Source organism: Heterodontus francisci, chromosome 4, assembly GCF_036365525.1.
Source record: "Heterodontus francisci isolate sHetFra1 chromosome 4, sHetFra1.hap1, whole genome shotgun sequence".
Lineage (NCBI taxonomy): Eukaryota > Metazoa > Chordata > Chondrichthyes > Heterodontiformes > Heterodontidae > Heterodontus > Heterodontus francisci.
This window is the reverse complement of record NC_090374.1, coordinates 47,447,031-48,023,746: the sequence shown is the minus strand read 5'-3', so window position 1 is coordinate 48,023,746 and position 576,716 is coordinate 47,447,031. Positions and strand designations below refer to the sequence as shown.

Below are 576,716 nucleotides of genomic sequence, written 5' to 3'. Positions count from 1 at the left end.
AGGAGCTGAGTGGCCCTGGCGGAACCCAAACTGAGTGGCACTGAGCAGGTTATTGCTAAGCAAGTGCCGCTTGATGGCACTGTTGATGACACCTTCCATCACTTTACTGATGATTGAGAGTAGGCTGATGGGGCGGTAATTGGTCGGGTTAGACTTGTCCTGCTTTTTGTGTACAGGACATACCTGGGCAATTTTCCACATTGCAGGGTAGATGCCAGTGTTGTAGCTGTACTGGAACAGCTTGGCTAGGGGCGCGGCAAGTTCTGGAGCACAGGTCTTCAGTACTATTGCCGGAATATTGTCAGGGCCCATAGCTTTTGCAGTATCCAGTGCCTTCAGTCATTTCTTGATATCACGTGGAGTGAATCGAATTGACTGAAGTCTGGCATCTGTGATGCTGGGGACTTCAGGAGGAGGCCGAGATAGATCCTCAACTCGGCACTTCTGGCTGAAGATTGTTGCAAATGCCTCAGCCTTATCTTTTGCACTGATGTGCTGGGCTCCCCCATCATTGAGGATGGGGATATTTGTGGAGCCACCTCCTCCAGTTCGTTGTTTAATTGTCCACCACCATTCACGGCTGGATGTGGCAGGACTGCAGAGCTTAGATCTGATCCGTTGGCAAGTAGTCCTGGGTTGTAGCTTCACCAGATTGACACATCATTTTAAGGTATGCCTGGTGCTGCTCCTGGCATGCTCTCCTGCATGATATGAACAGGACAGCTTCGGTGTTATGACCAGGGTGAAAAGATTTGAGTAGGAAAGTGTGGGATACATAAGCACATTGCTGAGAGACAATGAGGTATTCAAGGACCTTAGCAAGGAAAGGGTAGTTAGATCTGGGTGGTGGCTGAAGAAGCCAGATGGATCAAGGATGGGTTTTTTGAGCAAAGTGTTTTGAAAGGGAGGGTAGTAATGCCTGAGCATAGGAGCCAGGAAAGATAGTTGCGTGACCAGGAATAAGGTGTGGAGCGGATCAGGGAAACAGTTTTGATGAAAGGTCACAGACCTGAAACGTTAATTCTGCTTCTCTCTCCACAGATGCTGCCTGACCTGCTGAGTATTCCCAGCCCAGCACTTTGTTTTTATTTCAGGGAAACAGCTGTTGGGTTTCACAGGACTGATCAGCTTGGGGAAAGGGGAGAAATATTAACGAGTATAGCAAAGTAACTATTGTTAGATGACTGAGGGAATTGTGGGCGGTGAGATGCCAGTGATTAGCCGATAGAGAAGTGGCAGCTAAGATATGTACCCATGCCGGAATTAACTTTAGACTGAGAAACACATGCAATCCTCCCACTTGGTGTTAGAAGTGATGGAGGAGGGGCCGGGCAAGAGGTTTGAGGCATACAAACAGAAAATGCTGGAAATACTCAGCAGGCCAGGCAGCATCTATGAAGAGAGGAACATAGCTGAATTTTCCTGGCCCTGTGCTGGCGGGAGTGGAGGCAAGAGGCTGGGAAAATAGAGGGAGCTGCATTGGAAATGGTGGCAGAGAGCAAATACCCTTTGCTCTATACTTAGAAATAGAGCTCTTTAGTTGCACTGACGCTATATCATTGGTCATAGATAAGTTCAATCCTAACTACCGGAAGGAAGTCATCATATCTAGATACCAGTTTATAAAGATATTCTCAGGTAGTCATATACAACAGAAGAGGACTTTGATACGCATATTAACTGCTGACCCATCTTCAAATCGTCATGGCATATGGCTGGAAATCTTCAGCTGTGATCTAGAATACTAGATATTAATTTCTAGCTCATGCCACTGGATATTATAATGAAGAACATAGATTTTGTGATCAGGTTACAGGGGATAGCTTGAGACTTCAAGATGTGGTCACCAGCATTGGAATATCTTAAAAAGGGATTATATACACAAATATTGCCATCTACCTTCATATTGTTATAAAAGGTACACCTACTGGGGAAACCCAATTATTCTTTATTCAAATGCCTTCTCAGAGGCATCCTGGAAGCATATATTTTGCATAGTATTTCCTCTGCAGTGTCAAGGCTTGGCTTCGATGATATGATGCATGGCTATAGTCACCGTCTCTTGAGTAAATTCTATTGCCCTTTCATGTCATTGGTGGAGCACTTCATGCAGGAAGAATCCTATGTGAAACATCTGTTGCCAGACTATCGTTGGTCAGCAGTTTTAAAGCATGAAACACAAATAGACTGAGAGATACCATGTCGGTTTATAACATTTAGGATTCTGTGGCAATTCAAATGAACACAACATTATGCATTCATTCTAGAGAGAGAACTGATTTTCTGTTGGAAATAGTGGACGCAAGCTACAAAAACTAAAAGTAGACTGATAATCGAAGCATGATCATAAGGATATAAGCAGCAAATTTAGGATTGCACATCTTTACAAATGCTGTACCCCCCACCCCCGCTCCCAGCATACATTTCTAGGAATATCTGGAGTATTTGCCCCATAAAGTTTTGAACTATTACATCTAAAATGGTATTAGTTAATTTTAAACACATTTTTATTTCACAATTATAAAGGGGTTCATCCATATTCAAGATAGCATCATTTCCAGAAACATTACCTAGACAGTGACTCTCCTTGTTCACAAAGATGCTCTATGGTGTCCTTCTCATGGTCATTCTTCCTTTATTTTCCCTTCCCTGCCACATTCACAGAGCTATTTTCTTTTATTAGTTACCCTGGCAGTTCGCAGAAGCATTGTCCTCCTCCAATTGTCACTCTCCTGTTCATAGAGGACACCATCCTTCCCTGGTTCTGGCTCTAGATGCTGCTACATTTCAACAGCATGTGGGCAGGAATTCCAGATTGATCACATAACTCGGAATTTAACTTGTAGCCTGCACCACTGAGTCCACTCTTGCGTGAAGCAGTGGTTTCAGTGCAAGCTGTATCTAGCATTAGAAGTGCACACTGGATCAATCTCCTGACCAAACCCTACTACTTTACTAAAAACAGTGATCACTAACCAAATTTGCTTCGAATAAATACCACTCTTTAGTTTCAGTTCTATTTACTGAAAACCTAGCAGAATTCACAACTCAACACCATCCATAACAAAGCAGCCCACTTGATTGGCACCACATCCATCACCTTCAACATTCACTCCCTCCACCACCGATGCACAGTGGCAGTAGGGTGTACTATCCACAAGATGCGCAGCAGCAACTCACCAAGGCTCCTTCGACAGCACCTTCCAAACCTGCGACCTTTACCACCTAGAAGGACAAGTGCAGCAGATGCATAGGGACACCACCCCCTGCAAGTTCCCCTCCAAGCCACACACCAACCTGACTTGAGACTATTATTGCCGTTTCTTCAATGTGGCTGGGTCAAAATCCTGGAACTCCCTTCCTAACAGCACTGTTGGTGTACCTACACCCCCAGGGCTGCAGCGGTTCAAGAAATCAGCTCACCACCACCTTCTCAAGGGCAATTAGGGATGGGCAATAAATGCTGGCACAGCCAGCAATGCCCATATCCCCCAAATGAATTTAAAAAATCTTTACTTAAAATTACTAAAAAATGATAATAGTATAGTACTGAGCCACATAGCTGCTTTAGAGGCCCATGGTGACCTAGTACTGGAGAACATTTATGATATTAAATTATCACGTAAACAGCCCTTACACTTGCATTTATTTGCTGGAATACCTTTCTTAAGAAAAAGTGTGTGTGTGAATTCAGTTCTTTATTTTACAAAATACCACAAAGTAACAGTCTCCAAAAATCACAATATGTTTCCATATCCATTCTGTAAATTATTATATAATAATATTTTGCTGATGTTTTAAATTGAGCAATGAAGTTAACGTGCTCAGAACTATATTGAAAGATAACAGTTTTGAAAAAGAGTGAATAAAAAGACAAAGTAAATTTAAAATGCACTATTTTTCTACAAAATTATAGTATAAATAAGGGCAATGTTATATTATGTTGCAGATAAGTACCATAAAGTAACAACCCACTCCCCCAAAAAGAAAGGACTTTGACATATAGTGCCTTTCACAACTTTTGGGAGCTTCACAGAAATTGAATTACTTTTTGAAGTGCAGGCACTGTTGTAATGTAGGGGAACACAGAAGCCAATCTGCACACAAGATCCCACAAACAGCAATGAGATATTCTGTCTTAATGTTGTTTATTGAGGGATAACTTTTGGACAAGAAACAAGGGGAACTCACCTGATCTTCTTTAAATCATGCCATGTGATTCTTTCCATCCATCTGAGAGGGCAGATGGGACTTTGGTTTAATGTTTCGTCTGAAATACGGCACCTCCAACAGCTGACTAACAGCTTAGGTTATGTGTTTAAATCTCTGGAGTTATGTCTGAAGTCATGATCTTCCAGCTCAGACAAGATTTCTGTCATGATGCTAACTAAGCACGACAACTAAATCAATTTATTTTAAAAATCTCAGCTTTAGGTGAAAATATACATCCTTTGTATATGGAGCTATTCTCCGAAACACAGCAAGAACACAACACTTCTCTGTCTCCATCTCTGGGGACAGGTTGTCTACTAATATCCATTATAAGCCCACCGACTCCCACAGCTACCTCGACTACACTTCTTCACACCCTACTTCCTGTAAGGACTCCATTCCATTCTCCCAGTTTCTCCGTCTTCGACGCATCTGCTCTGATGATGCTACCTTCCATGACGGTGCTTCTGGTATGACCTCCTTTTTCCTCAACCGAGGATTCCCCCCCACTGTTGTTGACACGGCCCTCAACCGTGTCCAGCCCATTTCCCGTACCTCTGCCCTCAACCCTTCCCCTCCCTCCCAGAACCATGACAGGGTTCCCCTTGTCCTCATTTTCCACCCATCAGCTTCCATAACCAAAGGATCATCCTCCGCCATTTCCGCCACCTCCAGCGTGATGCCACTACCAAAGGCATCTTCCCCTCCCTTCCCCTGTCAGCATTCCGAAGGGATCGTTCCCTCCGCGACACCCTGGTCCACTCCTCCATTACCCCCACCACCTCGTCCCCATCCCATGGCACCTTCCCCTGCAATCGCAGGAGGTGTAATACCTGCCCATTTACCTCCTCTCTCCTCACTATCCCAGGCCCCAAACACTCCTTTCAGGTGAAGCAGCGATTTACTTGTACTTCTGTCAATGTAGTATACTGTATTCGCTGCTCACAATGTGGCCTCCTCTACATTGGGGAGACCAAGCGCAAACTGGGTGACCGCTTTGCGGAACACCTCTGCTCGGTCCGCAAGCAGGACCCTGAGCTTCCGGTTGCTTGCCATTTCAACACTCACCCCTGCTCTCATGCTCACATCTCTGTCATGGGATTGCTGCAGTGTTCCAGTGAACATCAACACAAGCTCGAGGAACAGCATCTCATCTACCGATTAGGCACACTACAGCCTGCCGGACTGAACATTGAGTTCAATAATTTCAGAGCGTGACAGCCCCCCATTTTACTTTCATTTTTAGTTGTTTTTTCTTTTTTCTTCTTTTTTACATTATCTAGAACCTTTTTTTTTGCATTTATTTCATTTCATCTTAATTTGTTCAGTTTGCTTACCCACTGTCTTTTTTCAGGTTTGCACTTGCTGCTGTTCAATATTCAGTCCGTTAACACCTATTCTGTACTAATGCTTTGTCTTTCAACACACCATTAACATATTGTTTGCCTTTGCTCCATGACCTTTTGGTCAACTATGTGGCCTTGTCCAATCTGCACCTTCTCCTTTGTTATCTCTTGCCCCACCCCCACCTCACTTGCTTATAACCTGTGACATTTTTAATATTTGTCAGTTCCGAAGAAGGGTCACTGACCCGAAACGTTAACTCTGCTTCTCTTTCCACAGATGCTGCCAGACCTGCTGAGTGGTTCCAGCATTTCTTGTTTTTATTTCAGATTTCCAGCATCCGCAGTATTTTGATTTTATTTTAAGAAAACCATAGTGTCAGCCTGGGCTCAGTTAGCAGCACTCTCACCTCTGAGTCAGAAGGTTGTGGATTCAGGCCCCACTCCAAAGACTTAAACACAAAAATCTAGGCTGACACTCCAGTGTAGTACTGAGGGAGTGCTGCACTGTCAGAGATGCCAAATTTTGGATGAGATGTTAAATTGAGGCCCCATCTGCCCTTTCAGGTGAATGTAAAAGATCACATGGCACTATGTTGAAGAAGAGCAGGAACTTTATCCTTGGTGTCCTGGCCAATATTTATCCCACAATCAACATCACAGAAACAGATTTTTTGGTTATCAGATTGCTGTTTGTGGAAGCTTGCTGTGTGCAAATTGGTAGCAGTGTTTCCTACATTACAACAGTGACTACATCTCAGAAATACTTAATTGGCTGTAAAGCACTTTGGGATGTACTATGGTTGAGAAAGGTGCCATATAAATGCAAATCTTTCCAATTTTTCTCATGATCTTGTTCACAGTTAGTTGGATGAAATGGTGCCCCTTTTAGTTGTAAGATTCATCACCAGCTTCTTAAGGGTGACTTGGAATGGACAATGAATTGCCTGGTCCGCAATGCCCACATCCCAAGACTGAATTTTAAAAATAGACTGAGAGAGGCTACAGCACCACCTCTAGGGGAAGCAAGAATAACAGCTGTTCTTACAATTTAGAAAAAGAGGTCATTGTTCTACCGCTGTAAGAGGTACGAAGTCAGGTATTACTGTTACTGTTAAGGCATTATTCAATGATTTCAATAACTGGGGGCATTACAGTGTTACTCATTGATTTCAATGTACAAAGTGTCACAATCACGAGGGAATAAACCTTAAACATGATATAATATATCAATGTTTAATAATACACGATGCCGTGAATCATATGGAAGCATTTAGGTATATTTTTTCCCAGCCAGAGATAGTGTCTATGTGTGTGGAAGGGGTGGGAGGTTAGTTGTGAATACAAAGTAGGAAAAATTCTTTTTGATTTGAAGAGGACAAACAATGAGGGCAGCTTTTGCTATGCTGCCTGGTATAATTGAAAAATGCCTTGAATTGCATGAAATGGAAGGCCATATTACAAACAGGCATTTGGAGAAAGAGCTACAGAATTGTGATGTAAAGGATGAAAAGCATCAGATGCTGACCATTGGCTGGTGTGCTGTGTTTAGACTATTTTCAAGTGAGTGATGGAACTGGCTGTAATCGCACCTGCAGTTTGTCCTCTGAGATGATGTCCCAGTGCTAGAGTTCCATTTGGTTGTGCACTGTCTGACTGTTTATTGCACTGCTATGACCTACAGCTAGGCAAAAGACAGGCAACACAATGGAGCTAGTATGATGCAGTCCATCCTTCAGTCAGCGAGTCATGCATGCATGAGGTACAGTAGGATTTAGAGGTGCTGCAAGGTTGTTAAGAGGCAGTCAGATAGCATATGAACAAATGCTCAAAATAACTAGTGAGGCAAAGTGTTTTTAACAATTGGCAGATAGGAGAGATGATTTTATTTTCAAGTTTAATGGTTGGCTTTCAGAACTGTTGATTTTTTTGTTACAACTTTTAATTGCATGTGCATGGTGAGATGAATGAGGGATCAACATGGTTGCTGAAAGAACTCAGGCAGTGGGGTGGGAAATATGCTTAAAGACAGTGAAACAAGAGTTTCAGGATGTGTCTTACCATAACTTAAGTGTTATTGTGAAGTAGGTTCAGCTTCACAGCAGCTGTAAAGTGCAAGTCCAACGTTGGAGCCCAACAAATGAGAAATCATCCCAACCTCGAGTGAACATAACTCAAATGCGATATCAAATCCGATTTAAAAAAAATTCAAGGGATTCCTTGAACTTCCTGGGCACTTTTTAAACTTATGTATGGTAGATTTAAAAAGTTAGAGCATGCAGCCACTTCTCTGTATGTTCTTTAAATATTTAAATTTTAACCATTGAGCAAAGAGCTTTCTGTATGCATTAAGCACATTGCCTTTTGGGCAGTCAAACTGCAGTTGGAGACTGGCAGTATAAATTAGGTTTTGTCTGCAGTTCCTGGCCTCAGACTGGTAGCTGCAGGATACTTGCATCATAAGTTTTTTTGTATATGTGCTGAGAATTTTCCACAAAGATGCTTTCTATCTATGGAGACATCAGAAATTTCCCTTTTGTCTCTAGACTCTGTCTCTTTCTCTCTCTCATAAAAACCATAATGTTTGAATACACTTCCTGTCAACTTTTTCCATTTTACATTCTTCTGTTCACATCTACAATGGAAATAATTAATGTAAACTTCTCATGCAGCAATTACATCATCTCACTAGTGGTAGCACTGTCTTACCTCAGTTTTGCATCTTACAGCTTCTCAGCCAGTATTGCAGAGCAGAAAACTCTTATAGTACAACCAACTTTACTGGTCTACTTTCCCCATTGCTATACGTTTAGAAGAAATAAAGAATAGCATCTTTCACATCCTCAGGATGTCCCAAAGTATTCCAGAGCCATGAAATAGTTTTGAAATGTAGTCCCTGTTGCAATATACAGAAATATGGCATAGCTAGATCCCAAATTTAATGGCCACCTGAGACAGCAAATGGAGCCTTAGCTTGACATCTCATCTGAAAGGCACCTCCAATAATACAGCATTCTGCCAGTACTGTCCTGAAGTGTGAGCCTAGATTATGTGCTTAAGTCTCAAGAATGGGGCTTGAGCCCACAATCTTCTGACTCAGAAATGAGAGCACTAACCCTGAGCTAAGACTGATAACTTTTTCTACTTAACTATTAAATAATATAAATTCAAAATATTATTGAGAAACACAGAATGCATTGACTTTAGAAAAGTAACTGAATTATTTCTGCACGCATTAGTCCAATTATTCCTACCCTCTAATCCAATTTCACCCGAACATCACCTAGTCTTGACATTGTACGTGGATGTCATAGTTGATTGATATATAGATATTACACATGTATACAAACACTTTTTAGTGCATTTACTTTGTGCATAGCAAACTAACAATAAAGCAGGCGCAAGCAATCTTTCTGCAAATTAAGCAATGGTAACAGTGTGTATTGTTTTATTTTTAGGGAATGCCTCCATCCTTATTTTTAATTTATTTGTTTGTCCTCTTCCTCTCTTTAGGTCCCTTCCCTCTATGCCATACCTCAGCCTAGAGGATGGAAGGTGACATTTTTTGAGGCTGTCTTAATACCACTGATTTAAAAAAAATGATAATCCAAGTAGTTGTGAGAGGTGGTAAAAATAATCTTAAACACAATTCCCATTTTCTTTCTGACAGTGGGTGCTGGTAACCTAGGATGGATGTATCAGCACTGGAAGCAATGGGAGGGGGAATGGGTACGGGGGATGGCAATCACCCGTCAGTACAATATCATCAGGGGTAGCCTGCACCCCTATTGTTGACCTGGACTTTCTGGACTCCTGGGCCATTGGAGCCTCTTTAATTTCTCCTTTTTAACTTATGCTTCTTTAATTTATTTCATTTAACCATCTTCTCTTTGCCACCTGATACTTTTACAGCTGATTTTTTTTCATTTCTTCAGTAATTAGTCATATTTCCCCTTTCTGCTCTTCCCTGGCTCTGTTCCTTCTTACAAGATGTTCATCTGTAAAACCTTCCAATTCCGATGAAGGGTTACACCGGAAAAGTTAACCTTTTACCTTTCCCCGCAGACATTGCCTGACCTGCTGAGCATTTCTAGCATTTTCTGTTTTGTTAGCACAGCAGCCTCACAGCTCCAGCGACCCGGGTTCAATTCTGGGTACTGCCTGTGTGGAGTTTGCAAGTTCTCCCTGTGTCTGCGTGGGTTTCCTCCGGGTGCTCCGGTTTCCTCCCACAGCCAAAAGACTTGCAGGTTGATAGGTAAATTGGCCATTATAAATTGCCCCTAGTATAGGTAGGTGGTAGGGGAATTGAGGGACAGGTGGAGATGTGGTAGGAATATGGAATTAGTGTAGGATTAGTATAAATGGGTGGTTGATGGTCAGCACAGACTCGGTGGGCCGAAGGGCCTGTTTCAGTGCTGTATCTCTAAATAAAAAATAAATATAATCCACAGTTTTGTTCCTCCTGCTCCGTGATGGGCCCTAGGAGCTGCGGAAGAGTAGCCGGGATGCCTTGTCCTCCAAATGTCCCTTTCTCCTAGTGGGGAAAGCAACTGAAAACTCTCCTGAGCTCTCCCGCAGTCGCAGAGCGGAGATTGAAAACTCAGCATGCGAGAAATCACAGGCACAAACCTTTCATCCTAACATAAAGTGAGACGATTTATTGGAGCTCTGATGATCAGCTTTCCAATGGTCTGGTCAATGTTGACTCAAAAATCATTGCATTGAAATTGGTTTTGGAAATTCAAAAAGTACAGCTTCTGAAAAAATGAAGTCAACAAAGCATCCCACAACTGCCTTTTTGAACACATAGGGTTGTGAGGCTGTGGAATGTGCTACCAGGATTAGTGATTGGAGAAGAGACCATATCAATGCTTAAGAAAAGGCTATATAGGTAGTTAAAGGAAAGGTAAATAAATGGATGTGAAGACTGTCTCAGAATAAGAGGTGAGCCATTTGGGACTCGGATGAGGAGGAATTTCTTCACTCAAAAGGGTGGTAAATCTGTGGAATTATCTACCCCAGAGGGCTGTAGAGGCTCAGTCATTGTGTATATTCAAGACATTAAAGACATTAAGATATTAAAGAAATCAAGGGATATGGGGATACTTTGGGGAAATGGCGTTGAGGTAGATGATCAGCCATGATCTAGTTGAATAGCGGAGCAGGTTCAATGGGCCAAATGGCCTACTCCTACTTCCTATGACCATGGGATTACGATTACAGCTCATTTGGAAAAAAAACACCAGCAGAGACTGGTTGGGCCGAAAGGCCTGTTTCTATGTTGGAATTTCTCTGGAATTCCATGAATGATTTTGTGAATCTAGAAACATTTTGACAATCGAACCCCTGGTCTTTGCCCATGTACCAAAGCAACATTCCAGGGTTTTGCCAATGTTTAAAGTGCTGAAGAGCTATAAAATGTTCCTTTATTCATTAGGGAAGCCCTGTGTTCCAACTTTTAAATTTACCATGACTGTATTCTAGGTGCTTAGAGATAAACTTAACCTTTGACTGGGCCAGGGCTCAGCTCGACCTTGAACAAGCCTAGTTCGTTTGCTCCTCTGGTCACTGCAAAATGGACAGCGGCCACCAGCTGCTCTGACACTATGTTATTTGCTGCTGTCGTTGCCAGCTCTGTTTGCACATTAACCCAGTGACAATTAGGTGCCAGCAAGCGATGGAGTTTGCTTGATGATAGCCTTGGGCTGTGCGCTTGAAGCCCTAATCAGGAGTGTAAACTCTGCTATATTTCAATTTGGAGAAGCGCTCTTCCGCTTAGAGGCCCGCGGCACTGCGATAAATAAAACGCCTATTTACTTCATCGCCACACTTAGACATCTAACGCACTTACCAACATCCCCCTAATCATAGCAACATTTAAACCCGGGCATAAATCAGCCCTTTCTGTCTAATGATAAGTGAAACCATTTCCCAACACCTGACAAAAAATATTTTGTTAACCCAAATTTAGACGACTACGTTTTATTTGTCTATATGAACACACACAGTTGCCAATCATATAAAGAGAAATGAGGTGTACAGGAAAACATAATATACATTTAATCAGCGATTAGGTCAAGTAGTTAGAAACACATACATGAAAACATTTTTTTGCTGGAAACGCACATGCAATAAGGCAAAATGAAAAGGTAACATTGGAGTTGCAGCCAACATCTATAAAGAAAATGGGAGGGCTGGAAAATAGACTGGAAGAGAATGATAGGGCGAAACAAAAGGTGGGGCATACAGAGCAAGGTGGAAAATAACAAAAAAAATCCCGCGTCGCATTTTTATTGGAACATTTTGGAATTAAATAATTCATGCAAAATGCACTGGTACTTTCCAAACCTCGCTGAAGCAAGAAAAGTCAACTTGTGGTCGACAAGTCGTTTATAATCTGTGAATCAATAGAAAACCCCACGGATGATAACAATGTGTGTAAATGACTCCATAAACATCCATTAACCAGCCCAGTGACAAACAGGCAGAAGTACTGTAAAGTACACTTAGCTGGAGGCGGGTGATATAAAACTGCTCAGGGTGGTCTATGGTGAACATAAATTGCACAGCCAAGAGTGTTAGAAATATCGGGGTTATGTATTGAAAATGTTGTGTATTTGAATGTATGTTGAAATCTGGGTGCCAATCTCATCAGTACCAATCTGAAAATGCATATATTGTCTTTTAGAATAAAAACAGAATTGCAGTAGGATTATACCCCCTGCATGGAGCAGAGCCCTGGCAGACTGAGAGTGAGGTGAAGGGTTGGGTTGGGGAGACTGTGTATATTCGGTGCAATAAAGCCATCACTAAAGCACAGTAAGTACCTCAATAATCAAGAGACTGAAATGCGATTTTATTGCCTCAATTTACGGTCATCATAATCTGTAATGCAAGTGCTTCACAAGAGGCTGTGGCTCATTAATGTGAAAGTCTGTATTTTGAAAATTTACAACTCGAGAAAAATAAATACATGTAGCAATGTTAAAACATCCACGCCCCGTGATATTAAAATAAACAACAATCTCGAAAACAGCATTGTGATTTGAATCCGGGGATTAGTACAAGTTAATTTTTAATATGTTAATCGTCATGTTTATTTCCTCTCCTGACTGCGAACATTGCTTTGGGAGAAACCTGGTTACTAAACACTCCAATGATGTACGACATCATTTATTGAAACACAAAATGTGTCCTCATGTTACAAACAGCAGTAAAATCTACACCCATCTATTTTGTCTGAAAGGCGCATTTTAATGACTTACTTCCAACGCATCAATAAATTACAATTGGCAGTATCACTCGAGTCTAATTTACACGTTATATAATGAATAAAATAGTCAAAGTGGCACGTGGAAGTATAAAGAGAAACACTGTTTTACCATTCCCCCTTCTTATTTATTCTTTTAGATCGTGCAGACAAGTCAATCATCCAACCCTTGGGTTTCTTGACCTGTCTTCAGTAGTTCTAATCTAAAACGGGGTGGATTTAAGTGAAGTACTGCACATAATCTCTATTGAAACATTTCCTTATGACAACTGCTTACAGACCCTACCAATTAAAGGCGAGTCGGTTTCCATTCCCTGTGTACAATCAGAACTCACTAGGGAGAGCGTGTAAACAAAGAAATGGTTTAACGCGTTTCATTTTCAATAGTGCCAATCGGCCACGATTTCCTTTTAATTCTTAGGCAGATCTCAGGTGGAATTACACGGATTAAAGGAGGGAGCAAATGAAGCGAGTGTATAAAATGACTGAGAGGGAGAGAGAGAGAAAAAAAACCCTGCATGTTCCGTGCTCTGGAAATGAGATGCACATTTAAATCTCATCCATCCACCGCCTGTGGCCACAACCATGTACCTGCCTGCTTAGCCCAAGGGTTAATTAATTGAGGCTTCAGAGGACTATTGGAAGAGCATTATTGCATTTGATACTCTACATCTGTGATTTAAAGCTCTTTCAGCCCCTGTCCACAAGGGAGGATTCTTAACAAGGAAATTAGCATTCAGCTTAGAGTATGGCACTGAAGCAGTGAAAGGATGGAAATATTAATGATGCTAGTGTACCAGCCAGCTCCATAAATCCTGACCCCTTCTCAGCACAGCTACACTAACCAGATAACCCTGGGGAGATGTACACATGGGGCACATCTTAATAAATATTCTGATTTTAAAAAGAAACTAAACTAGTAGCTATATATATATATATATATATATTTATATTTATCTATGTTATATACTAGATATAAGAAACACACCCAGTATAATTTTATCCGAGAGAAGCGAAAGGGAACCCTTGGGGACAGATCCCAATATTTGCACTACATGAGGAGCTGATCCAATGAGGCTGCCCAATGTCTCCCAATGAGCTCCCAACTGGAACATTTTTCACAAACCAAAAGTTTCCAGACAAGGAAGTATATGTTTCAATCTTCCTAAAATGTTAGATAGACTTCTTTTATTCTAATGGGTGCCCCTTACATTGCCGGATGGCTAGTGGCTAGTGAAGTGTATAATTACATGAGCACAACATGTAATAGGATGGGAGTCAGCCTTGGAATTTTTACATTTCATATGTTCTTATAATAATACAAGTTTTTCTTTAGTAGAAGGCGGCCTTCAGGCAAAACTCACCTCAACCCCCCAGCTTCTCACCACATTTCAAATCCTCCTCTCCACTCCAGCCACACAGATAGTTACCACCCGAACGCATTTATATTTGTTTCTTTGACCATCCCCAAGAACTTATTACACAAGTTTATTGTTGTTTGAATATATAAAAGGAGTTACACCTGACTTTCCGTCATTCTCCTAACCTACACATTTTAAAATTATGCCCTTAGTAATTCAACTCGTTGACATCATGCACAATTTGCCCAGATTAGCCTCGTTAATCCTGTACAATTTTGAATTGAAAGGAAGTCACTTTGGTACCTTTCATTTTCCATGGAGAACAGACCCAACTTCCTTAATGGGTTATTGTTAATGATGATATTATCAGCAATATTGTGGTAAGTGTTTCTGTTAGTTTTTCTTTTTTTTTTTTAAATCAGTTTGATTTGTACTATAATTTGTCAAATTCTCTTACCTACCAAATTCATTTCATATTTAGAAGTTTCCTGATTATTCCTGGTACTTTTTACATTCATACTTAACCACATTGTCCTTTGCTAACCGTTGGTCTGCTTTGACTCTATGCTGTTTCTTCAGTTTTCATCTGCACAAATTCATTTGAAGATCCAGAAAACCAAAATTAGCTAAAGTAGTAGAAACAAAACAGGGGCATTAGGCAGGATTAAAGTGAATCTTGCTTTCAGATCACTGAATTTTCTAAGATTGCAAAAATCCATCGGTACCCATCTAATGATTAACATTTTGAAGGACATAAACTTCTTTACTACAGATATAAAAATTGTAAGATGTATCTCTGTATAATTATACACATCAAAAAAATTCTGATTATTCTTGTCCACAAAGCTACATGGAAATATTTTAACTCACTGCTTCAAGTGTTTCTGCGCTTCTGACTCCACTTCATTGAGGATTAAAGTTGAACAAGTTGAGAAGAGATCCTGGAATAACACAGGACTGAAATCAGGATTAAGGCACAAACCCAATTAATAAGATGAAATTCTCAGTGCACTGAGGAAAAACTCTATGTCCACAAAGAAGCACGGAACAGAATTGTTTTGAATATAGGCCTAGAGGGAGTGGTGTCAACATTTGCAGATGATACCAATTAGGAGATTGAGTTAATTATTTCAAAGACCACAGGAAGCTGCAAAGGGTTATTGGTAAGGTGCAGGCATGGACTAAAATATGCTAGATAGAATTTAATGTCAGAAAGTATGAGGTGATGCTAAAAATATATTACACCAGTAAAATTATATACTGAATTGAAGTAGGCTTGGTGTTGTGGAAGAGCAGAGAGATTTATGGATCTAGGTTCACAGGACATGAAAGGCAGCACCTTAGGTTGATGAGGTTGTACAAAAAGGTAATGGAATTCTAGTGTTATCACAAGAGGTACAGAATATAAAAAAGAGGCAATGATCAATTTATATACAGTCTTAAGATGGTTAGAGTAGGGGGCATATTCAGAAAATTAGAGGCAGATCTTTCAGGAGTGAAATTAAGAGACACTTCTTCACGCAAAGAGTAATAAATGTTTGGAACTCTCTTCCACAAATGTCAATTCATGCTAGATCAATTGTTAATTTTACAACTGAGATTGATATAATTTTGTTAACCAAAGGTATTACCGGATATGGGGCAAAGGCAGGCATATGGAGTTAGGTCACAGATCGGGCATGATCTCATTGAATAACATAATTGGCTAAATGACCTACTCCTGTTCCTATGTGTACAGCGTTGGGTTCCATATTATAGGATGGATATTCAGACTTCAAAGAAGGTACATTGCAAATTTACCAAGTTGCTGCCTGGTTTGAAAATATACAAATGCAAGGAAAGAATTGAAGATTTGGATCTTTTTTATTAGAACAATGTAGGTTATAGGGCAATACAGATAGAAGCAGACTGTTTCCAGTAGTTGAGGGGTCAAGAACAAGAAATTATAGTTACAAGAGTAAATGTGAGTGATTTAGAACAGAGGAGAAACTTCTTTACATAGATTTGTGAGGCTGCGGAATTCACTTTCAAGATTAAGCTTTGAGGCAGAGACGATGAGCGAATGTGTAGTAACTTCTATATATTTCTATGTTATATTTCTATGTATTCAAAATCTGGCTGATAACATTAAACTTGCACAATTTTGACATTGTCTGTTCCTTTAAAGCATTTTCACAAATTTCCCACTAAAATAAAAGCAAAATACTGCAGATGCTGGAAATCTGAAATAAAAACAAGAAATGCTGGCAAGACTCAGCAGCTCTGGCAGCATCTGTGGAGTGAGAAGCAGAGTTAACGTTTCAGGTCAGTGACCCTTCTTGAGAACTGGCAAATATTAGAAATGTGAAAGGTTATAAGCAAGTAAAGCGGGGGTGGGGCAAGAGATAACAAAGGAGAAGGTGTAGATAGGACAAGGTCACAGAATAGCTGACCAAAAGGTCATGGAGCATGGGCAAACAATATGTTAATGGTGTGTTGAAAGACAAAGCATTAGTACAGATAGGGTGTTAACGGACTGAAAATTGAACAGTCGCAAGTACAAACATGAAAAAAAACAGTGGGTAAGCAAACTGAACAAACTAAGATGAAACGAAATAAAATAAACACAAAATAGAAAAAAAATAACTTAATGAGGTAAACGGGCAGTTATTGCACCACCTGCGATTGCAGGGGAAGGTGCCATGGGAAGGGGACGAGATGATGGGGGTAATGGAGGAGTGGACCAGGGTGTCACGGAGGCAATGATCCCTTTGGAATGCTGACAGGGGAAGGGAGGGGAAGATGCCTTTGGTAGTGGCATCACGCTGGAAGTGGCGGAAATGGCGGAGGATGATCCTTTGGATATGGAGGCTGGTGGGGTGGAAAGTGAGGACAAGGGGAACCCTGTCGCCACTCTGGGAGGGAGGGGAAGGGGTAAGGGTAGAGGTGCGGGAAATGGGCCGGTCACGGTTGAGGGCCCTGTCAACAACAGTGGGGGGGAATCCTCGGTTGAGGAAAAAGGAAGACATATCAGAAGCTCTGTCATGGAAGGTAGCATCATCAGAGCAGATGCGTTGGAGATGGAGAAACTGGGAGAATGGAATGGAGTCCTTACAGGAGGCAGGGTGTGAAGTCGAGGTAGCTGTGGGAATGGGTGGGCTTACAATGAATATTAGTAGACAGCCTATCCCCCGAGATGGAGATAGAGAAGTTGAGGAAGGGTAGGGAAGTATTGGAAATGGACCATGTAAAGGTGAGAGAAGGGTGGAAATTAGAATCAAAGTTGATAAAGTTTTCCAGTTCGGAGCAGGAGCAGGAAATGGCACCAATACAGTCATCAATGTACCGGAAAAAGAGTTGGGGGAGGGGGCCTGAGTAGGACTGGAACAAGGAATGTTCGATATATCCCACAAAAAGACAGGCATAACTAGGACCCATGTGGGTACCCATAGCAACATCTTTTACGTGAAGGAAATGAGTGGAGTTGAAGGAGAAGTTGTTCAATGTGAGAACAAGTTCAGCCAGGTCAGCTAATCGGTAACCTTGTTCTATCGACACCTTCTCCTTTGTTATCTCTTGCCCCACCCTCGCTTTACTTGCTTATAACCTTTCACATTTCTAATATTTGCCAGTTCTGAAGAAGGGTCACTGACCTGAAACGTTAACTCTGCTTCGGTCTCCACAGATGCTGCCAGACCTGCTGAGTATTTCCAGTATTTCTTGCTTTTATTTCACAAATTTCCCTCTGCATGACATTTTCAGTTGGTATATTTGGCTGGTATCCATAACTGGAGGCATTGCAGCAAATGAAGCTGCTTTAAAAATGTGAAATTTTTATGTTAGCAGTTTGATCCTTTCTACTGAATCCAGTCTGTGTAGGTAGATGCTAGTGTAGGGGAAAAAAAGTCTAAATGTGTAATTTCTGTTATTTTGGTAGTGAACATCTATCTGATTCCTGGTGGGTTTTCAATCAGTCTTTCATAGAGGTCTTGTGGAAAATGGTCCTCTGTATGTATGTTCAATCTATGGAGGTCTATGGTGGAAGTGATCTATGTTCCTCATTGTTACCTCTAGACGCAACTATTCTAATGCTCTCCTGGCCGGCCTCCCTCCTTGCACTCTCCATAAACTTGTGCTTCTCCAAAACTCTGCTACCCATATCATAAATTGTGCCAAGATACTTTCAGCCCTCAGTCCTATGCTTTCTGACCTACATTGGCTCTGGGCAAAGTCTCGATTTTAAAATTCACATCCTTGTTTTCAAATCCCTCCATGGCCTGAGCACTTCCCTATCTCTGTAACTTCCACCAGCCCCACAACCTCTGAGAACTCTGTATTCCTCCATTGCTGGTGTCTTGCATTTTCCTGATTTTCATCGCTCCACTATTGGAGACAATGCCTTTAGATACCTAACCCCTTAGATTTGCAATTTCCTCCCTAAACCTCTCCATCTCTCGAACCTTTCTTTTCCCTTTAAGCACTTCTTAAGAGATACCTCTTTGATGAAGAATTTCTCTTCAGATGATGAAGCAGTCCATGGCCACCTGCAGCAAGACCTGGTCAACATTAAGGCTTGGGCTGATAAGTGGCAAATAACATAAGTGCCACACAAGTGCCAGTCAATCCATTTCAAACAACAGACAATTTAACCATCTCCCCATGACATTCAATGACATTACCATCGCTGAATCCTACACCTGGGGGTTACCACTGACCAGAAACTGAACTGGACCAGTCACATAAATACTGTGGCTACAAGGGCAGGTCAGAGGCTGGGAGCTCTACAGCAAGTAACTCACCTCATGACTCCCCAATACATGTCCACCATCTACAAGGTACAAATCAGGAGTGTGATGGAATACTCCCCATTTACCTAGATGAGTGCAGCTCCAACAGTCAAGAAGCTCGACATCATCCAGGACAAAGCAGCCTGCTTGATTTGTACCCCATCCACAACCTTAAACATTCACTCTCTCCACCACCAGCACAGTGGCAACGTTGTGTAGCATCTACAAGATGCACTGTAGCAACTCGCAAGGCTCCTTGAACAGCACGTTACAAACCCATGACCTCTACCACTTAGAAGACCAAGGACAGTTGGCACATGAGAACACCACCATTTGCAAGTTCCCCTGCAAGCCACACACCATCTGACATGCAAATATATTGTCGTTTCTTCACTTGTTGCTGGGTCAGAATTGTTGAACTCCCTCCCTAACAGCACTGTGGGTGTACCTACACCACATGCACTGCAGCGGTTCAAGGAGGCAGCTCATCACCACCTTCTTAAGGGCAATTAGAGATGAGCAATAAATGCTTGCCCTGCCTGTGACATCTAATTCCATGAATGAATAAAATGAATTAAGAAAAGCTTTTGGTCACCTGTTCGAATAGCTCCAATGTGACTTGGTGTCAAATTTTGTTTGATAATGCTCCTGAAAAGTGCCTTGGAATGATTTACTATGTTAAAGACACTATATAAATGCAAGTTGTTGTTGTCATCTCAGAAAACAGTAATAACAGAAGATGATTCCAAAATTTTATTGGGTTTGAATATGTTACCCTATGTATTAATTGAAAATTATCTGATCAGATTGAAATTAACATATTCATTTTGCCTTTAAAACTGTCTTCTAATTTATTTCTCTCTTGATTCTGCTTCTTCGAGCTGCACAAAAACAGTCCAATGACAACTCTCCCTGATTATCACTCCTCTGTGAGGAAGTATCTGCCTCCGTGTGGTGCCTCTATATATCGATGGAGCTTTGATCTGCACATTAGCTGATGCCATAACACTGTATGTTAGAGCTCTAATGCTCTGTCATCAATTTCAAATATTCTGGAAAGGATTGGATTCATCCAGTGAGCAGAAAATTAAGAATACTTGATCAATTAATTGAGATATTTATATGGTTCTCCCTGCCTCCGTCAACACCCTGCTCCCCCGCTTTCAGAAGTGTCCAGACAACTGCAGAAACAAAACAGTAGCTGCACGGTTACATAGTGTTAGCTGCACAAAAGAACATAACTCTAGTCTTCTAAATGCTGATGAAGCATCTACCAGTTAAGAACCTGCTAAATACATTTCTTTGCTGAATGTAGATGGACATTATAAGGATAATCCAGATCACTCTGAACATAAGCATTATCGTTGAGCTCCCGTCATTCAATTCCCAGTACTCAGGTCAGACCATCATTGACAGCTGGGGTTCCATTCACCCTTTGGCCTGCAGTTGGTAAGTGGCCCAGGTAGATCAAAGTGGTTAAAAAGAATATATTGAAATAATAGTCACCAAAAAACCAGCTTGATATAAGTACCGATAACAACTTATATTGCTGTTCTAACATAGAAAAATGTCCATAAGTATTTCATGGTCACAAAATCATGCATAAATCAATGCTGAGCCAAAGGAGGAGATATTAGGATAGATAACCAAAAGCTTGGCCAAAGAGGCAGGTTTAATGGAGAGGAGAAAGATGGAGAGTTTAGGGAGGGCCTTGTCAGCTGAAGGCAAAGCTGTCAAAAGCAGGGCAAAGTAATTGGGGGATGCACAAAAGGCCAGAGTTGGAAGAATGCCAAGCTTTTGGATGGTTTCAGGGGTGCAGAAGAGCACATAGATAGAGCAAGGCCTTGAAGTGATTTAAACATATATGAGAATTTTAAATCTGAATTTTTCAGGGACCAGGAGCAAATGAAAGTCATCAAAGGAAGGAGTGAAGGGAGAATGGGATTTGGGAGAGGATAGGATATAGCCAGATTTCTTGATGAGGGTGGGAAGTCACTCAGGAGAGTATTATTTGTCAGTTCCGAAGAAGGGTCACTGACCCGAAACGTTAACTCTGCTTCTCTTTCTACAGATGCTGCCAGACCTGCTGAGTGAATCCAGCATTTCTTGTTTTTGTTTCAGATTTCCAGCATCCGCAGTATTTTGCTTTTATTTTAGTGTTTAATTCACTGCCACTTCTCTTCCAGGAATGCCTACCTTGAAGAAGTTCTGCTCTTCTCTCCGACGGGATTTTCGTTTGTCTCTTTTACCTTGTTCACCTTCATTGCTTTCTATTTCCCTCCTGGTGTTTGATAAGGTATCTACCAAAACTCGTTTTCACAGCCACATCTCCTTCCTCAGTGACTGTCTCCGGCTCCGACTGATTCCACGTGGATTCCAACTGCAGTTTCACCCATCATGCTTTGAAACCACCCAGGATCACAGGTATCTCCGAGAAATACAACGTTCCTCGGACTGCTACTCTCGCCGCATCCTGAGATCTACACTCAGTGCTATGCGCCGCCATATGCACACACTGGACCTCTCTCTCCAGCAGCACCGTCTCACCTTATCTCAAATCTGTTCTACTCCGCAGTTTCATCTCATCTTACGTCTCATCCGACGCATTAACAAAAAACTTTTTTTCTTCCTTTCAGGTGTTAAGGAACGCAAGCTCCAGCAGCTGATGGGGACTAATGCCCCTCCAGATCCTCCTTCCGCTTCACTTCCCTCTGACCCCACCCCTTCTGATCTGACCCCTTGCCGTGTATTCACTATACCCTCTGACCTCCCCCTCTCTGATGCTGAGCGTTCTGTACTCAGCAAAGGACTCAGTTTTATCCCCTTACGCCCCCACCTCAATGAATTTCGCGCTCGGCATGACGTTGAGCTCTTCTTCCGTCGCCTCCGCCTCCGGGCTCACTTCTTTGACCAGGAGTCCTCCCCCCGACCAGCAGACCCATTCACCCGCCTCCAGTATTCTCCCTCTACCTGGACCCCTCACCCTGGCCTCTTACCCGCTCTTGATCTCTTCATTGAAAACTGTCGGCGAGACATTGGTCGTCTCAATTTCTCTGCCCCCCTCACTCACTCTAACCTGTCCCCCTCTGAACTTGAGGCACTCCGTTCTCTCAGGTCTAACCCCGACATGGTCATCAAACCTGCAGACAAGGGTGGTGCTGTTGTTGTATGGCGTACCGACCTCTACCTTGCAGAAGCTCAACGCCAACTCACAGACACCTCTTCCTACCTCCCTCTGGACCATGACCCCACCACCGAACATCAAGCCACCGTCCAAAGGACTGTCACTGACCTCATCTCCTCTGGAGATCTTCCCTCTACAGCTTCCAACCTCATAGTCCCGCAACCCCGGACAGCCCGCTTCTATCTCCTTCCCAAAATCCACAAACGGACTGTCCCGGCAGACCCATTGTGTCAGCCTGCTCCTGCCCAACTGAACTTATTTCTTCCTATTTAGACTCTATCTTTTCTCCGCTGGTGCAGTCTCTTCCCACCTACATCCGTGACTCTTCTGACGCCCTACGTCATTTTGACAATTTCCAGTTTCCTGGTCCCAACCGCCTCCTCTTCACTATGGACGTCCAATCGCTCTACACCTCCATCCCCCACCAGGATGGTTTGAGGGCTCTCCGCTTCTTCCTGGAACAGAGGCCCAACCAGTCCCCATCCACCACCACCCTCCTCCGCCTGGCTGAACTTGTTCTCACATTGAACAACTTCTCCTTCAACTCCACGCACTTCCTTCAAGTAAAAGGTGTCGCTATGGGTACCCGCATGGGTCCTAGTTATGCCTGTCTTTTTGTGGGATATGTCGAGCATTCTTTGTTCCAGTCCTACTCAGGCCCCCTCCCCCAACTCTTTTTCCGGTACATTGATGACTGTATCGGTGCCGTTTCCTGCTCCCGCCCCGAACTCGAAAACTTTATCAACTTTGCTTCCAATTTCCACCCTTCTCTCACCTTTACATGGTCCATCTCTGACACTTCCCTTCCCTTCCTCGACTTCTCTGTCTCCATCTCTGGGGATAGGTTGTCTACCAATATCCATTATAAGCCCACTGACTCCCACAGCTACCTCGACTACACTTCTTCACACCCTACCTCCTGTAAGGACTCCATTCCATTCTCCCAGTTTCTCCGTCTCCGACGCATCTGCTCTGATGATGCTACCTTCCATGACGGTGCTTCTGATATGACCTCCTTTTTCCTCAACCGAGGATTTCCCCCCACTGTGGTTGACAGGGCCCTCAACCGTGTCCGACCCATTCCCCGCACCTCTACCCTCACCCCTTCCCCTCCCTCCCAGAACCGTGACAGGGTTCCCCTTGTCCTCACTTTTCATCCCACCAGCCTCCATATCCAAAGGATCATCCTCCGCCATTTTCGCCACCTCCAGCGTGATGCCACTACCAGTCGCATCTTCCCCTCCCTTCCCCTGTCAGCATTCCGAAGGGATCGTTCCCTCCGCGACACCCTGGTCCACTCCTCCATTACCCCCACCACCTCGTCCCCGTCCCAGGGCACCTTCCCTTGCAATCGCAGGAGGTGTAATACCTGCCCATTTACCTCCTCTCTCCTCACTATCCCAGGCCCCAAACACTCCTTTCAGGTGAAGCAGCGATTTACTTGTACTTCTTTCAATGTAGTATACTGTATTCGCTGCTCACAGTGTGGTCTCCTCTACATTGGGGAGACCAAGCGCAGACTGGGTGACCGCTTTGCGGAACATCTCCGCTCAGTCCGCAAGCAGGACCCTGAGCTTCCGGTTGCTTGCCATTTCAACACTCCCCCCTGCTCTCATGCTCACATCTCTGTCCTGGGATTGCTGCAGTGTTCCAGTGAACATCAACGCAAGCTCGAGGAACAGCATCTCATCTACCGATTAGGCACACTACAGCCTGCCGGACTGAACATTGAGTTCAATAATTTCAGAGCATGACAGCCCCCCACTTTACTTTCATTTTTAGTCATTTTTAGTTATTTTTTCTTCCTTTTTTTTGCATTCCTTTTTACATTTTTTGCATTTATTTCATTTCATCTTAGTTTGTTCAGTTTGCTTACCCACTGTTTTTTTCAGGTTGTTTTTCTTCAGGTTTGCACTTGCTGATGTTCTATATTCAGTATATTCACACCTAATCTGTACTAATGCTTTGTCTTTCAAAACACCATTAACATATTGTTTGCCTTTGCTCTGTGACCTTTTGGTCAGCTATGTGGCCTGGTCCAATCTGCACCTTCTCCTTTGTTATCTCTTGCCCAACCCCCACCTCACTTGTTTATAATCTGTGACTTTTCTAATATTTGTCAGTTCCGAAGAAGGGTCACTGACCCGAAACGTTAACTCTGCTTCTCTTTCTACAGATGCTGCCAGACCTGCTGAGTGAATCCAGCATTTCTTGTTTTTGTATTAGAATGGTCAGGTTTGGTGGTGACAAAGACATGGATGAGAGTTTCAGTAGCGGCTGAAGCAGGGACAGATGCAGACAATGTTATGGATGAGGATGTATGCAACCTTTGGGATGAAGAGGATATTGGTTTGGAAGCTCAGCTCTGGGTTAGACAGAATTCTTAGATTGTGAAGAATCAGGTTTACCATAAGACAGTGCCCAAAGGAGAAGATGGAGTTTGTGGCAAGGGCCCAAGATGATGTCTTCGGTATTCCCAATGTTAAGTTGGAGGAAATGGCAGCTTATTCAGGGCTGGATGTCAGACAAGCAGCATGACAACACAATGGCAGTGGAAGGATTGGGGAGGTGATGGAGAGGAAGATCTAGCTGTCATCAGTGTACATGTAAAAGCTGATGCCATGTCTTCAGATGATGCTGCTGAGGCCAGCATGTACGTAAGGAAGAGGAAGGAACCAAGAATAGATCCTTGTGGATAGGAACATAGGAAATAGGAGCAGGAGTAGGCCATCCGGCCCCATGAGCCTGCTCCGCCATTCAACTAGATCATGGCTGATCTTCAGCTTCAACATCATTTTCCGCACAATCCCCAGATCCCTTGATATCTTTAATATCTAGAAACCTATTGATCTCGGCTTGAACATACTCAACGACCGAGCCTCCACAGCCCTCTGGGGTAGAGAAGTCCAAAGATTTAGCACCCCTTGAGTGAAGAAATTCCTCCTCATCTCAGTCCGAAATGGCCGGCCCCTTATTCTGTGACTGTGTCCTCTAGTTGTAGACCACCCCCCTCCCACCCCCACCCCCCCCTACCCAGCCAGGGGAAACATCCTTCCTGCATCAACCTTGTCGAGCCCTGAAAGAATTTTGTACACTTCAATGATATCACCTCTCATTCTTCGAAACTCCAGAGAATATAGGCCCAGTCTCCTCAATCTCTCCTTATAGGACAATCCCATCATTCCAGGGATTTGTCTGGTGAAACTTCATTGCAATCCCTCTATGGCAAGTATATCCTTCCTTAGGTAAGGAGACCAAAACTGTACACAATACTCCAGGTGTGGTCTCACCAAGGCTCAATACAATTGCAGCAAGACTTCTTTACTCAAATCCTCTTGCAATAAAGACCAACATGCCATTTGCCTTCCCAATTGCTCCACCTGCATGCTAGCTTTCGATGATGCATGAACAAGGACACCCAGGTCCCTTTGGACATCAACACTTTCCAATCTCACACTGCATTTCTGTTTTTCCTACCAAAGTGGATAACTTCATACTTATTCACATTATATTCCATCTGCCATGTTCTTGCACACTACTTAGCCTGTCTCAATCCCCTTGAAGCCTTCGTGCAAGCTCCTCATAACTTACATTCCCAACTAGTTTTGTGACATCAGCAAATTTGGAAATATTACATTTTGTCCCCACATCCAAAACATTGATATAGATTGTGAATAGCTGGGGCCCAAGCACTGATCCTTGCAATACCCAACTACCTCTAGTCACAGCCTGCCAGCCTGAGAATGACCCATTTATTCCTACTCTCTGTTTTCTGTCCGTTAACCAATTCTCAATCCATGCCAGTATATTACCCCCATCTCCCCTTGATATTCAATGGCATTACCATGACTGTATCCCCCACGATCAACATCCTGGGGGGTCACTATTGACTAGAAACTAAACTGGACCAACCAATTAAATTCTGTGGCTGCGAGAGCAGGTCAGACACAGGGCAGTCCCGTGCAATAGACTTTTAAGTAGATTCATGGACTCCCAGGCCGCCTGTAATTTCTGCGGCCTGGACAAGTCCGTGTTTCACGTATATATGGAGTGTGCGAGGTTGCAGCCCCTCTGAGTATTTGAAGGGGCTGCTCCTCAAGTTTTGGCTGCACTTCAGCCCCACGCTCTTGATCTTTGGGCACCCGGTGCAGAGGGGCGTGGGTTGAGAGGAGGATCTCCTCATCGGTCTGCTCCTGGGCCTGGCCAAGGTAGCAATTCACAGGTCCAGACTGCGGGCCGTCGGGGCGTCCGTCCTCCCTGACGGCCTGCCCCTCTTCCGCAGTTATGTTCGTGGTCAGGTGTCCCTGAGGAAGGAACATGCAGTGTCCACCGGTATGTTTGAGGCCTTCCACGACCGGTGGGCATCGCAGGGATTGGAGTGCATTGTCGATGCCGAGAATAGCATTTTAATGTGAGTTTTTTGTTTATTTATTCGATTTTAATACAGCTATTTTAAAAATATGTATATAAAGGGGCCCTGAGGAATAAAGGCCCCCTTGACATAAAATATATAAAAGGGGCCTGGGGAATAAAGGCCACCTTGAAAAAAGAAAAAAAAGGAAAAAAAAAAAAAGAGCAGGTCAGAGGCTGGGAATTCTACAGTGAGTAACTCACCTTCTGACTCCCGAATGCCTGTCCACCATCTACAAGGCACAAGTCAGGAGTGTGATGGAATACTCTCCACTTGCTTGGTTGCGTGCAGCTCCAACAACACTCAAGAAGTTCGACACCATCCAGAACAAAGCAGCCCCCTTGATTGGCACCCCATCCACTACCTTCAACATTCACTCCCTTCACCAGTTGCAGCAGTGTGTACCATCTATGAGATGCACTGCAGCAACTCACCAAGGCTCCTTCAACAGTATCATCCAACCACGTGACCGCTACCAACTAGAAGGACAAGGTCAGCAGATGCATGGGAACACCACCATCTGCAAGTTCCCCTCCAAGCCACACATCATCCCTGACTTGGACCTATATTGCCGTTCCTTCACTGTCGCTGGGTCAAAATCCTGGAACTCCCTTTCTAACAGCACTCTTGGTGTACCAACACCCAAGGACTGCAGCAGTTCAAGAAGGCAGCTCACCACCACCTGCTCAAGGGCAATTAGGGATGGGCAATAAATGCTGGCCTGGCCAGCGACGCCCACAACCCCCAAACGAATAAATTTTTTAAAATGCCATGTGTTCTAATTTTGCTCACTAACCTGCTGTGTGGGACCTTATCGAAAGCCTTCTGAAAATCCAAATACACCACATCCACGGTTCCCCCTTATCTATTCTGCTAGTTACATCCTCAAAAAACTCTAACAGGGGGTTTGTCAAACATGATTTCCCTTTCATAAATCCATGTTGATTCTGCCCAATTCTACCATTATTTTCTAAGTATCCAGTTATAACATCCTTTGTAATAGATTCTAGCATTTTCCCTACTACTGATGTCAGGCTAAGAAGTCCCTCTCCCTCCTTTCTTAAATAAATAATGATTAATAAATAATGCCAGAGGTAATAATGCAGAGACAGGAAGAGAAGCCATTGCTGGAGATCCTCTGGCTTCAATTTGATAGGTAAGAGTGGAACCTAGTGAAGGCAGACCTATTCAGCTGGAAAATGGAGAAGAAGCATGCAGGCGAATGATATGGTCGACCAGGTTAAAGGTTGCACAGGGGTTGATAAGGATGAGGAAAGACTGCACATCACAGTCACAGAGAATGTCATTTATGATTTTGATTAGTGTTATTGCAGTGTTGGGGCAGAGGCGGAAACCTGATTGGAAAGATTCAGACATGGAGTCACAGGAAAGGTTTTGGGAGGGACATGTTCAAGAACTTAGGAGAGAAGATCGGAGATGCAGTGATAATTTCCAAGGACAGAAAGTTGAGGCTGTATTTTTTCAGCAGGGGAGTGATGATAGCATTTTGAAAGTATCAGAGAAAAAGGAGCCATTTACAAAGTCAGATTAATATTCCTTAATCAGTTGTACAGTAAATAACTTCATAGTGAAATCTGCTGGTACATAATACAGTGCAGTTATTTCACAGCTTGTATCAAAGTAGGCAAATACCAAAGGATATGGCCAGTGTACAAAATTCAAGGTCTTTGGTTAATTCTGCATAGATAAATGTCCTATAGTCAGTAGTTGCCCATGGCCAGTTTCAGATAGGAAAAGCTGTTTTGATGGGTGCCTATAACATTGTACAGGTATAAAGCCTGTTAAGAACAATTGAATGATTAATTTGATATCATCATTGTGTTGCTGATATATATTTTATTGATTGCATGACTTTTGTTTAAAAACTGCTTTAATGTTATGTAGTCATGTGTGTTTATTTCATGTAGCCATGCTGCTTGAATTGTTTGAGTTATGCCTGGGTTCCTCAGGATTTAATTTTTGCTCTAGCGTGAAGTTGCTTTGACTGTAAGAACAGCAAATGAATGTGGAGTCTTCAAAAAATTTTAACTATACCCTACAGCCTGCAATATATTAGAAGTTTGGGAGGGAATTTGGAATGTCCATTAGGATTGCAGCACAGTTTACTGCCAGTAGATCAGCTGATTTTGTCAGGTTGAGTTGTGCACGTCATCACTGCTTCTTTCAGTACCAGTGCTCAATCTTGGGATGGTTAACTCAAATAGGACAATGAGACAAATCATGCTGCTGTTCATGATAGGTCACTCCAGAATTCCATCAAAACTACTAGCTGAAGATGTATCCAGCAACAGACATCAACATTAACAATATAGTCTGCCACATCCTACCTCTTAAAGCGGTAGGCGGTGGTGTAGTGGTATTATCACTGGATTAGTAACCCAGAGACCCCGGGTATTTCCCTGGGGACATGGGTTCGAATCCCACCACAGCAGAATTTAATTAATAAATCTGGAATTAAAAGCTAGTCTAATGATGGCCATGAAACCATTGTCGATTGTTGTAAAAACCCATCTGGTTCACTAATGTCCTTCAGGGAAGGAAATCTGCTGTCCTTACCTGGTCTGGCCTACATGTGACTCCAGACTCACAGCAATGTGGTTAACTCTTACATGCCCTCTGAAATGGCCTAGCAAGCCACTCAGTTATACCTAACCACTATGAAGTTATTAAAAAGGAATGAAACCGGACGGACCACCCGGCATCGACCTAGGCACCGGAAACGACAACGGCAAACCCAACCCTGTCGACCCTGCAAAGTCCTCCTTACTAACATCTGGGGGCTTGTGCCAAAGTTGGGAGAGCTGTCCCACAGACTAGTCAAGCAACAGCCTGACATAGTCATACTCACAGAATCATACCTAACAGACAATGTCCCAGACACTGCAATCACTATCCCTAGGTATGTCCTGTCCCACCGGCAGGACAGACCCAGTAGAGGTGGCGGGACAGTGGTATACAGTAGGGAGGGAGTTGCCCTGGGAATCCTCAACATCGACTCCGGACCCCATGAAGTCTCATGGCATCAGGTCAAACATGGGCAAGGTAACCTCCTACTGATTACCACCTACCGCCCTCCCTCAGCTGATGACTCAGTACCCTACCATGTTGAACACCACTTGGAGGAAGCACTGAGAGTGGCAAGGGCACAAAATATACTCTGGGTGGGGGACTTCAATGACTATCACCAAGAGTGGCTCGGTAGCACCACTACTGACCGAGCTGGCCGAGTCCTAAAGGACATAGCTGCTAGACTGGGTCTGCGGCAGGTGGTGGGGGAACCAACAGGAGGGAAAAACATACTTGACCTCGTCCTCACCAATCTGCCTGCCGCAGATGCTTCTGTTCATGACTGTATTGGTAGGAGTGACCACCGCACAGTCCTTGGGGAGACGAAGTCCCACCTTCACATTGAGGATACCGTCCATCGTGTTCTGTGGCACTATCACCATGCTAAATGGGATAGGTTTCAACCAGATCTAGCAATGCAAAACTGGGCATCCATGAGGCGCTGTGGGCCATCAGCAGCAGCAGAATTGTACTCAACCACAATCTGTAACCTCATGGCCCGGCAGATCCCCCACTCTACCGTTACCATCAAGCCAGGAGACCAACCCTGGTTCAATGAAGAGTGCAGGAGGGCATGTCAGGAGCCGCACCAGGCATACCTCAAAATGAGGTGTCAATCTGGTGAAGCTACAACACAGGACTATCTGCGTGCCAAACTGCATAAGCAGCATGCGATAGACAGAGCTAAGCGATCCCATAACCAACGGATCAGATCTAAGCTCTGCAGTCCTGCCACATCCAGCCGTGAATGGTGGTGGACAATTAAACAACTAACTGGAGGAGGTGGCTCCACAAATATCCCCATCCTCAATGATGGGAGAGCCCAATACATCAGTGCAAAAGGTAAGGCTGAAGCATTTGCAACAATCTTCAGCCAGAAGTTGATGATCCATCTCAGCCTCCTCCTGAAGTCCCCAGCATCACAGATGCCAGACTTCAGCCAATTCGATTCACTCCACGTGATATCAAGAAACGACTGATGGCAATGGATACTGCAAAAGCTATGGGCCCTGATGATGTTCCAGCAATAGTACTGAAGACCTGTGCTCCAGAACGTGCCGCGCCCCTAGCCAAGCTGTTCCAGTACAGCTACAACACTGGCATCTATCCTGCAATGTGGAAAATTGCCCAGGTATGTCCTGTACACAAAAAGCAGGACAAATCCAACCCAGCCAATTACCGCCCCATCAGCCTACTCTCAATCATCAGTAAAGTGATGGAAGGTGTCATCAACAGTGCCATCAAGCAGCACTTGTTTAGCAATAACTGCTCAGTGATGCTCAGTTTGGGTTCCACCAGGGCCACTCAGCTCCTGACCTCATTACAGCCTTGGTCCAAACATGGATAAAAGGGCTGAACTCAAGAGGTGAGGTGAGAGTGAATGCCCTTGACATCAAGGCAGCATTTGACCGAGTATGGCATCAAGGAGCTCTAGCAAAAGTGAGGTCAATGGGAATCAGGGGGAAAACCCTCCGCTGGCTGGAGTCATACCTAGCACAAAGGAAGATGGTTGTGGTTGTTGGAGGTCAATCATCTGAGCTCCAGGACATCACTGCAGGAGTTCCTCAGGGTAGTGTCCTAGGCCCAACCATCTTCAGCTGCTTCATCAATGACCTTCCTTCAATCATAAGGTCAGAAGTGAGGATGTTCGCGGCTGATTGCACAATGTTCAGCACCATTCGTGACTCCTCAGATACTGAAGCAGTCCGTGTAGAAATTCAGCAAGACCTGGACAATATCCAGGCTTGGGCTGATAAGTGGCAACTGACATTCGCGCCACACAAGTGCCAGACAATGACCATCTCCAACAAAAGAGAATCTAACCATCTCCCCTTGACATTCAATGGCATTACCATTGCTGAATCCCCCACTATCAACATCCTAGGGGTTACCATTGACCAGAAACTGAACTGGAGTAGCCATATAAATACCGTGGCTACAAGAGCAGGTCAGAGGCTAGGAATCCTGAGGCGAGTAACTCACCTCCTGACTCCCCAAAGCCTGTCCACCATCTACAAGGCACAAGTCAGGAGTGCGATGGAATACTTTCCACTTGCCTGGATAGGTTCAGCTCCAACAACACTCAAGAAGCTCAACACCATCCAGGACAAAGCAGCCTGCTTGATTGGCACCCCATCACAAACATTCACTCCCTCCACCACCGACGCACAGTGTCAGCAGTGTGTACCATCTGCAAGATGCACTGCAGCAATGCACCAAGGCTCCTTAGACAGCACCTTCCAAACCTGCGACCTCGACCAACTAGAAGGCCAAGGGCAGCAAATACATTGGAACACCACCACCTGCAAGTTCCCCTCCAAGTCACACACCATCCTGACTTGGAACTATATCACCGTTCCTTCACTGTCGCTGGGTCAAAATCCTGGAACTCCCTTCCCAACAGCGCTGTGGGTATACCTACCCCAAATGGACTGCAGTGGTTCAAGAAGGCAGCTCACTACCACCTTCTCAAGGGCATTTAGGGATGGGCAATAAATGCTGGCCTGGCCAGCGAGGCCCACATCCCATGAATGTATTAAAAAAAAAACAACCATATACTTTAAGTTAGTTATTTGTTTGGTCCCCTCTTTTTCAGGGTAGTAACTACCAGTTAGATTTATTTAACAGAAATCACATACATGAACAATAGCAAGAACAAACAAGTATTTGGTCTCTTATTGTATATTGCTGTGTGATAACAAAGGTGCAGCATCATGTATTTTAATTGCAAACCACATTGCTCAGCCACCCTACATGCAACAATTTTCTTTGATACGCTAAGAATACAGAGGTACTTTCCCATTGCAGATTTCTTTATTTTAAGGGAGGAAAGCTGCTGAAAGTGATGAAATATGTTCAAAGAGAATGCACAGTGAGGTTTGAATAAAAATAGGAGGCATTTTCAGTTCTTCTAATCATCAAGTGTCATTAATTTTGCTGCTGGAAATAATTAATTGGGAATTTGAGACCAGACCAGCATGATAAAATGACTATAGAACGTTGGCACCATCACATTATCAACCACCTGTGTGCACTTACCTGCATGTGACATTAAAAAGATGTGTCACTATGGGCAACAGCCTGAGCTGTTCTAGGCTGTTCAAACAGTGACACAAATTTCCAAGATGGGTTGCAGAATGATAAAGTGCTTTTATTATACATTATAAATTATCATGAAGCAATTGTCCAATGAAATTGCTTCATTTACAGTTATGAAGCACCTTATAATTCTGCACACAGTAGCGTGACACAGACTGCTCTAATGTGGAATGCCATTTAGAGAGAAGCCAAGTACATAGAACATTCTTAATATCCTATTTAAAATAGGTTGGCTCTCATTTGCATTGGGGTGAGAATTGGTTATAGCAAATCTTAAACTGAAATAAAAATTACCAATTTAATTTATAAAGAACAATTAATTTAAATCTTGACAGTCAATCTTCGTATTTTGTCAGTAATTTGGAATACAGTACATTTATACAAAGTGTACCTACCAACCTCTCTGTACCCGCAAGATGGTGCTTAGAATGGCAGAGATATTTTCTTTCACAAATAAGGAGATAATGGGGTGCATCCTATCAAACCTATCATGGCAATGTTATGAATTAGCTTCTGGCTGAACTACAGTTTCTCTTTTTAAAGACAAGTAAGCCTTGTAGTTTTACACATATGAATATGCACCTTATCAGAATATAATAAAAATCTTAAATCAAGAAATAGAATGCAAGAATTAGGGTTCTTAAAATGACAGAGAAACATGAATATAATCCACATGTCTATTCAGTGAGTGAATTTGGAAGAGACAAAATCATGGGCCGGATCTTGCTGGAGCAGGGTGCAGTCCCAGCAGTGGCAACCAATCCTTCTGATTAGCCAGCACTTCTTGGGGCAGGATCTTGTCCCTTAAAGGGGATGGCAGCTCCAATGGTGGGCAGTTAATTGCCTGCCCACCATTGAATTCAGCCAGGCATCCAACAAGTGGCCAAGACGGGGTCACCCCTTCCCCCACCCCCATCCACTGCTTTCTGGCCCGTTGCCAGGAACCCTGCTGCCAAAATAAAATTCAGCCTTTTCTACAGCCATGACTATAAGTCCTAAATGCTCTCTGACCTTCCAGATGCCAGGGTAAGAGACATCATAAAGCAGCTGGAGAAGACTCTGGAAAGGGAATGTGAGCAATCTGAAGTTGTGGTTCAAATTGGAACAGATGACATTGGGAAGAGCAGGATGGAAGGAATTTTGAGCTGTTGACTGTTTGATTAAAAATCAGATCTCAAGGGCAATAATCTCAGAATACTTCAGGCGCCATACACTACAATTTAATGAGAAACAGATTACACAAATCAATGTAGAGGCTTGGCAGATGGTGTAAAATGGAAGCTTTCAGATCTTTAAGGCATTGGTGGTAAACAAAAAGGAGAAATATCACATAAGGAGCAGAAGGATTGTCAAAGAATGGATGGAACCACTTGAAGACTAAGAAGACCATCTTGTGGGCAGGGTGAAGATGTTTAATAAGTATTATGCATGTTTTAGAGTGAATTTGGAAGTTGAACCGTAGGAGGATGTGAAATAGTAGATTATAAATCACAATTTTCCAAAAATGAGCCAAAGGATTAGAAGTTAGTGAATGATACATCATTTTTTAAGAAAAGTGAAAGATAGTCTTTTGATAGTACAGAACTTGAGTATTGCTGAAAATAGAGACATGTTGTCGAAGCTTTTTGTCTTGAACTCATCAGGACAATCTGCAAGAATGCCAATGTAAGGGAAAACAACAACTTTATACTGTATGAGAAGAGAGTACTGATTGGTTGGCAAGTAAACTCTAATTGGTAGAGGCATTGCCATGGAGAATGCACCAGTTTACGATGACTGACAGTTAACTGCCAAGATTTGTTTGAAATTTAAACCAGGCATCTTGACTCTGATCAAGGCATTGCCCTGAGGAATGAACCAGCGAATGGCTGTCACTTAATTTGTTTAGTTGAAACAGGTGCAATGTTTGTACATTTCCTATCTAAAAGAGATTAGATAATAAACGATAGGACAATTAGTTTTACTTCTATTGTGGATAAATGTCTCAGCCTGGATTTTCCAATATTGATGTAGTTTATGCCAGAATAACTGTTGAGAAGTTTTAGACAGGTATCAATGGAAGTGTGCCGTTTGCACCCAACTTTCCAACTCTTGCTCTATAGTATTGTATCACATGCAGAGTCCATGATGGAGACAGAACATTTTATATGATTTTTATGCTCCGAGGTAAATGGGTACTGCGGGAAATTTCAACGTAAATTTCAGTCATCAGGATCAGTGTAGCATTACTTTTGGCGTAATTTCTGTGTAAGTGCAATCCAGAACATTTTGGGCCTACACTACTGTGCAGCAGCAGTCAACAAAGCCAATAGAATGCTGAACTACATCCTCACATTTAAAACAAATAACAAATTTATTTAGCATAATTAGTCTACTTACCTGAAATAATGTTTAAATTGTCGCAGTTTAGGTCAAACTGTATTCAGCTGAAGAAATGTAAGGGCAGTAAGGAATAATAAGGGCAGTAAGTATGTGCTGTAACTTTGAAAACTAAAATTTGATAATGAATTCTAGAATGTTGCAGCATAAAAACAGCTCATTCAGCCCATCATTCTGAGCCACCATTCTCCTGATTACTTCCCACATCCATTAATAGCCCTCTTTTTCATGAAACTAAATATATTTTAAAACGATTTATGGACTCTGCTACAACACTGGCTTATGGCAGAATATTACACATCCTGAGGATTCAATTAGAAAAGATCCATTTGTGAAGTTGTAGACACTAAAGCATTAGAGTAATAGCATCATTTTCCTGATTAGTTTGTTTTGTCTCTAGGATTTTATCAGCCACCACAACAGTGAGAATAAAGCCTTTTTGTTTGTCTTTCACTGATTTAGACAAATGCATGGGAATTTGTGCCGATTACATTAGCTTCTGTCCATATAAAACTTTAATGTTGATCGTCACAAAACAAAACAGAATAAATCCCTTGGATTTTCATTGAGCTAAACTTGCTCAAAGGCACAACTTACATAAGACCTTCTGACTAACAGTCAGGATTGGGAAGTCTTTCTACTTTGCAACCGTATAATGAGACCAGTTGTAGCACTCCAACTCCTAAACCCGAAAACTTCCTTGTCAGTGTCACACCATGTGGTGTATCTACCCACTGAGTTACTGGAAGAGCTCTGGGAATCTGCCATTAACATTCAGTTTACCTATCCTTGTTATAAAGCATTATGATATACTTTGTTGATTGCATTGTGACAACAGCAATGCAGATGACTGATATAGCAGTTAAAGTTTGTTCTGTATTTTATTTCTAGGGAGCTTCAGAGGTCTGCCAAGTTCAAGCAGTAAAATACTTGGTAATAAAGCATGAATGAGACAGAGAGGAAAAAGCTTTTAGATTGTATACTGAAATTCTCCTACTAGATTACTGCCAAGATTGATATTCCATTCATTCAATTTCATAATGCACTGTTTAGGAACAGGTAAACCTCATCAAAATATGGGCATCTGCTTTGCAGCTGAATCCCTTTTAAGCTTCACTTAAGAATGTGCTTAATTTCTTTTGAGTTATGCTTCTTTTCCTCGACAGGCAGTTTGCTGCCACATTCTCCAAACATTCCTCCATAACTGATGTCACTGCTTTTTTACGAGTTATAACTGATGAGCAGAATGTGAGATTCTTTTTTTTGGGTGGTTGGGATGGTGGGGCTTAATATCTGTTTATTGTTTTCCCAAAAACAGAAATCACAACATAATCACACATGAGGAAGGCCATCCAGCCGATCTTAATTAACACATCCAGAAAAATACTGCATTCTCCCCATTTCAGTATCCAATTCAGTATGCATTTTAAAAGATTCATAATTTTTGCCTCTTCTACTTTCCTGGATGTCATATGCTGATCACTTTGTGTGAAGGATTTCCTAACATCAATCCTAAATTTATCTTGTATTCATCGGAATATATGCCCCCCTGTCCTAATCGCACCATTTAACCTAAAATAATATTTCAGGTTTACAATTACCATTCCCTTAATTATATTGTCTACCTTGACTGGGTCACCTTTCAGACACATCCTCTGTAAACTGCAAAGCCCAAATTTTCCCCGCCTTTCCTCATAATTCAAGCCTTTAACATGAGATCAAAGTACTTCTAGACATGACCATTCCAATGCTTTCCTAGCCAGCCTCCCACCTTGCAAGCCATGTAAATTTGAGCTCATTCAAAACACTGCTGCCCGTATCCTAACTCTCACAAAGTTTACAAAAGAAGAGCTACAGTAAAGAAATAGGTTGCCTAGATGCTCCCTAGAAATGAAATACAGAACAAACTTTAACTACTATATCAGTCAGCTGCATTGCTGTTGTCACAATGCAATCAACAAAGTATATCATAATGCTTTATAACAAGGATAGGTAAACTGAATGTTAATGAGTAGTGTACCTGGATGAGATCAAAATAAAGAGGAGGTACTAGAAAGTGAATAAGTCACCTGGTCTGAATGAGATGCATTGCTGAGTTGATGGTTGCTGAGGGAAGTAAGGGTTGAAATTGCTGAGGTGCTGGCCCCAATCTTCTAATACTCATTAGATACAGGGGTCAGAGCAGAGGACTGGAAAATTGAAAATGTCACACCCTTGTTTGAAAAAGGGGAGAAGGATAAACCTGGTAATTACAGGCCAGTCAGTTTAACATTGGTGGTTGGGAAGCCTTTAGAAACAACAATCAGGAAAAAATTAACAGCCACTTGGACAATCATAGGCTAAAAAAGGAAAGGATTTATTAAGGTAAACCATGTTTAACTAACTTGATTGAGTTTTTTCATGAGGTAACAAAGATGGTGAATGAGAAAAGCACAGTTGGTTTGTGTCTATGAAATTTCAAAAGGATGTAGACAGACTGGCAGGATGGATGGAAACGTAGCAGAAGAAAGTTAATGAAGAAAAGTGTGAGATGATACATTTTATTAGGAAGAATGAGGAGACACAATACTAAATGGGACAATTTTAAATGGGATGCAAGAAGAGAGAGAACTATATAAAACACTAGTTTGGCCCCTGCTGGAGTATTGTGTCCAAGTCTGGGTATCACACTTTAGGAAGGACGTGAAAGCTTTGGAGAGAGTACAGAAGAGATTTACGAGAATGTTTTCCATGACTGAGAGTTTACAGTTATGTGGATAGACTGGAGTAGCTGGGATTATTCTCCTTAGATGCAGAGAAGGCTAAGAGGAGTTTTGATAGAGAATGTTTAAGACCAGGGAGAGTTTAGATAAACTAAATAAAGAGAAATTGTTGCCAATGGCTGAAGGGTTGATACCCCGAGGGCATAGCTTTGAGGTGACTGGCAAAAGAACCTGAGAAAAAGCTATTTTTACACATTGAGGGTTTAGGATTTGGAATGTGCTGCTTGATAGGGTGGTGGCTATAGATTCAATAGTAGTTTACAAAAGGGAATTGAACAAACAGTTGAAGGAGAAAACATTGCAAGAATCTGGGAAAAGAGTGGGAAAGTGGGATTAACTGGATTGCTGTTCGAAAGAGCAAGCCCAGAATCAGTGGGCCAAATGGCCTCCTGCTGTGCTATACTATTCTATGATTCTAAGTCCTGTTCGCCCATCATTCCTGTGCTTGTTGACTATATTGGCTCCCAGTCTGGTAATGCCTCGATTTAAAAAATCTCATTCTTGTTTACAAAACCCTCTGTGGCCTTGCACCTCCCTATCTCTGTAATCTCCAAGCCCCGCCAACCTCTGAAATCTCTGTGCTCTTCCAATTCTGGCCTCATGCGGCACCCCGATTTTAATCATTCCACTGTTAGCAGCCATGCCTTCAGCTGCCTAAGCATTAAGCTCTGGAATACTCTCACGAAACTTCGCCACCTCTCTTTCCTCCATTAAGATGCTGCTTAAAATCTACCTCTGTGATCACCTGTCTGAAAATCTCCTTATGTGCTTTAGTGTCAAATTTTGTTTGATAATGCTCCTGTGAACCACCACATTTTACTACATTAAAGGTGCTATATAAATAAAAATTATGATTGTTGCTGTTACGGCTTTTCTCTTACTGCCACCAGTGTTTGAATGCCTCTCTAATGCCTTGGAGACCTGAACTGGATGCAAGGTACAGTCTAACCAGAGCACCAGTGTTTTTTTAAAATTCATTCATGGGATGTGGGCGTCACTGGCTCTGCCAGCACTTATTGCCCATCCTTGATTGCCCTTGAGAAGATGGTGGTGAGCTGCCTTCTTGAACCGCTGCAGTCCATGTGGGGTAGGTATACCCACAGTGCTGTTAGGAAGGGAGTTCCAGGATTTTGACCCAGCGACAGTGAAGGAACGGCGATATAGTTCCAAGCCAGGATGGTGTGTAACTTGGAGGGGAACTTGCAGGCGGTGATTTTCCCATGCATCTGCTGCTCTTTTCCTTTGAGGTGGTAGAGGTCGCGGGTTCGGAAGGTGCTGTCTAAGGAGCCTTGGTGCGTTGCTGCAGTGCATCTTGCAGATGGTACACACTGCTGCCACTGCGCGCGGTGGTGGAGGGAGTGAATGTTTGCGATTGGGTTGCCAATCAAGCTGGCTGCTTTGTCCTGGATGGTGTCGAGCTTCTCGAGTGTTGTTGGAGTTGCACCCATCCAGGCAAGTGGAGAGTATTCCATCACACTCCTGACTTGTGCCTTGTAGATGGTGGACAGGCTTTGGGGAATCAGGAGGTGAGTTACTCGCCACAGGATTCCTAGCTTCCGACCTGCTCTTATAGCCATGGAATTTATATGACTACTCCAGTTCAGTTTCTGGTCAATGGTAGCCCCTAGGATGTTGATAGTTGGGGATTCAGCAATGGTAATGCCATTGAATGTCAAGGGGAGATGGTTAGATTCTCTCTTGGTGGAGATGGTCATTGCCTGGCACTTGTGTGGCGTAAATGTTACTTGCCACTTATCAGCCCAAGCCTGGATATTGTCCAGGTCTTGCTGCATTTCTACACGGACTGCTTCAGTACTGGAGGAGTTGCGAATGGTGCTGAACATTGTGCAATCATCAGTGAACATCACCACCTATGACCTTATGATTGAAGGAAGGTCATTGATGAAGCAGCTGAAGATGGTTGGGCCTGGGACAGTACCCTGAGGAACTCCTGCAGTGATGTCCTGGAGCTCAGATGATTGACCTCCAACAACCATAGCCATTTTCCTTTGCGTTAGGTATGACTCCAACCAGTGGAGAGTTTTCCCCCTGATTCCCATTGACCTCAGTTTTTCTAGGGCTCCTTGATGCCATACTCGGTCAAATGCTGCCTTGATGTCAAGGGCAGTCACTCTCACCTCCCCTCACCTCGAGTTCAGCTCTTTTGTCCATGTTTGAACCAAGGCTGTAATGAGGTCTGGAGCTGAGTGGCCCTGGCAGAACCCAAACTGAGCATCATTGAGCAGGTTATTACTAAACAAGTGCTGCTTGATGGCACTATTGATGACACCTTCCGTCACTTTACGGATGATTGAGAGTAGACCGATGGGGCGGTAATTGGCCGGGTTGGACTTGTCCTGCTTTTTGTGCACAGGACATACCTGGGCAATTTTCCACATTGCAGGGTAGATGCCAGTGTTGTAGCTGGACTGGAACAGCTTGGCTAGTGGTGCGGCAAGTTCCGGAGCACAGGTCTTCAGTACTATTGCTGGAATATTGTCAGGACCCATAGCCTTTGCAGTATCCAGTGCCTTTAGTCGTTTCTTGATATCACGCGGAGTGAATCGAATTGGCTGAAGTTTGGCATCTGTAATGCTGGGGACTTCAGGAGGAGGCCGAGATGGACCATCAACTCGGCACTTCTGGCTGAAGATTGTTGCAAATGCTTCAGCCTTATCTTTTGCACTGATGTGCTGGGCTCCCCAATCATTGAGGGTGGGGATATTTGTGGAACCACCTCCTGCAGTTAGTTGTTTAATTGTCCACCACCATTCACGACTGGATGTGACAGGACTGCAGAGCTCAGATCTGATCCGTTGATTATGGGATTGCTTAGCGCTGTCTATCACATGCTGCTTATGCTGTTTGGCATTGAAGTAGTCTTGGGTTGTAGCTTCACCAGGTTGACATCTCATTTTGAGTTATGCCTGGTGCTGCTCCTGGCATGCCCTCCTGCACGCTTCATTGAACCAGGGTTAGTCTCCTGGCTTGATGGTAATGGTAGAGTGGGGATATGCCGGGCCATGAGGTTACAGATTGTGGTTGAGTATAATTCTGCTGCTGCTGATGGCCCACAGCGCCTCATGGATGCGCAGTTTTGCATTTCTAGATCTGTTCAAAATCTATCCCATTTAGCCCGGTGATTGTGCCACACAACACGATGGACAGTATCCTCAATGTGAAGGCGGGACTTCGTCTCCACAAGCACTGTGCGGTGGTCACTCCTACCAATACAGTCATGGACAGAAGCATCTGCGGCAGGCAGATTGGTGAGGACAAGGTCAAGTATGTTTTTCCCTCGTGTTGGTTCCCCCACCACCTGCCGCAGACCCAGTCTGGCAGTTATGTTCTTTAGGACTCGGCCAGCTCGGTCATTGGTGCTGCTACCGAGCCACTCTTGGTGATGGACATTGAATTCCCCCACCCAGAGTACATTTTGTGCCCTTGCCACCCTCAGTGCTTCCTCCAAATGGTGTTCAACATGGAGGAGTACTGACTCATCAGCTGAGGGAGAGCGGTAGGTGGTAATCAGCAGGAGGTTACCTTGCCCATGTTTGACCTGATGCCATGAGACTTCATGGGGTCCGGAGTCGATGTTGAGGATTCCCAGGGCAACTCCCTCCCTACTGTATACCACTGTGCCACCACCTCTACTGGGTCTGTCCTGCCGGTGGGACAGGACATACCCAGGCATAGTGATTGTAGTGTCTGGGACATTGTCTGTAAGGTATGATTCTGTGAGTATGACTATGTCAGGCTGTTGCTTGACTAGTCTGTGGGACAGCTCTCCCAACTTTGGCACAAGCCCCCAGATGTTAGTAAGGAGGACTTTGCAGGGTCGACAGGGCTGGGTTTGCCGTTGTCGTTTCCGGTGCCTAAGTCGATGCTGGGTGGTCGATCCGGTTACAGCTTCAACGCCTCTGAAGTGCACCCATAGCTATTTCAACACTATTCTTGTAATACGTGCACTGTTTTTTTTTTCTCTCGAGTGCAATACATCACATTTTTCTAAAGTAAATTTAATCTGTAATTTCTCCGCCCTTTTATTTTTAGGAACGTAGGAACAGGACTCGGCCATTCTGTCCATCGAGCTTGCTCTGCCATTCAGTGCAATCGTGGCTGATCATCCACTTCAATGCCTTTTTCCTACACTATCCTCATATTCCCTTATGTCATTTGTATTTAGAAATCTGTCAATCTCTGCTTTAAACATACTCAATGACTGAGCTTCCACAGCCCTCTGGGGTAGAAAATTCCAAAGATTCATAACCCACTGAGTAAATAAATTTGTCCTCATCTCTGTCCTAAGTGGCTTCCCCTTATTTTGAAATTGTGTCTCCTGATTCTAGACTCCCAAAAAATAAACAACTTGTTTAACTCATTCTATAATTTCTGATCTACCTCCTCTATTTTGAGTACTCATCCTATTTTGGTATATCTGCAAATTTGACTACTTTGCATCAAGTTTCCAAATCCAGGTTATTTATGTAAATGAGAAACAATTGTAGTCACAATCCTAGCCATTTGCTTTTCAGCTAATTCCCTTTTAAGTCCACCCCACCCCACCCCCCACCATAAATGACACCTCTAATGCAGATTCATTTTGAACCCTTCCAATTTGTTATTCACTCCCAGGGTTTACTCTGAATCTGTACAGCTTTGAGTTTAACTAATATTCTTTTGGGTGGAACGAGAAAAAAAAAGTGAGAGTAATTTAAAACATCTTTATCGGAACATTTCTGCTTTACTAATTCAGGGAGATGATGGCATAATGGTAATGTCACTGGACTAGTAACTCAGAGGTCCAGGCTAATGCCCTGGGGACATGGCTTCAAATCCCAGCACAGTGGTGGTGGAATTTAAATTCAATTAATTAGAAAAAAAAAATGCAATTGAAAGCTAGTTTCAGTCATAGTGCCATGAAACTATCATCAATTGTCGTAAAAATGCATCTGGTTCACTAATGTCCTTTAGGTCTGGCCTACATGTGACCCACAGCAATGTGGTTGACTCTACACTGCCCTCTGAAATAGCCTAGCAAGCCATTCAGTTCAAGAGCAATTAGAGATGGGGCAATAAATGCTGGCCTTGCCAGTGACGTCCACATCCCATGAAAGAATTAAAAAATTGAGCCAGAGATGGGGAAAAGGGATCACTGCTTAGCCACTATGGCAAGAAAAGAAAGTAATCAGATGAAGAATCTACACCTGAAACATTCAACTTTTTTTTCCCAGATGCTAAAAGGAAAGAACATTTTACTGAATTGCACCATAACCCTAAATGTAATAAAACCTGTACATCCCAAACACCTAATCTATGCCTTAGAACTGCAGCTCAAAGTCAGACATCAGACAACAAACATTTTGTATGACTTCTCCTGTGACCAGGAAATGCTTCCTATTCTGTTCCTACCAACCATATCACAGCACCAGTCCATTAAAAGTGATCAGTAACCTGAATGGATATAGAGGACTGCATCAGGGAAAAAAAAGGAGGCTTATGGCAGATTCAGAGTGCTGTAAACCACTAGAGGAGTATAGAAGGTGTGGGGGGTGGGGGGGGGGGGTACTTAAAAAATTCGGAGCACCAGGTGGGGACATGAAAAAACACTGGCGGACAAATAAAGGAAAATCCTAAGGCATTCTATCAGTTTATGAAGGGCAAGATGATAAGCAGGGAAAGAATAGGGCCCATTAGGGACCAAAGTGGCAATCTGTGTGTGGAGATGGAGTATATAGGTGAGGTTTTAAATTATTACTTTTCATCTGTGTTCACTATGGAGAAGGACGATGTAGGTGTAGAGTTCAGGGAGGGGGATTGTGATATACTTAAACATATTAGTATTGAAAGGGAGGAAGTATGAGCTGCTTAAGTGGGCTTCAAAGTGGATAAATCCCCAGGCCCAGATGAGATGTATCCCAGGCTGTTATGTAAGGCAAGGAAGGAGATAGCAGGGGCTCTGACACAAATTTTCAAATCTTCTCTGGCCACAGGAGAGGTACCAGAGGACTGGAGGACGGCGAATGTGGTACCATTATTCAAGAAGGGTAGCAGGGATAAACCAGGTAATCGCAGGCCAGTGAGTCTAACATCAGTGGTTGGGAAACTATTGGAAAAAATACTGAGGGACAGGATTAATCTCCACTTGGATTAATCAGGGATAGTCAGCATGGCTTTGTCAGGCGGAGATCGTGTCTCACTAACTTGATTGAATTTTTTGAGGCAGTGACTAGATGTGTAGATGAGGGTAAAGCTGTTGATGTAGTCTACATGGACTTCAGTAAGGCTTTTGATAAGGTCCCGCATGGGAGATTGGTTAAGGTGGGAAGAGCCCATGGGATCCAGGGCAATTTGGCAAATTGGATCCAAAATTAGCTTAGTGGCAGGAGGCAGAGAGTGATGGTCAAGGGTTGTTTCTGCGAGTGGAAGCCTGTGACCTGTGGTGTACTGCAGGGATCGGTGCTGGGACCCTTGCTGTTTGTAGTGTACATTAATGATTTAGACGTGAATATAGGAGGTATGATCAGTAAGGTCGCAGATGACATGAAAATTGGTGTCGTAAATTGTGAGGAGGAAAGCCTTAGATTACAGGACGATATAGATGGGCAGAGCAGTGGCAAATGGAATTTAATCCTGAGAAGTGTGAGGTGATGCATTTTGGGAGGACGAACAAGGCAAGAGAATATACAATGGATGGTAGGATCCTAGGAAGTACAGAGGGTCAGAGGGACCTTGGTGTACTTGTCCATAGATCACTGAAGGCAGCAGCACAGGTAGATAAGGTGGTTAGGAAGGCATATGGGATACTTGCCTTTATTAGCTGAGGCATAGAATGTAAGAGCAGGGAGGTTATGATGGAGCTGTCTAAAACACTAGTTAGGCCACAGCTGGAGCACTGTGTACAGTTCTGGGCACCACACTATAGGAAGGATGTGATTGCACTGGAGAGGGTGCAGAGGAGATTCACCAGGATGTTGCCCGGGCTGGAGCATTTCAGCTATGAAGAGAGACTGAAAAGGCTAGGGTTGTTTTCCTTAGAGCAGAGAAGGCTGAGGGGGGACATGATTGAAGTATACAAAATTATACGAGGCATTGATAGGTTAGAAAGGAAGAAACTTTTTCCCTTCGCGGGGGCATAGATTTAAGGTAAGGGGCGAAGGTTTAGAGGGGATTTGAAGAAAAATTTTTTCACCCAGACGGTGGTTGGAATCTGGAACACATTGCCTGAAGGGGTGGTAGAGGCAGGAACTATCACAACATTTAAGAATTAGATGAGCGCTTAAAACGCCATAGCATACAAGGCTCCGGTCAAAGTGCTGGGAAATGGGATTAGAATAGGTAGGTGCTTGATGGCCGGCACAGACACGATGGGCTGAGCGGCCTGTTTCTGTGCTGTATAACTCTATGACTAACCTTGAAGTAGGTCATTAAAACTACTGTAGAACCTCGATTACTGTTCCTTGAAGGGACTGAAGTGCGTCTTTAGTATGAATTAGCCATAATTCTGAAGTAACAATATATACAACATAAATAATAAAAACAAATCTGTAAAACAACATGTTTTCACGTGCAAGAAATGCTGGAAATACTCAGCAGGTCTGGCAGCATCTGTGGCGAGAGAAGCAGAGTTAACGTTTCAGGTCAGTGACCCTTCATCAGTTCTGAAACGTTAACTCTGCTTCTCTCCCCACAGATGCTGCCAGACCTGCTGAGTATTTCCAGCATTTCTTGTTTGTTTTTCAGATTTCCAGCATCAGCAGTATTTTGCTTTTATTTTAAAGTTTTCATGTGCATTATGTCCACAAGCTTAAGAAAACAAAATGCATGATATTGTAGAGAGCACTAAAATAAAATACAGTGCTGTATAGAACAATATATCTTATGAGGCGTTGAAAAACATTGTTCCTGTGACACAAAATGTCTGATAAATTCTGAGGGTCTTGAACTCTAGGGTGTGTTGTATTAGAAGAGGTAAGAAGGTAACAAAAAGGCAGACTGTAGATAGCAGCAAGAGGCATCCAGCAATTTATGTTAGTAGCAGATAGCATGTTAAGTAATAGCCACATCCCGTAAGGGAGAAGTTGGGAAGAGATATAAACAGTCTGGAATTTAAAAATTGTTAATAGGTTCTTCATGTAAGTCTTTACAGATGAAGACCTTAGTCAACTCCAAATCCAGTCATCTTGACTCATGACTCCACAACACGAGTTAAGAAACAATTCAAGAAATTAATTATCCACGAGAGACCTGGTAGATACTGTAAAATCCTCAAGGGGATAAAGGTAGAAATAGGTGAGGTTGTGGTTAATAAATATAGAAGCTCCATAAATGCATGAGCTATATCTGAGCACTGATGGATTGGCAATATTATTTTGACATTCAAAAAGAGTAAGACTCGAAGCTAGCAATTACAGACCACAGTGAGCCGAAAATCTGTATCGGGGAAAATGCTTGAGAGCGTTATATGGGACCTTTCAATACTTAACCAAAGAGCATACAGACATAAGGAGAGGTCAGCATGGATTTATTACTTAAGCAACATGCCTAACTGATTTTCTAGAATTCTTTGAGGTAACTAAACCAATTAAATGAGGGGTACCCAGTTGGTTTAATGTACTTGCATTTTCAGAATGCACTGATAAAGTTCCACCTGTAAAAAAAGAAATTAATGGCTGATTAGCTGAATTAAAAAGTACCTCAGCAATGAAAAGCATAATAAGGTGATGGTAAGTGGAAGAACTTTGTCAGGAGGACAGTAGCTAATGAAGTTCTGCAAACACTCTGCTGGGTTCCCTGTTGTTCAAACTATTTATAAATGATTTGGAAGATTGCATTTCTTGTAATATATACAATTTGTTGATTATACCCCACTGTGTGACCAAGTGATACATTTAAGGGAAATAAACTACTGCACATTCAGAGAGATTCGAACAAATTAATCAGTGGGGCAAAGGAATAGCGGATAGATCTTAATGGTTGAAACAGCTAAGGATGAAGCCAAGAAAGATCTAGGAGTCTTAGTAGACTCAATGCTAAACCAATGCAGAGCAGCAATCAACAAAACCAAGAGGATGTTAAACTTGATCAAATATTGGAATATAGGTCAGAGCAGTAATGATCAAACTGTAGTATTTTTCTGCCACAGGAGGGGATATATGGAACAGATACGCAGCAAATATGATTAGGCATATCATAGGATGTGGGTGTCGCTGGCAAGGCCAGCATTTGTTGTCCATCCCTAACTGGTCTTGGCAACTGAGTGGCTTGTTAGGCCATTTCAGAGGGAAGTTAAGAGTCAACCATATTGCTGTGGCTCTGGAGTCACATGTTGGCCCAGACCAGGTAAGGTCAGCAGATTTTTTTTCCATCAAGGACATTAGTGAACCAGATGAGGTTTTACAACAATTGATAGTTTCATGACACCATTACTGACACTAGCTTTCAATTCCAGATTTTTAAAAAATTGATTAATTGAGTTTAAATTCCACCAGCTGCCATGGTGGGATTTGAACCCGTGTGTTCAGGGCATTAGTCTGGGCCTCTGGATTACCAGTTCAGTTATGTTAGCCTTTATTACAAAGGCGATTAGAGAACAAGAATGAAGAAGTCTTACTGAAATTGTACAGGGCTTTAATGAGACATAACCTGAAGTACTGTGTACAGTTTTGGTCTCCTTACATAAGGAAGGAGATATTGGCCTTGGAGGGAGTGCAACAAAGGTTCACGAGACTGATTCCTCAGATGAGGAGATTGTGCTTTGAGGAGATACTGAGTCAACAGTAACTATGTTCGCTGGAATGTAGAAGAATGAGAGGTCATCTCAATGAAAAGGCCTATAAAGTTGCCAGAAATAGTAGTAAGCCTGAGGAGTCATAGAGAGATACAGCACTGAAACAGGCCCTTCGGCCCACCGAATCTGTGCCGACCATCAACCATCCATTTTTACCAATCCTACATTAGTCCTATATTCCCTCCCACATCCCCACCATTCTCCTACCACCTACCAACCTACACTAGCGGCAATTTAAAATGGCCAATTTACCTATCAACTTGCAAGAGTGGCAGGATTTTAGAATATGGCAAAGGAGAACCAAGAAACTGATAAAGGGAGAATAGAATATGAAAATAAGCTAGCAAAAAATGTAAAAACAGACTGTAAAAGCTTCTATAGGTATGTAAAAAGGAAACGTTTGGCGAAGACAATTGTGGGTCCATTACAGGCAGTGTCAGGAGAATTTATAATGGGGAACAGAAAAATGGCAGAGAAGCTAAATGATTACTTTGTGTCTGTCTTCACTGAGGAAGATACAAGAAATCTCCCAGAATTAGAGATAAAAGGGATTAGGGGGAATGGGGAATTTAAGGAAATTATTATTGGTAAGAAGGTTGTATCGGAGATGTTAATGGGGCTGACGGTTTATAAGTCCCCGGGACCTGATATTCTAATCCCAGAGTACTGAAAGGGGATGTGAGGGGAGGTGAAGGGGGTGCAGGAGGTGGGGGGGGGGGAAAGGGGGAGGAGTGGGGGGAAAGGGGGTGAAAGGGAGGAGAGGGTGTGGGGCAGGGAGTGCAAGGGGAAGGGGGTGCAAGGGAGCATGGGGAGGGGGGAAGGGGGTGCAAGGGAGGGGAGAACGGGGTGCGAAGGTGGTGCGAGGGGGGAAGGTGGTGCGAAGGTGGTGCGAGGGGGAGGGGCATCCGGCGGGGGTCATGACTCTGGCGAGTGGGCCAGCCCACAGCCTGCACCATCTCCCCCCTCTCATACCCCTTTCTGCATCAAACCCCCCGCTCTCCCTTGCACCCACCCACTTCCCCCATCCCCCCTGGCAACCCCGCTCCCCCTCACACCCCCTCCCCACGAAAGCACACAGTTCACTTGTTAGGGCCTCTGCTCAGGGATAGGAGCTAACAACCCCACTGCCTAGTGGGCGTCTCGGGAGAGACCAAGGCTAAGGGAGTAAACCCTAACAGAAAATCCGGAGCGGATCCCCAAAGGCGTCATGTGTCATCTTTGGCATGTTTCCGGCAATTCCTGCAGCCATACTGGTGCCAAACGTCATGTTCGGCACTCCTTTGGACCCCACTAGGAAGGCTGAGCGGGGGTTTGACGTTTGGGCAACTCACAACTTCCATACATCCGCCCAGGCATGCGCCATGGAGAGGTCACTCCATTGTCGCCTCACAGCGACCAAAACAACACGGAAGGCAGCAGTTACGGGTTATAAGTCCAGCTCAATTGGCGTAGAGATTGGGCGCCACAGGTTGCCTTTGTCGGTGGGAGAGGTCATCGCATCTCACTGGACAGCTACCGCCCGACTCAAACCGGGCAGCCCCCGGTCAGTAAGGTTCTGTCCCGTCACAGTCCACCTGCTTCAATGGGTGCTTGGAGCTCAAGGTCATTGCCTGACAAGTGGACTGTAATACTGCACCAAACAGCATGACAAAAAAAGGAAAAAAAGTACGAGTCCTTCGTTTTGCAAGCTGGAACATCAGAACTATGTGTCCTGGCCTGTTGGAAGACCTTACACAAATCAACGACTCTCAGAAGACCGCCATCATTAACAACGAGCTCAGTACACTCAATGTGGACATTGCAGCACTTCAGGAGACATGCCTCCCTGCAAGCGGATCTCTAAGAGAGCAAGACTACACCTTCTTCTGGAAGGGTAGGGATCCTGAGGAACCAAGACAGCATGAAGTGGGCTTCGCCATCAGAAACTCTTTGCTCAACATGATAGAGCCACTTTCAAATGGCATACTGTCCATCCGACTGTTCACCGCCTCTGGTCTAGTACACCTACTCAGCATCTATGCTCCAACACTCTGCTTCCCACCTGAAGCTAAAGACCAGTTCTACAAGGAACTCCAAAATATCATTAGTAGCATTCCTAAGTGCCATCAATCGGCACTTGCTGAGCAATAACCTGTTCAGTGATGCTCAGTTTGGGTTCTGCCAGGGTCACTCAGCTCCTGGCCTCATTACAGCCTTGGTTCAAACATGGACAAAAGATCTGAACTCAAGAGGTGAGGTGAGAGTGACTGCCCTTGACATCAAGGCAGCATTTGACCGAGTATGGCATCAAGGAGCCCGAGCAAAACTGGAGTCAATGGGAATCAGGGGGAAAACTCTCTGCTGGTTGGAGTCATACCTAGCACAAAGGAAGATGGTTGTGGTTGTTGGAGGTCAATCATCTGAGCTCCAGGACATCACTGCAGGAGTTCCTCAGGGTAGTGTCCTAGGCCCAACCATCTTCAGCTGCTTCATCAATGACCTTCCTTCAATCATAAGGTCAGAAGTGGGGATGTTCACTGATGATTGCACAATGTTCAGCACAATTCGCAACTCCTCAAATACTGAAGTAGTCCGTGTAGAAATGCAGCAAGACCTGGACAATATCCAGGCTTGGGCTGATAAGTGGCAAGTAACATTTGCGCCACACAAGTGCCAGGCAATGACCATCTCCAACAAGATAGGGTCTAACATTCAATGGCATTAACATTGCTGAATCCCCAACTATCAACATCCTAGGGGCTACCATTGACCAGAAACTGAACTGGAGTAGTCATATAAATACCATGGCTACAAGAGCGGGTCAGAAGCTAGGAATCCTGCAGCGAGTCACTCACCTCCTGACTCCACCAAAGCCTGTCCACCATCTACAAGGCACAAGTCAGGAGTGCGATGGAATACTCTCCACTTGCCTGGGTGGGTGCAGCTCCAACAACACTCAAGAAGCTCAACACCATCCAGAAGAAAGCAGCCCGCTTGATTTGCACACTATCCACAAACATTCACTCCCTCCACCACCGACGCACAGTGGCAGCAGTGTGTACCATCTACAAGATGCACTGCAGCAACGCACCAAGGCTCCTTAGACAGCACCTTCCAAACTCGCAACCTCTACCACCTCAAAGGACAAGAGCAGCAGATGCATGGGAACATCACCACCCATCCAAGTCACACACCATCCTGAGTTGGAACTATATTGCTGTTCCTTCACTGTCACTGGGTCAAAATCCTGGAACTCCCTTCCTAACAGCACTGTGGGTGTACCTACCTCACATGGACTGCAGCGATTCAAGAAGGCAGCTCACCACCACCTTCTCAAGGGCAATTAGGGATGGGCAATAAATGTTGTCATAGCCAGTGACACCCACATCCCATGAATGAATTAAAAAAAAATACCGAACATTTGTTCCTGCTGGGGGACTTTAATGCCAGGGTTGACTCATGGCCCTCCTGCCTTGGGCGCTATGGCATTGGAAGGATGAATGAGAATGGACAGCGACTGCTGGAGTTGTGTACCTATCACAACCTCTGCATCATCAACTCGTTCTTTCATACTAAACCCTGTCACCAGGTTTCCTGGAGGCACCCAAGATCACGTCGTTGGCACCAGCTGGACTTCATTGTCACAAGGCGAGCCTCTATAAACAGTGTCCAAATCGCACGCAGCTTCCACAGTGTGGACATGCGACACCAACCAGTCCCTGATGTGCAGCAAAGTTAGACTCAAACCCAAGAAGCTACATCACTCGAAGCAGAAGGGCCGCCCGTGCATCAACACCAACAGAATTTCTTAGCCACAGCTGTTATGCAAGTTTCTAAATTCACTTGAAAAAGCCCTTCAAAACACTCCTACAGGGGATGCAGAGACCAAGTGGGCCCACATCAGAGATGCCATCTATGACTCAGCAATGACCATCTTTGGCAAACGTGAGAAGCAGAATGCAGACTGGTTTCAATCTCACTTTGAAGAGCTGGTACCTGTCATAGCCGCTAAGCGCATTGCACTGTTGAACGACAAGAAAGTCCCCAGCGAGTTAACATCTGTAGCACTTAAAGCAGCCAAAAGCATTGCACAAAGAACAGCCAGGCGCTGTGCAAATGACTACTGGAAACACCTATGCAGTCGTATTCAGCTGGCCTCCGACACCGGAAACATCAGAGGAATTTATGATGGCATTAAGAGAGCTTTTGGGCCAACCATCAAGAAGATCGCCCACCTCAAGTCGAAATCAGAGGACACAATCACTGACCAACGCAAGCAAATGGACCACTAGGTGGAGCACTACCTAGAACTGTACTGCAGGGAAAATGTTGTCACTGAGACCGCCCTCAATGCAGCCCAGTCTCTGCCAGTCATAGATGAGCTGGACGAACAGCCAACAAAATCAGAATTCAGTGATGCCATTGATTCTCTAGGCAGTGGGAAAGCCCCTGGGAAGGACGGCATTACCCCTGAAATAATCAAGAGTGCCAAGTCTGCTACATTCTCAGCACTCCATGAACTGCTTTGCCTGTGCTGGGATGAGAGAGCAATACTACAGGACTTGCACGATGCCAATATCATCACCCTCTATAAGAACAAGGGTGACCACAGTGACTGCAACAACTACTGTGGAATCTCCCTGCTCAGCATATTGGGTAAAGTCTTCACTCGAGTCATTTTAAACAGACTCCAGAAGCTGGCTGAGCGTGTCTACCCTGAGGCACAGTGCGGCTTTCGAGCAGAGAGATCCACTGTTGACATGGTACAGGAGAAATGCCACGAACAACAGATGCCCCTCTCCGTTGCTTTCATCGATCTCACCAAAGCCTTTGACCTCGTCAGCAAATGTGGTCTCTTCAGACTACTAGCAAAGATCGGATGCCCACCAAAGCTACTAAGTATCATCACCTCATTCCATGACAATATGAAAGGCACAATTCAGCATAGCGGTGCCTCATCAGACCCCTTTCCTATCCTGAGTGGCGTGAAACAGGCTGTGCTTTCGCACCTACACTGTGTGGGATCTTCTTCTCCCTGCTGCTCTCACATGTGTTCAAGTCTTCAGAAGAAGGAATTTTCCTCCACACAAGATCAGATGGCAGGTTGTTCAACCTTGCCCGTTTTAGAGCGAAGACCAAAGTACGGAAAGTCCTCATCAGGGAACTCCTCTTTGCTGACGATGCTGCATTAACATCTCACACTGAAGAGTGTCTGCAGAGACTCATCGACAGGTTTGCAGCTGCCTGCAACGAATTTGGCCCAACAATCAGCCTCAAGAAAATGAACATCATGGGACAGGACATCAGAAATGCTCCATCTATCAATATTGGCGACCAAGCTCTGGAAGTGGTTCAAGAGTTCACCAACCTAGGCTCAACTATCACCAGTAACCTGTCTTTCGATACAGAAATCAACAAGCGCATGGGAAAGGCGTCCACTGCTATGTCCAGACTGGCCAAGAGGGTGTGGGAAAATGGTGCAATGACACAGAACACAAAAGTCCGAGTGTATCAAGCCAGTGTCCTCAGTACCTTGCTCTATGGCAGCAAGGCCTGGACAATGTACATCAGCCAAGAGCGCTGTCTCAACTCATTCCATCTTTGATGCTGCCAGAGAATCCTTGGCATCAGGTGGCAGGACCGAATCTCCAACGCAGAAGTCCTCAAGGCGGCCTATATCCCCAGCATATACACCCTACTGATCCAGCGGCGCTTGAGATGGCTTGGCCATGTGAGCCGCACGGAAGATGGCAGGATCCCCAAGGACACATTGTACAGCGAGCTCGTCACTGGTATCAGACCCACCAGCCGTCCATGTCTCACTCTAACGACATCTGCAAACGCGACATGAAGTCCTGTGACATTGATCATAAGTTGTGGGAGTCAGTTGCCAGTGATCGCCAGAGCTGGGGGGCAGCCATAAAGGCAGGGCTAAAGTGTGGCGAGTCGAAGAGACTTAGCAGTAGGCAGGAAAAAAGACAGAAGTGCAAGGGGAGAGCCAACTGCGTAACAGCCCTGACAACCAATTTTATCTGCAGCGCCTGTGGAAGAGTCTGTCACTGTAAAATTGGCCTTTATAGTCACACAAGGCACTACTTCACAAACCACTGACCACCTCCAGGCGCTTACCCATTGTCTCTCGAGACAAGGAGGCCAAAGAAGAAGAAGAAGAGTGTTGAAAGAGGTAGCTATGGAGATAGTGGATATATTAGTGATCATCTTCCAAAATTCTATAGATTCTGGAACAGTTCCTGCAGATTGGAAGGTTGCAAATGTCACCCCACTAGTTAAAAAGGGAAGGAGAGAGAAAACAGGGAATTACAGACCTGTTAGCCTTACATCAGTCATTGGGAAAATGACAGAATCTGTTCTAAAGGATGTGATAAATGGGCACTTGGATAATAATGATCTGATTGGGCATAGTCAACATGGATTAATGAATGGGAAATCATGTTTGATGAACCTGTTGGAGTTCTGTTGAGGATGTTAGTAATAGCATTGGTAAAGGGGAGTCAGTGGATGTGGTATACTTGGATTATCAGAAGGCTTTTGATAAAGTCCCCCGCAGGAGGTTGGTTAGCAAAATTCAAGCACATGGGATAGGAGGTAATATACTGGCATGGATTAAGGATTGGTTAACAGGCAGAAAACAGAGAGTATGAATAAATGGGTCATTCTCGCATTGGCAGGCTGTGACTAGTGAGGTACTACAGGGATCATTGCTTGGGCCCCAGCAGGTCACAATATATATCAATGATTTGGATGTGGGGACCAAATGCAGTATTTCCAAGTTCGCGGATGACACAAAACTAGGTGGGAATGTATGTTGTGAGGAAGATACAAAGCGGCTTCAAGGGGATTTGGACAGACTTCGAGAGTGGGCAAGAACATGGCAGATGGAATATAATGTGGAAAAATGTGAGATTATCCACTTTGGTAGGAGGAATAGATGTGTTTCTTAAATGGTAAGAGATTATAAAGTGTAGAGTACAAAGGGACCTGGGTGTCCTTGTCAATAAGTCACTGAAAGCTAACATGCAGATGCGCAAGCAATTTGGAAGGCTAATGGTATGTTAGCCTTTATCGCAAGAGGATTTGAGTACTGGAGTAATGAAGTCTTGCTTCAATTGTATAGAACCTTGGTTAGACCGCACCTGGAGTACTGTGTGCAGTTTTGATCCCCTTACCTTAGGAAGGATATTAATGCCACAGAAGGAGTGCAACAAAGGTTCACCAGAAACAAAAACAAGAAATGCTGGAATCACTCAGCAGGTCTGGCAGCATCTGTGGTGCACCAGACTTGTTCCCGGGATGGCGAGACTACCCTATGAAGAGAGATTGGGGAAACTGAGCCTGTATCCTCTAGAGTTTTGAAGCAAGAGAGGTGATCTCATTGAAACCTACAAATTACTTAAAGGGATAGACAGGGTAGATGCAGTTCAGATGTTTCCCCTGGTTGGGGTGTCTAGAACCAGGGGACACAATTTCAAAATAAGGGGAAGCCATTTAGGACTGAGATGAGGAGAAACTTCTGTACTCAGAGGGTTGTGAATCTTTGGAATTCTCTACCCCAGAGGGCTGTGGAAGCTCAGTCATTGAGTATGTTTAAAGCAGAGATTGACAGATTTCTAAATACAAATGAAATAAAGGGACATGAGGATAGTGTGGGAAAAAGGCATTGAAGTGGATGATCAGCCATGATCGTATTGAATGACAGGCAGGCTCGATGGGCTGAATGGCCTACTCCTGCTCCTATATTCCTATGAAATATATAAAATTCTTAAAGGGCTGGATAGGGTAGATGCTGGAAAGATGTTTCCCCTGGCTGGGGAGTCTAGAACTAGAGGTGACTGTCTCGGAATAAGGGGTCAGCCATTTGGAACTGAGAATGAGGAGAAAATGTTTTACTGAAAAGATTGCGGATATTTGGAATTCAGTACCTCAGAGAGCTGTGGATGCACAGTCATTCAATATATTCAACATAGAGATCGATTATGTTAAAGACACTATGTAAATAGAAATTGGTGTTTTCGGTCCCCGCTCCATTCCCTAGCTACCGATTCCATCCCTCTCCTTGACAATCTAAGATTAAACCAGTCTGTTCACAACCTTGGTGTCACATTTGACCCCAAGCTGAGCTTCCAACCTCATATTCACGCCACCACTAAGACTGCTTCTTCCCACTTCTATAATATTGCCTGCCTTTGCCTGTCTTAGCTCATGTGCTGCTGAAACAACAATTTCTATTTAAATAGTGCCTTTAACATAACAAAACATCCCAAGCACTTCACAGGAGCATTATAAAACAAAATTTGACACTGAGACACGTAAGGAGGTATTAGGTCAGATGGCCAAAAGCTTGGTCAAAGAGTTGGGTTTTAAGGAGTGTTGTAAAGGAGAAAGCGAGGGGTGGAGGTGTAGGGAGGGTATTCCAGAGCTTAGGGCCTAGGCAACTGAAGGCGTGGCCACCAATTGTGGAGCAATTAAAATCAGGGATGCTCTAGAGACCAGAATTAGAGGAACGGAAATATTTTGGAGCTGGTGAGGATTAGAGATAGAGAGGGGTGGAGGCCATGCAGGGATTTGAAAACAAGGATGAGAATTTTCAGATCAAGATGTTGCTTGACTGGAAGCTAAGGTACATCAGCAAGCACAAAGGTGATAGGGGAACAGGACTTGGTGCGAGTTAAGACATGGACAGTTGAGTTTTGATGACAAAGTTTACGGAGGGTAGAATGTGGGAGACCAGCCAGGAATGCATTGGAATAGTCAAGGTAACGAAGGCACGATTGAGGGTTTCAGCAGCAGATGAGTTGAGACAGGGGCGAAGGCAGGCAATATTATAGAAGTGGAAATAAGCAGTCTTAGTGATGGTGTGAATATGAGGTTGGAAGCTCAGCTTGGGGTCAAATGTGACACCAAGGTTGTGAACAGATTGGTTTAATTTTAGATTGTCAGGGAGAGGGATGCAAGGGAATGGAGCGGGGACTGAAAACAATCGCTTCAGTCTGCCCAATATTTAATTGGAGGAATTTTCTGCTCATCCAGTACTGGATTTCAGATAGGCAGTCGGATAATTTAGCAACTGTGGAGGAATCGGGAGAGGTGGTGGTGAGGTAGAGCTGGGAGTCATCAGTGAACATGTGAAAACTAACGCTGTGCTTTCGGATGATGTTGCTAAGGGGGAGCATACAGATGAGAAATAGGAGAGGACCAAGTATAGATTCTCAGGGGACACCAGAGATAATGATATGGGAGTAGGAAGAGAAGCCATTGCAAGTGATACTCTGACTACGATTAGATAGATAAGGTGAGAGCAGTCCCACCCAGGTGGACGACAGCAGAGAGGTATTTTTTTATTTATTTAGAGATACAGCACTGAAACAGGCCCTTCGGCCCACCGAGTCTGTGCCGACCAACAACCACCCATTTATACTAACCCTACAGTAATCCCATATTCCCTACCACCTATCTACACTAGGGGAAATTTACAATGGCCAATTTACCTATCACCTGCACATCTTTGGCGGTGGGAGGAAACTGGAGCACCCAGCGAAAACCCACGTGGTCACAGGGAGAACTTGCAAACTCTGCACAGGCAGTACCCAGAATTGAACCCGGGTCCCTGGAGCTGTGAGGCTGCAGTGCTAACCACTGCGCCACTGTGCCGCTCCGTGTTGGAGGAGGATGGTGTGGTCAACTGTGTCACATGCTGCAGATGGGTCGAGAAGGACGAGGAGGGAAAGTTTACCTTTATCACAGACATAGGATGCAATTTGTGACTTTGATTAGAACTGTTTCAGTACTGTGGCAGGGTGGAAACCTGATTGAAGGATTCAAACATGGAATTTTGGGAAAGCTGGGAATGGATTTGGGAGGCAGCAACACGTTCAAGGACTTTGGAGAGGAAAGGGAGTTTGGAGATGGGATGGTAGTTTACAAGGACTGTACGGTCACAAGTTGGTTTTTTGAGGAGGGGGTGATGACAAAAGGAATTAAGGGATATAAGGATAGTGTAGTAAGGTGGAATTGAGGTAAAAGATCTGCCTACTCCTATCTCCTATGTTCTTACGTCTTAAATGCAGTCAGTGCTGTGTTGATCAACTCCTTAAAATGGACTAAATATTTTGCTGGCAATGATAATGGAGACCATAGGGATAGATGTTGGGGCTGGTAGAAGGAATTGTCTATGGAAGGTAGCAGCTCTTGACTGAGTGCTGGAGATGTCAGGATGCGTGAATATTATGGTGTTTTACTTGATATTCCTTGATTGCGCCAAAGGCTACTTACATAAAATTGAAATGAAACTGGTGGGGTAGAGCCCACAATACATGCATATGGTCAGAAAGGTGCAGTATGGCCATTTCTCATTCCATGCTTTAATCTTTGTTCTTATTTTATACTATGTTACCTTGATCATATTGAGCAATATAAAAATGTACATTAAACTGAATATTCGAAACAAACTGGAGAACACACAGCTAGCTGTTGGTTGAAGGCATTCATTCAAACTTAGGTCTACTTGATTGTACTTAACATATTGCAAGTCTCTGCGTATTTTTCTGTGCACAGTTGGAAACTTTACTGCTTTAGTGTCTGAAACTTGGGGGTGGTTAGAAGGTTGCCCTAGGTGACACAAAAGCACTTCAACTGAAGCACTTGACTTGTGGAGCAAAAGCCTGGCAAATTTCTTTCACCATCTCAGTGTAGGAATAAAACACAAATTATACTAAACCAGAATACCTCAACCTTTTACATCAACAATGCGGGGTTCAAAAAGATTGAATCTGAAGAAGAGAGCAATGCCTCACCTTACAGTTTATATTGTTCGTTTACATATAAAATGTAGGCCCTAATTAAGGCTTGTGCTTCAAATCATTGCTCCTTTTCTTCTCATGTACAATGCCTGGATTACCTTTAGTTTAAATTTTGTGCAATATATTGTTCAAGCATGTTGCTGCTTGAGCAAACTAAAACAACATATTTTGCTTTATTTTCCAATTGCCTTATTTGCAAAAGAAACAAATCAATTAGGCTGGCACAGTACTGAATAACTTTTGTAGCTCTTAAAGAATACCCTGAGAGGAAATCCTTTTCAGAGAACGATGAATTTATTGTGGTTGCTTTAAATAAACCAGAGAATAAGCTGGAGTACAAAAGGGATAAAAATGAAAAGATACTTTGTATTCAATTTTCTTTATATCGGTGGGGCATTCTGAATCCACTGTACAGAATTCAGCTCTCAATTTTGCTGCCTTTTTAAAAAAACCTACAGTTAATTAATGCAGCATAAGAGTTGGTTAGAAAAGCCAAGTAATGCAAGGCAGGTACTTGAGGGGCTGGCAGCAGCTGGTTGAATGCTCTTATTCATGTCTATCATGTGGTGCAAGCTTCAACAGTGCACGTGTGCTGCATAAAGCAGCTAGAGGAGTGCCTCAAAAGCATTTTTACTTCTACTATATGCACCCTTCTCTCTCCCAGTAGCACATCTTATAGGTTATAATATAGATCACCTCTGCCAGTTCCTCAGACAGTCTGCTGAGGAAAAATTACAAACTAAAATATTAACTAAGATACACAAAAATGTTATGCACTTTCAATTATTATTGCAGATGCATATGTATGCATTTTTGGTTCAAAATTTGTCAGCTATTTCCTCGAGCCTTTAAGCATAGGAATAATTAATGATCATTTCATTTTGATTATAGGATTAACACCAGTACCATTTTGCTATAGTTCTGGAAATTGCGCAATTCTGAATAATTGGAGCTGTTATGCATCAGCATTAGTGAAATCATTGAGTACCACAGAACAGTTTTATTTATGCCAAGGAGCATTGCTAAGAACAAATGCCATGAAAGGGTTTGAAAAAACAGAAATTAAAGGATGAAAGATAGTGAGTGAAGATGAGGGATAGAAAGAACACATAAAGAGGAAGAGTGAGAGAGGGGTGGATTTTCCTATGTACAAGTGACACACACACACCGGTTGCAAAAATAACCTTGTTTCTTTAGGGCAAGAAATGCCTTCACTTGTATCGCCAACTGAAGCTACAGGCACAGATTGAGAGAGGATAAAGTAGTTAACAAGTTGGATGGGAAGATGGGAGAATAAAAATGATGAGTTTTGTAGATAAATAATTTAATCTCTTCTGAGTAGGATGAGCTAATCTTTTGTGGTTATTAATCTATGTATGAATTCTATATAAATGTTGAAGTGTATTTCCCACTCTATTTCCCCATGTTTGCACAGTTCAATAGCAACATACATAGCAGATGCTGGAAATATGAAACAATTTTTTAATATGCTAGGGTTGGACCTGAGAGAACCGAGTGCAGCAAGTTCAGAGGGAGACAGGTTAGAGAGAGTGAGGGGAGCAGAGAAATTGAGACGGCCGATGTTCTGATGAAAAGTCACAGATCTGAAACGTTAACTCTGTTTTTCTCTCCACAGGTGCTGGCCGACCTGCTGAGGATTTCTAGTGTTTTTTGTTTTTGTTGCACAGTTCAATGTTTCTCAAGGCTTTGTTTCTTCACACATTCACCTATTACAGACATAATCTAGTCAACCCCTCTACAGAGAAGAGGATATTACCACCTTTTGTACAAATGGAGAAGAGTTCTTGGTTCATGGTACGCAAATGTTTCTGGCATGATCTTCCAGTGTGACCTCATTATAAACTGAAATGATCTGGTAGATATGTCAGCATGCCTCATATTCCTTCTTGGAACTTTTACAAAAACATTAATTCAAATTTTCTTGCACACCCCTTCACCATGCTCTCCCATTCAGATAGCATTCCATGGGCTGGATTTTACCAGCAGGATCATGTTCAGGTCCCAACCCCACTCAAGATCATTACGCAACGTCCATCAGCATTTTGCAGTAACAACCAATTAGTGGCTGGCTTGAGTGATCGTCGTCCAATTAGGGAAGGCGGGTGTGTTCAGGAGGTGGGAGTTAGATGTGGTGGGCCCCATTTGAAAGGTGTCATCAATGTGGCTGCAGGCAGACTATATCATTAGAGTGTGCAATAGTGGACAGCAGCAATGAAAAGGCAGTTGCATAAGGGCGGCACCACAATTCAACAGTTTCAGACTAAGTAGACGTAGCTGGAGGTTGCTCAGGAGGTTAGTAACTGCAATGTGGTGAGCATGACATGGGTCCAATGCAGGAAGCCCTTCAATAACCTTCTGAGGTCTGGTAAGTTGTGTAAGATGCAAAGCCCAGCTGGTAGACATGAAGTAAATACACGCTGAGCCCACCTCTGAGCAGAAGGGCCTCTAGGCAGGCATCGCCCGGGAACACTTAAGACATTTGTGCCCATGTTGACTCCTCACCCGAGGGAAGGGCTCACAGCTATGTAGCTTTTGGAGAATGTAGAGTTAAACCCATGGACAATAAATTGCCATGACCATTACATTACATTACATGCCTTGTGTTGTTGTAACGGGAAGAATCACAATCTTCACAATCTCTGTCTGCACATTGTAGGAAAAATAAGCTCGCAACGCCTGCAGGAGTTGTCGTACTGTGGTGGAGTGGCCCACCTGGCAGTTTTGACCCTGACGGAGGAGGAGGCCCTTGACATTGGCAGAGTGGCCACAGGACAGGCAGTCACTGAGGGTGAGATGGGTATCCGGCAGAGAGAGGGTAAAAGCTTCTTGTCCTGTCGGCCGTCCCGCTGCCATATTCCAGTCGGTTACCGGGACTCCCGCACCTTCAGATCGCTGTTCGAAGATCCAAAGCAGCACACTGGTTGGGAGGGGAGAGCAGGTAAGTTTTCAGCGTGGGGGTGGGGAAAACTATTGTGATTGGTGGAGGGTCGGTGGGAAGGGGTTGAAGGTGAAAGTAATAAACTTTGGCAGGGGGTGCGGGGGGAAGGTCAGGATCGCAAGGCAAGTTTTTTTTGTGGGGAGAGGGCAAATAAATTGTTTAATCATGGGGGAGGTGGGAGAGGGGCTTGAAACTTTCATTAACATTTTTACTTTAAATTTATAATGCTTCTCACTTTAAAAAAATCAAAATCAATGTAAGGGCTTGAAGCCCTTTAAAAATGGCACCAGCGCCTGTGCAGTGGCGTCAGACAGTGTTGCTGGGGATGGAGTGCCCACCCCCTCCCATGTCATCGGGCAGGGTGGGGTGGGTGGGGGTGAGGGGCGGTCCACCCCAGCCATGTAAATGAGCTGCCGCGCTGAATATCACAGTGACTCCGCAGAGCAATTCACACACGCACGCCCCACCATCTTTGAAGCTCACCGCCAGCGAAGAAAATTCAGCCCTATGACTCTGAAATGTACCACTGCACATTTATCGGTGTTGAACTTAATTTGCCAATTATTTGCCCATTCTGGAAGTTTATTAATGTCCTCCTTTAATTTTTGTGGTCCTCCTCAGTAATGACCATCATCCCCAAGTTGGTGTCATCCAAAATTTTAGAAATTGTTTTTTGATTCAAAAGTGCAATGCGATGCATGCATGAATGGGCAGTAGGTGTTCTCCTGCTGCTGGTTACTGCAGACATGCAAGTGGGCCATGAAAGGGCTGAAGGAGACAGAGATGAAGAAGATGGGGCCACTCCTGAAGGGGCCCCATCTTGTGATGCCATCCCCTATGCCCCTTTGACAGAGACATACGTGATGCCTCAACCCCCCATTACCAAGGCTGCCCCTTTACAGATGTAACTGGCGCAGCCTGTGGCAGTGACCTCATGGGCAACTCGAGCACAAGACAGGCATCAAAGGCATCTCATTTGCCAGGACGCACACTTGAGCCTCCACATCTGCTTCAGCCACAGGGGGAGAACCCCGTAGGAGCTCGAAGAGGGCAGTGTAAGAAATGCGGATTCTGTCATTAGCTGTGTATCTTACCGAAAAAAATGCTGCCTATACAGTTTGAGTCAGCCAGAATTACTTTGTGATGTACTAATAACAAGCAGATAAAGGGGAAAAAAGAACAGATATCTAAAACTATGTAACAAGTTGTGATCAAAATGTAACAGGGAAGCAGGATAGTCTTGCTGGGAATGTATGATCTAATGGACCTCAAGGTTATAATGGATTGTTTGTACACATTAATCATGATCACATACAAAACAATATACAAACTGAAGTGATGACAAATGAAGTGGCAGGACCAATTGAAACAGTGATATGTATGAACCTCCAGTGCACAGGAGGAACCACTGGCTACAAAGAATAAAAGAACAGACCTGGAAAGGTTTGGTGCACAGATTTGAAGATGACAAAGGGAGAGACAAGAGAAGAGGAGTCACAATCCGTCTCTGCCACTAGAGCCAGTGGAGAGTAAAGGCCACCTGGACTAGGATATCAACTGCCTTGGATTTGTTAACTATTGCTTTTAGCCTTAATGAATCATCCTAATATCACTACATTAGGTGTCTCCTTGTCTGGTCCAAGAACAAATTATAAGTAAGGTTCTAAATCTTACAGTAGGGAAGTAGTGTTAACATCACTTTGGGGTTCAGTAGGGTGAAAATTTTCACTTATGTCAAAAGCATGTATATTTGTGGAATGAAACAGGTAGTTTTTGGACCCTTACATGGGTCATTTCATTATTATTGAGACAAAGCAACAGCAGCCTGTATGAGTGGACGGGGCGACTGTATGGGATTGTAGAAGTACTGCTTGATGACTACTGGACACCAGGAGAAGGCTATGTGGCTTTGGAATATTAAAAGTGGACAAAAATTGAGACAAATGTCTGCATGGGAAGAGTCCAATCCTGGATCTGCCAGCCTCAGAAGAAGTGTCCCTGGATTTGGGGGTCACGAGCTTCCCTGTCAACCTGGTCAGTGGGTCTGAGGGAATCCCGCCATGGAGGCAAATCCTACAGCCCTCTGTGCCTGACTGGCCATGTCTGTGACAAACATAATGAAGTAGAGGGCATCTGTCCCGTGAGTTGTGATGCAGTGGATACCTGCGACATCTCACAGAGGTCCGCCGACAACCCCCGAAACCAGCCAAAAAAATTCAAGGCGACTGTCACCTTGAGAGCGACTGGCAGTGGATGTCCATCTGCTCCTTGTGGCATAAGGTCCTCTTCCAGCAGGTGCACAGATCAGCCACCACCTGCCTCGATAGGCACAGTCATCGATGGCACTGCTGCTCAGACATGTTAAGCCATCGGTACATCTGATGCTGTGGGCATTGCCTTCTTGCTTCTCCTGCCCCTCAACCAGCATTTCCTTTCTTGCTGGGGCCACTGCTTCTCCCCACTACTTTAGCCCACCTCTGAGTAAGTGCCCCCCCCCCGCCTTTCCACTCATGTACAGACACAGCCTCAATCACTAGGACCTCAGCTATTACAAGTTCCCTTGCACATTGAAATGACCCAGAATGAGCCCTGCTGCAGAACCCACCCTCTCATTCAGCACTCCCAATGCTAGAGCTCTTCTTACACCCATGGCATCAGTGGCTATGTTCCTGTTTTCTGATTCCCCCTTTTATACAGAGGATTTAATGTCTGTTTCTTTAGTCAAGGGCTTCCCACCATGCTGCTGCCTCATCACAGCATTAGGCCTGTGTGCCTCTGACAACATTGCAAAGCTGTGTCAAACGACCTTGCAAGAGCCTGCTTAATTGCCCTAATTGCCTGCCTACTGCTACCAGGCGGGTAGCCATCCTCCCCCAGAAGCAGCCCCCAAAAAAACACGCAGAGATGCCAAGAAACACTTAAGAAACTACTGGTACGACATCCTCCTGCATGAAATTGCCAGCACGGCCGCCTCCGAACCAGTGGAAAAATTCTGTCCTATGTATTTTTGACAAATGAGCTCAACATGCAGTCATTTGATTAACTACCATTTGGAAGTTGCTTACTGATCTCTGGTTATGGTTTCAGGAGACATGTCAGAGTCATTACAGTGCAGGAGGCTGCCATTTGGCTCAGAGTCCATGCTATCCCTCTGTAGAGCAATCCAGTCAGTCCCACTTCCCCGCTCTAGCATCGTAGCCCTACAAGTTTATTTCTCTCAAGTGTCCATCCAATTTCCTTTTGAAATCATTCATCATGTCTGCTTCTACCACTCTCATGGGCAGTGAGTTCCAGGTCAATCCCACCCGCTGTGTAAAAAAGTTCTTCCTCACATTCCCTCTTGCCCAAAACCTTAAATCTGTGTCCCCTAGTCCTTGTGCCATCAGCTAATGGGAACAGCTTTTCATTGTCTACCTTATCTAAACTCGTCATAATTTTGTATCAAATCTCCTTGGCTCCAAGGAGAACAACCCCAGCTTCTCCAACCTAAACTTGTAACTAAAATCCCTCATCCCTGAAACTATTCTGGTAAATCTCCTCTGCACCCTCTCAAGAACCCTCACATCCTTTCTAAAGTGTGGTGACCAGAACTGGATGCAATACTCTAGTTGTGGCCTAACCAGAGTTTTATAAAGGTTTAGCATAACTTCCTTGCTTTTGCATTCAATATCTCTATTTATGAAGCCCAAGATCCCATATGCTTTATTAACCTCTTTCTCAATCTGCCCTGCAACCTTCATTGATTTGTGCACATATACACCCAAGTCCCTCTACTCCCTCACCTCCTTTAGAATTGTACCCTTTAATTTAGATTGCCTCCCCTCTTTCTTCCTATCAAAATGAATCACTTCACACATTTCTGCATTAAATTTCATCTGCCACTTGTCTGTCCATTCCACCAGCCAGTCTTATCCTCTTGAAGTCTATCACTATCCTCCTTGTGGTTCACAATACTTCCAAGTTTTGTCATCAACAAATTTTGAAATTGTTCCCTGTACATCCAAGTCTAGGTCATTAATATCAAAAAATAATTATGGAAGTCCATGTGCACCACATCAATTGCATTACCCTCATCAAACCCCGCCTCCCCCCCGTTACCTCATCAAAAAACTCAAGCAAGTTAGTTAAACACAATTTGCCCTAAACAAATCTGTGCTGGCTTTCCTTATTTAATTAATCCATATTTGGCCAAGTGACTATTAATTTTGTCCTGAAGTATTGTTCCTAAAAGCTTTTCCACCTGTGGGACTCACACATGTGGATGCCGTCATCTTCCTACTGGTTCTGATCTTAACCCGTTCTTCCTTACAGAAGTGATGTTTCCTAATTAATTAATATTGCGGTGCCCCATACAACTTCTGTTCAGTAAGTGATTGGGGGCAGAGTTTACTCATTCACTGAGGGGAAAATATTGGCAGGTTATATTCGACAATCAACTCAGAGACAAAAGGTTCAGTGAATTATGTTAGCTGATTAACACTGCAGTTAAATTTTAATGGACCACCAAAGTGCATTGTGTATTCTGTTTATATAACATATGGTATTGTAGTCAGATTGTTAGATTAATGATTGTTTCAGCACTGTCACTAGAGGAAGCTAGGTCTCTTAAAATCTTGGGGAATTCTAAATGTAAGAGCAAGGGCAGAGGTGCGATCAAAAGCAGAGACACTGAACAAAGAATGAGAATAGATAGCAGTGAGAGTGGAGGATAAATGTATACAGGAGCAAAAGAAAAAGAAAGATGGGATTGATCAGTACAGAAACTGGAAAGAGTGAGAGGAAGAAAACAACAAGCAAGAATATTAAAGGCAGACAGTTGTGGAAAAAATTACAAGCCACTTGATTCAGTGTTTTGGCAGGTAGATGTTTAGACAATATAAAATACACTGTGTCTATTTTGTTTTATAATATAAGAACCACTAAAGAGCAGACAGAGAGTAAGGATCCAACAAGTTCATTCTTATTAATTGATCCTGACTCACTTTCTCATCAAATCCCGCAATTCTTTCTTTCTTCAGAAATATATCTAATTGCTTCCTGCAGCTAGTTATACTATTCAGTTCAATAGCCTCTCCTGGAAACTCATTTCACAAGTCCATTACCCTTACTCAAAAAAAAGTGCTCAACTTATTCCTAACGTTCCACTGTTTAAAACGTCTGTCCCACGGTATTTGAGCTCATCTCTATGGTGACAATTTTTCTGGATCAACTTTGTCAGTTCATTTCATAATCCTGAAAATTCCATTAGAAGTCTCTTTACTAAAGAGAACAGACCCAACTTTCTTAACCTTTCCTCCAAACTCAAATTCCTAAAAGCTAGAATAAATCTGGTTGTTCATTCCCTGCCCTTTTGAGGTGTTAATATTTATTTTTATTTACAGAAAAGCTGAGAAGAGTAAGGGATGAGATAAATCAGTCAATAATAATTAAGTGATGTCAAGCTTAGGTTTTAAAAGTATGTCCATTGTGGGATAATGGGAAGACAAAGCAACATAAGGAATTTCATAGTTTTCAGGTCCTGGAAAAAAACATGTTTGAGCAGAAGACAGCATTACAAAGTTTCATTTGAATCTAACAAGAATACAGGAATGGGAAAAAGAATGTAGAACGCCACTCTTATTTCTGAAGAAATAACCAGAACAAAATCCAACTGATTAGTATCTCACAAGGCAATAATACAATCACCAATTAAATTGAAGAGTCGCCATCAGAAATACTAACCTATTTTCTCCTTCCAATACTTATATAGTTGCTGTTCTGCTTTCATAACAATGCAACCTCTTTTTATTTGTACATATGCCACAAATACAACTCAGTACTGAATATCTTTTTGAAAAAAAGCACCCAAACACAGAACTGATGGCAGAATAGTGTTACGACCAGGTGAGAAAGGGCTCGAGGGTTCCCTTCCAGCCTTCACCTGGTCTTACCGTAACAGGGTTTAATTTTAAACACACCATGTTTTTAGCTCCCCCTTGGTGAATCTTTGTTCACCGCTTTCAAATTGTAAGGCAAAGAAACCAGCCCAAACAGGGTTTCTTAGGTTTAAAGAAGAAAAGTTGAACTTCATTAAACTTGAACTTTAATTCGTTTGATGCCTACAGATACACGACGCGCCCATGCTGGCATGCATACGTGATAACCACACATGCAGGTAGAGACAGAAAAGACAAAAAATAAAGTGGAAAAGTTTGAGGCAATATCTGAAGGTGGTTTTTGTTACTGTTCTTCGAGCTCACTGTAGAGTCCTTGATTGATGGTGGATCTTACTTTTCATTGGGGCCCAGTATTCTTCTTAAACCTTGTTCGCTGTAGAAAACTTTTCTCTCAAGGTTCATGTCTTCAGTGGATTTGGAGTTCCACGAGAAAGAGATGGGAGCAGACAGGAGAGGCTGTGGTGAGCCAGCCAGGAGAGGTCTTTACAGTCCAGGAGCAAGTAGTCTCTCTCTCTCTCTAACTCTGTACAATTCAAAAACACTTAGCTTGCTCAGCAAGTTAATCATGTGACTAGCTGGTTTGACGATGTCTCTTTGTGGATTCAGTCATCTTAGCTGTCATCCTGGAATATGAGCTTCCTCACATTCAATGTCTGGTGATCAAAGTCCATTGTAGGTCAAATGTGTCAGGGAATGGGGTCCTTTGTCTCCACAAGCACTGTCTGTTAGTATGTAAATTTTTTTCCAGCCACGGCTGATCTGTTTAACAAGTCATTTCCTCGCTCCAGCAACAGTTTAAAATCAATGTTCATATGACAAAATTAATATATGCCTCATTCTTGGCATATGGGCATCTGCATGACAACAGATTTATCCACATATCTTTCCTGAAATTCATACTCTAGGACTCCCCTATTTAAGATATATCCCCTTCCTTTTCTGATGCCTTGCTACCATAATAATTCATTTACACTTATCAACCTGGAAAGCTATTGCCACCCGTTGGCTCGAGCAACACGACCACCACCTTGTATTTATATAGCACCTTTAACGTAATAAGCTGACCCAAGGTGCTTCACAAAAGCATTATAAAGCAAAATTTGACACTGAACCATGCAAGGAGATATTCGGGCAGATGGCCAAAAGCTTGGTCTAAGAGGTAGGTTTTAAGGAGTGTCTTAAAGGAGGAAAAATATGTAGAGGCGCGGACAGGGGTTGGCAACGTGTCCATGGTAAAACATTTTCAGGTCCGTGGCTGGTAATTTCAGGGATAAGAAATTTCCCATTGATGTCTTCTTTCCAACTAAAAGGGCGTTAAAAAAAATAATCACACCTGTCAGTTGCACAACAGTTGCTGACAGCAGGAATGGGGCTTCCAAACTTTGGACAGCTTCGGAGTTTTCCCAGAGTTCTGATTATTTTTGCTAAAAGCCCGCTGGAAAGCCACGTTGCTCTCAGCAACGGTAAGAGAGAATGAGGGTGCAGGTCAGAGGAGGAGGGGGCAGGTCAGAGAGAGAGGGAGGGGGCGGGTCAGAGGGAGGGGGCGGGTCAGAAATGGGGGGCGGGTCAGAGGGGGGGGCGGGTCAAGTCAGGGGGGGGTGCGGATCAGAGGGGGGAGAGGGGGTGGCAGGGAGAGGGGGGGTGGGGGTCAGAGAGAGGGGGGTGACAGGGAGAGGGGAGTGACAGGGAGTGCGGGGGGGGGAGTCAGGGAGTGCGGCGGGGGGGGGTCCGGGAGTGCGGCGGGGGGGGGTCCGGGAGTGCGGCGGGGGGGGGTCCGGGAGTGCGGCGGGGGGGGGTCCGGGAGTGCGGCGGGGGGGGTCCGGGAGTGCGGCGGGGGGGGGTCCGGGAGTGCGGCGGGGGGGGGTCCGGGAGTGCGGCGGGGGGGGGGGGGGGTCCGGGAGTGCGGCGGGGGGGGGGGGGGTCCGGGAGTGCGGCGGGGGGGGGGGGGGTCCGGGAGAGCGGCAGGGGGGGGGGGTCCGGGAGAGCGGCAGGGGGGGGGGGTCCGGGAGAGCGGCGGGGGGGGGGTTCAGGGAGTGAGGGGGGGGATCAGGGAGAGGGGGGGGGTCAGAGAGAGAGGGTCAGAGAGAGAGAGAGAGAGAGAGAGAGGGGTGATCAGAGAGAGAGAGAGAGAGAGGGGGTTCAGAGAGAGAAAAAGAGGGGGTTCAGAGAGAGAAGGCGGGGTCGGAGAGAGAGGGATGGCCGGAGAGAGAGGGATGGCCGGAGAGAGAAGTGGGGGTCGGGGAGAGAGAAGTGGGGGTCGGAGAGAGAGAAGTGGGGGTCGGAGAGAGAGAAGTGGGGGTCGGAGAGAGAGAAGTGGGGGTCGGAGAGAGAAGTGGGGGTCGGAGAGAGAAGTGGGGGTCGGAGAGAGAAGTGGGGGTCGGAGAGAGAAGGGGGGGTCGGAGAGAGAAGGGGGGGGTCGGAGAGAGAGGGGGGGGTCGGAGAGAGAGGGGGGGGGTCGGAGAGAGAGGGGGGGGTCGGAGAGAGAGGGGGGGGTCGGAGAGAGAGGGGGGGGGTCGGAGAGAGAAGTGGGGGTCGGAGAGAGAAGTGGGGGTCGGAGAGAGAAGTGGGGGTCGGAGAGAGAGGGGGGGGTCGGAGAGAGAGGGGGGGGTCGGAGAGAGAGGGGGGGGTCGGAGAGAGAGGGGGGGGTCGGAGAGAGAGGGGGGGGTCGGAGAGAGAGGGGGGGGTCGGAGAGAGAGGGGGGGTCGGAGAGAGAGGGGGGGGGTCGGAGAGAGGGGGGGGGGGTCGGAGAGAGGGGGGGGGGGTCGGAGAGAGAGGGGGGGGGTCGGGAGTGCGGGGGGGGGTCAGGGAGTGCGGGGGGGGTCAGGGAGTGCGGGGGGGGTCAGGGAGTGCGGGGGGGGGTCAGGGAGTGCGGGGGGGGGTCAGGGAGTGCGGGGGGGGTCAGGGAGTGCGGGGGGGGTCAGGGAGTGCGGGGGGGGGTCAGGGAGTGCGGGGGGGGGGGTCAGGGAGTGCGGGGGGGGGGTCAGGGAGTGCGGGGGGGGGGTCAGGGAGTGCGGGGGGGGGTCAGGGAGTGCGGGGGGGGGGTCAGGGAGTGCGGGGGGGGGGGTCAGGGAGTGCGGGGGGGGGTCAGGGAGTGCGGGGGGGGGTCAGGGAGTGCGGGGGGGGGTCAGGGAGTGCGGGGGGGGTCAGGGAGTGCGGGGGGGGGTCAGGGAGTGCGGGGGGGGTCAGGGAGTGCGGGGGGGGGTCAGGGAGTGCGGGGGGGGGTCAGGGAGTGCGGGGGGGGGTCAGGGAGTGCGGGGGGGGGGTCAGGGAGTGCGGGGGGGGGTCAGGGAGTGCGGGGGGGGGTCAGGGAGTGCGGGGGGGGGTCAGGGAGAGCGGGGGGGGTCAGGGAGAGCGGGGGGGGGGGGTCAGGGAGAGCGGGGGGGGGTCAGGGAGAGCGGGGGGGGGTCAGGGAGTGCCGGGGGGGGGTGGTCAGGCAATGCGGGGGGGCGGGGGGGTTCAGGGAGTGCGGGGGGGGAAGTCAGAGAGAGGGGGAAGTCAGAGAGCGGGGGAAGTCAGAGAGAGGGGGAAGTCAGAGAGAGGGGGAAGTCAGAGAGAGGGGGAAGTCAGAGAGCGGGGGAAGTCAGAGAGCGGGGGAAGTCAGAGAGCGGGGGAAGTCAGAGAGCGGGGGAAGTCAGAGAGCGGGGGAAGTCAGAGAGCGGGGGAAGTCAGAGAGCGGGGGAAGTCAGAGAGCGGGGGAAGTCAGAGAGCGGGGGAAGTCAGAGAGCGGGGGAAGTCAGAGAGCGGGGGAAGTCAGAGAGCGGGGGAAGTCAGAGAGCGGGGGAAGTCAGAGAGCGGGGGAAGTCAGAGAGCGGGGGAAGTCAGAGAGCGGGGGAAGTCAGAGAGCGGGGGAAGTCAGAGAGCGGGGGAAGTCAGAGAGCGGGGGAAGTCAGAGAGCGGGGGAAGTCAGAGAGCGGGGGAAGTCAGAGAGCGGGGGAAGTCAGAGAGAGGGGGAAGTCAGAGAGAGGGGGAAGTCAGAGAGAGGGGGAAGTCAGAGAGAGGGGGAAGTCAGAGAGAGGGGGAAGTCAGAGAGAGGGGAAAGTCAGAGAGAGGGGGTCTGAGAGAGAGGGGGTCTGAGAGAGAGGGGGTCTGAGAGAGAGGGGGTCTGAGAGAGAGGGGGTCTGAGAGAGAGGGGGTCTGAGAGAGAGGGGGTCTGAGAGAGAGGGGGTCTGAGAAAGAGGGGGTCTGAGAGAGGGGGTCTGAGAGAGGGGGTCTGAGAGAGGGGGTCTGAGAGAGGGGGTCAGAGAGAGAGAGAGGGGATTCAGAGAGAGAGAGAGAGAGAGAGAGGGGGTTCAGAGAGAGAGGGGGTTCAGAGAGAGATATAGAGGGGGTTCAGAGAGAGAAAAAGAGGGGGTCCAGAGAGAGAAAAAGAGGGGGTCCAGAGAGAGAAAAAGAGGGGGTTCAGAGAGAGAAAAAGAGTGGGTCCAGAGAGAGAAGGGGGGGGGGGGTCGGAGAGAGAGGAGGGGGTCGGAGAGAGAGGAGGGGGTCGGAGAGAGAGGAGGGGGTCGGAGAGAGAGGAGGGGGTCGGAGAGAGAGGGATGGCCGGAGAGAGAGGGATGGCCGGAGAGAGAGGGATGGCCGGAGAGAGAGGGGGGGTCGGAGAGAGAAGTGGTCAGGGTGAGAAGGGGTCAGGGTGAGAAGGGGTCAGGGTGAGAAGGGGGGGTCGGGGAGAGAAGGGGGGTCGGGGAGAGAAGGGGGGTCGGGGAGAGAAGGGGGGTCGGGGAGAGAAAGGGGGTCGGAGAGAGAAAGGGGGTCGGGGAGAGAAAGGGGGTCGGGGAGAGAAAGGGGGTCGGGGAGAGAAAGGGGGTCGGGGAGAGAAAGGGGGTCGGGGAGAGAAGGGGGGTCGGGGAGAGAAGGGGGGTCAGGGAGAGAAGGGGGGTCAGGGAGAGAAGGGAGGGTCAAGAGAGAGGGGGAATCAGGGAGCTATCAGCGGGAGAGAGAGAGAGAGCGAGGGGTCAGAGAGAGAGGGGGGTCAGAGAGAGAGGGGGTCAGAGAGAGAGAGGGGGTCAGAGAGAGAGAGGGGGTCAGAGAGAGAGAGGGGGTCAGAGAGAGAGAGAGGTGTAGTGCAGTGGTGGGAGGGGTTTGGCGTAGAGAAAGGTGAAGGTGGGGCGGCGCAGGGGGGTGCATGCGCGGAGGGGCGGCCGGCGCAGAGAGGGGTTGGCCGGCGCAGAGGTGGGCCGGTCCAGCGCAGAGCGGGGGTGGTTTCCAGCACAGACAGGAGTAGGGCCGGCGCAGAGAGGAGGGGCCGGAATACGGAGGGGGTGGAATACGGAGAGGGTGGAATATGGAGAGGGGGGAGAGAGAGATAGGAGGGAGCGAGACCGATCAATATCACCCGACAGATGGACATCTCTGCAGAACACACCACATTGCTACAAGTATGCAGGCAGACATTGAATATGTGCAAGCGCAAAAAAAAAATGCCTATATCAGTGTCCAACATAGTGACGAGAAAGTAAGTCAATAAATTCGTCTTCCCATTTAAAGCTTCTTCACAAAAATGCACGTTTGTTGTTGTTTTGATTAATAGATACATTTTTAATGCCTGTATCTTTCTGAAATTGCCTCACTATCCCCCCTATGTAAGACAAAATTTGTAATGCAGCTCCCACGTGAAAAAGTTGGACATCCCTGCTCCAAGTCTTTAACTTTGTGTTTTAAAATAACCTAGCAGCTAGGTTCTTTTAAAACACAAGTTTAAAGGCATGTATTATGTAAACTAATGTTAAAATGGCAAAAGTCAATTCGGGAATGTCTTAATTTCTATGCTCTGCCACTCATTACTTTCACTTGGGACACAAATTCATTGACATGTTGAAAGTTGCTGGACTTCTACTTCTATATAAACATCACAATTCCTCTGCTATCCACTTGGAATCACATTGTTCCAGAACTTGTATCGTGGGGATAACAGGATAGAAAATCCAAGGAACCTCCAGAAGTCAGCACTGTCGATTCGTGAATAGAAAGGTATGATGTAATCAGGCTGAGTGATATTGACAACAACAGGATGCTGCTGACCTCTATGCAATAGTTAGTAAATACAATGTAACAGATAGCTGAAATAAACCTTAATCTATGATGAACTGTCTATGATTCCTTAACAAAATCTATGCTTCATTTGCACTTTTTAAAATTGTCAGGGAAGACATAATAAATATTTTATGTCTCAATGACCATGTCAGAAACAGTCATTAACTTATTTTCTTTTGCTAAAAATTGCATTAAAGGACAAGTTTTAAATGTATGTCAAAAATCAGTAACTGTAATAAGAACAAAGAACAGTACAGCACAGGAACAGGCCATTCGGCCCTCCAAACCTGCGCCGATCTTGATGCCTGCCTAAACTAACACCTTCTGCACTTCCGGGGTCCGTATCCCTCTATTCCCATCCTATTCATGTATTTGTCAAGGTGCCTCTTAAACGTCTCGATGGTACCTGCTTCCACCACCTCCCCCGGCAACAAGTTACAGGCACTCACCACCCTCTGTGTAAAGAACTTGCCTCGCACATCCCCTCTAAACTTTGCCCCTCTCACCTTAAACCTATGTCCCCTAGTAACTGACTGTTCCATCCTGGGAAAAAGCTTCTGACTATGCACTCTGTCCATGCTGCTTATAACTTTGTCTCTGTCCATGCTGCTTATAACTTTGTAAACCTCTATCATGTCGCCCCTCCACCTCCGTCATTCCAGTGAAAACAATCAGAGTTTATCCAACCTCTCCTCATAGCTAATGCCCTCCAGACCAGGCAACATCCTGGTAAACCTCTTCTGTGCCTCTCCAAAGCCTCCACGTCCTTCTGGTAGTGTGGCGACCAGAATTGCACGCAATATTCTAAGTGTGGCCTAACTAAAGTCCTGTACAGCTGCAGCATGACTTGCCTATTTTTATACTCTATGCCCCGACCGATGAAGACAAGCATGCCGTATGCCTTCTTGACTACCTTATCCACCTGCATTGCCACTTTCAGTGACCTGTGGACCTGTACGCCCAGATCTCTCTGCCTGTCAATACTCCTAAGAGTTCTGCCATTTACTGTATACTTCCCACCTGCATTAGACCTTCCAAAAATGCATTACCTCACATTTGTCCGGATTAAACGACATCTGCCATTTCTCCGCCCAAGTCTCCAATCGATCTATACCCTGCTGTATCCTCTGACAATCCTCATCACTGTCCGCAACTCCACCAACCTTTGTATCATCTGCAAACTTACTAATCAGACAAGCTACATTTTCCTCCAAATCATTTATATATACTACAAACAGCAAAGGTCCCAGCACTGATCCCTGCGGAACACCACTAGTCACAACCCTCCATTCAGAAAAGCACCCTTCCACTGCTACCCTCTGTCTTCTATGACCGAGCCAGTTCTGTATCCATCTTGCCAGCTCCCCTCTGATCCCATGTGACTTCATCTTTTGCATCAGTCTGCCATGAGGGACCTTGTCAAAGGCTTTACTGAAGTCCATATAGATAACATCAACTGTCCTTCCTTCATCAATCATCTTCGTCACTTCCTCAAAAAACTCAATCAAATTAGTGAAACACGACCTCCCCATACAAAACCATGCTGCCTCTCGCTAATAAGTCCATTTGTTTCCAAATGGGAGTAAATCCTGTCCCGAAGAATCCTCTCTAATAATTTCCCTGCCACTGATGTAAGACTCACCGGCCTATAATTTCCTGGATTATCCTTGCCACCTTTCTTAAACAAAGGAACTACATTGGCTATTCTCCAGTCCTCTGGGACCACAGCTGTAGCCAATGAGGATGCAAAGATTTCTGTCAAGGCCCCAGCAATTTCTTCCCTTGCCTCCCTCAGTATTCTGGGGTAGATCCCATCAGGCCCTGGGGGACTTATCTGCCTTAATGCTTTGCAAGACACCCAACACCTCCTCCTTTTTGATAATGAGATGACTGAGACTATCTACACTCCCTTCCCTCAGCTCATCATCCACCAAGTCCTTCTCCTTGGTGAAAACTGATGCAAAGTACTCATTTAGTACCTCGCCCATTTCCTCTGGCTCCATACATAGATTCCCTTCTCTGTCCTTGAGTGGGCCAACCCTTTCCCTGGTTAACCTCTTGCTCTTTATATACGTATAAAAAGCCTTGGGATTTTCCTTAATCCTGTTTTCCAATGACTTCTCATAACCCCTTTTAGCCCTCCTGACTCCTTGCTTAAGTTCCTTCCTACTGTCTTTATATTCCTCAAGGGATTCGTCTGTTCCTAGCCTTCCAGCCCTTACGAATGCTTCCTTTTTCTTTTTGACGAGGCTCACAATATCCCGTGTTATCCAAGCTTCCCGAAACTTGCCAAACTTATCCTTCTTCCTCACAGGAACATGCTGGTCCTGGATTCTAATCAACTGATGTTTGAAAGACTCCCACATGTCAGATGTTGATTTACCCTCAAACAGCTGCCCCCAATCTAAATTCTTCAGTTCCTGCCTAATATTGTTATAATTAGCCTTCCCCCAATTTAGCACCTTCACCCGAGGACTACTCTTATCCTTATCCACAAGCACCTTAAAACTTATGGAATTATGGTCACTGTTCCCGAAATGCTCCCCTACTGAAACTGCGACCACCTGGCCAGGCTCATTCCCCAAAACCAGGTCCAGTACGGCCCCATCCCTAGTTGGACTATCTACACATTGTTTCAAGAAGCCCTCCTGGATGCTCAATGTGGTCAATGTCACCTGAAAGTTGTCTGTATCATATCATTACATTACATTAAAAGTAAACCTTTACTAACAGGTAAGAGATTTGGCTTGGACATAAACTGGTTAGTCTGGAGTACAGTCTTACAGATAGTGACTGAACATTTTGTCACTGAATAATACATGCAGTTATAACTGCTCAACTTTCTGCAGAAAAGCCTTTTGTTAATAATTATCTTGTCAGAGCTGAATCGGAATCGACTGAGATAGAGCGAGATATAGACATAATTGAATTTAAGAGAATTTCTTTATTGGAGAAACCGAAGGGTGCTTTTTATTTATAATTATGTTTATCTAATTTTGTCACTAGCTTTGGTGAGCAAATGACATTTTTTCCATGAGAGATTCTGTTGTTTCTGTATTTTTCAATCCAGGACCTAGTTTAACAGCCTATCAAGTTGAATAAACACATCTTGGCGACCTACCCTTAACCTCTGTCCCACTCTACTTTTCTGTTTTACATGACTCTTCTGAAGTAATATCTGCTCCATCCTACAAAATTCTCCATATTTGGAGATGACTGTCCTTTTCTTGGCTGCCCTGTCTTCAGCCACATATTACAAGTAGAGAAGTTGCACAAACATTGACCATCATGGATTAAATTGTCATGTGACAATAGCAGTGTGAGAAATGGTCTGTCTTCCTATTGCTGATTTGTTTACTGCCTCAGCTCAATAACCACAATAACAATCCTCTGCTTGAGTTTCATGATTTATTGGATAGATTTGCACTCCTTACACAGTGTGAATCCAGAGACCATTGAATAAGGGCCATCTACCACCCCATGACATGTGTAGCTATCTCTGTGCTGTGAACAAAAGTAATTCGCATTGGCATGGCATACTATTTTGCTTGCTAGCTAGCTAATACGGTTGTGCTGCTTTCCATTGATGTGTGTCTGCTTAGCTACTTTAATTATAGGGAGAAATGTATTTTAAATTGGACCATGTTTTGATGGCATTAGATTAGCTGTACACTTTATATACAGATTAATTGCCCCCATAGCCATGTCTGAGTCAATAATTTTGTCAAATGTCTGTGGTGCAATATGTCAGTGCCTCTCCCTGGAGGCGGAGAGGTGTAGGGAAGAAATTTCAGAGAATAGGCAGCCAAAACCACAGCCACAAATAGTGAAGTGATTGAAATTGGAGATGCTCAATTGGCCAGAATTAGATGAATGCAGATATATGAGGATTGTGGGGCTGGAGGAGATTGCAGAGAGAGCTGGAGTGAGGGCATGGAGGAATTTGAAAACAAGGATGAGAATTTTTAAATCGAGGCATTGCTTGACCAGGAGCCAATGTAGGTCAGTGATGGTTACATGGGACTTGGTGCAAGAAAGAACATGGGCAGCAGAATTTTGGATGACCTCAAACCTCATGTTTATGGAGGGTAGTTAAGTGTCAAACATATTTTTGTGGGCCTGGAGTCACATATAGGCCAGACCAGGTAAGGACAGCAGATTTCCTTCCCTAAAGGACATTAGTGAATCAGCTGTTTTTTTACGAGAGTGCTTCATGGCACCATTACTGAGACGAGCTTTCAATTCCAGATTTTTATTAATTAATTGAAATTATTAATTGAATTTAAGTTCCACCAGCTGGATTTGAACCCATGTACCCAGAGTATTAGCCTGGGTCTCTGGAGTACTAGTCCACTGACATTACCATGACGTCACCGTCTCTTCAGATGTGTCCGTATGAAGAAAGACCTGAACAATATTCAGGCTTGGGCTGATAAGTGGCAAATAACATTTGCGCCACACAAGTGCCAGGCAATAACCATCTCCAATAAGAGAGAATCTAACCATCTCCTCTTGACATTCAACGACATCACCATTGCTGAATCCCCCACTATCAACATCCTGTGAGTTACCATTAACCAGAAACTGAACTGGAGCAGCCACATAAATACTATGGCTACAGGAGCAGGTCAAAAGCTGGGAATTCTGTGGGGAGTAACCTACTTCCTGACTCCCTAAAGCCTGTCCACCATCCACAAGGCACAAGTCAGGAGTGTGATGGAATACTCTCCACTTGCCTGGATGAGAGCAGCTCCAGGAAGCTCGATACTGTCCAGGACTGGGCAGCCCACCTGATCGGCACCCCCTCCACCACCGACACACATTGGCAGCAGTGTGTACCACATACAAGATGCACTGCAGCAACGCACCAAGGCTCCTTAGACAGCACCATCCAAACCTGCGACTTCTACTACCAAGAACAAAGACAGCAGATGCATTGGAACACTGCCACCTGCAAGTTCCCCTCCAAGTCACACACTATCCTGACTTAGAAATATATCACCATTCCTTCACTGTCACTGAGTCAAAATCCTGGAACTCCTTCCGTAACAGCACCGTGGGTGTACCCGCACCAGATGGACTGCAAAGGTTCAAGTAGGTAGTTCACCACCACCTTCTCAAGGGCAATTAGGGATGGGCAACAAATGCTGGTCTTGCCAGCGATGCCCACATCCCACGAAAGTATTAAAAAGGTTGGGTGATGTTATGGAGTTGGAAATCGGTAGTCTTAGTGATGACGCGGATGTGTGGTCGAAACACATCTCGGGGTCAAATATGACACCAAGGTTGTGAACAGTCTGTTTCAGCCTCAAATGGCTGCTAGGGAGAGGGATGGAGTTGGTAGTTAGGGAACAGAGATTGTGCAGGGATCGAAGACAATGGCTTCAGTCTTTCCAATATTTAATTGAAGGAAATTTCTGTTCATCCAGTACTGGATGTTAGATAAACAATCCGATAGTTTAGCAGCAGTGGGGGAAGTGAGAGAAATGGTGGTGACGTAGAGCTGGGTGTCATCAGCATACATATGAAAACTATCGCTGTGCTTTCAAATGATGTTGCCGAGTGGCACCATGTTGATGAGAAATAGGAGGGGGTCAAGGATAGATCCTTGGTGGTCATCAGAGATGGCAAGAACAGAAGCCATTGCCAGAGAAACTCTGGCTATGATTATAATAAAAGGAAAATACTGCAGATGCTGAAAATCTGAAATAAAAAAGTGAAATGCTGGAAATACTCAGCAGGTCTGGCTGCATCTGTGGAGAGAGAAGCAGAGTTAACGTTTCAGGTCAGTGACCCTTCTTCAGAACTGGCAAATATTAGAAATGTGAAAGGTTATAAGCAAGTAAAGCGGGTTGGGGCAAGAGATAACAAAGAAGGTGTAGATAGGACAAGGTCACAGAATAGCTGACCAGAAGGTCATGGAGCAAAGGCAAACAATATGTTAATGGTGTGTTGAAAGACAAAGCATTAGTACAGATAGGGTGTTAACGCACTGAAAATTGAACAGCCACAAGTACAAACATGAAATGAAACAATAGGTAAGCAAACTGAACAAACTAAGATGAAATAAAATAAAACAAACACAAAAAAAATCATGCTTTCGGACTGAGTGGAGGTGTTCTGCAAAGCGGTCATCCAGTCTGCGTTTGGTCTCCCCAATGTAGAGGAGACCACATTGTGAGCAGCGAATACAGTATACTACAATGAAAGAAGTACAAGTAAGTCGCTGCTTCACCTGAAAGGAGTGTTTGGGGCCTGGGATGGTGAGGAGAGAGGAGGTAAATGGGCAGGTATTATGCCTCCTGTAAGGACTCCATTCCATTCTCCTCACTATCCCAGGCTTCCGTTTGCTTGCCATTTCAACACTCCCCCCTGCTCTCATGCTCACATCTCTATCCTGGGATTGCTGCAGTGTTCCAGTGAACATCAACACAAGCTCGAGGAACAGCATCTCATTTACCGATTAGGCACACTACAGCCTACCGGACTGAACATTAAGTTCAATAATTTCAGAGCATGACGGGCCCCCCATTTTACTTTTATTTTTAGTTATTTTTAATTTTTTTAAAATTTTTTTTGTGTTTGTTTTATTTTATTTCATCTTAGTTTGTTCAGTTTGCTTACCCACGGTTTCATTTCATGTTTGTACTTGCGGCTGTGCATTTTCAGTCCATTAACACCCTATCTGTACTAATGCTTTGTCTTTCAACACACCACTAACATATTGTTTGCCTTTGCTCCATGACCTTCTGGTCAGCTATTCTGTGACCTTGTCCTATCTACACCTTTTCCTTTGTTATCTCTTGCCCCACCCCCGCTTTACTTGCTTATAACCTTTCACATTTCTAATATTTGCTAGTTCTGTAGAAGGGTCATTGACCTGAAACGTTAACTCTGCTTCTCTCTCCACAGATGCTGCCAGACCTGCTGAGTATTTCCAGCATTTTTTGTTTTTATTTCTGGCTATGATTAGATAGCTAAGAATGGAACCAGGTCAGAGCAGTCCCACCCAGCTGGACGGTGGCAGAGGCGCATTGGAGGAGGATGGTGTGGTCAACCGTGTCAGACTGCAGACAGGTGGAGAAGGACGAGGAGAGATAATTATCCTTTATCACAGTCACAGAGGATGTGATTGGAATATAATTCCATTCAATTTGAATCATCTGAAAGAAGCAATACTGTTTGAATCTAACTGCTTTGTTTCTCATTATTTGCCATTTCTCCAATTTTGGTGTTATCTGCAAACATTAAAATTTGCTTGAGCTATTGTCTTTTTTATTTTTCTCTCAGTTCATGGCTAATGTTGACAAGGCCTAACTAATTACCCATCCCTAGTTATTCTGAGGGTTGAGAGACTTTCTAGGACTACATTAGGAGGCATTAAATCTCTGCACATACTAAGAGACTAGAGTCCTATTTAGGCCAGACTTGGTAGGGGTGCTAGAGTCCTGTTTTTAAAGTGAACCAATAACCCTGCAGCTTATGGTGTAAACATATTTGGTACTCCTTCAAAGCAAATTCTAACCCCTGATACTAGTAAATTAGCATTCCATCTGTGTAGATGGGTATATGTTAGGAACAACATAGGACCAGGAGTCAGTCCATTCAGCCCTTTAACCCTGCTTTGCCATTCAATTGGATCATGACTGATATGTATCTTAACTCCAGCTACTCACTGTGGTTCACTATCCCTTAATGGCCTTGCCTAACAAAAATCTCAGTTTTGACATTCTCTTGACTTGGCCTCAACTGGTTGCTGGGGGAGAGTTTTCTAGATTTCCACCACTCTTTGTATGAAGAAGTGCTTCCTGACATCAGCCCCGCAGAATCTAGCTCTAATTTTAAGGTTACATCCGTTTGTTTTGGTCTCCATGTTAGGGAGGTTAATCACATTTCGTGTGTATTATTATGCATGTGGAAGACCATGATTCATTTTACTTTCTAATGAATTCCTGTACACCTCAGGCACACAGATAAAAAAAATTGGAAGGAACTGTGCTGCACTATTTCAGACATTCCATGTGACCATTCCTACTGAATACAGCTTAGAAAAAATTCTCAAAATGGAGATAATTCACAGCACCTTAATTCAACAGCAATTCTACCTCATAAAGAATTTTGTACATTGCAATCAACATATAAATCTTTTCCAAGTGTTCAGAATATATATGCTGCTATTTGTAGGATAATGTGTACTATAATAGGTAAATGGCTTGGTATAAATTAAAGAGTATCATGGACCTATATGGTTTATGGAGTGACAGTGAGAGGGGAGAGAGAGAGTGCAGCATATCATATATGCCAGTAGAGAGATGGAGGCCAAACATCAAGTCTGAGACATCCCTGTCCAAAATAGACAGCTTGAGCATGGATTAAGCTAACTGACGTACTAGCTAAAGCTTGTTATAGATAAGTTGCTTAACTTAGATGGATCGCTTAGATCCATCACTTTGAAATTTAAAGGATTAAGAGCGCTATCATGGACAGTTTGAGCCTCTTGGGAAGGTATTGGGAAAAGCTTGCATCACCACTTCTTCCCTCCTTTTCTCTATTGAATCATTCATTGTCTGCTATTCTCTTTTGCTCTGCTGTTGTCCCTCAACTTCCATCTCACCTCACATACCTCTACCCCACCTTCTCTGCACTAATACTTCACCCAGTCTCTTAGCCCTTCTCCTGTGGCTTCCATCAACTCACCATTTCTCTGCATTCTCTTAGCCTTTCTTCTTGTTCATCCGCTTTCCATTACCCTCAGTCCCTTTCTCTCCTCCTCAAGTCCTCTTCAAATCAAAAGCTGGTCTTGTAGCAGTAAGCTGGGAAACTGGTAATTGGTTATTGAAATACTAATAGTGTCATGAATGAAAATATGAAAATAGAACGGCAGTCAATTTAAAAGTGAACCCAAAGATCTTCTGCCGGCATGTAAATAGTAAGCGAGTAGTAAAGGAGGAGTGGGGGCTATTAGGGACAGAGAGGGCAATGTATGCTAAGAGGCACAGGGGAAGGCTAATATACTTAAAGAGTACTTTATCAGTGTTCACGAAGGAAATGGAGGATGACAAAATATCAGTAGAAGCAGAAAGAGTACAGGCAACGGATAGGATAAAAATTGAGAGGTGCGGAAGGTACTAAAAAGGCTGGCTATGCTTAGGGTAGATAAGTCACCTGGTCCCGATGGCTTGCATCACAGGTTGCTAGAGGAATTGGGGATGGAGATAGTGGAAGGGCTTGCCATGATCTTCCAATATTCCCTGTAAACAGGGAAGGTGTCAGAGGATTGGAGAGTGGCAAATATGACATTCTTATTCAAGAAAGGGTGTAAGGACAGTCCTTGCAACTACAGGCCAGTTAGTTTATCAGCGGTGAGTAAGGTTTTAGAAACTATAATCAGGGAAAACAACAACTGACACTTAGAGAGGTTTGAGTTAATTAAGGATAGTCAGCATGGATTTGTATAAGGCAGATCATGCTCGACTAATTTAACTGAACGTTTTGATGAAGTAACAGAGAAGGTTGATGAAGGGAATGCAGTGGATATTGTTTATATGGATTTTACAAAAGTATTTGATAAGGTACCGCATAAAAGGCTGGTTAAGAAAATTGAAGCTCACGGAATAGGAGGGTCAATGTCCAATTGGATAAAAAAAATTGGCTTATGGACAGAAAACAGTGAATCATGGTAAATGGTTGCTTTTCAGATTGGTGGATGATAGACAGTGGTGTTCCCCAAGGGTCAATGCTGGGACCACTGCTTTTTTGATATATATGAATGACTTGGATCTTGGAATACAGAGTAGAATCTCAAAATTTGCTGACAAAACCAAACTTGGAGGTGCGTCAAACAGTGAGGATGATATGAACCGCCTGTGACAGGACATTAATAGGCTAGCAGAATGGGCAGAGAGGTGGCATATAGAATTTGTGATAAGTGTGAGGTGATGCATTTTGGCAGAAGGAATAGGGAGAGCAATATATACTTAATGGCACAGTTTCAAAGAATTTACAAGAACAGAGGGACCTGGGGGTGCATGTGCATCGATCTTTGAAGGTAGCAGGACATATTGAGAGAGTGGTTCGTAAAGCATATGGGATCTGGGGCTTCATAAATGGACGCATTGAGTTCAAAAACAGAGAGGTTTTGCTGAACCTCTATTAAGCTCTGGTTAGTCCACAACTGGAGTATTGCATCCAGTTCTGGTCACCACACTCCAGGAAGGATGTCAGGGTCCTCGAGAGGATGCAGAGGAGATTTACCAGAATGGTTCCAGTGATGGAGAATTTTAGTTACAAGGTTACGTTGGAAAAGCTGGATTTGTTCCCCATGGAACAAAAGAAATTGAGGGGAGATTTTATAGAAGTGTACAAGATTATGACAGACTTAGATAAGTTAGACAAGCAAAAGCTGTTCCCAGTAACAAATGGTACAAGGACTAGGGGGCACAGATTTAAGGTTTTGGGCAAAAGATGCAGCTGGCACTAATGACCTGGAACTCTCTGCCCACAAGGGTGGTGGAAGCGGAGATGATCAACGACTTCAAGAGGAAGTTTGATGGCCACCTAAGAGAAATAGACTTGCAAGGCTATGAGGATTGAGCCAATGAATGGGACTGACAGCATAGCTCTGTGGAGAGCTGGCAAGGACTCGATGGGCCAAATGGCCTTCTCTGCTGCAAATGGCTCTAGGACTCTATGAATAGAATATAGCACTAGAAATGCTTTAAAAACAGGTTATGCAGAATGTGCAGCATAGAAACAGGCCATTCGGCCTAAATGGCCTACGCTGGTATTTATGCTCCATACAAACCTCCTCCCAGCCTGTTCATCTAACCTCATCATAAACTTTTATTTTTTCCTCCCTCATGTTTATTCTAACTTCCCCCTTAAATGTGTCTATGCTATTCACCTTAACTATTCCTTGTGGTGGTGAGTTCCACATTCCAACCACTTTTTTGGGTAAAGTTGTTTCTCCTGAATTCCCTATTGGATTTATTGGTGAATATCTTATATTTATAGCCCCTAGATTTGGTCTTTCCCACAAGTGGATACACCTTCTGCACGTCTACCCCATCAAACCCTTGCATAACATTAAAATATTGCTGTTAGGCCGCTCCTCAGCCTTGTCTTTTCTGCAGACTAATGACAATTCTTACCTTGACATTGATAAGTCAACTGAGAAATGATGCGACAGGGAACCTGAATTGGGAATGGGGGGAAATGAACAGAATAAGGGTGGGCATCCAAAAGTGGGGCTTTAATCTTAGGATGGGAACGTGAGGGAATAGGATAGGTGCCAGCCAGCCTAGGTAATAGACAGGTAGGCCAAACAGCTAAAGACGTGAGGATGGGCATGCTCTGGGGGAAAAGAGGAGTTACTTCAAACCAATGAAAGTGGTATCAGGACAAGGAATGTTAAAATTAAACTAAAATTAAATAAGGCTTAGGCAACAGAAGGAAATAAAAATAATATAGCTAAAACTTATCTGTAGGGAACATGGGCAGGAAATAAAAAATAAATTAACTATTTAGCACAAAATAACTGTAGAGCTACCTAGAGGAATAGATCTGCGAGATGGAGCTTGGAGGAGCAAGCATGACCCAGGTGAAATATTATAGTCTAGCTATTTAAATTAATACCCAACTGATACACCAAGGTGTGACAGTTATGTTGTAAACAAAAGTACGTGGTAAGTATATAAAGGTTTTCTCCTGACCCTATCATCTTTGATGTGCACTGCTGCTGGAGTGGGACTTGCATTCACTAAACATGCCCTTCACAATCTTGGCTGTATTCCTGACTGCAAGGTCATTTACAAATGGGAGGTGAGTTTCCAGGCCTCTGTGCGGCATCGTGCCAGAATGTGGGCCAAGGAGGAACAGGGTCTCAGAAGCTTGCCACAGCAGGTAAGAGGTAATCAGTAAGTTTGAATTTATTTTTATTTTAAAAATCTCATGAATTGAATGGGGACTGCACATTGCCATACTCAAGACTCTGCTGCCAATGTGTGCGCAGTAATTTGGCAGTTGGACAGAATAAAAAGATGAGCGATAGGGTAAACACTGAGATTGGTTGGCCCATCTCTGCGTTGTAATTCCCATGTATTTCTTACATCTCTTGTGCTTGATTATCACGTTCTTATTACATTCAGACAAGAGCTGGTTGGTGATGTGGCACAGTAAGGAAGTCACTGAGGATGAAGTCCTCACTGTTAAACTGTTCGGTGTTCAGTGGAGGAAATGTGGGCTGCTGTGTGGGATGGTTCGTTTCACATCGCCTGCTCCTCTCCCTGCAGTATGTTGTACCATCGCATCACATACCAATTCTTCTTTAGAGTACATGTCCCCACTACCCCACTCCTCACAAGCATCCTCTCAGTCACAATGTCTCCTGTACTGTTTGCAGTTTACAGCACCCATTCATTACCCACTGTTGCATTCTGTCTACCTGCCAAAATTACCCTATAAGTGTGTTCTGCTCTCATCTCCCAGATCGCTCTTCAATTTCTTGCCCTTGCCGATAGCATGCTTTGTGCATATATTTGTGTTGATTGCTTTCTCTCACCCCCTTCCATCTCACAAGGTGATAATCAGAGCTTTTCTGTTTCTTTCAAAATTCAACTGTTATTTGAAAACAAGCTCAAATTAGGATGAGAAAAGCTAATCTCCCCCTTTAAAACAAAACTCAATAAATTAGATATGAATTAAGCTTTGAAATTTCTCCTCCTAGAGTTTGCCAAGTAATTTGGAAAATCAATTAAACAAAAACAGCTAGAAACTAAATAAAAATATGCTACTCAATCTGAAAATTGTGCAGTCTAAACATATGTTGTATAATCAATCTCTCTCTGGATTACAGAATCACAGCCTTGGCAAGTGTATACAGTCAGCCTAAGCCTTGCCCTTTGGGAGAGGCTGAGCCTTTCAACTTAAAATCTTAATGGAGATATTAAAATCAGAAAGGTAAGTTGTTTGATAAATATTGTTAAAGGCCATTTTGAAATTGATAATTTGATTTGATTTAAAACCATATTTTGGACATTAGAAACTTCAGTCACTGAAAAAAAAATTGCAGGCAATTTTTTGACCAAAAAATATTTTGAGCGATATGAGGCAGCAAATAGATCGCCACCTATTGGTGGGAGCAGGTAATTGCAACAGGTCGAAAATTTAAAGAAAACAGAAAATGTTGGAAATATACAGGTCAGGTAGCATTTGTGGAGAGAGAAACAAAGTCAATGTTTCAACTTGATAAATTATCAGAATTAGAAAAGTCAAGAGATGTAACAGGTTTTAAGCAAGTAGAGGCAGGGAAAAGAACAAAAGGAAAGGTCTATGGCAGGGTGGAAGTCAGGGGAGAGTAAATCACAAAAGGGATAGTAATAGAAGAAGTAAAGAAACTAAAGATGGGTCTAGAGGAGGTGTAAATAGGAAAAGCAGAATCATTACCAACAGCTGCTGTCCAAAAAAAATGGAGGCAGACTCAATGTTGAGTCCAGTAGACTATAAAGTGCCCAAATTGGAAGATCAGGTGCAGTTCCTCGAGCTTACATTGAGTTTAATTAGAATGGTGTAGGAAGCCAAGGACAGAGAGGTCAGAGTGAGAGTGGGGCAGAGGATTAAAATGACAGGCAACCAGAAGCTCCGAGTCACATTTGCAGACAAATGGAGGTGTCCACAAAGTGGTCACCAAATCTGAATTTGGTCTCCCCAGTTTACATTGTGAGCAATGAATGCAGTATTGAAAGTACAATTACTTTTGTAACAGGCCAATGTTCTTAAATAAAATTCCAATTTGAGTACCACCTAGTGGCAGCATAGAGGATAATTATTGGCTTGACAGTGATTGTTGACATTTTAACATTGGACTTGCCATTAGAAATGTTCCCCTAACATTTTCAAAACAACTTATATTTATATAGTGCCTTTAACTTAATAAAACATTCCAAGGCGCTTCATAGGAGCATCATCATAGAATGGCTACAGCACAGGAGGCCGCCATCTGACCCATTGTGTCCACTGGCTCACTGCAATAGCGACTCACCTAGTCCCACTCCTCCACCTTTTCCCTGCAGCTCTGCAAATTTTTTCTCTATCTAATTATCCAATTCTCTTTTGAAGGCTTCTATTGAATATGCCTTCAACACACTCTCAGGCATTGCATTCCAGGTCCTAGCTATTAGCTATTTTAGCGGGCTTAAAAGTGGATAAATCCCCAGGCCCAGATGAGATGTATCCCAGACTGCTATGTGAGGCAAGGGAGGAGATAGCAGGGGCTCTGACACAAAGTTTCAAATCCTCTTTGGCCACAGGAGAGGTACCAGAGGACTGGAGGACAGCAAATATGGTACCATTATTCAAGAAGGGTAGCAGAGGTAAACCAGGTAATTATAGGCCAGTGAGTCTAACATCAGTGGTAGGGGAACTATTGGAGAAAATTCTGAGGGACAGGATTAATCTCCACTTGGAGAGGCAGGGATTAATCAGGGATAGTCAGCATGGCTTTGTCAGGGGGAGATCGTGTCTAACTAACTTGATAGAATTTTTCGAGGCAGTGACTAGATGTGTAGATGAGGGTAAAGCAGTTGATGTAGTCTACATGGACTTCAGTAAGGCTTTTGATAAGGTTCTGCATGGGAGATTGGTTAAGGTGGTAAGAGTCCATGGGATCCAGGGCAATTCGGCAAATTGGATCCAAAGTTAGCTTAGTGGCAGGAGGCAGAGGGTAATGGTCGAGGGTTGTTTTTGCGAGTGGAAGCCTGTGACCTGTGGTGTACCACAGGAATTGGTGCTGGGATTCTTGCTGTTTGTAGTGTACATTAATGATTTAAGATGTGAATATAGGAGGTATGATCAGTAAGTTTGCAGATGACATGAAAATTGGTGGTGTCATAAATAGTGAGGAGGAAAGCCTTAGATTACAGGACGATATTGATGGGCTGGTAAGATGGGCGGAACTGTGGCAAATGGAATTTAATCCTGAGAAGTGTGAGGTGATGCAGTTTGGGAGGACTAACCAGGTAAGGGAATAAACAATGGATAGTAGGACCCTAGGAAGTACAGAGGGTCAGAGGGACCTTGGCGTACTTGTCCATAGATCACTGAAGGCAGCAGCACAGGTAGATAAGGTGGTTAGGAAGGCATATGGGACACTTGCCTTTATTAGCCGAGGCATAGAATATAAGAGCAGGGAGGTTATGATAGAGCTGTATAAAATGCTAGTTAGGCCACATCTGGAGTACGGTGTTCAGTTCTGGGCACCACACTATAGGAAGGATGTGATTGCACTGGACAGGGTGCAGAGGAGATTCACCAGGATGTTGCCTGGGCTGGAGTATTTCAGCTATGAAGAGAGACTGAAAAGGCTAGGGTCATTTTCCTTAGAGCAGAGAAGGCTGAGGGGGGAACATGATTGAGATATACAAAATTATGTGGGGCATTGATAGATTAGATAGGAAGAAACTTTTTCCCTTAGTGGAGGAGTCAAAATAGATTTCAGATAAGGGGCAGGAGGTTTAGAGGGGATTTGAGGAAAATAAAATTCACTCAGAGGGTGGTTGGAATCTGGAACGCACTGCCTGAAGAGGTGGTGGAGGCAGGAACCCTCACAACATTTAAGTATTTAGATGAGCACTTGAAACATCATAGCATACAAGGCTTCAGGCCAAGTGCTGGAAAACGGGATTAGAATAGCTAGGTGCTTGATGGCCGGCACAGACACGATGAACCGAAGGGCCTGTTTCTGTGCTGTATAACTCTATAACTTTATGACTATGACTAAGCACCCAGTGCGTAATAAGGTTTTTCCTCATGTTGCCGTTGCGTCTTCTGCCAATCACTTTGAATCGGTGTCCTTCCGCCAACGGGAACAGTTTCTTCCTATCTACTCTGTCCAGACCCCTCATGTTTATACAACAAAATGGGACACCGAATCACATAAGGAGATAGTAGGTCAGATCACCAAAAGCTTGGTCAAAGAGGACCCCAACTCCTGCAGAAGCATTGTCTAAATATCTCACAGCACACTATATGGGGTGTGGTGGAGACCAGCTGCAGGCTTATTGTAGATGCACAGTATGATCTAAAGGTATATGTTTGAAAGAAAAGCATGATAAGCACTGTGCAAGGTTGCTGAAAAGGTTAACAGTATAATGCAGGTCTGTTTGAAAATCTGATCCAAAGGGTTTAACTGTCATGTTATATACGTTCTGCAGCCTTGACAAATGTCTTGCGCACATAAAAATATCAATCTGGATGATATTGGTTGAGTACAGCAGCCACGATACTGGGTGAGGGGTGGGGGGGGGAAGATATTGAAATGACCGAAGATAGCCACCAGAATAGAAGAAAAGAGGGAGGCTATTTGAATACTGATGTGTCCCACAACAACTTCCATTTCCATTAATGACATGCTCATCAAGGGCAAACAATGGGACCTGCTGCCGCTGATTTCCCTGTGCTTGTCAGTGTGTGTGCTGGTAACGCCATTCTGTCAGTCCCTGGCTGCAGTTAGAGACCTGCACACTAATGAGAAGTGCTCTCTGCCATCAGCGCAGACAGGTGCTTCCGTAGCTGGGACATGCTCCATTCCCTTTCCCTAAACCGCTCTTTCTCCTTCTGAACACCCTGACAGACACCATGAAATGCAGAAATTAACAGCCCCATCATGTTGTGGTGCTGCTCGCAGAGAAAGCAGAAAATCAAGTTGTCACACTGTGTGCGGTGATAAACCTACAGATCCATTCTCTATTGCTGCCCTATTATAGCAGGAGCCAGACAACTCGATGGATCATGGGCTCCAATATTAGCTTCAGCTGCACTTTACCATATCATTAACACCTAGTATTTTTCACAGCTTTCCTTCACTGCTGGAATCAGCACTAACTATGAGCTTCACGTAAACAAGACATATAATTAGTATCTCTCACAGTGAGCGATCTATAGATAAGGAATCTTTACAGCGTCAAATTAATTAAAGTACTGATTGCTCCAAACAACACAACAGCATTTATTCAAGACGTTGATAAATCCATGCGAATGCTCTGGATTTGTGTGACAATAGCCACTAGAAATGACAAATCCAGATACAGCACTGATAGAAGAACATGACAGCATTTATCTCAGGGTTATGAAAACCATAATTCACAAGCACAAATGAATCATTAAGGTATTGCTCACAAGTGAAATGAACCGTTAGTCATCACGAACGCTTCATTCCATTGTATTTACTGTTTAAAACATAAACTCCTTCCCCTACTTATGTAGGTTATTTTCTCAATCTTTATAAATCAATCCTCCCCCTTTCTTTGTACAAAGGAGAAAACTGCAATGGCCTGACTATTGCTTCATAACCAAGATTAGGAGAGGCATAAATGCAATCCAAGTTGAATTGCACATTAGATTTGCCATTGCAGCTGTAACAAACTATTCACCTCAGTTCAGTATCTTCCCCAATGACTGAGTTCAGATCTGGAAGGCTGCACATAGAGAAATATGGAGAGATGCATCAGTGCACGGTACCACTACAGAATATTTAACTTTTTGGAAGTTTCAGTATGAGCATCACTCAAGCCCTCAGGAGCTTATACTCTGCTTGCCTATTGTTAACTACATACAGCAGTAGGATAATAGCTTTGTATGTGTGACAGAGTTTTATTTTCATTGATATGGAGAATGTAGCATTAATGTCCATAAATTTATATTGTGAATCATGCAGAGTAAGATTCCATCACACAACATCAACACAAATGTGTACTTTGAAGCAGTTGTCACTGGATAAGCAAGAAGGTACTGATTTGTCCCTTTCCCAGCCAAAAAAACACAAACCAGTGTACCACCATGTTGGCTGATATCAGTGAACTCTGAAGATGAATGAAACCTGGGATCGTTTGGTTTGCATGGTTCAGGACCACACCAGGCAGTGTATTTACTTTGTAATGAGTTATGTGAGGCATGTGCTTAAAATTATAATTTAATATAAATCATTCATCTTTCAACTGATATGCAAAGCTAATTAAGTTGAACACTTATAATCTGATTGCAAAACCATATTTGTGGGTCATAAAATGCAGCCCTCATAATTGTACTTTAGATATTAGTATATTGACAATTTATACTAATGACTGCATAATCACCTTTTCCTTTAAGTAATGATCACAACCAGTTGTTCCAAGATGGAGACTGCATTCTTATTCAGTGCCAGACATTTTCAAAAAAATTCAGGAAGATGGCAGGAATACTTTTCATGGAGGTTCATTGGACAGTGTATGAATGAATGTTTAGAATAAGGGAAGCCCAAGATGGCTGCTGACAAATCAGTGCTGCTACCATAAGCCAGCTCAATGGATTCAAATACAGCCATGGAAAATGTTACCATGCCTCACAAGAATCAATTTTCAATCAGCTGGCAAAACCACCCACTGGCAAGATTAATGAGAATAGAAAAATTATTTTAATTGAAGATGCTCTTGACAGTTAGCATATTGATGCAGCATGAAATTGTGAACTGGTTTTAAATCTGAACAAACAGGACCAGTTAGAAATATCTCCTTCTGCCCAGCACCAAAAACCTAATTAAACAGTTAGGAATGATAATCTGTGAAAGGTGAGAAAAGGATTTTAATCCTTTCAAGGGAGTGTTAAAGGCCACAACCTTGTCAATTAGATTGTTTTAAAAGCTGTACATTGCCCTATTTGTGCCGTGTATATCAACTTCACACATTAAACAATTATCATAACCATGGGAGGCCAAAAGACTATGATTGCAGATAGTGGTGGAAATGGAAGTCAGCCACCAACATAACCAAGTTTTTGGGGAGGTTACAAAATGCAGTTTTCACAAAAATGAAAATCAGTCATCTGCACAAACAGAATGCTCAAAAAGACTTGCATCACAAATCAACCATTTGTTTACAAATGGTAGTGATTAGATTTTTACCTTTTTTTTGTAAATATACATTTGTAGTGCACGTGATCAATAGACTTGATAACTACCCCCATTGATTCAGCCAGGCAGTCATCGACAAGTGAAATGTAAACATTACATGTTTCACTCAATAATCCAGTGCTTGTAATATCTTATGCATTCCTAAAGTAAATATTCTACAGTTCACTGTCTATATAACTGATATATATATGCATCGCCTGTACCTACAGCAGTTATATAGACAGCTGTCTGCAGTGAAGTGGAGAATATGTTCTCTAGAAATGCATTATTACTACAATTGTGGAATTGCTAGATGAATCGTGTGTGCATCACCAGTGAAATATAGTACATTTACATTGCACCCAGTAAATTCTGCCAAGTCTGTTCCCATAAATGTTGCTGCCAAATTGGGTATGACAAAGCATTAAACAAATGAAGGGTAAAAAAGAACAAAGATGGAAAAGCTATTAAAAAATGAGAACATATAGAAAGATCACTTTAGAAATGTTAAAACAAGTGACAAGCAGTTAAGAATCATGGGGGTGGGAGGAGGGCGGTGAAGAAGGAAGTGGATGCATGAATGTTATTCAAGTATGTGTACATTAAGATGGACATTCAAAAAAATACACTATAAACAAAGGTATGTCATTGTTGAGTGAAGCAGACTTATCTTTTGGTTAAGTTAGCAGCCTGAATTCCTGTAGAAATAGTGTAGATCATAGAGGATAGAAGATAAAACAGGAAGCTGTGAAGTTTAGGTTTCTAAGATGAGCAGATCATAAAATAAAAAGTAAAACTGAACAGTCTTCACTGTTAAAAAGTTAAAAACACTCACGATATTTAGAACTGCAAATGATTTCTTTATTTTCTCATCAAATTTTTTTTTTTGTAAAGGCTTTTCAGCAGATCTAACCACTCTATTGAATACTGCAAAACAACCTTTGCCATTTCTGAATAAATTTGACTTGTTAATGCAGCAGGTTTTGTTTACCAAGCAAAATCTGCTAACAAAAAATATGGTTCAATTCTCATGTCAGAAATGTTCTCAGAGCTGGCTCTGTAGCTCACCAGCCTCAATAATTCTCCAGGTTTTTAAATCCAACAAAATCAAATGAGTGAGAAAAGCCATCAGTCCGTCGAAAGACATGCCATCTCATCTACAGAGAAACAGACCATTTCCATGTCTAGGCTGAAGAGCTGTCTGCACTGGGGATAGTTCTATTCTATTTGATTTATGGTATAATAGTGTGACAAATGATGACAAAAATAAACTTTTACTGCAGTGAACTGCTCCTTTATTTATGAAATTTTGCCAAGTACTGAAATCTTTTATCTGCAAGTTGTACACGGAGTGGAAACGAGTGATTATGGTGCAGTAATAGTAATACAGTGATGGAGGCAGAGTCCGCTGTAAATGGATTGAGGTAAAATAACTACCGCACCATGATAAATGTGAACAGCGCTTTGCTGACAGATGATCTAACAGGTGTTCATAACAACTATATAAGAGGATTTATTTATGACTGGTCACAGCCGCAGTACTGTAAATCAACTGAAGCAGCTGTACACCAGCAAACACAAGTCCCTGATGTAACAACTGTACAAGAACATGGGGAAAAAATACTGTTTGGAATCCTAATCATTAAATAATTATGCACAGATATATACCAAATCCAGTTGCAGCACTCAGTGCCCCAGAAATAAGTTCTAAGGTGGGAACCTGTTAACCCATTTGGAAATTTAATAAACTCACTTTTACATTTTACTTTCAAAACAAATGGAGAAGGAAGAAAATAAACAGCATTACAAGCATCTCCAAGTAGTGTTAGCAACTATTCTCTGTAGACGAACAATAGTTAATTTGAAAACTGGCACATAATCAAGATTAAGATGCAAGCAGGCTATTTCATACAGTCATTTCCCCCTTTTAATTTGAACTGAATAATGGGGCTCACAGCATTTATTACATTATTTCCCAAATTATAGTCAAAGAAAATTATAATTCGAGCACAAACTGGACTTTTCCCCCATATGATTAGGGAAACCTGCTTTAGTCTCCAAGAAATTACATTTTGCAACAGTCATCTAGAAAGATGTAAACAGTATATCTATTAAACTCTGAAGCTCTAATCATCAGGAATACGTCTTGTAAAAAGTCATTTATAAACACAGTGCTTTATAACCAGTTACCACATCGAAGCATGGATTCTGTTCTACTCAAAACGATCTCAATATTTTCCAGTCCTTAGTATGCCATGATTCAGAACCATAACAAAAGGGAGAGGAAAGGAGAGCAAGCCTATTTCTCCTCTTTTAACTCCGCACCACTGCAGAGTGGTGACTCCTTTCCAAGTTTCTACAATGTTGCTAACAAGCTAGCCACTAGGAGGTGTATTAGAACAATTCAAAGCAAGTCCCCTATTGAAGGAGATGGAAATCTGAGGGAAACTGCTCCCCTTCCAAATGCTGAAGTGAGGATGTGTGTACAGATCATAGGAATGACAGAATCCAGGAAATGCACAGACTTAGTTAATGTTTGGGTATGCCCATTTTTCAGAAGTTTTGCTTTACAGCCATACCTGAATGGGTTCTGATAATGAGCTACACCCAAATCAACAGTCTATATCACCTTTTCAATTACTGATCAACCTGCTCTATTTCTAGTGAGCACTGTTTTAATTTCCAATATCCAGTGTTCAGTTTTCTTTACAGCTATCCCAAAACTGAAAGCATCATATTTGTTCATGTCTATGTAAGCACAAAACAAAATACTGAGATCAGGGTTCTGTAACATGAATGGCTAAGAAGGTATCAATATAACAAGCAAGCAGTAATCAAACATATGATTTTTTTGGCAAAAGATATGCTTCTTTGGATGAATTTTACCCTTAACTTTGTACAAATACAAAACAGACTCCATTCGGAGGAGGAGGAGGTGGGCACAAGAAAATATTACGGCACTATCATCTTCATCCATTTAACAGATGCCCTTTCAAGAAGTCTACTCAAACAGTAAACTCATGAACAGACTATATGCCTGGACACTGATTCTTCTGCAACAATCCTCACTTTTCAAATTAATTTCTTGGAAACTACATGAAACACTGCAGTGGGTGAAAACGTTTTATAAGCAGTGGGTCTACATACCTCTGGAGAAAGCTGATGTAAGAACAAAAGGTTACGATGATATGTTTACATTCAATGTTTGCCCATTCAGAAAAAGATACCATTAACACCACATTGAAATAATACAATGCAAGATTTAGCCAACCATAAATCAAGCAGCTCAACATTTTGTTACTTGCTGCTTTAATGGCAAGCAAAAGAAAATGATTGTGCTAAAGTATATAATGGAGTTTCAAAGCAGATTTTTAACAAGATTGTAACTGTGTGGTTTACATTCTACTGCTAGATGGAGGGAAATCTATTATAAATGAAAGGGAGCAGCAGCGGCTGGCCAGCACACTGTTTGCTAGACACTTGCTTGCAGATATATCCTGGTCACTCTTGAGACAACACAGACTTCAGCTCCCGCAGCAGCACTGAACCAATCACAGACTTTTCCGTGTTTATGCTGAGCTGCATTGTTGAGCCTTCCTTCACTTCTATCATGATTAGTACCAAAGCTCCACTGTTCACAGTTTTAGCTGCAAACCTGAAAAATAAAATTCAGGATTTTTTCAATTAAAAAAAAACAAACATAAAAATATTTCCCCCCCCAACATACAATTAGAAGCACTTGTAGAACTTGCATATTACATTACATTATGCACATGGCACACAGAAACAACAATGGAATGTCTTCACTCGTGCATAGGCCAGGCAACTAAGATAAAATGTATCCTCCACATGATCCTAGGGTAAACTTTGCTTCAATTGTTTCTGGGGAAACCATGTGTTCAGCACATACATGAAAATGTCATCACGATGCTATAGATAGGTGGGGCCACACATCATCGTCTACTCTGGCATCCCATAATGTTCCAGAACCTGCACCATTGTACTAGCTATTGTGCAAATTGGCTGCTGTGTTTCCTACATTACAACAGTGACTACACTTCAAAAGTAACTCATTAGCTGTAAAGCGCTTTGGGACGTCTGTTTAAGGTGCTATATAAATGCAAGTCTTTCTTTTTAGTTTGCTTTGACCCAATGCTAAATTGCAACGAGCCGACCATCGACTCCAAAGTCCAGAAACCTATAGCAGGGCTTGAGATAGTTGGGTGGGATTAAGGTGGGCAATGCATTCATTTTTTTTTTTTTTATTTCCAAAATATACTTTATTCATAAAAATCTGTAAAAATTACATTGCCAAACAGTTTCCAAACAGCACCAAAAAATACAAACATTGCAAGGGAGATCAGTTTCCTTCAATACTGTCATGAGTTTCTTCCCAACCCTTCCGTTTCACAATTGTCATGTCAATTACAGTTTTACATTTACAGCAATTCAGAATATTAACGATACAGTTCGAGGGGTTTCCCATGGATCCAGCCCCTCAGTCCAGCTTGGTGGGGGAACCTTACACTGTGGTCTTTCCCCATTGAGCCTTTGCTGCGGCTGCCCCAAGCTTTAGTGCGTCCCTCAGCACGTAGTCCTGGACCTTGGAATGTGCCAGTCTGCAACATTCGGCGGTGGACAACTCTTTGCGCTGGAAGACCAGCAAGTTTCGGGCAATGCATTCATATCATTTGAATAGTGAAAGCCGTAGAATTAGGCAATCTTTTTCCTTTATTTAAGTACCCTCTAATACTGTAGGAGCGCACCTTATCGTCAAGTCAATTCAGGAAAGGGCGGTCCCTGCAAAGAAGCTACAGAAAATCAGCAGCCAGAGCCATTTACCAAAGTGTGTGCAGCAGTCAAACCTACACAATGATGCTCAGTAAATAGGTTTATTTCACGTAGAAATTTAACAAATAATATCAGAACCTGATTAAAAAATGACAAGGAAGTGGCTGTGCAACAATCTTCAATCTACCTCAGGCTTTTATCCTGTAAGATGGTAGCAAAGAACACATTGCCACATACACTTAGCGTTGAGAAATCAACTAAGACGACATTTGAAATTGCTGTGCAAGACAGACCAAAGCCTAAAATTATGTTTTAGTAGATGATTAATTAAAAGTTTGGTAAGGCATTCCTTTGTTATTTCATTAAATAATTCACTATAACTGAGTTAGTGTTTGCAGTACAATAACAGATTGAAGATAATCACATGAATACAAGTTCACTAATATGAATTACAGCAATATACATGTTCTAATAACTTGGGCTTGACGCAGATTCACACAGTGAAGGCATCTGTGGTGGTGAAATTATTTCTTCCCCAAGTGAAACTGGGAAATATCTTTTGGTTGAAATTTCAAGCAATTTCAAAGAACCATTCAGAAAAATGCCAAATCGAACACAGGTAAACTACAACAAAATCTTGTAGTTTACAAGTATGAGTCAAAGTAACCTCTGCAAAATTGCTATTTTCCATGCAAGAACCAAACTTAAGATCACATATTTTGAAGAGGCTTGAATGGGGGACAGATTAACTTGCAGAATACGAAATAAAAGACCCAACTGAGAAAACTGAAGGCCTAATTGAGTATAATTTCTAGCTTGCATACAACAGGACACCAGTGGGTGATTCCCCAAATAGTTAAGTCATGAAAGATGAAATAGCCAAAATAAGAACTTGAGTAGAATTGGAGTTTAAAGAGACTTTGGCTAAATATTGCAAGTATTCCAAAATGCAAGAGTACCGCATGAGCTAGAATCACAGAATGCATACAGCACAGAAGGAGGCCATTCAGCCAGTTGTGCCCATGCCAGCTCTCTGCAAGAGCACTCTGCCAGTCCCACTCCCCTGCCCTTTCCCCAAAGCCCTGCAATTTTTTTCTCTACAGATAATTATCCAATTCCCTTTTGAAAGCCACAATTGAATGTCTCCACCACACACTCAGGCAGTGCATTCTAGATCCTAACCACTTGCTGCATAAAAAAGTTTTTCCTCATGTCGCTGTTGCTTCTTTTGCCATACACATTAAATCAGTGGTCTCTGGTTCTTGACCCTTCTGCCATTTGGAAGTTTCTCTTTATCTACTCTGTCTAGACCCCTAATGATTTTGAACACCTCTATCACATCTCCTCTCAACTTTCACTTCTCTAAGGAGAACAACCCCAACTTCTCCAATCTATCCATGTAAGTGAAGTCCCTCATCCTTGGAACAATTCTTGTAAATCTTTTCTACACTTTCTCTAGTGCCTTCACATCCTTCCTGAACTGTGGTGCCCAGAATTGGACACAATACTCCAGTTAAGGCCGAACTAGTGTTTTACAAAATGTTACGACTAGGTGAGAAAGAGGTCTAGCGTTCCCTTTCAGCCTTCACCTGGTCTTACTGTAACAGGGTTTATTTTTTAATACACTGTTTTTAGCTCCCCCTTGGTGAATCATTGCTCATGCTTTCCAATTATAAAGCAAAGAAAACAGCAAAAACAGGTTTTCTTAGGTTTAAAGAAGAAAAGTTGAAATTTATTAAACTTGAATCTCTAATTCGGTTGACGCCTGTGGATACATGACGTGCCCACGCCAGCATGCATCAACGATACACATATGCAAAGAGAGAAAGAAAAGAGAAGAAAAAATGAAGTGGAAAATTGAGGCAATATCTGAAGAGTTGGTGTTACAGTTCTTCAAGCTCACTGTAAAGTTTCTGATTGTAGGTAGATCTTGCTTTTCGTTGGGGCCCAGTATTCTTCTTAAACATTATGAGACTTTTCTCTCTTGGGGTTCATGTGTCTTCAGTGGGTTTTGGAGTTCCCTGAGAAAGAGATGGGAGCAGACAGGCAGGAGAGGAGGTCTGCTTCAGTCCAGGAGCATTCTGCTTTCTGCAGGCTCAGTTCAAGCTGTACAATTCAGAAAAAACCACAGACTGCCAAGCAGGTTAGTCATGTGACTAACTGGTTCGACCACATCTGTTTGTGCATTGTATTGGAGCAGGGGATAGCTCATTTGTTTCCTAACACAGTCTGCTAATATGCAAAAAATGTCTTTCCGGCCAGGGGCCTGGCAGCCCCTTGTCACAGGCCTTCTCTTCTTAGCAACAAATTGAAATTTAATGACCATGTGGCGAAATTAATGTGCCTCATGCTTGGCAGGTGTTGGGGTTGGTGGGGGTGGGGGGGGGGGGTGGCTGCATGACAAAAGGTTCACCACAACTTCCTTGCTATGCCTCTATTTATAAAGTGCAGGATCCCAGATTCCATCTGCCATGTTAACTGCTTTTTCGACCTGCCCTGCTACCTTCAAAGATTTATGCACGTATACCCCCAGGTCCTTCGGTTCCTGCACCCACTTTAGAATTGCACTCTTATTTTATATTGCCTCTCCTCATTCTTCCTGCCAAAATGAATCACTTCAGGCGTGTCTGCATTAAATTTCATCTGCCACATGTCCATTCCATCAACCTATGTATGTCCACTTGAAGTTCATCATCACCATCCTCCTCACAGTTCATAATACTTCCAAGTTTTGTATCATCTGCAAATTTGAAAATTGTGCCCTGCCCATCCAAGGCTAGACCATTAATACAGATCGAAAAAAAACAATGGTCCCAATACCGGCCCTTCTCAAAACCCACTCTATACCTTCAAATCTGAAAAACAAAGGTTCACCATCACTCTGTTTCCTGTTACTCAGCCAACTTCGCATCCATGCTGCCACTGTCCCTTTTATCACATGGGCTTTAACTTTGCTGACAAAGTTGTTATGTGGCACTTCAAATGCCTTTTGGAAGTCCATGTACACATCAACCTTCTCCGTTACCTCATCAAAATCTCAATCAAGTTAATTAAACATGATTTTACCTTAACAAATCCATGCTGGCTTTCTTTAATCAAACCATATTTGTTCAAGTGACTTAATTTTGTCCTGGATTATCATTTCTAAAAGCTTTCCCACCACTGAAGTTAAACTGACTGGCTGGGCTTATGTTTACACCCTTTTTTGACAAATGTGCAACATTTGCAATTCTCCAGTCCTCTGGCACCACTCCTGCATCCAAGGAGGATTGGAAGATTATGGTCAGTGACTCTGCAATTTACACCCTTACTTCCCTCAGTCCCCTTGGATGCATCTGATCCTGTCCTGGTGACTTATCAATTTTTTGTATAGCCAGCCTTTCTCATTCCTCCTCCATCAAATTTTAGCCAATCCAGTGTCTCAACCAACTCCTCTTTCACTATGAATTTGGCAGCATCTTCTTACTTGGTAAAGACAGATGCAAAGTATCCATTCGGTACCTTAGCCATGGCCTCTGCCTCCTTATGTAATTCCTCTTTTTGGTCCCGAATTGGCCACACCCCTCCTTTTATCAGCCTTCTATTATTTATATGCCTAAAGATGACTTTTGGATTCCCTTTTGTTACCTGCCAGTCTTTTCTCATATTGTCTTTTTACTTCCCCTTTGTATTTTCTATATTCAGCCTGGTTCTCAGTTGTATCAACCTGACATCTATCATATGCACTCTTTTTCTGCTTCATCTTACTCTCCACCCCTTCAGTCATCCAGGGAGCTCTGGATTTGTTTGTTCTTGTGGGAATGTACCTCAACTTACCTGAACTAACTCCTCTTTGAAAGCAGCTCATTGTTCCATTACAGTTTAGTTTGCCAACCTTTGATCCAAACTTACCTGGGCCAGATCTGTTCTCACCGCACTGAAATTGGCCCTCCTCCAATTAACTATTTTTCCTTTGGATTGCTCTTTGTCCTTTTCCATAACTAACTGTCCCCTAAATGTTCCCCGACTGATACTTGATCCACCTCATTCATTGAATCAGATCCAGGAATATCTCCTTCCTCTGTGGTTAACAGGGCCCTCAACCATATCTGGCCCATTCCCCGCACCTCTACCCTCACCCCTTCCCCTCCCTCCCAGAACTGCGACAGGGTTTCCCTGAAATTATGATGCGATTAGGCAAGATTTAGGATGCGTAGGATGGGGAAGGAAACTGCAGGGGATGGGAACAATCGAAATGTGGAGCTTATTCAAGGAGCAGCTACTGCGTGTCCTTGATAAGTATGGACCTGTCAGGCAGGGAGGAAGTTGTCGAGCGAGCGAGCCATGATTTACTAAAGAAGTTGAAGTGCTTGTCAAGAGGAAGGCGGCGGCTTATGTTAGGATGAGACGTGAAGGCTCAGTTAGGGCGCTTGAGAGTTACAAGCTAGCCAGGAAGGATCTAAAGGGAGAGCTAAGAGCAAGGAGAGGACACGAGAAGTCATTGGCGGATAGGATCAGGGAAAACCCTAAGGCTTTCTATAGGTATATCAGGAATAAAAGAATGACTAGAGTTAGATTAGGGCCAATCAAGGATAGTTGTGGGAAGCTGTGTGTGGAATCAGAGGAGATAGGGGAAGCGTTAAATGAATATTTTGCGTCAGTATTTACAGTAGAGAAAGAAAATGTTGTCGAGGAGAATACTGAGATGCAGGCTACTAGGCTAGTTGGGATTGAGGTTCACAAGGAGGAGGTGTTATCAATTTTGGAAAGTGTGAAAATAGATAAGTCCCCTGGGCCAGATGGGATTTATCCTAGGATTCTCTGGGAAGCTAGGGAGGAGATTGAAGAGCCTTTGTCCTTGATTTTTATGTCGTCATTGTCGACAGGAATAGTGCCAGAAGACTGGAGGATAGCAAATGTTGTCCCCTTGTTCAAGAAGGGGAGTAGAGACAGCCCTGGTAATTATAGACCTGTGAGCCTTACTTCGGTTGTGGGTAAAATGTTGGAAAAGGTTATAAGAGACAGGATTTATAATCATCTTGAAAAGAATAAGTTCATTAGCGATAGTCAGCACGGTTTTGTGACGGATAGGTCGTGCCTCACAAACCTTATTGAGTTTTTCGAGAAGGTGACCAAACAGGAGGATGAGGGTAAAGCAGTGGATGTGGTGTACATGAATTTCAGTAAGGCGTTTGATAAGGTTCCCCACGGTAGGCTATTGCAGAAAATACGGAAGTATGGGGTTGAAGGTGATTTAGAGCTTTGGATCAGAAATTGGCTAGCTGAAAGAAGACAGAGGGTGGTGGTTGATGGCAAATGTTCATCCTGGAGTTTAGTTACTAGTGGTGTACCACAAGGATCTGTTTTGGGGCCACTGCTGTTTGTCATTTTTATAAATGACCTGGAAGAGGGTGTAGAAGGGTGGGTTAGTAAATTTGCGGATGACACGAAGGTTGGTGGAGTTGTGGATAGTGCCGAAGGATGTTGTAGGGTACAGAGGGACATAGATAGGCTGCAGAGCTGGGCTGAGAGATGGCAAATGGAGTTTAATGCGGAAAAGTGCAAGGTGATTCACTTTGGAAGGAATAACAGGAATGCAGAGTACTGGGCTAATGGGAAGATTCTTGGTGGTGGAGATGAGCAGAGAGATCTTGGTGTCCAGGGACATAAATCCCTGAAGGTTGCTACCCAGGTTAATGGGGCTGTTCAGAAGGCATATGGTGTGTTAGCTTTTATTAGTAGGGGGATCGAGTTTCGGAGCCACGAGGTCATGCTGCAGCTGTACAAAACTCTGGTGAGACCGCACCTGGAGTATTGCGTGCAGTTCTGGTCACCGCAATATAGGAAGGATGTGGAAGCTTTGGAAAGGGTGCAGAGGAGATTTACTAGGATGTTGCCTGGTATGGAGGGAAGGTCTTACGAGGAAAGGCTGAGGGACTTGAGGTTGTTTTCGTTAGAGAGAAGGAGGAGGAGAGGTGACTTAATAGAGACATATAAGATAATCAGAGGGTTAGATAGGGTGGATAGTGAGAGTCTTTTTCCTCGGATGGTGATGGCAAACACGAGGGCACATAGCTTTAAGTTGAGGGGTGATAGATATAGGACAGATGTCAGAGGTAGTTTCTTTACTCAGAGAGTAGTAGGGGCGTGGAACGCCCTGCCGGCAACAGTAGTAGACTCGCCAACTTTAAGGGCATTTGAGTGGTCATTGGATAGACATATGGATGAAAATGGAATAGTGTAGGTCAGATGGTTTCACAGGTCGGCGCAACATCGAGGGCCAAAGGGCCTGTACTGCGCTGTAATTTAGTATACTGTATTCGCTGCTCACAATGTGGTCCCCTCTATATTGGGGAGACCAAACACAGATTGGGTGACCGCTGTGCGGAACACCTCCGCTCAGTCCGAAAGCATGACCCTCAGCTTCGAGTTGCTTGCCATTTCAACACACCCCCCTGCTCTCATGCCCAAATATCTGTCCTGGGCTTGCTGCAGTGTTCCAATGAACATCAACGCAAGCTCGAGGAACAGCATCTCATTTACCGATTAGGTGCGCTACAGCCTGCCGGACTGAACACTGAGTTCAATAATTTCAGAGCATGGTGGGCCCCCTTTTTATTTTTAACTACTTTTTCTTTTTTATTTGTTTATTTTATTTCATTTTGCTTCATCATTCGTTTTTTTTTTACCATGTGCCTACCCACTGCTTTTTTTGTCATGTTTGTGCTTTGGGCCAGGCTGTTATATTTTTCTGTCAATTAACACCCTGTCTGCACTAACGTTTTGTCTTTCACCACACCATTAACATACCGTTTACCTTTGCTCCATGACCTTCTGGTCAATTATTCTCTGTGACCTTGTCCTATCAACACCTTTTCTTTGGTTATCTCGTGCCCCACCCCCAATTTATTTGCTTAAAACCTATTACATTTCTAGCCTCTGCCAGTTCTGATGAAGGGTCACTGACCTGAAACGTTAACTCTGCTTCTCTCTCAACAGATGCTGCCAGACCTGCTGAGTATTTTTCCAGTATTTCCTGTTTTAATGTCTCCTTCCTCATTGGATTGGAAACATACTTATCTAGAATGTTGTTCTAAACAAGCTTCACAAACTCTTCCCCTTCTCTGCCTTTTATATTACTATCCCAGTCTATATTAGGATAATTAAAGTCTATTATAACTATACTATAGTTTTTGTACCTCACTAATTTCCTTGCAAATTTGTTCCTCTATACCTTTCTTACTAGATGGTGGCCTATAGAATACACCCAGTAGTGCAATGGTACCTCTATTGTTTCTGAGCTCAAATCAAATAGATTCTGTCCTTGACCCCTCTAAGACATCCTCTCTCTCCAGCACTGCAATATTCTTCTTAATCAACACTGCCATCCTTCCTCCTTTCTTTCCTTCCCCATCTTTCTTTAACAGCTTATATCCAGGAAAATTTAGTATCCAGTCATGCTTTTTTGAGACAGCTCTCAGCTCTGGTCACATATATTCCTATGTGGCTATCTGTGCCTGCAGCTCACCAACCTTATTTAGCACACTCCGCACATTCACATACATGCATTGAAAACCTAATTTAGATCTTACTGCATTCCCTCTCACTCTGACCCCATCTAATACCTTATTATTTCTTACTCCAGTGCTATCTACCCGTTTCTCCCAATTCTTTGTGAACCTTGTTTCTCCTCTCAAATGTTACTTCCTGGTTCCCATCGCCCTGCCAAGTTAGTTTCAACCCTCCCCAATAGTACTAGCAAACTGCCTGCAGGGACACTGGGGCCAGCTCTGTTCAGGTGCAAACAGTCCAGCCTGTTCCATCTACCCCAGAACCAGTCCCAATGTTCCAGGAATCTAAACCCCTCCCTCCTGCACCATCTCTCTACTTATGCATTCATCTGCTCTATCATCCAATTTCTGTACTCACTAGCACATGGCACTGGGAGTAATCTGGAGATTACTATCTTTGAGGTCTAGCTTGCTAGTTTCTTTCCTAACTCTCTAAAATCTGCCTGCAGGACCTCATCCTTCTTTCTACCTATGCCGTTGGTACTGATATAGACCACGCCCACTCAGAATGCTGTTAAAGCTAACTGAATTTGTGCACACCCCATGCTTTTCCACTTATGTTATATATCCCATTAATGGCCATTATGCATGGATTTGGGTATCTAACGCCAAAGGAGGGAATTTTGCTTCAAAAGACATTGCTTTTCAATAGCGAACTCATCAACTGATGCATTTCCCAGTTCAATTATAATATTTGGTCCTCCAACTGGGAAAGAAGTACACTCTTGCCATACTGAAAGATATCATCTCTGATCACCTACTGACTGCCAAAGAACCAGCATTTTTGATGCCAGCAAGGGGTTATCAGGGTGACTAATTTTTCTTGCTTGTATCCAAAACTGGAATCCAGAAAATATAGAGCAGAAGCATAAAAATAGCAATGCTATGAAATGGTGTAAAGAAAGACTGGGAGGTAACAAAGGAACCAGTAAAGGATTTTCCAGACAAATTGATCCAAGTATTAAAAATAAAAATCCATATAGCTTCCTGGGTTTTATAAATAGGGGTGTGTGTATTTTGGTTGCAGCTTCACACCTGAGACTTCTACTCCCCCTCCTTTTTAACCATTTTTAGGCTTAGCTGTGCCTCTTTGCTCCTCATCTCACTCCTCTAATGTCCTTCCTATTATCTCCCTCCTTGACCCTGCTGGTGACTCAATCACCACTCCGTTCAAAAGTCCCCTAAAATGTTCCTCTCCTCATGAACAAAGCCCTCACTGTCCACATCATCACTAGATAAATCTAACAAAATTCTGATACAGACTGAAACCTCGCTTACATATAGTGATTCCCTCTCCCTCACCAAAACTTGCTGGCTGGCTACACAGTCCATTCCTTGCCCCTCCCAACCAACCACTCTGTGTGACCATATTTCTTATTGCCAAATTCAACCTTGGTCTCTCTCCCAACTTCCCTGACACTTCTTGGTGAATCTCACCCTCCACCTCTCTGAAAATCCTTTGTGCGTACTGCCTTCTCAAGCTCCATATCAAACTCCTCACTAAGATGTTCTCCCTGCATCTGCACTGAATGAATAATGCCTCATCCTTGGTAATTTCAACCTACACCTATCTTTGCCCTCTCTTCCCTGACTTCTTGGATCCCCGATTCTTACTCTATTTCATGCTTCACAAACTCAACCCTTCCATACCCATTGTTACTTCCTCAATCTTGCCATCCGTCTGGGTCTCTCCACTTCTGAGTTATCAATTGCTGACACGGCTATCTCCATTACCACCCAAAAGCCCCCAAACTTTTTATTTAAAAAATTCATTCACAGGATATTGGTGTCACTGACAAGGCCAGCAGTTATTGCCCACCTCTAATTGCCCTCGGGAAGGTGGTGGTGAGCCGAGCTGCCTTCATGAATCGTTGCAGTCTGTGCAGTGAATGTTCTCTACCACAGTTTTGTTCCAAAGGGAATTCCAGGACTTTGACCCAGTAATGATGAAGATACAGCGACATATTTCCAAGTCAGGATGATGAGAGACTTGGAGGGGAACTTGCAGGTGATGGTATTCCCATTGCTCCCCTTGTCCTTTTAGGCAGTAGAGATTGTGGGTTTGGGAGGTGCTATTGAAGGCATCATCCTCACGATCCACCTTGGGGAGAAAAAACTCTTCTCTTTCCACCTGTAATACACTCTCAAACACTCTCCGTTCTGGCCTCCATCCACCTTTGCCACAATTGATCTGCCCAATCATGCCTTCAGTCCACTAGTGACACCCTCATGCAATGCAAATTACAGTGTTACGAGTGTTTCCATTTTTCTGTTACATTTTTTTTTGAAGACTTGAGTTTTAAAACTGAAAAGGATTCCATAGATGCTGGAACTTAGTGTTTCTTTTAAAAAAAGAGGTCATCAAAAGGTCTTTTCGACTGAGCTTGTAAACAACAGTTACTGGAAGAATCAAGGAGTGCTACAAACAAGCCCTTACTGGAAGTCACCTGTCTTCAGATAATTATGCAGCAGGGTTTTTTTTTGACTTGGGGAAAGAGGTTTACAAAGGAGGTCAGGAGGCTTACTCCAGAAATATTTTTGGTTGCAGTTTGGACAGTGTTCTGAAAAGGAGCTAGAGAAAACTTGCCAAGGGAGCAAACTCCAACTCAGGCTGTTCCAGCTCTTCGAAAAGCCTGACAGTTTTCCATCTCTTTGAGAAGCTCTGAGAAGCAAGTGCAAGAAACAAACTGAAACTGTTGCTGCATTTTTCCTGGAAAGCCTGCCCAAACTGATCTTGGACATCGCCAGGCAAGAATTGTTCCAGGAAGATTCCAGTGACAGCCGTCTACGAGTACTTGGGACACCAAACCAAAACAAAGGGCATCTGACATCTTTCCACATCTCTTTTTTCTTCAAGAATTAGCAAATACTTGGCCAAAGCATTCTTTTTGTGTTTTTGTTTGTAATCGAGCTCTAAAGAGTAAATATCTTTTTTATCGGTTCATGGGTGTGTGTGTGTGTTTGTGTGTGTGTATGTGAGGGGCTAAGGTAAAAAGGGAACTTTTATATTTCAATCTGTATGTTTATGCTTAGCTTCGTTAATGGTTAAGACTTGTTTTATAATAAACTATATTTTTGTTGTTTATTAAAGAAATCTGGTTGGTGTTTTATTCTGGGATAAAAAGAGAGTCTGCGATTGACTATCGGTAACTGGGAAGAATGTGGAGAAGTGGAACTAGAAAAACAGTGTACTCCACCCGCCTTGTTCGTAACAATAGCGTCTTCTACCCTTGCCAATTCCCCTGGTACAGATACGATTTGCTCTCAAGTCCAAAGGTCGTGAAGGTAATATACTTGATATACCTCAAATCTGGCTTGGCCACTAAGAAATATACCATTGTCGCTCCTTCTGCTACTCCAGGATCATCCTGAGAACAAAGACAACTCAACATCCATGATGAATCGCCTCCTCATATTTTTTTCCTGGTCCCTCCAATACCAATTGAAAAAAAGTTCATAGATACATCTCTACAATGAATAGCATCTGAGCAGCTTCCTGTGCCACATCTTTAACCTCATCATATCCTTAGCCATGGCTTAGTGGGTAGCAACATCGCCTCTGAGCTGTAAGTTATGGGTTCAAGTCCCACTCCAACAACTTGAGCACAAAAATATTTAGACTGACACTCCACTGCAGTACTGAGGGACTGCTGCACTGCTGAAAAATGGAATGTTAAACTGACGTTCATAAAAGATCCCACGGCTCTATTTTGAAGAACAGTTCTCCCTGGTGTCCCAGGGATCCCTCAACATCAAAACATCTGGTTATCTTATTGCTGTTTGTGGAAACTTCCTGTGCCACATTTCCTACAACAGAGACTACACTTCAAAAGCACTTCATTGGCCGTAAAATGCTTTGGGATGTCAAGTCTTTTTCTCTTCTACTGCTCCCGACTCAGTCGCCCACCCACTCTAGCCCTCGACCCTTTGCAATTTCTCTTCCATTGTTCTTTCTGACTTCTTACAACTTATTTCTTCTCACACACCAACTACTTACTTTCTCGATGCCTTCTGACTCAACATCTGACCACAACCAACTCTCCTGTCTCCATTCCAATCTCATCCCACTGCTGCCAAAACCCTTCTCCATGCTGCTGTTGCATCTAAATTTTGTTTCTCTGATATCCCCCTTTCACCCTTCATAAACAGCAAACCTTAGTTGTCTGTATCTTATCTCACATCGAGATCCACTTGCCTATTTCTCCAGTCCTCGTTGACTTGCAATCCCAATTTCCCAAATTTGGAGATCAGAGTAGCTATTTTTCTATTGCCGCTTCTACTCCTCAGTTTTGCCCTGAATTATACAGGCCATGTTGTTTAGTTGCCTTTCCAATGGATTTTGAAATTCTATGGCAAATTTGGTATGCATCAATGCCATAGTTACTAAAATACATTTTGTGCCTTGGTAACATCAATGTACTATCGCACTTATGAAGATCATTTGTTTCGATGTAGGCAATATACTGCATTGGCATATACAACATGCAGCAAGTCATTTTGACTGCTGCAGACTGTGGGCGGGAATAATCCTGAGAAAAGAAATTCTCCCGACACTATGCAGTAATCGATATCACTTCCATTTGTAGCACGATTCAGGTGAGGGCGGGCGGAGGGGAAATAGATGACAATGAAGGAAAGAAGGGAGGAGGCAGAAGTTGGAAGCAATGCTTTGGTGGCAAGAATGTCTATGTGAAAAGAGTGGGAATTTGATCTACTGTGTACAGGGGTGCAAGGGCGCAGGGTGTGGGATGTGGGAAAGCAACTTGTCAACTTTTGCAGAAGTAGTGGTCTGGGTGATCTGTTGAAAATTCAGTTGTCTTCTTTTTGTTTAAAACACGGTAAGAAAATTAATTCGAAATGCATCATTTCTAATACAAGAACTCAAAGTTACACAAGGAAGCAGTCATGGGAAGAAATGTGTCAATTTTGTATGTTCAACTTTTGGATCTCCCCGTGCAGACTTCCATTTACTTATGTGTTTTCCCCTCCATATAAACATACAAAATAGGAATGGGTAGGCCATTCGGCCCCTTCGAGTCTGCTCTGCCATTTAATAAGATCATAACTGATCTGATTGTGGCCTCAACTCCACTTTCCCTTTGACTCCCTTGTTAGTTAATAATTTATCAACCTCTTCCTTAAAAATATTCAATGACCCTGCCTCTACCACTCTCTAGGGAAGACAGTTCCAAAGATTCACAACCCTCAGAGAAAAAATTTCTCATCGCCCTTTTAAATGGGTGACCCCTTATTTTTAAACTGTGTCCCCTAGTTCTAGTCTCTCCCACAAGGAGAAACATTCTTTCAGCATCCACCCTGTCAAGTCCCCTCAGAATCTTGTGTTTCCATAAGATCACCTCTCATTCTTCTAAACTCTAATGGATACAGACCCAACCTGTCCCACCTTTCTTCATAAGATAACCCCCCATCCCAGGTATCAGTCAAGTGAACCTTCTCTGAACTGCCTCTGACGCATTTATATCCTTTCTTAAATAAGGAGACCAAAACTGTTCACAGTACTTCAGATGTGGTCTCACCAATACCCTAAACAACTGTAGCTAAACATCCCTACTTTTATAAAAGCAAAATACTATCCCTACTTTTATACTCCATTCCCCTTGCAGTAAACAACACCATTCCATTTGCTTTCCTAATCACTTGCTGTATCTGCAGTCCAACCTTTTGTGATTTATGTACCAGGACACCCAGATCCCTCTGTAGCTCAGAGTTCTCCAATCTCTCTCCATTTAAATAATATGCTGCTTTACTATTCTTCCTGCCAAAGTGGAGAAGTTCACATTTTCCCACATTATACTCCATTTGCCAATTTTTTGCCCACTCACAAACTATCCAGATCCCTTTGCAGACTCTTTATGTCCTCTTCACAACTTACTTCCTCCCTATCTTTGTGTCATCAGAAAATTTAGCAACCATACACTTGGTCCCTTAATCCAAGTCATTGATATAAATTGTAAATAGTTGAGGTCCCAGCACTGATCCCTGTGGCACTCCTCTTTACAACCAACCTGAAAATGACCCATTTATGTCTACACTCTGTTTCCTGTTAGCTAACCAATCCTCTATCCATGCTAATACGTTACCCCCAATGCCATGAGCTCTTAATTTTGTTTAGTAACCTTTGATGTGGCACCTTGTCAAATGCCTTCTGGAAATATAGGTATAGCACATCCACAGGTTCCCCTTTATCCACATTGTTTGTTACTTCCTCAAAGAACTCCAATAAACTAGTCAAATATGATATCCCTTTCATAAAACATTTTGATTCTGCCTGATTACATTGAGATTTTCTAAGTGCCCCGCTATAACCTCCTTAATAATAGATTCCAGCAGTTTCCCAACGACGGATGTTAAGCTAACTGGCCTGTAGTTTCCTGCTTTCTGTCTCCCTCCTTTCTTGAATAAGTAACACAAATATAGGAATGTTGCGTATATCTGAAGCTTGTTTTGTATATCCAAAAATTATTTGCAAATGCCATAGGGCTTATAAACAAGATGGTAAATCTCCTCTGCATCCTCTCAAGGACCCTCACATCCTTGCTAAAGTGTGGTGACCCGACCTGGATGCAATACTCCAGTTGGAACCTAACCAGAGCTGTATAAAGGTTCAGCCTAACTTCTTGCTTGCTTACTCTATGCCTCTATTTATGAAGTCCAAGATCCCCCCATTTGCTTTGCTAACCACTCTCTCAATAGGTCCTGACACCTCCAAAGATCAATGCACATGCACCACAAAGTTCCACGAGTTGTGAAGAAGCTATGATGTCAGCTTTTTTGGGGCTGTGCCAGCTTTTTTGATGCGGTTGGATTTACATTTACCGGGTTCTTCTGTTGCCACATATGTACTTCGTGTAGGCATAGCAAATGACAACAGCCCAGCAAAACTGAGCATTAAATTCCAATTTGGTGCCTCTTCTCGTTTGTTTTGTGTGCTTGTTTGCTTCTCCTCTTCCTGACTGCTGAGGTAGAATCTGCCTGGTTGTGACTGTTGCCATATACCCTGGGAAGAACACCGCTTGTAGCTGTCCTTTAAATAAGTTAGCACTGCCAACTTAATTGAATTTTCTTAGCATTAGTGGCAAGGCCAGCACTGTTCCCTTTGATATTCGTTCTTGGATCTCTTGCCAATGCTGCAATTTCTGTGATTAAAGCTAAAATGGGGAAAAAAATGCAGACTGGTCTATTCACTTGCAAACACAAAAACGAGAGTGATGATTTAATCTGGCTACTGCTGAGACAAGACTGAAGGCTTTGTTTTAATTGCAACATCGAGAGATGCAATGTAATGAGTACAGAACACCTTTATAGCTTGAAAAAAAAACTGCCACAACAGCACAGGTCCTGGGGCTTGACAGGAGATGGAGTGTTGCATCTGCAATGTGATGAGATTTTCATGTGCATAGTAAGCACATGGTTTTCCTACAACCAATCACACTAGCTTTAAGCCCTTGGTATGTGGAAGATGCTTAAATGAAGAAATTAGGTTATGCCACAGCATCCCATTTTTCATTCAACCCATTCAACATAATGGAAAGATACATTTCATTCTACTCCACACACAATTTAGCGTGAAAGGCACTTTGATACTGCTTGTGATGTCACATGCAAGACCAAGACTGGGCCTTGCATCCAGCACAGGAATTTGGCTTAAGGATTCTTACAAAACCACTGGTTGAATTGCAATAAAACCCAACTATTAGAGGCACATCTGTTTGTGGTTAGGGGTGGGGAGGTGTCCACTCCCTCCCTCCTATCCACCTCTGTTGCTATTTCTCAAGCTATAGAAATATGATTAGAAGAGCCTTATTGTGAAAACAATTTAAGCCGCATCACTGTTACTGTAGTTCTCAAACAATTCACACAATGTTAACTAGCAGGTTTGGCAATAAATTTGAACAGAAAAGGTCAATACTTATAAAAATTGCTTTCGTCTCTGGTCTGTGCTGAATTAGCCATCTCACCTGCAATATTGGTGCAAGTGCAATGTGCCTTAGCGTTACCCCAGTGAGGGGAGGGGTGGGGAGGGGTGGGGGGGGGGGTGGGGGTTGGTGGAAAGGGCACTCAGCCAGGGCTGTGGAACCTGGCTGCTATCCTGTGATGCAGGAAATCACAGTGCATGCACATCAGGTGAGGTCAGGATCAGGATCTTGGCTGTGACTCATTATTCAGGCTCACACATGAAGAAAACCACCGAGGCAAAGTACTGGAGACTGGTACATTACCCTCGCACAAATCACAGGGTTGGAGGGAGGAGAAGAAAAGAAATTCAGGATTTAAAAAAAAACATACTTGGAAGAACAGTTAAAGCATATTCATTGCATGGCAGGAGAAATACTGGCATATGAACTTGCATGAACTCTATACAAAAGGCACAGCTGTGCCTAGGGAGTCTTCCAATCCTCATGCAAGACAGGGCAAAGAAAATTCCAAATATTTAACCACTATCAAATGTACTCTTTAACAATACATATTTAGTTTCTTTCACATAGAAGTACTTTCCTTGTCCAATGGTTAGACTTCTGCCTTGAAGCAGCTCTACCAAGTAATAATGCCAGGACAGCAGGTCTCCTCTTCTATTCCAACTTCACAACTAACAATGAACTTCTTCGTGAACAAAGAGTAGGGTGGCTACGGAAAATAATCCTTAAAAACCAATCAGAAAATACATCTTTCAAAATGAATGAGTCCTAGGGCTAATGCACGAGGGATATAGAAAGGCATGTTCACTGTTCCTATACCAACTGTTCAGCCACACCCTATGCAAGGGCAAAGTGAAACTGAATCCATAAATATTTCTGGACATATCAAATTGGAGAGTTTAAAAAAAAAAGGATGGTACAAACATGGCAAAACACGGCCGCACTGAAGTTGCTCCCTTGCAGAAACTCCCGAGGCACCCATTCTTTTTGTGTCACTGAGTGTTAGCTCACTATTCATCCATGCAGGCATTGCAACAGGAACCCAAGAGTGCCCTCATCTTACAGACACACAGACAGAGCCTTTTCCACATGCATTTTCTACCGGGATCACTGGATAGTGATCCATCTTTTGAACAGCTCATTCCTGCTGACCAAGAACTGGTCTTTACCTCTACAAATCTGCATCAATACAAATTATATTGTAATTTTACATTTATAATTAAATCATCCAAACATTGGCAAGACAATTTAAGATTGCAAGTCAACAGTTTGGAAAGTTAAAGGTTATTCTCTATAACTTTGATGTGTAATTTTCAATATGCAATTTATAACACACACTTTTTAAAAACTGATATAATGCCAAAAGGCCAGTGTACCACTTTTGCCTTTGAATCAGAAGCCCCTTTGTCAACTTGAGCAGAGTCTGGGCTGATACTTCACTTCAGTATTCAGGAAGTGCTGCATTGTCAGAGGTGTGTCTTTTGGATGAAACATTGGATGAAAGATCTCATTGCACTATTTGAAGAGTAAGGGAGGTCTTTGTGTCCAGACCAACATTCCTCCCTAAACCAGCACCATCAAAACCAGATTATTCAATCAATCATTCGCTCCTTGTGAGTCATTCTTGTGCCTAAATTGGCTGTTCTAATAAACTATGTAACAAAAGTGACTGCACTTCAAAAGTAATCTTTTGGTTAAAAAGCACTTTGAAATATGCTATATAAATGCAAGTTCTTTCTTTCAAAAGGAATTTTATTTGTATTGTAATACTGACAATCTACAAATGCTGTATTAAGCAGACGACACAAGGTTTGTTGTTTAAACCACCTGAAAAAATATCTAATTGTACCTATAAAAAAAAATCTGTGCTTTGATTTGACTTTATTCCTAAGCCAGAGGAGGAATAGATGGAGCTGTAGGTGCCATAACAATACAACAAACTTTATTTTGGGTCTAATCTTGCACAACTGAATTCCAAGACACTGGAAATCAACTAATTACATGGAATTAAAAGCCAAACTGTCCTCTTCAGAATTGAAATTGACTGAAAAGCCATTTTAGTCACAATAAACTTCTGTCAATCCTGCTAATTCTTTCTTAATGCAAAGCAAGTCACCAGGGAGACAACTGAAAGGACAGCACAGTGCCAATAGCCGCCTGTCCTCCACGTCCAGAGAATCTCCTTTTGTTGTTACTGCAAAACAAAAAGTTGTCGCACATGGGTCTTTTGAAAACACTAACAAATGCAGAGCAGTCCCTGACCTGCAGTGACCCCACTCTGCAGGCCGATCTCATTTTCCCCTTTCTGAATGACACGTGTCTGAATCAGAGCCATCTGCCTCAATTTGCACAACATCTTTAGCCACAATAGGTCCCAGTTAGCCCTGACAACAGCTCACAATACTCCAACATAAAACACCACTGGGCTGACAGCATGCCGTCGGCTATTCAACAGCAAACCAACTGGTCAGTGTCTCACATCTGACAATTAATGCAGGCCTTGCACAGTGCCTGTGGGAGTCCGCCGGGAGCTGCTTAATTATCATCACCACAAGAGAGGGAGTTTATCAGCAGATAATCAAAAACTTTCACTTCAGACATAATTAGAATATTAGCCACTTAAGCAGGAAACAGATTCTTTTTAAATGAGCTGCAATTTTCTTTAGGACATTCTACCGTAGCGACAGGATTTCCTATCAAACTGGGCACTTTTTAAAAAAAAACTAAAACCTAAAACTGAAAATGAAATTTGTACTTTTGTATAACACATTTTCCAAAATTATCAAATGAACTGAGGCTGTATTTACAACAGAATTTTACCTAAAAAGAGGAAATTTCTATAGTTAAGTAACTATTTGTTAGAGCCTATAATTTGATTTTAAAAGGTAGAGCTAAATAACAAGTTATAAACTACCTCAAACACCAACAAACCAGATCTGAATCCACTCAATATCCCATACAAGATCCCACTACCCTGGTTAACAGCCACTACAATTTTATTTTGTTTACTGAAGAAGCACCTAAAATCTTGCAAAGAAATCACTGCAATGATTTGGAAGATGGCTTTCAATAATGCTCATCTTTTTATTCAATTAATAAGTTATTCTCGATACAGCCTAAAGCCATATTTTCTCTCAAGAACAACACATCCACGAGGAATGAGAGATCAGCAGTTTAATGTTTTGTGTTTTATGACCTTGTTTAGTGCAGTCACGTAGTGTGGACATTTTAGAATTGTTCATATCTTACCAACTCGTTTCGTGCCCGCTCATTTTTTAGTCGTTTTCATTACAAACATAAGAAATAAGGTCATCAATATAAAATAGTCACTAAGAAATCCAATAGGGAATTCAGAAGAAACTTCTTTACCTAAAGAGTTGTGAGAATATGAAACTCACTGGTTGAAGCAAATAGTACATAGATGCATTTAAGGGGAGGCTAGACAAGCATAGAAGCGAGAAGGGAATAGAGGGTTCTAACAATAGATTTAGATGATGAAAGACGGGTGGAGGCTTGAGTGAATCATAAAAGCCGGCATGGACTAGTTGGGCCGAATGGCCTGCTTCTCTGCCTATGTAAATGAAGGGAATGATGATGATTCTAGATTCAAGCCTCTAATTTATACCAGACAATGCAATCATAGAATGTCATATGTATATATCCTGGACTAAACTATCCCTCAATTGTCTTTCCACTTATGCACTCCTGGTCTGCATACACCTTGTTTTTGTTACTTTACCCCAACACTCTTAGTGTAACTTGACCTCTCTACTTGCCCTCCACCTTAAGAGTTCTCCTTCACTGCTTCTCAGTGATAATCAACAGCTTTCCTGCCTGAAAACCAAATTGAAGTTGAATGCAACACCTTGATGGCTCAGACAAGCACCCCAAAACTTGAAAGTAGCATTCCCCACCATTTCCCACACCAATCTTTTGGCTGATTGCCAATTACTGCCAAATTAGGGGCAGCTCCGTACTGTAGGCCTGTGCCAACGAGGAACTGGATTGAGATTGAGTAAACCCATTTCACAGAGGATGCCTTACATCCAAGAGAATTTGATTCCATCAGTCTGTGTTTGATTTAAGCCCAGATCCCAGAAGGGAAAGGCCACCATCCAGTTCCTGGATTTAAAAAAAAATATAGTTAAAAATATAATTTGCAAGTTATTATGACATTCACCAGTCCATAATTTAGTAAAACTACAGCTTCAGTGCACTGTGTATACAATATCAAACCTCAGTAATGCCAGGTAAATGCTTATTGCCCTTTGTGTAAAATAGAACACTTTGCTATCAAACTTGAACAGGAGTAGGCCATTCAGGCCATCGAGCCTGCTCCGCAACTCAATTCGAACATGGCTGATCATCCACTTCAATGCCATTTTCCCACTGTATTCCAATATACCTTTATGTCATTTGTATTTAGAAATCTGTCAATCTCTACTTTAAACATACTCTATGACTGAACTTCCACACCCCTCTGGGGTAAAGAATTCCAAAGGTTCACAACCCTCTGAGTAAACAAATTTCTCCTCATCTCTGTCCTAAGTGGCTTCCCCCTTATTTTGAAATCGTGTTCCCTGGTGCTAGACTCCCCAATCAGGGGAAACATCTTACCTGCATCTACCCTACCTATCCCTTTAAGTATTTTGTAGGTTTCAATGAGATTACCTCTCATTTTTCGAAACTCCAGTGCATACAGGCCCAGTTTCCCCAACTCTCTTCATAGGACAGTCCCGCCATCCCGGGAACAAGTCTGATGAACCTTTGTTGCACTCCTTCTATGGCAATATTATCGTTCCGAAGGTAAGGGGATCAAAACTGCACACAGTAGTCCAGGTGCGGTCTAACCAAGGTTCTATACAATTGAAGCAAGACTTCACCACTCCTGTACTCAAATCCTCTTGTGATTAAAGGCTAACATACCATTAGCCTTCTTAATTGCTTGCTGCACCTGCATGTTAGCTTTCAGTGACTTATTGACAAGGACACTCAGGTCCCTTTGTAAATCTACACTTTCTAACCTCTTACCATTTAAGAGTATGCCACCATACCTAATGCATTTTTCCCTTAAACCTTGTGTCTTTGCGATGATGTGTTAATTTTATGATTTGGTTCAGTGTAGTTCTGTTCTCGAAGTGTATTTTGAACTCTTGAAATCACAATTCCAGCTTTAACCCCTACTTTTTTACTATTTGTACACTCCTAAATTAGCATAACGTCTCTATTATGATACAGTAGCTAGAACTACTTGGACACAGCTCAAGTGTATCAGCTCCAAATATCAAAGTACTTTTATGCAAAATACAATAACGTACAAAAAGTATGAGCTTAAACAAAAAACAAAAACATTTTCTGTTCAGCTATCACCTCCACTGCCCATCTAGCGCTCTCACTGTTGCCCTCAGATGCTTGAGTTTTTAAATCTGCCAATATGGTATAGTCTTGGCTGCAATTATGATCAGCTTTCAGGACACACTGTGCAGCATGCCATCTGGTAGACTAACAAGGAACTAAAAACACACTAGATAAAAGCAGACCTTCCAACTTGCAAGTCTAACCTTTTGCTACTTCCCTGTGTGGAAAAACAACTAAGAACCATTTAAATTGAAAGTTTTAAAGAAAGTTCTCCTTCTATACCTAGAAAAGTTAAAAGATGTCATTTACATTGGCCTGCTGCACAAGATATAAAGGATCCATCAACTGAGCCTGGCACAGTCACAAACAGCTTTTATAAAAACTGACAATACAATTCATCCCATCAAAAGGTGGACAGTTCACTCTGAAGCGCTTGATCTCACATTCAACCTTGGCAAATCTGCGCCTAGTGTTCAAAATGAAATAAGTATTCCCTCCTTATCTGGCTATAGTAATGTTCACTAATTTTATTGGCCTTTAAAATGGACTCATTTCTATTGAAACATTTAGAAACCAATCTTTTAATTTTAAAAAGTTATTAATTCACAAAACAGCTTTTTAGGAGTTAAACAGTGTCAAGAATTTTGCCCAGTCCTGCCGGTATGTTGCTTCTCTTCAGCTTCTCCTCTCTCCCAATCCATTCTTAGCTGAATATGCTCACTTTTATATTTGTTGGTTACCAGCAGCTGTGACAATGGCCCGCACAGGGTAACACTTTTTTTTGACATGAATCCTTCAATTACTGAAGCAGACACAATCCTATTAGCAAGAAAGACGATCGCAGGATGCAATGCCCTGCCCTCGTTGTAAAAAAATAATTAGCCCAAAGTTGACAAATGTTGAATGAAACCACACAAAGGGTACAGGCAAGGCAAGAACAGCTTTATGAAAAATGAGGGTGCCTGCAGAAATTGAGAACTATGCATTAATTAAAGCTGAAAGCAAACTTATACTGATTGCTGTGAAAAATTATTTAAAATAGCACAAATGTTAAATAAAAGGTTGTACAGAGAGATGTATGAGGTCCAAAACCTCTCACTTTACCAAATTAATGTTATTTAAACAAATTTATAAGTTTTGTAAATTGAATTGAATGAAACCAAAATTCCCAAAACTGCAACTTTTAAATGTGGAAGCTTAAGTTGGGGGAGGCTAGAATAGTTTTTATTCAAAGTAGTCCCCTGTTTTACAGCAGGAAATGTAGACTTATCGAAATGTGGTTTGATGATTTTAGCAAAATTGCAAAATGATGGCACGGCATCAAAATAACTGCTGAAAAAGTGTTTGCAGAATATTTGGAAACCTATATACTTCTGATTCCAAACATAATCAAATTCTGTAATGGATTCAAAAGCTTACTGATCCCTTCCAGAGACTTCAACACAAATAGAAGCAGTGTTGCCCCCTAATGGCTCAGATTTGAACATCACTCCCATGATTTAGTTATGTAATGGAATTTCTCTGTTGTTCAGAGTTCAAGACTAACACCTATTAGCAGGCAGTCAGTCATGGCATTATCAATCACAATTTTAAAAGTGCACAACATCACTACGCACTGGGCAATCAATCTAAGCTCACCCATAACTTTCAACCACTTTACCTTTTTATTACATTTCCACATTTTATATAGAAGCAATTACCCCAATTTCTCAATTAGAAGCTGCTCCTTTGAAGCTACTGAATAAAAAAGTCAGCCAACTAAACTATTAGTTTTTTAAAAGGTGGATTAGGTGAACAGTTTGCTGTCTGTATTGCTTTGTCATTGATAAGAAGTAAATTTGACAATCGTAGATTTGGATTATGTTTCTTTTATGAACAGTGGAAAAATAAAACTGCACCAGATTTGATTGGAAGACTTACAGGGCTGATGATGAAACCAAAGTTGAGATAGATTCTAGGCTAAAAGATCTTCTGAATAACCGACTTACATCAATTATATCTAATCCCCCCCCCCTGCCCTTTATATACAGATTCTACCTTTTAGGTGACAGCAAGTTGTTATAATATTAATACAACAGTTCAGACACAAGAAATCTAGCAGGGATTCTAAAACAAGCTCTCTCTGACTAGAATTCCTTAATTGTTGCAGTGTTGAACTCATTAGCCACGCTGCAATGGGCTTACACTTTATCAAGCCATAATAAAATTAGATGGGAGTTTAAGGAGAGGCACTCATCAAACTTAACCTGCACGATTTGTTTTGTCGTAGTTTAACCTTTCCATTCCTCAGATTTGCAGCAGTTTCCATGTGAACTGACAGGCAGGTTTTAGCTTTCCCAGATTCCGTCCTAACAGCTACTAGAGAATTGCACTCCACCCAGCAGCATTTTAATGAGGCTATGCAAGATCCTGAAGACAGCAATTTGGCAAATTTTAAGCAAATTACATTTATGACATTTTGGTATGAATTAAGAGATTTCATCAAATCCAAAAAATTCTCAATATGGGCCTGAATGCATATTTCTATTTTTTCACATATGTGCAAAAGGTCAGTTAGCAATAATCTTAATATTTTTAAGAGTTTACAATTTGGAGATTTTAGAACTACTTCAATGTCAATGGTGTGACATCTGCTGGGTGAAGCATTTCCCCAGATTGTTTAATCGCTTCTTCCTGGGTGCAACAAAATCAAATATATTACTTTTAAAAAGAAATAACAATGGCTTAACAGAGCATTCATTGTTTGAAAATGGTATCACTTCCAGAAACATTTCTAGCTTGCTGAAAATTAAACATACAATACCAGTAAATTAAGCACCCATCATTGATATAGGCAGAGAACACACACATATATGCATATATACATAAATAAATTATATATCAATATATTATATATCACACACACAAATTTTTAAAAAATGACAGTGATAATGGATATCCTGATACAATATTAATCTAAAGGGGTCTAGTTAATGCTACAAAGTGTAAAACTAAAGCCTAACTGATTTGTCGCTCTCCTCTGTATTTAAACTTATTGGGTTTTTTTAAAGCTTTTTTTGCAACAATGGTGGCAGACAATAACTTGCATTTATATAGCAGCTTTGAAATAACGGGTATCCCTTCACAGGGAGGCTTAAAGAAAACAAAATTAGAGTCACAAAAGGAGAGTCCGGAAAGGGTGATCAAAAGAATGGATTTTGAGCAGGGCTTTTAAAAGAGAGACAAGAGGTTTAGGGATAGAGAATTCCACAAAGCAGGATTCAGGCAGCTGAAGGCACTGCTACCACTGGTGGATGAGAAGGTTGTCCAGTTTATATACATCATATAGTTGGTGATACCTGCTGACAAAAATATTGCAACTTCATGAAGTAATGATTAACAACCAATAAATAAAGAAAATAAAAGTGGATAGGACATAGACAGGATTGTTTTACAAGACAGCAACACAAGTGTTCAGACGACAAATAACACCACAAAAGCAAAGCTACTTCATTGACGTTATCCACATATGTTCTAAGCCCTTGAAATCATGCTACCTTTATACAGCTGTAGAGCTCAGGGGAGATGATTTTCCCATCCTCTAACATTTCCCTTCCTCTCCAAATATGGTAACCCACATCATGATGCATTCCCTTCATCTCCAGTGTCATCAGGTATTTCACCAACCGGACATTCTTTATATGACAGACAGGACAACAAGTACTGACAGTTTTAGTTCCAGAATCCATAATTACATTTTACCTTGTCTTCGCCCAACACCCACACTTGCAGCAATGGTAACTAAATAGGATTCCTAACTTTGGCCAGTTCTACCTCTCTCCAGCCTATGTGTCCATGGTTAATTGTTGCATCCCAATGCCATTTAACACAAAATCAGAATACTGCGATACTGGAAAGCTGAAATAAAAACAGAAAATGCTGGAAATACTCAGCAATTCAGACAGTATCAGTGGACTTGAAATGTCAACACTCTTCTCTCTCCAAGGATGCTGCCTCACCTGCTGAGTATTTCCAGCATTTGTCATCCTGGTTGAGATTGGTGTCTGATTCGTATGGACTGCAGCAGTTCAGGGCAGCAGCTCACCACCACCTTCTCAAGGGCAATTAGGGATGGACGACAAATGCTGGCTTTGTCAGCTACGACCACATCACATAAAATGAATTTTAAAATTGATTAGCCCAATACTTACCGGGGGCTTTTCTCACCTGAATGGCTCAAAGCTGTATCATGTAGTGCATTAATATATTCATTCTTAAACATCTTAAATATCCACTACCGACACACTGTAATTACAGTGTATGCTACCTATAAGGTGCATTGAAGCACCTCACCAAGGCTTCTTCGACAGTAGCTCCCAAACCCATGATTTCCACAACCCAGAAGCACAAGAGCAGCAGGTGCATGGGAACATCAGCACCTCTAAGTCATACACCATCCTGACTTGGACATATAATTGCTGTTCCTTCATTGTTGCTGGGTCAAAATATTGGAACTTCCAGAGCATTATGGAAGAACCTTCACCACACAGACAGCAGCAGTTCAAGAAAATGGTCAACCATCACCTTCTCAAGGTCAACAAGAGATGGGCAATAAATACTGGACTCTCAAGCAGTGCCCATATCCCAGAAATGATTTGAAAAAAATCTAGTGTGCCATACCTGTGAAGGATTGTGGTTGCACTCTTATTGTACTTATGCTTTAAAAAAAAATCAGCAAGTGTCATTTAAGACATTTAACATGCTATTGTTTTATCTGATTTGGCACTGCAATACCTCAGTAACAAGGGATTAGTACCTGTATTGTGATCACCCATCTAAGCTACCTATGCTGTCAGATACCATTGGCAAGGAGCTGTTTAAGTGTTTAAAAAAAAAGCTCAAAGCAATTTAAACATAATTTAAACAAGTCAGGGAGTTCAAATGTCAAAAGTTGATAAAAATGCTTATGGTATACTGTCACAGCTAGCCTCATCTGAATCACTCAAAGAAGAGGAGCTTCCAAATCACTCTCTTTGTTTTCTCATATTATATAAAGTCTTTTCAAAGGCAAAATTACTCATTCCATGCATAGCTACGAACTCAGTTTTTTCAGAAACCATGTCAAGTAAGAACTCGGAGTTTGAATTACCTGTGTATATTATCTTGGCCAGACGGCACAACCCCAACATTAGCCATATTTACCACCTTATGCACAATCGCCTGGCAGGAGGAATTCTGTGGAGAACCTGTGATAGTTGTAGAATTTTCATTCATTCCTGTCAGTTTTCCTGCAAATGTACAATTTCTGTGGTTAGATAAACTGAGTTAAAACATTGCCAGCATGTTAACACTGCTAATATTACATAAAATATTTATTTCCCCACACAAATTTAGATATCACTAGATTAAAAATGCTGAATTTCTAGGTCCAATAAAAAATTAGGATTAAGAATTTTCCTTCAACTATTAATATGCAGCATGAGAAATGTATGAAAAATTATCCTGAGACTCAACAGAAAACATCTGCTAATTCCAAAAAGTTAATGCACATTATTTACAATCAAGCACAATCCTGTGCACAAAGGTATATTTTCTCATATACAATTTATTTTCACACAATATAGGTCACCAACATCAGAGAAACTGATCAGCCACTATACCAGGTACAAGCAGTAACTGCTACTTGGCTTGAATGATAGCAGTAACCAACAACGTACATTTGAACAGCTGAAGCTAAGTCATTCCCTTGCAAATGTGTTCTAATTTTACAGAGGAGATAAAATCTTATTTTCATCAGCCCCTCATCTTACATTTTTTTGGACCAATCATTTGTCTTACTTTATTCTAGATCCTGCTCCTGATCCTCTGGTTCAGAGGTTAAGAGGTCTGGACAGTAAATGAATTCAGAACTGCATTCTCCAACAGTATGCAAATAAGGAAGCAGAGAGGATGAGTAGAAAAGATGCTTAAAAAATTAAACTTGGAAAAAGGTTCACCTAACTGACGCATAAATTTTCATATGAAGTTTTCCATCAAAAGAAATTTAAAATTTCACATTTTATTTTCATATACACAGCCTTGTATAACAAAGAGGGAGTCTGATGCATGTGAACCAATCAGGCTCCATGGATCATAAATACAGAATACAGTACGTCGGGCAGTGAAATAGGATTTTTATTTCCATGTGAGAGTTATGGTGCATCTCATGAGTGGAAATAAAAATCCACATTTCATTGCTCTCCATATATTCCATTTTAAATACTTGTATGATCTTATAACAAATTTTAATATACATTAGGTTAGTTTTAATGAGGACTATTACAAGCATGGATGTAAGCTTCAATTTTTCCTATTAGGATCTGATGCGACCTCACACCTTGCGCCAGCTGCCATCTTGAAAAGCTCCCAACTGTGAATTCTGTACTAATTTTATTGTACTATCCTGGCCCAGATACTACACATTCCACCAATAAATTATGAAGCTGTAATAGATTATTTGAACTGAATCTAAAGCACAAAACTTAAAAATTTCTGGCCATAATTTCGACAATGTAAGGTAAGATCTGGTGCTCCATACAGATGTAATTATGTTCAAGGGGCTTTACAACTGAAAGGAAGTTGGATATACAAATGACAAAGCTGCATTAGGATTATTTCCACAGTTGCAAGATCATGAGTGGTATGAATCTACTGACATTACTTCGATAGAAAAGTATTCAGCACAACAACCACCTTTGAAATGCCATTGACTATTGCTGTATTGCACCAGTGCTTTAAAAAATAAAATGGAGGGCCTTGTGAACAACTAGATATAAAATTCCACTGTGCACAGTGAAGGCTATCTCTTGCATAAATAAATCTAGCAATTAGGTTCGAGCAAAATACTGTAATTGTGCCATTTGACAGAATAGGGATCCCAAAAGAAGTCAATGATGACATTTTTAGAAGATAAAATTTGAATTAACAGGTAGGAAACTTAATTTAAATGCAAGCCCGTGGCCAAATTATGTACATTTAATGAGCAGTTTAGAAGGAATTAGAATGCCCAGATACTGCAAACTGAAGTCAATGTAACCACTAAGTATTTTCAATTAAATGGAGCTCCAATTTGTTCTAGACTGCACACTGGGCCATGTTTCAAGTCTGCATTTAACAGATATAGTTGATGCTTAAGAATTTACACAATTGCATGGATCTAAAACTAAATATTGCATAGAAAAATCAACAAATTATAAATCTGTCCAGTGCAGTTAACAGTATTTTGTTTTGAATTGTTGAATAGATGCCATATTTACGTGGTATTTATGTGGTTTTGAAACAAGCACTCCATTTATCATAATTATAAAAGCTCAAAATCCTGCAATGATTCAGACTACAAACTTCAATATAACTGCTTTGAGATAAAGAGCATACCTCTATCTACCCCAAAAGTTAACAGTGGATAAGAGAAACAAAAACATATCTGCACATTTTCCTAACTGCAAAAAGCAATTTAAAACAAAGTTTAAAGACCAATTTACATTAGAATGAATGTTATGCAGTCATGTTTTTTAAATGAACATTGAAGGTAGGAAGGAAAATATTCATTTCAAAAAAAGTCTGAGTTTAAAAATTGTCACCTTAACAGACCATAAATGTTAATACTTCATATGCATCAGTAAAACAAACAAGGTTCATAAGCTGCTTTCAATCAAACAGATAAAGAAAAGTTCACTAGTTGCAGGCAAGCTAGGCATAAAGGTAGTTACAAAGCTCTGTACTCACTCATGATTTAAACCACCTCCATCAAGCTCTATTCAACAGCAAATGCTGAATAAATTAATGTAACCGTGTTTATTTTAAAAGCCTGCTCCCTCAGCATGTAATTAAAGGAAATGTTGCACAAAGCCTGTACTTTTGTCAACCTCCTGTAAATGGAAAGATGGATAGCACTCAGACAAGTGAATGCAATGCTTCATATTTAACCTTAACACTCTTGTCATTAATGGTTTGCCTAACTTGTTCTTTAAAAGACAAGGTACTGCTCCATTGAAGTAAAATTAAAAATCAACTATACCATGCTTTTCAGAACAGAAGATTCATTATCTTCAGCTAATGTATTGGCATAAAACACAGTAACATCCTATCAAGTGAGGCGCACATTCAATCTGCCTTTTACTCGTGCTGTTTTATTGTTATAGGCAATTTGTACCACTCAGCATGACAGTGTAAACTGAATCAAGATTAATTTACATGCAAAAGAACACTTAAGAGGAGCAGCATGGTAAGCAAATGTATTGTCTTGATTGCTGAGGTGGAAAAGAACCTGAAAAGAAAAAGTGCTCTATAATTAAGGAGCATCAAATGTGACTGCCTTAAAGTAGTTTGGTGCTGTAAAATGTAAGTGTATGTTACCTTATATAAGAAACAGGAACAGCAGTAGGCCATTCGGCCCTTTAAGCCTGCTCCACCATTCAATAAGATCATGGTTGATTTTCCACCTCAATTCCATTTTCCTGCAATATCTCCATATCCTTTGTTTCCCTTAGTATCTAAAAATCAATTGATCTCCGTCTTGAACATACTCAATGACTGAGCATCCATAGCCCTCTGGGGCAGAGAATTCCAAAGATGCACAGCCATTTGGAAAAAGAAATTTCTCATCATAGTCCTAAATTATTGACCCCTTATTCTGAGACTGTGACTCCTAGTTCGAGACTCCCCAGCCAGTGAAAACATCCTCACTGTCAAGTTCTTTAAGAATTTTAAATGCTACAATGTGATTCGTATTCTTCCAAACTCTAATGAATATAGGCGTAGTCTACTCAATCTCTCCCCATAGGACAATCTCCTCAGCCCAGGAATCAGTCAGGTGAACCTTCATTACACTCTCTCGAAGGCAGGTATAGTTTTCATTAAGTAAGGAGACCAACACTGTACAAAGTATTCCAGGCGTAGGCCGGAATTTTACCGCTCTTGGTGGCTGAGAGTCTGATGAGGCGGAAGTGGGTGAAGAACTTGGTCCCGTTTCATGCTTCGTTGCCACTGGCATCATGTGTGGGGCAGCCAATTAGTGGCCCCGTGGCGTATTTCTGAGTGAAAAGGGCAGGAGGCTGAGCGTCGGCGGGGCGAGAGCCGGAAGAGTTTGCTGAAAGCCATTTAAAAATGGCTTTCAGCAATCTGTGCCTCTGAGAGGCTTACCTGAAAAGCAAGGAGGACGTTGAGAGAAGACACTGCACATCTGCGAGGGAAAAACAAGGGACTGAAGGCGAAAGGACTGTAAGAAGACAAAGTGCCCACCAAGCCAACATTTTGGGAAAAAACAGAACCCCACCAGAACCTGCTTGCAGCAATGGAAGGGAGAAGTAGCCACATGGTTCCTGCTTCCTCCAAGCAGCTGAGGCAAGGTGGGAGGTCCTCTTCCCATCCGACAGAAGGCGGCGGCCTTCCCAAATCACAAAGGAGGCATGACTGGAGGTAGCGGAGGAGGACATGGCTCCAGCGCCGCACATTGTCATCTGGCCTCCTCCATTGACAGATTGGCGGCTGTAGTGAAGGGGCTGATCCCGAATGCAATGCAAAACCTCACCGAGAGAGTGGCCTCTATGGACCAGAGCATTAGAGATCTGATTCTGGAGATTTTGAGGCTGCTCATCCCTCTGAGGTTAGCACAGAGGACCAACTGAACCTCAGGAGGGCACAGGGGTAGCAGCCGATTGCACATGGGAGCTCTTCTCAGGGTGCTCCTGATGCATCCTGCAGCTCCTTGTTCCCTCTGCCAGTGACATCAGCACCGCATACTCCCAGGGTGCCAGAGGGTATTCCTGAGACTTCTCAGGGTCACCTTGAGATGCCGCAGCCTGCACAGCCTCAGCCAGGCAGAGGACATTCGCCAAAATCATCCAGAGCAACACGGCAGCCTGATCAGCCACCTGCCTCTGGTGTGGCTGGCGTTGAGGAATCGTCCACACGCGTGAGCACTAGCAAACGTTTCAAAAATTCACAATAACAATACTCCGGGTCACTGGTACAATTTGTAAATAATTATTTGCTGTATAAACGCACTAACAGTTATTAAATTTTTCACTTGGCATTTTTACATGTCACAGGTCATTGCTGATGTCGTAGATGAGCTGGTTGCTCTGCATGAGCAGGATTATTTGATAGGTGACACATTTGGGCTGGGTGGTGCTTGATGGAAAGGTGGCCTGGTTCAGATCAGAGTTCCCCCTGAAGATGAGTGCTTCTGCCCTTCCAGCTCCTGTTAATGCCTCATCTATGACCATCATGTCAGTTTATGGTTGATGAGATTCTGTTCAGGAGAAACGCCTGAGTATGAGAGCCTCCCAGGTCTCTCTTGCACTCAACTCCTCTTGCCCTTCAGCTCCCTCCCCCCCGCGGTTCAGGTGGTTGCAGCCCCTCTTCCTCATCCGTATCACCATCCTCATTTGAGGAAGCCTCGCGCTCACCTTAATCATCTTCCAGGGCCTCTCCCCTCTCCATCACCAGGTTACGTAAGGCACAGCAGGCAACAATAATTCTAGAGACCCTTGATGGCAAGTACTGCAGGGCTCCACCTGAGCAATCGAGACACCTAAATTTCATTTTGAGAGGACCTATAGTCTGTTCAATGGTCACTCTGGTGGCTGCATGGCTCTCATTCTAACGTTTCTCTACATCATTCCTTAGGTTCCTCACTGGTGTCATCAGCCATGTCTTCAACGGATAAACCGTCGCCAAGTATCCATCCTTGCAGGCGTGCAGGAGGGCTGAATAGTGCTGGCACCTGGGAGTTCCACAGAATGAAAGAATCTTGACTGTTCCCAGGGTAATGTGCACACACCTGCATGATTCCCTTACGATGGTCACATTCAGTGAGTGGAACCCCTTCTGATTAATGAAGGCTTTTGACTGACCTGCAGGTGCTCCAATGACCACATGAGTACAGTCTATAATGTCCTGGACCACTGGGAACCCAATAGTACTGAAGCCTCTGGCTCTCTTGGCCTGACTGGCGGTGTCCGTCTTGAAGTTGATGAAATGGTCGGCATGCCTGCAAATGGCATCAGTCACAACCTTTATGCAGTGATGTGCTGATGCTTGGGAGACCCCGCTCTTGTCTGCCGATAAAGCCTGGAACGAGCCTGATGCATAGAAGTTCAGCACTACTGTTACTTTCAGTACGACTGGCACTGGATGGCCACCCACGTAGTTTGAAGCAACCCCCGCTGCCAGCATCTCAGAGGTGTGACAGCCTCCCATGAAAGCCGCAGTCTTCATTGGCACTGGTGTTCTGACAGTTGCAGGAAGCTCAAACGCGGGCGGGAGACCCTACCTGATGGGTAAGCTCACCTCCTGACAGGTGGTTGCAGCCGGGCCACTCTGCCACCTACTCCCCCTCCCTCATTAAGAGGCTGCGCTGCGTGCTCCCCTGGCCAGTTGTCCTTCTGTTTCTCATTGGGGCACAGTCCTCCTCATTAGAGCCGCCTCAGAGTGCACAATTCCCACTGCTGCTGTGTCCCACAGATGCAATTACTTCAGGTATTACCAGCCTGCTGTAAGGAAAGGCACACACAACCCCCTCTTTTTCACCCAAGAAAGCAATACCACTGGGGCCCCAATCAGCAGTAACACTCAGATGAACCCTGTTGAACAAGCTGAAACTACCACGAACTGTAAAGTCACACAAATAAGTAATAACAAATACAAAACCAACAAAACAGTACCTCCAACTCCCTCACAGATACACTGCCTGCCACTCTTTTAAACCTGTCATGTTCCCAACACACCCCTCGACTCGTTTTACAGCTGTAAAATCTGCCAGCCAACGGAAAATTGCTGTCAATTGTGTTTTAATGAGCTAAATTACTCTTTAATTGATTGAAAGTGGACGGCGAGCGGCGCCTTGATCTCACCCGCCCTAAAATGGCATTTTGCGTAATGATGTCGGGGACCCGACCCGATGTCAGCGACCGCCATTTTACGTCTTGGACGCCTTGGTGCAGTCCCGTTCTTCACTGGTAAAATTCCAGCCATAGTAATTGCAGTAAGACCTTTTTACCCATATACTCCAATCGCTTTGTAATAAAGGCCAACATAGCATTTGCTTTCCTAATCTTGTGCTGAACCTACAGGTCAACTTTGTGATTCATGTACAAGGACATCCAGGTCCCCATGAATACCAAAATCTCCCCACTTACCTGCTAAAAAAAATTCTGCTTTTCTGTTTTCCTTGCCAATGTGGATAACTTCACATTTCTCCATGTTACATTCTATCTGCCACCTTCTTGCCCACTCACTTAACCTGTCCCTAACCCTTTGCAGCCTTCTTATAGCTTACTTTCTCACCTAGCTTTGTATTGTAAGCAACTTGAATACATTACATTACGGTCCTCATTGATACAGATTGTAAATAGCTGAGACCCAAGTATTGATCTTTGCTGTGCCCAATTAGTTACAATCTGCCAACCCAAAATGACCCATTTATTCTTACTCAGAGGATTGGTTAACTGACAGAAAACAATCCGTGCTGATATATTACCCCTAATCCCATGAGTCCTAATTTGTGCAATAACCTCCTGCGTGACATCTAATCACATTTTTTTTGAAAATCCAAATACACGACATTAACTGGTTCCCCCTTATCTACCTTGCTAGTTACATCCTCAAAAAACCAGATTTTTCAAACATGATATCCCTTTCATAAATCAGCATTGACTCTGCCCAATTTTCTAATTGTCTTGGTACTATGCCCGTAATAATAGATTTTAGCATTTTCCCTACTACTGATGTCAGGCTAATTGATCTATAGTGCCTTGTTTTCTCTTTCCCTTCTTTAACAGCAGTTATGTTTGCTACCTTCCCATCTGTGGCAGCCACCACTTCTAAAACCCTAGGAGGTAGGTCATCAGGTCCAGGGGATTTGTCAGTTTTCAGTCCTATTAGTTGCTATAGGACCATTTTTCACTACGTTCTTCATTTTCAAGGGAGTCAAGAGGTATGGGGAACAGGCAGGAAAATGAAGTTGAGGCCAAGATCACAACAGCCTTCATCTCAGTGAATGGCAAAGCAGGCTTGAGGGGTTGTCTGGCCTACTCCTGCTCCCATTTCTTATGCTCCCCCTAGGCCCTTTTGGCTCCCTATGATTTCTGGAATCCTTTCATGTCTTCTACCGTGTCTCTGCCATTTCCTTATTCCCCATTATAATTTGTCTTGTCCCTGCCTGTAAGGGATCCATGTTTACTTCTGCTAATCTCTTCCTTTTTACATAGCTACAGGAGCTTTTCCAATCTGTTTTTATGTCTCTTGCTAGCTTATACTCATATCCTATTTTCTATTTCTGCACCTTTGGCTGGACAAATGTCAGAATCAATGGTGGAGCTATCTATATAGATTAACATACAAGAATTTGAAAAATCTAATGGTAGAAAACTAAGTCTAGATCTTCACTTAGCCACCTAATGCATACAACAGAAGAGTCGGAGGAAAGCTTTAAATGATATGCTTTGGTGTGTAAAAAGACCATATTTGATTAAGTACAAAAAATGATGAATTCATGATACTCAAATACAAACTCCACACTTTTAATTATTATATACAAAAGGGGAACATAAATTTTAGGATCAGAAATGGTTGCTTGGCACACCAAGTACACCAAAACCAAGCACCTTTTACCCACCTAGTCACTAGAAATAAAAATGGTTTTAAAATGGAACCAATGCTTTATTCAGAACAAGTACTGAGAAGCTCAGAACAGCTAAATAATGAAGTAATCTACCTGTAAATATAACTACATGATTTACATATATTGTCAAAACAGTCAGGCTATACTGACTATGCCAAAAGGAAATTAACCTTACACCAATTAAAGTAGATACAAAAACGGTTTCTAGTAACTTGTTAAAATCAACACTGGCAATAAATTGAGTTTTACGTTTAAGCTGCTTTACAGGATAGTTGCAATTTTTAAATTTTAAATTTAGAAGCACCGCATCAATGCTTCTAAAATTGCTTCAGCCCACTAATATTGTACAAACTTGGGCAGATAGCTTAAAATTCTGTTTTGACAAAGGATGTCGGCAATTTATATTAAAAGCAGCCCGTTAAGTACAAATTGGAAGTAAAGAGAAAATACTGGAAACGCTTAGGCCAGGCTGCATCTGTGGAGAGGGGAATCACAGTTAATGGCCAGAATTTTATGTGGAGGCAGAGGACCCACCGTACTGGCTTAAAAGTCAGGGAGTGGGCCTGCCTCCATTGGGCCTGGAAGCCAGGGAGCAATTTTGCGTGGCTCAGGCCCTTAATTGGCCCCAGACAGTCCTGCCTCCAAGTACTGTCGGCCAATCAGCATGCCGGCAGATCTTCAGTCCCAGCAGTGCCACCAGGAGCAGTGTCCACTGCTGGGACTGCACCCAGCCAGAAGAGGACCATGGACGCTGGCCTCCATAAAAATGAGTGGGGTGTTGGGCCTCGCCGGGGACAATCGACTGGGACCTGGCGAGGGGGTGTGGGTTGTTCAGGAGGGCAGGGGCAGGCCTGTGTTGCTGTGGGGGCCCTCTGTGGGGCACAGGCCCCTCCCCCCAACCCACCCCTGCAAGGAGGCCGCCTCGTATTACTGGCCTCCTCAGGTGACGTTCCCGGCCCTTGCTGGTAAAATACCAGCGGTACCGGGAGGAGGCCCTTAAGTGGCAATTAATCAGCCACTTAGGGGTGGGTAGGGGAGAAAAACAACAAAAGGGAAGGTCTGTGATAGGTGGGGAAGGCAGGAGGTATTAAATGCAAAAAGATATGATGGCACAAGGCAAAAGGGATTTAAATGGAACAAGCAAACAGAAAATGGATCTAGAGGAGTCGTAAATGGCAACAGCAGCAAGTGTCCAAAAGAAAAGGAGCAATGGTTGTGATCTGAAATTGAACTCAATGCTGAGCCCAAAAGGCTGCAAATTGCCAAATCAAAATAAGATGGTGCTATTCCTTAAACTTCACTGGAACAATATAGGAGGGAGAAGTTAGAGTGGGAGTGGGATGGAGAATTAAAATGGCAAGTGACCAGATGCTCAGAGTCACGATTGTGGACTGAACGGAGGTGTTCAGCAAAGTGGTCATACAATCAGTATTTGATCTCCCCAGTGTAGAAGAGACCGTATTGTGAGCAGTGAATACAGTATACTAAATTGAAACAAGTACAAGTAAATCTCTTTTTCATCTGGAAGGAGTGTTCGGGGCTCTGGATGGTTGGAAGGGAGATGATAAAAGGGCAGGTGTTGCATTTCCTGCACTTGCATAGGGAAGGTGCCATGGAAAGAGAAGCAGGAAGAGTGGACCAGGGTGTTGTGGAGGGAACAGTCTCTTCGGAATGCTGAAAATGGAGGGAGATATTCACCAGCGGCAGCGGGTTGGTGGAAATGGCGGAGATTGTTCCATTGAACATTGAGGCTGGTGCTGTTGAAGGTGAAGACAAGGGGAACCCTGTTGTTCTTCTGAGAACGAGGGGAAGCAGTGAAGCCAGAAGGCTGGTAAATGGGATGGACATGGTAGAAGGTCCTGTCATCTATGACTGAGGAGAATCCTCGGTTGAGGAAAAAGGAAGACAAAATGGATGCCCACGTGTGGAGGGTGGTATCGTCAGAGCAGATGCAACAGAGATGAAGAAAATAGGAGAATGAAATACAGTCCTTAAAAAAAAAAGTGGGGTGGGAGGAAGTAGAAATTAGATTATTTTTTATTTTTATTTCGAGATACAGCAATGAAACAGGCCCTTCAGCCCACCAAGTCTGTGCCGACCATCAACCACCCATTTATACTAATCCTACATTAATCCCATATTCCTACCACATCCCCACCTTCCTTCAATTCCCCTACCACCTACCTATACTAGGGGCAATTTATAATGGCCAATTTACCTATCAACTTGCAAGTCTTTGGATGTGGGAGGAAACCGGAGCACCCGGCGAAAACCCACGCGGTCACAGGGAGAACTTGCAAACTCCGCACAGGCAGTACCCAGAATTGAACCCGGGTCGCTGGAGCTGTGAGGCTGTGGTGCTAACCACTGCGCCGCCCATTTAAATAAGGCTTTAAAGATAATATACAGCAAATCACTCTTTATGTTAGGACTTCAAGGTACTAATAAGCACATTACTTAGCTAAAGGAATGTGCATAAGTTACGAGTCACTGGATCGGAAGGTTTATTTGACAAATCTAAAGTTGCCCAGGCTGATAGCTAGCTGTTAACAAATGAAACATATGAATCCAAAGTTCATTCCCTGGCTCCGATCAAGGATAATCTTATTTCTGAATAGATTCCAAGGCATCATGTGATACTTGCTGAACTGCTGTAGAATCTCCATTCAGGTTGGCCAAATTTTTATCCTTGGTCTCTACAATGCTTCACTGAATTGATTATATTGCTTGTATCCATATTTCCATTTGAAGCAGGAATCTTCTAGCATTATAAAACTGGCAATCATTTTCAAGCTGCCCACTGCTTCTTCTAAATGAATGAAGCCTACATAGTACCTGTAAATGCCTACCACCAATAGCACCTGACAACACATTAACATTGTAATCTTATGCATTATTCACAACACCTAATATTTGCTAGTGTTTTACTTCGAAGGTCCAAATGTAACCCATACAACCCAAGCATTTCCACCTGTTAGCAATCACTGATCGCCTGTTACGGAGTCTAATGGAAAGACCAACTATGCTCAGTATTTCTAAGCCCCTGTCAAGGCAAACACTGGTCAACACAGCTACCAAGTAGGCTCCTTTGAATGCATCAAAGAAGTTATTCTGATCCTTGCAACAGAGGATCTATGTGGATCCTGCCAATTCCGATCATAGACATAGTAATCCAGAGTATTGCTCACCAGGCTCTCAGAATAATTTTCCCAATTATGTGTAATGAAAGAGAATAAGAATGGTAAATTGGAATATCCTGTTTCAACCAAGCATGTATGTATTCAGAGTACACAGTAACCCTTTAATCTGTGGCATTATTTTAGTACATTTCTTTTTCTATTGTGTGTTGCCAGTGTTCTATAATTAGACGGTACACAAATAGGATCAGGGCACAGAAGAGCTAATATAATGAGTGAAACAATTGCTTAAGATAACCCTCCAAAAGCAGGAAAAAAGATCAATTTATCAGCAGCGGGCTTTGATATCCGAAATCCCAATGTAGTGCTTTACAGAAAGATTGACTTCCACTCAGTGGAACTCACTGTTAGGAATATTGCATAAAAACATAACTTTTGAAAAAACCTTATTCAGAGTAACCTTTCTGGTCGATTAAACATAGCACATAGCTGCCACATTTAGTCTCAGAAAGAATCAACAACCATAGAAGGAAAATAGCGAAAGAAAAAGGAATTTTGGCAACAATTCCATTGAGGTTCACTCTAATTCCCAGTGAGTACTTCTTCTATGAACTGATGGTTCTGTTTGACTAATCAGGAAAGCGGCTCACTTACAACAAAAGCAAACAAAATGTAACCAAAACCTCACTGCACAGGAAAAGAATACAAACAGAAAAAGCAATCTTCAGCAGCAACATTTTCCTACATTTGTAAAGCAGTAAAAAAAGCAATAGATAGTGGTTGAGAGCAGACTCTGCAGCCAGGCGTGCACTCACCTGTCATTGCAGAAGTAGTGGAAAGCACAGAGACATGCTTTTGTCAGCAGAAGAACAGCAAAAAAGGTAATATTAGTAAGTCAGTCTGTTAGATATTGTATATCCTCTTCATAATAGGTGCCTGAATCTCATTTCTAGACCTCTGCATATCAACAACTTATTAATACTCTGAGAAGAAAATGGAGGTGAAAGCACAACCATCAGAATTTAATGTGAACAAATACTGTAAATGGTGGAAAATGTGCATCATCTGCAGTTTAACCAACATTCTCAGAAATAAAGCAAATTTTTGAACACTTATTTCTAAATGCAGCTCTCTCCTGGCATTTGCTTGAGGAAATGGACTATAGTTCCAAAATTTAGATACAATTTGTTTTAACTGTGTGAGAATCACAGTGGGATTTCCGCATGAAAATAAATCAAAGCAATGCACTTACAGATTTTCTGCACAACCTCTTTTAAAAGGTTGCAGAATGGCCTGAAAACTACATTGATTTGGTAACTGAATTCATCAAAGAAGCAAAATAAATCCAGTTTTCCTCTCCATTTCATCGTCCATTATCTATCTGCATTCACCCTATCTTACACTCAGGAGGGTCCAGCATGCAGACATCATTGTGAATGTGGCTAATATTGCTCCTTCACTGAAACTGGCCAACTAAACCCCTAGTGAAAACTTACAGAGCCTCGATGATCAGTTGGACGGATTGAATTTGTGTCTCTTAGGAAAAAGACCTTCTGGAAACTTAGCTGTCAGGCCAACTTACCCATGTGAACTTAAGCTAGTACAAATTGATATGCACCCTTCCTCTCACCCCCATCAACTAGATCACAATGAACTGGAACTTAAGCTCATCCAAAAAGATCATGAAAACTAATGGATGTATGAACCTTGATCCTCATTACATTAAACATATACCTGCATAATTGTAGCAAGTTACTGGTCCACAATGATTGAAGCATCAAATGATCCACCATGACAGGTGGGTAACAAATGCTAGCCTTGCCAGCGATGTCCACACACCCATGAAATAAATAAAACCAACAGAAAGTGCTGAGAACATTCTGCAAGTCAGACAACTGTAGAGAGCACAGGTCATTAAATCATAGAATGATGCAGCACAAAAGGAGGCCATTTGGCCCATTGTACCTCTGCCAGCTGTTTGATAGAACTATTGAATTAATCTCACTTCCCTGCTTGTTCCCCATAGTTCTAACTTTTTTTCTCTTCAAGGTCTTATCCAATTCTTTTTTGAATGTTACTATTGAATGTGTTTCCACCACCCTTTCAGTCAATGCATTCCAGACCTCAACAACTTACTGTGTAAAAAATTTTCATGTCTTCTCTGGTTCATTTGCCAATCACCTAAAATCTCCGACTTCTAGTTACCGACTCTTCTGCTACTGGAAATAGTTTCCCCTTATTTCCTCTCTTCATGAATTTGAGCAACTTTGTCAAATCACCTCTTAACCTTCCCTGCCTTCAGGAGAACAATCTCAGCTTCTCCACATAACTGAAGTCCTTCATAGCCTTCCAGTAAATCTCTTCTGCAAGGGAGACAAGGGAAGAAATTGCTGGGGCCTTGACAGAAATCTTTGTATCCTCGTTGGCTACAGGTGAGGTCCCAGAGGACTGGAGAATAGCCAATGTTGTTCCTTTGTTTAAGAAGGGTAGCAAGGATAAACCAGGAAATTATAGGCCGGTGAGCCTTACGTCAGTGGTAAGGAAATTATGAGAGAGGATTCTTTGGGACAGGATTTACTCCCATTTGGAAACAAACAAACTTATTAGTGAGAGGCAGCATGGTTTTGTGAAGGGGAGGTCGTCTCTCACTAATTTGATTGAGTTTTTTGAGGAAATGACAAAGATGATTGATGAAGGAAGGGCAGTGGATGTTATCTATATGGACTTCAGTAAAGCCTTTGACAAGGTCCCTCATGGCAGACTGGTACTGGGCGGCACAGTGGCGCAGTGGTTAGCACCGCAGCCTCACAGCTCCAGGGACCCGGGTTCAATTCTGGGTACTGCCTGTGCGGAGTTTGCAAGTTCTCCCTGTGACCGCGTGGGTTTTCGCCAGGTACTCCGGTTTCCTCCCACCGCCAAAGACTTGCAGGTGATAGGTAAATTGGCCATTGTAAATTGCCCCTAGTGTAGGTAGGTGGTAGGGAATATGGGATTACTGTAGGGTTAGTATAAATGGGTGGTTCTTGGTCGGAACAGACTCGGTGGGCCAAAGGGCCTGTTCCAGTGCTGTATCTCTAAATAAAAAAATAAATGAAGTCACACGGGATCAGAGGTGAGCTAGCAAGATGGATACAGAACTGGCTCGGTCATAGAAGACAGAGGGTAGCAGTGGAAGGGTGCTTTTCTGAAAGCAGGGATGTGACTAGTGGTGTTCCGCAGGGATCAGTGCTGGGACCTTTGCTGTTTGTAGTATATATAAATGATTTGGAGGTCTGATTAGTAAGTTTGCGGACGACACAAAGGTTGGTGGAATTGCGGATAGTGATGAGGATTGTCAGAGGATACAGCAGGATATAGATCGGTTGGAGACTTGGGCGGAGAAATGGCAGAAGGAGTTTAATCCGGACAAATGTGAGGTAATGCCTTTTGGAAGGTCTAATGCAGGTGGGAAGTATACAGTAAATGGCAGAACCCTTAGGAGTATTGACAGGCAGAGAGATCTGGGCGTACAGGTCCACAGGTCACTGAAAGTGGCAACGCAGGTGGATAAGGTAGTCAAGAAGGCATACGGCATGCTTGCCTTCATCGGTCGGGGCATAGAGTAAAAAAATTCAAGTCATGCTGCAGCTGTACAGAACTTTAGTTAGGCCACACTTAGAATATTGCGTGCAATTCTGGTCGCCACACTACCAGAAGGACGTGGAGGCTTTGGAGAGGGTACAGAAGAGGTTTACCAGGACGTTGCCTGGTCTGGAGGGCATTAGCTATGAGGAGAGGTTGGATAAACTCGGATTGTTTTCACTGAAACGATGGAGGTGGAGGGGCGACATGATAGAGGTTTACAAAGTTATGAGCAGCATGGACAAAGTGGATAGTCAGAAGCTTCTTCCCAGTATGGAAGAGTCAGTTACTAGGGGACATAGGTTTAAGGTGAGAGGGGGAAAGTTTAGAGGGGATGTGCGAGGCATGTTCTTTACACAGAGGGTGGTGAGTGCCTGGAACTTGCTGCCGGGCGAGGTGGTGGAAGCGGGTACGATAGCAACGTTTAAGAGGCATCTTGACAAATACATGAATAGGATGGGAATAGAGGGATACGGATCCCGGAAGTGCAGAAGGTTTTAGTTTAGGCAGGCATCAAGATCGGCGCAGGCTTGGAGGGCCGAATGGCCTGTTCCTGTGCTGTACTGTTCTTTGTTCTTTTCTTCCAAGGCCTCGACATCCGTCCTAAAGTATGGTGCCAGAATCGAATACAACATTCCAGCTGAGGCCTGACCAGTATTTTATAAAGGTTTAGTACAACTTCCTTGGTTTTGTACGCTACTCCCCTACTAATAAAGCTGAGGATCAATTATGTTTTGTTTTCAAAAACAGCTTTTTCAAAATGTCCTGCCGCCTTCAAAGATTTGTGTACATGCACACCCCCCAGTCTCTCTGTTCCTGCGCCACCTTTAAAATCATACCATTTAATTCATATTGCCATTCCTCATTTTTCCTACCAAAATGTACCATTTCACACTTTGCTGTGTTAGATTTCATCTGCCATATATTTGTCTATTCTACCAATCTGTCCATCTCTGCCTGAAGTCTGTTACTATCCTCATTGTTTACTATATTTGAGTTTTGTATCATTTACAAACTTTGAAATGATGCCCTTTGTACCCACAAGTCCAGATTAATATTTACCAAAAAGAGTAATGGTATTCATACCAATCCCTGATGTACACAGCTGTACACTTCCCTCCAGTCTGAAAAACAACCGTTCAGCACTACTCTCTGCTTTCTGTCCCTTAGCCAATTTTGCATCCATGCTGCCACTGCCCCTTTAATCCTGTGGAAGAAACTGGAGCAAAATAAATCAAACTTCCTCGGAAGAGTACTCGCAAACTACTTTATTAACTTGTGCACAAGGAGAACAAACACAGTAGAGCTCACATTGAGACTCAGTGCGATGTTCTAAACAAACAGTGGCAATTATACTATTCTGCAACCAATAATCTTACAACAATATTTCAATCCTTAATTTGCATTCTAAAGCACCAATATTACAATTTAATTTTTGCTCTAAACGAATAAAACACAGTAATTTTCAATCCTTCGTTTACATATCTATCTCACCATTGGCCTTGCAGCTGGTACAGCGCAACAACAGAAAGAGACATCAGGCTTCAACAACACTCTTATCTCATCAGCCAGACATGGCACATTCCTAAGGAACAGTTTGTGTGAGAAACATACTGACCAAGCAAACTCACACCCCTAGTCCAAGGATGGCTCACCTCAGGTTCCACAATCCCATGGCCTTTAATTCTGCTAACAAGTCTATTATATGGTACTTCGTCAAAAGCCTTTTGAAAGTCCACATAAACATCATCAACCACACGACCTTCATCAAACCTTTCCATTACTTCAAAGAACTCAATCAAGTTAATCAAACACAATTTGCCTTTAACAAATTTGCTGACTTTCATTTATCAGCCCACAAGTTTCCAAATGCCAATTTTATCCCTGATTAGCCCCGTCTCAAATGTTTCTCCACCAGTGCTGTTAGACTGATTGGCCTGCAGTTGCTGGGTTTGTCCTTCCAGCCATTTTTTTCCCCCCAAAATCAGGGATGCAACATTTGCAATCATCCAGTCCTCTGGCACCATCCCCATATCCAAGGAGGTTTGGAAGATTGCGGCCAGATGCAATTTCCACCCTTACTTCTCTCAGCAACCCAGGGTGCATCCCATCGGTCCAGATGACTTTTCTACTTCGAGGAATGCCAACTTAAGAGCATCCTCTTTATTTTTATCCTATCCAATATCACTACTGACCCCTCCTTTACTGCTATATTGGTAGCATCCTCTTCTCTCAGGAAGACAGTTGCAAGTACCTCAGACATGCCCTCCACCTCCACAAAATGATCTTTTTTGGTCCCAAGCGGTCCCACCATTGCTTCAACTACCCCTTTACTATTTATGTTTATGAAAGACTTTTGGATTCCTTTTTATGCTGGCAGTTTTTTCGCATACTCTTTTCTTTTCTCCTCTTGCTCCTTTTTACTTTTAAGAAGATCTCTGTACTTTCTACATTCAGCCTTGTTAATGTTTTAGGTGTGGATCCTTCTTTATCAGATTTCTCCAGGGATCTGCCTGACCTGCTCAGTATTTCCAGCATTTTTGGATTTTGTTTCAAATTGCAGCATCTGCACGTGCAAAATATTTTTTTCTTAAATTACATTCCCCCTCCTCCTACTGGAAATATGCAAGACTGACAAATGTGGGTTTCTTGCTTTCTCTCAGGACTGTGGAAGTGGCACTCTTCAGTTATTCCTGTCAAAATATTCTAGCAAAAGGACCATCTTTTGGTGGCACCTGAATTTACTGAGGAAGGATTTCAATGTCGGAAATATACGAGTTGAATTGGGGTAGCTTGACTTAGTACTTGGTTCTCTCACTGAACTACTCGGAGCAGAAGTGCATCAGCAAACATCTTTCCGTAAGAGAGGAGGATTTTTGAAAAAAAAAAAGACAAGCTGTTATGCTTATTGTAAGTTTAAAGACGTGGTGGAACCTAGCCTGAGTGCAGATCATACAATTAATCAGCTCACTCCTTACCTTGCTCTTTCTTGAAATCCTTTTCAGATGTGGTGACTGGCAGAAGCAACTCTCCCACTGGAGGTTGGACACTGACACTGAAATGATCATTGAATGTGCTGCAAAACAGTAAAAAATTGAAGGTTCATGAATCAAATTTAACATGTTCAGTATTTGCGAATATCATAAGTTGGGACTAATTTTTGTTTTAATTTGCATACTGACTGGAAAAACAGTTACGTTGAGATACATTATTTGTGGATTTTTTGCAGTTCATCTTGAAATACCTAAAATTATATTTTAATTTAATCAGATTTTCTATGGCATTTATTTCTGTCTTTATTGTCCTCTAGGCAATTTTAAGCTCTCGCATTGTGAAGACTAATATTGCTCATTTCTCATAGAAGTTAAAAAACAAAATGGGAGGCTCTTATAAACTGAAAAAGCGCAGGACTGAGATGAATGGAGAAATGAGCAGAGGATCTGCCTTTGGGCGGATCACCACTATTATTACATGTGAAGGCATAGGTTTATTGGTGAGGAACAGTAGCATGGCAATCCTTAAACACCTTGCCTAATCAGATGACTCGCAGCATACCAGGAATTGAAGCAGCCTTTATGGTTCAGTTACGCATTGGATAAACTCAGTGATCCATTGGTTAATCTTGTCAGTAATTTTACAACATTGAATATGGACAGCTACTGTGGACCAATGTATTATGTGCATCTCTAATTGTATCAAATGAAAAAGTTGCTTCAAGCTGGGTTAACATTTTTATACCAGTATTATACACTAAATGCACTATAATATGGTGACCTCCATTTTCTGGTATAGGCATAATTTCTTCCTGGCTCTCACCTGTGCCGTAGAAAGCTCAAGGGGGATCCACTCCAGTCAGGCAAAGTGTTTGTCATGCAAAGCCACACACAATGATTGACACCTCAGGCCAATTGATCTCACTATAACCTCCATCTCCCCTGCCCCTGCTAGTATTGCTCTAAAGCTATTGATCGGAACACGCAGCCGATCAGTTTCCATTTTCTGATTTCTGGCAGGCCAATTAAAGACGTGAGTAATTGTGATTACACTGCTAAAAGATCAATCGAATTTGCTGAAAGATTCAATACTTCTTCAGAGGGACCAGAAGGCAAACATGATGAGCAGCGGTATTCAGAGATGAGCAACTACTTCAAAATAAAATTAACTTTTATTTCAGCAGTCCTACCCATAGAAGTGCCCTCCAAGTTTTAAATCAATATAAAAACAAAAGTGCTGTCAAATAGCTCAGTTTTTCAATTAAAGGCTATTATGCTCTGTACATATTTATGTATAGAATAGCATTCAGCACAATATGTTATGACATTTATGTCAAAATGATCAAAAAACGCACATGTTGATACTTTTAACAACTTCGTTTTTTGAGATGGCAGTCTTTTCGCAATACAAACTGAACCACACTTGAGTCACAGTTCTGCTTGATCATTCAGCTCACACAGTTTAAACCATTATAATAAAGACCTCTTTTTGATGTCTGTGGCAAAGCCATTTATGAGCACCTTAATCATAGACCAGCATTCTATATCATTGATCTGGATTTTATCTTACAGAAAAGTAATAAACAATTACTAGGCAACACTTCAGAAACTCATAAATTTTTATTCATTCTGAATACCACAGACCATACTTGTCATAAAACTCACAGTAGGTGATGCCAGTTGACCATATCAAAGATGTAACAAGACTCAATACCCAATCCATACCCGCTACACAGAACAACAAAAATTGCGCTATAATATTCAGGGACACATTCGGTAATCCCATCCTAGATGCAGTTAGCGAAACAACTCCAGTACAAATCAGATGCAAATGAGTCAATGAAATCATTAAATTTAAAAATCTTTGTGCCATATTCATTTATACTGGAATAGAGAGATACCATTCTAAGAGGTTATTGATTGCAACTATTTCTTTCACATAATTAACTTTACAGGATCAAAATCTCAATGGCCGGAGTTGTACAACTGAAAAATTAATGCTCTCAATATGGAAGAATTGAAACAATGTTGCCTCACATTGTGTACATTCAAATTTTGGGAGTTTAGGCTGTTAACATAGATCAAAACAGGCTTGCTACTGTAGTTGAAAAATGTATGCATGCCTCATAATGCAGAGTAAATTTACCGCTTCACAGATTAGTATATATACTACAAAATATTTGTTCTAATTAATTCTCTGAAGCATGCAGCAATGTTATTGCACTCCCACTAAATGAGGAGATGAACACTTGATTTTATGTGATAGCCATAATTTTGAAAGAAGTGCAGTGCAATGATTTTTATTACTGCAGCAAAGGCACAATGTATTTCTTTCTTGCTCATATAAAATGCATTAACATCCCCAAAATAGTATACTTGCAAGGACAACTCCAATCTGAACGCTCACCGTGCACAACTATTTCATCAAACTCCAAATCTTTGGAGGCTTCAGTTTAGACAGTTTGGCGAAAATATGCATACTATTTTCATGTCATGCAACCGATGGATTGAAAACTTGCCCATAACATTGCAACTATCCTCCATCAGATGCACTGAGCGACAACAGCTCCCGTTAAATTGTAGAAAATATTGAAAATAATTTATATCTCCAAGTAATCTGCACTTCTATGAGAATTGTTTCCAAACAGCAGTTTGAATGAAAACAGTGCAGCATAACTTTGATGACACTTCACACACCCGCACCATCGTAATCAACTGTCAGAGGTCCCGTACCTCTAAGTCACCTCCTCAAGAGCCATGGGTCAGAAGGCTGTGAGAAATCAGAGTTGGAGAGTCCCTTTTACACAAGATTCCAATGAGCCAGCCAAAACTAAGAACCAGTGGCCTGAGAATTTGATCTTTCTTGGCTCCAAAGGATCACAAGAACTATTAGTCATAGAGTTATACAGCACAGAAACAGGCCCTTCGGCCCATCGTGTCTGTCCTGGCCATACATCACCCAACTATTCTAATCCCATATTCCTGTACTTGGCCCGTAGCCCTGTATGCTATGGCGTTTCAAGTGTTCATCTAAATACTTCTTAAATGTTGTGAGGGTTCCTGCCTCCACCACCCCTTCAGGCAGTGCGTTCCAGATTCCAACCACCCTCTGGGTGAAAAAATGTTGCCTCAAATCTCCCCTAAACCTCCTGCCCCTTAACTTAAATCTATGCCCCCTGGTTCTTGACCCCTCCGCTAAGGGAAAAAGTTTCCTCCTATCTAATCTAAATTCCTCCCTCAGCTTTCTCTGTTCCAAGGAAAACAACCCTAGCCTTTTCAGTCTCTCTTCAAAGCTGAAATGCTCCAGCCCAAGCAACATCCTAATGAATCTCCTCTGTACCCGCTCCAGTGCAACCACATCTTTCCTATAGTGTGGTGACCAGAACTGTACACAGTACTCCAGCTGTGGCCTAACTAGCGTTTTATACAGCTCCATCATAACCTCCCTGCTCTTATATTCTATGCCTCGGCTAATAAAGGCAAGTATCACATAGGCCTTTCTAACCACCTTATCTACCTGTGCTGCTGCCTTCAGTGATCTATGGACAAGTACACCAAGGTCCTTCTGACTTTCTGTACTTCCTAGGGTCCTACCATCCATTGTGTATTCCCTTGCCTTGTTAGTCCTCCCAAAATGCATTACCTCACTCTTTGGGATTTTCCTTTATCTTGCCCGCTAGTGTTTTTTCATACCTCCTCCTCGTTCTCCTAATAACTTTTTTTAAGTGCCACCCTACACTTTCTATACTCCTCTAGTGCCTCCGCTGTTTTCAGCGCTTGGGATCTGCCGTAAGCCTCCTTTTTTTTTCCTGATCCAATGCTCTATATCCCTTGACATCCAGGGTTCCCTGGGCCTGTTAGTCCTACCCTTCACCTTTATGGGTATACGTTGGCTCTGGACTCTCACTATTTCCTCTTTGAATGCCCCCCACTGATGTGATGCAGGCTTTCCTACAAGTAGCTGCTCCCAGTCCACTTTGGCCAGATCCTGTTTTATCAGATTGAAATTGGCCTTCCCCCAATTCAGTACCTTTATTTCTGGTCCATCTTTGTCCTTTTCCAGAACTACTTTAAATCTTAGAGAGTTCTGGTCACTATCCCTGAAATGCTCCCCACTGACACTTCTGCCACTTAACTGGCTTCATTCCCTAGGATTAGGTCCAGTACTGCCCCTTCCCTTGTAGGACTTTCTACAAACTGGCTCAAAAAGCTCTCCTGAATGCATCTGAAGAATTCCGCCACTTTTAAGCCTTTTGCACTAAGATTATCCCAGTTAATATTGGGGAAGTTGAAATCCCCTATTATGATCCTATTATTTTCACACCTCTGAGATTTGCCTACATATCTGCTCCTCTAACTCTTCCTGACTGTTTGGAGGCCTGTAGTAGACACCCAGCCAAGTGATTGCCCCCTTTTTGTTTTTAAGTTCTACCCAAATGGCCTCATTTGAGGAACCTTCTAAAATGTCATCCCTCCTTACTGCAGTAATTGACTCCTTGATCAACAGTGCAATGCCACCTCCTCTTTTATCCCCTCCCCTGTCGCGCCTGAAGATTCTATACCCTGGAATATTGAGCTGCCAGCCCTGTCCCTCCCTCAACCATGTCTCTGTGATAGCAATATCATAATCCCATGTGCTGATCAACGCCCTTACTAGTAAGACTCCTTGCATTGAAATAGATGCAATCCAACCTTGCATTTTTCCCTTGTGCCTTACCAGGTCTATATTTGCTCTGCCTTCCAGGCAGACCCACTTTCTGTTCTATATTACCCCCCACTGTACCTCTACTCTGTATCCCATCCCCCTGCCAAATTAGTTTAAACCACCCCCCAACAGAACTAGCAAATCTCCCAGCAAGGATGCTTGTCCCATTCCAGTTCAGGTGCAACCCGTCCAACTTGTACAGGTCCCACCTTTGCCAGAAACAGACCCAGTGATCCAAGAAACTAAAGCCCTCCCTCCTGCACCATCTCCTCAGCCACGCATTCATCTGCTCTATGCTCCTATTTCTAAACTCACTAGCACATGGCATCGGGAGTAATCCAGAGATTACAACCTTAGAGGTGCTATTTTTTAATCTGCTACCTAGCTCCCTAAATTCTTGTTGCAGGACCTCATCCCTTTTTCTACCTATGTCGTTGGTACCAATGTGTACCATGACCTCTGGCTGCTCACCCTCCCCCTTCAGAATGTCCTACAGCCGCTCAGTGACATCCTTGACCCTAGCACCAGGGAGGCAACATACCATCCTGGAGTCACGTTTGCGGCCACAGAAATGCCTATCTGTACCCCTTACGGTAGAATCCCTTATCACTATAGCTCTTCAACTCCTTTTTCCCCCCTGCTGTGCAGCAAAGCCATCCGTGGTGCCACGGACCTGGCTGTTGCTGCTTTCCCCTGGGAGGTCATCACTCCCAACAGTATCCAAAGCGGTATATCTGTATTGAAGGGGGATGGCCACAGGGGATTCCTGTTCTACCTGTCTGCACCTATTACTCCGCCTGGTGGTCACCCATCCCTTTTCTGCCTGTGCTGCCATTAACTGCGGTGTGACCACCTCTCTAAATGTGCTATCCACGACATCCTCAGCATCACGGACGCTCCACAGTGAATCCACCTGCAGCTCTAGCTCTGTAATGCAGGTAGTCAGTAGCTACAGATGGATACACTTCCTGCACACATGGTTGTCAGGGACCCTGGAAGCATCCATGATTTCCCACATAGTGCAGGAGGAGCATACCACAGGGCTGAGCTCTCCTGCCATGACTTACGTTTAAATTAATTGTAAGTGGAAGCATTAGTGGAGTACAGAAAGTGTAGGATGGAGCTTAAGAAAGCTATTAGGAGAGCAAAGAGGGGATATGAGAAAGCTCTGGCTGGTAAAAGTAGGAAAATCCCAAGATATTCTATAAGTATATCAATGGGAAGAGGATAACCAGGGAAAGAGTAGGACCCATTAGGGACCAAGGGGGAAATCTGTGGGTGGAGCCAGAGGACATTGGTAGGGTGTTGAATGAATACTTCACATCTGTCTTCACCCAAGAGAATGAGGATGTAAATATGGAACGCGGCAAGAGAGAGACTGTGAGGTTCGTGAGCAAATTGTCATAGGGAGTGACAAGGTATTGGAGGTTTTGGAAGGCTTAAAAGTGGACAAATCGCCAGGTCCGGATGATGTGTGTCCCAGGATGCTGTGGGAGGCAAGGGTGGAGATTGCAGGGGCTCTGACCCAAGTTTTTAATTCCTCTCTGGCCACCGGGGAGGTACCAGAGGACTGGAGAACAGCTAATGTGGTCCCACTATTTAAGAAAGGTTGTAGAGATAAGCCAGGGAACTACAGACCAGTGAGTCTCACGTCAGTGGCAGGGAAACTATTGGAGAAAATTCTGAAGGAGAGAATCTATCTCCACTTGGAGAGGCAAAATTTGATTAGGAATAGTCAGCATGGCTTTGTCAGAGGGAGGTTATGCCTAACAAATTTGATTGAATTTTTTGAGCATGTGACCAGCTGTGTAGATGAGGGTAGTGCAGTTGATGTAGTTTACATGGATTTCAGCAAAGCCTTTGACAAGATCCCACATGGGAGACTTATCAAGAAAGCAAATGCACATGGGATACAGGGTAACTCGATAAGGTGGATTCAAAATTGGCTTAGCTGTAGGAGTCAGAGAGTGATGACAGACGGCTGTTTTAGTGACTGGAAGTTAGTGTCCAGTGGCGTACCACAGGGATCTGTGCTGGGTCCCCTATTGTTTGTCATTTATATAAACGACATAGATGACTATGTGGGGTGGGGGGGGGGGGGGGGTAGGATCAGTAAGTTTGCGGATGACACAAAGATTGGCCGAGTGGCGAACAGTGAGGTTGAGTATCTTGGGTTACAGGAAGACATAGACGGGATGGTCAAATGGGCAGAAAAGTGGCAGATGGAATTTAACCATGAAAAGTGTGAGGTGATACACTTTGGAAGGAGTAATGTGACACAGAAGTATTCAATGAATGGCCTGACACTGGGAAGTTCCGAGGAACAAAGGGACCTTGGCATGTTTGTCCATAGATCTCTGAAGGCAGAAGGGCAGGTTAATAGGGTGGTGAAAAAAGCATATGGGACACTTGCCTTTATCAATTGAGGCATAGATTACAAAAGCAGGGAGGTCATGTTGGAATTGTATAGAACTTTGGTAAGGCCACAGCTGGAGTACTGTGTGCAATTCTGGTCGCCACACATTATAGGAAGGATGTGATTACACTGGAGGGGGTGCAGAGGCAATTCACCAGGATGGTGCCTCGGATGGAACATTTAAGCTATGAAGAGGGTTGGATAGGCTTGGGTTGTTTTCGCTGGAACAGAGAAGACTGAGGGGTGACCTGATTGAGGTGTACAAGATTGAGGGGCATGGACAGTGTGGATAGGGAGCAGCTGTTCCCCTTAGTTGAAGGGTCAGTTACGAGGGGACACAAGTTTAAGGTGAGGGGCAGGAGGTTTAAGGGGGATTTGAGGAAGAACTTTTTTACCCAGAGGGTGGTGACGGTCTGGAATGCACTGCCTGGGAGGGTGGTAGAGGCAGGTTGCCTCACATCCTTTAAAAAGTACCTGGATGAGCACTTGGCACGTCATAACATTCAAGGCTATGAGCCAAGTGCTGGCAAATGGGATTAGGTAGACAGGTCAGGTGTCTTTAATGCATCGGTGCAGACTTGTTGGGCCGAAGGGCCTCTTCTGCACTGTATTATTCTGTGATTGTTAATTTTTCTCTAAATATCTCAAGAATCAGTGTGGTTATGAGGAATCGGGGGACGAGACTGAAGCAGAATTCCAGAATCCTCTTTGAGCAGAAAATTTTAACTCTGGTTAAACCTGCTTGTTCAAAATGGAATTCACCAGCTGAGTGGACGATGTTATGAAAATGCTTTCATTTTTTGTTAAATATTTTTTGATGATTCATTTAAATTGTGGAAATGGATTCCTTTTGCAATGCTGAAGATTTCATAGATGCCGGACTTTGTTTTTTGTTGAAAGTTCACTGAAAGGACACTAGAGATGTGTTTGAAAACAACCTTTACTGGATATCACATGCCGTAAGATAAACAGAAACCTTGCTGACTTGGGGAAGATGTTCACAGAGAAGTCACGTCACTATTTACGATGGTCAGGAGTTGATTTGGCTTCTGACATGTTGTTTTGGTTCAGTTGGGACGTGGACTGTTTTGAGTTAGTTGGTGATCAACCTGCCAAGAGAGAAACACCCAGCTCATCTTTTTCCACCTGTCTCTGTGAAACGCTGCAAAGATCCAGTGTATGGGAGCTGAAACCCCTGTTGCTTTATTTCTCCCAAGAAGCTGGAAAATCCTGCCAGATTAATTCTTGACGCTGCCAGAAAAGAACTGCTCCAGAAAAGATCCCAGTGACCCGCTTACGTGTTCTCAGACAGCAGACTGTACGCCATTTTGGGACACAACCTATCTCATCTGTTTTCTTAAAGAATTAAGAAGTATTTGGCCAAAGTATTTATTCTCTTTTTGTCTGTTTTTTGTAAAAGAGCTTTGCAGAGAAAATTTCTTTTTTTTTCTCCAACGCGGGTGTGTGTGTATGCACGTGTTGTGGGGGGGGTGGTATTTAAAAAGGGAATTTTCATATTTCAATCTATGTGTTGATGCTGTGCTTCGTGACTGGATAAGTCTTGTTTTATAATAAACTGATAGTTTCGTTGTTTATTGAAGAAACCGGGTTGGTGCATTTTATTTGGGGATAAAGAGTAGAGTATATGATTGACCATATCGGTAACTGGGTAGTAGCACATGGTGAGCACCACGATCAGCTCCTCTCTGCAGCACCGCGGTCTCCAGGATAGCAGCGAAAACTCTCCCGCGTGCAGCGAGGGAAGGCAGGTTAAGCAGGTGTTGGTGAACGAGCCTCCACCGAGAAAGCTCACCGCGTCCTCAGAGAGGTGGGCGACAGCTTCGCGTGCCAGTACCAGCAGGAATTCGCCGACATTGCGCTGCAGATGCGCTTCGAGCCACATCAGAGTACCTGAACGAAGTCAGGTACAACAAAGGCAAGGTCTCCTTCCATGCTGAACACTGGGGGACGCTGATATCGAGGAGGCCGTGCAGGCTGTGGGCTGGCCTGCTCGCCAGGGTCACGATCCATTTGTTTGACGAAGACGATGCAGATGGAAGCGAACAGGTTCACCGAGAGCCCGATTTACCTCATCAGGTTCTTTCTTAAGTGCATTACTACGAACCAATTAATGAAGGTACCCCACCAGCATTCAGATCACTAGAGGACAATGGTGGGAGCTGATGAAATGTTTTATTACCTGCACCCCCTTCCCCTCCCCCGCTCCCCCCTCCCAGCTTACCCCCTCACACCCCCTCCCAGCTTACCCCCTTGCACCATCTTCCCCTACCCTACTGTAGCCCCCTGCCCAGCTCCCCCTCCCCCCCACCGGCATCCACCTATCCCTGAGTAGGGGCCCTAACAACCCCACTGCCTTGTGGGTGTCTCAGGAGAGACCAAGGCTAAGGGAGTAAACCCCAACAGAAAATCCGGAGCGGAATCCCAAAGGCGGTCATGTGTCACCTTTGACATGTTTCTGGCAGTTCCTGCAGCCATACCAGTGCCAAACGTCGTGCTCTGCACTCCTTTGGACCCCACTAGAAAGGCCGATAAGGGGGTTTTGACGCTTGGGCATCTCGCAACTTCCATGCATCCGCCCAGGCATGTGCCATGGAGAGGTCACACCATAGCTGCCTCACAGCGACCAAAACAACACAGAAGGCAGCAGTTACGGGTTATAAGTCCAGCTCAACTGGCGCAGAGATTGGGCGCCACGGGTTGCCTTTGTCAGTGGGAGAGGTCATCGCATCTCACTGGACAGCTACCGCCCGCCTCAAACTGGGCAGCCCCCGGTCAGTAACGTTCTGTCCTGCCACAGTCCACTTGCTTCAATGGGTGCTTGGAGCTCAGGGTCATTGCCCGAAAAGTTGACTGCAACACAGCACCAAACAGCACGACAAAAAAAAGGAAAGAAGGTACCAGCCCTTCATTTTGCAAGCTGGAACGTCAGAACTATGTGTCCTGGCCTGTCGGATGACCTTACACAAATGAACGATTCTCGGAAGACCACCATCATTAACAACGAGCTCAGTAGACTCAATGTGGACATTGCAGCACTTCAGGAGACTTGCCTCCCTGCGAGCGGATCTCTGAGAGAACAAGACGACACCTTCCTCTGGCAGGGTAGGGATCCTGAAGAACCAAGACAGCATGAAGTGGGCTTTGCCATCAGAAACTCTTCTCTCAGCATGATAAAGCCACCCTCAAATGGCTCGGAACGCATACTGTCCATCCGACTGCTCACCGCCTCTGGTCCAGTACACCTACTCAGCATCTACGCTCCAACACTCTGCTCCCCATCTGAAGCTAAAGACCAGTTCTAAGAGGAACTCCATAATATTAGTAGCATCCCCAATACTGAACATCTATTCCTGCTGGGGGACTTTAATGCCAGGGTTGGGGCTGACCATGACTCATGGCCCTCCTGCCTTGGGCGCTATGGCATTGGAATGATGAATGAGAATGGACAGAGACTGCTTGAGTTGTGTACCTATCATAACCACTGCATCACCAACTCATTCTTCCATACTAAACCCTGTCACCAGGTTTCTTGGAGGCACCCAAGATCACGTCGTTGGCACCAGCTGGACCTCATCGTCACAAGGTGAGCCTCAATGAACAGTGTTCAAATCACACGCACCTTCCACAGTGCGGACTGCAACACCGAACACTCCCTGGTGTGCAGCAAAGTTAGACTCAAACCCAAGAAGCTACATCACTCGAAGCAGAAGGGCCGCCCGCGCATCAACACTAGCAGAATTTCTTATCCACAGCTGTTACATAAGTTTCGAAATTCACTTGAAAAAGCCCTTCAAAACACTCCTACAGGGGATGCAGAGACCAAGTGGGCCCACATCAGAGACGCTATCTATGACTCAGCAATGACCACCTATGGCAAACGTGTGAAGCAGAATGCAGACTGGTTTCAATCTCACTTTGAAGAGCTGGAACCTGTCATAGCCGCTAAGCGCATTGCACTGCTGAACTACAAGAAAGCCCCCAGCGAGTTAACATCTGTAGCACTTAAAGCAGCCAGAAGCGCTGCACAAAGAACAGCCAGGCGCTGCGCAAATGACTACTGGCAACACCTATGCAGTCATATTCAGCTGGCCTGTGACACCAGAAACATCAGAGCAATGTATGATGGCATTGAGAGCTTTTGGGCCAACCATCAAGAAGATCGCCCCACTCAAATCTAAATCAGGGGACACAATCACTGACCAACGCAAGCAAATGGACCGCTGGGTGGAGCACTAACTAGAACTGTACTCCAGGGAAAATGTTGTCACTGAGACCGCCCTCAATGCAGCCCAGTCTCTGCCTGTCATGGATGAGCTGGACGTACAGCCAACAAAAGCGGAACTCAGTGATGCCATTGATTCTCTAGCCAGCGGAAAAGCCCCTGGGAAGGATGGCATTACCCCTGAAATCAAGAGCGTCAAGCCTGCTATACTTTCAGCACTCTACAAACTGCTTTGCCTGTGCTGGGACGAGGGAGCAGTACCACAGGACATGCGCGATGCCAATATCATCACCCTCTTTTAGAACAAGACTGACCGCGGTGACTGCAACAACTACCGTGGAATCTCACTGCTCAGCATAGTGGGAAAAGTCTTCGCTCAAGTCGCTTTAAACAGGCTCCAGAAGCTGGCTGAATGCGTCTACCCTGAAGCACAGTGTGGCTTTCGAGCAGAGAGATCCAACATTGATATGCTGTTCTCCCTTTGCCAGCTGCAGGAGAAATGCCGCGAACAACAGATGCCCCTCTACGTTGCTTTTATTGATCTCACCAAAGCCTTTGACCTCGTCAGCAGACGTGGTCTCTTCAGACTGCGAGAAAAGATCGGATGTCCACCAAAGCTACTAAGTATCATCACCTCATTCCATGACAATATGAAAGGCACAATTCAACATAGTGGAGCCTCATCAGACCCCTTTCCTATCCTGAGTGGCGTGAAACAGGGCTGTGTTCTCGCACCTACACTGTTTGGGATCTTCTTCTCACTGCTGCTCTCACATGCTTTCAAGTCTACAGAAGAAGGAATTTTCCTCCACACAAGATCAGGTGGCAGGTTGTTCAACCTTGCCCGTCTAAGAGCGAAGACCAAAGTACGGAAGGTCTTCATCAGGGAACTCCCCTTTGCTGACAATGCTGCATTAACACCCCACACAGAAAAGTGTCTGCAGAGACTCATCGACAGGATTGCGGCTGCCTGCAATGAATTTGGCCTATCCATCAGTCTCAAGAAAACGAACATCATGGGACAGGACGTCAGAAATGCTCCATCAATATCGGCGACCACGCTCTGGATGTGGTTCAAGAGTTCACCTACCTCGGCTCAACTATCACCAGTAACCTGTCTGTCGATGCAGAAATCAACAAGCGCATGGGAAAGGCTTCCACTGCTATGTCCAGACGAGCCAAGAGAGAGTGTGGGAAAATGGTGCAACGACACGGAACACAAAAGTCAGAGTGCATCAGGCCTGTGTCCTCAGTACCCTGCTCTATGGCAGCGAGGCCTGGACAACGTACGTCAGCCAAGAGCGATGTCTCAATTCATTCCATCTTCGCTGCCTCCGGAGAATCCTTGGCATCAGGTGGCTGGACGGTATCTCCAACACAGAAGTCCTCGAAGCAGCCAACATCCCCAGCATATACACCCTACTAAGCCAGCGGCGCTTGAGATGGCTTGGCCATGTGAGCCGCATGGAAGATGGCAGGATCCCCAAGGACACATTATACAGTGACCTCGTCACTGGTATCAGACCCACTGGCCGTCCATGTCTCCGCTTTAAAGATGTCTACAAACGCGTCATGAAGTCCTGTGACATTGATCACAAGTCGTGGGAGTCAGTTGCCAGCATTCGCCAGAGCTGGCGGACAGCCATAAAGGCGGGGCTAAAGTGTGGCGAGTCGAAGAGACTTAGCAGTTGGCAGGAAAAAAGACAGAAGCGCAAGGGGAGAACCAACAGTTTAACAGCCCCAACAACCAATTTTATCTGCCGCACCTGTGGAAGAGTCTGTCACTCTAGAATTGGCCTTTATAGCCACTCCAAGCGCTGCTTCACGAACCATTGATCACCACCAAGGGCTTACCCATTGTCTCTCGAGACAAGGAGGCCAAAGAAGATATCGGTAACTCGGTAAACATTTAAATATATGTTGTGACCTGTGGAGAAGTGGAACTAGAAAAGACAGTGCACTCCTCCCACCTCGGTTGTAACAATGGTCCATTTACATCACTAAACTCTGCTTCTGTTAATGTCACCTGCTACTGTATTCTGGACTGGCAGATCTATGGCCTTGCCAGCAGTAGATCTGCTCATCATTGAGACAAAGGGTTAGTGATTGCGCTCTCCCCATTGAGAGTGATGGTAGCTCACACTTCCATAAATCTGCTGCATACTCAGATAATGAGAACAGTTCCTAACCAATACCTTTCTATATATATCTCTCTCAGAATTTTTACATTACAGAAAGAGGCCATTCGGCTTATCGTGTCTGTACCAGCTCTCCAAATGAGCAATTCACCTCATACCACGCCCCTGCCTTCTCCTTGTAACACTGCATATTCTTCCTTTTCAGATAACTGTCTAATTCCCTTTTGAACGCTTCAATTGAACCTGCCTCCACCACACTGTCAGGCAGTGCATTCCAGACCATAACCACTTGCTGAGTGAAAAGTTTTTCTTCATGTCGCTTTTGCTTCTTTTAACAATTACTTTAAGTCTGTGTCCTCTCGTTCTCGATCCTTTCACCAGTGGGAACAGTTTCTCCCCATCTATTCTGTCCAGACCCTCATGATTTTGAATACCTCTACCAAACCTCCTCTTAGCCTTCTCTTCTCCAATCTATCTTCAGAACAGAGTTGCTTCATCCCTGGAATCATTCTCGTGAATCTTTTCTGCACCCTCTCTAATGCCTTCACATCCTCCCTAAAGTGCGGTGCCCAGAACTGGAGCAATAAAATCTAAGGCCGAACTAGTGTCAGATACAAGTTCAACATAACTTCCTTGCTCTTGTACTCTATGCCCCTATTAATAAAGCCCAGGATACTGTATGCTTTATTAATTGCTCTCTCAACCTGTCCTGTCACCAATGACTTCTGCACATATACACCGAGGTCCCTCTGCTCCTGCACCCCTTAGTTTATATTGCCTCTCCATGTTCTTCCTACCAAAATGCATCACTTCACATTTCTCCACATTGAACTTCATCTGCCACCTGTCTGCCCATTCCACCAACTTCACTGTGTCCTTTTGCAGTTCCACACCGTCTTCCTCACAGTTCACACTGCTTCCAAATTTCGTATTATCAACAAACTTTGAAATTGTGCCCTGTACACCAAGGTTTAGGTCATTAATATACATCAGGAAAAGCAAGACACTGACCCCTGGGGAACTCCACTACAAACCTTCCTCCAGCCCGAAAAACATCCATTAACCATTACTCTTTTTTTTCTGTCACTCAGCCAATTTCGTCTCCATGTTGCAACTGTCCCATTTATTCCATGAGCTATAACCTTGCTCATAAGTCTGTTGTAAAACACTGTACCAAAGGCCTTTTCAAAGTAGGTGTATATCACATCAACCCTCTCTGTTAGCTCTTCAAAAAAACTCCAGCAAGTTAGTTAAACATGATTTTCCCTTATGGAATCCATGCTGACTTTCTTTAATTAACCCACATTTGTCCACGCGACAATTAATTTTGTCCCAAACTAATCTTTCTACAAGTTTCCCCACCGCTGAAGTTAAACTCACTGGCCTGTTGTTGCTGGCCTGATCTTTCGACCCTTTTTTGAACAAGGGTGTAACATTTGCAATTTTCTCGTCCTCTGGTACCAACCACCACCCCCCCCCCCCCACCCCCTCCGAGTCTAAGGAAGACTGAAAAAATTATGGCTCGTGCCTCTGCAATTTCCACTGTCACTTCTCTCAGTATCCTTGGATGCACCTAATCTGGTCCTGGTGCATTATCCACTTTAAGTACAGACACCCTATCCAATATCTCCTCCTTATTAATTTTAAATATGTGAAGCTGGGGTTTATTATTTTACAAGTGTAATACAGGAGCTTCCATACATTTAGGGGGCATGTCCTTCCTAACTGGGCTTGTCAGAGGTACTGGCCACATATTCTAGACATGGTGGTTGGTGAAGAAGGGTCACTGACCTGAAACGTTAACTCTACTTCTCTCTCCACAGATGCTGCCAGACCTGCTGAGTATTGCCAGCATTTCTTGTTTTTATTATACAAAATAAGAACTCTGCAACCACTTCACCATTAAACACTCTCACTTGTAATGATTTTTTAGGATAGTGGAGAATAAGTAAGGAGTTTATTAATTGCTCTCTCAACCTGTCCTGTCCTGTACAGGGCACAATAAGGGGAGGGTGAACAGCCAGTTGTCGTTGTGCACATCGGCACCAATGATATAGGTAAAAAATGGGATGAGGTCCAACAATCAGAATTTAGGGAGTTAGGAGCCAAGTTAAAAAGTAGGACCGCAGAGGTAGTAATCTCCGGATTGCTACCAGTGCCACGTGATAGTCAGAGTAGAAATGAAAGAATAGTCAGGATGAATGCGTGGCTTGAGAGATGGTGCAGGAGGGAGGGGTTCAGATTTTTGGGACATTGGGACCGGTTCTGGGGGAGGTGGGACTATTACAAATTGGACGGTCTACACCTGGGCCGGACTGGAACCAATGTCCTTGGGGGTGCTTTTGCTAACGCTGTTGGGGAGGGTTTAAACTAATGTGGCAGGAGGATGGGAACCAAATGAGGTCAGTAGAGAGTAAGGATGTAGTAACTAAAGCCTGTAAGGAACTAGATAATGAAGTCAGCGTGACTAAGGGAAAGAGTAGGCAGGGAGCAGATGATGAAAGCAAAGGGACTGGTGGGTCTGAGGTGTATTTGTTTTAATGCAAGAAGTGAAATAGGTAAGGCAGATGAACTTAGGGCTTGGATTAGTACCTGGGAGTATGATGTTATTGCTATTACTGAGACTTGGTTAAGGGAAGGGCATGATTGGCAACTAAATATCCCAGGACACCGATGCTTCAGGCGGGATAGAGACGGAGGTAAAAGGGGTGGAGGAGTTGCATTACTGGTCAAAGAGGATATCACAGCTGTGCTGAAGGAAGGCACTATGGAGGACTCGAGCTGTGAGGCAATATGGGCAGAACTCAGAAATAGGAAGGGTGTGGTAACAATGTTGGGGCTGTACTACAGGCCTCCCAACAGCGAGCGTGAGATAGAGGTACAAATATGTAAACAGATTATGGAAAGCTGTAGGAGCAACAGGGTGGTGGTGATAGGAGATTTTAATTTTCCCAACATTAACTGGGATTCACTTAGTGTCAGAGGTCCAGATGGAGCAGAATTTGTAAGGAGCATCCAGGAGGATTTTCTAGAGCAGTATGTAAATAGTCCAACTCAGGAAGGGGCCATACTGGACCTGGTGTTGGGAAATGAGCCGGGCCAGGTGGTTGACGTTTCAGTAGGGGACTACTTTGGGAATAGTGATCACAATTTCGTAAGTTTTAGAATACTCATGGACAAAGACGAGAGTGGTCCTAAAGGAAGAGTGCTAAATTGGGGGAAGGCCAACTATACCAAAATTCGGCAGGAGCTGGGAAATGTAGATTGGGAGCAGCTGTTTGAAGGTAAATCCACATTTGATATGTGGGAGGCTTTTAAAGAGAGTTTGATTAGCGTGCAGGAGAGACATGTTCCTGTGAAAATGAGGGGTAGAAATGGCAAGATTAGGGAACCATGGATGACAGGTGAAATTGTGAGACTAGCTAAGAGGAAAAAGGAAGCATACATAAGGTCTAGGCGGCTGAAGAAAGACGAAGCTTTGAAAGAATATGGGGATTGTAGGCACAATCTGAAACAAGGAATTAAGAGGGCTAAAAGGGGTCATGAAGTATCTTTAGCAAACAGGGTTAAGGAAAATCCCAAAGCCTTTTATTCATATATAAGGAGCAAGAGGGTAACTAGAGAAAGGATTGGCCCACTCAAGGACAAAGGAGGAAAGTTATGCGTGGAGTCAGAGAAAATAGGTGAGATTCTAAATGAGTACTTTGCATCGGTATTCACCGAGGAGAGGGACATGACGGATGTTGAGGTTAGGGACAGATGTTTGATTACTCGAGGTCAAGTCGGCATAAGGAGGGAGGAAGTGTTGGGTATTCTAAAAGGCATTAAGGTGGACAAGTCCCCAGGTCCGGATGGAATCTATCCCAGGTTACTGTGGGAAGCGAGAGAGGAATTAGTTGGGGCCTTAACAGATATCTTTGCAACATCCTTAAACACGGGTGAGGTCCCGGAGGACTGGAGAATTGCTAATGTTGTCCCCTTGTTTAAGAAGGGTAGCAGGGATAATCCAGGTAATTATAGACCGGTGAGCCTGACGTCAGTGGTAGGGAAGCTGCTGGAGAAGATACTGAGGGATAGGATCTATTCCCATCTGGAAGAAAATGGGCTTATCAGTGATAGGCAACATGGTTTTGTGCAGGGAAGGTCATGTCTTACCAACTTAATAGAATTCTTTGAGGAAGTGACAAAGTTGATTGATGAGGGAAGGGCTGTAGATGTCATATACATGGACTTCAGTAAGGCGTTTGATAAGGTTCCCCATGGTAGGCTGATGGAGAAAGTGAAGGCGCATGGGGTCCAAGGTGTACTAGCTAGATGGATAAAGAACTGGCTGGGCAACAGGAGACAGAGAGTAGCAGTGGAAGGGAGTTTCTCAAAATGGAGACGTGTGACCAGTGGTGTTCCACAGGGATCCGTGCTGGGACCACTGTTGTTTGTGATATACATAAATGATTTGGAGGAAAGTATAGGTGGTCTGATTAGCAAGTTTGCAGACGACACTAAGATTGGTGGAGTAGCAGATACTGAAGGGGACTGTCAGAGAATACAGCAGAATATAGATAGACTAGAGAGTTGGGCAGAGAAATGGTAGATGGAGTTCAATCAGGGCAAATGCGAGGTGATGCATTTTGGAAGATCCAATTCAAGAGTGAACTATACAGTAAATGGAAAAGTCCTGGGGAAAATTGATGTACAGAGAGACTTGGGTGTTCAGGTCCATTGTTCCCTGAAGGTGGCAACGCAGGTCAATAGAGTGGTCAAGAAGGCATACGGCATGCTTTCCTTCATCGGACGGGGTATTGAGTACAAGAGTTGGCAGGTCATGTTACAGTTGTATAGGACTTTGGTTCGGCCACATTTGGAATACTGCGTGCAGTTCTGGTCGCCACATTACCAAAAGGATGTGGATGCTTTGGAGAGGGTGCAGAGGAGATTCACCAGGATGTTGCCTGGTATGGAGGGCGCTAGCTATGAAGAGAGGTTGAGTAGATTAGGATTATTTTCATTAGAAAGACAGAGGTTGAGGGGGACCTGATTGAGGTGTACAAAATCATGAGAGGTATAGACAGGGTGGATGGCAAGAAGCTTTTTCCCCCCAGAGTGGGGGATTCAATTACAAGGGGACACGAGTTCAAAGTGAAAGGGGAAAAGTTTAGGGGGGATATGCGTGGAAAGTTCTTTACGCAGAGCGTGGTGGATGCCTGGAACGCATTGCCAGCGGAGGTGGTAGACGCGGGCATGATAGCGTCTTTTAAGATGTTTCTAGACAGATACATGAATGGGCAGGAAGTAAAGAGATACAGACCCTTAGAAAATAGGCGACAGGTTTAGATAGAGGATTTGGATCGGCGTAGGCTTGGAGGGCCGAAGGGCCTGCTCCTGTGCTGTAATTTTCTTTGTTCTTCTTTGTTCTTTGTTGAGTCAATATGCAATGAGGTTTACTTTTTTTTTTAAATGTACAAAAGCAAAATACTGCAGATGCTGGAAATCAAATAAAAACAGAAAATGCTGGAAATACATTGGTCAGGCAGGAAAGAGAAACAAAGTTAATGTTTATGCTCGATGACCTGACAGCAACCACCATGTTTAGTAGAAGTCAGACATCATCCTCCTGGAGAGTTCCTGTGAATGGAGGTGTTGTGTAGAAAGGCCATGGACGTTAAATGTTAACTATTTTCTCTCTCCTGCCTGACCTGCTGATTATTTCCAGCATTTTCTGTTTTAGTCATTTTTATATCTAATATGAAATATCATTTAAGAAGTTCAATGCCATACAACCTGGAATATATAAATAGTCTTGTGCTTATACCTAGATCATTCTCAAACTTATTTAGTAATTTATTCCCAAATCTGTGCTAGCTTTCCTCCCATTGAATTTCTCCATTTAGGTTCCTGGTCCGGCCACACTACTGAAACAGCCCTTGTTGAAGTCACAAATGACATCTTTGTGACTGTGACCGTGATAAACTATCCCTTCTCGACCTGTATGCAGCTTTCAAGAAGGTTGACCAAACCATCTTCCCCTGCATCATCCAGGTAGATGGAACTGCCCATGCTTGGTTCCATTCTTATCTATTTAATCATAGCCAGAGAGAATCACCTGTAATGGCTTCTCTTGCCACTCTCGCTCTGTTATGTCTGGAGTTCCCCAAGGATCTGTTCTTAGCCCAGTCCTGTTTCCAAACACATGTTACCCTTTGGGATATCAACCAAAAACACAATCAGGTTCCACATGTTTGCCGATGGCACTCAGCTCTATCTCACCACCTTAGACCCCTCAACTGTCTGATTTGTCACACTGGTCGTTCACCCAATATTGGATGAGCAGAAATTTCCTCCAACTAAATATTGTGAAGACTGAAGACATTGTCTTTTGCTCTCCACCACAAACTCTATTCCCCGTCCACTGTTTCTAACCCTGGTAACTGTCTTAAGCTGAACATGACCGTTTATAGCCTTGTTGACCCAGAGTTCAGTTTCTGATCACACATCTGCACCATCACCAATTCTGCCTACTTCCACTTCCGTCATGTTGCATAACTCTGACCTTCCCTCAGCTCATCTGCTGCTGAAACCTTCACCCATGCCTTGGTTACCTCTAGACTTGACTGTCCAGACTGGCCTCTCAACTTCCACCTTACATAAACATGTGCTCTTCCAAAACTCTGCTGCCCATATCTTAACTCACTAAATTTTTTTTAATTTGTTCATGGGATATGAGCGTCGCTGGCTAGGGCAGCATTTACAGCCCATCCCTAATTGCCCTCGAGAAGGTGGTGTTGAGCCACCTTATTGAACCACTGCAGCCCATCTAGTGTAGGTACACCCAGAATGCTGTTAGGGAGTGAGTTCCAGAATTTTGACTCAACAACAGTGAAGGAATGGTGATATAATTCCAAGTCAGGATACTGTGCGGCTTGGCGGGGAACTTGCCGATGGTAGTCCCATGTGATTGGTGCCCTTGTCCTTCTAGGTGAAGAGAGGTCATGGGTTTGGAAGGTACTGTCAAAAGAACCTTGGTGAGTTGCTGTAGTGCATCTTATAGATGGTACACACTGCTGCCACTGTGTGCCGGTAGTGGAGGGAGTGACTGTTTAAGGTGGTGGATGAGGTGCCAATCAAGCAGGCTCCTTTGTCCTGGATGGTGTCGAGCTGCACTTATCCAGGCAAGTGGAGAGCATTCCATCACACGCCTGACTTGTGCCTTGTAGATGGCAGACAAGCTTTGGGGAGTCAGGATGCGAGTTACTCGCCACAGAATTCCCAGCCTCTTCTGAGCTGGTCTTGCAGCCACAGTATTTAATTGGCTGGTCTAGTTAAGTTAAGGTTAATGGTAACCCCCAGGATGTTGATGGTGGGGGATTTGCCAATGGTAATGCTATTGAATTTCACGAGGAGATGGTTAGACTTTCTCTTGTTGGAGATATTTATTGCCCGGCACTTGTGTGGTGCGAATGTTACTTGCCACTTAGCAGCCCAAGCTTGAATGTTGTCTGGGTTTTGCTGCATGCGGGAATGAACTGCTTCGGTATCTGAGGATTTGCGAATGGTTCTGAACACTGTGCAATGGAGGGAAGGTCATCAAAGCAGTTGAAGATGGTTGGGCATAGAACACTATCCTGAGGAACCCCTGCAGCGATATCCCGGAGCCATGATGATTGACCTTCGACAACCACAACCATCTTTCTTTATGCTAGGTATGACTCCAACCAGTGGAGAGTTTCTCCCGATTCATATTGACTTCAATTTTTAATACTTAAGCATACACTTAAAATCCAATGCTTACAACCATAGCTGATAGTTGGCGACTCAACTACATTATGGTTCAGAGCTTTGTATTCAGTTAATCAAACCCTTCGGTTCCCAAATTCTTATAAATTGCCACTCTTTTTTAATGTCTTTCTCTTATCTCTAAGCGATGCTCAACATCTCTTCATGTTATATACTCGGCAGCATAGGAAGTTTTCAGTGAAGATGCTCCAGGCATTGAGTGTGTGGGCAGGTTTGATGGTCTTTGCCTGCTAATCCTTACTCTATGGTAACATGGTCCCATACTCAGGCTGCCTTGACCGGTTTAAAATCACACTTTATATATCGTTAAACATTTGACATGAGTTCTATTTGCCAAACAAGCTGAGTGGAAATGGATCATCTGACTATCGCCCAGTTATCTCGACAGTTTCATTGCTTTTTGCAACTTGTTTTGTTTTGGAAGAGAAAACCCCTTTTAAACAACTGCTCACAAAAAGACATGGGGACCTATATTTAATGTAGGTTATATCTTGAAATCCAAAAAAGCTAATGATAGAGCTGTCAGATAGTTTGATGAGAAATCATTTTAATGTTGCTTTCAATTGACTTGACTGTTCAGATACAAATCATAAGAACTATTAATATATTTTACACGCTACTTCGAAATGTTCTAGTTGAGAGTTCCTTTGCAGCGAGGGATAGGAGTGAAGTTCCAAAATTAACCTTGTAGATTTAAAAGGGGATATTTTAATTGGTCAGAGTCGGAGAGGGATGGGCTGTATGGGGTGGGGTGGGAGGCACAGTGGAGCTTGAGTAACCTGTTGCGCAAGACCCTAAGAGTTTTTAGTGCGGCATGGCCAGAAACTGAATATTGAATGGCTAACAGTGGACAGGGATTTCTGACAAGCAGCTTGGGAATATGCCAAATACAACAAAATGCAGCAACAATAATTTGCATTTATATAGCGCTTTATATACCATTTATATACCATCTGATTTTCTGACAGCAAAACTGAATGATACAAACCAAAAACCAGGGTTTGTGAATTCAATAGAACAGTTTTGAAATCACAGGAAAATCTGAAACTGTTTACAAAGATGGGTGGATCTCTCAAGTTGAGCCAGAGGACGTATTGGTCTGTAAGAGTAAGATCCCTGGCTGGTCAGTACTAGAATGATTAAGGTTACAAAAAATACCAATTCCTGAAAGGGGCTATAGTTTGAGGGTCAACGTCTGCTTTCTTGATTGTTGTGCAATTGATTTAAATGCTTTACTGAGTCAACAAATTTTTTTTTTTGCAATGAAGCTTAAAATATGCTTCAACCGAGAAAAACATGTCTTAAGTGGGTTTCATTGAAGCCAGCAAAACCATACAAATTATAGTGGAATTTATGGAGACTGTAATACTACTTGAGAACTTGCACTAGAATTTTCATGAAATAAAAACAAGAAATGCTGGAAATACTCAGCAGGTCTGGCAGCATCTGTGGAGAGAGAAGCAGAGTTAACGTTTTGGGTCAGTGACCCTTCTTCGGAACTGAATTTTCATGCTGTATTTGGGTAATCTGATTCTGCTGCATCATCTCTACCAGTGCAGTCAGATTGCAAATAAGCATTGTCCAGCACGAGCAAGTGAAAACCACGAGGCAGACTGACTTGTCCTTGTGCTTTTCATAGCAAGTTTTAATGCATCTAATGTTGTACGACTTGTCCACAGTCGAGAGATAGCCCAACTCCCCATACTTTTTAGCTCATTGGATATATGACAGGATTCCAGATTTGGATTTTTCTGACAACGAATTCTTAGGAAGCCATTGCCTTTCTTTACTGAAGGTATAGGAACCTTTGTGTGCAAAGGCGAATGAGAAGAGAATTTACCAGCATCCTACAGGAGAAATCTATTTTTAAGACCAGTGTCTTTTAAAAAAAAAAAATTGTCCTGTACATTGATGACTAACTCCACTATTTATAAGGTGTTGCTCTGGATCATTCCCTTCGTTCTTTTACTCCCACCAGCAATCAATCTTTCACGCAGAATAAAAATGCACAGTGCCAATTTATTGCACCCTTGTGTTAAAGTCAGTCCCTATCTTCAGTGTGTTTGGAAGGTTTTCTTCATTTCATTTTAAATGTCTTGAGTTTCTCTTTATTCCTTTTTTTTGACATTGACAAAGCTTCTCATTTGAGATCATTTGGCTCTCTGGTTAGTTTGTCTTTAATTGATCCTCCCTTGGCTGCCAGCCAGTGCCAGGTCACAATTTTTAAACCACCTTCAAGTGTTAGTGGCTGACCTATTTATGTTGTCTTGCATTGTTGCATAACTTTGAAGCACGAAGCCTTCCACTTTACATCGTCCTCTGAGATATGGGAAAGCAAATTCGTCAGGGCACTTTCAAGAATGAGATAATAGAGAGATCCTTCAACCAGCAAGTTACAAAGTTCCGAAGAAGGGTCGCTGACCCGAAACGTTAACTCTGCTTCTCTTTCCACAGATGCTGCCAGACCTGCTGAGTGATTCCAGCATTTCTTGTTTTTGTTTCAGATTTCCAGCATCCGCAGTATTTTGCTTTTATTACAAAGTTATTCTGTTGGGCCTTGGAAGAAGTTTTGCCAGACTGGAAGCACTTTGCGATATACTCCTTTTACTTTGGACCATCTAAAACTATAGGAGTCCTTGATTACTTTTTTATGGTTTGTGTCAGCCGTGGCATATTTTAAGCTTCATTGCAAAAAAAAAAAAATGGTTGACTTAGTAAAACATTTAAAATCCACTCCAGGACATAAGCATGAAATTAAGGCTGACACTCCAGTGCAATACTGAGGATGTGCTGCACTGACAAAGGTGCCATCTTTCATGGGAGATGTTAAACTAAGGCCCCTTCTGCCCTCTTAAGTGGGTGCAAAAGATCCCATGGCACTATTTTGAAGAACAGGGGACTTATCCCCAGTATGCTGGATGATATATATCCCTCAATTCACATCACAAAAACAAATTAGTTATCATCACATTGCTGTTTGTGGGAGCTTGCTGTGCATAAATTGGCTGCTGTGTTTCCTACATTACAACAGTAATTACATTTCAAAAGTACTTTCTTGGCTATAAGCGCTTTGAGATGTCCAGTATGCTATATAAATGCAGGTTGCACTCTTTTCTGAATTCCTACATCTTGAAGTTCAATTTGGTCACTTCTACAGATAATTGTGATAGTTGGGAATTTGACTTGCTTTCTTCAGTTTGACTTCCATCCTTGAACAGGGAAACCCACTAATAGAATCTGAAGGTCACCATTGGCAAGTGCACCAGCAATGCAAGGTGCTTCCCTTCAGTATTAGTGTTTATCTAGTTGGTGATTGCCTTGTTGAGCCATTAGGGAAAACATATCAGTCCAATTCTGGACAACTGGATAGGTTCAGGAGTCCAATAGCTCTGTAGCACAACTGCCACAGCTTCAACTGATTCTCTATTTGGAGAAGTCCAATTTGGTTCAACACAACACCTGCCATTCACAGGAACTCATCCAAGAGCATATTGTCAGACTTATTCTAAACAGGTTTGTTGCTATCCAAGTAGATTACAGGAATTGGGCCATAATCACAGGTATAACAACTTGTATTTACATAGCACAATAACATCGTAGAAAATGTACCCAGGTGTTTAACAAGATCAATATCAATAAAAAGCATTTTTGACTTTTTGGCACCGAACCATAGAAGGAGAAATCAGGAAACATGAACAAAAGCTTCATCATAAGTAGGTTCTTAAGAACATCTTAAAAGAGGAGAGAGAGGGGTTTATGGAGGGAATTCCAGAGTTTAACACCAAGACAGCTGAAAACACAGCCGCGATGGTGGAGTGATTTAAAATTGCATGCGTAGAAGTCCAGAATTGGAAAAGTGCAGAGATCTCAAAAGGCTTGTTGGGCTGGAGGTGGTTGCAAAAAGAGGGAGGGGCATGGTCATGGAGGGATTTGAAAACGAGGATAAGGATTTTAAAGATGAGGTGCTGTCAGACGGGGAGCCAGTCAAGATGAGCAAGCACAGGGATGATCAGTGAATGAGCCTACTCTTGATCATCAGAAAGTGATGGAAGGGGTTGTCGACAGTACTATCAAGCGGCACTTGCTCAGCAATAACCTGCTCACTGACGCTCAGTTTGGGTTCCGCCAGGGCCACTCAGCTCCTGAACTCATTACAGCCTTGGTCCAAACATGGACAAACGAGCTGAACTCCAGAGGTAAGGTGAGAGTGACTGCCCTTGACATCAAGGCAGCATTTGAACAAGTATGACATCAAGGAGCCCGAGCAAAACTGGAGTCAATGAGAATTAGGGGCAAAACGCTCCACTGGTTGGAGTCCTATCTAGCATAAAGAAAGATGGTTTTGGTTGTCGGAAGTCAATCATCTCAGTCCCAGGCCATCACTGCAGGAGTTCCTCAGGGCCCAACCATCTTCCGCTGCTTCATCAATGGCCTTCCCTCCATCATAAGGTCAGAAGTGGGGATGTTCACTGATGATTGCACAATGTTCAGCACCATTCACGACTACTGAAGCAGCCCATATCCGGATGCAGCAAGACCTGGACAACACCCAGGCCCTGGGCGGATAAGTGGCAAGTAACATTCGTGCCATACAAGTGCCAGGCAATGACCATCTCAAACAAGAGAGAATCTAAGCATCTCCCCTTGATGTTCAATGGCATTATGATCGCTAAATCTCCTATCATCAACATCTTGGGGTTGCCATTGACCACAAACTGAACTGGACCAGCCACATAAATACTGTGGCTACTACAGCAGATCAGAGGCTGGGAATTCCTGTCTCCTCAATGCCTGTCCACCATCTACAAGGTGGAAGTCTGGAGTGTGATAGAATACTCTCCACTTGCCTGGATGGGTGCAGCTCCAACAACATTCAAGAAGCTCGATACCATCCAGGAAAAGCAGCCCGCTTGATTGGCATCCCATCCACCACCTTCGACATTCACTCTCTTCACCACCGACACACAGTGGCACAACAGTGCATATTATCTATACAAGATGCACTGCAGCAACTCACGAAGACTCCTTTGAAAGCACCTTCCAAACCCACGACCTCTACCACATAAAAGGGCAGCAGATGCATGGGAACACCACCACCTGCAAGTTCCCCTCCAAGCCACAGACTAAGACAACAGCTGGCCTTGCCAGCAATGCTCACATCCCATGAACAAATAAAAAAAATGCATTGCACATTTAACAAATGATGAATTCTTGACCTCAGCAATTCAAGGACCTCACTAATTTCAAGGAATAGATAGAATATCTAAATCAAATAAAACCATCCTCTAACCAGGTCGGGGTTGGGGGTGTGTGGGGAAACAAATGCAAAAGGGAACTGAAATAAACCAGACAGCATATGTGGAGGGAGAAACAGCATTAATGTTTCAGGACGATGACCTTTCACTGGAACTGGGAAAAGTTAGAAATGTAGTGGGTTTTAAGCAGATGAAATGGGGGAAGGTGGAGAAAGATAGGGCAGAAGAAGGGAGACATTAAATAATAAAATAGTTGGTGGTGCAGAGCCAGAGAGTGGTCATGGAACAAGTAAAGAAACAAAAGTTGCGTCTTGAGGTGGTGTGAATGGCAGAATGATGAACAGCTATCATCTGAAAGCAAAAATATGAGAAAAACATGATTAAGACCGAAACATGCAAAGGAAATAAAATGGGGACAGAGCTAATGGTCTGAAATTGTTGAACTCAATGTTGAGTTCAGAAGGCTATGAAGTGCCTAATCGAGAGGAGGTGCTGTTCCTTGAGCTTGTGTTGAGGTTCATTGGAACACTGAAGTAAGCCGAGGACAGAGAGGTCAGCGTGACAGCAAGGTGGACAATTAAAATGGCAGGCCACTGAAAGCTCAGGTTCATGCTTGCGGACTGCGCAGGAGTTTTCCGCAAAGTAGTCACCCAATCTGCATTTGGCCTTCTCAGTGTCGAGTAGATGACATGCTAAACTGAAAAAAGTACATGTAAATCACTGTTTCTCCAGGAAGGAGTGTTTAGGGCCTTGGACAGTGAGGAGAGAGGAGGTTAAAAGGGCAGGTGTTGCATCGCCTGTGCTTGCATGGAAAGGTGCCGTGGGCAGAGGACAGGCTGTTGGGGATGATTCAGGAGTGGACCAGTATCGCAGAAGGAATGCTCCTTCCAGAATGCAGAAAGGGGAGGGGAAGATGTGTTTGGTGGTGGCATCACATTGGACTGGCAGAAATGGCGGTGGATGATCCATTGAATACAGAGGCTGGTGAGGTGGAAGGGGAGGATAAGAGGAAACCTATTATGGCTCTGGAAGGGAGGGGAAGAGATAAAGCAGAAGTACAGGAAATGGAATGGACATGGTCAAGGGCCCTGTCAACCACAGTGGGGGGAATCTTCGGTTGAGGAAAAAGGAAGAAAATCAGAAGCTCTGTTGTGGAAGTTTGCATCATCAGAACAGATGCAATGGAGACAGAGAAACTGGGAGAATGGAATAGAGTGCTCATAGAAAGCGAAGTATGAGGAATTGTAGTCGAGGTAGCTATGGGAGTCAGTAGGCTTATAATTAATATTTCTTGATAGCTTATCCCCAGAAATGGAGACAGAGAAGTCAAGGAAGGGCAGGAAAAAGTCAGAGCTGGACCATGTGAAGGTGAGAGAAGGGTAGAAATTGTAAGCTAAGTTAGTGAAGTTTTCCAGTTCAGAGCTTGAGCAGGAAGCTGCACCAATACAGTCATCAATGCACTGGAAAACAGGTGAAGGAGAGGGCCGAACAAAGAATATTCCACTTACCCCACAAAAGGCAGGCTTAGCTAGGACCCATGCGGGTACCCAGAGCAACACCTTTTATTTGAAGCAAGTGAGTGGAGTTGAAGGAGATGTTTTTCAATGTGAGAACAACTACAGCCAGGCAGAGGAGGGTAGTGGTGGATGGAGATGAACATACAAATTAGGAGCAGAGAGCTCTCAGACCATCCTGATGAGGAATGGAGGTGTAGAGGGATTGGATGTCAGTGGTGAAGAGGAGACAGTTAGGGCCAGGAAATTGTGTCACGGATGTGGGTAGGAGGAGACCGGACAAGGGGAAGAAAAATAGAATCGAGGTAGGAAGAAATCAGCTCCATGAGGCAGGAACAGACTGAAACAATAGGTCTACCAGGGCAGTTCTGTTTACGGATCTTGGCAAAGAGGTAGAGGCTGGCTATTCAGGGTTAGGTAACTATGAAGTTGTATGCCGTGAAGGGAAGATCTACAGTAGAGATGAGGTCAGTGACAGCCCGGGAATCAATGGCTTCAAGTCATGGTCTGGGGGAGGGAGGTAGGAGGAAGAGTATGAGAATTAGTATTGGGCTCGGCTAGGTAGAGGTCAGTTTACCAGGCAACAGCAGCAGGCTTGATGACAATGTTCGGGTTGGATCTGAGAGAATGGAGTGCAGCAAGTTCAGAGGGAGACAGGTTGGAGTGAGTGAGGGGAGCAGAAAAATGGAGATGGCAAATGTCACACCAGCAGTTCTCAATGAAAAGATAAAGACAGGTTAAGATGCCAGAGGGAGGAGTCCAGGTGGAGGAAGAATACTGAAGACGGGTTAAAAAAGAAGGTCTGCTGTGTACACCCACACAAAGTTCCACCTCCTCTCAAGAAACAAACTAAGAAATAGGAGTAGGAGTATGCCATTCACTAAGATCATGGTTAAACATCTAAGTCAACTGCACTTTCCTGTCCTATCCCCATATTCCTGGATTTCCTTAGTGCCCAAAAATTGATCAATCTCAATCCTGAAAAGAGTCATTGACTGAGCATCCACAGCCCTCTGGGACAGACAATTCCAAACATTAACAATCCTCTAAGTGGAGAAATTTCCCCTCATCTTGGTCCTAAATGGATGATCCCTCATTCTGAGTCTATGACTCCCAGTTCGAGATTCTACGTCCAGGAGAAATAGTCTCAGCATCTAACCTGTCAACTCCTCTGAAGAATTTTGTTTGTTTCAGGGAGATCACCTTACATTCTTCTAAACTCCAGAGAATATAGGCCCATTCTACTCTACCTAGTCAATCTCTCAAGAACAATACTTTTAGTTTTTTTAAATTTTTGTTTTGATTTTCACTCAATGCTTATGAATGCAAGAGCGACGTCTCAATTCATTCCATCTTCGCTGCCTTCGGAGAATACTTGGCATCAGGTGGCAGGACTATATCTCCAACACAGAAGTCCTTGAAGCGGCCAACACCCCCAGCTTATACACACTACTGAGTCAGCGGCGCTTGAGATGGCTTGGCCATGTGAGCCGCATGGAAGATGGCAGGATCCCCAAAGACACATTGTACAGCGAGCTCGCCACTGGTATCAGACCCACCGGCCGTCCATGTCTCCGTTATAAAGACGTCTGCAAACGCGACATGAAATCGTGTGACATTGATCACAAGTCGTGGGAGTCAGTTGCCAGCATTCGCCAGAGCTGGCGGGCAGCCATAAAGACAGGGCTAAATTGTGGCGAGTCGAAGAGACTTAGTAGTTGGCAGGAAAAAAGACAGAGGCGCAAGGGGAGAGCCAACTGTGCAACAGCCCCAACAAACAAATTTCTCTGCAGCACCTGTGGAAGAGCCTGTCACTCCAGAATTGGCCTTTATAGCCACTCCAGGCGCTGCTTCACAAACCACTGACCACCTCCAGGCGCGTATCCATTGTCTCTCGAGATAAGGAGGCCCAAAAGAAAGAAAAAAGAAAGAGCTTATGAATGCAAACAGGTGACTGGCTGCAAGTCTGAAATGTGTTGGTTGCTTTTAGCAGAAAGATCATCAATGAATGATAAATGGCTTACTTACCATAGCTGAAAGTTGGCAGCCTGTGTGGAATCACAGAAGTCAATACCCATTGAAACGGTCTTTGTTGTCTCAGGCTCAAGGCACTCTGAAACAAGAAAAAGTATATTTCTGTATTTGGTACATATGGTAACAGGAGCTCAGTTCAGTTTACTTTGCCACCAGCACAGAAATGATGAGCCAAATGGACTTCTCCTGTGCTGTAGCATTCCATGATTCCAAGACAACAGTGGTATGACCACCTTTTTATACAATTAAAATGTTCTTTTTTTTCCTTTTTCCACCTGTCACCATCAATTTTCTCATCTTTCCCTGTTCCGAGTAATCTGCTCACCCTCTGGTACCTAGCCCAATTGATCATGCTTCTCATCTTTGCCTACACAGGAAGTGTTGGCAGGTAATAAAAACAAGAAATGCTGGAAATACTCAGCAGGTCTGGCAGTATCTGTGGAGAGAGAAGCAGAGTTAACGTTTCAAGTCAGTGACCTGAAACATAAACTCTGCTTTTCTCTCCACAGATGCTGCCAGGCCTGCTGAGTATTTCCAGCATTTCTTGTTTTTATTTCAGATTTCCAGCATCTGCAGTATTTTCCTTTTATTTAAGTATTGGCAGGTTACTGAACTATCAGAAGCATCAAAGCCAAACGCAATCTTGCCCTCATTTGAGGATTAAAAATGCATTTCCATCAGGAGTAGGTAAACCGACATGGGCTGTAGCCATCCTAACAAATATGCTGAGGCTAATTTTAACTTACCTTCCATTGCCCCCTCTCTCCTCCCTTCCCGTCACCCCAACCCCATCCCCAACCATAACACTAAACCAGTTAACTGCACAGGCCAAGGATCTGTGACCTTTTGGTCTGTCATGTTTCAACAACTTACCACCTTAGCCAGCTATGCCTTCATGGACGCTGTGAAGCCAGGAACTCAAAGCCAGACCAGAGAGAAATACCACATCCAGGACTTATCCAAATCTTTACCAGAGCTCACAAGATAAGGTCGGGGGATGGGGTCCGTACCAGCAGACAGAGGCTGTTTCAACTAACAGTTAACTTGAAGTTTGGACAAAATGGCTCCTGGGCAGTCAGTTCCCTAGGGAGCTCCTCACTGTCCATGTCTATCATTGGCCATCTGCTGCCATCCATTGCTCTTTCTCCCCACTATATCCTCTCTGCTAATCAATTTACTGCCTTTCCCCCAACACTGCTGTGATTGAGAGACTTCAACCTCCTGCTGAAATAAAAGCAAAATACTGCAGATGCTGGAAATTTGAAATAAAAACAAAAAGTGCTGGAAATACTCAGCAGGTCTGGCAGCATCTGTGGAAAGAGCAGCAGAGTTAACGTATCAGGTCAGTGACCTTTCATCAGAACTGGCAAAAGTTAGAAATGTAATAGGTTTTAAGCACAAAGTAGGGGTGGGGCAAAAAAGAACAAAAGGGAAGGTGTTGATAGGACAGAGGGTCAGAAGAGTCACAGATGTAGGTGGGAAGAGATTGGACCAGGGGAGAAAAGATAGAGTCAAGATAGGAAGAAATAAGTCCAGTGGGGCAGGAACAGGCTGAAACTATGGGTCTGCCGGCACAGTCCTGTTTGTGGGTTTTAGGAAGGAGGTAGAAATGGGCTGTCCGGGGTTGCTGGACTATGAGGTTGGAAGCTGTAGAGGGAAGATCTCCAGAGGAGATGAGGTCAGTGACAGTCCTGTGGACAGTAGCTTGATGTTAGGTGGTGGGGTCATGGTCCGGGAGAGGTAGGAAGAAGTGTCTGAGAGTTGGCGCTCAGCCTCTGCAAGGTAGAAGGCGGTACGCCAGACAACAGCACCATCCTTGTCAGCAGGTTTGATGACAATGTTGGGGTTAGACCCGAGAGAACGGAGTGCAAGTTCAGAGGGAGGCAGGTTAGAGTGAGTGAGGGGAGCAGAGAAATTGAGATGGCCAATGCCTCGCCGACAGTTCTCAATGAAAAGATCAAGAGTTGGTAAGAGGCCAGATGGAGGGGTCCAGATGGAGGGAGAATGCTGGAGGTGGGTGAATGGGTCTGCTGGTCAGGGGGAGGACTCCTGGTCAAAGAAATGAGCCTGGAGGCGAAGGAAGAAGAGCTCAATGTCATGCCGAGCACGAAATTCATTGAGGTGGGGGCATAAGGGGATAAAACGGAGTCCTTTGCTGAGTACAGATCGTTCAGCATCAGAGAGAGGAAGGTCAGAGGGTATAGTGAATACATGGCAAGGGGTCAGATCAGAAGGAATGGGGTCAAGGGCGAGTGAAGGGGAAGGAGGATCTAGAGGGGCATTAGTCCCCATCAGCTGCTGGAGCTTGCGTTCCTTAACACCTGAAAGGAAGAAAAAAAGTTTTTTGTTAATGTGTCAGATAAGACGAAGGATGAAATGAAACTGCAGAGTAGAACAGCTTTGAGATAAGGTGAGGCAGTGCTTCTGGAGAGAGAGGCCCAGTGTGTACATGTGGTGGTGCATGGCACTGAGAGTGGATCTTAGGATGCGGCGAGAACAGCAGTGTGAGGAACGTTGTATTTCTCGGAGATATCTGTAATCCTGGGTGGATTCAAAACATGAAGGATGACACTTCAGTTGGAATCCACGTGGAATAAGTTGGAGCCGGAGACAGTTGCTGAGGAAGGAGATGTGGCTGTGAAAATGAGTTTCGGTAGACACTTTATCAAACACCAGGAGGGATGTAGAAAGCAATGAAGGTGAACAAAAAGAGACAAATGAAAATCCCGTCAGAGAGAAGAGCAGAACTTCTTTCAGGTAGGCATTCCTGGAAGAGAAGTGGCAGTGAATTAAACAGGCTCCTGCTGAGCCTGTGACTGGCCACTGGTTATACTGGTTTTTCTGCTTCAGCCGAATCCTGCCAGCTCCATGAGGGGTCCGGGAGAGCCCTGGTCACAGGAGCCCTTGGAGCAGGTTTTCAGCTACTCCTTCAAGAACACCCTAACGCAGATCCACACAGCCTGTATCCACGCTCACCAGCTGGACCTGATGGCCATGTGTATTAGTCCCCTTCCATGTAGCGGAGCTTGGCCTCCAATTGTCTCAGCCATCCCTGCCATTGGACTAAGACCTTGCTTCGCTCGGACCATGTGGTAGATAGTGTGCAATGGCCACCCCACGTTGAAGGAACCTACGCCCAGGCATCTTCCACCCCCTTAAAATGAACTTTGGGACCTAGAGTATCAGGATTGGACCAGTCACCTAAGGACCCACAACCCTGGAGTGGAAGAAAGTCATCCTCGTTTCTGAGGAACTGCCTAAGACGAAGATGATACTCATGGAAGCTGTATTTGAAACCTCTTCATTGTAATTTGCAATCTCTATCAAAATGTTGGACTTATACAACTTTTCAACTGTTTCATGTTACTGGATTCAGATAAATACCAAATTTAAAATGGTCATATCATATTTGATCAAACAGCAAGATTATCTTGATCTCCATTCTATCACTAAGAAAAGCTACTAAGTAGATGACAGATGCTTCCTCATTAGGAAAGGAAGAAAGCAAAAAAAAGGCCGAGGGAGAAGATATAGAAAGACCTGTAGATTCATCATATAATATTGGTTACATACATCAACATTAACTTCAGTAGTAAAAACAAATGGTTGGAAACATGTGTCTAACTGCTTTACGGTGAGGAAATAGTGGACATCACAATCAGCATCAAGAAAGGTAGAAACTTAAAAAATGTAAAGCAGGACTTATACACAAATGTTGTATTTCAGTACCTATCTCATAGAAATCATGCATTTGCATCCCTGATGCAAGCTTCCGCTCTCCTATTCGGATGTTCCTGATTTCTTTGTCCGAGCTATTGGTTAATGTGATCTGAACAGATACCATTTTGGAGTTGTAAATACATGGTTGACGTGGAAAGTGATACTGCGCCCCAAGACCTTTTCCGGACATCCGATGAAGTAAGTCAAATAATTTTGAAGGAACAAATACTGGAGTAGTAACCTAAACCACAAACAAAGCACAGTAATTTAAATAGTCAAATAGTAACACACATCAAAGACTTCCATTTTTTAAATTTAAAATCAATCATTCTGAATCACATCTGTGCCTAATTTATTGCACTTCCCACATAGTTAAATCTAAAAAGAAAATCTACTGTATCTGGTCTGCTGATTCCTCCTATCCCAAATTCAAATTCTGGATAATCAGGGTTGATGAAGTGTATATGGACTTTCAGAAAGTGTTTGATAAAGTGCCACATAATAGACTTGTTAGAAAAAGTGAACCCCACGGAATTCAATGGACGATGGCAGCATGGATATGAAATTGGTTAAGAGATAGAAAGCAGAGAGTAGTGGTGAACGGTTGTTTTTCAGACTAGAGGGAAGTGGTGTCCCCCAGGGGTTAGTATTAGGACCACTGCTCATTTTCATATATATGTCAATGACTTGAATTTGGGTATATGGGTAGTAATTTCAAAGCTCGGAAATGTAGTAAGCAGGGAGGAATATATTAGCAGACTTCAGGAGGACGTAGACTGGTGAAATGGGTAGACATGTGGTAGATGAAATTTAATGCAACCCAGTGTGAAGTGATGCATTTTGGAAGAAAAAGTATGAGGAGATGCAATATAGATTAAATAATATAATATTGAAGTGTATGCAGGAACACAGATATCTAGGGGTTCACACACACACACACAAAGCTTTAAAGGCGACAGAACAAGCATGCAAGTTTTTTAAAAAAACCTATAGGATCCTTGGTTGTATAAATGGAGGCACAAAGTACAAAAGTGAGGACGTTATGCTAAACCTTTATAAATCACTGATTAGGCCTCAGATAGAGTATTGCGTCCAATTTTGGGTTCCACACTTTAAGAAGGATGTCAAGGCCTCAGAGAGGGTGCAGAGGAAATTTACTAGAATGATATCAGAAATGAGCTACTTCAGTTATGTGGAAAGACTACAGAATCTGAGATTGTTTTCCTTTGAGCAAAAGTGGTTAAGGGAAAATTTAATAGAGGTGGTCTGAGGGGTTTTGACAGAGGACATAGGGAGAAACTGTATCCACTAGTAGGAGGGTCGGTAATCAGAGGACACACTTAAGACAATTGTCAAAAACTCTCAGCGGGGCAGCGGGGAAGGTGCAGAAGTATTTTTTCTATGCAGTGAGTTTTAATGATTTGGAATGTAATATATGAAAAAGATGGTGGAAGCAGGTTCAATTGTAACTTTCAAAAGGTAACTGGATACTTACTCCAAAAGGAGAAATTTGCAAGGTTATGGGAAAAGAGTTGGGAGTGGGACTAATTTGATGGCTCTTTCAATAAGCTGTAAGATTCCAAGATTTGACTGTGCATTTAATATACTTAGAAACAAACAAACAAAGTTGTCTTATTGTTACACTGTCCTCTCCTTTTTATCCTTTATTTCCCAGATGTGGACAGGTGGATGACCTGCTCGTCAGCCCCTCAAAGCTACTCAGAAGAATTATAATAACTTTGAACAAATTTTAATCTACTGTATATTCCATAATTGTTAGCTTACAAAGAAAATTCCTCCCTGAAAAATTCATAGATTAGAACCAATGACCCATCAGCAAATAAAAATACACTTAGCTTTTGCTAGTTTCTTCTCAACAATGCATAAACATAAACTCAGTATGTACTGAGTGGCTATTTTTTGATCCATTATTTCTGCTCTACACAATACTCATAAATCTATTTAAGGAGTCTTAGAACGACAATGCCTGGGTTATTTTACAGGGAATAAACTACAATCTTCAAAAATATTTTGAAATCCTATCATACATTATCCTCTCAGCAGTTAGGTTTCGTAAGTGCTCTTCCTATTCAACTGCTGACCATACCATCATTGTTGGAATGTTTGTTCTAGGATACATGGAGATGGAAAATTCTGCACAAAACATTTTCAATGAAGAAAATCACAGGGTGCTAAAGGCTTGATGCACTGAAAGGCCACCACCGACTATTCACATATTTCATCTGTTTATTGCGATAAGCAAATAGCCCATGGAATGACAGCGCACATAACTGTCAAATGAGTAACACTTAGGTTTAGTGAAACATTTATATGGGCCTTTACCTCTCTCGAAACAGACAGCATCTCTCAATGTCATCCAAAAGAAAAGTCTTACATTTTTAACACTTCACTAAAAAATAACTGAAGAGTGTAAAATGACAAATACCGTGTGCAGTTAGCTGGTAATGGACCATACTCTCAACTCATTTAGATTTATGCAATACAAACTTGTCACTAATAATTAATTTATGAGACAGCTGTTCCCAGAATCTTCCAAGTCTATCGTTACAGAAGCTCTTAAGCTATACCTTCAAAAACTGGAGGAGGTTTCAAAGCAATTTTTTTTAAAGAAATAGACAGATCTCTAACAATCTGAAAGCAAAGTAAAACCTTAAAAACAGGTAGCACAATGAACTAAATTAGGTTAACTAGAAATAATATTACTGAATGCACAACTAAGCATCTCTGAAAATTAAAGGCTTCGTACTGCCTCCACATACGTTTTTAGGTAATGGTAACTTACAGTGGCTCTGTTTGTAAAGCACTTAGTGTCACTTACAGTTAGTGCAAGCAATAGTTCAAACAATTTGTCTATTTTGTATGAAATAAAAATCTATTTGCAAGTTGCTGAGTTTTATGAGGTGATGCCATTGCTTCATTAATAATCAACAGTTCACTGTTCCAGCCATTTTTCAGAGGAGTTATACCCAAAGCAGCCAAAAACAAGTTTTTATTTTACAAGACAACCCAAACAAAATATTAAGAATTTACCCAGCAGGCTTCACTCACACAAAAACTCTCAGATGCCAAATTGTCAAACCAACTCAAAATCAAAGGAAGCAAAAGGTCTTTTGTCTAATCCCTAAACTGCTAAATGACAGATGATTTTCACACACTTTCAAAGCAACTGCCATTGCACCAATATGCAAAAGCTAACATCCAATTTCATTCACGGTATCCATACCTGTACTCACTCTATCCAGATATTGTCCAACATCCTTTGTGGGCATTTCCAGTTAGGATTCTCCCATTATAAATTTTTCCAAGTGACTCCTGACAATGCAGTGGCCCGCCGATGTCATCAGAGCGCTCCAAACTGCGCACATGCGCCAACGGTCTCTTGCACTCAGTGAGATGCTGCGCATGTGCAGCCTATGTCTTGCCAGGAGGAACTGGTGCATGCGTGGGAAGACGTCATCAGGTACTCGCTTCCCCTCCACTCAGCTACTCTCTCTCACCCCATTGGCCGTTCTCCCCTCTTGGCCACTTGCTCCAGGTCTTGACGCTTCCTCCCCCTCCCTCCTACAGACTGCTTCCCCCTGCTCTCTCGCTGCTTGCTCCCCGCTTCTTCCCCCACCCACCAGACACTCGCTCCCTGCTTCCTCCCCCTCCTTACTCCCCCTCCCGACCGCTTCCCCCTGCTCTCTGGCCACTTGCTCCCTGCTTCCCCCCCACCCTCCCTCCAGACGCTCGCTCCCTGCTTCCTGCCTCAACCCCGCTCTCCGCCACCAACCCCTCCAGATGCTAGCTCCAGGCCGCGCCACATCCCTCCTCTCGGCTACTTGCTCCCACGTCCGATCGTTAATCAACCCGCCACCCGAAGAAGCAAGGTGGGTTGTGAGGGGTGATGGAGCAACGTAGGAGCGAGTGGCCAAGAGGAGGAAAGTGGCGTTGCCTAGAGCCAGTGTCTGGAGGGAGAGTGGTTGGGGGGAGGGGGGGGGGGGGCGGGGAAATGGGCAGCGAGCGGCCGGAGAGCGGGTTGGTTGGGGCATGGGGGACGCGGGGAGCGAGTGGCTGGAGGGGGGAGCGAGTGGCTGGAGGAGGTGGGGGGTGGGGGAAGAGGTAGGGAGCGAGCGGCCAGAGAGTAGGGTGCAGGTGGGGTGGGAAGCGAGGAATAGGGAACAATCGGCCGAGGATAAAGGAACAGGGTGGGGGGAGGAAAGCAGTTGTGACGTCTGGAGCAAGCGGCTGAGGGATGGTGGGTAATGGTGAGGCTGTAACGAGTGTGAATGTGCGGATTGGGAGAATGGGAGATTGTGGAATGGAGGTGCAGGGGTGGGGCAGAAATTCAGAGAGTTATTTCCTCCATAAATTTCAGAGTGTAAATGTTGACTTTATCGACCATAGAAAGTTGCTTTACATTCCAAATTTCAATGGTAGTATCATACCAGAGTTCTGTCTTGTTTTTCTGTGATAAATTGAGCAGTGCCATCTTTAATCCTGGCAGCTGCCTGAACATATCAGAGAGTGATGTTTCAGTGTAAGAGGCTGCATTTGCGCGTGTGATAGTATTGCGCCGCCCAGTGGTTGTGCGGTCAGTAAACGCAGCCTAAATGTTTTTGTCCACATTTACAATGAAAACCAACCAAGTAAACACATTGTGCTATAATTATACCTTCTTCCCAGTGGTGGCGCAGCAATGGGGAGGGGCGTAATTGTATTACAGATTTATATTGGCAGTTTCCATTATAAATGCGGACACAAATATACAGGAAAAATAAAAATATCACGACGTATGACTTTAAAATGAAGACCGAATAATGCCTGCACATCCTGATCCAATTATCCCCAGCCCTCTAAATTCACTGTCCTAATTTTCCATGAGCAACATCACAGAAGGCCAACCAGTAAGAATTAAAAAGCCGAACACCAAACCATACGAAATAACCTCTGGATTTGCAGGCCCTATAGCCTTCATATGCGGATACCTCTCAAGGAACGCAGCACAAAGATCCCTGCCCCAAAACTCATTGTGCAGAAAAGGCATCTAACTCAAGAAAGATTTCCAACTGTTTACATTCAAAAAAAAAGTTAGAGAATTATACTAAGTAATTGGATCACACTCTGCATCCTCAGTGTGGGCCAGTGATTAGACCTCAGCTATTTTTCTTCCTTTGCTGGAAGAGAACATTTGACAACAACTGAAATACAAAGAGGAGGAGCAGGGAATAAAACAGAAGCATTTAACAACAAATACTCACTTTGCCTCCTCAATTTTTTTTTGCTATCAAGGACTTTTGGTGAATACAAGCTACCTGTTACAAGAGGATCTCTCAGCATTCCCAAACATGTACGAGTCCACAAATCAGACATGTGGTTAAAGACAGGCTTTGAATATCTAGGTTTGACAGTTCATGCAACTCATGGTCCTGTGGAACAGTGTGCCAGAAGGACCCAGGCTCAAACTCTGACCTGTGCATTGTTGGCTAATCACTGATCTCAGCCAGATCAGAATTGCAGCACAATTGGCCTCAATACCTCTAGGCTAGAAATGTAGAGCGGGTAGAACAGACTGCCCTAGTCAATTTCATGAAGGGCAATCTCAATGAAAATGAACATGCTCCATGCACCTTCTACTTTTGCCACTCGTGTGGCCTGTCAGTCCTGACAAGAGCAATTTCAATTTTTTGACAGCAGGGCAAGATACTGTGTATGTATTTCAAATGCCTACAACTTTCAAAATAAAAGGATTCAGCCTTCCAAAACATGGGAGACCATTACTCAGCTGATCAATTCCAGAATCAACACAGCAAACTGCTTCTTCACCAAAATCTTCGCTGAGCATGAACTGCAGAATCTCCCTGATAAAGCTCTGGATAACTTGTCTTTAACGGATACTGAACATACCACAGCACCCTCCAAGCCTGCAAACTCCATTATCTGAAAAGGCAAGGACAGAAGGTGCATAGGATCATCATCTCCAGTTTCCCCTCCAAGTCGCACACTACCCTGACCTGGGCATATACTATCATTCTTTCACATCGCTGGGTCAAAATCCTGTAACTTCCTATGTAATAGCACGAACTTCAGCATGACTGAGCCCTGCGAGACACAGTGCTTAACTCGGGAATTTGGTAAGTGTGGGAATGTGGTGCAGTGAGGGAGGTGGTGGTGTTCTGGTCTTTTATAGAACAAGGAGTGATCCAAGAAGGAGGAACTGGAGACAGTGAGATCTGAGGCATTATTTAGGTTATCAAACAGGTGACTGATTGGTGAGTTTTAAGTTCTTTTTTCCTTTCTAAACCGGGGCAGTAGTTTAAACTGGGACTGGGTGTCTGCAGCTCGAGGAACTTCGGCTCAGAGTTGATGAGCTAGAGTCTGAGGTTTGGACACTGCAATGCATCAGAAAGGGGGAAAAGTTACTTGAACACTTTGTTCCAAGAGGCAGTGACACCCCTTAGGCTAGCTACTTCAGATTTGGTCCGTTGTCAGGGACAGGCGGGTGTGACTACGAGTGAGGCAGGTATGGGGATCCAGAAGGTAGCAATGGAGGAGCCTTAGCCCTTGCACTTGTCCAACAGGTTCAACGTTCTTGTAGCTTGTGTGGGTGAGAGTAGGGTCTCCAGGGAGGATGAGCAAACTGACCACAGCACTGAAGTGCAGGGGGCCATTCAAATGGGGGGGTGGGGGGGGGGGGAAGAGTAAAAAGCAATGTAGTATTGGGGACAGTATAGTTAGGGGGATAGATACTGACCTCTACAACCAAGAGCATGAGTCTCGAAAGCTGTGCTGCCTGCCCGGTGCCAGGGCTGAGGTCAACTCCTTGCGGCTGGAGGGGAACTTGGAGTGGGAGGGGAAGGATTCAGTTGTCGTGGTCCACATGGGTACCAACAACATAGATAGGACTAAGAAAGAGGTTTTTCTGAGGGAGTATGAGCAGTTAGGGGCTAAAATAAAAAGTAGATCCACAAAAGTAATAATCTCTGAATTACTACCTGAGCCCCAAGCAAATTGGCAGCGGTACATAAGATCAGAGAGTAGAATGCGTGGATCAAAGATTGACGTGGGATAAATGGGTTTTGATTCAAGGGCCAGGACTGGTTAGACCAACTGGTTACATGACTAACTGGCTGGTCCAGGGTTTTCTTTTGAACTAGCCCCAGAGAGTTTGAACTCAAAGACTGTTGGCTCCTGGACTGAGCGCATCTCTCCTGTCTGTTCCCATCTCTTTCTCACAAGCCTCTGAATCCACTGAAGACACATGAACCCCAAGAGAGAAAAATATAGTGAACAAGGTTTAAGAAGAATACTGGGCCCCAACGGAAAGCAAGATCTACCTACAATCAAGGACTCTACAGTGATCTTGAAGAATCGTAACAAAAACTCTTCAGATATTGCCTCAAACTTTTCTACTTTATTTTTCTTCTGCTCTTTCCTGTCTCTATTTGCATGTGTGTATCGTGTATGCATGCTAGCGTGGGCGCATCGTGTATCCACAGGCGTGAAACGAATTAGAGTTTAAGTTCAAGTTTAATAAATTTAAACTTTTCTTCTTTAAACCTAAGAAAACTTGTTTGTGCTGGTTTCTTTGCCTTATAATTGGAAAGCGGTGAACAAGGATTCACCAAGGGGTAGCTAAAAACACGGTGTGTTTATTATTTACATGGAGAGAGACAGCAGAATGCTGCAATACAGAGGGATCTGGGTGTCCTCGTACATAAATCACAAAAAATTAGCATGAGGGTACAGCAAGTATTTAGGAAGGCAAGTGGAATGTTGGCATTTATTGCAAGGGGTGGAGTATAAAAGTAGTGAAGTCTTGCTGCACTGTACAGGGCATTGGTGAGACCGCACCTAGAGTTCTGCATACAATTTCAGTCTCCTTACTTGAGGGACATAGATCACAGAATTGTTGCAGTGCAGGAGGTGGCCATTTTGGCCCATCGTGTCCACACTGGCTCTCTGAAAGAGCAACTTCCTCAGTTCTATTCCCCTGCCTTCTCCCCATAACCCTGCACATCCTTCCTTTTCATATAATTGTCTAATTCCCTTTTGATTGCTTCAATTGAACCTGCCTCCATCACTTTCTCAGGCAGCGCATTCCAGACCTTAACCACTCGCCACATGAAAAAGCTTTTCCTCATGTCACTTTTGCTGCTCTTACCAAATACTTTAAATCTGTGCCCTCACGTTCTCAATCCTTTCATGAGTGGAAACAGTTTCTCTCTATCGACTCTGTCCAGACTCCTCATGATTTTGAATACCTCTATCAAATCACCTCTCAGCCTTCTCTTCTCCAAGGAAAACAGTCCTAACTTCTCCAATCTATCTTTATAACTGAAATTCCTCACCCCTGGAACCATTCTCGTGAATCTTTTCTGTACACTCTCCAATGCCCCCATGGAATTCCTCAAGTGTGGCGCCCAGAACTGAATGCAATACTCCAGCTGAGGCCAAACTAGTGTCTTATACAAGTTCAACATAACTTCCGTGCTCTTGTACTCTATGCCCCGATTAATAAAACCCAGGTTACTGTATGCTTTATTAACTGCTCTCTCAACCTGTCCTGCCACCTTCAACGACATATGCACATATACACCTAGGTCCCTCTGCTCCTGCACCCACTTCAGAATTGTACCCTTTATTCCATATTGTCTCTCCATGTTCTTTCTACTAAAATGAATCACTTCACATTTCTCTGCATTGAACTTCCTCCTCACAGTTCACAATGCTTCCAAGTTTCATATCATCTGTAAACTTTGAAATTGTGCTTTGTACACCAAGGTCTAGGTCATTAATATATATCAGGAAAAACAAGGGTCCCAACACTGACCTCTGGGGAATTCTACTACAAACCTTCCTCCAGCCCGAAAAACATCCATTAACCATTGCTCTTTATTTCCTGTCACTCAGCCAGTTCCGTATCCATGTTGCTACTGTCCCTTTTATTCCATGAGCTACAAGCTTGCTCACAAGTCTGTTGTGTGGCACTGTATCAAATGCCTTTTGAAAGTCCATGTACACCACATCACAGCATTGCCCTCATCAACCCGCTCTGTTACCTCAAAAACTCCAGCAAGTTAGTTAAACATTATTTTCCCTTAAGAAATCCATGCTGGCTTTCCTTAATTAACTCGCATTTGTCCATGTGACTATTGATTTTGCCCCAAATTATTTTTTCTAGAATTTTCCCACCACTGAAGTTACACTAACTGGCCTGTAGTTGCTGGGCTTATCTTTACAGCCTTTTTTGAACAAGGGTTGAACGTTTGCAATTCTCCAGTCCTCTGGCATCACCCCCAAGGAAGACTGAAAAATTATGGCTAGTGCCTCTGTGATTTCCACCCTCACTTCCTTCAGTACCCTTGGATGCATCTCATCCGGCCCTGGTGCTTGATCCACTTTAAGCAAAGACAGCCTATCTAATACTTCCTCCTGATAAATTTTAAACCCCTCTCATGTCTGACTTACCTCCTCACCATTGCCTGGGTTGTAGTATCTTCTTCCATGTTAAAGACAGATGCAAAGTATTCATTTAATACCTCAGCCATGCCCTCTGCCTCCATGTATAAATCCCCTTTCTGGTCCCTAATTGGCCCCACTCCTCCTTTTACCACATTTTTACTATTTATATGCCTATAGAAAACTTTAATGCTAGCTGCCAGTCTCTTTTCATGCTTGCATTGGAAGAAGTTCAGAGAAGATTCACTAGGCTGATTCCTGGGATGAAGGGGTTTGTCTTTTGAGGAAAAATTGAGCAGGTTGGGCCTGTACTCACTGGAATTTATGACAGGTGACCTTATTGAAACATCTAAGATTCTGAGGGGGCTTTACAGGGTAGATGCAGAGAGGATGTTTCCCCTCGTGGGGGAATCCAGAACTAGGGGGTACAATTTCAAAATAAGGGATCTCCCATTTAAGATGGAGATGAGGAGCAATTTCTTCTCTCAGAAGGTTGTTAATCTTTGGAATTCTCTTCTCCAGAGAGCAGTGGTGGCTGTGTCATTGAATATATTCAAGATTGAGCTAGACAGATTTTTGATCTGCAAGGGAGTTGAGGGTTATGGGGGCAGGCAGGAAAGTGGAGTTAAGGTCAGAATCAGATCTTAAGAACATAAGAACTAGGAGCAGGAGTAGGCAATTCAGCCCCTCGAGCCTGCTCCTCCATTCAAAACTATCATGGCTGATCTCATCTTGGCCTCAACTCCACTTTCCTGCCTATTCTCCATAACCCTTCAACCCATTTCTAATTAAAAATCTGTCTATCTCCTCCTTAAACTTATCCAATGTCCCGGCATTCACCGCACTTCGGGGTAGTGAATTCCACAGATTCACGACCCTTTGAGAGAAGTAATTTCTCCTCATCTCCGTTTTAAATCTGCTACCCCTTATCCTAAAACTATGACCTCTCATTCTAGATTGCCCCACAAGAGGAAACATCCTCTTGATGTCTACTTTGTCAATCCCCTTAATCATCTTATATACCTCAATTAGATCTCCTCTCATTCTTCCAATCTCCAGAGAGTAAAGGCCTAAACTGCTCAATCTCTCTTCATAAGACAAGCCCCCCCATCTCTGGAATCAATCTAGTGAACCTCCTTTGAACTGCCTCCAATGCAACTACATCCTTTCTCAAGTAAGGGGACCAAAACTGTACACAATACCCCAGGTGCAGTCTCACCAATGCCTTGTACAGTTTCAGCAACACTTCCCTACTTTTATACTCTATTCCTTCAGCAATAAATGCCAAAATTCCATTTGCCTTCCTTATCACCTGTACCTGCAAACTAGTTTTCTGCAATTCATGCACGAGGACACCCAGATCCCTCTGCAGTTTCTCTCCATTTAGATGATAATTTGCTTTTCTATTCTTCTGACCAAAATGGACAACCTCACACTTATCCACGTTAAAATCCATCTGACAAATTTTGGCCCATTTATCGAATCTATCCATATCCATTTGTAGATTGAAGGGTCACTGACCCGAAACGTTAACTCTGCTTCTCTTTCCACAGATGCTGCCAGACCTGCTGAGTGATTCCAGCATTTCTTGTTTTTATTGTAGATTTCTTATTTCTTTATGACAACTTACTGTCCCACCTATTTTAGTGTCATCTGCAAATCTGGCTATAGTACCTTCTATCCCTGCATCCAAGTCATTTACATGGATGGTAAATAGTTGGGGCCCGAGGACCGAACCCTGTCGCGCCCCACTAGTTACATCTTGCCAACCTGAAAAAGACCCATTTATCCTGACTCTCTGTTTTCTGTTGGTTAGCCAATCCTCTATCCAAGAGAATAAATTGCCCCTAACCCCATGTGAACTTACCGTGTGTATTAGCCTTTTGTACGGCACCTTATCAAATGCCTTCTCGAAGTCCTGATACACTACATCTACAGGATCCCCATTACCCATTTTGCTTGTTACAGCCTCGAAGAACTCTAGCAAATTAGTCAAACACGATTTACCCTTCACAAAACCATGCTGACTCTGATGGATTGCGTTTGACTTTCTAAATGTCCTGTTATTATCTCCTTAATAATGGATTCTAACAATTTCCCAACGACAGCTGTTAAACTAACTGGTCTATAGTTTCCTACTTTCTGCCTCCCTCCCTTTTTGAACAAGGGCGTTACATTAGCTTTTTTCCAATCCACTGGAACCTTTCCCGTATCCACAGAATTTTGGAATATTATAATCAATGGATCCACCATCTCTGCTGCCACTTCCTTTAAGACCCATGATCAACCATGAACTTATTGAATGGCAGAGCAGGCTCGAGGAGGCCGAATGGCCAACTCCTGCTCCTATTTCCTATGAGCACTTGAGTAGCTTCATCATATCAACTGCAGCAGTTGAAGGAGGTAAGACATCACCACCTTCTCACAGCAACATGAGATTGGCAGTAGATTTTGGACTTGCCAGTGACATCCACATCCTGAGAATGAACTTTAAAAACATCTAAAGTTGGACTATATGCAGGGATATTGAAAATGTTATCTCTATAAGCAAACAAAAAAACAGCAAGACATGAATTGGGAAATCATAGACCAGTTAAGTCTAACGAGTGCGGGTAAATATTTGAGTGTATAATACAGATCATCACTGTTCAAAGAAGCACAGAAACCATCATATGGCAGAATAGTCAGCATGCTTTACAACAAAAATGGATATTGCTTCATTTACAAAGAACAAAGAACAACAAAGAACAGTACAGCACAGGAACAGGCCATTCGGCCCTCCAAGCCTGCGCCGATCTTGATGCCTGCCGAAACTAAAACCTTCTGCACTTCCAGGGTCCGTATCCCTCTACTCCCATCCTATTCATGTATTTGTCAAGATGCCTCTTAAGCGTCTCTTTGGTATCTGCTTCCACCACCTCCCCCGGCAACATGTTCCAGGCACTCACCACCTTCTGTGTATTGAACTTGCCTCGCACACCCCCTCTAAACTTTGCCCTTCTCACCTTAAACCTATGTCCCCTAGGAACTGACTCTTCCACCCTGGGAAGAAGCTTCTGACTATCCACTCTGTCCATGCAACTCATAACTTTGTAAACCTCTATCATGTCGCCCCCTCCACCTCCGTCGTTCCAGTGAAAACAATCCGAGTTTATCCAACCTCTCCTCATAGCTAATGCCCTCCAGACCAGGCAACATCCTGGTAAACCTCTTCTGTATCCTCTCCAAAACCTCCACGTCCTTCTGGTAGTGTGGCGACCAGAATTGCATGCAATATTCTAAGTATGGCCTAACTAAAGTTCTGTACAGCTGCAGCATGACTTGCCTATTTTTATACTCTATGCCTCGACCGATGAAGGCAAGCATGCCGTATGCCTTCTTGACTACCTTATTCACCTGCGTTGCCACTTTGTGACCTGTGGACCTGTACGCCCAGATCTCTGCCTGTCAATACTCCTAAGGGTTCTGCCATTTACTGTATACTTCCCACCTGCATTAGACCTTCCAAAATGCATTACCTCACATTTGTCCGAATTAAACGCCATCTGCCATTTCTCCGTCCAAGTCTCCAACCGATCTATATCCTGCTGTATCCTCTGACAATCCTCATCACTATCCGCAACTCCAACAACCTTTGTGTCGTCCGCAAACTTACTAATCAGACCAGCTACATTTTCCTCCAAATCATTTATATATACTACAAACAGCAAAGGTCCCAGCACTGATCCCTGCGGAACACCACTAGTCACATCCCTCCATTCAGAAAAGCACCCTTCCACTGCTATCCTCTGTCTTCTATGACCGAGCCAGTTCTGTATTCATCTTGCCAGCTCCCCTCTGATCCCATGTGACTTCACATTTTGTATCAGTCTGCCATGAGGGACCTTGTCAAAGGCTTTACTGAAGTCCATATAGATAACATCCACTGCCCTTCCTTCATCAATCATCTTTGTCACTTCCTCAAAAAACTCAATCAAATTAGTGAGACACGACCTCCCCTTCACAAAACCATGCTGCCTCTCGCTAATAAGTTTGTTTGTTTCCAAATGGGAGGAAATCCTGACCCGAAGAATCCTCTCTAATAATTTCCCTACCACTGACGTAAGGCTCACTGGCCTATAATTTCCTGGATTATCCTTGCCACCCTTCTTAAACAAAGGAACAACATTGGCTATTCTCCAGTCCTCTGGGACCTCACCTGTAGCCAATGAGGATGCAAAGATTTCTGTCAAGGCCCCAGCAATTTCCTCCCTTGCCTCCCTCAATATTCTGGGGTAGATCCCATCAGGCCCTGGCGACTTATCTACTTTAATGCTTTGCAAGACACCCAACACCTCCTCCTTTTTGATAATGAGATGACTGAGACTATCTACACTCCCTTCCCTAGGCTCATCATCCACCAAGTCCTTCTCCTTGGTGAATACTGATGCAAAGTACTCATTTAGTACCTCACCCATTTCCTCTGGCTCCACACATAGATTCCCTTCTCTGTCCTTGAGTGGGCCAACCCTTTCCCTGGTTACCCTCTTGCTCTTTATATATGTATAAAAAGCCTTGGGATTTTCCTTAATCCTGTTTGCCAATAACTTTTTATGACCCCTTTTAGCCCTCCTAACTCCTTGCTTAAGTTCCTTCCTACTGTCTTTATATTCCTCAAGGGATTCGTCTGTTCCTCGCCTTCCAGCCCTTACAAATGCTTCCTTTTTCTTTTTGACTAGGCTCACAATATCCCGCGTTATCCAAGCTTCCCGAAACTTGCCAAACTTGTCTTTCTTCCTCACAGGAACATGCTGGTCCTGGATTCTCATCAGCTGACGTTTGAAAGAATCCCACATGTCAGATGTTGATTTACCCTCAAACAGTCGCCCCCAATCTAAATTCTTCAGTTCCTGCCTAATTATTGTTATAATTAGCCTTCCCCCAATTTAGCACCTTCACCTGAGGACTACTCTTATCCTTATCCACAAGTACCTTAAAACTTATGGAATTATGGTCACTGCTCCCGAAATGCTCCCCCACTGAAAATTCGACCACCTGGCCAGGCTCATTCCCCAATACCAGGTCCAGAATGGCCCATCCCTAGTTGGACTATCTACATACTGTTTCAAGAACCCCTCCTGGATGCACAAATTCTGCCCCATCCAAGCCCCTAGCACTAAGCGAGTCCCAGTCAATATGGGGGAAGTTAAAATCACCCACCACCACAACCCTGTTACCTTTACATCTTTCCAAAATCTGTCTACATATCTGCTCCTCTACCTCCTGCTGGCTGTTGGGAGGCCAGTAGTAAACCCCCAACATCGTGACTGCACCCTTCCTATTCCTGAGCTCCACCCATATTGCCTCGCTGCATGACCCCTCTGAGGTGTCCTCCCGCAGTACAGCTGTGATATTCTCCTTAACCAGTAATGCAACTCCCCCACCCCTTTTACATCCCCCTCTATCCTGCCTGAAGCTTCTAAAGCCTGGAACATTTAGCTGCCAATCCTGCCCTTCCCTCAACCAAGTCTCTGTAATAGCAACATCATATTTCCAAGTACTAATCCAAGCTCTAAGTTCATCTGTCTTACCTGTTATACTTCTTGCATTGAAACAAATGCACTTCAGACCACCAGTCCCGCTGTGCTCAGCAACATCTCCCTGCCTGCTTTTCCTCTTACTTCTACTGGTCTTATTTACTATGTCCTCATTTATTTCACTAGCTGTCCTACTGCTCTGGTTCCCACCCCCCTGCCACACTAGTTTGAACCCTCCCGAGTGACGCTAGCAAACCTTGCAGCCAGGATATTAGTGCCCCTCCAGTTTAGATGCAACCCGTCCTTCTTGTACAGGTCCCATCTGTCCCTGAAGAGAGCCCAATGGTCCAGATATCTGAAACCCTCCCTTCTACACCAGCTGCTCAGCCACTTGTTTAGTTGCACTATCTTCCTATTTCTAGCCTCACTGGCACATGGCACAGGGAGTAATCCCGAGATTACAACCCTAGCGGTCCTGTTTTTTTTTTAAACTTACTACCTAACTCCCTAAACTCCCCCTGCAGGACCTCATCACTCTTCCTGCCTATGTCATTGGTACTGATGTGTACCACAACCTCTGGCTGTTCACCCTCCCCCTTCAGAATGCCCCCTGTCCGTTCAGAGACATCCTTGACCCTGGCACCAGGGAGGCAACATACCATCCTGGAGTCTCTTTCACGTCCACAGAAGCACCTATCTGTGCCCCTGACTATAGAGTCCCCTATAACTATTGCTCTTCTGCACTTTGTCCCTCCCTGCTGAACAGTGCCAGCCGTGGTGCCACTGCTCTGGCTGCTGCTGTTTTCCCCTGATAGGCTATCCCCCCCAACAGTATCCAAAATGGTATACTTGTTAGAGAGGGGGATAGCTACAGGGGATTCCTGTACTGACTGCCTGCCCCTTCTAGCGATCACCCAACTATCTGCCTGCACCTTGGGTGTAACCACTTCTCTAAAACTCCTGTCTGTGACGCTTTCCGCCACCTGCATGCTCCTAAGTGCATCCAGTTGCCGCTCCAACCAATCCATGCGGTCTGTGAGGAGCTGCAACTGGGTACACTTCTTGCAGATGTAGTCTCCCGGAATGCTGGAAGCGTCACGGACCTCCCACATCTCACAGGTGAAGCACTTCACCCCTCTGTCATTTCTAGCACTAATTAGTTAATTAATATAAAATAAATATTTATTAAATCCTTACTAAATTATGATACACTTAACTATATGGTCCCTAGTGGTAGATTTCTACAATAAATACTAAATGCTAAATAAATACAGTAATCTCCTCCCTCTGGTTTAGTTACACTACTTATTAGTTAATTAGTGTTTTAATCAATTTTTATCAGTTTTATTTTCAAATTTACCTATTGGAATTATTTGGTATCATCAAAGTCACGTATGACAATTATCCATTGGATATAATTTATCCCACATTCTAAGATGACATAAAAAGTTCCACGTTTGATTTTGAAGTGTTAAAGCAGACAGTGGTAATAAATGATTAGGGCCTGGGGCAGGTGGAGGAAAACAGTGACAACTCAAGTTCAATAGACGTGTGTCCACAAACCTCTGATCTTCACTATATCCATTCTTTCCCCAAAATTAAAAACAGATCTCTGCAAATTCGTCCTTTAACTGAGATTAGAAGCAACATAAACTCAAATTCAAAGCTACCACCTGTTCTCTAGTTAGCCTCTGCTGTTTCTTCTACATTCAAAGTAAAGGCAGTACTGACATCAGTTTCTCCCAACTAGTAATCCAGCCGAGAACCGATGCCTCATCTTCAAATACAGCAGACTCTTCAAAAGCAGCTCTGGAAAACAAATCTACAACCTCCTTGGTTTTTTGTAAACCTCTGAGTGATTCCAAACTAAGTAGCTCAGCAATAATCATTATTAGGGCTATTAGTTTACAATGGCTAAGTTAAACTCCATTCTATTACATGGAATTTCAGGATTTTTACCTGTTTTTGGGGAGGGATCATTTTCCGCATTCCCTCAGTTGTCTGTGAAAATCAAAGGCCGCAGCAATCATGTGTCTTTAACAACAACAAATAAATCCAAAGACAGCTTGCATTTTGAGGCGTAGACATTCTAAACCAATAATTGAAGCAGTAAAAAAGCAGTTTCAAATATTCAATGAAGGACTAGAACAGAATGGTTTCTATATAGTGGTTGACTTTACATACAATTCCTAGCAGGAAAGAGTAGTTATATAGCAACCCAAGTAGCCATGTGCAACTGGGCCAGAAAATTAAACAATGACTGAAATACTCCCAGAAATTAAAGCAACATGTAAAAAGTGAGTAGTGCAGTAAGTGGAATGGCTCCATCACTGGCGACTGGTTCTACTGAAGTACACCTAGCCTGCTGAAACACTTTGTACCAACAGGAACTTGAAAATGGCATCTCATCAGAAACTCATCAGGGCACAAGTACAACTTGCGAGGTAAGGTTTTTTGAATGCACCAAGTTATGATGTGAAGTATGCTGCCTGAAAGGGTGGTGGAAACAGATTCAAGTGTAATTTTCAGAACGAAATTGGATATATGCATGAAAAAGAAAAAATTGCAGGGTTTTGGAAAAGTAACAAGGGTTTGGGACTAAATGGATAGCTGTTTCAAAGAGCTGGCACCAGCATGTTGGGCAGAATGGCCTCCTTCTGTGCTGTGTTAAATAAAGCTAGAAGGAATAACATGCAATATCAAAAGTAGGACAAGTAACCTGCCCTGTCTCAAATGCTGAAAAGTACAAAACTCTACAAATCTAAAGGTGTCAAACTGAATCCAGAAGACTGCCTTCCATACTTAACTAACCTTCCCAAAGTAAATTTTAAACCTCAAACTGTAAAGCAGTCCCAATATTTTAATCAATACATTTGCGATGCTTTAGTAGCTGTGTCATATTCAGCAAGAAGTACACAGCCATTTGAAAATGTAGGGTGATAAAAATGAAATACTGAAGGAAGATATAAAAGCTGCTATAATTTAAAGTAGTGTTTACACGTGGTCAACTTATATTTTCTTAAAGGTAATGCTATTTACTCTGACCTTGCAGATACAACCTGGATATTCATCATTGCAGTTGACTAACTTGTTCTGTCTATCAATAAGTGATGTCTTAATCTTTGCTTTATCTTGTCCAGAATCACCGCTCAACAATGCTGTCATTTTTCAAGGTCTGAATTTAGTTTCAACTGCATATCATCACCAGTTGACAAAATGGACATCTAGCAAGACCTTATTTTACAAACTCTCTTCTCTTAGTGTAAATGTAACTATAATTCAGAACAAATTACCTAACCTTGACTTAGCAGTCGATCTTTGATTTTTCACCCCATTTTTTTATGAACAAGTGATAAAGCATTTGGAAATGTTGATTGAGGGGCTCTATTATGCTTCAACTTAAAGCTGAGGTGATTGATGCAAGAAATAGTCACCTTCTGAGTATGCTACAAGGCAGATATCCTTTTTGTCAAATGACCTGAAAATCCTGCTGACGTTCTAAAAGAACCCTCAAGGATACCAGGTATTTTGCAGAAGTCCATTAAGAAAGCGAATCACTTTCTTTTGATATGTAAAATGTTCTGATGCAAAGAATAGATATTCTTCTGATAATCTTTCCACGACATTCACTTTGATTCACGCAAGAACAAATAAAGCAATCATTCATCACTAAATGTCCTCCTTAGATACAATTCACCCATTGCTGTGGGGTTAATTTTGGGTATAAGTAAACAATCACAACTTGCTTACTGTGGGAAGGAACATCAGTTGTAGTTTTCTTTAATAATCATCTCTGTTCCAAGGAAATAAATGGTGGGAAAGCACTAATTGAAATATTGCAAAATAATGACACATCCGAGGGGCCCCTGTAAAATACTGAAATCTACCCCTCTCTTGATCTTCAAAAGAGATCAAATACCAATCATCCAGAAAACATTTGTGTTCAGAAAACTGTTGAAGATGGGGATTCCTCATGATCATCTCAGAGACCTAGCCTGAAAATATACACAAATGTAATTGTCTAACACCAAGATTTTCTACCAATGTTGGCAGACTGGTCAGTTCTTCCTCTGCTCAAAGTCATTAGTCCTTCCTAAATCACTGCCTTTTTACCTCTATCTCCTCCCTTAAGGCCCTCATTAAAACTTTACGCTTCAACCAAGCATTTGGTCAGCCCACCATGTAACTCCTTCTTGGTGTCAGTCCTCATTTTGTCCCATTACACCTGTGTGAAATGCCATGAGACTTTTTAGCAAAACGTTAAAGGAGCTAAATAAATTTAACTTTTTTTTGCTAATCTTTCAGTCTCCTGGTCAAGAAAGAATAGCACCCAAAGGCTACAGGGTCTCTGGATTTCTCAAAGGCCTCCGACTTCCTCTCAATGGTCAAGGTTTCCCATTTCCGAGACAGCTACCCTCCACTGCAAGCACAGGAATACAATCTTGTGTCAAACACAATAGGGGAAGTGTAAACATTTTCGTATCCCTCAATAACCTTACCCAGAGTTAAGTGGTTGTAAAGGTGTCAATTAGGGTAAAACATTAAAACATTACTTCCTCAACTATATATTGTGTAGCTTTAAAGGATAATCATTTAAAATTTGACCCCTCGAACATGGAATAAAGCCCAGTGTGACAATTTATGTTTGCCACACCAGCATCCTGTGGTCTGCATTGAGATTTTCAATGTGTGCCACATTGCAGGCAATTTTGTGTTGCAGCTGAAAACCAATAGGAACAACTTGGGACTGCACAACCCATATTAGTCTCGATAGCCAGAGACTAAATTCATAACAAGGGGCTAACCAAGATTTTAGGAAGACACTGCAGCCATTCTGAACAAACGCATGGACTTGGATAAAATATCGGAACAATGTTTACATCTCCTGATGCATCCACCTGAATCTAAATATTGTTCTTCCCTAATCTTCATGAAAGAATGGACTCGGACTGAGCATATCTACAACTGTTGAACTCTCATACAAAGAGCCTACCCTGAATGCCTATTCCTTAGTCAGAAGTGAACTTGTTGAGAAACTTGATAGCCAGCAGCCCACTTATTCTTTGCAGTCAGTTAAATTTGTTGATGCAAATATCCTTCTCCCATTCTGATCTGATTCTTCCTCCAGAGCACTGAAAATATGAACTGGGTCATTTAAATGGCTGCAAAGGACAAGTGGACTGTTGTCATTAAGTTGCAACAAGCTTGAGCTAATCAAGGCAAAGGCAATCACCTCAGGGCCTAAAGTGGTGACAACCGAGACTGCGGCTGGGATAACAGTGTTGAAGAATGAAGGACATGTCTAGCTTCAAGTAGAAAAGGTTTATAGGATGAAATTATGTTCTGCTTTCATTGAATCAGTTTGGGCACAGGTCCCAGAGGTGAAAACTGGTGCCTGACCCACTGCATCATCCAATCCTTAGAATAAAAAAAAATATACACTGCAAAATAGATTATAAACGTTATTGAACTTCCATTTATTGCACTGGTGAAGGTGACCTGCATAAACAACCAACTTTAGTTTGTCTTTTCGGGATCTCAATTTGTTTAATTTTCAAGTGGGATGATAGGGGAAAAGCAAATGCATGAAAAACTCAAAACAAACACTTTCGCATCAGGTTCAGCCAGTTCACAATATGGTAATTTTGTGACACCAGCTAACTAGGAATGTTGGACATAACATAAGTCCTATAGTGTTAAAAGTCCGATTCTGACCTGGACTCTAATCTAGCGAGGCTCTGTGCTGGGACCAGAGGTTCGCAAAGAACATAAGAAATAGGAGTAGGCCACTCGGCCCCTCAAGCCTGCTATGCCATTCAATAAGATTATGGCTGATCTAATCTTGGCCTCAACTCCACTTTCCTGCCAGCCTCCCATAACCCTAGACTCCCTTGTAGATCAAAAACCTTTCCAATTCAGCATTGAATATATTCAATGACCCAGCCTCCACTGCTGTCTGGGGTTACAGAATTCCAAAGATTAATGAATCTCAAAGAAGAAATTCATTATTTCTGTCTTAAAGGGGTAACCCCTTATTTTGAAACTGTGCCCCCAGTTCGAGATTCCCCCCTCAAAATCTTATATATTTTAATAAGATCACCTCTCATTTTTCTAAACTCGAGTATAGGTCCAACCTGCTCAACCTTTCCTCATAAGATAACCCCTTCATCCCAGGAATTAACAGTGAACCTTCTCTGAAGTGCCAGTTCAAGTATATCTCTCCTTAAATAGGGAGACAAAAACTGTATGCAGTACTCTAGGCACGGTCTTACCAATGCCCTGTACAGTTGTAGCAAGACCGCTACTTTTATACTCCATCCCCCTTGCAATAAAGGTAAACTTGCCTTTCTAATTACTTGCTGTACCTGCATGCTAACTTTTTGTGATTCAATTACGAGGACACCCTCGAGGATGGCAAACCCGAGGGGACATAGCTTTAAGTTGAGGGGTGATAGATATAGGACAGATGTCAGAGGTAGTTTCTTTACTCAGAGAGTAGTAGGGGCGTGGAACGCCCTGCCTGCAGCAGTAGTAGACTCGCCAACTTTAAGGGCATTTAAGTGGTCATTGGATAGACATATGGATGAAAATGGAATAGTGTAGGTCAGATGGTTTCACAGGTCGGCGCAACATCGAGGGCCGAAGGGCCTGTACTGCGCTGTAATGTTCTAATTCTAAAAAATCCCTCTGTACTGCAACAGTCTGCAGTCTCTCTCCATTTAAATATTTTGCTTTTCTGTTCTCCCAAAGTGGACAACCTCACATTTTCCCATATTATACTCCATCTGCCAAGTTTTTGCCTACTCACTTTATCTATCTATATCCCATTGTAGACTGTGTGTCCTCCTCACAACTTGCTTTCCCACCTATCTTTATCTCATCAGCAAATGCTACAATACGCTCTGTCCCTTCATCCAAGTTAATAAAGTCAATAAAATAGATCGTAAATATCCATGAGGGAATTCACACATGCTGCATCTTAAATGCAACGTGTGTGTGTTTAAGACTAAGGTGGTTTTGCACAGGAGGAAATTGGAACGAATAGGTAGTTGTAGTCCACTGCAGAGCTATAGGGAAGCAAGCTGTCTTTCTGGGCTGAGTCAGCTACCGAAAACCTCACAATTGTGTGGTATTTAGGTGCTTCTCTTCTTTGAGTAGAATATAGCATTCAATGAAAGTCTTATGTCGTGACCTCGGTTGCCATTATATTGCAGAGAAAATTTAGAGTCATATTCATGCAGCTGGCAGGCTTATTCAGTTAACTATAATTTTTACAAACTAGTTGAATAGCAGCATTTAAAAGTCAATTCAAACACTTTTTAAGCTGTAGAAAGCATTTTGATAAGACTGCATAATTTTTCTAATTTATTACTTTTGACATTTTGCAAGAAAGCAACAAATTTTATTTTACATCATCCATATTCAGCTGCAAACCTGTTTTTACTTGTCCATGATTTTTCCTCCTGAGCGATTTTAGTAAACAGCATTAAGCAATTGCTAGGCAAAAATTTAATTTTAAGTGTTTATTACAGGACTTTGAAAAGGTATTTTGAACGATAATGAAATAATGGTTGTGTGTGGAAAATAAATGCAAACAACGAAAATCCAATTACTGAGTTTGTGATTAAGTATGGGAACATTTTCAATGATCCGACAAACAATATTAATGGACATAGTGCACCATGCCCTTTGGTATAGTTAGCAATTCAAAATAATGGAACATAATTGGCAGAGTGGAGCCCATTTAAGATCAGCTTGGATGAGGTCAGATGCCCTACAAGAAAAACTTCCACTTATTATGAGTCAGAGTATCAAAATAATTTAAACTCCAACTGTAAATCAACCTTTCTGCAGACCGTCTTTCGTGATAACATCTCAATCTTCACATCTACAAGTCAAATCGCTCATACTTTTTGAACAATGGAAACAAAAGTGCTGCCTCCCACTTAGTGGTGTTAGGGTGTTAAGCTTTAGCGTGGTCAGCCAAATCCTACTCTCAATTGCTGGATATTCTTATGAAAACAAAACTGCTGCATGATGAAGTTGTATTAGATAGACTGTGCACACTTTGAAAAAGATCGACAACATAATTTCTAAGTGAACCAGGAATCTGCTACTCAGTTTTCATTACAATGACTGTTCCAATTTTATTAAACCTAGTTACTTAAAATGTTGTAAAATCGTCAATAGGTAAACAGAGTATTTCTGTTTCAATGTAACCAATCTTTCTTTTCCTGTTTGAGGACTTCCCCTGGTTTTCAGTTAAAACATAAGATCACTCTTTTAGGAGCTTTCTCCCCATTTATACTTAGATATTTTTATTGCACTTGGGGCTTGATGCTTCTTCCTTTGCTGGTGGCACTGAATTTCATTATAACCTGAATGAACTAGAGCTGTGGGAATAGTCTGAATGTCCTCGAGCTGTGGGAATAGTCTGAATGTCAGATTTTGATACTTATTGTAAACCCTGCATGCTAGCCAAAAAAAGGACAAAAACACAGGAAATTAATAACTTATTGCTGACTCACATTAAAAATAATAAATGGCTGCCTAATATCTCTATAACACAGTAAAAATGAAATATCAAAATAATAGACCTTGCAAAGGCACTGAACATGGATTACTACCTGTTAGGTTATACAGAATTATACACACAACCACAATAGAGCAATTCAATATTTGAAGGAAAAAATAGAAATATCTACTGTCACATTGCATTGCCAAAAGTTTGAACTGAACCAGAGTACAGAGCCTATCTTACACAGGATCACAATGGACAAGAATAAAAATGCTACTATGTTCTGAGACATATAGGCTTGGTCCACACCCACATGCAAGTTTAGGCTCTCCGTTCAAAACAAATTCCCAGCATAAATAGTTACATAATTTAATGAACATCACAGGAATGGGCACTTGGGTACCACAAAACCATGTTATGACACCGCGAGCCTAATAGCAGGCATGAGAAAAGATATCAGTTACGTGTAGCCTTCAATTATGTTAGAAAATGATCACAACGGATTTACAGATCAGCTCCATGAGATTAGCAGGGGCTAAAACCCTTCCTCAATCCAAGAAATTAACTGCTAGTTATTTATTTATTTTTTGATACAGCACTGAAACAGGCCCTTCGGCCCACTGAGTCTGTGTCGACCATCAACCACCCATTTATACTAATCCTACATTAATCCCATATTCCTACCCCATCCCCACCTTCCCTTAATTCCCCTACCACCTACCTATACTAGGGGCAATTTATAATGGCCAATTTACCTATCAACCTGCAAGTCTTTGGCTGTGGGAGGAAACTGGAGCACCCGGCGAAAAACCCATGCGGTCACAGGGAGAACTTGCAAACACCGCACAGGCAGTACTCAGAATTGAACCCGGGTCGCTGGAGCTGTGAGGCTGCGGTGCTAACCACTGTGCCACCCGTTTCTTGATTTCTTTTCCGAATTTCATATCTTTTTTATTCACTTACAGGATGCATGCGTCATTGGCAGTGTCAATTGCCCTTGAGAAGGTGGTGGTGAGCTGCCTTCTTGAACTGCTACGGTCCATGTGGTGTAGGTACAGCCATTCTGCTCTTGGGGAGAGCGTTCCAGGATTTTGACATAGTGACAGTGAAATAGCATGTTTCCAAGTCAGGATGGTGTGTGACTTGGAGGGGAACTTGCAGGTGGTGGTATTCCCATGCATCTGCTACATTTGTTCTTCCAGGTGGTAGAGGTCATGGATTTGGAAGGTGCTGCGAAGGAACCTTGGCAAGTTGCTGCAGTGTATCTTTGTAGATGTACACACTGCTGCCACTGTGCGCAGGTGGTGAAGAAAGTGAATTGTTAAGGTGGTGGATGGATGCAATCAAACAGGCTGCTTTGTTCTGGATGGTGTCGTGCTTGGAGTGTTGTTAGAGTTGTACACTCCAGGCAAGTGGAGAGTATTCCATTTCACTCCTGATTTGCCCCTTGTAGATGGTGGACAATTTTGGGGAGTCAGAAGGCAAGTTACTCGTTGCAGAATTCCCACCCTCTGACCTGCTCTTGTAGCCACTATATTTATATGGCTGGTCCAGTTAAGTTTCTGGTCAATGGTAACCCCCAAGATGTTGTTGGTGGGGAATTCAGCATTGGTAATGCTGTTGAACGTCAAGGGGAAATGGTTAAATTTTTTTGTTGTGCGAGATGGTCATTGCCTGGCATTTGTGTGGCATGAATGTGGCTTGTCGCTGATCAGCCCAAGCCTTTTGAATACTGTCCAGTGCAAAGTGATATTCCCCATTTGATTTTATAAGGCAGCTGCTGAGAAAATGTTACAAGAACTCTTTCCTTGTTTCACAGTTCTGACTTGCCGGCTGTCTGACTGGGGCCTATCATCCTCATCAGTAAAATTACTGTCTTTTGTACCACCTTCTAAAGCCCTGTGCACAGGGTTACTTCCATTGGGCTGGATGAGATGAAATCTTTTGGGACATCTAAGCAGTGGGATGAGATGATGCAGTGGGACAATTTTCATATTCTTAGTACCCTAACTGGTGCTTAGAAACAGGGCAGCAGCAGCACCAAAACTGCATAGGAAACTGAAGTTAATGCTTGTTGTCGGTCACTTCCAATCATCAGATGGATCTCGATCTTCACTACCATAGCTTCCAACTGAGATAGGGAAGTGCTTCAAGAATAAATGCAAATTAGGGTATCATGATGCAGTTACAAGTCCCAATACCATTTCAGTCTCTGGCTGTGTTGTTACGCCAGTTCCTGCCCTCCAACTAGGGCGAGGGGTTAGGAGGCAAACATCTGGAGTGTACCAAAAAGGGATCCCAAGCAGCAGTTGCAGAAAGTTGAAAACAGATGTTGTACTCATTTTTACTTCAGTCACTTACATGTTTTGAGCATTTAAAGGATCCTAATATTTGGTCTTGCTGCTGCAGGTTTGCAAAAATGTCTTTGCCATGAGAATAACTTCTTTTCACTTCCCTTTAAAGGTGCTGCTGCAGGATCATCAAAATCTGCATTTCCTATCCCAAATGAGCAAGTTGCCTATAATGAGGTCATTTTGAGTTGGCAAATGGCATGGGCTCTATGTTCACGTCATCTGGTCAGCAGAGCCCACTGCCTGCCCAGTTAATACGATGAAGAAAGATCGACTCTATTGTCTGCACTGAGCTCCTGGTGGAATGCCATAGAGTTATTGAAACTTTCATGTGCATGGGATTGGAGGAACTTCATGAAAACTGGTACCCCATGAAGAAATCAGCCTATTCAGATATTTTGTCCTCACAACCCACCTCCCCGATATCCTGAGAATGCGCTGGGTGTACTGTTTACCACAGTAACTTATTTACTACAGCAGTTGTGATCTCGTTTTTCCTCGAAAGTCACTTGAGGGGTCTCAACACATTGAGAAAAACATACCATTCAAAAAGGCTGAAGGGGACTCAGGAACAGGGCAGGTAAACGTGACTGGATTATTTGGATGGAACGTAAACATTGACATGGACAGGCAGGACTGAATGGCCTGTTTCCATGTTATAAATTCTAGGTAGGTCTGTGTATATAATACTTGGATCCAATTAAGAGCTAGGAATACTGAACACAGCACTTCAATTATATGCAGTCAAAAATATGCTGCCCTTCATAGCTTCAATAGACTTATCAATTGACAATTTTGATAACCATTAGCTTTATGTTTCATGCTATTGACTGAGCTACTTGCATTTACGTATTGATCATAATGGGAAGCTGTTTTATATTGGGATGAACAGTTCAGGTGATGAACAAATTAATAGTAAATGACGAAAATTCAAGCTTCTGACAGTCTTTAAATAAGGGACCTATTAGTGGAATTTTGGGAATAAATAGAAAGATCAGTAGGTTACTTAAAGAAAAAGGTGCAATGTGAAATGAGTTAGATCAGTCATAATTCAGTTATCAGGCAAAGAGACGAGAATAAAATTGCTAAACTTCAACACTAATTACACAATTTCACTCAAATAACCTGTAAAAACAGCTGGTGTGGAAAATGAAAATGTCAGAGTTTGGGCGGGGGGGGGGGGGGTGTAGGGAGGTTTGTTGGGGGTGGGGAGATGCTCCTGTTAGGATAAAGAGAAGTAGCAAAAATAGGCAGGGAACAGTCGACTGAAAAAGAGCACTGTGTAAGATTTCAGATTGAATGAAGAAATGGGAATATTGAGATGGGGGTGCCTTAGCCTCATATATAAATTATAATCTGCATTTTTGCATATTATATGGAATGTTTTGAATAGCTTTGTAGTTGAAGAAACTGGAAGCATTTTTAAAAAGAAAGTCTCTGCCACCATCAGCATAACATGAGAGGAGTGAGAAAACAGATGCAGCATGTGCGTATGTGTGCAACATACAGCACCATTTCCTCTGGGCATTTATTACCTGTTAAAAACCAATCTTTTGGTGAGTGGCAGTTCAGGGTTTTCGAGAGCAGGCTGCAATATTTCTTCGGGTCTGCTGAGTCATAATTAAAGCTGAACCAAGCGGAATTGGAGAGGGAAGGTCAGCAAGGTGGCGTATGAGAGATGAGGCTGGGCTGATGGGCACCAAATGAACAAATTATGATGGGCCCCACTCAATGTGATGAGGTCAAATGCTTGTTTCTACCCACTGACAGTTCAATTTCCCTGAAATGTCTCTTGATTCACTATGACCTAATTATGAATGAAAAGTTATCAACTGCCCACACCAAGAGGGGCTTAAATACTATTTTCCTAGAGCTTCTAATGTCAAAATGTTATTAGAAACTGCATGTTGGCCAGGAGGTTTTCAAACACAATAAGTGGGTTAATCTAAAACACTAGTGATCGCCATGCAATAATTTTCTAAAAGGGTGAGCTATAGACTTAGAAACATTTTCAGCTTACATTTTGTGAAGAGAAAATGGCACATTCGACTGCAGAACATTTTAATTGCCTAAAATAAAAATGCTTTCACTCTCAAAACCTCTCCACTCTTTTCTTCCATTTAGCTGCAAAACAGCAGCTTTTACTGTGAAGCTTACTGAGGTTAAATATCTAAACTTTTTTGCTTAATATAAAAGATTCGCCAATGTGCCACACAGTGTAAACACAATTTTATTCCAGATCAGATCCAACCCTTGAGACTAATTTTTCTTCAGTAATAAAAGAGTTAATCTCAAAAGACCTTTATTGCATTTATCACCTACCATCAACATAAAAAGGACCACAATTAAAAAACAAAACCATCTTAATCCAAGAAAGAAACTACAACTAACCTAAAAAGAAAGCATGGTTTTGAAATAAAGTCGTTGCTAATAATTTTAAAATGTCTGTAGTTGATTTTTCTCCCCATTGTGTGTGGGCTCATTATTTAACTGTAGGTGCTTAACAAATAACACATTCAATTATTTTCTGCATAAGAAAGAGCACATTATAATTAATCACCCGCAAAGTTAAATTAATCATCCAGAACCATGTGACAAAAGTATCTGAGAGATCTACAACCTGCTAGTTCAGTATCCTTTTTGAACCAACACACTTTACATATCTAAGCGTTTCTTTTTCTCTCCCTAATGCAAGAATTTAAATGTTACTAATAAATTACAAGTTGAAACAGCAAAATTGACCAACATGCAAAAACTGGGCACAAACAAATGTTTAAGTTTAAACATTTCAAAGTATCTAGTTTTCATAGATACAAAACAGGTGCACATTCTCAAGACGGCATTTACTGAAGGATACACCAATGACTTAAGTGGACATACTTGTATAGTCATGTACATCCTTCAGGTCCAAGGTAAGAACCAATGGCAGTGTAGGGGCACTGTGTGGTTTGAGAGACTGAATACATATAAATGACCAAAAAGGAGGTCCAGGCTATTCAGTATCTTCCCACTTACAGATATAAACCCCACAGCATGTGCTGTGACTGGCACATGTTCCATAGATGCTTAATCTATGTTTATGCTAGGAAGAGGGTGATTATAGGAACATAGGAGCAGGAGTTGGCCATTCAGCCTATCGAGCCTGCCCCACCATTCAATATGATCATGGCTGATCACCCACTTCAATGCCTTTTTCCCACAGTATCCTCATACCACCTTCAGTCATCTGTATTTAGAAATCTGCCAATCTCTGCTTTAAACATACTCAATGACTGAGCTTCCACAGCTCTCTGGGGTAGAGAATTCCAAAGATTCACAACCCTCCGAGTAAAGATATTTCTCCTCATCTCTGTCCGAAATGCCTTCCCCCTTATTATGAAATTGTGCCCCCTGGTTCTAGACTCCCCAACCAGCAGAAACATGTTGGCTTCATCTACCTTGTCTATCCCTTTAAGTATTTTGTAGGTTTCAATGAGCTCATCTCTCATTCTTCGAAACTCTAGAGAATACAGGCCCAGTTTCACCAATCTCTCTTCATAGGACAGTCCCGCCATCCCGGGAACAAGTCTGGTGAACCTTCCTTGCACTCCCTCTATGGCAATGATATCCTTCCTAAGGTAAGGGGACCAAAACTGCACACAGTACTCCTGCTGCGGTCTAACCAAGGTTCTATACAACTGAAGCAAGCCTTCGCTACTCCTGTACTCAGACTATGATATTTACTTACTGATAGTGATGACAGTTTTGCAAGTCTGTGCATCTTGAGCAGCTCTCACAGTTCTGCAGATAGTGAGTGGGTCTGAAGGCACAGCAATACTGTCACTCTCAATCATCAGTAAAGTGATGGAAGGTGTCATCAACAGTGCCATCAAGCGGCACTTGCTGAGCAATAACCTGCTCAGTGACACACAGGGCCACTCAGCTCCTGACCTCATTACAGCCTTGGTTCAAACATGGACAAAAGAGCTGAACTCAAGAGGTGAGGTGAGAGTGACTGCCCTTGACATCAAGGCAGCATTTGACCGAGAATGGCATCAAGGAACCCTAGCAAAATTGAGGTCAATGGGAATCATGGGAAAAACCCTCCGCTGGCTGGAGTCATACCTAGCGCAAAGGAAGATGGTTGTGGTTGTTGGAGGTCAATCATCTCAGCTCCAGGACGTCACTGCAGGAGTTCCTCAGGGTAGTGTCCTAGGCCCAACCATCTTCAGCTGCTTCATCAATGACCTTCCTTCAATCAGAAGGTCAGAAGTGGGGATGTTCGCTGATGATTGCAAAATGTCCAGCACCATTTGTGACTCCTCAGATACTGAAGCAGTCCATTTAGAAATGCAGCAAGATCTGGACAATATCCAAGTTTGGGCTGATAAGTGGCAAGTAACATTCGCGCCACACAAGCGCCAGGCAATCAACATATCCAACAAGAGAGAATCTAACCATCTCCCCTTGACATTCAACAGCATTACCATCACTGAATCCCCCACTATCAGCATCCTAGGGGCTACCATTGACCAGAAACTGAACTGGAGTAGCCATATAAATACCGTGGCTACAAGAGCAGGTCAGAGGCTAGGAATCCTGAGGCAAGTAACTCACCTCCTGACTCCTCAAAGCCTGTCCACCATCTACAAGGCTCAAGTCAGGAGTGTGATGGAATACTCTCCACTTGCCTGGATGGGTGCAGCTCCAACACTCAGGAAGCTCGACACCATCCAAGACAAAGCAGCCCGCTTGATTGGCACCCCATCTACAAACATTCACTCCCTCCACCACCGACGCACAGTGGCAGCAGTGTGTACCATCTACAAGATGCACTGCAGCAATGCACCAAGGCTCCTTAGACAGCACCTTCCAAACCTGTGACCTCTACCAACTGGAAGGACAAGGGGAGCAAATACATAGGAACACCACCACCTGCAAGTTCCTCTCCAAGTCGCACACCATCCTGACTTGGAACTATATCGCCGTTCCTTCACTGTCGCTGGGTCAAAATCCTGGAACTCCCTTCCTAACAGCACTGTGGGTGTACCTACCCCAAATGGACTGCAGCGGTTCAAGAAGGCAGCTCACCACCACCTTCTCGAGGGCAATTAGGGATGGGCAATAAATGCTGGCCTGGCCAGTGACGCCTACATCCCATGAATAAATAGATAAATAATGGTAATAATGGCACCTGGATCATTCCCAAAATGCTTTGATCAGAGTCAAAACAGACAATATATTTTAAGTCTGGCCGCACCTTTGCCTGCATTCCACGGACAGGAAAGCGTAGAATCTATGAAGTTGATCTAGGGTGTGATGCATTCAGTGTCCAAATTTCAGCAGCAGTTGTGAGGGTTTGTACCCAGACATTCCGCCATTCTTTCTCAATTATTGGTAACTAGATCTTGCTCCAAGAATTTTTTTTTTTTTTTTTAAGACATTTTGTGGTTTCAGTCAATGTGCAGATGAGTGCAATGCAGAGGGCAGATAGATTTATGGATACACTTTGGGAGAATGAGTATGAAAATGAGAATGAGTAGCTCTACAAGTGACGTTTGCAAAGTATCACTGACTCCTGAAGCAATTGATGTATTTAGAGATACCTAAACAAATACAATATAGCCTGATCCTAGGGGTATTCACTACAATTTACTGACAGGAACTCTGCTATGCACCCACCAAAATCATGGAACTGGGGCCAGGATCACAATAGTTTGCTTGTGGAACAGGCAAATCAGCCAAGACAACACATAAATTTAAAACAAAAACAAGAAATGCTGGATTCACTCAGCAGGTCTGGCAGCATCTGTGGAAAGAGAAGCAGAGTTAACGTTTCGGATCAGTGACCCTTCTTCGGAACTGACAAATATTAGAAAAGTCACAGATTATAAACAAGTGAGGTGGGGGTTGGGCAAGAGATAACAAAGGAGAAGGTGCAGATTGGACCAGGCCACATAGCTGACCAAAAGGTCACGGAGCAAAGGCAAACAATATGTTAATGGTGTGTTGAAAGACAAAGCATTAGTACAGATTAGGTGTGAATATACTGAATATTGAACATCAGCAAGTGCAAACCTGAAGAAAAACAACCTGAAAAGAACAGTGGGTGAGCAAACTGAACAAACTAAGATGAACTGAAATAAATACAAAAAAAGATTGTAAAAAATGTAAAAAGGAATGCCAAAAAAAAAAAATGCCATAAATTTAAAACTGGTCACCTTTAGCAATGTGTGGCCAACATGCAGCACCTACTTTGCATTCAATCCCATTGGCCTGCATTGCCTGGATCATGATTTTTTAAAAAATGTTCACAAGATGTGAGCATCACTGGCAAGGCAAACATTTACTGCTCATCCTTAATTTGCCGTTAACAGAATGGTTTGCTGGGCTATTTCAGAGGTAAGAGCTAACCACACTGCAGTGGATCTGGCATCACATATGGCCCAGACTGGGTAAGGATGGCAGATTTTCTTCCCTAAAGGACATTAGTGAATCAGATGGGTTTTTAATGACAATCCAGTAATTCGATTATCACCATTACTTACATGAGGATTTTAATTCCAGATTTATTAATTGAATTTAAATTCCCCAGCTGCTGTGGTGGGTTTTGAACTCATGTCTCCAGATCATTAGCTCAGGCCTCTGGATTATCAGTCCAGTATCATAACCACCATGTTACCATTCCCACGATCTATCCTTATGGAGGTTACTATAGGTTCTATGACTAAATTAATAAGAGCGAACCAGCTCATTCAGAGGCACTAATCAGGGGACAATACTCGGAGGTTATTTAAAACGGTCCATCAATGCAAACAGCACCAAAGCCACTGCCTGTGTTGCTTGTTCTGGATGCAGATAAGATCTTCAAACAGGTAGAGTGGGACTTAATTCTTTCCATGCTTGAGAGAATGACATTTGGCGAGCGACGAATTCAAAAACTAGATTAGAATCTTCAGCTAATATGTCCAGTAACTCACCTCCTGACTCCCTAAAGCCTGCCCACCATCTACAAGGCACAAGTCAGGAGTGTGATGGAATACTCTCCACTTGCCTGGATGGGTGCAGCTCCAACAACATTCAAGAAGCTCGACACCATCCAGGACAAAGCAGCCCGCTTGATCGGCACCCCATCCTCAAACATTCACTCCCTCCACGCCCGACACACAGTGGCAGCAGTGTGTACCATCTACAAGATGCACTGTAGCATCATACCAAGGCTCCTTAGACAACACCTTCCAAACACGCAACCTCTTCCATTAGAAGGACAAGGGCAGCAGATGCATGGGAACACCACCACCTGCAGGTTCCTCTCCACATCACACATCATCCTGTTTTGGAAATATATCACCGTTCCTTCACTGTTGCAGGATCACAATTCTGGAACCACCGCTCCCCCCTCCCCCCGTAAAAAAGTCCATACCAGATGGACTACAGCGGTTCAAACAGGCAGCTCACTATAACTTTCTCAGGGGCAATTAGGGATGGGCAACAAATGTTGACCTTGCCAGCAACGCCCACATCCCATGAAAGAATTTAAAAAACTTTCATAAGTATATTCTAATGGCTACATTCCCCTCCAAAGTGAGCTCAAAACAAGAATGCCCACTCCTCTCCCCACTCCAGGAAAAAGACCTCTTAGGCCTTCGAAGCTTGCATCATGAAGTAGTGATCACATTTACATGGAAAGGCAGTTTCTTCAGCAGTGTTTCGTATTATCTAGATCCAGTGTTAAATCATGCTCTGAATCGATAGATCTCATTTTTTGTGGCATTATTCAGCAGTCTGCAACATTTTCATTGCAATCTTGTGGCAAAAGGCAGCAGTTCCTGGCAGATACAAGGCTTGTTTCAATTCCAACAGTTGTAATTGAAGGTTAATTCACTGTCCCAGGATTAACAAGAAAAAAACTATTGATAGATAAGCAGTTGCCTTTTATATAGTGGGATTAAAACAATAAAATTACAACAGATATTAATAATTATCAACCTCCAGAAAGGTCCTGTAACTGATTAAATGTATTCCAAAGATAGTAAATGAAAAAGCAACTTGAGGCTTCCAAAATAGCGGACTGTAATGCATGCCAAGTTGTACTGATGTGCAGAATCTGCCCTACATATTGCACCAATGTTTACTGATCCACTAGTGAGCAATACTTATTTAATGCTACAATCTGACCTTCTTTGTCATAGCCTACTAAAATGTCGCAAAGCAGGAGGACCTGCCAATATAGAATTATCGAGAAACCAACACAAATGGACAAAACTAACCCAATTACATGTGCCAAATCTGTGCTGGTTTTGATCTGAAATAGTTCAGGGATAGGTTCAATGCCATGGTCCTTTTTTGTGCATATCAGTATAGATTGGAAGTTGACTACAAAATGACACAGGACATTCAAGTAACTCTATAAATTGTGTGTTTTAAAAAAAAATCCCAAACCAATTAATATAAAATTTCACCATAGCTCACTGCAATCACCAAGTGCAGAAGCATTAATGAAAAGCAACTAACAGCTGTATATTTTTAAAACCTATAATTGAAATTTCAAGATGATTCACAAAAAGTGTGAAGAGCATGAAAATATCAAATGGGACATCAATAGTCTGCTGTTAACTTGTAAGTTATTAAGGCAAAAAACACAAGGCTCAAAATAAGCATAAGAAACTAGTTCAGTAAACTCAAAAGAAGATATAAATTCAAAGTGCAAATTGGCAGCAGTTGGACAAGAAAGCATACATATTGTCCAATTACATTGATAAGAAATTGATTTTAAATAACCACGCCAGTAATAGTGAACAGGTCGTTTTGAGGTTGGCAAGCTGTAACTAGTGGAGTGCCACAGGGAGTCAGTGCTGGGGCCTCAACTATTTACAATCTATATCAATGACTTGAAAGAAGGGACAGAATGTATGGTTGCCAAATTTGCTGATGACACAAAGATAGATAGGAGAATAAGTTGTGAAGAGGACATAAGGAGCCGACAAAGGGATATAGATAGGTTAAGTGAGTGGGCAAAGATTTGGCAGATGGAGTATAATGTGAGAAAGTGCGAACTTGCCCACTCTGGCTGGAAAAATAGAAAAGTAAAGTATTATTTAAATGGAGAGATATTGCAGAACTCAGATGCAAAGGCATCTGGGTGTCCTAGTACACAAAACACAAAAGGTTAGTATGCAGGTACAGCTCGTGATTAAGACGACAAATGGAATGTTGTCATTTATTGCAAGGGAAGTGGAATGTAAAAGTAGAGATATTTTGTTACTGTTGTACAGGGCATTGGTGAGACCACATCTAGAGTACAGTTTTGGTCTCCTTACTTAAGAAAGGATATAATTGTTCAGAGAAGGTTCACTTGACTGATTCCTGGAGTGAGAGGGTTATCTGATGAGGAAAGGTTGGAAAGGCTGTGTATGTATTCATTGGTGTTTAGAAGAATGACAGGTGATCTTATTGAAAGATGTAACATCTTAAGGGGACTTGAAAGGGTGGATGTTGAAAAGATGTTTCCCCTTGTGGGAAAGACAAAAACTAGGGGTCTCCCAATTAGGACAGAGATGAGGAGAATTTTTTTCTGAGAATCGTGAGTCTGTGGAACTCTCTTGCCCGGAGAGCAGTGGAGGCAGGGTCACTGAATGTTTTTAAGGCAGAGGTAGAGAGATTCTGGACAAACAAGGCAGTCAAAGGGTATGGGGATAGGCAGGAAAGTACAGCTGAGTCCACAAACAATGGTGGAGCAGGCTTGAGTGGCCAAATAGCCTACTCCTAGTTCATATGTTCATAAAGCAGAATCAATAAGAGTCCATGAAGATATGGTGTATATATAATTTTTAATTACACTGTCTGGAAATGAAACAGTTAAAACTAAAATGCTGAAATAACCTGTACTTGGCGTTACTACTGTAGGCCTAGGTAACATCATTAAAAGAATTGAGAGTTGAGATAAGCCGCTCATGGATGATTGGTCTCATCTCCCTCCAGTCTAAACTCATCAAGGTGACAATAGCCAATCAATCTTCCTTGACCTTGCTAGGTTGGAAAAATGTCATCACATTTTGAGGCTCCAAACTGCAAGGGTACCGATTACAAGACCAGTGATATGTTATTGTAAGGCGTCAGTAGCAGAGGTAACATATCCGCCCCAAGACCAAAACCACCTACTTCCAATTCTGTAACATCACCCAACTGCGCCTCTGTTCTCTCTAACTTGGTTTCTCCCTTCATTCTTTTGCTGATTTTAAGTTTATACTCTCCAGTTACTAAATCACTTAAGAAAAACAGTTTACCCAGTTATAAAACTCCTTCATAATTTTGTCCTCCCCTGTCAGATTTCTTAGTATCTATACACTAATGAAGAGGTCAGATTCTGCAGGAGTATCTTCCTAAACAAAGCTACTTACCCTTAGTGACCAGAGCTCAATCTTGGGTCTTTCTGGTCTTGGTACCATGTCACACAGTGCATTTGTGCACTTCACCAGCAGGTGAGTCTGCATGTCTTTCTATTATGAGCATTGGGTGCAGTTTGCTAAAACGTTTAAGTCTAGTGACAAGGAATTCCAGATCTTGTTTTCAGATCCCTCCATGGCCTCACACCGTCCTACATCTAGTATCTCCTTCAGCAGTACAATCCACCCAGATATCCGTGCTTCTCCAATTCTGGCTTCTCGTGCACCCCCATTTTTAATCACACCACCATTGACGGCTGGGCTCACAGCTTCCTAGGGCCTGAGTTCTGGAATTCCTTGTCACTAGACTTAAACGTTTTAGCAAACTGCACCCAATGCTCATAATAGAAAGACATGCAGACTCACCTGCTGGTGAAGTGCACAAATGCACTGTGTGACATGGTACCAAGACCAGAAAGACCCAAGATTGAGCTCTGGTCACTAAGGGTAAGTAGCTTTGTTTAGGAAGATACTCCTGCAGAATCTGACCTCTTCATTAGTGTATAGATACTAAGAAATCTGACAGGGGAGGACAAAATTATGAAGGAGTTTTATAACTGGGTAAACTGTTTTTCTTAAGTGATTTAGTAACTGGAGAGTATAAACTTAAAATCAGCAAAAGAATGAAGGGAGAAGTTAGGAATTTTTCTTTAAATGCAAAGTGCTGTGAGGGCAGAAAGAATGGCAGAAGCAGAATCCTTAATAGGTTTTTAAGAGGGAAGTAGATAAATATTTGAAATGTATAAGTTTTAAAAGCAATGGGCGTAAGGCAAGGAAATGGAATAAAGTGGTTCTTTAACAGCAGTGGTGTGATGGGCTGAAGGGGCTCCTTGTGTGCTGAAAAATTCTGATTCATTGCCCCAGCTGAACTATAAAGTGCAGCAGTGGGAGCATTTCAATTGACGTCAATGCCCTGGGGCAGGCAGCAAAAAATAAAAAGGAAACCACAGTGTCCACTGATTACTGTTCCAAGAAAATTAAGTACCCATGGACTACAGCGGAGGACAAAATGGAATTAGCTGTGATATGCCGCACAATTAAATATTCTACCAAATCTGTGCAATGTACAGACAACCAAAGTCATATAAAATAGTTGCCATTTTTTGGAGCAAAATATTTGAGAATTCAAATCTACTTTCACCTCAGGCCTGCTGTATGTATTGTTGGGTTATGTGTAACCTGTAGCCAAGAATGCAAGTGAGTAACCCATCTCAGCCCTGCATCGACACCACAGAGCGAACACCAACATTTCTGGGACAATGATATCTACTACAACCTCAGTGTTTGGTTCTATTTGACACCTAATTACAGCTGTATAGCTGACTTGGGCATGCTGAGGATTTGAATCTGCAACCCCCAAAAGCTGCAGTGCTGTATGTTGGTGCGACAACAGTGAAACACCTCACCACCCATTGGGAGAGAGGCATGCTTATAATTCTGATGAAACTGGGAAAAAAAAAACACATAGAATAGGGCCATGCTAATTCATTTCATTATATGCAGCTCTTGATTCAAAAATAAACAATTCACCTAGTTAAAATGATTGTTAAATAATTTCACCCAAGCTGAGACAAAAATCACTACCTTCAATTACTTAATTTGAACTAGATACTTTCCAAATCATATTATAGAACATAGAACAGTACAGGCCCTTCGGCCCACGATGTTGTGCCGAACCTTTAACCTACTCTAAGATCAAACTAACTACCTACCCTTCATTCTACTATCATCCATGTACCTATCCAAGAGTCGCTTAAATGCCCCTAATGTATCTGCTTCTACTACCACCGCTGGCAGCGCATTCCACGCACCCACCACTCTGTGTAAAGAACCTACCTCTGACATCCCCCCGAAACCTTCCTCCAATCACCCTAAAATTATGCCCCCTGGTGATAGCCCTTCCCACCCTGGGAAAAAGTCTCTGACTATCCACTCTATCTATGCCTCTCATCATCTTGTACACCTCTATCAAGTCACCCCTCTCATCCTTCTTCGCTCCAATGAGAAAAGCCCTAGCTCCCTCAATCTTTCTTCGTAGGACATGCCCTCCAGTCCAGGCAGCATCCTGGTAAATCTCCTCTGCACCCTCTCTAAAGCTTCCACATCCTTCCTATAATGAAGCGACCAGAACTGAACACAATATTCCAAGTGTGGTCGAACCAGGGCCTTATAGAGCTGCAGCATAACCTCACGGCTCTTAAACTCAATCCCCCTGTTAATGAAAGCCAACACACCATATGCCTTCTTAACAACCCTATCAACTTGGGTGGCAACTTTGAGCGATCTATGGACATGGACCCCAAGATCCCTCTGTTCCTCCACACTACCAAGAATCCTGTCTTTAAGCCGGTATTCCGCATTCAAGTTCGACCTTCCAAAATGAATCACTTCACACTTTTCCAGGTTGAACTCCATCTGCCACTTCACAGCCCAGCGCTGCTTCCTGTCAATGTCCCGTTGCAACCTACAACAGCCTTCCACACTATCCACAACTCCAGCAACCTTCGTGTCATCGGCAAACTTGCTAACCCAGCCTTCCACTTCCTCATCCAAGTCATTTATAAAAATCACAAAGAGCAGAGGTCCCAGAACAGATCCTTGTGGAACACCACTGGTCACCGAGCTCCATGCTGAATACCTTCCATCTACTACCACCCTCTGACTTCTATGGGCCAGCCAATTCTGTATCCAGACAGCCAACTTACCCTGTATCCCATGCCTCCTTACTTTCTGAATGAGCCTACCATGGGGAACCTTATCAAACGCCTTGCTAAAATCCATATATACCACATCCACTGCTCTTCCTTCATCAATGTGTTTTGTCACATCTTCAAAGAATTCAATAAGGCTTGTGAGGCATGACCTGCCCCTCACAAAGCCATGCTGACTGTCTCTAATCAAACCATGCTTTTCCAAGTAATCATAAATCCTGTCTCTCAGAATCCTCTCCAATAATTTGCCCACTACCGACGTAAGACTGACTGGTCTATAATTCCCAGGGTTATCCCTATTCCCTTTCTTGAACAAGGGAACAACATTTGCCACCCTCCAATCATCTGGTACTACTCCAGTGGACAGTGAAGACGCAAAGATCATCGCCAAAGGCGCAGCAATCTCTTCCCTCGCTTCCCGTAATATCCTTGGGTATATCTCGTCTGGCCCCGGGGACTTATCTGTCCTCATATCATTCAAAATTTCCAGCACATCCTCCCTCTTAACCTCAACCTGTTCGAGCATATCAGCCTGTCCCACACTGTCCTCACAAATGACCAGGTTCCTCTCACTAGTGAATACTGAAGCAAAGTATTCATTTAGGACCTCCCCTACCTCCTCCGACTCCAGGCACAAGTTCCCTCCGCTATCCCTGATCGGCCCTACCCTCACTCTGGCCATCCTCTTGTTCCTCACATAAGTGTAGAACGCCTTGGGATTTTCCTTAATCCTACCCGTCAAGACTTTTTCATGTCCCCTTCTAGCTCTCCTAAGTCCAGTCTTCAGTTCCTTCCTGGCTACCTTGTAACCCTCTAGAGCCCTGTCTGACCCTTGCTTCCTCAACCTTAAGTAAGCTTCCTTCTTCCTCTTGACTAGCTGTTCCACATCTCGTCATCCAAGGTTCCTTCACCCTACCATCCCTTCCCTGCCTCATCGGGACAAACCTATCCAGCAGTCGCAGCAAGTGCTCCCGAAACAACCTCCACATTTCTGTCGTGCATTTCCCTGAGAACATCTGCTCCCAATTTATGCTCCCCAGTTCCTGCCTAATAGCATTGTAATTCCCCCTCCCCCAATTAAATATTTTCCCATCCCGTCTGCTCCTGTCCCTCTCCATGACTCTACATTTAAAAACTAATTTACCCAGACATCTCACCTAGGTTATACTGTAAATAGATGAAATTTATAGAAAGGAAGGTTGCAGATCAGATAAATCCATGCTGAGTAAGCTTATCTTACACAGGTAGCTGAAGTATAAAATTCTATTCAATGTCCCAGGGTAGGGAGGTTTCCTGCCCCAAATCGCTATCCAGCAATTATGCTGGGTGAGGACAGGACCAGATGCAGCTACAAAACCCATAAAATAACTTGTGCACATTCAATGCCAAAGCTTACGCTTTAAGAGAGGCCGCTGGTGAGGTACTGGAGGGTGACTGACTCTCAAGTAACTAGAGCCCTGCAAGGAATCAAGATTTTCAGGAAAAGAGATGAGAGAAAATTGATTAAAAACACCCAGAAAATAGGTTCCTTCAATAAAAAGTTACCATTGTCCACAACCTTCTTACTGAGGTGGGAGTGTTACAACTGAGCTATGATTGAATATAAACAAAAACAAATTACAGAAGTCTTGGGATCACCAAACTGACTGCAATCACACAGTGGCGCAGTGGTTAGCATTGTAGCCTCACAGCTCCAGCGACCAGGGTTCAGTTCTGGGTACTGCCTGTGCGGAGTTTGCAAGTTCTTCGTGTCTGCATGGGTTTCTGCCGAGTGCTCCGATTTCCTCCCACAGCCAAAGACTTGCAGGTTGATAGGTAAATTGGCCATTATAAATTGCCTCTAGTGTAGGTAGGTGGTAGGAGAATGGTGGGGATGTGGTAGAGAATATGGGGTTAATATAGGATTAGTATAAATGGGTGGTTGTTGGTCGGCACAGACTCGGTGGGCCAAAGGGCCTGTTTCAGTGCTGTATCTCTAAATAAATAAATAAAAAAATAAATCATTAAGAAATGCAGCAATAAACAAAGCCGCAGGGCGGCCCAGTGGTTAGCACCGCAGCCTCACAGCTCCAGCGACCCGGGTTCGGTTCTGGATACTGCCTGTGCGGAGTTTGCAAGATCTCCCTGTGTCTGCGTGGGTTTCCGCCGGGTGCTCCGGTTTCCTCCCACAGCCAAAGACTTGCAGGTTGATAGGTAAATTGGCCATTGTAATTTGCCCCTTGTGTAGGTAGGTGGTAGGAGAATTGAGGGAAGATGGGGATGTGGTAGGGAATATGGGATTAATGTAGGAGTAGTATAAATGGGTGGTTGATGGTCGGCACAGACTCGGTGGGCCGAAGGGCCTGTTTCAGTGCTGTGACTCTCTATGACTCTAAAATTCAAGTACACTAAGTCCCAATTATCACAGTTCACTGATTCTACCATCACATTTGCACAATCATGAATTAAAAAAAACCTACTTTGCCTCAGAACATTATTTCTGATAACGTGTCCAAGAATAAATACTGAAATTTTTCTTATAGCCCAAGTTTAAATTTAAGCTATGCTGTCCACAAACCACAAACTCAATGTATGGACTTGAAATCGTTGTCAAGCCAATCTGCAGCTCAGAATGGGCAGTTCCTTCTTAAACAACTTGTCTAAGTTACAGGTTTCCCTTTTTACTATACAGTGGCCACAAATCATTCCCATTGGTCAATAAGTTCATAAGACTTCAGTAGAAGTTCTACACAATAAGGGAACAAGTCTTTTAAAAAAAAAACAAGCTCATGTATTCTATGCATACAATTCTAGGAAATAAAGATTACTCTTTGGCTTTGAACATTTCTCAATTTTGTAAAACTAGATTTCAGAAATGTTAATTTTGCAACTCTATAAATTTTGGGATAACGTTTTAGAATACAAGACGTTCAATTTGAGACATGACATGTGCTAAGTCTAGCAAGCTTGGGAGGATCAGATGACTTTGGACTTATGATTCGCAAAGCTCTCCACCACCGGGACTTTCCTTGCATCATATCGGAGTCTCCAGCTGATTACTTGATGAGAGATTTATTGTTATTAATCAACAACTCCATTGTATCGTGGATGCCAGGATGGTGGAAGGCAAACTAGACAGATCGTGGTCTTGCTAGCAATTCCAACATTCCTACGAGGAAGGTCATAAATCCTTTCAGTACTCAGATAATAGCTACTAGCAACCCATAAACTTACATCAATAACAGTAGTAGTACTGGAAAGTGATAGTCCTTCCAAATCAGCAGCTAATTTTGAAGCCATTACTCGTTTTGGGAAGGCTACTGGTGTTGACACTTCAGAAACTACAAGAAAGAAAGAGTAAATCTCAATTAGAAATGTAGAAAAACATATCTTCAACTTCCAATCAAGAAAACGACAGTTATAGCAATATTTGCACAAATTCTCTGCACTGACTAATTTTCTTTTGCTTTTTTTGTTCGTAGGAATAAACTCAATTGATTGTCAAAATACGGAAATTGAAATCATAATTTTATTCAAGTGGAGTTACATAAGTATTAAATCACAAAGCTCCAAACGACAATAAATATTTTCTACAACTGCCAATGTATCAACTGCAACTGATTCGTGGTTGGAGAGCTTATTTCCACAAAAACTCATCATAATTTATATGGCATTCAACTGTTTAAGTGCCCAGTTCCAACACATTACTTTTCATGTTTTAGTATCAATACTTACAGTCAACCAAATCCAGGAGTGAAACTTCCTGCTCGATAGCAGCCTTGACCTCTGATCCTATTTTTTTCTCTTTTTTCTGTTAAACATATAGATTCCTTCATCAACATTAATTATTCAGATTGCTTGAAAAAAACAAAATAAAATAAAACTTAAATTCTCACAAGTACAGTAGATAAATGGTAAACACATTAAGATACATAGGAATACAATACTTAAAAGATGAAAATCTCAAAGTAATTCTGCTGGCATCTAAAATTAATGCTAAAATTGTAAACACAAAGTTGGTCAGCAGTTCTCATATCCCTTCTGCCCTCAGCGAATCCATAACATTAATAAATCCTTAAGAAAAGGATTATAAATACAATTCAATCAATTTGAACAGATTACACAACATTTATTTTTTCCGCATATCTTAAAAATTAAACGGCTGTGGTTTCGTGTCAGATTGCATAGCCCTTTGTTCTGCACTTTTCAATGAAGAATCTACCATTTATTAAAGATTTTCCAGTAATTTAATTTAACAATTTCAACATTGTTTGTGGCGATTATGTGTTAGAGGAATTGTTGGTAGACTTGGTTAGAAATGTGCAGTTGAATCTCTCTAGGGTTTGGGCTTGAATTGCATCCAGACTGATGAAATGACAGTCCCCTCTTACTGATGCCAGAAAGGATTCCAAGAAAAATTAGTTTGGACAGTCTCAATACAGTTTTAACGAGAGCACAGGTCCGCAAAAAAAGAAAACTGCCCGTCATTTAGCAGTCTCAGGATAGCTGATGTGAGAAATTGAAATGTCACAGTAGAGTATCAGGCAAAATTCTTCTGAAGTTGAGGTTAAGGCACAACACTGCGATGAGTGAAGAAAGTTTTACTCTGCATCTAACTCAAGATGCACCTAATCTGAAAGTACCTGATGTTGAGCACACAAAAAGTAGAAGCATGCTTTTCAGCACTGACTTGCCTCATCTTGAGCCTTAAAATTCACTTTTTTTTTAAAAAGATAATTTACATTTAAAGGTCAAAAAAAAGTTTGCGTAAAAGGGGAAAACAGAAGATTCCGCAGCATTTAAAATCAAATACATTAAAAATTGACATCCATAACAAAGCTCAGCTCAAACTAATGTACTGCGAAGAACGTGACTCTGCTTCTTGGCCACAATTCTTGACATGTCCCTCATATCAAACAACTCATCAGTGAGGTAATGACAACAAAAAATGAGGGGGACAGTTCACCCTTATGCACTTTATTCCCCCCTCTCTTAAAGGCATTCGATTCCTTATAAGGTACGGATCCAAAGATCACAAACTCCTCTGATACTTCCGCCAAAGTTGGCATTCCGCATATGGGAGCAAAGACAGTGAGTGCTGGAAAGCTGCGTGACAGCTGAGCAAAACTCTGTTCTCATTCAACACCTAAACATGTATACTTCCAGTCAGAGTAACTGACTGGCTATTATGAGGTGGAATTGGAGCTGAAATTCCTGTCCCAAACCCAAGGATGCTGAAGCTAATTGTTGCGTCCCTATTACTACTACGCTTGGCCGTTTTTTGTATGTGGCTTAGCTACACCCTGGCTTAACACTTGAGCCATTGAGGAGGCCCTCTGTGCCTCTTAAGGTTCATTAAGATAGAAACATAGAAAATAGGAGGAGTCGTCCATTCAGCCCTTCCAGCCTGCTCCGCCATTCATTATGATCATGGCTGATCGTCCAACTCAGTAACCTGCTCCCACTTTCTCCCCATGCGCTGTGATCCCTTTAGACCCAAGAACTATATTTAACTCCTTCTTGAAAACATACAATGTTTTGGTTTCAACTGCTTTCTGTGGTAGCGAATTCCACAGGCTCATCACTCTCTGGGTGAAGAAACTTCTCCTCATCTCAGTCCTGAAAGGTTTACCTCGTATCCTTAGACTATAACCCCTGGTTCTGGACTCCCCCACCATCGGGATAGTGTTCCATTCTCCAGCACTGCCAATTAAGTGCTATGTTACTGACAGGCACTAGATACGGCAAAGCCAATGGGCCCTGACAACATTCCTGCCATAGTAACGAAGACCTGTACTCTAGAACTTGCCGCACCCCTAGTCAAGCTGTTCCAGTACAGCTACAACACTGGCATCTACCTGGCAATGTGGAAAATTGCCCAGGTATGTCCTGTACACAAAAAGCAGGACAGATCCAACCCGGCCAATTACCGCCCCCATCAGTTTACTCTCGATTATCAGCAAAGTGATGGAAGGACTTGTCGACAATGCTTTCAAGGGCACTTGCTTAGCAATAACCTGCTCAGTGACGCTCAGTTTGGGTTCTGCCAGGGCCACTCAGCTCCTGACCTCATTACAGCTTGGTTCAAACACGGACAAAAGAGCTGAACTCAAGAGGTGAGGCGAGAGTGACTGCCCTTGATAGCAAGGCAGCATTTGACCCAGTATGGAATCAAGGAGCCCTAGCAAAACTGGAATCAATGGGAATCAGGGGGAAAACTCTCTGCTGGTTAGAGTCGTACATAGTGCAAAGGAAGATGATTGTAGTTGTTGGAGGTCAATCATCTCAGCTCCAGGACATCACTGCAGGAGTTCCTCAGGGTAGTATCCTAGGCCCAATCACCTTCAGCTGCTTCATCAATGGCCTTCCTTCAGTCATAAGGTCAGAAGTGCGGATGGTCACTGACGATTGCACAATATTCAGCACCATTGGCGACACCTCAGATACTGAAGCAATCCGTGTAGAAATGCAGCAAGACCTGGACAATATAAGGATGGGCAATAAATGCTGGCCTTGCCAGCGATACTCACATCCCATGAATGAATTAAAAAAAGCTGCCCAAAGGCATTTCACATAGTACCCCTGGAGCCAGAATCTGGAAGATTCCTATCCCATTGGTTAGAATGAGACTCAAATAAATGTCTCAGAGATAAAAGGCAATATTGCAATTCAATACATCATTCTGTTTCCTATTGTTATACAATTTATGGAAATATACTCAACAAATGGGGGTAATTAACTGGTTTTCTTGTCTCTTGGTTGGAAAATATTTTTGCTCAAAGAAACCATCCACACTATATCGCTGGATCAAAATCCTGGAACTCCCTTCCTAACAGCACTGTGGGTGTACCTACTCCATATAGACTGCAGCGGTTCAAGGCAGCGGCTCACAACCACCTTCTCGAGGGCATTTAGGGATGGGCAATAAATGCTGGCCTAGGAAGTGACGCCCACTTCCCATGAAAGAATGATGCCAAATAAATAATTGTTAAAGATCCCCAAGTGCCTTTATCGAAATGAAGATGACAAGAACTAGAATGGTCTTTATTTTACCTCATCAACCCGTGAAGATGCTGGCCACAACTAAATACAACATACAAATACACAACTACATATATGGAAATGTGATACTGACAGTGAAAATTAATTAGAGGGACAGTCTCATTACACATAGAAAAACATCCTAAGGCTCTTCACAGGAGCGTTATCAAACAAAATTTGAAACCAAGTCACTTAAACAGAAAATGCTGGAAATACTTAGCAGGTCAGACAGCATCTGTGGAGAGAAAAACAGAGTTAACGTTTCCGGTCTGTGACCTATCATCAGAACGCCTGGCCACAGATAGGACAGTCAGCACAGGGCTGATGGGTGAATGGGACTTGATGTGAATTAGGATACGGGCAGCAGAGATTTGGGTGGGCTCATGGAAAGTGGAAAATGGGAGGCTGACAAGGAGAACATGGAATCATCAAGTCTAGATATAACAAAGGCACAGTTCAGAGTTTCAGCAGTAGGTGAGCTGAGGCAGGATCAGAGACATACAATGTTAGAGAGGCAGATGTAGGCAGTTTTGGTAATGGAGTGATGTGTGGTCAGTAGCTCATCTCAAGGTTGCAAACAATCTGGTTCAGCTCCAGTCAGTGGCCAGAGAGAGTGATGGAGGCGATGACTTGGGAATGCTTTTGTGGTAGGGACCAAAGACAATACCGTTGGGCTTCCCAGTATTTAATTGGAAGAAATTTCTGCTCATCCATTACTGGATGTCAGATAAGCATCATCACAAATCAGAGAAGGGGAGGGTTCGAGAGAGGTGGTGGTGAAGTAGAGCTGGGTGCTGTCAGAAACGGACATGTTTTTCCATGATATCATGAGGGGCTGCATATATATGAGAAATAGGGGGAGGCCAAGAATAGATCCTTCAGTGACTCCAGAAGTAATTGTGTGGGAGCAGGAAGAGAAGGCACGACAGGTGATTCTCTGGCTAAGACTAGATAGATTAGAATGGAATCAGAAATGAAAACAAAGTGCTGGAAATACTTAGCAGGTCAGGCAGCATCTGTGGAGAGAGAAGCAGAGTTAACATTTCAGGTCTGTGACCTTTCATCACCTGGCCAGTGATAGGACAATGAGCACAGGGGTGATGGGTGAACGGGACTTGGTATGAATTAGGATACAGGCAATAGATATTCTATCTTAAATGGGAGACCCTTTATTTTTAAACTGTGTCTCCTAGTTCTAGTCTCTCCCACAAGGGGAAACATCCTCTCAGCATCCACCTTGTCAGGTTCCCTCAAGACCTTATATGTTTCAGTAAGATCACCTCTCATTCTTCTATACTCCAATGAATACAGACCCAACCTGTTGAACCTTCCCTCATAAGATAACCCCTTCATCCCAGGAATCAGTCGAGTGAACCTTCTCTGAACTCCTTCTAATGCAATTATATCCCGTCATAAGTATAGAGACCAAAACTGTCCACAGTACTCCAGATGTGGTCTCACAAATGCGCTGCACAACTGTAACAAAACATCCCTACTTTCATACTCGATTCCACTTGCAATAAACGACATTGCATTTGCCTTCCTAATCACTTGCGGCACCTGCACACTAACTTTTGTGATTCATGTACCAGGACACCCAGATCCCTTTAAACTGCAGAGTTCTGCAATTTCTCGCCATTTAAATAATATACTGCTTTTCTATTCTTCCTGCCATATTGGGAGGGGTGACTAAAAGTTGGGTCCAAGAAGTGGGTTTACAGAAGAATTTTAAACAAGGACAGGAAGGAGGAGAGACAGAGGTTTAGAAAGGGAATTCCAAAGCAGCTGAAGGTATAGCAGGCAACTGTGGGGCAAAGGGAGGGGGATGCACAAGAGTTCAGAGAAGTGAAACATTTGTGGGGTGGGGTCTTGTAGGGCTGGAGGAAATCAGGAGGGGCAAGGCCATGAAGGAAATGAAGCATGAAAAAGAGAATTTTAAAATTGAGATATCTGAGGATCAGGAGCCAATGTAGACCAATGAGGACAGGGGTGATGTGACCTGGTGTAGGGTAGAATACAGACGGTAACATTTTGAATGAGCTCAAGTTTATGGAGAATGCAAGGTTGACCAGGAGTGTATTGGAATTCTCAAGTCTGGGAGATGACAACAGCATGGAAAAGGGTTTCACCAACAGATGCATATGGTGTTATGTAGATGGAAGGAAGCAGTCTTTGCGCTGGAGAGGATAGGGGGTCAGAAACTCAGTTCTGTGTCCAACAGGATTGGTTCAGCTGGAGGCCAAGATCGTGGAATTGTTGGCAAAGCCATGAAATTTGTGGCGGGAGCCTTAAACAAATCACAGAGTCAGAGTTATACAGCACAAAACAAGCCCTTTGGCCCATCGTGTCCGTGCCGGCCATCAAGCACTTAACTATTCTAATCCCATTTTCCAGCACTTGGCCCGTAGTCTTGTATGCTATGGCGTTTCAAGTGCTCATCTAAATACTTCTTAAATGTTGAGGGTTCCTGCCTCTACCACCTCTTCAGGCAGTGCGTTCCAGGTTCCAACCACCCTCTGAGTGAAAAACTTTTTCCTCAAATCCCCTCTAAACCTCTTGCCCTTTACCTTAAATCTATGTCCCCTGATTATTGACCCCTCTGCTAAGCCAATCTAACCTATCAATGCCCCTCATAATTTTGTATACCTCAATAATGTTCCCCCTCAGCCTTCTCTGCTCTAAGGAAAACAACCCTAGCCTTTTCAGTCTCTCTTCATAGCTGAAAAGCTCCAGCCCAGGCAACATCCTGGTGAATCCCCTCTGCACATTCTCCAGTGCAATCACATCCTTCCTAAAGTGTGGTGCCCAGAACTGTACACAGTACTCCAGCTGTTGCCTAACTCGCGTTTTATACAGCTCCATCATAACCTCCCTGCTCTTACATTCTATGCCTCGGCTAATAAAGGCAAGTATCCCATATTCCTTCCTACCCACCTTATCTACCTGTGCTGCTGCCTTCAGTGATCTATGGACAAGTACACCAAGGTCCCTCTGACCCTCTGTACTTCCCAGAGTCCTACCATCCAATGTATATCCCCTTGCCTTGTTGGTCCTCCCAAAATGCATCACCTCACATTTCCCAGGATTAAATTCCATTTGCCAGCCTATCTATATCGTCCTGTAATCTAAGGCTTTCCTCCTCACTATTTACGGCACCACCAATTTTCGTGTCATCTGCGAACTTATCACATCTCCTATATTCACGTCTAAATCATTAATGTACACTACAAACAGCAAGGGTCCCAGCACTGATCACAGGCTTCCACTCGCAAAAACAACCCTTGACCATTACCCTCTGTCTCCTGCCACTAAGCCAATTTTGGATCCAATTTGCCAAATTGCCCTGGATCCCATGGGGTTTTACCTTCTTAACCAATCTCCCATGCGGGACCTTATCAAAGGCCTTACTGAAGTCCATGTAGACTACATCAACTGCTTTACCCTCATCTACACATCCAGTCACTGCCTCGAAAAATTCAATCAAGTTAGTTAGACATGATCACTCCCTGATAAAGCCATGCTGACTATCCCTGATTAATCCCTGCCTCTCCAAGTGGAGATTAATCCTGTCCCTCAGAATTTTTTCCAATAGTTTCCCTACCACTGATGTTAGATTCACCAGCCTGTAATTATGTGGTTTATCCCTGCTACCCTTTTTGAATAATAGCACCACATTCGCTGTCCTCTGGTACCTCTCCTGTGGCCAGAGAGGATTTGAAAATTTGTGTCCGAGCCCCTGCTATCTCCTCCCTTGCCTCACATAACAGCCTGGGATACATCTCATCTGGGCCTGAGAATTTATCTACTTTTAAGCTTGCTCAAACAGCTAATACTTCCTCCCTTTCAATGCTAATATGTTCAAGTATATCACAATCCCCCTCCCTGATCTCTACACCTATATCATCCTTCTCCATAGTGAACACTATGAAAAGTAATCATTTAAAATCTCACCTATGTCCTCCGGCTCCCCACACAGATTGCACTTTGGTCCCTAATGGGCCCCACGCTTTCCCTGGTTATACTCTTGTGCTTAATATACTTATAAACAGCATTAGGATTTTCCTTTATCTTGCCCGCCAGTGTTTATTCATGTCCCCTCTTTGCTCTCCTAATTACTTTTTTTAGTACCCCCCTACACTTTCTATACTCCTCTAGTGTCTCCGCTGTTTTCAACGCTCCAAATCTGCCATAAGCCTTTTTCCTCCTGATCCAATCCTCTATATCCCTTGACATCCAGAGTTCCCTGGACTTGTTGGTCCTACCCTTCACCTTAGCAAGTATATGTTGGCTCTGAACCCTCACTATTTCCTCTTTGAATGACTCCCACTGGTCTGATGTAGACTTTCCTACAAGTAGCTGCTCCCAGTCCACTTTGGCCAGATCCTGTTTTAGCATATTAAAATCTGTCTTCCCCCAGTTCAGTACCTTTATTTCTGGTCCATCTTTGTCCTTTTCCATAACTACCTTAAATCTTAGAGTTATGGTCACTATCCCCGAAATGCTCCCCCACTGACACTTCTACCATTTGTCCAGCATCATTCCCTAGGATTAGGTCCAGTACTGTCCCTTCTTTTGTAGGACTTTCTATGTACTGGCTCAAAAAGCTCTTCTGTATGCATTTTAAGAATTTCGCCCACTTTAAGCCTTTCACACTAAGACTGATATTAGGCAAGATGAAATCCTCGATTGTTATCCCTATTATTTTCAGACCTCTGAGATTTGACTACATATCTGCTCCTCTCTCTCTCCCTGACTGTTTGGAGGCCTATAGTGCACTCCCAGCCAAGTGATTGCCCCCTTTTTGTTTTTAAGTTCTACCCATTTGGCCTCATTTGAGGAACCTTCTAAAATATCATCCCTCTTTACTACAGTAATTTACTCCTTGATCAACAGTGCAATGCCACCTCCTCTTTTATCCCCTCCCCAGTCACGCCTGAAGATTCTATACCCTGGAATATTGAGCTGTCAGTCCTGCCCTCCCCTCAACCATGTCTCTGTGATAGCAATATCATAATGCCATGTGCTGATCAATGCCCTCAATTCATCTGCCTTACTAGTAAGATTCCTTGCATTAAAATAGATGCAATCCAGCCTTGCATTTTTCACTTGTGCCGTAACAGGTCTATATTTGCTCTGCCTTCCAGGCTGACTCAGTTTCTCTACATTTGACTGTGCATCACTCCCTACTGTACCTCCACTCTGTATCCCATTCCCCTGCCAAATTAGTTTAACTCCCGGCCCCTCCAAACAGCACTAGCAAACCTCCCTGCAAGGATGTTGGTGCCGTTCCGGTTCAGGTGCAACCCGTCCAACTTGTACAGGTCCCACCTTTGCCAGAAACAGACCCAGTGATCCAGGAAACTAAAGCCCTCCCCCTCCTGCACCATCTCTTCAGCCACGCATTCATCTGCTATATCCTCTTATTCCTATACTCATTAGCACGTGGCACCGGGATAAATCCAGACATTACAACCTTTGAGGTCCTGCTTTTTAATCTGCTACCTAGCTCCCTAAATTCTTGTTGCAGGACCTCATCCCTCTTTCTACCTATGTTGTTGGTACCAATGTGTACCATGACCTCTGACTGCTCACCCTCCCTCTTCAGAATGTCCTGCAGCCGCTCAGTGACATCCTTGACCCTAGCACCAGGGAGGCACCATACCATCCCGAAGTCACGCTTGCAGCCACAGAAATGCCTACCTGCACCTCTTACGATAGAATCCCCTATTACTATAGCTTCTCCACTCCTTTCCCTCCCCTGCTGTGCAGCAGAGCCATCTGTGGTGGCACGAACCTGGCTGCTGCTTCTTTCCCTGGGAGGCCACCCTCCCCCCCCCAACAGTATCCAAAGCGGTATATCTGTTTGAGAGGGCTATGGCCACAGGGGACACTTGCACTAACTGCCTGCGCCTACTACCTGGTGGTCACCCAACCCTTTTCTGCCTGTGCAGCCATTACCTGCGGCTTGACCACCTTGCTAAACGTTCTATCCACGAGGTCCTCAGCATTGCGGAAAATCAGTTTTATTGGGGGAAATTGCAGCGCATCCAAAATATGATGTTGGACAAACACTCTGAAAGCACAATGGCAAATGGAGGGGTTAATACTGTTGGGGAATAAGTAGAAGTGGGATTCCTCACCATACATATCATCAAGTCTGTTGATGCTGCCATAGGCAACTTATCGATGACGAAAATGAGAGAACCAAGGATAAATCCAAAGCGGGATTCAAGAGATAAGTGGGAAGAGAAGCCATTGCTGGAGGTGCTCAAGTGATAAACAGATAGTAAGAGTGGAACAAAGTGAGGACAGTGCCATTGAGCTGGATAACAGAAGAGAGTCGGGGGGGGGGGGGGGGGGGGATGTAAAGAAGAATGGTGTACTTGACTGTGTTGGAGATTACAGAGAGGCTGAGGTGGAATAATTAACCACTGTCACAGGTAAAGGATGTCACTGGCCCAAATTCTGTTGGCAAAATCACCAGGAGTTTCATGACGCTCACCATTGTCCAAATTGTCCAGCAACTAAATTCCAAATCTCCACAAGTTGCTGGACGATTTGTGCCAGTCTGCGGTTAGACTAGAGCAAACTGCAGCTCGCCCTCAACCACCCCGTAAGTTTTGTAAAACTGTTGCAACTGCTAATTAAATTCATGAGAGAAATTTAAGTCTGCTACTCAACAGTGCAAAGCCACTCAACCTTTTTTTTCCCCAAATATTCATTACATGGGACATGGTCGTTGCTGGCAAAGCCAGAATTTGTCCATCCTTAATTGCCCACGAGAAGGTGGTGGCGAGTTGCCTTCTTGAACTGCTGCAGTCCATCTGATGTGGGTACATCCACAGTGCTGTAAGGGAGAGTGTTCCAGGATTTTGATCCAGCAACAATGAAGGAAAGGCGATATATTTCCAAGTCAGGATGGTCTGTGGCTTGGAGGGGAGCTTGCAGATGGTGGTGGTCCCACGTGTCTGCTGTCCTTGGCCTTCGAGGTGGAAAAGGTCACAGGTTTGGAAGGTGTTGTCGAAGGAGGCGTGGTGTGTTGCTGCAGTGCATCTTGCAAATGGTGTTGACAGTGGGGGATTCAGTGATGGTAATACCGTTGAATGTCATGGGGAGATGGGCAGCTTCTCTCTTGTGGGAGACAGTCATTGCCTTGCACTTTTGTGGCGCAAATGTTGCTTGCCACTTATCAACCCATGTCTGAATGTTACCCAGGTCTTGCTGCCACTGTGCATTGGTGGTGGAGGGAGTTAATGTTTGAGGTGTGGATGGGGTGCCAATCAAGTGGACAGCTTTGTCCTGTATGGTGTCGAGATTCTCGAGTGTTGTTGGAGCCGCACTCAGCTAAGCGAGTGCAGAGTATTCTGACTTGAGCCTTGTTGATGATCGACAGGCTTTAGGGAGTCAGGACGTGGGTTATTCAGCACAGAATTCCCAGCCTCTGACCTGCTCTTGTAGCCAAAGTATTTATGTGGCTGGTCCAGTTCAGTTCAGTTCCTGGTCAATGATAACTTCCAGGATGTTGATGGTGAGAGATGCAGTGAATGAACATCAAGGGGAGATGGTTAGATTCTCTCCTCTTAGAGATAATCATTGCCCGGCACTTGTGCTTTTTTTTCATTTCATGGGATGTGGGAGTCACTGGCTAGGCCAGCATTTATTGCCCATTCCTAATTTCCCATGAGAAGGTGGTGGAGAGATGCCTTCTTGAACTGCTGCAGTCTATGTGGGGTAGGTATACCCACAGTGCTGTTAGGAAGGGAGTTCCGGGATCTTGACCCAGCGACAGTGAAGGAACGGTGATATAGTTCCAAGTCAGGGTGGCGTGTGGCTGCAGGGGAACTTGCAGGTGGTGGTGTTCCCATGCATCTGCTGCCCTTGTCCTTCTAAGTGGTAGAGGCCGCGGATTTGGAAGGTGCTGTCTGATTAGCCTTGGTGCGTTGCTGCAGTGCATCTTGTAGGTGGTACACACTACTGCCACTGTACGTCGGTGGTGGAGGGAGTGAATCTTTGTGGACAGGGTGTCAATCAAGTGGGTTGCTTTGCCCTGGATGGTGCCAAGCTTCTCGAGTTTTGTTGCAGCTGCATCCATCCAGGCAAGTGGAGAGTATTCCATCACATTCCGGACCTGTGTCTTGTAGATGGTGGACGGGTGAGTTACTCGCTGCAGGATTCCTAGCCTCTGACCTGCTCTTGTAACCACAGTATTTATACAGCTACTTCAGTTCAGTTTCTGGTCAATGGTAACCCCCAGGATGTTGATAGTGGGGCATTCGGCAATCATAATGCCATTGAATGTCAAGGGGAGGTGGTTAGATTCTCTCTTGTTGGGGATGGTCATTGCCAGGCACTTGTGTGGCACAAATGTTACTTGCCACTTAGCAACCCAAGCCTGGATATTGTCCAGGTCTTGCTGCATTTCTACATGCACTGCTTCAGTATTTGAGGAATCGCAAATGTCGCTGAACATTGTGCAATCATCAGTGAACATCCCCACTTCTGACTTTCTGATTGAAGGAAGGTCATTGATGAAGCAGATGAAGATGGTTGGGCCTCGGACACTACCCTGAGGAACTCCTGCTGTGATATCCTGGAGCTGAGATGATTGACCTCCAACAACCACAACCATCTTCCTTTGTGCCAGGTACAATTCCAACCAGCAGAGTTTTACCCCTAATTCCCATTGGCACCAGTTTTGCTCGGGCTCCTTGATGCCATACTCGGTCAAATGCTGCCTTGATGTTAAGGGCAGTCACTCTCACCTCAAGAGTTCAGCTCTTTTGTCCATGTTTGGACCAAGGCTGTAATGAGGTCAGGAGCTGAGTGACCCTGGTGGAACCCAAATTGAGAGTCACTGAGCAGGTTATTGTTAAGCAAGTGCCGCTTGATAGCACTGTCGACGACACCCTCCATCACTTTACTGATGATTGAGAATTGACTGATGAGGCAGTAATTGGCTGGGTTGGACTGGTCCTGCTTTTTGTGCACAGGATATACCTGGGCAATTTTCCAAATTGCCGGATAGATGCCAGTGTTGTGTGGCGTGAATGTCACTTGCCACTTAATCAGCCAGAGCCTGAATGTTTTCCAGGTATTGCTGCATAAGGATATGGACTGCTTCAGTATCTGCGGAGTTGCAACTGGTACTGAACATCCCCACTTCTGACATTATGAGGAGGGACGGTCATTGATGAAGCAGCTGAAGATGGACAAATGCGAGTTAATTAATGAAAGCCAGCATGGATTTCTTAAGGGAAAATAATGTTTAACTAACTTGCTGGAGTGTTTTGAGGAGGTAACTGCAAGGGTTGACGAGGGCGATGCTGTGGATGTGGTGTACAAGGACTTTCAAAAGGCGTTTGATACAATGCCATACAACAGACCTATGAGCTAACTTGTAGCTCATGGAATAAAAGGGACGGCAGCAACATGGATATGAAATTGGCTGAGTGACGGGAAACAAAGAGGAGTGGTTAATGGATGTTTTTCGGGCTGGAGGAAGGTCAGTAGAGTTCCCCAGGAATCAGTGTTGGGACCCTTGCTTTTCCAGATTTTTTTTATTCATTCATGGGATGTGGGCATCTCTGGTTAGGCCAGCATTTATTGCCCATCTTAATTGCCCTTGAGAAGGTGGCAGTGAGATGCCTTCTGGAACTGATGCAGTCCATGTGGGGTAGGTACACCCACAGTGCTGTTAGTGAAGGAGTTCCAGGATTTTGAACCAGCGACAGCGAAGGAACGGCGATACAGTTCCAAGTCAGGATGGTGTGTCACTTGGAGGGGAACGTGCAGGTGGTGGTGCTCCCATGCATTTGCTGCTGTTGTCCTTCTAGGTGGTGGAGGTCACAGGTTTGGAAGGTGCTGTCGAAGGAGTCTTAGTGCATTGCATCTTATAGATGGTACACACTGCTGCCACTGTGCGTTGGTGGTGGAGGGAGTGAATGTTTGTGGATGGGGTGCCAATCAAGCGAGCTGCTTTATCCTGGATGGTGTTGAGCTTCTTGAGTGTTGATGGAGCTGCACCCAACCAGGCAAGTGGAGAGTATTCCATCACACTCCTGACTTGTGCCTTGTAGATGGAGGACAGGGTTTGGGGAGTCAGGAGGTGAGTTACTCGCTGCAAGACCTAGCCTCTGACCTGCTCTTGTAGCCACAGTATTTATATGGCTACTTCAGTTAAGTTTCTGGTCAATGGTAACCCCCAGGATGTTGATAGTGGGGGATTCAGTGATCGTAATGCCATTGAATGTCAAGGGGAGATTTTCTCTTGTTGGAGATGGTCATTGCCTGGCACTTGTGTGGCGCGAATGTTACTTGCCACTTATCAACCCAAGCCTGGATATTGTCCAGGTCTTGCTGCATTTCTACACGTACTGCTTCAGTATCTGAGGAGTCGCGAATGGTGCTGAACATTGTGCAATCAGTGAACATCCCTACTTCTGAGCTTATGATTGAAGGAAGGTCATTGATGAAGCAGCTGAAGATGGTTGGGCCGAGGGCACAATCCTGAGGAACTCCTGCAGTGATGTCCTGGATCTGAGATGATTGACCACAACCATCTTCCTTTGCTCTAGGTATGACTCCAACCAGCTAAGAGTTTTCCCCCTAATTCCTATTAACCCCAGGTTTGCTAGGGCTCCTTGTTGCCATACTCAGTCAAATGCAGCCTTGATGTCAAAGGCAGTCACTCTCATCTCACCTGATATACATTAATGAACCAGACCTCGGTCTACAGTGCACAATTTCAAAGTTTGCAGATGATACAAAGCTTGGAAGCATTGTGAACTGTGAGGAGGATAGTGTAGAACTTCAAAAGGACATAGCTAGGTGGTGGAATGGACAGACTGGCAGCAGATGAAGTTCAATGTAGACAGGCAGCTCACCACCACCTTCTCAAGGGCAATTAGGGATGGGCAATAAATGCAAGCCTGGCCAGTAACACCCACATCCCATGAATGAATAAAAAAAGTGGTGATTCATTTTGATAGGAAGAACATGGAAACACAATATAAAATAAAGGGTAAAATTCTAAAGTGGGTGCAGGAGCAAAGGGACCTGGGTGTATATGTGCAGAAGCCATTGAAGGTGGCTGGACAGGTTGAGAGAGCAGTTAATAAAGCATACAGTATCCTGGGCTTCAATAATAGAGGCAAAGAGTACAAGAGCAAGGAAGTTATGTTGAACTTGTCGAAGACACTAGTTCGGCCTCAGCTGCAGTACTGCATCCAGTTCTGGGCGCTGCACTTTAGGGAAGTCATGAGGGCATTGGAGAGAGTACAGAAAAGATTCACTAGAATAGTTCCAGGGATGAGGAATGTCAGTTATGAAGATAGATTGGAGAAGTTAGGACTGTTTTCCTTGGAGAAGAGAAGGCTCAGAGGTGATTTGATAATTATTCAAAATCGTGAGGGTCTGGACAGAGTAGATAGAGAGAAACTGTTCCCATTTGTGAAAGGATCGAGAACAAGAGGGCACAGATTTAAAGTATTTGGTTAGAGAAGCAAAAGCAACATGAGGAAAAACTTATTCACGCAGCAAGCGGTTAAGGTCTGGAATGTGCTGCCTGAGAACCTGGTGGAGGCAGGTTCAATTGAAGCATTCAAAAGGGAATTAGACAGTTATATGAAAAGGAAAAATGTGCAGGGTTACGGGGAGAAGGCGGGGGAATGGAATTGAGGGAGTTGCTCTTTCAGAGAGCCAGTGCAGACAAGGTGGGCCGAATGGCCTCCTTCTGCGTTGTAACGATTCTGTGATTCTGTGAAGATGGCTTGGCCTAGGACACTATCCTGAGGAACTCCTGCAGCAATGATCTGGGACTGAGATAATTGGCCTCCAACAACCACAACCATCTTCCTTTATGCTAGGTATGACTCCAACCAGTGAAGGATTTTGCCTGATTCCCATTGATTTCAATTTTACTAGGGCTCCTTGATGTCACACTCAGTCAAAAGCTGCCTTGATATGAAGGGCAACCCCTCCATCTGAAAAAACATCAATTTAAACTGTTCAGTCTCATTCTTGCAGGTAATAAATTGTTCTTGGAGCTTTTTTATTCATTTTTATTTTTTCTCCCTTACTTTTCCCTCACTCAATTGAATCTTTCCCTCTATTTCCTTTTGTACCTAATTTGTCTCCAATTCACCTTACTTGCTTCTCCTTTGCTCCCCTTTGAATCTCATTGGTTAAGGAGACTGCTGATTCCATTGTAAGGGAAGTAGGGCAAAAAGATTGAGCTGAAGGTTGAGGGATAAAGTCCAACATGGGACACACCACAAGATGCCCCGCTACAGCAAAATCTGTGCCATGATACAAGTCATTAAACTGTTATAAATTCAAGGCATATGCTTCACTAGAACAAACATTTCTTTACAAATATGAAATGAAACTTTGAAGACAAATGTATGAAAAAGGAAATACTCTTCATTTTTTTTGAGAATTGCAATTACATTAATTTCAGAGTTCGCTTTTGACACAATTATGGGTCTCAACAGACCACTTTGAAAATAATGGAACCTTAATAAACTACCCATATTCTTGAAAGTTCAGACCTCGGAGGAAGATTACAAAAGAGGTTAATGCATTCAGATATGCAAGAATCTTTTTAAAGTACATTCATATTGCTAAATAGATGAAATTGAACAGATATATGATTTTATAAGTTAAAAGGAATCAAAAGCCTACTAGATTTAAATACAGATTCTCAAATTAACACCCTCTTCTGGTAGTGTACTTGATAAACATGAAACTGAGACAAACAAAAGCAAACTAAACCAGGAATTAATTTGCCTGACAGATGAATGATAAGTTGCTCATTAAAATATTAGAACAACATTTCACTAATGCTTCAAATAATAGGATAGAGAAAGCAAAATTCAAAAGGCCTATCCAGAAATTAACTAAAATTTGACAAAGCAGCTTTTCAAATAATCTGGTTTTTCAGTCCTGATAATAAAATGCAATTCCACGTATAATTTAAGCATTTAAAATTTTTTGCTTGCTTGCTGTTTTGATGCACATTAATGTCTTGAACTTGGGGATTCAGGGCACAATTCAAAATTTGCAGATGACATGAAACTTGAGCATAGTAAACAGTGAGGAAGATAAGAATAGACTTCAAGTGAGCATAGACAGGCTGATGGAATGGGCAGACACATGGCAGATGAGGTGATACAGTTTGGTAGGAAGAATGAAGAGAGACAATACATGCTAAATGGTCAGGTTTTTAACTGTATATTAATTGGGTGTTTAATTTTATTCAGGTAGTGGACAACAACTGGGGATTGATCGGTCCTCAAGCATGCGAACATACGAATTAGGAGCTGGAGCAGTCCATTTGGCCCCTTCGTGCCTGCTCCGCCATTTAATAAGATCCTGGCGGATCTGAATGTGGCCTCAACTCCATTTTCCTGTCGACTCCCGAAACCCTTCGACTCCCTTGTTGGTCACGAATTTATCTACCTCTGCCTTAAAAACATTCAATGGCAATGCCTCCACCATTCCCTGGGGTAGAGTGTTCCAAAGACACTCAACCCTCAGAGAAAGAATTTCTCCTCATCTCCATCTTATATAGGAGACTCCTTATTTAGTTTTTTTTAAAAACAGCATCCTCTCGTCCTGGTCTCTCCCATGAGGGGGAAACATCCATTCAGCAATAATATGTCAAGTGCCCTCAGGATCTTGTATGTTTCAAAAAGATCACCTTCTAAACTCCAATGGATACTGACGCAACCTGTCCAACCTTTCCTCATAAGATATACCTCCATCCCAGCTATCAGTCAAGTGAACCTTCTCTGCACTGCCTCTAATACATTTATACCCTTTCTCAAATAAGTGGACTAAAACTGTACACAGTACTCCAGCTGTGGTATCAACAATACACTATACAAATGCAGCAAAAATCCCTATTTTTAAATTCCATTCCCCTAGCAACAATATAAAATGATTTTTTCTTTTGTTTTTTCTGATGCGGGTGCCGCTGGTCAGGCCAGCATTTATTGCCCATCCCTATTAGCCCATGAGAAGGTGGCGGTGAGATGCCTTCATTAACTGCTGCAGTCCATGTGGGATAGGTACACCCACAGTGCTGTTAAGAAGGGAGTTCCTGGATTTTGACCCAGCGACAGTAAGGGAACGGAGATATAGTTCCAAGCCGGGATGGTGTGTGGCTTGGAGGGGAACTTGCAGGTGGTGGTGTTCCCATGTATCTGCTGCTCTTGTCCTTCTAGGTGGTAGAGGTCGCAGTTTTGGAAGGTGCTGTCTAAGGAGCCTTGGTGCGTTGCTGCAGTGCATCTTGTAGATGGTACACACTGCTGCCACCGCGCGCGGTAGTGGAGGGAGTGAATGTTTGCGATTGGGTTGCCAATCAAGCTGGCTGCTTTGTCCTGGATGGTGTCGAGCTTCTCGAGTGTTGTTGGAGTTGCACCCATCCAGGCAAATGGAGAGTATTCCATCACACTCCTGACTTGTGCCTTGTACATGGTGGACGGGCTTTGGGGAGTCAGGTGAGTTACTCACATGCTCCTGTAGCCACGGTATTTCTATGGCTACTCCAGTTCATTTTCTGGCCAATGGTAACCCCCAGGATGCTGATAGTGGGGATTCAGCAATTGTAATGCCATTGAATGGCAATGGGAGATGGTTAGATTCTCTCTTGTTGGAGATGGTCATTGCCTTGAGTGGCGCGAATGTTACTTTCCACTTATCAGCCCAAGCCTGGATATTGTCCAGGTCTTGCTGCATTTCTACATGGATGGCTTCAGTATCTGAGGAATTGCGAATGGTGCTGAACATTATGCAGTCATCAACGAACACCCCTACTTCTGACCTTATGATTGAAGGAAGGTCATTGATGAAGCAGTTGAAGATTGTTGGGCCTAGGACACTACTCTGAGGAACGCCTGCAGTGATGTCCTGGAGCGGAGATGATTGGCCTCCAACAACCACGACCATCTTCCTTTGTGCTAGATACAGGTCCACCTAGCGAAGAGTTTTCCCCGATTCCCAATGACTCCAGTTTTGCTAGGGTTCCTTGATACCATACTCTGTCAATTGCTGCCTTGCTGTCAAAGACAGTCACTCTCACCTCGAGTTCAGCTCTTTTGTCCATGTTTGAACCAAGGCTGTAATGAGGTCAGGTGCTGAGTGGCCCTGGCAGAACCCAAACTGAGCATCATTGAGCAGGTTATGGCGAAGCAAGTGCCGCCAGATATCACTGCAGACGACACCTTCCATCACTTTACTGATGATCAAGAGTAGACTGATAAGAGTGGTAATTGGTTGGGTTGGATTTGTCCTGATTTTCGTGTACAGGATATACCTGGGCAAGTTTCCACATTGCCAGTAAATGCCAGTATTGAAGCTGTACTGGAACAGCTTGGCTAGGGACGCGGCTCATTCTGGAGCACAAGTCTTTAGTACTACTGCCAGAATCTCGTCCGGGCTCATAGCCTTTGCAGTATCCAGTGCCTTCAGTCATTTCTTGATATCACGCGGAGTGAATCGAATTAGCTGGGGACTTCAGGAGAAGGCAGAGTTGGATCATCCACTCGGCACTTCTGGCTGAAGATTGTTGCAAATGCTTCAGCCTTATCTTTTGCACTGATGTGCTGGGCTCCCCCATCAATGAGAATGGAGATATTTGTGGAGCCACCTCCTCCAGTTAGTTGTTTAATTGTCCACCCCCATTCACAACTGGATGTGACAGGACTGCAGAGCTTAGATCTGATCCGTTGGTTCTGGGTTTCGCTTAGATCTGATCCGTTGGTTGTGGGATCGCTTAGCTCTGCCCATCGCATACTGCATACGCTGTTTGGCGTGCAGATAGTCCTGTGCTGTAGCTTTACCAGGTTGACACCTCATTTTGAGGTACGCCTGGTGCTGCTCCTGGCATGCCCTCCTGCACTCTTCATTGAATCGGGTTGATCCCCCTGCTTGATAGTAATGGTAGAGTGGAGGATATGCCAGGCCATGAGGTTTCAGATTGTGGTTGAGTACAATTCTGTCGCTGCTGATGACCCACAGTGCCTCTTGGGTGCGTGTTAATGGCAGAATAATGAACAGCTCTGTTCGAAAGCAAAAACATGAAAAACAAGTTTAAGACCAGCACATGGAGAAAAAAACAAATCAAAATGGGATTCATGGTCTGAAACTGATGAACTCAAGGTAGAGTCCAGAAGGCTGTAAAGTGCCTGAAGTAAACGGAACCCTCCCAACTAAACCAGAATGTTGTGACCAGTGTCTGTGAGACACTGTACCCTGAGATGACCACCGGATGCAGAAGGCATCAAATGTGTTCCCTCTCCAAGGCCACGAGGGCACAGACAAAACCACAGGAAAGAAAGATCGGCAGCCAGAGTGACACCCCCACATGGTCCTCGTACATCTTGGACCCACACATTTCTGTTTTAACCTGGCCCAAGAGCAGCTCCAAGAGAAAATCCTCTGACTTATCCAACCTCTTCCACACCGAGCACCCATATAGGAGCAGGCTGAAACTGTGGTGGTTGGATTGGACGTACAACATGTGTCCCTGTAAATAAATGCTTGTAAAGATAGGTTTCAATGCTATTCTTCACCACCTGGCTTTCTGAGTTGGAATAGGGAGTACAAGAGAGAGATCTGGCAGTGCCCTTGCTCAAAGGTGGCAGGACAGGTTAACAGAGCACATAAAACATATGGGATCCTGGGTTTTATAAATGGAAGCATAAGGTATAAAATCCAGGAAGTTATGCTAAACGAATGTAATACACTAGTTCGGCCCATTCTGGAGTACCATGTCCAGTTCTGGGCACTATACTTCATGAAGGATGTGAAGGCTTTGGAGAGGGTACAGAAGAGATTTACTAGAATGATTTCGGGGATAAAGGATTACAGTTACGTGGGTAGACTGGAGAAGCTGGGGTTGTTTTCCTTAGAATACAGAAGGTTATGAGGAGATTTGATAGAGACATTTAAAATCATGAAGAGTTTAGATACAGTAAACAAAGAGAAACTGTTTCCAATAGATGAAGGGTTGATAACCAGAGAGCATAGATTTAAGGTGATCAGAGCAGTAGGACCTACTGGATTGCTCTTCAAAAGGGCCAGCGCAGACCCGATTGACTGAATGGCTTCCTTCTGTGCTGTACTGTTCACGATTCTGTGATTGTTGACAGCAAAAGCCAGGTCTTTGCCCCCTGTGCCATGGTTGCTGCCTTTACACCATGCATCAACCATATCAGATGAAAAGACAGCAATCTGCCAATGCCACTGAGATATGAGTGATCCCTAGATAGTCTTCAATCATCTCTACATTTTCTACAGCAGTATGTTTCCAGTACAACGAAAAAAGAAGCATTGCTACACCTGGTTCTTGGGAATGAGGTGGGCCAAGTGGATCAAGTGTCAGTAGGGGAACATTTAGGGGACAGTGATCATAAGGTTTGTTTATGTTTAGAGATACAGCACTGAAACAGGCTCTTCGGCCCACCGAATCTGTGCCGACCATCAACCATCCATTTATACTAATCCTACACTAATCCCATATTCCTACCACATCCCCATCTGTCCCTATATTTCCCTACCACCTACCTACACTAGGGGCAATTTATAATGCCCAATTTACCTACCAACCTGTAAGTCTTTTGGCATGTCTATGGAAAAGGACAAAGGAACAATCCAGAACAAGAATAATTAACTGGGGGAAAGCCAATTTCAATTGGGTGAGAATGGATCTGACCTAGATCAATTGTAATCAAAGGTTGGCAGGCAAAACTGTAACTGAACAATGGGATGCCTTCAAAGAGGAGATAGTTTGGACACAGTCATAGTATATTTCCACAAAGGGGAAAGGTAGGGCTAACAAATCCAGAGCTCCTTGGATGATAAGAGGTAGAGATTATGATGAAGAAAAAGTGTGCTTATGGTAGATGTCAAGTGGATAATACAACTGAGTATCAGGCTGAATATAAAGGTTCAGAGTGGAATTGAAAAAGCAATAAGAGAAGCGAAGAGAGTAAGAGAAGAGTTAACGTAAAAGGGTATCCAAAAGTCTTCTATAGGCATATTAAATAATAGACGGGTGGTAAAAGGAGGAGTGGGGCCGATTCGGGACCAAAAAGGGGATTTACACATGGAGGCAGAGCACATGGCTGAGGTATTAAAATGAATACTTTGCATCGGTCTTTACCAAGGAAGAATATGTTGCACAGGTTATGGTCAAAGAGGAGGTAGTTCAGAGACTTTGAAGGGTTTAAAATTGATGAGGAGGTAGTATTGGATAGGCTGTCTGCACTTTAAGTTGATAAGCCACCAGGACCAGATGAGATGCATCAAAGGATATTGAAAGAAGTGAGGGGTGGAAATTGTGGAGGCACTCACCATAATTTTCCAACCTTCCTTAGACTCAGGGTGGTGCCAGAGGTCTGGAGAATTGCAAATGTAAAACTCTTGTTCCAAAAAAGGTGTAAAAATCAGCCCAGCAGCTACAGGCCAGACAGTTTAAACTCAGTTATGGGGAAGCTTCTTGGAACTGTAATTCGGGACAAAATTAATAGTCACTTGAACAAATGTGGGTTAACTAAGGAAAGCTAGCATGGATTTGTTACCGGCAAATCCTGTTTAACTAAATTGCTTGAGTTTTTTGATGAGGTAACATAGAGGGTTAATGAGGGTAGTGCTGTTGAAGTGTTGTACATGGACTTACAAAAGGCATTTGATAAAGTGCCGTACAAGAGACTTGTGAGCTGTTAAAGCTCATGAAATAAAAGGGACAATAGCAACATGGATACAAAATTGACTGAGTGACAGAAACAGAGTAGTGGTTATTGATTATTTTTCAGACTGGAGGTAGGTTTATAGTGGAGTTCCCTAGGGGTTAGTGTTAGGACCCCTGTTCTTCCTGATATATATTAATGACCAAGACCTTGGTGTACAAGGCACAATTTCAAAATCTGCAGACGATACAAAACTTGGAAGTTTTTCTTATTCGTTCATGGGATGTGGGTGTTGCTGGCCAGGCCGGCATTTATTGCTCATCCCTAATTGCCCTCGAGGTGGTGGCGGTGAGCTGCCTTCTTGAACCGCTGTAGTCCTTGGGGTGTAGGTACATCCACAGGGCTGTTAGGAGGAAAGTTCCAGCATTTTGACCCAGTGACAGTGAAGGAAAAGTGATATAGTTCCAAGTCAGGAACGTGTGTGACTTCAAGGGGAACTTGCAGGTGGTGGCGTTCCCATGCATTTGCTGCCCTTGTCCTTCTGGGTGATAGAGGTCACAAGTTTGGAAGATGCTGTTGAAGGAGCCTTGGTGAGTTGCTACAGTGCATCTTGTAGATGGTACACACTACTGCCACTGTCAGTCGGTAGTGGAGGGAGTGAATGTTGAAGGTGGTGGATGGGATGCCAATCAAGAGTGCTGCTTTTCCTGGATGGTGTCAAGCTTCTTGAGTGTTGTTGGAGCTGCATCCATCCAGGCAAGTGGAGAGTATTCCATCACATTCCTGACTTGTGCCTTGTAGATGGTGGACAGGCACTGGGGAGTCAGGAGGCGAGTTACTCGCTGCAGAATTCTCAGCCTCTGACCTGCTCTTGTAGCCACAGTATTTATGTGGCTGGACCAGTTCAGTTTCTGGAGAATGGTAACCCCCCAGGATGTTGATAGTAGGGGATTCAGTGATGGCAATGCCATTGAACATAAAGGGGAGATGGTTAGGTTCTCTCTTGTTTGAGATGGTCATTGCCTGGCACATTGTGAACTGTGAGGAGGATAGTATAGAACTTCAATAGGTCAGACAGTGGGTGGATGGGTGGACAAGTGGCAGACAAAATTTAATGCAGAGAAGTGTGAAGTGATTCATTTTGATAGAAAGAACGTGGAGGGACTATATAAAACAAAGGGTTAATTCTAAAGGTTGTGCAGGAGAAGAGGCTATATATGTGCTTAGATTATTGAAGGTGGCAGGACAAGTTGAGACAGCAGTTAAAAAAGCATACAGCATCCTAGGCATTATCAATAAGGACATAAAGTACAAAAGCAAGGAAGCTACGTTAGAATTGCATAAAACACTGGTTCAGCCTCAACTGGTGTATTGTGTCCAATTCTGAGCACCACATTTTAGGAAGGATTTGTAGACATGAGAGAGGGTGCAGAAAGGATTCACAAGAATGGTTTCGGGATGAGGAACTTCAGTTACATGGATAGATTGGAGAAGTCACAACTGTTTTCCTTGGAGGAGAGAAGGTTGAGAGGAGATTTAATAGGTATGCAAAATCAATGAGGGGTCTGGACAGAATAGATAGGAGAAACTGTTCCCATTAGTGGAAGGATCAAGAACCAGCGGGCACAGATAGAAGATAATTGGCAAAAGAAACAATGGCAACATAAGGAAGCGCTTTTTCACGCAACGAGTAGTTAGGATAGGGTACTGAGAGTATGGTAGAATCAAGTTCAATTAGGCATTCAAATTGAGAATTGGATTATCTGAAAAGGAACAATGTGCTGGACTGTGGGGAAGTGGCACTAGGTGAACTGCTCTTTCAGAGAGCCAGTGCAGACACGACAGGCCGAATGGCCTCCTTCTGTGCTATAACCAATCTATTCTATTCCAAGAGCAGCCTAGGTTAGATAGGGTGGATAGTGAGAGTCTTTTTCCTCGGATGATGATGGTAAACACGAGGGGACATAGCTTTAAGTTGAGGGGTGAAAGATATAGGACAGATGTCAGAGGTAGTTTCTTTACGCAGAGAGTAGTAGGGGCGTGGAACGCCCTGCCTGCAACAGTAGTAGACTCGCCAACTTTAAGGGCATTTAAGTGGTCATTGGATAGACATATGGATGAAAATGGAATAGTGTAGGTCAGATGATCGGCGCAACATCGAGGGCCGAAGGGCCTGTACTGCGCTGTAATGTTCTAATTCTAATTCTAATTTGAGATAGTCCTTAGGTTAGAAGCAGCAGTATAAAAATGAAATTTGATTGAAGAAAAACTAAATACTTAATCTTTGAAGTGTCAATATTAGAAAATCAGAAAGAGAAGTCCTTTATTCCATTAGCCATACACCATTCACAGACTTCACAAAACTACTTAAATTGACTTGGCATATGGGATCCTTGGCTTTATACAAGGGGAAGATGAAGAGAATTTTTTTCTAATTAAGCAAGTTGTGATGATCTGAAATACATTGCCTCTAAAAGAGGTAGAAACAAATTCAATAGGAACTTCCAAAAGGAAGATGGATCTCAGCTTCAAAAGGAAAGCTTTACAGGAATATAGTGAAAAAGCAGGGGTTAGGACTAATTGTCTTTCAGAGAGTTGGCACAGGTACAATGAGCCGAATGGCCTGCAACCATGCTGTATGTTTTTACAGTCTTTATGAAGCTTACCAGAACTCAATGTCCCAAAGTACTTCAAACACAATGAATTACTGTAAAGTGCAGTTCAGGTTATGTAGGTAACTGCAAGCACCATTTTGGGAACGGTTAGATTGCATAAGCATCAATATCACAAATGACCAACTAATCTGTTTCATGTTGAGGTTGGTTCAGGAAAGAATTCTGGTCAAGCCTTCCACTTTCCTTTCAACAATGCCATGGCACCTTCAATACCCATCTGGACCACTGGAACAGGCAGATGGAATTGCAGATACATGTATCACCTGATTTTTGTTCCTTCCAACAATGCAACACAGCACTGTAAAAGATGAGTTCTTAAAATGTTAACAAATGAGTAAGACATTTAATCAATGAGGAAAAAGAAGTTCAAGGAAAGTGGGTGTTGAGGAAAATGGACATGGAAGCACTTACTGTTATTTAATGCCTTACTTGGCTAATTTTTATTTTATCCTCTATTATAATTCAGTAAATTGTACCTCATGCTCCTATTCAGTTACTTCCTCTCCCTTTTCTGTTTCTTCCTATAGCCCTGTCAGTTCTGTGTTTTTGCGCTGCGATTTGATTGCCTTTTCACCTGGATACCATGTATCGTCAAAATGCAGCAAATGTCACTAAGGGGCTAAAACCAATACTGGAGGACAGTTATTTATTTTTGTTATGAAAGTGCATGAAGAAAGGAAGAGAGAGAGAGGGAGAGGGAGGGAGAGAGAGAGAGAGAGAAAGAAAGAAATGAAAGCAGTGGAGTGAGTATAGGCTCCCATTTTTTTGTGAACACTTGTCAGGTTAACGGTTTTTAGATTGACTCTATGAATTAAAAGCCACTAGTGTCATTATGGCACAGAGGGAGACCATTCGGCCCATCTGTCCCTGCACACACTCTTTAGAACTATGCCATTAAGTCTATCTTGCCTCTCCAGATCCCTTCTGCAAAATGCATCACTTCACACTTCTCTGTATTAAATTCCATCTGCCACTTGTCTGCCCATTCTGCCAGGCTAGGTTCTGTTGCAGTTGATTGGTATCATCCTCACTCTTTGCCACTCCTCCAAGTTTGACAAATTTTGAAATTTTACGCCATATTCCAATATCGAAGTCATATATATTCAACACTAAAATAAAAGCAAAATACTGCGGATGCTGGAAATCTGAAACAAAAACAAGAAATGCTGGAATCATATATATTCAATATGTAGCAAAAAAAGTAGTAGACCTAGCACTGAACGTGGACAACACCAATGTCCACCATCCTCCAGTCTGAAAAACAAACATTGACCACAACTATAATAAAAGCAAACTACTGCGGGTGCTGAAAATCTTAAATAAAAACAAAGTGCTGGAAATACTCAGCCGGCCTGATAGCATCTCTGGAGAGGGAAACAGAGTTAACGCTTCAGGTCGATGACCTTTCATCAGAGGTTCAGATCAAATGTAGAAACATTTACAGCACAGAAGGAAGCCACTCTGCCCATGTCTGCTCCTCCTGAAAAACATGCCACCCAGCCTAATCCTATCTTCCAGCACTTGGTCCGTATCCCTGCAGGTTACGGCACTTCAGGTACACATCCAGGCACCTTTTAAATGAGATGAGGTTTTCTGCCTCTCCCACACTTTCAGACAGTGAGTTCTAGACCCCCACCACCCTTTGGGAGAAAACATTTTTCCTCTGCCCCTCTAATACTTCTATCAATCACTTTAAACCTATGGCCTCCAGTCACTGACCCCTGTGCTAAGGGAAATAGGTCCTTCCCATCCACTCTATCCAAGCCCCTCATAACCTTGTACACCTCAATCAAGTCCCCCCTCAGCTTCCTCTGTTCCAAGGAAAACAACCCCAGTCTCCAATCTTTCCACACAGCTGCAACTTTCCAGTCCCGGCAACATCCTCATAAATATCCTCTATACGCTCTCCAGTGCAATTACATCCTTTCTGTAACGAGGTGACTAGAACTGCAAGCAGTACTCAAGTTGTAGCCTAACTAGTGTTTTATATAGCTCCAGCATAACTTCCCTGCTCTTACATTCTATGCCTCAGCTAATAAAGTAAAGGATTCCATATGACTTCTTAACCACCTTATCAACTTGTCCTACCTTCAGGGATCTGAAGACATGCACTCCAATGTCCCTCACTTCCTCTATACCTCTCAGTATCCTCCCATTTATTGTGTATTCCTTTGCCTTGTTAGGCCTTCCCAAATGCACCACCTCACACTTCTCTGGGTTGAATTCCATTTGCCACTTTTCTGCCCATCTGACGAGTCCATTGATATCTTCCTGCAGTCTATAGCTTTCCTCCTCACTATCAAGCATGTGGCCAATTTTTTTTTTGTTTGCAAACTTCTTCATCATGCCTCCTATATTTAAGTTCAAACCATTAATATATACCACAAAAAGCAGGGGACCTAGTACTGAGCCCTGCAGAACCCCAATGGAAACAGCCTCCCAGTCACAAAAGCACCAATCAACCATTACCCTTTGTTTTCTGCCACTGAGCCAATTTTGTATCCAGCTTGCTACATTCCCCTGAATCCCATGCACTTTTGTTAAACCACTTTGCCATGTGGGACCTTGTTAAAAGTCTTGCTAAAATCCATGTAGAACACATGAACTGCACTACTCTCATCAATCCTCCTCATTACCTCCTTAAAAAATTCAATCAAGTTGGTCAGACATGATCTTCGCTTAACAAATCCATGCCGAATGTCCTTGATTACTTTGTGCCTTTCGAAGTGACAGATTATCCTGTCTCTCAGAATTGCATCCAGTGAGGACTGGAAAATGATAATCAGAGAATCCGCTACTTGCTCTCTGGCTTCTTTTAACAGCCTTGGGTACATTTCATCTGACCCTGGTGATTAATCCACTTTCACGGATGCTAATCCCCTCAATATTTCCTCTTTCCCTATGTTCATCACATCCAATACTTCACACTCCTCCTCCTTAACTACAATGTGTAAGATTATTAGGTTACTAAAAGTTACTAATCAGCGCACTAATTGTTAAAATCCAGCTATTATAAACTAACAACTAACTAATTATTATAAACTAACATTTAGTTTCATTAGAACCCTTCTTTATAGTATGGTAAAATGGAAAAACTTAGGAAATAGGGCATAGTATGGACAAGATGTCAAGGCAGAGGGATTCTGGGAGATTATATCAAGCTTTAAAATGCTTACTTGCAGCAAAAGGGTGAGACCTTGAGAGCAGACAGTGAAAATAGCTTCTGTGTAGATTTGTCTCGCTGTGAGAAAGGCCATCCTCGAAATGTAAAAGCATTGAGATAAAGTAGTCAACACGAAGGGTACTGCTTGCACAAATACGAAAGCTTAGCAACCATCACAAAACAATTCTTGGTTGGTTAAGAAAGACATCCTTTAATACAAGAATAATCACTGATTGGGAGAGGGGAGGATTAAAAGGAAAGCTACCAGGATAAAAGGAGTCCTGTCTGAGAGAGAGAGAGAGAGACAGAGACAAGGGAAACCTGAAGACCAAAAGCTGCAAAAGAAACTAGTTGTGCGCTCTGCCGTCCAGTCTCTAATACGAGTAGTAATTATATTGGACTCTTAATTCCTGCCTGAGTTTGTGACCATGGTTTATCTGAACAGTTAAACTTGTCCTTACCTTTATCTCAATAAAGTCGATTCACAATAAGCTGTTGTGCTGCCAAGTCTGTCCAACCTTAGAAGGGGGCATAAAACACCCCTATCGTATCAAATCTTACAAATGTCTGCATCATCCCTCTCTTTTGTGAAGACAGACGCAAAGCATTCATTAAGAACCATACATCTGCTGCCTCCACTCATCGGTTATCCTTTTGCTCTTTTATGGGCCCTGCTCTTTCCTTAGTTATCTTCTTACTCTCAATGTATTGATAAAACATTTTTGGGTTCACCTTGATTTTACTTGCCAATATTCTTTCATGCCCTGTCTTTGCTTTCCTAATTTCTTTTTTGATTTCACCCCTCCACTTTTTATACTCCTCTCAATTTTCTGCAGTATTGAGCTCTTGGTGTCTGACATGAGCTTTCCATTTCTGCCTCATCTTAACCTGTAAGCTCCTTGACATTCAGGGGCTCTATATTTGGCTGTCTCACCCTTCCCTTTGTGCGAACATGTTTACTCTCCCCAAATCTCCCCTTTGGATGCTTCCCACTGCTCTAACACCTTCAAGTAAGTGTTCCCAGTCCACTTTTGCTAAATCACTTCTCGGCTTAGTAAAATTGGCCGTACTCCAATTGAAAAGCCGGCTTGTGTCTGCAAATGAAACCCGACCTGAGCCCGACTCGGCAAGAGTCCTTTCATTTTTTCCTGCGCCCGAGCCAACCATCAGTTAACCTAGCTTCCGTATTTCACTTTGTTGCTTATCTGCACAAGCTTAAAAAAACTGTAACAGGACTTGAAAGGTTGTTTAAAAAGTACATGAACATTGGAACCACATACCAGAGGTGGTGATAGAGCGCGTCCGACCCAGCCCGAGCCCAAATGCCAGACCCGGAAGAGCAACCCGACCCGAATCCGACACGTCGTTGGGTCCCGTTGGGTTTGGGTCGGGTAGCCATGCTCTACTCCAATTTAGAACCATCTCCTGTTCTATATTTGTCCTTTTCCATAATTATGCTAAACCTAACTGAATTATGATCACTACCACCAAAATGCTCTCCCACTGCCATTCCTTCCACCTGCCCAGCTTCATTTCCTAAAACTAAGCCCAGAACTGCACCCTCTCTTGTTGGACTTGCTACATACTGGGCAAAAAAGTTCTCTTGAATGCACCTCAAGAATTCTGTTCCCTCCATTCCTTTCACACTAAAACTATCCGAGTTAATATTGGGGTAGTTAAAATCCCCTATTACTGGCCTGTTGTTTCTGTACTTCTCAGAGATTTGGCTACATATTTGCTCTTCTATCTCCCTCTGACTATTCCAAAGTCTATAATACACTCCCAGTCATGTGATTGCCCCTTCTTTGTTCCTTAGATCAATCCATATGGCCTTATTTGATGATCCTTCGAACATTTCATCCCTCCTCACAGCTGCAATTGTGTCTTTGACCAAAATTGCCACCCCCCTCCTTTTTTATCCCCCTCTCTACCTCGTCTGAAAACCCTGTAACCAGCCATTCCTGTCATCATGCACCCTCTTTTTTGGAACATGAAATTTGAGTCAATCAATATTCTTCATGCTAACACTTTCCCCACCCACCAAACAATTAAAAACATTATGTAGACAAGTTAAGCAGGTTTGTTTCGCAGCAGACTACAAGTTGGCACACATCAGGAACTGAATGATACAAACTTTAATTTCTGTCTCCTTCATAGGTCTCAGTGCGACCTGACAACCTAATTTTAGAAATGCTCAAATTTTCTCACTCGAATTCAGGTTCAAGGACGATACAGTAATGTGACATTCAAGCAATTAAATCTTTCACACAACATTTTAAGTGTTGGCTTCAACTCAACTGCAGACCAAGACTGAAATGTTGCCATTACAGGATCTGATCTGCTAGTTCAGGCAGTTTTGTTTGCTGCTGCATATAGTCAATGTTATGTTACTATTCTTTCATGTCACCATAAAATGATAAAACTGATTTTAACAAATTCTGATGCAAGGAAATCTGTTAGTAAGAGATGAATTCAGGACTCAGAAAATCAGCCGAGACATTTTCATTCTCAAGGCACTTAACAAATCATTGCTGGTTTTCAAAACAACTCTCAGATAATCTCAATTCTACTAGTTGGTCATTTTATGACTCATCAGGTCCCTGGTCTCTTTTATAACATATAAAAATTACTGTGGTTTTTTTCATATGGCCAACTGTCATTATGCAGCATGCTACAACCAGTTTGACCTATCCCATCCGAACTAAACCGTCTTCATTCTCAATTCAAAATATTAGTTTTGCTCTCAATGCCTTTCAAAGAGGAAAATATAAAAATACAACAATATTAGAAAGGGTACACCTGCAATATCTGAAACTTGGCTTTTACCTCAAGGTGGTTTGAATTCAAAAGTCAGGAAATTATGCTTCAGTTTACAGATCCTGGCCAGACAAGGTTTGTAGACTGGACCTCCTGCTCAGTGGGTGGGGCTCAGCGCGATGCCATGTGAGAGCAGCTCACTTAACACAGGCCAGGGATGGAGCCCCATATTCAATATTGGATATCAAAGCTCAGGAAAGACGTACTGATCTTGGAAGGGCATTCACTAGAAAAATACCAGGGCTCAAAGGATTAATGACACAAAACTGGCTTGCATTTCTTCAGGTTTAGAAGTTTGAGGGGAGATCTACTCAAAATATTTAAGTAATGAAAGGATTCTATAGGATAATCACAGATAAACTATTGCTTCTGATGAGAGAATTCAGAACAAGGGGGCACTCTCTTAAAATTACAGAGATCATTTAAGAAATTAAATCAGGAAGCACTTTTTCATGGAAAGGGTAGTGGACATTTGGGACTTTCCACAACAGAGGTGGCCCAGGGCTCAGTACTAGGTCCCTTGCTTTTTTGTGATCTATATCAATGATCTGCGCTTGACTGCAGAGGGTATGACTAAGAAGTTTGTGGATGACACAATTTGGTCGCATGGTTGATAACGAAGAAAAATGTAGATTGCAGAAAGACATCAATGGACTGGTCAGGTGGGTGTAACAGTGGCAAATGGAATTTAACCCAGAGAAGAAGTGTGAGGTAATGTATTTGGGGAAGGCTAATAAGGCAAAGAAATACACAATAAATGGTAGGATACTGAGAAGTGTCGCTTGAGATGGCTTGGCCATGTGAGCCGCATGGAAGATGGCAGGATTCCCAAGGACACATTGTACAGTGAGCTCGTCACTGGTATCAGACCCACCAGCCGTCCACGTCTCTGCTTTAAAGACGTCTGCAAACGCGACATGAAGTCCTGGGACACTGATCGCAAGTCGTGGGTGTCAGTTGCCAGTGATCGCCAGAGCTGGCGGACAGCCATAAAGGCGGGACTTAAAAGTGGTTAATCACGACCATGTAACTCAGAAGCAAAAGTGCTTCCTTGGGCTATGACTGAATTAGAATGGAGTTGAGGTATAAATCAGCCACAACTTAATGGCTCAAGGGGCTGAATGGCTTACTTCTGTTCCTATGACACGTTCACTTCTCAGATACGGAGTGGTAAGGATCGTCACTGTGCAAGTCACACAAAGGTACATTTCACAGATGATTTTATAACAATTCCTTTAATTTAATGGATCATCAATCTGCTCTATACAAAAAGGAGCAGAATCCGTAAATTTAACAAAAGCTAATTCTGAGATAAAAAAACTCCAAAAGAGTGACACCTTCAACCTGTGGAATGGTAAATGCCTCAGGTTTGTATTTTTCCAATGCATTTGTATAAAATGTCAGATATAACTATTTCCATGAGTTTGTATAATAAAAATTCTAATATAAAAGAAAAATGCATGACATTCCAGTCACCAGCTACCCAGATTCTCCTGTGACAGACAGACAAAGTAACCGTCACAGAAAAGGCTTAATAACAGAAACAAATAATGAAGTTAAAACCATATCCGATCAAATATTCCTGAATCTGAGATTCATCCTAGTAATAGAGATGGAACCTAGATAAATGCATTTGTGGCACAAAGCAGGAGATTGAGAATTTCTCTAGCTCCATGCATAATTCATGGCATCTGCCTGCAAACTGTGTAAAATGAAAATTTCACACCACAGCACGAGCAATGGAGCTGCCGAGAACGCAAATGAAATCGTATTTTACTGTGCAAATTTTATTTCTTACTCTGTCCACATTTATACACAATCATTGACAAACCAAATGCAGTGACAGATCTCCCACTGATACCATTTTGTTCACACTTAAAAACAAATCGGGCAGAAAGATATAGACAATTTGTTTCTTTATATTTAAAATATGGATCAGTTTTTTTTTCCCAACAGCTCAGTGTCTACATTAGATTCATCCAAGAAGCCAACTCGCTGCTATTCTTTCTCTGCATGATCAGGCAATCTTCATCACTACCATGGCTTGTTAAATTATGCATTTGATTGTTAGTTCCCGACAACTCCCTCTTTTTTCATTTGACACCATAGCAACACGCTTGAATTTTAAAATTTCAACAAGATTTCTATATTATTTTAATAGACAGTACATTAGTGTTCACAACACCCACACCTACAACTTTGATTTTCGTGATTAGTAAGTATATTCTAAAAAGCATCCTATTACTCCATCAAAAAAAGCCTTGTGTTTGCCATTTTCAAATTTCACTCACCAGTTCTGAGGTATTCTGGATGCTTCATTCCTACTCCAAGTATTATTTTTGCTTCTGATAGATTTTTGACAAATTCCCTGACCGAATTGCAAACATTTCACTTACAAAATGACACATAATTATGGAAGTAAAAGAAATAAAACAACACCATTCCAAAATTATTGTCAAATCTTACATTACTCTCCGATTTACAAGCTGAGGAGCAGTGCAAAGCCGAAACCACTTTGGACTAACATTTAATCTGCAACTATACATTGGGTGTGAAGGCCCAAACATTCTCCAAAGCATCCAGAGTGAGCCACCGTCATCCAGAGAGGCTCCTTCAAATCAGTCGTGTTAAGTCGGGCTCCAACGACAGATTCAGACCATGGTTCAGAATGTAACTAATGTAAGTATTAACCAAAATTGCTCTGTATATGGATACTACAGTTGTAGCATAAATGCAGCCATAGTTACATGTTCCATTGACAAACTGAAAATCATACATTTTTGATGACAGTATTTCAAAAAGATTGACTTGTGTTTTCTTCAAAATGTCATTTTTTTCAGTAATGTTTTAACCTCATGCTGATTTAGAATGTGACAATGCCAAGCTTTTGTTAGCATGATTTGTAAAAGATTATGTAATTGTCACACATTTTAAATACCAAAAGAAACTTTCAGCATGTATAGCAGAAAATAAACTGGGTAAGTTGAATACCCCTCTCCAGTAACAATCAATATCATGTGCTCTATGTTATTTATTCTCTGATGGTTGTGCGACTTTGGAACACTCTGCCTCAGAAGGTGGTGGAGGCGGGGGTCATTGAATATTTTTAAGGGGAAGGGAGATTGATTCATGTTAGGCAAGGGAAACAAAAGGTTATCGGGGAGTAGATGGGAGTGTGGAATTCGAGACACAAATAGATCAGCCATGATCTTATTGAATGGTGGAGCAGGCTAGAGGGGTCGAATGGCCTACCTCTGGTCCTAATTCGTATGTATGTATGTTATTGAGGTTATAATACTGATGTTGTTCCACAATCTGTGACGTCCCTTAACATATAGCCACAGAAAATTGTTAGGCAAATAAAAACTTCTTTTAAAACAAAAAAGGATAGAAGGAAATTAGTGGCTGTAATGCAATTAATAGGTTCAAATTGATGAAATTTGGTTGAGTAACATTTAAGTCGATTTATTCTGAAAACCACAAGCATTTAACGTCTCAGCCTAGTCACACAGGAAGTCAATACTCCCATCAGAGACCACGGCTTGAAAAATTACTCTCCTAAATTGTTCCAAGTCAAAGCCCACATACAATCTCGACTACATTACCCAATTTCTAAAATGGTGGGAAATATTTCTAAGTAAGGAAGAAACATTACGATCCAAGCAGAATGCCTGATAACTTGATATATCCCTTATTAATACAAATCAACTTTGTCCCAAAGGAATAAATGAAAATTGAAACAAAAACAAGAAATGCTGGATTCACTCAGCAGGTCTGGCAGCATCTGTGGAAAGAGAAGCAGAGTTAACGTTTCGGGTCAGTGACCCTTCTTCGGAACTGACAAATATTAGAAAAGTCACAGATTATAAACAAGTGAGGTGGGGGTTGGGCAAGAGATACAAAGGAGAAGGTGCAGATTGGACCAGGCCACATAGCTGACCAAAAGGTCACAGAGCAAAGGCAAACAATATGTTAATGGTGTTTTGAAAGACAAAGCATTAGTACAGATTAGGTGTGAATATACTGAATATAGAACATCAGCAAGTGCAAACCTGAAGAAAAACAACCTGAAAAAAAACAGTGGGTAAGCAAACTGAACAAACTAAGATGAAATGAAATAAATGCAAAAAATGTAAAAAGGAATGCAAAAAAAAGGAAGAAAAAAATAACTAAAAATGACTAAAAATGAAAGTAAAGTGGGGGGCTGTCATGCTCTGAAATTATTGAACTCAATGTTCAGTCCGGCAGGCTGTAGTGTGCCTAATCGGTAGATGAGATGCTGTTCCTCGAGCTTGCGTTGATGTTCACTGGAACACTGCAGCAATCCCAGGACAGAGATGTGAGCATGAGAGCAGGGGGGAGTGTTGAAATGGCAAGCAACCGGAAGCTCAGGGTCCTGCTTGCGGACTGAGCGGAGATGTTCCGCAAAGCGGTCACCCAGTCTGCGCTTGGTCTCCCCAATGTAGAGGAGACCACACTGTGAGCAGCGAATACAGTATACTACATTGAAAGAAGTACAAGTAAATCGCTGCTTCACCTGAAAGGAGTGTTTGGGGCCTGGGATAGTGAGGAGAGAGGAGGTAAATGGGCAGGTATTACACCTCCTGCGATTGCAAGGGAAGGTGCCCTGGGACGGGGACGAGGTGGTGGGGGTAATGGAGGAGTGGACCAGGGTGTCGCGGAGGGAACGATCCCTTCGGAATGCTGACAGGGGAAGGGAGGGGAAGATGCGACTGGTAGTGGCATCACGCTGGAGGTGGCGAAAATGGCGGAGGATGATCCTTTGGTTATGGAGGCTGGTGGGATGAAAAGTGAGGACAAGGGGAACCCTGTCACGGTTCTGGGAGGGAGGGGAAGGGGTGAGGGTAGAGGTGCGGGGAATGGGTCGGACACGGTTGAGGGCCCTGTCAACCACAGTGGGGGGAAATCCTCGGTTGAGGAAAAAGGAGGTCATATCAGAAGCACCGTCATGGAAGGTAGCATCATCAGAGCAGATGCGTCGGAGACGGAGAAACTGGGAGAATGGAATGGAGTCCTTACAGGAGGTAGGGTGTGAAGAAGTGTAGTCGAGGTAGCTGTGGGAGTCAGTGGGCTTATAATGGATATTGGTAGACAACCTATCCCCAGAGATGGAGACAGAGAAGTCGAGGAAGGGAAGGGAAGTGTCAGAGATGGACCATGTAAAGGTGAGAGAAGGGTGGAAATTGGAAGCAAAGTTGATAAAGTTTTCGAGTGCGGGGCGGGAGCAGGAAACGGCACCGATACAGTCATCAATGTACCGGAAAAAGAGTTGGGGGAGGGGGCCTGAGTAGGACTGGAACAAAGAATGCTCGACATATCCCACAAAAAGACAGGCATAACTAGGACCCATGCGGGTACCCATAGCGACACCTTTTACTTGAAGGAAGTGCGTGGAGTTGAAGGAGAAGTTGTTCAATGTGAGAATGAAAATTGATGTTGATTTGTGATGAATAATCACATTTCCCCAATACTGGTAACGATCACTTCCACCATGTTTAAAAAAACACATCCCTGCCTACGTGAGTCACAAGTGGAACTTATTACAAGTTACCTTTTGTTTCACTGCATTCTCTGGTTCGGAGTCACTCTCAGATTCAGATTCTGAACTGTCTTGAGATGAACTGTCCTCTGACTCGGAGGAAGTTGCATAGTTCAGCTTTTTGGATTTGGTTTTGGCCTGGTTGTTATTTTCTGAGTCGCTGTTTTCACTGAAGATGAACACATTGCAAAGTTGAAAACTTAAACTCAACATAATTTGCCATTTGTCAGTCCAAACATTCTTTCAAGAATAAAACATATTTCCATTGGAAATTCCATTCCAAAGGAAAGAATTAGGCACAATTCAAATGACCCATTTCTAAAACTACATTCTTGGAACATTTGTTGGTGTGCTACAATTTTGAAGCAAAACATTACAATTTTCCCTCAAATTGTTCATATGATGTAAATACTTCATGTGTACAAAACACATAATTCATTGTTGTTCAAAGGACAGCAGATGCATGGGAACACCACCACCTGCAAGTTCCCCTCCAAGCTGCACACCAGCCTGACATAGAACATAGACACCTGCCGTTCCTTCGCTGTCACTGGATCAAAATCCTGGAACTCCCTTCCTAACAGCACTGTGGGTGTACCTACCCCACATGGACTGCAGCGATTCAAGAAGGCAGCTCACCACCACCTTCTCAAGGGCAATTAGGGATGGGCAATAAATGCTGTCCTAGAGACGCTCACGTCCCATGAATGAATTTTAAAAAAAATTGGTAGGTATTTTTATATTTCAACGCTTAGACAAAATAGAGATTTGGTCACGAGAGCCAAAAAGATTAAGCAATGACTTGATAACAGTTTGAGATTATGAAGGGTTCTGAGAGAGTTAAGGGTGATAAACACCATTGGTCTGCAAAGTGGTAACACCATGCCTAAGTTTAGAATAGCCATAAATACAAATGAAGATTAGAAAAGATTCCTTAGAGAGAATGGTGAGAATTTAGAATTCCCTACAATAAAATGCTGTTGAAGGGGAAATTAAATCATTCCATAAAACAGAGGAATATTAAAGACTATAGGAAGCAACCAGGAGAGCAGGATTAAACCAGCATTCTGACAGTGTATCACTTTGAAACATTAACTCAGTTGCTCGCTCCACAGTTGCTGCCTGACCGGCTCAGCAACTCCATTCTGTTTTTGCTGGAGATTTCCAGCATCTTCAGTCTTTACATAGTTGTTTAAGGTTCATGTGTACATAAGCACCAACACAGATTTGACGAGCTGAACATTTATGCTGTAACGTTCTATTGGTTATCTACATATTACTTTTTGAAAATAGAATAGCCAACAAATGCTTTGGAGTTAACTACCAAATGGACTTGACACTACAGAATTTGAGAAGTGAATACGGGATAGATTAATCTTTGCAATGACATCCGATTCTTCCTGTAAGGTTTCTTTTCTTCTTTCCCAGCTTCCCAAAAAAACCTCTCACCATCCACCTCTTTTATGTCAATTCAACATGTGGGAACATTAATGCAGACCTGGAATGCCCATGAAAAACTACAGGACACAAGTAAGTTAATTCAGTCTCATCTATCCTGTCGATCCAACTTGGATACCATTATGGGTACACACCTTGTTATGAGACGAGCAGTGTTAAAGCACTTGGTGCCTGCTTATGAGGAATCTGAATGGGCACACGGGACAGCAGACACTTTGCCATTCTTGGTGCATCAGAGTGAAGGGGACCACAGCACATAAATGTTTGACCAAATACCAGTGAGAAACTCTCCATTGTGAATGCTGTAAGACAGCACAATCCACAGTATGCGTTACCAGATTCAGTTGGGGAGACATGGAAACACTATTAGCTCTTGAACACCAGAAAAGCATATATTTTTCCAAATTTTGGTTTCAGTTAGGTGAGAAATTGCTACATTTCCTCTGCCCGTCTGAGGATTAATGGATGTTTATCTTACTACAGATAATTTCCAATGCTAATCTAATGAACAGAATTTATTGGTAACTGGCTTTTTAACTTTTGCAGAAATGAAAAGCCAGCATTAATTTAAACTACAGATTTCATTTGTTCCAAACAGGAAAAACAATATAAATCACTTTTAAAATCATTAAATCCTGACTTAAATTAATAAAGTTATAATTAGGGCATTATGCTGTATTTGTTATGAAGTGGCAGGGCGAGCTGCCTTAATTACTGTCTATAATAAAAGGAGCAGAGTGCATGCTATACCCCAATCAGTGCTGTCAGCTACAAAAAAAACCAAGCGAACACTCATCAACAGCATCAGCGGCAACCTACGCATGAAAGGGCAACGATCTCTGCAATCACCGACAGGCAAGAGTGTAACCTGTCAAGGAAGATTCTGGATTTTCAAATGAGTAAAATGTACTTTTATCATGTGAAACAATGACATAATAAATACCATCGGTATAATCATGCAAAAAACAAACCCATGCTAATTAAACAAAGATTAAATTAATGGTACAAATTTCAGTTCTAATGGCAGCCAAACTGTCTTGCACTTAAAGGTGCTGCCTCCCAATCAGATGGAACCCCATTTACATTTAAAGCAGCCCACCACTGTTATCTTAGTCAGGCCACATGTGACTTATTTCAGTGGAGTGTTTCACCTCAGGCTGATAGCACTTGTCAAATTTAATGGAGCTTCTTTCATAGCTATAAACCAAGCTGCAAGAATAATGCAGACAGTGATTTATGTTCTATTTTTTCCCCTTTCATATATTTCAATGCCTTCTACGACAAAAACTATAGAAATTCTAAGTCAAAGACATCTTCATAATTTGGCTTCCCATTTGCCAGTCATGAATCAACATAAACTGCCCTACTGTGGGAGATGCAATTAGTACTCGGATTTCAACCAGCCCTGCACCCTGACACACAACACTGGAATAACACTAAGCAGTTGAGACAAAAACTGCTTCAGTGCCCCTAAACTGGGCAATCAAGTCTGAATGTTCATGAAATCTCTGATTACACATTATGACCCTTTAGATTTGGAAGTTTTTTAAAATTCATTCATGGGATGTGGACGTTGCTGACTAGGCCAGCATTTATTGCCCATCCCTAATTGCCCTTGAGGTGGTGGTGGTGAGCTGCCTTCTTGAACCGCTGCAGTCCATGTGAGGTAGGTACACCCACAGTGCTGTTAGGAAGGGAGTTCCAGGATTTTGACCCAGCGACAGTGAAGGAACGGCGATATAGTTCCAAGTCAGGATGGTGTGTGACTTGGAGGGGAACTTGCAGGTGGTGATGTTCCCATGCATTTGCTGCCCTTGTCCTTCTAGTTGGTAGAGGTCGCGGGTTTGGAAGGTGTTGTCTAAGGAGCTTTGGTGCATTGCTGCAGTGCATCTTGTAGATGGTACACACTGTTTCAATTCTCAAAACACAACAGCCTTCATACAAATTGCTGAGACGTTGATCACAAACTGATATGAAGATGACCATAAATTTGTCAAGTTTATTACGGTAATATTTAGACAATGGACTTAGTTGATACATTTTCCAAAAGTCCACCTTACAGAGTTATTGAGACTGTTGCTTGAACACTTTAATTATATTCTACCTAGGAAACAGTTGATGAAATAGACCAAGACCAATCTAGTTTGCCTTCTACTATCCCACTAGTGTCAAGATACAATAATGGAGTTGTTAACTAATCGTGGCAAACAATCTCTGACAATAGACCTAATTACGAGACAACGAAACCGCAGTGGTGGAAAGTTGAGAATCAGTGGTACAAAATCACCAGTTCCTGCAAAGCATGCTACACTACCATATATATGTCATCGCGTCATAGAAAGTTTACGGCACAGAAAAAGACCACCTGGCCCATCGTGTCTGCGCTGGCCAGAAAAATAAAGCACCCAGCCTACACCCACTTTTCAGCATTGGTCTGTAGCCCTACAAGTTATGGCACTTCAGGTGCACTTCTAGACACCTTTTAAATGAAACAAGGTTTCTGCCTCTACCACCCTTTCAGGCAGAGAGTTCCAGACCCCCATTACCCTCTGGGGGGGCAAAAAAGGTTTTCCTCATCTCCCCCCTAATCTTTCTACCAATCACTTTAAATCTATGCCCCCTTAGTCGCTGACCCAACTAAGATAAATAGGCCCTTCATATCCACTCTATCCCGGCCCCTCACAATTTTGTACCTCAATCAAATGCCCCCTCAGTCTCCCATGTTCCAAGGAGAATAACCCTAGCCTATCCAATCTTTCCCCAAAGCTGCAATTTTTCACAGAATAATACAGTGCAGAAGAGGCCCTTCGGCCCATTGAGTCTGCACCAATGCATTAAAGACACCTGACCTGTCTACCTAATTCCATTTGCCAGCACTTGGCCCATAGCCTTGAATGTTATGACGTGCCAAGTACTCATCCAGGTACTTTTTAAAGGATGTGAGGCAACCCGCCTCTACCACCCTCCCAGGCAGTGCATTCCAGACCGTCACCACCCTCTGGGTAAAAAAGTTCTTCCTCAAATCCCCCTTAAACCTCCTGCCCCTCACCTTAAACTTGTGTCCCCTCGTAACTGAACCTTCAACTAAGGGGAACAGCTGCTCCCTATCCACCCTGTCCATGCCCCTCATAATCTTGTACACCTCGATCAGGTCACCCCTCAGTCTTCTCTGCTCCAGCGAAAACAACCCAAGCCTATCCATCCTCTCTTCATAGCTTAAATGTTCCATCCCAGGCACCATCCTGGTGAATCACCTCTGCACCCCCTCCAGTGCAATCACATCCTTCCCATAATGTGGCAACCAGAATTGCACACAGTACTCCAGCTGTGGCCTTACCAAAGTTCTATACAACTTCAACATGACCTCCCTGTTTTTGTAATCTATGCCTCGATTGATAAAGGCAAGTGTCTCATATGCCTTTTTCATCACCCTATTAACCTGCCATTCTGCCTTCAGAGATCTATGGACAAACACACCAAGGTCCCTTTGTTCCTCAGAACTTCCCAGTGTCAGGCCATTCATTGAAAACTTCCGTGTCACATTACTCCTTCCAAAGTGTGTCACCTCACACTTTTCAGGGTTAAATTCCATCTGCCACTTTTCTGCCCATTTGACCATCCCGTCCACATCTTCCTGTAACCCAAGATACTCAACCTCACTGTTCACCACTCGGCCAATCTTTGTGTCATCCGCGAACTTACTGATCCTACCCCCCCACCCCCCACATAGTCATCTATGTCGCTTACATAAATGACAAACAGTAGGGGACCCAGCACAGATCCCTGTGGCACGCCACTGGACACTGGCTTCCAATCACTAAAACAGCCTTCTGTCATCACTCTCTGACTCTTACAGCTAAGCCAATTTTGAATCCACCTTATCGAGTTACCCTGTATCCCATGTGCATTTGCTTTCTTGATATGTCTCCCATGTGGGACCTTGTCAAAGGCTTTGCTGAAATCCATGTAAACTACATCAACTGCACTACCCTCATCTACACACCTGGTCACATGCTCAAAAAATTCAATCAAATTTGCGAGGCATGACCTCCCTCTGACAAAGCCATGCTGACTATTCCTAATCAAATTTTGCCTCTCCAAGTGGAGATAGATTCTCTCCTTCAGAATTTTCTCCAATAGTTTCCCTACCACTGACGTGAAACTCACTGGTCTATAGTTCCCTGGCTTATCTCGACAACCTTTCTTAAATAGTGGGACCACATTAGCTGTTCTTCAGTCCTCTGGCACCTCCCCCGTGGCCAGAGAGGAATTAAAAATTTGGCTCAGAGCCCCTGCAATCTCCACCCTTGCTTTCCACAGCATCGTCCGGACCTGGCGATTTGTCCACTTTTAAGCCTGCCAAAACCTCCAATACCTTGTCACTCCCTATGACAATTTGCTCAAGAACCTCACAGTCTCTCTCTCTGAGTTCCATATCTACATCCTCTTTCTCTTGGGTGAAGACAGATGTGAAGTATTCATTCAACACCCTACCCATGTCCTCTGGCTCCACCCACAGATTTCCCCCGTGGTCCCTAATGAGTCCTACTCTTTCTGGTTATCCTCTTCCCATTGATATACTTATAGAATATCTTGGGATTTTCCCTACTTTTACCAGCCACAGCTTTCTCATATCCCCTCTTTGCTCTCCTAATTGCTTTCTTAAGCTCCATCCTACACTTTCTGTACTCCACTAATGCTTCTGCTGATTTGCTCTCCTTGTATTTGCTATAAGCCTCTCTTTTCCTTCTCATCGTACCCTGAATGTTTCTGGTCATCCATGGTTCTCTGGGCTTGTTGCTCCTACCTGCTACCCTAGAGGGAACATATTGAGCCTGTACCCTCACCATTTCCTTTCTGAATGCCCCCCGCTGCTCTTCTGTAGATTTCCCGACAAGTAACTCTTTCCAGTCTACCTTGGCCAGATCCTGCCTTATTTTACTAAAATTCACTCTCCCCCAATCCAAAACCTTTTTTGGCAACTTGTCTACTTCTTTCTCCATAACAAGCTTAAATTGTACCACGTTGTGGTTGCTCTCACCAAAATGCTCCCCCACCAACACATCAACCACCTGTCCGGCTTCATTCCCCAGAATTAGGTCCAGCACTGTACCCTCCCTAGTTGGATCCTCTACATATTAAGCTAAAAAGTTCTCCTGTACACATTTTAAGAACTCCACTCCATCTAAGCCCTTAACATGATGACAATCCCAATTAATGTTGGGAAAGTTGAAATCACCTAATATAATTACCCTATTATTAGTTTTACACAGCTCTGCGAATTGCGCACATATTTGCCCCTCAATTTCCTGCTGACTATCTGGGGGTCTATAATAAACACCTAGCAATGTGGCTGTCCCTTTTTTTATTCCTAAACTCTACCCATGAAGCTTCATTTGATGTCCCCTCCAAGATATCATCTCTCCTTGCTGCAGTAACCGACTCCTTAACTAATATTGCAATGCCCCCTCCTCTTTTACCCCCTCCTGTCTCGCCTGAAGATTCTATATCTCGGGATATTGAGCTGCCAATCCTGCACTTCCCTCAACCATGTCTCCGTGATGGCTACTATATCTCAATTCCACGTGTCAATCCTTGCCTTTACTCATCGTTTTACCTGTAATACTCCTGACATTAAAGTAGAGGCCATCCATCCTGGTCTTACTCCCTTGAAACTTACTTCCGCTGTATTCCCTCTGACTTGTTTGCTTTCCTGTGTTTAGCTGTGTCCCTATTCTGCTAGGAGTCTGCGTCCACTCACCCTGCCAAACTAGTTTAAACTCCTCCCAACAGCACTCGCAAACCTGCCAGCAAGGATGTTAGTCCCTCTCTGGTTCAGATGTAGACCGTCCCGCTTGTACAGGTCCCACCTTCCCCAGAAACGGTCCCAGTGGTCCAGGAATCTAAAACCCTCCCTCCTGCACCAACTCTTAAGCCACGCATTCATCTGTGCTATTCTCCTATTTCTATATTCGCTAACACATGGCACTGGGAGTAATCCAGAGATTACAACCCGAGAGGTCCTGCTTTTTAGTCTGCTGCCTAACTCCTTGAATTCTTGATGCAAAACCTCATCCCTCTTTCTACCTATGTCATTGGTACCAACATGTACCATGACCTCTGCCTTATCACCCTCCCCCTTCAGGATGCCCTGCAGCCGTTCAGTGACATCCCGGACCCTGGCACCAGGGAGGCAACACACCATCCTGGAGTCACGTTGACGGCCACAGTAGAGCCTATCTGTTCCCCTGACTGGAGAATCCCCTATTAGTACTGCTCTTCCTCTCTTTCCCCCTTCCTGTGCAGACAGGCTGCTTGTGGTGCCAGAAGCTTGGCTCTGTCCACACTCCCGGGAGGAACCAGCCTCATCAGCCTCCAAAATGGAATATCAATTTGCAAGCGGGACCCCAGGGGACTCCTGAACTACCTGCCTGATTCTCTTGGACTGCCTGGTGGTCACCTATTCCCTTCCTTCCTCAAGTCCCTTCTGCTGCAGTGTGACCACCTCTCTTTATGTGCTATCCACGATTCTCTCAGACTCGCGGATGCTCCAAAGTGTTTCCATCCACCGTTCCAGTGCTGAAACCCGAGCTTCCAGGAGCTGCAGCTGGACACACTTCCTGCACGCATGCTGGTCCCAGGGACTGGAAACGTTCCCGGATTCCCACATGCAGCAAGAGGAGCAAACCACAGCTTTAAGCTCTTCTGCCATGACTAAACCCTTTAAATTTAAAACTTTAGAAGACTATTATAGCAACAAATAAATCAACTCAGTCTTACTAAAACAATGATTTACAATTCAATCCAGCTTGAAAAATACTCGCCAGGACTTACTCAAGAGTCAGCTGTGCTCTGTAGAAACTCTCGGCTCCCCTCACGCTCTTTGAGGACAGGTAGGAAATGAAAGGAGCTCCTCGCTCCCTCCTCACCGAACTCCCTCAGTCACAAAACTCCCACTTTAGCTCTCTAATGCAACCCAAGTCAGCACTCCAATGCAAACAAAGTCAGCACTGTAAGATGGCCCACCTTTATACTGTCTGACTCTAGCCCCTGAAAACTGGTTTAAACTAATTATCTAATTAACAAGCAGAGCCTGAGTGAACTCTGTTTAAAGCTGGTCTAAAACTCACCTTCTCCAACCCAAACAGCAACTGTTAAGTTAATTTGCTAAATAAAAGACTAGACTTCAGATAAAAATAACCCTTAATTACCCTCAGTCACAAAACTCCTACTTTCGCACTCTAATGCAACCCAAATAGTCCTGGCAACACCTTCGTAAATCTCCTCTGCACCCTCTCCAGTGCAATTATACCTTCCAGTAATGAGGTGACCAGAACTGCACACAGTACTCAAGTCGTGGCCCAACTAACGTTTTATATCCTTCCAGCATAACCTCCCTAAGCTTATATTCTATGCCTTGGCTAATAAAGGAAAGGATTCCATATGCCTTCTGAACCATCTTGTTGATCTCTAACGTCTCAAATTACTCATACTGCAGCCCAACATTGTTTTTTGAATTCACATTCAATAAAATGAACACCATCTGCTTCAACCATTTCTTTTAGGGACCTGTTCCATAGATTTACCACTCACTCACTGAAATAATATTTCCGCAGATTAGTTTTGAATTTATCTTGCTTCAAGTGCAGGCCATGTCCTCAGTCTCTGGAACAATTCTGGGGCGTTATACTTACCTTTCCTCATTCTTTTTCTCTTTTTCCGATTCACTGTCACTTGACTCTTCACTTGAACTCGTACTGCTGTCTTCATTCTTGCTGTCACTTTCACTCTCACTGCTAGATTCAGTACCTGAGATTGAATGGTGAATAGTTTAAGGCTATTTTGTTCCTGTCATTTCAGATTTTTTTTACTAAGTTCGCCATTGCTGTACTAAACCATTTTATCAATCCAAGTTTAATTAAAATAAACATTTTTAAAGAGTTCTATAGAGTAATAGCTCCAATGTATTAGAGGCCAGCCAAACATACATACAAATAAAGATTAAAAGAGGTCATCATCAGACTATATTATGGAATAGTAATAGTGTAATAAATTTGAAAATGATTTTGAAATAGTTTGTACCTGAGCACCTTTAATGTGATATAGCTTAAAACAGAAAAATGTGCATATTATAATGACTTAAGGGCCACTATGATGCTCATTTGGTGTGTACTGAGGAGGTGGTCCGAGCAAGACACCAGTTTGCTTGGAGGCAAAGATCAATGCACAACTCACAACACCATCATAGTTCTTAGTCAAAGACAATGCAACAAAGTCTGCTTTATTTATTTATTCCAAGTTTGTTATGGGATATTTGAAGTTTTCTTGGATCAGCTCTTTAAAGCAGGGGTGGTGAGGGAGTTGCCTTGGTCGTCTATGGGTACTGGTTGATGGTGGCAGCAAAAGCACATCTGTTTTGAATTTTAAACCCTGTAAACTTGAATGAAAGCAGCTCCAAAGGGACGACCTCAAGTGGAGGTGAGAAAATCCATATTGCTTGAATGGGACAACAGATGTGCGTCAAATGCTGAAAAACAACTATTTGTGTCTTAAGCCTATTGTTCAATCTCTTCCAGCATGCACTCACCTTTGCTGGATTCTTCCTGCTCCTCAGAATCAGAGTAAAACTTGCCCCCCAAATTATCTTTCTTTCCTTTGAGTTTACCGACTGGTGTCACCAATTCCTTCACCTGTGTACAAACATAGAAATAGTTCAGACTTGCTGCAGCTTTAAGCAAAGAAAGTATCCAAAAAAGTATCAGTGTAAGTAAATAAAATGAACAAGGGTGAGCGAGAAAAGGAGGGGAGGGGATGATGAGAATGCAGGTGGAAAGGCAAGGATGATGAAGAGGGGTGGGGGAGGAAAGGGAGATTTAACAAGACTGGTCAAGGCTCCCTGTTGCTAATCACTATCCAAAAACTGTTGCTCGAGATGGAAAGCAATAAATTAATTGCCCCCAAATGCTATTGAGCAACCCCTCGTGGAAATAAATATGGACATCAGATGAGGAGTGCCTGCTAAAGTTCCCTGTCAAAATTCACATTGCAACAATGCTCACTTCAGTGACGTGGCATATGATGACTGGCACCTCAGCAAGAGTGAAAGTGCGAGGAGGAGAAAGGCAGTGAGAAAATGGGCAGAAAAAAAGTGGCTTAACAGTTGGTCATCAGTCGATTCTTCTAAACCAAGACAGCAGTTGTCACAGGGGATTTTAATTTAGAAAGTCCAGAAGAACTCCACATAATGTGGAAGGACATTATTCTACTGCAAGTCCACATTGCAAAGAAAGAAGTGTATAAATGGGAAAGTGACACAACTTTACTGAGTAGCAAGGGGAAATATGACCAAATAAAATGCTGGAGTTGAGAGATTTTTGGGTAAATTACTTATAATGCAAGGCAAAATAAACGAAAACTTATCAAAATTAAGTTTTATAGGCAAATGGGCATAACAAAAACAGGTGAGGCAGATGATTAGCCATGATCACAAAAGTCGAAGGCGGCTTGAGGGGCCATATGGTCTACATGGAAGCATAGAAAATAGGAGTAGGCCTTTGAGCCTGCTCCGCCATTCATTATGATCACGGCTGACCATCCAACTCAGTAACCTGTTCCCGCTTTCCCCCCATATCCTTTGATTCAAAGAACAACAAAGAACAAAGAACAGTACAGCACAGGAACAGGCCATTCAGCCCTCCAAGCCTGCGCCGATCTTGATGCCTGCCTAAACTAAAACCTTCTGCATTTCCGGGGTCCGTATCCCTCTATTCCCATCCTATTCATGTATTTGTCAAGATGCCTCTTAAACGTCTCTATGGTACCTGCTTCCACCACCTCCCCTGGCAACAAGTTCCAGGCACTCACCACCCTCTGTGTAAAGAACTTGCCTCGCACATCCCCTCTAAACTTTGCCCCTCTCACCTTAAACCTATGTCCCCTAGGAACTGACTCTTCAACCCTGGGAAAAAACTTCTGACTATCCACTCTGTCCATGCCGCTTATAACTTTGTAAACCTCTATCATGTCGCCCCTCCACCTCCATCGTTCCAGTGAAAACAATCCGAGTTTATCCAACCTCTCCTCATAGCTAATGCCCTCCAGACCAGGCAACATCCTGGTAAACCTCTTCTGTACCCTCTCCAAAGCCTCCACGTCCTTCGGGTAGTGTGGCGACCAGAATTGCACACAATATTCTAAGTGTGGCCTAACTAAAGTTCTGTACAGCTGCAGCATGACTTGCCAATTTTTATACTCTATGCCCCGACCGATGAAGGCAAGCATGCCGTATGCCTTCTTGACTACCTTATCCACCTGCGTTGCCACTTTCAGTGACCTGTGGACCTGTACGCCCAGATCTCTCTGCCTGTCAATACTCCTAAGAGTTCTGCCATTTACTGTATACTTCTCACCTGCATTAGACCTTCCAAAATGCATTACCTCACATTTGTCCAGATTAAACGCCATCTGCCATTTCTCCGCCCAAGTCTCCAACCGATCTATATCCTGCTGTCTCCTCTGTCCGCAACTCCACCAACCTTTGCGTCGTCCGCAAACTTACTAATCAGACCAGCTACATTTTCCTCCAAATCATTTATATATACTACAAAGAGCAAAGGCCCCAGCACTGAACCCTGCGGAACACCACTAGTCACATCCCTCCATTCAGAAAAGCACCCTTCCACTGCTACCCTCTGTCTTCTATGACTGAGCCAGTTCTGTATCCATCTTGCCAGCTCCCCTGATTCCATGTAACTTCACCTTTTGTATCAGTCTGCCATAAGGGACCTTGTCAAAGGCTTTAATGAAGTCCATATAGATAACATCCACTGCCCTTCCTTCATCAATCATCTTCGTCACTTCCTCAAAAAACTCATTCAAATTAGTGAGACACGACCTCCCCTTCACAAAACCATGCTGCCTCTCGCTAATAAGTCCATTTGCTTCCAAATCCTGTCCCGATGAATCCTCTCTAATAATTTCCCTACCACTGATGTAAGGCTCACCGGCCTATAATTTCCTGGATTATCCTTGCTACCCTTCTTAAACAAAGGAACAACATTGGCTATTCTCCAGTCCTCTGGGACCTCACCTGTAGCCAATGAGGATGCAAAGATTTCAGTCAAGGCCCCAGCAATTTCTTCCCTTGCCTCCCTCAGTATTCTGGGGTAGATCCCATCAGGCCCTAGGGACTTATCTACCTTAATGCTTTGCAAGACACCCAACACCTCCTCCTTTTTGATAATGAGATGACTGAAACTATCTACACTCCCTTCCCTCGGCTCATCATCCACCAAGTCCTTCTCCTTGGTGAATACTGATGCAAAGTACTCATTTAGTACCTCGCCCATTTCCTCTGGCTCCACACATAGATTCCCATCTCTGTCCTTGAGTGGGCCAACCCTTTCCCTGGTTAACCTCTTGCTCTTTATATACGTATAAAAAGCCTTTGGATTTTCCTTAATCCTGTTTGCCAATGACTTCTCATAAGCAAGGAGTCAGGAGGGCTAAAAGGGGTTAAGTTCCTTCCTACTGTCTTTATCTTCCTCAAGGGATTCGTCCGTTCCCAGCCTTCCAGCCCTTACGAATGCTTCCTTTTTCTTTTTGACTAGGCTCACAATATCCCGCGTTATCCAAGCTTCCCGAAACTTGCCAAACTTGTCTTTCTTCCTCACAGGAACATGCTGGTCCTGGATTCTAATCAACTGACCTTTGAAAGACTCCCACGCCAGAAGCTGATTTACCCTCAAACAGCTGTCCCCAATCTAAATTCTTCAGTTCCTGCCTAATATTGTTATAATTAGCCTTCCCCCAATTTAGCACCTTCACCTGAGGACTACTCTTATCCTTATCCACAAGTACCTTAAAACTTATGGAATTATGGTCACTGTTCCTGAAATGCTCCCCTACTGAAACGTCGACCACATGGCCAGGCTCATTCCCCAATACCAGGTCCAGTACGGCCCCATCCCTAGTTGGACTATCTATGTATTGTTTCAAGAAGCCCTCCTGGATGCACCTTACAAATTCTGCCCCATCCAAGCCCCTAGCACTAAGTAAGTCGCAGTCAATATCGGGGAAGTTAAAATCACCCATCACCACAACCCTGTTACCTTTACATCTTTCCAAAATCTGTCTACATATCTACTCCTCTACCTCCTGCTGGCTGTTGGGAGGCCTGTAGTAAACCCCCAACATCGTGACTGCACCCTTCCTATTCCTGAGCTCCACCCATATTGCCTCGCTGCATGACCCCTCCGAGGTGTCCTCCTGCAGTGCAGCTGTGATATTCTCCTTAACCAGTAATGCAACTCCCCCACCCCTTTTACATCCCCCTCTATCCCGCCTGAAGCTTCTAAATCCTGGAACATTTAGCTGCCAATCCTGTCCTTCCCTCAACCAAGTCTCTGTAATAGCAACATCATAGTTCCAAGTACTAATCCAAGCTCTAAGTTCATCTGCCTTACCTGTTATACTTCTCACATTGAAACAAATGCACTTCAGACCACCAGTCCTGCTGTGCTCCACAACATCTCCCTGCTTGCTCTTCCTCTTAGTCTTACTGGCCTTATTTACTAGTTCCCCCTCATTTATTTCACTTGCTGTCCTACTGCTCTGGTTCCCACCCCCCTACCACACTAGTTTAAACCCTCCTGAGTGACGCTAGCAAACCTCGCATTCCTTTAAACCCAAGAGCTATTATCTAACTCCTTCTTGAAAACATACAATGTTTTGGCCTCAACTGCTTTCTGTGGTATCGAATTCCACAGGCTCACCACTCTCTGGGTGAAGAAATTTCTCTTCATCTCAGTCCTGAATGGTTTACCCTGTATCCTTAGACTATGACCCCTGCTTCTGGACTCCCCCACCATCGGGAACATCCTTCCTACATCTACCCTGTCAAGTCTTGATAGAATTTTGTAGGTTTCTTTGAGATTTCCCCCCTCACTCTTCTGAACTCCAGCGAATATAATCCTAACCGACTCAATCTCTCCTCGTACGTCAGTCCCGCCATCCAAGGAACCAGTCTGGTAAACCTTCGCTGCACTTCCTCTATAGCAAGAACATCCTTCCTCAGATAAGGAGACCAAAACTGCACACAATACTCCAGGTGTGGCCTCACCAAGGCCCTGTATAATTGCAGCAAGACATCCCTGCTTCTGTACTCGAATCCTCTCGCTATGAAGGCCAACATACCATTTGCCTTTTTTATCACCTGTTGGACCTGCATGCTTACCTTCAGCGACTGGTGTATGAGAACACCCAGGTCTCGTTGCATATTCCCCTCTCTCAGTTTATAGCCGTTCAGATAATAATCTGCCTTCCTGTTTTTGCTACCAAAGTGGATAACCTCACATTTATCCACATTATACTGCATCTGCCATGCATTTGCCCACTCACTCAACTTGTCCAAATCACCCTGAAGCCTCACTGCATCCTCCTCACAACTCACCCTCCCACCCAGTTTTGTCTCATCTGCAAATTTGGAGATATTACATTTAGTTCTCTCATTTAAATCAATAATATATATTGCGAATATCTGTGGTCGTAGCACCGATCCTTGCCGTTCCCCACTAGTCACTGCCTGCCATTCGGTAAAAGACTCATTTATCCTTACTCTTTGTTTCCTGTCTGCGAACCAATTTTCTATTCGTCGCAATATACTACCCCCAATCCCATGCGCTTTAATTTTACACGCCAATCTCTTATGTGGGACTTTGTCGAAAGCCTCCTGAAAGTCCAAATCAACTGCATCCACTGGCTCCCCCTCAACAACTCTGCTAGTTACATCCTTGAAGAATTCTAGTAGATTTGTCAAGCATGGTTTCCCTTTCATTAATCCATGCTGACTCGGCCCGATTCTACCACTGTTCTCTAAGTGCTCTGCTATGAAAGCTTCGATAATGGACTCTAGAATTTTCCCCACTACTGACGTCAGACTGACTGGTCTATAATTCCCTGCTTTCGCTCTACCTCCCTTTTTTTTTTAAATAGTGGGGTTACATTAGCTATCCTCCAATCTGTAGGAACTGTTCTAGAGTCCACAGAATCTTGGAAGATGACCACTATTTCTAGGGCCACTTCCTTATGTACTCTGGGATGCAAACCATCAGGCCCTGGGGATTTATAGGCCTTCAAACCCACCAATTTCCCCAACACCATTTCTCTACTAATACTGATTTCCTTGAGTTCCTCTCTCGCACTAAACCGTGTTCCCTAACATTTCTGGTATGATATGTGTCCTCCTTTGTGAAGACAGAACCAAAGTATGCATTTCGTTGGTCAGCCATTTCTTTCTTCCCCATAAGAAATTCCCTGTTTCTGACTGTAAGGGACCTACATTTGTCTTCACCAATCTTTTTCTCTTCACATAACTATAGAAACTTTTACAGACAGTTTTTATGTTCCCCGCAAGCTTGCTCTCGTACTCTATTTTCAGTTCTTAATCAATCCTACTCCTATTTCCTATGTTCTTAATCTAGGTGACTACAATGAATGCAGTTGCCGAAGATCATTACTATGGAGGCATCAGCTTGACACCACTAAACTAGCATGGACCCAAGCAAATCGTGTGTCAAAACAAATGCAACTCAAAAATGTAAAATTCTGAACAAAAATGATCTTTAACCACATATCCATCAAAGGCATATAAACATTATACAATAATTTAACCTGCACAAGGTATGAAGTACTGGATCTACAGAAAAGCTTCAATATTTCCTAAGACTATTTTGGTGTACTTTTCCAACTTTAATTTTCCGACAGTGAACGGAATCATAACTGCATATGGCAAGCATGGATGATGGTGGCCGCTGCGGCTTGGGTGGGGAGGGGGCATTGAGGAGACAGAGGGGGAAGCAAGAAGGGCGACTTTTAGAAACCTCTCTTGGAGCTAAAACTTATTGGCCACCTGGGTTCCCTCTTGGCCACTGAAGGACATCACTTCAGGTTGACGAAGATATGATTAGGCACTTATGTTAGGGATGTTATGCGGCAATGCTTACAGATGGGCAGTTAAAATAGAAATCATTTCACTTATAACAATCCCTACTTCAAAATGATTATGACTACAATAAAAGAATTGCAGGCTGTTAAATGTTATGAGAAAACGGAGACAGAACTTTCAACCCATTAGAGTTGCGGTCCATAAATTTAAGATGTCAATGCTTATACACAGCTATTAAATACTGAACAAACATTAATATTTATAAAAAAATTTAAACCTTAATTCTACAGACTAAAGCATCTCTGACTGGTTTGTTAACTTCTTTCCACAGTTCATACCTACCAATAAAACACTTTATTCAGATAGTCTGTTAATCAAGTCATTGGTATGGTTACAAAATAAAAAACCCAATTTTCTGTTCTAACTCATTTCTTTGTCTCCTCCCATTTACAAAATCTGGCCACAAATGTTAGCACCATTCAATAAAATAAAATTTCATACTGGCTGAATGACTTCCACATTTCGGACAGAAGGATCAGGAGCTGTCAGCGGCCAGTCTGGAAGCTCTAGATACCCATTTGCTTTCGTGTTAAGCGTATGGGATAATGTGCTCAGTTGGAAACGATCCCTATCTGTTGAATAAGAAAATAGAAAAAAAAATGGGTTTCATGTCAGAGTCTTAATCAGCACCAATGATAATTGGTAGTGAATTATCTCAAATGTCACAGTATAAATAAAAACGAGAGATGATTCCTCATAGGTCAGAAAACTGATTTCAGACCATAGATTACAATAATCTCACCTATAATGGTCAATAAAAAAGCTAATCATTCAGTGTGTTTGGAGGTGTTGCTGTGAAATGCAGCTCCTCTAAAAATTACTTTACTGTGAATATTAAGAATGACAGCACAGTTAAACAATCCGTATACATGTCTTGCTACAAAACTCATTCAGAATTTTAATACTGTTTTGCTACCAACCAAACTGTTTCTCGTTTTCCTATTGTACTTAAGTTAACAGCAATATAAATGGAAATGCATTAATGCCAAAACACTACTTCGCAATAGTTTTGTTTTTAAAGATAGATACCATATAAAATTGAACTGATGACAAACTTCAAAATATAAAAAAAACAGAAAACTCTTCATTTTAGTAAGATAAAGGGTTACCAACATTTAAATCCTGTTAAGATGACCCAAATTCAGAGGATTCTTATATTGTCATTATAGGACGACAATTATACGATAATGTACTTGGAAAAAAAAGCAGCATTGTCAACGTAAATTGGAGCATGTGCTATCAGATCCCAAATAACGTACAATCTATGATGATGTTCATTGATTGGTGATTCAAAGTAAAATTGCATTATTACCAAGTATGGTAGGAGATATATTTGCACTTTAATTCCATAATTATGGACTAATTGGGTGGAAACCATAAATCTGTGGTATTATTAAATATTAATTTAACTGCATTGCCCAAGAGAGAGGAGGAAGACACAGAACACGTCCCAGGAAGATAGGTATGGTGCAGAAAACGCATGTAGTAGTACATGGGAGTGGATGTTGGTACTGATGGGAAATTGCTCCTAGGGTCCAGGAAAATTTGGGTGAGAAATTGAGAATGGAGAATGCGAGGTTGAGAGTGCAACAGCATGGGATTACTGTTGTTATGTCTTTGTGTTTCTTTAACAACGTTTTGCCCAAAATATTGTTCCGAGTACTCTGGTAGGTGAGTCCTACATTGCTTAGAGTGCATCCACTTGTCCCAAGAGTGAGATAAAATTCATAGCATGCTCAGAATAACCAAAGAATTATTTTTCAAATCATCTCATCAAGATGCATCTTCCCAAAGAATCCTCATCTTTGAAGACAGAGCATGAGGCAAGGATAATGCCCCCAGTTTACTCATGTATTTTTATTTTATATCAATGCGTTTAGTGTTTTTATTTACAGTTTAACAGTATAATGTTGCAGAATTAGCTTTAAAGCCACATCCATGCCACACTACTGAGTAATTATTCCTTCCTCTCGCAGAAAGGGCAGTGTTACTAGTAAATTGCACCCAGGTTAACCAGCTGCAGGGTTTAGGAAGGGAAGTCAAATTGTTCCACTGATGTAAAGAGGAGGTTTCCACTTGTGGGGAAGACCAGAAATGGGCACCATAAATATGATAGTCACCAATAAATCCAGTAGGGAATTCAGGAAAAACTTCTTTTCCCCAGAGAGTGGTCAGAATGGAATGTTATTACATGGAGTAATTGAAGCACCTGGCATAGATGCATTAAAGGGGAAGTTAGATAAACACACGAGGGAAAAAGGAATAGATTGACATGTTGACGCAGTTAGAAAAAGGGTGGGAGGAAGCTCGCGTGGAGCATAAAGGCCAGCAGGGGCCTGCTGGGTTGAATGATTTGTTTCAGTATTACAAAGTATTTACAGCACTATATAATACTATAGCGTAGACTTGCAGTGGGTAAAACTTATTCTGATTCTTCTTTTGCAATTTGACTTGGAAAGTTGGAGCAGGGGATATAAAAACACTCCTGTATGTTTTTATGCAGGAACCTGCCACATACTCAATTAAGTCTGAAGGACAGGTTGTTAACTGAGACTACTGAAGGAGCGGGGTGATGCATTTCAGAGGATGAATGAGAGAAAATATACACTCTATGTTCACAAGTTTAAAAGGAAGAGAAATTTAGGTGTTCAGATATGTAAATCTTCACAAGTTGAAAAAGCTGTAACAACAAGCATATGGAATCCTAAATAAAAACAAGAAATGCTGGAGCCACTCAGCAGGTCTGGCAGCATCTGTGAAAAGAGAAGAGTTAACGTCACTGACCCGAAACGTTAACTCTGCTTCTCTTTTCACAGATGCTGCCAGACCTGCTGAGTGGTTCCAGCATTTCTTGTTTTTATTTCAGATTTCCAGCATCTGCAGTATTTTGCTTTTATATGGAATCCTAAGTTTGACAACTGGAGACTTGGAACACAAATGAAAAGTGGTAACACTAAACACTGTACAATATTATTGCTTAGCCTCCAGTTATAATACTGGGTCCAGTTTAGGGCACCAAGGTCATGGAGAGCATACAGAAGAAAATACCAGCTAGGAGAGGTTTTAGCTATAAGGAGAAGGACTTTTTTTTACTACAGCATAAAGGTTAAGAGGACATCTGATAGAGGTGTTCACAATTTTGAATCGTTTTAATGAGAAATAGGGAAAAGCTATTCTCACTAGTGTGCTAAAAGCTGGATAATATTAAATTTATTACCAAAAGAACACAGGAGGGCTATTTTTTTAAGTTGGGGGAGGGGTGGGGGGGAAGGCACACGGGAGAGTGGTTAGGATGTAGAAGGTCCTACCAGCAACAGAGGAACCAGAACTTACATAGCTTTTAAAAATAAGTGGTCCAGTATTTGAAAAACAAAATATTGAAGCGTATGGAGAAAGGGCATGGCATAAGGTGAATACCTCAGTCAACACAGGCCAAACTACCATCTTCTCTATACTATAAAATTTTGAGTCAACAGGATGGAATTTGCTGAAAGCTTGCACTGTAGACATGCCACATCTATGGCCTAACATCACTGACCTAAATTTTGTGGTTGCAATGATGGTGAAACTGTCAGCATTCGCCATCATTCAGTGGTCACCATCATTAAACTGACAGCAACATCTGTCTTCCACACATGCACAGCTAAATCTGGAAATGCAGAAGTTGGTGTCAGTTGTTCCCACTCTGTACAGGGTGCGCTGTTGAAGTCCTTGCAGATGGAAATCAATCAGAAATCACTGATTCAACTTGAACTTGCACTTTTTGATACTAGTCTCGCTGTTGAAATCCTTGAAAAAGTTGCACCTTGTTGAATGAGGTGTAACTGGGTTTTTAAATGGCGTATTAAATCATAATTAATGCTGAGTCACCCCTCTGGCTCTGAAAAACTAACTTTAAATTTATGGAATGTCAAATTTTTCAATACTGTTAAAAATTCCATAGATTTAAAATATATTTTTAAAATAAAAGTGAGATTTCAGCTTCTACCTTAATCATGCATATATCCCAATCTTTATGTTACTTTCTGTAAAATTATAAACAAGTGTTCTTTCCTGGATTGTTATCTGTGAGAACTCTTCAACGTGACTGGCTGCTTTGCCTGCTTGATGACCTCACTGTGGAGAGATGCCAGATATCCTTTATAGCTGGTGCCAGAATGAAATTAATGTCAGAAAAGGTGAAATCCATGTCACAGAGATTGGTAGATCTTTGTGGGCAGATTTCTTCGAGGTCAACAGCAAGCGCCATCACTTCGCCACTGATCGTAAAACGCAGGTCATTATGGTGCAGGTCAATTATTCAATTAGGTACTCTGCACCATAATTTCCTGGGACTTCTGTGATCCTCCTCACTGAAAAAATTTGACAGCTAATTGTCATAGCTATGCCCTGCGTTAAAATAGGTGGCAAGATCAAGTTTGCCACTGTGATCACCACAGTCACAAACACCATTGCAGACTAATTCATGTGGGCTCAATGCATTTGGTACAATCACAGTAATTCCAGTTTACTATTCAAATCAATAAATAATTGTGTTGCTCTCATTAGGCCCTTTCCTTATTATTTCGTGGCACAATTCTGACAGTGTCTTGGCTGAGTGATACAATATACAAAGCAACAAAAGTGGGTTGCTGGTTCCTTGCCTTCAACTACCATCCTTCCTTTTTTAAAATAACTAATTTAGATTATTCCCATTCGTTGTGAATGTGGGTGTTAGCAATCACAATGTACCCATTTATACCTTACTAAAGTTCAAGGGATAAATCAGAAATAGACTGCTTCAGCAAATGAAGACTAAAAGCCCCTGGTTTTTGTGTTGTTTATACAACTTCAACAAGACAGAGGGTGTGTTATTGTTCCATTTAATGAACTAACCAGACAGATATAAAAACAATCTTCAGATGAATCAGCTCTCTATAATTTGAATCTGTGCTCATCCCTGTCCATGAGTTCAACTTCCAAGCATCTATTTCAAATACCTCCAAACTACAGTAGCAACACACTGCATGATTTTTTTTACTTTAGTTATTGGGGAACCACAGCTATGCTCACTGGCATAACTTCATCATTGGAGGATTTGGGTGCACAATGTTTGAACTGGCGACGCTCAGTGCCAATATCGCCTTTGTAATTTCAGGTCATCGAGTTCCATGATTCAAATAGGATAAGCAAATGTAATCTGAATAAAGGAGGAAAATGGCAAGGGTGTTGGATTATATTATCAGATCCGCTGACTTCAAATCTCAATAGACTTTGCCTAAGTTTTATGGTGGTGTCACGTTATACTAGAGTCCCGTGTTCAGGCCTGGTTGCATGATTTAAAGGACTGCACAGGAGGGTAAAGATGCTGCGCACCAATATTGAAGGGAAGAGCAATGAGGCGGAACACCAATAGCTTATCAAAACAGACAGTACCTTAGAGGTATGTGCTACTTAAATGGGATACAAAAAATAAACCCAAATCAAAACTGTCCAGATACAGCAGGACAAGGGGGCAAAGGTTCAAAATTATGAAGGGAAAATTTAAGATAGACATCAGCATTCCTTTAAACAAAGGGTAGACAACAGCTGGAATGAGTTGTCAGGTAGAATTGGAACTCTGGAAAGTCATCAAATGGGCTGAAGTGTCTTGTTAACCTGAACCCATCTTGTACAATAATTTCAGTTTATATATTCCACTTATAAAGTAATCTTAAACTTATTTTTAATGTCTGAAAAAAATCCCTGTACCATTAACATCTGGATATAGGAAGCAATGTGTCTTTAAGCACCTCATAACAGTTGTGTCTTCTAATCCCATTATCTAATTACTGTGGTACATTTGGCATTGCAACTGCTCGTAAGTACATAAATAAGCTATAACTTCAATAAAATAGCTAATATGTGCATCTAGACATCAGGAGAACATAAAATTGGCTCAGCTGTGCTGTTCACCACAGTCAAATAGTCTGCCAACACTCACTCAAGCATTTGTTTTGGATTTTGTTGTATTCATGAGTCGAGGGCACAGTAATGAAAGCACTTTCCCTTGATAGTGGGGTAACAACCCCATCGCATCAAATCCTAAGCACAAAACTGGAGCTTGAAGTACAATGATGACATTATCATAAAGTACCTTTAAATGGAGATTCGAGGACTGGTGCTGGTTTTTGAACAAGGAATATTTTCTTGGCATACTTGCTTAAAGCTCCACTCTTCTCATTTGGAACTATCAGCTGCTTGATAAATCTTGTACGATCTCTAATGTCATAGTTCTGATCATACTTGGCTACATTTAATATGTACTGCATAAGCAATTTTGTCTGTTGGCAAAACAAAACAAGAAAATAATACATGTTATTTATGATTATTGATAACTCTGAATAAACATATTCAGAGCTGTAATAAAAATGAATGGTCATGGCCAACAAATGTTGCTCCCTAGGGGATACACATTCCAAAGGCAGCAAATGAAATTTTAGCTAAGACACATGTCCTCATCTGTGCTGAGTAGGTGAATGCTGAATCCTGAGAAGAAGCCAGGCGCTAGATTATTAAACTGCTGAAGCGGAAAGAAAGGCATCATTAAAAAATAATCATATATGGCAAAGCTGGTGAAGAGTCTACGTGAGGATAATGAATGTAGAAATACAACTAAAAACATAGCACTCAAAACTTAATCTGAAAAATATGCAGGACATCAACATATCAGATGATATTAGGCTAGGCACATTTCTACCAAAGAGGTTAGTTTTATGAAGCAATACTGCCCCAAAGCATGTGCAGTGCCCAGAGCCCGACTGCATTTAGCTGCTTCTCACTGAATTATGAACCATTAACTAAGCTATATGAATCAGTGAACTGTATTATTGCAAATTATTTGCAATGTATTTAGCCATTTCTTTCTCAGGGTAACTAGCTGCTGATGCCCTCTACAACCAAGATAAGTGATTCTAGTGTCACGGTTTCAGTCAATGATTACCAGTATTTCAAAGAGAAAATAGCCCTACTGTCATTCCATTCAGAGCTCATCCTATCACTGTTATTTGTCATTACAAACAGGTTTACTAACAAATTTACAAGACACATTCTTGTAAAATTTTGCTTTAGCAGCAATATCTTTTTCTTTTGCAAGCATTTTTATCACTTTTTTTGGTGACAGCAAAGGGTTAATATGAATAAATAAAGCACAGAAATATCCAGATTTTATTAACATTTCCCAAGTTGACACATGTATACTTATTTAATGATTTGAATGATGATTGGAGTGGGTAAAATTCCAAATAAGAACTGCCAGATATAATTCCATGAAACAAGGTTTCAGTCATCCTCAATTGCAAGTCATTAATGTACACGATTTGCCATCAATGACTCGAAGCACAGGATATTAGCATTGGGGAATAAAATACTTCTCTGTTAGGCACAAATTAGACCACCTCAGGTAAGGTATAAAATAGCATTTTTCTTATTGAAGTCTCTTCTCTCAATCCTATGACCCCAGTTGCAGAAAAACAGCTCAAGTGTGCGAGTATGACATTTCTTTTATCAACCCCAGTTTAATTGAAATATGAAAGCAAGTGCCAATTCATGCCACGTTGTGGGCAGTTTTGCTCAGGGACCCTCAACCTACTAAGCATTGTTTCATTTTTTATACTTTAAGCTTAAAAGTTATCATTTTACATATCTACAAGTTGCAAGCTCTGGTCGGACTATACCATTATTCATATTTGGAGAGAGATTCGAAATAAAGTCCTATTTAAACATGCATATTTAAGTAGAACATTTCAGTAACAGAAATATTTGGTATAGAAAGATGCAAACCGGTTGAATCTCTTCAGCTTTACATATTTCTTGGTGCTTGATCGAAGAACCCACAGATAAATAACTATTATATGCAACAATTAATCCAGGTGACATTTACCTACCTGTAGTAAGGAAACTTGTTAACTTCTAAGAGACAATTTTAACATTACAAGCTCTAAAATTAACAAAACATCCAAAAACAGATCTGAATAGATACTATGGACAAAGGCTTATTTGGAATTATTTATGCAAGTTATTCATCAGCGCAACTTTCTTTCTTTGCTCAATTCAAGAAAGGAGGAAGGGAGAAAACAGGAAGCTATAGGCCAATTAGCCTAACATCTGCCAGAGGGAAAAAGCTAGAATCCATTAATAAGGAGGTTATAGCAAGGCATTTAGAAAATCATAATACGATCAAGCGGCGTGAACATGGTTTTTTGAATGGAAAATCATGTCTGACGAATTCATTCGAATCCTTTGAGCAACTAACAAGTAAGGTGGATAAAGGGGAACCTGTAGATGTGGCGCACTTGGATTTCCAAAACGCATTCAATAAGGTGCCACATCAAATGTTACTACACAAAATAAGAGTTCATGATGTAGAGGGTAACATATTAACATGCATAGAGAATTGGTTAGCTAACAGGAAGCAGGGAGTAAACGGGTTATTTTTGGGTTGGCAGGACATAACTAGTGGAGTGTGACAGGGATTAGTGCTGGGGCCTCATCTATTTACAATCTACATCAATGACTTGGATGAAGGAACAGAATGTATGGTGCGAAATTTGCAGATGACACAAGGATAGAAAGGAAGGTAAGTTGTCAAGAGGACATAGAGTCTACAAAGGGATATAGATAGGTTAAGTGAGTGGGGAAAAAATTAACATATGGAGTATAATGTGGGAAAATGTGAACTTGTTCACTTTGGCAGAAAGAACAGAAAATCAGAATACTATTTAAATGGAGAAAGATTGCAGAACTCTGAGGTACAGAGGGATCTGGGTGTCCTGGTGCATGAATCAAAAAAAGTTAGTATGCATTTGGAGCAAGTGATTAGGAAAGTAAATGGAAGGGGAATTGCAAGGGAGTAGAATATAAAAGTAGGGAAGTTTGCTACAGCTGTACAGGGCCTTAGTGAGACTACATCTGGAGTACTGCATACACGTTTGATCTCCTTACTTAAAGGATAAAATTGCATTAGTTCAGAAAAGGTTCATTCGACTGATTCTTGGGATGAAGGGGTTATCTTATGAGGAAAGGTTGAACAGATTGGGCCTATACCCATTGGAGTTTAGAAGAATGAGAGGTGATCTTAGTGAAACATATAATATCCTGACGGGACCTGACAGGGTGGACGCTGGAAGGATGTTCCCACTTATGGGCGAGACTAGAACTAGGGGACAGAGTTTAAAAATAAGGGGCCTCCCATTTAAGATGGAGATGAGGAGAATTTTTTTCCTTGAGGTCCGTTTGTCTGTGGAATTCACTTCCGCAGGGAGCAGTAGAGGCTGGGTCTTTGAATATATTCAAGGCTGAGCTGGATAGACTCTTGATAAACAAAGGAGTCAAGTGTTATGCGGGATAGACAGGAAAGTGGAGTTGAGGTCCCATTCCGATCAGCCACGATCTGATCAAATGGCGGAGCAGGCTTGAGGGGCCGAATGGCCTACTCCTAGTTCGTATGTTTAGCAGCATATGACTAGTTTTGCATCAAATGATCATAAAGGCCATAAACCTAAAGAATGGAAGAATAAAGTCTTGTTTAAACGTGCAGAGAAAATGGCAGAGAAAACCATTTCACCCACCAAGTTCATTCTTTCCACAGACCATATACTCTAACACAGACGCTCAACAATGTTTCATGTATTTGCAAATTCTCTTGTATTTTCATTCGCTATTTAAAAGGTGTCTGGATATGAACCTTAAGTGCCGTAACCTGCAGGGCTATGGACCAAATGCTGGAAGGTGAGATTAGGCCGGGTGGCTCATTTCTCAGCCACACAGACAAGATGGGCCATGTGGCCTCTTTCTGTGCCGTAAACTTTTTATGATTTATACATAATGAAATTATGCAACTATTTTACTCCCAAAAATGGAAAATGAACAGTTGAGGAAACCCGCCTTGGTCAAAAGATTAATAATGCAGTGCTGTTCAGTGGTAAAGGAAGTCAATTCAGAAACTTAAAAAATGTGAACACATATAGTTTGTTCCCTTTATCTGCTATGTATAATCTCATAAGCAAGTGACAAATTAATAGAGAAAGGCACAAACAGAAGTTTAAAATATGCTATCAAGAATGTAAAGGCAAACATAAACCTTGAATGACTCGAGGAAAAATGCTATCTTTTTGTTGAGTTCTCACCTGCTTGGGATTTGTTAAGTAGAGTTTAGCTCCCAGATTTAGAATTTGTAGTTTCACTATCTCCTCTTCATTTATAAAACTCTTCGCCACTTTCCTCAGAACATCAGGTGCAATCTTTGGCACACGCTCGCAGTATTCACCTATCAGCCAAAGTATGCTTGCTCGAGCCATGGGTATCTTGAGAGAGAGATAGAACAGAGAGGGCAAGTGTCCAAACCCAATAAATAGTTAAGCGATTTAAAAAGCATTTCTCAATTTGAATGGCATACAGAGTAATCAGGATACATTATTAGTACAGCATTGAACATTTAAAAAAAATATAGACATTCAGCAACTCATTTGGAAAATACTGATTTAGTTACTTAAATACTCTGATCAGAAAATTATACAATATTTTGACTAAATGTATTATTTTTTATTTCATTTTCACATGAGAAGAGAAACAGTATTAAAAGAAAAATTGAATACCTTACAATAAAAATTATAGCAATGAGAACTTAAATTCTAAAAACATCCACAGTATTAACTCATTTTACAAACACTTCAGATGCCAAAAACCTGGGCCAAGATTTTTTTTTAAAAAATTGATTGGAGCATCCAGGCAGCCCATACACCAATTTCGTTTGACTTCAACAGAAAATAAGTCGAACTCCTAAGTGCATTGAGGGACAGGCATTCAGGGATTTTTCCTAAATTTGTAAAGTAGAACCAAAAAATGACAAAGGAAACACACTGAACATCCAAGATGATTTTGAAGTCAGCATGTCAGAAGTACTTGATAAGTTAAAGGGACTTACAAAAGCCCCTTGATCAGATGGCACAAATGAGACCCCAGAAGAACCTTGTAGGATAACCAGCTATTGCCAAAGGAGTCATTAAGCACTGATGTTCTACCAGACTGGAAGCAAATAGATATCACAACCAGATTTTGAACTGATTGGTGGGAGATACGGTGTACTTCAGGGATCAGTAGTAAGGCATTAGCTTAAATTATACACACACACAGCCAGCACCGCAACCGCCCCACCCTGCCTGCCACCCCCTCCCCCCCACCCCCCCACCCCACTGTGATGAAAGAAGAGAGTTGCACATCCAAGTTTGAAGATAACACTAGGTTAGGAGGTACTGCAAGTTTAGATGGAAGCAGGAAGTTACAAAGGGGCATAGACAGATTAAACGAGTGGATAAAACTGTGGCAGAAGGAGTTCAATAGGAGGTCTGAAAAAGACTCATCACAACATTTTCTTAATGGTGAGAGCCTAGGAACAGACGAATTTGGGTGTCCATGTTCATGCATCACTATAAAACAAACACGTGCATTGGAATAAAAACCGGAAGTGCTGGAAATACTCAGCAGGTCTGGCAGCACCTGCGGAGAGAAAAGCAGAGTAAACGGGCTGAGTTTTATTTTCCCACGGCCGGGAGCGCCACGGCTGCGATCTTGAGCGCGACTGCTCATTTAAATATGCAGGGAGGCCACACCTCCCCAATCCCGTGGTGAGGGCTGCCTTGGCAACTCTGTGAATGGCCTCAGCTGTCTCTGCGCAAGCGCTGACGCCATTTTTAAAGGGCTGCCAGCCCTGCTCAAAGAATGCAGAGTTGCACCCACCACCTCCCCACGACACTAAAAATAAATGTTTAGCCTGTCCCCACACCCCCACCCAAAATACACTTAAGTTGCAGAGTTGACCCCTCTCCCCACCCCCCAAACTGCACAAAGTGCAGAAGTCACCCCTTCCCCCTTCACTAAAAATGCAGAGTTGACACTACAGCCACCCCCCTTCCCCACCTTGGTGGTGCCAGCTTTCTCTCAACAGGAATGTGAAGGCTCAAGTGCCACCTGTCACACTAAAGATCTGGATCCGACAGTAAAATCACAGGGAATTGGATTTAAATGTATGCATAAAGTTAATTTCAATACTTAAAGTCGGGTCCAGTCACCGAGTGGCTGCCACGGAACCTCGCCGCCGCCAGAAAGATCGGGCCGGGCAACCCTGGCATTGGGAACCATGGCGGACTCCTGCCACTGTGATCTTCCGGCAACATCCCCCCACCCCACCACCACGGAGCCCGATGTCGGAAGCTCAACAAAATTTAGCCCAACATTTCGTGTCTGTGACCTTTCATCAGAACATGCATTGGAAATAGTATTAACAGTAACAGTGTTAATTCCTAGTATTAAATGAGCTATGAAGATTACAGAAATAAAGTTGACAAAAAGAGGGCAATGACAAATGTAAAATGATGTAGCAAAGTCAAACTAAGCCAGAAATATAGGACCAGAAGGCATAAAATAAAATTTCTCAAAAGGTCAATTTTTAGGTCATGAGGAATTCTTTCTCCATTAAATAAAAGTTATAAATGCTTACGATTTGAAAGAATCGGATAAATGGGACAAATTTTTTTTTGATTGGATGTTATGATTGGGAAGTTAGGTCCAGGGGCTTGAGCTTTATTTTTAATTCTTTCATGGAATGTGAGCGTCGCTGGCAAGGCCAGCATTTGTTGTCCATCCCTAATTTCCTTGAAAAGATGCTGGCGAGCCACCTTCTTGAACCACTGCAGTCCATCTGGTGTAGGTGCACACACAGTGCTATTGGGAAGAGTGTTCCTGGTTTTTGACCCAGCGACAGTGAAAGAGGAGAACTTGCAAGTGGTGGCGTTCCCATGCGTCTGCTGCTCTTGTTCTTCTAAGTGGTAGAGGTCATGGGTTTGGAAGGTGTTATCAAAGGAGGCTTGGCAAGTTGCTGCAGTGCATCTCGTAGATGGGGCAGACTGCTGCCACTGTGCACCAGTAGTGGAAGGAATGATTGTTTAAGGAGGTGGATGTGGTGCTAATTAAGCGGGCTGCTTTGTCTTGGATTGTGTCAAGCTTAATGATTCAAATGCCCTTGACTTATGTTTTTAATGAATAAATAGAATTGGTTATACCATTTACGTGGAGGTTGCGGGGGAGGGGGGGGGGGGGGGGAGAGAGATGATCAGAGTGGATAGCATTGAATACATTTTTTGTTTTATCCTCTTGCATATACAACTTATTCTAGTCCTATGGACCAACACAATTCATTTCTCTCTGGTTCTTGGGTGGTATTGGGACCCCTCTTCTGTTTTTCATACATACCAATATTGTTTGATATTACAGCACTACAAAGAACACAAAAAGGAATGCAGAATTATCAACTCTTGCATTTTTGTTCATAATTATTGATTTTGCACTACTGTGTTGAAGTATATGAATCACTAGGATGAGTCTCCCTCGCTCTGTTGCCTCCATGAATCAGATGCATTAAGATAAAATATGAAAATCAATAAACGATGAATAAAATCACAAGCATTGGAAATATCAGGATATGGCTTATATCCAAATTAGTAGCATATGTTACTATACATTGAAATTTGTTGAGTTTACGATCAGGAAAGCATTTCCGATATGTCACATAGGCAAAAAGTGCATAAGTGGGAGAATACATTGTAATAATAGACCAGTAATAAAATACCAATATTCATGAGAAACTCTTGTCATTTGCGGTTAAAATGAACACACCTGTTTTTCTTTGACAGTTACTGCTTAATTGATACTTACTGTAATATTGTCCAGAAGCTTGGCCATATGTTTGATGATTTCACTATGCTGTGATGGTTGTGTCTGGAGGAGCTTCTTAATGACCACTACACTTTCTGCAACAACATTTTCTGTGGAATGAAAAGTAACACTTAAAATATGCAATTTATGAACATAAAACAACAGGCTTCAATACAATCAGTGAACAATTTACCACCATAAGACCTCTGCTGCTGCTAGTGACACTGCACATTTTGTCTTGAGGAAGTGAACTGCAATTGGACAACCAACATAGCTACAATTTCTAATTCAAAAATCATAACATTTATTGCCATGATTCATTTTCAAACTATAGCAAATCCTAAATCTGCATATTTTCTAGATATTTAGTCAGGGACATAAGCATCAAGGAAAATCAATCCACAGTTGATCCAAAGATGAGAGAACTGCTTTGCTCAAGAGGTGGGCTTGGGTTGGCAAAATGGCCTTTTCACAGCTTTAATTTTTGTTGCATCATGGTTCAGGTAGACAGTTGATATTTGAATACTAGCTCAACTCTTGAACCAGAGCAAGCAAATAGTAGAGTAAAAATTCCATCTCGTATTCAGGAAAGCAGAGCCTGCACTTACATGTTTACACGAGCTTTGTTTAGCTCCAGAAATTTCACTGCATTAGCTAAGAGTTTCTGAGATAATCAGCTAAATTCTATCAATGGAAACAAAGGATTTCAAAAGCTTGTCTTGCATCTCCTGCACTTATACTACAAGTGATGTGCATTGCAATAGCACTAGGCTACTTCTAAGTGTTAAGCTACCTATGGAAAAACTAAGAGATTGGCATGATTATACTATATATCTTGCATCAATCAAATGTGGCAAACCATTTGAAACAAAACAAGATGTTCGATGTACAAGAGCAAAAGCAACACATGTTGGGATATCAAGAAATTAATATCTAGCAACTTTCAATTATAAAATCACTTTTAATGCAGAAAGATGTCCCAAGAAGCTTCACAAAGGAGTATGGAAAAAATGGGATCCTAATTGAATAAATAAGGGAACACTGTATCCAGTGGCAGAAAGGTTGGTAACAAGAGGACACAGATTTGTGATTAGCAAAAGAACCAGAGGCAACATGAGGAAACTTTTTTTAAAAATACAGTTATTGTGATCTGGAATGCAATACATGAAGGGGTGGTGGAAGCGGATTCAACAGCAACTTTCAAAAGGGAATTAGACAAATACTTGAAGGGAAAAAAAATTACAGGACTATGGGGAAAGATCAGGTAGTGGGATTAATTGGATAACTCTACAAAAGAGCCAGCACAGGCCTCCTTCTGGGTTGCATCATTCTATGATTCTAAGCCAAAAAACAAAACATTAGAAGTGATCAAAATCTTATTGAAGAGGTGGGTTTTAAAGGCAGAAATTCTACAGGAAGGAGAGGGAGATGAAGAGTCATTAAAATAGACAAATCAAGAGGTGGGCAACATTAGAAGTAAAAGCCAACAGTCGCTGTGATGGCTAGGATCTGAGGTCATGTGATCAGCTCATAAATAAACTGTTAACGGTCTTGCAGCAGCTGAGGAGTGGGATGGGACTAATATGGAGTTTGAGACATGGATGGAAAACAGCGGTTTTGGTCTTCCTAATGTTTAGTCGGGGGAAAATTGCAGCTCATCTAAAACTGGATGCCAAACAAGCAGTGTGACAGCACACAGGTAGCGGAGGGGTCAACAGTGGTGAAGAGGTAGAGGTAGCTGTTAACAACGTCCAAGTGGAAGTGCGCGGATGCTGTTGTTGGGGAGCAGCATGGGGATGAGGCAGAACAGGGGACCAAGGTGAGAAGAATCTATTGGTACAGAAGCTTTAGCTAAGACTGGATAGCTTAGAGTAGAACCAAGCCAGGGCAAGACACCCAACAAGCTAGACAAGCAATGACGAATGATGTGCTCAAACTTGGATCAGCTAAAAATCTACTAAACTAGGCAAACAAAAAATTCCAATAGCAACCAGCATTTGCCATAGAATCATAAAACAGTACAGAACAGAAGGAAGCCATTTAGCTCATCAGCTCTACACTGGCTCTTTTTAAGAGCTATCCAGTTATTCCCACTCCCCAATCTTGCCCCATATCCCTGCAATATTTCTCTTCATAAAATATTAATTCATTTCTTTTTTGAAGGCTGCCATTGAAGAACACCCGAGGCACTTACTCGGGAAGAAAAGAGCACGAGCTGAGCCTTCACGGGAGAATTAAAACATGACTGAGGACTTGGTCAAAGATGAATTTTAAAGGAAACTTATAAAGAGAGAGAAAAGGGAAAACAAAAAGAGGTTTAGGGAGCAACTGAGAGTAAGGCGGGGTCATTGCAAGTGTTGCCACCAAATGTGGAGCAGGAGTAAAGATGTACAGAAGGCCAGAGTTAGAAGATTTCTGAACTGGGGTTGGTCAAGAGCTTGGAGGGATTTGTAGACAAAAGAAAGTAATTGTACACTTGACGTGTTGGGAGGCAGGTTTCCAGCATTAATCAGCAAGATTGGGAATAGTGGCCAAGTGGAACAGGATATGGCTAGTGATGTATTGAACAAAACTGGGTTTATGGGGCTGCAGGTTAGGAGCCTGATGAGTATGCTGAAGAAATCTAATCTGGATGTGGTAAAAGCTCAGGAAAATGTTTCAACAGAGAAACTGAAGAAAGGGCAGCTGAGGGCGATGTTGCATAGGTGGAACTAAGTAGTTTGGTGAAATACTGGATGTGGATTTTGAAACTCAGCTCTGGATGAATGAAACAGGAGGTTGCTAACCTCATCATCTAAAGCGGAACAGAGTTAGTGGCAAGGGAGCAGAGTTTTGGCAAGGGTTTTGCTCTTCCTTATATCCAATTTATGGAAATTATGGCACAATCCTATGTCATACAGGCAGTCAAACAGCACAGAAGTTGTTCAGAGGGAGAACTAGATGAGGTCAGTTTACAGATGACCAAGCAAAAACCAGCATCAAGAGGAAAAGGAGCTTGCCAAGGATCATTGCCTGGGGCACTGTGGAGGTGACAATGTGGCAAGAGGAAGAGAAACTACTGTTGGAGATACACTGCCTGTGTTTGAAACACAAAAGCAGTATGATGTAGGAGAGATGGAGGATAGCGTCAGCAGCGGTGGAAAGAGGTTAAAGAGTGGACCTGTGAGGGAGCTAGCTAGTCTGTGCGTTTTGAACGACAGCGTTCAAAAGAAAATCAAGTGCGACATCAGTGGGAAGCAGATAAGTGAAAGGACTTGGGCCCGGGTCAGGTTTGGGTTGGCTGTGGTCGGGTCGGGTTTTAATTTTGTACCCGAGCCAGTCTTTATTGTAGGTGGTGTAAAGACTGAAGGATTAGGAGGCAAGCTACTCATTGAAGAGTATTTAGCTTCTACCTTGCTGGTACAGATAAGCTACTGGTCAATTGGGACCCACAAGATAATGATCATGAGGGACATGATAATGCAACTGAAGGTGAATGATAAGACGACTAGGCCTTCTTTTCTTCGAGCTTGTGGATTATCTGGCACTTAAGTGTTGTTACCTGTCACTTCTCGGCCCAAGCTGGTAGTTATCAAGGTCCTACTATAGGTCGATCGGGGCTGTTTCATTATCAGAAGAGTTGTCAGTGGAGCTAAGCACTGTGGAATCATCAGCAAATAGCCCCACTCCTGACTTGTGATGGACGGAAAGTCTTTGAAGCAGCTGAAGATGATTTGGCTGAGGATGCTTTCCAAAGAGACTCCTGTAGTGATGTCTTGCTTCTGAAACTATCATTTTCCATTGCAATTAAAATGGTTTATTTCTTGGATTCTGCAATCTGTGTTCAAGCATTTTTCTAATGCTCTGAATATTGTACAGTTTTGTGTCTGCGTACAGACCACAATATGGCCTGTTAATAAAGTACGTGTTTCCTTGCACAGCCTACACTTCACTTCCAACACCAAGTGAAATGAGCACATGGATTTCTTGGTATTTATAATTCAGATATGGTCAACATTGCCGCAACCACCATTTGTATCTACGACCAAAATTTTACCCTGCTGCCTCTAGAGGGTTGGTAAAATCCCAGCCTACATTTCTCCCCACTGGCCCCTGACTACTGTCCAAATTCCTCCCCATTCACTTCAATTTCTTTTGCAACGTGCCATCACACTGCCCCCACCGCCACCCCACCCAGACTCTTTGAAGTTCACTGTCTGCTCCCTCGATCCTCTCTGTCCAGCTCCTAACTACTGAATTGCCCTTTTTATTCCCCCACCATGCAAAATTGCCTCCCTTTGTTCAGGCACTGAAGCAACTCCCTTTCAAACTCTCATCACTTCTCAAAAATTACACTCTTGATCTATCCAACCTCTCCAATTATCGCTTGATTTCAACCCTTTCTGTCCTTTTCAAAGTCCTTGGACACGCCAACAGTCAACACCATGGTTTGAATCCATTTTAATTAGTTTTTCACTTCAATCACCTGAAGGTTACCAAAGATATCTATGATTGCAACAGAAGGGTATAAATCCCTATTTGTCATCCTGTCTCCACGGTGTTGGACATCGTCAACCACATAATCATAGAGCCATTTACGGCACAAAAGGAGGCCAAACGGCCCATCAAGTCCATGCTGGCTCTCCACGGAGCTATCCAGTTAGTCTCAATCCCCGTGGCCCTGCAAGTCTATTTCTCTCAAGTGGCCATACAACTTTCTCTTGAAGTCATTGTCTCCGCTTCCACCACCCTCGTGGGCAGCGAGTTGCAGTCATTACCGCCTGCTGCGTAAAAGTAGTTCTTCCTTATATTCTCCCTGTATCTCTTGCCCAAAACCTTCAATCTGTGTCCCCTAATCCTTGTACCATTAGTTAATGGGAACAGTTTTTCAGTGTCTAACTTATCTAAGCTTGTCATAATTTTGTACTCATATTAAATCTCCCCTCAATCTCTTTTATTTTGAGAACAAATCCAGCTTTTCCAACCTAATCTTGTAATGAAAATCCTCCATCCTTCGAACTAATCTGGTAAAATCTCCTCTGCATCCTCAAGGAGCCTCACATCCATCCTGAGATGTGGTGACCAGAACTGGATGCAATAATCCAGTTGGGGCCTAACCAGAGCTTTATAAAGGTTCAGCATAACTTCCCTGCTTTTGTATTCAATACCTCTATTTATGAAGCCCAAGATCCCATATGCTTTACTAACCACTCTCTCAATATGTCCTGCCACCTTTAAAGATCGATGCACGTGCACCCCCAGGTCCCTCTGTTCCAGTACACTCTTTAGAACTGTGCCATTAAGTACATATTGCCTCCCACTAATCCTTCTGCCAAAAATCCATCACCTCACTCGTCAGTATTAAATTCCATCTTCAAGGACATCCTCCCTTTCCAACACTGCAATGTCTTCCCTAATCAGTACTACCACCCCACCCCCCTTTTTTCCTTCTCTATCCTTTCTGAGCACTTTATATCATTGTATATTAATTGCCCAGTCCTCGCCATTTTTAAGCCACATTTCTATTATTGCCATTACATCATATTCCCATACTGCTATCTGTGCTTGTAGCTCACCAACTATATTCACCGTACTTTGTGCATTTTCACACTTGCATTGTAATCCTGTCTATGCATTCCTCATAGTCCTTCTCAGGCCACTCCCACCAAATATGGAACGGCTCCCTTCTCTAGCATTGTCTAACGCGGTCACTCTGGTGCCCTCCCCTAATGCTTTACTATTTCCTACTCTAGTGCTATTAGCCTCTCCCAATTTTCTGTGCACCTTGGTGTTCCTCTCTTGTATTATCTCCTGGTTCCCACTCCCCTTCCAAGTTAGTTTAATTCCCCCCCCCAGTAGCACGAGCAAATCGCCCAGCAAGGAATTTGTCCCAGCTCTCTTCAGGTGTAATCTGTCCAACCTGTACATGCCCCATCTTCTCTAGAACTGGTGCCAGTGCTCCAGGAATCTAAAGCCCTCTCTCCTGTACCAATTTTGCAGCCACACATTCATCTGCTCTATTCTCCTATTTCTATTCTCACTTGTGCGTGGTACTGAGAAGTAATCCAGCGATTACTATTCGAGGTCCTACTTGCTAACTTCTTACCTAGCTCCCTAAACACACTCTGCAGGACCACTTCCTACTTATGTCGCTGGTACCAATGTGGACCACGACTGCTAGCTGTTCACCTTCCCCCCTCAGTGCTCTGCAGCCAGTGATATCCTTGACCCTGACATCAGGGAGGCAACACCATCCTGGATTCACTTCTGCAGCCACAGAAAAGCCGGTCTATTCCCTTAATTATTAAATTCCTATCACTATTGCTCGTCTTTGTGTTCCCCTGTGCAGCTGAGCCAGGCATGGTGACAAGACCTTGGCTCTGGCTGCACACCCCAAATGAACCATCACTTTTCTCAGTAATCAGAACTGAATACTGTTTGGAGAGATGCACTCAGGGGTCTCCTGTGTTACCTGTCTGTTCTTCTTGGCGGTCATCCATTCCCTCTCTCCTTGCATACTCTTAAGCTGTGGGCTATCCACATCTATAAATGTTCTAGCCACAAAGCTGTCATCCTCATGGAGGTGCCAGCTGTTCCTCAATTTCCGAAACCCGGAGCTCGAGCTGCTGCAACTGACTACACTTCCTGAAGATATGGATATCCACGACAAGGGAAGTGTCCTGGAGTTCCCATATGGCACAGGATGTGCACTGCACAGGTCGAAGCAACTCTGCCATTCCTCTATCTGTTGGAGAATAAACCTTGGTACATTTATAAACCCTGGTACTACTAATAAACCTTGCTGCTACTCATGCATACCTCGAGTTTCGAGGAAAAAAAAAGTAAAGAAAAAATACTCCCCACCCGACACAAATATCGTTCATCTGTTCCAGCAGCAGGCTATTCCTGCAGATGGAGTTGTGGGGAATCATGGGTAAGTCTGATCCCATGAATTCCCAAAAGCAGCACTGTCCAGCTCCACCCAAGCCCGAATGCTGGACTCGGAATATAGACCCGGCCTGAAACATGTAGTCGGGTCTCGTCGGGTTCGGGTCGGATAGTCAGGCCTTAACCTACAATGATCGTCAGGAGTATGACGGAATACTCACCAATTGCCCGGATCAGTACAGCTGCATCAGTCAAGAGGCTCAAGATAACATCCAGGGCTGAGCAGTTTCCTTCACTGGTGATCCTGCTACTGGACTCTATATTCATTTCCTGCATTATTTTTATTGCAATTTGCTCACCAGCAATCTCTACCACAAAGGAGGATGAGCAACAATGTCATGGGAACACCTCCAGATTTCCCTCCCAAGTTCCACAACATAGTGACTTTTGCTCATTGTTACTGGGTCAATATCCTGCAAGTCCCTACTTAACACCATTATGGTAGCACCATTTACAGCCAATGAAGTACTTTGGAAGCAGTTATTGTAGGAAATGCAGCACCAATTTGCTCACAGCAAACCCCCACAAACAGCAATGTGATAATGACCAGATAATCTGTTCTTGTGATGTTGATTGAGGGCTAAATATTGGACAAGACACCAGGGATAACACCCCTGCTCTTCTTCCAAACGACGTCACGGGATCTTACACGTCCACCTGAGAGAAGGAGAGAGGGCCTCAGTTTAACATCGCATCTGAAAGACGGCACCTCCGACAGTGCAGCACTTCCTCAGTACTGCACTGCAGCATCAGCCTTGATTTTTATGCTCAAGCCCTGGTGTGGGACTTGAACCCGAGCCTTGTGACCCAGAGGCAAGAATGCTGTGGCTGACAAAGAGAAATGAGATCAGCAATAGAAGCAACCTTGCCATTGTTATGCCCACTGCAAAAATGTAGAGATCAGAAAAAAATGTTCAAGCACTTGTTTGCTCACTTGTTTTGCGGTACAGTAGCATAGTGGTCATGGTACTATACTAATGATCCAGAGACTTGAGTTCAAATCCCACCGCAGCAGCCAGGGAATTAAAATTCAATTAATTAAGTCTGGAATAAACAGCTAGGCCACAAAACCACTTGATAGTTGTAAAAACCCATCTTGTTCACTAATGTCCTTTAGGGAAGGAAATCTGTCGTCCTTACCCTGTCCAGCCTACATGCAAGTCCAGACCACAGCAACATGGTTGACTCTTAACTGCCCTCTGAAATAGTGTTGCAAACTACTTAGTTGTATTCAAGGCAGCGACTCACCACCACCCTCTCAAGGGCAACTAGGAATGGACAATAAATGCAGGCCTTGACCTGGCCTTCCATGAAGGAAAAGAATAGTACTGGTATTGTCTTTCATGTAATTATTGTTCAACATCAACTTTATGTTGTCGAACCATACAACAAAATCTTAGTTCAAGTGTTCTGTGCAAGTTCCGATTTTGCTGGCTACACCAGTCTTCTCTGGTGTTAAATCATAGAGTCATAGAATGGTTACAGCACAGAAGTAGGCTAGTCAGCCTGCTGTGTCTGTGCCCGCTCTCTGTGGGAGGAATTTAGCTAATCCCACTCACCCACCTTTTTCCTGTTGCCCTGCTAATTTTTCCCCTCTTCAGATAAATATCCAATTCCTTTTTGAAAACCACACTTGAATCTGCCTCCACCACACTCCCAGGCAGCGCATTCCAGATCCCAACCACTGCGTGAAAAAGTTTTCCTCATGTCGCCTTTGGTTCTTTTGACAATCACTTTAAATCAGTGTCCTCTGGTTCTTGATCCTTCTGTCAATGGAACAGTTTCTCCCCATCTACTCCATCCAGACCCCTCATTATTTTGAACAATTCTATCAAATCTTTTGTCAACCTTCTCTTCTCGAAGAACAGCTCCAGCCTTTCAAACCAATCCACCTAACTGAAGTCCCTCACCCCTGGAAACATTCTCGTACGTTTCTTCTGCACCCTCTCTAATGCCTTCACATCCTTGCTAAAGTGTGGTGCCCAAAATTGGACACAGTACTCCGGTTGAATCAGTGTGAAATTTGGAAAACTGTTCCCCAATACTCATCTGATTATCAAGGAACATTTCATGATACAAATCATATGGGAAGTTCCTGATTTATCAGAAAAGTAGCACTCAAATCATATAAATGCTGTCAATATGTTTAAATTCTTACAGTATAGCACCCCTACAATTTCAATTCGACATGAAGGTTGAAAAGTAGTAGTGTTTAGCTGTAGCCTTCATAAAAAAGCACCATCACTTTCTAGTAGTAGAATATTGTCAATTCAACCCATCAGATTTTCTTTGTGACCTTGATAAACTGAAAAAAAAAATCACCACGAGGGATTGGTATGAAGCCTAGAAAAGACTAAAGTATTAGGGAATATCTAACGGTGTAATTAAGCTTTAGATTAATCCCCAAGACTTGCCTTTGTGATGCAGTCCAAGGAGCAAATGATAAAACCACCCTACTTTAGTTATTTTGCTGCAGGACTGAATGGTGTGTAATTTTCTGCTTCATCAGACCTGCATTTAAAACAATACATATGGTATAAATAAGGATAATGTCATTTTTGGGGTCAGATATTTTACAAGCTGTGCATATATATTTGCTCAAAGCCTTTATGAGATTTGCTCACTGTGCTTTTAAATTTTCCTGTATTGCACACAATTTCCCAATTCAAAAAGGAAATGAAAGCAACCTACTCCCACAGTTTGGCCTGGACTGCTTGATCACTACTGCAAGGGCACAGATATTGGTGCAATAGGCTAGTCTTTCAATCCATCCTCTGAGAAAATTCCTCAACACAACACTCTTCTACTAACACACCACATAGGGAATCAGCATTGTTTCGGGATAGATGCCAGTTGCTCCTTTTGCACATCCTGCATTTCACAATGTTGCGGAGTTGACAGACTAGATACCGGACCAGAGACACATGCAACAGCACTTAACGATACTTAAGTGAGAGCAAGGTGTGCAAGTAGCTTCCAGGTAGCTTTTGCAAGCGCCATTTTTGTATGCTGTATTGTAACAGACCAGAACACATACTCAAAAGACCATTGGTGGCTTGCATAAGTGTCTCCGATAATCCAATTCCAATGCACCTCATGTGGAAACTGGTCTCTCTTTGTATTGTAAAGACAAATTTCTCACCGTCACAAGATTAGAGTGTTAATATATGAGACACATTTGAGCGTATTATAAATCATGATTGCATGGGCTTGGCTCAATGGGCCAGTTTTTTTTCCCTCTCCATCTTTCTGATGTCCGTAGATTCTGATATGAACGCAGGTTAATTCAATTAATTAATTGAATTAATTCTTCCATGATAAAACAATCAGGAGGAGGCTGTAACATAGGATAAGGGTGGAGTCTTAGTCATTTACAGCACAGAAAGCCATTTGGCCCATTGGGTCCATGCCAGCTCTTCACGGAGCTATCCAGTCAGTCCCACTCTGCCGCTCGATTCCCATAGCTCTGCAAGTCCATTTCCCGCAAATGACCATCCAACCTCCTCTTGAACTCATGGATTGTCTCCGCTTCCACCGCCCTTGTGCGCAGCGAGTTCCAGGTCATTACCAAGAGCTGCTTAAAAGAAGTGCTCCCTCAAATTCCCCCTGCATCTTTTGCCCAAAACCTTAAATCTGTAGATTAGATTAGATTAGAGATACAGCACTGAAACAGGCCCTTCGGCCCACCGAGTCTGTGCCGAACATCAACCACCCATTTATACTAATCCTACACTAATCGCATATTCCTACCAAACATCCCCACCTGTCCCTATATTTCCCTACCACCTACCTATACTAGTGACAATTTATAATGGCCAATTTACCTATCAACCTGCAAGTCTTTTGGCTTGTGGGAGGAAACCGGAGCACCCGGAGAAAACCCACGCAGACACAGGGAGAACTTGCAAACTCCACACAGGCAGTACCCGGAATCGAACCGGGTCCCTGGAGCTGTATCCCCTAGCCCTTGTGCCATTTGTTAATGGAAACAGCTCTTCCTCATCTAACTTATCTAAGCCTGTCATAATCTTGTACGCTTCTATTAAAACTCCCCTCAATCTCCTTTGTTCTAAGGAAAACAACCCCAGCTTTTCCAACCTAACCTTGTAACTAAAATCCTCCATCCCTGGAACCATTCTGGCACATCTCCTCTGCACCCTCTCAAGGAGCCTCACATCCTTCTTGAAGTATGGTACCAGAACTAGAGGCCAAACACCAGATGGGAACTAACCAGAGCTTTGTAAAGATTCAGCATAACTTCCCTGCTCTTGTACACAATGCCTCTATTTATGAAGCCCAAGATCCCATATCCTTTCCTAGCCATTCTCTCAATATGTTCTGCCACCTTCAAAGATCGATGCACATGCACCCCCAGGTCCCTCAGTTTCTGCACACTCTTTAGAACTGTGCCATTAAGTATATATTGCCTCTTGCTCTTCCTTCTGTCAAAATGCATCACCTCACACTTCCCTGTATTAAATTCCCTCTGCTGCCCATTCCGCTAGCCTATCTATGTCCTGTTGCAGGCAGTTCATATCATCCTAACATAAAACAAAATACTGCAGATGCTGGAAATCTGAACTAAAAACACAATGTGCTGGAAATACTCAGGAGGTCAGGCAGTATTTGTGGTACAAATGCTGCCTGACCTGCTGAGTATTTCCAGTACTTTCTGTTTTTAGTTCATATCCTCCTCACTGTTTGCCACACCTCCAAGTTTGGTGTCATCAGCAAATTTTGAGATTCTACTCTGTATTCCAAGATTCAAGTCATTTATATATAGCAAAAAAAGTGGTCCCAGCACTGACCCTTGGGAACACCAATGTCTACCATCCTCCAGTCTGAGAAGCAACCATTTACTTCGACTCGCTGTTTCCTGTCCTTAAACCAATTTTTTATCCAATTGGACACTGACCCTCCTATCCATGAGCCTCAAGTTTGCTAACCAGCAGTTTATGTGGTACCTTATCAAATGCTTTTTTAAAATCCATATAAACAGCATTCCCTTCATCAACTTTCTCTGTTACTTCATCAAAAAATTCAATTAGATTAGTCAAGCATGATCTGTCTTTTAAATATCCATGCTCGCTATCCTTACTTAACTCAAACCTCTCCAAGTTCCTGTTGATTTTTTTCCCCCTGATTATTGTTTCTAAAACCTTACCCATCACTGATGTTAAACTGACTGGCCTGTAGTTGCTAGGACTGTCCTTACACTCTTTCTTGAATAAGGGTGTCACATTTGCCACTCTCCAATCCTCTGGCATCTCTCCCACACCCAGAGAAGATTTGGAAGATTATGGTAAGCCTTTCTGCTATCTCCATCCCCACTTCTTTTAGCAACTGAGATGCAAGCCATCCGGACCAGGTGATATATCTAACCTAAGCAGAGCCAGTGTTTTTAATACCTACCCACTCTCTATTTTTATCCTATCCATTGCCTCTACTCTCTCTGCTTCGAATGATAATTTTTCAGCTTCCATTTTCTTAATGAACACTGATACAAAGTATTCGTTAAGAATATTAGCCTTGCCCTGCACTTCTAAGCATATATTACCCTCCTTATCTCGAAATAGCCGACTCCACCTCTTACTGCTTGCTTACTATTTACATGCCTGTAGAAGATTTTTGGGATCTCTTTTATGTTCATCACCTAGACAAATCAGCCTGCGACAAACTGGTGCCCCTAACAATCTGGGACAATATGGGGTTCATCATCTCATTTTAGGTGCTTCCAGTAGGCAGCCACATGAGATGGTGGAAGAAACTGTATTTTTGCAAACACAGCATTGGGGCATGCCTGTTAGGGATCCACTTCAGGGAGGGAGGTAGTTTGCTTAATTGATAAGAGAATCAGTGAAAAAAACTACTAAATTTCTGTCGAGGGAGGAAAAAAAAAAAGAGACACTCAACTGGGAAAACAACTGCCAAGGGAGAAAGGATTGGAAGATCGGAAGAAGGAAGCTAACCAGGGCCAGATGATAGGAGGTATAAATAATTCTTCAGAAGACCAAAGAAAGTTGCAAAGGTGAGATGGGGAGGGGAATGGACTCAACAGTAACAGATGGAATTCAATGTTAATATGTGTGAGTTGATGCGCTGTAGTATAAAAAAGGACCAATTATAATCTGAATGGATCAGTGTAGTGCAAGAGTAGAGGGATTTGGGGTTACAGATTTAGAACCCATTCAAGGCATCACCTCAGCTTGATCAGACTGTAAAGAAAGCTAATGGAACTCTAGATTTTATCTCAAGAACTATAGAATATGAAAGCAAAGATGAAGTAAGGATGAGCCTATACAAAACCTCAATAAGGCCTCTGTTCGAGTACTATTTGTAGCAAGCACTCCATGCTATTGGAAAAATATTGAGGCTTTAATGAGGGTACAATGTCTATTATGAGGAAATATAAACAAAGTGAGTTTGAAGAAGGGAGTTTGGTAAGTGAGTTAATTTTAAGGGTTAATCTGTCAAGATTAGTTTTTGTTTTGTTTACATCTAGCAATTAATGGAAATTCCTGTTTCAGTTAAGAGGTAAGTTAGGTTTCTTGCAGTTTTAAACAGGGGTTTCTAACACTCAAGATTAGCTGTCGCTAATTAATTAGGTAGCTAGCTTAAACTGGTTTCTGAGCTTTAGCACAGCTGACACAGCATTGCTTTCAGAGTATCAATTCAGGGGACTCGCAGTGCTGCTTGTCTGCACTGAGTGATTCTTTAAGGCACAGAGTGTGAAGAAGGGAGTTTGGTAAGGAAGGGAACTATAAATTAAGAAAATAAGTTTGAGTGCACAGAGTTTAAAGTGGGAGCTTGGCATGTGAGGGAGGGTCTCATTTCTTCCCTTCTTTCTTCTACCTTTTTTCAGCCTCCAGGAGCTGCCTCTTGCTTAGGTAGAGGTGAGGAAGTTGATTGGCGAATAACTGGTAAGTTATTTTACTTCTCAGTGTAATAAAATGTTTTTAAAGTTATGTTATGGCAGGTCAGCTCGGCCAAGTGGAATGTACGTCCTGTGGTATGTGGGAAGTCATGGATGCACCACGTGTCCTAGACAAACACATCTGCAGGAAGTGTCACCGGCTGCAGAAGCTTGAGCTCCAGGTTTTGGAACTCGAGCGGCAGCTGGAGTCACTGTTGTGCATCCGTGAGGCAGAGGATGACGTGGATAGCACCTTTAGGGAGGTAGTCACCCCGCAGGTTTGCAGCATGCAGGTAGAGAGGGAATGGGTGACCGCCAGGAAGTCTAAGAGAACCAGGCAGGCAGTGCAGGAATCCCCCGAGTCTATCTTGCTTGCTAATCTGTTTTCCATGTTGGATACTGCTGAGAGCGATGGTTCCTCGGGGGAGTGCAGCCAGAGCAAAGTCCGTGGCACCATGGGTGGCTCAGCTGCACAGGAGGGGTGGAAAAAGAATGGAACAGCAATAGTGATAGGGGATTTGATAGTCAGGGGATCAGACAGACATTTCTGCAGCAGCAAACGTGACTCCAGGATGGTGTGCTGCCTCCCTGGTGCCAGGGTCAAGGATGTCACTCTGCGGCTGCAGGACATCCTTCTGGGGGAGGGTGAGCAGCCAGAGGTCATGGTCCACATTGGTACCAATGACGTAGGAAGGAAGAGGATGAGGTCCTGAAAGCAGATTTTAGGGAGTTAGGAAGGAAATTAAAAAGCAAGACCTCCAAAGCAGTAATTTCAGGATTACTCCCAGTGCCACGTGCGAGTGAGCATAGGAATAGGAGGACTGATCAATTGAACACGTGGCTGGAGAATTGGTGTAGGAGGAGGGGCATCAGATTTCTGAGGCATTGGGACCGGTGGGACCTGTACAAGATGGACAGGCTACACCTTAACAAGACCGGAACCAACATCCTTGCAGGGGGATTTGCTAGTGCTGTTGGGGAGGGTTTAAACTAGCTGTCAGGGGATTGGGAACCTGAGGGGTAGCTCAAATTTAAAGGAAGTAAAGCTGATAACAAGAGGTAGAAAAGTAGCAAATGACATTAGAAAGCAGGCGAAACAAAGGCGAGCATCAACTAGGTTTAAAATGCAGAATAATGTCAAGACAAGGTTAAGGGCACTCTACCTGAATACACGCAGCATTCGCAACATGGTAGATGACAAAGGCCCAAATAGAGGTAAATGGGTATGATCTAATTGCAGTATGATCGAACAACAGAAATGTGGCTACAAGGTGACCAAGACTGGGAACTGAATATTCAAGGATATTCGACATTTAGGAAGGATAGGCAAAAAGGAAAAGGAGGTGGTGTTGCACTGATAATAAGTGATGGGATTAGTACATTAGTAAGGGAAGATCTCAGATCGGAAGAACAAAATGTGGAATCTGTTTGGGTGAAGCAAAGAAACAGCAAAGGTCAACAAACATTGGGTCGGGGTTGTTTATAGGACACCAAATAGCAGTGGTAGAGTGGGCATGGCATTAATCAGCAGATTAGAGAAGCATGTAGCATGGGTAATACAGTAACCATGGGGGACTTCAGTCTGCAGATAGATTAGGTAAACCTAATCAGCACTAATGCTGTGGAGGATGAGTTTCTGGAGTGTGTTGGGGATGGTTTTCTAGAGCAGTATGTTGAGGAACCAACTAGAGTACAGGCTATTTTCGATCTAATATTATGCAATGAGAAAGGGCAAATTAATAATCTTCTTATAAAAAGAACCTTTAGGGATGAGTGACCATAATATGATAGAATTTTGCATTATGTTTGAAAGTGAGGTAGTTCAATCTGAAGCCAGGGTTTTAAATTCGAACACAGGAAATTATGAAGGTGTGAGGGGCAAATTGGCCGAGGTGGATTGGGAAAATACATTGGAAGGTATGACAATATATGGGCAATGGATAGTCTTTAAAGAAATATTACATAGCTTACAGCAACTATACATTCCTTCAAGGCACAAAAAACCCAAAACTAAAGGCAGTCAAACATGGATAATAAAGGAAGTTAAGGATTGTATAAGATTAAAAGAAAAGGCCTATATAAAAGTTGCCAGAAATAGCAGCAAACCTGATGATTTGGAGGATTTTAGAATACAGCAAAGGAGGACAAAGAAATTGATAAAAAAAGGAGAACAAAATATGAATGTAAGCTCGCAAATATAAAAACAGACTGTAAAAGCTTCTATAAGTACCTAAAAAGGAAATGTTTGGCTAAGACAAATGTAGGTCCATTACAGGCAGAGTCAGGAGAATTTATAATGGGGAATAGAGAAATGGCAGTGAAGCTAAATGATTACTTTGTGTCTGTCTTCACTAAGGAAGATACAAGAAATCTCCCAGAATTAGAGATCCAAGGGATTAGGGAGAATGAGGAATTGAAGAAAATTATTAGTAAAAAGATTGTATTGGAGAAATTAATGGGGCTGAAGGTTGATAAGTCCCCAGGACCTGATATTCTACAGCCCAGAGTATTGAAAGAGGTAGCGTTGGCAATAGTGGATGCATTGGTGATCATCTTCCAAAATTCTCTAGATTCTGGAGCAGTTACTGCAGATTGAAGGTCGCAAATGTCACCCCACTATTTAAGAAGGGCGGGAGAGAGCAAACAGGGAATTACAGACCTGTTAGCCTTACATCAGTTGTTGGAAAAATGCCAGGATCTATTCTAAAGGAGGTGATAAATGGGCACTTGCATAATAATGATTTGATTGGGCATAGTCAACATTGATGTATGAATGGGAAGTCATGTTTGACAAACCTGTTGGGAGTTTTTTTTGAGGATGTCACTAACAGAATTGATAAAGGGGCGTCGGTGGACGTGGTATACTTGGATTTTCAAAAGGCCTTTGATAAAGTCCCCCACAGGAGGTTGGTTAGCAAAATTAATGCACATGGGATAGGAGGTAATATACCGGCATGGATTAAGGATTGGTTAACAGGCAGAAAACAGACAGTAGAAATAAACGGGTCATTCTCACATTGGCAGGCTGTGACTAGTGGGGTACCGCAGGGATCGTCACAATATATATCAATGATTTGGATGTGGGGACCAAATGTAGTATTTACAAGCTCGCGGATGACACAAAACTAGGTGGGAATGTGTGTTGTGAAGATGATGCAAAGCGGCTTCAAAGGGTATTTGGACAGACTTAGTGAGTGGGCAAGAACGTGGTAGATGGATTATAATGTGGAAAAATGTGAGGTTATCCACTCTAGTAGGAGAAATAGATGTGCAGAGTATTTCTTACATGGTAAGAGATTAGAAAGTGTAGATGCACAAAGGGACCTGGGTGTCCTCGTCAATAAATCACTGAAAGCTAACATGCAGGTGCAGCAAGCAATTAAGAAGGCTAATGGTATGTTAGCCTTTATCGCAAGAGGATTTGAGTACAGGAGTAGTGAAGTCTTGCTTCAATTGTATAGAACCTTGGTTAGACTGCACTTGGAATACTGTGTGCAGTTTTGGTCCCCTTACCTTAGCAAGGATATTATTGCCATAGAGGGAGTGCAAAAAAGGTTCACCAGAATTGTTCCTGGGATGGCAGGACTGTCCTATGGAGAGAGATTGGGGAAACTGGGTCTGTATTCTCTAAAGTTTCAAAGAATGAGAGGCGATCTCATTGAAACCTACAAAATACATAAAGGGATAGATGCAGCTAAGATTTTTTTTCTGGTTGGGGAATCTAGAACCAGGGGACACCATTTCAAAATAAGGGGGAAGCCACTTGGGTGCGAGATGAGGAGAAATTTCTTTACTCAGAGGGTTGTGAATCTTTGGAATTCCCTACCCCAGAAGGCTGTGGAAGCTCAGACATTGAGTATGTTTAAAGCAGAGATTGACAGATTTCTAAATACAAATGATATAAGGGGATATGAGGATAGTGTGGGAAAAAGGCATTGAAGGGATGATCAGCCATGATCGTATTGAATATCGGAGTAGGCTCGAAGGGCTGAATGGCCTACTCCTGCTCCTATGTTCCTTCAGGAAGACTTGGAAAAAAAATGGTGTTTTTCGTTAGATCAATGTAATATATGGCAGATAAAATTGTGAAAGGATGGGATATGGTACACAGAAGCAAATAATTTTCAGTAGCTAGGGAGGTTGGGGTGGGGGGGGAGGGGGGAAAATGGTGTCAAGAACAAGGGACCACAGGTACAAGATTAAATGCAAGATACTTAGAACAGAAGGCGAGAGAAATGTCTTTTCAGAATTGTGGGGCTGTGGAAGTCACTTCGAGGGTTAATAGTTGAGGCAGAAACTGTGTCAACATTTAAGATTAAATTGCATAGATGAAGAAAAAGGCACTGAAGGGAAATGGGAACAGCCTGAGTAAATGTTATTACAAAATGAACTTGCATTTACATAGTGCCTTTTACCACCTCAAGATTTTCAAACAGCTTTATAGCCAATTAAGTGTAGTCACTGTTGTTCTGTAGAAAACACAGCAGCCAATATGCGCACAAGATTCCACACCAGCAATAAAATAAGCGACAAGATAATTTGTTTTATTAATGTTGGTCGAAGGACAAAGGTGAAAACTCCCCTCCTCTTCTTTGAATAATGCCATGGGATATTCAATGTCCATTCAAGAGGGCTGACAGAGCACCTCTTGTAGGGCAGTACTCCCTCAGTACTGCACTGAGGTCTCAGTATAGATGATGAGCTGAAGTCTCTGGAGTAGGACTTGAGCTCAACACCTTCTGAGACAACAGTGCTACCACTTAATCAAGGCAGGAACCTTGTTCACATAGAGGGTAAACACAGACACGGACTGGTTGGGCCAAATGACCTGTTGCAGGTTTGTAGCATATGTATTTTTATGAAAACTCAGTGTGATGCAGAGAAAAGGCTGACCAAAATACAGCATTGTGTAGTCCACTAAATAGGATAGATAGTGCAGTTTATTTTCTTTAAAACAATGCAAAAATGATAGCAGTTAAAAAGGTGAAATTTGATTTAACTGTTACAGATCCTCAGTGATTGTGCAGAGTAATATCAAGCACCTCAACAATTCACATTATCTCCCACCTCACTCAATGGTTTATCGGTGCGCTTTTCACAAGATTTGACTCGTGCATAAGGGCATGTGCAGGATTAGGCAATTCATCGAGCATGGGAGTCTCCTGATTAAACTGCTTGGGTCATGGTATTATGCGTCTAAATATTGGATAGCAAAAATAAACTTCTGATCATGAAGGATGCAGATCAGCATATGGGAGACACCAGTTATCCTAACTGGAGACAGTAGCCAGCTAACATGAAATTTCCATTGATTAAAATCAGTCAAAAAATATCAGGTCACAATATCACTGTAATGAACAACGAATTCTTCTAAGAAAATGGTCCAGCTCATTACTTTAATGAAAAAGCCCCCTTTCCAAAATGTATAATTAGTTCGCTCAAAAGAATGAGCTTTTTAAAAACCAATTGTAAACATGCAATACACAATGAAAAAAGTAACATGCTTTACCATCTCTGTTGGACAGTAGATACACCAACCCATTAAGACACGTATCTGTAACTTCAGAAATATTGGTGGCACATCTTCCAATTGCCTGAATTGTAGCTGCAGCAAATTGCTTGTCTTGACTTTTCACATAGGTCTGAGCATGAAGAGAAATAGGGAAAAGAAAAATCAAGTTACTTTGATGTTATCAGTGCACAGCACCACACACCCCATTCCCAACCACAAAAAATGTTATCTAGAAAGTGCAGGGTTTTGAAAATTCAGTGTTCTGCTCAATTATTAACTTCCATATACAAATTTAGATGCTATAACTTGGTAATGTACTAAGTGATCATGTGAAATACAGTATTTAAAAACATCCAAGGTAGATAACCAAGAAAAACAAGAGAAATGCATTGACACACTGCCACCATGTGGCAAGATGTGGTCTCTCACCTGCAATTTCCTGTTCTCAGGCCATCTATGGAGGCAATGAGCAGAAGAAGTGTGATACTTAATCTTATTTAACCCCATCTGCCAAAATTCTATGGTTGTGGATCTACTCCATTTTTACACACCATTTTCTAGCCACTTCAAGAGCAGCACTGGCAGAGTCCCAAGAACAGATCACTTGTGTTGCCATCCACTGGGGACTAGTGGATGGGTGTATGGGAGATGTGACAGACAGAAAATACATTTTTAAAATCAACATCATTGCCTGTTGTTACAAAGCTTCTGTTAAATCAAACAGTACGGATTCAAGTAAGTTACATAAATAGCGAGCATTTTACACATTGTATTTACGGCCCATATCCCGAACAAAATATTAAGAGTTCAGTGAAAAGAAACAATAGCATCAGTCAAATTAGGCAGTGACTGTTATTGTACCTACCTGAAACTCTCGTAGGACTATAGAGATGTTGGTTTCACTGGTCAGATTTGTCAGAATCTCGAGCTGTATACAACAATAAAATGTTTTCATCTCTCAAGGAATAACAAAGAGCTGTGGCCATCCATTGGTATAAATACAAGGAACAAAAACCAAATTCTCTGCTAGTTACAAAAACAGAAATTACAGAACATTTGAAGTAGTAAACGAAAACCAAGTTAACTTCTGCATTCTCTTTTAACTGGCTTACTGATTTTATTAAAAGACCAGATGTCAGGAGATAGAGAATAGTGATTAACAGAGTTCTGCAAAGAGCTACTCTGGGTCCCTGATATTCAGTACTACGCTTAGTACAAAACTTGTTACCACCACCAAGCTGGAAGGCAGGTGATGAATATGAAGGAGACAAGTAATGTTCAAAATATTTTGTACCAACTGAACAGATCAGCTCAGGAATGGTAGATTTTTATGTTGGCCAGTTTAGTTCACATTCCAATGTATATATAAAAGAGTCACAATTAGCAAAGAAAAAGAATGAATACAATTATTGATCATTCACTGAAAGTTTCCAATTAATGTGAAACGGTTACCAACAAAACTCATCCAATACTAAAATAAATCTCAATGGCAGATGATAAAATTGAAATATTTTATTCAAACTTTTGCAGGAAGTCACAGTAGGAATACTCGAGGCAATGTTGGGTATTATTTCCAAAAAAGTCACTGTACTGAGTAATGAAAAAATGACATGTATTTTGCTTGATTATCTTTAGGAGCTTTTCCAGAACCTTCTCCTCAGGAAATTACAAGGGTGGACTAGAATCCACAATAGCAAAGATTGCACACTTTCTGCTCAGTGATCTTGTCTACTTTCACATTTTATGTTCTTAAAATATGGATTTAAAGCAAATAGCAGTAGTTGCTTAAGTTTGTATTGACAGCTGCTTTTTGTACCACCATTTGCACTTCTAAGTGCTCTAGTTGAAAAGTACAGGCTGGAAAGCTGATTCAGCTGGCACATTCCAGAAGGCATTTCAAACACTGCTTGTAACTGGTTAAAATTGTTGCATGAAGAGGTTTGCTAACTGCACACTTGCTATGAAAACTGTGCAGCACCTAAAAAATTAGACCAACTCCAGACTGAATAAGCTCAACGTCAGAAAAACAGGTTTGTGTTTTTAGATTAAATTTTAGATTAAGATAAAACAGACTCATCTGTTAATTCATAGATTAGGGTGCACTTGGCCCAGCAAATGCTATATAGAAAAAAATGAAGCACACAGCTATTTTTTTCAACTATACAATTTACACTGGAGATGCCAAATAATTGCATTTCACAGTATGATTTGATTGTTAACCAAAAGACTGGTCTGCAACTCTAGCCAAAAAACTGCGACAATGTTTTCCTACCAGTCGATACAAATTGACCTAGGTTTATTGTACATATTACCTCCATTCTAATTGTATATTTTAAGCAAGGTGATGGAATGCCAGAGTAAATGGCAAAAAACATACTATACCTTCAAAATTTTTAACTGTGTTGGATCAGTTGACCGAACGTAAAAACTTTTCAAATATGGCTCAAACATCCCCTGAGGAAAAAGATTATTTGTCTTTTTAAAGAAGAACAAAAAGTGTTCACAATATCCTAAATCTACATCTTTGTCTATATCAAAACTAATGCAAGCGTACCTTTTTTTGTATTGTCATTGTGGCAATGTTTTGCAAAACAATGTATTGCACTTCCCTGCAGATTAAAGAGAACAAGATCAGAGTTACCGAACAATAATTGCTCATCAGTCAATAAAACTTTCAGGCAATTGGAGTATAGATACTTTGAGAAAGCCTGCAGAAAGGAGGAGCAGGAGGCAAGATATTTCTTGTTCAAAGTGCAGGGTTCCCCCAGCTTCCCCCAGCACGGTTTTGTGAAAGGTAGGTCGTGCCTCACAAACCTTATTGAGTTTTTCGAGAAGGTGACCAAACAGGTGGATGAGGGTAAAGCCGTGGATGTGGTGTATATGGATTTCAGTAAGGCGTTTGATAAGGTTCCCCACGGTAGGCTATTGCAGAAAATACGCAAGTATGGGGTTGAAGGTGATTTAGAGCTTTGGATCAGAAATTGGCTAGCTGAAAGAAGACAGAGGGTGGTGGTTGATGGCAAATGTTCATCCTGGAGTTTAGTTACTAGTGGTGTACCGCAAGGTTCTGTTTTGGGGCCACTGCTGTTTGTCATTTTTATAAACGACCTGGATGAGGGTGTAGAAGGGTGGGTTAGTAAATTTGCGGATGACACGAAGGTCGGTGGAGTTGTGGATAGTGTCGAAGGGTGTTGTAGGGTACAGAGGGACATAGATAGGCTGCAGAGCTGGGCTGAGAGATGGCAAATGGAGTTTAATGCGGAGAAGTGTGAGGTGATTCACTTTGGAAGGAGTAACAGCAATGCAGAGTACTGGGCTAATGGGAAGATTCTTGGTAGTGTAGATGAGCAGAGAGATCTTGGTATCCAGGTACATAAATCCCTGAAAGTTGCTACCCAGGTTAATAGGGCTGTTAAGAAGGCATATGGTGTGTTAGCCTTTATTAGTAGGGGGATCGAGTTTCAGAGCCACGGGGTCATGATGCAGCTGTACAAAACTCTGGTGAGGCCGCACCTGGAGTATTGCGTGCAGTTCTGGTCACCGCATTATAGGAAGGATGTCGAAGCTTTGGAAAGGGTGCAGAGGAGATTTACTAGGATGTTGCCTGGTATGGAAGGAAGGTCTTACGAGGAAAGGCTGAGGGACTTGGGGTTGTTTTCGTTAGAGAGAAGGAGGAGGAGAGGTGACTTAATAGAGACATACAAGATAATCAGAGGGTTAGATAGGGTGGATAGTGAGAGTCTTTTTCCTCGGATGGTGATGGCAAACACGAGGGGACATAGCTTTAAGTTGAGGGGTGAAAGATATAGGACAGATGTCAGAGGTAGTTTCTTTACGCAGAGAGTAGTAGGGGCGTGGAACGCCCTGCCTGCAACAGTAGTAGACTCGCCAACTTTAAGGGCATTTAAGTGGTCATTGGATAGACATATGGATGTAAATGGAATAGTGTAGGTCAGATGATCGGCGCAACATCGAGGGCCGAAGGGCCTGTACTGCGCTGTAATATTCTAATTCTAATTCTAATTCTCCCTTCTGAGAAGCATTTATATCATGTAGAACTGTAAATAGCCCAATCGTTGGATAATAGCAGAGGCAGGTTATTTAAACCTGCACTTTTCACAGTTGCTCAAGTGACAGATTACAGATGACCATTTGTATACTCCAGCAACTCCATTCATTTTAAATGGAGAGATGCCACTTCAGACTAGCCTGGATTCAATCTTGAGCCACCCAACCCCATAAGGATCAGCATCAGCTGTGTGTGTAATATACACTGACTAAGGAGGGTTTTCTGCATCTGGGCTCTTCGAAACTGTCCCAGATGAATCCGAAGTATAAGCTCCCATTAAAGTGAATGGAACTGCTTAGGGACAGAAACAGAAGTAAAATGTTCAGTTACACTGAACTCCAGCTCAGATGCCACTCAACCAATGTGGGGGAATTTTACAAACTAGCTTGATCCTGTCTTACTCATGGACATTTCTAGGATAGAGTCCCTGGATAGCAATCAGGAGAGGCAACTCTTCGATAGATCCTCCCTATTCCAAGAACTTGGAGCCAATTCCAGTCACCTTACCACCACTCCAACTGAGATTAGTTAACTCAGCAAAGACTATGAGATTGAACCAGGGGACTTCCCAATATGTGTGACTCAACTATGCAATCTTAACCAGGTGTGACAGTTATGTTACCTGAACAGGACTAAAGAAAACATCTGAATCAAGAAGTCAGATCTTGAAAGCTGCAGACATTTATGTACTGAAGCCAACAATCTATTTCACAATGAGCTGGGTCATCAACTTTAGTCTGTTAGTTACAAATGAATGAGACCCTTGACACCCTAAAGAAGGGCAATAGTCCTGCAAGCAGGATTTAAACAATTAACTTACCTGTAGCTTCGAAGCAATCGAACCAAAGACTTAGCAACAATGTTGACCTCTGACTTTGGCGCAAGGTGCCAGTAAAGCTGAGCAACCCCCATTACCACCTGAAAAAAAAAAGGACCTCTTAGCAGGGAACTTTTAAAGCAACTTGAATTGTGCATGTGAGGTTATTTGCTGAGATTTGTCTCTACTGTGATACGACATAAATGTCTTAAAGCACTCAACCAAATAGGGGAACAAACGGCTATTCCGATCATTTGCAATATAGCTGTGGAGGTGACCAAAGCCATGGTTGGGAAAAAAAGTTGAGAGGAGATTTTTGAAAATGGGGAGAGGCATAGACAAGAGCTGAGGTACAGAGTTATGGAACGTGGGCTGAAGATTCTACCAATAAGGTGCAGTTGAGCATGAAGCCAGCATGAGTAGACCAGAGGGCACAAATTGGCACATATTGCAAAAGGAGATTGCAAAAATGGGAAGGCTTGAGGATTTGTAAATGAGGCCAATAGTGTTGAATTCAATGAAATGGTGAGATGGTTGTTGGGGGGGGGGGGGGGGGGGGGTGTAGTTGGGGAAAGAGACCATGAAGTTTGGCGAGAACATGGCTTCTATGGTGAGTGGGATTTAGTGTAGGATAAGATGGAGGTCACTAGTTTTGGATGAGTGCAGAGTTTACACAGGATGGAGCTCTGGAGGCTGGTGAGAAGAGTACCAAGGTGGTTAGACCTGGAGATGACAAAGATGTGGATGGGACTCTCAGTGGAAGTGGCAACAAGATCAAAATGAAAGGTAATGTTGCAGAAACGGGTAGGAAAAGAGATTAGAAACTTAGCTCAGAATCACGTTTGATGCAAAGACTCTGTACCACTGGGTTCAATCTGAAAAGTAACAGGAGGATAGGATTGATCATTAGGGTATTGAGCCCTTGGCAGGAGCCAAATAAATTGTCTTCGTTCTTGCAAATATTAAATTGGAGAAAAGGAAGATTCATCAATATCTTTGATGGCAGACCATCAGACTGTACAGTGATGGCCATGGAGCTATGGGTAGTGGCAGCAAGCAAGTGTAGCTCAAAGTAATCACCTTTTCTATGGAAAGTGAGCTAAATGCCTACAGATATTACCAAGAGGCAGCACATAGACAAAGAAAAAAAGGAGTCAAAGATGAAGCTTTGAAGTACTTGTGCTGTGACTGTGCACTGGTGAAAGGATAAGCCTTTACAGAAATAAGCTGACTACAAAAGCACATGTAGCTCGCCAACAAGCAAAAGCAATGCCCCAGTGCAGGGCCACATAAGGGATGCTGTGCAAGAGAGGAGTGTAGTCGACTATGTTGAATTTCACAGAGAAGTCAAGGAGAGATAATGCACCACAATTCAAGTCAAAGCAGATGATGGCAAATGACCAGGATAGTTTAAGTGATATGGATAGGGCTGGGCTGAAGGAATTTGACCAGAGGTCAGCAAAAGGTCAACAGATCTTTGGACTTAGTGAAGGGCAGGTTGTTGCCTCTGTCCCAACCTCTACCTCAGTTAATTCGCTGTTAAAACCCTTATCCATCACTTTACCTGTGTCACCTTTAGGCTCATTAAAATTCTCACTTGACCACCCTCCCATTTTCCAAACTCCAAAGATTTCTGCTCATGTAAAACCTTGCTGCTACATCCCTTCTCGTTACGACCGACCGTTCAAGACAAAGCCCCCAATCAAAATATATGATGCTGATTGTGGTGGGAGAAATGCATTGTTGATTCAGTCCTGCCCCTCCACAGATCGCCTAACATAACATTTTAAACTTTCCAAATTAAAGAAAACCACAGCCAAATTGACCAGCTACTAACCCCCGAATGAGGCGAACCAAACCAGGTGTCTTTAGATCATTGACTGTTTAATTAGAAAAACTAAATTCTTAAACACTACTAAGATAGAAACATTCAAAATAGAAAAAAAAAAATTAGTGTCCTTGCAGATTTACACTCCTTCCGAAGTGGACTCTCCCAACATGGAACAGTCGAAGGTTGCTTGAAGTCCTCACAGCCATCCGATGGGGGGGAAAAAAAAGGTTCTTCAACAGTAGAACAGTCCGTAGTCAAGTTCAGCAGTTGAATTGATGCTCTTCTTTTCCAGCGATGCATTTCAGCAATTACAGTTCAGTAGTTAAAGGAATTTGGTTATTTTCTTAAGAAATTAATCTGGCTTGACATCAGAATTCTAAAATATAATAAATAGGGTTTAAATAAACCAAGAGAGAGCTCTTTTTCCTTCAGTATGTGCTGGCAGACAGTCTGTGTCTGTTAACTGTGTCTCAAAAGCCAGTTTTTCTGCTAGTTTCAAACGTCAACCGACAACATTGTATCTCATGTCTTTGGTCCTGAGTGGCTGTATCCTACGGCAACAAGAATGCCTATTTGAAGCTAGCTGCATCCTATGGCAACGAGAATGTATCCTTTAACTCAGTTCCTGGAGGTCGCTGCCTTAAAACAGTAGTGAACATGTTACAGCCTTAAAGGCACACTGCATACTTCCCGGGAAAAAAAACTACAGGATCATAGCACCTCCGCCCCGGCGGAATGAAACACCATTCCTGAAATGCATTTCATTACAATGTGTAAAAAATACAATTTGAAAAACATTAACATTTTTTCCCCGCATTTACAGATATACAATCTTCTAAAATGGTAACATTACAGCCACAAGTTCCACCAGAACATTTTCGGCTTTAAATTTGCGAGAAAGGTTGTCCCAATTAACCCATTTCAAATTTCCAAGCATAGTCTTCCAGTTGTTTCATGTTTTCCTTCCAAGTGGCCCTATTGTCCATCACCTCAGCCAGGCGAACTGCAAAGCTAGGAGCATTGACCACGACTGGGTTTGCTATTCTGAGAATTTTCTCGAGTACCCCTTAACCTATGTGGCATCACTTGTCACTGGAAAACCCTATGCGGTTTAACAGAAGCTGATATTTTCTTACCCTGGAGTGTCAAAGGAATTTGACAGTATCCCTCCAACACATCTGTTTCTTTAAGACACATAGTGTTGCCCACCATGTCCATACAGTCCTTTAAATAAGAATTTTATAGAGTCTATGCAAGTTTGAGCCGACCCACCAGGTTTAGACATCAAGATCGCCTGCGAATTCCAGCTGTCCTGACTAGGTTCAACTAAGCTGCCCTTCAGCATGCACTGTATCTCTGCTTCCACCTGGGCCCGTTTGTCTGTATTTAAGGTGACTAAGGTTATACATCCTGGTTTATCCCTACAAACTTTTTGAAACCTTGTGAAAAGCCTGGTTAGGACTTCACGCTATTTTGCCTCGAAGTGCAAAAGCCTATTGTTTAGTTTTCCTAGCCATTCTGTATTCGCTAATTGGATAATTGGAGGTTCAATCTGAGAATTTCCTAGGCCTGCTTCTGCCTCACCCTCACGATCCTTTTCCTTCTCCACAGTCCCAATTACCTGACATTCCTGTACTGGCTTATCCTCCTCCCTGCGGTAATATTGTTTGAGCATACTAATGTGACACAACCGGTTCTTCTTCTGGCGATCAGGGGTGTCAATCAAGTGATCTACCTTACCCACTCTTACGTTCAATCCATATGGGCCACTGAACCGTGCTTTTAAATGGTTCTCCAGGGATGGTAACAACACTAATACTTTATCACCTGGTTGTATGGTAGGTTGTGGTTTTCCAATCATTTGGCAGGTATGGCATGTCCTACAAAATTGTCTCATCTTCTCCAAGACCTGGCCAGTAATAATGTTGGCTTATGCATGATTTGGTCTTCCAAATTCCCCTATGTCCTGCAAAGGGAATGTCGTGTGCTAACCTTAATAATCCTTGTTGATATTTAGGTGGCACCACTATCTGTTCAACAACTATCCAGCCTTCATCTGCAGGTCTATGAGGCAGTCTCCATTTCCTCCTGAAAACCCCGTTTGCCATATAATAGCCTTCCGGAACTCCTTTCGCCTTAGCTTCTGACAGAGCCGTCTGTGCTATTCGGTATATCTTTGGATCAGCTTGCTGTGTTGCAATGATAGGTGATCTGTTAAACATCTCATTTGGATTATCTAAATCCCCAAATAAGGTTTCAGAGTACTTGGCTATCTTTTTGTGGTGCCCCTTTTACCTCCGACAATGGATCCTGTTTAGCCATTGCTCGGGTGACTACACAAGCAGGAAATATTCCTGGAATCTGTTCCTGTAATTTCTCTTTTTCCTTAATTTCACTTGGTTCTTCGTTAACTATAGGAGAAACTAGCATTTTAGAGCCAGCCAAATCATTTCCTAGGAGTAGATCAATTCCCTTTACTGGTAAACTGTGGACAACACCTACAGTTACTATCCCACTTATTAAGTCACTCTCTAGGTATACTTTATACAAAGTTACTGGTATATACTCCCCGCCAATTCCATGAACTAAAACTTGAGTGTTCAAGGCGCTCTCTGGTGGAAACCTCATATCTTTTCCCAGCAAGAGGGTTTGGGTTGCTCCTGTGTCCCTGCGTATAATGATAGGTTTTCCTGCCTCACTTGCGGGAGGAACGTCCAGCGAAGCCATATGGGTAGAACTTAGAAATAAGAAAGGGGTGATCACTTTGGTGGGATCATACTATAGGCCCCTAATAGTCAGACGGAATTGGAGGAGCATATGTAGGGAAATCACAGATAGGTGTAGGAATTATAGGGTTGTAATAGTAGGTGATTTTAAGTTCCCTAATATTGACTGGGACTGCCTTAGTGCTAAGGATCAGATGAGGAAGAATTTGTTAAGTGTGTCCAGGATAGTTTCCTGAAGCAGTATGTGGATGGCCCTACTAGAGAAGGGGCTACACCGGACCTCCTCTTATGAAATGAAGCTGGGCAGGTGGTTGAAGTGTCACTGGGGGACCAGTGACCATAACTCTATTAGCTTCAAGATAGTGATGGAAAAGGATAGGAATGGTTGAAGTCCTAAATTGGGGGAAGGCTAATTTCGATGGCATTAGACAGGAACTTTCAAAAGTTGAATGGAGAGGCTGTTTACAGGTAAAGGGACGTCTGGCAAGTGGGAGGCTTTTAAAAGTGAGATAGGAAGAGATCAGGGCCGGCATGTTCCTGTTAGATGGAAGGGCAAGGCTGGCAAGTTTAGGGAACCTTGGTTGACGAGGGATATTGAGGGTCTGATCAGGACAAAGAAGGAGGCATATGTCAGGTACAGGCAGCTGGGATCAAGCGAGTCCCTCAAGGAGTATAGGGGATGTAGGAGTACACTTAAAAAGGAAATTAGGAGGGCGAAAAGGGGCCCTGAGATTTCCCTGGCAGATAAGATAAAGGAGAATCCTAAAAGATTGTATAAGTATATTAAGAGTAAAAAGGGAGAGAATAGGTCCCCTTAAGGATCAGCGTGGTAATCTATGTGTGGAGCCATGGGAAATGCGCGAGGTCTTAAATGAATACTTCTCGTCTGTGTTTACCATGGAGAAGGTCATGGAAGCTAGTGAGTTCAAGGGAGGGAACACCGATATCCTGGAGCATATCAACATTACAAAGGAGGTGGTGTTGGAGGTTTTGAAGCGCATTAAGGTGGATAAATCCCCAGGGCCTGACCAGGTGTATCCTAGGATGCTACGGGAAGCAAAGGAGGAGATTGCTGGGGCCCTGGCAGAGATTTTTGTATCATCGTTAGCCACGGGTGAGATACTGGACGACTGGAGGATAGCTAATGTTGTGCCTTTATTTAAGAAGGGCAGCAGGGATAAGCCAGGGAACTACAGGCCGGTGAGCCTTACATCAGTGGTGGGAAAGTTATTGGAAGGGATTCTGAGAGACAGAATTTATATGCATTTGGAAAGGCATGGTCTGATTAGGGATGGTCAGCATGGCTTTTTGTGCATGGGAAATAATGTCTCACGAATTTGATTGAGTTTTTTTTGAGGTGACCAAGAGGATTGATGAGGGCAGGGCGATGGACATTGTCTACATGGACTTTAGCAAGGCCTTTGACAAAGTCCTGCATGGTAGGCTGGTCCAGAAGGTTCAAACACATGGGATCCAGGGTGAGCTAGCCAATTGGATACAAAATTGGCTTGGTGATAGGAGGCCGGTGACCAGTGGTGTGCCGCAGGGATCAGTGCTGGGCCCTCTGTTGTTTGTCATATATATTAATGACTTGGATGTGAATGTAGGGGGCATGATTAGTAAGTTTGCAGATGACACCAAAATTGGTGGTACAGTGGACAGTGAAGGTTGTCTAAGGTTACAACAGGATATAGATAAACTGGGAAAGTGGGCTAGGGATTAGCAAATGGAATTTAATGCAGACGTGCGAAGTGATGCATTTTGGGAAGTTAAACCAGGGCAGGACATATACAGTGAATGGCAGGGCCCTGGGGAGTGTTGTTGAGCAGAGAGACCTTGGGGTGCAAGTACACAGTTCCCTGAAAGTGGCAACACAGGTAGACAGGGTGGTGAAGAAGGCATATGGCATTCTTGCCTTCATCGGCCGAGGCATTGAGTACAAGAGTTGGGACGTCATGTTACAGTTGTACATAATGTTGGTTCGGCCGCATTTGGAGTACAGTGTGCAGTTCTGGTTGCCGCACTACAGGAAAGATGTGATTAAGCTGGAGAGGGTGCAGAAAAGATTCACAAGGATGTTGCCTGGTTTGGAGGGCTTGAGTTAAAAAGAGAGATTGGATAGGCTGGGTCTGTTTTCCCTGGAGCGAAGGAGGCTGAGAGGGGACATGATAGAGGTATATAAAATTATGAGAGGCATAGATAGGGTAGATAGCCAGAGTCTGTTTCCCATGGTAGGGGTGACTAAAACTAGAGGGCATAGATTTAAGGTGAGAGGGAGGAGGTTTAAAGGGGATCAAAGGGGTAAATTTTTCACACAAAGAATAGTGGGTATCTGGAATGAGCTGCCAGAGGTGGTGGTGGAGGCAGGAACAGTAGCGACATTTAACAGGCATCTGGACAGGTACTTGAATGAGCAAGGCATACAGGGATATGGAATTAATGAAGGCAGGTGGGATTAGTATAGATCGGCATGGACGCGGTGGGCCGAAGGGCCTGTTTCTACGCTGTACGACTATGACTTACAGGATATGGAGTTACTCTCCCCTTTGACAGAAATTCATTATAACTCTCAGGTATTTTATTCTTAACCTCTACACTCCTTTTAGTTTTAGTATCTGGTTTCACATTCGCAGCTGTCTTTAAAGCTATAGCCTGGTCTGCTATACTCTCAGTCAGAGTCTTTTCCTCTGCATTAGCTTTGCATACCCCTCGCAATTTCCACCACTCTGAACGAAGACGACCCATGTTGTGGCAGTGATAACATTTTGGCTTGCGAACCTCACTTCTACCCTCAGCACCTTCCTTTCTGACCTGAGGTGACCCGGGGGCATTCCCAGCTGTTACTTTTTGTCCCCAGCTACTTGCCTTCCTTGCACTTTCCCACTTTTTATCCTTCTCAGGTTTATGTGGGTGACAGACAAAATAGGTTAGCTTATTTATAAGCTCAAAATCATCAGCAATTTCTGCTGCTTGCCTAGCTTTCAAAATTTTCAAGTTATCTATACAAGTTCTCACTACTGAAGGAATTGAGTTTTTAAACTCTATGAGAATCAATTCTCGAAGGTTCTCAGATGTGGTTTCTATCTTTAATGCCCGTATCCAACGGTCCAAAGTAATTTGCTTCACCCTCTCAAATTCTAAATATGTCTGCCCAGCCAATCTCCATAAGTTCCTTAACCTCTGACGATAAGCTTCAGGGATTAACTCATGCGCAGCAAGAATAGCCTTTTTTGCCATTTCATAATCTGCAGAAGGCACTTCAGGAAACATGGCATAAGCTTCATGAGCTCTGCCTACCAGCCTGCCTGCATGAGCAATGTCCAGCTTTCTTTCAGCAATTTCATCTGTTTGGCTATTTTTTCAAAAGATATGAAAAATGCCTCTACGTCCCTTTCCTCAAACTTAGCAACAGCCTGTATAAATTTCAATAACTTTTCACTGGGTCCTGATCTAAATTCAGATTCTTCCTGACCATTTTGTCTTAGGTCCATCTCTTTTAGCCTAAATTCCCTCTCTTTCTCCCCGTCTTCCAATTGAAGTTTTTTCGTTTCTAACTGAATCCTAGCCAATACCACTGCATCACTCTCGGACCTACTACTTTCTTGTTTCTCCTATTGCCCTTCATCATCATTTATCGATTCCAGATGTTCGGCTATTACGTCAATTACCTCTGCTTTTTTGGCACCTAATTTCAATCCTAACCCCAATTTCGCTGCCAATTCTTTTAATTTGTTCTCAGTTAGTTATCGAGTCACTCAGGGAAACATTCTGCTTTCCCAAAAACTCTGCTGCAACCACTAATGCCATTACAATGGTATAGACTGTACCCTATTATACAAGAGACCTGGTTCTTTTATTTCCTTATAACTGGCGTTAGATTTAGATCCCAATAGTGTTTCCAATTGACCCCAATTTAAATGTTATTTCATAAACGAGTAATATATGATTCCAAATGCAAGCCCTCCAAATTAGTCTGATTCTAATCCCAGACGGGAGCAACTTAATTAAAATAGGATTCAATCTTGCGGACAAGCCCCCAATTAATATGTTACGACCGACCGCTCAAGACAAAGTCCCCAATCAAAATATATGATTCTGATTGTAGTGGGAGAAACGCACTGTTGATTCTGTCCCGCCCCTCCATAGATCGTCTAGTATATCATTTTAAACTTTCCAAATTAAAGGAAACCACAGCCAAATTGACCATGTTAACCCCCGAATGAGGCTAACCAAACCAGGTGTCTTTAGATCAACAAATTAACTGTTTAATTAGAAAAACGAAACTCTTAAACACTACTAAGGTATAAATAACATTTAAAATAGAAAAAATTAGTGTCCTTGCAGATTTACGCTCCTGCCAAAGTAGACTCTCCCAACGTGGAACAGTTTAAGGTTGCTTGAAGTCCTCACAGCCATCCGATGGGGGAAAAAAAAGGTTCTTCAACAGAACAGTCCGTAGACTAGTTCAGCAGTTGAATTGATGCGCTTCTTTTCCAGTGATGCATTTCAGCAATTGCAGTTCAGTAGTTAAAGGAATTTGGTTATTTCCTTTTAAGAAATTAATCTGGCTTGACATCAGAATTCTGAGACTATAATAAATAGGGTTTAAATAAACTGAGAGAGAGCTCTCTTTTCCTTCAATATATGCTGGTAGACAGTCTGTGTCTGTTAACTGCGTCTCAAAAGCCAGTTTTTCAGCTTGTTTCAAACGTCAATTGGCAACATTGTATCTTGTGTCCTTGGTCCTGAGTGGCTGTAGCCTATGGCAATGAGAATGCATCGTTTGACTCAGTCCCTGGAGCTTGCTGCCTTAAAGCAGTACTAATCCTGTTACAGCCTTAAAGGCACACTGCATCCAGGTTCATAACACTATCACCTCCAGCCTTTACGATCGATGTAGGCTCACACTCCGATAACTCTCCAAAATCTCCCCAAAGCCTCAATCCTCGCATTTTGCTAACCTTCTCCCGGGCTACAAAGCTCCCAAATTCAACATTGCTTTCCACCGACTCCCTCATTTTGAACTCCCCCACCCCACGTGCTCTGGAATTCCCTCCCAAAAACTCTAACCTTCTCTTCTCCTTGAATACCAACATTAAAGTCGACCACTGACCACCCTCCTAATGTCTCCTCCTTCAGCTCAGAGCCAACGTTTACCCTGCTGCACTCCTGTAAGGCACATTGGAACAATTCTTTATGTTAAAAGTATTAAATAAGTGCAAGCTGCTGTTAGGTTAATCTGTTTTCGGTAGTGTTAGTAGAGGGTGCAGTGTTACAGATAGTGCAAAAATCGTTTCTCTTTAAAAAGTGCCACATGATCTTCGTCTGCTTTCGGATTACAAACAAAACTTAATTCATTTAACTCTGCCCAATTTTGTTCATTGGAAACAAAAATAAATTTCATGCAACAGAATGTGAAGTTTTCTTTACACCATTCAACAAGTCTGACAAGCACTACAGCAATAACCACAGCAGCTTGAATGTGCACCGAGACAAAAATCCATTTTCATTGAATGGGGTTTTTGGGAAACTGGAAAGATGATTTCTAGTCATTTGTCCAATCATCTAAAGTTGCAGTATTTTGCAGCTTGGCCTTACTTTCTAACAACTCTTAAGAGTAAACACTTCACTGGAGAAGTTTACAAGCAATGCACAACCTCCTTAAGCTAGACATGTGCAGCAGCGCATATCACCAATTTACCTGTAATGTGGCCGTCCACCTACTTTTCAAATGGCCACAAAGTGCAACCACAGTATTAGTATTGCTTTTCTGTTCAATGAAATACAGTGCCTCATTATAGGATGGCGCCCATCCAGCATGCCAAATGCAAACAAGTAAAATTCACCAAGCAGCAACTTTTGTGCCAGATGCTCCAGTGTCACCTCAGCAGTCTTTTAAATCATTCCAGTAAAAGTACTGTAGTATAACAGCACCATTCTGGCAATACAGCTGTGAGAAACTTTTTGGACAGGTGGCGATGCACATATTGCAACCAGTGGACAACTTCTGTTGGGCAAATTATCAATTTTAAAAAAAAATGTCAAGCAGCCTTGCCTCACTACAGCTTCATGTCAATGACTGCAATGAACTGACCATGCCATCATGTCTAGTCAATTGTTGAAGTTTGATAATAAGAACACCAAACATGTGTTTGCATGTGCATGGTTCTGCCCGAACCTGCCTGCAACAGCAATGCTGGTCAGTATAATTACACTTGCTCCACTTTCACTGCTGGTCAATCTAATGAAGCCTTAGTGGCATGAAGTTACTGGATATCATGGAGAAGCAATCTGGCTGGAAAGCAGATACATTGTCTGTGCTATTTTCCCTTCCTTACTAATTGTGTACATTAAAAATGACATCGATTTACTAATTATAACAATTGAGGTAATAAGATATTATAATGCATACAGCAGCATTCCTGCTCTGTAGTAAAGGCCTGGTGTTCCGGAGGAGCAGGCGATGATCTGGGTCCATTATATATGGTCTTTCAGCAGCACCACCATTTTTTTTCTGTTCATCAGAATCATAGAATGCTTTTTCATTGTTTTCTTCCAGTAACTCCTCCTGAAAGAAAAGAAATCATTAACTGCAACAACAACAAAAAAATCGCAATATTGCTGCAAGCTTTTTGGGTCCTTTAATAGCTCTAACATTATTTAGAAATTGCAATAACCAAGAAAAAATATAATTCACGTAGCTTGCAAAACAGTACTGTGGAAGCGGCTGCAGTACTTACTGAGCTTCTGCTGCAGGAACTGGAAAATTGTAAACAGTCTATTTTTACTGTATCTGCATGCAGTATTTATAATCTCTGTTCGACAAAGCCCATGTTTTGCTCTAACAAAGAGCTGACAGCCAAAAATGGCTGAACAATCCCTTTTTGTGTTTAAACAATACAATAAAAGTTTACAAGTGTAGTACACTATTCCTGCCCATTAGATATATCGTAAAGAAAATTACTTGCTCATAATTTGATACCATTTTCAATGTATATTTTAACACAAAAATGTTTTTGAACACAATCCACATAATCGTACATAACCTGTACGACTAAAAGCTTCAGGGTCGGCTGGTCACAATCCACTTCATATCTAGATACATTTTCTCTGTATTTGCAGTAAATGTGAAGCTTTCCATTATACAAAAGCAGCTGCTTAAAGATTAAGCATAAAATCCAGAACATCCAATTATTTTGACTCCATTAAGGACTCATATCCATAAAAGCTAATTTTTTTCCAATTCTAACAGAATAGGGTTTCTTTCACTTGTGTTGTCGGTATGCGAGACTAGTTTCAACTGATAACTAAATTACTCCTTCAAAAATACAGTGGACAACCCAGTAAAATGTGCAGGCAAAAACTAAAAAAAAACAAACACTCATCTGAAGCATTGTAAAAGGATGTTTTTTTTTAAAAAAGCACTCAAGTCACAGAACCAATTGCCTTTTCTGTCAGAAGCACAATAAATAAATTGACTACCACTAAGTGAAGAAAAAGCAGGCCTAAATCAGTCCCATCAAGAGCTCCATACAGCACACAACCTAAAATTACCCTATTTTCACAACAACAGGCTCTGGCAGTGCTGTTAAGTGCATTAGCTGTCCACGGAGATGACAGCAAGCCATCAACTCCACTGAGCAAAGCCACTCAACAACAAGCTGCACTTTATTGCTGTACATAAAGTAAATAACCTTCAATTAGACGACAGATGTGAATTGGTGGAAATATTAACTTACTAACAGCTGAAATTCTTGAGCATAGCTGTTAACTGAATTTTTAAAAACATATCTTCAGTAGCTAGGGGGGGGGGGGAGGGGGGCGGGTGCAGAAATAGAAGCCGCCTTCTATTCCTCATCACGATTTAACCTTGAGCATAACATTTCTACATATTAATTCTGCAACTCTACAATCCTTTCGATTACAGAAATGGAACTAGTATCAAACAGCAATGTCAACATGATGGCTTAATATTGCATGAATGCAAAATGGACACAATTTCAGAACCCTGATTTTAATGAACAGTCTATTCAGAGTACTCCGTTCAATTTTCAAAATAATAATTGTATGAGAGTTCCTTTCCATTATTGATGTCACACCCCTAAATACATCAACTACAGTTTATAAACAGTATTTAGAAGTTGTTCCAGTCAATAAGGCCACAGAGAATTATTATTGTACCAACTTTTAAATTTTTAAAAAAATTTTTTGCATCTTAAGATTTACAATTTTTCACAATAACTCTTCTGCAAAGTGCAAACTGAATTAAGAAAAATAGCTTTTTAAAAAATTTGTCCACACCCCATGAAAATCACTGGCAAGGCCAGCATTTATTGGACATCCTGAATTGCCCTTGAGAAGGTTTTGGTGAGCTGCCTTCTTGCACCACTGCAGTCCACGTGGTGAACATAGTCCTACAATGCTGCTAGGTAGGGAGTTCTAGGATTTTGACCAAGTGACAGTGAAGGAATGGTGATATATTTCCAAGTCAGGATGGTGTGTGACTTGGAGAGGAATTTGCAGATGGTAGTGTTCCCATGCTCCTGCTGTATATGTCCTTCTAGACAATACAGGTTGCAGATTTGGAAGGTGCTGTCAAAGCAGCTTTGTGGAGATGCTGCAGTGCATCTTGTGGATGGTCCCACTGCAGCCACTGTGTGTTAGTGGTGGAAAGAGTGAATGTTTAATATGGTGGATGAAGGTGCCAAACAAGTGAGCTGCTCTGTTCTGGATGGCATCGAGCTTCAAATGGTATTGGAGCAGCATTCACCCAGTCAAGTGGAGTATATTTCATCATCATATACTGTAGATGGTGCAAAGTCTTTGGGGACTCAGGAAATGAGTCACTCACCACAGAATACACAGCCTTTGATCTGCTCGCAGAAAGAGGAAATTTATAGCACAGAAAGAGGCCATTCAGTCCACTGTCTCTCTGCTGCCTGTAATAGAGTTATCCAGACTAATCCTACTCCCCAGCTCTTGGTCCCGTAGCCTGGTAGGTTATAGCACTTTTAGTGCATATCCAAGGACATTTATTTCTTAAAGTGCTTTGAGAGCTTCTGCCTCTATCACCCTTTCAGGCAGTAAGTTTCAAACCCCCAACACCCTCAGGGTGAAAAAAAATTCTCAACTCCCCTCTTATCCTTCTGTCAATTCCTTTATATCTATGTACCCAGTTATTGACCTCTCTGCTCGGGGAAATAGAGTGGATAGGATGCACCTTTCAGCGCCCCTCAATTAAATCTCTCTCTGAACTCCTCTGTTCCAAAGAATTCAATTCCAGCCCATCCAATCTTTCCTCATAGCTAAAATTCTCCAGTCAAGGCAATATCCTCGTACCCTCTCGAACATGATCACATCAGTCCTCGAATGCAGTGACCAGAACCGTGCACAGTACTTTTCGTTCATTTTTTGGTGTCATCTGCTTCCGAGAAGGTCGACTGTCATGTATCTCCACCAGTTTGTCCTGTACGGTCCTTACACATTCTGCATAGGTCAACTGCATCCAGTCCATTAACTGCATCCATGATATCTGTCCTCCAGTTTCAGTGTACAGGTTGAACAGTTTTGGGGACATAACTCTTTGATTGGGAAACTGTCTAACAAGCCACTAAGCCACTATCAAGTTTCGTCACTGCTGATTATTTCCAATATAGATTCTGAATTATTCTTTTATCAGTTCTGTCAATTTCTAGTTTGTTTAAGCACTCCATTATTTTCTGATGGTAGACTCTATCAAAAGCCTTCTCAATCTATCAAGCACATATACACAGGTTTTTGTACTTCCAAATATGTTTCAATCACTATTCTCAAGTTAATAACCTGCTCAGTGATGCTCAGTTTGGGTTCCGCCAGGGCCACTCAGCTCCTGACCTCATTTCTGCCTTGGTTCAAACATGGACAAAAGAGCTGAATTCAAGAGGTGAGCTGAGAATGACTGCCTTGACATCAAGGAGCCCTAGCAAAATTGGAGTCAATGGGAATCAGGGGAAAACTCTCTGCTGGTCGGAGTCATACCTAGCACGAAGGAAGATGGTTGCAGTTGTTGGAGGTCAATCATTTCAGCTCCAGGACATTACTGCAGGAGTTCCTCAGGGTAGCGTTCTAGGCCCAACCATCTTCAGCTGCTTCATCAATGACCTTCCTTCAATCATTTGGTCAGAAGTGGGGATGTTCGCTGATGACTGCACAATGTTCAACACCATTCGCAACTCCTCAGATATTGAAGCAGTCTGTGTAGAAATGCAGCAAGACGTGGACAATATTCAGGCTTGGGCTGATAAGTGGCAAGTAACATTTGCGCCACACAAGTGCCGAGCAATGACCATCTCCAACAAGAGTGAATCTAACCAACACCCCTTGACATTCAATGGCATTGCCATCGCTGAATCCCCCACTATCAACATCCTGGGGGGTCACCATTGACCAGAAACTGAACTGAAGTAGCTGAATAAATACCGTGGCTACAAGAGCAGGTCAGAGGCTAGGAAAGTTGTGGCGAATAACTCATCTCCTGACTCCCCAAAGCCTGTCCACCATCTACAAGGCACAATTCAGGAGTCTGATGGAATACTCTCCACTTGCCTGGATGGTTGCAACTCCAACAACACTTAAGAAGCTCGACACCATCCAGGACAAAGCAGCCCGCTTGATCGGCACACCACCCACAAATATTCACTTCCTCCACCGCCGACGCACAGTGGCAGCAGTGTGTACCATCTACAAGATGCACTGCAGCAATGCACCAAGGCTCCTTAGACAGCACCTTCCAAACCCGCGACCTCTACCACCTAGAAGGACAAGAGCAGCAGATGCATGGGAACATCACCGCCTGCAAGTTCCCCTCCAAGTCACACACCATCCTGACTTGGAACTATATCGCCGTTCCTTCACTGTCGCTGGGTCAAAATCCTGGGACTCCCTTCCTAACAGCACTGTGGGTGTACCTACCCCCAGATGGACTGCAGTGGTTCAAGAAGGCAGCTCACAACCACCTTCTCAAGGGCAATTAGGGATGGACAATGAATGCTGGCTGGCCAGCAATGCCCACATCCCACGAACAAATAAATAAAAAGTTAAAGATGCCCTCTCTTGTTCCATTCTTAAGTATGAACCCTGACTATCATCTATCTCTGCTTCTATAGATTGGTCATTTCTTTCCAAAATGATTAAAATCATTTTCATCACATGGCTCACGAGACTTATTGTTCTGTTCTAGGAACTTTCTCGGACTTTTGGTTTCTTTGGGAGCTTAATGAAGACTGACTGCATGGATCCACAGCTATGAATCCTGTTTTGTAAATTTTGTTGCAGAGGTCGGTCAGTTTCCCAATGCTATCATTCAGGGCTTTCAGGCATGCTGGTGGTATCCTATTGATTCCAAGTGCTTTCATCTTTCTGATCGCTGCACTGATTTCTGCTTCTATTATCTCTGGTCTTTCTCTTCTCTCTGGTGGTACCAATGCTCCTCTGTCTTCGTCGTCATAAAGCTCACTAATGTAATCAATCCATCATTTCCCTACCCTTTCTTTTTCAAGAAGTTGTTCACCTTTTTCGCTCCTTCTACAGCCACTATTTTTGACTATTTTCTTAAGTCAGTGCTTTAACTTTCTGATGCAATGCTCTCATATTATGCCTTTTCTCCAGTTCTTCCATTTCCTTGCAACAGTCTTCCTACCACCTTTCCTTGGCCATCCCACATGCTTTTTTTATCTGCCTTTCTGTTTTGTCATATTTTTCTTTATTGTTTTTATTGTCTCCTTTTCTCCATCATATTTGGTATTTCACCAGCCAGCCACTCTTGATGTTTCCTCCTCTCTTTCTTAGGAACCGTCTCGTACTCTGTGTCCGAATGAGTGTTTTACACAGTTCTAGCATAATTTCATTGCTCTTCTATGCTTCATCTAATAAAGGAAAGTATTCCATATATCTTTTTAACCACCTTATCAATCTGTCCTGCTACCTTCAAGGATTTATGAACATGCACTTCAGGGTGCCTCTTTGTCTACACTTCACAGTATTCTTGTATTTGTGTATTCCCTTGCCTTGTTTGCCCTCCTCAAATGCATTACCTCACACTTCTCCAGACAGAATTCCATTTGCCACTGATCTTGCCACTTGACCAGTTCATTGATGTTTGCCTGCAGTCAATAGGTTTCTTCCTCGTTAAAAATGAAGAGTGTAGGAGGGTACCTAAAAATGTGGCGTCAGCCTGGTGAAGCTACAACACAGGACTACTTGCGTGCCAAACAGCAGAAGCAGCATTCAATAGACTGGGCCAAGCGATCCCATAACCAACCGATCAGATCGAAGCTCTGCAGTCCTGCCACATCCAGTCATGATGGCGGTGGTCAATTAAACAATGCCAACTGTACAAGAAAGCAAGAATCAGCACCTTTTGGTGATATGGGGCGAAAATAGGAGTTGTGGGCCAATGAATCTTCAATCTTTAAGAAATTTCTAATGGAAAGCTCCTCGAATGCAAGTCTCTAAGTAGTACGTGATATTTGGGTTCATGTTCTGATATCCAATAACCAGTCTTTGATGCTGACGCAATGGTAAAGATTCCATTCGGCTAAGGTTTATCCAGAGCTTTGTGTAGACACCAGACTAGAGTCTGCCCCAAACCGGTCATGCTGATCACATTATAGCCAATTGTCTCCAGTTTGTCCAGCACCACCCGTGGAGGGCATTTCACACTATATTCCGAAAAGTTATTTCGTAATAGTGGTTTTCTCAGCTCCAAGGTAGTTCATAAGCGCCTCATCCCCCACAATTGTGGGCCCTGTTTCCAGAACCTCAGAGACGCCGGAGAAGTGAGTGAAACAGCCGACAATTATTACCCAGCCAGAGCGAGGACGACAGGAGCAGGAGGCTCCACAAATATCCCCATCTTCAATGATGGGGGAGCCCAGCACATTAGTGCAAAAGACAAGGCTGAAGCATTTGCATCCATCTTCAGCCAAAAGCTCCGAGTGGATGATCCATCTCGGCCTCCCCGAGGTCTCCAGCATCATAGATGCCGGTCTTCAGCCAACCCGCTTCACTCCATGTGATATCAAGACACGGTTGAAGGTACTGGATACTGCAAAGGCTATGGGCCCTGACAACATTCTGGCAATAGTACTCAAGTCTTGTGCTCCAGAACTAGCTGCGTCCCTACCCAAGCTGTTCCAGTACAGCTACAAACACTGGCAGCTACCTGGCAAGGTAAAAAATTGCCCAGGTATGTCCTGTGCACAAAAAGCAGGATAAATCCAACCCGGCCAATTACCGCCCTATCAGTCTACTTTCGATCATCAGTAAAGTGATGAAAGGGATCGCCGACAGTGCTGTCAAACGGCACTTGCTCAGCAATAACCTGCTCACTGATACTCTGTTTGGGTTCCACCAGGGCCACTGAGCTGCTGATCTCATTGCAGCCTTGGTCCAAACATAGACAAAAGAGCTGAACTCCAGGAGGTGAGGCTGTTGACATCAAGGCAGAATTTGACTGAGTACAGCATCAAGGAGCCTCAGCAAAACTAGAGTCAGTGGGAATCGGGGGAAACAAAGGAAGATGGTTGTGGTTGTTGGAGGTCAATTATCTCAGTCCCAGGACATCACCGGAAGAGTTCCTCAGGGCAGTGTCCTGGACCCAACCATCTTCAGCTGCTTCATCAATGACCTTCCCATCATGAGGTCAGAAGTGGGGATGTTCACTGATGATTGCACAATGTTCAGCACCATTTGCGACTTCTCAGATACCGAAGCAGCCCATGTCCATCAGGCTTGGGCTGATAAGTAGCAAGTAACATTCACACCACACAAGTGCAGGGCAATGACAATCTCAAACAGGAGACAATCTAATCATGTCCCCTTGACGGTCAATGGTATTACCATCGATGAATCCACCATCATCATCCTGGGGGTCACCATTGACCAGAAACTGAACTGGACCAGCCACATAAATACTGTGGCTACAAGAGCAGGTCAGAGGCTGGGAATTCGGCAGCATGTAACTCACCTCCTGACTCCCCAATGTCTGTCCACCATCTACAAGGCACAAATCAGGAGTGTGATGGAATACTCTCCACTTGCCTGAATGGGTCCAACCCCAACAACACTCAAGAAGCTCAACACAATCCAGGACAAAGCAGCCTGCTTGAGTGGCACCCCACCCATCACTTTCAACATTTACTCTCTCCACACCGATGTCCAGCAGCAGCAGTGTGTACCATATACAAGATGCACTGCAACAACTCACCAAGGCTCATTCGACAGCACCTTCCAAACCGTGAAGGAGGGCAGCAGATGCATGGGAACACCACCACCTGCAAGTTCCCCTTCAAGCCACACATCATCCTGACTTGGAACTATAATTGCCATTCCTTCACTGTCGCTAGGCTAAATTCTTGGAACTCCCTTCCTAACAGCAGAGTGTGTACCCCTACACCCCAAAGACTGCAGCAGTTCAAGAAGGCAGCTAACCACCACCTTCCCAATGGCAATAAGGGATGGGCAACACCCACATCCCACGAATGAATTAAAAGAAAACACAACCAATTTTTGCCACCATCTGCAAACTTCTTAGTGTAGTCCCTTACATTTAAGTCTAAATCATTGATATATACCACGAACAGCGAGGAACAGAGTACTGACTCCTGTGGAACCCCCTGAAAACAGCGTTCCGGTCACAAAAACACTTGTTGACTATTACCCTTTGCTTCCTGCCACTGAACTAATTTTGGATCCAACTTGCCCTGTTCACTTGAATCCCCCAGGCTCTTAATTTTCTGATCAGACTGCCATGTGGAACCTTGTCAAAAGCCTTACTAAAATCCATGTAGACTACATCGGCCCTCCTCGTTACTGCTTCAAAAACGTCAGACATGACCTTCCTGTAACAAATCCACGCTGGCGTTCCTTGATCAATCTGTGGAGAGAGAAGCAGAGTTAACGTTTCAGGTCAGTGAACCTTCATCAGAACTCAGTGCTGATGAAGGGTCACTGACCTGAAACATTAACTGCTTCTCTCTCCACAGATGCTGCCAGACCTGCTGAGTATTTCCAGCATTTCTTGTTTTTATTTCAGATTTCCAGCATCAGCAGTATTTTGCTTTTATTTTACTTAATTAATTGCCTTTCTAAATGTCAGTTTATACTATAGTTCAGAATTTTTTCCCAAAACTTTTCCCACAAACAAGGTTAGGCCGACTGGCCTGTAATTACTTGGTCTATTCCTTCCTCCCTTTTTAAATGGTACAACATTAGCAGTCCTCCAGCACCACACCAGTAACCAGGAAGGACTGGAAAATGATGGAGCGCTTCCACTTTTTCTCTCTCTTAGCTGCCTGGGGATATATTTAATTGGGGCCTGGTGATTTATCCACTTTCAAAGATGCTAAACCCTGAATATTTCCTCATTTACTGTGTTCATACCATCCAATAATTCAGATTCCTCCTCAATTACAATGTCAGTATCATGTCTCTCTTTTGTGAAATCAGATGCAAAGTATTCCATCTCCTCTTGATCTCTAATATAAAATAAAAACAAGAAATGCTGGAACCACACAGCAGGTCTGGCAGCATCTGTGGAAAGAGAAGCAGAGTTAACGTTTCGGGTCAGTGACCCTTCTTCGGAACTGACAAATATTAGAAAAGTCACAGGTTATAAGCAAGTGAGGTGGGGGTGGGGCAAGAGATAACAAAGGAGAAGGTGTAGATTGGACAAGGCCACATTGCTGACCAAAAGGTCATGGAGCAAATGCAAACAATATGTTACTGGTGTGTTGAAAGACAAAGCATTAGTACAGATTAGGTGTTAACGGACTGAATATTGAACAGCAGCAAGTGCAAACCTGAAAAAAGACAGTGGGTAAGCAAACTGAACAAACTAAGATGAAATGAAATAAATGCAAAAAAAAAGATTGTAAAAAATGTAAGAAAAAAAAAGAATAACTAAAAATGACAGTAAAATGGGGGGCTGTCATGCTCTGAAATTATTGAACTCAATGTTCAGTCCGGCAGGCTGTAGTGTGCCTAATCAGTAGATGAGATGCTGTTCCTCGAGCTTGCGTTGATGTTCACTGGAACACTGCAGCAATCCCAGGACAGAGATGTGAGCATGAGAGCAGGGGGGAGTGTTGAAATGGCAAGCAACCGGAAGCTCAGGGTTCTGCTTGCGGACTGAGCGGAGGTGTCCCGCAAAGCGGTCACCCAGTCTGCGCTTGGTCTCCCCAATGTAGAGGAGACCACATTGTGAGCAGCGAATACAGTATACTACATTGAAAGAAGTACAAGTAAATCACTGCTTCACCTGAAAGGAGTGTTTGGGGCCTGGGATAGTGAGGAGAGAGGAGGTAAATGGGCAGATATTACACCTCCTGCGATTGCAGGGGAAGGTGCCATGGGACGGGGACGAGGTGGTGGGGGTAATGGAGGAGTGGACAAGGGTGTCGCGGAGGGAACGATCCCTTCGGAATGCTGACCGGGGAAGGGAGGGGAAGATGCGTTTGGTAGTGGCATCACGCTGGAGGTGGCGGAAATGGCGGAGGATGATCCTTTGGATATGGAGGCTGATGGGGTGGAAAGTGAGGACAAGGGGAACCCTGTCACGGTTCTCGGAGGGAGGGGAAGGGGTGAGGGTAGAGGTGCGGGAAATGGGCCAGACAAGGTTGAGGGCCCGGTCAACAACAGTGGGGGGAAATCCTCGGTTGAGGAAAAAGGAGGTCATATCAGAAGTACCGTCATGGAAGGTAGCATCATCAGAGCAGATGCGTCGGAGACGGAGAAACTGGGAGAATGGAATGGAGTCCTTACAGGAGGCTGGGTGTGAAGAAGTGTAGTCGAGGTAGCTGTGGGAGTCGGTGGGCTTATAATGGATATTAGTAGACAACCTATCCCCAGAGATGGAGACAGAGAAGTCGAGGAAGGGAAGGGAAGTGTCAGAGATGGACCATGTAAAAGTGAGAGAAGGGTGGAAATTGGAAGCAAAGTTGATAAAAGTTTTCCAGTTCGGGGCGGGAGCAGGAAACGGCACCGATAGTGTCATCAATGTACCGGAAAAAGAGTTGGGGGAGGGGGCCTGAGTAGGACTGGAACAAAGAATGCTCGACATATCCCACAAAAAGACAGGCATAACTAGGACCCATGCGGATACCCATAGCGACACCTTTTACTTGAAGGAAGTGCGTGGAGTTGAAGCAGAAGTTGTTCAATGTGAGAACAAGTTCAGCCAGGCGGAGGAGGGTGGTGATGGATGGGGACTGGTTGGGCCTCTGTTCCAGGAAGAAGCGGAGAGCCCTCAAACCATCCTGGTGGGGGATGGAGGTGTAGAGCGATTGGACGTCCATAGTGAAGAGGAGGCGGTTGGGACCAGGGAACTGGAAATTGTCAAAATGACGCAGGGCGTCAGAAGAGTCACGGATGTAGGTGGGAAGAGACTGGACCAGCGGAGAAAAGATAGAGTCAAGATAGAAAGAAATAAGTTCAGTGGGGCAGGAGCAGGCTGACACAATGGGTCTGCCGGGACAGTCCCGTTTGTGGATTTTGGGAAGGAGGTAGAAGCGGGCTGTCCGGGGTTGCGGGACTATGAGGTTGGAAGCTGTAGAGGGAAGATCTCCAGAGGAGATGAGGTCAGTGACAGTCCTTTGGACGGTCCTCTTGATCTCTGATCGGTCCAACTCTTTCCTTAGTTATCCTCTTGTACTTTATGTATTTATGAAACATCTTTGGGTTTTGCTTGATTTTACTTGCCAATATTTTTTCATACCTCTCTCTGCTTACCCAATTTCCTTTTTGATTTCACCCTTGAACTTTTTATATGCTTAAGTTTTCTGCTCATGCAGCCATAGTATTTACATAGCTGGTCCAGTTAAGGTCAATGGTGAACCTCTTCAGGATGTTGATAGTGGGTATTTGGCTTAATCCAGCACAGAACACTGATATTGCTACCAGAATTTTAAATCTGCTGAGTTACTAATCACAGTCTCATTACGGTGAGGAAACGCAACCAGAAGCCAAGTATATCCTCACAGAAAGAGAAAACCGTAAGGAAAATCCAACTGGGGACATGAGGAAAGTAACAAACCAATTGAAGTCTCAGTCTCAGTGACAATAGAAATAGCCCAGATTTCATCAGATGGTTCGACTTCATTAGATGATTAGATCAAAATCAAAATCTCCATCTTAAAGAAACATGGTTTCTACAGCACTCCACAGACATGACTGCATTAATTGAACAACTTTAAATTATGAAAATCAAAACAGTCTGAAAAGCAACCATTTACTACGACTCGCTGTTTTCTTTCCTCAAGCCAATTTTTTTTTTACCCAATTGGATACTGACCCTCCTATTCCATGAGCATCAATTTTGTTAATGTGGTACCTTATCAAATGCTTTCTTAAAATCCATATAAATATCCACCACTGTGACTAATATTCCCAAAATCTTAGCTGTCACTCATTTCTCTTCAACCTTCCTCCCATACTCAAACAGCAATCACTGCCCTCATTTGTCGCCCCACCAGAATTTCCACTGCATGACCGTTAGTGCCCACAAAGTCACATCAGTCAATTAGCATCCTGGTCCAAACCAAAACCTATCCAATGGCTGGTAACCTCAAACATTAGAAAAAGGCTATACCCATAACCACCACATTCTCTGTTCAAATTATTTCAACTGGTCTCTCCAACTCCTATGGCACTATAAGGAAGTGGTTCCAAAAAACAGAATATTAACCAATTGCTGAACTCTGGGAAAACAAAAATATGAATGCTACAAATCATGAGTAGAGTCATAGTCACAGAGTCATCGAGTTATACAGCACAGAAACAGGCCCTTCAGCCCATCATGTCTGTGGCGGCCATACAGCACCCAACTATTCTAATCCCATATTCCTGCACTTGGCACGTAGCCCTGTATGTTATGGCATTTCAAGTGCTCATCTAAATACTGCTTAAATGTTGTGAGGGTTCCTGCCTCCACCACCTCTTCAGGCAGTGCGTTCCAGATTCCAACAACCCTCTGGGTGAAAAAATGTTTCCTCAAATCTCCCCTAAACCTCCTGCCCCTTACCCTAAATCTATGCCCCCTGGTTCTTGACCCCTCCGCTCAGAACAAAGAACAGTACAGCACAGGAACAGGCCATTCGGCCCTCCAAGCCTGCGCCGATCTTGATGCCTGCCTGAACTAAAACCTTCTGCACTTCCGGGGACCGTATCCCTCTATTCCCAACATATTCATGTATTTGTCAAGATGCCTCAAACGTCTCTATGGTACCTGCTTCCACCACCTCCCCCGGCAACAAGTTACAGGCACTCACCACCCTCTGTGTAAAGAACTTGCCTCGCACATCCCCTCTAAACTTTGCCCCTCTCACCTTCAACCTATGTCCTCTAGTAACTGACTCTTCCACCCTGGGAAAAAGCTTCTGACTATCCACTCTGTCCATGCCGCTTATAACTTTGTAAACCTCTATCATGTCGCCCCTCCACCTCCGTCGTTCCAGTGAAAACAATCCGAGTTTATCCAACCTCTCCTCATAGCATAAGGGCAAAAGTTTCCTCCTATCTAACCTATCAATGCCCCTCATAATCTTGTACACCTCAATCATGTCCCCTATCAGCCTTCGCTGCTCCAAGGAAAACAACCCTAGCCTTTTCAGTCTCTCTTCATAGCTGAAATGCTCCAGCCCAGGCAACATCCTGGTGAATCTCCTCTGCACCCTCTCCAGTGCAATCACATCCTTCCTACAGTGTGGTGACCAGAACTGTACACAGTATTCCAGTTGTGGCCTAATTAACGTTTTATATAGCTCCATCATAACCTCCCTGCTGTTATATTCTATGCCTCGCTAATAAAGGCAAGTATCCCACATGCCTCCCTAACCACCTTATCTACCTGTGCTGATGCCTTCAGTAATCTATGGGCAAGTACACCAAGGTCCTTCTAACTTTCTGTACTTCCTAGGGTCCTACCATCCATTGTGTATTCCCTTGCCTTGTTAGTCCTCCCAAAATGCATTACCTCACACTTTTCAGGATTAAATTCCATTTGCCACTGCTCTGCCCATCTTACCAGCCCATCTATATCTCCCTGTAATCAAAGGATTTCCTCATTATTTACACTACCAATTTTCGTGTCATCTGCGAACTTACTGATCATACCTCCTATATTCACGTCTAAATCATTAATGTACACTACAAACAGCAAGAATCCCAGCACCGATCCCTGTGGTACACTACTGGTCACAGGCTTCCAATCGCAAAAACAGCCCTCGACCATTACCCTCTGCCTCCTGCCACTAAGCCAATTTTGGATCCAATTTGCCAAATTGCCCTGGATCCCATGGGCTCTTACCTTCTTAACCAATCTCCCATGCAGGACCTTATCAAACGCCTTACTGAAATCTATCTATACTACATCTACTGCTTTACCCTCATCGACACATCTTGCCAACTCCTCGAAAAATTCAATCAAGTTAGTTAGACACGATCTCCCCCTGACAAAACCATGCTGACTATCCCTGATTAATCCCTGCCTCTCCAAGTGGAGATTAATCGTGTCCCTCAGAATTTTTTCCAATATTTTTCCAACCACTGATGTTAGACTCACCAGCCTGTAATTACCTGGTTTATCACTACTACCCTTCTTGAATAATGGTACCACATTCGCTGTCTTCCAGTCCTCTGGTACCTCTTCTGTGGCCAGGGAGGATTTGAAAATTTGTGTCAAAGCCCCTGCTATCTCCTCCCTTGCCTCACAACAGCCTGGGATACATCTCATCTGGGCTTGAGGATTTATCCACTTTTAAGCCCGCAAAAGCAACTAATATTTCCTCCCTTTCAATGCCAATATGTTCAAGTATATCACAACCCTCCTCCCTGATCTCTACACCTACATCGTCCTTCTCCATAGTGAACACAGATGAAAAGTAATCATTTAAAACCTCACCTATGTCTTCCGGCTCCACATAAAGATTGCCACATTGGTCCCTAACGGGGCCCTACTCTTTCACTGGTTATCCTCTTACCATTAATATATTTATAAAACGCCTTGGGATTTTCCTTTATCTTGCCCGAAAATGTTTTTTCATGCCCCCTCTTCGCTCTCCTAATTACTTTAAGTGCCACGCAACACTTTCTATACTCCTCTAGTGCCTCCGCTGTTTTCAACGCTTGGGATCTGCCATAAGCCTCCTTTTTTTTTTCCTGATCCAATGCTCTATATTCCTTGACATCCAGGGTTCCCTGGCCCTGTTAGTCCTACCCTTTATCTTAACATGTACATGTTGGCTCTGAACTCTCACTATTTCCTCTTTGAATGACTCCCACTGGTCTGATGTAGACTTTCCTTCAAGTAGCTGCTCCCAGCCCATTTTGGCCAGATCCTGTTTTATCATATTGAAATTGGCCTTCCCCCAAATCAGTACCTTTATTTCTGGTCCATCTTTGTCCTTTTCCAAAACTACCTTAAATCTTAAGAGTTATGGTCGCTGTCCCCAAAATGCTCCCCCACTGACACTTCTGCCACTTGACCGGCTTCATTCCCTAGGATTAGGTCCAGTACTGCCCCTTCCCTTGTAGGACTTTCTACATACTGGCTCAAAAAGCTCTCCTGTATGTATTTTAAGAATTCCTCTCCTTTTAAGCCTTTTGCACTAAGACTATCCCAGTTAATATTGGGGAAGTTGAAATCCCCTACTATTAATACCCTATTATTTTCACAAAGCCTTTTCACTACTCAAGGCTTGCAAAACTAGGTTCTGAAAGCCACAAACTTAGCATGCTGGAAATGACTCAATAAATGCAAATTTGTGGTTCAAGTCTTCTATTGCCACAGTGTCAGCTGTACTTCAGTGGTAATGTTCTCGCTTCTGAATGAGAAGGTTGTGGTTTGCAGTCCCACTCCAGGGACTTGAACACAATAATCTAGCCTTACACTTCAATGCACTACTGAGGGAGTGCTGCAATGTGAGAATTGCCGTTTTTGGAATGAGACATTATAACCTCGTGAAGAATCCCATGACACTCTGGTTTCCTGGCCGATATTTATCTCTCAACCTACATTACAAAAAAAAACAGGTTCTCAGATCATCACATTGTAAGTTATTATAAATTCAAGTGCTTGTTTCAGGTAATTGATTCCTAAACGATGAATCTTTGTCATATGTGGATCTCTCGGAATGGCCAACTATCAGTGAAAAAGCTACAAAGAATTCTATAGAAGTTACAATACTTTTAGCCCAACCAGATGATTTATTCCCCTATCTTTGAATGTCCTATTCTTAAATATGGATCTAGCCTTTGAGTGAGTGATTGAACCAGTCATGTATTCCACAGTCTCAAACCTTTGTGTCGAAATAAATGCTCCTGCTCTCTGTCCTAAATCTCTTGTTCTAGATCTCTCTCACTGAAAACAATGTTTCTATCTACTCTGTCCCATCCTTTCATAAGTTTAAACACTTCTATAAAGCACCCTTTTCGTATTAGTACATCCTCATACCAAGCAGCATCTCAGTAAATCTGGACTGGCCCTTCTCTATCACCTCAATATTTTTCCTATAACATAGATCCCCAAAATGCTCACAGTACTCTAAGTTTTAAAAAAAATATAGATTCAATGTTATCGTTCAACTTTATGGTCTTGTCCCCTCAAGGTGCTGGTTTTAATGACCTGTGAACCTTAAACGTCAAATCCCTCTGCTCATCCACATCACCCAGCTTCCCCCCATTTAAAATACAGTTAGTACCTTTTTTTTAAAAAACCACAATGTATCACCTTACACTTATGAACATACAATTCAACATCACGTATTGCCTATTCCATCACTTTATCAATATTTCCTTGCAACCGACTTTGGTCCTCAGAATTATCAACTATGCCTATTTTAGGATTGCTTGAAAATTTAGACACCATTCCCTCTTGCCAAACACGCATACCATTGATATACACAGTGAACAGAAGCAGTGACAGAAGAGAACCCTGGGGATAAGGTTACCCACTTACAAACTGAGAAAATGCTCTAAAAACCTACTCTGCATTTCCTCCCTCCTAACCAGTTCTAAAACCAATTTGCTATCCTCTTCTTAATTTCAGGCCCCATAATTTTATCCAATCTCCTCTTGTATGACACCACAAAGGCTTTCTGAAAGTAGATCATATTTGTTGCATTTCCCTCCATTCATCATATGTGTTACCTGCTCCAAAAACTCAGATTTGTCAGAAACATATGTTGGAAATAATTTGTCCACAGGATGATCAAACATACGAATTGCTAATCAAAGACCAAGATCCAACTAGTTCTCTTTCCACCGTTCCGGTAGTTGCATGATACAATGATAATGAAATTATTCATAGAATCATAAAATGGTTACAGCACTGTCCATGCCAGCTCTCCGCAGGAGCAACTCAGCAGTCCTACTCCACCTCGCCTTTCCCCATAGCCCTGCAAATTTTCTCCCTTCATATAATTATCCAATTCCCTTTAGAAAGCCACGATTGAATCTGCTGCCACCACGCAATCAGGCAGTGCATTCCAGATGCATTAGTCATTGGGGACTCCATAGTTAGGGGAACAGATAGGAGGTTTTGTGGGAACGAGAGAGACTCACGGTTGGTGTGTTGCCTCCCAGGTGCCAGGGTACGTGATGTCTCGGATCGTGTTTTTGGGATCCTCAAGGGGGAGGGGGAGCAGCCCCAAGTCGTGGTACACATAGGCACCAACGACATAGGTAGGAAGAGAGATGGGGATTTAAGGCAGAAATTCAGGGAGCTAGGGTGGAAGCTTAGAGCGAGAACAAACAGAGTTGTTATCTCTGGGTTGTTGCCCGTGCCACGTGCTAGCGAAGTGAGGAATAGGGAGAGAGAGGAGTTGAACACGTGGCTGCAGGGATGGTGTAGGAGGGAGGGTTTTGGTTTCCTGGATAATTGGGGCTCTTTCTGGGGTAGGTGGGACCTCTACAAACAGGATGGTCTTCACCTGAACCAGAGGGGTACCAATATCCTGGGGGGGAGATTTGCTAGTGCTCTTCGGGGGGGTTTAAACTAATTCAGCAGGGGGATGGGAACCTAAATTGTAGTTCCAGTGTGCAGTATGTTGAGAGTAGTGAGGTCAGGGATAAGGTTATAAGGACACAAGAGGGCACTGGCAAGCAAGAGCTTGGTTTAAAATGTGTCTACTTCAACGCCAGGAGCATCCGGAATAAGGTGGGTGAGCTTGCAGCATGGGTTGGTACCTGGGATCTCGATGTTGTGGCCATTTCAGAGACATGGGTAGAGCAGGGGCAGGAATGGATGTTGCGGGTTCCGGGATTTAGATGTTTCACTAAGAACAGAGAAGATGGTAAAAGGGGGGGGGGGGTGTGGCATTGTTAATCAAGGAAAGTATTACAGCGGCAGAAAGGACGTTTGAGGACTCGTCTACTGAGGTAGGCTGGGCCGTGGTTAGAAACAGGAGAGGAGAGGTCACCCTGTTGGGAGTTTTCTATAGACCTCCAAATAGTTCCAGAGATGTAGAGGAATGGATAGCAAAGATGATTCTTGACAGGAGCGAGAGTAACAGGGTAGTGGTTATGGGGGACTTTAACTTTCCAAATATTGACTGGAAATACTATAGTTCGAGTACTTTAGATGGGTCTGTTTTTGTCCAGTGTGTGCAGGAGGGTTTTCTGACACAGTATGTAGACAAGCCAACCAGGGGCGACGCCACATTGGATTTGGTACTGGGTAATGAACCCGGCCAGGTGTTAGATTTAGAAGTTGGTGAGCACTTTGGTGATAGTGATCACAATTCGGTTAGGTTTACCTTAGCGATGGGCAGGGACAGGCATATACAGCAGGGCAAGAATTATAGCTGGGGGAAAGGAAATTATGATGCGATTAGGCAAGATTTAGGATGCGTAGGATGGGGAAGGAAACTGCAGGGGATGGGCACAATCGAAATGTGGAGCTTATTCAAGGAGCAGCTACTGCGTGTCCTTGATAAGTATGTACCTGTCAGGCAGGGAGGAAGTTGTCGAGCGAGGGAGCCGTGGTTTACTAAAGAAGTTGAAGAGCTTGTCAAGAGGAAGAAGAAGGCTTATGTTAGGATGAGACGTGAAGGCTCAGTTAGGGCGCTTGAGAGTTACAAGCTAGCCAGGAAGGATCTAAAGGGAGAGATAAGAAGAGCAAGGAGAGGACACGAGAAGTCATTGGCGGATAGGATCAAAGAAAACCCTAAGGCTTTCTATAGGTATATCAGGAATAAAAGAATGACTAGAGATAGGTTAGGGCCAATCAAGGATAGTAGTGGGAAGTTGTGTGTGGAATCGGAGGAGATAGGGGAAGTGTTAAATGAATATTTTTCGTCAATATTTACAGTGGAGAAAGAAAATGTTGTCGAGGAGAATACTGGGATACAGACTACTAGGCTAGATGGGATTGAGGTTCACAAGGAGGAGGTGTTAGCAATTTTGGAAAGTGTGAAAATAGATAAGTCCCCTGGGCCAGATGGGATTTATCCTAGGATTCTCTGGGAAGCTAGGGAGGAGATTGCAGAGCTTTGTCCTTGATCTTTATGTCGTCATTGTCGACAAGAATAGTGCCGGAAGACTGGAGGATAGCAAATGTTGTCCCCTTGTTCAAGAAGGGGAGTAGAGACAGCCCTGGTAATTATAGACCTGTGAGCCTTACTTCGGTTGTGGGTAAAATGTTGGAAAAGGTTATAAGAGATAGGATTTATAATCATCTTGAAAAGAATAAGTTCATTAGAGATAGTCAGCACGGTTTTGTGAGGGGTAGGTCGTGCCTCACAAACCTTATTGAGTTTTTTGACAAGGTGACCAAACAGGTGGATGAGGGTAAAGCCGTGGATGTGGTCTATATGGATTTCAGTAAGGCGTTTGATAAAGATCCCCACGGTAGGCTATTGCAGAAAATACGGAAGTATGGGGTTGAAGGTGATTTAGAGCTTTGGATCAGAAATTGGCTAGCTGAAAGAAGACAGAGGGTGGTGGTTGATGGTAAATGTTCATCCTGGAGTATAGTTTCTAGTGGTGTACCGCAAGGATCTGTTTTGGGGCCACTGCTGTTTGTCATTTTTATAAATGACCTGGATGAGGGTGTAGAAGGGTGGGTTAGTAAATTTGCGGATGACACGAAGGTCGGTGGAGTTGTGGATAGTGCTGAAGGATGTTGTAGGTTACAGAGGGACATAGATAGGCTGCAGAGCTGGGCTGAGAGATGGCAAATGGAGTTTAATGCGGAAAAGTGTGAGGTGATTCACTTCGGAAGGAGTAACAGGATTGCAGAATACTGGGCTAATGGGAAGATTCTTGGTAGTGTAGATGAGCAGAGAGATCTTGGTGTCCAGGTACATAAATCCCTGAAAGTTACCACCCAGGTTAATAGAGCTGTTAAGAAGGCATATGGTGTGTTAGCTTTTATTAGTAGGGGGATCGAGTTTAGGAGCCACGAGGTCATGCTGCAGCTGTACAGAACTCTGGTGCGGCCGCACCTGGAGTATTGCGTGCAGTTCTGGTCACCGCATTATAGGAAGGATGTGGAAGCTTTGGAAAAGGTGCAGAGGAGATTTACTAGGATGTTGCCTGGTATGGAGGGAAGGTCTTACGAGGAAAGGCTGAGGGACTTGAGGTTGTTTTCGTTAGAGAGGAAGAGGAGAAGAGGTGACTTAACAGAGACATATAAGATAATCAGAGGGTTGGACAGGGTGGATAGTGAGAGCCTTTTTCCTCGGATGGTGATGGCAAACACGAGGGGACATAGCTTTAAGTTGAGGGGTGATAGATATAGGACAGATGTCAGAGGTAGTTTCTTTACACAGAGAGTAGTAGAGGCGTGGAACGCCCTGCCTGCAACTGTAGTAGACTCGCCAACTTTAAGGGCATTTAAGTGGTCATTGGATAGACATATGGATGAAAATGGAATAGTGTAGGTCAGATGGTTTCACAGGTCGGCGCAACATCGAGGGCTGAAGGGCCTGTACTGCGCTGTAATGTTCTATGTTCTATGTTCTAAACCATGCATTGTGCAAGAAAGTTTTTCCTTATATCACCTTTGGTTCTTTTGCCATTCACCTTATATCGGAGTCCTCTGCTTCTTGACCCTTCCGCCAATGGGAATAGTTTCTCCCTACCTACTCTGTCCAGACCCCTCAGGATTTTCAGCACCTCTCATCACATTTCCTCTCAACCTTCTCTTCTCCAAGAATAGCCCCAGCTTCTCCAATCTATCCATGTAACTGAAGTACAAGAGCCCTGGAACCATTCTCAAATATTTCTACACCTTCTCTAATGCCTTCACAACCTTCCATAAGGGTGATGCCCAGAATTGGACACACTACGCCAGTTGAGGCCAAGCCAGTGTTCAATAAAGTTCATCATAACTTCCTTGCTTTTGTACTCTAAGCCTCTATTATAAATCCCAGGATCTCTTATGCCTTATTAACTGCTTTCTCAACCTGCCCTGCCACCTTCAATGATTTGTGCACATATACACCCAGGTCCCTCTGCTCATGCACCCCTTTAGAATTGTATCTTTGATTTTATATTGCCTCTCCTCATTCTTCCTACCAAAATGTATCACTTCACACTTCTCTACATTAAATTGCATCTCCATATGTCCACCCATTCCACCAGCCTGTCTATGTCCTTGAAGTCTAACACCACCCTCTTCACAGTTCACAATACTTCCAAATTTTGGGTCATATGTAAATGTTGAAACTGTGCCCTACACAACCAAGTCTAGTTCATTAATATCAATCAAGAAAAGCAGTGATCCTAATACTGAACCCTGGGGAATCCCACTATAAACCTTCCTCCAGCCCGAAAAACAACTATTCGCCATTACTTGGTTTCCTGTAACTCAACCAACTTCGTAACCACGCTGCCACTGTCCCTTTTATTCCATGGACTTTACAACTTTTCTGACAAGCCTGTTATGTGGCACTTTATCAAACGCTTTTTGGAAAGTCATGTACACCACATCACCCTCATGAACCCTTTGTTACCTCAGCAAAAAACTCAACTCTAATTAAACACAATTTGCCCTTAACAAATCCATGCTGGTTCCCTTAATGAGTCCACATTTGTTCAAGTGACTTAATTTTGTCCTGGATTATCAGTTCTAAAAGCTTTCCCACTACCGATGTTAAATTGACTGGCCTATAGTTACTGGGTTTATCCATACAACCTTTTTTGAGCAAGGGTGTAATATTTGCTATTCTCCAGTCGTCTGGCATCACTGCTGTATCGAAGAAGGATTGGAAGATCATGGTCAAGTACCACCACAATTTCCACCTTGACTTCCCTCTGTATCCTTGGATGTATCTGACCTGGTCCCGCTGAACTATCAAATTTAGGTAGTCAGCCTTTCTAATTTCTCCTCTATCAATTTTTAGCCCATCCAGCATCTCAGCTACCTCCTCTTTCACTATGACTTTGGCAGCATCTTCTTCCTTGATAAAGCCAGATGCAAAGTAGTCAATAAGTACATCAGCCATGCCCTCTGCCTCCATATGTAAATCCATTTTTTGCTCCCTAATCAGGCCCACTCCTCTTTTCACCAATCTTTTACTATTTATATGCCTATAGGAGACGGTTGGATTCTCTTTGTTAGCTGCCAGTCTTTTCTCCTACTCTTTCTTTGATTCTCATTTTTTTCATTTCCCCCCCGAACGTTCTATATTAGCTTGCTTCTCACTTGTATTATCAACTTGTTATCTGCTTCATCTTACTCTATCTCATTTCTTCATCTAGGGAGCTCTGGCTTGGTTTTTCTTACCATTTCTCCTTGTGGGAATCTGCTTTGACTGTACGCAACCTATATCCTCTTTAAAAGGCAGCCCATTGTTCCATTCCAGTTTTGCCTGCCAATCTTTGATACCAATTTACCTGGGCAGATCCATTCTCACCCCAATGACATTGGGCCTCCCCCAGATTATTTTTACTCTGGATTGTTCCTTGACCTTTTCCATAGCTAACCTACAATCTTATTATACCATGAACACTGTCCCCTAAATGTTCCTCTACTGGCACTTAAGCCACTTGACCCACCTCATTCCCCAGAACCAGATGATTACAATCAATCAATCTATAATCAATTAGTGTACAACAGACCCAGATACAAGACAAGGAAACCTTCACCAGTAGAAAGATTTCGGCACCATCAGTTCAAAGTCACCTGTTCCTCCTATGCATGCTACACTCACCATATTTCAGGTCACAAATTACTCATTGTAGCCCAAAGTACAGTATCCCAAAATATTTCTGGGCCGACACTGCAGTGCATCACTGAAAGAGCACTATCAGAGGTGACATTAAACCAAGGCCCGATCTGCCCCCTCAGGTGGACATAAAAGATCCCATGACACAGTGGCAGCGCAGTGGTTAGCACCACAGCCTCACAGCTCCAGCGACCCGGGTTCAATTCTGGGTCCTGCCTGTGTGGAGTTTGCAAGTTCTCCCTGTGTCTGCGTGGGTTTTCTCCGGGTACTCCGGTTTCCTCCCACAAGCCAAAAGACTTGCAGGTTGGTAGGTAAATTGGCCATTATAAATTGCCCCTAGTGTAGGAAGGTAGTAGGGAAATATAGGGACAGGTGGGGATGTGGTAGGAATATGGGATTAGTGTGGGATTAGTATAAATGGGTGGTTGATGGTCGGCACAGACTCGGTGGGCCGAAGGGCCTGTTTCAGTGCTGTATCTCTAAACTAAACTAATTCAAAGAGCGGAGGAGTTATCCCCCATGTCCTGGCCAACATTTATCCTTCAATCAACCTCAGTAAAAACAGACCATCTGGTCATCATCATATTCCTGTCTGTGGGAACTTGCTGTGCGCAATTTGGCTGCCACATTTCCTACATTACAACAGTGACTACATTTCAAAAGTACTTCATTGGCTGTAAGGTGCTTTGGGATGTCCTGAGGTTGCAAAAAAGATTTTTTCCTTTTATTTTCTGAAAGGATTGGAGAGTGGCACCCTTATTCAAGAAAGGCTGTAAGGACAGTCCTAGCAACTACAGGCCAGTTAGTTTATCAGTGGTGGGTAAGGTTTTAAAAATAATAATCAGGGAAAATATCAACAGACACTTATAGAGATTTGAATTAATTAAAGAGCGCCAGCATGGATTTGTAAAAGTCAGATCATGCTTGACTAATCTAATTGAGTTTAATTAGTTGAAGTAGTAACAGAAGGTTAATGAAGGGAATGCGGTAGATGCTGTTTATATGGATTTTAAGAAAGCATTTGATAAGGTACCACATAAAAGGCTGGTTTAACAAAATGGAGGTTCATGAAATAGGAGGGTCAGTGTCCAATTGGATAAAATTGACTTATGGACAGAAAACAGCAAGTCATAGTAAATGGTTACTTTTCAGACTGGAGGATGGTAGACAATGGTGTTCCCGTCAGTGCTGGGACCATTGCTTTTTTGCTATATATAAATAACTTAGATCTTGGAATACAGAGCAGAATCTCAAAATTTGATGACATCAAATTTGGAGGAGTGGCAAACGGTGAGGATGATATGAACCACCTGCAACAGGGGACAGATAGGCAAAGAGAATGGGCAGGCAGAATTTAATACTGACAAGTGTGAGGTGATGCATTTTGGCAGAAGGAATAGCGTGAGGCAATATATATTTAATGGTACATTTCTAAAGGGTGTGCAGGAACAGAGGGACTTGGAGGTGCACGTGGATTGATCGTTATAGGTGGCAGGACATATTGAGAGTGGTTAGTAAAGCATGTGAGATCTTGGGCTTCATAAATAGAGGCCTTGAGTACAAAAGCAGGAATGTTATGCTGCACCTTTATAAAACTCTGGTTAGGTCCCAACTGGAGTATGGCATCCAGTTCTGGTCACCAAACTTCAGGAAGGATGTGAGGATCCTTGAAGGGTGCAGAGGAGATTTACCAGATTCCATGGATGAGGGAATTTTAGTTACAAGGTTAGGTTGGAAAAGCTGGGTTTGTTGTCCTTGGAACAAAGGAGATTGTACAAGTGTACAAGATTAAGACAGGCAAGGAAAAACTGTTCCCATTAACAAATCAGTACAAGGACTGGGACACAGATTGAAAGTTTTGAGCGAGAGATGCAGGGGAAACATCAGGAAGCACTTTTTTTTTTAAGCAGCAGGTGGTAACGACCTGGAACACTCTGTCCACGAGGGCGGTGGAAGCAGAGACATTGACTTCAAGAGGAAGTTGGATGGCCACTTGAGGGAAATAGACTTACAGGAGTCACAAAAAGCTAGTATCCAGGTGCAGCAAACAATTAAGGCGGCAAATGGTATGTTGGCCTTCATTGCAAGGGGATTTGAGTACTGGAGTAAATATTTACTGCTTCAATTGTATAAAGCCTTGGTGAGACCACACCTGGAATATTGTGTACAGTTTTGGTCTCCTTGTCCAAGGAAGGATTTACTTGTCAGAGGGAGTGCAACAGAGGTTCACCAGACTATTCCCTGGGATGGCAGAATTGTCTTATGAGGAGAGATTTCGGAAACTAAGCATGTATTCTCTAGAATTTCAAAGATCTCATTGAAACTTACAAAATTCTTACAGGGCGTGACAGGGTGGATGTGGATAGGATGTTTCCTGGGGCTGGTGAGTCTTGAACAAGGGGACAGAGTCTCAGAATAAGGGGCAGGCCATTTAAGACTGAGATGAGGAGGAATTTCTTTACTCAGAGGGTGGTGAATCTATGGAATTCTCTACTCCAGAGGACTGTGGAAGCTCAATTGTTGAGCATGTTCAAGACAGAAATCAGTAGATTTCTGAATACTAACGACATCAAGGGATATGAGGATGGTGGGAACAAATAACATTGAGGTAGATAATCAGCCATGATCTGCTTGAATGGCGGAGCAGGCTCGACAGGCCAAATGGTCTACTCATGTCCCCATTTCCTATGATCCTAGGACTACTGGGATCGAGCGGGAAGTGCGACTGACCGGATAGTTGAGGTGAGCCGGCATGAACTCGATGGGCCGACTGGCCTCCTTCTGTGCCATAAATGACTACATTTGTTTTGAATGAATGAAAAGAGGCAAAAAATGATTACGGTTACGCAAAATGCAGACAGATGCCCAGATAGGCAAGTTAAGGTACAAGAGGGAGAGCTTCAATTGACTAATGGGCCAGTACTCATCACCTATGTTGAGCTTCTTGAATAAAATGAGAACACTTTTGTTATTGGGCTAGCCACTAAGAACTAGGTAGTGACTGCACAATTTTCCATTGCTTAGGCTAAATTCAAATCCAAGTCCCGGCAGAGAAAGGGGATTGGACCTTCATTCAGAGAATTCACCTTAATAAGGTGCCTCACAACAGAATTACGGATAAACCAAATGTTTATGTGATAAATGAGGAAACTATAAAATGGACAATAAATTGACTAATAATGATTGTTAGTATTTAAAATTGCACATTAGTGACCGAAAGCATACCACTATTATCCCTACAACTGGCATCAGCATCTCTGGCTGGGAAGGGGTGGGAACACCATCACCAACATTCTGCTCCCAATTACATTTGGTAATCTCTGGAGTGAGTGGGTTTTTTGGACCTCATAAGAGGCAGGACAGAGCTTTATCCCAGGAGGATTTATGGAAGGTGATCCGAAAACTGGAGGGGAAAGTAAAAAAGCACCAAGAACACTAGGGATACCATTCCCCCATGAAAGGCACACTAGCAGCCTTGTTCTAATGCAGATAAGGAAACTGAACAAGCAAACCTCTCTGTAATCTTGTCAACTGTATAATAACCAAACAGATCAACTAAACCCCCATAACAAAATCATCCACTACACAATCTACTGTGCAAGGACAACTGATACCTCTATACAATCTTTAAGTTTTCTGAAGTGAAGCAACCAGAAACAGATATTATACTATATGCAGAGAAAAATCAATGTGATGCAGGGGGAAAAAAAACTAACATGTGGAACTACCATGCCATGGCCAAGTTGCAATGCGACTGCTCGATGGTGTATCTACATCACAAAAAATGTCCAATTGCCCGTTACCACTGAATGTGAAGGCGTCACATTTTAAATTCTACTTTTAGGATTTGTAAAAAGGCATTATTGTATTCATATACACATGCAGTTTTTGTGACAGTATCGATATGAATTACAATTTTTGACTTGCAGTGTGAAGGTAACCGTATCAGTGGAATACAAACTCAATGTACTTCCTGTGTAGACTGTACATAAAATCCCATTTATAGCATTAACCATGCATGATTGGATTAGTTTGGATCAATGACAAACAATGATCTCGCAGGGATTTTACGGAGAGTTTCCCTGGAATACTTTCATGCAATGGGAGGTACTGAATTACCCATCTGTGTGAGAATATTGATTACCAATTGAATATTTTGCATCAGCGTATTCATGCTGCCCTGATGCAAAATTAAATTCACAGCCAAAATTTGCTCCAAGGTGAAGAGATATTTTACTTCAAATACCCGACACTTGCTCTTAAAAAGTTGCACTTAATGCTTTTGAGTACATCAGAATGATGCCTTGCCCTAAAATCTCACCTTTTAATTAATACATTGCCCAAACAGCAGGTTCAAAATTAATGTGTTTAATTAAATTTAATGTCCTTCACAAAATCACAAAGTAAATACAACCGAGGAAGGCCACTGTGCTCATCTTATCTCATTCAATCTAGCAAAACCTACCCATTGCACCCAATTCCATCAGCCACACACAGGATTCTACCATTTCTAATATGTCACCAGTTCCTTTCTATCAATTACCCCAACTAGTAACTTATTCCAAGTTCTAATTACTTCTGCATATCAGTGCTGATTTTACCTTTCACCGGTTTGAATCCCAAATTCAGCTTTGATACAGTTTAATTTATATGCCCCCCACAGCCTCCCATTCAGATGACTCCTTTTAAGGCTAGAGAGCACAGCTTTAACTGATCTTTCCTTGTAACCAAATTCTTACACATTAGGAATCACGCTTATGGCTCTTCTTTGGAGCCTTTCCAGGCTTTCCATATCTCTTTCTTGCCTCAGTGACCAAAACAAAATAGCATTCAGAAGTGCATTCTGACCAAAGCAGTGCACTGTTTCAGGATGAAACTAAGGAGACGGAGAGGCAGAAAGTTCTGAGAGGAAATTCTATAACTTAGGGCCTGGATGGCTTAAAACCCCGGGGGGGGGGGGGGGGGGGGGCGTGGTGGCAGGAAACGAAGGGGTATTGAACAAGAAGCCAAAGTTGGAAAACAGGTCTGCTGGTAGGGTGGGGGTGTGTGTGGGGCTGTCAGACTGAATTAGGTTACAGAGACTGTAAAGGCAAAGTCATGATGGAATTTAAACAAGATGAAGAAAATATTAACTTGAAAGATTTAGGAGACTACAAGGCAATGTAATTCAGTGGGCACAGGGGCGAAGGATGAGCAGGGTTTGATATGGGATAGGATACAGCCAGAGTTTGGATGAGCTGAAGTTTACAGAGGATGGGAAGCAGGCTACAACATTACAATAGTCAAGTCTAGCGATGACAAAAGGCAACAGGTGCAATTAAACATTTTGAATTTTAAACAAAATGACAAAACACTCTCAAGTGAACAGAATCTATACAGGTAACCATTAAATATGGAAACATACATTAACATTGAGTTTCTGAATGGGAATGCCAGTTAACAGTATATCTTTAAGTCCAACAGAATAAAACACTACCTCCACTGTCCGGCACACAAAGAATAGTATCTAAGCGTGGCTTTGTTCAATCCACTAAATCAGTTTGGATTAGCCAACATTATAATAATGGCTACTGGAAGGTGAGGCTCCTTTCGTCGGCACTGTGCTCAAGTCATACTTTCATTCAGGTTTTGAGACTTAATGTACCAGTACAAGCATAGTAATTAAAGAATTTTATGCTGCTACAATCTAAATTAGAGTTTTTGGAATAATTAAAAATGTTAGAAAGAGCAGTATCAGTGCTCTAACCTTTGCTTCATAGCTCCAGTTAAATCTTAAACATTCAACTTCACACTAAAAGGAGCAAGAGCTTGTTGATTGCAAGGTAAATTGAGACAAATAAGAATTCAAAACTACCACGCAACTCATTTGGAAAACAGCTTGTCTTGATACTCAAAGGATGTGCTTTCTTTTAAAAGTGTTGAATATTCAAAGCATGTTGAGCATCCTTTTTCTTCCCAAAAGTAGATCTATTGAATTTGAGTAATGGAGCTGAATCAACTGCTGAAGGGACAATCCTTAAACCAGAATGCTTCAACAGTCATGTTGCTCCAGTTGCTGGTTAATTCAACCCTCTGTCACTGCCCACATCAGTAACTGCAGCCAGTTAGTTGCCCAACTATATCAGCACCTGCACCGAGTGCTGACCAGAAAAGGGAATACAGAGCCCTGTTTTGCTCATCCAAACCATGTTCACCATGGAATCCCTGGAAGTCGGCTAAGACTGTTGCTCAAAATACAGTTAATTAAACATGCACATGCTTATTTGGCACATTTCAGTGGCAGATTATAGTACTGCCCATTGAACAATGGCAATTGAAGAAATTTCCTTTGAACTTGCGCAGCAAAAACATCTCAGCTAATCAATTTGGACAACTCCTGCTCTACATCACTGGCATTTCTACTTCCGACGGAATTTTAGAAACATCTACAACAGGCATTTTTGGGGATCTAAGAGTTCTACAGATTTTTGAGATTCTAACTAACCAACTCCTAATTTTTGTTTTGAAATTCCCATTTTCACCCAAAAAATTAATTTTTGAAACCAGAGATTTAAAATTCACTATTTGGTCTGTACATTCCTTTTAAAAAAAGCTGCATTGCCAAGATTGTGCCTAGTGCAGTCTACAGTTACTTTCCTTATTTTGTTACCAGAACAAACCATGTCTCACAACTAAAATAAAGACAAGTAATGCTGGAAATACCCAGCAGAACTGATGAAGGGTTAAAGACCTGAAACGTTAACTCTGCTTCTCTCTCCACAGATGCTGCCAGACCTGCTGAGTATTTTCAGCATTTCTTGTTTTTATTTCAGATTTCCAACATCTGCAGTATTTTGCTTTTATTTACTTGTCTCACAACTGACAATTAGAAGACCCTTCCCATAAAAAATGATACAGAAAGTAAACACCAACTTCTGAAATGGATCGATCTTCAAAGGAATTTTCTTGAATAACTTTTAGCATAGCAGATGGACTCATGCCACAAACCAGAGCTCAAGTAGCTTATCACCTCAATTCCAGTATGCATTACTGGCTTCTATTTTTACATTGTGCTGGACAATATCTAGGAGCATCACAGCTTAAATAAATCATAAAGTAAGTTTTATTTCTGAAGCAAAATTTATTATGCCGTAGAAAATTTCAGCAAATTCCTTCACATTGCAATTTTGCTGTATCATATGCACACAACAAAACTCTCCTTGCCCAGTCTCTATTATAATACATTTCTAATCTGAATGTCAAGTTAAAAGCTATTACAATTACCATAGAGCTTTAGATGCTATTTTCATAATGCTAGTGTTGCTTTTACACAAATAATTCCGTATTCTACCAAACTCTTACAAATTTTTCTCAAACTTTCTCTTTATCCTTTGTTTATGCACAATATATGCATTTTTAAAATAGGAACAATTAAAAATTGTGAACTGTATTCATTGTAGATTTATGCACCTTTCAACTGTCAGGATTTCACTTTAACAATGGTATTTTTGTAACATTTACAAAATTTGAAAACATTTTATGGGTTTCCCAAAATTAACTTTAAAAAGGTTCAATTTCCATTTTCCTACATCAGCTCCATTTATAAATGTCAAACCCTATAAATATGCTTTTATTTTCTTTTAGTCAAGCACGCAGTTAACAAATCTCCTCATTAATATGTAAATATAAAGTCAATCGGTCTTCTCTTTGACAGCACTATGAATTCCGAGTACTGCGCTGTGTAATCGACTTTACTTAGGCTAGAATATTGATCATAAAAGTTGTCATTTAAGAAAAATTACACAAAAATACCATAATTGGTATGACTGCATCTTGATGCTGGTAAGTCAAATCTATAATGCAATATTTATACAAAAATTGCAATGTAATTGCAATGGAAAATGTAACTTAAGTTTGCATAAATTTTACTGTAACTTGTTGATAATTATTTGCTTCTGTGACTTTACTGGATGTTCACAAAAGTGAAAAGAAACATTTGTAAGGATGGTACTAGGACTGAGAGATTACAGCTATTGGAAAAGATTGAACAGGTTGGGACCTTTTTCTTTGGAAATGAGAACTTAATGGAGACCTGATAGAAGCCTTTAAAATGATAAAATGATGAGTTGGACAGGGTGGAAATGGAGAGAATGTTTCCACTTGGAGAATCCAAAACTTGGGGCTATAAATACAAGATAGTTACAAATAAATCCAATAGGGATATTAGATGAAATTTCTTGACTCAAAGTAGTTAGAACGTGTAACAAAGTTTGGCTCCATTTCTACCACTGCACCGTTACTTTTACAGTCCCTCAAAGATCTCGGCTGGCCCCCGTCCTCTCCATTAGTTGCTTGCTGCTCCTTGGAAAGATTACTCGTAGGTATGAGGTGAGCTTCCCAACACTTCCTGATACTGAGATAAGATTGCTAACAAAGCCAAGCAGAGTTGGCTTACACTGGTTATGCATGTTAAGAAAAAAATCAAGTTATACTGGCTATATTCATAACCTCAGTTTCGACAAAGGGTCACTGACCCGAAACATTAACTCTGCTTCTCTCTCCACAGATGCTGCCAGACCTGCTGAGTATTTCCAGCACTTCTTGTTTTTATTTCAGATTTCCAGCATCCGCAGTATTTTGCTTTTATCTATATTCATAACCTGATAGCTTAAGAGAAGTAAAATCTGGGGAGCTGCTTGCTGTTCAAAATACTGATCCCATTTTATAGAGGAAAAAAGTAGTCAAATATTTTGGGTTTCTTTGGACAAAGCTTAATTTTGTTTTAACTGCAAGGATGCACACATCAAGCCTCAGTCTGGAGTCACCAGGAAGAAGGGTTCCCATATGGCACCACTGGATACATAGATTGTGTATTTAGACTAAAACAAATTCATAACTAAAACACGACTGGCTGGGCGGAGAGGGTACACAGCCCACAATATTGCATGGTCTGACAGCACAAATTGGAAGCAAATTTAAAAAATGAAATGAAAAGGCTGGCAGGAAATAAATGCAGTGGGAAAAGCCTGCTGGAAAGCAATAATGCAGCAGGAAAGCAGCCAAGTTAAGTTCAATACAGAATACTGCATATCTTAAGAAAGAAATTATGTGACCCACCTTAGGCCTCCCTAAACTCCTCCGCCTCCTCTCTCTCCTCTTCCAGACTTTTCTTAAAACCTATCTCTGACCAAGCTGCTGTTGCCCCTTCTTGGGCCCAACATTCATTTTTTTTTTATATTAAAGGCACAATATAAATACAAATTGGTGTTGCAACAGAAATTGCTGAGAGGGTGGCTTAGAGACCTACAGATATCAGTGGACTTGTCACTAACTGGGACAGGCTTTCACCTTCACCTCCTGGGCAATAAACTGGCGAGCAGATCAACTGCGCTTGGTAGAAACTGCCCAATTTTCAGTCCATTAAAAATCCATGGAATAAAAATTGGGTAGGTTATATAAATGGTGGGTGATCGCTCCACCAGCTTAACACCCAGGCAGCGAAGACAGAAATCTCTCTCACCATGTCTAAATAGTATGAGGCAGCAAAAATGGTGTAACAGGTAGATTGTTAAATAAGTTGATTTCAATTCCTCAGATGTTATGTTAAAGCTGTACGGTGCCTTGGTAAGGCCACACCTGGAACACTGCTTGCAGTTCTGGTTAATGCAATCCAGACACAGTACAGGAGGTAGAGAGCAGTGAGGTCGATATCCAATCTTAAAAGAGAGATTTGAGAAAATTTGGATAAGCTAGGGATCTTCAGTTGTGAAAACATATACCTCTGTGTTGTTTATACATATATATTTAACTGGATAGGAAAAGTAAAAGGGGTGAGATGACTGGAGGGTAATCTAAAGGTACATTATTGGTTAACACAACTGATACTGAAGTTGGGTATTTTAGTTTCCTCTGAAAACTTTAAAATATTTTGGCAAGAGTTTATTTTACAAGAATGGACGACTGGAAGGACAATCTAGCGTAATACAAGAGTCATGCAAGTACAACATGATTTTTAATAACAGTAAAATAAGTTATTTTGTCAGCTATAAATGATCAAAAACCAATAGCTAACTATCAGTTGACTGGAGCTCAATTTAGTCCTTGTATTAATATTAATAAAATTCAGCATATAATTTCAAGTCTTTTTATTTAAATACTGACGTAGAGAGAGGCTTGCCTTATGTTTCTCAGAAGCATCTCAAAGCATAGCCAATTAGTTTTGCAAACATATAAGCATGTGAGGCAATGAAAAAAGACAGATTTCTTTCCCCAGCACAATACCCACCTCTTTCCATGGACTTAGAAACTGTGTTCGTGCATATCGAGTGAGCATGTTTATTATGACGACCTGTCCCCACTCCTCCACGTCTACCAACAGGTTACACAGCTTGCGGTAATTCTTGTGAATCAGGTCAATTCGCTCCGGACAGACCTCTTCAAATGATGTTACAACACTTCCAGCTACTAGCTGCAAACAGACAGTAGAACACATGAGTAAAGTGAAATTCAAATCAACTTCTTAATTATTCTCTGCAGCACCATCATAACCAGTGCGAAAATGTTCAGAGTTTTTCTCCATAGTCTTTGTCTAATTTCATGAACAGAACAAATTATATAAAGTCAAAAACAGAAACATATAAAATTAGTTTGAAAAATTAATTTCATTATTTGCGAGGAGAGCATTCTTTAAAACATAACATATGGGCGGCACAGTGGCGCAGTGGTTAGCACCGCAGCCTCACAGCTCCAACGACCCGGGTTCAATTCTGGGTACTGCCTGTGTGGAGTTTGCAAGTTCTCCCGGTGTCTGCGTGGGTTTCCTCCGGGTGCTCCGGTTTCCTCCCACATGCCAAAGACTTGCAGGTTGATAGGTAAATTGTCCATTATAAATTTCCCCTAGTATAGGTAAGTGGTAGGGAAGTATAGGGACAGGTGGGGATGTGGTAGGAATATGGAATTAGTGTAGGATTAGCATAAATGGGTGGCTGATGGTCGGCACAGACTCGGTGGGCCGAAGGGCCTGTTTCAGTGCTGTATCTCTAAATAAAAATAAAAAATAACTGCCAGCTTCAAACACAGGTCTATTATAAAAGCTTTACTGCCAACACAAAAGGAGCCAATGAAATGTAGTGCTTAAGGAAGACATGAGGATTCGGAAAACTTTACAAATTTTCTATGCTATAAGGAATCTTATGAATTATATAAATATCTTTCGGAGATAGACAATAAAAGTACTCTAAAAATGTGAATGCGTAGTTCATAAGTACTGGTGTCAAAATAGATTTTGCTACAGAAATCAGATAGAAAAAGCTACATGAAAGCAAATAGGAATATATAAAAAGATAACTTTAGAAAATAGGAAAAAGTCCAATAGAATTTTGACAGAACAGTGCCATAGAATCCGTGAGACCGACAATGTGTGCTAAATGACGGAGAGATGGGGGTGTTGCCAGAGGTGGGAGGTAAGAGGGCAAGGAGAGGGTGGGGCAGGTGGGCACGCACAGCATGCACGAGGAGAGATGACACAAGACACAGCCGAGAGAGACAGAGACAAATGGATGAAAAGATGGGACGTGATGAATCTATACAAGACATTGGTTAGTTCATGGTTTCAGTACTCTATCATAAAAAGGATACTCTATGGAAAAAATGTCATGTTGATTCACTAGGATATGAGAGATGAGGGGATCATAGCTATGAGAGAATAGGAAAACTAGGTCTCAACTCAGTAGAATAGTGAAAGTTAAGGAACTTGAATAGAAATATTCAAAATTTTTAAGGTTTGAGACAGTAAACACATTCTCATTATACACTATTCATAGCAAAGATCATAAATTTAGGCTTATTACGAGAGACATAATAAAAGTCAAACTGATTCTTCCTCCCCCTCACCAAGGGTTATTAGAATATGGAATGCAGTATCTCAAAGTGGCTATCCAAGCCAAAGCAATTGCAGCATTTGGGAAGATTATATGAGGAAAAAGCTAAGACATTAAAACACAGTGAAAGAGCAAAGAAATTGGATTAAAGAAGTAGGTTTGTTGCAGAGTAACCACCTGCATAGGTAGAATAAAGTGAATGGCCTCCTTCCACGCTCAATGTTCAGTGGTTTATTTCAGGACAAGAATAGCTAAGTTCACAGCCTGTAGAAGTGGTGCACAGAGAATGAATTGGGTTTGTCAATGTTGACCAATTTTCTGTTTGTGCTGAAGTAATCATCTTGGCCCACATGTGAAACTTAAGACAGTTCAAATATGCAAATCATAGTGTAAGCTTTAGGTTTGTTTTACTTTGACTTATTTATTGAAGAATACATGAAAGGATTCAAACGACCCCCACTTAGAAGCAAGAGAGGAAATAGCGGAAGGTCTGACCATCATTTTCCAGTCCACACTGGATACAGGTGTGATGCTGGAGGATTGGAGAACTGAAAATGTTGTACCTCTGTTTAAAAAGGGGCGAGGGATAAACTAAATAATTACAGGCCAGTCAGTCTAAACTCAGTAGTGGGCATATTATTGGAATCAATTCTGAGAGACAGGATAAACTAATCACTTAGAAAAGCACAAAAATCAAGGATAGTCAGCATGGATTTGTTAAGGAAAGATCATGTCTGACCAACTTGATCAAATTTTTTGAAGTAACAAGGAAGACAGATGAGGGTAGTGCAGTTGATGTGGTCTACATGGATTTTTAGCAAGGCTTTTGACAAGGTCCCACATGGCAGACTGGTTAACAAAAAACCAAGGAACTGCAGCAAGGTGGATACAAAATTGGCTTAGTGGCAGGAAACAAAGGGTAATGCTGATGGGTTTTTTTTGCGGCTGTTTCCAGTGGCATTCCACAGGGCTCAGTACTGAGTCCCCTGCTTTTTGTGGTATATATATATATATATATATATATATATATACCTTTGGGGAGGTCAAACAAGGCAAAGGAATACATGATTAATGGAAAAATACTGAGAAGTGTAGAGGAAGTGAGTGACCTTGGAGTGAATGTCCACAGATCCCTGAAGGTAGCAGGACAGATCGATAAGGTAGTTAAGGACACATATGGAATCCATTTCTTTATTAGCCGAGGTATAGAATATAAGAGAAGGGAGCTTATGCTGGAACTGTATAACTCATCGGTTAGTCCACAACTTGAGTACTGTGTAATAAAAACAAGAAATGCTGGAACCACTCAGCTGGTCTGGCAGCATCTGTGGTAAGAGAAGCAGAGTTAACGTTTCGGGTCAGTGACCCTTCTTCGGAACAGTGTGCTGTTCTGGTCACCTCATTACAGAAAGGATGTAATTGCACTAGAGAGGGTACAGAGGAGATTTACAAGGATGTTGCTGGGACTGGAAAAATGCAGTTGTGAGGAAAGATTGGATAGGCTTGGTTGTTCTCCTTGGAACAGAGAAGGCTGAGGCGAGATCTGATTGAAATGTACAACATTTTGAGGGGCCTGGATAGAGTGGAGGTGAAGGGTCTATTCAGCTTAGCAGAGAGGTCAGTGGCTAGGTGGCATAGATTTAAAGTGATTGGTAGAAAGATTAGAGGGGCGATGAGGAAAATGTTTTCATCCAGAGGGTGGTGGGGGTCTGGAACTCACTGCCTGAAAGGGTAGTTGAGGCAGAGACCCTCAACTCATTCAAAAGGAGTCTGGATATATATGCACCTCAAGTGCCATAATCTGCAGGCCTACGGACCAAATGCAGGAAGATGGGCCAAGTGGCCTCTTTCTGTGCCGTAAACTTTCTATAATTCTAAACCATCCATTTTATAATACTTCTTAAAAAAGATGAGAATCATCAAAGTAACATCTGCAATAAATTTTAGCAATTCTTAATGGCTTGTGAAATTACATTTCATATAAACCTCACTTCTGTAATAGCAATAGGAAAAGTAGTTGCAGCTATAATAGTAACATGCACATAGTGATGCTGAGCTGACTTTAGTTCCTAAGGACAGAACTTGATAAAGAAAGAGTAAAGGAAACAAATTAATAAACAAATGTTTTCAACGTTTAAGTTCTTCCTGCAGAGTTAGAAGCAAATACCCTCTGCCCTAGGCCAAGCCAGCTAGATCTGGTTTTGAATTTCTTTTTTTTTTGCATTAATTAGTATTTGTTTACAACTATCTTTGCATTGAAAAAAATGTCTAATTTTACTTTTCCATTGCCCTTAACTACCTATCAGTACTCATATGACACTAAGTCTTCTTCCTTTACCCTTTTACAGGAAAGGCAGACCAAGCTGACAAACAGATACCAATGCTTCTTCATGATCAACTGACAAGCGATATCCAGCTAGTTTATCCTTAATCAGAAAAAGAGCAAGGCAGCATTACAAAATGCACTGTCTATTGGCTAATTCAACAGGCAGAAGTAACTCAGTGAGCCAGAGGACATTTTATCAACCTTGCAAATGATATCAAAAGAGGAAGTATAGTTTAAGACACTCCTTAAAACCTACCTCTGACCAAGGTTTTGATCATCTTCCCTAATATCTCATGTGGCTCAGTGTCATATTTTGTTTTATAATGCCGCTGTGAAATAGACATTTTATTACATTAAAGGCGCTATACAAATGCAACTTGTTAAAGGAAGCTGCAAAAGGGATATTGTTAAGATTCAACATATGAGGAGATGTGTCTCGGTTAAAAAAAGGAAGTAGGCTCGGAGCTATGGAAGAGCACAGGAATTTGGGAGTGTGGAGTCACAAACCAATAAACACAGCACCTCAGATTGATAAAGCAGTAAAAAAGGTAATAAAATTCTATGTTTCATTGGAGGCATATAATATAAAAGCCAAGAGGCAACAATGAGCCTTTATAAACCCTTAACAAAAGACAGCAAGAGTACTGCATCCACAGGAAGGATATTGAGGCTTTAGAGAAGGTACAACACAGTCACTAGGATGTAGCCTGGTATCAGAAAATACATAAACAAAGAAAGGCTTGAAAAAAAAAGTAGTGCTGCCCTCTCAGCGGGAAGTAAAAAGATTCCATGACATTATTTCGAAGAGTAGGGGTGTTACTCCTGTGTCCTGGCCAATATTTATTCCTTAATCAACATAAAAAAATCATCTGGTCATTATCTCCTTGCTGTTTGTGGGAGCTTGCTGTGCACAAATTAGCTGCTTCGCTCCTGCATTACAACAGTGACTACATTTCAACGAAGTATTTCATTGCCTGTAAAGCCCTTTGGGAGGTTTTGTGGTTGTGTCAAGTGCTATATAAAGGCAAGTCTTTCTTATTTAAGTACAGATAAGATTGGACCTGAAATGGCCTAGCAAGCCGTTCAGTTGTCAAGGGCAATTAGGGATCGGCAACAAATGTTGGCTTTGCCAGCGATGTCCACAACCCATGACAGAATTCAAAAAATGCTATAAACTGTAACTACCAGGTTTTAACTAGTTTTTGCAAAAGGTAAACTTCCAATTATTTCTGCCTCTTTTCTCAGTGTGTAAATCACCAAGAAAGAATGCAATGCTGATTTACGGTCTCTCGAAGCCTTAAAAGAGTATGTTACCAACTCAAGGACTGTGGCATTGTTTCGTCTTTGCATAGGCAAAGCCAGCCTTTATTGCTCATCCCTGCATGGCCTGATTTTGATACACCGAGTGGCTTGATAGGCCCCTTCAGAATGCAGTTAAGAGTCAACACAATGGTGTAAGTCTGGAGTCAGAGGCTAGACTGAGCAAGGACAGCAAATAGACCATACCTCATTAACATTTTAAAAACTGAATTAAAATTCTGAACCTGCTATGGTGGGATTTGAACTCATGTTCTTATTAGTTCAAGCCTCTGGATTACTAGTCTAATAATAAATAATAACCATAAATAATTGCCCACTATAAAATTAGAAAAGATGACTTTGTACTACAGCTTTCGTCTGTGGCCAGTAATTCATTTGCAGTTTATTTTCGGCCCAAATTACTGCACTCTAATATGACTTATTTTAGTGTCCCTATAATTTTAAAAATAATGTTTTTGCTCGCAAATAGCATAACAGTATGGTAAAAGTCAACAAACCATGTATTGAGGTTATCGTAAAATGAACAATCTGCAATATTTAGATGAGCAAAAGTAGAATATCAAAGATGATTTCCACCACAAACAGCAGGTGCCTGTTCCATCTTCTGTATCCACTATTTTTCCAAGAAACAGAAGACATTTCACATGCACCTCAAAACATAGCAAACATATAAAACTGAAGTTCAGGCAATGCCTCTTTGTGTCATTGTGGTAGAGAATAAGGACTAAAAGGTAATCTGTTCCCTCTCCAGGAAAGGCAACTCAACTTGGCGCAAGCAAAGAAGAAACAAACACCCTGCAAAACAAGAAATTTCCCAACAAATTTACACTCAAAGAGTTGCCACATTATTATTCTTGCTGTGCAATTCCACTCTGACTCATCTAAAATGGATAGTACGGCAATGGAGGAAAACTGCATATCAGTTAAATAGCTGGAAGCAATTGCTCCTCAGAATCCAGTTCACATTATAACATACAACATGCTTTCTACAAAAAAAAACTTTCAGGAAGCTTTCTATACCACCTAACGAGGGAATCCAGAGGCTGTGGCATGAGAAAGCACAGAGGAGGTTGCTGCAACTTGTGTGCAACCAATATACACTCTCCATACTTGGATACTTGGCTTTCTGAAAGATTACATGATGGTACATATGCATTGCATGACAGCACATGCAGTGGCATTTCCAGTTTTGGAGGAATTTTGTGAGTAATTCAATCAACATAAACCACAGCACAATAAGCCAATATTATTTAACGCACTTATACTTCTCATCTTAGTTTGAAATATGGAGTATAAACCCAAGTCCCACCACCCTGTAGCATACCACATTACTTTATGTAGAATTTACAACATCAGCTCAACTGGTCAATGCCAGTTTTTATGCTCCACAGGAGTCTCATGTTCTCAGTACTTTTGATATTTCTGCTTCACATTTTGATTTAGTATCACAAAACAGTTATAAAGTATTCAGATTCTGTAATTGCGTACAACCACAGCAAACCATACTTGGACCAAGTTGGTACGGTTAATTATATCTATTAAATACTTCAGTTTCCAGCTATGCACTATACATGGAACTGACAAATCTGAATAATGCCTTGAGTAGATACACACACTTACCTGACATTTCAGCAGCTTTATCAGGACTAATAGTATTAATAAATTTAAATGCTTCCAATTTTGACTCTGTATTTAAAAGGTCATTAGCTTTAATGTTATACACAATACTGGACATCATCATGAGAAAGCATCCCTGAATACAGCTTTAGTCATTATTCCAAACATTGTTTTGATCATGTGGGGATTTTATTCATTGCCTGTTGAGAATAAACGTGGAGCTGCATTTATCAACTACAATGCGCCCTCCCAATATTCTGGTTTAAATTCTTCCCAAACAGATTTTCTTGTCAAACCAGAAAGTAAGAAGTTTTATGACTGCTAGGAAGTCAGTATCATTGTTTTGGTTTTCATAAACATAAAAAATAGGATAGCAGAATCCTTACTACATATAGTTACATCCCTACAGACATGTATTCTATTGAATCAATGATATTAGGACAAGATGCAAAATAATTGATTTTCTACAAACTGAACTCCTATTTTAGAATGTGATTCCTCCACTCAATAGTTTAGCAGGGCACTCACTATGTTGTGTATTTACTGAACTACAGACCAACAAACACTGCTGAGTTCCTGCTTCAGATTGGCAAGTAACTTGCTTTCAAATTTAGGTGTTCGAATATAGTTTCAAAAATAAAGCTCAATCCTTGCCTGTATTCCAGAACAGATGCTGGACTGCAGGTTACTTGTGCTGAGCAGACATCCTCCCAGGAAAATAAATGGCCCAAAATCAGCTTACAATCAGCAAACGAACTGCAATTTGAACTCAACTCTTCAGCCGAGACACAAATCAATTTGGAACTTGGCCACTCGCTGACCATGGATTTTACTCTAAACACTGCACTTGAAAACATGCTGCAGGCTCATATCTTAGCTGCTCATATGCTTGTAGTGTACTCTCTTCTTTCCTCCACCATGGCTAATACACAAAAACTGGTTGATGTTTAATATAAAAGCATATCACTTGACTTGCACAGATGCATATGCAGTTTATCATGTTTATTTAACAGCTTTTTAAACAGTCATGTTTCTTCTACAGTTCCTTGTTCACCAGCCAAAATTGCCAGATACAACAGCCGGTAGTGGGCAGGGAGCAGCATTTTCCCTCTGAACTGCAATATAAAAATGGCCACAATTTTTGAAGATAGCAGCACAAGGGCAAATACAAAAACAAATGACACCAAATCGAACATCTTTTTTCCAAATACTAAACTTTAAATAACATTTAACAAAAGTTCTTCACCAGTTTACTAACCTAATCTGTATTTAATAAAGTTTCTGACTCAAACTGACAATTTCAACAACTGATCTAGGTTGAAAGCTTTTCTTAAATCTGCAAAATTGAGTTCACTGCTCAGTTAACCAGATAGACACATTTATAAGAATATCAGTTTCATTACAAACGTCATTCTTCACTACACCAAAGGATGTGAATCTCAACACAAACTTCTATCACACTTCTAGTTCTAGTGAACTTCTAGTTCAGAAATAGGAAATAGGCTAAGAACTCCATCAGGAGACTTGGTAGACATAATACTCCATGTATCAAGAGTATTAATAGTGCAGTGACTTAGCACATTCTGGAACCTGGATTTGAATCTATCACGAACAGCTGCCGCTGTTATGAACTGTATGATTTGCGGGGGAGACTTTTTGGGGAAGCAGGGAAAGAGGAGAAACAGAAGGGCAGCTTACACTTTAGATATTCACAATTCCCTTAACATTATATACGTTGATCAACTTCCCTCCAATGAAAGAACAACTTGCATTTAAATGAGAACTTTTAATACAGAAACATCCTAAGTCACTCTACAGAAATGTAAATCGGATAAAAATCTACACCTAGCCAAAGGCAGTGATATTAGATGGGGTGAGTAAAAGCTTAGGTCAAAGAGATGAGTTTTAAGCTGGGGAGAATGTGGAGGGGCAAAAAAGTTTAGGGATAGAAATCAAGTTTAAGGCTCAAAACAGCTGAAAGCATGGCCGACAACGAATGACCTAGTGCATCCCCCATGCCCAGCGATGGAAGAAGGCAAAGTTCTTGGAGGATGGTACAGCTGGAGAGGCTTACACAGACAAGACATAGGGAGGGGTATGGTCATGAAGTGATTTGAACACAAGGATGAGAATTTTAAATTGGAGGTAATGGGACAACCGGAATCCAAATGTAGGTCAGCTAGCACAAGGGTGATGAGTGACTGTGACTTGGTGAGGGTTAGAATAGGGCAGCAGAGTTTTAGACGAGCTGCAGCTTAGAGAGTCATGAAGAGGAAGTCAGCCAAGAATAGTCACATTAGAGGTGGCAGAAGCATGGATAGAGATTTCAGCAACAAAAGGGCTGAAATGGGAGATGTTGCACAGCTGGAAGTAGGTAGTCCCTGATGGATAGGAGTATGGGATTAGAAGCTCAGGGTCAATAAAGGTAACAAACTTGCAAACCGTCTAGTTCATTCCGGGACAGTGCACAGGAATAGGGATGGAATTGGTTTTGAGTGTGTGTATGGAGTTTGTGAGGGTGGGTGGGTTATTTTGATAGCTTTTGTCTTCCAAGTGCTTAACTGAAGGAAACTGTGGCTCATTAAGGACTGGACATCCAACAAGCAGTCTGACATCACAGTGGGAGTGAAGAGAGAGAGAGAAATGTAGGCATTAGAACTGGGTGTCATTCAGCACATCCCAGGTCTTGGGATGACCTTAGATGAGGATATAGATGAGAAAGAGGAGGATGCAAAAGGAAAAATCTTTTGGAGACTATGGAGACAATTGTACAGGGGCAGAAAGAGAAGCCATTCATGGAGATGCTCTAGCCACAATTGGATAGCTGATAACGTAACCAAGCATAGACAGTCCCACTGAACTGGATGACCAAGGAGAGGCATTGGAGGAGGACAGTGCAGTTGATCACAAAGGCTGCAGAGAGGCAGAGAAGAACACACCATGGAAACAGGATAGAATTCGTGACTTGGACTGGCACTATTTCAGTGATTTGGTGTCTATCCTTGCCCCAATACAGAGAATCAAACAAGGAGTTATGGGAATGTTGGGCACAGATTTGGGAAAGAACAGCACGTTCAAGATCTTTGAACAAGAAAGCGAGGGTGGAGATAGTTTTTAAGGGCAGGGTTGAGGGCGTTTTCTTTTGAGGACGATAGAACAGCCGTTTTAAGTGGGAGGGGGATAGTGCCCAAGGAGAGAAAACCAGTTATAGTATTCGTTAGCATGGGGACAGGAAGGGAAGTTGGAAGGTCAACAGTTCAGTGGGAATAGACAAGATCAGGAGGTGGATCTAGTGGACAAGATGATCTGAGAGCAACTTTGGTGCTGTTGGAGCTGCACTCGTGGAGAATATTTCATCACACTCATGACTTGTGCCTTGTAGATGGTGGAAAAGCTTTGAGTCAGCAGGTGAGTGATTCACCACACAATAACAAACCTCTGACCTGCTCTTATAATCACAGTATTTATCTGGCTGGTCAATGGTGACCCCAGGATGTTGATGGCAGGTGATCTGAACATGGGAATGCTGTTGAATGTCATGGGGACATGGTCAGCCACACTTTTGTTGGAGATGGTCATTGCCTAACACTTAAGTGGCAAGTAACATTTGTACTGCACATCAGCCCAAGCTTGAATGTTGTCCATGAGGGCACTGACAGCTTCAATATCTGACAAGATGCGAATGGAACTGAACACTATGCCATCACCAGCCAACATCCCCACTTCTGACTTTATGCAGGAAGGAAGGTCATTGAAGTAGTTAAAGGAGGTTGGGCCTACGACACAGCCTTGAGAAACTCCTGGAGCGATGCCCTGAGGCTGAGATGATTGGCCTCCAACAAGCTCAAACGTCTTCCCTTTCTGCTAGGTATATTGCTAGCCAGTCTTGCCCCCGATTCCCACTGACTCAATTTTATTAGGGCTCCTTGATGCCACACTTGGTCAAAGGCTGTCTTGATGTCCAGGGCAGTCACTCTCATTTCACCTCTGAAATTCAGCTATTTTGTCCATGTTTGGAACAAAGATCTCACGCAGTCTGGAGCTAAATAACCCTAGTAGAAGCCAACCTGAGCTCGATGAGCAGATTATTGGTGTTCACTTTCACTATGTTGGGTAAGAGGAATACATTCTCTAATTATCCATTGACAATTGTGTTGTGACTTCACAAAATGTATGTACTTTTTTTTAAAATCGCATTTTACTTGGGTATTGAGCAGCCTACACTTGTAAAAAAAAACAAGAACAAACATGAATAATATCCAGCAGTAATTTATAGAAGTATCGACATATAGATTTATTTTGAAGTGCGTTATTCCTATATACAATGATACCATGTGAAGTACTAATTAACTGGTAGGGCACCAAACTCAGCAAAGATTTCTTCATTAACACAATTAGAACCCACTGAGCTGGCTTTAACAGTAAACAAATAAGAACCCTTTTTACAAATTTCTTGTAAGCCGAGCAAGCAGAGCTTTAAAATAAGTTTTTAATGTGGTCAATAACTTGTATCCTTCAATGGTCTTAATTGAGAGTTTAGCAAACCTAAAGTTAATCCTATTATTGGACCACAGCAGATATAATAATTCATTGGAATAAAATTAGAAGCTATAACTTGCTTCCAATGCTCACTCTTGCGGTCTAAATGGAAACAAAAAACTTTGTTCCCAATGGACAGGGGAGCCGAAAAATGGCTCAAGATTCCTACTCGAGGCTGAATTTTCAAATCAGGGTCGGGAACCTGATGCCTGGATGAATTCCAGGTCCCGACCCTGCGCCTCAGCTGCACTGCTCTCGCGACACTATTTTTAAATGTAAATGCCCAAACTGGGAAAGAAGAGAGCTCAGCCCCAGCACCTCTAGTGCCAAAGCCAGGTGGCAGCCATGTTGGGGTCTTCTGCTGCCTTGCCGAAGAGAGCAGGCAGCTCCTTACTGGGCCAGCATCGTCCCCAGGGATGGAAGTGGCCCAGAAGAAAAAACGATGGTCAAACATTAGCACCGATACAAGGTACATCAGAAAACAAACAAACAGTCTCAAGACAAAGACTAATGAACTTTATTTGGCCCTGCAGCAAAGCCAACAGCTGCGCATTAATGTGCACCAGACTGTTTGGGTTTGCCAAAATACAGATTAAAAATTTAATTCTGCATCGGACAAACCCCTTAACAAGCTCCTTAAGGAGCTTATAGGGCCGTTGATTGGCAGCAAGCAGGTTTCCCATTCCCTCCCGCCCCACTGACCCTTTCAAAAATTACAATCTGTCCTGGAGGCGTTGGGATTCCGAGATGACCTCCGGGAATGTGATTTTGAAATCGCGCCTGCACTGGTTCCCGACCCCATGGCCCTGTGAAAATCCAGCCCTTGGTCACACTATAGTAACCTTGCTGAAAGTGAAGGTGTTTAACTGTCTTCTCACATGTAATGCCTCTTGCAGCTGAATTCACAACTTTGTATAGACCAGTAGTCGGCAACCTTTTTTTTTTACCTGAAGAGCTTTTTTTTAAAGAAAAGAATTGCCTAAAATAAGAATTACTGGGGGCCGCAAGATGAAAATTCGACATTTCAATACCAAATACTTGGCAAATTGCCAGGTGTCTCTGGTAGAATGCATAATTTGCATATATAATAAATATATGTTGAATTTATGTATCAATAGAAAAATAAATTCAATTAAAATAGACCAAACTCTGAATTAGCACAATTCAATTATTTCTTTAGAAAACAGAATTAATCAGTAAAGTCATATTTAAAACAAACTTGAACTTAAGCTGCATAGAATTAAGATAATTTTTCAGCTATTGATTCTTATGATTTAAAAAAAGCTTGTAACAGCACATTAAGAATAATTTCTCAGCTATATTAGAAACAATGAAGGTCGCAATCATGAAACCTGTTCCCTGAATTAAAGGCATTATCTATAACCATGGTGTAACTAGACCACTTGAACAGCTTTATTTAGAGAACGATGATTTTTTTTCATTTTGAAACCATAAAGTGCAGCCTAATGATTAGCGTCTTATCCCCACAATAAAAATATGGCTCTTACTTTTCTTGACTTTTTTTAAAAAAAGGCTTTTTTCATGTTTACGCAATCCAACTGGAACAGGTTGGAAGCCACAAATGAAGCTTTAAAAAAGCGTTGTGTAGCTGCAGAGCTGCAGGTTGCAGATTCCTGGTCCAGACTCTCTCCGCAGAATCAGCCAATTCAGGAAGTATCAGAAGGATAACAAAATCCCATGGAAACATACCTTAGTAAGGATTCAACACCCGTAAACAGGGGAAAAAATTGGCAAGGTTTTTTCTTGCTGTCACTCATCAGTAACTTAGGACACAATAAAAAAAAACTAACCTCAAGAGAGAGGCACACTACAGCCCACCAGAACACTTACCTCCAATTAAGGTTCAAAAATTGAGAATTTTGGCAGTTTGTCTGAATTACCAAATAAATGCCCCTAATTTTACAAAACTAGTCATCCCATTGAAAGAGGTCACAAGGATAACTAGAATGGGACATAAAAATGTCACCAGTGCCAAACGCGATGCTCTGCTTTCATTGGGTAGGCACTGTGCATTGTTTCAGCAGTGCAAGGAGCTTTACACAAAACAGTTGTGTCAGGTACACCACCAGACTGGTGCTGGATGACTGAAATGGTAAATACAATCTGTTCCTCAGCTCAGAGATTCTTCATAAGTACATAATTCACACAACTCAAAAAAGGAATCAAAATTACCAACCTAAAATCCTTAGGCAGTGGATAATAAACGAACCTGCTAACTGTGTTTAGAAGGAAATTAGTATTATATACAGGTACAGAAATTAACAATTTCCTACAGAGAAACTTTTGACCTTCGACTTGCAACAAATTGGATAGACAACCTCAAACTACTTCACAAGACAACATTGGATAAATATAGAAGAGCAAAATACTGTGGATGCTGAAACTCTGAAATGACAACAGAAAGTGACGGAAATACTCAGAAGTACACAGATGCTGCCAGACCTGCTGAGTATTTCCGGCACTTTCTGTTCTCATTTCGGATCAGTATAAACTATTTCAAATTGCCTAGCATCTAGAAATCGATGACTGGAGCATCATAATAGAAATACGTATGGTATGACAAGCACAAAGGACAAAATGACAACCTCCCCAGGTGTCAAACCGCAATAAATTAATCAAGCTGAAAACAAAAGATGATGCCAGTAACTCCAGGCTGGAAACAGCTTGTTTAAGGGAATAAAAACACAATTTACTGAACACTGCAAAATAAATGAATTAACCCACCTAATCCATCACAGTACACACTTATTCCAATTAATTAGTCATAGGTAGAGAGAGACAGCATTGAAACAGGCCCTTCGGCCCACCGCATCTGTGCTGACCAACAACTACCCATTTTATACTAATCCTACATTAATCCCATATTCCCTACCACATCCCCACCATTCTCCTACCACCTACCTACACTAGGGGCAATTTACAATGGCCAATTTACCTATCAACCTGCAAGTCTTTGGCTGTGGGAAGAAACCGGAGCACCCGGTGAAAACCCACGCGGCACAGGTTAAACTTGCAAACTCCGCACAGGCAGTACCCAGAACCGAACCCGGGTCACTGGAGCTGTGAGGCTGCGGTACTAACCACTGCGTCACTGTGCTGCCCAAATTACATTAAATTACATTTAACTTTCTGCTCACAGCAACCTAAAAAGTAAACACTCTGAATACATTTACCCTCCATATTACCTTTCCCCATTTAGATCAATTTCTTGTGCATTACTTTCTTAATTCGAAAAAGAAATGTAGGATACAGGTAGCTTGGATATAGACAAGTTCAATTCTCACAATAAACTTCCAGAATCGGTTTGATTGTGCCAAGGGCCAGGAAAAACAAAAATAAATGAATCTTCACAAGGTTCTTCCCAACAGGCTGCCTGATGACTTTTTTTCCAAAAACATTAGGCATAATTAACATTTAATTTAAAAGTTTAAAGTAATAGCAACAATTGAATATTTGATCAAATTATCGAGCATTGTGTGCGTGGGTGGGGGGGGACATGAATTAGAGAAAGAGCATCAGCATATATAGACAGTTGTTCATTCATGAGGGACAAAGACAGAGATTGAAAGCCAATAGAACAGACGGAAAGAAATACGTATGATTCTTCAAATTTAGCTACAAAAGTAACTGAATTAGTCGTAAGAAAGCAGTTTCCATCCTTAGCAATTTGATTGATGCACATTTTGCAAAGAAGAAATACATTTAGAGTACAACTTAATCAGGCTCAGAATGATTTTTCAGATGACATTTTTAACTTGTCCAAGAATTATAATAGTTCTTTTACAATGTTTATTTTCAAATTCAGTAGTAGTGAATTGAAAGCAATTTTAAAAAGACATTTATGTTGCATGCCATTTTTACCAGGTTAATGTGCCAACAATTCACAGGTTCTTTAGGAGGAATTTTTATGAACAGTAATTCAAATGCAGCAAGTGGAAAATGTTGTGGAAGCTGGATTTCTTTTCCAGTGGGTTTAAGCAAATTTCAATGCACGTTTTCATACCGTGTCATTTTCAGGTATATTCTTGGACCAATTCACACTATCAACAAAATCTAATTTATTTAAGCCCATTTATACTACACTGCATCCCCTTACTTTGTCAAATAATACGTCCACTACATTGTGTGCGCGCATGTGGGTGGGGAGGCAAAGAGGAGAAACAATATCAGAACATTGCTTTAACTATACAAATTCAAACAGCAATACTCTGATAAACTGCTGCAATTTCAAATAATATGTACATATAATACTGAACGCTCAGCAATACATCAACACAGTGATGTAAAAAGCAGTTAATTGTTGGCAAATCTGAATCGCAGCCAATGTTGGCCAAAGCAGTGACTGTTTCTTTAAAAAGAATCTGATATGGTACAATTTTAACCTGTCAGCGTTTCCTCAAGCAGCAATCATTCAAACTGGAGAAACCACAAGCATCACATGGATGCACAGATAAAAAGAATTTTAATTTCAATCTCACTGAGAACACAACGGCTTTTAGAAGGAACAAAAGCCACTCAACAAAATCAGCAGTATGCTCATCAAATTGAAATTGCATTTTTTCATTTATATCTTTCTTACATTAACCCAATAAACAGTTCATTTTTCTCCTGCTGGAGGCTGCTGATTTTCTGTGCTGTTGCTAAGAACTTCAGCCATTAGCTGGGTTCCTAGGTAAACTACATGCACCATCAACAAAAGTGACACCCAATCTATGGAGTTCATATTTCCTCCAGATTATCTATGCTAGTTGACAAGCTGGTAATGGAAAAATCACACGAAGCAAATGGTTCCTCTAATAACAATAAATTTCCTATAAAATTATGAAGGGTACAAAACGTTTCCTTGCATCTATTTTGTCATGAATTCTAATTAGCGTTTCGCAAACCTGAGTGTGCTAGGTCATCACAAGAAGAGTGGCGAGATGTGATTGATAATAGAGTACAAGTCAGCCCTCGCTGCCAGTGTTCCCTTCTCTTAAATTAATGGCCATCCCACCTGCCCTAATCATACAGCCCAAATGATATTCCCTTCTTATTTCAATTTTCTGCAGGCATGGAAAACTGGAAAGATCAGTCATTTATCTTGTAATAGCTGGATAATAGATCTATCACAATGAAACATCTGCACAAACTTGCTGGATTTTTTTTTCACAACAGTGAACAGTTACGATCAAATCAATGTTCATGAACTATGACTTAGCATATCTGACTGAATAAGCAGATATTAACTAACATATTACATACAAAGCCCTACGTGCATGTGCATATTCTTGAGTACTTTGATCTGCTTTGTAAACTTAACACGTGTTTGCAATTGCCACTTTCAGTTTATTCTCCATTACTTCAGTGATATTTTATGTAATCTGTCGTAGGCTTTTAATCAATAACCAGATTAGTGCAAGATTAATTTTCAATTGAAATAAAATATAAATCAATTTATGTTAGTCCCATATTCAAGATAGATTGATTAAAAATGTTTAAAAGGTGATCCAGATCCAGAAATACGTTATGAACAGCAGTACGTTTACCTGTAATCCACAAGATAAACCATGATTTCAAAGGTAGATTATGCCACACTGCTGAGTGACAATTTATTTCTAAATACTAACACCACATCCCTCCACAGATCTTTTTAAGTAGATAGATGGGCAGTGTTTTTTTTAAATTAACACTATGCCAATGAGTGTATGTTCAACCATTAAAAGACAGACATTGGCGCGTCTAGTGGAAATCTGTATTTCTATATGACTCCCAATCTTTGCTTTTATGCCAATTCAGCTGGCCTTTTCAGCCTTGGCTGCTGGACTAAAAAGAGAGAAGTAATAAAAAGGTCATAGGGCTCCTACTCTATCCAGACCTCTGCTGGAAAATCCATATACGTGGACATCGCGCGAGGGCATGAAAGGGCTCAGTCAAGATGCACTCCATACTCAACAGCTGCTAACACCCATAGCCTAAGTTTACACATGAAGAATAACCAGTCTAGGTAACAGAAGCCTGCCAGTGCCAACAGGGGATATCCTAGAAAAAGTCAACAACTTCTGGAAAATAGGAGCCAAAAAAATCTGACACGTGCTCAGTCGCCAGCCAGATCACACCATAACAAACATACTTACTCATGGTCAACATAAATTCTCAACCCTACCTTTGCTATTAATAAATGATCACTTTACCTAACAAGGATTTCCAACTGCAGTATAACAGCTGAAAGGTAGTCAGTGATTCAAATAAAAGGTTAAGGTTAAAGGCAAGAAGGAGTTGATATGGATTAACTTTTATGTAATTTTTCATGTAGGTACATTTTTGAACATTTTATAGCAAATTAGAATTTCATTAACACGTGGAGTTTTTTTTTGACTTCCCTTACATCAGTTAAATAAAAGATACAACAGTGAGCCAATCGTATTTGTCACTACACCACAAAGAGTGTGGAAGTGCAAAAAGAATTACTCTGCTTAACTTAAGCACCCTTAAAATGGTGGCTGTGGTCAGTCACCAAAATTATTACTCTACTCCAAATTAACACATAAAAAAGTCACAAAAAATCTGATGCAGAATCATAACATTACAGAATTTACGAACTACAATTTTTAGTTAGTTTTACAAGTGCATCTCAATAACTAGATATTAAGAGACTTTCAAATACCTAATTGAAGTCTGAGAAACTGTTCATAGCCTAACAATAATTTAAAACTTTGTAGTATTTGTTCTAACATTACATATCTCCTATTTAATAATTTATTTTTTCTATTACTGAAAAACAGTGCCAATGGCAAACTTTGTGTATCGCCAGTCTATTGGATAAGACGACTGGATGTGTCTGTGCCACAAATCTCATGATGCCAGGAGCTAAGGAGCTGATGACTGCACAGGTTCTCATCCACAGAATGGTGCATTAACACAGGTTAAAAAAAAAGGAAACCAAAATGAAAATTGAAGAAAAAAAGCAAAAGCCACTATTCTTCCTACAGCATTTGGTACATTTTGAACACAATAATTGCAATGACTGATCTCATTTCTCCACCTAAAAATGTTTGTACACTTCAACAGCCCCAATGATCTGCATAGTAACTGATATGTTTAACAGGCATACTTTCAGCGTTGAAATAACAGTTTACAAAGACAGATGAAAATTACTCTGTCACACAGTTCAAACTAAAGAAAATAGGCTACATTAAACTACTTTAAAATGTCAGGTTAGTTTGGACTTTCACTGTCAAATCCCGTTAATACAAGAATAACACCAACACTGTTAAATGGCTTTGTCTGCTCTGTCAGGGTTCAAGAAAAAAACCCACAAGATTCTAATAATTAAGGATTTAAGATTATTTCACTGACTTAGCTTCAGAATTTCTTCAACCAATAGCTGATCATCACTAACTGAATGACACATATGGATCGAAGTACAGGGTTGAAAGCATGAATTTCAAATGCATGTCAAACACCTCTCAATTTATTGCAAATTTATATGGGGAGGCCTTCTACCAAAATAGACAATTCACTGATTCCCACAGGAATTTCACTTCTCAGCGATCTTGCAAAACAGAAAGAATACATAACTGGAACTGGACTGGACTCTCTCTCCCCTTCATCCCCAACATACCGCTACTGCTGCCCTTCCCCACCACCAAGTGGCTGCTTGCAAATAAACCAGTTACTAATGCCACTTTACACATGAAGAAAATCATTTTAATATGTACGAGTAGTAGTTTTCCAAAATTTACAAAAAGTGACAATAATTCAAAAGATTAACACCATTAGATCAGTGAGGTCCATTCTGCAGCAAGGCCATTATCTGGAAACTGGGTACTCCATCTGGTTGCCAAAACATACTTCTGCATGTGTCATTAATTTACCATTGAATTATCTTGTTATCTATCACCTTCAAACAAGAAGCCAAAATAGCAGTAATTGGTGGTGAGGTACAGGAGAGTTCAAAATAATAGTACTTAATTCCATGCGTAAAGAGTATGAGGCACGAGTGAAATTTATTGAAATTTAAGCTCCAGAGTCTACAGAAAAGGTAGTTTAGGAATGATCTCACTGAGTTATATATAGTATTAAATGTCATAGATTACACCAGAAAACTCTCACCATCATAATTATAACATAAATCAGGCCAATACAGGAGGACATAATGCAAATAAGTAAAAAGTTAATTTAAACGGATTTTTGAAAAAAATCCTCTCTCAAAGGGTGACAAATATTTCACATGATTTACCAGACAAGATAGTGACATCAAAAGGAGCTTCACGATGGAGCTGAATGCTAGGCTGAGCAAGCTGAAATACTAGAGGGATGGACCAAACAGCTTTTCTAATCATTCAGTTTCTCCTACATTCATGTTCATAGCATCTGTCAGCTACTTGTAAATGCAGAAACTTCTTTTTGCACTCTCCAGCAACTATGTGAACATGGACATATTTGAGATGAGTGCTCAACGCTTTATGACTAACTGGACAGTGATAAGAACCCCACAAGTGGAATGCATTACCCACGGACAGTCAGAGCAAACTAAATTTCCCTCAGAGTGCTTTTTTTATTCTTTCATGGGATGTGGGTGTCACGAGCAAGGCCAACATTTGTTGCCCATCCCTAAGTGTCCTTGACTCGGCCATTTCAGAGGGCAGTTAAGAGTCAACCACATTGCTGTGGGTTTGGAGTCACATGTAGGCCAGACCAGGCAAGGACAGCAGATTTCCTTCCCTAAAGGACATTAGTGAACGATAATTGATGATTGTTTATTGAAACTAGCTTTCAATTCCAGATTTTTATTAACTAATTGAATTTATTAATTGAATTTAAATTCCATCAGCTGCCATGCTGGAATTTGAACCTGTGCCCCCACAGCCTATATGGTTATAAATTACAAATTTGGATGTGGAAATTCAATAGTTTCCTTTTGAATTCATACCTTTAAGAGCTTCAATGATGGATAATAAAGCAATGGAAGGCGCCAAGTTCAAATCTTGGTTGGCAACGAGTCAGCTAACTGCAGGCGAGAGTACTTAGTTAGTCTCAGTATCCCCTGCAGGAATCTGTCAGGGGGGGCAGGCAGAAGAGGGGGATAAAGTTGGGTTAGCGGAGATACCAGAAAGCTTCAGGCACTCATGCAGGTTTATAAGCCTGAGCTTCTAGATTACTAGGTCAGTGATATTACCACTGGGCCATGCTCTCCCAGTAGGGATGAAACCTTAAGAAAGGCCTATGTACAATGAAGAATTTGCACAGCAGGCTTGAGGGGCTAAAGGTCATACTCATGGTTCTTTGTTCCATAGTAGCAAAAGCATTTCAGCAAGCATTCATAGGCAACAGGCAAGCCATGGGCAAGGGGAAATGGGTTTTGGTGCAGAGGTGGTGGCAGATAAAACTTACAGCTTAGAGAATCAATCTCAGAAAAATACTCAAATGTTTAATTTCATTTACTTCAACTTAGGAAAGTAGAAAACCAAAAGAAAATGGTGAGTGGCTGCTCCAAATTTAGTTATTTTGGAGAAAAGTTAAGAATATTGGCAGTGTCCACCTACCAGTTAAGTGCACAGCAGTGTTGGCTGGTTGCCTCTGTCCTCTCAGCTTCAGAGGAAATAAGGCATCAGAAAAATGGAAAAGGTGAAAAGAATATTTCATATTAATCCAAAGTTATTCAAAGGTCCAAGCTAAAGTCCTTGCATAATTTTTTGATATAGGTTTTGAATCACTGAAACTATAAAATAAGATGCTCAAAATGGCAATTGGCAGTTCAAAATCTGCCCTTCCTAATCAATCTGAAATTCAATTGTCATCTCCCAACGCTGAAACAAACTTAAAGTAATGCTTGACTAAAGATCTTAAAGCTGAATACGGATATTTAACATTGAGAAAATGACTTTTAAAATTGTGCAAATGAATTCTATCCAATAGGTAATATCAAAAATATTTGACCTATAATGTCTGTAGTATATATATATATATATATAAATAAATGATTTGGAGGAAAATGTAGCTGGTCTGATTAGTAAGTTTGTGGACGACACAAAGGTTGGTGGAGTTGCGGATAATGATGAGGATTGTCAGAGGATACAGCAGGATATAGATCGGTTGGAGACTTGGGCGGAGAAATGGCAGATAGAGTTTAATCCGGACAAATGTGAGGTAATGCATTTTGGAATGTCTAATGCAGGTGGGAAGTATACAGTAACTGGCAGAACCTTTAGGAGTATTGACAGGCAGAAAGATCTGGGCGTACAGGTGAAAGTGGCAACGCAGGTGGATAAGGTCGTCAAGAAGGCATACGGCATGCTTGCCTTCATCGGTCGGGGCATAGAGTATAAAAATAGGCAAGTCATGCTGCAGCTGTACAGGACTTTAGTTAGGCCACACTTAGAATATTGCGTGCAATTCTGGTCGCCACACTACCAGAAGGACGTGGAAGCTTTGGAGAGGGTACAGAAGAGGTTTACCAGGATGTTGCCTGGTCTGGAGGGCATTAACTATGAGGAGAGGTTGGATAAACTCGGATTGTTTTCACTGGAACGACGGAGGTGGAGGGGTGACATGATAGAGGTTTACAAAGTTATGAGCGGCATGGACAGAGTGGATAGTCAGAAGCTTTTTCCCAGGGTGGAAGAGTCAGTTACTAGGGGACATAGGTTTAAGGTGCGAGGGGCAAAGTTTAGAGGGGGTGTGCGAGGCAAGTTCAATACACAGAGGGTGGCGAGTGCCTGGAACTTGTTGCCAGGGGAGGTGGTGGAAACAGGTACCATAGAGACGTTTAAGAGGCATCTTGAGAAATACATGAATAGGATGGGAATAGAGGGATATGGACCCCGGAAATGCAGAAGGTTTTAGTTTAGGCAGGCATCAAGATCGGCGCAGGCTTGGAGGGCCGAATGGCCTGTTCCTGTGCTGTACTGTTCTTTGTTCACACTTCCATACATCGAAGCAGCTATAGATTTATTGACTATATATAGAACAAATTCAGACTTGTGAATGTTGCCAATGTTATTAACTCAGAGTTCCACACACAGCAGGTAGATCTGGTTATAAATTACAAATTTGGATGTGGAAATTCAATACTTTCTTTTTGAATTCATACCTTTAAGAGCTTCAATGATGGATAATCAAGCAATGGAAGGCGCTAAGTTCAAATCTTGGTTGGCAAAGACTCAGCTAACTGCAGGCAAGAGTACTACAGTTAGCCTCCATATCCCCTGCAGGAATCTGTTGGGTGCGGGGGGGGGGGGGGGGGGGTGGTGGGGGGGTTGCTGGCAGGCAGAAGAGGGGGATAAAGTGGGTTGGATGAAATACCAGAAAGCTGCATGTACCCATGCAGGTTTATAAGCCACTGCTTTAGAAACAAGAAGGGAGGGATGTCCTATTTTTCTTGCCCACAGATAGAGGGGGAAAAAGAAAGTGAAAAAAAGTACCATCTCTTGGCAACTGTACCAGCTTTAAAGTGAAACCTGGAGCAAGGTCACCCATATCCTCTCGAACACAGACTTGGCTGGGTGAGCCTTTGTCGTGTCCAAGGCCTAGGTCAATGCGAAGTGGTCCAACCGGTTTTATCAGAGTTTTTTTATACCTGTTTGATACAACGGAGTGGCTTGCGAGATCTCAGAGGGCAGTTAAGTGACAACCACATTGCTGTGGGTCTGGAGTGGCATGTGGGCCAGACCGGGTAAGTACTGCAGAATTCTTTCACTAAAAGGACATTATTGAACCAGATGGGCTTTTACGACACTCTGACAGCCTTGTGGTCACCATTACTGATGCGAGCATCAATGGGTCTCCTGACAACAGAGCGATCGCCAACGTCATCAGTGCGTCCAACACTTGCCAGCATGAATGCGTGCATGCTTGTGGCAACGTCACCATGTAATGATGTCTACAGGTTATGAAGTAACCACATACTGATCGGCCAACCGGGGCGGGGGGGGGGGGGGGAAGAGAGAGGTATGGGAGAAGCAACGCGAGGGGGAGCAAGCAGTTGGGAGGGAACGGCAAGCAGACAGATGCAGGGGAGGAACAGGGAAATTGAGATGGTGATCGCAGGAGAGCGCGGAGTGGGTAACTTTGGGGGGAGGGCGGTGGTGATGGAGGCGGCGATGGCGGCCATTGAGGGGTGAGGGAGCTGGAGTTCAATTCCCTTTTTTTGTGTCCAACTGAGGAACGCAATCTTTATTCTTGGCAGCTGTCTGAGACGTCGCAATAATGTTTAAGTCAATAAGGCTGCATTTGAGCATGTGCCAGGATTGCGCCACCTACTGGTTGCAAACACAACTTGTAAAAAAAATTCACATGTATTTAATTAATTGAATTTAAATTCCCCAGCTGTCATGGTGGGGTTTGAACTCATAGATGGTACCTAGCATGGGATCATGAAAAAATGGCAGAAAGACAGCCACCTCATTACGTCTTCAAAGAAAAACTCAAAAGCCTTCAATAAACTACTTCATTCCCAGAGTTCAAGATCAAATATAAAGTCAAGAATGAAAAAAAAACTAGAAGTCTAGAATAATGTGTCCTCCTGCAGGTGTACTCAGGTTATTACAGAAGATTAGCATTAGAATTTAATCCAGGACCTTCCTTTCTGCATTTTTGTTTGATTCTGAATCATCTATTTTACTCCAACTTGAATAAGCTCATCTCAATTTTGCTCATTAAACAAACACTCATTATGTTTCAGGAATTAAATTCAAAATTAGGAAAGTGGAGTGTATCAAAATGCAGGTGGCCAGCTTTATTAGCATGATTTACTACAGGCAAATCAATGATAGACAATTAGCCCATTAGCTAGACTAGCAAGAATTTTAAGAAGCCTAGTGATGAAAAGTAATTTTACATATAGGTGTACCAATGCCTCAGTTAGTTCAGTCAAGAAATAACTACACTGATCAGGATCAGCTCAAGTTCAAACTCCAACTTGTGCTAGCAGACCTCAACCAGGGTGGCAGCATTAGAGAAGGAAGTCACCCAAGGTACCTGCTCCCAATTGCTACCCAGTGATCACTACTGTAAATTCGCATATGGACATTACACAAGGACAGGATCAGACATAGCTGTGATGCCCTTGAATATCAGGAGTAAAGTAGCTTGGAACTGCCATATAGGCTCCAAAATTTGATTTTACTTTTAAGTTGTTTCAAGATGTCTGTCTTGCCAACACTTTTTTTTTGCTCTTTTCATCCATGGTTCAGGAACACTTGCATCTAGTTCCACTTTGAAACCGGTACTAACGATACAATGACAGGCACCCATGGAACATGTACCCCAGCAAGACACCAACATCTTGAGGAGGCTAACTGAGGAAATTTATGGAAAGAAAAAAAAAAAGTGCTAACTCTTAGTAGAGAAACCTGAGGAAACTGGAAGAAAATAGTCTGTATATATGCTTTTTTGTTTAAAAAAAAGGAATTAACTTAGGATTTGTAAAATGTTTTTTTTAAGTTATGCATGTTGAGCAAAAGCCAAGAAATGTCACTTTGTCCCCAATCTAAACATAGCATCTTACAACTAAACCAAAGTGGTCTGTGCAAGATTATGGATATCAAATTTACAGGGACTGACGCATTTTGCACATTATACCCAAGCATTTCAGAACCTAAAAAAGGATAAAGGAATGAGATCATACGAGAGGTGGGGCCACCAACCTATTTAATAAAAATACTTTGAGAAACCAGGTAAAAACTACACAATTATTTATCAATTTAGGTCATATGTGGAGAGCTTGATCATTTTTTAAAAATTAATATCGGTCATGTGTAGCATTGACACCTGGCAGACATTGTTATGACACAGGCGGGAGGAGCGCACTGTTAATTCAGTCCCACTTCTCAGTGTGTCACAGCATATCAATAAATGTTCACCACCTACCAAAGAACAGCCAATTCCATACTTTTTGTTCCCCAGAATAAAGCACACCAACCAGGTTTCTTCAAACAACAACAAAATTAACTATTTATTGATAAACTAAGTCTTAATCAATAATGAGATAAATCTGTACGGAGAAAAGCTCCTCATTTCCCGAGCCCTTATGCGCGCACACGTACATTCAAAAAGAAACCGGTTAACCAGGGAAAAAAGGGTTTTTGGTTTACAGCTGTTTCTTAGGTATAGAAGGAAGAATTTTTAAAAAAAATCAGTTTGTCACATTCTGTTAGGCAGTCTTTGTTTGGCGAGGTGTTCCAGAGTCAAATAATCAGATGCCACTCAAAGTCTCTCCAGGCAAGGTTGACGAACAGTCTGTGATGGGTAGGCGCTCAAGGCAATTCGACTGCAGCATGCTTCACATGTCATTCAACAGGGGTGTAGCAACAGGTCTGCTTAGTCTTAAAGCAGCAGTCTAGCAGTAGAAGATTTTCTTCAGATTTCAAGATTGCTTAAAACACAGGAGGCAACAGGAATCACACAATGCAGGGATTCTTCAGAGACAGGAGGCAATAGGAATCTGATACCTCTGGCATACAAGGGTTTCTTCTCAAGAGATGCAGACTTCCTTCAGAGAGAGGCAACACTTTTTCTGGGTCATCCCCTCTCTGGTCTCCAGGCAGGTCAAAGGCAATTTCAAAATGCCTGCTCTTGGTCCAACTCACTGGTTTTTAAAGCGTTATGATCCTGTAGTGTTTTCTCTTTTCCGGGAAGTATGCGGTGTGCCTTTAAGGCTGTAACAGGATCAATACTGCTTTAAGGCAACAAGCTCCAGGGTCTGAGTCAAAGAATGCATTCTCGTTGCCGTAAAATACAACCACAAACACGAGATCCAATGTTGCCGACTGATGTTTGAAACAAGGTGAAAAACTGGCTTTTGAGATACAGTTCACAGACACACAGACAGCTGGACCAGCATACACGGAAGGAAATGAGATCTCTCTCGGTTTATTTAAACCCTATTTACTATACTCTCAAAATTCTGAAAAGTCAACCCAGATTAATTTAAGAGAAAAAAACCAATTCATTTAACTACTGAACTGTAATTGCCGAAATTCATCCCTGGAAAAGAAAAGCATCATTTCAACTTCTGAATTAGATTACTGACTGTCCTACTGTTGAAGAACCTTTTTCCGCCCCCCCCCATCGGACGACTGTGAGGATTTCAAGCGACCTTAGACTATTCCACATGGGAAGAGTCCACTTCTGCAGGAGCGTAAATCTACAAGGACACTAACTTTTCTATTTTAAATGTTGTTTATATCTTTGACTTGAGCGGTCGGTCATAACAAGGGTCAAAGTGAAAGCAAAACCCTTCCTGAGCTGATCACATGTCTCCACTGTCATTCAAAGTGTTGCTCTGAGCAGGTCAAAACCCCTTGCTGATTTCTTTAAAACTGGCTCTTTTCTTGTTCTTGTATTCAAAGTCAACATTCAAAAATTTCAGCTATTTGCAGGTCAATGTCCAAACTGAAAAATCCTTAATCAGTTTTTTTTTAAAAAACACACAGAATTCTAAGGTTTTAGTACAAAAATAAAACTCTCGTCACAACATAGTCCTCAACATTTTACAACCTTGAAAAGAATCTGACATTGTAGGCTGCATGACTCACCGTACTTTTATCTTTCAGTAGTTTTTCTATGATCTCTACTAATGGTTCCTTCTGCTCTGCATCCAGACTGTGGGTAGGAACAAAAAAATAATTAGCATAATAATTAAATCCTGTATTTTTAATTTTGCTTACTTTGGTTAACTAAAGCATTGAATTTAGGACCATGCAACAAGTTTTTTTTTAATTTGTTCATGGTACATGAGAATCATGGGCAAGGCCAGCATTTATTGCCCATCCCTAATTGCCCTCAAGATGGTCATGGAGAGCCACCTTTTTGAACCTCTGAGGTCCAAGTGGTGTAGGTATACCCACAGTGCTATTAAAGAGGGAATTCGAGGACTGTGATCCAGCAGTGAAGGGACGGTGATATAGTTGTTAGGATGGTATGTGACTTGGAGGGGAACTTGCAGGTGGTGGTGCTCCCATTCATCTGCTGCCCTTGGCCTTCTAGATGGTACAGATCGCGGGTTTGGAGGTAAAGGCCCGCTACCCGACCCGGGCTCGGGTCAGGCCGGATCGGACATACTCTAACACCACCTCAGGTAAGTGACTGTAATGTTAATTTACTTTTTGAACTTTAAAGGTGGTTTTGTTAGTTATTTTAAGCTTGTACAGGTAAGGAACAAAGTGAAAAATGAAAGGTAAGTTAACTGATGGTTGGGTCGGGTCAGGCGCAGGAAATAAATGGAAGGACTCGGGCCGGGTCGGATGGGGTTCTGTCGGGCTCGGGTTGGGTCTCATTTGCAGACCCATGCAGGCCGTTATTTGGAGGGTCACTGTCGAAGGAACATAGGCAAGTTGCTGCATCTTGTAGATGGTACACACTGCTGATTTTATGTGCCGGTGCTGGAGGGAGTGAAATGTTAAGGTGGTAGATGGGGTGCCAATCGAGCGGATTGTTTTGTCCTGATGGTGTTGAGCTTCTTCAGTGTTGTTGAAGCTGCACTCATCCAGGCAAGTGGAGAGCATTCCATCACATTCATGTAGATGGTGGGCAGGCTTTGGAGAGTCAGGATTTGAGTTACTTGCTTCAGAATTCCCAGCCTCTGACCTGCTCTTGAAGCCATAGTATTTATATGGCTGGTTCATCAGGGGAAATGGTGGCATAGTGATAATGTCACTGGAATAGTAGCCCAGAGGCCCAGGCCAGTGCTCTGGGAACATGGGTTCGAATCCCATCGCAGCATATGGTGAAATTTAAATTCAATTAATAAATCTGGAATTGAAACTATCTGCCATCCCTACCTGGTCTTGCCTACGTGCAACTCCAGATCCACGGCCATCTTAAATGTCCTCAGTTCAAGGGCAATTAAGGATGGGCAATAAATTCTGGCCTAGCCAGTGATGCCCACATCCCATGAATGAATAAGAAAAAGTCACTGAACTAGTCATAGCTAACGCCCTGGGGACATGGGTTCAAATCAGACCATGACAGCTGATGGATTTTAAATTCAATTAATTAATAAAAATCCAGAATTGAAAGCTAGTCTCAGTAATGGTGCCATGAAATTATCAGAATCAGAATCACAGAACAGGCCCTTTGGCCCATCGAGTCTGCACCGATGCATTAAAGATACCTGACCTGTCTACCTAATCCCATTTGCCAGCACTTGGCCCATAGCCTTGAATGTTATGACGTGCCAAGTGCTCATCCAGGTACGTTTTAAAGGATGCGAGGCAACCCGCCTCTACCACCCTCCCAGGCAGTGCATTCCAGACCGTCACCATCCTCTGGGTAAAAAAGTTCTTCCTCAAATCCCCCTTTAACCTCCTGCCCCTCACCTTAAACTGGTGTCCCCTCATAACTGACCCTTCAACTAAGGGGAACAGCTGCTCCTTATCCACCTTGTCCATGCCCCTCATAATCTTGTACACCTCAATCAGGTCACCCCTCAGTCTTCTCTGCTCCAGCGAAAACAACCCAAGCCTATCAACCTCTCTTCATAGCTTAAATGTTCCATCCCAGGCACCATCCTGGTGAATCACCTCTGCACCCCCTCCAGTGCAATCACATCCTTCCTATAATGTGGCGACCAGAATTGCACACAGTACTCCAGCTGTGGCCTTACCAAAGTTCTGTACAACTCCAACATGACCTCCCTGCTTTTGTAATCTATGCTTCGATTGATAAAGGCAAGTGTCCCATATGCCTTTTTCACCACCCTATTAACCTGCCCTTCTGCCTTCAGAGATCTATGGACAAACACACCAAGGTCCCTTTGTTCCTCGGAACTTCCCAGTGTCAGACCATTCATTGAATACTTCCATGTCACATTACTCCTTCCAAAGTGCATCACCTCACACTTTTCAGGGTTAAATTCCATCTGCCACTTTTCTGCCCATTTGACCATCCCGTCTACATCTTCCTGTAACCCAAAACACTCAACCTCACCTTTCACCACTCGGCCAATCTTTGTGTCATCCGCAAACTTACTGATCCTACCCCCCACATAGTCATCTATGTCGTTTATATAAATGACAAACAATAGGGACCCAGCACAGATCCCTGTGGTATGCCACTGGACACTGGCTTCCAGTCACTAAAACAGCCGTCTGTCATCACTCTCTGTCTCCTACAGCGAAGCCAATTTTGAATCCACCTTATCAAGTTACCCTGTATCCCATGTGCATTTGCTTTCTTGATGAGTCTCCCATGTGGGACCTTGTCAAAGGCTTTGCTGAAATCCATGTAAACTACATCAACTGTACTACCCTCATCTACACACCTGGTCACATGCTCAAAAAATTCAATCAAATTTGTTAGGCATGACCTCCCTCTGACAAAGCCATACTGACTATTCCTAATCAAATTTTGCCTCTCCAAGTGGAGATAAATTCTCTCCTTCAGAATTTTCTCCAACAGTTTCCCTACCACTGACATCAGATTCACTGGTCTATAGTTCCCTGGCTTATCTCTACAACCTTTCTTAAATAGTGGGACCACATTAGCCATTCTCCAGTCCTCTGGCACCTCCCCGGTGGCCAAAGAGGAATTAAAAATTTGGGTCAGAGCCCCTGCAATTACCACCCTCGCCTCCCACAGCATCCTGGGACACAAATCATCCGGACCTGGAGAATTGTCCACTTTTAAGCCTTCCAAAACCTCCAATACCTTGTCACTCCCGATGACAATTTGCTCAAGAATCTCACAGTCTCTCAGAGTTCCATATCTACTTCCTCATTCTCTTGGCTGAAGTATTCATTCAGCACCCTACCAATGTCCTCTGGCTCCACCCACAGATTTCCCCCTTGGTCCCAAATGGGTCCTAGTCTTTCCCTGGTTATCCTCTTCCCATTGATATACTTATAGAATATCTTGGGATTTTCCCTACTTTTACCAGCCAGAGCTTTCTCATATCCCCTCTTTGCTCTCCTAATAGCTTTCTTAAGCTCCATCCTACACTTTCTGTACTCCACTAATGCTTTCATTGATTTGTTCTCCTTGTATTTGCTAAAGGCCTCTTTTTTCCTACTCTTATTACTCGATTGCATAAAAACCCATCCAGTTCACTAGTGTGTCCTTTAGGAAAGAAAATTTGCTGTCCTTACCTGTTCTGGCCTACATGTAACATGGTTGGCTCTTAACTGCCCTCTGAAATAGCCTGGCAAGCCATTCAGTAGTCAAGGGCAATTAGACAATGAAAGAATATAAAAAATACATTTTTGATCAAAGGTATCCACCTCCCCCCACCCCCCCCCAAAAATGTTAATGCTGGGGGAATTCAGTGATGATTATGCCATTGACGGTCAAGGGGAGATGGTTAGATTCTCTCTTGTTGGAAATAGTCATTGCCTGGCACTTCTGTGATGCAAATGTTACTTGTTACTCCTCAAACATCCTCACTTCTAAAAACTTATGATGGAAGGAAGGTTATTGATGAAGCAGCTGAAGATGGTTGAGAATAGAACAGTACTCTGAGGAACCTCTGCAACAATCTCCTGGGATTGAAATGATTGCGGCTGTTGGAGGCCAATCATCTTCCTTTGTGCTAGGTATGAGTCCAACCTGTTGTGAGTTTTACCCCCACCCCCAATTCCCATTGACTTCAGTTATGCTCGGGCTCCTTGATGCCACACTTGGTTAAATGCTGCCTTGATGTCAAGGGCAGTCACTCTCTCCTCACATCTGGAATTCAGCTCTTTTATCCATGTTTGGACCAAGGCTGCATTGTGGTCTGGAACCAAATTGTCCTGGTGGAATCCAAATCAAGCACTGGTGAGCAAGTTATTGCTAAGTACTGCTTGATAGCACTGTTGACAGCTTCCATCACTTTGCTGACGAATGAGAGTAAACTGATGGGATAGTAATTGGCCAGATTGAAATTGTCCTGCTTTTTGTGGACAGGATGCATATGGGCAATTTTCCACATTGTCTGGCAGATGTCAATGTTGTAGCTGTACTACAAGTTGGCTAGGGGCACAACCAGTTCTGCAGCACAAGGCTTCAGTGCTACAGCTGAGATGCTGTCAGAGCCCATAGCCTTTGCTGCATCAAGTGCCTTCAGTTGTTGCTTAATATCACATGGAGTGAATAGAATTGGCTGAAGACTGGCATGTGATGCTGGGGACCTCAGGAGGAGGTAGAGATGAATCACCGGTTTAGCAATTGTGGCTAAAGATGACTGCAAATGCTTCAGCCCGATCTTTTGCATTGGCATGCAGGGCTGCCCCATCATTAAGGATGGGTATGTTTGTGGAATATGCTCCTCCAATTTGTTGTTTAATTGTCCACCACTATTCACGACTGGATGTGGCAGGACTGCAGAGCTTTGATCTGATCCACTGACTGTGGGATCACTTAGCTTTTTTTTATTCATTCATGGGATGTGGGCATCACTGGCCAAGCCAACATTTATTGCCCATCCCTAATTGCCCTTGGTGAGCTGCCTTCTTGAACTGCTGCAGTCCATGTGGTGGAAGTACACCCACAGTGCTCTTAGGAAGGGAGTTCCAGGATTTTGACCCAGCGACAGTGAAGGAACGGCGATATAGTTCCAAGTCAGGATGGTGTGTGACTTGGAGGGGAACTTGAAGGTGGTGGTGTTCCCATGCATTTGCTGCCCTTGTCCTTCTAGTTGGTAAAGGTCGCGGGTTTGGAAGGTGCTGTCTAAGGAGCCTTGGTGCGTTGCTGCAGTGCATCTTGTAGATGGTACACACTGCTGCCACTGTGCATCAGTGGTGGAGGGAGTGAATGTTTGTGGATGGGATGCCAATCAAGCGGGCTGCTTTGTCCTGAATGGTGTTGAGCTTCTTGAGTGTTGTTGGAGCTGCACCCATCCAGGCAAGTGGAGAGTATTCCATCACATTCCTGACTTGTGCCTTGTAGATGGACAGGGTTTGGGGAGTCAGGTGGTGAGTTACTCGCCGCAGGATTCCTAGCCTCTGACCTGCTCTTGTAGCCACGGTATTTATATGGCAACTCCAGTTCAGTTTCTGGTCAATGGTAACCCCTAGGATGTTGATAGTGGGGGTGTCAGCGATGGTAATGCCACTGAATGTCAAGGGGAGATGGTTAGGTTCTCTCTTGGTGGAGATGGTCATTGCCTGGCACTTCTGTGGCGCGAATGTCACTTGCCACTTATCAGCCCAAGCCTGGATATTGTCCAAGTCTTGCTGCATTTCTACCAGACTGCTTCAGTATCTGAGGAGGCATGAATGGTGCATTGTGCAATCATCAGCGAACATCCCCACTTCTGACCTTATGATTGAAGGAAGCTCATTGATGAAGCAGCTGAAGATGGTTGGGCTTAGGACACTACCCTGAGGAACTCTATAGAATGCTGTTTCCGCTCTTGCTTGTAGTCTTGCATTGTAACTTCACCAGGTTGGCATCTTCTTAGGAATGCCTGGTGCTGTTCCTGACATGTTCTCTTACACACTTCTCATTGAACCAGGGTTGGTCCCCTGGCTTGATGGTATCTGGCAGAGTGAGGTTACGGATTATGGTGGAACACAATTCTGCTGCTGATGGTCCATAGTACTTCAAGGATGCCCAGGTTTGAGCTGCCCTTCTGTTCTGAATCCATCCCTTTTCGCACAGTTGTAGTGCCGCACAGTACAATGGAGTATGTTCTCAGTGTCAAGATGGGACATCATCTCCACAAGGACTGTGCAATGGTTATTTCTACCAATACCATTTGCAAGAGGGAGACTGGTGAGGATGAGGTCAAGTAGGTTTGTCCCTCTTATTGATTCTCACGACCTGCCGCAGGCCCAGTCTGACAGATATGTTCTTCAGCGCTCTGCCAGGTCAGTCAGTAGCAGTGCTACCGAATCACCCTTGGTGCTGGACATTGAAGTCAGACACCCAGAGTACACTCTGTGCCCTTGCTACCCTCAGTGTTCCTTCCAATTGGTGTTAATGAGGAGTCTGATTCATCAGTTGATGGACAGCAATAGGTGGTAGCAGAAGAAAGTCTCCTTGCCCATGTTTAACCTGATGCCATGAGACTTCACTTGGTCCAGAGTTAAGGTTGAGGAATCCCAGGGCCACTCGCTCCCACCTGTATTCCACTGTCACCACCTGTGTTCAGCCTGTTGTTCATTTTCTCCTCACAGTTTTGTCCAATGCCAACAAATGACTTTTTTTTTTTGAATAGAGCATGATTTTGAGAAAAGCTTCTACTCCAAAGATTGCAAAATAGTTACAAGTTAAATTACATATTACATCTGCCACTGTCCAAAAATTACATAACTGCTCACTTCTTCTTTGGGCCTCCTTATCTCGAGAGACAATGGATATGCACCTGGAGGTGGTCAGTGGTTTGTGAAGCAGCGCCTGGAGTGGCTATAAAGGCCAATTCTGGAGTGACAGGCTCTTCCACAGGTGCTGCAGAGAAATTTGTTTGTCGGGGCTGTTGCACAGTTGGCTCTCCCCTTGCGCCTCTGTCATTTTTCCTGCCAACTACTAAGTCTCTTCGACTCGCCACAATTTAGCCCTGTCTTTATGGCTGCCCGCCAGCTCTGGCGAATGCTGGCAACTGACTCCCACGACTTGTGATCAATGTCACACGATTTCATGTCGCGTTTGCAGACGTCTTTATAACGGAGACATGGACGGCCGGTGGGTCTGATACCAGTGGCGAGCTCGCTGTACAATGTGTCTTTGGGGATCCTGCCATCTTCCATGCGGCTCACATGGCCAAGCCATCTCAAGCGCCGCTGACTCAGTCGGGTGTATAAGCTGGGGGTGTTGGCTGCTTCAAGGACTTCTGTGTTGGAGATATAGTCCTGCCACCTGATGCCAAGTATTCTCTGAAGGCAGCGAAGATGGAATGAATTGAGACGTCGCTCTTGGCTGGCATACGTTGTCCAGGCCTCGCTGCCGTAGAGCAAGGTACTGAGGACACAGGCCTGATACACTCGGACTTTTGTGTTCCGTGTCAGTGCGCCATTTTCCCACACCCTCTTGGCCAGTCTGGACATAGCAGTGGAAGCCTTACCCATGCGCTTGTTGATTTCTGCATCTAGAGACAGGTTACTGGTGATAGTTGAGCCTAGGTAGGTGAACTCTTGAACCACTTCCAGAGCGTGGTCGCCAATATTGATGGATGGAGCATTTCTGACGTCCTGCCCCATGATGTTCGTTTTCTTGAGGCTGATGGTTAGGCCAAATTCATTGCAGGCAGACGCAAACCTGTCGATGAGACTCTGCAGGCACTCTTCAGTGTGAGATGTTAAAGCAGCATCGTCAAAGAGGAGTTCTCTGATGAGGACTTTCCATACTTTGGACTTCGCTCTTAGACGGGCAAGGTTGAACAACCTGCCCCCTGATCTTGTGTGGAGGAAAATTCCTTCTTCAGAGGATTTGAACGCATGTGAAAGCAGCAGGGAGAAGAAAATCCCAAAAAGTGTGGGTGCGAGAACACAGCCCTGTTTCACACCACTCAGGATAGGAAAGGGCTCTGATGGGGAGCCACCATGTTGAATTGTGCCTTTCATATTGTCATGGAATGAGGTGATGATACTTAGTAGCTTTGGTGGACATACGATCTTTTCTAGTAGTCTGAAGAGACCACGTCTACTGACGAGGTCAAAGTCTTTGGTGAGATCAATGAAAGCAATGTAGAGGGGCATCTGTTGTTCACGGCATTTCTCCTGTATCTGACGAAGGGAGAACAGCATGTCAATGGTCGATCTCTCTGCACGAAAGCCACACTGTGCCTCAGGGTAGACGCGCTCGGCCAGCTTCTGGAGCCTGTTCAGAGCGACTCGAGCAAAGACTTTCCCCACTATGCTGAGCAGGGAGATTCCACGGTAGTTGTTGCAGTCACCGCGGTCACCTTTGTTTTTATAGAGGGTGATGATGTTGGCATCGCGCATGTCCTGGGGTACTGCTCCCTCGTCCCAGCACAGGCATAGCAGTTCATGTAGTGCTGAGAGTATAGCAGGCTTGGCACTCTTGATTATTTCAGGGGTAATGCTGTCCTTCCCAGGGGCTTTTCCGCTGGCTAGAGAATCAATGGCATCACTGAGTTCCGATTTGGTTGGCTGTATGTCCAGCTCATCCATGACTGGTAGAGGCTGGGCTGCATTGAGGGCAGTCTCAGTGACAGCATTCTCCCTGGAGTACAGTTCTAGGTAGTGCTCAACCCAGCAGTCCATCTGTTTGCGTTGGTCAGTGATTATGTCCCCCGATTTAGATTTGAGGGGGGCGATCTTCTTGATGGTTGGCCCAAGAGCTCTCTTCATGCCATCATACATTCCTCTGATGTTTCCGGTGTCTGAGGCCAGCTGAATATGACTGCATAGGTGTTGCCAGTAGTCGTTTGCGCAACGCCTAGCTGTTCTTTGTGCAGTACTTCTGGCTGCTTTAAGTGCTGCGGATGTTAAATCGCTGGGGGCTTTCTTGTAGTTCAACAGTGCAATGCGCTTAGCGGCTATGACAGGTTCCAGCTCTTCATTATGAGATTGAAACCAGTCTGCATTTCTCTTCGCACTTTTGCCGTAGGTGGTCAAAGCTGACTCATAGATGGCGTCTCTGATGTGGGCCCACTTGGTCTCAGCATCCCCTGTGGGAGTGTTTTGAAGGGCTGTTACAAGTGAATTTAGAAATTTTTGTAACAGCTGTGGGTGAGAAATTCTGCTCGTGTTGATGCGCGGGTGGCCCTTCTGCTTGGAATGATGCAACTTCTTTGGTCTGAGTCTAACCTTGCTGCACACCAGGGAGTGGTCGGTGTCGCAGTCCGCACTGCGGAAGCTGCGTGTGATTTGAACACTGTTTAAGGCGGCTCGCCTTGTGACAATGAGGTCTAGCTGGTGCCAACGACGTGATCTTGGGTGCCTCCATGAAACCTGGTGACAGGGTTTAGTGTGAAAGAACGAGTTGGTGATGCAGAGGTTATGATAGGTACACAACTCAAGCAGTCTCTGCCCGTTCTCATTCATCCTTCCAACGCCATAGCGCCCAAGGCAGGAGGGCCATGAGTCATGGTCGGCCCCAACCCTGGCATTAAAGTCCCCCAGCAGGAATAGGTGTTCGGTGTTGGGGATTCTGCTAATGATGTTATGGAGTTGTTCATAGAGAATAGGATAATGGACACTCCATGCATCATTAACTAAATTAGCAGGTGTGTCTTTACTTATGGTTTTTCTCCTCCATTCGGAGGAGAATTTCAAAGTTGAATCCCCAAATTCAACAGAGCTGTTGCAGTGAGGTGTCAAAAAGCATCAAAGGAATGGCAGATATTCCGCACTAACCTCTGAGAAGCCTTCTGGCTGAAGACCAGCACAGACAGAAACCTAATCAAAATTATTGCCCATGAATGGTGCGTGGAGACTCAGAAGGAAGTGTGGATGCTCAGGGAGGGGCGGAGGGTTGGTGAGGGCAATGAGGTGGGAGAAATCAAAGAAAAACTATAATCACAGCTGTTTTTCCTGGTTTAGTTAACTCTAGATTACCGAAAATTTATCACACTGCTCCAGGATTCTGCCTCATGAAGCATCCTACTCAAATTGTTGTCATCTCTTTACATTTCAGAAGCTGGTTGACTTGCAATCAGTTCCAGCATTTTCTGCTTTTGATTAACAAAAGCAGAGGTGCAGGTGAAGCAGTTTTTGTGCTCCTGGCACAGTCATCAAGGTCTGATTTAAGCATCAGCATTTCACATCTTGTTTGCCTAGTCTTGACTGACAGTCTGGCAGCCGTTTTGAATTTGCACAGCATAAGCCACAAATTGCTCTGGATGACTTTGGACTGCATCAAGTCCAGGAATAAATAATGGACTCTTTACACTTCCTAATAGGACTAGAACATTCCATCACTCAAAGGCTTTGGGGAATGTTGAAATTATGGATTGCAACAACCAAAATGTTAGAAATTGAAATTTCACCAAATTGGAACCTCATTTACAACACATAACTCGACCCACCTGTAAAGTTTCTGAATGGCATGGGCAGCAGTTTTCCGGACATATGGAGACAGGTCACTGGAAGCTTCTTTTATAGCCAGCATCATGATTGGAACAATGATTGATACTCTAATACTGGACAGAACTCGTAAAGCACTTGCCCGAATCAACTGATTAGGATCCTAGAGTAAATAAGAGAAAAAATAATAAGCCAAATTACTCGGAGCTTTGTCCTCCCTCCCAACCACATGACTTTTCTCAAAGGTTCACCATGGGCTACATTTACATCGATGACAGCAATCCTGCAGAACCTGGCCCAAGTAACCATCCTTGTGCGTCAGCCCAGGAATGTCAGGGGCAACTCGACCACAGGCTTCAGGACAGTTGAGTGCATTTCTGTCACCACCATATGTATATGTGAAATGGCTGAGATGCCAACAGCTACTGAACCTGGGAAATTTGTCTTCATGACTCAATACACTAAGTAAATACATTTACACAGAAAGCTGAAGGTGATTTTCTTTTAAAAATTCAGAAAAGAAAATACCAGGAATTATTCGGTATCGAAAAATATGCACAATTCTGCAGCTACAGCATTGCTCCTTGATTAGTGCTGTCTGTAAACCTCCCCCATCTGCAGTTCAAATCCAACTGCTTCAAATATTGCTAATGCAATTAATTTCTATGTATTTACCTAACTTTGAACCATTTCTTTTGAATAAAACAAAATGCAAAAAGCCTTTAGATATATATCATGACCATGCTGTAAATTTGAAATGTTTGTTTGAATTTAACTGGTTTTCAAGATTGCATAGCAGTGAGCCAGTGACTGATACGTAGAATATTAAAAAACATTAAATTGCTCAAATATGCTCAAACCATACTATGTACATCTACAGCACATCATAACAGAGTCCAACACTGAAAACAGAGAAGAAACATTGTAAATACTTATCTAAGTGCACAATGACAGGCAACAAGAGAATTTTAATTAAGTTTTGATTTATCAAAACAGGCCATCCCCTGTAGATCTAGTATATATTTCAGGAAATAACAAAGGTTCCAGTTTCAGATTCCTAAACCATCTGAATATTCCTCTAAAAAAGTGCCAGTTTATAAACTTTCCTCTTGATCTTCTCACAATCCTCCTGTCCCCCCACACAGCAGACCAATGAACAATGATCTGAGCGCCCATGAAGGAGTGCCATTCAGTTCCTAGCTTCTCGGAATCATCTTTCGATGAGAGATGGACTCCTGCACATGCACATTTATTTTGCTCATACTGGGGCTTCTCGACTGATCTTCCCAACATTAGTAGTTAGCTACATGGAGATTAAGAGCCCTAGAGGAGGGTGCACCTGGAGCCCCTATGAAGATCTCCATTGAGTATGGGCTGTATTGTGCAGTTTGTGGAAGAGAAGAAAATATTGTCCTATGTTTATAACTGTGCATGCATTAGGTGATAATTTTCTTTTGATAGGGAGACATAAAATTAATTCAGATAGTCACCTTGACAGCTCCACAGAGTTTTTCTTTGCTGGAATGCCATAGGTAGAAGTCTTTTGCTAGAATGTGACTGGTAGATTTCCTTTGGTGGAGCATTATTTGGGAGAAAACGGAAATCGAGGGGGAAAGATTTTGAGTAATATCATTGAACAAAAAGTAGAAAATAACCAAAGAATAAAAAGCATATCCAAAGAATACGAAGTCTCATACTCACAAACTAAGCAGCATCATATTCAAACTTCAAATTACTTGGATAGTTTTAATTTGCATAAGTATTGCATGGAAATTCTTTCCAAATGTTCTGGCCACACTAACCTTCAATGCACGCTGAAATGTGCTAATTGATAACAGGGCTAAATCTTGCTGATCTTCTGCGTAACGTACAAGGTAAACATAGACCAATTTCTTCAACTGCAAAGCGAAAGGAGAGAAGCAAAATAAAAGTACAATCACAGTTAGTACATCAGCCGACTGAGTAAGTTGAGACATATTCATTATGCAGAGCAGTTTGGTAGTAGGACATATTTTTGACAACTACCAAGAGAAAATTGATCATGAGAACTGAACAGCTTTTTTCCAGTTCAGATCTGGAAATTTAAGCATTCACTCAATAACTCATGTAGCATTGGTCACTTACTAAACACTGAAAAAATTCTCATGCTCCCCATGTGCCACACTCCCTTCTACTGAAAGCCCAAGTCTGAGCAAAGAGGAAAATCTACTGCTCAGCCACTAAAATTGTTACTTCCAAGGCCAAACAGATGAAGGCAGGGGAAGGCCAAAGGCCCAAGGTGGGAAGACCTGAAATCAGGTCATCCTCAACATTACTGCAGCAGTCAACCACATCATTCTCCTCTAATGCCTCTCATTCATTGTCCAACTCAGTAGGATTGCCCTAGCGCAATTTCACTCTTACCTTTCCAATCATAGTCAGAGTACCTCCAGCACATTTACACATGTATCATCTCCGAAGTCTCCAAAGGTTCTAACCTTGTTCCATCAGTAGCATCTCCAAAGACACAGGCTCAGGTCTACCCTCTACAACCTGTCAGGCTACTTTTTCAACATCCAATCTCCAATGAACTGCCATTCAAGGTAAACAAGACTAATACCTGTAATGAGCGTGCTGTCTTACGAGGAAAGAGTGGACAGGCTAGGCTTGTATCCGTTGGAATTTAGAACAGTAAGAGGCAACTTGATTGAAACATACAAGATCCTGAGGGGTCCTGACAGGGTGAATGTGGAAAGGATGTTTCCCCTTGTGGGAGAGGCTAGAACTAGGGGTCACTGTTTAAAAATAAGGGGTCGCCCATTTAAGACAGAGATGAGGAGATATTTTTTCTCTGAGTGTCGTGAGTCTTTGGAATTCTCTTTCTCAAAAGGCAGAGTCTTTGAATATTTTTAAGGCAGAGGTAGACAGATTCTTGATAAGCAAGGGGATGGAAGATTATCGGGGATAGGTGGAAACGTGGAGTAATCAGTTCAGCCATGAACTTATTGAATGGCGGAGCAGGCTCGAAGGGCCGAGTTGCCTGCTCCTGCTCCTAATTCGTATGTTCATATATTCGCATGTTCATTTCCTCCAGTTCAACATTGGGAAAACTCACCCTTCGGTTTTGCTTCTCCCCCCGCCCCCCCAAACCCCTATTCCACTTAACTCCAACCCCACACGCACATACTTCGTACCCTTGCCACTGATTCAATCCCCATCAACAGCCACTATTCATACAGTCAGACTATTCAATCTCCTGCCCAGCCTCCCGTCCTCCATGCTTCATAAACTTCAGTTCATCTAGAACTCCTGTCTGAATCCCGTCCTGTTCAGTCATCACCCGCCCTTCCTGAACTACATCAGCTCCTGATTCCTCAATGCCCTCCAATTAAAAGTAATACTTTTACTCCTGCTCAAGAAATCAAAATACAAGCTCATCTTGTTTTGCCAGAAGAGATACTATAGGTGAAAAGCTGTCATTTTATATCACATATAATATTTAGTCATATTCAAATTCCTTTTATGGCCTTGCCTCTTAAACCTCCAAGCTTATTTCACCTGATGCTACAATGCTACCTTCCACGCCTAACCAAAAGAGCTCTATATGCTCCTCCAAAGCTGGCCTCATGTATATGGCCCCTCATTGAGCCCATCTAAGGCCCACCTGCTGGAAATCCCTTCAACCACTTCTCCTCCTCTTAAAGCCCTCCTTAAAATTTACCTCTTTCACCCAGCTTTTGGTCACCACTCCAAATATCTCCTCCTTTGGTTTGGCACTCTCTTTTTGCCTGATTATGCCTTTAATGCTTTTCTATGTTAAAAGTGTTATATAAATGCAAATTGTTGTTAGATAAAATTTTATCACTAACCCCTTCAAAGGATTATTCACAAATACGTAACTGAAGATGAGATCAAAACTACAATGCGGATGTTGAATGATGATGTCTTTTTCCTATGTGGAAATACGACACCAAACTGGAGAAGGAGTTAAAAATCACAAACCCATACCAGTTCCTCACACCACTTTGTAGCCAGTAATAGCTACATTGTCAGAGGCTGGGAGGTTACCTTCTGCCATCATATTACTCACTGATACACAAAGGAGAGGTGGGAGGAGAGAAATATCTTAAAAGGAAACAAATAAATTGAAAGAAACAGTATTAAAAAAAGCAATTTCTCTGGTGATTAAGTTAAAACAGCTGCATTGAATCCTCAAAATTTTGGTTATATTGCATCAATTTCATAGGGAAGGTGATAATTGTGTCTTTAGTGCAAAATATATGAAAATAGATCACTCATAAATCTAAATACACATGACATGAGGCTTATGATAAAAGTTTGACAATAAGCTTTCAAAAACTTCCATCAGAAATTATCTAGAGTTCTTAATGTTCCTTTGCACAGCTACCAATATTAAATCACTGAAGGTTGCAAAACAGTCGATTTGCTCTTGCCCAGGTTTAGATTAGATAAAATCAATGCTAGCCACGAGAAACACACATATAAACTGACTGCAAATCTGCAGTAAAAGCCTCCTTTTCCAAAAAAAACAATGAGACACCAGAAACAGGAGCACTCAAGATGACGTGACTCTGCTCCAAGACTAAGTGTTATTTCTCTCTGTGCTACCATGCTTCCTGATGTGATGCTAATCATAACACTACCCTGTCCAGCTTTAAGAACTCAGGCAGACCTTCCAAAGCAAGCAATTTAATTAATCCATCAATTCTAGTGCTGCAAACTCCGTGACATACTGGTCAAATCTTCGATTTTTTTTTTAAACTGTATACTGGTGATTCATTAATGTGTTATTTTTGCATCACCCTCCATTCTATGAAAACTCTCATCCTATGACCCACTATCACATACTCAAAACAAAAATCTACATAATTTCATCCACAATCAAATTTTGATTCCACAAAATGAAAACTTCATTACTAACCAAAATGGGTTTGAAAAAATTGCTCTCAGACCATAAGCATTATCTAAATAAAGCATCTGGCCCTGCTTTGATGGCAATGTGGAACAATTTGTAATAAAAGGTCCTCTGTGAATTAAAAGTACATGACTAGGCATTGGCATTACATTCACTAATGGGTGTGTTAGTTATACAATCTATTCATTACAAGAAAAAACAGCAACACTACACAGTAAATGAAACATACCTCAATGTTTTTACTGGCCACATTCTTCACGACAGCAGGAAATAACTCTGAAGCATTTTTTCCTTTAGCGATCATCTGTAACATGAATTATAGTCTCCATTACAGAGTCACATTGGTTAGCAGATATATTTTCCATGTTAATTATATAATGTCTAAAGCCATGATAATCCATTTAAATTTGTAAACGGGTTTTATTTCCTCTGTTACAAAAATGTGAGCTTTGAACAGCAGCATGGGGCACAGCTGACTCTTGGTGATTTGAAAGGAGATGGGAGGACAGTAATGCTGACACTCAATTTATAGTTATGTGGTTAAATAATAGCTAATGCAAGCTTCAATGCTCCAACCTGTTTTACCTTAAATGGAAGGCTTAGGGTTTGCACCCACAATTCCCCACATCCCGCCTGCATTGCAAGGCTGGTGGTGACAACCAAAGTAGATACCAGAAGAGGGAAATTCAACACCAACCCTTTTATGGATCCTAGTGGCCAGATCAATTACATCAAACAGAAGCCAACAAAAAGTACATAACAAATTGAGAATGACCAATAAAAACATTAGTTTTACTGAGCCAATATGCTTGCTATGTCTTGTACACACCAAGTCCACCGTGAGTTCAGAAGCCCATTAATCAACATTATTTGCATAACAAAAAGAGAAACACCTCAACTCTATCATGTCAAACCCACAATCTCTACCACCTAGAAGGACAATGGCAGCACAGACAGGGGAACACCACTACCTGCAAATTCCCCTTCAAGTCACCCTCCAGTCTGCCATGCGGGACCTTGTCAATGCCTTACTAAAGTCCATGTAGACCACATCCACTGCACTACCCTCATCAATCCTCCTGGTTACTTCCTCAAAAAATTCACTCAAGTTATTAAGACACGACCTTCCCTTAACGAATCCATGTGTACTATCCCTGATTAATACATGCCTTTCTAAGTTTATTCTGTCTTGCAGATTGATTCTAATAATTTACCTGCCACTGAGGTCAGACTGACCGACCTTTATTATTTGGCCTATCCCTCGCATCCGTTTTAAACAATGGTACAACGTTCGCAGACCTCCAATCCTCTGGTACCTCGCCTGTATGTAGTGAGGATTTGAAGATGATCCTCAGAGCATCCGATATTTCCTCCTTGGCTCCTTGAACAACCTGGGATGCAATCAATCCGGCCCAGGCGATTTATCCACTTTCAAGGACGTCAGACCCTCTAGTACTTCCTCTCTCATTGTGCTCAGCATATCTAATACTTCACACTCCTCCACTTTAACTGCAATGTCTACATGAAAACTAAACAAGTGGCACGTTTGATAGGTAAATCATCAGTGAACAATCCTGAGCAGATGACAGAATGTTGTTGTAGAGCTTCTCACCCAATACTGAGCCCCACTCCAAGTGGAGGAAAACTGACCCACATTCTTCTTGTTAGCTCTATGGTGTTGCAGAGGTGGTTGGAGGGTGAACCTTCAAACACTTAATCTCTCCCCTCAGTGTTTGACAGAATCTTGCAACTCGTAATACTCCATTTCTATTTAACGTCTCATGTTGGAACTCAAGGTTGCTGTAACAGCTTTTCAAAAAGCATTTTATTCATACCCTGAAATATTAAGAATCTTAAACTTTGAACAAGGTTACTTGGCCCATCTAACTCATTACAATTTTTATTATTCATCCATGGGATATGGGCATCAATAGCAAGGTGACAATTTATTATTCAACCCAAATTGTCCTCAAGATACAAAGGAGTGATTTGCTTAATTTCCAGGTTGCAACTAACTGCACAAGATTTTGCATGTGGGGAGTCAGTGCCATTGGCATATGTCTTAGAGCATATAAAAGCAGGTATACACTTCCTAATAGGTTTGTTCCTTCTTCAGTGTGTCATTCCTTTATGCTTCTCAATTAGCAAACATTGCCTACAAAAACTGGCTATTAGGTAACTTGAATTCAGAACTTCCTAGTGCAACTAACAGTTATAACTAATGAATTTAAAATATTATTCACCCCAACAATTCTCTTCATAGCCTCCAGTTTAAGCGAATCCTTGTTGCTCTCCAACATTTGATGAAGATCTTCATTCCTGAAAACAGAAAGAAAAAAAAACAAAAATCAGACGACAAACATCACTCCTGCACATTTCTGCAGTTGCAACTTTTCACATCCAGCATATTCAACTGCAAGGGAAAGCACAACAACGAAAATTAAACACATAGCAAATGCATATTAATGAAACTTGGCAATAAACAGAGAAAGTGTTGCAATTTAAAAAGGATAGAACACAAAAAAAAGCAACTAACATGCAGACCTACCAAAAAGTTAGACAGCCTTCAACACTCAACATGGATAAAATTGTTACTACCTGAACTTATAAAGTCAGTTTCCAATCCTCTCGAGGTCAATGTAATACATAGCACAGGATACTGGGGAATGAAATCTGGAAAGGGTAATTTTTGCTCACAGTTCATCTATACTTTTTAAAATTAAGTATTTCTGGCATATATGATGTTAGTGACACTGTCAGCTGTGGCTCAGTTGCTAACACTCTCCTCTATATCAGAAGATTATGGGGATTTGAGCACAACAATCTAGGCCGACACTCCAGTGCGATGTTGAGGGAGCGCTACACTGACAGAGGTGTCGTCTTTTGGAGGCTCCATCTGCCCTCTCAAGCGGATGTAAAAAATCCCATGGCACTATTTCGAAGAACAACCGGCGAGTTATCCCCAATGTCCTGGCCAATATTTATCGCTCAATCAACATCACAAAAACAGCCTATCTGGTCATGATCACGTTGCCGTTTGCTCAAATTGGCTGCCACGTTTCCTACATTACACTAGTCGCCACAGTTCAAGTACTTCATTGGCTGTAAAGTGCTTCGGGATGTTTGGTGGTCAGGAAAGACACTATATAAATGCAAGTCTTTCTTTTTTTTTAAAAAAAGGGAATATTTAAACATTTTCCCTCAAATCCTTACTGATGTATTTGGTGATTTTTTTTTGATAGAACAAATGCAGCCTTCAACTTGAAACAACAACGAAAATGTGTAAATATGAAGCGCTGCAGTCTTAGAAGAATGTATTTATCGTCATTTGCAAGGTAACACAAAGTGCTTGCAATATGGTTCAGCAAAAAGTCATTTGCTTTCCTTGGTTTATACTTGAGCCAAAAGTTAAGAAGATGGCACCTCCGACAGTATAGCAGAAGAAAAGGCCTCCATTTCTTTTTGGACATTGAAACATAATCCAAGTAAGGGGTAGCTACGCACTATAACAGTGACAAAATATTTTTATAAAATAAGGAAATTACAGGAACGCTTAACTTTGGTTTTCTCGGCAACATTTCCTCAGCAACTTTAGCAGCAACATCTAAAAGAATTAAACAATAAAAATACAAGCTATTCTAATAATGCATGATGTGAATTCATCAGCGACTAAGTACAGAACCTGAAACTACTATCCTGGCAATTTGAGGGTGAATCAGAATTTTCTTTTAAAAAAAGATATACACGTTATTTCAATTTAGGTTATGGAACCAAACTCCTTCGAGTTGCAAAACAGATCAAAAATATTAGATTTTTCTTTTTAAAATGTATTAAACCTCACACCGAGTACTAATGTGTTCATGAAACAAGTCATACATTTCTCATTGGTTACTTTGACAGTCTGTTTATGGAACTAAATATTGATTGTGCACCTATGAGAGAAATTCACTAAAGTCCCAAAACATTTCTTAATCAAGGTACATTATTCAAAAATGGCTTCAACAAAATGAAGCATGTACTAAACATATTTTGAAGATTTATTTACCTAGTCAATAAAATTTTTTGCACTGAACCTTTGGAAAGATTCTGAAAGTACTCGGTGCAAAGTATTTATTAAACATGTTGGTGTAGTGTTTCTGTTTTGGGTGCAAACTGCGACCATTTGGAAAAGTGTTTTTCACCCTCTCATTCCTGCTCAAACGCATTCACATATCACATAAAATCTGCCATGAACCAACCCGATCAGCAGTTTTACAACTTGAAAAAAATTTCTCAATATATTTAGGAGTGGTAACTTAGTGCAGTTTAATTACTACAGCTGAAAATGCGTTTAATCACAACTAAAAGCATTTTTGAAATCAGTGTCAATCCACCACCTGAGAGTAACCCATTTTTAAATTACTGTGTATTACTTTATAAAAATATACAGAAATATTTCCTAGTTACATTGGGGTAGTCAGTTTTTGTAAATTAAAAAAAATACATTCAAAAGCTTTTAAAACATTGCTATTAGTGGCCTTGTGCCTAAAGGAACCAGTTTAATCTTGAAAGGCCTACAAACAAGCGCAATTAGCAGAAACTCTCAAACGGGGGGGTGTGACCAGTTTTGTGGGCAGTGTCTATTCTAGCACTGAAAATTCCATAATCTTGTGCTGGTTGCGCCGAGAAAATCAGTACAACAGAACAGAAACTCCAGGCCATTATCTTTAAGGAAATGACAATATTAACATTTCAGTGATAACACATACCGAATCCATTGCTGTTCACTTCCACTGCTATCATCTGACAGGCCCCGCTCTTCTGCAGTCTGCTGCGAATTCAGTGATAGCTGAAGACTATCTGCAACCACCAGCAGATTCCTCACTATAGCCATCGCATCCAATCTCAGTCTCTAGCATGGAATGGCCTCCCAAATTTTAGTTCTACTAAACCTAGCTCCTGCTGCAATATTACCAAGTCTGTACAATGCTACCCCATACTAAGTCACCTGACAGACAAACCAGTAACGAAATAAACATTCCTTCTAGATTGCTTCACTGCACCTCCATTAAAACATTTGCCCAGATCTCGGAACGGTTTCCCTTTGTAAACATTCTATGCCTATCAGCAAGGTGCAGTAGCTCTTAACAATCAAGTTCGGAACTCAAGTCACAACTCCTCTTCCTGTCCTAAGCTAGGACTTCTAAAGCTTGACTGTTTTAAATACATAGATTATATTATTTTATACTTTGTTCCACGTTATTGCATTAAAAAAAATGTAAAATTTAAATACAATTTTAACAATGAAAACTAAAACTCAAGTGAAAAAACTCCAATATAAACTGCCCCATGAAAACAAACTATCTACAAATTGCCAAGTGCCACGGAATAAAAGCACACAACACAGCCTACGCAGAAACTGCAAGCTCTGATAGAGCGGCTCCCGAGAGATAGCAAAAGTACAGGAATATTTTATCGGGTACGTGAGCTGGCCACTAACACTCATTCAACAGGTACTGCAGACTAAATTGATGAATACAGGGTAATTTGATAAAAGTTAATAAAACTTTTTTTTAAAACTTGCATAAATCTGAAGGAATTTCCAATTTAATACATCTTATTCAAAACACTTTGCTCACCTCCTCAGTCTAAAAAATACTTACTTCCCTATAAGACATTATCTATCATCTTGCTTCTCCCTTAATTTATCCTCCAGGATAGATACAAAAATCACAGCAACAATGCTTCTAATAAAACAAACACGTGCAACTCTTCCAGCTCCTGTGCTACTTTTGCACCTTTGTAACAGACTAACTCACAGTTCAACAGTATTCTTGCTGGGTGAATAGGAAATAACTCAATACTGTGTTCCTTTAGTTACAGATCAAACAGAGCCAATCCCAGAGGACTGCAGGTGCTGTGTCGACAGAGGAATGATTTTAAAAGAATAGAAATAAAAATAAATTAACTTCCTTCTTCCCCTATTTAAATATTGTTACGACCTCAGTGAGACCGTTGATGTTAAAATTACGAGATATGAATGCCCCCAGACAAATTTAAATTACACAAGGTTTAACGTTTTAAGACTTCAATATAACAATTAAACTAAAAGAAATCCTTTGTAAGTAGCCGATACCCTAGATTACAAAAATGTACTTTCTTTACTTATTAAAATACTCGAAAACCTCACACCACACTTATACATTATACAGTCTTCTGTGATGATGGAATCTTTGCTGTTAAAAAGTCCCAAACTCCTCCCAGTTGCAATGGGTTGGACCGATCAGAACTTTTTCAAAGTCAGTGTCCTCTTTGCTCATTTCTCTGAGCACTTTCGAGCTGGACGTCCATCAATAAGATGACCCCTGGTGATCCTGTAGGTATTTCCCTTCTCCACAAACTTCAACTTTCAAAACAGGCTCAAGTCTTCGCAGCCTTTCATTGTATCAGGCTTCTCCTCTCTCTCTCGCCACCCCTTAATGTTACCACTTCTGGTTGTCTTCCCTTCTTACAGCTCCCTTGAAGCTGCAACTGCTGTTTTCCTTTCTTACAGCCTGTCTGCTTTCAGAAAATCTGCTAAATTTATGTGGAATCAAAAATCAATAGGTCTTTGCCTTCTTCCAATATGCTAAGTCCACAAGTCTGGTTTCAGCAGCACCACCTGGGTCTTCCATTGTTTCCAGGTGTTAGTAGCTGCCATGCACATCTGCATCCTTAAAATCACCAGCTCTCTGTTTGTGATCTCAAAGACTGGGAAGGCAAAACAAATTGTTCTTCAGAAGTTATATCCCTGCAGTCTTTGTATTTCAAAAAATAGTCTTTGATCTGTGTTCACTGTTGCCCTGTTAACCAGAATTTGGCCCAAACATGGATAAAAGAGCAGAACTCAGGAGGTGAGGCAAGAGTGATTGCCTTTGACATCAAGGCAGCATTTGACCAAGTGCGGCATCAAGGAACCCCAGCCAAGCAAAGCCAATGGGAATTGGGGGAAAACTCTCCGCTGGTTGGAGTCAGACCTAGCACAAAAAGGAAGATGGTTGTGGTTGTTGAAAGCCAAATCATTTCAGCACCAGGACACCATTGCAGGAGCTCCTCAGGGTCATGTCCTAGGCCCAATACCTTCTGTTGCTTCATCAATGACCTTCTCCCCATCATAAGGTCAGAAATGGGGCTATTTACTGATGACTGTGAGAAATTCAGTACCATTCGCAACTCCTCAGATACTGAAGCAGTCGTGTCAGTTAGCAGGACGTTTGTCGTGGGGAAGGTTTTAGAATCGAGCATGAGAGAGGAAATACTAGATCGTCTGACATCCTTGAAAGTGGATAAATCACCAGGGCTGGATGGTTGCATCCCAGGATGTTAAAGGAAGCCAGGGAGGAAATAGCAGATGCGCTGAGAATCATCTTCAAATCCTCACTGGATACAAGCGAGGTGCTAGAAGATTGGAGGCCTGCGAAAGTTACACCATTGTTTAAAAAGAGTGTGAGGGATCGGCCAAATAATTATAGGGTGATCAGTCTGACATTGGTGGTGGGTAAATTATTATAATCATTTCTGAGGGACAGGATAAACTGCCACTTAGAAAGGCACGGACTGATCATGGATGGTCAGCATGGATTTGTTAAGGGAAGGTCATGTCTTACTAACTTAATTGAATTCTTTGAGGAAGCAAGGAGGATTGAGGAGGGTAGTGCAGGGGATATGGTCTACATGGATTTTAGCAAGGCATTTGACAAAGTCCCACATGGCAGACTGGTCAGAAAAATGAAAGCCCATGGGATACAGGGGAATGTGGCAGGTTGGATCCAAAATTGGCTCAACGACGGGAAACAAACGGTAGTAGTCGACGGATGTATTTGTGAATGGAAAGCTGTTTCCAGTGGCGTTCCACAGGGCTCAGTGTTGGGTCCCTTGCTTTTGTGGTATATATTTATGATTTAGACTTAAATGTGGGAGGCATAATTGGGAAGTTTGCCGATGATGCAAAAATTGGCCGCGTAGTTGATAGTGAAGAGGATAGCTGTAGGCTCCAGAATTATATCAAAGGTTTGGTTGAGTGGGTGGAAAAGTGGCAAACGGAATTCAATCTGGAGAAATGTGAGGTAAATAATGCACTTGGGGAGAGCATATAAAGCGAGGGAATACACAATAAACCGGTGGAAATTGAGAGGGATAGAAGAAGTGAGAGACCTTGGAGTCCATGTCCACAGGTCCCTAAAGGTGCAGGACAGGTAGATAAAGTGAACAAGGCATATGGAATGCTTTCCTTTATTGGCTGAGGTATAGGATTCAAAAGCAGGGATGTAATGCTGGAACTGTATAAAATGCTGGTTCGGCCACAGCTGGAGTATTGCGTACAGTTCTGGTCACCACATTACAGGAAGGACATAGTTGCTCTGGAGAGAGTACAGAAGAGATTTACAAGAATGTTGCCAGGGCTTGAAAGTTGCAGCTATGAGGAAAGGTTGGATAGGCTAGGGTTCTTTTCCTTAGAACAGAGGGGGTTGAGGGGTGACTTAATTGAGGTGTACAAAATTATGAGGGGCCTAAATAGAGTAGACATGAAGGTTCTGTTTCCCCTAGCAGAGAGGTCAATTACCAAGGGGCACAGATTTAAGGTGATTGGTAGAAGGATTAGAGGGGAAATGAGGAAAAACCTTTTCACCCAGAGGGTGGTGGGTGTCTGGAATTCACTGCCAAGAATGGTGGTGGAGGCAGAAACCCTCAATTCTTTTAAAACATACCTGGACATGCACCTGAATTGCTGTAACCTGCAGGACTATGGACCAGATGCTGGAAGGTGCAATCAGATTGAATAGCTAGTTTTTCAGCTGGCATGGACACGACGAGCTGAATGGCCTCCTTCTGTGCTTTAATTTTTCGATGGTTCTATGGTTCTATTAAGGAGGCTATAACTGGGCACTTAGAAAAACTCAAGGTAATCGGGAATTTATTGGAGTTCTTTGAAGCATTAACATGCACTGTGGATAACGGGGAGCCCGCTGACGTACTGTACTTGGATTTCCAGAAGGCATTTGACAAGGTGCCACATAGAAAGTTATTGCGCAAAGTAGGAGCTCATGGTGTAGGGGGGGGTAACACATTAGCATGGATAGAAGATTGGCTGGATGGCAGAAAACAATGTGCATAAATGAGTCCTTTTCTGATTGGCAGGATGTGACGAGTGGAGTCCTGCAGGGGTCTGTGCTAGGGCCTCAACCTTTTACAATTTATATCAATGACTTAGATGAGGGGAGCGATGGCATGGTAGCTAAATTTGCAAATGACACAAATATAGGTAGGAAAGTATGTTGCGAAGAGGACATAAGGAGATTGCAGACCAATATAGATAGGTTGAGTGAGTGGGCAAAAATCTGGCAGATGGAGTATAATGTAGGAAAATGTGAAGTTGTTTACTTTGGCAGGAATAAAAAAAGCAGAGTTTACTTAAACGGAGAACGACTGCAGAATTCCGGGGTGCAGAGGGATCTAGGTGTTCTAGTGCACGAGTCACAAAAAGTTAGTATGCAAGTACAGAAAGTAATAAAGAAGGCTAATAGAATGCTAGCCTTTATTAGGAGAGGAATTGAAAATAAAAGTAAGGATGTTATGCTTCAGTTATGCAGGGCATTGGTGAGACCACATCTCGAATACTGTGTACAGTTTTGGTCTCCTTATTTAAGAAAGGATGTAATTGCGTTGCAGGCAGTTATGAGGAGGTTTACTAGCTTGACACGTGGAGTGAGCAGGTTGTTTTATGAGGTAACAATGGACAGACAGGGCTTGTTTTCACGGGAGTTCAGAAGAGTGAGGGGGGTCTTGACTGAAGTTTATAAGATCCTGAACAGTCTTGACAAGGTGGATGTGGAGACCATGTTTCCTCTTGTGGGTGAGTCCAGAACTGGGGGACACCGTTTTAAAATTAGGGGTCGCCCTTTTAGGACAGAGACGAGGAGAAATTTTTTCTCTGAGGGTTGTGCGACTTTGGAACTCAGCCTCATAAGGCGGTGGAGGCTGGGTCACTGAATTTTTTTTTATTCATTCATGGGATGTGGGTGTCGCTGGCTAGGCCAGCATTTATTGCCCATCCCTAATTGCCCTTGAAAAGGTGGTGGTGAGCTGCCTCCTTGAACCGCTGCAGTCCATGTGAGGTAGGTACACCCACAATGCGCTTAGGGAGGGAGTTCCAGGATTTTGACCCAGCTACAGTGAAGGAACGACAAAATAGTTCCACGTCAGGATGGTGTGTGACTTGGAGGGGAACTTGCAGGTGGTGGTGTTCCCATACATTTGCTGCCCTTGTTCTTCTATTTGGTAGAGGTTGCGAGTTTGGAAGGTGCTGTCTAAGGAGCGTTGGTGCATTGCTGCAGTGCATCTTGTAGATGGTACACACTGCTGCCACTGTGCATCGGTGCTGGAGGGTGTGATTGGCACCCTACGCACAAACAATCAAGCAAGCTGCTTTTTCCTGGATGGTGTTGAGCTTCTTGCGTGTTGTTGGAGCTGCACCCATCCAGGCAAGTTGAGAGTTCCATCACACTCCTGACTTGCACCTTGTAGATGGTGGACAGGCTTTGGGGAGTCAGGAGGTGAGTTACTCAGCACAGGATTCCTAGCCTCTAACCTGCTCTTGTAGCCACGGTATTTATATGGCTACTTCAGTTCAGTTTCTGGTCAACGGTAGCCCCAAGGATGTTGATAGTGGGGGATTTGGCAATGGTAATGCCATTGATCAAGGGGAGATGGTTAGATTCTCTCTTGTTTGAGATGGTCATTGCCTGGCACTTGTGTGGCATGAATGTTACTTGCCACTTATAAGCCCAAGCCTGGATATTGCCCAGGTCTTACTGCATTTCTACACGGACTGCTTCAGTATTTGAGGAGTTGCGAATGGTGCTGAACATTGTGCAGTCATCAGCAAACCTCCCCACTTTTGACCTTATGATTGAAGGAAGGTCATTGATGAAGCAGCTGAAGATGGTTGGGCCTAGGACACTACCCTGAGGAACTCCTGCAGTGATGTCCTGGAGCTGAAATAAGTGACCTCCAACAACCACAACCATCTTCCTTTGTGCTAGGTATGACTCCAACCAGCGGAGAGTTTTTCCCCCTGATTCCCATTGACTTCAGTTTTGCGAGGGCTCCTTGATGCATTACTCCGTCAAATGCTGCCTTGATGTCAAGGGCAGTCACTCTCACCTCACTTCAGCTCTTTTGTCCATGTTTGAACCAAGGGTGTAATGAGGTCAGGAGCTGAGTGGTCCTGACGGAACCCAAATTGAGTGCCGCTGAGCAGGTTATTGTTGTGCAAGTGCCGCTTGATGGCACTGTTGATGACGCCTTCCATCACTTTACTGACGATTGAGAGTAGACTGATGGGGTGGTAATTAGCCGGGTTGGACTTATCCTGCTTTTTGTGGACAGGACATACCTGGGCAATTTTCCACATTGCCAGGTAGATGCCAGTGTTGTAGCTGTACTGGAACAGCTTTGCTAGGGGCGTGGAAAGTTCTGGAGCACAAGTCTTCAGTACTATTGTGGAATATTTTTTAAGGCGAAGATAGATAGATTCTAGTTAGGCAAGGAAATCAAAATCTTATGTGGGGTAGGTGGGAGTGGGGAATTCAAGACACAAACAGATCAGCCATGATCTTCTTGAATGGTGGAGCAGGCTCGAGGGGTTGAATGGCCTACTTCTGCTCCGAATTCATATGTTCGTATGTGTCCACAGGCAGCAAGATCTGGACAACATTCAGGCCTAGTCTGCTAAGTGGCAAGGAAGATTTGTGCCAGGCAATGACCATTTCCAATATGAGAGAATCTAACCATCTCCCCTTGACATTCTACAGTATTACCATTCCTGAATCCCCCACTATCAATCCTGGGGGCTATCATTGACCAGAAACTGAATTGGACCAGCCTATAAATACTGTGACTACAAAAGCAGGTTAGAGGCTGGGAATTTTACAGCGAGTAACCTACCTCCAGGGCTCTCCGCTTCTTCCTGGAACAGAGGCCCAACCAGTCCCCATCCACCACCACCCTCCTCCGCCTGGCTGAACTTGTTCTCACATTGAACAACTTCTCCTTCAACTCCACGCACTTCCTTCAAGTAAAAGGTGTCGCTATGGGTACCCGCATGGGTCCTAGTTATGCCTGTCTTTTTGTGGGATATGTCGAGCATTCTTTGTTCCAGTCCTACTCAGGCCCCCTCCCCCAACTCTTTTTCCGGTACATTGATGACTGTATCGGTGCCGTTTCCTGCTCCCGCCCCGCACTCGAAAACTTTTATCAACTTTGCTTCCAATTTCCACCCTTCTCTCACCTTTACATGGCCCATCTCTGACACTTCCCTTCCCTTCCTCGACTTCTCTGTCTCCATCTCTGGGGATAGGTTGTCTACCAATATCCATTATAAGCCCACTGACTCCCACAGCTACCTCGACTACACTTCTTCACACCCTACCTCCTGTAAGGACTCCATTCCATTCTCCCAGTTTCTCCGTCTCCGACGCATCTGCTCTGATGATGCTACCTTCCATGACGGTGCTTCTGATATGACCTCCTTTTTCCTCAACCGAGGATTTCCCCCCACTGTGGTTGACAGGGCCCTCAACCGTGTCCGACCCATTCCCCGCACCTCTACCCTCACCCCTTCCCCTCCCTCCCAGAACCGTGACAGGGTTCCCCTTGTCCTCACTTTTCATCCCACCAGCCTCCATAACCAAAGGATCATCCTCCGCCATTTCCGCCACCTCCAGCGTGATGCCACTACCAGTCGCATCTTCCCCTCCCTTCCCCTGTCAGCATTCCGAAGGGATCGTTCCCTCCGCGACACCCTGGTCCACTCCTCCATTACCCCCACCACCTCGTCCCCGTCCCAGGGCACCTTCCCTTGCAATCGCAGGAGGTGTAATACCTGCCCATTTACCTCCTCTCTCCTCACTATCCCAGGCCCCAAACACTCCTTTCAGGTGAAGCAGCGATTTACTTGTACTTCTTTCAATGTAGTATACTGTATTCGCTGCTCACAGTGTGGTCTCCTCTACATTGGGGAGACCAAGCGCAGACTGGGTGACCGCTTTGCGGAACATCTCCGCTCAGTCCGCAAGCAGGACCCTGAGCTTCCGGTTGCTTGCCATTTCAACACTCCCCCCTGCTCTCATGCTCACATCTCTGTCCTGGGATTGCTGCAGTGTTCCAGTGAACATCAACGCAAGCTCGAGGAACAGCATCTCATCTACCGATTAGGCACACTACAGCCTGCCGGACTGAACATTGAGTTCAATAATTTCAGAGCATGACAGCCCCCCACTTTACTTTCATTTTTAGTCATTTTTAGTTATTTTTTCTTCCTTTTTTTTTGCATTCCTTTTTACATTTTTTGCATTTATTTCATTTCATCTTAGTTTGTTCAGTTTGCTTACCCACTGTTTTTTTCAGGTTGTTTTTCTTCAGGTTTGCACTTGCTGATGTTCTATATTCAGTATATTCACACCTAATCTGTACTAATGCTTTGTCTTTCAAAACACCATTAACATATTGTTTGCCTTTGCTCCGTGACCTTTTGGTCAGCTATGTGGCCTGGTCCAATCTGCACCTTCTCCTTTGTTATCTCTTGCCCAACCCCCACCTCACTTGTTTATAATCTGTGACTTTTCTAATATTTGTCAGTTCCGAAGAAGGGTCACTGACCCGAAACGTTAACTCTGCTTCTCTTTCCACAGATGCTGCCAGACCTGCTGAGTGAATCCAGCATTTCTTGTTTTTGTTTCAGATTTCCAGCATCCGCAGTATTTTGCTTTTAACCTACCTCCAGACTCCCCAAAGCCTGTCCACCATCTACAAGGCACAAGTCAGGAGTTTGAGGGAATACTCTGCACTTGCCTGGATGAGTGCGACTCCAACAACAGTTAGGAAGCTCGACAGCATCCAGGACAAAGCAGCCTGCTTGAGTGGTACCCCATCCACCACCTTCAACATTCACTCCCTCCACTACCGAAGCACAGCGGCAGCACTGTACACCATATACAAGTTGCAGTGTAGCAACTCAACATGCCTCCTTTGACAGCACCTTCCAAACCTGTGATCTCTTCCAAATTTAAAGACAAGTGCAGCAGACGCATAGGAACACCATCTGCAAGTTCCCCTTCAAACCACACACCATCCTGCTTTGGAAATATATCAGTATTACTTCACGGTCACTGGATCAAAATCCTGGAATTCCCTCCCTAACAGCCCTGTGGGTGTACCCGCATCAGATTGAATGCAGGGGCTCAAGGCAGCAACTCACCACCACCTTCTCAAGTGCAATTAAGGATGGGATACAAATGCTGGCATTGCCAGCGGCGCCTACATCCAGTGAAAACAAAAAATATATATTTGTCTGGTCTTTAAGCAGAGTAGATGCAAGATCACCTGACTTCTGACTCCATCGTAAACTTTTAAAAATCAGAGTTTTTAAAACATCATGGCACAAAGTCCAGCGTTCGTAACAGTATCAAAAGACCAATTCAGCAGAAATTCTTTTTTGGAAGAACAGCATTTTTGACTAAAGAAAGAAATTCCTCCATATGACTGCCCTACAAAAGGTATTCGAAAGCAGCTGTTCAAATCTTTGTCCAAGAAGCAACAATGGGCCAGATGAATTAGAATTCGACCTTTTCCAGTCGTACTGTGCTACCAATTGTACTAGATTGCCTATTTAAGGCGATTAGTAAAAATGTGTTTCGCAAGGTTTTATCAAAGAAAAGTGTTATCGGCAATTCCAAATGGATGAATATTTGATTAAGTTATACACTGACTAGCATTTAACTTCTGAAAAATAAGGTTGCAGGTGTAACCTGAGAATAATTAGTCATGGGAGATAGAAATTTTGGATGAAGCTCCACCTATAAACATGAAGAAATACTTTTTCATTTATTGCTGTGTGAGCATTTACTGCATGCGTTGACAGACTATCATATCCAAATCCAATCCTACCCTTGGCAGGTGCCTATAAATAGGCTTGCAGCAGGAGCTTTTGGGCAACTCCAGCAGATTACTATCACCCTTGCTCGGACGTCCGAGGCCAATTGCAGCACCCTTTTGGTTTCACTCAGACAACTCAACAACCCAGAATTTAAGCCTGGGACTTTCTTGGTTAGCATCCTTCCATCTACGAAAGATGATGGACACGCAAACAATCTATTTAAGTGGGGTGTCTTCTCTTGGTGCACCTTTGCTGATGGCTGTGAAGGCCAATCCTTGAAAGGCAGGTTCTGCAGCAAGTAAAGCTGCCAAGTGACGCTGTGAGGAGTTGTTTTTGGCATTGGTGCCTGTTGCCAAGCTTCTGTAGCAACTGGTCGTCGTGGTAGTGCACACCAGTCCACAGGATGTGTCGCCATTCCCCTCTTTCACCAGCTACTGACTCCCAGGTACGATAGTTGACATTTAGGGCCTTCATGTCACATTTGCAAGCATCCTTGAAGCGGAGCAATGGGCGCCCCACTGGTCGTCTGGCCCCAGCTACCTCACCATGCAGAAGGTCCTTGAGTATGCAACCATCTTCCATTCTGTGGACGTATCCAATCCACTGAAGCCACCGGTTTGATTAGTGCCAACACACTTGGGAGCTCTGCCTTAGAAAGGACCGCCGCATTTGTGATTTTGTCCTGCCAGGACATACCCATAATGTGGCGCACACAGCAAAGATGGAAATTGAGCTTCTTTTCCTGGTAGCTGTAAGTCGCCCATGTTTCACAGCCATATAGCAAAGTGCTGAGAACAAGGGTCTTGCAAACCATCAGCTTGGTCCTAAGGGTCAGCTTGGTGTTATCCCATGCGTGTTTCGCTAGTCGGCCAAAGGTGGAGCTGCTTTCCTATGCACGTATCGAGCTCCGTATAAGGGACAAATTGTTTGTCACCGTGGACCCAAGGTAGCAGAATTTGCCAACCACTTCCAGTGGGGTATTATTTAGTGTGATCAGTGGCAGCAATGCAACACCTTGTCCCATGAGCACAGTTTTATTGACACTTAGTCAAGGAGAACAAGTTACAGGCAGGGGAGAGACAGTCCATGAGTCTTTGTAGCTGAGTTTCTGAGTGAGTGACTAGCGCAGCATCATCAGCATAGAGGAGTTCTCTGATTAGGACGTAATGCGCTTTTGTCTTCTCTCTTTCAGCCTTGATTGTATAGCTTGCTGTCTGATCAGTTGTGCAAGTAGACTCCTTCCATATCTGCAGGGAAGGCGAAGGTCAGGAGCATGGAGAAGATGCCAAGCAGAGTGAGGATTGGGACACAACCCTATTTCACTCCATTCTTTACTCCAAAACTGTTCGAAGTGGAGCCATCAAACTGTACAGTGCAGTGCATGTGGTCATGGAAGGAGCAGATGAGACCGAGGAGCCTCAGTGGACAGCCAATTTTTCCCGAAATCTTGTAGAGCCCAGCTCTCCTGATGCTGTCGAATACCTTAGTAAGATCTACAAAAGTAAGGTAAAAGTGTATATACTCTGTTCCCTACACTACTCTTGTAGCTGCCATATGGAGAAGATCATATCCACAGTAGATCTGTCGGCACAGAAACCGCACTGTGCTTCCAGGTACACTCAGTCTGCAAGTAAATGAAGTCTTTTAAATATGACCCTCGCAAAGGCCTTCCCCATGGATGTTAAGGAATGAGATGCCCCTGTAGTTGTGGCAGTCTCCTGTTAGTTTTGTTTTTGTATAATGAGACAATTTTGGCATCATACATCTCCTGTGGAACACAGCCTACTTTCCAGCAGAGAAGGAGGAGGTCATAAAGGCGCAGCAATAGATGGGACTTCCTATGCATGAGCAGTTCAGCTGGGATTCTGTCCTTGTCGGTGCCTTTCTATTCGCTAAGCGGTCTATGGCTTTCTCGAGCTCCAGTGATGAGAATTCTAAATCCAAGTCATCCGTGACAGGAAGTGGTGCATTGAGTGCAGACTGGGAAATGTCTGACTCTCAGGAGTACAGCTCACAATAGTGCTCAGTCCAGTGGGGCATCTGTTTACTTCTGATGAGTACTTCACCATCTGCCGACTTCAGGGGAGCAACTTTGGTGATGGCAGGGCCAAGTGCCCTCTTGATCCCTTTGTACATAACTCGTAGATTTCCTTTGTCGCATGCAGTTTGGATTTGATATAAGCTGATCCAGTGTTTGCATCTCCCTCTCCTTTGCACAGTTGTCTTGGCTACTTTCAGATCATGCAGTGTCTTAGCTGTTGGGTTTATATTGTGCATCATGTAGGCTTTGTTTTTTGCAACAATGACAGATATCATCTCAGCTGAGTAGGTCTCAAACCAGCCTTTGTTGCAGGTTCTGCCTTTAACAAATGATGCATCTGCTGTTTCATACATGATTGAGCTTAGTGACTTCCAAGCTTCATCAATGCCAGAATCAGTGCTTCCCGTTAAGGCTTTGGTGGGCAGCAACATTCTAGCGACAGTGCGAAGTGCTGGTATTTGGCATCATTGCTTATGCAAGGGATGTTGATGCGTGGTGGGCTGTCATGTTTGGAGTTGTGGAACATTCAGGGGTGCACCTTCACTCTACTATTGATAAAAGTGGTTGATGTCACAATCTGCGCTATGGTAGGTGCGGGTGTGAGGAACAATGGGCAGATCACACCTCCTCGTGATGACTAGATCTAGCTGGTGCCAATAACCAAACCTTGGGTGATGCCATGATACCTTGTAGCGATGTCTGCCCTGGAAGGTGCGAGCGATGCAGGGTTCATTCAGGGCACAAAGCTCAAGACAACGTTATTCATCATCATTGATCTTGCCCACCCCGTGACGACCGAGGCATGATAGCCATAAATCACTGTTTGCCCCAACAAGTGCGTTGAAGTCACCCAGGATGAATAGCCTCTTGCCATTTAGAGTGTTCCTCAGAACATCACCCTCGGGAATCATAGAAATGCTCTTTATCCGAGATACTGCATTCAGATTGGTGCACAGACATATAGGACTTTACTGTGCCACCATCAGATGATAACCACAAGGAGATGAGACACTCAGGAGGTTGCTACTTCTGGTCAATTGACTGTCAGCCGATTGCTCACTGCAAAGCCTACACCATGCTCAATGTGATCTTCAGCGCTATTTCCATGCTAGTAGAAGGTGTAATTAGCCTCTTGATTAGCCTGCGTCGGCTAATCTGGTTTCTTGTTGACATTGCTGCTCTACACCAAGCTTGTGCGGCTCACGGTCAATCAAAGCCGTCTTGCATACACTTGCTGTGGAGTGTGGGTCGCTGTTCATTCCAGGATGCAGTCCTCACGCTTCCAAGTCAAAAGGTTACTTTTCTTGTTTGCTGCGTAGCCTCGGTATGGTTTGCCTTACATCTGCACCCCACTCTCGACCTCTGGCGTCCAGAGCAAAGACGAAAGCCGACTTGTCTGGGGCCTATTTGGTTGCAGGAGTTGCGGGAACATACTAACCGGAGGGAAACCCAAATTGCCTAATGGGACTCCACTCCAGACTTTGCTGGGTTTAGTTACTTAGCCATTAGTTCTTGATGTTGTTGTTAATGTTGAAGGCATTGACCGGCAGGGTCCAAGATAGGCACAAGAGTAGGATCTCACTGATAAACTGGCTGAATCATTGCAAATTCTCTAAAATTGCTCTTGCTTTTGAAAAAACATTGCTGCTTTGTGGAGCTGCCATCAGTAACAGCATTTATAATTAATCATGTTGAGATGTGGCAAAAGTGTGACAGGTTTAAGTGCTTCAAGTGAGTGTACAAAGGTGGTTTAGAATGACATCAGGCAAAATGACACCTTTCAACTACCCTTTTTACTAATTTTAGTTCCAGGTGGCATCTCCTGCTTTGCTATGCACAGAGGTATAGGAGAAACTCATCACATTGTAAAACTTTGAACAAGCACAATTTGACATGCAGTTTTTCATCTTCAAGCTCCTTAATAACTGCTGATAAAACTCCAATCCTGCAAACCAAGTCTACTTCTCTTCGCCCCAATTAATCTCGGCATAAATTTAGTGGCAAAATGTACGACTTCAAAATGGGCACTAAATTACCTTTGCAGCATACCAAAAGGTGGAATTACATTTTCAGATAAAAATAATTGATAACCCTGTGCTAACTAGCAAAGGTCAGGTTTTTTTCAGCTCTATTTGCAACAAGGAGTATCTCTGAACATGTACTAGTTTTATCTATACAAGTAGCATATCCTTAGAAAAAAAAGCTTATCCAATTTCACAATACACCCTCCACACCCAGTAGAAACTCCACAATCAATGTTGCTTCATTAAACTGGTATAGTGACACATGCTAACCTTGATAAACTTTTAACATCTCAGCGAACTAGATTAATCCAGTTGCACTCAGGTTGTACATTGTTGTTAAAGAACCCTGGCTTGGGTCCAGAATTCAGCTCTCTTTTATCATTGACGCTAAATAATAATTACCCTCACCATCTTTGATCACTGTGTACACATCTGCAAAACTTGAATTTGCAATCTTGATTATTTCTCTTCAATTTTTCGGTATTTAGCCTGATTTTGCTCACTATAGATGCAGCTCCTTCCTGCAAGTAGCAGACCCCTTGCGCATTTTAACATCCTTCCACTTCCACCAAATACTTTTCACCTAAAATTGATGGCTTTCGATGGCATTAAATCCTTTTATTTAAAAAAAGGAGTGAACCTTGTATCCTTACCACTCCCTTAAATAAATACTTCTCACTTTCATAATTTGGGTCTCCCACCATAGCATTCCAAATACATTTTTAATACTGTAACTAATTCTACATTCTCAGCTTTCTGTTTGAAGTCCAATATTTTTATGTTACTACTTTTCACCCAGCAGTTTTAATGGCATTATTGGATCCTAGCAGCTCAGTTTCTTTATATCATATGCGGCTGCTAACCAAGTTGTTTTATTTTGTATCACATATACAAGAGATGTTATCCAAATTTAGCAAGTAAACAACTAAAAAGGCAGGCCTTTTATTGAAATTTCTGTTCCTCGTCAACAGTTCATCACTCCACAAAATTCAGTCCCACTGTTACAGAAAGACTTAAAATAGTTATCACCATGTCACTTAGCCTTGAAAACAGCACAGCCATGAGGTTATTAAGCAGGTTCCTCACCAGAGCCTGGAATTTCATCTCTAAACCTCTCCAACTCTCTCTCCCCTCTTTCAAAATACTCCATAAAACCGACCTCTTCGACTAGGTTTTTGTCATTTGCTCTAATATCTCATGTGGCTTAGCGTCAAATTGTTTGATAGTAAAATGTTTCAAAGCACTTCACAGGAGCACTATGTTAAAAAAAAGTACTTGCTATCATCCTTGCTGTTATCACCTTGGAGTGGGAATATATTCAAATGCACATTAATTCAAATTATAATTTTTGAGCAGTACAAATACTTCCACCCATTTTCTTTGGCATTTGTCAAGCTCTTAATCATCTATTTGATATTGCCCAATACACCCTATTACAGTAACAGAGACTGCTTCAGAAATCAAAACTTTTTAAAATTATATTTAGTGCATTTTTCTGCAGTCATTTATCATACTGGCATGAGAGTATAGGAGAAATTAGCTGGTGAGATTTCAGTTACCAATTCTGAACACAGTAAAACACTCCTTTGTGCACTTAAAAAAGCACAATGGCTCTCTCAACATACACCACAGGCTCAATACCATCACATATTGATGTCCATCATATTTATTGAGATAAAGCATATAACACGGTACAAAGAGCCATTAGATATGATTTGTATGCCACAGCCTACAAGTAGTGTACGAATAATTTTTAGTCTTCAACATGTACCCATAATTTTCACCATAAATTATTCAAGATAGATTATGTTTAACATTACATTTTGCAACATACCCAAGTTAATTCCCATGAAATATTCATCATATCCACAAAGATGGATGTACTTCCTAATTTCTCTTTATGGGATGAGTTTCAAACATTTATTTTGAACAGTCTCTGAAACTTCCAATACTTAGAATGTTGTGATGCAAAGGAATTGCACTCAAAATTGAGCAGGAAAGAGGCAGTAAAAATAGTAAGCAGCACTATCATTTTAATAATCCACACAATATGCCAATGGTCACTCACTTACCTTTGAAAAACAGCCACAACCTGACAGACCCATTCAGCAATGTTTATTTATTCAACTAATTCATGGGAATCGTTTTACAAATACCTTTATTTCACTTCATTTAAACAATTATATTACCCAACTTAAAAGGAACAGAATCCCTTTCGAAGGTTCATTATTAACAACAATATGGAAGGAAAGTAATCTTTGTTGTGAAGAGCCTAATGGGGTGAACACATAGTACTTAAAAATCTTCTGACATGTAAATAGTTAGCAGGTAGTAAGAGGTGGTGCGGGGCCTACTAGAGGCGCAAGGCAAGACTAGAATAATGAGTACTTTGTATCAGTGTTTACTAAGGAAGAGGATGCTGATAAAATATAAGAAGTGGAGAAGCGGATGGCCTGAAAATTGATAGGCAGGATGTACTGGGAAGACTGGCTACGCTTCGAGTGGATAAGTCACCCAGTCCAGATGGCTTGGTCCCAGGTTGCTAAAAGGAAGTCGGAGTGGAGATTGCGGAAGGGCTTGCCATAATCTTTCAATCTTCCCTAGATACGGGGGACGTGCCAACGGATTGAAGAATGGCAAATGTGACACCCTTATTCAAGAAGTGGTGTAAGGACATTGCTTGTACATACAGGCCAGTCATTTAACATCAGTGGCGGGTAAGGTTTAAGAAAGGTGAGGAAAACAACACCTGCCAAGAATGAGGCATATTAATTTCATCATATGGGACATTAATTTTAAACTCTTACTGGACTGAAAACATGGCGGCACCTGCATTCGAAAAGGACAGTGGCTGTAAACATCTGCATTCTCAGAGACAATTGACTGGAGAAGACAATGGAGCTGCGCCCTGATTCAATTAACCATATGGATTTTGATCAAAAGATATTGAGTGTGTGAAAGCTAGCGTTCCAGACCCCCGACTGAGGAGGTCTACTGAGATTGAAAAAATGCACAAACAATCCAGGTGGGGAGCTAGACACATGACTGGTCTGCTGGCCCAGGTGTGGTACGAATTGTGTTCACAGAACAGTTTGGATCAGACTGCAATTTGAAGACAAAAGAGAAGGAAGGTCTCTCCCTCTCATACAAAGACAGGGACCCACAGAAGAAACTAAGCCAAGACAGAAAACCATCGAAACAAGTTTGAAAGAGTGCACTGGGCCCCAACGAGATGGCAAGATTTAACTGCAAAGATTTTACATCGAACGCAAAAGACAGTAAATGCACTCCAGCTATTGCTTCAAACCTTTCCCCACGATTGTTTCTCCTTTACAGTCTCTAGCTGCGTGTTTATCGCGTATGCATGCTAACGTGGTCGCATCACGTATTTTCAACCGAAGTAGAGTTTTAAGGTTAATAAACTTACATCTTTCCTGTTTAAATCTAAGAAAACCTGTCTGGTTGATTTCTTTGCCATTACAATTGGAGACCAGTGAACAAGGATTCACTGAGGGGAAGCTAAAAACACGGCGTTTTAAAAATTAAACCTTGTTACGGTCAAACCAGGAAAAGGCGGAGAGGGAACCCCTAGACCCCTTTCTCACCTGGTTGCAACAGAAACAATAATCAGGGAAAAACAAACAGGCACTTGGAGAAGTTTGAGTTAATTAAGGAGAACAGCACTGATTTGTAAAAGGCAGATTGTGCTTGATTAATCTAATTAAATTTTTGATGCACTAACAGAGAAGGGAAAGCAATGGATGTTGTCAAAACAGATTTTAAGAAAGTCTTTGACAAAGTACCACATAAAAGGCTGGTCAACAAAATTGAGGCTTCTGGAATAGAAGGGTCATTGCCAACTTGGATAAAAAATTGGAAGAAGGTAGAAACCAGCAAGTTGTGATAAATTGTTGTTTTTCAGAGAAGGATACACGACTACGGCTGATTTAGTTAGTTAAGGGTGGTATCAAATTGAAAGAAAAGGCATACAATGCTGCAAAGATTAATGGTAGGCCAGAAGATTGGGAAATTTTTTTTTTAGGAACAAGCAGAGGATGACAAAAAAGAGAGAAATTAGCGTATGCGAAGAAACTAGCAAGAAATACAAAGACAGACAGTAAGAGCTTCTACAAATATATAAAAAAAGGAAGAGAGTAGCTAAGGTAAGTGCTGGTCCCTTAAATAATGATACTGGGGAATTCATAATGGTAAACAAGGAAATGGCAGAGACTTTGAACAAATATTTTCTATCTCTCTTCACAGTAGAAGACACAAAAAGCATCCCAAGAATAGTAAAAAAATCAAGAGGTGGGAGGGCACAACTTTAAACGATCACAATCACTAGAGAAAAGGTACTAGGAAAACTAATGGGACTAAAGGCCGACAAGTCCCCTGGAGCTGATAGCCTCCATCCTGGGGTCTTAAAAGAAGTGGCTGCAGAGATAGCGGATGCATTGGTTGCAATCTTCCAAAATTCTGGAAATCAGATTGGAAAATTGCAAATTTAACACCTTGATTCAAGAAAGGGGTTAGGTTGGAGGGTGGGGGGGGGGGGGGGGGGGGGAAAGAAGACAGAAAGCAAGAAACTATAGACCAGTTAGCTGAACATGTCATCGCGAAAATGCTGGAATCCATTATTAAAGTAGTAGCAGGAGATATAGAAAATCAATGTGTCAGGCACAGTCAACATGGTTTGGTGAAAGAGAAATAATGTTTGACAAATTTATTAGAGATCTTTGAGGATGTGACAAGCAGGGTGGATAAAGGCAAACCAGTATTTGGATTTCCAAAGGCATTTGATAAGATGCCACAAAAGAAGTGACTACACAAGATAACAGCTCATGGTGTTAGGTAATAACATGGATAGAGGATTGGCTAAATAACAGGAAACAGTCAGGATAAATGGGGCATTTTCAGGTTGGCAAACTTGAACTAGTGAAATGGCATAGGGATCAGTGCTGGGACCTCAAATATTTACAATCTACATTAATGATTTTGGATGAAGCAGCAGAGTGTATTGTAGCTAAATTTATTTATTAGTTTTTATTTTTTATTATTTATTTAAGAGATACAGCACTGAAACAGGCCCTCCGGCCCGAGTCTACGCAACCATCAACCACCCATTTATACTAATCCTACATTAATCCCATATTCCTACCACATCTCCACCTTCCCTCAATTCCCCTACCACCTACACTAGAGCAATCTATAATGGCCAATTTACCTATCAACCTGCAAGTCTTTGGCTGGGGGAGGAAACCGGAGCACCCGGCAAAAACCCACGCGGTCACAGGGAGAACTTGCAAGCTCCACACAGGCAGTACCCAGAATTGAACTCGGGTCGCTGGAGCTGTGAGGCTGCAGTGCTAACCACTGCGCTTACGATATAAAGATAGGTAGGAAAGCAAGTTGTGAGGAGGACACAAAGAGATGTAGATAGGTTACGTGAGCGGGCAAAAATTTGGTAGATGAAGTATAATGTGCGAAAATGTGAGGTTGTCCACTTTGGCAGGAAAAACAGAAAAGCAGATTATTTACATGGAGAGAGACAGCAGAATGCTGTAGTACAGAGGGATCTGGGTGTCCTCATACATCAATCACAAAGTTAGTATGCAGACAGAACAAGTAATTAGGAAGGCAAATGAAACGTTGGCCTTTATTGCAAAGGGGAATGGAGTATAGAAGTAGTGAAATCTTGATACAACTGTACAGGGCATTGGTGAGACCACACCTAGAGTTCTGTGTACAGTTTTGGTCTCTTTACTTAAGGAGGGATATACTTGCATTGGAAGCAGTTCAGAGAAGGTTCATGCAGCTGATTCCTGGGATAAAGAAGTTGTCCTACGAGGAAAGGTCGAGCAGATTGGGCCGACACTCATTCTAGCTAAGAAGAATGAGGGGTGATCTTATTGAAATGCAAGATTATGAGACAGCTTGAAAGGGTAAATGCCGAGAGGGTGTCTCCCTCATTGGGGCATCTACAAGTAGGGGGCACAGTTCCAAAATAAGGAGTCTCCCTTTTAAGAGATGAGGAGGAATTTCTTCACTCAGTATTGTTAATCTTTGGAATTCTCTTCCCCAGAAAGCAGTGGAGACTCGGTCATCAAATATATTCAAGGCTGAGTTAAACAGATTTTTGATCTACAAGGGAGTCTAGGGTTATGGGGCAAGCAGGAAAGAGTTAAAGCCAGAATCAGATCAGCCACAATCTTACTGAATGTCGTAGCAGGCTCGAGAGTCCAAATGGTCTACTCTTGTTCCTATAAATGCTCTAATGGAGAATGATAGACAGTGACATTTTGCAAAGTTAAGTGCTAGGACCACATTTTTTTTCTTGTACATAAATAACTAAGATATTGGGAGAGTAAAATTTCAAAATTTGCCAATGATACCAAACTTGGAGGAGGTCCTGAAAGCAGATTTTAGGGAGCTAGGAAGGAGATTAAAAAGCAGGAATCTCAGGATTACTCCCAGTCCCACGTGAGAGTATAGGAATAGGAGAATTGAGCGATAGAACGCATGACTAGAAAACAAGTGTAGGGGAGAGGACACCAGATTTCTGAGACATTGGGAGCGGTTCTGGGACCTGTACAAAATGGACGGGTTGCATCTTAGCAGGACTGGGACGAATATCCTCGTAGGGAGATCTGCTAGTGCTATTAGGGAGGGTTTAAACTAAATTATCAGGAGGAAGAGAACCCGAAAGGGAGCTCACATTGGAGGGGACTAAAACTGGTAACTTTTCAGGGTGTGGGAACCAGGAGCAAGTATCAGACAGGGATACCAAGGAGCACAGAAAACCGGGGGAGATAGCATGAGAGTAAGGAATAGTAAGTTATTAGGTGGGGTCAGTGTAAGGAAGAAAGTAATAAATTCTGAATCAGGGTTAATGTACATGTATGTGAATACACAGAGTGTGGTTAATAAGACTGGTAAGGTACAGGTGCAGATTGCCATGTGGAAATATGATGTTGTGGCTATAACAGAGGCCTGGCTTAAAGAAGGGATACAAGGTGTTCAGGAAAGATAGGAAAGGGAAAGAAGGGGGAGGGTTGGCAGTATTGATTAAGGACAGCATTGCAGTGCTGGAGAAAATGGATGTCCCAGAGGTGTCAAGGACAGAATCAATCTGGCTAGTGCTAAAGAACAAAAAAAAAGGTGCAGTTACATTGCTCGGTGTTGTCTATAGGCCACCAACTAATGGGAAGGACGTGGAGGAACAAATTTGTAAGGAAATTGCAAAAAGGTGCAGAAATTATAGGGTAGTTATAATGGAGGACTTTAATTATCCAAACATAGACTGGGATAACAGTAGTGTAAAGGGCAGTAAGAAGCAAGAGTTCCTAGAGTGTGTTCAGGAAAATTTTCTACAACCGTATGTTGCTAGTCCAACGAGAAAGGAGGCACTGCTAGACCTGGTTCTTGGGAATGAGGTGGGCCAAGTGGATCAAGTCGCAGTAGGAGAGCGTTTAGGGGATAGCGATCATTCTATCATAAGGTTTAGGCTGACTATGGAAAAGGACAAAGAGCAATCCAGGTTAAGAATCATTAACTGGGGGAAGGCCAACTTCAATGGGGTAAGAATGGAGCTGGGGCGAATAAATTGGAGTCAAAAGCTGGCAGGAAAACCAGTAGATGAACAATAGGCTACCTTCAAAGAGGAGATAGTTTGGGCACAGTCAAGGTATGGTCCCTCAAAGGGGTAAAAGTAGGGCAAACAAATTCAGAGCTCCCTAGATGACAAAAGAGGTAGAGATTAAAATAAGGAAGAAAAAGTGTGCTTATGACAGATGCCAGGTAGAAAATACCATTGAGAACCAGGCTGAATATAGAAAGTCCAGAGGGGAAGTGAAAAAATAAGAGAAGCAAAGAGAGAGCATGAGAAGAGACTGGGAGCTAGCATTAAAGGAAATCCCAAAGTTTTCTATAGGCATATGAATAGTAAAAGGGTGGTAAAAGGAGGAGTGGGGCTGAATAAGGACCAGAAAGGGGATTTACACATGGAGACAAAGGGCATAGCTGAGGTATTAAATGAATACTTTGCATCTGTCTTTACCAAGGAAGATACAACCCAGGCAATGTTGAAAAAGAGGAGGTAAGTCAGACACTAGAAGGGTTTAAAAATTACTACGGAGGAAGTATCAGATTGGCGGTCTGTACTTAAACCACCAGGGCTGAATAAGATGCATCCAAGGATACTGAAGGAAGCGAGGGTGGAAATCAGAGGCACTGGCCATAACTTTTCAGTCTTGCTTAAACTTAGGGGTGGTGTCAGAGGACTGGAGAACTGCTAACATTACACCGTTGTTCAAAAAAGGGTGTAACGATAAACTACAGGCCAATCAGTTTAACTTCGGTGGTGGGAGAAAGTGTAGAAAAATAATTCGGGACAAAAGCAATAGTCACATGGACAAATGCTAGTTAATTAGGGAAAGACAGCATGATTTCTTAATGGAAGATCATGTTAACTAACTTTCTGGAGTTTGTTTGAGGAGGTAAGAGGGTTGATGAGGGAAATGCTGTTGATGTGTACATGGGCTTTCAAAATGCATTTGATACAGTGCCACACAACAGACTTGTGAGCAAACTTGTAGCTCATGGAATAAAAGGGACAGTAGCAACATGGATACGGAACTGGCTGAGTGACAGGAAACAGAAAGTAATGGTTAATGGATGTTTTTCCAGCTGGAGGAAGGTTTGTAGTGGAGTTCCCCAGGGACCAATGTTGGGAACCTTGCTTTTCTAGACATACATTGATGACCTAGACATCGGAGTACAGGGCACAATTTCAAAGTTTGCATATGATACGAAACTTGGAAACATTGTGAACAGTGAGGAGGATAGTGTAGAACTTCAGAAGGACATAGACAAGTTGATGGATTGGGCAGAGAGGTGGCAGATGAAATTCAATGCAAAGAAATGTGAAGTGATTCATTTTGGTAGGACGAACATGGTGACACAGTATAGAATAAAGGGTACAATTCTACAGGGGGTGCAGGAGCAGAGGGACCTAGGTGTATATGTGCATAAGGCATAGAGTACAAGAGCAAGGAAGTTATATTGAACTTGTATAAGGCACTTGTTCGGCCTCAGCTGGAGAGTTGCATCCAGTTCTGGCAACGACACTTTATTAAAGATGTGAGTAACTGGGAGAGAGTACAGAAAAGATTCACGAGAAAGGTTCCAGGGATGAGGAACTTCCATTGTGGAGATAGATTGAAGGCGGCTGAGAGGTGATTTGATAGAGGTATTCAAAATCACGAGGGGTCTGGACAGAGTAGACAGAGATAAACTGTTCCCACTCATGAAAGGATCGAGAACGAGGGGGGCACAGATTTAAAATATTTGGTAAGTGAAGCAAAAGCGACATGAAGAAATACTTTTTCACACAGCGAGTGGTTAAGGTCTGGAACATGTTGCCTGAGAACATAGTGGAGGCAGATTCAATTGAAGCATTCAAAAGGGAATCAGACAGTTATATGAAAAGGAAGAATGTGCAGGGTTATGGTGAGAAGGCAGGGGAATGGAACTGATGGAATTGCTCATTTGGAGTACCAGTGCAAACACAATGGGCCGAATGGTCTCCTTCTGCACTGGAACAATTGTGTGAGATTCTGTGTGTAAGACAGTGAGGATGATACCAATTGACTGCAAAAGGACTCAGATAGGCTAGCAGAATGGGCAGACAAGTGACAGATGGAATTTAATACAGAGAAGTGTGAAGTGATGCATTTTGATAGAAGGGATAAGGAGAGGCAATACAGACTAAATGGCACAGTTGTAAAGAGCGTGCAAGGACAGAGGGACCTGGGCATTCACATGCAAAGATCCTTGAGAGCGCAATTAGAAAAGCATATGGTACCTTGGGCTTCCTAAGTTGACGTATTGAGCACAAGAGTGAAGTTATGCCAAACTTTCATAAAGTTCTGGTTAGGCCACAACTAGAGGATTGAGTATAGTTTGGGCCACCACACCATTTAGGAAGGATGAGAGGGTCCTTGAGAGGGTGCAGAGGAGATTTACCAGAATGGTTCCAGGCATGGGGGATTTTACCTACAAGGTTAGGTTGGAAATGTTGTCCTTGGAGCAAAGGAGACTGAGGAGAGATTTGACAGAGCTGTACAAGATTATGACTAGTTTAGATACAGTAGGCAATGAAAAGCTGTTACCAGTAGCTGATGGTACAAGGTCTAGGAGACACAGATTTAAGAAATCCTAGGGGTATGTGAAAAAGAACTTTTTTTTTTGAAACACAGTGAATGGCAATAACCTGGGACTCGCTGCCCATGAGGGTGGTGGAGTGGCAATCATAAGATATAGGAGTAGGCCATTCGGCCCCTCGAGCCTGCTCCACCATTCAATAAGATCATGGCTGACTCAATTGTGGCCTTAACTCTACTTTTCTGCCCATAACCCTCGAGCCCCTTGATAAGAGATGAACGATTTCAAAAGAAAATTGGATGGGCACTTGAGGGAAATAAACTTGCAGGGCGACGAGGATGGAGTGGGTGAATGGGACTGACTGGATTGCTCTACAGAGAGCCAGCATGTACTCGAGGGGCTGAATAACCGCCTTCTGTGCTGTAATGACTGATGTGCCAATTGCTTAGAGAAACTGAGAAATGAAACATGAAACTAAAGTGGTTTTATTAAATACAACTTGTCTTTATATAGGTACAATGATTTCATGGTTTCAGTTGCTAGCGCAGTAACCGTGACTTGCAGAAAGACAGTGACATTAACATGAACTTTGAAGCACATCATAACTCCAATTACATTGCTGGTACAGGGTTTTACACTATGTTGACATTTCTTGCAGCTCCAATAGTTCAATTTGGAGATCTACCAGGAAGCCAAAGATTCTGGTCATGAAAACCTACCAAACAGAATATTGTGAAATGCCCGTGTCAAAAGCATTCTTGGTAGATTACTCAATCATTTGCTGTTTGTACAACCATGTTCAAAAAAATTGTAATGCCAACCCAAATTAATGGCTTCAATTAATCTCTCATATGAGAAAGAGAATGGAGGTCATTCTGGAAAAAAGAAATCAGGACTATGTTTTATTACAGTACTCTTTCTAATCAAGCACAGGCCATGAAATAGTGAATAGAAAGGCTGCAGCTGTTCCAGGTACAATGAATAAGCAAAACATGCACCAGTTTAAGAGATGATTGTTGCCTTTTTTTTGTTTTGTGTTTTAATTTCTTTTGTTAAATATTTGAACTCATCCCCTTGCATCTCCACCAGGGTACTGCAGATGATAAATATACCTCCATGAAAGTGATGTCCATAAGATCATCTTTAAGTTTGAAGTAGTTCCGAAATTCTGTTACATTCAATATTAATTATACTGACCAATGCTGAGAGGTACACTGGGCTGCTGAGCATTAGCTCATCCAAAGAATGTAACAAACAACTGATTGTTACGACTGAGGTGGGAGGAGTGCACTGTCTTTTCTAGTTCCACTTCTCCACAGGTCACAACATATATTTAAATGTTTACCCAGTTACCAATGTTGTCAATCATATGCTCTACTCTTTATCGCAGAATAAACATCACCAATCAAGTTTCTTTAACAAAATTATCAGATTAAAAAACTAGACTTATCCAGCAATGCAGCAAAGCATTAACACACAGAATGAAATATGAAAGTTTCCTTTTAAAATCCACACACACAATAAAATACAGAAATTCTCTCTGCAGAGGCATTACAAGACCACAAAAAAAACACTGGCCAATTACTTGTGAATTCTTGAAGGAACAAAAAAAAGATATGGAAGGATGGCATTTGTCCCTTTTGGTCTGGCGTCTGGCTATATGGTGATGGGTCACTGGGATCTTTTCAGAAGCAGCTAATTCTGGAGATGTCGAGAAATCGTCTGGTAGGCTTTCCAGGAGAAATGAGGCATCAGGGGTAGCAGCCCACACGCAGTTGAATCGCAGGGTTTTTTCAAAGACAGGAAAATTCAACATTCATCAGTTCTGATGAAAGGTCACAGACCTGAAATGTTAATTCTGCTTTTCCCTCCACAGATGCTGCCTGACCTGCTGAGTATTTCCAGCACTTTGTTTTTATTTCAGATTACCAGCATCTGCAATATTTTGCTTTGATCTCCAGTAGAGGTTGTTTTTAGCACTCCTTGATTCTTCCAGAAAGTGTCCTTTTAATCACCCCAGTGAAAAAAACAAAGACCAACATTTCTTCAGGCTTCCAAATGAATCCATTTCCACAATTTAAATGAGTCCTGTCATGAACACCTTACATGCCAAATGGGAAATATTAATTTCATCGGTTGGAACCTTACCCAAGACTCTTAGTGGAAATTGTTACAAATAACTTTTTTTTAAAAAGGCTGGCAGCCAAGATGGCCACGGCAATTTGCATATGAAACAGCAACAAAAGTAGACCGGAGACAACATGACTGAGGCAACCTTGCCAGAATAATGGGGATGCTCCATGATTAAATTACCTGAAATGGCTTTGTCAACAGTCATCAAAGCCATTGCCACCCATTTACTTTGAAAGTGACAGCCCCCTCCAAGTGTGACTTAAGCTTAAGGTGTGGCACCTCGAATCTCAGAACATTCCAGAAGGCCTCATTGAAACACAAAGAGGTTTGGGAATGTCAGGTGACTGCTGTGCAACTCTGGGGAGACTGAGTTTTGTCACTCAGAAAGCAGAACAGTAACTGTAAGCCATCAAGGGAGCAGCACTCTCTCTCTCTAGCAAAAACCCAGAGAAGACCAGGCTGCAGCCCCCTCTTCTGCCTTTCAGAGCCTGAGAAACAAACCCGCACTGTGCACATGGCCCAGCGAGGATTTCAGGACTACAATTTCAACTAAGGACTCTGGGACCAATGAACTGTATTTATATTCCATTTATTTCAGATTCTGCTCCAACCATCCAACACTGTTTTCCCTCTAATCTGTGCTTGTGTGTCTCACGCCCACATTCACAGGGGGATGTGGAGTTTTAAACTGTAATTTTAACTGGTTTAGAGTGTTAAGGATAATAAACTTACATTTTTCTTGTTTAAATTCAAAACCTGTCTGATTGGTTCATTTGCAACTATATTAAAAGGAACAGCAGCAAGCACTCACTGAGGTTGTAAGTTCAATCATTCTGTTTAAAAAGAAAAAGGATAAATCCTGTTGCGGTCAAACCAGAGAAGGGGTGCAAGGAGAGTCAGAGACCCCTTCCTCACCTGGTCGTAACAGTCCTTAAAAACATTTTTAAAAATAGAAGCTTCTCTTAACACCTCCATCTTTAGAGGAATGAAACACCATTTTTAAATGCGTTTCATTACCAAGTGTGAAAAAAAAAGACAAAAACATTTTAAAACACTTTCACACAGACACATTCACTCTTTATCTCTAGCTAATACACATCTGCTTTGTACCATCTTTGCACTCAAATCACTCAAAGCAAAGTTAAATTCTAGATAAAGCATTCCCTGCAATGTGGATAATCTTTAAGTGATAAGGCTGTAATAAACTCCATTGGAATGGCCTGGCATTCTGGTTTTTGAATTTTTCCACAAAGGCTCAGGTGTAATGATCAGTATATACCAGCGTGTCTCTGTAATTGTGGCAAACATAGACCTCAAAATGCTTAAGAGCTAGTAAGAAGCCTAGGGTTTCTTTTTCCACTGTGAAATATCTTTTTTGCTGTCAATTTAGCTTTTTGGAAAAGTATCCCATTATCCTTTCTTTGCCAGATTCATCGTCTTGTAACAAACAGGACTGCACTGACCCCCAAGATCACTAGCATCAATTGCTACCTTGAAATTTGGGGCAGCTAACACTGGTTCATTAATCAAAATGGCTTTCAACCGCTAAAAGATGTTTGGCACTCCCCTAATCACAATACTTTGGTCTTTTATTTTGTAGCAAATCAGTCAGTGGAGCAGCTATAGTAGTAAAATTTGGTACAAACTTGTGGTAGAAACCATCCAGCCCCAAAAACCTTATGATTTCTTGTTTAGTCTTAGGGGTAGGGAACTCCACCAATGCTTGTATTTGTGCTGTCTTGGCGACACTTGTCCTTGCCCTACAGTATGCCCGAGGTAGGTTACTCTCACTTTTGCAAATTCACTTTGGCAAGGTTTATCACTGAATCAGCCGACTTTTTGTTTTAAAACAGAGCTTCAAGTTGTTCCAAGTGGTCCTTCCAAATGTCACTGTATACCAGCACATCAAGGTAAACCACAGAGTTAGGAACATTGGCTAACGCTTGGTTCATTAGTCTCGGAAAGGTTGCTGGGGCATTTTTTAGCCCAAATGGCATCACTCAGCATTGGAAAAGACCATCTGGTGTGACAAAGGCCGACATTTCTTTAGCTCAGCGTGTTAAAGGAACCCACCAGTATCCCTTTAATGAACCTATTTTGTAAGAAACGTGGCTCTGTCCACTCTATCAATACAGTCTTCCAAGCGAGGAATTGGGTAGGAGTTTACCTTTGATACTGCATGAACCTTTCTGTAGTCTATGCAGAATCTAATTGAGCAGTCAGGTTTAGGCTCTACCACCACTGGGGAACTCCAGCTGCTTTGACTTAGGTGGTTTTCCAACATGTATTGGATTTCTGCTTTCACCTGGCCTGTTTCTCTGGACTTAAGCAATGAGGATGCTGTTTTATAGAACAGATTACCCTACATCCAAATCATGTGTGGCTAAGGTTGTACATCCTGGCTTGTCCCTACAGCCTCTTTTAAATGCTGTGAGCAGCCTTGTTAGGTCGTCTTGTTGTTCTACATTCAAATATGAAAGCATAATGTCCAATCTCCCTAACAATTTAATATTAGCTAACCGGATAGTAGGAGGTTCAATTTGCGAATTGTCTAGGTCTCCTTCTGCCTCACCCTCACTATTCCTTTCATCCTTCACTGTCCCTATTACTTGAGCTTGCTTATCCTCCTCTTGACAATGATATTGTTTCAACACATCGATATGACACAGCCAATTCTTTTTCTGGCAATCTACGGTGTTAAATAATTTATTTTACCAATTCTTTTGACCACTGAACCGTACTTTCAGCGCTTCACCCTGTAAAGATAGTAATACTAACACCTCATCCCCTGGTTGAAATGTTCAGGTTTTGGCATACTTGTCTGCCCATTTCTTCATGGTCATTTGGGAAGCTTTAAAGGTGTTCCTGAGCCACTTTACATGCTCTCGGGAGCAATTCCCAGTATACGGATACATAATCTAACACAGAAGATTCGTCCCTTTGTTCTAAAAAAAACCTTGCTTTAATTAGTTTTGGAGGACCTCTTATCTCATGTCCATAAAGCAATTCAAAAGGACTAAAACCGGTAGACACATTAAGTGAATCCCTAATGGCGAAACAAATTCTTACCCCAATCATGGGGATATTCAAGACAGTATGCCCTGATCATCATTGAGGGTCTGATGGTGCCTTTCTAAAGCCCCTTGTGTCTGTGGGTGATATGCTGAAGACTTTAACTGTGCTATACCCAAAATTATTCATGACTTGCTGAAAAATTTGACATAAAATTAGAACCTTGATCTGACTGAATCTCAAATCGGTAATCCATATCTAGTGAAGAACTGGGTTAACTTCTCTACCACTACCTTAGCAGAAATTGTTCAAGGGAATGGCCTCTGGAAATTGAATAGCCATATCCATGATGGGTATATATTGGTGTCCCACTTTTGTTTTCTGTTAAGGTCCTACACAGTGCACCAACACCCTACTAAATGGTTCCCCAAAAGCTGGTATGGGAATTAGAGGTGCAGGTTTTATGGCAGGTTGCCGTTTTCCCACAATCTGGCACGAGCAGCACGTTTTACAAAACTGCACCACATCCTCGCAAAGACCTGGCCAGTAAAAATGTCAACCTATTCTTGATTGGGTCTTTCGGATCCCTAAATGTCCCGCTATAGCAATTTCATGGCTATCCTTAATATTTCCCGGCGATACTTGGGCGGTATCGCTATCTGGTGAACAACCGCCCATTCTTCATCCACAAGGCTGTGGGGAGGTCTCCACTTCATCAGAATCCCATTTTTAATATAGCCGCCTTCTGGAACTCCCTTTGCCTCAGCTTCAGTTAGAGCTGATTGTGCCACTTTATTTAACTCTGACTCAGTTTGCTGAGCCTTGATCGAAGACAAACATTTCCTTTGGATTATTCAAACCCCCAAAGAAAGTTTCAGATATTCGGCTATCTGTCTGTGGTGCTAATTTTACCTCTAACAATGGAACTTGTTTAGCCATTGCTCAGGTCACTACACATGAAGGAAAAATTCTTGGAACCTTTTCCTGCAACTGTTTTGCCTCTTTGACTTCACTTGGTTGTTCCGTGGCTACTGGAGAAGCTACTACCTTCACTCCGGCCAAATCATTCCCCAGAAGTGAGTCAACTCAGTCTACAGGCAACAATGGATAACTCCTACAGTTATCGTTCCAGACATTAGGTCACGCTCCAGTTGCACCAGATACAAAGTTCAATCTTCAGGAGGGCTTGCACAAATTTAAACAGCTCTCCGCTGGGTCCTAGGCTGGAGTCAGATTTTTCCTCACCAGAATTTTCCTTGGAGTCAAGGCCACTCTTTTGTCTTAGTTACAACATTTTAATTCACATTCCCTTCCTTCTCTTTCCTTTTCCTCAAGTTCAAGTTTCTTCATTGTCAATTCTCTTTCAAGCTCAAGTTTTTTCATTTCCAATTGCAACTGAATCTTAGGCTCATTCAACTGAACTAACATCTGGATCGCCTTTTTCTTCCAATTTCAAATGCTGCGCTATTACTTCAATTATGTCTGTTTCTCAGCTCCTGGTTTTAACTCGAATGCCAATTTTGCTGCCAATGCTATTAGCTTAACATTGGTTAAGTTTCTCAAATCACTCAAGGATAAGTCCTCCTTCTCCAGAAAGGTCATAACAACTGACAAAGACAAACTTAAATTTATCCTAATGCACAAGAAACCTGTTTTTTTCCCTTTTCTTTTCAATTATTACCCCAATGACAATTGCACATCATTGGCTTTGGGTGACCCTGCACACAACCCCCTATTATATATGTTACGACCGAAGTAGGAGGAGTGCACAGTCTTTTCTAATTCCACTTCTCCACAGGTCACAACAAAATGTTTACCCAGTTAACGATGTGGTCAATCATATGCTCTTCTCTTTAATGGCAGAATAAACTACACAAATTACATTTCTTTAATAAACAAAATTATCAGATTATAAAACTAGACATATCCATTAACTAAGCAAAGCATCAACAGATTAAAATATGAAAATTCCCTTTTAAAATCCCCCACGCACACTGGAAAAAAAAATACAAAAATTTTCTCTGCAAAGATCTGTTACAAGAAAAAGACAAAGAAAAAAAAACTTTGGCCAAATACTTGCTAATTCTTGAAGAATAAAAAGATATGGAAAGATGTCAGTGGTCCCTTTTGGTCTGGCGTTTAGGTACATGCGGACGGGTCACTGGGATCTTTTCAGAAGCAATTTCTTCTGGAGATGAAGAAAAATTGTCTGGTAGGCTTTCCAGGTGAAATGTGGCATCAGGGGTTTCAGCCAGCACACACTTGAATTGCAGGATTTTTCCAAAGACAGGAGGAAAGAGGAGCTGACACACTGGACTTCTCAGGGTCTCGCTGAGGTTCAGGCAAAATCAGCTGGGGTTTATTTTTTTTCTTGGCAGGCAAAACGCCAACTGTCTTAAACAGTTCACACCCCAACTGAACTGAAAACAATCCAAAGCCCAAACAGAAAGTCATCCTCTTGACCTCCATAAACCTTGACATGTGGCTCCTCTGTAAACATCTCCCCTTAGTCCAAGGTTCCTGTTTATTTATCTTAAGGCAAGTGATCTCCAGTAGAGGTTGTTTTTAAGCATTCCTCGATTCTTCGCGTTTTCAGTCAAGCCTCCTTTCAATGACCCCAGTGAAAAAAACAAAGTCCAGCATTTCTTCAGGCTTCCAAATAAATCCATTTCTGCAACTTAAATAGGAGTCCTTAAAAACATATTTTTAAAAAATGATGAAGCCTCTCATAACAATCAACCAGCATAGCGCGCTCAAACCATTTATTTATCCCATCTTCTCAGACTCTGGATATTGAATGTTTAGGTTGCTATGCTTTTAAAAGAATGATCTGAAATATGGCTCCATGAGACCCTTCAGGATTGCTCATGTGCAAGGCTTTGGGGGCAGTAGGGGGGGGGGGGGGGGGGGGAGGAAAAATAGAAGACATCCCAATATGTAGTGCAAAAACCAAAAAAAAGGTCAAGTTCACAAACTTACTAAATATGCCTCTTCCCTCCCTCTCTGGTCTAGCAGGTGAAAAAATCCACCAGTAGAACCCATGTAGATGAAGAGGTGCAAGACTGTGCAGAGTTTGCTGATCTCAGCCAGAGTAGATGCTACAGCAGCACAATTGCTCTCAGCACCAATAAGTGGTAGAGAAGAAAAATATCAGCAAATGTCCAGCTGAAAGTGCGCCAATATGGATTTAGCCAAAGGGTGGTGATAGAATACAATGTTTGTGATCAGGTAGCCTGCCAACACATTACCTATGCTCAATGAAAATCTTGAACTGCCATCATCCACTAAATCATAGCCCAACACAAGTCAGTACTGTGGTTAGCACCGCTGCCGCACAGCTCCAGCGACCCAGGTTCAATTCTGGGTACCGCCTGTGTGGAGTTTGCAAGTTCTCCCTGTGTCTGCGTGGGTTTCCTCCGGGTGCTCCGGTTTCCTCCCACAGCCAAAAGACTTGCAGGTTGATAGGTAAATTGGCCATTATAAATTACCCCTAGTATAGGTAGGTGGTAGGGGAATATAGAGATAGGTGAGGATGTGGTAGGAATATGGGATTAGTGTAGGATTAGTCTAAATGGGTGGTTTATGGTCGGCACAGACTCAGTGGGCCGAAGGGCCTGCCTCAGTGCTGTATCTCTAAATCTAAATAAAATCTAAAGCAAGACAAGGAAGGAGGAAACTGAAAAGAGTGGAGTCAAATAATGGGAGATGGCAGCTGGCTTCCTGATTAAAAACCAGCTTGTGTGTTTGCAAGGATACGTGTGCTGAAACATGACAAGTTGCCCAACCTTGGCTGTCATCCATAATCAGAAGTCCAGCACTTCAGACAGCAACTTATTAATTTAAAAGTATAGAATTGGCTGCCTCCTTGTATTCAAAATTGCCCCTAGTGTAGAGAGGTGATAAGGAATATGGGATTACTGTAGGGTTAGTATAAATGGGTGGTTGTTGGTCGGCACAGACTCAGTGGGCCGAAGGGCCTGTTTCAGTGCTGTATCTCTAAATAAAATAAAATAAAGACGATAGTAGGATATCATGCTGCAGTAGTCCCTGAAAATCCACCTTTCTTGGATTCTGCAATGAATTGGCACCATCTGGTGGTTTAACTGAGTTTTACAGTTTCAAGTGTTATTTAACCAAACACCATGACTTGGAACTAAATTAAAAGCAAAATACTGCAGATGTTGGAAATCTGAAATAAAAACAGAAAGTGCTGGAAATATTCAGCAGGTCTGGCAGCATCTGTGGAGAGAGAAGCAGAGTTAACGTTTCAGGTCAGTGACCCTTCATCAGAACTGGCAAAGGTTAGAAATGTAATCGGTTTTAAGCAAGTGAAGCTGGGGTGGGGAGATTGGAACAAAAGGGAAGGTGTTGATGGGGCAGAGGCCAGGAGAGATTAACTGACAAGGAGATCATGGGGCAAAGGAAAAGGGAGTGTGCTAATGGTGTGGTGAAAGACAAAGCATTAGTCCAGAGAGAGTGTTAATGACAGAATCACGAACAACTCTGCCCAAAAGTACAAAACATGAAAAACCAAGTTTAAGGCAGGCACATAATGAAAAAAAATGATAAAACAAAACAAAATAATAAACAAGGGGCTCGTCACGCTCTGACATTGAACTCAACGTTCAGTCCGGAAGGCTGTAGAGTGCCTAATCGGAAAATGAGGTACTGTTCCTCGAGCTTGCGTTGATGTTCACTGGAACACTGCAGCAGGCCAAGGACAGAAATATGGCATAGGAGTAGGGTGGTGAATTGAAATAGCAAGCAACTGGAAGCTCGGGGTCATGCTTGTGGACTGAGCGGAGGCATTCCATAAAGCAGTCACCCAATCTGCGTTTGGTCTCCCCAATGCAGAGGAGACCAGAAGGGGAGTAGCGAATACAAAATTGAAAGTAGAAGTAAATCGCTGCTTCACCTGAAAGTAGCGTTTGGGGCCTTGGATGGTGATGAGAGAGGAGGTGGTAGCGTAGTGGTAATGTCGCTGGCCTAGTAATCCAGAGCCCAGGCTAATGCTCTGGGGACATGGATTCAAATCCCACCACAGTAAATGGTGAAATTCAAATTCAATTAATAAATCTGGAATTAAAAGCTAGCATAATGATGGCAATGAAACTATTGTCGATTGTTGTAAAAAAAACCATCAGGTTCACTAATGTCCTTTAGGGAAGGAAATCTGCCGTCCTTACCTCGTCTGGCCTACATGTGACTCCAGACCCACAGCAATGTGGTTGACTCTTAAAATGGCCTAGCAAGCCACTCAGTTCAAGGGCAACTAGGGATGGGCAATAAATGCTGGCTTAGCCAGCAACACCCACATCCCACAAGAAATAAATAAATAAGGGCCAGTATTACACCACCTGCAATTGCATGGGAAGGCGCAGTGGGAAGGGGACGAGGTGTTGGGGATAATGGAGGAGTGGACCAGGGTGTCGCGGAGGGAGCGACCCCTTCGGAATGCTGACAGGCGAGGGGAGGGGAACATGCATTTGGCGGTGGCATCACACTGGAGGTGGCAGAAATGGCAGAGGATGATCCTTTGGATGTGGAGGTTGGTGGGGTGGAAAGTTAGGACAAGGGGAACCCTGTCACGGTTCTGGGGGGGGCGGGGGGGTGGTGAGGGGTGAGGGCAGAAGTGCAGGAAATGGGTCGGACTCCTGCAACTATCCTCTGTAAACTTGAAGTCATCCAAAACTCCGCTGCCTGTGTCCTTACTTGCACCAAATCCTATTAACCCATCACGTGCATGTTAACGTGCATTAGCTCCCGGTTAGGCAATGCCTCAATTTTAAAGTTCGCATTTTTGTTTAAGATCCCTCTGTAGCCTCGCCTCCTCCCCATGTCTGATCTCCTCCCCATGTCTGATCTCCTCCCCATGTCTGATCTCCTCCAACCCACAACCCTCCAAGGTATCTGCGCTCCTCAAATTCTGGCTTTGAGAGAATCCCTTATTTTAATTGCTTCATCTTTGGTGGCTGCATCTCGACCTAACCCTCTCTGCCCTCCTTTAAGTCACTCCTTAAAACCCAATTCTTTGACCAAGTCATCTGTCCTGCCTAATATTTCCTTATAAAGCAAAACTTGACATCAAGCCACATATCGCTCCTGTGAAGTCCCTTAGGACATTTTGTTAAAAGGTGTTATGTATGGATAAGGATACCTGCAGTAGGCACTGAGATCTGCGATGTTACGCAACTAGATATAGGCAGTCTTTCTGATGTGAAGGATATAGAGTTGGAAGTTCAGTTCAGTCAAGAACACCGAGGTTACAAAAAGAGTGGTTAAGTCTGGAACAATGGCCATGGACAGTGATGAAATCAGTGGTGAGAGTGCAGAATAATGTGGTGGTACTGAAGACATGGCTTTGAGCTTCACACTGTTGAATTGGTGGAAATTGTGACTCATCTGGGAACAGATGTCAAACATGCAGCCTGATAAGAGGCAGTGGAGAGACGTAGAGATGGGGATCAGCAGTGTACATGTGGAACCGGACATTGTATGACATTGCTGAGGGGTAGCATGCAGATGAAAAACTGGAGGGGATCAAGGATGGATCATTGCGGAGCTCCAGAGGTAACAATGAAGGGGTGAGAAGAGAAGCTACTGCAGGAGATTCTTGTACTACAACTGGATAGATAAGAATGGAAGCAGACAAGAGCAATCCCATTTAACTTGACAAAAGAGGAGGATGGTGTGGGCAACTAGAGAGGTTGAGAATGATGAGAAAAGGATAGCGCACCAGTGTCACAGTGAATGTTATGACAAGGGCAGAAACACAATTAGAGATGCTCAAATACGAAGTTGCATGAAAGACAGTCACAGATTTGGGAGGCAGCAACATGTTGAAGGACTTTGGAGAGGAGGATGATGTTGGAGATGGGGTGGTAGTTTAAGATAGCTATGTCCAGGGCAGTTTTTTTTTTTGAGGGGGATGTTAAGAGCAGAATTGAAAGGGAGGGGGACAGTATCCAAGCAGAGGGAACTATTACAACATCAGGTGACATGGCAGCAAGGAAGGGAAGTTATGTGGTAATAAATTCAGTGGAAATAGGGTCATAAGAGCTGTAGTTAAGTCTTATGGGCAAGATGGACTTGGAAAAGTGAGAAAGTAGAAAAAGCTGAGAATTTAGGGCTACAGCAGAAGGGAACCATAGCTTGGTGGGTGGGTGGGCGGGGGGAGGGGGGGGGGGTGGAGGAGGAGAGCAGGGGGGGGAAAGAAATGTGACAGCAGCAGCTTAACAAATGGTCTCAATCTGTAACATGTCCACGAGCTCCTTGCACTTGTTGAGGTGAGGGTGGAAGAGCAAAGGAATTTATGCAGATGGCTGGCAATGGAGAAATGCCAGCGGTTATCTTTTGTTCCAGGATGGTCCTTCCATTTTGGCAGAGGAGAGCAGGGCCTGATGGTGCTTGACGTGGTCCAGCCACATCTGGTGATTATGACCATACCACCACCATAGCAGTTCAGGTGAGGCAGGTTATGGAAAGCCAGGTAGGCAGGTTAAAGTGAGGGGAAAGACTTTAATCACCCGTGCTCCAGGTTTCCATCAAGACCACAATATTAATGCAATCATTCACAATAAAGTTATGCTTGGCAAAGGCGTTATTGGTGAGTGAACATGGATTCCAGAGGGTGACGTACAGTGGAGGGTTCTTTACGCAGAGGGTGGTGGGTGCCTGGAACGCGTTGCCAGCGGAGGTGGTAGACGCGGGCACGATAGCGTCTTTTAAGATGTATCTAGACAGATACATGAATGGGCAGGAAGCAGAGATACAGACCCTGAGAAAATAGGCGACAGGTTTAGATAGAGGATCTGGATCGGTGCAGGCTTGGAGGGCCAAAGGGCCTGTTCCTGTGCTGTAATTTTCTTTGTTCTTTGGAGCGGTGATTGTTCAGTACAAAAGTAGAGGAAGAGAGAAGGGTTGAGGTAGGGATTTGGGAGGGAAAAGTAAAAGAAATGAGAGGGAGCAAGACTGAGTAACAGGGAGGAGGAGGAGGAGAGTAGAGAGAAGGGCCCAGATAAGTAAAGAGATAGATGTAATAAACTCCGGTCCAAGGCAATAACCAAAATGGTTATGAGAAAATTCAGGTTACATAGACATGGTAAAGATCAGAATACATGTGTTCTGGTTGTAAACAGAGAATAGGGAGGAGACTACTTGAGATTGAACCATTAAAAGTTCATGGTGGGATGAAGCTGACTTCTAGGTAGGGTGGACTCAGCTTGAAGTACCAACAAAAAATGACCACATTTAGAGAGAGATGTGGAGGAGCTGTTATGAGGGGTTTTCCTGTGGAAAAGAGAGTGTTGAGGAAGCATGGTGAATCAATCACAAGCCAGTATTAGGTTAATCTACAGGTCCATCAGAGGTGAGTAATGACCTCTGATTAATAATGCACACCAATAGACCCAGTGTAATGGCAGAGGGATGAGCAGAGCCATTGGCAGTGGAATGTAGGTGGAAAACAGAAGAGCAAAAGTGATTGGCAACAATGGAGCAGATTCCAGAGCAGGATGGGAACCAGTAGAAACAGATCAGATCAGTGTGAGAAATCTGATCATTTGCTGATATGTTGTGTGTTGGACGTGTCCTTACACACTAACAGTGATTTGAAAAATAATCTACTGATGTTAAAATTACATTCGGACATCCTAAGGGTGTGATCGGTTATTCTGCGAATATTTTCTTCCTTAGGTGAGGGGGTATTTGTAGTGATGTTTTGTCTTGCTAGCATTGATCTAGCCTAGAGCCACTCTACTGGTTCATGCCCCACAACATTTAGAGCTGCCTATAATATGTTTCACCCATACATTTGTAACATCAATTGTGCCTTTGATGTTGGGGTCTTCCAGCTGCTGTGGACAAATGCAGCGAGACTGAGCAAGACACAAAAAGAGACAGAGACACAAATAAAAACACGAATTCCAGTTTTAGCCCTGCTCCTGTACAACAGCAATACCCAAAGGCACATCAACACATGCCTCAAGATAATCAGAGAGAAAAGGATCAAGGAGTTTTAGATCTTAGACAAATTGAGAATGGAGTGTTTCCTGACAATGCAAAGCATGCGCAGAGCAATCTCCGACGTCATCAGTGTGTCGGAAGATTCGGCAGCTTGCCAGTATGACTCTGCGCTTACACGCAACAATGTCACCATGCAATGACATCCAAATGTTGCCTCACCCCTCAATGGCTGCAATCGCCGCCTCCATTCCTCACCACCACCTCCACCTCCCCACAGTACCCCATTTCGGCCACTCACTCCCTGCCTCGCTGCTTCCACCCCCGCCTCGGCCGATCAGATTGGGCAAAGCAGGGAACAAGTGGCTGAGGGGAGGCAGCGGCGAGGCGGGGAGCGAGTGGCGAGCAGATGGTCGCCGGAGGGAGCAGCGAAGAAAAGCACGATGGCAGGAGGGAGTGGGATACTGTTGGGACTGGGATTGAGGCAGCGATCACAGCCATTGTGGGGGTTTGGTTTAATTAGTTTTCTGTGACAAATTGAGCAGCGCCATTTTTATTACTAGCGGCAACCTGAGACATAGCAGACAGTGACGTTTCTGTCGATGAGGCTGCATTTGCACATGTCAGTAATGCGCCACCTAGTGGTTGTGTTGTCAGCAAATGCAGCCAATTGGGAACGAGAGATTGCACCATTTTCACCTGGCTCTTGCAGAAAATCTATGCCATGACGAAGAGATAGAAAGTTTACAAATAAATGGAGGCAGTATCAACAGAAGAAAAGCTGCATTTTATACACTGCCATTAAATAAGTGACTTGCTTCAGATGAGGTTGTACAGTTGGATGATGACTAGTTTTTATCTGCAGCTAGAAGGGAACGTTTGTGCAGTACTTTGATGCTGATTTTCGAATTTATTGCCAGGGCCATTTAGTCAGCCAGCCAAGTCATATGACCACATGCTAAAGTTGCCAACCATTGTAAAGGAAAAAAACTTCTCTGGTCAGTTCACCCACAGCAATCCTTTAATTAGATGAGATGGTCAGTGCTCAATAGTGCCTTTAGCAGCCGACTTGAGCCAGAAAGAAGTTAAGTGACTGATGGCTATTGTTGAAGAAGCAGCCCTGGTCAATTCTTAGACTAGAACACAAGGATACAAGAAATAGGAGCAGGAGTAGACCATATGGCCCATCAAGCCTGCACCACCATTCAATATGATCACGGCTGATCTTAGGCTTCAACTCCACTTTCCCGCTCGCTCACCATATCACTTGATTCCCTGAGACACCAAAAATCTGTCTATCCCAGCCTTAAATGTTATCAACATTAGAGCATCTACAACTCTCTGGGATAGAGAATTCCAAAGATTCACAACCCTTGGAGTGTAGTAATTTCTCATCTCAGTCCTAAATGATCAGCCCCTTATCTAGAGACTGTATCTCCATGTTTTAGATTCCCCAACCAGTGGAAACAATCTCTGTCTACCCTATCCAGCCCTTCAGAATCTTGTATGTTTCATTCTTCTAAACACCAGAATACAGGCCCAATTTATTTAGTCTATCATAGGACAACCACCACCCCCCATCCAGGGACCAATTTAGTGAACCTTTGCTGCACTGCCTCCAGTGCAAGTATATCCTTTCTTAAATGTGGAGACCAAAACTGCACACAGTATTCCAGATGTGGTCTCACCAAAACCCTGTACAACTGTAGCAAGACTCCTCTATTCCTGTAATCCAATCCCCTTGTAATAAAGGCTAACATGCCATTCATCTTTCTAATTGCTTGCTGTACCTGCATGCTAACTTTCTGCGCTCCTTGTACAAGTACACCCAAGTCTCTTTGAACACATACAAGTTTCACACCTTTTAAAAAATATTCTGCTTTTCCACTCTTATAACCAAAGTGAATAACTTCACACTTCCCTATATTATACTCCACCTGCCATCTTGCTGCCCACTCACTTAACCAGTCTATATCACGTCATGATCCTTTTTCTTTCTCGAGAAATATTGTGGTGCGTCTTTAAGGCAGCAAAAGATCAGTACTTCTTTAAGGCAGCCAGCTTCAGAAGTTACCAAGTGAAAGTGCATTTTGGTTGCCTGGATACAACTATACAGAGAGGGAGAACAGGACATACAATGTTGCATTCTGATTTTGAAAACTGGCTTTCCAGAGACAGTTGACAGACTGTGTTAGCACCTGAAAGGAGAGCTCTGACTATTTAAACTGCAGGAAGAGAAGTCAGTTTATTATTCTCTCTCAAAATTCTAAAAGGTCAAGGCAGATTAATTCTTTAAAAAAAAAAATTATTGATCTGTGTTCATCGCTGGAAAAAGAGCATCACTTCAACTGCTGAACTGGACTACTGAATTCCTTATTGTTGAAGAACTTGTTTTTTTCCCCATTGGACAACTGCGAAGACTTCAAGCAACCTTGGATTGTTTCTACATTGAAGATTCCATTTCGGCAGGAACATAAATCTGCAAAGACTTTGTTATTTCTATTTTTAATCGGGCAGCTAATTAAACACCAAACTACCATTAGTTTGGGTATATGTGTGCGAATGCAGGAGTTAGATTTCTAAATAAGTTATAAGGTCTTTAGATATTGGTTTATCTTAGTATCGTTTAAGATTTGACTTTTTTTCTAATAAAACAGTTAATTTGCTGATATCTAAAGATGCCTGGTTTTAGTTCACCTCATTCGGGGATTACTAGATTGTTTCAATTCGGCTGATGCTTTGATTTGGAAAGCTTTAAGGTTTGTATGATGCGACCTGTGGAGCGACGGCACTGAATTGACAGTGCGTTGCTCCCACCGCAATCAGAATCATATATTTTGATTGGGGGCTTTGTCCTGAGCGGTCGTAACACTGTCGCCGATCAAAATCCCAGAACTCCCTCCTCAACAGCACCGTGGTTGTACCCACACCAGATGGGCTGCTGCGGTTCAAGGCAGCTCACCACCACATTCTGAAGGGTAATTAGGATTGGGCAATAAATGCTATCCTGGCCAGCAACACCCACATCCCATGAATAAAAAAATTTAAAAAATTCAAGGGATGAGCAACAAATGCTGGCCTTGCCAGCAATGCCCACATCCCATGAAACAAATTTGAAAAAAATGAAAAGGATACGCTTAAGAACTTTTTATTCTCCACTGTTCCTTAACACTTGCTAATGAGGATAAATCTTAAAAGGCATCTCTAAGCTAAAAAATGTTAATTGCGTATCGATGACCGATGAAACTACATTTGAAACATTTTGTGCAATTTCATGTCCCTTGCCTTCAAAGAAGCATTAATTTTGTAATAAAAAGCAACATGGTGAAAACTTCAAGTTGTGAACAACTGCTTGCGCATCTGAACTTGTTTACACTTGGGAAAAGACTAAAGAAAACATGATGCTGGAATTGAAAGTACCAAGAGACAGAGAGTCATAGAATCATTTACTGCACAGAAGGAGGGGATTCAGTCCACCGAGGCTTGCATCTGCTGGAGTTTAGAAGAATAAGAGGCTACTTGACTGAAACACAAGATCCTGAGGGGTCTTCACAGGGTGGATGTGGAAAGGATGTTTCCACTTGTGGGAGAATCTAGAACTAGGGGTCACTGTTTAAAAATAAGGGGTCACCCATTTAAGACAGAAATGAGGAGAAGTTTTTTCTGAGGGTTGAGAGTCTTTGAAACTCTCTTCCTCAAAAGGCGTGGAAGCAAAGTCCAAATATTTTTAACGCAGAGGTAGATAGATTCTTGATAAACAAGGGGGTGAAAGGTTATCAGGGGGAGGCGGGAAAGTGCAGTTGAGGTTACAATCAGATCAGCCATGATCTTATTGAATGGTGGAGCAAACTCGAGCAGCCGATTGGCCTACTCCTGCTCCTAATTCGTATGTTTGTGTGAATCCATGCTGGCTCTCCATGGAGCTATGCTGTCATGATGTAGTTGTCAACAGGTAGGACATCATTTTAAAATGACAAATCTCCATTGTAACTACATAATAAACATGGCATTCCCCCACCCATGGTGGAAGATAAGACCGTGGCTTAATATTTCAGCCCTGGCACCACTGAGTGCAGCTTTGCCTCAATGCCACAGAAGTGCCAGCCTGTATTATCAAAGAATCATAGAAATTTACAGAGGGCAGCCTTTGGTTACATCATATCTGTGCCTGCCGAAAAAGAGGAATGAGGTTCATGGCTCAACGGTCTGGTAATGCTGGATGTTCGTGCAGAACCTAAAAATAGGTACATAAAAGTTATGAGGCAAATTTACATGGTTGTATTGTTTGCAGCTAATTAGTATATGAATACTCTTTCCAATGTAATATTACAGGCTTAATACCCTCTTTAGCGCTGCAATAAGGAAAAGCAGCATTAATTTCTGCAGAATTAAGCAATTATCTGGCTTCGCTAGAATCTCTAATACTAATCTTTGCCAGCTAGTTTCAAAGTCAAAATGGATACATTGAAGCTCTGTTTTCTCTCTCTCTGTATAGTTGTTGCCTGACAATCAGAATGCACTTTGGCTCACTGACTACGGAGCTTGCTGCCTTAAAGTACTGATCTTTTACAGCCTTAAAGGCGTACCGCAATATTTCCCGAGGAGAGAAAAAAAATCCACAGGACTGTGACAACAGTGAAAGAACGGTGATATAGTTCCGGTGTGGCTTGGAGGGGAACTTGAAGATGGTGGTGTCCCATGCATCTGCTGCCCTCGAGTTCTAGGTTGTAGAGGTCATGGGTTTGGAGGGTGCTGTCAAGGGAGGCGTGGTGAGTTGCTGCAGTGCATCTTGTATATGGTACACACTGCTGCCACTGTGCATCAGTGATGGATGGGATGCCAATCAAGCAGTCTATTTTGTCCCGGATGGCGTTGAGCTTCCCGAGTGTTGTTGGAGCCGCACTCATCCAGGCAAGTGGAGAGTATTCTATCAGAATTCTTGCAGAAGCTGGTCATTTCCCGGCACTTGCGTGGCATGAATGGGACTCGGCACTTATCAACCCAAGCCTGAATGTTGTCCAGGTCTGCAGCATGTGGACACAAATTGCTTCAGTATCTGAAGAGTTGCAAATTACTAAAAGCTTGGTCAAAGAGGTGGGTTTTAAGGGAGGTCTTAGAAGAAGAGAGGATGGTTGACTGCTACTATTAAAGCACCAGCACAAAGGATGATGTAAATCTATTTCAAAGTTATGGGGGCACAAATGTTAACAGAAAATGAAAATTCTGTCTCTTCATCATGACCCTAGTAACTGTGTAAGATGTGGAAATATATCTGGTGGCACAGCCTTGTGTTTATTTCCTTTCTCGTGCTAATATCTAGAAAACTTTCTTTTATTGTCTAGCGTGTATGCTAGCACTTGAGCTTGTGCCTCCGAGTCAGAAGGTCATGATAAAGTCCTACTCCAGAGAATTGAACAACATTTGTTCAAACGAAGAACAAAAAAGTCACACTACGGGGAGGGCATGATAGACCCCCAACAGTCTGAAGGAGATAGAAGGGCAAATATGTAGGCAAGTTTCTCAAGTGCAGAAACAATAGGACAGTAATGTGGGATTTCAACTACTCAAATAGTAACTAGGATAAAAATCAATGTAAAAGGTAGAGGGTGCAGACTTCTCAAAATGCATTCAGGAGAACTTTTTCAGCTAGTACGTAGCAAGCCCAACAAGAAAAGGAGCAGTTCTGGTCTTTCAGAAAGCAGTGGAGGCAGGGTCATTGAATGTTTTTAAGGCAGAGGCAGACAGATTCTTGACAAACAAGGGAATCAAAGGGTATCAGGGGTAGGCAGGAAAATGAAGCTGACTCCACAAACAGATCAGTCATGATCTTATATAATGGCGTAACAGGCTTGAGGAGCCGAACGGCCTATTCCTGCTCCTAGTTCCTGTGTTTGTATATTTTAGGGCAGGAGGAAGGGATATCAGTGGGAGGAGATAGTTAATGTTCAGAACAAATATATTCCCACAAAGAAAAAGGGTGGGTCTCCCAAATCTGGAAGCCCCTGGATATCAAGGAGCATACAGGGTAGAATAGGCAAAAAAGGGAAGCTTATTTAAGATACCGGAAGCTCAGCTAGTATAGGAGAGTAGACAAAGTGCAGGTGTGAAATGAAAAAAATGACATTAGGAAAGCAAAGAGAGGGCATGAATAAAAAAGCAAGTAAAATCAAGGAAGACCCAAAGATGTTTTATAAATAAAGAGCAACAGGATAAGTAAGGAAAGATTCGGACCTATTAGAACCCAAAAAGTAACCTGTGTGTGGAGGCAGAGGATGTGGGCATAGTTCTTAATGAATATTTTGCATCTGTTTTCACAAAAGAAGGGGACGATGCAGACATTTTAGTTAAAGGAGGAGGAGTGTGAAATGTTGAACGGTATAAATATAGTGCGAGAGGAAATATTCAGGGGCTCAGTATCCTTGAAGGTAGATAAACCACCAAGCCTGGGTGAAACATATCCCAGGTTCTTCAGAGAAGCAAGGGAGGAAGTAGCAGAGGCTCTGACCATCATTTTCCAATTCTCTCTGGCTATAGACATGGTGCTGGAAGACTGCTAACGTTGTACTATTGTTTAAAAAAAAAAGGAAAGGATAGGCAGTGTAATTACAGGTCAGTCAGCCTAACCTCAGTGGTGGGCAAATGATTGGAAAAAGTTCTGAGCAACAGTATAATTGCCATTTAGAAAGGCATGGATTAATCGAGGAGAGTCAGCTTGGAGTTAAGGGAAGGTCATGTCTGGCTAACTTGATTGAGGGATATGAGGGTACTGCATTTGAAGTAGTCTATATAAATTTAACAAGATTTCTGAATAGTTAGAAAAGTAAATGCCCCTGGAATCCAAGGCAAAGTGGCAAACTGAGTCCAAAATTGGCTCAGTGGCAGGAAGCTGATAGTAGTTAATATTTGACAGGTGTTTTTGTGACTGGAAGACTCTTTCTTTTGGAGTTTTGCAGGGCTCAGTACCAGGTCCCTTGATTTTCATAGTACATAGCAACGATTTAGACTTAAATGTAGGGGCATGACTAAGTTTGCAGATGATACAAAAATAGGCCATGTAGTTGATAGTGAGAAAGAAGTTGGTAGACTTGTCAGGTGGGCAGAAAAGTGGCAAATGGAATTCCATCTGGTGAAGAATGACAATGTCTTTGGGGAGGAAGCAAGATAAGGGAAAACACAATAAACGAATGTGGTCGAGGAGCAGAGGGACCCCCATAAAGAAATGGCTGCAATGAGCAGACACCCAAAGATGAATGCTGTCAATTTAAAATAACAAACAGGTGTGTCAACATTTAAAGAAACATCAGTTAACAGTTTGGCTGCAATCTTTCTATTGGTTCTGAAGGGTCACACCCAAAGCATTAAATTTCTCTTAGATGTAATCCATATACTGTATGGTTGCAGCATTTTCTGTTTTCATTTAAAACGTAATGTAAACATTGAGACTTAACTCATTAAAAACAAACTGAAGGTTCAACGGAGATAATTAGAGGGGAGCAAGACCAGGAATGAATTATAAAGTTGTGAGGCAAGATGAATATTCTAAACTGCTATCTTCGAAAGTGGGAATTTTTTTTTTAGGTGGAGTAGAATGTACGATAGGAGATTGTAGCTTCTCCACGAAAGGAATAGATTTGACGGGTCAAATGAGCTCTTCCCATTCCATAGTTACATTCCAAGAGGCTACACGCAAAACTACATAAACATGATGTCTCTATCAATGTCACTTTAATCAGTGCTCAAGTGCAATCTGGTGATAAAGTGTGATTTTTTTTTCCATCCACACATGTGAAATGTCTAGATTCAATGCTATTTCCTCTTGGCAGCACAGCAGCAAAACTGGGAACTCAGTGTGGATACTACAAGGTTATTGCGTTCTCGCACATCACTGCACCACGCACAAACCAACATGAAGAAATTTTCATGCAAACAATATTTGTAGGGGTCTGGTCCATTGGCCCAGCCCACATAAAGCAGAATAGTAGAAAAGACTTAAAGAGCTTCTTGCTTTTATTTACCCCAAACACAAATCCTTGCAAGCACAATTCATCAGAACCAACAAGACAAATATTTCTGCAAAGCAAACCAAGAAGTTGTCAGAGAAGGTTCACTCGGTTGATCCCCGGGATGAAGGGTTTGTCTTATGAGGAAAGATTAAGCAGGTCGGGCCTATACTCATTGGAGTTTAGAAGAATGAGAGTGGATCTTACTAAAACTTCTCAGAATCTTATATGTTTCAACAGGGTAGAATGCTGAGAGGATGTTTCCTCTCGTGGGGAAATCTAGAACGAGGGGACACAGTTTCTGAATAAGGGGTCTCTCAAAGACGGAGATGAGGAGGAAATTCTTCTGAGGGTTATTAATCTTCGAAATTCCCTACCCAGAGAACATTGGAGGCTGGGTCATTGAATATATTCAAGGCTGAGTTAGACAGATTTTTGATCCACAAGGGAGTCAAAGGTTATGGGGGACAGGCAGAAAAGTGGCGTTGAGGCCACGATCAGATCAGCCATGATCTTACTGAATGGTAGAGCAGGCTCAAGGGGCTAAATGGCCTACTCCTATTTCTTATGTTAACGATAGGAGGTTGTAGCTTCTCCATGAAAGGAGAAGATTTGACTGGTCAAATACCTCTTCCCACTCCATAGTTACAAGCCTTCAAAAGGATCTCTAAAGCTATATTAAAGAGTCACTTCATTTACCAATCATAGCTGGAACCTCATTAATTTGGGTTGAGCACTGACGGTATGCCCAAGTGGCACACAGCAGAAAATATTATGAAACACCAGAAACAAGTCATTAGCAACTAATAACTACCTAAAGATATGGATTAAGCTGCTTATCTGAACCTTGCAGTGGAAGAGTGCACAGGTCTGCCAATTGTTGAAATTGCACTGGTCAGTCTCCACAGCTTTCTGTCAAAATAGTTTCCCAAACATCTGGCAAGGAAACCTTCACAACATCTACTGTATATAGTCTGGGGATGCCACAAAATTACTTCATGCACACAAAAGCATGCCGGACAAAAGCAGTGCCCTACCAAAACAGCAATGCTAGCTCATCCATTTGACAAATGTTGTAATGGTCTTAAGTCCAAAAGCACTATTTTTAGGTAATTGGAGGACAGAATTGTGAAATGTTTCTGGGCCACAAACAATGGAACATTGTTCTTGCCTTCCTCTCCTGCTTTACTCTAACTTCAATCCAGAACAGTAATACCTACTTAAACCAACCTCACCATAGAAACCAGGACCACTGGAAAAGGATGTCACAAGATAGATGTAGATGAGAAAAGTTTTCTAGCTAATTGCTTTCCAGAAAATTCCACATTTCCCTTCAAATCAAGACATTTATATATGAACATACAAATTAGGAGTAAGCCATTCGACCTCTCGAGCCAGCTTCGTCATTCAATAAGATCATGGCTGACCTGATTTGAACCTCAACTGCACATTCGCGCCTACCCCCAATAACCTTTCACCCCCTTGCTCATCAAGAAACTACCTACCTCTGACATAAAAATATTTAAAGACTCTGCTTCCATTGTCTTTTAAGGAAGAGAGCTCCAAGGATTCATGGCCTTTCAGAAGTTACATTGCCCAACTTTTTCTACTAATGTTCCACCTATTTAGGTTCTAAGTTAATTTCATTATGTAATTTGTATGCTGCCTCTACAGATTCAACCTTCAAGCTCTTAGCTTGACATCATTTACAATTCTGACCAATATGCACTGAGCTTCTGATTTTATTTTCCAACTCAACAGCCTCAACTTCACATTAATCAATGCTAACAACAAAATCTACAAGTAAAGAGCAGAGCCAGGGATTAATGTTGAGAGATGTGGTCTACCTTTATAAAGAGTTGTTCCAAGATTATCAAGTTAACTTACAGTGTAGATTCAACAATGTAGCACTTGTTTGAATGCAGGTAGTGAAGTTCCAAAATTAGATTTCTAATTTAGTATTACTGATATCATAAAATGAATACCATATACTAATTTAAACCAATGTTCACCACATGAAGTAACAGAAACACTCTTATAGTCATTTACGGAACAGAATGAGGCCATTCAGGCCATCAAGTCTATGTTGGCTCTCCAAAGAGCTATCCTGTCAGTCCCACTCCCAGGCTCGATCCCCATAGCCCTGCAAGTCTATTTCGCTCAGGTGGCCATCCAACTTCCTCTTGAAGTCATTGATTGTCTCTGCTTCCACCACCTTGTGGGCAGAGTGTTCCAGGTCATTACCACCAGCTGTGTAAACAAAGTGCTTCCTCATAGTCCCCCTGCTTCTTTTGCCCAAAACCTTCAATCTGTGAATTGTTAATTTCCCAGCAACTCTGCTAGGATTTGAACTGTCACCACATTATTATTCCAGGCCTGACTGGATTACAAACCCAGTAACACAACCACTATGCTACTGTATTCCACAACTGGAACAGAAAAAAATTCGATGCCCTATGCTTTTGTTGGAACAGGAAGGGACAATTGCAATCATTAAGTGTGCTGGAAAAATGTATTTTATAACAAACACATAACATTTATACTCCCTGCAGCAAATAGGAGTGGCAATGCTCAATGTAACTGATCTTCTGAAGTTTGAAAAGTGATCAGATTTATCACAATGACCTCAGAAGATTTTACTGCAACTCAACCTAAAGGAGCTGGTAAAATAGCAATACAAAGGAGTACTGCCTTCACAATTAAATGCTCAGCCGCCCATTATTTGTCTGAGAAATAACCCTCCTCACAGGTAATGTGTCGAAGCATTAATTAGTAGGGACAAAGTTTGCCAAAGTCTTTTCACGAAACCTATGTCTCTTTATTAACGATATACTGGATGATCAAAGCTGAAAGTTTTTGTGTCGAAGAAAGAAGCCTCAGGAGAGTCCATAATCCAGCACAAAGTGACTCTTTGACTTACTTCTTGTAGTCTGCGCTGAAGAGCCGGAACCCAGCGCCTGCCCCTCCTCCTGAAGTCACTGCCGTGGCTTCTTGGCCCAACTCGGTCGATTCACCTCCCAGGCCGCGGTCACCCTGATCGTTATAAGACACGTTGTTACTCGCCATCATTCGCCTGGAGTTCTCCTCCCGCGTCGCAGACACTCACTGCAAATCCGGTTGCAGATGTTTAAATGCTTTTAATTTTGATTTTGATTTTACCCCTCGCTTTCCTCACCGGCCAGTCTTACTCAAAAGGTACCGGAAATGTGACAGAAGCGGTGGAAGGTCAGCTGACTCCCAGGTCACATGACGCAGCGGTTGCCGGAGAAACTTTTCCCCACATGACGTCACACATGCCCCGCCAATCGCTACTCGCGACTCTGGCGATTGGATGAAGGACACGTAAGCGCGCGGAAACACTGAGCCCAGAAAACGTGCACTCACTGAGCATTGGTAACATTAGGGAAGGGTCACGCTGCAGCAACTTGTGATCAGCCGATTGCACACCACTTTTGGATGATGTGGAGGAAAATAATAGTATTTATCACTAAAATAAACGATTAAAATAATTTGAAGGACATTTACCAGGCTGCCAGCTTATTGCAAAAGTTGCTTGCAGATTTTGCTCATTGCAGAATTGCACAGAATTGTGATTCAATGTGATTTTGAGAAGCAGAGAACAGTTTAGAGGGCGTTGGATATTTATCCTCGTCCACTTTTTCTCTTCAACTCGTTCCCTTTCCGCATTACTCACTTTTTCTGTTGTATTTTTTTCGCTTGCTGTTTCAGATACCACTAAAAATCTTAAGCATAAGGCAAATGGAATAAATACCTTGAAAAGAACATTACTAGACATGATGCCATTGATTCTCTAGCCAGTGGAAAAGCCCCTGGGAAGGACGGCATTACCCCTGAAATAATCAAGATTGCCAAGCCTGCTATACTCTCAGCACTCCATGAACTGCTTTTCCTGTGCTGGGATGAGGAAGCAGTACCACAGGACATGCGCGATGCCAATATCATCACCCTCTATAAGAACAAGGGTGATCGCAGTGACTGCAACAACTACCGTGGATTCTTCCTGCTCAGCATAGTGGGGAAAGTGTTCACTCGAGTCGCTTTAAACAGGCTCCAGAAGCTGGCCGAGCGCGTCTACCCTGAGGCACAGTGTGGCTTTCGAGCAAAGAGGTCCACCATTGACATGCTGTTCTCCCTTTGCCAGCTACAGGAGAAATGCCACGAACAACAGATGCCCCTCTACATTGCTTTCATAGATCTCACCAAAGCCTTTGACCTCATCAGCAGACGTGGTCTCTTCAGACTACTAGCAAAGATTGGATGTCGATCAAAGCTACTAAGTATCATCACCTCATTCCATGACAATATGAAAAGCATAATTCAGCATAGCGGTGCCCCATCAGACCCCTTTCCTATCCTGAGTGGCGTGAAACAGCTGTGTTCTCGCACCTACACTGTTTGGGATCTTCTTCTCCCTGCTGCTCTCACATGCGTTCAAGTCTTCAGAAGAAGGAATTTTCCTCCACACAAGATCAGATGGCAGGTTGTTCAACCTTGCCCGTCTAAGAGCGAAGACCAAAGTACGGAAGGTCCTCATCAGGGAACTCCTCTTTGCTGACGATGCTGCATTAACATCCCACACAGAAGAGTGTCTGCAGAGACTGATTGACAGGATTGCGGCTGCCTGCAACAAATTTGGCCTAACCATCAGCCTCAAGAAAACGAACATCATGGGACAGGATGTCAGAAATGCTCCATCCATCAATATCGGCGACCACGCTCTGGAAGTGGTTCAAGAGTTCACCTACCTAGGCTCAACTATCACCAGTAACCTGTCCCTTGATGCAGAAATCAACAAGCGCATGGGAAAGGCATCTGCTGCTATGTCCAGACTGGCCAAGATATGTGGGAAAATGGCGCACTGACACAGAACACAAAAGTCCAAGTGTATCAAGCCTGTGTCCTCAGTACCTTGCTCTACGGCAGCGAAGCCTGGACAACGTATGTCAGCCAAGAGTGACATCTCAATTCATTCCATCTTCGCTGCCTCCGGAGAATCCTTGGCATCAGGTGGCTGGTGGCTGGACGGTATCTCCAACGCAAAAGTCTTTGAGGCAGCCAACATCCCCAGCTTATACACCCTACTGAGCCAGCGACGCTTGAGATAGCTTGGCCATGTGAGCCGCATGGAAGATGGCAGGATCCCCAAGGACACATTGTACAGAGAGCTCGAAACTGGTATCAGACCCACCGGCCGTCCATGTCTCTGCTTTAAAGACGTCTGCAAACGCAACATGAAGTCCTGTGACATTGATCACAAGTTGTAGGAGTCAGTTGCCAGTGATCGCCAGAGCTGGCAGACAGCCAAAAAGGCACGGCTAAAGAGTGGCGAGTCGAAGAGACTTAGCTGTTGGCAGGGGAAAAAGACAGAAGCGGAAGGAGAGAGCCAACTGTGTAACAGCTCGGACAACCAATTTTATCTGCAGCGCCTGCGAAAGAGTCTGTCACTCTAGAATTGGCCTTTATAGCCACTCCAGGCGCTGCTTCACAAACCACTGACCACTTCTACGTGCTTACCCATTGTCTCTCGAGACAAGGAGGCCAAAGAAGAAAGAAGACATGCAAAACAAGTACAGATTTGATCACTCAGTCAAAACAATCTAGATCCCAAACGGATGAACAAACAAATTAAAAGTAAAATGAAAACATTCACCAAATCCTTTCAGGAGAAGGAAAAGACAGTTACTGGGTTGGATATAAAATCACCTTAAAAGTGTGGTGAAAGAGATCGAAAAAAAAAGAGGCAAAACAGCAGCAAAAATTATTTAATTACTCCAAAGGCAAGAGCAGTATCAAAGACATGGTGAAAACATTATAAGATGCACATAATCCTGAAACTCAGGATTCCCACAATATAGTAAATATTCTGTACGATAATTTCCTCCAAGTATTTAAGGGATTACAGAAAGAATCGGCACTCCCCAATAAATATCAAGGCAAAATTCAGGACTTTGATATGGAAATCGCAGACAAGGTGAAAGGGCTTAAAATTAAGACCGTCAATTAATTACAGTTAACTTCGCAGAAAGGTACGGTGGATAAGCCATTCCGGTAACTGAAATATCCGGTATGAAAAGAGAAGCTGAGCTACTGTTTGGTTTGGTTATGAAAGGCAGGTTGCTGTCCGTTCGGCACAGGATCAGCAGTGGCCGCACCTGGCAGCAGCAGTAGAATGTTGTTTGTAAAGCAGCTGGAGTTCTGGCAGAAATTGGAGGTGTCAAGCGTGAATTTGACAGATTCAGCAGCGATCTGGTTGGGAGAAGCTGAGGGGTCCCAGCGGGAGGAGAAAGGAAAGGAGAACCAGGTTGGGAGCAGCGACCAGGAAACGAGCGAGGCGAGTCGCTGCTCCCACAACTACACTCCAAACAGAATGAGTGTCTCCTGGGTCATTAATGTTCAAGTCTGTGGCTGCCCTCTTGTTACAGTCTTGAGTCCGTGACCACTCAATATGCATTTTGCTGAACAAGTTCCATTTATTTTAATAAAAGCAAAATACTGTGGATGCTGGAAATCTGCAGCTCAGACAGAAAATGTTGGAAATACCCAGCAGGTCAGGCAGTGTCTGTGGGTTGGTTCCCTGCTTTTCTCTCCACAGATGTTGCCTGACCTGCTGAGAACTTCCAGCATTTCCATTTATTTTTATCTCGCTTTTCTAGAAATAGGAACACAATGTTTATGCTTTTTTAAGATGAGAATAATAGCATCAGTAATAATAACAAACTTGAATGGGATCGGTGCAGTAATTCTATCAGTTAAATATGCAAATAAACTCAATTGTTACGGCCAAGTGAGGAGGGGGGTCTCATGCACCAATCTTGTCATTCATCTTTGACTGCAACAGGGTTTATTCCCTTTTTTAAAACAGTGGTTGTGCTTACCACCTCAGTAAGTGTTTTACCTTTTTCCTTTAGTGTGATCGTGAAAGAACCAATCGGACAGGTTTTCTTGAGTTTAAACAAGAGGTGAGTTTATTATACTAAAACTGATCTAAATATAATTTTAAAAATTATGCTACCCATTCACGTACACATTCACACACAAATCTTTCTTTTGGGCCTCCTTATCTCGAGAGACAATGGATACGCGCCTGGAGGTGGTCAGTGGTTTGTGAAGCAGCGCCTGGAGTGGCTATAAAGGCCAATTCTGGAGTGACAGGCTCTTCCACAGGTGCTGCAGAGAAATTTGTTTGTTGGGGCTGTTGCACAGTTGGCTCTCCCCTTGCGCCTCTGTCTTTTTTCCTGCCAACTACTAAGTCTCTTCGACTCGCCACAATTTAGCCCTGTCTTTATGGCTGCCCGCCAGCTCTGGCGAATGCTGGCAACTGACTCCCACGACTTGTGATCAATGTCACACGATTTCATGTCGCGTTTGCAGACGTCTTTATAACGGAGACATGGACGGCCGGTGGGTCTGATACCAGTGGCGAGCTCGCTGTACAATGTGTCTTTGGGGATCCTGCCATCTTCCATGCGGCTCACATGGCCAAGCCATCTCAAGCGCCGCTGACTCAGTAGTGTGTATAAGCTGGGGGTGTTGGCCGCTTCAAGGACTTCTGTGTTGGAGATATAGTCCTGCCACCTGATGCCAAGTATTCTCCGAAGGCAGCGAAGATGGAATGAATTGAGACGTCGCTCTTGGCTGGCATACGTTGTCCAGGCCTCGCTGCCGGAGAGCAAGGTACTGAGGACACAGGCCTGATACACTCGGACTTTTGTGTTCCGTGTCAGTGCGCCATTTTCCCACACTCTCTTGGCCAGTCTGGACATAGCAGTGGAAGCCTTACCCATGCGCTTGTTGATTTCTGCATCTAGAGACAGGTTACTGGTGATAGTTGAGCCTAGGTAGGTGAACTCTTGAACCACTTCCAGAGCGTGGTCGCCAATATTGATGGATGGAGCATTTCTGACATCCTGCCCCATGATGTTCGTTTTCTTGAGGCTGATGGTTAGGCCAAATTCATTGCAGGCAGACGCAAACCTGTCGATGAGACTCTGCAGGCATTCTTCAGTGTGAGATGTTAAAGCAGCATCGTCAGCAAAGAGGAGTTCTCTGATGAGGACTTTCCGTACTTTGGACTTCGCTCTTAGACGGGCAAGGTTGAACAACCTGCCCCCTGATCTTGTGTGGAGGAAAATTCCTTCTTCAGAGGATTTGAACGCATGTGAAAGCAGCAGGGAGAAGAAAATCCCAAAAAGTGTGGGTGCGAGAACACAGCCCTGTTTCACACCACTCAGGATAGGAAAGGGCTCTGATGAGGAGCCACCATGTTGAATTGTGCCTTTCATATTGTCATGGAATGAGGTGATGATACTTAGTAGCTTTGGTGGACATCCGATCTTTTCTAGTAGTCTGAAGAGACCACGTCTGCTGACGAGGTCAAAGGCTTTGGTGAGATCAATGAAAGCAATGTAGAGGGGCATCTGTTGTTCACGGCATTTCTCCTGTATCTGACGAAGGGAGAACAGCATGTCAATAGTCGATCTCTCTGCATGAAAGCCACACTGTGCCTCAGGGTAGACGCGCTCGGCCAGCTTCTGGAGCCTGTTCAGAGCGACTCGAGCAAAGACTTTCCCCACTATGCTGAGCAGGGAGATTCCACGGTAGTTGTTGCAGTCACCGCGGTCACCTTTGTTTTTATAGAGGGTGATGATGTTGGCATCGCGCATGTCCTGGTGTCACACAAATCACACACACACAAATAGATTATGGAGGGGAAAACAGCTTTGGTGATTAGATTAGAGTCCAGAATAAATGGAATTTAAATACACAGTCTGTGGAGTGGATGATTCAGTAGTCTTCCAGCTGAAGCTATATTCTTGAAGCCCTTGGCTGTTCAAAGTGCACTTTGTGCACTTTCTCTGTTGCTGCAGTCTCACTTACTGCTTGTCTTCTGTCTGTGTCACAAAAGTCCCAGTTTTTCCAGAGATGGACAGACGGTCACATGGTTCTCATAATCCCCTTTGTTTTTAATGAGATCCAAAGTCTAAAGCTCAAAACCTCTTTCTTGGGTGGTATTGTCAGTGTTTACTCTCTGGAGGGACATATCCACTTACAAGTGCCTCAAGATAGCTTTGAATGTCCTGCTAAGGAGGATGATCTGAATAATCTACTCAGTTAGCCAAAGCATTGTTCTGGCTGGGCTTCTTGTTAGACTTTTGACTCCAGTTCGATCTCTTGGTATTTCAGATACAAATTGCATTGGCCAGTTTTTTAAAAGTTAATTGTAAGATTTTTTCCATTAAAAGTCTAATGTAAGTTTCCAACTGATGAAATTAATATTTCTCATTTGGCATATTGTGTTTTCCTGACAAAATATTAATGGAGATTCACACTTTTAGATTAACAAGATTAACAATTAATTTCTTTAATCCCTTGACAGCCCTAGACGAAACAGGGTATTTATCCCAAAGTGCTGAGAGAGGCTAGCGAGGAGATTTGCGAGGCACTGAAAATCATTATTACTCAATTGGCATTGGAAAGGTACCAACAACATCTTATATTTATATAGCGCTTTTAACATAATAAAAAGGAGACAAAGCAGACATTAAAAATTACTGACCTATCAGTTTATCATCTCCATTGTACGAAATTCTAACTAGAATTATTCAAAGGAGGATAAAGACATTAGACGAACACCAACCATGAGAACAGGTGGGATTTAAGGAAGGATACTCTACAACAGACCATATAATGAACCAACTCATTGAGAAGGCAAATGAATATCTGTTGAACCTGTGTGTTGGATTTATTGACTATGAGAAGGCATTTGAATCAGTGGAACACAGAGGTTTATTTATAGCTTTAAGGAAAACAGGAATAAGTGAGGGATATGTGAAGATCATACAGGACATTTACACAGATGTAATGGCCAGAATACACATCAACAAAGATGTAACACAATTGATAAATATTTAAAGAGGAGAGAGAGAAGAGGACACAGGGCTCAATTTTACCAGCCCTCCTGCATCTGAGAGCATGGTGGGGAGGCCAGAAAAATTTTTCCAGGAGAGGCCTGCCACAACTCCTGGTGCCGACAAGGCCCTGCCACATTTTACCGGTAGCGGTGAGGCCTCAGTGCGGTCCCGACGGCCATCCCACGCCGATATTTCGGCCATTAGCCAGAACTTCCACGCCTTCAGATGCCCGCATGGTCATCTGAGGCGTGACACTGGTGGGGAGTGGGGAGCAGTGAAATTCTCAGGGCTGGAGTGGGTGTAAGCAGTGAAAACTGATTCATTTGGCTGAGGAGATGGTGGGCGGGGGTTGAAGGGCAAAGAATGCAACGTTTGGAGTTGAAAGGCCAGGACCAGCAAAAATGTTTTTTTGGAGTGAGAGGGAAATAAATATATTGTTTCAACATTGCAGAGGGTGGAAGAGGGGCTTTGATGTGTAAAGAAATTATTTTATTGAAATAAAAGGTGATGGTGGCTTTAAAAATGCAAATCATTTGTCATGGCTTGAAGCCCTTTAAAAATGGCTCCACGGCTGCATGGTGATGCCGGACACCATTGCCGGGGACGGAACAGCTGCCCCCTCTACGTCATCGGGTATGGCCGCTCCGCCCCTCTATTTAAATGAGTCCCCGCACAAAATATCGCGGGGGCTCAGCGATGGCGGATCCGCGTAAGTGGACCGCCGAGAGCAGAGCATGCTGCTGCAGTTTGCAGTGCGCTCATAAAATACAGCCCACAGACTCACCAAACATATTTATCACAGTAATGGAAGACACATTCAAGAAGATATCCCTTAGGGAAGAGAAGATTAAATACTGATGGAGCAAAACTAACAGACTTACACTTTGCAGATGATGTCGCATTAATTACTTCAGACTTGGAAGTACAACTAAACAACTTAAAGAAAGAGAGTAAAAATATTGGACTGAAAATGCACAAAGGAAAAACAAAATGTATGATGAACTTAAAGACAGAAGATACCATACAAATTGAAGACCAAGAAATTGAAAAAGTGACTAAATAAATAGGCCAAACATTAAAGATGGAAGTAAATGCAAAATACTGCAGATGCTGGAAACCTGAAATAAAAACAAGAAATGCTGGAAATACTCAGCAGGTCTGGCAGCATCTGTGGAGAGAGAAGCAGAGTTAATGTTTCAGGTCAGTGACCCTCCATCAGAACCCTGACATTCCGATGAAGGGTCATTGACCTGAAATGTTAACTCTGCTTCCTGTCTCCACAGATGCTGCCAGATCTGCTGAGTATTTCCAGCATTTCTTGTTTTTATTAAAGATGGAGGATTGTACAGATGAAGAACTACTAAACAGGATTAGGGCAGGATGGAGTTTCTTCAGGAGATACAGAGATCTTCTGAGTGATAAGAAAATATCACTGGCATTAAGGAGGAGGGTGTATGATCAACGTGTGCTACTGACAATGACATATGGGGCAGAATCATGGACAACTGCAAAATATATAGAATAAAAACTGTGTGCAGCTCAGAGAGCAATGGAAAGGCAAATGTTACACATCTCCAGTCATAATAAAAATCAGGTGTAATGTAATATACGAGAAAACAGGAATTAAGGGCATCATATAGAACATAAAAAGAAGCCAAGTGGAAATGGGCTGGGTATGTTGCTTGAAGAAATGATAACAGGTGGACAAAAAGCCTAATGGAGTGGCAGCCAAGAACAGGAAAAAGAAAAAGGGGGAGACTGAGAAGAAAATGGTGGGATGAAATAATATCACACCTAGGAACCACATGGGCGAGTATAGCAAGAGATAGAGATGAATGGAAAAGGCATGAGGTGGGTTATATCCTACAGTGGATGAACACAGCTTAAATGAACATAATAAAATGTCCCTTACAGAGGAAACACACTCATTTGGTACCCATGTTCGACAAGAATGACAAAAATAATACAGGCGACACCATTACAATTCACATGTCAATTTCATGTAAAATACAGAATTCATTTGCAGGAGGATATTTGAGGGTTATCTGTACAACAACAACCTAATAAACAACAACCAATATCCCTTCAGATGGGACAAATCCTGCCTAACCAGCATCCTCAATTTCTTTGCATATGTGACAACCCTACCATATTGTGCAGTTAGATTTCCAAAAATCATTTGGCAAAGTTTCACACAAAAAGCAAATTAATTAATCTCAACTGTGTGGACAATTGGAACAAAAATTCAGAATGGATAAGGACTTGACTGAAAGGTGAAACACAACAGTAACTGGTTATGTTGTGGGGTATGTGACAGCTATATTACCAGCAAAATGGAAACCTATTAATTTCGTCAGATGGAACAATACTTGAACTCTTTTGCTGGACATTGCACAGAACTAGTTTAAAAAGACCAGAGTTGGACAGCTGAAACATGGCTGCACATTTGCAATCTGAGAGACAATTGAATAGAGAGTTAATGGGAATGCTCACTGATTCAATTAACAAGATTGGTCTGGGCAATCATAATAATCAACCTTCTTTGTGTGTGTAAGAGTGTCACGACCATGTGAGATAGGGGTCTAGGGGTTCCCTCTCAGCCTTTGCCTGGTCTAACCGTAACAGGGTTTAATTTTTAAAATCACCGCGTTTTAGCTCCCCGTCAGTGAATCCTTGTTCACCTCTTTCCAATTGCAAGGCAAAGAAATCAATTAGACAAGTTTTCTTAGATTTAAACAAGAAAGATGGAAGTTCATTAATTTTAAACTCTAATTCGGGTAATGGCTACGAATACACGACGTGACCATGCTAGAATGCATACGCGATAAACACACATGCAGATAGAGACAGAAAAAGTAGAAAAGAATAAAGGGGAAAATTTGAGGCAATAGATGGGTTTCTATTTACTGTCCTTTGTGTTTGATGTTGAGTCTTTGGTTGACAGTAAGTCTTGCTGTTTGTTGGGGCCCAGTGCACGCTTTAACTTGTTTCGATGTAGGAGTCTTTTCTCTCTTGAGGATTACGCGACTTCAGTGGGTCCAGAGGCTTGTGAGAAAGCGAGAGAGAGCCAGCCAGGAGAGAGGCTTTCTTGTTCCAGCTTCAGTTGCAATCTGCAGTCTGACCAAACTATCCTGTGAGCACAATTCAAAACTCCAATTTGGCCAGCAGGTTAGTCATGTGACTAAGTTTTTCCACAAACTCTCATGCGTCTTTTGTGGGTTCCAAAGCTCTCGGTGGGGGTGGGGTGTAGTGCGTCTCCCACTACAACAAGATGTGGATCATCATTGCCCAACCCAACCTCTGTTAATTGAATCAGTGAGCAATTCTTTTGTCTCTCCAAACACTGTGTCTTTGTATGCAAATGTTCTTCCAGGCACTGCTGGTCTCTTCAAATAAGTCATCTCTTCACTCCAGCAACAGTTTAAAAATTGATGTTCATAAGATGAAATTAATATGCCTCATTCGTGGCATGTGGGGGTCTTCATGACAAAGAGCCAAAACTCCACACCCCACCGAGAATGATTGGAGAACTTTGAGAATCAACAACCCTTGCAGACAATGCTGTTTCAAACAAAGAGCTGCTCACATGGCTTCCCAGCTGACCAGACTGGGAACTGTTTGAATTGTGCCTCACCGAAAGGTTTGGGCAGACTGCAATTTGAAGACCAAAGAGAAGGAAGCCCTCTCTCTCTGTCTCTCTCTCTCAAGAAAAATGCAAGAGGCCCACGGAAGCAGCTTAAGCCTCAAGACAGAGGACCTCTTCAGTCTTCTGTTACCAGAGAAGCAAGTTTGAAAGTGTGCATCAGGCCCCAGCGAGAACTACAAGACTGCAATTCCAACCGAGGACTTTACAGCAAAACTAAACTAACTGAATTCCATTTACTATTCCAAACCACCTCCCTTAATTCTTTCTCCCCTTTTGTATCTATTTGAGTGTGTCTGTGTTTATTTCATATGTATGCTAGCATGGTTGCGTCGCATATTTTAGCAATTTTAATCAAGTTAGAGTGAAAAAGCTAATAAACTTACATCGTTCTTGTTTAAACCTGAGAAAACCTGTCTGGTTGGTTCATTTACAATAACAATTGGAGAGCAGTGAGCAAAGACTCACTGAAGCATTAAGCTAAAAACACTGCGTTTTCAAAGATAAACCCGATTACAGCCAAACCAGGAAAGGGGCAAGAGGGGAGCCTGAGACCCCTTCCTCACCCAATCATAACGGGTAATATCAGGGTGGGAGGAAGTATAGAAGAGGGTGCCCCAGGACTCAGTATTAGGACCACTGCTGTTACTAATTTACATAAATAACTTAGAGTCAGAGACTGATTGGCTTATTTAAATGTTTAAATTTCATTCAGCCAACCAGTCCATGTCAATGTTTATCCTCCAAATAGTTTAACGTCCAATAGTTCCAATCATTGGAGGCTAGTGATCTTTTTAACAGGTGAAGCACAGCTACAGGCGCATAAATAACCAAACCAGCATGTTACCATTTCAATTATCTCTTTATATATGCACAATGCATTTCTTATCTATAGCTATAATTCCTTACAACAAGAAAGCAATGTCAAAAAAAGAGTACTTGGGGAACCAGTAAACAGATGGCAAAAGAGGAACCAAATAATCACTTTGAGTAAAAACAAGAAATGCTGGAAATACTCAGCAGGTCTGGCAGCATCTGTGGTGAGAGAAGCAGAGTTAACGTTTCAGGTCAGTGACCCTTCATCAAAACCGCGAGTAAACTGGAATCTTTTCTCGGACTCATTCTTTCTGAAATACACATCATGAACCTCCATCCCTCTCTCTAATCTCAGAACTCTCTCTCTCTCTCTCCCCTTTCCCCTGGCTCTACCTGCCACTCACCTGGTAGTCCTTCTTGTGGAATCCCACCTGCTGACAGAGACACCGACTCACCGCTCAGATACACACAGTAGGTAGGTGGTAGGAGAATGGTGGGGATGTGGTAGGGAATATGGGATTAATGTAGGATTAGTATAAATGGGTTGTTGTTGGTCAGCACAAACTCGGTGGACCGAAGGGCCTGTTTCAGTACTGTATCTCTCTATGACTATGACTATGACTATGAAACATTGCCTCAGTTGCCTCACCTGATGAGCCACCTCTGGTTCTAATCCCATTTACCCGTTGTAGTCTCATACCCCTTCAACCCAATTTTCTTCATTTAACCACTGCAATCTAATCTTGAATGTTGACATTTTTTCTGGCTCAACCATGAACTCTGGAAGTGAACCCTTACAACCCTATGGATAAAATGTTTCTCTTGTTCTTGGTTCTAAATCTTTTGTAGAGTGAATGGAGTGAATGTCCACAGGTCCCTGAAGGTAGCAGGACAGGTCGATAAGGTAGTTAAGAAGGCATATGGAATCCTTTCCTTTATTAGCTGAGGTATAGAATATAAGAGCAGGGAGGTTTTGCTGGAAATGTATAACTCATTGATTAGGCCACAACTTGAGTACTGTGTGCCGTTCTGGTGACCTCATTACAGAAAGGATGTAATTGCACTAGAGAGGGTACAGAGGAGATTTATGAGGATCTTGCCAGGACTGGAAAAATGTAGCTATGAGGAAAGATTGGATAGGCTGGGATTGTTCTCCTTGGAACAGAGAAGACTGAGGGGAGATCTGATTGAAATGTACAAAATTTTGAGGGGCCTGGATAGAGTGGAGGTGAAGGGTGTATTCACCTCAGCAGAGAGGTCAGTGACGAGGGGGCATAGAGTTAAAGTGATTGGTGGAAAAATTAGAGGGGGTATGAGGAAAAACCTTTTCATCCAGAGGGTGATGGGTGCCTGGAACTCACTGCCTGAAAGGCTAGTTGAGGCAGAAACCCTCAATTCATTCAAAAGGAGGCAGGATATGTACCTCAATCTGCAGGACCAAGGACCAAATGCTGGAAGGTGGGATTAGAATAGGTGGATCATTTTTCGGCTGGCATGGACACAATGGGCCAAATGGCCTCTTTCTGTGCCTTAAACTTTCTGTGACTCTATAATTATATATTTAATCTTGAATCTGTCGCCCCTTGTTCTCGACTTCTCAAATAATGGAAACAGTCTGCTTCCACCTACTCTGTCTCATCCTTCCATAATTATAAGTTGTAAAAACCCATTTGGTTCACTAAAGTCCTTCAGGGAAGAAACTCTGCCTCCTTACCTGGTCTGGCCTACATGCGACTCCAGACCCACACAGCCATTTGGTTGACTCTTAACTGCCCTCCGAAATGGCCTAGCAAGCCACTCAGTTGTCAAGGACAATTAGGGATGGGTAACAAATGATGACTTCGCCAGCGCCGCCCACATCCCATGAAAGAATAAAAAAAACATTCAATGCAAATTACAGCAACGACTTATATTTATATCTTGCCTTTAACATAATAAAACACCCAACATGCTTCAGAACAAAATATGACACTGAGCCACATGAGGAGATACTGGCCAGAACTTTACGCCGCCCCAGCGGGTTGGATGGTGGCGAGGGGGTGGCGTAAAATTGAGCGGCAGGCTCCGGGAGGCCTACCCGCCCCGATTCTGCCTCCGGACAAGTTTACTGAGGTCAGGTGGGGTGGGGGGAGGGGGGGAATGGTCCGCCTGCCCGAGGCCAATCAAGACCCTTAAGTGGCTACTTAGCGGCCACTTAAGGGCCCTCGCCCGCCTCCACAGGTATGTTACCCATGGCAAGTGGGTGTGCTGGGGACGTGAAAGGCCGCCCAGTGATAGCTGCCAGCCTTTCCGCGCCCCAGGGTGGGGTGCATGGCAGTCAGGCACAGAGTGCCCGATTGAGGGCCGCCCCTGCCTCCCAACCCACCCCCGGAATCCAGGACGCCCCCCCACCCCCCCAAACGACCACCCCAGCCTCAGCAGGGCATGACCGATCCCCCTGGTGAGGCAACCCAAACTTATCATTCTCTCGGGTACGTGGCATTGGCTGGGCTGCTAAGAGCCGGCAGCTCACTGAGGCGGGACCTCCTCCCTCAAGTGGGTGGAAGTCCCGCCTTGGGCCAATTAAAACCTGGGGATCCGTAAAATATGGGACGGGTCCCCAGGCTGGGCGGGAGCGAGTTCGTCACCGACATTTACGTTGGAGTCCTGCTCCCGTTCGCCCACTGTAAAATTCCGGCCATTAGGTCAGATGACCAAAAGCTTGTTCAAACAGGTAGATTTTAAGGAATGTCTTAAAGGAGGAAAGAAGGGTAGAGAGCTAGACAGGTGTAGGGAGGGTATTCCAGAGCTTAGGGCCTGTAACACAGGACCCTGTGCTCTACAGGCTGTTCCCAGGGATGCACACTGAGTTAAACATTAACTGTTGCTGGAGGACCATCAACTCGGTGAAAGACACACTTTGGCCTGCCTTGCTGGGCTTCCAGTACAAAAAGTTGTCCATGACCGAGTATTGCAGATTGGCACATTCCAAGGTCCAGGACTAAGTGTTGAGGGACACACTAAAGCTTGGGGCAGCCGCAGCAAAGGCTCAATGGGGAAAGGCCACTAGTCCTCCCGCCATAGTATACCAGGGGGCTGGAACCTATGAAAAACCCCTCGGGCTGTATGCACTAAAATTGTTTTTGCTGTGTAATGCAAATGTACATTGCATATAAAATGGAATGGAAAGAGTTGTGAGACAACTCATGTTCTGTATCGAAGGAATCTGATCGCTATTGTACTTTCTGAAATGTCAAATTTGAACAGTTTTGTTATGTATTTTTTACACATTTTTATGAAGAAAGTATATTTTTGGGAAAAAATAAACCAAGGGTGCAGCGATTAAAATCGGGTATGCACAAGAGGTCAGAATTAGAGGAGTGCAGATGTCACAGGGGGTTGCGCGGCAGAAGGAAATTCCAGAGATAGGGAGGGGCCAGGCCATGGGGGGATTTGAAAACAAATACGAGAATTTTAAAATCAAGGCGTTGCTTGACCGGGGGCCAATGTAGGTCAGTGAGTGCAGGGATGATAGCGGAACGGGACTTGGTGTGAATTAAGACACGAGCAGCAGAGTTTTGGATGACCTGAAATTTACGGAGGGTAGAATAAGGGAAACCAGCCAGGACTGCATTGGACTAGTCAAGTCGAAGGGTAACAAAGGCATGAATGAGGCCGTTCATGTCTCCGTTTTAAAGACGTCTACAAACGCGACATGAAGTCCTGTGACATTGATCACAAGTCGTGGGAGTCAGTTGCCAGTGATCGTCAGAGCTGGCGGGCAACCATAAAGGCGGGGCAAAAGTGTGGCGCGTCGAAGAGACTTAGCAGTTGGCAGGAAAAAAGTCAGAAGCGCAAGGGGAGAGCCAACTGTGTAACAGCCCCGACAAACACATTTTTCTGCAGCACCTGTGGAAGAGTCTGTCACTCTAGAATTGGCCTTTATAGCCACTCCAGGCGCTGCTCCGCAAACCACTGACCACCTCCAGGCGCTTACCTATTGTCTCTCAAGACAAGGAGGCCAAAGAAGAAGAAGAATTTAATAATAATTAATAATTAATTAGAATTGTGCTAAGTGGACAGAGAGTAAGGCTGTGAGTTGTGTGTGAGATTTTTACCGACTAAGGGAAGGAGGTGCTCTTTGGTCTCTTCCTTTTCTTTTTTGCTTTTTCAGCCACTACGGTAGAGGGGAAGAAGCTGATTGGCAAGTAATTGTCTATGTACTGAGAAGGGCAGTGGCAGCGGGAGATAAAAAACCGGTGGCAGAGAGACCCTTCTACCTGTCACTACCTGTCAGAGCCAAAGTGTGATGTCACAGGAAAAGAGGTAGGTGATTGGTGGGTATCTCTTCCGTGTCTCATTTTGGCCAGGTGGTTTAAATCAAGAGACATTATTACAGCTGAAGAGTACAGTTAAGAAATTCACTTTTAAAACATTTAACATCCAAATTAATTAATTAAATAGAACAGAGATAGCTGGGCAGTCGATGTGTTGCAGCTGTAGTATGTGGGAGCTGGTGGACGCCGGTGCAATCCACGGTGACCACAGCTGCAGCAAGTGTTGGCTGCTCGAGGACCTTCGGCTCAGAGTTGATGAGCTGGAGTCCGAGCTGCGGACACTGCAACACATCAGGGAGGGGGAGAGTTACCTGGACACTGTGTTTCAGGAGACAGTCACACCCCTTGGATTAATTACATCAAATTTGGACCATGGTCAGGGACAGGAGGGTGTGGCTAGGAGTGAGGCAGGTATGGGGATCCAGAATTTAGCTTTGGAGGAGCCTCAGCCGTGCCCTTATCCAATAGGTATGAGGTTCTAGCTCCGAGTGTGGATGAGGGCACAGGCTGCAGGGAGGATGAACGAACTGACCACAGCACTGTGGTTCAGAGCCCCATTCAAGTGGGGGGAGAAAAGAGAAATATAGTAGTAATAGGGGATAGCATAGTTTGGGGAATAGATACTGTTCTCTGCAGCAAAGGCAGGGAGTCCTGAAGGCTGTGTTGCCTACCTGGTGCCAAAGTTAAGGACATCTCTTCTGGGCTGGAGAGGAACTTGGAGTGGGAGGGGAAGGATCCAGTCGTCATGGTCCACGTAGGTACCAATGACATAGCTAGGACTAGGAAAGAGGTTGTGCTGAGGGACTATGAGCAGCTCGGGGCTAAATTAAAAAGCAGAAGCACAAAGGTAATAATCTCCGGATTACTACCTGAGCCACGTGCAAATTGGTGTAGGGTAAATAAGATTAGAGAGGTAAACGCATGGCTCAAAGATCGGTTTGAGAGAAATGGGTTCCGATTCATGGGGCACTGGCATCAGTAGTGGGGAAGGAGAGAGCTGTTCGATTGGGACAGGCTCCATTTGAACGATACTAGGACCAGTGTCCTGGTGAATGGTATAATTAGGGTTGTAGATAGGACTTTATACTGATTAGTGGGGGGGAGGGTTCAATTGAAGGGAAGTTTAAAAAAATCAAAAAGAAACAAGAGAGCAGAGGAGCAGGGAAGTGAAGAGGTGAACGGTAATCAAAGTATGACAGAAAGGGGCAGAAAATATAAGCAGAAGAGTGCAGCAGAAATTAAAACCTGAATGAGTAATAATGACAAAAAGTCAAAGCTTAAGGCTCTTTATCTGAATACACGCAGCATTTGGAACAAGATAGGTGAGTTGACAGCACAAATAGAAATGAATGAGTATCACTTGATAACTATTACAAGAGACATGGTTGCAGGGAACTCAATATTCAAGAGTATTTGACGTTCCAGAAAAATAGGCAAAAAGGAGGTGGGGTAGCTTTGTTAATAAAGGAAGGTATCAGTGCGGTGGTGAGTAGTGATATAGGTGCAATAGATCGTGATGTGGAATCAGTTTGGGTGGAAATAAGGAATAGCAAGGGGAAGAAGTCACGGGTGGGAGTTGTCTATAGGCCCCCAAAGAGTTGCCTCACTGTAGGACAAAGTATAAATTGGGAAATAATGGAGGCGTGTAAGAAGGGCGCTACAATTGTCATGGGTGATTTTAATCAGCATATTGACTGAATAAATCAGATTGGCAGAGGTAAGATGGAAGACGAATTTGTAGAGTGCATCAGGGATTTTACTTAAACAAAGGCAAGTTGTCTAAAGCAGGCTGGGAAAGTAGACTAAGGGGAAGGTCAGTGGATGAGCAATGGCAGATATTTAAGCAGATATTTCATAACGCTCAGCAAAAAATTATCCTGGTCAAAAAGTAGGACTCGATGAGAAGGATAAACCGCCCAAGGTTAACAAAGGTGGTCAAGGAGAGTATCCAATCAAAAACTAAGGCATACAAAGTGGCGAAAATTAGTGGTAGGCCAGAGGATTGGGAATGTTCTAGGAACCAGCAGCTGATGACTAAAAAGCTAATAAAGAGGGAGAAAATTGATTATGAAATTAAATTGGCAAGAAATATAAAAACAAACAGCAAGAGCTTCTCCAGGTATATAAAAAGAAAGAGAGCAGCTAAAGTGAGTGTGGGACCCTTGGATGATGTGACTGGAGAATTGATAATGGGAAACATGGAAATGTCAGATAATTTAAACCAATATTTTGCATCAGTCTTCACGGTGGAGGACACTATAAACATCCCACAGAGATCAGATAAGCAAGGAGCTAATGGGAGGAAAGATCTTGCAACAGTCTCTATCACAAGAGACAAAGTATTTGACAAACTAATAGGACTAAATGCAGACAAGTTGCCAGGACCTGAAGGCCTACATCCAAGGGTTTTAAAGGAAGTGGCTACAGAGATAGTGGAGGCATTGGTCGAAATATTCCAGAACTCACTGGATTCCGGGAGGGTCCCAGCGGATTGGAAAACCACTAATGTGACACCCCTGTTCAAGAAGGGAGGGAGACAAAAAGCAGGAAACTGTAGGCTAGTCAGCCCGATATTGGTCGTTGGGAGAATGCTAGAGTCCATTATTGAGGAAGAAATAGCAGGACATTTAGAAAAGCTTAACGCAATCAAACAGAGTCAACATGGTTTTGTGAAAGGGAATTCATGTTTGACAAATTTGCTAGAGTTCGTTGAGGATATAAAAGCAGAGTTGATAAAGGGGAACCGGTAGATGTAGTGTATTTAGATTTCCAGAAGACATTCGATAAGGTGCCACATAAAAGATTATTGCACAAGATAGGAGCTCACAGTATTGGGGGTAATGTATTAGCATGGATTGAGGATTGGTTAACTCATAGAAGACAGAGAGTTGGGATTAATGGGTCTTTTTCAGGTTGGAAAGACGTAACTAGTGAACCGCCACAAGGATCAGTCCTAGGGCCTCAATTATTTACTATCTATATTAATGACTTGGAGGAGGGGGCAGAGTGTAATATATCCAAATTTTCTGACGATACAAAAATAGGTGGGAGGGCATGTTGTAATGAGGACATAAGGAACCTGCAAGGGGATATAGATAGGTTGAGTGAGTAGGCAAAAACTTGGCGGATGGAGTTTAATGTAGGAAAGTGTGAGGTCATGCACTTTGGCAGAAAGAATCAAAAGGGAGATGATTATTTAAATGGAGAGACTTCAAAAAAGCGCAGTACAGAGGGATCTGGGTGTTCTTGTGCAGGAAACACAAAACGTTAGCATGCAGGTGCAGCAAGTAATTAAGAAGGCAAATGGAATTTTGGCCTTTATTGCGAGGGGGTTGGAGTTTAAAAATAGGGAAGTCTTGTGACAACAGTACAGGTAAGGCTGCACCTGGAGTACAAAGAAGAAAGAACAGTACAGCACAGGAACAGGCCATTCGGTCTTCCAAGCCTGCGCCGATCTTGATGCCTGCCTAAACTAAAATCTTCTGCATTTCCGGGGTCCGTATCCCTCTATTCCCATCCTATTCATGTATTTGTCAAGATGCCTCTTAAACGTCTCTATGGTACCTGCTTCCACCACCTCCCCCAGCAACAAGTTCCAGGCACTCATCATCCTCTGTGTAAAGAACTTGCCTCGCACATCCCCTCTAAACTTTGCCCCTCTCACCTTAAACCTAGGTCCCCTAGTAACTGATTCTTCCACCCTGGGAAAAAGCTTCTGACTATCCACTCTGTCCATGCCACTCATAACTTTGTAAACCTCTATCATGTCGCCCCTCCACCTCTGTCGTTGCAGTGAAAACAATCCGAGTTTATCCAACCTCTCCTCATAGCTAATGCCCTCCAGACCAGGCAACATTCTGGTAAACCTCTTCTGTACCCTCTCCAAAGCCTCCATGTCCTTCTGGTAGTGTGGCGACCAGAATTGCACGCAATATTCTAAGTGTGGCCTAACTAAAGTTCTGTACAGCTGCAGCATGACTTGCCTATTTTTATACTCTATGCCTCGACCGATGAAGGCAAGCATGCCGTATGCCTTCTTGACTACCTTATCCACCTGCGTTGCCACTTTCAGTGACCTGTGGACCTATACGCCCAGATCTCTCTGCCTGTCAATACTCCTAAGGGTTCTGCCATTTACTGTATACTTCCCACCTGCATTAGACCTTCCAAAATGCATTACCTCACATTTGTCCGAATTAAACTCCACCTGCCATTTCTCCGCCCAAGTCTCCAACTGACCTATATCCTGCTGTATCCTCTGACAATCCTTATCACTGTCCGCAACCCCACCAACCTTTGTGTCGTCCGCAAACTTACTAATCAGACCAGCTACATTTTCCTCTAAATCATTTATATATACTACAAACAGCAAAGGTCCCAGCACTGATCCCCTCGGAACACCAGTAGTCAAATCCCTCCATTCAGAAAAGCACCCTTCCACTGCTACCCTCTGTCTTCTATGACTGAGCCAGTTCTGTATCCATCTTGCCAGCTCCCCTGATTCCATGTGACTTCACCTTTTGTACCAGTCTGCCATGAGGGACCTTGTCAAAGGCTTTACTGAAGTCCATATAGAGAACATCCACTGCCCTTCCTTCATCAATCATCTTTGTCACTTCCTCAAAAAACTCAATCAAATTAGTGAGACACGACCTCCCCTTCACAAAACCATGCTGCCTCTCGCTAATAAGTCCATTTGTTTCCAAATGGGAGTAAATCCTGTCCCGAAGAATCCTCTCCAATAATTTCTCTACCACTGACGTAAGACTCACCGGCCTATAATTTCCTGGATTATCCTTGCTACCCTTCTTAAACAAAGGAACAACATTGGCTATTCTCCAGTCCTCTGGGACCACACCTGTTGCCAATGAGGATACAAAGATTTCTGTCAAGGCCCCAGCAATTTCTTCCCTTGCCTCCCTCAGTATTCTGGGGTAGATCCCATCAGGCCCTGGGGACTTATCTACCTTAATGCTTTGCAAGACACCCAACACCTCCTTTTTGATAATGAGATGACTGAGACTATCTACACTCCCTTCCCTCGGCTCATCATCCACCAAGTCCTTCTCCTTGGTGAATACTGATGCAAAGTACTCATTTAGTACCTTGCCCATTTCCTCTGGCTCCACACATAGATTCCCTTCTCTGTTCTTGAGTGGGCCAACCCTTTCCCTGGTTACCCTCTTGCTCTTTATATACGTATAAAAAGCCTTGGGATTTTCCTTAATCCTGTTTGCCAATGACTTCCCATAACCCCTTTTAGCCCTCCTGACTCCTTGCTTAAGTTCCTTCCTACTGTCTTTATATTCCTCAAGGGATTCGTCTGTTCCTAGCCTTCCAGCCCTTACGAATGCTTCCTTTTTCTTTTTGACGAGGCTCACAATATCCCGCGTTATCCAAGGTTCCCGAAACTTGCCAAACTTATCCTTCTTCCTCACAGGACATGCTGGTCCTGGATTCTAATCAACTGATGTTTGAAAGACTCCCACATGTCAGATGTTGATTTACCCTCAAACAGCCGCCCCCAATCTAAATTCTTCAGTTCCTGCCTAATATTGTTATAATTAGCCTTCCCCCAATTTAGCACCTTCACCCGAGGACTACTCTTATCCTTATCCACAAGTACCTTAAAACTTATGGAATTATGGTCACTGTTCCCGAAATGCTCCCCTACTGAAACTTCGACCACCTGGCCGGGCTCATTCCGCAATACCAGGACCAGTACAGCCCCATCCCTAGTTGGACTATCTACGTATTGTTTCAAGAAGCCCTCCTGGATGCTCCTTACAAATTATGCCCCATCCAGGCCCCTCGCACTAAGTGAGTCCCAGTCAATATGGGGGAAGTTAAAATCACCCACCACTACAACCCTGTTACCTTTACATCTTTCCAAAATCTGTCTACATATCTGCTCCTCTACCTCCCGCTGGCTGTTGGGAGGCCTGTAGTAAACCCCCAACATCGTGACTGCACCCTTCCTATTCCTGATCTCCACCCATATTGCCTCGCTGCATGACCCCTCCGAGGTGTCCTCCTGCAGTACAGCTGTGATATTCTCCTTAACCAGTAATGCAACTCCCCCACCCCTTTTACATCCCCCTCTATCCCGCCTGAAGCTTCTAAATCCTGGAACATTTAGCTGCCAATCCTGTCCTTCCCTCAACCAAGTCTCTGTAATAGCAACAACATTATAGTTCCAAGTACTAATCCAAGCTCTAAGTTTTATCTGCTTTACCTGTTATACTTCTTGCATTGAAACAAATGTACTTCAGACCACCAGTCCCACTGTTCTCTGCAACATCTCCCTGCCTGCTCTTCCTCTTAGTCTTACTGGCCTTATTTACTAGTTCCCCTTCATTTATTTCACTTGCTGTCCTACTGCTCTGGTTCCCACCCCCCTGCCACACTAGTTTAAACCCTCCTGAGTGACACTAGCAAAACTCGCAGCCAGGATATTTGTGCCCCTCCAGTTTAGATGCAACCCGTCCTTCTTGTGCAGGTCCCATCTGTCCCTCAAGAGATCCCAATGGTCCAGATATCTGAAACCCTCCCTTCTACACCAGCTGTTCAGCCACGTATTTAGCTGCACTATCTTCCTATTTCTAGCCTCACTGGCACGTGGCACAGGGAGTAATCCCGAGATTACTACAACCCTAGAGGTCCTGTTTTTTAACTTTCTACCTAACTCCCTAAACTCCCCCTGCAGGACCTCATCACTCTTCCTGCCTATGTCGTTGGTACCGATGTGTACCACAACCTCTGGCTGTTCACCCTCCCCCTTCAGAATGCCCCCTGTCCATTCAGAGACATCCCTGACCCTGGCACCAGGGAGGCAACATACCATCCTGGAGTCTCTTTCATGTCCACAGAAGCACCTATCTGTGCCCCTGACTATAGAGTCCCCTATAACTATTGCTCTTCTGCGCTTTGTCCCTCCCTGCTGAACAACAGTGCCAGCCATGGTGCCACTGCTCTGGCTGCTGCTGTTTTCCCCTGATAGGCCATCCCCCCCAACAGTATCCAAAACTGTATACTTGTTAGAGAGGGGGATAGCCACAGGGGATTCCTGCACTGACTTCCTGCCCCTTCTCACGGTCACCCATCTGTCTGCCTGCACTTTGGGTGTAACCACTGTACTGTGTACAGATTTGGTCCCCGTATTTAAGAAAGGATATACTGGCATTGGAGGCAGTTCAAAAGAGATTTACGAGGCTGATTCCTGGGATAAAGGAATTGACTTATCAACAGGTTAGGCCTTTATTCGTTAGAGTTTAGAACAATGAGAAGTGACGTTATTGAAACGTACAAGATTCTGAGGGGGCTTGATAGTGTAGATGTTGAGAAGATGTTTCCACTAGTGGGGGATTCTCAAACTAGGGGACATAGTTACAGAATAAGGGGACACTCATTTAAAACTGAGATGCGAAGGAATTTCCTCTCTCAGAGGGTAGTAAATGTCTGGAATTCTCTATCCCAGAGAGTTGTGGAGGCTAGATTACTGCAAGTATTTAAAGAGGAGGTAGATAGATTTTTTGAAATATAGGGGAGTTGAGGGCTATGAGGAGCTGGCACGAAAGAGGAGTTGAGGTCTGGGGCAGATCAGACATGATCTTATTGAATGGCGGGGTAGGCTTAAGGGGCCGAATGGCCTACTCCTGCTTCTATTTCTTATGTACTTATGACAGTGGAGAGGCATTGGAGGAGGATGGTATGGTCAGCCATGTCAAAGGCTGCAGACAGGTTGAGAAGGATGAGGAGGGAAAGTTTACTTTTGTCACAGTCACATGGGATGTCATTTGTGACTTTGATAAGAGCTGTTTTGGTACTGTGGCAGGGGCAGAAACCTTGTTGGAGGGATTCAAACATGGAGTTCTGGGAAAGTTGGGAACGGATTTGAGAGGTGCCAGCATGTTCAAAGACTTTGGAGAGGAAAGGGAGGTTGGAGATTGGACATTATTTTGCAAGGATAATGGGGACAAGGACATAAGAACTTAAGAAATAATAGAAGTAGGCCATATGGTCCCTCGAGCCAGCTCTGCATATTCACAGATGCTCCCAAATTCATCACGGTACTGGAAAGACAAGAGGCAGCCCAGAAATGATAGGAAGAGCCAAAAAAAATTGAGTGAGTTGATCTATGGCAGATGAAAGTTAATGGAGGTAAATGTCAAGGATGGCACATAGGAACGAATAATGGGCAACATATATACTTCATGAATACTGCTGAAATAGCTAATGACGCGCTTGAAAGAGACTTGGAAAGAAGATGTCCGAAGTAACCTTATTGAGTAAGTAAAGATAGTAATTTATATGCAAAAGAGGAATCCAGAATACTGCTTTAAGGTAAATAGTTTGAGTAGGACAAAGGAATTTGAAAAAGTTAACTTAAGGACTGATATCAGGAGGTTCTTTTTCACGCAGAGTGTTCAAGCTATGGAATGGATAGAGAGTCATTTACAAAACAGTTACAGTTAGCAATGGGGAGAGTTTATGGTTGCTCTGAAGGGGTATATTAAGATGGGCTGGATGACTTTCCTCAGCTGTAAGTATCTTGCGATCTTACATAGGATATACGGCACAGAAACAGGCTGTTCGGCCCAACCAGTCCATACTGGCATTTATGCCGCAATAAGATAGATGAACTGGTGGCACAAATGGAGATAAATGGTTGAGATCTAATTGCCATTACAGAGACATGGTGACAAGGTGACAAAGGTTGGGAAATAAATATTCCAGGGTACACAATATTTTGAAAAGACAGGCAGAGTGGAAAAGGAGGAGGAGTAACCCTGATAGTAAAGGATGTCCTAAGGATATTACTGAGAAAGGATCTTGGCTCAGAAAATCAGGAAGCAGAATCAGTATGGATGGAGATTAGGAATAGCAAGGGTCAGAAAACGTCAGTGGGAGTAGTTTATAGTCCCCCTAACAGTAGTTGTACCATTGGATGGAGCTTTAAACAAGAAATTATTGGAGCTTGTAACAAAGGCAATGTAATAGTTGTAGGGGACTTTAATCTTCATATAGACTGGACCAATCAAATTGGAAAAGGTGGTCTGGAACATGAGTTTGTAGAATTTTTTTGTGACAGTTTCCTGGAGCAATATGTTGTGGAACCAGCAAGGGATAAAGCTATTTTAGATCTGGTATTGTGTAATGAGGCAGAGTTAATTAGTAATATCATAGTAAAAGATCCACTGACAAATAATGATCATAATACCATTGAATTCCACATTATGTTTGAAAACAATATACTTTAATCACCAACAAGAATCTTAAACTTAAACAAAACCAATTACATAAGTATGAGGAGAGAGCTGGCTGAGGTTGATTGGGTAAATAGACTAAAAGATATGGCACTAAATAAACAGTAGGAAACACTTAAAGAAACAATTCAAAATGTTCAACAAAAATACATTCCATTGAAAAAAACAAAAACTTAGCAAGGAAGATCCATCTGTGGCTTTTTATGAAGGTGAAGGATAGTATTAGATTAAAAGAAGCTTATAATGTTGCAAAGAATAGTAGTAAGTCTGAGGATTGTGAGTGTTTTAGAAACCAGCAAAGGACCACCAAAAAGTTGATGAAAAGGGAAAAAATAGAATTTGAGTGTAAACTAGCCAGGAATATTAAAACAGATTGTAAGAGCTTTTGCAACTATTTACCACATGGATTGCAGCAGTTCAAGAGGGTGGCTCACCACCAACTTCTCAAGGGCAATTAGGGATGGGCAATAAATGCTGGCCTAGTCTGTGACACACAAATCCCATGAAAGAATTTTTAAAAAGGGGAAAGTAGCTAAAGTAAACGTTGGCCCCCTAGAGGCAGAGATGAGAGAAATTATCATGGGAATGAGAAAATGGCAGAGGCATTGAACAAATAGGGCTGGATTTTATAGGCGCCTCGACGTCGGGATCCATGGCGGGAGGGCATGAAGATTGCCCCGGATAAGGCCCGGCATGGACCGCGACACCAGCAGGACACTTCCCGATCTTGCTGGCAGTGGCGAGGCCTCGTGGCAGAACCCCCCTCCCACACCCGCTGCTCAGCGATGGGACCTCAATTTAAATATGTAAATAAATTAATTTACCTGCATTAATGAAGTTCCCATCACCTCCTGATGTACTGCCGCAATCTTCATCCTGGCGGCCGGCACTGACGCACCTTCAGATTAGAGGCCTGCTTTAGGTCGGGAAAAAGAACCCGACCCAAACCCGACCGAACCACAGCGGGCCCGAGCCCGACCCAGCCCAAATTCCTCTGATTTTGCCCTGAGCCCAACCCGACCCGAACCCGCCCCGACTCGAACCGACCCAAGCCCGACCCGACAATCCCTTTACTTACCTTCCTGCCACCGAACCTGCACGCAGCTGCAGCGCATGCGCGATGACATCATAGTGACGTCAGTTGCTCGCTGCACAGATTCAGTTTCGTCCCAGACTCCCAGCTCAGGTAAGTTTTTTAAATTCCAATACTTACCAGCAGAGCACTTACTGTGTGTGTCTGACCCGACCCGACCCGACTCAACCTGGACTCGGCCCAACCCGACCCGAGCCCGAAAGCCGGCCCCGGAAGATGGGCCCGACCCGGCCCGAACCCGACACATGTCGTGGGGTCCTGTTGGGTTTGGGTCAGGTAGCAGGCCTCTACTTCAGATCCCCGTCCAGGGAACGAGATGCGACACATGTGGGGAGGGGGAAGGAGGTACGTTTATCAGTGCGGGAGGAGGGAGCGGGGTCAAACTTACTTGATTAGTCTAGTGGGTGATGGGAAGGGGTAAAGTTAAAAGTTTCTGACCTTTGGGGAGGGGAAGATCAGGTACAGAAGGTGAGTATTTTGGGGGGGAGAAGAAAACAAGGGATGTAAATTTATTGGGGAGGTAGAGGAGAGGCTGGGAACATTTATTTAATTATTTGTAATAAGTTTTACAGTAATGTCTCTTTAAAAATTTAAATGTAATGCTGGAAGCCCTTTAAAAATGGCGCTGGCACCTGCGCAGCGGTTCCGGACGACTTTGCAGGGGACAGCTCGCCCACCCCTCCACGTAATCTGGGGGGAGGGTGGGCAGTCCGCCCCGGCCATGTTAATAAGCGTGGTAGCTCCGCGGAGTGAAATCTGCGCGTGCAGGCCACCATTTTTTACAGCCCCTGCCATACTCGGCGCCGGTAACATAGAATCCAGCCCATATTGTGTGTCTGTCTTCACAGTAGAAGATACAAGTTACATACCAGAAATAGAGGGTAACCTAGCGGCTAGTAAGAGTGAGGAAATTAAGGGAATTAATATCAGCAGAGAAAAAGTACTGGAGAAACTCAAGGGACTAAAATCCGCCAAATCCTCAGGACCTGATGGCCTTCATCCTAGGGTTCTAAAAGAGAAAGCTGCAGAGATTCTGGATGTGCTGGCTATGATTTTCCAAATATCCCTAGATTCTGGAATGGTCCCAGCAAATTGGAATACAAGAACACAAGACATAGGAGCAGAAGTAGACCATATGGCCCATCGGGCCTGCTCCACCATTCAAAACGATCATGGCTGATCTTGGGCTTCAATTCCACTTCCCTGCCCACTCCCCATATCCTTTGAGTCCCTGCGAGACCAAAATATCCCAGCCTTAAATGTACAAGAACAATTTAGCAAATGTAACACCGCTATTCAAGAAAGGAGAGAGAGAAAGCAGGGAACTGCAGGCTAAAGTCTGGCTTGGGTCTGCAAACGAAACCTGACCCTAGCTTGACAGAATCACATCCGAGCCTGACCCAGCCCAAGTCCTTCCATTTTTTCCCACGCCCGACCTGATCCAACCCAACCATCAGTTAACCTACCTTACACTTTTGACTTTGTTGCTGATCTGCACAAGCTTAAAATAACTGTACCAAAACCACCTTTCAAGTCCAAAAATTACATTAACATTGCAGCCACTTACCTGAGGTTGTGATAGAGCGTGTCCAACCCGGCCCCACCCAACCCAAGCCCATATGCTGGACCCGGAAGTGCGACCCGACCCGACCCGAAACCGACATGTCGTCGGGTCCCATCGGGTTCAGGTCAGGTAGCCGGCCTTTACTACAGGCAAGTTAGTCTGACATTAGTCTTCGGGTAAGTGCTTGAATCTATTATTGAGGAAGTATTAATAATGCACTTAGAAAAGCATAGTATGATTAGAATTTGTCAACATGAAAGGGAAATCATGTTTGACAAATTTATTAGTGTTTTTTGAGGATGTAACTAGTGGGTTAGATAAAGGAGAGCCAGTAGGTGTAATATACTTGGATTTCCAAAAGGCATTCGATAAGGTGTCACACAAAAGGTTAATACACAAGATAAGGGCTCATGGATGTGGGGTGATATATTAGCATGGATAGAGGATTGGTTAATGAATAGGAAGCAGAGAGAAGGGATAAATGGGGCATTTTCAAGTTGGCAGGCTGTGATGAGTGGAGTGCCGCAAGAATCAGTGCTGGGGCCTCAGCTATTTATAATATATATTAATTACCTAGGCGATGAGACAGAGAGTAATGTATCTGGTTTTCTTTATTCGTTCGTGGGATGCGGGCGTCGCTGGCTAAACCAGCATTTATTGCTCATCCCTAATTGCCCTTGAACTGAGTGGCTTGTTAGGCCATTTCAGAGGGCATTTAAGAGTCAACCACATTGCTGTGGGTCTGGAGTCACATGTAGGCCAGAACAGGTAAGGATGGCAGATTTCCTTCCCTAAAGGACATTAGTGAACCAGATTGGTTTTTACAACAATCGACAATGGTTTCATGGTCACCATTAGACCAGATTTTATAATTCCAGATTTATTAATTGAATTTAAATTTCATCATCTGCCATGGTGGGATTCAAACCCATGTCCTCAGAGCACTAGCCTGGGCCTCTGGATTACTTGTTCAGTGATATTACCACTACGCCACTGCCTCCCCTAAAGGTTTGCTGAAGATACAAAGCTAGGTGGGAATGCAAGCAGTGAGGAGGACACAAAGAGGCTGCAAAGAGATATAGACAGGTTAAGTGAGTGGGCAACAAGGTGACAGATGGAGTATAATGTAAAGAAGTGTGAGGTTGTTCACTTTGGACATAAGAATAGGAAAGCAGAATTTTTTTTAAAGGCGTGAAACTTGTAAATATTGATGTTCAGAGAGATTCCAGTGTACTAGTACAAGTAACACAAAAAGGTATCATCCTTGTAAATCTTCTCTGCACTCTCTCCAGAGCATCTATATAGTTTATATAATTTTTAAATTATTCATTCATGAGATGTGGGCGTCGCTGGTGAGGACAGCATTTATTGCCCATCCCTAATTGCCCTTGAGAAGGTGATAGTGAGCTGCCTTCTTGAACCGCTGCAGTCCATGTGGGGTAGGTGCACTCACAGTGCTGTTAGGAAGGGAGTTCCAGGATTTTGACTCAGCAACAGTAAAGGAATGGCGATATAGTTCCAAGTCAGGATGGTGTGTGACTTGGAGGGGAACTTGCAGGTGGTGGTGTTCCCTTGCATTTGCTACTCTTGCCCTTCTAGTTGGTAGAGGTTGTGGGTTTGGAAGGTGCTGTCTAATGAGCCTTGGTGTGTTGCTGCAGTGCATCTTGTAGATGGTAAACACTGCTGCCACTGTGCATGGTGGTGGAGGGAGTGAATGTTTGTGGATGGGGTGCCAATCAAGCGGGCTGCTTTGTCCTGGATGGTGTCAAGCTTCTTGAGGGTTGTTGGAGCTGCACCCATCCAGGCAAGTGGAGAGTATTCCATCACATTCCTGACTTGTGCCTTGTAGATGGTGGACAGGCTTTGGGGAGTCAGGAGGTGAGTTACTTGCCTCAGGATTCCTAGCCTCTGACCTGCTCTTGTAGCCATGGTATTTATATGGCTACTCCAATTCAGTTTCTGGTTAATAGTATCCCTCAGGATGTTGATAGTGGGGATTGAATGTCAAGGGCAGCTGATTAAATTCTCTCTTGTTGGAGATGGTTATTGTGCCAGGGCACTTCTGTCGCATGAATGTTTCTTGCCCCTTATCAGCCCAAGCCTGGAGTTTGTCCAGGTCTTGCTGCAGTTCTACACGGACTGCTTCAGTATCTGAGGAGTCGCGAATGGTGTGAACATTGTGCAATCATTAGCGAACATCCCCACTTCTGACCTTATGATTGAAGGAAGGTCATTGATGAAGTAGCTGAAAATGCTTGGGCCTAGGACATTACCCTGAGGAACTCCTGCATTGATGGCGAGCAGAACTGCATGCAGCACTCTAAGTATGGTCTAACCAAGGTTTGATACAGGTTTAGCATAACCTCCCTACCTTTCAATTCAATCCCCCTAGAAATAATGCCTAGTCTTATGAGAACTGAAGCTGAAAACAACATTATCTTAAATCATCTGTGAATCTTGTGGTCATGGAGAAACCTAGGCTCCAGCATGATCTAAATGCTGAGCCACATAACTCTTGCACAGGTTTAATTTATCTTTTCAATCTTGCTAAGTAACAAAATGTTCGTTGATCAAATCTTCAAGAGTCCAGTGAGCAGAGTCATGCATTTTTTTTTTGTTGCTTCTCAAGATGTGTGTAACACTGGTATGGCCCTGATTTTTCCTATCCATAGTGGCCTTCTTCTTGAACCATTAGGTAAGAATTGATTTTACAACTCAGTAGCTTGTATTAAGAGTCAATCACTCTCATCACATTAGGCAGCCTTGCCAGAGGTGGCAAGTTTACTTCCCTGAAGGACATTAGAGAAGCGATTGGATTCTTATGGTAGCTTTCATGGTTACTTTTTTATTGAATTCAATTTTGCAACTTACCGTGGTGAAATTTGAATTCATGACCTCTGTGTTGCTAGCCTTGTACAATAAGCACTCCAATACAATAGGCATTACATTACCGTACCCTTTTACATGACACTTACTGATTAGCTATTCAAGGGAGCAAAGGATGAAAAGGGCGGCACAATGGCGCAGTGGTTAGCACCGCAGCCTCACAGCTCCAGGGACCCGGGTTCGATTCTGGGTACTACTTGTGCGGAGTTTGCAAATTCTCCCTGTGACAGCGTGGGTTTTCGCCGGGTGCTCCGGTTTCCTCCCAAAGACATACAAGTGATAGGTAAATTGGCCATTGTAAATTGCCCCTAGTGTAGGTAGGTGGTAGGGAATATGGGATTACTGTAGGGTTAGTATAAATGGGTGGTTGTTAGTCGGCACAGACTCGGTGGGCCGAAGGGCCTGTTTCAGTGCTGTATCTCTAAATAAATAAATGTCTTATACATCACACTAATTCATTTTTCATAGGCCTACAAAGTGGGGAATATCTTATAAATTATCCAAATAAATCTGTTTCTAAGGGACCAAAGAAGCAGAAGAAATGGTGAGATTATGATGTAAGAGAAGGACAGAGTGACACAGAGGAAGGAGGAGGGAGGAGAATGACACAGCAGGAAAGGAGGCAAAAGAGAGGAAAGGTAAGAGAAAAGGGTACTTGTTTGAAGGGAAGTGAAAGAAATAGAAGTAGAGCGAAAGAAAAGGGAAGGAGGAAAATGACAAAAAGAAAAGACAGGGAAGGAAGCAGAAGAAAGGGAGAAAGATAGTAGGAGCCAAAGATCAGAAGATTGTGGGAGAAAGGGAAATACTAGAGAAAGAGATGAGGAGAACAGGGCCGAGATTAAGGAGGGAAAGAGAATGGAAGGAGAGAGAAAGAGAGATGGGAAGGAAGAAAGTCAGATGAGCGATGGCAGAAATTTTTTTTCCAAAATATACTGTATTCATAAAAATCTGTAAAAAAATACATTCCAAAACAGTTTAAAACAGCATCAAGTCAAAAAATACTAACATTGCAAGGCAGATCAGTTTCCTTCAATACAATCACGAGTTGCTTCACAACCCTTCCATTTCACATTTGTCATGCCAATTACAGTTTTACATTTACAGCAAATGAAAATTTTCCCGATACAGTTTGAGGGGTTTCCCATGGATCCAGCCCCTCAGTTCAGCTTGGTGGGGGGACCTTACACTGTGGTCTTTCCCCATTGAGCCTCTGCTGCGGCTGCACCAAGCTTTAGTGCGTCCCTCAGCACGTAGTCCTGGACCTTGGAATGTGCCAGTCTGCAACATTCGGTTGTGGACAACTCTTAGCGCTGGAAGACCAGCAAGTTTCGGGCAGACCAAAGGGCGTCTTTCACCGAATTGATAGTCCTCCAGCAGCAGTTGATGTTTGTCTCGGTGTGCGTCCCTGGGAACAGCCCGGAGAGCACAGACTCCTGTGTTACAGAGCTGCTTGGGATGAACCTTGACAAAAACCACTGCATCTCTTTCCACACCGATGGCAGAAATAAGAGAAATGAAGAAAAGAAAAGAATGACTTGCAATTATATATGCCTTTCACAACCTCAGGACATCCCAAAACACTTTACAGTCACTATAGTAATGTGGGAAATGTGGCAACCAATTTGTGCACAGCAAGCTCCTAGAAACAGCGATGTGATAATGACCATATCATCTGTTTCTTTCATCTTGATTGAGGGATAAATATTGGTGAGGACACCAGGGGATAACTTCCCTGATCTTCTTCCCAATAGTGCCATGGGATCTTTTATATCGACCTGAGAGGGCAGACGGGCCTCAGTTTAACATCTCATCTGAAAGATGACATCTCTGACAGTGCAGCACTCCTTCAATACAACACTGGAGTGTCAGCCTAGAATGTTGAGCTCAAGACCTGGAACAGGACTTCAACCTGCAACAGAGTGAAAGAAGATAATAAAAAAACAAAAGAAAGGAGGCAGAGGAAGTAATATGCAGGAAAAAGAAAGTTCAGAGAATGATATAGAGGAGTTGGGGGAAGAACGGAAAATTAGAGAACAGAGATGTGTGGCTAGGTGTCAGATTTTGTTTGATAACGTTCCGGTGAAGCACCTTAGGACATTTTACTATGGGAAGCACGACACAAAGAATGTGCAGGTTGCTTGCTGGCTCCAGGCAGGTGGGGAGGGGTCCGGTGTGATTGTCCCTCATTAAAAGGCACAGTGCCTGAAAAAGGGATCTGGCATCAGGAAGAAGGGGACCCGCTGAGAGCCACCCCCCTGTCCTTGCTACTGACCACCCCCCCCCTCCCCCCCCGTGAGATCCCTCCTGCTCTGACCTACCTGTGGCCTGGATCCAGCGCCGCTCCTAGGCCTCGGCTAGGTGCTCCACCGGCAGCAGCCACCACCTCTGCTGTGGTGCTGCTCAGTTAAAGAGCTGCCAGCCTCTGATTGGCCGACAGCTCTCAGAAGGCGTGACATCCGTCGCGGGGGGTCCTTGGTCAATGCCCGCCACTGTCCAGTTAAGTGCATAATTGTCACTAGATTCGGCAGGCCTCCCACAGAAGAGGCAACGCGGGCATCTTGGCATCACTTTTCCGGACGTCAAGGCCCCCGTCGCCCGGATAAAATCCTGGCCAACCTGTTTCATCTTCCCAGTATCAGTATCTTTAGTTAGAGGGCCATGAGAGGTTGTTGGTTGTAAAATAGCTTCAGAACTATCAAACTGGATTATTTTTGCTTATGTTTATTGTCCATAATGAAATGTTGTTTGAGCAGCTCACGAGGCAACATTGGCATAAAAAACATAAAAGTAAATAAAATATATTTTTACTACAGATCTTCTTTATTTTACTCCAAAATGCTAAACGCATCCACCCCTGCAACTTTTCACAGCATGAGTGTCCAAACTTTACAGAACTTGGCACCAGGTGGCGCTACATTTCCAGGTCCTGTCAGCTGTCTGATCTCTGCAGCTGGGACAAAAAATCCACAGACAGCGATCCTGCCAGTTACGCTGGGATCACACCCAACAGAGACCTCTAGCACTGACCCTGCCAAGGTATGCAGAGTCAGTAGGAGGCCCCATCTTTTAAATAACTAAGAAAGAAAGAAAGACTTGCATTTTTTAATGCCATTCACAATCTCAGGACGTCCCAAAGCGCTTTACAGTCAATGAGGTGCATTTGAAATATAGTCACTATTGTAATGTAGACTCTTGGCAGCAAATTTGAGCATAGCAAGCTCCCACAAATAGCTTTGTGATAATGACCATATAATCTGTTTTAGTGATGTTGATTGAGGGATAAATATTGGCCGGGCTGTTGGGGATAACCCGTCTGCTCGTCTTTGAAATAATGCCACAGGAGCTTTTACATCCACCTGAGAGGAAAAATGGTGCCTCGATTTAACTTCTCACCTGAAAGACAGCATCTTTGACAGTGCAGCAGTCCCTCAGTTTGCAGGAATCCATCCTGAAAACCAAGCCCAGTCTGCCTGGTGGGCCCCACCTCCACCAGGGCAGTGGTCTTGATGAACTTGCTGCCATTTGAATTCGAGCATGTCTCCAGGCCAGGGCCAAGGAAATGTATGGCCTGGGAGTCCCTGACTTTAGCCACACTGTGTCTGATAGAGATGGTCTTGTAAGGAATGAACAGAGATTCCACACTTATAAGGCCCTTTGGAACACAAAAGTCCGAGTGTATCAGGCCTGTGTCCTCAGTACCTTGCTCTATGGCAGCGAGGCCTGGACAACATATGTCAGCCAAGAGCGATGTCTCAATTCATTACATCTTCGCTGCCTCCGGAGAATACTTGGCATCAGGTGGCAGGACCGTATCTCCAACACAGAAGTCCTCGAGGCGGCCAACATCCCCAGCTTGTACACACTACTGAGTCAGCGGCGCTTGAGATGGCTTGGCCATGTGAGCCGCATGGAAGATGGCAGGATCCCCAAAGACACACTGTACAGCGAGCTCGCCACTGGTATCAGACCCACCGGCCGTCCATATCTCCGCTTTAAAGACGTCTGCAAACGCAACATGAAATCCTGTGACATTGATCACAAGTCATGGGAGTCAGTTGCCAGCGTTCGCCAGAGCTGGCGGGCAGCCATAAAGACAGGGCTAAAATGTGGCGAGTCGAAGAGACTTAGTAGTTGGCAGGAAAAAAGACAGAGGCGCAAGGGGAGAGCCAACTGTGAAACAGCCCCGACAAACAAATTTCTCTGCAGCGCCTGCGGAAGAGTCTGTCACTCTAGAATTGGCCTTTATAGCCACTCCAGGCGCTGCTTCACAAACCACTGACCACCTCCAGGCGCGTATCCAATGTCTCTCGAGATAAGGAGGCCCAAAAGAAAAAAAAAGGCCCTGTGGATATTGGCAGCACAGTGCTTGGCCCTAATATATTCATGCCTTGGTCTGTTTTCCAGCCCTTCTGTCAGAGTTGCAGTTGTCGTGCATAGAATATTGTCACCCAAGGACGGATGGTGTCACAAAAGCGTGTTATGTCAAATGTTAATTTTTTTTAATCCACCAGCTGGAAACAGATAAAAGGTGACTTTACTAGCAGCTAAGATGGCCACCACAATTTGCATCACTATTCCAATGCGGTGGAGTCGAGTTGTCTGCCCAGTCCCAGCAAGGACAATGACTTAGGGAACCTGAGTGAACTACCTCTCCTGCTCCCATTAAGGCTATCACTTGGACATTAAACTGGTGGAGATGAACCACTCAAACCTAATCATTTGAACAATGGGACCCTGGTTGAGAGAGGGGAATTCCTAGACATGAACTGATTAGGTTGCAAAAGGGAATGCACACTGGTAACCATCATGTTGAATCACAGGTGACAGGTTCCACCATCTGTGTGCTTAAGATGGTGTTTTCTTTGCAGAAAACAGACAGCTAGAGACTGACAAGAAAAGACCCAAGTGGGGTCCCTCCTCTCTCTCTCTCTCCCTCTCTCTGTAGGCCACCTTGCAAGCTTTGAACCTGCTTTGGCCATAACCACCTAGGCCTATCACTACTGAAGCCAGAGACCCTGTGAAGGAAATCATGCACATCACTGTTTCCAGGAGGACCAGCGAATCAGCTATCTACATATACAAACTGGAAGCATCAGGACCACAGAATTCAGCCTGAAGCCAGCCAAGTCACCAACCTCCACAGACTATATACCCCTTTTTATTTGCTCTGGACTCTAATCCGACCAATCTATCCTTCCCCACCCATTTGTGTGTGTGTGTATGAACCTCAAGTATGTGTGTGTGAAAGTTGGAGCATAATTTATCATTTTACTTCGATTGGTTTAAGTACAATAAAGCTAACCTCTTTCTTTGTTAGACGCAAGAAAACCTGTCCAATTGGTTTGTTTTATGATCATAGCACATAAATAGTTAAATCTTGGTGTTCTTCATTGAAATTTGTGTTGTTTGCTCCCTTGAAGAGTACCCTGCCTTCCAGATAGAAAGGGCAGTATTGGGAGTGAAAACAATATGGACAGTTTTCCTGATCCTTTCCCCTGGTGAATGTCCAGTTGCCCAGTGAAAAGGTCAGCGAAAAGTTGTGGAGGCCTGGATTGCTGAAGCTCCGGTTACTTTTACATTACTGTGAGTGTCCTTGGGCTTTCATGTGGGAACAACTTTTGGCATGCACCTACTGTAGGTGTAAGCCAGTCAGTGGCATTTAAAGAAGATGCGAGGCAGTATTCCCAAGCTCCTACCTAATTTTCCAGATTATTTGTTGGTTGGACACTCAGAAAAAATGGCACTGTAGTCTGAGTGGAGGTTCCACAGGTCAACGATGTGATGGTAAGGCCATTTTAAAAAAAATCAACACTAGGATCATCAAGTTGAATTGTGATCATAACAGACAGCCAGCAGTTCCTGATATCTGAGGCCTGATATACACCTGCAAACCTGAAAAGGTTTTTCCAGTTGCTACACCTGGTTTTCCTGCCCCTTCTGGCCTGGAAGTAGGTAATGCTAAGGGGTGGACCTGTTTTTGGTTGTGCCCCTGAGCTGGGGAAATTACACAGGGACGTGCTCCTGAGCTAGGTAAATTTCCCAGGACAAAAAACATCAGTGAACCTGAGGGTGGGCAGAAGGGTTACAATTCTTCTGTTGATCTCCAGTGCAGGTAGCAGACTAGGAGTGTCTGAGAGGACTTGAAATGGGAAGCATACAGGGAATACCAAATGCGATCTTCTCAATCCAAAAACCCTCAAACTCAATCCTCATCATAACTACCCCAGAACCTGACCTGAACCCAGACCCTAACCCAAGATCTTAACTTTAAAATGCCCTTCAACCCAAGAAACCCCCCAACCCTAACCTTGAACACCTCGAACCCTGACCCAGACTTTTCCTGATCCAGAATGTAGCTGCAACCCCAGCTCCTAATGCTGTAACTAAGTCCCAACACTTAATTTAGCCACATCCCCTGAGAAAACAACCTTAATGTCATAATTTAACGAGAACAAGGACCAACCCACTACCAACCCTACCAGGGGATAAGTAAAACAGTACAAGTAATAATGGAAAGCGTGAGCCAGATAGAAGTGGCCATCCCAGTATAACAGAAACTCCAACAATAAATGAGAATATGAACACGAGAAGAGACAACCGCCCTCCTTTAGCACCCTGTAACCTAACCCACTACCTTTGAGTCAGTAAAAAAAATGCTAATAACTGAAGGAAGCTGACACCCAAGGTGAATTTTCGCAACCCTGTGGAGGTGGACTTGGAGACGGAGGGGCCAGGAAAGGAGTGGAAAGTCCTATCTGAGGTCCATGGTCTCACCTCCAGGAGAGTTTCCCGAGCAGGCTGTTGCTGAAATTGGCAACCTGCTCAAGGGAGGCAGGCAGGCAATCAATGTAATTAAGGTCTCAATCCATGGGCATTTTCTGATAGTAATGCAAATTTCCCAGTGTTGCATGAGCCTCCCACTGTGTCGGAAGCCTGGCACTGATTCATATGAACATATGAATTACGAGCAGGATTCAGAGGCAGTCTCTTGGTGGGAGATCAGAAGGCCATCAGAGGCTGACTGAAATGCCATTATCACGCAGCCACAAGGCTCAAAGAGGTCCAATCGCGGTCGCAGTCATTCTTGTGTAGGGGTTCCCCTTCCACTCTGAAGCTTCTTGCAGTTTTGGGCCTTGTTCTTTTAAACTGACTTTTGAGCCTTTTTGTGAGCACCTCCATTTTGAGGCAACCAAAGGTCTCCCTCTTCTTCAGCAGTGTTCACCTCACCTGGTGGGTTTGCTGGCTGGACATACCTGCGGGCCCTCCATTGGCTCTCTCCCATCCCTGTTCCTTCCGCCGTCCAATTCACAGAGCCACCTCCCTTAAACTTGCGCCAGCAGGAACTCTGCCAAGAAGCACGTCTCAAGACCTGCAAATACGAACATACGAATTAGGAGCAGGAGTCGGCCATTCGACCCCTTGAGCCTGCTCTGCCATTCAATAAGATCATGGCTGATCTGTTGTGTTTCGAATTCCACACTCCCATCTACCCCTGATAACCTTTGATTCCCTTTCCTAACAAGAATCTATCTACCCCTGCCTTAAAAATATTCAATGACCCCGCCTGCACCACCTTCTGAGACTGAGAATTCTAAAGTCAAACAACCCTATGAGAGAAAAAATGGTCCTGATGTCAGGGACCTGATTCCCATGGGAAAATTCAGCCCCCTAATTCTGTCAGATAAACTTGTTCCATATCAATTTTTCGCATTGTCATGCAGGCCCTCACCTGCCAAGAATTTTGTCATATGAATATTGATTTTAAACTTGCTGGGAAGAGAGAAGGCCTGTTACAAGGGCTACCAGACACTTAGCTGAAAATCATTTGCATGCTAACAGACAATGTTTGTGGAGACAAAAGGACCGTTCCCTGACACATTCAACCCACAATGGATTTTGATCACCAGATATTGAAGGTGTATGGAAGAGCATTCCAGAGGCTAAGGTGATACAATCCACAAAAGCCAGGACTGAGTAAACCAGTTGGTCACATGACTAACTTGCTGGAAAAGATTTTTTGAACTAGCCACAGAGTTTTTGAACTCAGAGAAAGACTGTTTGCTCCTGGAGTGAGAAGCCATCTCCTGCCTGCTCCCATCTCTTTCTCACAAGCCTATGGATCCACTGAGGACACATGAACCTCAAGAGAGAAAAGTCTCCTACATCAAACAAAGTTTAAGAAGAATACTGGGCCCCAATGAAAAGCAAGACCTACCTACAATCAAGGACTTTACAGTGAGCTCGAAGAACAGTAACCAAAACCATCTTCAGATATTGCCTCAAACTTTTCCATTTTATTTCTTCTGCTCTTTTCTATCTCTATCTGCATGTGTGTATCGCATAGGCATGCTAGCCGGGCGCGTCGAGTATCCATAGGCATTAACCGAATTAAAGTTTAATAAAGTTCAATCTTTTTTCTTTAAACCTAAGGATACCTGTTTGGCTAGTTTCTTTGCCTTATAATTGGAAGTTAGTGAACAAGGATTCACAAAGTGGGACTGGAAAAAAAATGGTGTGTTTTCAATTAAACCCTGTTACGGTAAGACCAGGTGAAGGCTGAGAGGGAACCCTAGACCCCTTTCTCACCTGGTCGTGACAACATCAAGCATTAGTACCTGATGTAATGAGTTCTTTCTACTGTCTGATGTAACATAAATGAGATGAGTGGAGTCTAGTTGATTGAAAATATCAAATAGGTTTATTACAGCTAAACTAGTAAGTTCTTTTATCTTTCTACTGTTTGGGCCAGTATTTCTCTTGAACTTTCTCTCTTTTGGCCATAGGAAGATTGTTTTCAAAGCTGTTTTACATGTGGTCTTCAAACTTAGACTTTGTCTTTTCACCACAGCTGCCACCATGTAATGAGTTCTTTATGTTGTCTGCTGCAACATAAATGAAATGCATGGAGTCCAGTTGGTTGAAGATCTCAAATAGGTTTATTACAACTAAACTATTATATACAGTACAGATCAAACTATTTGCAAAACCTTCCTCTAGGTGTTACAGTTGCTGGGTAAGTCTGGTTTGTAGTCACATGACTACATCCTGGCACTTAGCTCATTAGCATACTGAGATCTTCAAGGGACATTACTCTTAAAGGCAATCATATAATACCTGGAATATTGTGCATCAGTTAAAGTATTAACCATGCAAGACTCAAACATTGACATTTTGGCTGGAAGACATCTAATGTTTGCATTTGTGTTTTCTCTTCGAGATCAGTTTCCCAATCGTGGTTTATCCATTTGGATAGATAGGAAAACTAGCTTGGTCTGGATGGAAGCTAGCGGTCACTTACCCCCAAAGGTTAATTCTTGACCGGTTCACCAATGCACAACATATATGGGGCTGGATTTTATGCCCCCACCGTGAGGAGCAGCGGTGGGTGAAGAAAATGGCAGCAGGTCGCCATGCAGCCGCGATCTTCCTCGTAGCAGTCCATGATAATGTGCCGGCCGGGCCGCCAGACCCCACCCCCTCCCAAATCATGCGGAGGGGATATGCTGTCCAACGCCAGCAATGGAATCAGCTGCCTGTGTGCTGGCGCTATTTTTAAAGGGCAGCCAGCCCTGCTGGCTAATTTACATTTTTAAAGTTATAACCCCACACACTGTACTGATTAAAAATCTGTCACCTCTTTCCCACCTCCCAATGACAATTAAATTCAATATGTGCCTTATTCTCCTCCCAAAACACTTACCTTCAGTACTTGACCTTCCACCACCACAAACTGAACAAAGTGCATAGGTCACCCCCTCCCACCATGCCCTACACTCATACTGTGAATCTGACCCTATCCCCCCCCCCCACCACAGCACTAAAATTCAAAAGCTCCCCCCTTCCCCACTACAGTGGCGTCTGCTTTCCCTGGACGGTAAAATGAGGGCGTGTGCGTGCCGGCTGCCACTCAGAAGATCACGGCCTGAAGATAAGATTGGGGTGAACTTTATTTAAATCCATTCATGTGCTTAATTTAAATATTCAAAGCCAGTCCCATTGCCCAGCAGTGGTTGGGGGGGGGGGGGAGGGGGGGGGCGCTGCCAGGGAACCTCGCCACCGTCGGGAAGATCGGGCCTGGCACTCCCAGTATCGGACTCCGTGGCGGGCCGCTGCCGGAACAATTTTCTGGACCCCACCCCCTCCCCCCTGGCAATGGAGTCAGACATCGGGAGCTCAGTAAAATCCCGGCCATGCTATCTACAAAAATGAGGTACACTGAAATGTCCTCCATATCAGTAGGCCTGAATGTGGACAGTCAGCTCTGGAGAAGAGAAAATGAGGGAGATGGAATCATTACAAAATTTAAGTATTTTGATGTATTGAAAGCAGTGATATACAACACAGCATATCGAGACTTCAAAAGCATTTTGCTCGGCATTCCTTTCCAATGAGTCATCTTATTAAAGAAATACATAATTTAAATAAAATGTTACATGTCTGTAAAATCATAGACTTGGCAACTAATTAGAAATAGTATGCCTAATGTGTTTTCTAATTTGTACAAAATAAGTCATTTAAAACATTACATATTTAGAGAAAACTGTGGTGCAATCAGGAAAGTTATGAAATTAGAAAAGTTACATGTCTTAATTAATACATTTTTTAATAATGAGTGCCTAGGCCATCCTTTGTACAGTAATATTTTGAATGGTCCATTTTACTGTGCTAATGACAGCAAAGCTGTCAGCGTTCACCATCATTGCACTGGTGAGAGGACCAGAAACTTCCGAGTGCGCACTTATAACACTTACATCCAGAAGCTGCGTTGAGCCATTTTGTGTTACTCTGGATGTTTCACTATTGCACACGCTGATATCAAGATTAAAAGGAAGAAATGGCGCTGGCGAGAATTTGGGCTGACTACCCACTAATAGTGAAGTATTTTCACTATAACATTTTAGGGCTGGTGTTTTCAAGTGGAAAGAGCCTGTGGATTCACTTTGTGAATAATTTAAAAATCCGGACCAATGAGTACACCGATACTGGAAGGCATTTCAACTTTCAAAACAGTTGTGGGAGGGGTCTGACATTTTCAGCGTTTTAACTTAAAGATGTTTTAACTTTATTCTGATTTATCAGACTTTTAAAAAAATACGTATAATTTTACGATTTTCCGAAATGACTGATATTAATGTGATTTTTTAAAAATTGTATAAATTTATGATCTTTTCTGAAGATTCTGCTCAAATTTATTCTTTTGTCTCAATGGCTTTTTTTAGCATGAATCTATTATGACAGATACTGCAGTAGCTTCGTTTTTACCAGTTATATGGTCATTGTTTCTATTTACAGCACCACATGATCTGTCCTATTCACCCACGTTAGAGAACACTGCAAAGCCACATTGAGGCCTATGCAATGAGGGAATCCTCCGTCTTTGCAAGTGAAATTCTCACCCCCACCATCGCCTTTGGAAGTTTGCACTTTACTGCAAGGCCAATAACTTATTCATGAGAATACATACAAAGAACAGTACAGCACAGGAACAGGCCATTCGGCCCTTCAATCCTGCGCCGATCTTGATGCCTGTCTAAATTAAAACCTTCTGCACTTCCAGGGACCATATCCCTCTATTCCAATTCTATTCCTGTATTTGTCAAGATGCCTCTTAAATGTCGCTATCGTACCTGCTTCCATTACCTCCCCCGGCAGCAAGTTCCAGGCACTCACTACTCTCTGTGTAAAGAACTTGCCTCACACATCCCCTCTAAACTTTGCCCCTCTCACCTTAAACCTAGGTCCCCTAGTAACTGACTCTTCCACCCTGGGCAAAAGCTTCTGACTATCCACTCTGTCCATGCCGCTCATAACTTTGTAAACCTCTATCATGTCGCCCCTCCACCTCCATCGTTCCAGTGAAAACAATCCAAGTTTATCCAACCACTCCTCATTGCTAATGCCCTCCAGACCAGGCAACATCCTGGTAAATCTCTTCTGTACCCTCTCCAAAGCCTCCACGTCCTTCTGATAGTGTGGCGACCAGAATTGCAAGCAATATTCTAAGTGTGGCCTAACTAAGGTTCTGTACAGGTGCGGCATGATTTGCCAATTTTTATACTCTATGCCCCAACCGATGAAGGCAAGCATGCTGAATGCCTTCTTGACTACCTTATCCACCTGCGTTGCCACTTTCAGTGACCTGTGGACCTGTACGCCCAGATCTCTCGGCCTGTCAATACTCCTAAGGGTTTGCCATTTACTGTATACTTCCCACCTGCATTAGATCTTCCAAAATGCATTACCTCACATTTGTCCGGATTAATATCCATCTGCCATTTCTACACCCAAGTCTCCAACTGATCTATAATCCTGCTGTATCCTCTGACAATCCTCATCACTATTTGCAACTCCACCAACCTTTGAGTCATCCGCAAACTTACTAATCAGACCAGCTACATTTTCCTCCAAATCATTTATATATACTACAAACAGCAAAGGTCCCAGCACCGATCCCTCTGGAACACCACTAGTCACATCCCTCCATTCAGAAAAGCACCCTTCCACTGCTACCCTCTGTCTTCTATGACTGAGCCAGTTCTGTATCCATCTTGCCAGCTCACCTCTGATCCTGCGTGACTTCACCTTTTGTAAGAGTCTGCCATGAGGGACCTTGTTAAAGGCTTTACTGAAGTCCATATAGACAACATCCACTGCCCTTCCTTCATCAATCATCTTCGTCACTTCCTCAAAAAACTCAATCAAATTAGTGAGACATGACCTCCCCTTCACAAAACCATGCTGCCTCTCGCTAATAAGTTCATTTGTTTCCAAATGGGAGTAAATCCTGTCCCGAAGAATCCTCTCTAATAATTTCTCTACCACTGATGTAAGGCTCACCGGTCTATAATTTCCTGGATTATCCTTGCTACCCTTCTTAAACAAAGGAACAACATTGGCTATTCTCCAGTCCTCTGGGACCTCACCTGTAGCCAATGAGGATACAAAGATTTCTGTCAAGGCCCCAGCAATTTCTTCCCTTGCGTCCCTCAGTATTCTGGGGTAGATCCCATCAGGCCCTGGGGACTTATCTAGCTTAATGCTTTGCAAGACACCCAACACCTCCTTTTTGATAACGACATGACCCAGACTATCTACACTCCCTTCCCTAGACTCATCATCCATCAAGTCCTTCTCTTTGGTGAATACTGATGCAAAGTCCTCATTTAGTACCTTGCCCATTTCCTCTGGCTCCACACATAGATTTCCTCCTCTGTCCATGAGTGGGCCAACCCTTTCCCTGGTTACCCTCTTGCTCTTTATATATGTATAAAAAGTCTTGGGATTCTCCTTAATCCTGTTTGCCAATGACTTTTCATGACCCCTTGTAGCCCTCCTGACTCCTTGCTTATTCCTTCCTACTTTCTTTATATTCCTCAAGGGCTTTGTCTGTTCCTAGCCTTCCAGCCCTTACGAATGCTTCCTTTTTCTTTTTGACTTGGCTCACAATATCCCTCATTATCCAAGGTTCCCGAAACTTGCCAAACTTATCCTTCTTCCTCACAGGAACATGCCGGTCCTGGATTCTAATCAACTGCCGTTTGAAAGACTCCCCCATGTCAAATGTTGATTTACCCTCAAACAGCCGCCCCCAATCTAAATTCTTCAGTTCCTGCCTAATATTGTTATAATTAGCCTTCCCCCAATTTAGCACCTTCACCCGAGGACTACTCTTATCCTTATCCACAAGTACCTTAAAACTAACGGAATTATGGTCACTGTTCCCGAAATGCTCCCCTACTGAGACTTCGACCACTTGGCCGGGCTCATTTCCCAATACCAAGTCCAGTACGGCCCCTTCCCTAGTTGGACTGTCTACATATTGTTTCAAGAAGCTCTCCTGGATGCTCCTTACAAATTCTGCCCCATGCAAGCCCCTAGCTTGAGTCTCAGTCAATATAGGGGAAGTTAAAATCACCCACCACTACAACCCTGTTACCTTTACATCTTTCCAAAATGTGTCTACATATCTGTTCCTCTATCTCCCGCTGGCTGTTGGGAGGCCTGTAGTAAACCCCCAACATCGTGACTGCACCTTTCCTATTCCTGAGCTCCAACCATATTGCCTCGCTGCATGACCCCTACGAGGTGTCCTCCCACAGTACAGCTGTGATATTCTCCTTAACCAGTAATGCAACTCCCCCACCCCTTTTACAGCCCCCTCTATCCTGCCTGAAGCTTCTAAATCCTGGAACATTTAGCTGCCAATCCTGTCCTTCCCTCAACCAAGTCTCTGTAATAGCAACATCATAGTTCCAATTACTAATCCAAGTACTGATCCTGTGGCACTCCACTTGTTACAGTTTGCCAACCTGAAAATGCCCCATTTATCCCAACTCTCTGTTTCCTGATAGCCAATCCTCTATCCATGCTAATATATTACCCCCAACACCAATGACAGATGTTAGGCTAACTGGCTTATAGTTTCCTGCTTTCTGTCTCTGCCCCACCCCTTTCTTGAATACAGGGATTACACCTGTGGTCTTCCAATTCAATTCCCTTCTGAAAGCCACAACTGCCTCCACCACCCTTTCAGGCAGTGCATTCCAGATCTTAATTATTCGCTGCATAAAAAATGTTTTCCCTTACGCTGTCTTTGGTACTTTTGCGAAACATTAAATCTGTGTCCTCTGACCCTTCCACCAATGGGAACATTGTCTGAACAGAACATTTTATATTTTCTCACATTAGTGTAATGTACTGTTGGATACAGGTTTTTTATTGCTAGTGGTAGCAGTAATGGTGGAACAATTGAAAATAGTGAATATAAAATATCACTTCATATAACAGAATAAACACAGTATAATTGCACTATAAAATGTCCTACCCCTTCTGATACTTTTAAAAGATATCAGCGAGAACCCAATTTACATTCTCAGTTCACTTTAGGAACCAATGTTTTGTGGAAAAAACTGATTCCTTGGTAATGGAAACTATTTAGGTTACAAATGATCATTGTTTAAAAGTTGCAGTCTTTCATTATATTATTTCCATAAGGATGATATAGATACAAAACAAAAATGTGGAAATGCACAGATCAAAACGAAGACAACATAACAGTTAAAGCAGAATTTTCATCAGAACTCCTCAGGGTTCTGTTCGCAAGACTCCATTCCACTAACACTTCGCTATTTGTAATTTATAACATCTCCCTGATCCTTATTTCCAATCCTATTTTCCAATTCCATTGAAGGGTATGCACCCGAAACGTAAACCGTCTGTTTTCTGCACAGATGCTGATTGGCCCTGTGTTTTCAGCTATTTCCAATATCCTGAGCAGTATTGCTTAAAAACTACTATATTGACTTAGAATACATAGTGACCAAGAGTAAATTTATTAAGTCCTATGTAGCAAACTAATAAGTGAGCTATTAAAATTCACTTTCCACTCACTATAGCATTGCCGCAGGAAGTGAGATTCAAGAATCCATGATACAAATCAGACCGTCTCACTTACAGATGACAGGAGCTCCAGATTTAGTTTTTTTTCAACAAAACATCGTCCAACACAAACCATAAACTCAAAGTTTAACCAAGTTAAATGTTGTGAAGCATGTTACAACCTATGCGTACCACCATAAGTCTCTGTTCTGCTATAAAATACATTAACCAACATTCAATATTGACATATGTTTCAGATCAGGATATGGAATAAACTATTCGCATACCTCTAAAATAAATATTTATTTGAAAAGTGTAGTTCAAAGTTAATTTGTAGAAATTTCTCTCCTGTTTCTAATTTGCATAATTAATATGTAGTGTGGGGCTGTTGTATGTATGAATATCAGTATTTAATATTTGCATGGATCTACAATCACTAACCTTTCAATACTAACACACATGGGAAACAGTAAATCCAGCTTCCACAAAGATGAGCTGTTTTGGAGACCAAGATTAAAGATTCATCAAATATTGCTTAAAATTTACAATCCTGCAGAAGTCTTATTTAATAAGGTCAACTGTGAAGTATGATCCCACTAGTGTTAATCTAAGCCAGGAAAGAGGGTAAGGGGAAGCAAAAGTTGAAACCCCTAATCAAAAGAGATGAGCACATATAAGACTGTGAATGTGAGCAGGAAAGTATAAAACTGAGTGTTTTTATTTCAATTGTTCATAGGAGGTGGGCATTGCTGGCAAGGCTAGCCTTTATTACCCATCCCTAATTTTCCTTGAGAAGGTGATGGTGTGTTGCCGCCTTGAAACACTGTAATCCGTGTCGTCTGGGTATACCAACAGTATTGTTAGGTAGGGAGTTCCAGGACTTTGGTTCAGCAATGATGAAGGAACAGTGATATATTTCCAAGTCAGGATGGTGTGTGACTTGGAGGGGTATTTGCACATGGTTGTGTTCCCATGTACCTGCTGCCCTTGTTCTTCTGAATGGTAGAGGTCACAGGTTTGGGAGGTGCTGTTGAAGGAGCCTTGGTGAGTTACGGCAGTGCATCTTGTAGATGGTACACACTGCAGCCTGGGCACATCAATGATAGAGGGAGTGAATGCTTAAAATGGTGAATAGTGTGCCAATCAAGCAGGCTGGTTTGTCCTGGATGGTGTCAATCTGCTTGATTGTTGTTCGAGCTGCACTCAACCAGGCAAGTGGAGAGTATTCCATCCCACTCCTGACTTGTGCCTTATAGATGGTGGAAAGGCTTTGGGGAGTCAGGAGTTGAGTCATTCACCACAGAATACCCTGACCTGCTCTTGTAGCAACAATATTTAAGTAACTAGTTATGTTTCGAGTCAATGGTGACCACCAGGATGTTGGTGGGGGATTCAGTGATGGTCATGACATTGAATGTCAAGCAGAGGTGGACATACACTCTCTTGTTGGAAAAGGTCTTTGCCTGGCACTTGTGTGGCACAAATGTTCCATGCTAATTATCAGCCCAAGCTGTCCAGGTCTTGCTGCATGTGGGCACACTTCATCATCTGAGGAGTTGCAAATAGAACTGAACACAGCAATTATCAGTAAACCTCCCCACTTCTGATCTAATAATGGAGGAGAGATCATTGATGAAGCAGCTGAAGATGGTTGGGCCTCGGATAATACCCTGAGGAACTCCTGCAGTGATATCCTGGGACTGAGATGATTGACCTCCAACAACCATAACCATCTTCCTTTGTGCTACATATGACTTCAACCAGCGGAGAGTTTTCGCTCTGATTCCCATTGACTCCAGTTTTGCTAGGGCTCCTTGATGCCACATTCGGTCAAATGCTACCTTGATGTCAAAGGCAGTTATTCTCACCTCACATCTGGCATTCAGCTCTTTTATCCATGCATGGCTGAGACTGTAATGAGGTCTGGAGCTGAGTGGTTCTGGCAGAAACCAAACTGAGCGTCGCTTAGCATGTTGTTACTGAGAAAGTGCCACTTGATAGAGCTGTCGACAATCCTTCCCATCACTTTGCTGATGATTGAGCAAAAGCTGATGGGACATTAAATGGCCAGATTGGATTTGTCCCGCTTTTGATGGACAGAACATACCTGGGCAATTTTCCACTTTATCAGGTAGATGCCAGTGTTGCGGTTGTATTGGGACAGCTTGGCTAGAGGCATGCCTATTTCTGGAGCACAAGTCTTCAGCTCTACAACCAAGATGTTCTGAGGTCCATATCTTTGCTGTATCCATGCGCTCAGCCAAATCTTGATATTACGTGGATTGAATCGAATTGAGTGAAGCCTGGCTTCTGTGATGAAAGCAAAATACTGCGGCTGCTAGGAATCTGAAATAAAAACAGAAAGTGCTGGAAATACACAGCAGGTCTGGCAGCATCTGTGGAGAGAAAACAGAGTTAATGATTCAGATCTGTGAACTTACATCAGTTCCTCTCTCCACAGATACTGCCAGTCCGGCTATGTATCGCCAGCACTTTCTGTTTTTATTCTGGCTTCTGTGATGTTGGAGACCTCAGAAGGAGGCCAAGATGGAATTAACCACTCAGCACTTCTGGCTGAAGATGATTGCGAATGCTTCAGTCATTTTTTGCACTCATGTGCTGGGCACCGCCATCATTGAGGATGGGGATGTTTGTGGAGCCTCCTCCCATCAGTTGTTTAATTCTTCACCACCATACACTGTAACTAGACTTCACAGCTTTGATCTAAGTTGTGGGATCGCTTAGCTCTGTCTACAGCATGTTGCTGGCCCTGTTTAGCAGCATGTAGCATAAAATTACGAAGCAATATGAATACATTTAGAGAATGGGCAAAACTATGGGCTGGATTTTGTGTAGGAGGTGGGGCTCCCAGTGCCGGGTCGAAAAGGTGGGTGGAACCCTGCCTCTGCGTTTATTCAGCCCCCTGGAGCGATCCTTTGGTCTTTTGGGGTCAAAGTGCAAGGAGGTGGGATCCTCGTCCCTTTAAAGACTTAATAGTGGAGGGGATCCTGCCCCCAAGAGCTACTGGCCAATCACAGGGCTGGCAGCTCAGCAGTATTGGTAGTGCCACCAGGAGCAGTGGCCACCGCTGGTACTGCAGATGCCTTGGACCCAGGCCCAGCGCTGGAACCCTGGAGAAGAGGAAGGTGAGGCAGGGTCGCCGGGTCCAGTCTGGATGGAAAGGTCACAGACCTGAAATATTAACTCTGTTTCTCTCTCCACAGATGCTGCCAGACCTGCTGAGTATTTCCAGCACTTTCTGTTTTTAATTCAATCAAGTTAGTCAGATATGTTTTGCCTTTTATAAATCCATAATGGCTTGATTAAGCCTTGTTTTCCCAAATAAAAGTTTATTTTGCCTCGATAATGGTTTCCAATAACTTCTCCACCACAGATGTTAGGTTAACTGGCCTATTGTTTCCAGGTTTATCGCTCTCCCCTTTCCTGAATAGTGGTATAACATTACTCCTGTATCAATGAGGACTGAAAGATTACAGCCAATGCCTCTGCTATTTCTATCTTTGCTTTTATTAGCAACCTATGATATATTCCATCTGTGTCAGCTAAAACTTAGTGAGTAAGTAATTTTAAAAATATGGCACTGAAGACATATTTTGGAACAATGAGGGAATTCAACCTTAACAAAGAGGACTGGTGCAATTATGAACGAAGATTACACATTTTGCTTAAAGCTAACAAAATCAGATATCAGGATAAAGTGAATGTTTTCCTGACCATGATAGGGCCGGATGCGTTTGTGGTGGTGTTTAACTAATGTTGCCCATGAGACCCCAGTACTTTGGACTATTCTGAAATTAATGAGATTCTGGATTTATATTATGGCTCGACTAAGAACGAAATTTTGCTGTGAGTTGCAGTCCATGGAAGGAAGCAGTTGTCAAATGAGTTGCTTGCAGATTATATTCCAGAGTTAAAGAAACGTTCTTGTCACTGTGGTTAAGGTGCGAACTTAGAAGGCAACCTTAGAGACATGTCCATTGGAGGTCTACAGAACAGTAAAATCCCAGACAAACTTTTGGGTAAAGGCAACAAGCTGAAGTGGAAGGAGGCCTCTGATAAAGCCACAGCTATGGAAATGGCAGGAAGAGATAGCTGCAGATTGTAAGGAAGTTCTTTCCCAGAGATGTCCGGAGAGGTCCAACAGATTTCAGCAGGAACCAGGCAGCCAAGTTCACAGACTCAGAGTCAGAAATTTAGATGCTATCATTGCCAAGGTAGCCACCAACCATCCAAATGCTCCCATTTCCAGTCAAAGTGATATACCTGTGGGAAATTCAGATAGGCTGCATGCAGGAGTAGAGGAAACAGTAGTGCTCTAAGTAAAGGTAAAGCTCCAGGTCACAACAATGCACCAGGTTGAGGTCACAGTAGACCTCAAGCTAGTTCAGGCTTCTGGAAGTCCTCAAATGTGCATATGGTAGATATGGAAACAGATGTTGGTGTCATCGAGCAGGAAGATCAAGAGTTGTACTCAGTCAGAGAACAAGAAAAACAGAACATAGAAGTTGAGAGAAAAAGGGCTGAAGCTATAATTCCAGCACCCACAGTAAAAATGAAAGTTGGAGAGTCACAACTTGCTTTTGTCATTGATGCTGCCACAGCAGTGTTTGTTCCTTTCAAAAAACTGGTGTGAAACTTACTTGTTATTCCAATAACAGTACTCTAGTATTAGGAGAACTGAGTGTTAGGGTGGAATACAATGATGCATCCTTTAACTTTCCATTGGTAGGAGGGAACAAAGTCTCGCTGATGAGACAAAATTGGCTTAAGAACATATGTTTAAACTAGGCCAAGTTATTATTAGTATGGATCAGTAAGAGTATGTCTAACATTGAGGAAATGAAGACTGATTCATTTTTAGCACGAGTTACCTATGAATTAATTTACATACACAAATGAAATGCCAGTGTCTGCCAGAGAAATTTCTGAAGAAACTCGCAAGGATGTGGTGCTCTGCAAAGTACTCAGATTTGTCATGAATGGCTGCTCTAAAGGCTGTAATGATGAGAAATTGCAGGAGTATTTCACATGTAGAAATTAACTAAGTATAGATCAAGCTGTCTCCAATGGTGTTGAGTTATTATTCTGCCAAAATTAGGCAGAGATTGTTACAGAAACTTCATCAAGAGCACGAAGGAATAGTCCAAAAAGCTATTTTTGGTATCCAAAGGTAGATAGAGATATTGAAGAATTGGTGAATAATTGTGAAGTGTGTCTCAGAATGAGAAATGATCCAACCAAAGCTCCTACGGTCCAAAGTGAAAGTCAGGAGGAAAGTGCAAGTCACAAAGAAACTGGAAGTTTGCGGGTATCCACCAGTAGAGCAAAGTGAGTCAGGGTCTTTGATTAAGACTAATCAATCAATTTCACAGTCCCAACCATTAAGTGGAGTTGGTAGTCCAAGTCCAAGTTCAGGGTCAACACAGTCTGAGATGTTGGGAGAGCAGAGTCAAGCTAATGGAAATGGAAGAAGACACCCAGACAGAAAGAGAAAGAAGCCAGATAGGTTAATTGAAAGTATGTAGGAAGGAAGAAGAAATAAGCTAATCTTTTCATTACTTCTTGTAAATTATGATATTTTTGTTAAAGACATACTGGTGTAAAGGAAAATAAATTTTTTACATGTAAATTACTCTGCAAGTATTCATTATATATGTTCTAGTTGTGATTACCGTAATAAGCGTGCAACTCAACCTGTTAAATTTCAGGGTATTGTTACTGTATTATGGGAAATTATGTACTTATGATATTTTACATTGAATGTAAAAAAAATTATTTGGGGAGTGCAGTATACTGTATTAAACTAGCTTATTGTATTGCAATATCATTTGTATACTGCTCTCTGTTGCCCTCTCTGTTGGTAGGTGTAAATAAAGTTTCCAACATGGCTGCTCCCAGTTAAGACCTCATGTTAGTTTTACCCTGAATACACAACACTCATTTAATACTTTAGCCATATCCACTGCCTCTATATGAAGATTTCCCTTTGGATCCTTAATAAGCCCAACTTTTTCCTGAGCTAATTGCTTACATTTCATATGTTTAAAGAATGTTTTAGGGTTCAATTTAATGCTGCCTGGTTTTCTTGTAACCTCTCTTTGCCTCTTGTATTAACTTTTTAAATTCCATCCTGCATGTTACATAATCTGCATACTAATTAACTGAATCTTGCTCCTGATATTTGTCATAAGCCTCCTTTTTTGTTCTATTTTAATTATTTTCTTCAGAAATTAGACAATGTTCACCATTCATTTGGAATTTCCATTAAGTGCTTTTAGAAGGCAAGGCTCTCTGTCAGCAATGTAAAGTTGGCAAATTATCCCTTGAAGTGTCAGAGAATAATTTTTCCGAAAACTGAATTCAGCATAAGTGTTGACATTATAAATCATTTGAGTGGTCAATATTAGGACAGATGTTGGGAAATACAAGGAAATCCCTGAAAGTTTGCATTCAATGTTCTCTCTTCTATAGTATTAAAAGACACTGCAGCAGGGGTTGGCAACGTGTCCATACACGTGTGGTAAAACTTTTGAGATCTGTGTTAATTTTAAATGTCGTCCTCCAAGCCTTTAAACTTATGTTTTAAAATAAAATTTTAAAACAAGTTTAAAGGCTTGGAGCAAGACATTTAAAATTATCAGGAGCAAAAGTAATTACAAAGGACCAGGATCTTCGGGCATAGGGCTCGGTCCCATGGCCCACCAAAGTTTTGCATCCGGCCCACCACTCAAAAGCACGAATGGTTTGCCTGCATGCGGACCTCCACTGAATAGCAGCGCGGGGTGGGAGGCAGAAGTCGCTGCGAATTCTGGTGCCACCAATCAAGTGCTCGCTGCCCATGTCCGGCCTGTGCAATCAGCCATGGAGAGCATTGGTGTGAGTAGAACAGCTAGGATAGTGCACAGGAAAGCAATGATAGAACTGGAAAGGTAAGACTTCTTTGAGCAAGAGCAAGCTGTTTTTTTAGGCAGACAGTCCATGTTCTCAGCACTCCAAAGGTCCTGGTTTCTCTCAGAGTGCCGGTGCCGAGCGGCAATGTGTTTCTGCTCTTGGTGCATGGTGAGGGAGGTGGGGGGGGGGGGGGGGGGGTGGAGAGAGTGAGAGAGGGAAAGGGGGAAGGGAGAGAGAGGACGAGAGTGAGTGAGAGGACAGGGAGAGTGGGGCAGAGAGAGATTGGGGGGAGAGCGCTGGGGAGAGTGAGAGAGGCGGGAGAGAAGAGTGGGGAGAGGAGGAGAGAGAGGGAGGTGGGAGAGGGGCTGGAGAGATGGGGGAGAGAGTAGGGACAGAGGGAGAGAGGTGGGAGAGAGGCAGGAGAGTGAGGAGAAGAGAGAGAGGGAGGGGAGAGAGAGGGAGGGGAGGGAAGGGAGAGAGAGGGAGGGGAGAGAGAGGGAGGGGAGAGAGAGGGAGGGGAGAGAGAGGGAGGGGAGAGAGAGGGAGGGGGAGAGAGGGAGGGGGGAGAGAGGGAGGGGGGAGAGAGGGAGGGGGGAAAGAGGGAGAGAGGGAAGGGGCAAAGTGGTGGGGGAGTGAGAGGGGGTGGGACACAGGGAGGGGGCATAGAGGGGAGAGGGGACACAAGATAAGGAGAGAAAGGGGACACAGAGGAGAGGGATGGTCAGAGGGAAAGAGAGATGGACACAGGGAGAGGGGAGATAAATGGACACAGAGAGGAGAGAGAGATGAACACAGAGAGGAGAGAGGGATGGAGAGAGAGATGGACACAGAGAGGAGAGAGGAAGAGGGGAGAGAGATGGACACAGAGAGGAGAGAGGGATGGAGAGAGAAAGAGATCAAGATCACTCCTGACAGATGGACATTTATCTGAATTCTCCGCATTGCTAAATCAACTGTGTGGTAGAAATTGATGACTTGGCAAGCAAAAACAATGCCAGAGATATCTCACTAAATAGGGGAAAATGTGTTTTAAATTGGACTGTGTTTTGATGGCATTAGGTTGGCTATACACTTTATATAGATATACCCATGTCCATGGCTGAGTCAATAATTTTGTCAAATGTCATTGTGCGAAATGTTGGTTCCTATCCCGCCACTACAGTAACCATCCTGAATAGGAGGCTCAGCTTATATTTCTGCTCGCTCCACAGACTAGATCCTCAGTCCAAGTAGATTGATTCTTTTGGGATAGTTACCTCAGCATGAAACCAGAGACCTTCTTGATCAGCATGGCTCAGTAGCACACTAGGTGTTGCATTTAGAAAGAAAATAGTGCCTTTCATGACCACAGAGCATCCCAAAGTGTTTTACAGCCACTGAAGTACTGTTGAAGTGTAGTTCCGATGAAGGGTCACTGACCCGAAACGTTAACTCTGCTTCTCTTTCCACAGATGCTGCCAGACCTGCTGAGTGGTTCCAGCATTTCTTGTTTTTATTTCAGATTTCCAGCATCCGCAGTATTTTGCTTTTATTATAATGTTGAAGTGTAGTTACTGTGCACATCTTTAAAATAATGCCATGGGATCTTTTATGTCACTTGAGAAAGCAGACTGGGCCTCTGTTTAATGTTTCATCCAAAAGACAACATTTCCGACATTGCAGCACTCCCTCAGTTAGCCCTGCAGTGTCAGCCTTGATTTTGTGCTGAAGTCCAGGAGTGGGACTTGAAACTCACTTTACTCACTTCTGCCTTCTAGTGTTCTTGATTAATGTTTATAGACTTTGCAAGGATAAAAACTTTAATGTATATGCTGTATAACAACTCCACCCAATAGTTCCAAAGAAGTTAAACCAAGAATATGCAAAAGAGCTGAATAAAGTTTTAGACCCCTTCAAAGGTAACTTTTTACATTGCATTTGTAGTTGCTTCTGGTAAAACAGAGAGCAACCCTTAAAGTGACATGTCAATCCCAATGCTACAGCACATAATCCTATATAGATATGGTCACACTGCAGATGACTGACATTTAGCATTGACTGCCATTAGTATAATCAAATATAGTTCCCTGGATAAGTCATGCCTTACGACATTAAAGTGTAATGTTTTGTCATGCACAGAAGGAGCCATGATGAAATAAACAATGAAATAGAAGAATTAAGAATTTAAAAAGTTAACAGTTAAACAAAACCACAAAAACATGGACAGTCAAAATGGAGCAGCAGTCATGTGACCCCCTCCTGTACCAGAAATCAACAAACCTGTCAGAAATAGCTCTGGGAGAAACCCCTTTGAAATTGAATATTAATGATTCTTATCAACATGAATGAACTAACAAAGGATTTTGGAGACAGACGGACTCACAGCCCAAAGCAAAATTGAATGGGTGTAAAATAACACCGTGTTAACAGAACGGTTCCCATTCAGAAGTCAATCGATACCCATGTTCTCCACATCCTGGTCCATTGTGTGATCACACCAGGGGAGAGGGCCATGTTTCTCCAAAGAGAAACTCTAACGTGATGGATTACTTCCTTTAAAAAGTAGCCCTCTGGAGACAGAGGGGAGATCAAGTCAACACCTTCAGAAAGCAGTCCAGACAGAGGCTGTGCAAGAGATCCAGCCAAACAAGGAAGAAGCCCTGCTGCTAATTCTACAGTTCAATTTGCTGCAGCAGAGAACTTAAGGTGACCACCACCTCCAGTCTGAAGTCTTAGCCACCAGAAATCTACAACACCTCAACAAGTTCAGGACTACAATCACCCAGGCCTGAATCTTTAGAAGATTCACTTAAGAAGATTCAACAAGTTTACTGTAAACCATGAACACTTACCTCACTTTGAACTTTAAACTACCTACCCTTTTCTCTCCATCTATTTATTCTTGCATATTTGTGTGAGAGTGAATGTGTGTGTAGATGAGGTTGCAACCATTTCGAGAATTGTGCAAAAATAGTTATCTTTTTTAACCTAAAAGAAAACCTGTCATTTGTCTGTTTATTTGACCTGAAAGACACCTAGAGGCGAATGCAACATTTAAAAAAAGACCATTGCGGTCAGTTGGGAGGTGAACAGTGGGACCCACCCATACCTCTTTCCACCAGTCCATAACAATATACACTGACATATCACCGCAATTCCCCATGATCAATGCATTTAATCTTTATACAGAATGTTGCTCAAGGGAAATGGATTGTCTAGTTTGGAATTGAGACATGCAAACCAAAATAGGCTCAGTTTCCATTTCTGGTCTGTGTTAAATTAGCTGATTTCAATTCTGATTTGGGGTACTGGAATTGGCTTCCATGTGAGCTCTTGATGCCTACTTTGTGCTGGAGACGGGGATCCTGGTGCCAGGCCAAAAAGGCAGGGGGATCCCCGGCTCTGCCTTTTCCTCCCATCACCGCGCACCACCCCCCCACCCCCTAACGCCGGAGCAATCCTCCTGTCTTTTTGTGTCAAAGTCTTAGGAGACAGAATCCCCATCCCTTTAAAGTCTGCCTCCAAGAGCTGCTGGCCAATCAAAGTGCCAACAGCTCAGCAGTATGGCTGAGTGGCCTACTCCTGCTCCTATTTTCTATTGGCAGCGCCACAAGGAGCAGTGGCCACTGCTAGTAGTACAGAGGCCTTGGCCTCAGCAGAGGAACCCCGGACAAATAGTAGGTGAGGCGGGGTCACCGGGGACAGTCTGGAAGGCCCCGGTGAGGGGATGTGGGGGAGTGATCGTTCAGTCTAGGGGGAAGGTGAGTCCGGGGGTGGGGGGGGGGGGGGGGTAAAGCTGTTCCCAGTGTGGGTCCTCGTAGGCCACAAATTGTCCTCATTTTACAAGGCATCCTCCTCTTGTGGCAGAGGAAACCCTCCCGCCCGTCGGTACGGTCTCAGTAGTGGTGGTAAGAGACCCTTAATTGCCCGTTAATAGGCCACTTAAGGGCCTCAATTGGCCTCTGGGCAGGAAGGCCTTCGTCAGCCTATCCCACCCCCGGGAAGATTGCTGGGCGATGGGGAGGCGAAGGGCCTTCCACCCCACCACTCTTCTATCATGATACTTCGCGCCCTCCTGCCTCAGGGAGGGGGTGGGGGGAGGGGGGAGACTGTAAAATTCCAGCCAGTCTGTGGATACTGTGAAAACAGAACAGGGCTTAGATGTCACACTCCCTGTGGTCAAACTGCCTAACAGTCACTGCCCAGGCTCACACATGAAGAGAGTTCTCACTGATAGCCCTTTGAATCTTATCTCAGCAGGAATACCTACAGGAAAAACGGAACAGGAGTAGCCCAGTTAGTCTCCCCAAGCCTGTTCTGCTATTCAATGAGATCACATCCGATCTGTGATCCAGCTTCACCTTCAGGAGAAGAGCAATTGAACTGAAAAATAACAAATACAATTGCATTATCACCCTTTGACTTGTTTGCCACTTAACAATTTGTTAAAACGTAACCCCCCCCCATAAGTATATGACATCAGCCGGAATTTAATATAGCCGTGATTGCGCGCCCATCGGCTGAGAAGTCCAGGAGGAGCTTGCTTTAGCTGGGCCTTAAAACCACTCAGTAATTTTACTTGGCCCAGGCCCCCTCAGGTCATAAGTCCCGACCAAGGCTAATTAAGGGGAATTACCGGCATAGACTCTATGAGCCAAGCAGCCTCTTTCTGTGCCGTAAACTTTCTATTATTCTATGACTCTGAGGCAGGAGTCCAGCTGGGTGGAACTGCTGTCACCTGGTTCCGTTCTTATCTATCTAATCGTAGCTGGGGAATTACTTGCAATGGCTTCTCTTCCTGCTCCTGCACCATTAACTCTGTTGTTCTCCAAAGATCTATCCTTGGCCCACTCCTATTTCTCATCTACATGCTGCCCCTCGGTGATATCATCTGAAAGCACAGCGTTCGTTGTCAGCACATGTGAAAACTCTCAGCTCTACCTCACCACCACTTCTCTTGACTCCTCCACTGTCTCTAAATTATCAGACTGCTTATCTGAAATCCAGTATTGGATCAGCAGAAATTTCCTCCAATTAAATATTGGGAAGACTGAAGCCATTGTTTTTGGTCCCCGCCCCAAACTCTGTTCCCTAGCTACTGACTCTATCCCTCTCCCTGGCAACAGTCTGAGATTAAGCCAGTCTGTTTGCAACCATGGTGTCAAATATGACCCTGAGGTGAGCTTCCGACGTCATATTCGTGCCATCACTAAGACCGTCTATTTCCACCTCCATAACATCGCCCTGACTTGGTTCATCTGCTTCTGAAACCCTCATACATGCCTTTGTTACCTCTATTGACTATTCCAACACATTCCTAGCTGGTCTCCCACATTCTACCCTCCATAAACTTGAGGTCATCCAAATCTCTGCTGCTCATGTCTTAACCCGCACCAAGTCCGTTTCCCTATCACTCCTGTGCTCGTTGACCCACACTGTCTCCCAGTCAGGCAACATCTTAATTTTAAAATTCTCATCCTTGTTTTCAAATCCCTCCATGGCCTCACTGCTCTCCCCCCACCCCCCTTTCTCTGTAATCTCCTCCAGCCCCACATCCCTCCTAGATGTCTGCACTCCTCTAATTCTGGCCTCTTGTGTATTCCTGATTTTAATTGTTCCACTATTGGTGGCTGTGGCTTTAGTTGTTTAGGCCCCAAGCTCTGGAATATCCTCCCTACATCTCTCCACTTTTCCTTTAAGATACTCCTTAAAACCTACCCCTTTGACCAAGCTTTTGGTATCCTGTTGTGGCTTGGTGTCACACTTTGTTTTACAACGCCCCTGTAAAGTGCCTTGGGACATTTTATTATGTTAAAGACACTATATAAATACAAGTTGTTGATGTTGTTGTTGCCTTTGCCCCATATCCCTGAATACCATTGGTTAATAAAATTCTATCAATATCAGTTTTAAAATCAACAATTAATCTAGCATCAAGTGTCATTTGAAGAAGAGAGTTCCAAACTTTTACCATTCTTTGTGTAGAGAAGTATTTTCGAATCTCACTCCTGAAAGGTCTTGCTTTTATTTTTTAGACTATGTTCCCTACTCCTAGGCTCCCAAATTGCAGAAATACTTTCTTCTATCTACACTATCTGTTCCGCTCAAATCGTAAATCAGATAACTTTCTAAATTCCAGGGAATGCAACCCTCATTTGTGTAATCTCTCGAAATAAGTCAAGTGTATTGTAGTATAGATTGCAACTCTATTTTTTGGAAGTATGATGCATTAAACCAATTCAATCTTCTCATATCCTTCCTCACAACAGATATTGTGGAGGGAAAGTAAAAACAGCCAGTGTGCAAACTCTCACTCCATATTATGTCCTTTGCAATGTGAATTGGAGTGTTCCAAATTTAAAGCTGAGATTTCATGAGATCACCATGATCCAGAAGCAATACATTTATAATGGGTCAGAATTTGCAGTTGATGTAAATAGTGAGGCTAATAGTGCTCACTGATATTTATGCGGAAATCAGACAACTTTTGGTGACCGTTACATGCACTAATGGAGCAATCTGGAATTTGCTCTCCGAAATGCCATACTCTTCCAATGTCTACACGATAATGATATCTTGCCAGAGACTGGGCATTGAAATGTATTAAATGGTGTCAAGTTGCTATATTTTCCTGATATACATGAATTAAACTTTCGAGAAATGGTTAGGGCTTGTCCATTTCAGTGCAAGTACCCTTTTAATGACGTGACAAATCTTAAATACCGTTAAACAACCTCTCTGGCACTGAAAATTAACTTTTTCAAGCGTGGAGTCTAATTACTTCAGATTTTAATTATTGTTGGGACTTGAAATATAAATATAAAAAATGTTTGAACTTGCTCTTTCTGTGACTTTTAACTTTCTTTTAATTCCATCGTTCTTTCCTGCTCTTTATTTCACTTTCTGTACCTGATTTGAATTCATTATTCGAACTTACACTTCCTGGTTCAGACTCTGTGCTGCTCACTAACAATTCTTCAGTCTGATTAAGGTTACTTTCTCAGTTCACACAGGCCAAAGATACTCTGTAGAGGGTGTTGCGTTTTCTGATAGTTGGCTGACAAAAACGTCCAATGTGAAATCCTGTAGAAAGTTGATGTGCAAGTGGTAAAGATTGCAAAATCCTATAATGTCTTAAAATGTGTAAAGTGTGCCTGAGTTTCCTGCTGTGCTCACTATTTCAAAATGTCCCTCTTTCTTGAGATTAAGAACATAAGAAATAGGAGCAGGAGAAGGCCATTCGGCCCCTTATCCTGCCCCGCCATTCAATGAGATCATGGCTGATCTGCCCCAGACCTCAACTCCTCTTTCATGCCAGCTCCTCATAGCCTTCAACTCCCCGATATTTCGAAAATCTATCTATCTCCTCTTTAAATACTTTCAGTAATCTAGCCTGCACAACTCTCTGGGGTAGAGAATTCCAGACATTTACTCCCTCCGAGAGAAGAAATTCCTTTGCATCTCAGTTTTAAATGAGTGTCCCCTGTTCTGTAACTATGTCCCCAAGTTTGAGATTCCCCCACTAGTGGAAGCATCTTCTCAACATCTACCCCGTCAAGCCCAAGCCTCCTCAGAATCTTGTATGTGTCAATAAGATTCATTCTTATCACAGGGATCCGTGCTGGGACCACTGTTGTTTGTGATATACATAAATCTCATTCTTCTAAACTATAATGAATAAAGGCCTAACCTATTTAGCTGTTCTTGATAAGACAACCCCTTCATCCCAGGAAATAGCCTAGTGAATCTCTTTTGAACTGCCTCCAATGCCAGTATATCCTTTCTTAAATACGGGGACCAAAACAGTACACGATACACCAGGTGCGGTCTCACCAACACCCTGTACTATTGTAACAAGACTTCCCTATTTTTAAACTCCAACCCCCTAGCAATAAAGGCCAAAATTTCATTTGCCTTCTGAATTACTTGCTGCACCTGCATGCTAACTTTTTGTGTTTCATGCACAAGAACACCCAGATCCCTCTGTGCTGCACTTTTTTGGAGTCTCTCTCCACTTAAATAATCATCTGCCTTTTGATTCTTCCCAAAAAAGTGCATGACCTCACACTTTCCGACATTCGTGTGATTGGTAAAAACTTTTCGTTCCTTTTTCGTTTATCTAAGTTAAGACTAAGTTAAGCTTAAGATTAAAAATGGCAGGAGATCTCAGACCCGTGTTATGCTCCTCTTGCTCAATGTGGGAGCTCAGGAACACGGCTGATGTCCCTGACTCCTTCACGTGCTGGAAGTGTGTCCAGCTGCAGCTCTTGTTAGACCGCATGACGGCTCTGGAGCTGCGGATGGACTCACTTTGGAGCATCCGCGATGCTGAGGAGGTCGTGGATAGCACGTTTAGCGAATTGGTCACACCGCAGATTAGGATTGCTGAGGGAGAAAGGAAATGGGTGACCAAAAGGCAGAGAAAGAGCAGGAAGGCAGCGCAGGTGTCCCCTGCGGTCATCTCCCTCCAAAACAGGTATACCGTTTTGGATACTGTTGGGGGAGATGGCTCACCAGGGGAAGGCAGCAGTAGCCAGGTTCATGGCACCGTGGCTGGCTCTGCTGTTCAGAAGAGCGGGAAAAAGAGTGGAAGGGCTATAGTCACAGGGGATTCGATTGTAAGGGGAGTAGACAGGCGGTTCTGTGGTCGAAAACGAGACTCCCGAATGGTATGTTGCCTCCCAGGTGCATGGGTCAGGGATGTCTCAGATCGGCTGCAGAACATTCTGAAGGGGGAGGGTGAACAGCCAGTTGTCATTGTGCACATAGGCACCAATGATATAGGTAAAAAATGGGATGAGGTCCTACAATCAGAATTTAGGGAGTTAGGAGCCAAGTTAAAAAGTAGGACCTCAGAGGTAGTAATCTCAGGATTGCTACCAGTGCCACGTGCTAGTCAGAGTAGAAATGAAAGAATAGTCAGGATGAATGCGTGGCTTGAGAGATGGTGCAGGAGGGAGGGGTTCAGATTTTTGGGACATTGGGACCGGTTCTGGGGGAGGTGGGACTATTACAAATTGGACGGTCTACACCTGGGCCGGACTGGAACCAATGTCCTTGGGGGTGCTTTTGCTAACGCTGTTGGGGAGGGGTTAAACTAATGTGGCAGGGGGATGGGAACCAAATGAGGAGGTCAGTGGACAGTAAGGAGGTAGTAACTAAAGCCTGTAAGGAACTAGATAATGAAGTCAGCGTGACTAAGGGGAAGAGTAGGCAGGGAGCAGATGATGAACGCAAAGGGACTGGTGGTCTGAGGTGCATTTGTTTTAATGCAAGAAGTGTAGTAGGTAAGGCAGATGAACTTAGGGCTTGGATTAGTACCTGGGAGTATGATGTTATTGCTATTACTGAGACCTGGTTGAGGGAAGGACACGATTGGCAACTAAATATCCCAGGATATCGATGCTTCAGTCGGGATAGAGAGGGAGGTAAAAGGGGTGGAGGAGTTGCATTGCTGGTCAAAGAGGATATTACAGCTGTGCCGAAGGAGGGCACTATGGAGGACTCGAGCAGTGAGGCAATATGGGCAGAACTCAGAAATAGGAAGGGTGCTGTAACAATGTTGGGGCTGTACTACAGGCCTCCCAACAGCGAGCGTGAGATAGAGGTACAAATATGTAAACAGATTATGGAAAGATGTAGGAGCAACAGGGTGGTGGTGATAGGAGATTTTAATTTTCCCAACATTGACTGGGATTCACTTAGTGTTCGAGGTCTAGATGGAGCAGAATTTGTAAGGAGCATCCAGGAGGGTTTTCTAGAGCAGTATGTAAATAGTCCAACTCGGGAAGGGGCCATACTGGACCTGGTGTTGGGGAATGAGCCCGGCCAGGTGGTTGAAGTTTCAGTAGGGGACGACTTTGGGAATAGTGATCACAATTCCGTAAGTTTTAGAATACTCATGGACAAAGACGAGAGTGGTCCGAAAGGATGAGTGCTAAATTGGGGGAAGGCCAACTATACCAAAATTCGGCAGGAGCTGGGGAATGTAGATTGGGAGCAGCTGTTTGAAGATAAATCCACATTTGATATGTGGGAGACTTTTAAAGAGAGGTTGGTTAGCGTGCAGGAGAGACATGTTCCTGTGAAAATGAAGGATAGAAATGGCAAGATTAGGGAACCATGGATGACAGGTGAAATTGTGAAACTAGCTAAGAGGAAAAAGGAAGCATACATAAGGTCTAGGCGGCTGAAGAAAGACGAAGCTTTGGAAGAATATCGGGAATGTAGGACCAATCTGAAACGAGGAATTAAGAGGGCTAAAAGGGGTCATGAAATATCTTTAGCAAACAGGGTTAAGGAAAGTCCCAAAGCCTTTTATTCATATATAAGGAGCCAGAGGGTAACGAGAGAAAGGATTGGCCCACTCAAGGACAAAGGTGGAAAATTATGCGTGGAGTCAGAGAAAATGGGTGAGATTCTAAACGAGTACTTTGCATCGGTATTCACCGAGGAGAGGGACATGACGGATGTTGAGGTTAGGGATAGATGTTTGATTACTCTAGGTCAAGTCGGCATAAGGAGGGAGGAAGTGTTGGGTATTCTAAAAGGCATTAAGGTGGACAAGTCCCCAGGTCCGGATGGGATCTATCCCAGGTTACTGAGGGAAGCAAGAGAGGAAATAGCTGGGGCCTTAACAGATATCTTTGCAGCATCCTTAAACACGAGTGAGGTCCCGGAGGACTGGAGAATTGCTAATGTTGTCCCCTTGTTTAAGAAGGGTAGCAGGGATAATCCAGGTAATTATAGACCAGTGAGCCTGACGTCAGTGGTAGGGAAGCTGCTGGAGAAGATACTGAGGGATAGGATCTATTCTCATTTGGAAGAAAATGGGCTTCTCAGTGATAGGCAACATGGTTTTGTGCAGGGAAGGTCATGTCTTACCAACTTAATAGAATTCTTTGAGGAAGTGACAAAGTTGATTGATGAGGGAAGGGCTGTAGATGTCAAATACATGGACTTCAGTAAGGCGTTTGATAAGGTTCCCCATGGTAGGTTGATGGAGAAAGTGAAGTCACATGGGGTCCAGGGTGTACTAGCTAGATGGATAAAGAACTGGCTGGGCAACAGGAGACAGAGAGTAGCAGTGGAAGGGAGTTTCTCAAAATGGAGACGTGTGACCAGTGGTGTTCCACAGGGATCCGTGCTGGGACCACTGTTGTTTGTGATATACATAAATGATTTGGAGGAAAGTATAGGTGGTCTGATTAGCAAGTTTGCAGACGACACTAAGATTGGTGGAGTAGCAGATAGTGAAGGAGACTGTCAGAGAATACAGCAGAATATAGATAGATTGGAGAGTTAGGCAGAGAAATGGCAGATGGAGTTCAATCAGGGCAAATGAGAGGTGATGCATTTTGGAAGATCCAATTCAAGAGTGAACTATACAGTAAATGGTAAAGTCCTGGGGAAAATTGATGTACAGAGAGATTTGGGTGTTCAGGTCCATTGTTCCCTGAAGGTGGCAACGCAGGTCAATAGAGTGGTCAAGAAGGCATACGGCATGCTTTCCTTCATCGGACGGGGTATTGAGTACAAAGGGTTGGCAGGTCATGTTACAGTTGTATAAGACTTTGGTTCGGCCACATTTGGAATACTGCGTGCAGTTCTGGTCGTCACATTACTAAAAGGATGTAGATGCTTTGGAGAGGGTGCAGAGGAGGTTCACCAGGATGGTTGCCTGGTATGGAGGGCGCTAGCTATGAAGAGAGGTTGAGTAGATTAGGATTATTTTCATTAGAAAGACGGAGGTTGAGGGGGGACCTGATTGAGGTGTACAAAATCATGAGAGGTATAGACAGGGCGGATAGCAAGAAGCTTTTTCCCAGAGTGGGGGATTCAATTACAATGGGTCACGAGTTCAAAGCGAGAGGGGAAAAGTTTAGGGGGGATATGCATGGAAAGTTCTTTACGCAGAAGGTGGTGGGTGCCTGGAACGCGTTGCCAGCGGATGTGGTAGACATGGGCACGATAGCGTCTTTTAAGATGTATCTAGACAGATACATGAATGGGCAGGAAGCAAAGAGATACAGACCCTTAGAAAATAGGCGACAGGTTTAGATAGAGGATCTGGATCGGCGCAGGCTTGGAGGCCCGAAGGGCATGTTCCTGTGCTGTAATTTTCTTTGTTCTCTTTGTTAAACTCCATCTACCAAGTTTTTGCCCACTCACTCAATCTATCTATATCCTCGTGTCTTTATGTCCTGATGTCTTCATTACAACATGCCCTCCCACTTATTTTTGTATCATCAGCAAACCTGGATATATTACACTCTGCCCCCTCCTCCAAGTCATTAATAAAGATAGTAAATAATTGAGGCCCCAGGACTGATCCTTGTGGCACTCCACGAGTTACGTCTTTCCAACCTGAAAACATCCGATTAATCCCGACTCTGTCTTCTGTGAGTTAACCAATCCTCAATCCACGCTAATACATTACCCCCAATACTGTGAGCTCCTATCTTGTGCAATAATCTTTTATGTGGCACCTTATCGAATGCCTTCTGGAAATCTAAATACACTACATCTACCGGTTCCCCTTTATCAACTCTGCTTGTTATATCCTCAAAGAACTCTAGCAAATTTGTCAAACATGATTTCCCTTTCACAAAACCACGTTGACTCTGTTTGATTGCGTTAAGCTTTTCTAAATCTCCTGCTATTTCTTCCTTAATAATGGGCTCTAGCATTTTCCCAACAACCGATGTTAGGTTGACTGGCCTATAGTTTCCTGCTTTCTGTCTCCCTCCCTTCTTGAACAGGGGCGTCACATTCGCGGTTTTCCAATCTGCTGGGACCCCCCCAGAATCCAGTGAGTTCTGGAATATTTCAACCAATGCCTCCACTACCTCTGCAGCCACTTCCTTTAAAACCCTTGGATGCAGGCCATCAGGCCCTGGCGACCTCTCTGCCTTAAGTCCCTTTAGTTTGTCAAATACTTTGTCCCTCGTGATGGAGACTGTTACAAGATCTTTCCTCCCATTAGCTCCTTGCTTATCCGATATCTGTGGGATGTTTATAGTGCCCTCCAACATGAAGACCGATGCAAAATATTAGTTTAAATTATCTGACATTTCCCTGTTCCCCATTATCAATTCTCCAGTCGCATCATCCAAGGGTCCCATGGTCACTTTAGCAACTCCCTTTCTTTTTATATACCTGTAGAAGCTCTTGCTGTTTGTTTTTATATTTCTTGCCAATTTACTTTCATAATCAATTTTCTCCCTTTATTAGCTTTGTAGTTGTCCGCTGCTTGTTCCTAAAAAAATTCCCAAACCTCTGGCCTACCAATAGTTTTCGTGCTTTGTTTGCCTTAGTTTTTGATTGGATACTCCCCTTAACCGCCTTTGTTAACCACAGGTGGTTTATCCTTCTCATCGAGTCCTTCTTTTTGACTGGGATAAATTTTTGTTGAACGTTATAAAATAGCTGCATAACTGTCTGCCACTACTCATCCACTGACATTCCCCTTAGTCTATTTTCCCAGCCTGCTTTAGACAACTCTTTCTTCATACCTCTGTAACTGCCCTTGTTTAAGTTGAGGACACTGGTTTGAGACCTGAGTCGCTTGCCCTCAAACTAAATTTGAAATTCTACCATGTTGTGATTGCTACCCACCAGAGGATCCTTAACTACAATATCTCTTATTAATCCTACCTCATTACACATTAATAGATCTAAAGTCGCCTGTTCCCGGGTAAGTTCTGCAACGTATTGCTCTAAGTAACAATCCCTGATGTACTCTACAAATTAATCTTCCATGTTACCTCTGCCAATCTGATTTGACCAGTCAATATGCAGATTAAAATCACCCATGACAATTGTAGTGCCTTTCTTACACGCCTCCGTTATTTTCCAATTTATACTTTTTCCTACAGTAAGGCAACTCAACAGGGGCCTATAGACAACTCCCATCTAGGACTTCTTCCCCTTGTTATTCCTTATTTCCACCCAAACTGATTCTGCATCACGATCTATTGCACCTATATCACTACTCACCACGTACTGATACCTTCCTTTATTAACAAAGCTACTCCACCTCCTTTTCCTTTTTGCCTATTTTCTGGAACGTCGAATACCCTTGAACATTGAGTTCCCATTCTTGGTCACGCTACAACCATGTCTCTGTAATAGCTATCAAGTCATACTCATTAATTTCTATTTGTGCCATAAACTCACCTATCTTGTTACAAATGCTGTGTGCATTCAGATAAAGAGCCTTAAGCGTTGACTTTTTGCCATTATTACTCATTCAGGTTTTAATTTCTGCTGCACTCTTCTGCTTATATTTTCTGCCCCTTCCTGTCACACTTTGATTACCGTTCACCTCTTCACTACCCTGCACCTCTGCTCTCTTGTTTCTTTTTGATTTTTCAAAATTCCCTTCAATTGAACCCTCCCCCCCCACTAATTAGTTTAAAGTCCTACCTACAACCCTAATTATACCATTCACCAGGACACTGGTCCCAGCATGGTTCAAGCGCAGCCCGTCCCAACGGAACAGCCCTCTCCTTCCCCAGTCCTGGTGCCAGTGTCCCATTTCTCTCACACCAATCTTAGAGCCACCCGTTTACCTCTCTAATCTAATTTTCCTATGCCAATTTGCATGTGGTTTAGGGAGTAATCCGGAGATTATTACCTTTGTCCATCTGCTTAATTTAGCCCGGAGCTGCTCATAGTCCCTCAGCACAACCTCTTTCCTAGTCCTACCTAGGTCATTGGTACCTACGTGGACCACGACAACTGGATCCTTCCCCTCCCACACCAAGTTCCTCTCTAGCCCAGAAGAGATGTCCTTAACCTCGGCACCAGGTAGGCAACAGATCCATCAGGACTCCCTGTCTTTGCTGCAGAGAACAGTATCTGTTCCCCTAACTATGCTATCCCCTATTACTACTATATTTCTCTTTTCTCCACCCACTTGAATGGGGCTCTGAGCCATGGTACTGTGTCAGTTCGCTCATCCTCCCTGCAGCCTGTGCCCTCGTCCACACCGGGAGAAAGAACCTCGTACCTATTGGATAAGGGCACTGGCCGAGTCTCCTCCAAAGCTAAATTCTGGATCCCCACACCTGCCTCACTCGCAGCCACACCCTCCTGACCATGGTCCAAATTTCACGTCATTAATCTAAGGGATGTGACTGTCTCCTGAAACAGTGTCCAGGTAACTCTCCCTCATGTGTCGCAGTGTCCGCAGTTCAGACTCCAGCTGAACAACTCTGAGCCAAAGGCCCTCGAACAGCCAACACTTGCTGCAGATTTGGCCACCGTGGATTAAAGATCTGCTAACCGAGTTCGGGTCAGGTCGGACCTATCTTCCGGATCCGGCTATCGGGTTCAGGACGGGTTGGGCCGAGTCCAGGTAGGGCCAGGCCGGATCCACACGGTAAGTGGTCTGCTGGTAAGTAGTGAAATGAATAAACTTACCTGAGCTGGGAGTCCGGGACGAAACTGAGTCTGCGCAGTGAGCGAGTGACATCACTATGACATCATCATGCATGCACTGCAGCTTCCTGGAGGTTCCGAGTCCGAAGGTAAGTAAAGGGATGGTCGGGTCAGGCCTGGTTGGGCTAGGGTCCGCTGTGGTTTGGTTGGGTTCTTTTTCCCGACCTGAGCAGGCCTTTACTGTGGATCACACCGGAGTCCACAGCTGCCACATACTACAGCTGCAACACATCGCCTGCCCAGCCATCTCTATTATTTAATTAATTAATTTGGATGTTAAATATTTTAAAAGTGAATTTCTTAACTGTACTCTTCAGCTGTAATAACTTCTCTTGATTTAAACCACTTGGCCAAAAAGAGACACAGACGAGATACCCACCTATCGCCTACCTGTTTTCCTGTGCTGTCAGACTTCGGCTCCGACAGGCAGAGTCAGGTAGAAGGGGCTCTCTGCCACGGTTTTTTATCTCCCGCTGCCACTGTCATTCTCAGTACATAGACAATTACTTGCCAAACAGTTTCTTCCCCAGTACCGTGCAGGCAACCAATCAGCTTACAGATTTCCCATGATGTCACTATGTTGTTTTTAACTCAGCGCGCCGACATTGGCACAGAGAGAGAGAGACTGCTGTCTGCCGCTCCCCTGTGATTAAGGGCCTTGAGCCCCGGTCTTGATTTTTATAGCTCCCACTCGGGTTTGCTTCCTCCTAGGTCCGCTGTCTGCCGCTCCCCTCCCAGGTAAGGGCCTCAAGCTCCAGTCTTGATTTTAATAGCTCCTGCTCGGGTTTGCTTCCTCCCAGGTCTGCTGTCTGCCACTCGCCTCCCAGTAATTAACATGCACAGCATTTGCACTTTCTTTTCTTACAGACATGCAATGTAGCAAATTTCTGTTAAATATTGTGAAAATTTCCTTGCACCTCCCACAAAAAAAGCATAATTTTCTAAATCTGTCTACAATGCCCCTTTCTTTTTGTGGTGTTTGCAACATCGTACAAGAATTGAGTGAACATCTGCCAATACCCTCCCAGTTACTCTGCTGTGGGCACGTGCTGCTTCCAGCGGCGCGCGGCAGGTAGTGACGTCACGCTAACCACATGATCGAGTACCGTCACTTCCGGTGACGCCATTTTCTTGATCTAATGTGAGTCGATTGCGGTTTAAAGGGGGGCGGGGAAGGAAGCCCGTTAATCGGCGTCTTTGAATAAACACGGAGCGGTGGGTGGTGTTGGAAGGCGCGGATATGTCGGATTTCGATAGCAATCCTTTCGCCGACCCTGAATTCAACAATCCCTTTAAGGTAAATGACATCGGAGACGCCATGACATTACTTTAATAGCGTTTGGTGGTGGCCGGGGCCCTGCGAACCGCGACAGAGGCGGGGATGGACCCTGGAGGGATGTTGGAAGGGAGGATCGGACAAGGAGGGATGCTGGAAGGGAGGATTGGGTTGCTGTTTGGAAGGGGGAGGTGTAGGAAAGAGGATCTGATTGTCTCGGAGAGGGAAGGGAAGTGTATCTCTGCTCCTGAGACGCGGGGATCTAGCTGATCCAGGATCTCGTTTTCTTTTGTGGGCCGTGGGCCCAGTCCCGCGACTTTCATCCTACAGGGGATGGGATGCTGGATGGTATTAACGTCAAACCTGGTGGGAGGTACATCCTGAACTGCTGCTATGTCGCCTCCTCCCATTTCATGGATCCCCTTTGTTTATACGGGTCCACCTAGCTCATGAGGATCCCAGAGGCGCAAAGTGCCGGTGGGAGAGATAGTGAACAAAGGTTGTGTGACTTTTAAATTGACTGGTTTCCTGTTGTAACGGGTGTATCACATTCCACTTTTTCACATCTTGTAATGTAATTTGACTAAATATTTTAAATGTGGTTTTGATATTGATAAAGATTGAAGTCTTGTTGGGATACACTGGTGTAGAGCATATTTTTAAATGCTTTCTTAGGTAAAAATTGCATGAAGGTAATTTTTACCTAAGTACATTTGAATGGACATTTATTCAAACATGTTTATTTCCTCACCTGAGGTGAAGGCTGCTAGTAGCTTAAAAAAATTGTATGAGTGTAAGTTTATGTAACACTGTACAAGGTACATGAGAAATTTTTACTATAAGAATATTTCAAGGAGCAATCTCATGCGATCCTCCATAGGGTGCACTTATACCTGTCATTGAAGAATTGCAGTTAGTTTTTTGAGTTGACTATTTAATCTTATGTGTGATTTCCACTGGCATTTGTTTTCATTTTAAATCATTAGATACTAAGGTTTGGAAAAATGTTTCTATTTGAAGTGCTCACTAAATAAAGTGGACACTGAGCTGGCCAACACTGGCAAACCTGATTAATGGTTTATCAGGGGATTTTTTTTTTTGCTCAGTGCTTCACAGCCAATGAATTCTTCTGAAATGTTACTAATAATTTGGGGAAATGTTGGAGCCAATTTGTGCATAGCAAAGTCCCACAAACAGCAGTGAGGTAAATAATCAGACTATTTGTTTTTTGAAGTTGTTGGTTAAGGGATAAATGTCGGCTAGGACGCAGCTCAAAGAAAATTACTGTAGGTGCTGGAAATCTGAAATTAAAAATAACTAGGGAGAAAAGAAGGATAAGGTTAACTTTTCAGTTTTATGATTCTTCGTCAGAACCGGATAGCACCCTGAGACTGATTCTCTCACCAAAGAGGGCAGAAGGGGCCTCGGTTTTATGGCTTATCACAAGATGGCCTGACACTGAAATTTGTGGAGTTTGTGTGGGGTGCTGCACCATTCCTCCTCTCTTAATCTCGTTTTATTTGTCCCTGTATCTTTTTTTTAAAACCTGTTTAGTCAAAATTAGTGCAGTACACAGGATGGTGTTGTATTTGCAGGAGACTTTTGGGAGTTTCTGATTCTCTCAAACACCTTTTTTAGGAGGTTAATTAATTACAGGGAAAATGAAAGGATTCTATTCTCTTGTTTTCCTTAATCATTACAAGTAACTTTTTTTAGAATGTCGTAACATTACAATTTTATATTGAACTGTGGAGCATTATCTATACTGTGTACATTGGTTGCCTATATCCGTTTACTGTCCCCTTCACAATGTTACAGTACGAAAATATGCTTTTCAAGCCATCAAGTCTGCTGCTATTGTCTATGAGGCAGCTAGTCTGATCCTATTTACCTACTGTTTCTATACATTTTATATATTTTTAAAAATGTTAACCTTTTTTCAAGCATCTCTAATTCCATTTTAAAATTTATGGACTCTGCTTCAACCACAGTTTGACCAAGAATTCCACTTTTTCTTTAAACTTCCCCATAACTTTTTTGTGATTACCTTAATTTGTGCCCTTACTGACCACTGTAAGCATCCTATTGTTTATCCAGTCATCATCCTTCATAATCTTCATGACTTGTGTCACCCCTTAACCTTCTTTTCTAGTGAAAAGCCCAACTATTCAAGCTACTCTTCCATTATACCCTGGCAACATTCTATTAAATCTATGTAGTGCTTTTTATATACTTCGGATAATGGGATTACCAGAAGTGTATACAGCACTGAGACCCAAATACAATCTGGTACAAGTTCAACATTCCCTTATTTTAGTGTTTTAAGATTGTGAAAATGAAACCAAGGGTTAGAGTCATAGTGATACACCATTGAAACAGGCCCTTCGGCCCACCAAGTCCGTGCCGACCATCAACCACCCATTTATACTAACCCTACATTAATCCCATTTCCCTCTCCCATCCCCACAATTCTCCTAACTGCACTAGACGAATTTACAATGGCCAATCAACAAGCAAATCTTTGGCATATGGTAGGAAACCAGAGCACCCGGAGGAAACCCACGTGGTCACAAAGAGAATTTACAAACTCCACACAGGCAGTACCCAGAACTGAATCCGGGTCGCTGGAGCTGTGAGGCTGTGGTGCTAACCACTATGCCGCCTCTCTGTGGGTTCTGTTCCTTTTTTTTTTAAGTGTCTTATTTATTTGTGCAGCAATTTTAATGACCTGTGTATCTGCATGCACAGATTGCTCTATTTAGAATGTTATCAATTAATATGCATTTTTCTGTGTTTACCATCTATCTGCATCTCCTGCAGTCTTTTACAATCCTTGTCAAAATGTTATCTCAACCCCATCCCCACCATTGTGGAAAATGAGACAATATGGTTTCCTGAATTCTTATGTCAAAGTAGTGGTGATGCAAGAATTCAATATCCTGTTTATAATGTCCTCATTTTGATAATACAAGCATGGGAATCTTCCAAAAAGCATTTTTTTTAATGCAGTCTGTGATTACTGCTTAATTCAGCGTGTATCCCAGCAGTAGAGAGGATAATATGTTGGACTTGGGATCAGTAATGTCATAGTTGCTAAGTAACCTAGTGGTGGGGAGCCCTTTGTGCATTAATGCAGTTTTGAATGGTATCTGCTGTTTCAGTTTAAGTCATAGAGAAATATTTTAAGATAATTTGCTGGTTCTGCACTTTCATAAGGCTTGATTTAAAGAAATGGCGAGACTTAAGAGTTAAATGGAAGGGAGCTGGATGATTATTATAACCTTCTGAAGAGCACTTTTTTTTTTAAATTTAAAAAAAAATCTTGTATACCACAAAGCCTTCGCTTATTGTGACAATTGGACATTTAAAAAGAATGTTTCAAGGTTTATACAATAAGTAGTGTCTTTTCAGCTTGAAGGGTATAAAAAGCCATTGGCATTAAAGAAATGTTGGCAAGCTAAAACAAATTCAGAAAGCAGAATCGGTGAAGCAGCTAGAACAAAAGGAAAGCATCTTTTTGTTTGTTATACTGAGGCATGCTGGAGAACAAATAGACCAGTTGAAGGCTGACTTGGATAGAGTCATAAATGATGACAAGGTCATGGCAGATATTAAGGTTTTTTCTTTTTTGAGTGAGGAAAGAGTTGGATTTGTCACTTATTCAGTTGATAAACTAAAAATCAAACGGATTGTTTACACATCATAAGATGGTTTAAGCTGACTGTAAAGAGGAATTGAGGTGGAAAAAGCACCAGGGCATCTTGGCATGTGAATTTATATGTAGAGTATAACATGGGTGCTTTTCGGTGAAAAGTGATATAGGAGAGACTTGGCCATCAGCCGAAAGGAATAAATGTTAGGCGGCTATGGTCAAATTGAATGGGGTCCTGGACTGTTACTCAGTGTTGTGCATATTATTTAAGGCCCTGAGACTCTGTCTGGAATATTTTGCATCCTTTTGGTCATTTGCTTCAAGAATACTTTTTTTTTGCTCTGGAAGAAGTAGAGAGAAGGAGTAAGGATGATCTCTGGTCTAAGTGAATTTATCTATAGTAATAGGCATTGTGCCTTGGGATTGGATTTGCTGGAGAGGCATAGACTTAAACTTGAATGAAATGCTTTTTAAAATTTTAAGTGCATTGCTATCTACAGGTAAATTGATTGTGATGGTGCTGGGAAGAATCAGTGGTTATCCATTTAATTTGAGACAGCAGAGTGAGGTTGGAGGTGTGAGTTTTATTGTTCTTCGTTATTGACCTGTGGCTAGCATTGTGAGGACTGACTCCTTGCATTCTTCCAAAGTCTGGAGTTGAATTATTGGAAAATTGCGAAGTCATGGCAGAAGGAATTACCAAGGAGCACAGATTTTAGGTGATTGGTAGAAGGATTAGAGGGGACATGAGGAAAAACATTTTCACCCAGAGGGTGGTGGGTATCTGGAATTCACAGCCTGGGTCGGTGGTGGGGGCAGAGACCCTCAACTCATTTAAAAGGTACCTGGATGTGCACCTGCAGTGTTGTAACCTGCAAGGCTACAGACCAGGTGCTGGAAGGTGGGATCAGATTGGGCAGCTGTTTTTTCTCAGCTGACATAGACCTGATGGGCTGAATGGCCTTCTGAGCCATAACTTTTCTATGATTTCTATGGTTTGTGTGACATGAATGTTACTTGCTATCTATCAGCCCAAGCTTGACTGTTATCCAGGTCTTGCTGAATGTGGGCATGAGCTACTTTATTATCTGAGGAGAAGTGAATAGTGGTGAACATTGTGCAATCATCAGTGAACATCCCCACCTCTTACTTTTTACATTGGAGGCAGGGTCATTGATGAAGCAGCTGAAGATGGTTGGGCGTTGGACACTACCTTGAAGAATTCCTGCCTTGATGTCAAGGGCAGTCACTCTCCTCACCTCACCTTGAACTCAGCCATTTTCTCTGTGTACCAAGGCTGCAATTAGGTCTGGAGTCACGTAATTTTGGCAGAACCCAAACTGAGCAACAGTGAGCAAGTTGTTGGTTCGTAGGTGCTACTTGATAGTACTGTCAACAACACCTTCCATCACTTAGAGTAGACTGGGGCAGCAATTGGCTGGATTGGGTTTGACCTTTTTGTGGATCGGACAATTTTCTACTTTGGTGCAACTTCATTTTTTTTTTCATATATTTATTTCATGGGGATGTGGGCGTCACTGGCAAGGCCAGGATTTGTTGCCCATCCCAAACTGCCCTTGAATGTGGTGAGCTGCCTTCTTGAACCACTGCAATCCATCTGGTGTAGGTACACCCACAGTGCTCTTAGGAAGGGAGTTCCAGGATTTTGACCCAGCAACAGTGAAGGAATGGCGATATAGTTCCAAGTCAGGGTGGTGTGTGGCTTGGAGAGGAACTTGCAGGTGGTGGTGTTCCCATGCGTCTGCTGCCCTTGTCCTTCTAGGTGGAAGAAGTCACAAATTTGGAAGGTGCTCTGAAAGGAGGCATGGTGAGTTGCTGCAGTGCATCTTGTAGATGGTACACACTGCTGTCACTGCGTGTTGGTTGTGGAGGGAGTGAATGTTTACAGCGATTGGATGGGATGCCAATCAAGCAGGCTGCTTTGTCCCAGATGATGTTGAGCTTCCTGAGTGTTGTTGGAACTGCACTCATCCAGGCAAGTGCAGAGTATTCCATCACACTCTTGACTTGTTACTTGTAGATTGTGGGCAGGTTTTGGGGAGTCAGGAGGTGAGTTACTCACCTCAATTCCCAGCTTCTGACTCGCTCTTGTGGCGACAGTATTTGTGATTGGTGCAATTAGGTTTCTGGTCAATGGTAACCCCCCCCCAGAGATATTGATAGTGAGGGATTTGGTGATGGTAACCCTGTTGAATGTCAAGGGGAGGTGGTTAGATTCTCTCTTGGAGATTGTCATTATCCAGCACTTGTGTATCGTGAAAGCCACTTATCAGCCCAAGCTTGAATGCTGATTAGTCTTGCTGCATGTGGACATGGACTGCTTCAGTATCTGAGGAGTTGCAAATGGTTCACCCATCAGTGAACGTCCCAACTTCTGATCTTGTGATGAAGGGAAGGTCAATGAAGCAGCTGAAGATGGTTGGGCTTGGTCAGTGGCTTGGCTAGTCCTGGAGCACAAGTTAGAGTCATAGTCTTCAGCACTACATCCAGAATGTTGTCAGGGCCAGTATATTTTGCTATGTCCAGTGCTCCTTGATATCACTTGGAGTGAATCTAATTACCTGAAGTCTGGCTTCTGTGATGGTGGGAACCTCAGGAGGCGACCCACTTGGCAATTATGGTTGAAGTTGGTTGAAAACACTTTAACCTTGTCTTTTGTGCTCGTACTGAGCTCTGTCATCATCGAGGATGGGATGTTGATGGTGCCTTCTCTTCCTGTTAGCTGTTCATGACTAGATGTTGCAGGACTGCAGAGCTTTGATCAGGTCTGTTGGTTGTGGGATCACTTAGCTCTGTTTATAACATGTCGTTTAGCATGCATATGGTCTTGTGTTTGCCAGGTTGGCACCTTTTTTTTAAAATTTTAGGTATACCTGGTGCTGCTCCTGGTAGACACTCCTGCACTCCTCATTGAAGCAGTTTTGGTTTCCTAACTTGATGGTAGTAGAGTGAGGGATATACTGGGCTTTGAGGTTACAGATTGTGGTAGAATTTAATTCTGTAGGTGACGTCCCACAGTATCTCAAAGATGCCCAGTTTTGAGCTGCTAGATCTGTTCTGAATCTATCCCATTTAGCATGATGGTAGTGCCACACAACACAATAGGTGTCCTCAGTGTGAAGATGGTACTTGGTCTCCACAGCACTCCTACCAACAGTCATGGACAGATTCATCTGCAACAGGTCGGTTGGTGAGGACAAGGTGTAGTTGGTTCTTTCCCTACCTGCTACAGGCCTAGTCTAGCAGCTGTATCCTTCAGGACTTGACCATCTTGGTCAGTAGTGGTGCTACTGAGCCACTCTTGGTCATGGATGTAAAAGTCCCCCACCCAGAGTATGTTCTGTGCCCTTGCTATCCATGGTGCTTCTCCTAAGTAATGCTCAACATATGAGAGCATTCATTTTGTTAGCAATAGCTGATGGATGGAGTGATGTACACCTTCTGTTGGTTGCACTCCTGTTATAAATGTGCTTCTTGAATCTGTTGCCTAAACTTCTTTCTTTATCTTTTTTTTTTATAGAAAGGTATTCAATTTTCTTTGTGCCTTAATCAGGTTATGGAAAATTTTGTGCAAATAAGTATATGTACTTTCTGCAAATCCTTTTTACATTTTCAGCAATTGCCAGTCAGACTTGACAGTTTCCTTCTTGAGCAGTCTCAACTGACATCCTGTTTTGTAACGTTTTGCTTTTTATGAAAAAAAACAATTTATCAAACCTCATTAGTGACAACATCTCAATTTGCTTTCAGATTTATAAATATATGGAGTACAAATTTGTGGACTTGCTTCAGAAGTCTGTGGTATTCTGCACAGAAATGACTGAGTGCAAGCAGGTTATGTTTTTTATTCATTCATGGGATGTGGGCATCGCTGGCTAGGCCAGCATTTATTGCCCATCCCTAATTGCCCTTGAGAAGGTAGTGGTGAGCTGCCCTCTTGAACCGCTGCAGTCCAAGTGAGGTAGGTACACCCACAGTGCTGTTAGGAAGGGAGTTCCAGGATTTTGACCCAGTGACAGTGAAGGAACGGCGATATAGTTCCAAGTCAGGATGGTGTGTGGCTTGGATGGGAACTTGCAGGTGGTGATGTTCCAGTGCATCTGCTGCTTTGTCTTTCGAGGTGGTAGAGATCGCAGGTTTGGAAGGTGCTGTCTAAGGAGCCTTGGTGCGTTGCTGCAGTGCATCTTGTAGATGGTACACACTGCTGCCACTGTGCGTCGGTGGTGGAGGGAGTGAATGTTTGTTTGTGGATGGTGTGCCAGTCAAATGGGCTGCTTTGTTCTGGATGGTGTCGAGCTTCTTGAGTGTTGTTGGAGCTGTACCCATCCAGGCAAGTGGAGAGTATTCCATCACACTCCTGACTTGTGCCTTGTAGATGGTGGACAGGCTTTGGGGAGTTAGGAGGTGAGTTACTCGCCACAAGATTCCTAGCCTCTGATCTGCTGTTGCAGTCACGGTATTTATATGGCTACTCCAGTTCAGTTTCTGGTCAATGGTAGCCCCTGGAATGTTAGTGGGGGATTCAGCGATGGTAATGCCATTGAATGTCAAGGGGAGATGGTTAGGTTCTCTCTTGTTGGAGATGGTCATTGTCCAGCACTTGTGTGTCGCAAATGTTACTTGCCACTTATCAGCCCAAGCCTGGATATTATCCAGGTCTTGCTGCATTTCTACACGGACTGCTTCAGTATTTGAGGGGTCGTGAATGGTGCTGAACATTGTGCAATCATCAGCGAACATCCCCACTTCTGACTTTATGATTGAAGGAAGGTCATTGAAGGATCTGAAGATGGTGTGAAGAAGTTAATGAGGAAGAATGTCTGCAGTTCTTGTTGTCCAACAAATAGTCCTCTGTAAAGGGTAGAGTATTTTAAATCTCTTACAAACAAGTGACTTCTTTACTGCAGTTTGATGACAAATGTTTCTTGGTGCATGTGTTTTCTAATTGTCTGCCTTTTTGGGTATTTTCTTTCGATGCTGCTAAGTTAGCTTGAAGCAGTGGGTATGGTATGTTTTCTAAGAAAAAAATTTCACCCTCTCTTTCGCCCACTCTCAATCTTTAAATTTGAGGGATAAATATTATCCAGGACACTGAGGATAACTCTCCTGCTCTTCTTTGAAATTGTGCCATGCGATCTTTTACATCCTCTTGAGAGGACAGGCAGGGACTTGTTTTGACATTCCATCCAAAAGACAGCATCTCTGACAGCACAACATTCCTTCAGTACTACACTGGAATGTCAGCCTTGATTTTTTTTTTTCCATCCAAGACCTAGAATGGTACTTGAACCCACAACCTTAGGCTTCGGTGAGAGTGCTTAACGGTGTACAAAGTTCATATTTACTGATCAACTGCTCTGGTCCTGGAAAAACTAATTTATATTTGAATAAATTCTACTCCATTATTAAAATGCCATAGATTTTTAAAATTTAACTAACTGTTTGATATTTGTGCTCCTATCTTAATCCCATGTGTATGTCCAAATCTTTAATATGCTGTTTTTAAAATGAAAGTTAAGGATTGCCTCTGGGTTTTTTGTCCCTGGTTTGCTGTCTGAAGAGTTTAGTGTGATTGGCTGCTTAGCCAGCTTGATGACATCACTGCTCCTGGATGCCAGAGATCTACATGAATTAACATTGGAATCAAAGTAGCATCGGGAAAGCTGAAATCCACACCATAGAGGTTGTTGGCTGTTCTGTGGGCAACTTTCTTCGAGGTCAGCTGCGAAGTGCTATCATTGTGCAACAGACCACAAAGTCCAGAGCACAATTTCAAATTGAGCCACAGTTGTAGGACCTGAGGACGGAGGTAGAAACTGCCAAGAGGCAAGTTCAGAACTTGTCCAGAATCACCTATTTTGCATGTGTAAGTTGAGTTTAATACCTGAGATGTCCTTCATTGGGTTCTGGAGGTAATAAGTCTTGAATTGTGGAAGAGGCTCTGTGATGACTGGCTCTTGTGCAAGAATTTGTTGAATAGTCTCCATCTGTCTGTATTTACCTTTTGTGAATTGAACAAAAGTGAGTTTAAAAAAAAAAATCAAACCTTGTATGAATTACCTGTTTAGTGGATAATCATGTCTAACTGATATCAAGTTATGGACTACTCAGAATTTTCTCCACCTTAACTTTGCCGTGACTTTTGAAGCCGTTCTTCTGCTAGGAAGCTGTGTACCTTTTTTTTTATGCACTGGTTCCCACCCCCCTTCCAACAATCAGAGGGTCAACTTTAAGATGTACAGCATTGGTGTCTTGCTCAACCCAGAGTTAAATGTCAAGCACCACACTTAGTACTGCATACCTTGTCACCTTTTTTCCTCCTGGTTCCCCTCATTGCCACTGAAACCCTATTTGCACATGAAGAGTTGATTTCAGCTGGACTTGCTCCACATTGGAAGGTAATGTTTTCGGGTCCAACTCCAGACTTTACAGAATTGAATGCACCCAACAGATCTGTGCTGATGTTTGTGTTCCACATGAGCCTCGACCCACCTTGCTTCCTCTTACCATCTCAACATATATCCTTTTTATTGCATTCTCTGTCATGCACTTACCTAGCCTCTCAAATAGATCTATGCTAATCTCCTCAACCACTCCACGTGGTAATCTGAAGTGAAAATGCATTGCCATAGGTGGTGTTCCAAAGACAAAACACATAACCAAAATCTGCCTCCTAGTATATTGACTCATTAGCATCCTCCTTTTCAAATCTCTCTCTCTCTAGCCCTGCCTATCTGCATGCGCCAGCTGCTCTTTCTGACTTTTACTGTGCATTTTCTTGCTGTGGCTCCACCATCAGTGGCAAAACTTTCAGCTGTATCATGAAACTCTGCCCTGAAGTTATTTGTGAAGCGGGGTGTGGCTGATTGCCCTAAAATATTTTTCAGACTTTTTTTCTTGAAGGTTGGTGTAAAGTTTTATTTTTTAATAGTCTAATTGCCAATTATGCTTTACATGTGTAAAATTCAGTATAGTGTAAATCCATAGAAGGATGAGGAATCATCAAAGTTTAGACTGACATGTATTCGAGGAAATTTGTTCCATTTTTATAAACTGACCTCTTGCGGTTCAAACATTAATATAAAATAACTTTTTTCAAAAATAAAAACGGTTAACAATATTCAACAAGGCAGAAATTAGACCTTTGACAAGATTCTCTTCCTATGTTATCACATCGCATCTCATCAATAAGAAACAAAAGGAAGGAATGTTGGTTTTGTGGTTTGTAAACAGAGACTCTGAAGTTACTCCTGATATCCACCCAGATAAGCTTAAGTCTAAGCATAACCAAGATGAGCAGTGTAAAAGATTGCAGAAATTAACACTGGATTTATGCTCATCAGCTGACGAATAGTGAATTGAAGTCGCAGGCCTGCCCAACTGTTTCAGAAATCATACATTGTGTTTTTAAAAAAAAATGAACAATGGCTCCCTTCTTGGCTATCCCACTCCTCCCCTCGAAGTCAGATCTAAGTTCCCAATGTTCAAGGTGTAAAGAATTGTATGCCACAGAAAAAGACTACACTCCACCCCACACTGGTGCCCTGCCTATCATATATACAGGGCCCATGTGAGCTACAAGGAGCTGATTGTGCACTGCCTACAGCTCAGCAAAGATACAATTGGATAACTTTGCTTGCTGTGGGGGGGTCTTCTGCCTTGATCCACAAGCTGCAGGACCACCCTAGTTGAAATGAAGGGCACTGCAGCTCTGAGCATTTGAGTGCAGGTCATTTCAGGGGTGCAGAGGGAATGAGGGATAGCATCCAGCAGGGCCTTCCTAATGAAGTCCCCACCCTCGCAGATGCTGGTCTTCAGCTAATTTGATTCACTCCTTGGTATGAAGAAGTGATTAGATGTGGCAAAGGCTATGGTCCCCAGTTATAGTGTTGAGACTTACACTCTGGAAGTGGCCATTCCTGTAGCCAAGCTGTTCCATTGCAGCTACAACACTGGCATCTACCTGACAATGTGGGAAAATTGCCTGGGTATGTTCTGTCCACAAAAGCAGGCCAAATCCAATTACCAGCCCATCAGCCTACTCAGTCTTTTTTTTTTTATTTGTTCAAGGGATGTGGGTGTTACTGGTGCATTGGCACACCATCACCTCCAAGTCACACACCAGCCTGACTTGGACACCATATTGCTTTTTCTTTGGGCCAAAATCCAGGAACTCCCTTTGTCTCCAACTTTTTTGCAAGGGCAACTCAACATGGGCAACCAGTGCTAGCCTTGGCAGTGACACCCACATCCCATGAATAAATGATTTTTTAAAAATGTTTTTGACTCTCTGTTCAGCTAGTGAGTTAGTCATTTGATATGTCACTGGCAGAGGGCACTTGCATTCCATCATCCAACTGGCTTCCTTGTATTTGGAGTGATTTGGATGCACATGGCACTGCAGGTTCCCCTTGAAAGCCCACAGAGCTATAAGAACAAAAAGGATTTGCATTCCTTTTTTTTAAATCTGCAAATTGTATGCAATACCTATCTATGCATCCTGCACAGTAATGCTCAGTATGCAAATACATGTCATGATGTGTTTATCATGTGGAATTTCATAATAGCGCTCCAGTGAAGGAGAAATGCTTATTGGTTAAGCAGCATACCCTTCACCACTCCCCACTGTTGCCATGGCTCATCAAGCCAGGGGACCAACCCTGGTTCGATGAGTGTAGGAGAGCATGTCAGGAGCAGCACCAGGCATACCTTTTTAAAAATGAGGTGCCAACCTGGTGAAGCTACAGTACAGGACTGCATATATGCTAAACAGTGGAAGCAGCATGTGATAGACCGAGCTAAGCGCTCCCATAAACAGTGCATCAGATCCAAGCTCTAGTCGTGCCACATCCAGTTGTGAATGGTGCTGAACAGTTTAAACAACTAACTGGAGGAGAGGAGGCTCCAAAAACATCCATTTTATCAATGATGCTGGAGCCCAGCATGGCCACTCAAAAGGCAAGGATGAAGCATTTTGAACCATCTTCAACCATAAGTGCCACGCAGATGATCCTCTCTGCCTCCTCCTGAGATCCCCACCAACGCATGCCAATCTTCAGCCAATTCAAATAACTCCCCGTGGTATCAAGAAACAGCTGAAGGCGCTGGATAAAGTAAAGGCTATGTGTCTTGACAGCATCCTGGCTGTAGTACTGAGACTTGTGTTCCAGAACTAGCCGCACCCCTAGCTGAACAGTTCCAGTTCAGCTGCAACTTTGGCATCTACCTGACTACGTGGAAAGTTGCCCAGATATGTTTTGTCCACAAAAGGCAGAACAAATTCAATCTGGCCAATTGCTATCTCCTCAATCTGCTCTCCATCATCAGCAAAGTGATGGGAAGCTGTCATTGACAGCTTCCAGTTCAGCGGCACTTAACTCAACAATAACCTGCTCACCAATGCTCCGTTTGCATCTGTCAGGGCCATTCAACCCCAGAACTCATTTACAGCCTTGGTTCAAACATGGACAAAAGAGCTGAACTCCAGAGGTGAGGTGAGAGTGACTGCCCTTGACATCAAGGCAGCATTTGACCAAGTGTGGCACCAAGGACCCCTAGCAAAATTCAAGTCTAATGAGAATCAGGAGGATAACTCTGCTGGTTGGAGTCATACCTAACACACAGGAAGATAGTTATAGACGTTGAAGGGCAATCATCTCCTCTCCAAGATGTCACTGCAGGTGTTCCTCATGGAAGTGTCCTAGGACCAACCATCTTCAGCTGTTACGCCAATTACCCTTTCTGTCTGTCATAAGGTTGCTGATTTGCAGTGAGTACCATTCACAACTCCTCTGATACTGAAGCAGTGCAAGCGTACATGCACCAAGTAGCAAGTGACATTTGCACCACACAGGTGCCAGGCAATAGTAATGCTCTTGAACAGCATTGAATTCCCCCACCAAATCCTGGGAGTTGCCATTAACCAGAAACTTAACTGAAGCAGCCGTATAAATATTGTGGTTACAGAGCAGATCAGAGGTTGGGAATTCTGTGGCAAGAAACTGGCCCGACTCTCCAAAGCCTGTCCATCAGGCACAAATCAGGAGTGTGAGGGGAGCACTTTTTTTTTTTTTTTTTTTTTTTGTTGCTTTGTTTAGATGTGTGAGCTCCAAAAACACTCTCTTGAAAGTTGACCACTATCCACGACGCAGCAGCCTGCTGGATTGGCATCCCGTCCACCACCAGCGCACAGTGGCAGCACCACGTACAAAATGCACTGCAGCAACTTGCCAAGGCTTCTTTGACAGCACCTTCTAAACCATTGACCTCTACCACCTAGAAGGACAAAGGCAGCACCACCACCTGCAAGCCACACATCCATCCTGACTTGGAACTATAATCACTGTTTTTTCACAGTTGCCGGGTCAAAATTCTGAAATTCCTTCTGAACAGCGTTGGTAGGTGTCCCTGCACCATGTGGACTGCAGTGGTTCAAGAAGGCAGTTCACTACCACCTTCTCAAGGGCAATTGGGGATGGGCAATAAATGCTGTCCTACCCAATGACCCGCACATCTCATGAATGAATTTAAAAAAAAAAATGCTCAACTTCACATTGACAGAGGGTCTCTACCTTGACCATCTGGTAGAATTCGATAGAAACTGAAGATTCAGTTCCACAGGAAATCCTATGCTGAGGTGCAGAAGTTGTACAGGAGGCAAATTTTCAAAAATGCTCTACCCATCAATTCTTTTGTTCAATGTCTCCCATCTTCCACCCTAACATAGACCTTTTTATGTTTTTCCACCCTCTCATTTCCCCCCCCCACCCCAGTTTGACCTACATAAAAACTATTACATTTCTAAATTTTGCCAGTTCTGATGAATTATCAACCTGAAACATTATCCCTGTTTATCTCCACAGATATTGCCAGAGCTGCTGATCATTTCCAGCATTTTTGCTTTTTAACCCAAAAGTGCAGGCCTTTGACTTCCTAGTTCATAAGAATAATTTTTTAAATTTCTGACTGATGATAAATAGAACAGAAATTTCTTCTTTTGTAGTTTCAAGAACATACAACTGTGTCCTGTTTCAATTTGCAAAAGTTTACCATTGGTTTGTCTCTTTTTTTTTTAAACAGGAACATTTAAACATCAAGCGCAAAGATGTATGAAATATCAAAATGTGAAAAAAACTTTTAAAAATGCAAATATTGCATGTCAGGTGTCGCTCTCTTTCTCACTTAGCTGCACCTGAGCACGTCCTAATAAAAGGTAGGGTGAATTCAATGCACAAATCAGTCTGAGTAGGGGGCACCCCATTCAATGGGGAAATGCAGAAGGAAAAATATGCTTTTTGATTATGTTCATCATGGGAAAACAAAGCAAAGCCAATCTGAAAGGAGGAGTGTGGGCAGAGTGATGTATAAAGTGACCCAACAGGTTCTAGGCATGGTGCTCCAAACAGGAACTTGTGGTCAGTAGCTCTTGTACCAGATGTGTACAGGTGCCAACTACAGCCACTTTCCTGGGTTGCAAGCAGCAGTATTCAGGAGATAAAATCTTCTAAACTAGGACAGTCGACAAGAGTTGGCAACCCTACACGAGTGTCCGGGTACAGTACAGGCCTAGTTGCATTCATGCTGACACCTTTTCTTCTGCCTTGCAATGTGCTTCAACCTGGCCAAATAAAAGGAGCATCTTTTCGGTGACATGTAGGAGTTCTTTTGGGTTCTCTGCTTTTTGTTTTTTTTTGGAATGGGCGGACACTAGGCAGATGAAATTTTAATGCACAAAAATGTGAAGTGATACATTTTGGTGAAACAAGGAGAGGCATTAAAGGGTACAATTCTGAAAGGGGTGCAGGACCTGGGGGTTTGTGTACAATTCGTTGAAGTTGGGAAGGCAGGTTGAGAAAGTTGGTAAAGCATGCAGGGTCCTGAACTTTATAAATGGAGGCATAGAGTACAAAAGCAAGGAAGTTATGGTAAATCTTTATGAAAAGCACCTGATTTGGCCTGGTATTGTGTCCAATTCTGGGAGCCACACTTTAGGAAGGATATGAAGGCATTAGAGAGGGTGCAGAAATGATTTGCGAGTGGTACCAGGGATTCAGGGACTTCAGTTACATGGTTAGATTGGAGAAGTTGCTTAGGGAAGAGAACGTTGAGAGGAGATCTGATAGAGGTGCTCAAAATCATGAGGGGTTTGGACAGAGTAGATGGCAAGATACCATTCCATTGGCAGAAGAACTGAGAACCAGAGGACTCCAATGAACAGCAATTGGCAAAAGAACCAGAGGTGACATGAGGAAAAACTTCCTTACGCAGGGAGTGGTTAGGATCTGGAATGCACTGCCTGAGTGAATCTGCCTCTACCACAGTGGTGGCTTTCAAAAGGGAAATGGATAATTCTGAAGAAATTTGCAGGGTGTTACAATCAGATGAGAAAAGTGTCCAGTGTTTTTTTTTAAAAAAACTGTCTTCATCTGGTTGTCTTGTAAATTAAACCCTGTGTTTTGAGCTTTCCGCCGCCCCCACCCCCCCCCCCCCCTGCCCAGGTGAATCCTTGTTCACTTTCCAATTATAAGGCAAAGAAATGAGCACATCCGGTTTTCTTAGGTTTAAAGAAGAAAAGCGAAATTTATTAAAACTTAAGCTCTAAACTTAAACTACGGATATGACGGCCCACACTAGCATGCACACGCGATGCACACATGCAAATAGAGATGGAAAAGAGAAGAAAGAATAAAATGGAGAGGTTTGAGGCAATATCAAGAGTTTCTTGTTTACTGTGCTTCGAGCTCACTGTAGCCCTTATATAAGTAGTATTTTTGTTGGGGCCCAGTATTCTTCTTAAACTTTGTTTACTGTAGGAGGCTTTTCTCTCTTTGGGTTCATGTGTCTTCAATGGTTTCTGAAGTCTGGTGAGAGCGAGATGAGAGCAGGCAGGAGAGAGGTATTTTCTGTCCAGGAGAAAACAGTTTTCTGATTTCAAAATAATCTGTTGGAAGCTCAAATTCAAAAAATTCCAACAGTTAGTCAGTCATGTGGCCAAACTGGCCTGACTACGTCTATTCAGCCATTTTGATAGTTCTCCTAGAATGCTTCAACGTCTGGTAATCAAAAGTCCATTATGGATTAAAATTGGAGTAGGGGATAGCTCCTTTTGTCCTTTTTTGAAGTACTTGTCTCTGTTTATGCTAATGTGTCTCTCCAGCCAAAGTCTCCAATTGATTTTTTTTAAGCAAGTTCTTTCCTCAGTTTAAAATCATTGTTTATGTGGCAATATTTTTCCTCATTCTTGGCAAGTGGGGGGTTTGCCTGACTAGGGCTATAGGGAAAAGGTGGGGAGTAGGACTAGCTGAGTTGCTCTCGCAAAGAGCTGACACAGATGCAGTGGGCCGAATAGCTGCCTCCTCTGCTGTAACCATTCTATGATTTATGACTCTATTAATTAGTTTGTTTGGAAACCTGGGCACAATTTCACCTTTTTATTTTTATTTAGAGATACAGCACTGAAACAGGCCCTTCGACCCACCGAGTCTGTGCCGACCATCAACCACCCATTTATACTAACCCTACACTAATCCCATATTCCCACCTTCCCTATATTCCCCTACCACCTACCTATAGTAGGGGCAATTTATAATGGCCAATTTACCTATCAACCTGCAAGTCTTTGGCTGTGGGAGGAAACCGGAGCACCCGGCGAAAACCCACACGGTTCACAGGGAGAACTTGCAAACTCCGCACAGGCAGTACCGGGTCGCTGGAGCTGTGAGGCTGCGGTGCTAACCACTGTGCCGCCCCTTGGCCAGTCAGGCACAATATGTCAATTTGTGCTGATGGAGGAAATGTCACCGTAGCTCACACAAACATTATTCTTTTTTTGTTTAAGTTTATTTTGTTAATCTGGTGTATATAATAGCTGGAATAATTTCAGCAAGTTTAGTAGTTATTGGGTGTTTTCTTTCTAACAGAGCTATATCTTTGTTCAGCTTTTTATAATCTTAAAACCAGTGGGAGTCCTTTAGAGAAATTGTACAGCTCCTGAAGGAGAACAGAAATGGAATTGGCAAGAACAGCTCAATGTTGGAGCTGAGTTTTTTTTTCCCTCCTGTTCTATTTTTGCTCATGGAAGCAGTTCTGGTAAAGCATGCAAATATGACTTGAGTGTTGTGTAATCTCCTCCCCACTGTGCTGTGGTTCTTTGCCTGTATGTCCTGTCTTCTTTACTCTGGAAAATTAATGCATCTTGGCTTATTTTATGGTTTACATATTTTTAATTAAAATTTAATGGATTGGAAATGCATACTGTGCCATCAAACTATTTGTACTCTCCCAGTAAGTAATCCTGCATTCAGTTCTTTTTCTATGAATTATATTGGACTTTGAACACTGCAGTAGTATACTCGTGACAAAATAATGTAATTCAGGAAGTTTTGTATTGGTATTTAGGTAGCATTGGGCTACTTATTTTCTTTTGCCCTATCTTATGGATCAAATTCGAGTCTCTCAATTCTTCACAGCCCTGCAGTTCCTCTGGTAGATTTTCAGTTTCCTTCAAGGATTTAGCCATTGTTCTTTTGACAGCAGTTCCCTCTCAATCTGAACTCCATGGGTGCGGTCTTCACCACAAGGTGAACTTGTCCTGAACTAAAGCCCTGCTATCCGACCTGAACCCGACGGGACCCGGCAACATGTGTCTGGTTGGGTTGCACTTCCGGGTCTGGCATTCAGGCTGGGATGGACATACTCCGTCACAGGGAAGTGGCTCCAATGTTAATTTAATTTTAGGACTAGAAAGGTGGTTTTGTTATTTTAAGCTTGTGCAGATCAGCAATAAAGTGAAAAACGGAAGGTGGTTGGACGCAGGAAAAAATGGAAGGGCTCGGGTCGCTTTTTTTTTTGCAGACAGAGCGGGCCTTTGTCCTGAACCACCTCGGCTCTGCTTATGATGGTCTTGATGGTGTGGATTTACCAGTCCTCCCTTTTTTATTCGAGTCCTTCAATGACAATCTGCACTGTATGGCTGGGTCTGGGTAGTTGGCTACTTTTAAATAACTGAATCCAGGAGCTGTCTCTGCCTTCACTTTCTTCTGCTTGCCAGTGCTCCACTCCTGCCTGATCTGGGGAGGGCTCTCCTTTTTTATCTGGTTCTAACCAGTGTCATTTTTCCCTAGAAACCCAAAGTTGTTTTGGTTTCCTTTTCTGTTTCAGTTTTTAGGATCCATTTCTGTTTGTTTGAATTCTAGTTTCCCTCTCAGTTAGGGTCTTTTTTAAAGAAAAAAAAAAGCTTTTCAACCATGGATTTCACCATTTTCTCAATATTTCCAAAACAACTTGCCTGTGATTTACCTTTTTTAAATGCCATACCTATTTCAGAGAAGCTGTGCTGCATTGAGTTAAATTTGCTACCATCCATCCAGATGGCTCCAGTCAGTCCTGTAAAGTTGTTTTGTGTAGAACGTGTCTGGCATAGAGAAACTTGAAACAAGTTAGCTTTCTCTAGTAAAGGCCTGCTACCCAACCCGGACCCGATGACGTGACGTGTTGGGTTCGGGTCAGGTTGCACTTCCAGGTCCTGCATTCAAGGCCGGGTCGGACACGCTCAATCACAGGTAAGTGGCTCCACTGTTAATTTAATTTTTGGACTAGAAAGGTGGTTTTGTTATTTTAAGCTTGTGCAGATCAGTAACTAAGTGAAGAACGGAAGTTAAGTTAACTGATGGTCAGGGGCGGGAAAAAATGGAAGGACTCTGGTCGCACTTGGGTCGGATGTGGTTCTGTCAGGGTCGGGTTTTTTGCAGGTCTCTATTCTCTAGTACTTCTATATGTCCTACTTGCAAAGAAGAATCCTGAAGATAGGGTTTTCCATCTAGTATTAAAATATTTAATGGTTGTCTGCCTATGCTTAAAATTTGTTGGCTCTGAATGTATGGTTTTGCTGCTAAGACTTTTTTTCAAGGAGCGGTTACTAAACTCGATGTATTTGAGTACCTGGCCTCTATTAAAGGAAGTAAGCACTCCTCCTCCAACTGCAGGAGAACACAGTCCAAATGCATCTTTCCATTTTAAAGTCCAGGAAATAAATGTTTCAAATTTACTTACAGAATTTACCATGTGCAGGGATTGCAATATAATTATCTGCCTGGGTGTCGATCTTTCCCATATGTCCTTTTTTTGCTATTACTCTGAGCTCTGGCCACAACTTCATTTCTCCGACTTTACATCATTATATTTTGTCTGGACCGATGGTGTCCTTCTGCTGAATTAACACACTGTAGCGTCCTAGCAATGATCAATCAAAGCCAGCTAACTTAACATCCAGCAGTCTTTCCATCGCTGATAGGCGATTCAATCTTGGGAGTTAGTTGATTCTTTTGTTCTCCTACTGTAAGGACATTTTTTTTTGTACAGTGCTACTGTCCCCCACAGATCTTGCATCCATTTTCCACATAGGAACTAAGGAAACGTACTCAAACAATTTATCTTTTTTTCCGCCCCTCCCAAACCCCTTGCACACCATAAATATACCTCAGTTGGCTATTTCAGAACATTGTGGCTCGAAGACTATAATAATCATGCTAACTGAATGAAAAGTTGAAATTTCATACAGCTGCAATATGTTCAGTAACCTTGTACAGAAACAAAGCATATCCAACTTACTATACTAACATCCTAATCGATAAAGGAAATTGGGTGAGTACTTGAAGGAAATAAACTTGCAGGGCTATGAGGTTCAAGTGGGGAGTAGAATTGACTAGATTGCTCCACAGCATGGACTGAATGGCCACCTTCTATATACTGTATATGACTCTGATCAAATTGACAGCAGAATTCCTGCTGTCCTGATTTATATGTCGTCTATTACAATTTCCAAAGTTATCTATCATTTTCTACACCACCGCGCCCAAATGGACACTTGCTAGGTGTTTACTTTTTGTTCTTATGAAGTATTCATTTATATTTAAACTCTTGCTTTATAATATATCTGTTTTGGGCAGAATTGTCCCTTTTACAATCATTTGTCATGTCAGTTGCAATGTCTGAATTGTGTATTTGCATTTTTCAATTAATTTTATAAAGAAAACCATTGACGGATAAGTTTTAATATGAACACGTGTCATTAGTTAGCTAAAATGATTGCATTGATTTTTTTTGTTTTTGTTTACCAGATTTACAATGGGGATAGGAATTTAGCAGAATGGTTTTGTAGTTACCAAGAGAGGAGGGGAGAAATGACCAAATAATTTTGATATTGCTATATTGCAACAAAATATATCGGAACATAAAATTTGCTAGATACAAGCCTACTATCTACCAAAAGATATTGTCAAGTTTCATAACTTTTAGCTCATGGAGTTGAGACCCTTACTTAATTGAGTACAGGGGGTGGTGATGTATGTTCCATGAAGCTTGCTATAGTTCGTTCAGATATGCATTCTCCTAAATTTCCGACTGACATTTTTGTGGTCTGTCAATATTTATGATGGACTAACTTGGTAATCTCCATGGAATGTGGAGGCCAGTTTTGCCTTTCTGAAGGAGCATTCTTTATATAGCCAAGTGCCTTGCAAAATTCTTTTACTGTTGCATTGAATCTTAATTTGTGCAATTACTGTTTGTTTGGTGTATATGACTACAAAATGGATTTTATATTCTAATTATAAGAGCAAAATACTGCAGATGCTGGAACTCCGAAATGAGAACAGAAAGTGCTGGAAATACTCAGCAGGTCTTGCAGCATCTGTGGAGAGAGAGAGAGAGAAACAGTTAACGTTTCAGGTCTGTGACCTTTCATCAGCTGAAGGGTCGCAAACCTGAAACGTTAACTCTGTTTCTCTCTGCAGATGCTGCCAGACTTGCTGAGTATTTCTGGCACTTTCTGTTCTCATTTCAGATTTTATATCGTGTTGAGTTTAAAAAAAAAAAAATTGCATCTGCAATACCAAAGGACAGGTCTGATTTCAGCTGGAGTTTTGAATCTTTTTGATTTTTTTTCTCTGTCTGATCTAGGACTGTGGTCACATTGAAAATGCCCCAGATTGGTAATTGATAAGTACAAGTTGCCAAATTTTTCTGCCAAACCAGATTATTCACTGTTAATGTCCCAACTTAGTTTTAGTTGCACCATTTAAGCAGGAAGCTGGTAGAAAGCAACACATCCTTCTCTCATGCACTGTCTTGCTCTCTTTACACCCGCCCCCCCTCCTCCCACCAGCAGATTGACCCCAAAGTCTTTTTTTTTTCTCACATCGCCACCATCTCTATATCCTATTGGTTAGGATCTGTTTCATGTATGAAGTCATTTGGCTTCCTATTGTATTTGTGCAGCTGTGAAACAGTTTCAAAATGTTGTACAAAGATATGAAAATTTTGAAATGCATACTTGAGCTTTAAATTGGGATACCAGGTCTAGCAAAAGTAGGCTTTCTTGCAAAATTTAACTTTTTTTTGCTTGTGAGCACAAATGACAAAATTGTCCTCTGTTGTGACAATGTAAACAATTCCCACATTTCATCTTAAGGGGATAAAAAGTTGTGAAGCACTGGTTGGGTTGGCAAGGCTTACTTAGCAGCTTGTACAATGAGATTAGAAGGTGTTTCACAGGAAGGTATCACATACTTCTGCCTAAACTATTGATGGTGTTACGACCGAGGTGGGAGGAATTCCACTTTTCCACCAGTCACACAATGACTGCATCTGTATCTGGGTAAACAATCATATAGTATACTTTTTATCCCTGTCCACGGCAGGTTAACTTTTAACTCCTTTTCAAAACCCTTTCCTCACCCCAACTGACTGTCCAAAGTGAAACCAAAGCAATATCTCCACAGTCAGGCCTCCTGACCTATAAATCTTGACCTGTCACTTCTCGGTAAACCTCTTTTCCCAGGTCAAAAAGTCCCCACCGGGTACTTTTACTGGAAGTCACCTGTCTTCAGATGAGTTGTTTACAAACCAAATCCAAATGACCTTCCGATGACCTCTGTTTTTTCAAAAAGCATGAAGTCCAGCATCTTTGGAATCCTTTTCACTTTTTTTTAAAAACACAAGTCCTCAAAATTTAACACAAAATTCAAGTACTTTTATAATAATGGCAATTAAATTTTCGTTATGCACCGACACTTCATTTGTTGCTTCTTGCTGCTTTCCATTCTAGGATCCATCAGTTACACAGGTGACAAGAAATCCTCCACCAGCATTAGAGGAATACAATCCTTTCACAGATGGGCGAACGGTATGAAAATTTCAATTCACTCTTGTACTGTTTTGCGAAGAGAATGTGTATCTACCTGATAATAAATGTAATTACCAGACACTATTCCACTAACAGACAAAGGCATGAAATGGAAGAAAATGTTAGAGGCCAGGTGTAACCAGCACAGGAATAGAGAATCTAGGGGCTAATCCTCCTCGATTTGCATACCATGTCATCGCTAGTTTAAAAGTGGCATTGGCAAAGGCCTGTGATGCTGGCAGATGTTTTGACATATACCCAGATTTGAAGGTTTAAGCATTTGAAGACTTGTGGTAAATGGGGAGTTTCAACAACAGATCAGTTTCCTCCCAAAATGGATCTTGCTTGCTTAGTTATTTAAGATGCCATCTTTTTCCCCCAAAGAAAACTTCAGTCTGGGCATATTGGAGTTGGGGCTGGGATGAGATGGAAACTGGTTTTCAAAATTTGAGCTAATGCTAACACATGTCAGGTATATTTTTGTCAGTCCCAATTCAGTAGCTGGATCTTATCAGACTGGTTAGAGCTTCATATTTGACTCCAGAGTGAAGCACTAAATTTTTTTTGCTTTCAAAACTGGACTTCATGGGTGCTGAACATGCCCAAAGCTTATTTAACATCCCTGTATGGATGCTCCCACATGTGCACATTAAATATCTAATATTTTAATAGAGAGGAACAGAGCAACAATTTGGAGTCGGATAGTGTAAACAGGTGCTAACTCTTTGGATTCTATATTGCCCTTACTGACATCTAATACTAGCTACATTCTAAACCTATGCAAAGGCATTTTGAACACCGTCTCTTGAGTTTAGAGTCGGTTTATAGATCTATAATCAAGTGTCAGTATTGGTCACTAAATGGCAAACTGGCTTTGTCCCATGTCATGTGCCTGGCAAAATGGCTACCTTGTTAATTGCTCTGACACCTGGTAACTGGCTTGTAACTGTGTGATGAGTTTCTTTCTGTTCCTTGCCCTGACCATTGCTTTGGGACCATCCAAAAGAAGTGAAAGGTTTATATAAAAGCTGGTACTTCCCCCCCCTCCCCCCCCCCCCCCCCCCCCCCACCAAAACCCTTTTTAAACTACTGATTCCTTGCTCTGAGCCAGAAAATGACTGATAGTTGAATTGAAAAATGCATACTGTACTTAGTTTTCTGTCATGCAGTTGGAAAATACATTAAAAGTGCACTAAATGCATCAACTGATGGATGGTACCTAACTCAGTCCTGGTAAATGAGTCTCCAACAGTGCAGATATTAGGGGTGAGGGGTGGAGGAATGGTTATAGGCTTCATTTCTGTTGTGTACCTCTCTCCCCTCCCCTTCCACTATTGTGGAAGATCCCTTTCAAACACCTGCATCGCATAATTGCCTGCTGCCCTTTTTGCCAGTCCTAAAGATGTGCAAGTTTTTTTTTCTGTTGGCAGATGTAAATGATTATATTAATGTGCCATGGTGTTGCTTCTGATTATACATTTTGATACATTGAGTGTTTTGCTACTTAGGCACCACCAGGAAATGTTGAAAAGCGTCCTATGCCCAGTACACAGCCAGCTATTATGAAGCCAACAGAGGAGCCACCCACATATGCACCACATACGCAGGTAAGTTTAAAATGCATTAGTATTTTTGACTTCTCAGGAATTTGTACAGTTGTAGGATTGTAAATGCTATGTTTAAGAATAAATCTTTGCGCGTTAAGTAATTGCATACCAGCAAGATCCAAACACACCAACTGCTTGACGTGACTTTTCCAGATCAACAGAATCACAGTTGTACCTAATAACCAACAGCATTAGAAACCACTTAGCTAGTGTTACAGAATTTTTAGTTTTTTTTTCAGGTGGTGTTTCTTTTAACTGGGTGTTGGGACAGTTCTGTTATGCTAAATGGTTGAAATAAATGAGCTTTTAAAAATGATAAATTGCAATAATACATAGATGATCCAGGCAGTTTCTGACACTTTCAGATCAAAGACAGCCTTTTAAATCGGCGAGTGTCTTCGTGGCTAGGTAACTCCTTTTTCTCAACAGCCCAGAAAAGATTCTGAACTCTTTATCGCTCTGAATGTATGGCAAGTAAAAATCAACTCTTAGCTGCCTGGGGCAGTTATTGGAATTTTAAACCCCCACCCCACTCAGGCCAATGTAACAGTATTCATTAGCAAGCCATCTAATAACGCAGACTGGAGAAAGAATATCTGATTTCGACGAAATATCTCTTGCCTAATTGTATATTCGCTCTTCTTGCAGACTGTTGGGGAAAAAAAGGACAGGCTAATAGAAGCAACAGTCATGGCGTACATTTTTTAAAAACCCCACTCCCATGGCCTAGCTACATTTTAAATTGTAGTAATGCAGAAATTTTAACATGACGTATGATGGAACCTGTGTCTGTTTCTGGATCACAGCCTGCAATTACACAGTAAGGGTTGTAATTGCTTCCTAGTTGGGTGTGCTTTATGGGGTTTTGCTGCTGCTTCTGGAGAATATCTACTTTTGCTGAAACTAGTTTGATCAGTTCTCTGGAAAAGAAGTTTGGAAGTAACATTGCTGGACTTGTAATAGGAGAGGTACTTTATGCTGGAAAAACTACCTTTTCCCTCCTTTATCTGCACAAAATCAGATACTTAGATTTGTAAAAGGATAATGCATGTACAAAGTTGGAACCCAATCTGAAGGTAACTATCAAACTGCTGAATTGTGTGTTTAATTTGAATTGCAGCTTTCACTTGACTAAAATTTAAAAATGAGTTTGAGTATTATGTTTTTAGGAAACTGCTGCAGCCCAGGCTGAGCTGCTGAGACGTCAAGAAGAACTAGAGCAAAAAGCAGCAGAGCTCGATCGTCGGGAACGTGAGATGAAAAATCTCAGCTATGATCGTATGTAGTCACATTCCTTCTAAAGAAGATCCTTGTATTTATATATAAATTTCATATATTAGAAGGATATGACATTTGTAGCTCATAGTTTACTAGGCCAACATACCTAAATAATTTTAGGTAAAAGGTTTTTTTTATATTCGTTCATGGGATGTGGGCGTCACTGGCCAGGTCAGCATTTATTACCCACCATTAATTGCCCTCTAAGATGGCGGTGAGCTGCCTTCTTGAATCGTTGCAGTCCATTTGCAGTTGGTACACCCACAGTGCTGTTAGGAAGGGAGTTCCAGGATTTTGACCCAGCGACAGTGAAGGAACGGCGATGTAGTTCCAAGTCAGGATGGTATGTGGCTTGGAGGGGAAATCTGCTGCCCTCCTTTTTCTAGGTGGTAGAGGCCATGGGTTTGGAAGGTGTGTCTAAGGAGCCTTGGTGAGTTTCTGCAGTGCATCTTGTAGATGGTGCACAGTGGATGGGGTGCCAATTAAGCAGCTTGCTTTGTCCTGGGTGGTGTCGAGCTTCTTGTGTTGGAGTCAGCGTCGTACAGCATAGAAACAGGCCCTTCGGCCCACCGTGTCCATGCCGACCATAATGCCTATCTATACTAATCCCACCTGCCTGCATTAATTCCATATCCTTCTATGCCTTGCTCATTCAAGTACCTGTCCAGATGTCTCTTAAATGTCGCTACTGTTCCTGCCTCCACCACCTCCTCAGGCAGCTCATTCCAGATACCCACTATTCTTTGTGTGAAAAATTTGACCTTTGATCCCCTTTAAACCTCCTCCCTCTCACCTTAAATCTATGCCCTCTAGTTTTAGTCACCCCTACCATGGGAAACAGACTCTGGCTATCTACCCTATCTCTGCCTCTCATAATTATATATACCTCTATCATGTCCCCTCTCAGCCTCTTTCGCTCCAGGGAAAACAGACCCAGCCTATCCAATCTCTCTTTATAACTCAAGCCCTCCAAACCAGGCAACATCCTTGTGAATCTTTTCTGCACCCTCTCCAGCTTAATCACATCTTTCCTGTAGTGCGGCGACCAGAACTGCACACAGTACTCCAAATGCGGCCTAACCAACGTTATGTACAGCTGTAACATGACATCCCAACTCTTGTACTCAATGCCTCGGCTAATGAAGGCAAGCATGCCATATGCCGCCTTCACCACCCTGTCTACCTGTGTTGCCACTTTCAGGGAACTGTGTACTTGCACCCCAAGGTCTCTCTGCTCAACAACACTCCCCAGGGCCCTGCCATTCACTGTATATGTCCTGCCCTGGTTTAACTTCCCAAAATGCATCACTTCACACTTGTTTGCGTTAAATTCCATTTGCCACTCCCTTGCCCACTTTCCCAGTTGATCTATATCCTGTTTTAACCTTGGACAATCTTCTTCACTGTCCACTATACCACCAATTTTGGTGTCATCTGCAAACTTACTAATCATGTCCCTTACGTTCACATCCGAGTCATTAATATATATGACCAACAATAGAGGGCCCAGCACTGATCCCTGCGGCACACCACTGGTCACTGGCCTCCAATCTGAAAAACAACCCTCCACTACCACCCTCTGCCTCCTATCACCAAGCCAATTTTGTATCCAATTTGCTAGCTCACCCTGGATCCCATGTTGGACCTGCACCCAGCCAGGCAACTGCAGTTAAGGTCAGTTTTGATAAATCTATATCATGTTCACAAAAATTGCAGTTCCTATACAGCAAATGCTGAATTTTTTTTTTTATTCATTCATGGGAGGTGGGCACCCATCTAGGCAAGTGGAGAGTATTCCATCACACTCCTGACTTGTGCCTTGTAGATGATGGACAGGCTTTGGGGAGTCAGGAGGTAAGTTACTCGCTGCAGGATTCTTAGGCTCTGACCTGCTCTTGTAGCCACGGTATTTATATGGCTACTCCAGTTCAATTTCTGGTCAATGGTAACCCCTGGGATGTTGATAGTGGGGGATTCAATGTCAAGAGGAGATGGTTAGATTCTCTCTCGTTGCAGATGGTCATTGCCTGGTACTTATATGGCACAAATGTTACTTGCCACTTATCAGCCTAAGCCTGAATGTTGTCCAGGTCTTGCTGCATTTCTAGACGGACTGCTTCAGTATCTGAGGAATCACAAAAAGTGCTGAAGATTGTGCAGTCATCAGTGAACATCCCCAGTTCTGACCTTTATGATTGAAGGAATATCATTAAAGCTACTAAAGATGGTTGATCCTAGGACACTACCCTGAGGAACTCCTGCAGTGATATTCTGGAGCTGAGATGGTTGGCCTCCAACAACCGCAACCATCTTCCTTTTGCGCTAGGTACGACTCCAGCCGGCGGTGCGTTTTCCCCCCGATCCTATTGACTCCAGTTTTGTTCAGGCTCCTTGATGCCATACTTGGTCAAATGCTGCCTTGATGTCCAGGACAGTCACTGTCACCTCACTTTGAGTTCAGCTCTTTTGTCCATGTTTGAACCAAGGCTGTAATGAGGTCAGGAGCTGAGTGGCCCTGGTGGAACCCAAACTGAGAATCACTGAGCAGGTCATTGCTAAGCAAGCACCACTTGATAGCACTATCGATGACCCCTTCCATAACTTTACTGATGATCGAGCATAGACTGATGGGGTGGTAATTGGTTGGGTTGGACTTGTTCTGCTTTTTGTGTACAGGGCATACCTGGGAAATTTTCCACATTGCCAGGTAGATGCTAGTGTTCTAGCTGTACCGGAACAGCTTGGCTAGGGCCGTGGCAACTTTTGGAGCACAGATCTTCAGTCTTATTGCCAGAATATTGTCAGGGCCCATAGCCCTGCAGTATCCAGTGCCTTCACTTGTTTCTTGATATCATGCACAGTGTATCAAATTGGCTGAAGTCTGGCATCACAGATGCCAGACGACTTCAGGAGGGGGTTGAGATGGATCATCAACTCGGCACTTCTGGCTGAAGATTGCTGAAATGGAATGCAATTTGTAGAATATTAGCTGGTTTTGTAAATGTTTGTTTTCAAAAAGTTGGGAAATACCATGTATAGAGAATTATGAAACAGCCACCATGGCATTCTACTTATTTTGCCTTCTGTGGCCTTTCCTTCATTACGATCAGCAATAATGTGTTATATTTCAGTAGAAATTTTTATCTCCTGGGCAAGATGGGAATAAGGTTTTCTTATCTATCATCAATTGATGTATGGAACTGTACACAATAAGGTTTGTTGTCTTTTCAGCTCGGAAGAACAATTGGCCTCCCCTTCCTGAACGATGCCCTGTGGGACCGTGTTTCTATCAGGACCTCTCTGTAGATATCCCTGTTGAATTTCAAAAAACAGTCAAGATGCTCTACTACTTATGGATGTGTATGTAAATTCTACAAGCTACTTTATTGACTTTTAATGTTTATAGTATTCTGTTGGAAGGTAGCATGTAAAATATTTAAATTTTGTCAAGTGTTATAAATGTTTGTCTCAATGAGAATGCTTGCCACTGATTACAGTCAATATGCTGGGATTGCTACCTGATGCATAAATTAAAAGTTGTGAACATGCATTTTCAGAATCTATAAAAATCGTTCTCGAGTCCACATATTACAAAGCCTGAATAAAGAAGTCATACCAGTTTATTGTATTTAAATTAACCAGGAGAGAGAGAAATGCCTTAACTGTTTTCAGAAAATGCATAACAGTTTTATGTTTTGTTTTCCCCTCTCCTCCAATCATTTACAGTGTCTATAAATTGCCATGAAATTCTACTGGGTAAACTTCAAACGTACCACTTGGATCAATGCTCATCAGTTTGAGAACATTGGGATAATTGAATTGAATGGACAAACTAAGTAGACTCCACCTATTTGTTAGGAACTGCTGACCTTCCAATTGGCCTTGTAAATTCACATCAGGTATCATGACATTTTGGTGTAAATTGGCAACTTATTCACTGGTGCAAGGTTTTTTTTTGTTGGCAACATGTCATTAAATGTGAGAAATTTGCTATATTGTGTTTCAATGTAAATCTGACCAGTGGAGCTGATTTCTGACCAAAGTTGGTTTCAACTGTAAAGTGATCTTGCAACTCCTAAAATGTAATACTTTAAACGGGTTCCATTTTTAGACTTAATTTTATTTTTTCCCATCCACAGTCCATGCAGTAACACTCCTGGTAAATATTATTGGTTGCCTTGCCTGGTTCTGTGTTGATAGCTACCGAGGGGTGGACTTTGGCCTGGCCATCCTCTGGTTCTTGCTTTTTACCCCCTGTTCATTTATTTGTTGGTACAGACCACTCTACAAAGCCTTCAGGTTAGTAAATTGACCCTTTTGACTCATTGTATTTATAATGTTTAGAAGGTGAAATAAATGTAATACATGTAACATCAACTTAAAAATGGGCTTTTTTTAAGCTTGCAAGCATTGCACCTCCACAAGAAGATGAAAAGTAAATAAATTATGGAAATTGTATCTTTCATAAGTGCTGCTGAAATTTTGCTCATCTGAATGCCATTCACAAGATATTTGACATGTATGATTTTCAAGCTATTTATCAATACATAGTTTGTCTAGTAAGTTTGATCAAATTAGTGGCAAGTCATGATGTGCATAAGTTCATGGTTGCCTTTGAAATTGCGATATTCTGACCGTATATTAGATGAATTAATTATCAGTTAGCATACATGAGAAACTCTCCATTTAATTTTAGAATGGGCAAGTGGTTGGGGGGGCATCTAGTATAGACTTGTTAACTTAGTTTTTCTTGATGTAATGACTGGCTTAATTTTAAAGGGAATGTGGTAAATATAATGTGTATGGATTTTCAGAAGGTGCCTCAAAAGGCTTATTGGAAGCTAGTGGCATACAAGAGAAAATGTAGCAGAATGGATAGAAAATTGATAAGCAGATGGAAAGGTAAGATAAATGGGCATTGCTCAGACTGGAGAAGAGTTGGAAGTGGTGTATCTCATGGATTAGTAGATGCACTTGGGTCCTTTTGTATGTGTAGATATAGATGATTTGGACTTGACTATAGGGAACATTTAATCTGGACATTTGCTGATCCCCCTAAAAGTGGGAGATTTAGCAAATCATGTGGGGGACTTTTTTTTTTAGGGGGAAAAAAAAGATTTTGGGAACATGTAGACAGGTTGGTGCAGTGGGGAGATAGTTGAAAATTAGTGTGGCTAAGTTCAAGGCAAAACATTTTGGGATGGGGAAAAAGAAAATGGGTGTATACAGTTAACACAAAGGCACTGGAGGGTGTGTACAAAGAGACTATGAGGTTCAAATACATAATTGCTCTCAAAAATGGCTATCCAATTCAGTCGGTCTGGTTAAAAACAAGATATCTGCTTGTGTGCTGAAAATAAATCCCTGAAGTTTGTCCTATTCAACCAGCTAAGAATGATCTGGTTTTTCTTCTCATTTGAAAGATTGACTTGTCACACCGAAGTGTCAGATCTGTATAACTTTTATTCCCTTTCCATAAACCATCTATCCAATCCAATCTATTCTGATTCCTATATCTAGCTTATTCTGGTAGGGTATTCCATATCCTAACAACTCTATATCTTTTTTAAGTAGTTTCTGCAGTCTCATTAATTGGGGGGGCAAGAGAAGAGAGTAGGGAAAAAGGGAATGTTCTGATTGGCAGGATGTAACAAGCTTTTCATAGCATATATTAATGACTTGAAGGAATAGAGTTGTATATATGCTATTAGGTACAGCAAGTTTTACAAATGGGAGGGGGAAATTACGAAGGGGCATAAACAGATTCTGTGAGCAAAACTGTGGCAGATGACGTTTGGCCTTTTTTGGATACAGAAAGACAAATCGGGATTTTTTTTCTGAATGGAACGAAACTAGGGACTGTGGAGGAGTAAATGGGTTTCAATGTCTGTAATGAAAAAAGTTTATAGAATATTGGCCTTTAAAGTGGTTGAAATTCAGAAGTGAGGATATTATGCTTCTGTTGCACAGAGCCATGATCAAACCACTTCTGGAGTACTGTATTCAGTTTTGGGAAAGAAAGATACTTTTGGCCTTGGACAGGATACAACACTTTCACCAGAATGATACCAGGCTTCAGGTTAAATCAGGAGCAGGTTGCATTTACTTGCCTTGTATTCCCTTGCTTAGAAGGTTAAGAGGTGACCTAATTGAACTAATTAAAATTGAGTTTCAATAGGCCAGATCAGAGAAATTATTTCCTCCTAGTGGGGGAGTCTTTAACAAGGGGTCTTTAATCCTAAAGATCGAGCTAGGTCATTTAGGAATTAAATCAGCAAACGCTTTTCCACACAGTGGAAATCGGAAACTGACTGACTTCCTTTTTTTCTTTCTCCACCGCCCCCCCCCCCCCCCCCCCACTTCCTCAAAAGGATGTGGATGCTGGGGAAATTAACATTTTTTAAGGTTCAGATTTGTTAGGTAAGGATATTGAGGGATATGGCGCTAAGGCAGGAAGATGTAGTTGCAATACGGTCAGCCATGATCTGATGAATGAATGACTGACTAAAACAGGCTAGAGAGGCTGAACTCTTGTTTCTGTGTCCTAAATCTTGTGTTTTAATCTTATCTATAGCCCCTTGTTCTGGATCCCTCAACCACAAGAATTAGTCTGTTTTGATCTGCTCTGTCCAATCCTTTCACAATTTTAAACACTTCTATCAAATTAACCCATATTCTCTGCTGCTTTAATTAATAAAAAAAAAAGCTCCAGTTTAGCAAGTCTATTTTCATATTTCCTCAAGATAGCATCCAATTGAATTTGTGCAATACTCCAACTGGTCTTACTAAGATTTTACATGGATTCAACATATCAACTTTTTAATTCAATACCTCCTTTTTACCTTTTTTTTTTACTGGCCATATGGTGCTGCTTTTTATTAGCTTGTGAACCTGAACTCTTAAATTCCTCTGCTGTTCCACATCACCTAGCTTTTTCCCACATTTAAAGTATACTTCTCTCGCTCCATTTTTCCCCAAATTTCTCCCCCCCCACCCCCGCCCCAAAATCACTGGGCTCCCTGACTTTCAATTCACTATTTATTTGAGTTGACTTTTTACTTCACTGGGGAAAAAGAAACTCTGCTTTATTACTCCATTTTTACCAGAATTGAAGTGAAACTGAGGCTCTGGAGGCAGGAGGGGTGGTAAAATAGTGGCAGAAGGCATCGGAAGGGGAGCCTGACATGTTCCTGCTGCCACAGGAGGCTACTGGAGGTGGAATGGCAGGAGCTCAGCCACCAGCTTTTTACCGGCATTGGGATGGCCCCTGACGTGTGGGGAGACTGGGTATATCGAGGTGGCTTCTAGGGTGGGGTGGGGGGTGGGGTGTGTGCCTTCCTTTCTGGCTGCTTGGTGATCCACTGAGGGGCCCACTGGCAGCAATGGCCGACCCCGATGCCAATACTGGAGGGGTTACCCCTCCAAACCGTGGGGCCTGCCTGCCTGGCCCTGGCACAAATAATGGTTGCTACTTACCTGCAAGGGCATCTCAAGATGGAAGTGCCCTCTTTCCCTTTACAGCCTCAGCAGTGGCCTCCTCTGTCGGTGGCACTCAGAGTTCCTGGCTGTCTGGCCTAGCAGCTTGGAGAGGCAGGCTGCCATCCTTAATTGGATGGCAGTCCCAGCGACAGCTTCTTAATTGGCCGCTGCTGTTAAATAAGCCTCTGTGGTCCCGCTGTCTGCTGGCACAGGCTCAGGGCACTGTTTGTTATTCCTGACATAGGGACCCATGGCATCCCAGTAAAATCCCGGCCAAGGTCTTATACAATTTCTGTGCTTCTGATCAATTTATCCCAAGACGCACACTGAGAGGCAGGGGTGAAGGATTCGTGGAAGTGATTAGCAGTTTGAATGAAACTGACATATTTTTATATTTCAGGAGTGACAGTTCCTTCAGCTTCTTTCTATTCTTTTTCGTATTTATCTGTCAATTTGCTGTCCATGTACTGCAATCAGTAGGAATTCCACAGTGGGGAAACTGGTATGTACTAAGTCCTAGGTTTCAAAGTCATTAGTCATCTGAGTGTTCTCATTACAATTAGAATAATTAGTTCCATTGACTTTTTTTTTGGTTTCAAATCAATTACCTTGAGTGAAATTTTTGAGTTCACAAAGGAAACTTTAAATGAAGTTAAGTCGAACTTAATAAGCATGCCGAATTATCCAGGTCAATCCTTTTGTGCTGTTTTTTCTCTTTTTCCTTGGGTGAACATTTATAGCCAAGGCTGGTTTACTTCAGTCAGCATTCATGCACTTGCTTTTGGAGCAGTGAGTCACTGGGCAAAGATCAAGATGGAGGAATTGGGTTCTTCTGACCCTCACAACTGCTGAGGTCTATTGTGTTCCCACCACTGCAGTTTCTGCTTACTTTGCTAATCTCCATCTCAAAATTAAAACTGACACCTTCCTGGTTTGTGTGGTTCTGTGCCAGACTCGAGCAGTGTAGTTACCCAGTGTTTTTCCTTTTGACTTACCATGACATAATTGAGGTGTTGAGACATTTGGTTTAAATATTTCATAGTGTTTTTAAAAAAAAAATTGTATGGAACATTTGAAACTATGTTCCGTAATGTGAAAAAGTACTTCAAATCTTGAAATGTATTGGCCTGAGTTTTGCTTGGGTTTTTGACAGCAAGCTGTCAGGATTCACTGTCATTAGCCCTCTGAAAGGGACTGCAAGTGCAGACTTGAATGGAAATCCTGAAGTTGCAGTTTGTTACTCATTGCTCTGGCACAGGCTGTGCAATGAAACCCCTGGAGCCAGCAATCATTGAAATCAGTCGATGTGGTGAGAACTTCCTATTTCACTATTCGCATCGCTGTTTAGAAAGTCACACATTCAGTCCAGTATGTGGGTTTTTGCTGAGCAACAGATCCTGAGCCTGAAAAAATATTTGTGGTGTTAAATGTTACCATTGATTTACTAGTTCCTTTTATTAAAGATTTTTTTTAATGTTTTAGTTTTGTCTTGTATGTCTTGGTCCCAATCTTTTAATTTGCTCTTTTTTAAAAAAAGTGATATATTGTGGTGCTTTTTATTTTCTGTTTGGCTGTCTGAGAATTGATTTGGCTGCTTGGACAGCTTGATGTCATTCTGCAGCTCTACATGGGGAATCCCCACTAAAGAATGCAACAATTAGGGTGGCACAGTGGTTAGCACCGCAGCCTCACAGCTCGGGTTCAATTCTGGGTACTGTCCATGGAGTTTGCAAGTTCTCCCTGTGTCTGCGTGGGTTTCCTCCGGGTGCTCCGGTTTCCTCCCACCGCCAAAAGACTTGCAGGTGATAGGTAAATTGGCTGTTATAAATTGCCCCTAGTGTAGGTAGGTGGTAGGGCATATGGGATTACTGTAGGGTTAGTATAAATGGGTGGTTGTTGGTCGGCACAGACTCGGTGGGCTGAAGGGCCTGTTTCAGTGCTGTATCTCTAAATCAAAAAAATCAAAATCAATCCACTATACGGTGAGAGGAGGTAAAGTTTTTGCCACAGAGATCCCTCGATCTCTCAGCGAGCCGCCTTTTTGAGGTCAACATCAAGCACCCTTGCTTCACCGCTGACTGCAAAATGCAGGCCAGTGAAGCTTCTCAAATTAAAGCTGTCAAGTTTGAGAGTTTCTGTTATCTACAACTGTTACCAGTTGCCTTAACTTGTATTTTGAAAGATAGAATTGAAATCATCTCTGTGTTTCAGTGGCTGGATTTCGGCACTTACAGCTCTTAATAACAGCATACCTGTTGGAATTCTGATGATGATTATTGCAGCAGCTTTTACTGGCTCAGCTGTTGTCTCACTAATTATGTTCAAAAAGGTAAGCAAATTTTTACCGTCCATTTATCATGCACCACATTGTGTGAACCACTTTCTGCATTCATTAGTTTCCATCCTGTTAACCTTTTGAAAGTATTTTTTATTCATTTCATGGGATGTGGGCTTCAGTGGCAAGGCCAACATTTGTTGCCTATCCCTGATTGCCCTTGAAGGTGGTGGTGAGCTGCTGCCTTGAACCTCTACAGCCCATCAGATGTAGGTATACCCACAGTGCTGAGGGAGGGAGTTCAAGGATTTTGATGAGCTTTCTCATTTATACCTCTTGTAACCCTTTTAAAAATAAAAATTTAAATGTGGAAAAATGTTTTAAATAATTGTGTATTCATGTGACACTGGTGGCATTTATCACAGTCATCAATATTTTTGAATACCCAAGGATCTGAAATGTAAAATGGATCGCTTTCACTCTCTAAACAGTTACATTTCGAGATTCCAGATGACATTGGAGACTAAGGTTATCATGGTCATCTGAACACTTGGATTAAATAAGTATCTTTTGAAACTTTTTTTTATTATCTGTTTCATGGGATGTGTGTGTCTGTGGCATGGCCAGCATTATTACCCATCCTTAATTGCACTTGAAGGTGGTGATGAGTTGCGTCCTTGAACCACTGCAGTCCATTTGGTGCAGGTACACTCTCTGTGCTGTTAGAGAGGGAGTTCCAAGAGTTTGAACCAGCGACAGTGAAGGAACGGCGATATAGTTCCAAGTCAGGGTGGTGTGTGGCTTGGAGGGGAACTTGCAGATGGTGGTGTTCTCATGCATCTGCTGCATTTTTCCTTCTAGGTGGTAGAGGTTGCAGGTTTGGAAGGTATTGTCAAAGGAGGCATGGTGAGTTGCTGCGGTGCCTTGACAGAAATCTTTGCATCCTCATTGACCACAGGTGAGGTCCCAGAGGACTGGAGAATAGCCAATGTTGTTCCTGTGTTTACGAAGGGTAGCAAGGATAATCCAGGAAATTCTACGCCGGTGAGCCTTACGTCAGTGGTAGGGAAATTATTAGAGAGGATTCTTCAGGACAGGATTTACTCCCATTTGGAAACAAATGGACTTATTAGCGAGAGACAGCATGGTTTTGTGAAGGGGAGGTCGTGTCTTACTAACTTGATTGAGTTTTTTGAGGAAGTGACGAAGATGATTGATGAAGGAAGGGCGGGCAGTGGATGTTGTCTAGATGGACTTCATTAAAGCCTTTGACAAGGTCCCTCATGGCAGACTGGTACAAAAGGTGAAGTCACACGGGATCAGGTGAGCTGGCAAGATGGATACAGAACTGGCTCGGTCATAGAAAATAGAGGGTAGCAGTGGAAGGGTGCTTTTCTGAATGGAGGGATGTGACTAGTGATGTTCCGTGGGGATCAGTGCTGGGACCTTTGCTGTTTGTAGTACATATAAATGATTTGGAGGAAACTGTAGCTGGTCTGATTAGTAAATTTGTGGACGACAGAAAGGTTGGTGGAGTTGTGGACAATCATGAGGATTGTCAGAGGATCAAGCAGGATATAGATCAGTTGGAAACTTGGGTGGTGAAATGGCAGTTGGAGTTTAATCCGGACAAATGTGAGGTAATGCATTTTTGGAAGGTCTAATGCAGGTGGGAAGTATACAGTAAATGGCAGAACCCTTAGGAGTATTGACAGGCAGAGAGATCTGCGCGTACAGGTCCACAGGTCACTGAAAGTGGCAACGCAGGTGGATAAGGTAGTCAAGAAGGCATACGGCATGCTTGCCTTCATCGGTCGGGGAATAGAGTATAAAAATTGGCAAGTCATGTTGCAGCTGTACAGAACCCTAGTTAGGCCACACTTAGAATATTGTGTGCAATTCTGGTCGCCACACTACCAGAAGGATGTGGAGGCTTTGGAGAGGGTACAGAAGAGGTTTACCAGGATGTTGCCTGGTCTGGAGGGCATTCTCTGAGGAGAGGTTGGATAAACTCGGATTGTTTTCACTGGAACGACGGAGGTGGAGGGGTGACATGATAGAGGTTTACAAAGTTATGAGTGGCATGGACAGAGTAGATAGTCAGAAGCTTTTTCCCAGGGTGGAAGAGTCAGTTACTAGGGGACCTAGGTTTAAGGTGCGAGGGGCAAGGTTTAGAGGGGATGTGCGAGGCAAGCTCTTTACACAGAGGGTGGTGAGTGCCTGGAACTTGTTGCCGGGGGAGGTGATGGAAGCAGGTACCATAGAGACGTTTAAGAGGCATCTTGAGAAATACATGAATAGGAAGGGAATAGAGGGATATGGGCCCCTGAAGTGCAGAAGCTTTTAGTTTAGGCAGGCATCTAGATCGATGCAGGCTTGGAGGGCCGAATGGCCTGTTCCTGTGCTGTACTGTTCTTTGTAGTGCATCTTATGGATGGTACACATGCTGTCACTGTGCGTTGGTGGTGGGTGTGATTGTTTACGGTGATGGATGGGGTGCCACTCAAATGGGCTGCTTTGTCCTGGTTGTGTTGGAGCAGCACTCATCCAGGCAAGTGGAGAGTATTCCATCACACTCCCTGTGCCTTGTAGATGGCGGACAGGCATTGGGGAGTCGAGGTGAGTTACTTGCCGCAGAATTCCCCGTCTCTGACCTCCTGTAGCCACGAATGCATGATGTGTGTCTGAGTGTAGAATGTTACATTTTTGGTCCGCTTGCGGGATAATTTCAAGAATGCTCGTTTGGAACTGGCGGGTAGTAGTTGACGAACCCTTTTAATTTTCTTTGAGTCCCAAATGATCCCTTTTTAAAAGATTTGGTTTGCTTTTAACAGGTATTGTTCTTGCAAGGCAGTGAGTATTTAGCTTCTGTTATGCAAAACCCTGCTTTTCCCAAAGTAAGGGTACCCCTTCAGTTGGTGGTTTACAAGTGCTGCCTTTGCTCCAATAAAAAATACATTGTGGATTTGATGATCTCAGAATCCATTTGAAATTATCACCCTCTAATATTGAAACATTGAACTTAAGTGCCAAAGAAGAATTATATTTTATTATCTTCAGCCCTCACCGCAAACTCCATACCTTTTTTGGTAGCTGATTCCATCCCAGCCATTCACTCAGGCTGAACTAGACTGCTCCCAACCTTGGCATGCTATACAAGTTGAATTTCCAACCCTATTTGCTCTCCCATCATTTAAAGGCCCCTTACTTCCATTTCTTAATATCCTGTTCCTCCATCTTTACCTCTGCACTTCCTCAGTATTAACGTGCTTTGATGCTTAGCTTGGGTTCCACCAGGGCCCCTTGGCTCCAGACCTCATTACAGCCTTGGTCCAAACATAATGATGGAGCTGAATTCCAGAGGTGAGTAAGGGTGACTGCCCTTGATATCGGTGTAGCATCAAGGAGCCTTGGCAAAATTTGATGTCAGCAGGAATCATTGGGGGAGGGGGTGGTGGGGCAGCTCTCCACTGGGTAAGTCATACCTAGCACAAAAGAAGATAGTTGGAGGCCAATCATCTCAAACAGGAGGTCACTGCAGGAGCTCCTCAGGGTAGTATCCTAGGTCCAAACCTCTTCAGCTGCTTCATCCATCGTAAAGTCAGAAATGGGGATATTCGCTGATGATTGCAGTGTCCAGTTCTATTCACAACTCCTCCAGATAATGAAGCAGTCCATGTCCATCTGCAGCATGATTTGGGCAACATTCATCCATGGGCTGAATCAGACTCTGCCAGGCTATGACCAGCTCCAACAAGAGAGAATCTAACCACCTCCCCATGATCTTCAATGGAAATACTATTGCTGAAATCTCCCACCATCCACATCCTAGGGATTACCTTTGACCAGAAACTTAACTGGACTCGCTACATAAAGTTTTAAAATTCTCGTCCCTGTTTTTAAATTCCTTTATTGCCTTGCCACTCCCTTTTTCTGTAACCTTCTGCAGCTCTGGCCTCTTGTGCGATGCCTACTTTCTTTGCTCCATATAGATAACTTGTGCTTTTCCTGTCTGCTCTCTTGGGCTGAAACTAGTGCAGTGCTGAATTGTGTGCTCAGGTTTCTGGAATGGGACTTTAACTCAACTTTCTGACTCTGACAAGAGTGCTGCCATTGAGCCATGGCTGATTTATACATAGTAGTTATGGGATTTTACTGGTGTTTATACCCTGAGGGAGGAGGCAAGTTGCCCATGTTTCTAGCTGTCCAGGGATCCTACTGGAAGTTCGCCTTGTGGTCATAGGGTTCCAATTGGTTCAAGCTCAGTTCTGACGCCCCCATGCAGCTGATGTAACCTACTAATGTTTGCTGTTGAAGCCCTCGACAAAACATTTATCACTTGAGTTTGTGCCAGAGGGTCCCTGTAGAGGCAAGTTGCTGATTCCTTCAGAGGCAGGGAAGAAGAAAAAAGTTATGAGGGATGGGGAAATGCATGGAATAATTTGCATTGGGTCAGTACCACAACTTTTGGAGTTTTGCAGTGGAATGATTCTTTCTTTGTACTATCAAAGAATAGTTGATCAGTTGAAATTGTAATTTCTAAGAATATGTAAATTTGCATTGTGTTGTACTGCTGATTGTTGCAAATTGTTTCACCTAGATTTGCCAGCAGGTGGCAGTCTGATCATTACTGTAGGTAGCTGTGACCTGAATTTTGTTACTTGAAAATAATCAATATGCTGTGTCTCATTTCTGAAATCAATCTTTTTGTCATTGTCCATTCTAGCTTGTGTCCTCCCCCTTCCTCTTTCTTTCCTCTTCCCTGCCCCATCCAAAGATGTGCCCACTCAGGTTTAACCTTGCCAACATCCTTCCACTCATCCCACCCAACGCTTTCTGACTTGGAGACTCTGCCAGCAGATCAACAGTTGCCATCCTCTCTGTGTGCTGTGTTCCAAAATGTCTGTTCACCTGCAAATTGGGCCCCTTTGCCACCCACAATCATATATAATGGATGTTTTTTTTTTGTTCATGGGATGTGGGTGTTGCTGGCTCGGACAGCATTTATTGCTCACCCCTAATTGCCCTTGAAGGTGGTGGTGAGCCACCGTCTTGAACCGCTGTAGTCTATGTAGGGTAGGTACTCCCACAGTTCTGTTATCACTGAGATGATACTGATATTCTGACTTTGTCACCCATGAAAACAGTTTCAGTCAATCTTTTGATCCTTGCTGAAGCTTCCTGGTCTGACGATACTTTCTATTATCTGCCTCAGCTAAACTTCAGCTTGGTCTATCTCTTTACTCCTTTTTAGAATATTTTTCCTTTTGAGAACCATGCTCTGTTCCAACCTTTTTTCATGTTTCCTTTAAAATCCTCCTCATCTAGTGTCCCCATCCTGCCCCCGAGATAGCCTTCCTCGTTAACTCCCAGAGGATTTTTTTTTTATTCATGAGATGTGGGCGTCACTGACTAGGCCAGCATTTATTGCCCATCCCTAATTGCCTTTGAACTGAGTGGCTTGCTAGGCCATTTCAAAGGGCAGCTAAGAATCAACCACATTGCTGTGGGTCTGGAGTCACATGTAGGCCAGACCAGGTAAGGACAGCAGATTTCCTTTCCTAAAAGACATTATTGAACCAGATGGGTTTTTACAACAGCTGACAATGGTTTCATGGCCATCATTAGCTTTTTTAAATTCCAGATTTATGAATTGAATTCAAATTTCACCATCTGCTGTGGTGGAATTTGAACCCAGGCCCCCAGAGCAATAGCATGGGCTCTGGATTACTAGTCCAGTGACATTACCACTATGCCACTGCCTCCCCATGAGGATGAGGGAGCACAGTCTTCATTTCAGTTCCTGTTGGATTTCACTGTCCCTAAAACTCCCCGCGCACAAACTCGCTCACTCATATTGGCAGCCACCCGTTTTGACCTTTCCATCTGCCATGCTATCAGTTGCTGATGAGTCCATGCCTGCCTTGGGTCCTCCATTTACTACAATACCTCCTGGTGGCTGGTCAACTTCTCTTTTTTTTTTTCTGTCTTCTATCCTGGTTACAAGGAACATAGGAATTGCCAGAAAAGAAGAGGAGACTGGTCCATCTAGTTTGTCTTCTATCCTAGTAGTCATATGATGCAACAAATTTGAGCTCTCGACCATGCTACATTTACCATATTTCTTGTCTCAAATTACTGATGTACTTTACTTCAAAATATTATTTCTATCTTTATGCCTCTGGGCTGTCAATCTGTTTTGACTTGATGTTTTCAGCCCTGGTCATAAATTCCATTCCACTCCCCCACCTTTTGTTTCAAGCTGAACCAACCTGTTAGCAAACCCTTCATCTTACTTCACCCAGAGTTGATCTTCTGATGCCACATCCTCTCCATCATAAAGGCCACATACCTCCAGCCCAGTCACATCACCACTTGCCACTTGCTTCAGCCCATTTAGCAATTAAATCTTCTTGCATGCGTCTATTACTTCAAGGCTGTATTTACTTGAAAGTTCTCCTGTCTGGCCTCATAATGTTAATAAATTTCAGCTCATCCAAAACTCTGCTGCACATTTCCAATCCTGAACTAAGTCCTTGCTGACGTACATTTCACTCCAGATTCATGTTTAAAAATTCTCATCCTATCTGGCTTCCTGTTCCTCATCTCCAATTTTTAGCAATACATATCCTACCTCACTGCAGTAGGAAGCCCTCTTCCTCTAGTGGATGTGCCTTCAGCCATATGGACAGCACAGACTCTAAGGCTGTAGCTCCCTTTCCTCCATTTTTTAATAATCTTCTCCAAAACCAACTTCTCTGACTCTTTTCTGGACCAAATGACAATTTAGGAAGTGTACAGTGGTCATGTGTACAGTGGAAAAACATTCAGGAAAGACTATTTTCACTGGGACATCTTGAGGAAATTGAAAATATGTATAGTAATTGTCCTCGGAAGGCATGTTCAAGAAGTAGAGGTTGTTTACTTTGTTTTAAGGAGCTGTCAATTTTTGTTTTCAGCCATCGACAGGTTATTGTGAAGGGCCATATACATTTAATAAGTGAACTGTTTTGTGTAATAATGAAACCTGAGTATTGAGTCAGCTCAGATCTTCCTAGTGAGTGGCATATTTAAATATAGAATAGTCTAGCAGTGGGTTTATAAGCTCTTGACGTCTTTATGATCCCATATTAAGATAAGTGTGTAATTGTAAACAAGTAATTTTAATTAAAAACCCAATGTGACGCAGTGTTGCAACAAGAAGGGTTCGATCTATGCTTAAAGTGCAGTGAATTCTTTAATTTTTTTAAATTCATGGCATGATTTGCAGATTGAGCATTTTTACTGATGTTGATCCTTGGGGTTAACTGATTTTAAGTGGGAATACCTATCTAAATATTTTTCTTGAATCTATCTGTACTTCCAGTGTCACAAATTGTGACAAAAGTGAGACACAGGAACACCTACTTACATAATTCTTTAATGTTTAACACTGTTAAATGTTTAATGTCTGCTAAACCTGTTCAATTTACTGATCTCTCATTGCATTTCTATTTTTCTGCTAATGGTTGTGCCAGTTATGCAGGTCTACTTGATTTATTTTTAAAACCATTTTCCCCTTTCTACAGTTCAGTCTTTGTGTTAATGGTAGTATGTTTCTTCCATTTTTTTTTCTGTGTATCTTTCCCCTGTTTTACACCACTGGTCTCCATGGCCTTTCAACTTCTTTTATTGGCTCTATCTTTGGCCCTCCTCTTTCCATGCAGTGTCCTGTCCTGCTGTGCTTTCTTCGTTGTACTTGCCACTTATATTTTTTTCACGTTATGGCCTCTGGTGCACCTCTAATTCTATAAACTACCCAAGAAATCTAGGCTCACAATCCAATAACTCGAGTAATGAGTAGGATTTATAATGTAACTGCATAATTTTTTCCACAAACTGAGCTGTGCTGTATGTTGGAAGAGCATCCGCCTTGATTTTAGTACATTGAATTGTAGATTAGGCTGCTTAGTCCCTCCCAATTGTAAGATAGCCACGTGTTTTAAGTTTAAAAAAATTAAAGCACCAAGTGCCTATAAATTGAAGCATGTATGTCAGTTTAAAAAAAGTTCAACAATTGTATATTCACCAGCACAAACTGACCTCAAACATACCCACGTCAGAAGTTGGAAAAAGACACAGCATCAAGAAACATGCAGTTTGTATTTATTGCACAGAGATTAAGGACACAACACAAACACAGGCTTTAAATTAACACACCAGGCACAGCAGTCAATACCATGGGAGATGAGTCTTGTGTATAGCACACACCTCCTATTGCTGCACTTGTAACACTTCAGCCTCTATGTAGTTTGCCTGATTATACACCCATATGTTGTTTGACTCGCTGTGTGCAGCATCATGGGAGTTCAGCTATTAAGTGCAATTACTTAACTATAATGGCAAACTTAGGGATGAAACTCTTGTCCAGATGATGGCAGAAAAGCTGCTCAGTAGAAATAAACACACAAAAGTAATTTTCCATTTAAGATTTAATATTTCAAATGAATGCCAGTGGTGCCATTTTGGATAGTGCAAATTTTCTCAATGTATGCTTTGCTTTTAAGTGCATTTGTGTGCATCAAACAAAAGGCAGCTTTTGATGGTCATTCCATAAAGCAGTAATTGATTTCATGTGGTCTTAAATGTTTTGAAGTAGAGGAACCTACACAAGTGTCAGGCAATGACATCTCAAGAGAATCTAACCATTATCCCTTGACATTCGATGGCATTACCATTGTCGAATCTCCCATCAACATCATGGGGGCAGGGGGGGTGTGGGTGCAGGCTGGTGGTGACCATTGACCAGAAACTTAACTGGACCAGCCACGTATATACTGTGGCTACAAGAGCAGGTCAGAGGCTGGGAATTCTGTGGCAACATACTCACTTCCTGACTTCCCCCAAAGCCTGCCCACCATCTACCTGACCAGTCAGGTGTATAATGGAATACTCTCCACTTGCCTGGATGAGTGCAGCTCCAACAACACTCGAAGCTCAACATGATTCAGGACAAACCCTGCTTGATTGGCACACCATCCACCACCTTAACCATTCACAACAGGTGCACAGTGGCAGCAGCATGTGCCATCTACAATAGGGTTGTCCAACATGCGGCCTGTGGGCCAGAATCCGGCCCGCCAATCCTGTGACTAATATTGATGACAACGTCAGACTGGCAATACTTTGTTGTTCAAGTTTGCATAGTGCTGGGGAGTGGAGGGGAGCAGCGCATAGTGGCAGCTCTGCATTCATCGTTGCATCAGGCGGACAATATAGCGTTTGCCAGTTCCCATGGAGACAGCGCTGTCCAGGCCGTAACATGACTTCTCTACCCTAGCAACAAATTTAATGTCTTCAGGCCCTATGTCACATCCGTCAACAAACAAGCCAACCTCCTAACCAGTGGCACCGGGAGGGAGAGGGCTGGCGGCAGCTGCAGGTAGAAGACACTGTCAAGTACACCCCAGCCAGACAGTCATGACCACTTTACTACAGTGTTATGGTTTTAAGATGAGGGGTGTGGGTGGTCCCCACTGTTCAACTCCCAACTGACCGCAGCAAGTGTTTTTTGTTACTAGTGTTTTTTATTTGTCAAATAAACAAACAACAATAAGTTTTCTTATAGGTTTAAAACAGGCGATTAACTATTTTTATTGAGCAATATTCACTCCCAAAGTGGTCGCAACTGCACCTGGGCACGCATTCACTTGTGCATGCACGTGAAGAGGCAAGGGGTTTGAAGTAAGGTAGTTTTTGGGGTTCATGGCAACCTGTTGAATCTTCTGAAGTAAATTTCCGTCTGGGGTTGGGATCACTTTCAGTTCTCTGCTGTACAAGTTGAAGTGTACAACTCACAGCAGGGCACCTTTTTTGGCATGCTTTGGCTACTTCACGCCTTCTTTGTTTCAGAAGAACGCATTCAATTCAAAAATGTCTCTTGATGGGTGTAATTGACACCTCTTAGCTTATAATGTATCCTTTTATGTCCTTGCCAGACAGAAGACAGTTTGAATATACAAGGCCAGGTCTTTTGACCTTCAGTGGCCATTTTTTTTCCAGCACATTTCTCCACTTTTTAAAAGAAAAGCCCATTTAAAAAAAAAAAATAATTCTTCAGTTTGTGTTCTGTAATTTCAATCGCTGCACTTTGTGTTAGTGTGGCAACAGTGTAATTTGTTCTGTCGACAAGCAATTCAAATGCAACCATATAATTAATAGGTGGCATCACGCTGATGCTAATTCACAATATACTTCGCCAAACAAGTGACGCACAAGAGTAAAGTTTTTACTTCTTTTAAAGAATTTATAGATTACACTGACATAACAAAGGTGTTTTTTGCCCAAGATTCCTAGCATTTATTTTACCTTTTTAATGACCAAAGTCATTTATTTAGAGCAACAATGTCAATGTGCAAGCATTTTTCCCACACATGTAGAAAAATCCTCAAAAAGACTTGAATGAAAAGTTTACTGAGCACTTTTAATGCTATAAGAAACTCATAAAAGGGAAATGCAGCCTATGTATTTAAAAATAATTTTGATTTTATATTGATACCTTTCATGGCATCCCAAAGTGCTTCACAGCCAGTGACTGTTATAATGTAGGAAACACAGCAGCAATTTGAAAACCACAAAGTCGCAAAAATTGAGATTGATGACCGGAGAATCAGTTTTCGTGATGTTAGTTGAGGAATAAATACTGGCTTGGACACCATGTGAGGGTGACGGAGTGTATGGCTCTCCTTTCTTCTAATAATGCTATCTGAGGGCTGATAAGTACATTTTCTAGTGCCTTTATCTTTCTGAAGTTTGGTCACCAACCCCCCTCCCCATGTAGGACAAAAATTGTAATGTGGCCCCTCAAGCGAGTAGGTTGGACACCCCTGATCTACAAGATGCACTGCAGCAACTCACCAAGGCATCTTCAGCTGCACCTTCCAAACCCGCAACCTAGAAGAACAAGGGCAGCAGACACATGGGAACATCACCACCTGAAAGTTCTCCTGTCACACACCATCCTGACTTGGAAATATATTGCTGTTCCTTCACTGTTCGGTCAAAATCCTGGAACTCCCTCCCTAACTGCACTGTGGGTTCACCTACACCACTTGGACTGCAGCGGTTCAAGAAGTCGACTTACCACCACCTCTTCAAGGGCAATTAAGGATGGGCTTTAAATGCTCACCATGCCAGTGAGGCACGCATCCCAATGAATGAATTTTTAAAAAAAATCTTTGTAAAGAATTGATGTATGCAAATTACAATTTAGATAAATATCGTGCAAGTAACTAGAAAGTCAAAAAAAATCTGATTAGACCGTTGTCATTTCTGAAGCCTTTCCTTCATTTTCACGCATCTTTGCATGTGTTCCATTCTAGTTCACGATTGCTGTTAACAAATGAGCATTTTCCTGAACTGTGCTACAAACCACAAAAAGCTTCTTTTTTTTTAAAAAAAGCTTTATTTCTCATACACGTAGTCTTGAAGAGAGAAGAACTTATTAACTTAAGATGCAGGGATAGAGTTGGGGGAATGGAATTGGTTGAATTGCTCTACAGAGACCCAGCATGAACTCTAGGCTGAATTACCTCCTCTGCCATAATATGTCTGCTATTTTTCTTTTCATCCTGCCTTTAGGTACATGGAATGTATCGTACTACAGGAGCTAGCTTTGAGAAAGCTCAGCAAGAGTTTGCAACAGGAGTCATGTCGAACAAAACTGTACAGACAGCTGCAGCAAATGCAGCCTCTACTGCAGCTCGTGGTGCTTTCAAAGGCAACCAAATTTAATGGAGAAAGGAAATCACCCACCCCACCCAATTACCCATCATCTAATCCATGTACCACTCCAGTCATTACACACATACCAATGTCGATGAAAATGATCTCACCATACAGCATGAACCTTTGTATTTAAAAAAAAAAACTCCATGTAGCCCTTGAATTAGGTTTTTGCATGGGCTAAAAACTTACAAACAGTACCCTTGCTTGACAGAAACATCCTCTGTTTTGAATTGCTTTTTATTTTTCGTAGCTATTTTGGATCGATCATACTGGCTTTTTTTTTTGTTAACAGTCTGTAACTTGCATGCTGTCACTGCTTCTTTAATATTGTACTCCAGAATTGCTGGAGAATCTTACATCTTCTGTGCTACACTGGACTGCTGACTGATTTGCACGCAACTCTGTGATCTTGGAGAATTGTTTGTACTGCCAGAGTACATTGGATTGGAAACTTTTTTTTTTCCCTGTGAAACATCTGTAACTGCCTTTATAAAAAGCACTTCCAAGTCAATGTCAAAGTAACTTTAACTGCATTTAATTGTTTGTATTTTTTTTCTCATTGCTCACCTGCATTGTTAACTGAAAATGAAATGGCATTATCCTTTTTAATTTTTTTTTGGAGGTCTAATCACATGGTTGATTTACCATTTGTATTGTTGAATACGTGATAACTGAGAACCCTAAATTGTTAAAAGTATGAGCTGTGGTACAGTGTAACTGTTGACAAGTACAGGTGGAGCGAACTGTTTGAAGTAAGTCTTTTGGAAATTGAACTGCAATAATGTATGTTGTGCCTTCCTACTAATAGCATAAATTGACAGAACAAAAAATTCCTTCCATTATAGTTCTTGAAAAATATTTGAGAAATATGCATCCTACACATGCAAATCTTAGGGTTGTATTTACTGAATTTAACTGGATTAAAAAAATCCAGCCGTTTGCCATTCTAATTTGCACAAGTAACATTTTAGGCTATCATTGGGCATTTAAACTTATTGGATCATGTCTTTTTGGTTCCAGGAATGTTCATTTTTTTTCTAATTTAAATCTTGCTTTAATTAGATTTCTGAAGGCTGTAAGAATGGTTGAATTGACTGCATTTTAAAAAGTAAGCAATGTCGATAAGTAAAACAACTGATTTGTGCTACTGTTAAATCTTTCAGTCTTATTGGTCAGTGAGATCTTCTCATGATGTGATGGTAGTTATGATTTACTGTTGATTTTTGTGTATAAACTTTTCACAGGCCTGATCTAGAAGCAGTGGTACAAACATTTTTTTATTTTTTTAGTATTCTAGTTATTTCCCCCACTGCTGCTACCTAAAATAAAACAACCAGTGACATCACTGAACAAAAGTTAATGCTGCTTCTATGATGGGCCTGAAGAAAAAAAGTTTAAATTTTTAAAATGGATCCTGTGCTATATGACCTGATTTAGTAAAGTGAACCTACTTCCTAAAGGGAATTGTATTAAGTTATTTTGTTTATACATAATTCTCCAACACTGATTTAAGTTTTAATCTAAACGTGCTTACCAGCTACAGATGTTTTCAAAAGCAGATTTCCACATTGGTTAATCTTTATTGTACACTGGTGTATAGATTAGAAATACTTTTTGGGGGGACTTTTTTTCCTGCAATGCTGATGGTTATTGTATAAAGGAATGTTTGCTAGGTGCACAAGCCTGTCGGAGATCTCTACACTGCTGGAATGTCCCACTTGAATCCTTTCCATTTGTTTTATTTTCAAATGTTTATTCAGAAGACTTCTTTGGGTGTGTCTGTGTGTGAGCTCAACTTTCAGTAACAACTGATGATGCACCAAGTTGGTCAGGAGATGGTCTTTGAAATTATGTTTTGTCCTGTTTGTACATGTTAAATGTTTCTGTATTCTTGTACAACTGTGCTGTGTTTGAGGGGACAATGTATACGCTATTATTTTGCAGACAGGTGTAATGTTTTACGGAAGATCTAGGTGTGATGTACATGGACGTTGGAATGACCATTGTCTAAAATGCTAATGGTTGAATTAGACTCGAAATTAATAAGTTGACTTTGTAGTGTTTCAAAGTTGTGTATAGACACCCATAAAATTGCCATTGCTATTCCATTACCTATGACTGTTAAGTAGGACTTTTGGACTGGTCAAGGGGAAAGCTGTAGATTTTAACTTAAATAGTTGTGACATTTGATACAGCCGGAATCCACACGGTAGCTGCAGTCATGGCACCATCAGTTTACCTGGAACTGGCAGCTACAGTTAGGGCATGTCCAGATATCTCATAGTAGTGAATGGGTCAAGATGAACCTAGGTAGGCAGGCCAAGACTTTAATAATGTAAAATTCATATCCCCAAACATTGAACAATTCTGAACTTGTTCACTCATAATAAATATTTCCTTGCTGGCATATTTTGAATCAACTTGCAATTAAAATATATTTTTAAATACCTAGTGAATGAAATCTTGATTATACACCATTTAAAATGCTAGTTATGAAAATGTGAATGGGTGCTGTTTTAATAGGGTTGTAATGTTACAGAGAACTCAGTTTGGTTTGGAGTGAATCAGAGCTTCAGATGGTAAGTAACAAATTGTTCTGTTACTTTTTAGCACCATATTTAACAAAAGTATAAATATTTCAATGTTACAAGAAACCCTGAAGGAAATGTATTATGTAGTTGTAATATTGCTGTTTTCTACTTTTAAGCAAATCAGTTGTGAAGTACTATGATTGTTCTTTAAATTGTGAAATGGAGTGCATTAGTATTGTAAGTCATTCGAAATTGCTAATTGTTTTACCTTGGGTATACAGTACTCAAATTTCAACAGTAATTCCTTCCTTGAAGTGAATGGGAAAAAATAACTTGAGCAAGTATTGTTATCCCACATCACTGCAAATGATTGTGGAATGCATGCTTAAATTCAGATGAGGACTTTTTTTTTTAACAGATTTCAGTGTACTTATCCTCAGGGTTTCTGGTTGTTGTGAATAAATTTGGTATTGGAGGATGGTTATTAATCAGTGGATTATGTAAATGTCCCGTGAAGTTACTGACTGAAGTTCTACTTTGCAGTTAGATTCTTAAATATGGCATATTGACTTGTGCTGTTCTGGTCATTTTTATTTGTAGCTTTGCCAATCTTTTTGCATTGTGTAAAACTATCGCGCTAAATGAAGAAACCTGATTTGTTCTCATTTACAAAGCAACTGATTTGTAAATCCTGATTTGAGTTGAATACTTTCTTAAACTGAACATAGTAGATTGACACACTAATTTAGAGGTGAAAAGGATGGATATAACAGGCAGAACTTGAAACTTTTTGCACATTATGTAAAAAGAGAAGCTAAACTTGACTGGGAGGGAAGTGTATTTGAATTTACAGCTGGCCCATCTTATAAACTATTTGAGGCCCATTTGTGTGTTGGCTCCCCAGATAGCTCTAGGTAATTACACTGTCTGCTGTGTTATGGAGCCACACAGACCAGAAAGGTCCCAGGTTCGATCCTAGATCTGAGTTAGCTGAATTCATCTAGATAGTGTTGCGATTACTACAATTGACCTATCCCTGGACTATCGATGAAGAGAAATCGGTCAGGGATACTTTGGAAGTGTGTGTACGTGCGTGTGTGTGTTCTGCTGATGAATGGGTCAGGCTTCATTCTGCCCTGTTCCTCTTGATGCTGTCTAAGCAAACATGACGGATGATTACTTGGCCGGGATAGCAGGGTATTTGTGCTGCCCAGGAAACAGCACCTTAGCATGACTGAAATACAGGTTTGAAATAGGGAGTATTGATGAGCAAAAACAAGAAATGCTGGATTCACTCAGCAGGTCTGGCAGCATCTGTGGAAAGAGAAGCAGAGTTAACGTTTCGGGTCAGGTATTGATGAGCAGTAGCTTTTGCCTATCTATGATAACAAAGGTCAACTGTAATATAGCAGCAAAATATCAAAACAAACTTATTAGGTTACTGCTGTTCGTTTTACTTCTAAGCATTTTAAATTGTCATTTTTATAATTCTTAGGATAAATCAATTTAGGTGGATATTATAACAGGAGCATATTTAAAAGATAGCTTTTTTTAGAATACATATGAGCAAAATGAAGGTAAACCTGAAGTTTATTATTTTTAAATCTGGCCTAAAGTTATTTTTCAGAATTAAGCATTTTAAAATCTGGACATTTGCCAGAGAAGTCATTTGTAGTTCCCACAATCAGCAGAACATACTGATGCATGATTTTTCTTCTTTCCATATCTGCTTGAAAGTATGAGCAAACTATGAATTTTTTCCTGTTTTTTGATGTAACTTATGTTCAAACAGTTTGATTCGGTCTGTCTACAGCCTTGTATGCTACAGAACTGATATCACATTACAATTCTCTTGAGTATAGTATCTCAGTTCCTTTAATGGGTTGAGCAATATGTGGCTATGACTGCCAGTTCTTCTGTATATGAAGAAACAGCAAAATTACGTGCTAGATTTTGTAGTCAGTGGCGATGCAACATTGCACGCTGCTGACCTCCTAAGAAAGCTGCCTACAAAGATCTGGCAGTCTCTGCACAGATCTCCCCCTTTCCCAACAGCAGTTTAAATCTCAAGTCAAGTCGAGGGACCTCCAGCAGTGCCCACAAGCAGGGTAAACAGCCGATCACATTGAAGTATTCTCTCAAAATTGGGAAGTTAAAAGCACTGCATCTCTGCACTATTAACTTAAAATTTCAGATAGCAAAATAAATGATTGAATTAAGATAAAAGCTAAAATTATAAACAAACTTTAAAAGAAATTTAAATCGTGGAGAAATTTAACTTTCCAAAAACCTAAAAATAGCACTTCCTGGCTAGTGAGGGTGTTCAGTAGTAATTATGGACTTGGTATGCTGTTTTAAAAACCCAGTTATTCCTTATTCAACAAGGTGTAACTTTTTCAAGGGTTTTTACAGCAAGACTAACAGTGTAAAAATGAGTACTCTGAGGAGATCTCAACAGTGCACCTTCTGGAGGAGCGTAAAATTACTGACAGCAACTTCTAGATTTTTGCATTTAACCGCATGTGCGGACTCAGAAATTGCTGACAGTTGAGCACCACAAAATCCTATGTCATTTTTATTTTTTTAAAAATTCAACCAAGATATTCCAGATTACCTTTTTTTAAAGAAAACTTTTTTTTTTTTAAATTTTATCAATTCTCCAACCCTTTATTTCTGGATCTATCACTGCCAACCTGATCTATCTTTTTTTAATACAACAAAAATGACCCTACCCTCATACTAAATAAGCAACTGGATTGCTGAGAAACTTGTTGACTTTTGGATTCTGATCCTAATGCTGGCCTGAGTATTTATTTTAAGACCTGAACATTATACTCTCAATTCTATCAGTTCACAGCTGGGATTTGATAAGTAAAAAGGATTGTTGGAAATTTGCAAACTGATTACATATGCAGGCCAAAATTTGCAGTTCTGCTTGAAGGGTTTTTCCAGGATACCAGGCTCTGCAGAAGCTGGTAGATGATGTAATTGGAAGACAGCTGAGTTCGCGTTCTGAAGGGGTGAAAATAAATGGACCAAGAGGACATTTCCATTCAAGCTGACATTGTGAAATTCTGTCCAACTTTTTTTTTTGTAAAAAGCAGTACTGCAGTCCCAGTAATCTCCTTGGGCTGTTTAAGGAAAAAGAAACACTAGGAGTAATATTGAAGAGTAACTTAGTGAGGCAGTATCTGACCAAGGAATTATATACAGTGTGATCTATAAATGTTCTAATTGGGCAGAATGTATAAGGATGAATTTTGCACAGTTGCTTTACTCTTCAGAATGTATTATGATTTGCCTGATTTGATAAAATGTTCAGCACCAGTGGAATTTTTTTACAGAAAACTTAAACAACATGATGCAACTCACTTTTTCTTTCTCTCCCTCTTTTCTTTTTCTTTTTCGTCTGAAAGCCCAAGTTTCATTCTTGGACTAAGTATTTTAAGTATTTAATTAGAACTCTACTTGATGTGGATTTCCATGGTCACCCTGCATTTGAGGGTTTTGGTTTATTAAAATCTGAGATATTTATTTGTATATTTTGTAAATTGCATTCTTCCATTGTTTTGTTGCGGTACACTGTACAAATGCTCTTTCTGTCCTACAATAAAAGAAATACAACTCACTGAAGAATAGTTCCAAGCTATTTTTGTTTTTGTTCTCATTTCTGCAGCATTGAGAGGATGCATGCAACTAATTTTTGAAAGGCTATATCAAAGGAAGAGTTCAGCATCGCCATTTAAATTTTGCTGAAATTTCATAATTTTATAACATTCTTCATCTTACATTGTGTTGCAAGGTTGCTCATGTTGTAAGGCAGAGATTCACAGTGGAGTGACAAATCAGTCAGTGGAGGGTGTTACGACTGACCGCTCCTGTCAAAGCCCCAAATCAAAATATACGATTCTGATTGTGGTGGGACCAATGCACTGTTAATTAAATCCTGTCGTTCCACAGATCGGCTTACATATCATTTAAAAACTTTACAAATTAAAAGACCCAGCCAAATTGTACCATCTATTACCACCCCCACCCCCCCCACAAATGAGGCTAACCAAACAAGGTGTCTTTAAATCAACAAATTAACTCTAATTATACAAACTAAATTCTTAAACACTATGAAGATATAAACAACATTTTAAAGTAGAAAAAATTAGAGTCCTTGCAAATTTACAGTCCAATGTTGCTCGAAGTCCTCACAGGATGTTGCTTTACTTCTCCAGTGAATTTCAACAATTAATGACTTGCAAACACTTTTTCAACAGAATCAATCTGACTTGAGTTTTTGAGGGATAAAAGATTGTCACAGTCTAACTTCCCTTTCTTCAATTTAAATTGCCAGAGATCTCTGTGTCTTGGCATGAAGTTTCAGAATTTTGAAAGATGATCAGACTAAAATCTTCCTTCAGTTTAAATGAGAGCTCTTTTTCAGGTGTGCTCATCACAGCTGTCTGTGTCTTCAGTCTGTGTGTTAGGACAAACTGTCTGTCTTCCACTAAAAAGCCAGTTCAAAGCTGAATTGTAACAAATATATCGCATGCGACTTACTCCCAGTGGCCATTTCCATGGTAACGAGAGTGCACCCTTTGAATTGCAGTCTGCAAATGGCTGTTCCTAAGGCAACAAAAATGCACCTTCCTATAATCCTGAGGCTTGTTGATTCTTAAAGCAATACTGATCCCTTGCAAGGCTTAAAGACAAACCGCATATTCCAAAAAAAAACACAGAACCATGGCACCTCCGCCCATAGCGGAATGAAACTGCATTCCTGAAATGTGTTTCATTACAATGGGTGAAAAAAAATACAAATTGAAAACATGTTGGATTTTTTCCACACATTTACATATACACATTTCTTTAAAAAAAAAAGTTTAGACTACAGCAAAATGTTCCACCAGAACATTTCAGCTTTAAATTTTCAAAAGGTTGTTCCAATTAACCCATTTTAAATTTCCAAGCATGGTCTTCTAATTGTTTTGTGTTTTCCTTCCAAGTGTCACTATTGTCCATCACCTCAGCCAGGTGATCCGCAAAGCTAGGAGCACTGACCGCCACTGGATTCAGTATTCTGAGAAGTTTGAGTACCCCTTAACCTATGTGGCATCACTTGACACTGGAAAATCCTGTCCAGTGTAACAGAAGCTGATATTTTTTTCTTCCCCTGGGGTGTCAAAGGAATTTGACAGTATCCTTCCAACACATCTGTCCCTTTAAGACACATTGTGTTGCCCACTCCATCCATACAGTACTTTAAATGAGAATTTGGGTAGGAATCTGCCTTTTTTACCACAGCAACTTTCTAGACTCTATACAAGTTTGAGCTGTCCCGCCAGGTTTAGTCATCAAGACAATCTGCGAATTGCAGCTGTCTTGACTAGGTTCAACTAAGCTGCCCTTCAGCATGCATTGTACCTCTGCTTCTACTTGGGCCTGTCTGTCTGGACCTAAGCAACAAGGATGTAGTTTTGAAGGAATGGCTCCCCCTATACCCACATGATGTGTGATTAAGGTTATGCATCCTGGCTTATCCCTACAAACTTTTTGAAACATTGTGAAAACCCTCGTTAGGACTTCACTCTGTTTTGCCTCTAAGTGCAAAAACCTATTTAATTTTCCTAGCCATTCTGCATTTGCTGATTGGATAGTTGGAGGTTCAATCTGAGAATTTCCTAGGCCTACTTATACCTCATCCTCACTATCCTTTTCCTTCACAGTCCCGATTACTTGACACCTCTACTGGCTTATCCTTCTCCCTGCGGTAATATGGTTTGAGCAAATTAACGTGACACAACCGGTTCTTCATGCGGCGATCAGGGGTGTCAATCAAGCAATCTACCTTACCCACTCTTTTGAAAACGCTATATGGGCCATTGAACTGTGCTTTCACTGGTTCTCCCTGTGATGGTAACAACACTAATACCTCATCTCCTGGTTTTATGGTAGGTTGTGGTTTTCCCACCATTTGATAGGTGTGGCATGCCCTACAAAATTGTCTCACCATTCTTTGTAAGACTTGGCCAGTAATGTTTGCTTATGTGTGAGTTTGTCTTCCGAATTCCCCTATGTCCTGAAAAAGGAATGTCATATGCTAACCTTACTAATCCTTGGCGATATTTAGGTGGTGCCACAATCTGTTCAACTGTCCAGTCGTCATTGGCAGGTTTATGAGGCAGTCTCCATTTCCTCCTCAAAACCCTGTTTGCCATATAAAGCCTTACAGAACTCCTTTCACCTCGGCTTCTGACAGAGCCGTCTGTGCTATTTGGTAGATCTCTGGATCAGCTTGCTGTGTTGCAATGATAGATGATCTGTTAAACATCTCATTTGGATTATCTAAATCCCCAAATAAGATTTCCGATATCTGATTATCTATTTGTGGTGCCCCTTTTACTTCCAACAATGGATCCTGTTTAACCATTGCTCGGGTAACTACACACACAGGAAATATTCCTGGAACTTGTTCCTGTAATAGCTCCATTTCCTTAATTTCACATGGTTCCTCTATAACCATAGGAGAAACTGATATTTTTGATCCAGCCAAATCATTTCCTAGGAGTAGATCAATTCCCTTTACTGGTAAACTGTGGACAACACCTACAGTTACTACCTCAGTTATTAAGTCACTCTCTAGACCTACTTTATACAAAGGTACAGGTATACACACCCCGCCAATTCCATTAACTAAAACTTTAGTGTTCAAGGCGCTCTCTTGTGGAAACCTCATCTTTCCCCAGCAAGGGTATTTGGGTTGCTCCTGTATCCCTGAGTATACAGGATATAGAGTTACGCTCCCCTTTGTCAAAAAACCATTATAATTCTCAAGTATTTTATTCTTAACCTCTACACTCCTCTTAGTTTTAGTATCTGGTTTCACATTCGCAGTTGTCAAAGCTATAGCCTGGTCTGCTATACTATCAGTCAGTCTTTTCCTCTGCACTAACTTTGCCTACTCCAACAAGTCCTATGGGTTTACCTCGCAATTTCCAGCACTCTGAGCGAAGATGACCCATTTTGTTGCAATGATAACACTTTGGCTTGCGAACCTCACTTCTACCCTCAGCACCTTCTTTTCTGATCTGAGGAGGTGATCCTGGGGCATTCCCAGCTGTTCCTTCTTGTCCTCGGCTACTTGCCTTCCTTTCACTCTCCCACTTTCTATCCTTCTCTGGTTTAGGAGGGTGATGGACAAAATAGGTTGGCTTATTCATAAGCTCAAAATCATCAGCAATCTCTGCTGCTTGCCTAGCTTTCAAAACTTTGTTTATCTATGAGTTCTCACTACTGTGAAGGAATAGAGTTTTTAAACTCTTATGAGAATCAATTCTCGAAGGTTCTCATGTGGTTTCTATCTTTATTGCCCGTATCCAATGGTCAAAATTCATTTGCTTCGCCCTCTCAAATTCTAATCTCCGTAAGTTCCTAAACTTCTGACTAAGCTTCAGGGACTAACTCATGCACAGAGAGAATAGCATTTTTTGCCATCTCATAATCTGCAGAAGCTTCTTCAGAAAGCATAGCATAAGCTTCATGAGCTCTGCCTACCAGCCTGCCCTGCATGAGCAACGTCCAGCTTTTTTTCAGCCATTTCATCTGTTTGGCCATTTTTTCAAAACATATGAGAAATGTCCCTTTCCTCGAACTTAGGAAAAGCCTGTATAAATTTAAACAACTTCTTGTTGGGTCCTGATCTAGATTCAGGTTCTTCCTGATCTGAATTTTCCCTGGATATATGCCTACCCTTTTGTCTTGGTTCCATCTCTTTTAACCTAAATTCCCTCTCCTCTCACTTTCTCTCCAAAATGCTCTCTTTCCTCTTTTTCCAGTTCAAGTTTTCTTAATTCTCATTTTGACTCAAGTTTTTTTTTTTTTTTTTCTTTTCCCTGCTGAAGCTCCAGTTTTTTTCATTTCTAACTGAATCCTAGCCAATTCCACTGCATCAGTCTCAGACCTATTGCCTTCATAAGATCACAAGAACTAGGAGCAGGGCTGGGCAATTCAGCCCCTCGAGCCTGCTCTGCCATTCAATACAATCATGGCTGATCTCATCTCGGCCTCGACTCCACTTTCCTACCCATTCTCCATAACTCTTCGACCCTTTACTAATTAAAAATCTATCTCCTCCCTAAATTTACTCAATGTCCTGGCATCCACCGCACTCTGGGGTAGTGAATTCCACAGACTCGCGACCCTTTTGAGAGAAGTAATTTTTCCTCATCTCTGTTTTAAATCTGCTACCCCTTATCCTTAAAACTACATGACCTCTTATTCTAGATTGCCCCACAAGAGGAAACATCTCTAATTCTCTATGTTCCTTTTAATCATCTTGTATACCTCAATTAGATCTCCTCATTCTTCTAAACTCCGGAGAGTAAAGACCTAAACTGCTCAATCTCTCTTCATAA

General features: G+C 42.8%; 2 protein-coding genes across 4 annotated transcripts; one reads left to right on the top strand and one right to left on the bottom strand.

Annotated features, from left to right (window-relative positions):
• Window positions 1-93,304: 93,304 nt before the first annotated feature.
• Window positions 93,305-449,252, bottom strand: ap3b1a (adaptor related protein complex 3 subunit beta 1a). 3 transcript variants are annotated; one of them, XM_068029475.1, is made up of 27 exons: window positions 448,935-449,252; window positions 396,973-397,048; window positions 394,959-395,033; window positions 391,617-391,712; window positions 389,817-389,977; window positions 379,447-379,513; window positions 352,512-352,694; window positions 319,456-319,611; window positions 308,490-308,587; window positions 306,155-306,209; window positions 305,983-306,075; window positions 304,466-304,528; window positions 303,598-303,730; window positions 284,249-284,358; window positions 280,666-280,842; window positions 276,636-276,822; window positions 270,962-271,092; window positions 264,104-264,206; window positions 263,211-263,325; window positions 254,071-254,227; window positions 217,846-217,921; window positions 217,345-217,451; window positions 175,159-175,390; window positions 171,424-171,508; window positions 141,319-141,416; window positions 123,069-123,207; window positions 93,305-95,959 (listed from the first exon to the last, which is right to left on the bottom strand). In XM_068029475.1, exons 1-27 carry the CDS (start codon window positions 449,081-449,083, stop codon window positions 95,806-95,808), a joined length of 3,276 nt encoding a protein of 1,091 aa, XP_067885576.1. In that variant the 5' UTR covers window positions 449,084-449,252; the 3' UTR covers window positions 93,305-95,805. The 3 variants fall into 3 exon arrangements, with proteins under 3 accessions (XP_067885576.1, XP_067885578.1, XP_067885577.1); XM_068029477.1 differs by having other exon boundaries at window positions 305,983-306,054; XM_068029476.1 differs by having other exon boundaries at window positions 319,456-319,608.
• A 69,117-nt stretch (window positions 449,253-518,369) lies between these two features.
• On the top strand, window positions 518,370-571,947 carry LOC137369006 (secretory carrier-associated membrane protein 1-like). Its single transcript, XM_068029474.1, has 9 exons — window positions 518,370-518,540; window positions 541,298-541,375; window positions 542,884-542,982; window positions 544,152-544,260; window positions 547,492-547,620; window positions 548,400-548,559; window positions 552,140-552,241; window positions 553,951-554,068; window positions 565,634-571,947. The coding sequence occupies exons 1-9, from the start codon at window positions 518,484-518,486 to the stop codon at window positions 565,784-565,786; spliced, it is 1,005 nt and encodes a 334-aa protein (XP_067885575.1). The 5' UTR covers window positions 518,370-518,483; the 3' UTR covers window positions 565,787-571,947.
• The last annotated feature ends 4,769 nt before the right edge of the window (window positions 571,948-576,716 follow it).

Coding starts and splice junctions, on each gene's coding strand:
- ap3b1a (XM_068029475.1), bottom strand. CDS start 449,083: ATGATGGCGAGTAACAACGTGTCTTATAACGATCAGGGTGACCGCGGC. Junction 284,359..303,597: donor TCTACTGTCCAACAGAGATG/GTAAAGCATGTT, acceptor TTCATTCCACAG/AAAATGTTGTTGCAGAAAGT. Junction 276,823..280,665: donor ACTTAACAAATCCCAAGCAG/GTGAGAACTCAA, acceptor TTTTGCCAACAG/ACAAAATTGCTTATGCAGTA.
- LOC137369006 (XM_068029474.1), top strand. CDS start 518,484: ATGTCGGATTTCGATAGCAATCCTTTCGCCGACCCTGAATTCAACAAT. Junction 542,983..544,151: donor CATATGCACCACATACGCAG/GTAAGTTTAAAA, acceptor TTATGTTTTTAG/GAAACTGCTGCAGCCCAGGC. Junction 554,069..565,633: donor CACTAATTATGTTCAAAAAG/GTAAGCAAATTT, acceptor TCCTGCCTTTAG/GTACATGGAATGTATCGTAC.